Raw genomic sequence first — 576716 nt, forward strand, 5'->3', positions numbered from 1 at the left:
AATTACAGAATCATAACCAAATGAATACAGCAAAACAATATATGACACATCCTAGTGAAATGCAGGAAACAGAGATGTGTGTCTGTGTATGTAGCATTGAAAACACTGATGATACATACAGTCTTAGGAAAAAAATGGACTATAGAAACAGTGACAGCAACAGCTGTAGATGGGTAAAGACAGTGGTTAACTATAATTTTTCCAAAACAAGTAGATGCACTAAGAAGTCACTCAAAACACCCAGTCAGAGTCTCTGCACTGTCTCTTTCTCATTTTGTCTCCTGGTCCTCATGTTAACATTGATTTCTCTTAATTCCTAAAGTGTCTCAGCTGAGCTCATTTGTAGTATTATCACATATTCTATAGCAAATAATTGCCTTTGTTTACATGACACTCTGTTCTTGTGAAGTGGCCTTGCAGGTGAGTGACAAAGCTGAGTTTAAACTTCATGTGTGCCAGCTCCTACTCCCACGGACTTAAACCTTTCCTACTTACATTTGTCTGACTCGTCAATCTACCTGGATGGGAAAAATCCCACCCTAATGACATGCTAAAAGGAAGGTGACAGTTCTCTCTGTTTGCTTCCCTGGCTGCAATACCCACCTGAGGCAAATGCAGTTGTGTAAGTTGGCACAATGTACACAAGCTCCTATTTGCTCACATTGCCACGCATTTCCTCACAATGGGCAGCCAGACAGAGTGGTGGAATCACTTCATGACCACAGAGCTGACAAAAACTCTGGATCTGGAAAGATGGCTTCATGTTTTCCAGTCTCCTGTCCCAGGGAACAGGAGCAGGGGCCAACATCCCAAGATTCAATTACAGCTAAAGACCAGTGAGCTCTCCAGAAAATGCAAATTTGCCCAGAAATATAGTTACATGGGTATGAATGAAAAGATAACTCCAGATGAAAGAAGAAATTATAGAGAGCAGAGCTTCAAAAATGTCACACACCCATGCTAACAGGACTTATTTCTAAAAGGTTAAAATGACTTTTTTTTTTTTTTTTTCACATAGCTCTCACTGTGGCATTTTGATAAAGCTGCTCTGAGTTGCTTCTGTCTTGGCAGATGCTCAGCAGTTCTCTTTTTCCTCTCCTTGCTCTGTCAGCAACATCTGGCTGCAGTGTTTCCACCTCTGCAGCTGTTTCTCAGCTGTGCATACAGACAGGTAGGGCAAGGGGCTGACACACAGCCACCAGGAAACAAGGCAAGGGAGGGAAATGCCAGCTGGAGAAGAGGTTATGAGAGGCCTAGGAATAATTTCCAACCCTGAGGAAGGGATAAGGCTCAGGTTTGCCAGAGCTCTGTCAGGTGCCAGTGGCAGGACAAAGAGGTCAGTGTTGTGTACATCTGCCTCTGCGATTTAGACCAGAGGATGTGGTGGGCCAGCAGGGTAATGATAACATCAAGGGCAGTGCCTGTGCCTCTGCACAGTGTTTTCTCTCTTTCTGTGAAACAACTGCTCGTAATCCCTTCATAAAAATCCCAGCTGCCAACTGGGAGCAGCTTTAAAGGGAAACACCTGCTTGCTATTAGATGCAGGGGCACCGCCTCCTCCATGGTCCAGGTCGAGCTGGATGGGCAGATGGATGAACGTGGCTCTGTGACACTCCCCTGCTTCCAGCTCTGGATGGCTTTCCCTATCCTTCCTCAAACTTCTCACTCTTTCTCCTGTCTCTGCCCCACACAATGGCAGTAGAGCTGAGGCCCAGCAAAATGACAGTGCTGACAAATGGTTTTACATGTGTTTAGTCTGGGTGGTTGTGTTTCTCCAAAGCACACCAAGGGCTTCACAGATCTTAACTTGCACACAGCTGTCCCTGCTCCAGAAAGAGGCAAGCAGAAGTTAGCTGCTGCTGCTGCTGCTGACTTGGATGCAAGGGTTGGTAAAATTTCTCTTTGACCAGCTCAGCTTTCTGAGAGATTTTTAGCAAGCCAAACCAAGGCAATTTCTTTCTGTGCAGGATTTCTTTCCACCTTGTTAGGACTTGCAGTCTTCCCCTGCTGCTGTTGGCTGGCATTAATCTTAAAACGTGCAGTATTAGGAGCTTTGCCAGTGCCCATGTGTTTCCTCTTTAGAACAGCTCATGATATAAAAATATTCTTAGTTCAGACATGAAAAGAGACCAGATAAGCATATAGGTAAGTCTTCTATTGATCAGGGGAAATATGGATATCAGGATAAAAGGGGGAGAAAGCTACTTTAAATGCTCCTGAGTTCAGCAAGGTGTCTTTCAGAGGATTAGGAGCTCAAGTGCAGTTCCTCAGTTTCCAGCCCTGTGTGCCTCTGACTCACCACCTCCGGGAGTCACTTCAGTCCTGGTTCCCCAGTTCCTCTGGGATCAAGAGTTATGTCAAGGAACATGAGGAGGAACCAGCTTTTTTGCCCCTCATGCCTAGCAGTTCCCCCTAAAGAACATCACACATCCTGCTTAAACTCTTAGCCCTCTCCAAAACTCCCATCAGACAGGATGACTTTGCATTACCTCCTATTCAGTCTAGAGGGTAAATATCACTCTTTGGCCTTATGCCTGTTTTTTATGCTTAGTTTTGTTCAGGTGTGGTGTGATTGCTGGGGTAGCTGTGGGATGCTGACATGGAAACAATGAAAACTTTGAAATCTGCTTGACAAGCATATTCCAAAGACAAATCTATGTTTTGTTTTTATGTCTATACATTAAATTAATCTCTCCAGTAAGCCAGGTTGGCTCAAGAATGTGATTTTTGAGGGGTGCCAATTAAAATTCCTTATATACTTTCTACCCTTAGAGCTGAGGCCAACACATCTCAAAAAATAAAAGTAAACCAAAAACACATGTGAGTGCTGTGAGCATCTGATCACTTGACTTCACTCAATTGATATTTATTTATCTGAACCCTGTTTTTCAAAAGTTTTGACACAAGCATTCCCTGTGATCTCCTTATAGGGATGCCTACCAGACATCAGGCAGATGGAGTGGGGAAATCAGTTTTTGCTCCAACATTTGCTATACAGGTTCTCCTTTTCCTATGAAACCTTCCTAAAAGTCTCCAAGAGCTATTTGGAAGAGTCATTAGTGGAGGTGAAGAGAAAAGAAACAGACTGTCATTGCTTTTAATGGAATGGTTAGAAAAACAAGTACAAACCTTTTTTCCACCCCTTGTGTCCTATTTATTCCTTTTATTGGCTTTTTGCAGTCTTGGGCTGTCTATATGCACTATAACCCTTTGAATAGGGCCCCAGTGGTCCATGAGTTTAGTCAAGAACTTAAATCAGACTTAATCTTTAAAATATTTTTTCCTAATAGCAGAATATCAGAATATTTCCACATGATTTGAGGTGTAAAATATGATTTTTTTAATTGTTTGAGTTTTGTTTTTTTGGGGTTTTTTTGTTTTTTTTTTTTTTTTAATGTGAGCTGGCTGTTGAATCTCAATGAGATTCAGCCACCTAACCCTCTTAGGATTCCTTGGAAATCCCATCCTCAGCCAGATAAACCATGGTGTTTTAGCTAAGGAATGAAGTTAGCATTCACATGGATGTCTGATCCTATGTTTTGTTATTAGAAGACAGACTTAGAGGGGGACTGGACAGCAGAATAATTAACTATGGAACTTTCTCATTCTGTTAAACAACGATTGATGCCAATAACAGAGGCAAGAAAGCAAGGTCAGAGCAGAAATGAGGCTCTAAAAGACAGCTGCTGGAATATGAGCTATTTGCTTCCTGTATTTAAAATGAAAGACCTAAATGCCCTACTTGATCTCTGTGAGAAATGGAAGTAGAATCAAAATGGGGAGAAGTAGGGCCATGCTAAACAGGAGGCACAACTCTTGTCTCTTCTTTCCCTTTCTTTTTTTAAAATTTTTTTACATTTCAGAAAACACTCCTACTCTGAGAAATATGGTTTAGCTTTTGTAGACTGGATTGTTCAGCACACTTTGAAGAGCTACAAGTTGAAAAAGTAAGTGAGATGGAAAAAAAATGCAGCTATGTCTAAAAAAATTCTAAATATGCATCAAATTCAGTCTCCATTATATCCTTCAGTTTTATTTAGAGTATTGCTAACATGAGTTTAAGAAAACTTGTTTGTACATAAGAAGTAGTATATATATGCCTATAAAATAACCTTTAGTCCAGGAATCCTACTGAAAACTATATATGTGAGAGTGTATGTCTATATATACATATACATATATAGATATAGATGATATAGATAGATATAGATATATAGATGTGAGAGTGTATATGTCTATGTATATACACACATGCACACAGAGGTGTGGAAGAGGGGATGATATTCAGACACACCAGTGGAGCAGTATCAGGACTTTTTTCCCCCTGTCAATACACTCCTGTCTAGGAGGGAAGCAGCTGTTTAGCAGTGTGATGTTACTAATATGAGCACCTTACACATTGCAGGCACTTAGCACATACCTAAATAGTGCAGGGAAGTGGACTTAGAGAAATAGATTCGATTATGTCTGAAACTGTCCCCCAAAATATGAATAAAGGCAAATGGCACCTTATTTTTCCCTTTTTCATCATGAACTCCATGCTTAAGTGTTGGCTCTGTAGGGATTAATGAGCACCATCTTCTCCTGAAACATTAACAGCTTTTCCTTCATCATCTGGACTGCTACCAACTTAACCCAATTCTTTTTAAATAGTAAGGTGTAGTAAGATGGCTTGTTGGTTTGGCTTGGTTTGTTAGGTTTTGTTTGTTTATTTCATTTGGATTTTTTTGTTTTGCTTTGTTCTTTAATATGGCCTAGCAGAATAAAATAAGTTAAAGAGCTTTGGCTTAGTTGAGACCCAAGATTATCAGGCTTTAGCTGCACGCAAGCAAATTTAGCAGTGAATAGCAACTTAGTCCAGTGTGTGTCAAGGCCAGGGAAATCACATTTTGGGGAAGAGGCAGTGCCTATTCCACAGCCTTTGAAGATTGCAGCTAAAATTAGATGGTGGCTGCTAGCCAGAGAAAGAAAACATTTTCCCCTCTTTTGCAATGCATCCAAAAGCTGCACTTTCAGGGGTTTCTATAAACCTGTCACACATTGAAGAAAAGACATAGATCCTCCCATTCACCTGTGAACTAGAAGCTGACAACTCAAAAAAAGAGATTAATTTGTTCTGGCTTGGAAGAACATTAAGCAAATATGTACCATATCATTTTACCCATTAATGTCAGTTTAATAGAAATATGTGGTCAGTTTTTTAGCTATATTTAGTGATAACTAGTCTGAATCTCAGGCTTCAAAGTTGGTCTGAGTTCCAAGAGGAATAACTACTAGTCACTCAATGAAAATCAAACCCCTTTTGACTTCAATATCCTTTGCATTGGACCTTTAATCTCTTCTGAAAATCTTAAATTTTCAAAAATTACACCTACAGAAATAAAGCCAAAAAATTTAGTCCTTGGTGGCCCAGGTGCGAAAGGCAAAAGGGCGATCAGGGTTCAGACTTGTTACCTTTGAGGTGCCAGAGCTCTGAGTCACCTTGGTAGTGGCTGAAATACCATATTATCCCAGTTCCTCTGATGAGAAACCTGAGTGTCAGATGAGGAAAACTGTGATTCTCATGGGAAAAAAATTTGGTAAACATGTTTCATGTCAAGCATGGTATGCCCACATGGACAAATCCAGTTTGAAGCCCACTGTTAGTTTTTTCTCCTTATTTAGTAAGAAACCATATATGTCAATATAATAATTTCCATTTTATTGTGGCTGAAGCCTCACTTGTGGGCTCTCAAAATGATACCACTGAAGAGCAGAGCTTAACCTCAGTGTTTGGTGAAAAAACACAGGAAAGACAGCACCTCTGCTGAGGAAGGGAGTAGAAGCATTGAGCAATATTTCAAAACAAGTGGACAAACAAAAATATACGAAGCAGCCACTACAAAGTCAGTGCAGTCAAAGTCCCTTCTAATTTCTTCTGGATATCTAAGGTGAATCAAAGCCAAGCCAGGCTCTTATGCAACTAGAGGGAAACAGTCCACATGTTTAGGCCATTTTCTCATGTCATTTCCTGATGGAAAACTGCAAAGCACTACAGTTCTTACTCTAAGTTCCTTTGTGTTTGTATATTGTTCCACATAAAATTAACACTGACAGCAAAGATCCAGGTGCTGTTTTTTTCTTTATTTTTTATTTCTTTATTTTTTGTTTGTTTATTTGGGCTTTTTTGGGTTTGTTTTTTTGTTTGTTTGGGGTTTCTTTTGTTTGTTTGGGGTTTTTTGTTGTTTTTTCCTGTTTTTGTTTGGTTTAGAGTTTTTTGCTATTCTTATATTGAGGAACAGTAAGTCTTCATTTGGGGTGGAAAAAGAGGAATTTCTCCAAGGGCAGGAGTCAACAGTGAAGCAGAGTATTTTTTCTTCTCTGAATTCAATCTCTTTCTCAAAGGATCTGAGGTTTGCAGTGAGTATCCATGTTGGAAGCAACACGGTTGTCAAGCATTTATCAGTAATATATAGTAGGAGAGATTCTCCTAGCACGCTTTTAGAAGCTGTCAACAAAAAATACTCATTATAACTTAGTGCTATCCAAAAGCTGAGTAACTGTTTTACAGAACTCCTGAGGAATATACAAGAAATACCCATATGTACAATGATAGGTGCCAGAGAAATCAAATCCCTTCATCAAAGCTGTATTTATCTTACAGCCTTCTTTTTTTTTTCCTTTTTTTTTTTTTCCTTAATAGAAAGGTCATTTCAGTTATTGTTGGTAGGCACAGCCCCATATTGATGGGTCCCCTATACGTCAGCACACCAGCATTAACATTGCTCAGATAATCTTGCTGGCAAGCAAAGAAACAACTATCATGTTACTTGGAAGAACTGAAGCTATATTGTACAGCAGTCATTAGTCTCCTTGAATCTGCTCATAATGGTGAATGCATCATTCTGCCTGCCTGCAACTCGTGTAACAAACAGCACAGCCAAGTCTTTTCCAGTTCTGTTATTCTGTTTTAAAAAACACTGACATTTTCTTAAACAGACATAATTTACAATTTTAAGTAACACAACAGTGCCTTGGTGTGCAAGGGCCAGCAAGCAAACAAGACTCCTTTCACAAAGATAAAAAAAAAATAAAAGACACAGTCTCGTGCTCTCTGAGGTCAACATGGCTTAAAACTGGGGTGAGGGGGGAGGAACCAGGACCTTTCTGTGACACATCTTTGGCTCTGGAGTATGTATTGTGCTCCCACAGTAGAAAGGCCAAGTGCAAATAGAGTTAAAAGCAGTGTGCAAAGCCCTCTGGGGGCATCAGCTGCCCATGTCTACACCATCCTGCCCTGTGCTACACCTACTGCATCTCAGGCAGCAGCTTTGGGGACTGAGCATCCATGCTGTTTTGATCTCTGATTTCTATTCCCAGCTTGCCTGACTTCTCCTGACTGCCAACACCACATGGCAAACACCAGGGGCACTCACAGCACCAACCAAAGTGTCCTCCATACACCAGCTGGTTGAACCACCTTTCCAGGCACCTCTTGGAGCATCCTCCATTGCCACATGTATCCCCACCATGCAGTGCCCCTACTACTCACATTTCCAAGTAGAAATATATTTAAAAAAATATAATTTTTAGGACGGGTTTAGTTAAGAACAGTGCCCTTCACACCCACCATCTGTGGGCCACCCATCTACATCAGAAAGCACAAGGTGGTGCTCATGAACTGGCAAGTGAAGTCCTGGCATATGGTGGAGTATTAGTAAATAACATGCATTCCCTGCTGGTGGGCACTAAACAGAAAACACTGTTCTGTTTGTGGCCCTGGCACAGCTGGGCTTCTCTGCTGCTGCAGTGCTGCCTGGACAATTCAACTTGTCTGAGTCTAGCAGCTGAAGACAGATCACAAGCACATGACATTGCAGACCTCCAGGACGAAAATAATGGCATACTTGTCATTGCTGAACTTCTCTGGCATCAGTCAGCATGGCAGCTAAGGAGGAGATGCACTTCCCTCTCCTGCCTTTTGTAAAAGCTGCTGCAAAGTGCCACAAAAGTGGCCTTTTCTCTGAGGAATTTGATTTTTGCTCTCAATTTTTTCACGTTTGGAGGACACTGTGCTTCCCCCTGTGGTAGCCTGTAACATATACCATAAGGTAAATCTGTTTTCTGTCATGGGATGTTAACTGAGGGCATTAGTCTTGAATCACAGCCCCTGAATTAGCATGGCCTATGGGAATGCCCTTATCCCTGACTGTCAGTGGGTTCATTTTTCCCCCAGCAGAGCACCTGGCAGCCCAGTGTTCCCTCTGTGCCCTCCCCTGTGTGCAGGCTGCACAGGGTAAGGGCATCAGGGTGGCACTGTAGGATACAAGTGATGAGAGGCATCTGTGGCTTTACATGACCTACTAAGCACTTTTATTTACTCACAACTAAATAAATCATCCCATATATAACTGTCTCGGGCAAAATAAATGAATAAAATTCTTTCTTTACCTGAATATTATTAACTCTGGGTTAGTGACATGAGGTCCAGCATCCAAAATCCTTCACTAAAAGTCTGTCCATCTAATTTACTAGATCCTGTAACTGCACCAGGAAGAAACGACATCTTGAATGTGGCAGCCCGTGAAAAGACAGCTACTTGAAATTAGAGATGGATTGAAAGCAGCAGGTGACATGCAAACTGCAGCACTGGTGTTGTCTAATAAGTGAGCAGAACCATACTGCAATGGCAAATTTTCATCTCCCAAAGTAGCTAAAATGAGAAACAAAACAGTAACACAGCCTGGAGGGTGAGGGCTGCATCATAACAAATTTTTTTTCAAGTTTTGGGATTTTTGTTTTTATCAGTGATGTTTAATCAACATTGGCTCATGGAAATACCCAAAGAAAAAGCCTTAATGGAAGGAAGAAATCCATGTCTTTACATTATAGGTTCCAAATGAGATCATAAATGTCCCAAGCAGTGTGAAAAAGGCTGTTGTCAGGAAATGGTTTATGACTGAGCAGGAGCAAGAAGCCTGGTGACTCACACATCATGGCCCATACCTGGATATTTCCGGAAAATTTCTCAAATATGAGTAGTTCAAACAGCTCAGACAAGGATTAGGTAAGAATGCAAATACGGGGGCTTTACAGGAAGATAATTCAAGCTATGAATCTTTCCCAAAACATCTTTGTCTGGGGTACACTCCCTGTGTACATTCAGCCTTTCTTCAGTCACATTAATATTTTGCTGAAGAAGCAAGTTTAATAATATTTTCTTCTCTCACTCTTCCTTATCTTCTGAAACTTCAATGCACATCAGTAAAATAACATGGTCCACAGGGGAAATTGTCCTATTTTTCTATTGTCTACAGGCTACAGAAAATCTGAATTCAAATCTGAAATTTAAAAATTGGCACAATATGAGTTGAAGTCAGTATTAACTAGAAACTTCAGCATAAAATATATTCATTTGATCAAAGCAATATTCTATATCCCATGGAAGCTTTTGAAGAATATTTAGAAGTAAAACAAGTGGGAAAAATATCTCTGTGCCAAATTTTGAGCTGTTTTTTAAACACACATCAAGGCAAAGCCATAAAGCAGCCAATTGCCTGTATCTTCTGCCAAGAGCAGCATTCCCTCTCTCTCTCTCTCTCTCCCTCTCACTTTTCCCCTCCTCCTTCCAAATGAACAAGATCAAGATCAAAAAAACTGCATCAAGTCCTTGAAGCACGTTTCAAGTCTGCAGGAATATCACATTCATGTGAGTCACCACCACACACACACATACACACACACATACAAAAGTCCCTTTAGTTGCTTCTGCTGCTGTCACCACCAAGGAGCAACCACAGCACACTAGGGTGAGACAACAAAATAGAGAATCTGGTAGCCAGTGAAAAACTAAAAAGCAGAAGTAGGGTTACAGAGTGAGGGAGAGAGCAGGGAGCATTTGGCTTCAGATGCCAAAAAATTACTCCCTACAGCTGTGTGCTAATATTATGATTATTATTTTGGCAGAGGCTTTTTTGTTTTCTTTCCCAAGATAATCCTGCTCCCCTCTTGTGCAGGTATTGAGCTTGTGCTGGGCCAAAAAAGCAAAAGAAACAAGGCCATCAGTTTTAGATTTGCTGTGCTCTGTCCAAGATATATAGCACATGGCAGCAAGGGAAAGCAAGAGAGAGGGGAGAAAAGAACTGTGCTAATGGTCACAGCCTGGGTAAAAACCTTTGACTTTTCCAATAGTTTTAGTTCAGAATTAAAAGGTGACAGGGATGAAGAAAAAAATTTTTATTCCCAATTGCCTCTGATGTAAATAATTAATGCAAATAACTTGGAATATCTGATTAGCCTGAAGCTCTGTGAAGACATTAGAAAAGCTTTAGTACCAGAATATTTTATTGGAGGAGTTTTTGGTCAGATCCTTCTATCTATCCATCTTCCTTCTTCTATCAAAATACAGCATCATTGTCATCAAAGACCTTTCATAGACATCACGAGCTTGCACCAGATCTGCATATCACATGCTGAATCAGCAGTTCTCCAAAGAGTACTGTCTGTGACAGGCACTGCTGTGCAGTGGTGGCGAGGCAGTTTTGGTTCCTTGATAGTCTGAAAGATGCCTTACATACAGTTAAACTTCTGCTCTTGTGCAGGATTATTGCTTAGATACCCCATTCAGCAGAATTCACCCCAGCCCCCCCAATTATTCCTTTAATCCTTAGGAAATAAGGGATCTACACTAATTTTTTGCATCCATCCTGTAACTAAGAGTCCCTGCAATAAGAGGCTTCTAAGCACATTTTCTCCAAATTCCTTAGCAGAGGGAAGCGTGACAAAATGTGAGGCATTATGGGTACAAGTCAGAATACAGACAGAATTTGTGTCAGTCAAGCATGTTTATTTAAGTTATTAACAAAAGAGAAGGTGTTCTGCCTTGAGATTCCAGTATCCCCTATTTCCACTTTGTCTTTCCCTTTTTTTGCTCCTAGCCTAACATTTATTTTTTTTATGTTGTTTCTCTCTGTAAGTGCGTAACTTTTATCATACATCTTTTTCCTTCTTCTGCTTAAAAGCTCTTACAATATTTCATGTACTTTTGGGTCTTTGTGTCTCTTTTATGTCAGCCTCCATTTTCTTGTCTGAAACAGCTGCACTCATTTGTCCCCTTTAGGGCCTTGATCCTGAAAACCATCTTAAATCAGAAAACACTTAGACATATGTTTAGCAATGGGGTTAATTTTTACATGAACTGCAAGGTAAGCATTTACCTGAAACTGATCAAAGTTCAACTGCTTTGCCAAACAGGTGCAGATTTTATATATATTTATATATATATATATACCCACACATACATGCACATAAGATAAATGTTTTGTTTGAAACTGAACAGCTTTCCAGAAAGAGAACTGCTGGCTCATGAAAAGTATTTGGCAAATTATAACCTCTGTCTCGGGTACCTAAGACATATTACATTCATCACCACCACTCAACTCAGTGCCTATTAAACAAGACCCTGCACAAAACACATCCGCTCCTCATCTGTGGCACGTAACTGGGATTTCCTTCCAAGCTGGTCACTCCTCTGCTGCACTGGACCTCTGCAGGGAGAAGCAGCCACTGTGGTGGAGTGACAGCCAGGAGGAGCAGCACATCCTGGAGCTGCTCTGGTGCAGGGACACAGGGGCTGTGTCTGGGAAGCTGCCCCAGCTTGGAGTGTGCGGGAAGCTCTGCCGAGCAGCTGAGCTGATCTGCCTTTGCATGGGCTCCACAGAGCTTCTCAGCAGGGACCTCAGAGGAGTTTCGCATGGCCACAGACCCACGGCACACAGATGGACATCCAGAGAGCTCCCTTGTGACCAGCAGCTCCCTCTACTCCCCTCTTGTGGGCACCACCCAGAGAGCTGCCCCAGTGCCCAGCTCTGGGAACCCTACGTGAGAAGGATGTTGACCCATTAGGGTAGGGTCAAAGGGGGACTACAAATATGATCAGAGGGATGGAGCACCTTCCCCATGAAGATAGGCTGAGAGACTTGGGGTTGTCCAGCCTGAAGAACAGAAGGCTCTGGGGAGACCTTATAGAATCTTTAGGTACTCAAGGGGGCTACAAGACAGCTGTAGAGGACTTTCCACAAAGCCTTCTGGTGACAGGATGATGGATAATGGCTTCAAACTAAAACCAAACAGATTTAAATTAGATATTACGAAGAAATTCTTGACTCACGGGAATTCTTGAAGCACTGGAACAGTGATACCCAAAGAAGCTGTGGATGCCCCATCCTTGGAAGTGACCAAGGCCAGGCTGGATGGGGCTTTGAGCAATCTGGTACACTGCAAATTGTCCCTGTCCATGGCAGGGGGGTTGGAACAAGATGATCTTTAGGATACCTTCCAATATAAACCATTCTGTGATCCTGTGATTCTGTGACCCAAATTAGAGTGCAAGCACATTTACAGCAAAAGGGAGCCCAGAAGACCTGTCACTGATATTCATTGCTTGTGTTAATGTTTATGTGTACCCTCAAATATTCATTTTTTCATTCCACTCCTGTTGCAGCACTCTCCCAGGCTGCACACAGACATGCACATAGGCACCCACATACCAACACATGGCTTTCACAGGGCTTTGTTCCATCGTGACCTGGGCCCCTTCACTTTGTCAGATGGAGAGTTGAAAAGATGGGGGTATTAATTTCAGACACAGGATAGATATGGCCTTAAAACCAGAGCTGTTTCTCAGGCAGAATTCAAGAATGTGGGCAGACAAGTTTGCCCTGTTGGTGCTGTTTGTATCTTCCAGCAGTGGGGCTTGACCCCCATCCTCCCTTCTCCTCCTTTCCTGGATGAGTCACTTTTTGTAAATCTGTTCTCAGGTGCTCTGTTTTCACATTGTATTGGGAACTTGAATTGTGAATTCTTTTGGCAACATGCTACCTAAAAAGCTGGGTTTTATGAAGCCTGTATCCATTTGGGGATTCAGTTACAGAATCCATTCAGATATGCCAAGGGTACCAAATGTGTTTAGGCATTTTCCTGAACAGAGACAATATTAACACTAATAAGAACTAGTTCCGCAAGAAAGTAATTGTAAAACTGGGAATCTTTTTTTTTTACTTCTAATTTCAGAGACTGATCTCAGAGTAGGACCTTGGGTGAGGAAGCAGAAAGGCAATTACTTCCAGTGTGCTCGGCGAATTTGCCGGAGGAGGGAAACTGAATGTTTGATGTGTTCCCCAAGGCCAGTGTTCCACAATTATAAAAATATACTACCTCCCCTGCAACTCTGTGAATATAAAATGAAGCATCTTACCTACCATTAATTAGCTGTATTTTGTAGTTTTATGGACATTGAACATGGTGTTCTAATTTGCATATATTAACATGTAATTTACATGCTCACTGCAAAGTACTCAGTTTTATTGCCATTACCTTTTGTGGCCTATTTCTCTAATGACTATAATGGAATACAAAAGAGATTTCTCATTGTGTTTACCCTGTTACCTTATACATGAGTTTCAGAATAATGTGTCATGCTGAGAAGTGGGAATTTTCCTGTAAAAGGTTTTGCTTTCTAGTTTGAGCCGCATCATGACCACCCACTCTGCTGAATTCTCTAATTCTTCCTATATCTCCTTAGCCACTGCTCTTTTTTTACCCCCATAAGGACAAAAAAATGTTTTAAAAGTCAGGTACAAGTGTAGAGACTTGCTCCGTTGCCTGCACTAAAAAAGAAAGTCAGACACAAGAATTAATGGGCTCTACTCTGTCTATCAGCACCTAAAGGCACAGAGAGAGAGAAAAATAATCTGCAGCTGGGGAAAGCTGAGCAGGGTTAAAGGGCAGTGCCTGCATCTGCATTCACTGAGAGGCAGAGAGGAAAAATAAAGGGTCCCTTTTTGTTGCAGCTCAGCACTATTTTAGAAAGCGCAGATACTAACTTAATTACCACAGTTCCCTTTTGCACTAGAGCACTGCAGCAGGCTATAAATCAATACTTAAGGTCACATTGCTAAAAGCACTGAAAAAGAGTCTTTCCTCTCACTGCAGCATGTTGTTTGCTGCTCCTGAAGCAGTGTCACGAGAGTTCAATATCAGAGTGAGAACAGGGCTAAAACAATGATTACAAAAGAAATCAGAATTGCAAAAATGTTAAGGTGCAAAGAGAGCAAGTCCAGTCATAGCAGATGCCATGATTACATCCAGCCTTCCCTGCTCTCCCAGCTGAGGACAGAAGACACAGCAGCAGGTGCCCAGCAGTATGAATACATTTCTTTCCAGGCTGAATTTTTCTTCTGGAGGCCAAGTTGATGGGAAAAGAGCACATCTGAAAAAATTACAGTTATTTCTGCTGAGTATATCTCTGGCAACTTTATCACACATCTGAAATCAATTATACATATGCATGCATGACTTCTTATTTCAATAATTTGTTGGTAAAGGGGCTCAGGAGTCGCAAAAATAGATTTTTTTTTTCCACTTGTCTTTCTATTATACCTGCTGACCCAGATATTTCACAACCTTTGGAATGGAAAACAACTCATATGAGATTGGGAAGATATGGAAAAAGCCACTTCCAGCTGAGATACACTTGGCACAGCATTTAATGGCTTAGCCAGAGGGAGGTTTCTTTACGTTTGAGTTCACATTGGCAGTATGCAGCCAATACTAATATTAGATAGATAGATAGACAGAGGACTTGCATCCAGGTGCCCCAGGTTCTACAGGAATGAGACACAGGATCCCATAAACGCCTAGTTTAGATGCTAGAACATCTACAGTTTTGCTGTTTACAAACTAATTTATGGAGCCAGTAAAAACTGCCATTGCAATTGGGGGTTGAGGGACGTTTGGAATTAAAGAACTTAGAAATCTGTCCAATATTAGAACACAAATTCAAAAGAAAAAATTATTTTTAAAACGCTAACAGATTTCTACCCAAATTGAAATTTAATTTCCAAAACCTGCCTGTATCCTTAGAAGGGACTTGAATCCCAGATGCTGGTAAGCACCGCTAGGGTTTTTAGTCTGGGTGTGAAGTGGCGTGGACGCATTCAGTTTAGAGTTGTTGCTTCTAGGTTCCCTGAATTTCAGGCCAAACACAGCCCCTGGAAGTCTGATGTTCAAGTGGGAAAGGGTGGACAAACATCCAGGTGCTAATCATGTTAGGCATGCACTGTGGAACTCACCAAGGCATGCTTTGATTTAAAAGAAGACCCTCAGACGATGTATTTTGGACTCTTCAAATCTCATTTTATGACACCAATTTTTAGTGAAAGATTCCTGAGAAGAGGAGAAAGAGCGTGATGACATTTTGAGTTGATGTGAGGATTATTTTTCACCCTTTTGCACAGGTACAAATAACCCCAGTAACCTGTGATGTGTCTGTCCTGATAGTACAGTCTGCAGATTACCAGATCCACCTTCCTGAGACATTATTTGATAAGGAACTGGCCTAGATTCTGGCATGTCAAGGAAGAAATTGTCCATGTGCATCTTCATATTTAGGTGTAAAGACAAAGCTAATCTTTTGACTCTGTGTCAGCAGGACTCATACATGGCTAGTGAACATGTGCCAGCTAGGAAGAAGAAAAAGACATTATTTTTCCTTTTAAAAACATTGGTATTTTGATGATGGGCATTGTTTTAGTTCCTGTAAAGTTACAGAGACAGGGCTTCCTTTGAAGATACTAATGCACTTTTGGGTGTATTTAAGTTGGAAAATTTTGAAAGCTTACAGACTGAATAGGGAAGTAGTTGTGGCAAAATTTGATGAAGCTACTCTATTCCAGTAAAAACAAGTAAAATCCCAATATTCAAACTTATACCCAGGGTAAACTTACTACTTCCTAAATCACTGATGTACTCTTGATTTGAAGTCATCAATTAAGGCTTCTAAGTCTGCTATGATCAAATTATGTTTGATTCAAATTTTTTGAAAGATTAGGTAGTGCTACAGACTAAAGGAAGCCTCAATGTACTTTAAATCAAAGGAGATTAGACAAAGCCTAAGTGTCTGCCAACACAATATTTGTAACGTTTGTAACATACAGCAACTGTTATGAGAACTCCATTAACTATGTGTTCCAAGTGTAACTATATTTATTTAAATTCTATCATATGCCAGAGCACATCCCATTCTTCAAATAGCTTCATCCCACATTTTAAGGAATAGTTATGGGGCTGTAAACAGGAATGTGGATGGAGATAAAGCGTTGTGCCAAAACTTCAGAAAATAGCAAGATTTAGCAAGATTTCAAAAGACCTGCAAAACCTTGAAATAAGGTGTAAAGCATTACCTAGGAAAACATTAAGTGAATATTTCCTACACAACACCTAAAACTGAACCTTTTTGATGGTGACTGGAGCTGTTATATGAGACAACATAAAAGTATTAAAAAAAAAAAAAAAGCCAGACTAAGCCTCAATTTTATGTTATCTGAGATTTGCACCATTGCATTTCTGCCACCGAGGAAGCTGTTTTTATGGAAAGATGGATGGCACTGATCATTAATCACAGGTTTGCTCAAGCAGTGCCACCGTAAATACTGAATATGCATAAAGTCACAACTGAACATACAATGACATTTTTCCCCTTCCACAGACTGTCACATGCAGAAGTCATGTAGAGAAAGACACTTACATAAACTGAATAAAAACAATAGGAGCTCTTACTCATAGCCAGCAAATTTTGCTTGAGGTATGCATTAAGACAATGCTGCTCGTCTTGAAATTCTTGAATACTGTAGTTTTCATCCTTGATACAGGAGGATAGTCTTCAGCCACAGTGAGTGTGTGCTTTCAGATTTAGAAGGAAAAAATCATGTAATTATTTCTCTGTTTGATATGCATTGCACATTCTTGATTTGCTAATTGACTAAGAAGGAAGGAACACCGTTATTCCTAAGTACCTGTCTCATGTTATTCCTAAGTACCTGTTCCATGACTTGACAAATGTACAGTATAAAATTAAAGATGTTTCTCCTTGAAGTGTTACAGTAGCACAAAAGTATCTGTGGATTTTGAGGATTAGAACAAAATTCAAACAAATTCAAGTATCCACTCCTGGCCATTTTGTGATTTTTCAGTGTAAGATTGAGCAAGTCATAGAAAATCTGCTCCTTGGGTGATCCATAGAGGATCACATAAAGGATAAGGCCTTTAAGATACATCATAGTAACATTATGAGACTTAGTTACTGCAAATAAGGCACTGAATTGTTTTATACAGTTTCTGTGCAGGAGAGTTTCTGTGTAGGAGGCCCATTCCCCTAGTGTATAAAAATATTGTTAAAACAGTACCAGATAAACTACTCCCAGGGAACTTAAATTACCATAAGAGTTATTGTTGCTAAAAAGTTAAGAAACTGCAGCATATTCTTATGCACCATCTACTGGTTCTTCAAATGCTCAAAAACATTCATAAACCCATCAACAAATATGTCAGGCTTCAACATGTTGAAATTGTACCTAGAAGCAGATGTTCTCTCTGTGATTTTTAGTTATTTGGTCTGTTCACTTGGTGTTTTGTTATTTGCTTTGTTTTTCTACTGGGGGCTGAAAGACTCAGATATTTATAAAAAAGGAAATATTTTGGCCAAAATGCAAAACAATTATTTGAGATGTGCTGCCACAGTATCTCCTGACTCAAAAGTTTTCTTACTTTGTGCCTCAGGATTATCAATTGGTGGACCTCTTTGGCCAGCCTCCATGTCCCACTCCTTCATTTTTTTCCCCAGGTTGAGATGTAGGAGAGGTGCCCTTACTAAATAGGAATGAAACCTCAGAAGAAATATCACATATCAGGCTAGGAAGGTGGATAGACAGGAAGACATGTTTAATCTTTGTGGAAACATTAACAGTTTAAGGAGAGGGCACATGTCCATATGTCACCACAGTAACACCCAGATGCAGTCAAACTGTGGCATAACCCACATCTGAGACTTGGGAAGCCCGTAAAGTTTCAGCAGACCTGAAGTCAGATTAGTATTTAGAAGCAACAGATTATCCTTTCAGCAGAGGAGATTGTTTGACTGCTGTGGACAGGCAGTTCCAGTGTGCAGGATAAAGCATGTCTTTGCTGACATGGGTGCACCCACAGCTCAAGTGTTTCAGCAGTCTCATGTCACTGTCAAGCAAAACCTTGAATCTGAATCTATGGACAGTCCAGACACCCCTGGAGGAGACGTGGAAGGCAGAGAGTCTTTATCAGCCCTGGAAGCAGGATGTGTTTGCCAACTTACCCGAGGCAAGCAAATTGTCACTGAGATGAAAAAGAAACTCAAGAAAGTAGGAAAGAACTGGGTGTTGCTGCAGATATATTCCTTAAGAGAAGCTCTTCATTTCCTTGTGTTAACTGACAAGGCCAGTAAGAAGCAGAGCAGGATGATTTTTGCTCAGTGATGCCTGCAGATTTTGTGCTTTTAACAGGGGTAAGGGAACAGCCCTTTGCTGACCCTCTTCTGGCAATGTTAGGCACTGAATTCCTGTTTGTATGATATTCCTTCACAGTGTTTGGGGGATATTGATTAACTCCTTTCTGTGGAGACAAATGGACTCTCCAGTGCAGATTTGAATTTATCCAGTAAAGTGCCAAAGAATCAAAGAGTAAAGCCAAAAATGAGAACAGTAAGATAAACTGGAATAAGGCTTAGAAAGCAGTTTAGACGCCAGGATAGTGAAATCACAAGTTAGCTGCAATTCAAGTGCTATGGAACTGAAAGGCTTAAAGTATTCATAGTATGATATTCCTTAGTGTACCAAAGAAGACCAAAGTCAAACAGCTGCTCTACCAGCACATAACAGTGTATTCACTTCTAGTCTTAGTTCTGTACATTATAATTTTCTCAAAGACAGAAAAAAACCCCACTATGAAACAAAATAATTTTTTCCTTCTTTACAAATAATCTAAAAGAGCAAGTAACAAAATATTGTGTATGTTTAACAATTTAGTGATAATATAAATGGCTTTTTCCCTAAAAGATTTCAATGTCTACCAGAAATAAACATTATGAACATCATGAATCCATCCAAACATATCCTGAAATCATAGCAAATTTAAGCAGGATTACTGCAGCAGTGTTCAGGCTTTTGATTTTGCTGAAAAAGTTTAAATCTCTGCACCTAATGCATACCTCCTGTTCCTCCAAGCCACAAGGAACTGTTTCCAAGACCCAATCTCCATAGCAATCCCTCCAGCTTTTTGGTTTTAAGGAATTTTGGACTGTGGCACTTGTTACGAGAGCTGGAGAATCTGGGTTACCTGCCAAAACTCTGGAAACACATGATGAAGAGATGAGCCCCCCAAAGCCTGCATTCTGTGATTCCTCATACCTTGAGTCTTTGTACAAAGACCAAGCTCTAATGACCCTGCAACCAGAGTAAGGCCTCACAATGTTTCAAAGCACAAGGTTGTAAATAGCTGGTGTTTCTCTTCAGCTTCCAGTCAGGGGTAAAGCCCGAGGGAACAAGAGTCCAATCTGAGGGAATGAAGATGTGTTGCTGTGGCTTTACTCACTAAAACATAAGAAGAGCAATTTTTAGGGTTTGTACTTTTTTTTATTTGTTGATTGTTAGGTTTTGGTTTTTTTTAGTTTGAATGCAAAACAAAAAGTTTAATTGCTCCGTGAGGAAGACCTGTATCACACAGGAAAGAGATACCAGGTTACAGTTTCTTCTTCTCCTTCCTGAAACGTGATAATAGGACCACCTTCTCATACTTCAGCATTTCTTTGTAACCACTGACATGTTTCTCCCTTTTTCTGTGGTCTGTTCTCTGTGTACCCATAGCTTCTCTGCTTGCAGCCATTCCTTTCACAGGAGGGCATCTTCCCCTCATCCAAATTTACAAGAGAAATATCCTAATTTGTCTCTATATTGTGATAAAGCCAAACATGTTTTCTACTTACCTGATTTTCAAAGGAGGGAAGAGAAAGACATGAAAGACAAGCCCAAGCATAATGACAGAAGTGGGGAAGGATTTTAGGAACATTCTCCTATGTTCCTGCTACCATACCACACTCATTCATATGAGTAAACATGATTAATCCACTTCATGTAGCTGTTACTATTTGAGAAAATATCTCTCTGGGTTTTTTTTAGCATAAAGCTCTTCTTCATTTCATTAGGTGTTTCATGAAGGTACTATCACAGGTGTTTTATTCAGTTTCTTTTTTTCCTGAATGCATACACCATAATTTTTTTTAATCACCAGATGTTTTTATAAGATTTTGGTTCAGAGATGGATTGTATACTTCATTAAAGACAAAAAAAGAAACTCATCCAAAATAACCCATGCGCATGCACTCATATGCACAAACAAGGAAACAAATGAGAGGAAGGATTTAGTGACAACACTATTTTCCACTGCCTAAGTGATTAGAGAGTCCAGTGTTTTGTATCAGACAACCTCTTTCTCTCCCCTAAAGCTTTAAATAAACACTTGTGCTAATTGCAGGTAGCAGCAGAATACAGCAGCACGTGTTTCAGGACTGGCATGGCTCTGAAAGGGAGTAAACAAGCCATGGTAGATTAAACCCTGTGGAGTGCTGGTTTTCTGTCACTGTCAGTGTACAGCAAAGAGAAAGTCCCATGCTATTTTACTGTTTCTGTCCTTGTAATGTATACTGGATCCCTATAATTTATGACACAGAGCCATTGCTTCGTGAATTACACTTCCTTTTAAACTGATGCTGAACTCGTTAGTGGGGGAAATGTGACAGGTTGATAGTGGTTTCTTATCTGCAGGTTAAACATTTTCAGAATAATTCATGGCCAGCAACTGTTGGGGCTGTAATGTTATTTTAATTAGAGCTGGAGTGGACTGTTCACTAAGCTTTTGTGCTCCAGCAAACAAGACCTCATCACCATCAGTCTGAAGCTTGTTACCTTCCCATCCATCAGATTTCAGGGAGGAAACATTCTGAAACTCATCTGCTGAGCTTGAAAAAGCTGTCCCAAGCAGTGAAGCTTAGGAAGCAGCGAAGCAATCTCTCTGGAAAACTCAGGGTGACTCTATTTCCAGCCATCACCATTCAAAAACAAGCATAATAAGATATAATGAAGAAATAGGAGCATTTACTTAAAAATAGTAACACTTTTTGGGGTGCAATGTAATTCCTATTTCTGTCCTTGCTACTTTAAATCATTAGGATATGTGTTTTGAAGCTTCTTTACTATCAAGGCCACAACATGGATTTCCAGTACCCTGAGAAAAGGCTACAAATCCTTTGAAATCCCATCATTCAAGGAGATGGAGAATTAGAAAGCAGACTGCGAGACTTATGACAAAAATCACAAAAGATCATTCTGAAAAGATCACAGGCCAAATGAGATCTTTCTAATGCAAGTTTAAATGCTTTGTTCAGCTATATCAACAGAGAATCCAGTTTGGTCTCTAATTTCAATAGTGCATACGCTACAACTGTGCAAGTTACCTGTAAATGGGTATTTCTCTGTGTTCCTCAAGAATCAGACTATACTCAACTACTCAGTGCAAAGGGATAAAAGTGTATTCCAGTTTGTGCAGTCTGCCTGATAGGTCTCTTTATGCTAGCTGAATTGTATCCCAGGTGGGTTTAACCCAAAATTTACCTTGTCTAAATATGCAAATATTCCAAGACACTATTTTGTCACAATTGAGACCCAATCAAATAACACCAACATTAATTTCTGACACTACTCCTTTGTGTCTGGCTGTTTATTATACTAATTCCTTGTTTATTTTCTTTCACTGTTTTTGTACATTCACAGGATTCGTGGAAAGTTCTGGGGCCATCCCTTCAAAACAAGTGACATCAGCCTCTGGATTCTCTGTCATAAAATATGGCATAAGTCCTAATTAGAGCTCACCCACAGCAAGAAATCTGCCTTGTATCTTTTGTTGTAACAGATGAGTTGTTTTTTCTTTCCAAGTTTGTTGGAAAAATAAAAAATTCAGTGTTTTTAAAAAAGAGGGGGAAAAATCACTGTAAATGAATAAATGAGCAAACACACATGCATTTTTAATAATGCATGAACATTTATTTTAAGAATAATATTCATGGAAGAGCTATGATTGTTATATGCCTGAAATTCCCAAATGGCAAAATATAATTAAAGTAAGAACTGTTGAACAAATAAACCTGTTAAATACACAATATTACCAGGCAAAATGGCTATGCATTTATCACTTTGCCACTTTAATTACATTGACTGCTGCTCTTCATGCATATATTAATATCTCACTAACATTATGGAGGCTGAGACATAAATTACAAAGCACTGTCTTAAAGGAAGACTTTTATCCAGGCAGAGTATAGCAGTAACAAGTTTTACATACTTTTACAATAAAACTTAACATTGAAACCGATCCCTGCTTTTATTTGGATAGTTTTTCTTGCAGTTTTCAGAAACTTCATCTGCCTGAAATAGTAATTAATGAAGTGTTGGCTTGGAAAACCCAGCTAGAGTGGGTTTCAGATGCACGGGTCAAGAGATTCAGCCTGGGATCCTAAAAGTAGCTAAAGTGCAAAACTCACAGAAGATATTCAGCTTATCTTGAGAAAAAGAAACGAAAGGAAAGGAAAAACTATATGTCATTTCTGTATAAATAAAGACTACTATTTTAAGATTGTATGGATTATTTCAGGAGGTTCTACATCATCATCGATTGGCTGGATGTGGCTTTGAGTGGGTGTGCTAGCTATTCACAGCAAAAAAAAAGTCAGGAAATTCATTCCCATGGGATGAACTTTTCTGAACCTGGAAATGAGCAAAGAGACTTGGAAGTGACTTTTGACCATTTGGATGAATGATGCCAAAGCTGCCTTCAGCACATTGTAATTCTATAATGTATGCAGCACTGCCTGTGTTTTGAGACCAAAAGCTGCTAAATACTGTTACTGGGCCTGAGAAACCCCTTGGAATGGCAGGTTTAGTTAAACAAAATTCAGGAAATATTCTCACACAGCCTGTCACCTTAAAGATCTACTTACAGAGGGCTTATTAAATGTTAATCTCTTGACTAATGGCTGTTAAAATCATCTTACAGGCAAAACATCTTACACCGGTTACAGGCAACTCAGAAGAAATTGTCTAGACCTTTACTGTTCCAAAATATCAGGTGCTGTAGAAAATTTTGACCACAAAGTCAAGTCTGTGGATATTTATCTGAGTTGTGGGTATTTAACCACTCAGTCACACTGTATTTTCTTCTTGCTCCCTGCCTTACCTGGGCTACAGGAATGAAAACACTTCCAGAATGGGAATCAATATTCTTTCCATAGTGCCTCACAGACTAACCTCAGAGCAGAGACAGAATACAGGTCTTGTTCTGCATAGATATCAATTTCCTCATTGATGCCCAGCATTTTAATGTTTGTGGGGTTATTTTATTCCAAACTATTAATGGTCTATCAGACTTTTGTATGGAAGGAGAGCATAGGATTTTCCCTATGTAATAAATGAAGAGCTAAGGCATATACATGAGTTTAGAGGAGTTCTTCATTTCTCAGTTGAAAAACCTAAGATCCAATTTTTTAGGTTCCTTTGTTTGTTGTATCGTTCTGTGCATTGACGACTTCAGAAAAGTTAAAATTCAATTGTAAGTACTGAACATACCACAGAGCTGCCACTGTGTGCCTGAAACACACCATGGTGGGACACAGAAGAGCAGCTGTCCAAATGTGTGTTTATGTCCATGGATTTCCCATAATTATGCAGAAATTAAATCCTGCTAAAAAGGGAAGAATTGCATTTTGATGAAAAGGATTATGCTGCCTTTGCCGCAAAATCATGCAATCCCCTCCTCTCATCTTACCTTACCCATTGCACACTGTCCAAATCCTGCTATCAGAGAGGCACAAATGTTCAAGTAATATCTTTATTTACTTGTCAGTGTCAGCTTGTTCCTTGGGTAGATTTACTCAGTCCTACTGAATGATAATGAATCAATGTATGAAAACTCATGGTCACGTGCATAAGCAACATGAACCTGTAAAGAGACCCAAATTCAAATTGCATTGACAATTTGAGGGCTGGTATCCCAGGCTTCTAACCGCATGATCATGTAACACAAATTAAAAAAAATAAATGGAGAAGAGAATTATGAAAAAAACTAATATATAAAACTGCATCAAGGGGAAGCACAACAGGACCTCAATCTTTGCCTCTGTCACATTGTCTTCTGCTGATTAAATAGAGTAACCAGTAGCAGTGGGAAGCAAGAGGCTGTTATCTTCAGCAATCTGCCCTTAGCAGTGGATGAAGGACAAAGTTTGACACTATATTTCACAATTACTTGCTTCACAGATGGGACTAATGTTGCAATTCATAAACCTGATGTGGTTTTCCAAATCTGAGTGGAAATGCACTTCAAAAGCTCCCTCCCATGGCTCTCCACATTTCTGTTTCCCAAACATCTAAATTACCCAAAACCATCCTTATAGACCTGAGTCTGATCTCTGTCCCATCCTTCTCTATTCTTTACTCCCTGCTCCTCTGGCCTCAAAGATAAAAGGATAATTGCAGTTAATAAAGAACATAAGGATTACTGATTTTCAGCCAAACTTCTAAAAATTGCAATTCTTTAGGCTGAACACCTCGAAAAATTAAGACAAATTTTCAAATTTACATGACTTCTCCAAAGAATAGAAGTGTCTCATTTCCTTCACATTAGGCTTTTTTGGGTGGAGCCAGTCTACTATTGTCACTGTAATTTATTGATTTTTAATTTTTTTTTCATATAATTTGGTCTGACCAGTAGTTGTCTGCAAATGCGACATTGGAAAATAATTTTCTTGGTAAATTGCCTGTGTGGTTTTAACAATGGCATTTTCTTTAGCAAAGGACAAAATTCAAAGAACAAGTTTGGGGATTTTTATGGATTTTTGGAGTTTTTTTGGGGGGTTTGGTGGGGTTTTTGGTGGTTTTTTGGTTTTTTTTTTAAACTGCTTTTGAAATACATTTTAATTTTTTTACATTTCATATTGTCTTATCTCAAGTGTCCTCCCACTGAAAGTTAAAAGGTACATAGTATATAAGAAACATTATCAAAATCTAATCCTTGATTCCTCTAGTCCAGTCTTCAAGACATAGCAGCATACACTAGGCCCCTTTAGTCATCCACAATTTACAATACATTTGTCTGCTACATAAATTTGACAAGACTACTGTAAATTTTTTGAACAAGGCAAGAATTTCTGAATTTGCTATATGTTACTGTAGATTAAAAAACAAACAAAAAAAAAGCTTTCAAATCCAGATCAGTTATTACCTTGTAGAACATTCTGAAATGTTCTTCCATTTCTGCTAAAATAACAATTGTGCTTTCAAAAACAACAACAAACTTGACATGTCATATGTCAAGTAGTGGCAAAGCCAATTTCCAGGTGCTATAAACTGCAAACAAGTTTGTGATCTCTCAAAAAAACTACAGCAATTTACATCCCTGTGCTTAAGTACAGCCTTGTGCTTTAGAGTAGTAATGATTCTTTAAAAATATCTAAAGGTACTCAAAACCAAAATTTAAGGGAAAATCCTCTGGCAGAAATGACAGTGTCACAGGATGGCATAGACCACTGGAATAACAACCATGCTATCAAAACATAGCCAAAGGAGCACGGTTTGAAAAGAATTAGAATATCATTATCAATGACATGAAGAAAAAAAGATAAGAACAGCTTAACTACTGCCTGTCAGTGAATGCACCTAGTTCAGCACCCAGCCTAAATAGTATTCAGGCAGCTGCCTGTGCATATACCCAATATTACATGTTAATGCAAAAGTTAAGACTGCCAAGATGGCCTTCTCTTTTTTTTTCCTTTTCTTGCTCATTCAGATGGAAACACCAGAGACTGTGTTAAACTTTTTTGCATGGTGTGTATGTACTATGCATTCAAAATTGAATGTCAGGATGTTCAGGGTTGCTCCATGACTGACAGTTTCTCCATGCTCTATAGCATAGCTGGAAAGGGAATACACTCAGCAGGACCCAGAATATGGATGGGACTTCAATCTCTTATTAAAAAGACTCTGACCTTTCTCAGTATTAATCTGATCCACATGTCTTCACCTCCCAGTAGCTCAGATTTCCCACTTCTAGAATGAATAAGAAGAGAGCTTGTCTACTTGGATAGATCTGGAAAGGAATTTAATATCCACCTGTCACAGGGAAATCCTTGTTCAACAAATAGGCTAAAGGTACTCAAAATAATGATCTGGATTGTAGCCCTCATTTTATGGTAAAGCCATGGGGTAACAATAAGCAACTCCTTTTAACATTTCCATTTCTCCTTTCCCTCATCCATTTTGTATTGACTGCTAGAGGATTTAGTGGGGGGACTGTCCCTTATTGTGATGTTCCTTTTGTTTCTTTTCTCATGCCCAGTGCAGAGCCCTTTAGTGGTAACATGGTTTAGAGCATCTGTTGCTATAATTTGAAGAATTTTTAAGTTATTTCATCTAAGTGCAAAATAATTGTTTTCTTTAGTGCATTGACTACTTCAGACTGTAAACACACAAATCATTAAGGGAATGATAAAGGAAACGCAGTGTAAAATTGAAATGGTTGTCAATTTGATAGGCTACTACGGCTCAAGAGGAATTACAGTCTGTCATTCAAAAAGTCAAATACACAGTGGTTAAATACTAGAAAATATTTATGAGACAAACAGCAGTATTCAGAGTTCAGATAAAGAGGCTGTTCTAAGGCATGACAAAAACCAGCATCTGTTGAAATACTTCTAGCCCAGAGAAATCTGAGATAGCATTCTTTCTTTCTCAGGTATGGCAGCCTCTATCATTTCCCTCAGTAGATGGATTAAAATGATGACAGATGAAGATTCATTGCCAAAGTAAATGAAGGATCACATTTAGATACGTAATTACTTGGGTTTGCGCCACCAAAAAAAAAATAAAGGAAGCTAAACACAGATTCAAATATCTACACTGGTAATATTAAATTGTTCTTTGACAGTCAAACAACTGTCAGAAGCTCAAAGTAGCAGTGCCTTTCTATCAGCAAAGAACACAATTGTGGTGATGACTTAGTTTCAGCAAATACCTTTTGTACCATACAGCTTTTGGCTATAACAGGTGTCTTCTTCAAGAAATGCTGTCCAATGTGTATCCATGCAGATTTTCCAGATCTTCTGAGAAATGAAATAGGTAAGTCCTGTTGCAATGTTGAAGACTTGGCATAAAATCCTAACCCTACTGAAATGAATGAGATTTATTGCACAAATTTCTGTATGGCTTGGATTTCACCTTTTGGATGAGAGAATAACCACTCGATACTTCATCTGTCCTAAACATTCCCGCAAGTCAATCAGGACATAACATATTCCTACAGCTCTCCTCAAAGCCCTTGTTTTTGTTTCAACATGGTGACAGATGCCAGCCATATTGGAAACATTTCAAACTGACTCTGTGCGAGACATTAACTTGGTGCCCAGAGAATAAACTTTCCTCTTCTCTTTGCTGACCACATTAGGGAACGTTTCAGACATGTTTTGCAGGACAAACCCTTTTGTTTTACTAATAGGGCTTATGCACATACTTCCAATGGGAAAACATCTGTTTTACAAATCTGTCCTCCTAGATATAGCTGGATTCAAACTACAGACTCTGGAACCACATCCAAATACTCCCAAAGTTCAGCAGAGTTTGGATCAGGGGGCTGGACTGAAGTAATTGCAGAAAAATAGGCCAGGTTTGGGATTTAAGCTTCATACATTTTCAGGGACACTGAGATTTTGTCTCAGGATCAGCTCTGCTTCTCAGTTTTGAGCACATTAATTTCATGTATCTTTGGGCAGGCAGGCTGCACCTATGCACAGCAACATAATACAAGTATATTTCAGTCAAAGGAACTGCTTTCAAGAAAAACTGAGGTGAGATTAAAAGTAACTTTTTAATTCCCTTTCATTCGTCCACCAGAGAAATTTTCAAACTTCTGCCTCAGTGCACACCTTAGTCAGAAAGTGTAACATGATCCATTACAAAACCAAAGCTTTTTAAAAAATTATTTTATAAACAAAGCTGGCATCTAAAGGTTGTCATATTTGACATATTGTCCATTTTTTAAAATATTGGGATAATTTTTAAACATAATAATAACTGGGGAAGTAATTATCTTAATTTTTTGAAAATCTGTGGTTTTGGTTCTGCTCCTTAATGAACTGTCATCAAATAAAAATAGACAACAAATAATTCAATGAAACATTGAAGATTTAGACCAAAGTACCTCTGTGAACTTTTAAGGTGAGGGATTAAAGTCTTCTGAAACATCTGCTGCTCAATAGTCTCTATCAGGTCAGAAGTTTCAAATACAGAATCTACTCCTTGTGAACGTATAACACAGGTTGTTGTTCCTTGCCTCATACCCAATATATGAATATGTAAGGGAGGGTAGCAAAAAGCCTTCTGAAGCTACCCATGAATCCTAGAGAATATCCAGAGAATGACCCATGCTAAAAATCACAGCTTTGTGTATCTAAACAACTCAAAAAACACACTTAGCAAATGGACTGTCCAAGCAAAACAAAACAGCCTAAACCACTACTCTCAGATAACAATAGCCATAGCAAATTGCAATCCACACTCACTGAGCTCCCTAATCAATAGTCTTAAGAATTAAATATTTCTTTAAATCCTTATTGGGACAGACACCAATTACAAATAATTAAAGCAAATTACAGCATCAGCTATTCAGTATGTAGACATAACACCTGACATGAGAGAAACCACTAAGAGAGAAGTTCAAAGACTGCTGAAGCTGGTGCAGCCACAGCTACACAGATCTGTTTCCAGCTGAAGCAGTCTCTGTCCCACTCTCTGCTGCTGGTGATGCCCCTTCACTCCTTCCTGATGCCAGCTACATAACTGCATATTGATCTGCAGAGAGAAAATTCTGCTAATACCTTTTTTTGCTACATCATTCTTTACTCACAGGAACATGATAGCAAGGAGCAGGTACAGCCTAAAAGGCATGAAACACTAAAAGGCAGCTAAATACTATTTCTGCAGACATAATGAGCCTGGGACTGGACCTCATCTCCACTGACAAAGGATTAATCACACAGTTACCATCTTTCAGCTTAAAGGAGAGATCCCAGCCTAATTCCATTTTTACCTCTGCCTGCAAAAAGTGATGCTGACAATGCCCAATATTTTCTATGTCTTTTCTCCCCAAATGTAATTGCACCTTATATTATTTTCTGGATGACATTGATGCCTTAAGTTTTAGTTTTCACATTTTCCAGATTCTGTGCTGCATTAGTATGTAACTGAACTTCATATAAAGTTCTCTTCACAGTTTAGTTAGACAAAAGAATCGTTTTCCAGCCTGAGAACCAAGGACACCATTGCAGCTTCAGGTCCAAAAAGTGTAAAGAACAGCGAATTGAGGAGAATGGGAGGATGGGACTTCATAACCTGAAGCTGTAAATGGGCAATTAACCCCAATATGTAAATGGACCAAAGCTTATAAAAGTGTGAAAACTCATGGTCCACTATCCATCTGGGGTGTAGCTATGGCTGGGCTTTTGTACTGTCCAAGGTGTATCCTTTGAAGGCCTTTTAATAAATCTATTTTATTCCTTTAACATGTCTAGCCTCTGTTCTAGGCAGCCTCTCAAGACATCAACATAAAAGCCCAGAAGTGGTGCAAATATTAAGGAAAACTCATATGTCATACATGAAAGAGGTGTGATTCTGTAAAGCTGGAAGAGAAAGTCACTTTGTACTTTGCACAAATGAACAAAAAGAACAGCTCACCACTGAATGAATGTTTTATCATTCTCCTTTCTGGGAGATATGAAAAACTCCTGCCATAAAAATGCTGCCATTTTAAGAGAACCAGAGTATTCTTAAGACTGTGCCTGATGCAGAGCACAGTTTTCTCTGAGAAGTCTGGGATTCAGACACCTTGGAGGCAGGCTAGGGGACAACATGGCACGTTGCTGTTTTACAGGAGCTGCTTTGCTCTGACAAGGAGATTAAAGGAATCTAGGTTTCTTCCAAACTCTGCAGCAGGACTTTGCACCTCAGACTGTGGCACAACGAGGCAAGTGTGCAGAGCAGGTGGTTCACCTCACTCATCGTGAGTCCAAGATAGATGGGAAGGGAGGCAGCTCTTGAGAGATCTCCTGCAGCCTGGCAGCAGTTCAATCCATTTCAGTCCTTCTCGCAAAGCTCTGACAGGATCCAAGCACTTCAAAAAATCTCTCCCCTCGCTGTTCCCCAGAAAAGTGCAAATTTATTTTCTGTGTTGCCTTTGACCCGTAACGCAAGAGGGACTGATAGTTATAACCTGCAGTGAAAGCCCAAAATCACTTCTAGTGGAGTTATTGTGAGTCATGACTACTGGCACACATTTTAGAAGAAAGCACAAAGTAAGCACAGTTTTAAATAATAAGCAGTTAGGTAGATTTGTGGATTTTTTTTGCCTAGAAGGAAACTTAGCATAATGTATTTCTCTTCTCTTGAGATTATGTGGGGAACTGACATCCCAGAGAAACCAAGGGTCACTAAAAAGTTGATTCACTATCCTCACAAGTCCATAGAGACAAGACAGGCAAGACAGGGGCATCCTGAGTATTCCCTTTTGAATTACTTTCAGACAGAGGTCTCTAAGTATAAGACAGAAGGTTATTTTTGTAATTTTATTTTTACATTCCAATATTTAACTACCGCCCCACCATTGAGAGAAGATTCAATGAATAAAATAGGAAAAGATTCGTGGAAGAAATGAGGACTCCCTCTGCTAATATATAAGTTCAATTGATGACCTGGGGTTAGTAAGAGCTAAAGCATTCAGCCCCTCTGGATCTTTTGCAGTCTTAGAAAAGAATCAGTGACCCACTCAGTGAAGTGTCTATAAAGAAATGAGGCCTCTCTCATAATGATTAAAACTAATCAGCATTTGTGTTGGCAACAAAGAAGCTGAGGATTTAATGGACACAGAAAAGAGACAACCTTCCAGCCTAAAAGGCTGTACCTCAGCTGTACTTAACTGATATATCCTAGGCTGAGGAAAGTCTTGGCCACGTAAGACTTGCTCAACATCTTACAGTCAAGTATTATTGTGGAAAAACATAGGAGTTTTTGATCTGTTCTTCAAACATAAAGTATGAAAAGGCTTTTCTACTGATGACAAAATCTTTCAGCTTCATCAGTGCCACACATTCTATCAGGGCTCAAAGTAAAACACCCTGTCCTTTCCCTTTAGAGATTCTCAATTTAAGGCAAATTACAAAATTATAAAAGCTCTTGTGCAAGGTAAAAAATCAACATTTCTATACTATGCTGTTCACAATATATGGGCTCTCTTTACTGAAGAGAGAGGAGAAAAATGGCTCTACCTCAGGTTGCAGGCCCCAAACTAATAATCAGATAGCTTGCCCAAAAAACAGTATGGCTAGTACACAGGGGAAAAAAGCCCTCTCCTTCATGATCTAGTTTTTATTTGAAAAGCATCAAAAGTAAGACAATATTCCATAAATGAAAACACCCTGAAACTTGCAGCTCCTAAAGAAAGCTGGTGTTCCATGAGTTTTATAACTGAAAATTGTGAGAATTCCCAGCAATCACAGGGGAAATTAGAAGTTTCCCAAACCTGCTAATGAAAATGGTCACTTGGTATTGTCAGTGCTTGTAGGGTGCTTCTTTCTCAGCCTTGTCTACAAGTTATGTCTATATTAGGATGTAATGGAGGTGCATACGAGATCACAGCAATAAGAACAATCAGTATGCACATTTCAGGGAGTTTTGTCTTGAATACTTACTCTTCTTGTTGACTGAACTTCCCATAGTGATGGAAGGAGGCTGTGTGTGGTCATGGAATATGTCTTTAGGTTTAGTTTGGTTTGAACAGGATCCAGTTGCAGAGCCTGAGACCTCTGTTCAGCGTAAAGTCCAACACAGGGTGTTCAAGGGTGCATCTGCAGATTGGCTTCTAGAGGATGCATTTCAGCCAAAAAAAATGCTCTTGTACACACTCCTCAAAGAAGAAGATTAATCACTTTGAACAGATGAGGAGGGGGGAAAAAGAAGTAGTATATCCTGGCAGTAAGGATAGAGAGGGTCACCTTCCCTGCAGCATTTCAGTCCATGCCAATCCAAGTGAAACCTGGAGGTACGCAGTCCTGCTCAGATCAACAGACTGCATGTCTGAGTCAAGGCAAGAGCAGGTTTCACCAATTTGCCCAAGTGAATCTGCTTGTAGTTCATCACAAATCATTCTCAAAAGCTAAAAACAGCTGTTTATTTTTCTATATAACCATTTGTTTTGGTCTTCCCATCAACAAAGGCTGTTTTCTGGGTGTTTGCTAGGAGCCGTGACAAACAAAGCAAACTGCCCTATTTCATTAAGAGCAGGAATAACTTTGTGAACATAAAAGAATCACACAGAAAAATCCAGCTGAGGCTAAATATTTGGCCCAAATCAAAGACTTGCAAAAACTAAGTTGAGACTTACAGGATCCAAGCACATTCTCCCTTTCATCTTCTATGACACTGGAGGATGTATAATTAATGATGAGTGAAGGACTCATGACATGGTTATGGATCACCTTCTGCCTGACTTGGTCTCCTGAATAATTTTTATTGTAAAAAAACTCTTTGTGGAATACTGTCATTCATTAATTGCCTGGTAGCATCAGTTTTGTGACTGATATCTGCCACTGATCTGACGAATTGGGGAAGATACTTTTTTTTCCCATATCATGGATATCTGCAGAAATTATGTTTGGACTCTTTTATAACACCTGAGGCTGGTATAATATAAAAAGATTGTCAAGCAATTCAAGGACAACTGCAAAAAAAAGGTACAGAGACAATTTTAGGCTTCTCATCAGTGTAGGGAAAATTTAACTATGTTGACCCAAAAGAGGAAAAAACTCACTTCTGAGACACCATCAAATTTTGTACTTGGGTGGAAAAGGGCCTTGCAAGGTGTAGTTGGAAAGTGTGGCTGTGAAGCTGGATTTGAATTCCATGGGACTGAGGAAAGAAGGGACGAACTCTTTAGAAGAGTTCTGAAGACATATGCAAGTATCTGTATGATGTTTTGTGGGAGAATTTCCTACTAACCTTTCCTATCAGCCTGCAGGAGTTCACTCAACCCTGTTTGTCTCTGGTAGCTGGATATGACAGTGATGTGTGATCAGAGTTATCTGACCAGTGCATGATAATGGCCATATTCCACCAACCCCCAGCTCTCACCCTTTCCAGAGTAGGGTCATTTAAAAAGGCATATTTTGTGTTTGGGAAAGATCCTGTCAGAAGGAAAATGGTGTTTTTAAAGCTTCAGATAAAGCCAAAATGTTCCAACCCAACTGATCCAGAATGGCAATTTGCTTTCTCTTCTCTTGAAATTAATTTGTTTTGGCAGTTCCTTCATTAAAACAAACAAAACCAAATAAACAAGAAACTCAGAAAAGTAATATTTTTCTTTGTAAGAGATTTTTTTTAATATTATTTAATGAGCCATGAAAGCCCCAGTTAATTGTTTTAAGAATTTTAAATTTAAAAAAATGTTGATGCTGTTGGTTTTACCCTCTTGCAGTATAGACAAACTTGAGAAACACAACAAATTCAAAAACCTAGCTACCACTGAGTCTTCCTGATTTCTCTGATCAATTCATTATGCTTTTCATAGAATCATAGAACCATTTAGTTTGAAAAAGGCCTTTGAGATCATTGAGTCCAACCCTTAATCCAGCACTGCCAAGCCCACCACTAAACCGTGTACTTGACTGCTACATCTGTGCAGCTTTTAAAATACCCCCAGGGATGGGGACTCAACCACTACCTTGGGCAGACTAGTGCAGCGCTTGACAAGCCTGCTGGTGAAGAAATTCTTCCTAGGATTCAACCTAAACCTCCCCCAGCTTGTGGACATTTCCTCTTGTCCTGTCCCTTGTCACTTGGCAGAAGAGACTGACATCCACCTGGTTACACTCTCCTTTCAGGCAAATGTAGAGGTGATAAGGCCCCCTCCAAGCCTCCTTTTCTCCAGACTAAATACCTCTCTCACCTGCTCCTCATCAGACTTGTGCTCCAGACCCTTCACCAGCTCCGTTGCCCTTCTCTGGACATGCTCCAGCCCCTCAATCTCCTTCTTGTAGTCAGAAACACAAAACTGGATCCAGGATTCAAGGTGCGGCCTCACCATTGGCCAGGATAGTGGGGTAATCTTTGCCTTGGTCCTGCTGGCCACACTATTGTTGATACATTTCTGATTTTTACATCTTTTCAAGAATCTAACAAAAAGCCTTTCAAGGCTCCACAAAGATCTTAGCAATGACCAGAGTAATTTTTCACACTGAATATTCATTCCTTCTGCAGCATATTCCAGTTAGGTGTGTAGTTGGACTTCTAGGATGGGAGCACAAACTATGGCCATTTTTAGGGCCCTGAAATGATTGAATATTTAACACATCACAAAAATACATTCTAGTTCCTCCCTATTAAAATGCAGAAGTAATTTTTTTTTGATAATTTGTGTAGACTCAGTTCCCCCTTCTTCCCAGAAATGTAATTAAAAACCAGGTCTGCACTGTCCGTCAGATGTACATTTGGCTTCAAGAACATGGATGCCCTTGGACTTTCATCTTTCCGCTGCCATGCACATTGTTTTTGCTGTCACACTCCACAGTTTCATAGACAGGCAAAGCCTGGATTACAGTGGGAATGCTGCATTTCTTCTTCACTTAAGAATATGCAAAGCCCATAGAGGGAGTGCCAAAGTATCATTCCCTGCTGTCCAAGTGTGACAAATATATAGACAGCTTTCTCAACAATCTGAGAGAGCAAGAAAAGCATGTTCAGAATTTACATAAATTGCTGGGCCCAGTTGACCATCGAATTTCTTGAGAAGGCCTGCCCTTGTAAACTGGGGTGGGCACAGAATTCCATCTCTCTATTACACTACCAGAAAAGATTTCAGTGATGAGAGCTACAAATATTAGAAATACTAATGATGGGTAGAACTTTGTACTAGTGAGCTATTTAATGAGTAAATTTCACATGTGAGTGAAACGGTGAGGATAGGGAGGGAAAATCCAATGCATAGGTTGTTTGGATGGAAACTCACACCACTGGCCAAATCCTGACTGCTCAAACTATGCCAGTAACCACTGGCAACTGCAGCAGAGTCAGCGCAGCCTGTTCCAGCTGTAAGACTGTGTAACTCACCTTATAGTCTTTCATTGGGGCTTTAATGACTCATAAATCACATGCCAGAATCCTAAAGCTTGCTTCATCCTTCTCTCAACTAAGATTTCCTCTGTGACCTTTGACAAGATATTTTATTTTAGCCCTACCGCAGATCCTCATCTACAAAAATGGTGAGCATAATCCTATTTTTTATGTTCTGTGAAGGGCATACCCAAGACAGAGCAAAGCACTCAGAAGTCACCATGCTACCATGTGGACAAAGGCAGAAAAAGCAGCTAAGCACATGGCAACTAAACAAGGTAGGTAGACATTTTGTTGCACATTACACTTTAATTGTTCATGCATGAAAGGAGATGTACTATGAATTGGGAAAAAAAAAATAAAAAGAGGGACAACCTGGTAAGAATTTAAAAATTTTATATCATTTGTGAGTTTACCTTAGACCAAACTCATAGGGGCAGAAAGGCAGGCACACACCTACATTCACACATATGCAAGCATTTATTTGCACGTGCAGCTTCAGGTGCACGTGCAAAGCTAATTTTTCTATGCAGGTGAAAACTTTTGCCAGTGTTGAGGCTTGCAACTCAGGACATTTTGCACATTTCACAAGGGTGGAAAAAAGTTTTGGTTTCATGGTAAATGTTTCATAAAACAAAGACCAGATGTTTGTCTTAGCTCCTGTTTTTACTCTGCCTTACTTTCCCAGCTGGAGTTATTAATTATACCTTTTATTCTCCTACTGCAGCTCTTAACTCCAAAAGATTAAATGGCTTGATTAGCACTGTTTAGCTTTTCCTAGGTGGTTTATTGAATGTCACATTTAACATTCTGGCACCTCACAGATGAAACTAAATTCTTGCAGCCTTGAAGAAATATGACTTTTTTTTTAACCAGAGATCAAGAGAAGGGCATTTGTTGCATATTTATGAACACATCACATTGGACATTTCTATTTATTCTTTAACACGCTCTCACAAACACACAGCCTGTCCTAGGCTGTATATTATTTATAAATGTTGACACTCAGTACTTTTGGAAAAGCCTCTTGGAAAAATTTTCATAAAATAGCAACTAGGAGGCTTACAGAGATTTGTAGAAACCTTGGAGTCAACAAAATAACCTGACATGATTTTTCTAACTCTTCTACCTGCTGAAAGCCGATAGAAAAGAACACAATTAAACAATTCTTTAGCAGATAACAAATATTCAATTCTTCATCCTGGTGCAGCTTATATGGCTGTACCTGTGCTCCTGAGAAAGAATCAATAATTCACCATGAGACACCTTTGATGCTGCTCCATTAGCAGCTGGTTAAGATAGTGCCAAGATTTGTTCTTTTAAGTTGCCTAAGACCCAAATCCTAAAGCTCTCTACTCAACTGAGCCTTGAGCCAGCCATCAGATGATAGCCATCCCAATGTTTGCATTGGACTAGTATCTAAAGCCAGAAGGCTGGTGTGGGATTGCTGTGAAATAAAAAGCTGGCTTTTTATTTCACAGGCTGAGAGTTAAAGTGCTTGCAAACAGCTTTCTCTCTTCTCCCTCCCACCCTTAAAGTCTAGGATTACATGGGTATCTGCCTAGCTAGCTGAAAATGCTTTCTAAAAAACCTAATTTTGATCAATTGAACCCATGATCTTCAACATCTTTTCAGACTCTAACATTTTAAGGACTTTTTTAGAAAATGTTCTAATATTTATTTTCATGTGTTTTCTACTTCCAAGAAAACACAATGCTGATCGATCAGCTACTTACTCTGAAGAGAGAATAGACTTTGTAGACTCTGACTGTTAATAGCAGAATACAGTAAGAAGTAAAGGCTTTACAGAGATTTCGGCCTATGGCTGGACACAGGTCCTACATAACCACTGAAAGCTGTTCCTGTGCAAATGGAGCCAATGCCAGCTCACTTTGGCCAATTTTCATAATCATTTCTTTGAATTCTGAGGCACCTGATCTTAAAAAGCAAACCTTTTATTTCTTCTAATTTGCATTCACATCCACACAGAAGTGTCCACGGAGGTGGTGCTGCATCTGCATCACAACAGAGCACAGGGGTGAGGGCACTGCATGGAGCTTGCCGGCTGGAGGAGCTCAAACTGCGAAGCTGAAAGCAGCCAGGTCACACCGAGTAAATGAGACAGAGACCCCCTTTCATTCTTTGCACCATATGCCAAGCATCCTGCACGCTGGGCACAGGGCAAGAGCAGCACGCCATGTTTATATGCATGTGCCAGGAGCTGTGGCCATTGCCACAAGTGCAGAAGCAATTAGGACTTAGAAAAATTTCTAAACCTGCAATGATTTTTGTTTGTCACAGATTACCCCCTCACCCCACTCCCCTGGTGTGGTCTCTCACTCTGCTTGGTTTCCCATTCCATTTACTTCCATAGTGACCCCCCAAACCCAAACAAACAAAACCAGATGTGAGACTAAAATGCTATTTTGTGTCACTGCAGCAGGCCTTTGTTTTGCCTCGTTTGTTTAGCTCTAGTTTGTAAGAACTTTGGGGCAGAGGCTCTCAATTGCTCTTTGTTTACATCTCATCTGCAAAAGGGCCTCCTCCTTCTTCACTGGCTCTTGTACTCTACCACAATAAAGATGACTATTAATAATATGACCTTCAGCTAGCTGGAATGTATTCAGCAATTTAGGGCATTGACATTGGAGAAATCCTTATGAATGCCTGAGATCATATAACCCTTCGATTTGTTTTCAGGCCTATCTCCAAACTGTGGTTAAGTAGCTATCATTTCTAACATTTGCATTCCTCTTACCCCATAGTGTGTGGGGGGGATGGTACTATCATAATTATACCACATTCTTCTGGGTTCCATAACGAGCTATTATTTTGCTAATGGAATATTCAAGCAGTCTGCAGTAATTTATCAAATAGTCCCAAGTCCCATTTTCTCTGTGTGAATCTTTTTGTTCACAGGTAAATTGATGTGTGGGGGGTTATCAAGGCTTTTTTGTAATTCAAATTAAGCATTCCACACCCCTCTTGGAAAAAAAGATCGTTAGACACAGAATGTTATTTTTTTTTAATGATGTTTAGAATTAGAATTGTGCAGGCTTCCTGTGAGTGGCAATTTCTGCATTTTAATTCATTCTTACAGTGTTTTTGCATTTTGACGCCTAATTTTGAAAATTTGACTAAACTAAAAAGGAGCAAAATGTAATTCCATTTCTCCTTACAACTATTGTCTGCTCCACTGTCAGATTAAACTGCCAACAGTGTAGAGTGCCATTGAATTGGAGATGAGAGGGGAAAAAAAGCACCACCCTCTCCGTTTATTTTACTTTCAGTAAAGAAAAGCCAAAAGCCAAAACCTGGATGTGTACTTTGACCACACTAAAAACACACACACACACACACACACACACACATGCAGACACACACACCTCTTCAACTGTGGCATCTGATCTTAAAAAGGGAAGAGGGAAGGGGTGTGCACACATAGCACACTCATGCATGCACACATGTGTGCAGGGTAGGAGGGGAATCAGTCCCAAATAGAAGAAGAGTATGTGCAAATGATTTCTATGAAGGACAAGGATTTCTTGTCTTCTCAAAAACTGTCTCTGTCACAGTCCCTCACTCATCTCCTAACTACAGCTGGGAAATTAATGGCTGGCAATGTCAAGTGAAGAGTTTTGGCACAGAATGACAGAGTGGCTGAGGTGAGAAGGGACCTCTGGAGACCGTCTAGTCCAAGCCCCTGCTTTGATCAGAATCACAGATGACACAAAACTAGAAGTGGTTGGTACACCTGATGGTTGTCAGCAAGAGCAGGTTGCTCAGGATTTTGTTCTGGTTTTGAATATTCTCATGGATGAAGACTGCGCAACCTCCCTGAACAGATGTTTGAACAACCTTGCTATTAGAAAATAAGTATGCTTTTTATACGTTTAAATGGAATTTTTTAAAAATCGATTTACACCAATTTCCCCTTTCCCTGCCACTGTGCATCACTATGAAAATTCATCCCTGTCAGGTGTTTGCACACAAAGATCTCCCAGAGCATTCCCACCTCTGGGCTGTTCTCTCAGCCTCTCTTCCTATGTCAGATGCTCCAAACCCTTGATCATCTTTGTGTGATTTTGCTGGACCCTTGCACAAGGGACCCCAGATCTGAACCCAACATTCCAGTCACACCTCATCAGGGCAAACTAGAGGGAAAGGGTCACCTCACTCCATGTGCTGACAGTGCTCTTCCCAATGCACTCCAGGACAACGCCAGCTTTCTTTGCTTCAGGAGCCCACTGCAGGTGATGCCAACTTGGGACCTTCCAAAACCTCCTGGGCCGTTTTTGCCAGGCTATTTTACAATAGTTTGGCCCCAGTCTGGCATGGTGCATGGGCAGGACTGGCCATTTCCCTTTCTTGAACTCCAGGAGGTTCTGGTCACTCATTTCTCTATCCTGTTTATGTCCCTGTGGACGGCACCAGGCATATCAACCACTTCTTCCATGTTGTGTCATCTGCAATCTTGCTGAAAGCATGCTGTGTGTCATCATGCAGGTGATTAATGAAGATATGAAATACTAGCTGCTGGACTGATTTCTGTGATAAAATATAGTGACTGGGCTCTAGCTGAACTGATTGTGTCACTGATCACAAAACACTGAGCCCATCAATTCAACCAATTTTTACCCTACCTCAAAGTCCACATCCTTCATTTTCCTCACCTCATAATCCATTCACTTCCTTTATGTTCTGTGCAGATGCAAAGGGAGGCATTATGGAGTGCTACAGAGGAAATTAAATTTAAAAAATCATATAGAGAGGTTATTGCCTTCATCTGCCCCTATAAATGTTCTGTCCATCTCATCTTCTTAGATCCAGTTTTCACCACAAATTTAGATTGTTGCATGGCTTTTCTAGACATTTGCTTCTTCAAAGTACATTACCAGGAGAGTTCTTGCCTTTTTCAACCCATGTTCTCCTTTGCATTGGAATGACATATGCTGCCATGAGTTTGTGCACCATTTAGGGTATCTGAATAAAAGAATCTGTTTATTCCCTCTCTTATAGAAACAGCTTCCCCTCATTTGTTGTGGAGTCAAAGCAAAACCAGCTAATAAGCAGTTTTGAGATCAGTCCATGAGGCATGAAAGCAGAAAATCTACTAACCATAAGGGTTTTCATCCCTGACTCATTAGTTTGGGCCAAAATTTTATTCTGTAGGCAAGCATTTCATCCTAGGAATGCCTATGAGGAAACTCAGGGGTTACTAGGGGAAAAGAGAGAGGTACAATTTTGTTTGTGACTAGCTTTTCTAATGAAAATCATTCTATCACAAAGAATTTCTGATTTTTCCCAGTAGTTTATCTTTCTGTAGCCTTAGTTCAGGTGGTACTGAGCCAGATATCGTCTGAATGTGCTGATCTGGTATAGTTATGTTTATTCAATGCACTGATAATTTCTGAAGTGCTCTGCTTATAGAAATACATAAAAATCAGAATAATGAAAGGGCTTGAATTTCATCAGCTTTCACCCAACCAGTCTCTCCAGCCTTCAGTTCATGCCTTCACCATAAACTGGTTTCCCCCCTTACCTGCTGGATAATCAGTGCACACAGGGTAGCATGAGCTCCTTCCAGCAGTGCACAGTGCTGACTTCTAGTCTTCCACTCCAAGAACTCACATCAAATGCTGCAAACCTCAGATGTATGCATACCTGCTGTAAAGCCCGTCATGGGAGGGGCATTATAGATGGGGTATTGTGACAGCATAGCATGAAAACAAATGAGTCAGGTACTCATTTTATCCAAATGACACAAACAGTACTGGCAGAGACAGCTGGGGAGGTGGGCAGGAATTTGCAGCTGTGCTAGGAATTCCTACCAGAAGAAGTGTAGCCAACATACAATGTGGAAATTTTAACCCTGAAGTAACGTTCTGCTATAAACTGCAAATCTCTTGCTACTCTCTGCATGCAGGCATTTTTTAAATTTCCATTTTAGAACATATGTCAGATCTTGCTCTATTGTAACACATTCCCTTTGAACCACATCAGCCCCATTTATAAATATGTCATCTGAAGTGGTGAAGTGCCTGGAGATGCTCTATTGCCACATTCACTGGACATAAATATGCTGAAGCTGAGCGTCACTAGCCACATTACTAGCTGAAGAAAGTTGTGCAATATGAACATTTGGCTGGTAAATAAATAAAGCATAAATGTCTTAGAATGTTGCCTGCTGCCCATAGCAGCTTAGGGTAAATGTAAGCATTCTGTGTTTCCAGTAAATTTGTGTCATTATAATTAAACCAGATTTCACTCATTTGCTTAGCTCATCTTCTACAGTGAAGGTTGCCATCAGTGAAAACCTGTAGTCTTTGCCTAAGGCAAAGATCTGTAAAGGTAGTTGAAGGTTATCCTCTGGATTAGTATTTGCTTCTTTGAAAGTGTGAGGTTTGGTACGTGTTTTGCTGGAGAACAGAGGTAACACAATGAAAAAATTAAAGGTCTATAATTTATATTTTGAAACTGTATAGAAAGACAGAGTATTCTTTGTGCACCACAGTAACACTTTTATGAATACAGCATCTTGCCACTGTTTTTAAAAGCTACACAAGCCATTATTTGCACTATACAGTAAAAAGCTTTGTTTCACTTATGATTCCTGCAGATAAAGACAGAATTACAGTACATATTTTGCTGGCAAAGATCAGTTGGTCAAAGGTTTCTTGACTTCATATCAACAAAACAAAACTGTACCAAAAAAAAGTTCATAAGAAGATATGCTATTAAAAGCATGCTTTGGCTGACACAGCCACATATACTCAGGGGAGTGCTGGGGAAGTCTGAATAAGCCTTGGCAGTGCTGCAACTTTGCCAATGTAAAAGCACTGCAATCATGAAGGCATTTGCCATTGTAACTGTTCAGGCTTAGTACAGGTCTGTCCTGAAATGGAACTAAACACCAGTGCAGTTTAGCAAGACAGGAAGATATTAGACACATACAGGAGACATTTGGTGATTCATGGGTGCACATAATCAGCCACAGCAGTTACCAGGGACAATCTGTGCAACATGGAAAATGATGCAAATTCATTTTGCAACAGGCTGATGAACAAGAGAGAAGAGAGCAACAGTTGCCACACTACCAAGTAAAACTGAAGCAGAGCAGCCTGCCTAGGCTGAGCTGTGTCCCAGTGCCATCCCTGTGACCAGTCCAGCATTTATCCATAGTGTAACAAAATGGAACAAGGGTTCTGGGGGAGGGAGGTAAGGGAAGAAGAACTGCATCAGCAACGTAATTCTCTTTTTGATCCTAATTTCTGGTACTGTAAGAGGCAAGCAGAGTGCATTATGTGTACTCTCATGATGTTGCTGTTCCATCTGACTAGGATTCTTCTTTCCAGCTTATTAGATCAGTTCACATTGTCCAGAGAGGAGTCCTGCCAACTGTGCTTTATTCCCAAGCTGCCAATGGGCACATGTGCACACACTGAGGATGACTGGCCCAACATTTAGAGGCACTGTTTCTCAGAAGCCAGGACTACAGCTCTTGCTTTGCCACTGAATCCTGATCTCACTCATTACCTGGGTATGGGTGAACACAGGGGGAAGAAAATCTCTCCCCCTCTACCAAGGCAAGGAAAGGAAGAGTAAAAGTTGTCAGCTGCTCATACATACAGATAGGTCAAACTGTTAAAGACACACTGCCAGCTTAGTGTGCAATCAATCACATTTCAGTCATTGACATTTGGGGCCAGACCCAATACTATGCACTTCTGCCATGGTTGACACAATGTCACTCTGATCTCACTTGTCTCATTCTGCCACAGAATGTATTATCATCGCTTTTACTGTAACAACACTTTTTCTGAGGCAAATAGAGTTCTGCTTCCCAGAAGCATCTCATACACAACATGAAATAAATCTCACAGGAGAACTGGATGCTCAGCTGAAATGCTGTCTTTTCACCAGACATTTTTCTGCAATTACATGTCCAAAATTTTTTCCAAAATAACAACACTTTCACTTTCCTCTTCTATGGAATTAGGAGCCTTCCTGCCTTTTTTCTCCATGATTTTCCTTTAGTTCAGGGAGTTATTCTTTCTGTCTTCCATGTTGATGTAAAGTGATTTCATTAGTTCATGTGGAAAGGAAGACTAAAACTGCTTGTTCTGCTAATAGTACTGCTTAATCACACAACTTTTGAGGACCCACTTTATCATTTCAAACCAATCTGTGGTAAAATATGATCAGACTGTCTTTCTTTACTGAGGACCGAAATGAATAGAGGCTCTAAAAACTGAAAACACAGTGCATTTTATAATAATTCAGGAGCCTTCATGATTAAGAGACCATACACTGAAAAATTTCCTAATTTTTGATCTGCCTCATTGTTCATGAACAAACACACTCAGCTACCACGACTAGCGGAGGAATCAAAAAGAGAGGCAAATCCCTCTGAAGAGAGGCATATCACTCCTGTCTTTTATGGGGGCAGGATACTGCAACACTCAGAGGCTGTGTCCGTGGCTGATTCATGCAGAAAACAGGAGCTTTCTTGTTTCTTGTGAAAGATGTTGGGCCAGGATGAGAATCATCCCTAAAACCCACCCAGTTTAAACTATGATTGCCCTGCTGTCATCTCTTACTGTTGTCGTGGTCTGGTTAGTGCAAAACTCAACTGAAAACACATGATATTGAGTAGGATTTAAACATATGCATGTAAGCACAGTAACCACAGTCCACATGGAGGTCTTTCACAAGGTTACTGTCCCCTCAGCAATATTGTGGGACAGTGGAATTTATAGCTGGTCCAAGCACAAAAATTCACATTGCTGTTTTACATTTGACATCTTAGTAAGCTCAGAAAAGGAAAAACTTACAGCTTACCCTTGTTCCTGACAAAGAGCTCACACGAGCCCCACCACTGCAGCTGTTTCTACTGAGAGGACTTAATTTTGCTGAAAATCCTTTCCTGCCCCCTTGTCTTCAAAATCAATATGTTGTAGTTAGTTATTTCATGAAGTGCTCCTCGTGCTCTGTACACAGCTCGTCTTTGAGGACAACCTTTAGATATACCTGCTGCCTGCAGTGCTGTTAGTAAAAGGACACCTGGTACTTTGTAATGGGGGATGTGCCATGTGAAATCTTCATAAATATATATTACAATTGCTCCTGTTACCAAGGAAAGCAAATTGTCTTTTGTTCCTTAGTGAGATATATTTTCTCCCTACCATCCTTCACTTCCAGGCCGACCTCTTGCCTACAGACAGATGTGAAGACAACCTTAAGTGACAATGAGACAAATTTCATTTTGTAGTGAGCTGCTTCTTCAATTATTTTTCTCCTCTCTATTTCTTCTGTCTGACCCAGACCAGGCTGTTACTCTGACAGGGGTCCCTAATCTCCAGATTAAAATATGCAAATTATTGTCTTCCCTTCCACTTAGTCCACTGTCAGATACATTGAAACGATAAGAAAATCTTTGATTTGGTTTTACATAAGATGAACATAGTTACTTATTTTTGTCATCTTCTTTAATTAAGTAAACCCAGTTTAATGTGATGTAATCAAAGTTCAGGTACAATATAGATCACAGGGAGCTTTATGTTCACTGAGGGAGATGCTGCTAAAAAAAACAAACAAACAACCTCTGAAAATCTCTAACACCCTCTACTTTCTACCTTACATTGCTCACCTTCAAGTTAGTATTAAGTAAGTTATACTAAAACAATGGAATGAAAAGCAGATGTAACTCATCAGCTTTTGAACTTCCTACAGATAATTCATACTGAAGTCTTTAGATTGATATTAATGATAATTGGCTTAAAATTTTTCAAATAAATTATTCTCAAAATACATGGATATACACCAGTTTTCAGCCACTGTAAAGCTAAATTTGGCTGATATTTTTAAACAACAGAATTATATTACACAAAGAATGGCTCCATGCAAGGATTTCCCTTTCTAATTCCTCTTGAGTTTTAACTAATTCTAAAAAAGCCTGTTTGGTAGTATAAGCCTGAATACAGAAAATATAACAGACATTTACAGGTACACAAAGATGTAAATATACAGAATTTTGAAGGAGAATTGTAGGTGGTCAAAACAAACTCCCAATTTTTTGGGGAAGTTTAGAAACATGTAGTTGGGGGGGGAAAAAAAGGACTATTTCCATAAGCATGAATCCCTTTCTGTCCCAGGTACTGTTACATTATAACATAATAGCTGAAAATCTGGAATTTCATAAATGTGTCGTACATGGTTGATATAATTTTAACAACATGTGATATGGATGGTGCACTGATTGAAACAAAATACATGCGTTAGTAGAGACCTGAGGAAGAGAAAATATAGGTCACTAGAAATCATGGTAATCTTCTCAATCTTCCCCAAATACCTGGGGCACCATAACCACATCACCTGAGCCATGCTGCATTTTAAAAAAGGCCTGTTACACCCTGGCAGCCCCTAGCTAATATAATTGTTTTATTAAATATATGAGTATCTTCATAAAATTTCTTCATATTTCATTTCACCCACTTGTACATCTACAAACTGAGAAGTTTCTGAAATTTTGTAATGTTGTAATTTTGGCAAGATTTCCTTAAAAGTTTCTGACTTTGCCTTAACACATTATAAAGACCATTTCAAGCAGCCAGGCTACATAGTAAGGAATTGTTCCTCCTAAAAGCTGTCATGCTGCCGCAATTTCTTGTATGATGTGGGCTTGCACTGACAGCCTCCAAAGCAATGATAAATAAAATTACTGCAACGAAAAATTTTCAGCTCCTTTAATTAGACTCTGAGTATGCCCATTGTATGAGCTTTTTCACTCAATTATTAATACGCAGCAGAAGGTGAAATAATTGCTAAGACCACAAGTTGTAGTTACTTTCAATCGTATAACACAAAATTCATAGAAGCATAGCAAGTTTATCTTGGAAAAGACCTTTAAGATCATCAAGCCCAACCATTGACTCAGCACTGTCCAACATTAAACCACGTACCTAAGTGCCACATCCACACATCTTTAAAATACCTCCAGGGATGGTCACTCAGCCACTTCCCTAGGCAGCCTGTTCCAGTGCTTAACAACCCTGCTGGTGAAGAGATCTTTTCTAAAATCTAAACCTTTCCTGGCACAATTTGTGGCCATTCCCTCTTGTCCTCTGACCTGCCACTAGGCAGAAGAGCCTGACCCCCACCTGGCTACACCCTCCTTTCAGGCAATTGTAGAGAATAATAAGGTTCCCCTGAGCCTCCTTTTTTCCAGATTAAACATATCCAGCTCCCTCAGCTGCTCCTCACAGGATTTGTGCTCCGGACCCTTCTCCAGCTCCACTGCCCTTCTCTGGAAACACTCCAGCACCTCAATGTCCTTCTTCAAGTGAGAGACCCAGATCTGGATTCAAGGTGTGGCCTCACCAGTGCCAAGTACAGGGAGAGGATCCCTGCCCTGGTCCTGCTGGCCACACTATTGCTGATACAGGCCAGGGCCATTGGCCTTCTTGGCCACCTTGACACCACTGGCTCAGGCTCAGGAACTTCCAACCAGCATTCCCAGGTCCTTTTCTGCTGGGCAGCTTTCCAGCCACTCTTTCCCGGCCTGTGGCAATGCATGGGGCTGTTGTGACCCAAGTGCAGCGCACAGAACTTGGCCTTGTTGGGTGTCATCCTATTGGCCTTTGTCCATTGGTCGAGTCTGTCCAGATCCTTCTGTTTCCCTTGTTTGTGAATCCACCCTGTGCACTCAGAGCAGCCCACTATGGATCACCTTGGTACTGGGGTCACTCACCTCAGCTACTCAATTGTCTAGCACAAAAAGAGGTCCCTGTGATTTCAGTGGGTTTGGAGATGAGTAAGCTACAGCTCAGTAATTACACCTCTAGCAAGGGATTCAGGTTTCCTGACAGACTCACTGTGCAACCATAATCACATCACATAAGCAAAACTTACATTTTACTACATTGCTACATACACAAAATTTACATTTGTCAAAAAAAAAACCCCAACAGAAACCAAATCTGGTACTTAAGTACAAATAAGCTTTCCTTTGGAAAAGCAGCTGAACATTTTAGAGGCTGCAGGCTTTTGCACTGTATTCACCAAAGTAAATCACATCGTTTTGTGTGTGCCCACAGGCCAATCTAGCCAAGCTGCAAATCTTGCAATCCATCTCCTCCCCATGCCTGAGACTTTGTAAATTAGTCTCATGGCATGTCTATATATACATGCCATGTGTTTATGTACAAACAAGCATTTTAATTTGTAATTCTTGTGTTTGTCATGGAGGTAAAACTAACTGCTCTGTCACTGTTAAAGCTAAAAAGTAAGTCAGGAGTTCATACTCACAGAAACAATTTGAGTAATTCACACCAAAAATTTGATTCAGTCATAAAATCCCAGCTTTATCAATACATAGGTCTTTGCCTCACCCACAAGAAAATGTCTAAAAGTGAAAAAAACCAAACACATCTATCCTCAGAGTTTCTTTCTGGCTTAAGCAGCTTCTCCTTTCTTCCATCTCCAAATGTAAAATGTACTCACTCTTCCATATACAAAGAATCTCAGTGTCTGAATTGCCATATCTCTTTGTGAACAGCTTATCCTAAGTCTTTAACCACTTTGGATATTGGTCCCTGAAACACTCCAGCATGCCCACAAGCTACATCCATACGTGTAACAAATACCTTCAATTTCATGCTGCAAAACTTTTCAGAGACTGGAAACAGCAAAGCTCTCCCAGCTTTTCCAGAATCTTTGAACTGAAAAAAATTACATACCAAAGTAACAATGTTGTCATGACCCCTGTGAAGCCCAAAAGAGAGAAGAAAATGCTGTATAACTGCAGGGAGCTCTCCCCAAACAGTGTGCACACAACCCAGTCCATGCCACCTGGCTCTGGTTTTTACTGAGGAGCTTGGCCACAATCTCAGTGATCTTTCCTGTTCTCCTTCCCTTCAATCCTTGCTCTTTCCCCCATGATCTTCTGGGGGGTCTGGCATTCCTTCTATGAGTGATTCCTGTCAGAGAACAGCAGCTCTTTCTGCAGCATGGGCAGCTGCTCAGCTAAACCAATCCAGGACCTAAAAATTTAATGTATCTTAGCGTTTAGTCAATATATTGTAAGGATTATTCATTAAATCCTTGAAGGATTACAGTCACACTGGTAAGGTAAAGAAAAAAGATTTAGGATCCTGTTACCAATCCCTCTGCCTGTTACTTCATACACAAATAATACCTTCTGGGATTTCTTATTAACTGCATTCTATTTAAAATCCTTTCCTAAAGTCTGGAAAACCAATTTTAGAAAAAAAAAATCATTTAAACTTGGTTACAATTTACTTGCTAGATTAATCTTGCAAACTTTTAATGGGTATATTAATTAGACATCATTAATATCTCCAATATCAGACATGAATTTCTGTTGTCTCTTAAACCAAATATGATTAACTTCACTCGTCCTCAAGGGCATAATTTTGCAAAAATTAGCAAGCACAATATATCAACTATTATAGTATTAAAAGTGTCATTTTGTTTATGATTTCATGTGCAGGTCTAGAGCAGCCTGAAAAGCACCTCATGCATTTTGCACCAATGTCCTTGTGGGATTGAAGACAGAAATCAAATGGGAAATGGTTTAAAATACCACATTATCATTCACAATTCATATATTCTGTGGTAAGTTATCTGAAAGAGAATTGTCTCACCTCAAAAGGACCCTTCTTAAATATAACAGTGATCCTTCAAATACTGCAAAAGTCCTACTGATGGTGCTAAAATCTCTTCTACAAAGGTGTATGAAGAACGCAGTTCTTTTTGTGCAGAGACAAATTTTTTAAAATGCCATTAGATGTTTCCTTTCCTTCCTAAAATTTCAGCTATTTAATTAGCCTTTATACTTAAAATACCATCAAGAGCCTGGAAAACAGAAAACTATGCTGTTCCAGCCTTTTTGGCAGGTTGTGGCTTCGCTGCTTCATTGAATCTCTCTTGCAATTACTGCAGCAGCTGGCAGAGCAAGAGTGTGTGGTGCCCAGCAGGAAAGCCCTCGAGAAGCCAGGGTTCCTCCCAGGCACCCAGCAGCTACCCTGCTGCACTTAGCTCAGCAATACCCATCTCTCACTCTCTCCAGACACTGCCAAACAGCCTCAGCACCCCTGTCTGCTCTTGTTATTCTTGTTGTCAGCTAGGAGAGGTTCTCCACAGTCTAACTCAAGTTCTGCACACTTTTTCCAAAGACTTCCATTACAAGCACAGTGTAATCGCAGATGCTAGTTGATTATGTTTTTTTTGTCACAGCATTAGACATTCTGTCCCCAGTTCCTCTTTCTCTTGTCCTTACACTTTACTTTTGAGGAAGTACTTTATAGAAAGTAGGTCAGCAAACTAAACATTCTCAGTACATGAGGCTATTATGGAGGCTGGTAGTCATTCGAAGGATGGTAAGTGACCTGTTGTTTTTCCTGCCAGTGCATTCCCCATAATACAGAGGGTGCCATCTCTTTCACACACAGAGATTATTCTGTTCATGACAGTGCATTAAACCCCATGTAATCAGAATTAGAGCTAGATATTCAGGCCCATCTGAGAGAGTAGCCACAACCCCATGCATCTTCTCAATTGTTTACACTCCTGTCTGCTCCTTCCATCTGACCTAGTAGTCCCCAGTGCTCAATCAAATAAAGGTGAACACAACAAAGCGTTCACTACTCCCCATCTGCACAGGACAGATGATGAATCAAACTTCTGTCACACAACCACTCCCAAAGGGAGAAGTCACAGAGTGATCAATTGGTGCTTCATCAAATGGACCTCTTGTCCTCCCAGCTCCAGATCCTTTTGATTGTTTTCCATTAAATATCGGAGACAAAGAACTGTCGACCTCAACTTTTAAACTGCAACTTTCAGCAACGATCAACAGTAAATAATGGATAGGTCTTTGACAATATATTTCCATGCTAAATCAATTTTTCTTCAGCTGGTGTATCAAGTCACAAGGATGCATCTCTGTCCCCAGAGACCCCAAAGGTATTTGAAGTTCCTGTAAGCTGAGAGCAATCCAGAAATTTATAGATATAAATCATCTTCTGATTGGTAGGGACATCAGACAGTTGCCAGACAACGTCTGGGACCATTTATATAATTTTAGGCAAGCCACTGCACAGCTCTCAAGCTTTCAGAGAATTAATTAATTCAGAATAATATCGTCAGCTTACAGCTGAGAAAGAAAACACTCTATTTTTTGAGTGTGTTATGATTTCCCAGTATACTAGGAAATCAGTGGGCAAGAAACTGAAGCTAATTTTGGATGAGGCAACATGCAAAGCAAATGCCAATATAAAATAAGTTAGTGAATAACTAGTGCAACTATTTAAATATTTAAGCCTGGCAATCAACTGTGATAAGAATAGGGAGAAAAAGATATCTACATTTTTCCATGTTAAAACTTCTTCTGCTGTAGGTGCTTTTTGTATTGCACAGCTTCATCTAGTGACAACCAGCTGTTTGCTCATTTTAAAAAGAAATAACACATTTTCAAAATCAAGTCCTTTCCCTGATGAGCTCAGTAACACAAGAGAGCAGGGGATACTTCCTTGTCTTTTCTCACACTGCAGAACTTCATGATTTTAGAAACATGAAAGTTGCTAGAAGTTCTCATTTTCTAGGCAACAAAAACCCAGCCTCTTTGGCAGCTTTCCTTCCTTGTGCGAACCTCATTTTCAGCAGACAGTGTCCATCCAGGCACAATTCCCTAATTTCTTATGCTAATACTGAAGCTTTACTAGCAGACAACAAGGAGCTTTTTTTGTATCAGTTACATTTTGGGGAAACACAGCCTCATTTCATACACCAGGGTCTCGGGCTTGCTTATATTAGCTTACACCGTGGAGGAAGTTGGCCGAGTAATTCCAGGGTTGGCTTATCAGTGCTAAACTATAGATGGATGTATTCTGTTTGGCTGGGTGCCCAGGCAGCTTTCTTTTAAATTCTTAATCCCACTTAAACAACATGTTCTTAATAGAAACAAGCGGTGGTTTCCACCCAGTAACTAAAGTCACTAAATAAAGCACAGCTACCACCAATTACCTTCTCTCCAGCATGACTCACCAAAATGCTGGGGGCTAAAGGCTATCTGACAGTTCTGTTTCTGCTGCTGCAAGTCCTGCTTTTCCCAGTGAGCTCTTCAGCTCTCTCCCTCAGACAGTCTGTAAAAAAAGTGTATTCTGCATCACCTTTCTGAGTGCAATGAGCTTAGGTTGGCATCAACTCCCCAAATGTACCCAAATCCATTTATGACTCTCGAGCATCTTGGTGCCTGCCAGATGCCTTCCCCAAAACTCACTTTTCCTCTCCACAGGCTCATAGAATTGGGGAATCACAGAATGGTTTGGGTTGGAAGAGACCTTAAAGACCACCTAGTTCCAATCCTCCTCACCTGCAGCAAGGACACCTTCCACTAGACCAGGTTGCTTAAAGCCCTTTGCATAGTTCCTTACATTGCTCATATACTTTGTGGGTGAGTCTTGTACCTCTTTTTATGGCTACCAAGAGCCCTGTTGTCATGCTAACTTTATCCCCATTCTGTCTGCTGTGCTTCCACTAAAAAACATCCCAAATCTGGTGCAACTAAAAGTGTTTTGTACTGGGGGAGAAAAAAACAAGTAATACATCAGACAAAGCAGGGAAGGAACACGGAAGAAGGGCAGTCAATAAATATATACATCAAAAAGACTGAACAATACTTGATGAGAGAAGTCAAACATATACCTATTATAAAGGAAATACAGTCCTCTTGTCACAAATATACTTCCTTTCAGCTTGTTCTTTCACTAATAAAAGATATAAATACATAATAGCATTGCTGAGCAATAAAAAAACCCAAACTTCTCTTATCCATATACTTTGTAGGCCATAAAATGGGGGGCCAGGTTTCCCAATCTATTTTAAGACTTCCTAAGGTATTTCAGACATGAAGGAATAGAACACATGTGTCAGAAACTTTTATTATTCACAACACAGCTTATAGCCACATTTGTTACAATACCTTAACTTGCTTAGAACTAAAAATATGTTTGTACACTTGAACAACCTGGTGAGTCTTGATCATAGCTGCACTGATGAATTTTTGTGACTACAGCTAGCAAGTACCCCAACTTTGATTCAGGAGACTCTGATTTGGGACATTAATCTTCAGTAAGAATAACCCAACTTTAAGGTCATGAATAAGCTCTATTTACTTCCATGGTTAATGGGTTGTGTAAATACACATCCCTGAATGGTGTCTTTAGTCAGGGCCTTGTTTTCTTTAGAGAGGGATCCTGAACCATTCCCATGGATCCACTTTGTTTCTTCTTTTCTCACAGCTATAAATGAGAGGGACATCCAGGTCTTCTGGACAAGCACTGCTGGTCCACGTGGGACAGACTGCATGGACACAAGAAAGAATGTGGAAGGTTCACTTCACTGGAGAACTGTAATAGCATCGATGTAGGGGTACAGCCCAAAATTCTTCTCTGTCTCCTCATTAAACAGATTTCAGAAGCTGATCGCCAAACCATAGATATGCTGTTAAACTCTGTGCTTTTAACAATTTCCTTCTTTTTTGCAGTAGTTACTGTCTAATGAACATTTTAAGTTGTTTTCAATAATGCAGTTACTTATCTATTTGCTATTTGCCTGCAAAAAAAAAAACAAAAACAAAATCCACCAAAAAAAAAACCAAAACCCACCCCACCCAAAAACAACAACCAAAAGAAAACCACACTTACAGAGATATGGATAGCTCTAAAGGTCATGTTGAATTTGGGAAAGAATACAAAGAGACTGGGACTTTTACCAGAATGTGGGAGAATATGTGTATAGGAAGGCTGCAAATATTTCAGTGGAGTGGATTTTATTTTGCAGTCTATCTGGTTTCACTTATATGATAATTGAAGGGAAATGGTGATAGAAAATAGAGCACTTTCCCATGCTGTGTCTAAAGCTTTTTTAATGATTAAATGTCGTCATATCTCAAGAGTACCAAAAATACTGGTGAAAGTCATCTTAATTTTTAAAAACAAATATTGATGAGAACTGGTTGTAGCTGGACATAGTTTTGGATTAGAGCAGGTCTGTCACTAGAGTAAGTTTTATTGTGATGTACCCAGGAGAGTTTGTATTGCATTCTACAAGAAAAAATAAAGACAAAAATGTTTTAAATTCTTGTACTAAAAGATTTTTAATGTTTCTTTGGCTAAAACCACCCCTCTATGTGTAAGACTAGCCACATCACTTGTTATTGTCATAAGTGAAAATATCTCTAGGGACATAAACATGTCTCCTGAGAACAAGAACCAATATCTGCTCTCACTCCAACAGCTGTACCTTTCTAAGTGAAAACAGAGTTCGCCCTTAATAGGAAAAAAAAGGCAAGACAAAAAAAAATCTGAGAAAAGCAAGCAGATAAGAACAGCATAAAAGGGAAAAATGGGCCACAGAAAAACTTCTCTCGCTCCTTCTCCAGTTCACAATGCCTAATCAGGAAGTTTTTCCCATTCCTACTGACTTGGCTGTGGTTGAATTAAGAACCCGTCCCCATATATTGAAATACTTAATTCCACTCCCATATAATGTACTAGCCAGTTGTCAGGTGTATATATCAATGCACATATTTATATTTCATTTAAATATCTAGTTCTAACCAAAGTAGGCAACTCTAATTGCTCAATTTCCATGTATTTTACTGTCACATTTCGCTGTTCCTTTTAACTTGGTTCTGGACAATTCTGTTGCCTCAGTTTCCTTGCAAATTGGGACAATTTTTTTGAAACAGCAAATCTTCAATAAAGTTATAAAATCCTGACTTTTATGCTACCATTGATCATAACAAAGGACAAGTCAGTTAAGTAGCTAAAAGATTGGTATTTTCTTATTGCATTTCATTAATTTAAAAATTCAATCATGATTCTTCACAGAAGATTTTCTTCTGTTAGCATTTGCATTCAGACACTGTTTTATAAATTTCCACTGTGCTTGGATTTCAGAGGTCTCTATTCCCACCAAAGAATTCTCACAAGATTCCTATTATCTCATTTTCCCTTTTTATTTTTTTTTCGCCTTGCACTTTGACCCTGGCATTCTCAAAGGGACACTTTGTTTTTTACATTAGGCTTCTACCACAGACTGGTTTTCTAAACAATAAAATAGAGTAACTTGCAGTCCATACTTGTCCAGAGTCCGAGAGACAGGCTCCACAAGCCAAATATATACAGTGGGAAAGTATAATTTAAAATGTTCCAGACTAAACATTTTAAAATCAGACAAAATAAATATTTCAAAGCACTAACCTGAAAACTATTGCTGGAGCTTGATGTTGTTACTGCAGTAGCTCCTTGTTAAAAGATCATGAATTTTTAATGCTTTCAGACATCCTACAGATAGCACAAGGAGTATACACTGGCTCACAAATTATTTGCTGTCCTTCAGCATAACCTCCAATATCCAGTGCTGTACCTTTGAAATTAGGAGATCTGTAGTTTAAAGAAAGCCTACCTTTGCTAAGATCAGTTGTTTATTTTGTTATGTGTGCTATTTTGAACAAGAACTTCTAGCTATTTGAAATTAGAATGCCAGGCTCAGGATAGAAGTAATAATAAGAATTACTATTTTTATCATTCTGTGCCTTCATCACTCACAGCTCTAACTCACCAAAACCAGGATACAAGGAGTTAGCTGAAGTAAGAACTTACAGCAGGACAGGTTCACCCTCTACAATAATAGATTGCTGTTTCTTCCAGGTATTGGATTTCCCAAACCTCCAGGCTTCTACCTTCTTGGACAGGCCCTCAGCAGGCTCAGAAAGAAATATAAATATTATCAAAATATATATGGCATCTGCTGTATTCATCAGATTTTTCTCGAGCGGTTTGTGTTTTCTGGTTGCTGGTTTTGGGGTTTTCCAAAGGTTTTTGTTTGCTTTGTATTTTGTTTTGGGTTTGGTTTTGTTTTGTTTGTTTTGGTTTTTTTGAGGGATGGAAGAATGCTAGCTATAGGATTGAAGTCAGTAGGATATTCATCTCTACAGGCCACCTAATAACTTAGCAACCCTTAATATTCAGCATGAAGATATGACTATGCCCTATGCAGAAATGTTCATTATATTAAACAGAAGAGCATTTAAAGATATTTTAGGGCCTGTACCCCAAGAAAATTACCTATCTAAGCATTAAAACCAGTAGAGTAGTAGTGCAGGAAGTATCAAAGTTGAATTTATTATTCATAAAAGGAAATTTTTTAACCAGAAAAATGAAATTTCCTTTTTGAAAAAGAAAAATAATAAGGGGTTGTGCTCAGGAGCCCAAGAAAGCTCTGATAAAAATATCTTGCAATTACACTATTGTAGATTTCAGTTTCAGATGATTTCATGTTCCAGCAGGAAGTGTGTCATGGTCTCTGTGTTACATGGAAGCAAACTGAGATGTCATTCAAGCTGTTTCGAGAGCTTTCAGAAGGATTTGAAGGAGTCAAACTTTGACCAATGAGACCACCCTTGTCTGGCACTTTGCTTCCTAAAGTGCTTTATGTATCTGTTATTGGGAGAAAAATGTTCTGAATCATTAAAATGCACAATGCTCTTGTTAGTGAGGAACAATCATTGCACACTACTACTGCTCTCGTTATCCCTTCCAAAATTAAAGACTGAGCAAAGTACTTCTCAGTCAATAAGGAATGAAATCCTGGATTCTCTTCTAGCTTTACTCAGAGATTGTGTCATTAGAGGGTTTATGTACAAAGGTATCACTCACCCTTTTAAAGTTGAATCTGATTACTCCACTCAGGTAGGATTCCAACAGTTGAAACAAATTTGCACTTTGGATCCACTACCATGGTTGACATATATCTAAGAAGGAAAAAAGGAGCAAGTGTTGGCTCTGAGTTAAGACTCAGAGCAGAAGAGCAAGTAGCAAACATGAGGACACTGCACGCTGAAATTAGAAATGTTTTATAAATTTCAATTAAATGTTGAACACCAAACATCCAGTACAATTTTCAGCGGTAAGCCCAAGAGGCTATGACACAGAAGGAGACAAAAACTGTCCATTGTTATGATACAAGTTAGTTATTTTACAGTATTTAGTTTGATATTAATAGGGACCAGGTCATAAAGCAAAAAGAGTTTTCTGGTTTGAAAGCAAAAGGAGTGAGAGACTCCAAGTCAGAAATACAATTTATTAGGAAAAGAAAACCAAAATGCATGGAAAATCCATTAACAAAGTCAGAATACAACCTGACACCCTGTTGGTCAAGGTGTTGGTAGCAGTCCAGTTGGTGGCTGCAGTCATCCTGGAGTGTCAGATGTAGTTCTGTTGGAGCAGGGATCCTGCAGAAAGAGTGTAGTCTTCCTCTGAAGATCTAGCAGAAAAGATGGCCATTCCTCTGGGAATCCAGTGGAAAGACTTCTTTTTGTGTCCCAAACCCCAGATTATATCCAGGCGGGAAAGCTTAGCCCCTCCCCCCTGGAGGGAGCATCTCACAATGGGCTGATATCATTCTGAGTCATGTGGTGGGTCCATTAAACAGAAATGGCTCCTGGAGGGAGTTATCTCTGAGTCCTGTGGCAAGGCAATGATGGGCCCATTAACAGGAGATAAGGAAAAATCAATGCTCCTCCTGGCTTCAGGAGCTCTTGAGGATGGGAATATAATATATTATATAATAATAATATATATCTTAATATCATAACCTAGGTTAAAGAGTAACATGAATGATGGAATTATCTACAAGCCAATAGAAAATAACAGCATTTTATTTTAACATCCAAAACCATCCTTCAGCACCACCACTTAGTACACTTTGTAACTCATTGCCAGGTGAAAGTGAATGTTACACAATTTTTGCAGGTCTGTGTTTATATGTATTTTATTATTTGCATAGTACAAAAGCTATTAATGAATGTGACAATATATAACATAGTTCTTGAGAGCCACTAGAGAAAACATTTACACTACTCTCATGTTCCCTGTTTTCTGAATCAAGATTGGCCGTAACAGATGACGTAAATTTCCAGACTCTGTAACAAAGCAAGTAGTTGATATGTTGCCATGCATAGTAAGGAAGACTTTAAGAACAACAAATGAAGTCTTTTTCAGCTGCCAGAAGCAAGCCACAACCTGACTCATGACTCCTCTTAGAGTAGCTAGTTGCTAGTGTCTTCTTCTAGAACAAGTCCCTGTGTGGACACTCTTTCTGGAGTAAGAACATTTTCACAGAGGTTTACTACAACTCACACTCATCCCTGGGGGAAAAGAAAATCCTAATACTACTTTGCAGCATTTATTTCACAGCAGCTATTTTGAAGATTCCCAGTGTAGTGGTTTGACCCTGGCTGGATGCCAGGTGCCCACAAAAACTGCTCTGTCACTCCCCTCCTCAACTGGAGAGACAGAAGAGAGAGAATATGATGAATGGATCATGAGTTGAGGTAACAATGGGGAGACATCACTCACCAGTTACCATCATGGGCAAAACAGACTCAGTTTGGGGACATTAATTTAGTTTATTACAAAAATCAGAGTAAAACAATGAGAAGTAAAGCAAATCCTAACAACTTTTCACCATCCCTCCCTCCCTCCTTCTTGGGCTTAACTTAATTCCTGATTCTCTATTCTGATTCTCTCCAAGTGGTACAATGAGATGGGGAATAGGGTTTAGGGTCAGTTCATCTCAGATGTTTCTGCCTCTATTTCCTCCTCAGAGAGAGAAGTCCTACTACTGGCCTAGTGTGGGGACCCTCCCATGAGAGAGGGTCCTCCATGACCTGCTCCAAAGTGAGTCCTTCCCACAGGAAGGGGGAAGTTCATGAACTGCTCTAATGTTTCCAGGGCACAGTAACTCAGGAACACGCTGCTCCAGCGTGGGTCCCCCACAGGGTCACATGTCCTGCAGGAAACCTGCTCTAGCATGGGATCCTCTCTCCATGGGTTCTCTGCTCCCCCATGGACCTCAGTGGGCTGCAAGGGCACAGGGGCCTCGCCATGGTCTGCACCAGGGGCTGCAGCTCTGGTGCCAGGAGAACCTCCTCCCCCTCCTTCTGCACAGACCTGGGGGTCTGCAGAGCTGCTCCTCTCACATATTCTCACTCCTCTCTTCTCTGGTTGAAATTACTCCTGCACAGTAATTCTTTCCCCTTCTAAAATATGTTATCACAGAGGTGCTGCTACCATCACTGACAGATTTGGACTTGGCCAGCAGTGGGTCTGTCTTGGAGACAACCGTCGTTGGCTCTGTCAGACCAGGGGAAAGCTTCTGGCAGATTCTCACAGAAGCCAGCCCTGTAGCCCTCCAGCTACACAAACCTTGTCACTCAAACCCAATTCACCAACATATAGCCAGGTTCTTGCATCAGTGATCACAGGTTAATGAAACACAGCCTGATGTTAAATGCTTATAAGAATAAGGTCTGTGAGTGCATCCAAATAAAAAATCTTATGTCATTAAATTTTGTCATTGTGAGCTAGTAACAAGATTATGATAAAAATGAACTATTGTTGGATCATCATTCTCATCATCATTAAAGGATACTTTAGTGGATACTCACACTTACTTCTTTTAACATAGTAATACATCTTCATAGCAAGCATATGTGTTGTCTTTCTTCCCCCATGGGAAAGTTTCTGACAAGACCCAGTTCTCTTGGTATGAACAGCACTTGGTACATGTCTCTCTCAAATGCGAAAAGTATAATTTCAATTACATATTGTAAATAACTGGCAAAAAGAAATATACTACATGGACTCATCCATGATTTTATGAGGAAATTACAAATGTGGCTTTCCACTGTGCTGCCAAAAGCAAATTTGCCATACACACACAGCTACTGATGGACTTGAAACACATCCAGCATTGCGCTGGAAAGTCTTAGACTTTAGTCACCAAATTCTGAAAAGCAAAGGTATACAGCAATTTCTACTAAGGGGAAATGCCACCTCCTCTACCACTTAATAAAACATCCCACACCTGGTCTGATGAAGAATTAGATCTGAATTGTTCTATATATATCAAGGACAATAGAAAATAGATGCATGCCATTGAACCAGTCAACACCAAGTCACTTCCAGCCACATTAAATCCAGAGCCTGAACTCCTTGAGGAGTCACTACAGGGACACTGGTGCTGATTAGACATGACAGAGGAATAAAATACACACACTTGAGAACATGGCACAGTGCTCCCGTATTCATGCTGGTCAGCCTGTACAGCTGCTCTGCAATACTAAAATATATGGTGGTCCAGATCTGCACTACATGAAAGATCTTAACCTTGTGCTCAGTGAAATGTGATGTAGCCACTACAAGGCAAATTAAACTGCCTACACTGTGAAGGACTTAGGTGGAGGGGGTTTAACTCAAGAGCAAATGATATTTACTTTAAAAGAACCCATTTCAACCACCAAGGCAGAGAGTGGAAACAGGATGTGCATTTGAAAGGTGATACATTTCCTCTTCTCAAATGAATAAAATCACAGAAGATCATACCTGGAGTATTAATTTCTGATAGTTCCCTTTTCTACCTTTCTAAAATATTTACAGTGTCAGAGTGCTAATCCATATTTTTTACATTCACTCTCCAAAAGTTCTGGATTTTTAGCCTGAGACTTTTTCTTCTTTTTCCCTATGAAAACTGCATGTTAAGAATAAATTTAACAATTAATTTTTTCAATGGCAAACTATTACAACATTTTAAAAATAAAGGGTAATCTGCTAGGTAAACCTTTAGGTTTTGTGAGATGCAGAGACATATCTGAACGATTAATATGACCATATAATTCCAGTTGAGGTAGTAAAATTCCATTTGCTTTAAGAAGCGACTGTGTGTCAGTTTTCCACGTTCTTCTAATGAATATTTCATATGGGTTCTAATGCAATGAAGGAGCAGAGCTTAAAGTAGGTAGGTGTAATGGATATAGGATAGCGCATTACTGATGAAAAGCCAAGTAGATGTGGCCAAAGGGAAGAAACAGTGCCCCTGTGGAAGTTAAACAGCTCCAGGAAAATTAACAGTTCAGCAAGCTTTACTAGTACTATGAAATTCTCTCCTGAGCTGTTACTGTTAAAATATGTTTTCATGTTCTCCATCAGCCATTTCATTTTGCTGACTGAATGAGATGTTTTGCAGTCTTGAATCAAATAGAAAAGAAAACCTAAAATTCCTTGTCTATAGTTTCACTGCATTCATTAAGGATTCTGGGTCATTCCATCAAAAAAGAACGTGAAGACTACGCAGTTCTATACAGCATGAAATTATTACTGATTTTAAATTAAGGGACTAAAGACACTTCACAACTTTTCCATAACTAATCAAATTAATTGCAGTTCAGGGACATTTTCTTTGGTTTGCAAAGCATTCTCTGCATCTGCCCTGAAAATCCTTTATTAAGTTGATGCTAAGGTGAGGCAGAACTCACAAATACCCAGCACTGAATGGAAGATGCATAAATGTAGCTGATGCTTCATGCTGTCTATTCAGCATCAAACATCTGAAGGAAAGATGTTGGTGGTTCTTTGTCACCACAGCTGCCTAGATGTGCATTTATTGATCAGAGTACTGAGGTTGAATAGATAGGGACTAGAAAACAGCATTGTACGCAACACACTAGCTATTCCAAGACAAAGATGTCAGTTTGATGTGGAGGACATTTCATTTTTATGTCATCTCTGAAGTATGGCCAATTTCCCTCTAATTGCTAAGAATAAACTATGTTGCAATTTCAGTGAAAGCCCTTAGGCTTTCGTCATCTACAAATATATTTAAAGTTTTCCAGAATCCACCTGGTATTTTGTCCTTCTATTTTGATTAATCTGATTAAAAAACAAACAAACAAACAAACCAACCAAACAAAACTGCTTCACCTTATAATTTAAGACTTCTCAAAAATCTTACTCATGGTATACATGAGATTGCACTAAGAAACACAAGGTCAACTCAAAGTCCAAGCTATACCTCATGGAGATGGAATAGACTGTTTCCCTAATCCATTTGCTACAGCTCACAGTCTGGAAGACTATAAGGGATGAATAGTAAGGGTCCTTCCACGAAGCACATGGAATTGACCTCAGCTGCTCTCCTATGAATAATGGGAGCTCCTGCAGTGAGGTGATAGCAAACCTAGCAATATTGCACTTTGTGGCTCCCACTCTTGAGCAAGGAAGGGAAGGAAGAAAATAATTCAGCCCCCAAGACATTTGCTGGGCTAATATTTTTTTCTCTTCTTTTTCACAGACCCAGCATAGTTATAGCAATGCACTATTTATTCTGGTGCAGCTAGCAGTCGCTTAAACATGAAATTCAAGTCATCAGCAGTATTTACAGCATTAGGGGAAAAAATGAGGAAGTGAAACAAACAGTTGCCTTCAATAAATTGTCAACCTAAATGATTCATTATGCAGCTTCTATGAAGACCGTTGCTATTATGACATTGATTGTATTCCTAAATACACAGGTACACTTAAGAGGTGATGGATGTAGTCAGAATGTCCTCCATAATTTCCACTCCCCTTCTTCATTATTCTTCACTTTTTAACTATGACAGGAATTATTTAAAGGCAGACTCCTCTTAAAATCAAATTATCATATTCTGCTGTAGAAATTTTATAGGGGGTTCCAAGACAGTTGGTTTGACTAGGATGAGATGTGTGTCTTTTCCTTCAAGCACTGTCCTCTGAGCACATCTTCCTGCACAGCACCTGTACAGAAAACAGTCTGCGAGGTAGAAAATAATGAAAGAATGTATTACTTCGGGAGACAGTGTCTCTGGTGTCCTTTTTATCCAGAATGTTAAAAATGAAGACCAGACTTTCAGTTTTAGCCAATATTCAAAGAGAAAATGAGAAGGCTGTAGCAGGGACATAGAGTATATCATAATATTTCTTCACTCTCATTTCTCATTCCTCTGTATAGTCAAAAGCAGCTCTGTCTTGCTTAGGCTAAAGGGGGAAATACAGGCCTGAACTTAAAATTGAGGTTCACACACATATCAGTATGAGAATAACTGCATTCTAGTTATAACTGAGCTCAGCTAAACTGATTCCACAGGAAAATTTTCCTAATAATTCAACAGTTTGATCCAGTACCATAGCCTGTGTCTAGAATCTCACAGCTTTCAGTGAGCTAAATGCAGAAATATTTGAGGTACTTCCTTGAAAAAAAAGATTCCTGCATAGAAGTACCTCACAGTATTGGAGGAACCAAAGCCACCAGAACACCAAGACCACAGAAGCTCTGGATCTCTTTGAAAATGCTTTGTAATTTTTCTTATCTAGTCCTGGGATGCTCAGCTTTGTTCTCAGTGCCCTTGAAGTCTTCAAAATTTATCATTGATATTTAGGGGATGAAAAGTAGGTTTCCAGCTGCTGGTGGTAAGACAAATTTTTATCCAAAATTATTGAACCTTGTCAGGTACCACAAAACTCAAGTTTCTCAGAAACCTTATTGGTCTTATGTTCAGGTGACAGCCACAAACATCACCACTAATTTTCTGGCTACTCTAACACACAATAGTAAACTTCTCATAGTCAGCATTTAATAGTTGGCTCTGGTGCTCCCCCAAACCACAATCACATGTTTTATGCATAGGGGAAAAAGGCCAAACAATTGTGCTACATAAGAAATCATGAACTGTTAAATATTTTTAAAAATCATTTTTTATTCACTTGCCCATTGTTCCCTAATGGTCCAAAACACCATTAAGCAACTTGTCATATAATCAGGCCAACTTATCATCAGTTTCAAGGACCATTCTGGTCACACATGTCTTTGCAGAGTACAATAAAGGCATAATGAAATGCAGTAAAGGACAGCTAAAAATGCTACTTGTATATTTAAAATAAATTACAAGGACAGCATAATGAATCTACATCATTTTTTGTTGAGGAAAAATCTTAGGAAAATTATGTCCTATTTTTTTTTAATTTTAACTGCTTCACAGCATAAAAGTAAACCAACTAAAAAAAACCAAAACCACCAAAAAACATTGTCTCTTTATTTGAAAGCTTAATGTTAACAATTTTTCATTTAGATATGATTATAGATTCTCTAAAGAAATATTGAATCATCTAGGCAAGCAAGAAAATAATTTCTATCAAAAAAGTGCAACTAAAAAGTTTCAGAGAATTATTACAAAATGATAACCGCATGTTTATTATAATACATTCAGAAACAAAACAAAAAAACCCAACCAAACAATGGGAGAAGATATATTTGAATATGCTATTATGTCTTGGCTTTAGCATTCAACCTCAAGGATAAGCAAGAACAAAATTTCCATATATAGATATATACTGTAAGCTAAAGAAATTGTGGTACATAACATACTTGAGTTGGTTAATAAGAGCAGCATGAGAAATCTGCACCACAGGGTGAAAAATAATGATTGACAAATACTGAGCACCAAAAAGAATGCATATAAAGGGGGAAAAAGCAGAACTTGTTGACAAGTGAAGAGTGGTGAGAGGAGATGAGCTGAACATATTTTTTTTAATGAGGTGTTAAGTAGATCAGCTCTAGAGGTTGGATAATGACTGTGCTGATGAGTTGGTCAGGGATGTGAAAAAAGCCAAATAACATGACATTTGGGAAACTCAGGAGAGCACTGAAACATGAGATAGCTTCTGAGAAAAAAAGGTGAAGTACTTCTGCCACTCAGAGAACTTCAAGTGATGCTAGGGTTGCAAGGACTAGGCATCTCGTTAAGGCAACACAGTTTTTAAAAAAGCAAGCACAAATTTAGAGAGGAAAAATTGTATTTTATAGAAACTCCCTCACTCCCAGAGAAAACTTATGAAAGTGCACCTTTTCTTTCCTACACATTACCATTGCACTCTATACCACCAAGGCAGTACCACTTTAGAGCACCATGTCAATGGAGCAGGTCAAGAAGACCAAAAAGAACAAGCAGGACTTGCTTCACTGAGTATCAGAATTGAAAGAAAGAAAAGAAAATCAACTCTGTGGGAACATTTTCATGAGAAAAAGAGCAAGCAGCAGAATTATCAGGGTGTAAAAAAAAAAAAAAAAGAAAAAGTCTAAAATAGATAGCAGTTGTTTGAAGGAACATGACGGTGACAAAGGCAGAGGAAGTTTGTGGTGGGTGTTCGGGGATGGCAAGGAACAGGATATGTTTATGTGCAGAGATGCTAAATATAAACTCCAAGGTGCAGCAGAGATGAAAGTCATCATCAACAGTATCTGTAGAAGGTCAGGATGCAGTATAAAAGAGGGGGAAAAGACATGGGCCCCTATTCACACGGAAGATGGCAAAAAGAGATTTTATACCACTTCCCCGTGGTTTTGCTGGGCAAATGTGCAAAAATACATAGAAGCTACCCTTACAAACTGAAGTTTTATTTGCACATAAACATAAACCAAAAAACTGGTGATCCATGATGAAAAAGTATTACAAAACATAACTTGTATTTTATGTAATAAATGTGCTATTAAATTCAGCGCAACAGTAGCTGACTCTATCTGCTTATAAGAGATGAAGAGAAGTAATAAGGTTTCAGACTTGTCATTTTTTTTCCTGTGATGGAAATCAAGATGGCTCCAAATTCTGGGAATGTCACCAAACTTCTGCTGCCACAAAATTTGACGAAAGGGCTGATAAATATACAAGGCAAAATTTTCATGTAAGTAGAGTTTGAGATACTGCTGGCATGACAACCTACATCACATCAAACTTAAGACTGAATAAGAAATTTCAATTTAAAATTTTAAAGTTTCATGGCCTGTGAGTTATATCATATAAAGGATATCACTATAGAAAAAAATGTACATGAGCTGTTACACAACAGCTACACATGGAAATCCATGCTGTGATGTAAAACCACTGAAGAGGGTTATGACCATCTGATTTCATCCTTTGCTTTCTATCATGGGTGACCAGCTGATAGTCAGAACTCTCTACATTCTATTAATTACCTGGTGCAGTGAGGTTTTAATTCATCAAGCTGCTGGATTTTTAATTCAGCACATCATCCATTTCTGACTACAGTTCTTTTAAAGTCAGACTCCTGAGTGTTATTTTTCAGGTAAGAATCCAATGGTCCTTGTTTCAAGTGATTGTGGCAGTGAAATCCATACAGAAAGCTCAAACACAGACAGTCTACCCTTAACTGCTTGTTTATTCTGAGCATCACAGCCCCATTTAATCAATTGGCATTGATTTAAAATGCAAGATAATCTCAAAGGAGAGAAGTAGGGTAGATGGGCAGGTATAGATCGGGGTGAGAATGACAGCACAGTTCAGATCTAGTTTTACAGATGTCCTGTGTAGAAAGAAAGCACAGAGAGCTGAGGAATTAGCAGTATGAGCAGACCAATTTTTGTTCTTTTTTCTGCTACTACACCCTTCTTGGCAAATACAGGCTATTAAAACCTACAAAAGGAGACTTTCCTGCTCTGTGTCCTGACACAGGTTTTTCCATATCATCTGGAGACCCAGACCAGCAATGCTCACTCTGGCTCAGGTGGTATGCAAAAGAAACAACAAATTCAGAAAACAGGAAGAGTAGAGGAAGAGGAGGGAGATGCTAAGGAAAAGAAAGAAAAAGAAATAACAAAACAAACCCAACAACAAAGAAATAACAGAAGTTTTCAATTTCCATTTCAAATAAAAATACTGAATGTTTTCCCAGGAAGGGTGTTTTTATGGCCCACCTGAAAAATACATGTGTTTTATTTTACTATTATGCCATACAATCACCAGAACATTCTGTGGCCAGAGGAGATTGCAGCATGAAATAGATAATGAGGTGCAGTAGTTTAGCAATAGTCAAGAGTTTTAGTGGCATTTTTTTAGCTGCTCTTAATCAAGACACAAAGACCAGCAGATGGGCCACCTGTGATGAAAGGCAAGTAGAAAAACTGAGCTTGCCATTTTTCTTAAAACTGTTATGCACATATCTGACAGCAACTAAGTTAGATCAAAGCAGAGTACAGAGGCGATCACAAAGCGGCAGCCACTGAAGCAGGAAAAGATGTGAAAAGAGCTACAAGCTAACTAGCACAGGGACATGAAATTGCTATTGACCAAAGCTGTGAAACAGTAGAACCCAGCAGTATCAAAGACATTGTTTCTTTCAGAACTACAGAAGAAACAGAAACATGAAGGTGTGCTATGAAAGAAAGAGATGTAATAAAGTATAAAGATGTAACATCGTGAGCATCTTGCACAATTAAAGTTACAAACACCTACCAGGGGAGATAAGACACTTTCTGTGTTTTCACTTGCTTAAAAAATTATTCAACACAAGGAAACAGGTTTTGATACAATAAAAGCAGTCCTGCCAGTATATACAGGGAGCAGAAGTAGCTGGAATATCCTTTTCCTTTCTATCAGTTATGATATTAAACTCCAGAAAATGTTAAAAACAGTTATTAGAAACAGTTATTAAATATTAGGAACAGGCATCCTTGACCAGTCTTGTTTTTCCCATTCCAGGCTGCTGTCATCCTAGTGATCCAGATACAGGGACTGAATTATTATTTGTATGCCAGTCCTACTCACCCCAGCCCAGACAACTCTATAGAGAGGCAGTAATAGCAAAAAAACCTTCTTTTGAATATTCCTCAATACTAATCCTTGCATCAGTGAGTCAGGTAAGCCACAGGGCTCTCTCCAGACCATCAAAACCAGGCCTAGACAAAACACTGAGGATATGACACCTCCATGGCTCTCTGGAAGTGGTTCTCATACTTTCTAAACAAAGTCCAGCTAGAAAAATCACAGTTTTCATTTTTTAAATATTTTTTTTTCTAGACCAAGTGTACATGGTAACATGTCAATGAAAAAAAATCATCAAAGAGAGAAGTGGCATTTCTCATGACAATAAAATAGCTCAAGCTTCCATAGATAAATTGGAGGTGTGGTGCTGGAAGAAAAAAAAATGGGAGTAACATTCTACTCCTTTCTCTTCATTTATTTTCTTCAAATGATAAATTATCCAGCCTTCTCTTACCTCACATCTTGCTTGAATTGACAGAAACTTCTAGCAACTGTTTACTAATGTGAAAGCCACAGTGTCACTCACCTCTCCCAACACATGTCAGAAACAGCATCAGCTGCCTGCCCTGCCTTCTCTGCAGCTGAAACAGCAAAGAGGTGGCAGCAGAAGAGCAAACAAGATGGATGGGAAATGGCTCTCTGCTGAAGTCTGTAGTGCTGTGTCAGGAAAAATACAAAAAACCCCAAAAAAGCAGTGAATGTCGAGGTCAAGGTTGTTCCCTGTGACTTGGCCTTCCTAGGGGAAGATCTGTAGTGGGTAGCTGTGTACATGTGTGGCTGTTAGAAAAAGGTACTGTAAATTGTTTCCTTTCTGTCAGATGAATTGCCATGTGCTTTATTTAGGAGCAACCTAATCACACAGAGCATAAAAATAAATGTGTGCTCAGAATCTCAAATTATTCTCAAGTCCTGCTCAGCCTGCTGTGAGGCTACAGTTTCAACCACGAGGTGTGTTTCTCTTCAACAGATAAATTTGCCAGACATTGGGTGGAAAACAAAAATTCCATTAAAGCACATAGTCAATCTGCTGAGAAGCTGGCCTCTGTTGATGTTGGCTTCAGTGAATTAAGGGACATCGATCCCAACCTCACCAGTAGTTTTAAGACTGGTTTTACAGTGGATTTGAGGAAGCGTTTGCTAGTAAGCCTGAAGTTGAAAAATAAATGGAAGTCTATGTCCTTGCAGTGAAAAAGAGGTGCAAAATGAAAATGATATGGCCTTTTAAAAGAAGTTTACACTGAAATTCTTCCTTCTGCATCATGATCAGGAAAGAAAAGAAGAAAAAAGGCAAAAATATCCCAAAGCCCAAGTAATCAAAAATCTGGAGGGTCCTGTCCTGAATGTGAAATATACAATAACATTTCTCATTAATTCCCATAGTGAGCATGAAATGGTTCCTGCATATTGAAAGAATGTACATGTATACTCAACAAAAGTTCTGAAAACTATTACCAAATTATTTTTTCACATGTCCAACAGCAAATTCCAAACTATCTTTGGAGAGCTGGATAGAGCTTCATCTTTTTTTTTTTTCATCCTTTCAGTACCATCAGAACAGAACTGTGTCAAAACAACTTCCAACCTTCCTATCAAAAGTAGACAATGTATCTTGAAAGCTCCCTGCAAAAAGGATTAATATTTCAATGATGAACCAATATAACTGCTTAAAAATAAAATAGAAGTGGCATAAAAGTATCACTGTTTAACTGCTTTATTATTTTAAACTTAATTATTTGACCTTCAACATTTTACCACAGAAATATGGGAATTTGGTTATTGTTATAATCCATTATACTGATACCTTAAAAAAAAACCATGTATGTTGCAGATATTTTAGAAAGGATGAACCAATTATCAAAAAGAAAAATCCTGTCTTGTAAAAATTTGGATCCACTACAATAGAGTCTCAGCTGAAGGAATTGATCTTTCAATGATGGTGTGTGCATAGCCCTTTGCTGCTTTGGAGAGTTTGGTCTCATGCACCTGGAACTCCCTACATGGTAGTGGGATTCTTGCTATCAAGGGAGCTGAGAAAAAATTCTTCATACTAGAAAAATTACTACATTATTAAGAAGAAAAATGCTTCGCAGGATGTGGAAAGATACTCTCCAAAACCAGAGGTTAGACAGGTCACTGCTACTATTATTTCTGCTGACAACAATACTTTTGTATTCAGGACTGATGTGAGATTTGATGTAAAAGACACTATGTATTGTTTATTGTTTCAGAGCTATTAGTGAGAAAAACTGAAAACTGAGAAATTCTCTTATCTTCCTGTTATAAAGCACTGGAGTGAAAGTGGGAGTTTGAAATAGGGTTTGTAAAGGCTTGAGCCTACAGGATAGATACCAAAGTGTTGGTATGTTGGGGGACACCAGACACATGATGGACTTTGGACCTGGTTAATATAAGAGATTTGATAACATGATGCCTTGGCAAAAGCAAATGGAACTTTGAAAACTAGACCTAGATTATACAAGATTAAATCAAACAGGTTTACCTGAAAAAGAAAATCCGCTAAACTCTGCAAGCAAGAGATGTTGTTATATGGATAAGTTTGTGTATGCGACTGTAACCTAATCATCTTAGTACACATTACAAGTCTCCCTGAAATAGTATAAAAGTGTTTGTATCCCGCAATGAAATTGGATTCTGATCACTGAGTTAGTCTTCCCCATCTATCTCCATCACCAACAACAAAGCAGAGAAGTTACTAAAAAGTTGTACTGTGAGAGGGTTGATGGGTCACTGGAAAGAAAGGACACTATGAAAGAAGGTTGGTAGAAGAGGTAGAATTGCAGGTGAAAAAAATTTGCAGCTGGAAAGAAACAAGCTTGTGCTTATAGACTGGGGAATGAGAGGCTGGAGAGCAGCACTGTGCAAAGGGATGAGCAGGTCCCGGTCAATGTCAAGGTGAATCTGAGCCAGCAGTGCCCTGGCAGCCAGGAGGGCCAGCCCTGTCCTGGGGGCATCAGGCACAGCACGGCCCGTGGGCAAGGGAGGGGATTGTCCCCTCTGCTCTGGGCTGGGGCAGCCTCACCTCGAGTGCTGGGGGCAGTTTTGGTGCCACAATGTAAAAAGGACATTAAACTGTTAGAGAGTGTCCAAAGGAGGGCCATGGAGATGGAGAAGGGCCTTGAGGGGAAGCCGTGTGAGGAGCAGCTGAGGGCACTTGGTCTGTCCAGCCTGGAGGAGACTGAGGGGAGCCCTCATTGCAGTTACAGCTTCCTTGGGAGGGGAAGAGGAGGGGCAGGCACTGATCTCCCTCTCTGGTGACCAGTGACAGAACTTGAAATGACACTGAGTCAGGAGAAGTTTAGGTTAGATGTTGGGAAAAGATTCTTTACCCAGGGAAATGTCCACAGCACCAAGCCTGTCTGAGCTGGAGAACCATTTGGACAATGCTCGCAGGCACACGACGTGACAGCAGTGTCCTGCACAAGGCCAGGAGTTAAACTCGATGAACAGATACATCTCTTCCAACTCAGCATATTCTGTGACTAACACCAACGCAATGAAGAGGGGATTAACATGTAGATGGCAGGCAAACACCACAAATTAAAAATATTAGAAGGTTTTCTCTGCAAAATATTAGCTGTCAGGTGACACCTAATTATGGATACCTGTATGAAATCTTAATTATGTTGGCTTCTCTTTTAAGATGCTTGTATAAAAAGTATGCTGGAGGTGAAGGCTATGGCAAATTTGTACAAGGCCTTAAATATGACAAAACATTCAAAATTGGTGTAAAGAAAAGGCAAAGAGAGAAGAAATTGATGGAAGAAACAAGATAGTTTATTCCACTATCTTAGATCAATGAGAAGGAAGAAGAGATAAAATAAGTTACAGCCCTTTGGAAAATGAAACACTGCTCCCATATTGAATATTTATTCTAAAGCCTAGTTTTTTAACAAATTCTTAACTGAAAGTGTGAAAATTTGCATGAAACATCCAGAAAGAAAAAATAAAAGCGTATTTTTATGCTTTCCTCATTTATATGCAGAATTAAATATCTCAAAGTATATTTTGCTTCTGTTCTTTCTTCCTGCTTGGACCAAAACATGAAATAAAACCGCAAATGAATTTATTTAAGGCTAAGTATGAATCTCAGAGAATGCCACTTTCAGGATGTGGCAGTTCATATTCTATCAGAGCAGGCTTGCCTATTTCTGAACAATGTCTCTAAACACAAAACAGAAGATAAAAGCTAGGAATAGAACAACAGGAAGGATACATGCACCACAGCCAGTAGTAGAGAAGAGATTTCAAATGCAGTGTAGTGCCAATCACCATCACAGCTTTAAAATTAGATAAAGCTGCCACATCTCCCATTCTGCCAATACTACTCATTAAAAAAAAAAAAAAAAAAAAAAAAAGCAATCAGCTCAGATAGTCTGTATTTTATTATTTTATTTGGACATACAGTAGAAGTATGAATTCCAAACAAATGAGGACAGCATTGCCTGCCTTCCAAGACACAAATGAAAACCTAGACACTTTAAAGCTGGCATGTATTTTTCTCACACCTGAAATCTAATTGAAAAATCCACTTTTACATCCCAGCTGACCCACTTCTGCTCAAGAAGCTTTAAGTGATAAGAGGCCAGTCATGAAAGGCACATTGGCATTCTTTTAAGTTCCAAGCTGAAATTCTGACATGGGTATGAATATGCTAAATGTATTAGCAAAATATAAATGAGTAGTAGAACAGAACACTCTTTTTAATAATATTTAAAATTAACTACATTTATGTTAATGACACACACACAGAGAATGAAGACTGCAGTTAATGATTAAACAATGAAACTCTTTTGAAGGGCATATATTCTGTGCATCAAGGTCAATGAAGTTAAATAACAAGACAGTTCATAAATCCCAGATAATAAACATCAAATGAAAGCAATTTAGTGACTATGCTGGAGTAAATACTACTGTCAGTTGCTGGTTCATTCAGCAGCTCCATGTATTTGGATACTGTGGAATTTTCTTGTTACAGAATCAAAACTAAGTTCTGAATTACTTCAGTGACATAACTTAAAAACACTTAGTGCTTCTGTATTTCCAGCTTTTTGTTAAAGGTGTAGCCATTTGGATCAATTGAACACTTCCCTTATAATGAACAATTTCATTTCTCTTTCTTCTCCTGTGTTGCCAGAAATCAAGGACATGAAATTAATGTTATATTTACTGAGAAAATATTTCTAAAGGAACTTTACTGCATGAATAGATGACAGCAACAGAAGCTGGGAATAAGCATATTGACAGACAATGTTCTTACCTAATATGCAGGACTGAAAATGTAGATTTACACTTCTCAGAATTACAAGCTAGTCAGTGAAATGACAGCTGTATTACTTTTATTTAATACAATCCTGTAGCCCATTCACTTTAGCCAAAGATGAATGGTTTTAGAAAAAAACCCAATGGTATTACCAGTCTCAGCATTGTCTATCTCATCCTAATTTAGAACAAATAATCAGTTGCAAACTTATAAATGATCCTGTGAGAAGTTTTTAGAGAGTTGCTTGAAATCAATTCAGAATTGCTATATAAACAATATGAGAAGATATTTATGCTATATAAACAATATGAGAAGATATTTATTTATTTGACTGTTCTGCTTCTAGATCTAGCTCTAGAACAAAAAGATTGGGGGAAAAAAAAAGAAAACTTTCTTTATCCCTGTTGTCATGGTTTGGTTTTGTTTGGAGCCAAAACCACTACACTGTATATGTTCTTACAGAGGTGAACCCTTACTAGATACAACAATTAAGCTTGCTTTGAGCTTGCAATTTCTTGCTGCAAAGCTGATTAAGCTACCCTTACAAACCAAGCCCTTATGTAAAACTCACCTTGAATTCAACTGGAGTTTAGCACAGACAGAAAATAAAAAACATGGGCCTTAAAGAAGGGGGCAATACATTTGGTATTTTGCACATTATATATATATTTATACATATTTTGCACATGATACATATAACATATACATAAAACATTTTGTGCCACTTTTTTGGACTGTCACAAAGGTTTAGAGAAATGGGCATTAGGCCAAAAATAAAGTAGTGTAGTTCATAAGCATTTTCATCCTATCAACTTTATGCAATTTTGTGCTTCCCCCTATTGAAGATGAGGCGATGAAGGCATAGTGCATGGTGGACAAAGCAAACTTTCAGCATTCACACTCTGTTAATTAATTCATCACCTAAAAGCTAGGTATTGATTTTTTTAATGGCTCTACAAATCTGTTTAAGCTACTATGATGTAATTAAGAGGACGTGTGTTTACTCTAAATTATCTAACAAGTACATGGACTGTGCGTTCAGCAATAATGAAAATTTTTGCTCAGACAACAGGCAAATTGACTGCTGGAAATTGTTTTGCTACTAATTTTATAAACTACCATGATTATTGTCAAGATGGATTTTTTAAAATCTCCTACAACAGTAAAAATAGAAAGATAATGATGATCCTTGTTTTGAAAGGGACAAGAAATCTTGTGCCAATTCAGTGGTGGGGAGTCAGCTACTTAACAGAAGTGCCCACAGGGATGGTGAAATAAAAATCTCAAGCCAAGCCTTACAGGACAATTAGTGTACTATAGTGCATGAGCTCCTTATAAAACATTCTATCCAAAATGCTAGCAAAATTAAGAGTAAAGTCTTAATTCCCACAGATGGTATCTGATTATCTACTAAAATCCTACTATAAAGTCAAAGTAACACATGAAACTGTTATTATCTTCTTCCATTGGAAGTATGGAGACTTATGGTTAAATGCATAATGATGTGCAACATATGTCTGCTATGAGTGCGAGCAAATCTGTAGTCAAGTGAACCACTGACATGCAGACTATATAAACAATACTGGAGCAGCAACCTAATAAACAGCACACACAGCTTGCTGCAAATACAATGGATTCCTTACCCTATGTTTACTCTGCAAAAATGAAATACACTTAGTATATCATTATCACTGCCAGGAAAAAGAAAAAACAACAGTATATTAGGGGGGAAAGGAAGGGAGTTTAATCACAGATGCTAAAACAAGAAATTCAAGAATTAGTGCCTTGTGAAATGGGCAAAAATTATGCCAGGTAAATCTCTTATTGAAACAATAAAAGCATTCCAGTATGGAAAGGTCCACGAGATCTTGACTTCTGACCAACAACCTCTACAATGTTTTCAACATGAGAAGATATCCTGAAGATACCTTTGCCTGCAAATCCCTAGCTTTTCAATTAGTGTTGGAAAAGAATACTTCTAGCCATCTATGCCTCTACGGTTGAAATGTGGCATACATATTTTATTGTGCAGTAGCCTCCAGAGGGAGGACTTCAACACTTCTGCTGAGAATAGTTACTATTATTACTCAGTTTTCAAATGACATCCAACTGTTAATGGGAGAAGGGAGGATATTTGAAGGCATTCATCATGCAGAGATAAAAAGACATCAGAATAATCTGCCTATGTCTTTTCATAACACTAATTAGGAGTGGAGCTTAGATTTTTTTAAAAATAAAACTGCACAATTTTATTCTTAGTAGTGAAAATGAAGATATTTCTAAATATTTAATAAAAAAGCATGAACATATTTTTTTAATGTCGCATTTTGGTTGAAGGAAGGACTGTCCCAATGGTACACTAATTAATTTTATTTTTGCTTTGCTTTGCAACTGTACTGAAGTTTTGCATAACCAGCCCTTTTCACCAAGGCACTGTTCCATTCTTACTGGTGGAGGTAAAAAAGGAAATTATTTTTACATCTGTAGGGTGCAGAAGAGACAGACATCTCAGTACTCAGTCCTTTCTCCTGAAGTGTTGGGGAAGACAATGGCCTGCTAAAAGAAGCTAGAAAACAATGGAATAGAAGAAAACATGAAGATAATTATTATATGTATGCATGGCATAAAGTGTGAATCAATAATTAAAGAGTTAATTATCTCACCAGTTATGGATACAGGTTTGGGATTAATCCCTGTAAACAGATGAAAAGGCAATTATGGTCCCACCATGCAGCACAAGATAACCAGTCCTTCTCTGGCTGCACAGATGGGGATTCACAACAGTGCCGTGCTCCCACAGAGTAAATAATTTTGAAATGATGAGTGGCAACACACTGCAACAACCAGTGGCAATGCAGTAATGTTCTACACCTCTGTGTGTCCAGATTGAGAATCCTCTAGCAGTGATCACTGCATAGTGTTAAAGCATACTTCTAAAGAAAATCAAAGTGAGTAGCACTAAGTAAACCAAAATGTCTTCTAAGACAATTAATGTGCTCTCTAGTCATTGTTGTACACTGAAAACTTTTATTTGTGCTATAGAAATGGAATCATGGATTTAATGAAATCATAATAGGTGATGTGGAAAATTATTAATTTCTAAATATTTCACAACATAACTATAACTATAACTATAACTATAACTATAACTATAACTATAACTATAACTATAACCATAAATATAAATATAAATATAAATATAAATATAAATATAAATATAAATATAAATATAAATATAAATATAGATACTTTCATCAATTTTCCCTTATAAAATCCCAGTGACAAAGCAGCAAATGCTGAAGGGAAAGTATATTCAAACTATAGTTAAATTATACCTCAAGAGATTAGCAACAAGTGTTTTCAAATTATCAGTCAGTTTTAGTGAGATCTGAAGAGGAGAGAAGCCTGAAAGACAAGAAAGATAATGTCCTCAGAGGTAATCAACAAAAATTCATAAGGAAACAAAGTTCACTAGTTTCATGGCTTACAGAACATTTACTTAAGTATGGGATGTAGTTGTTGAGATTCCACTCTTCTTTCTAAAGACAGAGACTTGGGCTGTCAAACACACTTCCCATGACAGCAGATGAGAGCCCACAGCAGAATTTGGTTTTGGTATTATATGACCCTTGAATTTAAAAAAAAGCAAAAAAAAAAAAAAAAGCTGGTTTTGCTTTGTATGTGGCAATCTATGTATTACTCACTATTGCCAACCTCAAGCTTTTGAAAACTGTGAGTCAAGCCACAAAACATCATGACATTAGCTGTAACATGAGTTACTGCAAAATAAATTGATACATTTGTGAGGTTTTTTTCTCTTTTGATACAGGGTGAGCTCAGGTCATGTTTTTGCAACTTTTCTTCACAAACACCGAGGTTAGAGATCCTTTTTTTTTTTTTCCTAGTTGATTTGAGCTAAGAACCCATAAGACTTGGTAGCACTGACACTTCTCAAACACCATGCATAGCTGCATCGACCTCGAGGACTTTCACTTCCCTCTCCTCAATGGCAGGGAAGGCCAATTCAGTGATTACCAGGATAATACAGCTGCAGCAAAGGTCCCAGCACATGGCAAGTGCATGGAGAGCCTCAACAGCAGCAACAGGTCTGTGGGGGACCAAAGGACACGTGAGAACCTAGTGACCAGAGCAATCTGCCACCAAAGTTCAGCCATGGCTCTCAAGGTGGCTCTCACAGGGCACCTCACCTCCCACCAGATGAGTGCTAATGATGCAAAGAAACTCTGCTTGGCAAAGGCAGTGGAATTTCAGCCACAGTGTCTCTTTCCAAAAATATTTTACTGCAATTAAGCTTCATTCTTCTCAAAATATTTGGGCAATCAAAAAGAAAACCCAATCTCTACCCCTGGAAACTAAATAGGTCAATGTCTAAATATGTAGAGGTAAGTTGCATCATGTTCAGTTTGCGTGGGAAGTTATCACCTTCTCATGCCACAGGCATAAACCTTCCCTAACTCCTGTAGGTTCCCAACACTTTTTCTTATGGCTAATATTAATTGCATCAATACAGAGCACATAACAACCAACTTCTTGCTTAGCTGCTCTGTACTCAGATTGTTCAGACTCCACATTTAAGTATAGGATGTTCTAGCCAATAACATGCACACAGAGCTATTTCTATTTTCTTTCTCCTGTGCTCCTTCTTGGGTGGCAGAAATAAAAAAGAGTTTTGGGGAATGTTGAAATTAAAACTGCTCCACAGGGGCAGTTTGAAGAAGACTTAGGAAACTATTTTTAGTGGGGTTGGGTTTTTTTCCCTTTATTGCTTTTTTTGAGGTTAATTTCTATTCATCGTAACCAAGACTTTCTGTGGGAATGGACCACACCTTTTCAGTCATGTACACAGCATCTTCTCAAAGTAAAGGAGATGATTTCACACAGTGAGAGCAGACATTCACACACTGCTCAGGGAAGCTATCTGGAGCATCCCACTGAAAATGGCATCTCTGCCTCATTCAGAGTGGGAGTTTATAGCTGAGGCAGCATCCTAGATGCTGCTTTTTTTCCTAGCCTACAATTTCAAAGTGCATCAAGGAAACTTCTGAGGTTTGAAAAACTTAGCAGGATAAATTTTCCTTTTCAACTCTCATAAACAATTAATTTGCAGATTGCCAACTTAAGATATTTACCAGTTTTAGGATTTATACAACTATCAGCCATCCCTACTTGACAAAAATTCAATACCAAGAGACTGAGTTGCAATTTGGAATAATTATTTACTTCAGAAACTACTTTAAGAAACTGTTCCTCTCATGTTGTTCTAGCTCCTGAGTTCTAGAACTTGATCTTTTGCACCCATTTAACTTCCAGTTTCAGGCTTCACATAGAAACCTCCTGTTTCTAAATCTTGTAGTTCCCCACTACATTTTACAGTGGGAGCACTTAACCTAAAGGCCAAGGTCCTGCATACGAAAATTATGCAACTCATCTTTGACACACAGCCTGGCACTCCATGTCTCAACAGCCCTGTGTCCTCTCTGTCACTGTGTCCACTGTCTGCCAGAGTGATAAAAAGGCAGGCATTTGATGTTTTGTGTCAAGGTTGTGGAAAAATGGGTAGCAGGAGTAAATGGGCACGTCACATCTTGGGAAAGGCATTAATCTCACTCATCTCCCATGATCTGTTTTGAGAATAGATTCAAGGAGCCCCTCTGCACAACTCCACATGTATGAACTCTCCCACTGTATAAACCAATACATTTCAACTGATCATGTGTCTAATAATGGGACAGCCAAACAATAAATCTTGATATATTGCATCTGAATACTTGCAGGAAAGCCATAGATATCTGTCAACATTCCTTTATACCTTTTTCTTAGAGAGACTAAGGGATAGAAGCAGGCGAAATGGATCTTACTTGTACTTTCAAGGTCAGTTTATTCTAAATTGCTTCTAGAGAATTTATTCTAAGAAAGTGCATCTAGGAAAGAAGTGTCCACATGTGAAAGCACAGTCAAGCTTTCTTTTCTGACAGGTTTTGACACACTCTGGGACTAGGGCCTAGCAACTTCAGTTGCAAATAAAAATAATTAGAATAAAACAATATTAGGGCACTTCTGCAGCCCAGAATTACTATAACCCACTGCTCTTGTGTTATACAACAGTATTCCCCTAGTGTCTTTGCTGATGAACTCATAATATCCACCAAAGGATTCCAGCACAGAGCCACCTGGGAGCAAAGGGAAATTCCGATGAGAACAGAGCATGAGGAGCTTGCAGTGCTGCCAGGAAGCAGCACTGAATTTTGGCACCATCTTTACTTTTAGTGTTCCAGCTCTGCTTTCCATGTATAACTCAGTATAAGATGCTGGATTTTTGGTATGCCATAGCCCAACTGTATCAAGGAGACTGCAGAAGTGATTCTTTTAAGCTGGTACAAGCCTCTTCCAAACAAACTTTGCTTCATTCAACCAATTAAAAACACCAAACATTTTTGTTCATTATTTGAAACTAAAGTCCAGCTGGCCTAAGAAACTCTATATGACTCTGGTTAGTGTGCCCAAATTCCTGGTGCTGCTGCAGCTCTTGTAAACACCACAAATGGGTTTTTGCCAAAGTCTGTCGCTGAAGAAATGACAAACCACTGCAGATTCAAAACATGAGCGTGTCACTGCTGACTGCTGTTGCGACACAGAAGACACTAAAAATATAACTGTGGCAAAACTGTATTTTAGAGATCAGTGCAAACAGCAAAAGCTCCAGTAAACAAGTTCTGCTTTCACTTCATTGAGGTGTTTAGCTGGATGAAAAGGGGCACAGGGAAGGAAAGTTACCTTCAGAAAGAATTCATACATGCCAGTGAATCAATTTTCTGACAACTGGACAAGTTTTTTACATGTAATGAGGCAAAATGAAATTGGATAACAACAAAAACAGGCATTTTTAAATTAGTAGTTAACAAATATGTTGCAGTTTTACACTGATGTTTCCTACTGTCCTGAGCTTTCATGTTCATACAGCTGAGCTATCATGTTCTCACAATCACATTTTCCTCTAGGTAAGAGATGATTTAGTATAAAACCATAGGGTCTAAGAAACCACTGAGAGTAGAGTAGGGCAGCAATCCCCTGTGGCTTACTACAGTTCCCTCTTTTTTGTTTAAAGCCTTTGATTTGCTTCAACCTGTTAGGCATATGTTTCCATTCAACCTAACTTCTTTCAGTACCTTTCTCAGAGAAATATTTCTAACTCTACTGGTGATTTATAGTTACATCTCAAAATAGGCACATTTGTTTTCCTTGTTTGCCACCATATTGTCCTGTTATGATGGACTGACTTTTATTTAGCTTCAACTAAAGCTTTTTTATTTGCCCATTTGACTATCATGAGACTGTTGGATAGGTTTTCTATGACTATCTAAAACGTATTTCCAACATTTATCACAAAAATCTGAATTTAGCTGAATTAATATGGCTGATTTAGCCTTCCCTAAAGGAAATGTATAATACTTTACAGAAATAGTGTTTCTTTTTATGCAAAAATCCCACTATAAATCACAGAAAACTAACTTGGACATCCTGCTTACCCATGATAACTCAAAATAGATGTACCCATAAGCAAATACACACATGCATGGGCTTCTTTGTCTTTATTTCACCTGTGTCTGCGTGAAAATAGCGTTCAAGGGAAGTGCTGGAAGGGCAGACTTGGAAACACAACACAAATCCTGATTCTATCTGCACAGTCAACAGAACAGAGACTTCCATGAGCGTGCCTTTGGAGAATGAGCTCAATGCACAAGCAGGAGGTGCCTCCTGCATGCTCTCTGTTTGCCCTGAGCCCTCTCCCAGCCACCCAGAGCCCCTTGGCAGGGCAGATGCACACAAGTGAGCCTCCAGATGCTCTTGTGTTCTTGCAGTAATTTTTCATTGCTGTTAACTTAGATCAGTCTTCTGGAGAGAACCTGAATCCTCTTTTTTGTTTCTCGAGCTTTCCTTCTCACATTACCAAGTCAGTAAACAGCTATACTGAATCTCAGTGTGCTCAAATGTAGCTTTCCATCCTGAGCCCCAAATCCCTCATCTTTGTTTTGAAGTTGTGTCAACTTCTACTTCCCTTAAGTATGAGATACCAGCTCTATCAGCCACTTGTTTGGAAACTGAAAAAACAACTTTTATCTTATGCTGCCCTTCACATATAAGAGACTTCCTGTCAACACCAACAGCACTTACACATTATCTGTTTTCAAATCTCACCTTGAATATATTCTTTGTTATGATGTTCAAGGCAAAACAAAACAGAAGAAAAAAAGAAAACTGAAAACAAAACAAAAGCAAGACAGTTTCAGAGACAGGAGAAAAAAAAAGTCCAGAAAATGGAACATAAAGATATTTACAATATTTAATGAATTTTTCTACTTAAAAAAAAAATATATATAAGTTGTATGGGCTTAGTGATAAAAAATGCAAGGGGAAAAGGTATATCTTGCCAATTTCATAAATTTTGACTCAGTCTTCTCCATCTCTTCTCTGCCCTTCACAAAATCTTAACAACCAACTTGCATCTTCAGTCTCCTTTTGGAACCTTGAACATCTGAGCTTCATGTCTTCCAGTTTTCCTATACGATAGCAAAAGCTAAGTTAATTTAATTCTCAATGAAAACCAACATCACAGGACTCCAGGAGGAAGAATTTAAACAAAGGCATCAAACACCACAAATCTCAAGACACAAATAATCAGATTTCCTAGGACAGGAGAATTGGAAAATAGTCTGTCAGACACTGATGCCTGAGGTAGTGGTTTGCCTCAGCTCACAGGCTCTCTAAAACAGCCTGAACTACATATTCCTCTTTTCCTCTTTTTTTTTTTTTTTTTTTCCTAGGGCTCACTGAGAAAACAGATTTCCTACCACTATCATGAGGTTCACTGGGAGGTTAAAAACATGGAGAGTTATCTTCAAGTATAGAAAGAGTAAAGTTTATTGTGTAAACATTTACACTGTGAGCTGACCTTCTTCTGACTTCAACTGGTAAAGAGTCCAGGGGGAAATGTTTTGGGGCAGGAGTCCAGGAAGCTGAATGGAGTGGGAAGATAAAGAGTGGTCTGCAGTTGGACGGGGCAGTGGGGAGAGAGACAGATGAATGCTCCTCTGGCCCATGAGAAGGACTGCACAGCTTTGGAAACAGATTCCATGACAATGATCTCAGAGACAACTACTCCCTGTGTCCTTATCGGAACAGTTGCTTAGAAATCCAGGAAGATGGAGCACTTCCTTGAGGGTGCAGAGGTAGAGGGCATCCCAGGGCCATGACGGAACACTCCCTCTGTGTCATCCTTTGAACTGCACACCACAATCGAGATCCTCTGGGCAATCCCCAGTTCAGGCACCTGAGCTCTCCCGAGGTTAAGCTGTGCATGCGCTGAGATCCAGCCACCTGAACATGATGCCATTTTAGATGCCCAAGGGCATCCCACAAAACATGTGTCTGTGGGGGGTGGGGAGGGAGTGTTTTCTGTAGGTCTGAGCATTCAGCCCCATGGGAAAGGTTCAGATTCTAGGATGCCTCAGGTGGCACTTGATGTGCCTGCATGCTTCTATCTGGAGCTGTCTACAAAACATACCGACTCCCAGAAGAATTCAACTGTCTATAGAGCTTATTTACTAATACATATCATACATCCTATTATGTATTGAACAAATTATTTCTTATATTTTCAGTAATCTGAAGGACCTCTGAGGACCTCAGTTGTCCACACATGGCATATAGTGCTTAGGATATTTAAGACATCCTAAGGTGTCTAAGACATCCAGATAGCAATGTCAAATATTACACAGGACCTGAAAGGTATCTATAACAACCTGACACTGTGCCAAGTGGGGAAAAATCAGGTAACTCAAACTATACTAGATAGATTGAGCAATTTCTTGGGTTTTTACTGTAGAAATGGGATGAATGTTGGTTAACTTCCACAGTGACCCCTCACCTATCCCCTAATTTCTGCATGCTCAGTATGATGGGGTATGTGGTTTGTGATGGGGTTTGGCAAGGCTTTCTGCTGGTATCATCCTAGAGGACTGTAATTTACAGACAACTCAAATGAGCTGCCAGCCCTAAACCACTGGATAATTGACATTTCCCAGTCAAAGCAAGACAGCAGATTTTGTGTAGGTGTGGACATGGGAACAGTGCGTGGAGAGAGATCTGTATAACTTCTCTGCCAGTAAAATAAACACACCATCCCTGTCTATTAAGGAGAGTAATGATTAAATGTGTGGCATAACTTCTTAAATTTTTTTCTGTGCACATCAAAGTAAACTCTAGGGTACTTCATGAGGTAGCTAGAAACAGAAGAAACAATGAAGATATATGAATGTTTTGCCTCAAGCTGAGACATTTTTTAATGTCCTCAGAGGAGGAGCCTACATCGTAATGCAAAATCCCAGGCACCCCTTCTTCACTTTTTTGTTGTTATTTAGGTTTCATATGCAGAGACACATTTTCACATAGCAAAGGATAATTAATTTGCTTGGGCACATGGATTCCTTGAGCTATCACACCCCTTTCAATCCCAGTTCACTGTGTTTGTCTGTGTGCTTCATATACAGGGTATTTTTCCTCCAAAAACCAGTAACTGGGAAAGGAAAAAACCCAAAACAGTTACACAGAAAAAGAAAAACAAAACAGAAAAAAAACCCCAAAACAAAACAAAACAAAACAAAACCACACACATAAAAAAAAACAACAACAACAAAAAAAACCAAAAAAAAAAAACAAAAAAAAAAAAAAAAAAAAAAAAAAAAAACAACAAAAAAACCCCCACCAAACCAGTATTCAACACAGAATCACAGGTGCAGACATTCAGTTAAGATTTATTATATATTTCTGTCACCTTTTATAAAACTCAATAGACAGCTACTTTGGCTTTATTTTTATTTCAATTAATATTCTGTGTTTCCTGTTCTCATAAATTTTGGGAAATACAGTAGAGAGAAAGACAGTGCTGAAAATATCAGGTACCTCTGTCAGACAGCCAAGAATTCAAATACAATTATAAGGAATGAGTTTTAAGTGAGGCAAGAGAAAGAGGGGCAAAACCCCATGTGGTCCTCCTTTGAGCAGTGACAGGACAGTTAGAGTTACAGCTAAGACCCTTGAGAATGAGACTGGTGGCTTTCCAGGGCAGATATTTGACTGCAACTTCAGACCATCCGTGTCAGAACTTCATATGAGGTTTAAAGTGAAGAGTGATGGAGTTATCCAAGAAAAAGGCATTCATAAGACTTCAAGCAGGAAAGGCCAATAATTACAGTACCGAGGTATCCAATACCTTTAGTGCAGTGTGAGGTGACTTCATGGCTCTGTGCTGTGGAGACATTCCTCTCTTCTTTAACAAGGCAATTAAAGCACTGCACACTCACTCTGAAGTGAAGACTTGTGCAGGTATTGAGCAGCAGAGAAGTCAATACGTGAAGCCATTAGAGAAATGATTTCTTATGAAAATTGCCCTCTCCATCTCTTCTCTAATCAAAGTGGAGAAATTTCTGCCTCCTGCTGCTACCCTACATTTCTCTCTCCTTCTCTTTCTCCTTCTCTCTCTCTCTCTCTCTCTCTCTGTGCAAATTCTCAAAATGCCCCACAAAAGAGATGTGAAAATTTGGACTGACTCAAGCCCTAAATATCTGACAGCAAATCCTATGCTGAAATCCTAGAGGCAGAGTGGAAAATATTTCTGGAGAATAACTGGAATTTTTCCAAGAATTTTTAGGAGCTTGAATCTCTTGGGGGAATATATAAAAACAACCTCATGATTCAGCTAACCAAGGCAGTAAAACAAGTTCCTGAAGGCAAGGATCAGCACTTTGAATATATTTGGGTGCTTCCTTTAATCCGTGTTTCTTTTTCCTTCTTCTGTCCTTTTCCCAGTTCCTTTTTCCTTTGAAGTAAGAAAGGTAGACTTTATAAGTTACTTTTCCTTCTCACCCAGCCAACAGGGAAGGGTCATAAGTAGGGCAGCCAGTTCCCTCTTCTTTGAAAGCTGTATGAGTGTTCTACTTTAGATACACATCCTCCTGCCTAAGCCCCAGCACAGTGTGAGCCTTATCACAAATTTATAAGCTCCAGTTCTGTCCTTTATACTACCTAGTCCAGACATGTAACATCTTCTTAATTACAACTCAAATGTAGAAAGCATACCATTGTCATCTTTCATGATTAAAACAGAGTAAAGCAACTATTGCAGTTTCTTAAAAAATGGTGTTTAATTTCCAGCACAAAAATGACCACCACTGCAGGACTTAAAAATGCTTGCACGCATTCCCAGTTCTGGAAGTGGGATCTCCCATGTTTGAAGAAGCCTGTCCGACCCCATGAATAATGAACTATTTAAGAACTTCAAGAAGAATCCTCAAAGAGATCAATCAAGTGAGACCAAAGAGAATGACAGGAATACAAGATTAAAGAAGAGTCTGTGAATAATCTCGACAAAGTTGATTTGAGCACTTAAAAGTTTAATAGATTTAACAGGCAGTGGCTAAAGCTAACTCACATATTATGGCTTGCATGATCCTAGCTGGAAGCATTTTAGATACACATGAGCAGTCTCAAATCACCTGAACTTTGCAAAGTATGCAGCCCTTGGCTATTATTTAAGGAAACATGGTGGCTGCTAGAAGCTTATTGTTTCTTAGAGGTATCAGGACAAGATCATGATTTAACCAACAAGAGAAAAGTTTCTAAGAGCAGGAAAACTTCAGTCATCAGTTATATCTCTGCTAGCAAGTGGTGTGACAGAGTAGGTAATTGAGGCTGTCGCTGCTGACACCTCCACCCCATATGCAGTTTGCAGGTTTTATTTCAGATTTGAACCTATCTCATAAAACAAATGACTCTTCCATGTGCATGGTTCAACACTTCCAAGAGGACTATTCCCTGGCTGGAGTCCTCTTGGAGTTGTACTGCATCTGATATGCAGCTAGAGCAAACCTTTCAGTTTGTCTTCAGGGCTTGTTGGGACAGGACAAAGGGAAATGGTTTTAAATCAAAAGAAGATAGATTTAGATTGGATAAAAGGAAGAAACTTTTTATGGTGAGGGTGGTGAAACACTGGAAAGGTTGCCCAGAGAGGTAGTAGGTGTCTATTCCTGGGAACATTCAAGGCCAGGCTGGATGGAGCTCTGAGTAACCTGATCTGGTTGAAGACATCCCTGTTCACTGCAGGGGGTTTGGAGTAGGTAGTTTTTAAATGTCCCTTTTAACCCAAACAATTCCATGAATTCAGAGCTCTGAAGAGAAGGAAAGCTCAGAATCTGAAAATCCCCCCAGTTTAGTAGTGCTTCCATGGAATGAGGCAATACAGCCAATGAGATATAAAATAATGACATCATCTCTATGCACACATTAACCTTACAAACAGCAGGAAGTAAACTCCTAGGCCTTGCATCCCAAACCTTTAGCTCATTTAAAATTTATGTTCAGTGCTCGATCTCTATCTCTTCAAAAACACTGAGCCATCAGTCAAGAATGGAATTTAACATTGTGCCAGACATAAGAAAACCCTTATCCATGACTCAATGTCCACAGACAAAGCGTTTCTGAGTCACACTGAAATTCAGTCCCAGGAACCAACAAATGTAAACATACCATTCCCCCAGCCATGTGATGGGCTCAGAGTACAGTAAGTTACAAAGTGAGGACATACAGTAAAGTATGTGAAAACCAACCCTCCCCACTAGAGATTACGCCTCCATACAACTAACCAAGAAAGAACTATGCACCAACTCAAAGAATTTGAGGATCAGAAAGGAAAAGAATTAAAACTATCCCACCATTAGCCTCCAGAGCTCATTTCATCAAAAGGAATGTCCTTTTGTCCATGGAGACACAAATAAAATTAAAAGTCATAAAAAATATGAGAATACTTCTACAGTCAAGTGCCCACTTTATAAACAAGATGGCTTATTTCAATTAATATCCCATCTTTCCTCACTTGAACAAAAGCTGACCCCACAAAAGCACATGAAGGAACATGTACATCCTTTAAAAATACAAATAACCACAATGGAGAAGATTAGCCTCTTCACAGACATCAAATGATGCACAAATTAAGGCACTTCACCAAACCAAGGTCTCAGTTTGCTGAAGCAGGCTTTCCAGTTGGCAGCAAATGAGGCTGAAGTACAAACAAGAGGTTTCTGTTATCTGTAGCATGAAATATCAGGGCATACTTGTACATGTAAGTGCAACAGGTCTGCATTTCATAACCCCAGAAGCAAATGTGAGTGCTTTTAAAAAGAAAAGAAATCTGTTGTATTCTTTTCTCATTTATGCCTGCACAAGAAATTGACCACAAAGAAGTTTCATTGTCACCTGACCTGCAACCATTAATATCAGTACAGAAAAATATTTACTACTAAAAAGATAATTTAGCAATGAACTTCAATGTGAAAAAACTATTAAAACCCAAGACTCAGGTGAAATAAATAAAAATCTTCTGTATCACTCTTCTTACATTTCGTACTTACCTCTGTAAGTATCTTAAGTTTTTCAGTTGTTAATTCAAAGATAATAAAAGAGGTATTAAGCCTGGGCAGAATATTCATTCTTTCCCCCTCTACTGATGTGAATCACAAAATCAGAGAATGTGCAAGGATGGAAGAGACCACAGTGGGTCATCTGTTTCAGCCTCTCTGCTCAAGCAGGGTCATCCTAGAGCACACGGCGCAGGATTGCATCCAGGCAGTTCTTGAAAGTCTCCTGTGATTGAGGCTCTTGAAAGTGTACTAGAAAATACAGCCCAATTAAATTAGTCGGAGATGGGTGCACAGTTGGCTGAAAATTGCTTTTAAAATCTTGGTATAAACATTCACAATTAAACAGCACATATTTTTTTTAACATGGCCTCCCAAATTCCATGGTATTTTACAGTTTCATTAGCAAACAGAGTAAAGAAAACCTTAGTGGCCTTTGAAAACAGCATCAAACAGGGTGGTTAGCAGGCACTTCTGACAGGGTAAGACTAGAATGGAAAAGGTCTTTGTCCACTGGAGCAATACTCCGATAAACAGATGAGGTCAGAAAGGAGTAATGCAGATTCCTGTACTTAAGTTAGAATTAGTATCTCTATAAATTTAATAGGAGAAAAATCCAGATGATCAGAAGGTTTTCAGAAAAGAATTTGAGGGATTTCAAACTGCATATGAGTCAACTAACTGCTCTGTTTAAAAAAAAAAATAAATACACAAATATATACACAATTGAAGATGTAAAAAAAGAAGCGTATCCTTTTATACAAGGAATCCTCTCACTTTTCCTTTTCCTGGGCATTGTGTCAGTTGCAGGAGCAGTCTTCTAGGAGGGCAGCAGCCTCTGGATGTCCACAGGAGAACAGGGACTGTAAAGAAAAAATGGGATTCTTTAGTCTAGAGAAGAGGGCCTCATGAAGAACATGTTTGTCTTAAAATATGGAAAAGATTGCCATGAAGAACCATCTATTCTCTTTATCCACCATGGCTACAACAAAAATGATAGGTTTAAATCCCAGCTGTGAAGATACAGACTAAATATTAGGAAAATGTTTCCAACAATAGGGTGCCAAAAATAATAAAAAATAAAGGGCTAGTGATATAAGGGTGAGAACTTTATAAGATCCTTACTTAAAATTTGGGCTAAAAAAGATCTTATGGTCTTTTGTTGATGTTGTGTCTCTAATTCTAGAAGAACAGATTTGTAGAAGAATTTCTCTGGTAATCTCAGAAGACACTAAGATAAAAACTGTCAGACAGGCAGTTCCACTGAGTCTTTGACCGTGTGTGTGCACTCACACAATGTTCTGTGTGAGCATGTATGTATCCTCCTACATGTGTGTGCCTGGGCATGTACAAACCTGTGTTCATTTACATTCTTGTGTAAACACAGTGTCCTTGATATCTGAAATTCAGCTTTGAAAACATTTAACAAAGATTGCCCTCCCCTGAACCTCAGCAATATAAAGGGTGATGCATGTAGGATGGCTGCTATCTAGAGATTCTTGTCCACCCTTTTCTTCCAAAGCAGAGCAGGTTTGGAGAGGTGAAAAGGTAGATGTGAAGAGGGTTTTCTGCCTGAAAGGGCAGTTGGCAAAGTCTGTGTCTCATTTACATCCTTGTGTAGCACTGAATGTAGCAGTGACAGCAGTATAAAACTGCCTTGAAGAGAAAAACAGATCCTTATATGATTATAGTTATAAATGAAGAGCTATTGACCTGCAGATTTGTTCCACAAGGGAAGACTATTCAACAAGTGTGTCTGATGAGACTTGCACATAGTAGCTTAATGGTGGAACCAGAATATGATACAAAATAAACATCCAAGCAGCGCAGACTATATCTAAACCTGGTGAATGAAGGAGACAATTATCCTCAGTATTCAGACCAAATGGTTTTAATTTACACTTGGCAGCACCTTTTCTCCATTTTGGAATATCTAGACAAAGTTTTCCTCAGTATTGCATTCCCACTCTACAGTTTCAGTGCTCTGGGTGGCTGCCCAATGAAAAGCTAATCAACTATGCACATTTCACTTAATCATAGCAATATATCACCTCTACTCATGACCACACAGCCCAGAGAGTGGCAGCACACAAGAAACCTGAGAGCATGCTGAAGTTAGATGGGAAGACATGAAGGAAGTTAGGTAATTTTATTACAAGAACAAAGTTACTTAATTAAATCCCTTTAAAAGTTTATGAGATGGTCTGAGGAGGCCAGGAAAGAAAGTTTTCCCCAAATGGAACACAGCAAATACTAAAATACTAGCCCGCATTACTCGCAGGAAGGAGGGAATGGGAACTTACCCTAAAAATATTTAGCTGCTTCCAGCAATGAAGAAAAGTATTTGCAATATTAAAAAAAACCCTGCAGTAGGTTTGTGTCAGGGGTTTTTTGAATTTCTTTTTTAAAAGGTCTGCACTCACTCTTGTTGCCTTATCAAAGATACAGGCTTGGGGATGGAGGGGGAAGAGGAACGCAGCTTATACTAGGTCATTAAAAAATTTAGAATCTCTCATATAAAAGTCCCTGAAGATCTCCTCTGCATTAAATACACTCGAGGGTCTCACTGTTCTGAGTAGCTTCCTAGACTGCACATGTGGCTCCCCCCGAGGATGAGTGAGAATATTCCATTCCCTCAGAGATCCCCTGGCTCGCCGGGCCGCACGCCTGCAACCAGAGCGGATACACTCCAGCCGAAGGCTGCTGTGCCTGGCAGAGCCAGGATTTTGCTGTAATGGCTGAAACTGTGACCAAGAACCTGTCTCTCCACCCTTCCCAGTAATCCCCCTGCTAGCAGCATGTGGCAAGAAATCATCTCATTTCAGTGTGGGAAGGATAAGACGAAAAACTGAATAGCAAAACCAGGGGAGTGGGGCACAAGAAAAAGAGGCAGAAAGATATGCCTAGGCAAATATATTCCAAACTGGGAGAATGTTGGGAAGCAAAATAGGGAGGAAATTACTCTTATGAGGCAATAGAGTTTGAGATTGGAGAAGATGGCAAGGAAATGGAGACAAAGGCATCAAGCTGCAGAGGGTAGAAAGCTCTGTGCCCAGCAGAGAACATGTATATGCAGAGCCTGAAGTCAGGCACAACATTCCACTTTGTCTGGGTATTATAAATGAAATTATTAACATACATTATGGTCACCTTGTGATGATCATTCACATAGGACAGCAACTTTCAATCAATTAATCTGAAACCCGTGCAGCAGAAATTTGAGCAGTTTGCCTAAACCATTGTGATTAACCATTCTAGAAGATAATTGATCTAATGTTCAGAAAAATGAGACATTATACATGTACATGATGAACACTCTTTTGCTAAATTTGCAAAGTCAAACACCTAGAAAAAAGGAAAGGCTAGAATCAAGGCTATAGTTGTCTAATTTAAGACTTGCATTCTGATGCATTAAGACATAAACATATAAATTTTGCAGATTGACTTAATCAAGAATCAGGATACATCATTCTGAACTAACACTCTACTCTTTAATATTTTTTGGGGTTTTGTTCCCTGGATTTCAGATTTCCTGCAGTTGACTGTTCCATCCTTTTTCTTATTTTTATTTTTACCCATTTACTTTCTATTCTTGCAGCAAATGCAGAGGAGGAGCAGACTTCTGCGAACAAATGCATTTTCCTGTAGCAGTCTTCTTTAATCACCCAAAATTGTGTGCACCTGTGCCTGAATGAGTACGAATGCTCTTTGGCTGAGAGCAAGCAACAGCACAGTCCAGATCTGCATAGGTAAATTCTGCTTCTCTCCCAACAAACAGGCTGGCTGCATCAACACAATCTATCAGGAAGTGACCTGGGTTCCCAGCTCATGTTCATGCATTGACTGTGCAGATGTTCTCAGGCATGAATAAAAGAAACACACCAAGAGCATCAGGTATGGAGGTTTGTAATCCCACACATAAACCCTTATACTTACTTGCCCTGCTTCATTTAGTAGAGTTGTAGCCAATAAGACTTCAATTCTATGCAAGAAATAAATGAAGACCATGTAAATGAGGTCCATCATCATGTACATAGGCCAGCATCTTTAGATCTGGTGCTTCCAAATAAATGTACTTGTCCCTGAATGTGCTTTTAGTGTCATTTGTCTGTGTGTTGCATAATTCATACAGAGACACCATGCCTTGCATAATAAGTTGGAAGTAAAATCCAGAAAGAATCAAAAAAAATATATCCAAAGAAATAATATTAAGGAAACAAGCATAGGACTGGAAATCTAAGCTCTTCTATCAGGGATCATTCCTTTTTATGCCTTGGCACTAAAAAAATGCATACATTATGCACCTGTATCACTAATTCCTTAAATAATGTGTGCAGCACTGTATATCATTCTGCAGACAAGCAATTGGCAGGTGTTTTTTACAATAGCAAGATGAATTCACGGTATGGGATATGTTGATTACTCATGTCAGTCCCTTTGAAATTTTAAAGTGAGAGTAATCAGAGCTATAAATCTCTCCTAAGTATAATTAGATTACTATTTATACTTAGTGTTGTTAAAACCAGCCTAAGAAATTACTTTTAAGGTGCCATTACTGAAGGAATAATCTCTTTAAAACAATAATCACTCAGTTAAGTACAATTCATATACTTACTTTCTATAATGAGAACACATAATTCAAGTATTTAAGAATACCGAATGTCTTTTCCTGTTTAAAAGTTTGATAATGGCATTTTCAGACTTCAAAGTTTTTTACATTATATGGCAGGTCTGGGAGCATTCTTCAATACCACAATGTGCTGAGATGAAGGATTAGATACAGTGGCAGCTCTGCACAGAGGGCACCCTTGGAGGGATGCAGGTTTTTTGTTAGAGAAAGTGCAGGTTATGACTACTGCAGGGCCCTATAGGGAGTATTATGATAACGAGGCAATTATGATCAACTGACTAGAACTACAGCCATCTCCACAGACTTTTTATCTTTTAGGAACATATTAGAAATTCCAAAAGATTGTAAATTTATATAATCTGTTATAATGGTTCACTCCTGTTAATTTACATCTTGTTTCCCATGAGGCAACTATTTGACTTTTTTTTCTTCTGCAGTAGAGGCAAGGCAAAGCAGCATGCAAGCAGTAAAACATAAGCATCTAGTATAATCTTTTGTTTTAGCAGACCTCAATAAAGATATTTAAATTACTCTAAAATAAAAAGAGATATCTTTAATCCCCAGGTAGAAGCATGAAATTCCAGAAGAATGGGAAATTTTATTTTATCAGCAAGCATGTTTGTGTAGAGCTGGATGCTTTGGTCAAGGAATGCTGATACAGCTCAAAGTTTGCTGGCAGTCTGCAGGGCAGAGCCTTCATTAAACTCTAGCAACTGCATGGAGAACACCAATACTTGGAAGCTACTTCCAAATCCATGGCTGGAATAAGGTCAAGAGGTTGTAGTACTAAGACAAAAATTATAATAATATACATTGTCACAATATCCAGAAGCATCAGAGCCTATACCTCTCTTGATACATATAAGTTTTGACAGACCTTTTTCCATATTTTTCTAGTGGAAATTCATGATCTTGTAGATTGTTTCACACCAAACAGATTCCTGAACTCAGCAGCTATTGGAAAGGCTTTGTCCATGACCTACTACTCATGTGAAGTCAAGGGCAAAACTGCCCCCAAGGTCTCGCAGCATTTTAAAGTTAGTTCTCATATGGAATGTCCTCCCTTTCCAGGGAGTCACTTCATTGCCCCATTAATATTTTATTACACAAAACTCAGAAATGGAAAAAGCATATGTTTGGAATGATATGTAGCAATAAGAATAAGACCCTGTTTTTATGTAGTTTTCCACTGCATGAGCCAGCTCATGTCTTTAACAGTTTTGGTTCCATTCTCTTTCACTTTTATTTTTTTCCTAAAATCTTTAGCTAAAGAATTATTCTAATAGATATATTTTATCTTAAACATTAACAACCCTCTATTTCAGCCACTAGATATTACAAGACATAGTATTGGTCAGGTTTAGTAACTTATAAAAATCACAGTTTAAGTATAATTCTGCAGGTTATATAATTCTACCATAAGACAAAATCTAGTTTTCCTGTGCTGTTTCACTTTCTGTTAATTCAGCATTTGTCATAAGGGAACGAATGTACACTGAGATTTTGATTCTTTTTACTTTGTCAAACGTTACTGATATTTAATAGACAGTATGAGTTCATCCATTTATCTCAATTATAAGTGCCATTTAAAAAGTTAGACCACCTGTTCACAGGTAGTGTTTAGGAGTAATATGATGGAGCCTTCACAGCATTAGTCTTAATCTATGATACTGTGCTACTATGATAAAACTTTCCACATTTGCTCTCATGGGTAATAGTGCTGTTGACTTCTGTCACAAGAACAGGTAGCAATGAATGGAAGACACATACATTGTCCATACCTAAAACTTTCTTTGAAATACCTTTTATTTTCTTCTGAGTCCCAAGCACAAGCTCTGCTTAAGCATGAAAGAGGCATTATTTACAATACCTATAAATATTGATCACAACCAACAAGCACATTTTAGCCCAAGTGACATCTTCATCAGATGCAAGGCTCCATTCAAAACCATATTCATTCAAATAATCTACTGTGCTGGTCTTGGCTGGGACACAGTTAACTTTCTTCACAGTGGCTGGTATGGAGATATATTTTGGATTTGTGCTGAGCACACTGATGATAATAGAGTGGTTTTTGTAACAACAAACCAAGGCTTTTTCTACTTTCTATACTGCTACACTTTTGTATTTGCTTCTCCCTATTTGCTAGAGCCACCATGAAGGGTGCAGAGTATGGAGTGTTACCAAGGCTCAAGTATGTTTTACACATCCCACATACTGTTCAAAGGACTTAAAGTCTAGGAGGAAAAAAAAAGAGAGGAAGAACCAGGAAAATTTTAAAATATTTTCAATTTCAGATTCACTTACACATAGATGCATGTATCTTTTTTAGCCACTTGTTAGCAGCTACCAGTAAGCGACCATACCCAAAGGGAAAATGTATTCTAGTTAAAGATTGGCTTATAGTCTCATCAGCCAAGTTTTATTGCTCTTAAAGCACAGCAAGAGAAATATTTATACTGAATTTGTTGCATAGGGACTTTAGATAGGACAGTAATTTCTTGCACAAGTACTTTTAGATGGAGACAGCAGAGTTACACTAAGAGGTAATCAGGGACTTCTAAAAATAAAATGTCTAGAAAATAAGATGAAATCATAGAAATTCTAAGCTCTCAATTTGAAGTAGTTCTCTTTTTTGCTGAAAATGTTCCCAAGACTCAAAGTGTTTTATGTGTCATTTGAGTTCAGAACACCCTGAGTTCAGTAGCATATGCCTGCGCTGTTTAACCAAATATTCCAATAATTTGAACTTTTTTTTCCCTGTATATGTGTATAAAAGGGAATATTATTTATAACCATCTAAGGTCTGGCACAGCATTTTTGAATCAATGCCATTCTACACATCAATGTTACAGTTGTTCTATATTAATCTAATTGTTTTAACAACATTGGAAAGTTTGTTCTGAACTAACATATATATTTACATCTTCTACAGTTCTAGCCTGTTTGGTAATGAGGTCCTAAAGAAGGTTTAAGGAGATTTAACCTTTTATACTAATATTAAGAAAAAACCTCACCAAAATACGTACCTATTCAAGGACCTCCTGGTATTATTAACATCTCCAGGAAGTCACATTCTAGCTAAACTCATGTAGGATTTGAAGTGGTAAAACTAAGGAATGTGATTTCTGCAAAGAGAAACACCCTAGGGGATGGTAGAGAAGAAAGATTTCATAGTATTAAAAAATGAGATGGCCAAAAATATTAGACTAGGCAAATAAAAATGTAATAGTCATTTAAGCCAGCAGGAACTAAGAATGAGATTTTGCACTGATTCTGTTTTGGAAGGCTGCTGTTCTTCTCTCTGGTAGCACTTGCTTTTATCTCATCAGCAACGTGCTACCTCACACCCAGTGGAATAATGATGTCTGGCATTTATATTTAATATAAAATCAGAAAAGTCTAAGGAAAATCATCAGCTGACTACAGTTTCATTACTAAAGGAGAAAAGCACTTTTTGAGTGATTTCACATTCATAGAGTCATAGGATAGTTTGGGCTAGAAGACACCTTAAAGATAATTTCATTCCAGTGCCACTGCCATTCACTGAACTTGAAGTCAGCTCTTTTCTAAGAGTGCACCCCAGTAGTGTGCTCTCCAAAAGCTGCAGTGTGAGGTACAGAATTTATAACTTCATTATTTCCTTTATGTATGTGGGGGTGTGAATGTGCACGTGTTCGTGTGTGCATGTGCATGCTTCTTTTCTCATTTATTTCTAAAACTATGCAAAATATTTTCACATAAACTTATTATTAGTCCAAACTTTTAGTCAGAAATCCTTCTACCACCAACTAGATTAATGTTACTGACTTTGCTAGATACAAGATACATTGGGGTCGCAGGAAAAAATTAAAACAGGCACCATCAGAAAGGACTGTGCTGACTGAGGAAATGTCACATCATGGCCTGGTGTTAAAACCAAATTTTTAGACACCACTAATGACTCATTCCTGGAGCTGCTAATGAGGAAACCCACAAGAGGGAATGAGCAAGAGGAAACCCTTGAACCTAAGCTGTGCTTCAGGCACTTCTGAAATATAACTCATCTTAATAATATACAGCTGCAATTTTAAATTTGTGGTTAAAACCAATTGCTAATGGAGTTCCAGCATCCTTCTTCACAGAAATCTCAACACTGAGACCAAAATCCTTCATCCATCCTAAAACTGTCAGAGTATAAATTTAAGATACAAATCAATTATTTCCACAAAGGTCAAGCTGATTGCACCACAGTGGGATTAAGGCCATCATAAAAACAGGCTCAGACTGCCCTCACAGGAAAATACCAGAATTTTACTCCAGGATCTAATCACAGTTCATCTCCAAAGGAAAAGTGATAGAGGAAGCACAAGATAAGAAATTAAATGGAATCATCTTATTTTTTCCACATAGAGGTTTCACAACAGTGGGTTAACGAATTTAAACCAATAGGCCTCAAATAAGTTTGAAAGCAATAATTTAAATGCATGTACATATGAAACAGCCAGAGCCATTTTAGTTCTCTTTGTACTTCCTACCATTTCACTTCCAATGCACATACACTTTTAATTGCCTAGCTTCTCTGTATTATCCTTTACTATTCTTAGTCTAGGAAGTATTATTGGATGAGCTTTATCATTTTAATTGTTTTAATTTAATGTTGTTATTTTTAGTTGAAAATCTAATTTGAAATGGCAAAGGGTTAATTATGGAATTTTCCAAGGGAATGTCCCAAGGAAAGAAAAAGATATGGGATAAAATCAGTGAAATGCTAATTTTAGAATCTAATTTCTACTTCTAATTTTACTTCATAAGGTACTCATATTAACCCTACATATGGAGAAATATCTCTAAAATAAACTATGCTTTTAATGTTCTGACTATTATTCCACTTACATAAAAGAGACCAGGCATTAAAGAAGAACCCTAAGCGAGTTTTTATTTAACTCAATGTATTTACACACCTGATTAAACATGAATATCTGAAGAATTCCATGTGTCATTTAAAGCATAAATAGATGTAATTATATGTAACAAGCTCTTTGTCTTTCCCAAATTCAGACGCCTGAACTCCACAGTTTAACTGTAGCTATTTGTTTAATAATCTCAGTTTCCTGGATTCAAGTGTTTTCAGAGACTTTATATGAATACTTGAGACAGGATAGTTTTAGGCAAACTAAAATCACAAAAGGTATAAACAAACTCTCTGCTGCTCAACAAACATGCATACAGCCATAACCACAGATCCCTGGTGGGAAAGAAGTCCAAACCAAATTTTTTTTGCACGTGAAATCTGAACCCAAAATCTTGCATTTTGGGGAGATGCAGAAAGGGTGTTAGTTAGGGAGGTTTGTTTCAATGAAAGCTGTGCATGGAGAGAGAGGGGGATGTTTCAGGGAATGGTCTGTTGCTTCCCAAAGAACCAAAATCTCATCCTGCACTAACATGCCTGGTGACTGCTGAGGTTTAGGCAGAAGAAGCTCCCCAGCCACTGACTCTCAGAGACATTTACCAACACAGCAAAGAACAAAGAGCAGAAAGTGCTTGGGAGAGCATTTCAGCTGGTCTGACTCTGCTCTCCCTAGTTCCTCGTATCTCGGGGCTGCTCATTGGTTCCTGTCTCAGCTGGCCTGTTTTGTTTGTTCAGACTGTAAAAGGAAAAGCCCATCTTCTCAGGAGTTTGCCAGTGCAATGAAACAATCTGCAGTGCTGACTTCCCAGGAGATTTTCTGATTTGAGAAAGATATGTCTCAGAAAGAAACACTGGATTTAAAGGGCAGTAAATCTGTACAATAGTCCAGTACTGCTGCATCTGTATTTCTAGTCTCATATACATCTGTAGACAATTAATTTGGTCAGCCACATGAACCTTCCTCTTAGAGAGGCCAGCAGGCCTCACTCCATACACAGGAATAAGGCACAGGGGAGCCAGCTTCATTTTCAATGCTGCCTGTTCACTGTATCTATTTGAGTAAATCAGTTTGAATAAATCAGCAAAGTGCTCAGTTTCCAATTCTACAAAGTGAAAATGACATTACTTCTTGACATTTGCAAGGCCCTCTTAGCTACTTGGATGAAGAGAGGCTAGCTTTAGAAACTTGTTTTTAAACAAATTTCTAATCAGTCTTGGGAAATCTTCCAAATCCCACTGCATAGCAGTGGAAGTTGAATTCTTTACCTTTATTGAAGGCAAAGGATTGAAGTGTCTTTATTGAAGTCACTCTTCCTTGCCCACACATATGCACACACTTCTCATACATTTCTTAAACCTCTGCACTTTGCTGGCAAGACATTTCTCATAAAACTCTCAAACAGGCCATTTGTACTCTGGCTATTAAATACACTCAGAAAAAGACAAAGTTTATAACTGGTAAATGGAAACAACCAAGTTTATTCTTCATATATTAAATAAAATGAGAATCTTGGGTCATGTAGCTGTTACTCAAATTGAATCTGTCATATATTGCAGCTGCACAACAGGCCATATATACTTGTCTCTTCATTTAACTTGTCAGCTCTCCATCAAATTTGTAAATAGATGAAACCTAGATTATAAATTATTCTACCACCTTTGATTATTTATTTACACATGCAGGGGAAAAATGTAAATTTGTCTGCACAAAATTACTAATATATACTATATATATTTATGCACTGTAATACTTGTAAGGAATTATTTTGGAAAATTATTTTCTGGTATTTATGTTCTTTGGAAAATCCTGCTTGGAATCTTATCTTTTTAACATCCATCTATGTGCTTTACTCAACTGAAGGACTAACAATGCACTGTAGTTTATGTCTGGCCTCTAGATGATGCTACAATGCTTTTAACTCTCTGACATTTAACAGTATGTAACAGGAAAGCAACTTTGAACTATACTTGCACCATTTGATACAAAACCTTAAGAGCAGCAGGGAAGTGATTCTGTTTACAGAAACAGAAACAGAGAAGGACCAAGATCTTCTTCTGCAGAGGGTTTCTACTGCAAGTGGATCGATGTTAAGCACAAGATAAAAATATTATTAGCATTGGTTTGCTGTATTTCGTAAGGAAGACCCTGTAACATCCTGCCATCTGTAACAACAGCTCTCAAAATCCTTATCCTGCATCCTCAGATTTCTCCACCACCATAAAGTACCATTCATTCCAATCTAGTCTACCTTACACACCATGTATCTGTCACACACGGATGTGGCTCACTGTCAGGTAACCCCTGATAATGTGATGATCATAGAAAATTTCACTAGTGTTAGGGTATAGTTTCCTGGAGACTCAGCCTAATTGCAGAGCAGTTGCAGAGCACATTAAGTGCCATGGTATTGTCCCACTGAGAGCAGGTTTCTCTCACTTTGGGGAGCACTTCTAGCTGTGCCTCACATTGCCCCTGAATAGACCTTGGCTGTTTCCTAATCCTTCTGTTTCCTGTTCCTCACTGATGACTTCCTGTCCACCTGCTGCCCAGATCATGAAAGGATGCAGGAAGCCTACATTTATGGTTCCAACAGTAAAAAGCTGAAAACAAGAGTTGCAGGCAGGTCACAGAGACAGTAAAAAAAGAGTGAGGTTTGTTTTGTTTATTGTTGGCGCTTTTCTAGAAAATCAGATGCACTACAACAAACTAGTGAATTTTGCCTCAGATGTTCTCCCATTTGGTATCTTGGGAAAGGGCTTAATGTTGTGAGGAGGGTGAGATGAGCCTCTTATAGGTCCTAGTACCTTACACTTCAAAATAGTTCAAAACTTCAACAGAGCAAGTTAAATCAGTGACGGATTCTTTGTTTTAATTCTTAGAAAGGAAGCTTCATTTTTAAAATTGACATTTTTCACCTGATTTTCCTGGTGATTGTAAAGCAGTAACTAGCCAATGGCAGCCACAGTGCCATCATCATGTCAGGCTATGCTGCCACATCACACAGATCCTCCTTAAGTTGTTTGGCAATAAGTGAAACTGCAGACATATTAACTTTAAGTGATTAACATATTAAGAATTCACAGATACTGCTCTCCCATTGGTGGTTATATTCTGATTTCTTTAGTGTGCAGGGCTGCAAAAAAAGCATTGATCAGCGTTGATGATTTTGCAGGTGGTGCTACCTCCACATATCAAATGAATTGATCTGTTGGAAAGGCTTTCAGCCTCACATCCAGGTAATGATGAGGATGTCTAGACAACCATCCCTACTTTACCATGTAATCTTTTCTCTGCTGCAGAGACCAAGGGACTCTCCTGTTTGAGATACTGCTACTGCCTCAGACAAGCTGACTTTTCTGTAGTACATTTCTATACTGAACTAACTAACAATAATTATACACTAAACTTTAATGCTAATCCTATCACTTACACTAAGCGCAAACTGGGGCCCCTGTAGCCTGGAGAAGACAGTAAAATAATGAATTTACTGTGTGCCCATATAATTGTAGTTCACTCATATGAAAGAGCTAATTGCCTGCAGGGCGTGCTCAGCATCACTCAGTGGCCTGCAGCCAAATGAGTCCTTGCAAACTGGGGAAGAGGTAGAAAGGAACTCTGCATCTTTCAATTTTTCACTCCTAGCTGCTGCCAAAGACCTCAGCCTTTGGGGCCAAGAGATAAATATGTCAGTGTCTACAGTTGTGTGGAAGATTATTTATGGGAGATGGGGGAGGGAGTTGACATTTTCCTTTGCATGAGGTAATCAGTTCCTGTGTATACCTCAGGAAGCTGTTACAAGGCTTAAAAAAAAATTAAAAGTGTCTATCTGAAGTGTTGCACAACAGTTTCTCTGAGCATATGGATCTGTAGTTAGACACAGTGGTTCATAGATCAGCCAGACAGAAAAGTCTTTCAAAAAGGAGGTGTGGAAAAAAACGCCAAGAAGACCAGCAGCTGAAGAATAGTCGCGGCTACAGCTTCTGACAGCTCTTCAGGCTGGAGAGAGTGTTTTCCATGACAGCCCCTTTGACATTAACCACTTCCTTGTCTTGATTAGATGGCAATGGCACATGAAGCGAGGGGAGAATCCTAGCAGGCGGCTCTGAAGCAGATGGCACTGCCACAGCGCTCCTGCCAGCTGCCTGGGAAGGAGCTCTCCCTACCCTCCAATAAAAATGGCATCAGCTCAGGCCCCTTCCCACTGCTCTCTCTGCATCACAGGAGAGGCACCTCAGGAGCAGAGGATGGAGCATGGCACAGGAACAAGCAAACCTGCAAGGGAAAGGCTCATGAATGGCTAGATTCTAACAAGTCTGAAATCCCATGTAGTTACTAGAAATGTGTGGCATTTAGGTTCATTTCCAGTTGTAAGTATAAAAGGAAAATATAGCAAATTGTGATATAGATGTACCAAATGAAAGCCTGGTTTAAATCAAATGATTATATGATTTTTTTAATTCTCCTGGCCAATGTTGTTGTAAGTATTTCTTTTAAATATTGTCTTGCATTTCCCTGGATGGTAGATGAAAAAATACCCTACCGTGCTAAGACAGGAAAGATTTCTGAGACAGTAGCATTTATATTTTTACAAATATTTTTTGTTTCAACATCTTTACACTTCTTTTCCCTTTCAGATATATTTATTTCACTTTTGTTATCATAATAAGGCACAGGTAATTCCCTGCAATAGTCATTATATAAGACTGATCACATAAAATAGGCTGCTGGGTTTATCACTCAATCCTTGCTACTTTTCACAATTTTCAGAAGACATGTATCTCTGGGGCTTTTCTGTGCAATATCTTTAGCAGACCCAACTCCCCCACAGTAATTACAGGTCTGTAGATGTTGCTGAAACACACATTACTAATCATGGAAAACACAGGAGTGAACAAAATTTACTCAGTCTAAAAGACTAAGGTGTGTAACTGTAATAAACACCTTTCCTACAGTCAAATGGGGACAGATAATAGACAAGGAGAGTTTTCCTTTGTCCCATCACTTATGTGCAAATGCTTGCTTCACAGAGTTCCCTCATGAAAATAAAAAATAAATTAAAAGATCATTCTACAATAAAAGATCCAAACAACATCTCTCTATAATAGTGTTAGCGTAGCATTTTAGGTTATTTTGAAACAATGCCATTTAATTTCTAAGAATTAGTAAATTGAGATATAGACTGACTTTTTGCATCTATCTGCCAGCCAACTTAATTTCCCTACTCCAGATCTCTGACACAGAATAAAATATTTGAAGGAAACCAACAAAAATAACACCTAAAAAGCTATGCCAGTATACATGAGCTTGGTTACAGCACTCAGCACTCACAGCCATATTGTGCAGTAATTAAATCACAGAGCCATAGAATCATTGTGGTTGTGAAAGACTTCCGAGTCCAGCTGTTGACCTGGAACTACCATTTTCACCACTACACCATGTCACAGAATCACAGAATCATAGAATGTTTTGGGTTGGATGGGACCTTACAAAGCATCCAGTTCCAACCCCACAGCTGTGGGGACAGGAACTCACCTTTTATTAGATCAGATTGCTCAGACCCCATCCAACCTGACCTTGAACACTTTCAGCGATGGGGCATCCACCAATTCTCTGTTCCAGTGCCTCACCACTCTCACAGTAAATAATTTCTTCCTAATATCTCATCTAAATCTACTCTCTTTCAGTTTGAAGCCATTCTCTTTATTCTATCACTACATGCCCTTGTAAAATTTCATCTTTGTTGTAGGCTCCCTTCATGTTCTAGACAGCTGCAATTAGGCCACCCTGAAGCCTTTTGTGGGCTGAAAAATCCCAATTCTCTTAGTCTTTTCTTAGATGTGGCACGCATCTTGAGTTTGCCCAGGTCTCTGAGTATGGCATCACATCCATCAAGTACATCAACCTCACTGCTCAGTGTGGTGTTCTTCTGCAAATTTGCTGATGTCCCCAAGTACCACATGCACATGTCTTTTGAACATTTCCAGGGTGGTGACTGGAATTTTTCTAAGGAGGCTGTGCTGTTTGGGACTGTTTGAAAAGGGAATGGGGGTAACAATTCAGCTGGGGCTTCACTGCAGTCCAGTGGGGGCAGTGGGTATGCCTGTCTTTGCCAGGTCAGCTCTGAGTGGAACCAACCTCAGCCAGGGCTGAGTGCCTTGTCACATTTTCCACTGATGTGGCCAGTTCAGATTTAATCAGATGCTGGTAGGGGCACAAGGCAAGACAACCATGAAGCTGGCCAGAATGTAGTTCAGCTGGGAAAAGTTTTTGAGCAATTTTGATTCAGTAATGTGAGGTTAAACTGGGTGGAAGCTTTGAGTCATGGGGATTTTAATCTGGGATGAGACACCCCAGAGTCTGTTCCTTGCACTGCAGAGCCGTGGCCTTGGGGCAAGGCACTGAAGCTAGCAATAGGCTGAAGGTCAGAGCAGAACGTGCAGCGTGTCAAATGATTCAGAGAATAAACAGACTCAGGAAGGGCAAACACACAGGCTCCAGAGGCAACACAATAGACTGACCTTCTCAACTTTCTTTCTTCAGCCTACCACGTCACCAGACGTAAACGCGGGCAAGGAGATAAAATAAATGAAAGATGGATCTCAGCAAGTGGTCAGGCTTTCAGCTACTGGCTGCTTGAGCTGCCTTGTGTAACAGACTGCACAAAAACAAGCAGAGTGTTTCTAACCAGCTGTTTCAGCTTTAGTACCAACCTGGAAAATATTAGCAGTTGCATTTTCAAATAGTTCAGCACAAAAAAAAAAAAAAAAAAAAAAAAGGGTGGGAGGGTGGAGGAGAGAAAAAGATTAAAAAACATTCCATTGCAGGTATAGATTTGATACAATTTCTCAGAGAAGGCATCAGGGAATGGATTTATTTGAATGTATTGTACAATGTAAAAGAGCAATTAGAGCTAAATAAAGCATTTCAGCTGTTTTTTGTCTGCCAAAAAATATAAATTCATATTACCAAATTTTTTCACAAACACACATCAAGCTCATCAGATTTTCCCAATCAAAAACATTCTCTAAAAGCCAAAACATTTCATTTTGAGATTTTCAGAACAGAATATTAAGATTTCAGTCTCAAAAGGTTTTGAAAAAACTTAATTTTTTATTCAACAGCAACTTAAAGTGAAACCAAATTTTTAACCTGGAACAGTCCCCCACACCCTTAATTAAACTAGCAAAAAATAAACAAAAAAGTCAATTATTTGCACAGCTGGACTACTAATTGGGAAATAAAGGCAACACAATTGATGTCTGACTAGTGTCTACCACATTCTACCCTAATATGGTCTTTAAATAAAATACAAGCAAGAAAGACTGAAGCAGCTTGGAACAGCTCTTTAATTAAAGGCTGGATCTCCCAACATAGTCCCACATCAGCTGGATGCTTATAACACTAAAATTTTGCTATAAAAGATCTGTGACCACCAGAGCATTTGTGTGGGTGAAATCACCACCAAGAAGCTTATGACTGTCTTTCCTTGAAGGAATGAATTCATGCAAACACACAAATATAAGAAGTTTCCTTTATAGATTTGAGATCCAGGGCCAAAGGGTGCTGCATGAGGGTTTCACTACCCTTGAAACTTTCTTCAGCAATAAAAACAGACCTAAAAGGAAATATAGAGCAAGAGGAAGGAGCTCCTCTGCCCTTATGCTGAGCTGACCTGAACTGATGACAGCTTCATTTTCCACTTGCCACAGGATGATTTTGGAAGGGACCCAATTGTATGAGAAGCGCTCCAAAAAATCCTCTGGCCCACTTGTGACCTGAAGCAGAGTCCAGCAGAGTGGGTGAATCAGATCAGTTAACACCTTGTCAGAAATAGAATAAAATAGTATTTAAAAAAATTAGAAATTCAATACAAAAGAGGGAGAGGGAAAAAAAAAAAAAAAAAGGGAGAGGAAAAGAGAGGAATAGGAGCACACTCCCACACTTTCTGTTTAAGAGATGTGATCAGAACAGGGCAGCCCACTTGTTCTTTTCCAAACTGAAAACCAGACCCTATTTCCCAGTGGCATTCCTCCATACAGAGAGCTATATATTAAGCAGTATATTCAAGTTAAAATCTGCTTGTTATTTCCAATCAAACAGCAATTTCAACTGCATAAGTGCCCAAATGAAGAGAGAGCAATCTTCAGCCTGGCTCTGCTCAGTGACCAAAGGGGTGGGAAAGAGAGGGATTGTCTGCAGCTAGATCATGAACTAGCATAGCCTCAAAGACAGTTGGAGCAGCCCAGGATTTACTGCCATTTATGCAACAATCTGGACTTTACAGCACTGGTGGTTTGGCTGAGCATGACTCTGTTTTGCATTCTCTCTACTGCAAAGGAGTTGTTTTCGCTGTGTTTATAGTCCAGGGAAGGAGTTCCCCTCTGTCTGAGGCCATAACAGCCAGTTAATTACATCCAGGACAAGCTCTTTTTGCACTAGAGCAGTGGCAAGTCTGCCTGGCAGAAACAGCCACTCAGGAATTTTCCAACACTTAAAAGAAAGCAGCGAGGGCCCAATCTTGTGAGCAAGGCACAGTGGTAAAGCTGCTGCACACGAGGTGTTGTCCTCCACACCAGGAATATGTGACGTTTAGTGACCAAAGGCCCAGGTTATTCCTCAGAGGCAATAGGGAAAGAGCCTTCTGTCAGAAGTGGCAAACTCCTGACTGCTTCTCTACAAAGATGGACAGCAGAAGCTTTCCCTAAATGTGAAGTTACAAATATATTGCTGCCTGAGAGATTTTGAAAGCCTTAGTCATCAGTTTTAGGGCAAGGAGCATTCAAGTGGCCTCAGGACACTGTGAAGGATTACTGCATGACTACGGCTAACATAAATTCATTCCTGAGCTGTTTGTTTCTCCTTTGATAGAAGATTGTTTTGGTTTGGTGTTTTATTTTACAGGGTTGGAGGTTTTTTCTTCCTTTTTTTTTCTTTGCTTTCATTAAACTACAATAATTTATTAACCCTCCCCTTTGAAATATTCCAAATCTTAAGTGGTTTTGAGCCATTGGAAGGTCATGAGGAATGACCCTGAGTAAATAAGGAATTCACTGTACCAAAACCTCTTTTCTGAGGAGTGTCATAGCCCTGCACTGCACTGACCAGCACCTCAACTCCTGGAGTGCAGTGCAAGCTCTGCCCTGCTTCCCTTCGGTGTGTGCACTAGATTGTGTTCCAGACCATAAGAAAATAGCTTAACTTGCTTCTGGACTTGAAGTAGCCTGGCAAACTGACTGTGTTGTATAAATAGTGCTTGTTATATATAAATAGTGCTGTTAGCTGCCCCATGCATGGATCAACAACTCACATCCCCTGTGAAGTGACTATTGGTACCTAGGAGCTCACCACAAGCAACAGAATGCACAGAAATACTCAACAGCAAAATCACAGTGGCCCAAGAGCATTTGCAGTGAGCACACCTACTGCCAGATACCTGGAGTTCTGCCCCCACTGATATTTTTGCCCTGAGTTCTATGTCTTGAAGGTCTCCTTTGCAGATTGCCTTTAATCATGTTGATAAGCAGTTCATCCAGGCTGGTATTCAGCAGCTGAGATGCAGGCATCTAATGCCCCTTGTACGTCATGGGATATGTGAGACTCTTGTGTAAATCTGCTGGATAAAGCTCAGGAGTCCCTTCCCTGACGAGCAGGCAGCCACAAGACCTCTGAGGGCATATAAAATGTCATTCAGCCCTACTTCTCTGCACCTTCATTGCTCTCTAATTCACCCCATGGGCTATTATTTAGGCTCAGCTTCTCTCCATAAAGCTTCAGTGGGGGACTCTCACTTTAGGGAAAAAGATATCCAGGTATGCTTTAAAGGTGTTTATGAAGACTGAGATGACACAGAGAGACTCTGCAGGTAATTAGAATTAAAACCAAAGAAAAGCTTCAATCTTTTCACTGAGCTCCTAAATCTTGTCCTAAAAGAACTTTTTCTCAATTAAATGATCTATCTCCAAAGAGACACTCCACTTAAAAAATATATATTGGATGAAATCTTGGGCACAGGCTGTGATTTAACTTCTCAATTTGTATATGCTGCCTGAATAGCTTTAAGATGTTACAGCAGTCAGTGCCAATTTATTCCAAAGGATTATAATCATACACTATAAATCACAGAGATGCCACACTAAAGCCATGTTGCTGTGGGATTCAGAATATTTTGGGCCTGGGATTTACTGGTTTAGTACTTCTTTTGTTCATTCTAAAACTGCTGTCATATTTTGAGTCTTACAGAGTATGGCTTTGTAAAGTTACACTCCCTCGTAAATTAAACTGCTTAGCAAAAGTGCTTAGTAATGATTTTACATTTTGGCTTAAACACAAACCTTTTTACTTTGTTGTATTACAGCCTTGTGGAGCTAACAACTGATTTAATATCCTGCTTTTCTAGCTTCCCTTTTAGCTGAGACTTTCATACAGTCCTTCAACAGTTTTAGTTCTTCTTCCACAATTCACAGCAAAAAAGGTCATTTTGCTCTGTACTGGGAATAAAAAAGTGACTTTTGAAATAAGCAAAGATCATTACATAAAAAGTAGTCTCTTCACAGATTTTGTCAGATCCCACAAAAAAAGGAGCTTTAAAAATACACTGTGGCCCATGTATGTATTTAATATAATGCCTGAAATGACAGTAATACTTCTCAGGGGATTTGTGAGAACAAATTCATTAATATTTGCACAAGGTTTTCAGATCAGCCTTTTACTTTTGCCTTGTTTGGCTGGTAATCTAAAAAGAAGGCTCAGTATGAAAGTGAAGGCTTTATCCCTTGGGAATGCAGTGATTATTGCATAAACAATTGGTCTTACATGCTCAGTCATTAAGATAAATTTTAGAAGGTTTCTAGACAACTTTAAAAATCCACTGCTTCAGATTTGTGTGATCATCTGCAAAAATACCTGATTAAACAAAAAAAGATGGGGGAAATATGATTTAATTTCTGATTGTGAATTTGCAGAAAGCTAAATTCCCTGAGAACTTTGCCATACCAAAATGTTCCTACCTGTTTTGGCTGCACAGTTGAAAAACAACTTACTACCATGTGTAGGGTTATTCACAATGTAGGGGCTACATTTTTTAATATCCTGGGAGTGAGTAAAATTGATGTAAAGCAGTCAACTCAAATTGTCTTTGTTTTTATTGGATTGCACATTTGCTTTAACATCAACTCAATTTTTAGCATTTAATACAACATTAATATAAATAAATCATATAAGGCTTGTTCTTAATGGATTTGCAGCATGCATGAATATCACACACAATAACATATTTCCAATTCACATTAATCATAGGGGGATAATACATTGGACAATAAGACATATATTTGACAGGTTTGTGCAAGTTTAGGTTTGCTCAGTCCAGATCTCCTTTTCCTCAAAATCATTCTCAGCCTGATTTATGTTTCAACACTTCCCCAAATACATCACTCTAGCCTCTAAGATTGTTAAGTACATTGCTGCAATCCACCTTACTATTCCAAGTGACTGCCAGTCAGAACCAAATATTAAATTCCATTTTAGGGCAATTTATGGTTCTAGAAAGATATATAAAAGCTTTCATTCTTTCTTCATACTTACACCCTGTGACTCTTGCCATTTTATGCCCTTTAAATGAGAGAAACACAAAATTAATCTACTCAAATCACTTGAGATCTGCCCACCCACACTCATGGCAGCAGTCCTTCTCCAAAACAATACAAAACAACAAAAACATAATGAAAAACAGAGAAAGAAACACATTAAAAAAAAAAAAAAAAAAAAAAAAAAAAAACCTCACCAAACCTGTTACCTTGTTTCTATGGCTAACTTCCTGCCAGTCAATTTCTATACCACACACAAGAACTAATTAGTGACAGATCCAAAGCAAAAATCCATGCTTCTACAGACTGGGTTTAAATTTTTTTTTTCTGGTTTTTTTTTTTTTAGACTAGATTTTTTTCCCCTTATCTTCCTCATCTCTCTGCTATCCAGTCTGCAGCCACTCACAGCATTTAGCTCCTGCCTCCTTTTGCTCCTTTCTGTGTTTCCATCTGCAGAGTGCAGATACCCAGCTTGGTGGGAAATCAAGGAAAGCTTACCCTGAAAGATTTCCTCTCACAGCAATTCACCTGGAAGCATTTCTGTTTGTGGATGATAAGGGTCTTGCCTATCACACTGTGTATTTTCCCTCCAGCAGAAAGAAAAAACTTTTTAACTGAGTGTTGAACTGGGCTCTAGCTTAGCAGAGACAACAATCACATTAAAGAGATCTTATTAACCATCTTATTAAGGAGATGAGTCTCTTATTTTGAGCCCAAATAGTTGTTTTGCTCTCAACATAGTCCTGCTAAAACTACAAAACTTCAATATTGTCCTCTTGTCAAAATAATACATCCTACTTGGAAATTCAGAAGGTCCAACATTCTGATTGACTTCCATGTTTCAAGGCCCAGGATTAAGATTTCTAATTTCTGTCTTTAAATGAAGATGAAATAATGGATGTGGGCATATCTTTGAAGACAAATGACCCAACTGCCAATCTAAGCACAATTCAGATCATGCTGACAAGTAATTGTCAAGAAACTTTGACCACGCTGACATCAATACATCAATGTCAAACTGTAACTGTAGCTTTTGGCCTCACTTTATTTATATTTTAGGCTGATATAGGGACATGAAAGTTCAGCATGCCTTATAGGTTCATAGAAGGCATCAAAGTGCAAAGACTCAGCCTTGTACTTAGTATAAATAATAAGTATAAATAATACTCCTTTTTTGTGTGTGAATGTAAGAGTATTTATATATATATATATTCATATAAAAAATTTCCTCAAACATTACTGTTGTCACTGAAGAATCATCGCTGGATTTCAGACTACTGAGTCAGGAACTCAGTAAACAAAATGGGAAAGGTAGAAGTCATGTATCTCATTTGAGGCAATTATTTCATTACTCCACGAAGGAGGAACAGAACAGAACTAATTGTCAATCAATGTCTTCCATATCTGTGCTTCTTAAAATTAAAAACCTGGCCATAAAAACTGAGTATATTTCACATCATACAGACCAAGACAAAGAAGTTTCCCAGTGCTCTAAAGCAATCAATGTCCATATAAATTAGTTTGTGATCCATATTACTCAACTGAATCATTTTATTTTATTGAACACATTAATGTGAAATAAAGACCCACATGTTCATTGTACACTGCCTGAAAGCTCTTCCAGCAAAGGAGAAATAAAAAGTAATTAGAAGAATAGCTGACTAAAAGGATTTAAAATTTTATTGAGACCTCTGGCTTTTATAAAGCCGGCATTAAATTTATTTATCTGAATGTTTTGCTCACCTCATTCCATTTTTCAGATAGAAACAGAATGAATTTACAGCTTTGTAAGCATGATTAACCCTATATTATTGTCAGAAAGAAGGGCAAAAGAAGTGTAATACCTAAGGCAGCAAAAGAGGCTATTATAAAATACTGCCCCAGGACTATATCATACCAATCTAAGTGAGTCAACAGCAAACAAGAAAGTATGCCTTGGATGTTTGATCTATCCTTTTCTAATTAAGATGGAGGTGACCTCATTCTTGTTTCCACACACTCATGAAATTATTCTAATTTCAGAGTCAAGCCATGATCTCACAAGAGCCAAGAAATGATTGCTTTGGCTTGATATATCCAGGTCAGTACTTTAAAGCTACATGATATGTTACTACATTATTCATTTTTAAAAAATATTTAATGTTCCTTTCATTGATTTGCTATTATGTCAGCAATGTTATGGTGAAATAATATTATCCAATAAATTCATATCTCTTTCTGGAAGATTTTAAATAATTTTTAAATATATTTTGCCTATTCTCTGTTCCTGGTTTGATTCTGACAATACAGCCCTTGAAAACTTTGGACCAAGTTGCACCAAATTTTCCTTTGTACAATTAATTGTAGTGGAGTTTTGCCACTTCTTACCAGTACCTCTGTCAACCCTCCTCTTTCCAGTGAGAAACAAAGCCAGTGATGTTTAGCTCTTTCTAAAATCCATTCTACAGAGGGTTTTTTCTCATGAAAATTCTCCTCCTTTCCAATGAAGATAGGCCTGCACATTTTAAATCAGCACACAATGATCATACTGGTCAGAGAAGGGCTAAGATACGGCAGTATATATTTTTTTTTCACCCTGGAAGAAGAGAAGGTTACACTGACCCTGGCACTGGTATTACAGTAATAATCTCTGTTCTTCCTTGCATTCTAGCTGAGAAAGCCTATTGTAATCATCAATCAAATCTCCCAAGGAACATGGAAAGCAGATGTACCATTGCATCTACTTCACAAAATAATAACTGAGGAAAAATGGTCTTCCTAAGGTCCAAGAGGCCATAACAGAGCTGGCAACTATCCCAAGTTTCCAATCTTTAAATACAGAAATTATCTTCTACACTGCACAAGGAAAGGCAGGAAAGCAGTGTGGAAAAGATTTTCCTTCCTGAAAACAGGAACCTTTCTTTGGATTAAGGATTAGGAAAGACATTAGAAGCAGTGTCTGTCTTGGAATTACATTTGTTTCAGTGAAGAATAGGCCAGGAGTATCTAGTCCTCATTACTGATAAGAAATCTTCATCACAGATTGCAGATGCTTGTTGACTTTTGCCCTAGCCCTCCCAGTTTTCTCATTTCAGCTCAAATCAGCTGCTGTACTGCCAAGAAAACAGAATCACAGCTCTATTAGTTACAGTAGGGGAAAAAAAAATAAAACTCAAAGAAAAAGTCAACACAGAAAACCTTGCACAATGAAGCATTTTGAAATGCTATTTCTTATTGTCCCATTCAACGTATTTCAGAGCCAACAGTATCAGAAAGATTTAGAGAGCTGAAGGAACAGGGAGAAGTAGGTGCTGCTTTTAAATGCTTTTTCAAACACAGTGTTGTAATTGGAATCAACAGTATAGTCCAGCAATTCTGTCTCGCTGATACAAAACATGTGTGGTAATATCGTTCTCCAGAAGGACCAGATGTCCAAGGCAGTCAAGGATTAGCAAGACATTGCCCCAGTTGGGTTCTGTATCTCAATTTGCCTAACCTGTTGTGCAGCAGCCATTCTCCAGCATAGCTGTAGCACCTGGAGACCTGCAGCAATAGTTAATAAAAACTCCTAATGGCTGATGTGGATTGTGGAAGAAGATTCTACAAGGGCCACATCAAAATTAGAGCTGTTCATGCTGGCGGATTGTGGGACACGATTAATCAATGGTGAGGACTGTGATTTCAGTGAGCTGTGCTTTAACTGGTCTGGCCAGAGAACATTAAAACACTGTGATTGCTGACACCTTCCCCATGCTGACAGTTATCATCCACTCAGCCAAACAGAGCAAATAAGCCACTAATGTACCACAGTTACAGCAGGAGCTTTGTCAGCGTGTTTTTAATAGTGGGATTCAAGTAAGAGCTTCAGATAACATTTGCAGCTCATTCCAATATCCTACCACTGTCCCTTTCTTACTTGGAGCCTTATTTATGCATGTTGGTTGTGGCATAACCCATGGACAGGACTTTTGCAGCTTGAAAATGAGATACTGTCATACATGTCACAGAAGATCAAATGAAGCTTTCCAATATACTGCCCCAGAGGTATTAACTTCTTAGAGTGGCTCTCCTTTTCCCAAAGGATTGAAATAATCTGCCCAGAAAGCATGAGCCTGGCAGTCAGCTCCAACTGTTTTAGCAGAAGACTGGGGGAGCTTCTGGTATTATTTAATAACTGTAGCTCCTGGCAAGGGTTTAATATGCACATTTAAGCACTGTATTTAGCTCTGTTTGTCTGCATGCTAGATTGGATCTGTGGGGCACTGAAGTACAGCACAAAATGCAGTTATGTTCCCTCTGAGAATTTCTCACTCGCTCTGGGTCCAGCCTTAACTAAGAATCGTTATTTTTTTCACCTGAGGCAGGTTCTCCTTTGCAAAGCTAACAATTTTATAGTTGTAAATAAAGAAACAGGAATAATCAGTGGTCCAAGTAATACAACAGCAATAGACCCTTTAACTATCAAAATGTCATCTGAAGCCTGCTGTTTTCTCCACTTGTGGCTCCACAGGGCTATAATTTATTTTAGAAATTTGGTTACAATAGATGAGAGTGGAGGTTTCTCAAACCAAGCCAACTGAAACTTTTTCAAACAGCAATCCTAGATATTATTGCACAGACCACATATGGCAAAGAGAACAGTAAGATGAAAGACAAAAAATCCAGTAACAAAAGGTTTGCCTCTATGAAGCAATTTGTCTCTACATTTAATGACTTTGGGTGTGATATAAGTTATGTCTTGGAGTTCAGCAGAATCTAATGTCATGAAGGAATTCTGTAACACAGCTACTCCTGTGGTATGACTGCCCATTTTTATCACTGCAAGTTGAGTCTTGCAACAAAAGGAAACACTTTTACCTTAAAATGCCCCCAAGAGAATTTTAAATCACACCTCCAACCTGATTCAGAAATGCAGAGCAATATGTTTTCTGCATAAAACAGTATATGGAAAGTCTAACAGCAAGAATAAACCTGATTCAGATGGTAACTGGAGTTGTCAGGAAATATTCCATTCCTGCACAAATGGATAAAAGATTACTATAGTCACCTCTACCTTCTATGCCCACTTCTTCTTACACGTGCACACAAACACAGAAAAAGTGCTGTTGAGATCTGCTTCAGACAGCTGTAATAAATCAGCAAAACCCACCAGTCCTGCCAGCACCAGGCAGGCTGATAAACAACTGCTGATCCAGGAGTGTCATGGAAAGTGTTCTGTGTACTAGAAACCACAATGCAGAGCAAATTTTGATATTGGCCCATTGGTATGCTGTGTCATAGATGTTAAATAGGTCAAAATACTCAAATTAACATGTTGCTTACATGCTAATAAGGAAGATTTATAGGATTGCTTTTGACCTCTAGCAGAGCAGAGCTCATAATCACCTCACTGTAGAAGGTAGAAGAATCAGTAGAAAGTCTGGGCTAAGAAGGCTTTTGACACAGCAGCAAAAGCAGTCCCAGGTCCAGTGTGTATTCAAAAAATGACCTTACCTTGTGTAGCCAAAGGAGGCACCTCTGCAATGCATTCCTTAACATGCCCCTGCACCAAAGGCCACTGCAAGCTGACAGAGGGTCCTCCAGCGTCTTGACTTTTGGAGGCAGCCAGAGAAGACCGAACACTTGTTCTGAGACCTCCAAACAAGAAGGAAAAAAAAACCAACCAAAAACAAACAAAACAAAAATAAATCATTTTAAAAAGAGAAAAACAAAGTTTCAAATAAGCTCCACTCTCATTTTCCTCCTCTTGTACACTAATGCTAAGGAGAAACATTAGAAGAAAGAAATTTGCTGGCCCACATAAATTGCATATCAGAAACACAGCTAAATAATTTTTGTTACCCAGAAGCTTGGAAAAGTGTGTGCATACTGATTTGAAGTGAAGAAAAATGATGATTTTTATGTCATTTATGTTGCTTTAACAGTCTTCACACCTGAAAGTTGCACAAAAATGCATACCAACAAAAAACAGTGTCCCTACTAGCCACTTGCTGGCATCCTTACTGGTATTGTCAAGCCCCATGTCATTACCTTCAGATTTTAAAACCAGCCTTTACTAAAAAGCTGCCAGACATTATTTTTAGAGAAAATTGGTCTTATTCATATACAGTTAGTTGCAAATGTAAGAGAGCATTCACTCTTTTCTTTATGAACTGAGGGCATCTGGATTATTTTATCCTCCTGTCACTGTCTGGCTGTGAGATTGTTGAATACATGAGTGTAGGGAGTGCCCGAAATTAATTCAATTTTAGAACTTGATTTATATTAACAAACTTGAGGAAGAAAAAAAAAGTAACATAAATCATTATTATCATTCCCCATTCCTTATTTTAATAAATGAAATGTCAGACATCTTTTACCTAATTTGTTAGAGAGGTTGTAAGTCTTTCTGATTCAAATAATTCCACTGTAGTTTTGAGATTCTGTTGTAGCCTGAGGCTGGCTGAAAAAATATGTGCTTTGAAAGGGTTAACTTGTGGAACACATTGTAAAAGGCAGCAGTAAAAGCTGTGACTCTGTTCAAAAGGAGAGTGGCACTAAGAAGGGGGTGAAAAATAAATAAACAAACCACTATAGGGTGGAATCACAGACTTAGAGAGACCTTAAAGGAGAACTGACCTCCTCTATTCAAGTATGCTATTCTAATTAAATTACACCTTACATTAATATTTATAACTCTGTTTGGCTAATTTCATGCCAAATATGGACTTTATTGATTGAATAGCATCAGTCATAATTCTCTCTGCTTCTCTTTGTGGTTTATACCTTCTGTGCACTGATCTTCTCATTTGATCAAAGTGCTTTTTCCATCAAAACAATCATGTTTGTTCCTCAGCTAATCTGAAACCAACTTTTAAATGTTTAGCCCACAAGACTAAACCATGGACATATTAGTTATGTTGTTTAAGCCATAAAATAAAAACATTAGCAAACTGAATTTTTTTTTCTCTTATTTTTCTGACACAGAGAAGTAACCAGATCTAAGATATTCTGTTTGCAATTTTCACCAAGGAGTTGCTTAGGCAATTTTCTTGGCAATGAAGATTCAAGAAAGTAAAACAGAAATCTGCTGAAGGTCATATTTATTGTTAACCTTGTTCAATCTTGTCACAATTACAGTGACTTTGCAAAGCTTGTGAAGTAGGAGGTACCTAGAGTTTCTATTGAGGCAATCCCAAAAAAACGGACTTTCTAACTTTATATCAGCAACAGACAATTCCCGTTGGGGGTAAAAAAGTACCAGCAAGAATGTAAGAGCTTCCAGAGTTTGTGAAAATTTATGACAATTTGTGGAATTCTTTCCCATGGAAAAGAATGTACAGTTGGGAATGGACTTGGAACAAACAGCAACATTTGGATGTAGGCATCCATGTGTCATGGCAAATCAGGAATGTTTAACCATTAAGCACTGAGGAATATTTTGCTCCATAGTCAATTTTGATTTAATAAAGAAATCATCAAATAGATATGATTATGAAGTTTGTGTACCAGAGACAGCAGCTTAGGGGATCAAAGAAATCAGCCTGCCACATACAGAGTCAGTCCCTGCCCTCACTGATCCCTGATTTTCTGCCTCTGTAACAGGAATTGCCAACTTCTTTCACTAACAGGGATAGACATAATTTCAGTGAAAGTCTGTATAGAGACTGGCTTTCATCTCTCAAAAAACCTGCATCGGTGTTTTCCAGGTCGAACACAGACTGCTTGTTTGACATCTTCCCCTTGGCTCTTCCCACAAACTCTAATAGAATCCTGTCATTGTTCCCTGCCCACCATGCCTGTTGTTATGTATCCATTAGGCTGCCTTAGCTCCCTTAAAATGCCATCTGACCCAGCAAGCAGCAAAGGTAACATTTTTCTCTTTCTCAGAAGGTCTTTTATTGACCTGCAGCAAAGGATTTGAGAAGACAATAATTGAAGTGTGCAAGCTAAGCATTAGACCTGAGATTCTCCTAGGTATTTGGGCATGAGAATTTCATTTCTATTAAGATGAGACTGTCTGAGATGCTCACTCACTTCATGATAGCCTCATTCCTAATTTATTGAACACAACTTAGTTAGTTTTGTAAGTCACACCAATGGCATAAATCTGTCACATACTCAACAGCACAAAGGGTCAAATAGGAACATTCCAAGTGACTCAGCCAAGGGTAGGCAGAGGTTGTATGTAACTCACTGCAAGCCAGAAACATAAGGAACTTTGGAAGAAAATAGCAGGCAAGGAAATAAGAGTATTGTGAAGACCAAATGGTAAGTCAGGATTCTGAGAGGAAATACTGAAAAATAAATAAAAAAAAAAAAGAAAAATCTTTGGCTGAATTATTAAAATTCAAAAATTTTAAGGACAGCAGAAATTGCTTTCCTGGAATATTCTGGAAAGAAGAAATGAAAACTCAGAATGAAACAAAAAACAATCAGGAGAGCTCCAGCACCACTGAGTAATCAAAGGCTTTCCTTATTTGAAAATCTTTTCCCACCAAAAACCAAAAAATTTATTTTAATGTTTGTTTTTTTTTATCACTTTTGAACATTAGTCACAAACCAGGCAAGAAAAGAATCCAGAGACAGATTTTTGCTGATCAACAGAAAAGAGTGTAAGTGCTCGCAGGCCACATGGCAATGGGCTTTGGATTTGCAGAGTGTATGCGAAAACATTTGTTCCAACAAGTCCATAAGAGAATGAAGGAAACACAGCAGATTCTCATATATAGTCATTTATATTTTATCCTCATAGTTCAAATATTTTTATCTTATCATTGTGAGTATCTCCAGAGCTGCAGGTATTTATTGCCAGGAATGAACAATCAAATGCAGTTTATATAAAGGTAACTTGAAAGTTAGCTCAATGACTGTCAAACAGTTTTTTATCAAGAATAACTTCAGAAGATGTAGTTATTTCATGTCTGATGGGGATTTGATTTGTTTATTCAAACTTTTCACTTGTTTATTCAAATGTTTCTCCATAACCTAAAACTAACATCCCCCAAATTCAGATAAAATCCCCATTATACTAGTATTTCTGAATCATCTATTGCCAAGAATTGCTAGAAATCTCATTTTAAAAATATTTTTTGCTATTATGCTCCACCTACTTTTTTCAATCCACTATATGGAGAACATTCAGCAAGTAAGGCAATGGCCTGGAAATGCATAGCCTCAAAAGATGCATCACTAGTTGCTTTTACAGCTTAGTTCTGCTCCCAGTTTTTAAAAGAATGCATGTGTTGTCTTAGTGTTTTGCTCTGGGCACTTACATTGGATACAGGGACTTGCAGGCCTCTCACTTTGCAGCTGTCTTGCTCATAAAGCACCAGTTTTTCAGAGTGACTCATTGGTAACAATCCCTCTACAAATAAATGTCACAGGGAGGAAATACAGATAAACAGACACAGGTAAGATCACACAGCTACTTATTATGGAGTGTTTTGCTAGGCATAAACTTAATTTGTGCACACAAACAAAGGTATGTTCAGAAAAAATAGCGTTATCCACATAGATTCCTTTTCCAAAATCAGCGCCTGTTTAAAGCAAAATTGGTATGATCTGCACATGAAAACCATAAATTTTGTACCACTCTCAACTGGTGTCATCACAGTGTGACTGAATTGATTTTTGTATTTAGATGCTGTTTTGCTAGCAGTGGCTTTTGTCAATACTTCACATTTGTATCAAGTATGACTTCTTCCAAAACAGGCCTGTGGTTCTGGTCTTCATTTTCGCTGAAGCTGCAGTGATCCTTGGAGCTACATGCCCTTCAGTTCTGAGTTTAATTTCTAATCAAAAGCTGAAGACATCATGACTGACTCTGGGAGCTGAATCCAATCCACATGATTTCAGTGTGTTCTGATTGAGGATTCTAGCTTTTTGGTCTATTTTCCTCCACCTTGCGCCAAAGCTTTGACAAATTGACAAATATCAGGGACACACCGAGGCTACACATATGGATGAAAACCAAGGACAGATGGGAGAAGGAGTTTCAGTACAAATTGCTGAGCAAAAACTAATGCTTAGTGCTTAATAAAATAAAAATCACTTATTTATAATGCTAATTTTTTATTTTAATCTCAAATTAATGTACACCACAAGATGCAGTTTATAATTTTCACTTCATTTACAGTTTTGGGTTTTTACATTGGTTAGTAAAAAAACACCTTAACATTGTTGTTTTGTTTTTAAAGACAGCCCTAAAGTTGACCCAAGCCACTGACACATGCATACATGACATCAACATCATCATTGCTGCATAAGATATATTAAGGTTCTGTGTACATTCCAAGACATTTATCTGAACATAATGGATGTGTGTGGATTTTGCATATGGAACAAAAAATGACCATTTACTAAAGGAGCTTAATTAAAACAGAGATATTTCAAAGGATAAAGAGAAAGCAGGAAAAAAAAAAAGGCACCTGTGCTTTTGAGTGTTCTTTTCGGATATTTTCCTTCTTTGGACAATGAACTGAGTTGAGCATTTGAAATTACATTTCCCATCTTCCAGCTTCCACCCACTGATTCTATCAAAGGAGGCAGATACTTTGTATTGCCCATAAAAAAGAATAATATCTACTCACATGGAAAAATCTCTCTCTTCCCATTTCCCTGCATATATAGAATTACCTAATTCACCATTTCCATGTTTTAACAGCCCCTGTAATGTCATATCCAAGCAAATCAAGAGAGGCTATAACAATCACTTATTGCTCCTTCCCAGCTTATAAGAGGCCCAACACAACTCATTTGTAGCACACTTAACTTTGGCTTGCATGACAAACTGTGCAGTGAGGCTGCCCAGAGGAGGAAACTCAAATAAAGCCACTGAATTTGTATGAGGGAGCAGGGGGAGAAGTGGCTCGCTGAAATTTGAAAAATCAAGTGCCGTGACAGCTGCTGCTGCTGTAACACTCCTGCAAACCCCAGATTGCCATGAGGTTATTCCGTGTATCTGCGCTGAATTTCCTGGGTTACTGTAACACATTACAAGGATGTGCTTTGATGTGTCCCACATAAATGTCCTCACCACCACACCCTCTTCCTTTCCCTCCCCTCTCCTCCTACTCCTGGCCCTAGGACCCTGCAGTCCACAGCAATGTCATGCTGCATGCCTTCCTGCTCACATGAGCAGCAGTTGTGAGAGAAATGGATCCAAAAGAAACAGTCAATAAAAACAGAAACAGCTGTAACAATTTTACATGGCATGGTTCTGATTTCTGGGTATATCCTCTGCACACATGTTTTCTTTTTCCCTCTTCTTCTACCTTTCCCAAGTAACAGGGTATGGTGTTGTGGAAAAACAGCCATTAAGAAGGGAACAATGCAGCAAAGAAATTCTTCCCATAGATTTTATAATTTGAAAAATGGGGCTACTTAGATTTTTAAAACATTTTAAAGTGGTAAAAAGGGAAATAGATGACTAGAGAGAAGAGAAATAATTAGAGGGCAGAATGAAAGAGGACTATGGGTTCTACAGGCAGCTGTAGATTTTTTGCAGAAGAGGTCTGACAATATTTTAAAACCCACAGCCTCCTCCTTCTTCCCCACTTACACCCTTCAGCTGAAGGTCAGGTTGTAGCTGTTGGCACTTGGACAACAGTTTTTTGATGGGAGAAACATCCAAACTGACTTTAATGAGAGATTGTGCATCACTTCTGTGTTATTTACAGCAAAACAAGGAGCCTTAGGGTCATCCTACTCAGTTCAGACAACAAACAATAGCATCTAAGCCAGAAGCCACACTTATGCCCCTAATAGAAGGGCTCTTGAGATTTTCATTCTCCATTAAATATAGCAAGAGCCCAGAGCACCTGAGCCTTCTACCACATTGTCTTAGCTGACCTGGAGGGACAGAAAGTAATAGGTGTGATCCAACTAGACAATTTTACTAATATATTTAGTCAACACAAGACTCCTTAAAAAGGAAGTAAGTAGTAGGCTTGAATGACATCTATGAAATACTTTAAAAACCTGGCAATTAGTTGATGGTTTTCAGCCTAAGAAGGCATGGCTCTGTCATAGCAGACAGGGTGATTTCTGGATCACTTGCCTTATTGGTGGCACAGATTTCAGTTCACAGCAGACATTTCAGAAAGTACCCAGAAAACCTGATCATCTCTCTAATTGCACTGCAGACATATCAAAAAACTTTACAACTGTCTCGAGGATCTGACATCAGATTGCATAGGGAACTCACAGGATTTACACAAGATCAATTCACAAATTCCCTTCTTTATTCTACGCACAATTTCATTCCTCCAGAGCAGAAATTTAAAACAGAATAAAAAGACAAATCTCAAACATTCAACTGTATTTTCAGGTTTGTAAGCAAAGAGAAAAAACGTGATTGAAGATTTCTAGGTGACTTGCTTAAAGGCTTTAGCTGAAGGAAAAAAAGTGAACAGATGGTGTGATGATATATACCTATTTTTCCTTAATTGGAATAGTCTCCAAAGAGACAAAATATCTAAATTCTATTCTTCACTCCTAAATCCACAATCCTACACAGACCACCCTAAACACTGTGTCACAGAGCCTTCTATGAGGACTTTAAAATAACCTCTAAAATACTCACCAGCAAAGGTATATAATTTTCCAGCAGAGCAGACACATTGTATTACCCCTCAAAGGTATTTTAACATGCCAATATGGCCATATCTTTCAGCCTTACCCTCATGGTACAGGAGAGTCCTTCAAATTCACACTCTCAACCAGTGACACAAATGTCCTTAACCCAGATCCCCAAAATACAGCTTGCTGTCTTAACCCTTGGGCTTCAGAGGAAAAGAAATGAAAATACCATCTTTTTTAGTTTTGAAGCTTTTTAATCTTATCAAGAATGCCTAGAAGAAAAATGCAAAGCTTTACTTTTAGCAGCAATTTCTAAGTCAATAAAAGTTTCAGTTGACAGGCATGGACAGGAGGAATTAGTTGCAACAGAAGGTTGCTAATAAGCCCAAGGACCATCTAGTTCATTGAAATGATATCTTGGTGACTTCAAAATTCTGTGGGAGAGCACACTGCACACAATGTAGTTTGAGTTTGCAGAAGTAATCAAAAAACATGGTCTAAACCTCTGTGGTGGGAGGTGTCACAGGAGCACCTTTTCTTTCAGGTTGCATTACACCATTTCCATTTATTTTCCAGTTAGAATCCAGAGTGCTCAAGAGAACAAAAGATGAAGAACAAACCCACTCTTTTCAACTCTTTCCATCTGGGCCAATTTAATCTTTAGACAAACATTGTAATTCCCACTTCCAGCAGTATAATTGAGAACTGTGCACTAGGCTGAAAACATAAGACCAGATTCTGCCTATAGATAATTAACTAAGTCACATATATTTAAATAAAACAGAAGTTGTGCCAGTATTTCCAAAACCTGCAGTAAACATAAGGTGATTTTTCAAACCAGAAGTGTCCCTGCTGTGTTTCTCACTTCCAAGATTTTTTCAGCTGTATCACTGAAGCCAAATATGGTGTCTCTCAATAAATCAGTCATACTTCAGGCTCTTATAATTGCATTACATTACTTCATTTTTCTTTAAAAATAATAATGAAGTGGAGTATTTTCTGTTCAAACCATTTGCACATAGCTAATGGGTTCAATATGTCTGCACTCTGTTGCTATACCCGAGGAGTTCAACAATACAATGTATAGAGAGCACTTTTATCACTCACATGCTAAAAGTGATATCCCCTCTCAGGTACGCCCATGGTCACCCAGCTACCAGTTACAAATTCTGTGGTATTCACAGAAAGATTGAGGGATAATACTGGCATTTCAGCCAAGTGCTTCTTTTCTCAGTGAAATGTGTCCCATGGGCCAGGCTGTGTGAAAGATCTGGCCAGGTGTTGAGCCATGTTATGCTGGCCTCTGGCTGTTTTGACGTAGTAAATTATTTTATTGACTCACTCACATATTAAGCAATTAAACAGTAATATTTACTAGCATAGAAGAAATTTTAAGTAGGTAGTAGGGATTACCTAAAACTAACCTGGAATACAATCCCCTTAAAGCTTGAGTGCTTTGCTAATGTAACTCTCAGGCACAACCTGCTCCTTCACAAAGATGAAAACAGAGAAGTGATTGCAAGGATTCCTGGAGTTCCCTTGAACTCTGTTGTCATACCCAGGACTGTCCACAGCATACCAGAGCTCATATTTGCCAGATGCCATAACACAACAGAAGAAGCAGCTTCTTATTGCTTGTGCTCTGATTTAAAGCCACCTCAGACCTCCCCACGACAAGTATGCGAAACAGGGACAGGGAGAAGAACTGGGCTGCAGGTTGCTGTGAAACACAGGCAGTGCATCAGCAATTCAGATCTGAAGAGATGTCCCAAGGACAGAACCTAAGCTTGGACTGTGCTGTCCTGCATATCTAGGCGGGAAAATAGAAGTGCTTTCACAAGTAGCAACAGTTTCCTCTCTTTTTTATTTTTTTTTTCTTCAGGATAGTTTCATGAATTTGGTGGCATGAGATACAGGGCAAATGGTTAGAAAAGAATTTGTCACATATACTGTAGTTACTAAGAGCAAAGAACTTCTGTCCTGCACTCTTGACACAATACAGCAGTTTTGTTTTTAGATCCTTGTAGAGAAGCATCTCTGCAGACAGTCATGAATTCTGACATCCCATGCTTGGGCCGTAGTGGAAATGCAGCTCTTGGGGGGTCAGTACCCCAAACTTTTGTAACTCTGAGTTCGTTGCCAGCATAGGCTGACAAAGGCTGACACAATACCTAGGCTGTCCTTTGAAACATATAAAACACATCTCTGGATCAGCTAACACTAGAGGCTTTAGAAGCCAACCTGGGGATCAGGGAAGGCTTTCAGTTCTGGCAAGCCATCACAATGTGACAGTTTTGTTTAGCATCTACTAATATAGTGTGGCTTTTCTCTGCACAGCACACAGGCCAGAGTCCAATATTAGCCATAAGTTCTCTGGTACTTAAAATGAGCAGAACTCAGCTCAGTGATGAATAAGTATGGCAGTCCATGGTGGTTTCTTGCACACCATGTTCAGCAAGTGCATGATGGCGCAGTCTGTGCTCATTCTCTGGTCCTGGTTTGATGTCTTCTAAAAGTCTGCTAGTCATCCAGTTCAAGTTAACAATTCAAGATACATGTCTATCAGAAGGAGGAAACAAGAGAAGTCTCCACAGAACTCAACCCATCACGAACAATATCTCAGAAAAGTATGATATATTTTCCACTGGGTTTACCTCATGAGCACAGAAGTTAACTGAAACTTCCTCAGATGAGATATCCAGTTCAAGAGTTAGAAAACAAAAACCACAAAAATGAAGCTGTGATTGCAGAATAGATAAGCATACACTTGTGCAAGAATTACTCTGGCTCAGCTATAACATTGAAGATGTGGCCTTTGGTATGAGCAAGCAACCATATACACAGGCTTCAGCAGATCTGCTTTGCCCATTTTGAAACATATAGTGGTACTCTGGATCCACTATGAACATAGCTAGCTCATGCTTGTCACCTCCCCAGTCTGCAATCAGCACCACTTCCCTTTTGAAAGCTTATTTTCAGGGCTGCAGGGTGAGGATTTTAGTCACTATGCTTTTTTCATATCTCGCTTAATCTTTCTGATCAAACCACAGGAAAATAATTTTAATAAAACTGCTTTAGCCCCAGACATTGAAAACTAAGGGGTTTTTTAAGCACGTGCAATTTCTTAGACTGTTAAACAAAGATAAATGTTTCACAGTAAATATTTATGCTTAGGTAAAATCACATTCTGCAAATGGATTCCTGAGGCCATCAAATAACAGAGGTTGAAAAAACAGCCTGATGGCTCATGTGTGTTTGTAAAAACATACTCTTTTCACATAAAAATCTAATAAAAATGTTAAAGACAGCTCTGTGTATATTCTCACAAAAGTAGCAGTGGCAGGAGAAAAGGGAGATGCTCATCCCTCTCCAGCAGGGTCCCCCTGATCTGTAGATTGCTTTTGACCTTCAGTGAAACCCGAGCAGATGATTTCACTGTTGTAGCTTAACATCAGATGGGAATCAACTCAGCACTGGATGACTGTGTCTCAGAGGGACATATTGGAAGGACAGTTCAAAGTACCTGAAAAAGGATTTTAAATATGTCATTAAAAACCTTGAGGAATACTCATTAAAGAGGGATGCTTTTAAGGGAAGGTCCAGGAGTTGCTGTGAGAAAGTCTCATTTTCAGCCACACAAAACTTGGCATGTCTGAGCTCAGCTGCACTCCTATAACTTTCACTGCCAAAGATAATAAATAATTAGTACTCATTCGGTCTAAAATGTTAGAGAAATCTGCTATTCAACAAAATTCCCTTCAAAACCATTCAGAAAGGAATGACCAACAGGGCAAAAAGCTGTACTTCAAGTCATGATCACGTTCTTCCAGAGTGCTAGGAGATCTTGTTCCCCTGACAGTGAGACTGCCCTCTTTCCTCATGGCCATACAGAATTTCCGAAGTATGTTTACTGAAGCACTTTTACTAAATCTCCCAAGATCATCTACTGAGGTGCCCTGGCTCCTGACAGTATTCCCTCCATTAGGCATCATATTGCCTTCAGGGCAAGGTGTAAGGTTCATCTATTCATTCAGGTTCATGCCAGCAGAATGAATGCAAAGCCTTGACTATTGGTTTGCTTATACAAAGAAGGTAGGGTGTGAATTTACAAGCTACTGTATGAGTTCACAGCATGCTGGCTGCTCCCTGCATGTGTACTTTTACATGCAGTTGAGGAAGGCAGTTCATACAAAGAAGCCCTCAGTGTGCCCTCTCAGCGTCCACAGGGGGTTTCAGTGCAGAGTCATTTCACACAGCACAACGTCATTTCATGTCCTAGCTGGTAATTTAGGCAAACCTTTGCACTGTGGATTTGTCTGATTTCCAAGAAAGCATTGGTTGGTCAACAGTCAAAACAACTCTTGTGAAACCACAACAGAAATAAAGCTACACAAAAGAAGGTATTGCTTCCTGCGGAAGAAGTTTTGCAGTGACTTCTGTAAGCCAGAGAGAAGTTTGATAAGATGATCCATTTCAACCCTTGAAAGAATTTTCTACCAAGGTTGCTGACATAGAAATCAAGAAAGAAAGAAGGATAAATAGGAGAAACCTGCAACTGCCTATTTCAACGTGCACTTTGTCTCTCCTGACCAATGAGTAAAGTGTAAACTTACGAGTTTTGTAAGAATGTATAAAAAGCATGCATGCTATAATGAAACAGGGTTTGAAGCCTTCTGGAAATGGAGTGTGTCGCTTCATATTGTCTCTGTCTCAACTTCCCAAATAAAAATTTATAAATTTTGTGGTTATATGTGTATCTAGGAGTACATATATATGTGCCACTTTTAAGAGTGACATTAATTTGCCTTCCAAACAACTTTTACTTAAGAATCAATTCTTCTGGTTTGCATACTTAAGTGGTATAAAAACATCTGGAATTTCTCCTCACTTGAACAAAAGCATTTATCTGCCTAAAAAAAGCCTATATTCCAAGAAACAGCAAGCTGATACCCAGGATCTCAAATTCATATTCAGCCTTCTGTGAGCTGAGAACAATTAACTAGTTTAGCATATCTTAAAACATGCAGGTGCCTGTGTACCTCTTTTATCAGGGGCCCACCTGATGTAACTTAACAGCACTGCATTTGTTTCAACAATAGCCTGCCAATTTTCATACATAAGAGTATGGCCTAATTTATTTCCCAGAGAGGGAATAGTAAGGTAAGACATGCATGCTTTTCATGACAACATTTTTTTGCTAGAGCACAAGTAAAAAAGTCTGTTCTTTAAAACAGACTCCATCAAGAAAAAAAATCATCTCCCACTCCCAGTTAATTAATTTTAAATTCTTAGTAGGTCAACATCTACTTCAGGGTCTTCCAAGTGCATGTTGTCTCATCTATGTTTGTCTTCAAAATTACAAACTTCTCAGGGTATGCTCTCTGCTTCTCTCTGTCTTGTTCAGTCATCAGGGATTAGCAAATAATTCTTACTATTAGTAAAAAGAAATAATATGTGGCAAGATGTTCTCACACAAGGCTTTTGCCCGTGAAGCATGGCACGGGAGAAGATGGCTTGGAACAACTGGGCAAGAAGCAGATTTTTCAGGGTATTGAAAGGTCAGGTCCCCAGAGAAAGAACACTTCAACACACAATCAACACACTTTGGGCAAGCAATTCTCGTGTAAGGTGCTCAGTTAGGAAGAGGGATACTCCTTGGCTCCCCGGAACTCCGCAGCAGGCTGGGCTTTCCTCTCTCTCCTCTGTCTGTAACAAGCCAGCCAGGGTAACTAAAGTGCAGTAAAGCAAAATAAACAGATCTGCAAAGTGCTGAGTCCAGTCATTTTCCCCAGGAGAATCTGCAGGGCTCTGACGCTTTCCTTGGGATTGTAATTAACACCTGACTGCAGCATGTTTATGAACAAAGTTAAGGAGAGAGAAAGAGAGAGAGAGAGAGATGTTTCAGCCTTTAACTGAATGGTCTTCAGTTGGCTATACTTTTATGGGCTAATTTGGCAGCGGCTGTGATTGAGTGCAACACTGAAATGAAAAGGAGCTTGGGGCTTCTTGCCACCTCCTCCTCCTCCCTCCCTGAGCTAGCTCCTACTAAAAAGCATGTGTTTCCATTTAACTCTGGATAAGAATCAACTGATGTCTGGATTCTCATTCAAATATTTATTCTTCTGTGGTATTATTAACATTATTTTCCAGTTAGGTGTACCTTACTTCTATCTCAGATTATCTTCATTTCTTATAATCACAGTTCAGCCTCAGGTTTTTTGAGAAATGTTCTATCTTCCCCTCACTTGAAGCTGTACCCCATAGCTAATTCTTTCTCCTTGTTTGTAGATAAAATCCTACAAGTTCTTACTGAATTAGAAAGAAAAATCTCCCACCGACATTAGCAATGAGTCTAACAACAAAAACTGAGATCATCCTGGTTTCCATTATGTTCACCTCAGAATGGCTGCATGAGCACACCCACTGCATTCTCTCTGTCTTTCAGGGAGAGTTTATGTTTGTGTTTTCCTCTTTGTTATTGACTGACCTTAACTCAGCTAAGGAAACTCAATTCACAACAAGATATATTTCTAGATTAGTCATAGGACAGAATTTGGATTTTTGCTTCAAGGCTCACCAAAATGGAGTTTAAACTTCAGACCCCTGCTATTTTACCATCACTTTTATGTTTTAAAGCACAGAAACCTGCTATGAATAACAGATTAATTTCCACTATCCTCAATATTTCCTTTCAAGAAGGTCCCTTGGTGAACTGCCTGTTGTGTGAGATGTCCTAATATATTAATCTCTTTTTGACAATTTTATTACAGTTTTGTGTTATTAATAAAAACAAACTATTTTCCAAAGAAGCTATGCCAAAAGGCTGTAAAAGTACAAAAATCCTCTGCCCTTCTTCTCAGCAATTTTTAATCCTAGTGTTTATGGCACAGCTAAATGAGTCATATTGTGAAATGAATCAAAATTCTAACCTTCTTACAGTAGAGACAGAAAGCATAAAGCACCTTGTGCAACACAGCAGTAATAAAACCAAACAAATAAGAAAATAAATGCCCTAATAATTTCACCAGATTAGCTTTTTGCTTAGCTTTTTTCCAAGTCACTAGGATTTCCAGGAATTTGGTCAAATGACTGAAAATATAATCAGAATGATGGTAAACAGACCATCTATTTTACAAACATCTCTTTGGGCAATCAGTCAAACTCCAGCATAATGCATTCTGTTTCAAAAATCTCAGATGGATTGCTTGTGGCATTTATATGCCCATCAACTGCAGAACTGGTCTGAGAAGCAGCTAGGGAACCATTTTCCTGGGGCCTGGTAAAAGGCTACTTATCTATTTGTTATAATTAGTGAGAGCATCAATCTGGGAAGATTGCTATCATAAATTTAGCAAAAGCACGTTAGGTAAGTTCACTCTGCCATAGCCACACAATATTAACCAATTTTGCTGTTTCTTTTTTTTTTTTTTTTTTTTTTCTTTCTAAATATGGGTTTCTTTGTACTGAGGCAAACACATACTAGGAGACTAGATCTTTAGAAGTTAAGCAGTGCACATTTTAAAGTGGGATTTCCCATGATGAGCAAATCCACATGAGTCCCTCACACTTCTAAAGTCCTTAGAAGTCTCTTTGGGATTACTTTTGGCACCAAAGACTATAGCAGAGGCAGACATGGTAATAATTAGTTTCAAAGGTATAAAGCACAGTGTTGTGGGTCTTCCCTCCATACCTCCCATTCAAACACTCATGAGAAGGCTAATTTTGATGTGTGTATTGCTACCTTAGCTGACAGTCTAAAGTCCCACCAGGCACCTGGAATCCTTCCCTAGGCCCGCAGGGGAGTGTGTCTTCCTTACTTCCCACCACACAGCTTCTCAGGACTCAGTCCAGTTTTCCAGCCTTCACTGCCAACATATTTAATCCTGTAACTCAGTCATCAAAATCACAGTTGGAGTCAATGTCCTCATGTAGATTTTGTATATGTGTGTATGTGAATTTTGTCAGGCCTTGGTGACAAGTTAGCAGCAAGAATATCACATCCTTGGTGCCTTGCTTAAGGAGAGGTGGAGGATTTCAATTTTTTTAATTGTTTGTTTGTTTTTTCTAGCTCCTTAGTACTCCTGGGAACAGAAATGCATTGTGAACGAGCCCACTACCCTCTTCTGCAATTTTCCTTAGACAAAACTGTAACCATACATTACACTCTACCCTAAGTTCTGCTCCCTATGGAACTGATCATTCTTGGGCAAGATGAGAAATATTAGGAAAAAACTGATTGTTTGTAAACTTTCTGATCAATCTTTTGAACTATCTATGTGTTCCCACTACAATGTCCTCCAAAAGTCACCACTTTGCTATATTGTCTAGGACCTAGGAACACAGTGCACCTGCAAACCTGACTCTCTTCTGGAGAGGGTGACACCCCTAAGTGACAATTCTGTGCTTCACAGACCAAGACTTCATAACCTCTTTGCAAGTAACACACAATTCATCTTTTCTTTCTTGGGCAGAATGACTTAAGCCTGTTACAAGAGCTATGGATTTAGGAGTACAATGAGCACCTTCATGTGGAAATTTGGCTGTGTGGACTGAAATCTGCTTTCATCAGTGAAACTTGTTAGAACCTTCAAAAGTTCTCTCCTGGTTATCAAACCTACAGCATTAAAAAAAAAAAGCAAACATAAAAATATTAGACAAAGTTACCATTTTCTCATTCAGCATTCATATTTTGCCTTTAAGCCTATAGAAAGTGGCACTGAAAAAGCAAGTAAAAAATCATGACAAACAATTGAGAGCGGCTTCAGCCCTAGTTCTTCAGGCTTAAAAGTGTGGTTAATTTTACACATGCCCACATTCTCATTGATGTTTCTTCACCTAAGTTAAATCAAGAAGATACTTGTGATCTCAGGTTTCAGCACTTGACTATTTACAGGACTAAATGAGTCTGGTACTGTCACTTTACCTTTCCAGCTGCCCCCTTAATCTAGAAGTCTCTTTTTTGTCCTCTGTGGAATTTGAAACAGATCTCCTCTGATGGTGGACCAGAACCTTTATTTGTTTATGGGATGACAGATAACTAGACAACAACAATAGTGGAAATGCCATCAAGAAATTGCACTTCTATTTTCAATTAAAATAAATTGAACTTTCTAGTCCTTCTTGGATCAAGTCCAATTGATTCCCTCTACATTTATTAAAAGGAAATAGAAAGTTGCATTTATCCCTCTTCCTCCTTCACATTATTTTCACTGGTTGCTTTGGCAGTAGGAAATGTCAAGAACAGCAGAGGAGGAGGTGGGCGTACAGCTCTCTCTGCTCCATACAGCAGAAAGCAAAGCCAAGCAGTGAGGCAGGAAGCATGTGCCAGCCAGGACTCCCAGTGCTCAGCCTGAGTCATGGCAGAGCTGCCTTGGGTGCTGAGTTGTTGTAGTGCGTTATGTTAGTTTATCCAGTTACTCCCCCATTTTGTATTGTGGTTCTGCCTCAACTGTTTTTCCCGCCAATGTAATGTCAGTTATTCGGTTGTTATGGTTACTCCCGCCTCATGTCCTGTCAATCCCCTGGTCGTCTCAGTTCTCCTCCCCCTATTTCCCTATATGGGAGCCTATTCCTCCTTCCCTGGGCCCAGTCAATCACTCCCTACTCCACCTATTTTTCCAGAATGTTCTCCAATTTGGGAGTTATGATTGGCAGTGGGACCGGGGCCCCTCCTTTGTCATGTATCTATTGGTTTTCTTGCAATGTCTGTTATCCTAAGTGCACTCCCTCACCTCCCGTGATTGGTTCTGTTGGAAAGTCCTCCTCTGGATTCCTCCCCCTTTATAACTCTGTTACACCCCGTGTATGGGGGTCACTCCCTGGGTGACTTCTGTTAGGCTACACCTGAGTGTTCTCAGGCAATAAACCTGACCATCCCCAGAGAGTGTCCGTCTCTTGGTCTTGCCGTCTTCTCGCAGCCTGCCTACCTACTCAGCGTGATCTCGTCCCCACGGACACAGCCCAAAGCCTTTGCCGATAGGGGTGTCCGTAGGAGCAGTCCTGGGGCCCTGCCACCGGGATTGACTCCCCACTGCTGTAGCAGCCAGCTGGCCACTCTGCTAGCCAGATGGACTTTATTCGGAGGCCGCTGACCGCTGCACTGAGTCTCAGCCCCAGTGCCCAGCTGGGCTGTCAGGCTGAATCTGCGGAGCCCTGGTGCCAGAGCAGAGGAGCAGGGCTGCTGCTGGCCCTCGGCCAGCCAGGGCACACCGCAGCCATGTCACAGAGCCAGCCCTGCCCTCCCTGGGTACAGCTTCACAGCTCCTAAATAAAAACACGCCGCAGCAAACAACAGCACTATCTCCTCAACATCCCTACCCAGCTCAAGAACATTAAAACTATTCCAGCCCTCCTTATCTGTTCCCTTCTGGGAGCAGACATAAATGAGGCTTACATTAGATTATGTCTGACTAGTTACATTGCCAAAGGTTTGAAGAGTACAAGTGCCTGGCAAAGCTCAAGTACATGATGATACTCCTTGGAAAAGTGGGGCTTTCTCAAGGTCTCTGCTGACTCTCTCCATTTACTTCACACTTACCTTGAATACAACATGAGCAGAGAGAGCTCTGCAGTTCCTACAAGGCACTCAATATGTGAAGAGATCACGCCCATAGGTAGTCAGCACCTAAGCTCCACATAAATTTTCAGAACAAAATCAATACTTTATGCCCTGAAGCAATTCTGTAAGCCAGGACAAACTTTGGAAAATTAGAATAATAAGCTGACTGTGAGCAGCTCCACTAAATAAGAAAGCAGCTGCATTTGTGCATCTATCTCTAGGGTCTTGCATGTAGACACCATTTTCTGACATATGGGAGGGAAATGAGAATTCTACCCTTCTCACGTATAGGGTCCCAGTCAGATCTAACATCAATACTTGATTTGAGTCCAATTTATTTGGGATTTGAATAAATTATTTTTTTCAAAAAAACACAACTGAATGTTAGACAGCAGCACTACGAGATGTATGGGAATATATATGTATATTATGGTGAGAAGGAAAGTAGTTTTCCTATGAGACCTTGTGTGCAAGGAAAAAAGTAACTCTGTGTATTTACAGAAGGAAAAATGGGACAGGCGAATGGTATCCTTTGGCTAATTGCAGCATACATCTGGGAAATTTAAAAGAACTAAAAGATGTTCAACATATTGAAAAAACAAAGAAATATGTTTCCCAGGTTACTAGCCTATTAAAACAAAACAGGCACAAAAATGAACTCGGACCCTGCACAGCTCCATGATTGTCTGCACTGGGCTGAAAGGGCTGAGTGGAAGTTCAAAATTATAAAGAATGTAAAATAAAAGGGGAAAGGGAAAACTAGAAAAGAAAAAAAAAAAAATTCTGTTTCAAAAGTATTCTCAGTAGCTCCTGGAAGCTAGGTGAGGGAGCTAGTTAAGAGCTGCTTAACTAGCAGCTAGTTAAGAGCTGCTTTCTGGTGCTACAGCCACAGTCTCCCATCTCAGTCACTGATCTGAGGCTTTTTGCCCCTTGTCAGATGGCACATGCCATGTGTCAGAATTCTTTATTTTTTTTTTTAAGATTCAATTAAAACGAACTTGAGTCCACCCAAGAGGCATCCTGCCCCAGCTGCACTTCTGCTCTGTTGTACCCTCTGTTCCAACCATACTGGAGACAATAAAAGGACTGAGGACGGAGAGACACACTATTTTTAATTGAAACCATATGTACCATGTAAAATGCTCAGGACAGAAGCAGGATTTATGAATATCAGCTGAAATCAGCCTCACAGTGCAAGTGCCAATATTTACATTTCTATTGCTTAACATTGTTTGGGTTGGAAATAATACCAGTTTTCTGATTAACTACCTGCAGGCATGCACCAGTTTGACCTTTTGCATGCTAAATTGCATGCACTAAATTAAATTTTCCTCTCTCTCTCTCTCTCTTACTGAGATAAACAAGGCCAGTTACATGACTCAGGCTGCCCTTTCCTCCTACCATTCCATATGCAAAGTCAATCCTAGCCAGTTAATCCTCTAATTTAAGAGCAGAGTTCTGTATTTTTGTAAGTGATTAGAAGGATTTTGTTTCTTTTAAGTAGTTGTGGGTCAATAATTTGTATTCAGAAAGAAGAGCTAGTAGCATCAAAATAACGTTTCCTAATAACAGGTTTGTGTGAGTACTTCAGAGGTAAGTAAATGTTCATTTTCAACTCTTTATAAATATGAGGAAACAATATCATCAGCTACAATGACTGCTCAGCATACTTCTCCAGATAAAGCAGAACCAAAGGAAAAAAAGGAGATAAGAAAATACAACATTTAGCAGGTAAACAGTTGTCCTATTGTACAGGTAATAGGTCAGGAACTCTTAAGTCAAATCTAGTTATTCAAATTTTCAAATACTAGTGACTAATTTGAGAAATATTTAAATTGTATCATTATTCAGACATTCTCATTGTATCCTCAATTGAAATTATGCAGATCAGGGAGACATCTATCCTGAAATCAGATCAAGTTATTCTGATACCAACCACACATACTTAGTAGTACTTATTCCCTAGAGAATCATAAGGAAATATAAGCAATTTTCAGACTACACTGCTAAAATAACAGAGACGAAGATTACTGCAAAAGTAACCACACAGACTGTTGAAGAAAACAAAAACCTTTCCTTTATTTCAGTGGGAACTAGGAAAGGTTTGTGCTCCACTTTATTCTGTGATGAAATAAGAAAGTTTAGTAGTTGCTACACAAAACCAGGAAAGGGACTCAGTGCTTTGTACAGCAAGAGTTACTTCACTTTGGAGAGGAAATAATTTCTGTGCAAAGGCAGTTCCAGACCCTGGCTGTCAATATGTAGAATAGGCAGCGGTCATAATTTCCCAATAGAGCACATCATGTCTAGGTTTGTACAATGAAAGATTACAAAGGTTATATCCTCTGCCATAACACAGCCCAGAGAAACCCCAGATCTCTTTTTGGCCCAGCCATGGACAAAATCAATGTCCATGCATGTCAAAGCACCACAAATAGGTGCTTTTCTGAGACAACGCAACAGCAAACTCCACGCTGTTTTCAGCTCTGGAGGTGACTGGCTGAGCCTCAGCTGACTGCAGCCATCTACCATCAGTTCTACAGAAATGAAACAGTTCTGTCAGAATGAAACTTTACAAGAAAAAACACTCCCAGAAGAGACTCTCTTGGTCAAATCAATCAGCTCAGGATCTTTCAAAGCTTTTAGTAGAATGGATTCTTTGGAGATATGAGTGGCAAACACAAATCACTATCACTGAGAAACTATTGTCACAAGTACTTCTCTTAATAACACTTTCTTAATAACAAATAAAATAACAATGTGCTTGCAGCTTATCACAACTGTTTTGCCAGAGAATTTTTGATTGGAAAGCTTTTATGTATTTGCTGATGTTTTGTTGAAGGTTCTGTTTGGTTGGGTTTTTTTTTAATTTCTAGTTAAATACTTTCTCTTTTTTCTTCTAAAGGATTGAGATGGCCTAACTTTACCCTACACTTCATCTTCCTTTTCCACACAGGTTCTCTCAGTGAGAAACAGAACAAGAGGTAGCATGAGGTGAGCAAATATTTCTCCTACAGCTACAAATCACAGTTTGAGAATTTCAGCTCTGCTTACCTGATATAAACAAAAGCAGATGGCATATCCTATATTTACTATGACTGCATTAGGATTTATATGACATAACTATTTGCTTATACCAGTCACTGTTAAATTTTACTGTCTCTTTTTATTAGTATGTATCTGTGGGGTAAAAAGCATTCTAAACTGATCAAAATAAACCAATTATCAAGCAAGAGGATGTTTTGAACTGCAAGAGTAGTTGCCATTTGTTACAGAAACACTGCCTTCTTTTCAAAAACATCACGGCAAAAATGATCATTTCTTTGTTGAGTCAAGAGGTATAGCCATACATTTTCATGATCCCTGAAGTACCACCTATACAGAGGTAGTTTTTCTCTGTATTGTTTTGCAAAGATCTCTAATATATCTGCTGTGAGAAAATAAACTATTTTTCTTAATTTGGCAGATCTGAGAACAAAGCCAATGAAAACTGTAATATTCTCACTCAATACCTCAAAAAGCTCACATATCTTGGCTATGATTTGTACCTGCTCATCCTACAAAATGGTTTGGCCCAAGAGTATACTGCACTATTTTAACAGCCAAGCCAGGTCCTGTAGAGACTGTGAAGTCAGAGCTAAATGATTCTTCTCTCCGTTTAGCAAAAGTTATTCTCAAAAGAAAAAGTTAAAGTGATTGCTTAATTTCTGTTTAGTTGCCCCACTACAGTACATGTGCATAAATATTCCTTTTTGTTAGCAATATTCCCTTTTGTAAACCAATTATATCTTTAGATATACCTAAATAAATGCTTCATTTATTGCATATAAACATACATTAATTTTCAGCTGTGGGTGCCCATAGATACCACACTAAGCCAAGAACAACAGAACCAAAACTCAGACACTCTGCATGGTGAGGGTAATTTCTAGGAGATATCAATATGAAAATAGAAAAGAAGTTGCGCTTCTCAAGGTCATATCCTATGACCTCAAGTTCAAAAATTCCACAAAACTGACCCTGCTGCGCCTTGTAAGCTTCAGGCAAAAGGACCAGAAGGCAAAGAGACTAACTACACCCCAGTGGAAATAATTTTGAAAGGCAAATAATTCAGCCAAACTGATGCTAATCAGCATAGCTGATAAAATTAAGCTGGGAAATTCTGGTAGATAGGCATCATAATTTCTTTAGCCCATAGTTCAGTGGTTTTTGTATAGTTTCACATCATTCTCCTCTCTGTTATACCAAGAGACAATGAAATCTGTCTTTTAACTCATTTACAATTTTTCAGGAGTCGTTACTAGATCAATATACCAGAATCATACTGAGCAAAGCTCTTTGACTTGTCTTTGACTTGTTTTCACATATATCTGTGTGTACATGTGTGCACTAAGTAAAGCCATAGAGAGTTTTATAATCCATATTATTGTATCAGTTTTTATGTACACATAGTGCATTAAACTTCAATTTTGCTGTCAAATGCTTTATAATATCCTAATTTCAGTCTGCAAATATTAAAGGTGCACCTGTTTCTATAAAACAAATGAACAGAAAATTAAGGAGGTAAATAAAAATAATGCCAAATATTTTCCTTTATATTCTGATTGTATTACTCCTGTAATATGTTACAGCTATGTGGTACATACCTTTGTGCCTGTAGGGTACATCTAAACCATTTCTAGATCTCAAAAAAGAGTTCTGTCCGGGGTCTGGGGCACATGGTTATCCCAGGAACCACCCAGGAGTAGCCTTTGAGTGGGTAAGAGAAACACACAAATCTTAACATTGAGGCAGGATGCACACATTTTTTTCATTCCAAACCTCTCTCCACCCACTGCTCTTCACATATGCTTGCACTTCTGACCTGAGCCTCCAGCAGTGTTTGTGGAATTCGTACTGTATGCCAGGATGTGACTGTGTTAGTAAATGTGTTTCCCAACAAGGCTATTGCCTAGTGCAGTTCTTATGTCTTTCCTATTTTTACTTTTTCTTTTTTTTTTCTTTTTTGAGACATTGCATCCTTCCATTGCAATGGAAATATATTATTACAGTTCTTGAGTTCTGCTTCACCTAATTTTAGTTAATTAGCCACAGGTGAGGCAAGCATCTTTTTACATCACTCTCATGGACCCCAGGTTGAAAGTCAAAAGAGCTTTAGCCTCTTGAGAAATACCTTGATTACTTGATAGCTCCAGCAGCTGAGAGATTTGCTTCCATAGCTGGATTCTGATAGTCCAACACAAGGAAACTGAAACTGAATAAGCAGAGGATGATATCTGGGGCCTATGGAACTAAATTAAAAAACTCTCATTGCTCCAAGGAGCCAGAAACTTTAGTTTAGGCTTCCAAGACAGCACAGAAGATGTGAGCAGTTTCTCCATCACCAGTTTTCCCCTTTTCCCAGTTTTCTTCCACTTAAATTGTTTCAAATTGGAAGAAACAGAGGTATTTCCTTCTGTGGCACCAAGATTTATACATGAAAATATTACACCAAAAGCAGCCACATAATATTTCCATTTCCAAGTGCTGGCATGTGTAATTCTGTCCTGGAACTGAATGTGAAAAGGTGTAACCACCTAACCTTTCCTGCAGGAAAGTGTGTCCATATGGAATAGGTGCTTTTCTGAGACAGGTAACTGTCGCAGACATTTCTCCACAGAAATCCTTTCTTTCAGATTTCTGTGTCTTCTGGAAGGCAGAGGCCTCAGAAGAGAAGGTAAACAATTGTTATCAGCTGCTGTGGAATGCAATAGGATTCACCTTGATTGGCTCATTTTCTATGTTTATAATTAAGGGCCAATCATCAGTGCAAGCTAGGGGACTGAGTCCCTAGACACAACTTTGTTGTAGATTCTTTTCTATCTCTGTCTAGCTAGCCTAGCTGCTCTGCAAAACCTCTCTCTATATTCTTATTAGTATAGCTATAATGTATTATATCATATATTAATAAATCAAGCCTTCTGATTCAAGAAACAAGATTCACCGTCTCTCTCTCACCAGCTGCGCCCACTCAGGTGCGGTAATAGGTAACTTTCCTCTTGAGCAAAGGTGACCTGAACTGGTTCAAGGGATTAGCACCATAGGTCAATTAACTTCTGCTGTCCTCATGATACGAGGAAGGCTCACAGGGCTATCTGCCTGTACTCAGATTTCCAAGATGAATGTCCACTTTCTGCCTGTGCCTAAAGATGGCTTGAGATGCAAGTAAAGTAAAAATCTGGAAGAGAACATATATAGAGTTCCTTCTGCTTTCTTACTTCTAATAATCTATTACCTTTACTTTTCCTAAACTGGCCTATCAGAAGAATGGGGATAATCCTGCCCACCTCCTAGGAACATTTTGTGTGACCCCAAACAAGGTCATAATCTCTGTGTGCTGAGGTCTACACCAACATCCAGGGCATGTGATCCTCAGATTAAATACTTTTCAGTTTTAACTAGCAATATAAAGGGTGACACAGAGGAGCAATTGGTCAATTTCTCTGCATGTAGAGAACTAGAGCAGAAACTTGTGAAGTAACATGCATAGCAACATAAAGGAAGAGTCAGAAATTTAACCTAGATCTCTAGGAAATCAGTTCTTTTACCATAAAGCATATTGCTGTGGAGACATAACCTTTATCTTTATTGCATGCTCTTGACATAAGACTGAACTAGCAGAAAATCTCACATTTGTTCTGGAAAAGAAGGACAGAGCACATAAACTCTCTTTCAAGAGCTGTAAGCTGCCAATGAAGAGCAAAAATGCAGAATTAGCATGTGAATTCATGCTATCACTGTGCTAAAAACATTAATCCTGTGCCATTTAAAACTTTTTTCCCAGGCATATTTTTTATCCCTTGCAGATGGATCTTGGCAATTAGGAGCTGAGTTAATAAGCTCCAAACCAGTAAAATTCCAATTGCAGAGCCAGGTATATGAGGTGATCATAGGAGTTAATAAGCCAGAGGACAAGCTATACTGCCAAGTGTAACCTTTGACAGGAGGGTCAGAAGTCACAGGTCAAATCTAGAAACAGACCAGCTCTTTAAATCTTCTTACTGGGTTACAGGAGTGAACTCTACCTATTATGTGTGGTTTTGACTGGTAACAAAAATCTTCAGTTTTGCTTAAGCTGCAATGACTGCTTCCACTCCTGCCATAGACAGATATTAAGACGTTATAAGAAACCTCTCATTTATGCTACAAGGTTGGCCATGTCAAAGGAGAATTAACAGAAGAAAGAAGAAACAGATGCTATTTTTCACCAGTTATAAAACTGAGGCTTTCATACACATTCTTATATTAGTCCTTAAAGGCCTGCATCTTTCACTTTCTATAAACATTTAATGAAAGCCTGGTGAGAGAGTAACTTTAATCTCAAATACCTGGTTATGTATAAACACTTCTACACCATGTTTTCAAGTCTACAATTAAGCCCTAACAACCTGAAATTAAATTTGTTTAGAATAAAACACAAAGTACCAGAATAACATTATTGCTGCTGTAATACTTGCATCTCCAAAAGGACAACAGATATAGCCTCACCTGAGTCACAGAGCTAGCCAGAGCACTGGAAATTGCCAATATTTTTCATGAAAATGACTGCAAATTAACTCAGAACAAGAATATTCACTCATGTAACTGACAGCTAATTTTGAAATAATGAATGCATTTAAGAGTATCACAGTTTTTAATTGCAAACTTAAGAAGGCAAAATAAGCAACGTGCTGAATAAATTGTTCATTCTGAATGATTCATCCAATTCTAATAACTATCTGTCTCTACAAATATAGTAATAAGGCATAATCAGTCAGTATAAAAACAGCAGGAGGAAACTAGCCACAAAAAAATTAAGCTGTATTGCTGCTGTTTCAGTACCAAAGGGCAGACTTCAGAACTCCTAACAATCCCTTCTAGCTTCATACGCTCCTGCAAAAGCAGAATTTAAACTGCATTTTGCTGCCGTGCATCATGGCTGCGACCCACAAGGTCAAATGTAGTCCGACCCTAAAGGCAAAATGAGATGCCTATTCTCTCCTCCTCTCATTTTTACCCCTCTTCTCTTTGGAAACCCAGAACCAGAGGCGTGGGGGGGAAGTCGCTGACTCAAATTGCTGTGTGAGCAAAACCCACAGGCTCCACGTTGCTGCTATATATGGGCTGGGGGGAAAGATGATGGGCCTGTCTCAAAAGAGCCGCCAACCATCACGTCTGAGAGCTCCTCTCAGGCGTCCCCAGCCTAAACATTTTATGGGTTGGGGGTCGCAGGTCACCAACTGTCAAAACAGAGCCCAAGTGGCACTGCGCACCCGCGAGGAAACTGAGCAGACGGCAGAGCCGGAGTTCAGGGGCCGCGCTCTCAACGCGCGCCACAAATGGCGGAGCCGCCCTTAAAAAATAACAGGCTTCCCCCCCTAAATCTTTCTGATTTTTACAAGTAGAGCTCAAAGTTAAGTGGGCGTGAGTTTTAAAAGATCAATGCACATGTGGAATTAGACTATTCTAAATGTCTTTTTTTTTTTTTTTTTTAAATGGAGGAAAACAACCACCAAACTTTGAAGTGCCAAATTTAACCAGCAGCAAACTCCAAAGCACCAGGTGGTTTCATAAACCCAAAGGTTCATAAATCTTTTCTTTAAAGTTTCCAATTTCAAAAAAGAGCTTGTTCTCTTTGTGGTTATTTTTCAATTTTTCTCCCTCCCTCCCCCTTCTTTCCTGCCTTTGGGCGGATGACCTGCCAACCCCTGACAGTCTTTTAAGCTCGCCGTGCTGGCTCCTGCTGACGCTGCCGGAGACAGGCTGCCCACTCATGGGGCAGCGAGCTGTGGGCATGACTTCATCCACCCGGAGGAATTGCTGGAAAAGGGGCTGCACAGGGGGGCTTTCTATTTTTAAACACTGCCTGTCGCGTAGCTCAGGAGTGCGAAGAGTTCAAGCATTCAGTGAATCTGTTCTCTTCACCTCTTGGGCCTTTAAAGCAGTAATAGTTCTAGTAATCGAGGCAGTGTAGCCATCAGTCTCCTCAATCTACAGCCCATGGGCCACATACAGTCCATGGGAGCAATTCATCTGTCCTGTGGGGTAATTTGGGAGACTGCCAGGTGCACGCAGGGGGATCAGGGTTGGATGAATCATCAGTGGCTTGTGTTTAATGTGGACCAAGGTGTCTTCATGAAAGATGACACCTGGGAATAAACTTCTGCTACAAGCAGAGCAAATCACTTGCCCTGTACCCTTGCTTCTGCTGTATGAAAAATGCCATTGAGAAAGGCAGCTGTCAGGCATAGCATGAGGTCTTCTTGTGGCCAGAACCAGCTGGTGGCTGTTATGCTTGTGGGAGCATATAGGGATTTTACCTATGCATGTATACAGTGAATCATGTCAGCTGTACACTCCCAGGAGGCACCAAACTTTCTGTAGTTTCTGTGATGTGAGAAGAGCTGAGCTGCCATAAACAGTCCTTCTCCAATGTTAACAGAAATCAGCAAAAAGGGCAGATACTGGTCTTTTAGGTACTGCTCTGTAATCAAGAGACACACAGATACACAGTCCTCTAGTCTTTTTAAACTGATAGAATAAAAAGCAGCAAGAGTGGAAGAAATGGCCATAGATTTCTGGCTTCTATCTTTGTTTCCTAATTACACTCTTAAGATCAGCCCACTTTAACACATGCCTCAAATTATGCAATCACCAAATCACTCAGTTTGGAAGGGCCTCAGAGGTCACCCTGTCAATCCCCCGACAGCAGCCTGATCCCTCTGCTCTACACATTCTCCTGCAGAAAGGCAGCATGGAGAGAGAACTACAGAAACAGCCGTGGAACCATTAATTCACATGCTGTACCTAAATCAGACAGATGGGAACCTTTAGCCCATTACCACTTCTCTTCTTTAGAAACAGCACCCAACACACGGCTCGGTAGAGACATCACACATAACCACTTAAAACTGTGTTGCAGATCTGGGTGAGGGTAGGTTCTTAAGTCTCCAGACAGCTGATAGGTAAGAGTGCTGTCTGATCAGATTCAGTACACAAAATCACATTACAGCTCCTTAGAGATGACTTGGTTAGTAGCAAATTTCCTATGAAGCCCTCGGGTAAATATCACCCACTTCTATTGCTGAAACTAATGAGGCAAAAATGTTGCAGAATGTGATCAAAGGCCACACAGGAATATCTGTATTAGAATTGGGATTACACAGCACAAGCTTGGTCTAAATGATCTAACCCCTTCTGGGGTTCAGATTATTCACTCCTGTGGCCCGTGCCACGCTGGCTCATGTGGTATGGCACTGGCCCACAGACAGTGAAACCACTGCAAGGTACCAGCAAGAGTCACCCAAGCCTCACTGTCAATCCTTCAACCAGGCAGTACTCTTCCCTTTGGAATAAGTGTTCCTCACTTTTTGTTGCAGCTTTCTTTCATCCACTTTCATCCCATGTCTTTACCCGCCTCACATATACAAATATACACATGCTTTGCCAGAAAATCAAAGAAAACTAACTCTCTTTTTAAAAAAGAGAAACCAGAAGAGCTTTCATGTTTCTCATGTTTTATGCTGTTGTAACTGCATTTGATATAGTCCCATGAGCAGACCTTCCAATAATAATGACTAAATCTACTTTTGTTTTGTAGGATATTTAGGAGCTATTTGGAGCTGTAACCACAGTTATACAGAGAGCTCTTACCACATACATGTGGTATTATTTACTCAACCTCCTGATTCGTTAAATGGATTTCCAGCTCCTAAGAAGTTTATTATTATTCCTCTGTGGCATCTTCATATTGATTATAATTTCAAAATTCTCTGCTGGAGATCAATGAGTGTCCACTAAATTAGGTGAGAGTTGATGGGTATAAAATTGAAACGCTGCAACTATTTGCTGTCTACAGCCATCAAAGTAATTAAGGTGATTCCATCTCTCCTTACTCACTCTTTAGAGCTAGATCTGGTTCTGTGTTGAACTGTAGGGAAGGAAACAGGAGAGCAGACAACTGGTAGACAAGCTAGATAGCAATGGCAAACATGGCATCTAAAATCTTCCAACATATTGGCTAGCATGACAAGGAAGATATTATTTTGTGCCACAGCTCCTCCAAAACCTGGGTCCAGTCTTCCCTTAAGTAAGGAGTGTTCCAGTATTGCTCTCTTGAGCCTCTGTCTCTGAGAAGTGTGTAGAGAAATAGCTCTCAGACTAAACAAAAGAGAGGAGTTGAGGTTCATAAGCATGAAACAACTCTACCTCTAACGAATTGAAATGACAGACTCCTCCGTGAAACAACTCATCCTCCAGCTTTCATGGCAAGGCCAGAACATCAGGTTCCTCTGGATTCAATATTACTCACCCACAGGTAAAAACAATTGATAGATACCATTTTTTGTTGCTGTTTCTCTGAATGGTCAAATTCCAAAATAAAGTCCAAATCTGGATTTGGCAGTAGGGATCCATGGCTGTGCTAGTAATTTAAATACCTCTAGCCCAGATGGCCCTTAAGCCTGTCTGAAAAATATTCCTTGGTTCCAACTGCAGCAAGCAAGTTTCCAGAGTCCCCTGAGCAGAACAACACACCAGTATTTTGCATAAACTAATCTTTTTAAATATATGAAAATATCTAATCCCTATATTTTCACCCGTAAATAGACTCTAGTCATTTATATATAAATAGATCCATATATAAGGCATTCCTTCTCATTCCACCATATGCTGTGATAAAAGATCTGAGCAGAGTCTCAGAATGCAGGCTGGATCTTGGTGGAACTAGGCTTAGATATGGGACTCATTGTTTCCAGAATTATCCAGCAACCTGGTTGACACCCTGAGGGAATGATACCTGCCTCCTCTTTATTAAAAGCCTGTTCCAAAAAATTATCAGAGTAGCTGGTAGCAAACAACTTCAAGGGAATGTGTCATGTAATTCTTGTCGTGCCAAAAAGATATATACATTATTAATAACAAAATCTACTTGGCTGATAACGTTTTTGATAGTTACTAGCAATGAGATAGATAACTATTCTCAGTTTTCCTAAATGCCTATGTGGATTTTGCCAAGCTTAAAATAACAACAAGGATAAGGCAACAGTATATTTCCAATAGCTAAAATTCTGAACAAAAATCATAAATTAAAATTAGATAAGAAGTATTTTTCCAGAAAGAGAAGTTTTATAAGTTTTATGTTCTTAAACAGTGGATAAAAGTGACAGTTAAATGACTTCCCTATTATCTGCCTTGTTCATGCAAGCAATATTCATTAGCAACAAGATTATAAATGAGGCAAAAAATTACTTGTCTCCTTGTAATTCTATCTTTTCTTTGCCAAACCCTATCAGTGTTCAAAACAGTAGATTTCTCTGCTATTCAAAATAAGGATCTGAAACATAATTCTTCCCTAAATCTACAGGAGTACGTTTTAGCAGAGGAGCTGTACCAAACCTCATCCCACAGACTGCACTAATTCAGCATCACATCAAACTATCCCAGGGAATACCATGGCATTTCTCTAGTCCTGGCCATAGGATTGTGTATGCTAAGTGCATGACCTATGGAGAAAAATAGTCCATGTCACCTGACAATGTGCTGAGATCTGCTGGTCCTCCATAAGCACAAAGTTCTCCATGAAAGGAGGCTGAGAGCAGCCAGATCACCCATTGCATTGCTTGCATGGAACCTTACTCTGTCAAAGGCATTACAGATCAACATGGACTGTGGCCCTCTAATTTTTCCTGAATCTTTACCTGAGTCTGACACCCATTACATGCAATAAGTCTGTGAATTGGGTTTGCATGCACACATGCTTGTGCAGGAGGTTTCTAGTGTGCATGTGATTAGATGTGACTGGGAAACAAATTTCTGGACTGATCCAGACCATTTGTCCAGAACAAAATGAGGTATATGTGTGAGTTGTATGATGCAAGTATGGGCATCGTTACATCTAGATACATGGAAACAGGTGGCAGACTAATGGATTTTGGGAGGTCAAACAACCTTTTGTTTTGCCTGTGGTGTCACAGTAGGGCACAAATAGAACATATGTAAGAGCTGAGAAAGGAAAACCAAAGCCAGTACAAATTAAATAGGGCTATATGATGTGTGGATGATCCTGATGGAATGAAAACAGAGATGCAGAACAGAGCATAATTTTATGTGCAGTTTATGCACATGACCTATGCTTTTGTATACAGACAAAGTCACACTCCATCAGGGTTATAGAAATAGTCATAGTTCCAAAGGTATTAGAAGATACGATATTAAAACTATTCCTGCAGAAAAATCAACATGTGCCCTACTGATTTTGTTCCAAACCTCTAGAACTCATCCCACAATACCTTAGATCTATCACAAGACAGAAATGCTAGGAACATCTCCCCATAGAAAAGAGAACAAACAGAAATACCAGCAGTATATTTTTCTCAAGGGTTTTATGCCTTTTCTTTTTTCTTCCACAGTCATTTTGAGGCATGTGTGTGTAATGCAGTCCTGGACAATGTGATAGCAATTGTGTCTGCTTTTATTCAGAAGCTAACAGCCCTTTCCGAACTGATGTTCTTAGGAAAAAGCCTTCAGACTAACCTTATTCCTGCACAAAATTTCCAGTGGAGAGCACTGAACACTCACATGGGCCTTTCAGATATGTTAGGTCTATCTCTTGCTGATTCGTCCTTTTACTCATCTTTTTTAAAAACCTACCAGGTTTCATTTCAGAAGGCAAAAAGCAATTTTAAATTCTCTCCAGATGTCAAGGATTTTTGTTGTCTTTTTTTCCTCCTCACAGATTCATGTTCTGAAAAGAAGAAAATAGAGAAAGAAAAAAAAAAAGATGATAAGGAGAATTTTTAAAAAGCCTTTAAAAGATATGAAGGATCTAAATTAAAAACCTTTCTGCAGTGAAAGGTGGCTGGAGGGAATGTATAAGAATAGTCAGTTACTGCTGGCATGTTTACAGGCTTTGAAGGTTCTTCACGTCTAGCCGAGTGAGAATGGTTGAGAGCAGTTCTACCTCACACTAAGACTTTATGGGATTAATGAGGTCTTTATTAAACCAAATACCTGCAGGTTCTGTTACTGCCAGTGTAGTTACAAATCCTTCATACTTGTTCGTACAAGGCAGAGGGCAAAATTGGAGCTCTGTAAAAATGACTGGCCACTTTGCCTTTCTAATCTTGTGATGATTGCTCTTTCCTATAAGTAAAAGGGTCTGTTTCTACTGACACCGCTTAAAATGAAAAGGGTTTGGGTTTTTTGCCTGTTTGCTTTTATTTTCTTTATTGTTTTTTTTAACAGCCACTGATTTATGACCAATGTAGGAAAGAAGGTTTTGTGGAAGATAAACTGACTACAACAGGAAGAATATTCAAGTTACATTAACTGATTTACCTGAAGACGATTTTTTCTCCAGAACAAGTCTGATGTAAACTGAAAAAAACCCTCCTGCTGTCATTTCATCCCCATTTAATTATTTGGAATCATCAGCTGACAGCCGTGTGCAAATAATGGATCCAGCTACAGGATATGTCTACACATGAACTCAAGAGCCATAATGGCCAAATGTGCTGCAAACTCATACCACGCTCTTTTAATTTTGCAAGCCAACATAAAATACCCTTTTGTTTCACTGTTATAATGATGAGAAATAAATATTAAAAAAAACCTGAGGTATTCTGTTCTTCGATCATCATTAATTGTAACCTGGCTACATATTTCTCCTACATATTACTGAAATTTTTTTTTATTATAAGATTTAGGGTATATGAGAAACCTTTAATATTATGGTTGTGTGCCTCACAGCAAAAGTAATATAAAATGTACTATTTTGATACAGATCACTCCTGCACTTTTTAAAGATTGGTTAAAAACTCATAAGTTTAAGGAGGTTAACAATATACATGGTCAGAAGAGCAGAATTTTTGTACAGAATTTGTGTCGGGGTGCTGGGTTTTTTAAAGGAAAGAATGTAATAATTTTAATAAAACTTCAGTTCTTTAATAATAATTACTTTTAGTATATACATTCTTGTTAATTAACTACTTCTGTCTAGCATATTCATTTTTATAAATTATACAAACAAGATAGTTTTTTTCACTACAGAATTTTTATCTTTTCTGGTGTCTAGAAGGTGGAATGGTATGGTTTGTTTCACAGCTATAAAGCCAAACACTCCTGAAATAAGCTCCACAGGGAATATTAGCCTCAAGCCTTGAAACCACAGCCAAATCAGGAAATCTGTAAGGAGAAAGTGATGCAAAGATTGTGCTGCACTCCACTCCCTCCTATTGGGTTGCTGTTGTGTTTTTTGATTTTTTTCCCAAGGAAGACTGTAACAATATGAGAAAGCCTTTGAGCCTTGGGAAGAGCTGTGTTTGAAGAGTAACTCAAATAATGATTTTATAATCACACTTCAAACTCTTAAATAAAATACATAGACAAAACAGGCAACAATTCCTTTACCTCTTCCTGCTTACACAAAAATCCATGGGCAATGAAACAAGTTTTGCACGGTTTATTTGGTGCTCCTACCCCTGCCCAGCCACGAAGCTGCACCATGTCAGCCACTCACAATGACCAGGCATTTCCGAAAATGGCAGTGTCATGACATTTCCATGGTGACTTTGGCCTCAGCTTGGCAAATCCCACCAGATCAGGTTACAGATTGAGGACTTAGGAAATGAGTAAGAAGGCACTAAAGGAGAAAAGCTGTGATTATATGCAAATATATTCATTAGAGAAGAGATTTGACAGAAATGTACCCTCAATATTTTTAATGAATTTTTAAATAATGAATTTTATTTATAAAAATATGCTTCAGGTGTGCAATTTAATGTATCTGACCTTTTAAGGAATGGTTAGAAATGTTTGCTACCAAAAAGTTTTCTTGTTTATATTTTTTTCTATTTCTGTTTTAAAATGTTTCCTTTAAACCTTCATCTGTTTTCACTTTTATTGACAATAATTTATTTTTTTCTTTGCTTTATTTCTTCATGTCCAATACAGGCATCAGCTATATGTTTTGAAGAACAAGAATTTGCTTGTTTTATAAGCAAATCCTACCAGACACCCTGGAATAGGTGACAACCTCTGCACACAACATACCATGGCCTGTGCCTGCTATATATATATATCTATACAAATTCCCATGCATTTTTTACCTTGTAACAGAATTTCTTTTAATAGCACAAAATATAGAGTCACTGGATAACTACTTTCTCAATTTCCCCTCAAAACAGTTTTAGGAAGTAGGTGAATGCATTTTACTAAAATAATTTCACATGTTTTTCAAAAAAATCTATGTCAATATTCATTTCTAGCCTGAGTTCAATAAGTATGTCAAGCTTAACTGAAATATTTTTTAAATGAGATGGAATAGAAAAAATATTCTACTGAGATCCTAAGTAAGATTTGAGGCTCTAAATTTCCTGTGGGATAGGAGATGCCCAATACAAATACACCTCATCCCTTCAGGGTTTGCTGGGGTTTGTATATTTGGGGTTTTTTTATATATTATGTTTAGAGACAGAAGCAAAGACATGAAGAAAAGAAAATGTGATAGGTTTTGAAATCGCTCAGAGAAAACTCTGATGTTGAATGCTTCCTTAAAGACAAGCAAGTAAAGGTTACATTGTTTCAGTATTATTTCCATTCCATTATGAAACAGAGGATTTTGAGCAATAATATGCATTCCTTCCTCTGATAAATGCCCAGCTAAAAGTAAGATCCTCCCAAAGAAGCAAATTCAGCATAGATCTCTGCCTGTTCTTTTGCTGTCAGCTAATACCCCACCCCACAAGAAAAATTCTGCTGACCTTTTACTCTCCCTTCAATCCTGACATATATATCAGAAATTATTGGACCAATGAGCATTTCATATGCATTTCACATCAGGAGGAAAAAGGCATCTTCACAAAATGCACTTCTAAAGGACAGGAACAAACTGCTCTGTGCCATTTTGTGTTACTATCCATTACTAAAATCAAACACTGCATGCTAAAACAGAAGTATGCTTACCACAATCTCTGGAAATACCTTCCTATTCAAATGTGCTCAAAATCTCTGTATACACTTCAGTGCTCTTTTCAATGTATTTGCAATTGAAAAAAAAATCCTCTTACTTTTACGGACTCTAGTTCCACAAAGCACTTAAGGAAACAATTTTCCAGTGATGCATTTATCCATAGAATTAAAAATATGCAAATATTTAAACCAAGCTCTATTTCTCCTTTTCCCCACTCACTGGCAGGAAAATTCCAGTCTTCTGATGGTAATTTTACTGTTTATTACTTTTTATTAGAAGTGTGTTACACAAATATAACACTAAAACCAATACCAATAATATTCCAGCCCACCAGTGAATTCCACTGTGGCATGTCTACCCTGAGTAAAATCCTGCAACTCACTCTACTTTATCTTGAAGAATGATTAGCTGAAATCTGGACCTTATGGAAAATAACCTGATTGTAGCATATTGTAGCTATGATTGTAGCTGAACATCGTCAAGGGAAACAAATCCCACTTAAAAGTTAATATATAGGAAAACAAGCAAAAACCACAGGAACTGTTTAAATCACTAGATCTTCAGCCTTTGGAGTTCTGATGTTCAAAGTGCCTCAGAATCAAGTGCACTTTTTCTTGAGGAAGAAGGAAGAGCTAAAGCAGTGATCTTTTTATGGCAATATCTCACAAGTCAAAGTGTGCAAATACTTACATACTTCCTCATTTGGACTGGGCTGCATCTCACAGCTTTGGAAATGAGGCCAGCTCTGGTGAAAGAAGTTATTCCACCCCCCCAGAACAGAAGCAGAACAAAACTCAAACTGGGTAGCTGTCAAAACATCAATGATACAGCAATGTCCCAGGAACCCACTCTAAAGAGTTTTTTGGAGGATGGAGACCACTTTCAAAATCACCAGTTTTCACCTCTGAAAAAGGAAAATTGGATTTAAGGCATTGGATAAATAATATTGCAACCACAAGACATTAAATGCTGAGCCAGCAAGGGCTCAGTCTGCCACTTCACATTCATACAAAATGTTTTGTAGTGCATCTCTGTCCTAGCAGATGTCAGATCCTCGTCACCTGACCTCCAAGAGCCAGATAAATCCAGTGTCAAGTGTCAGGCCAGAACAAGTTCCATAACATGGTCTCCTGATAATTCAGCTGAAGTGCCACAATGCAGTTATGTGTGATCCAGATCAAATTTATGCTGCCAAGTTATTTGATAATACACAGATACAGCATTATTGAGCACTGAGCCACAGGCCTCAAACTACAAGTATCAGGAACAATGTACACTAGCCAGCTTTTACTCCATTCTTTGCAAAGTCCCCTGGGTTTTTGCTATCATTAGCTGGAATTCTGCTTGGGATTCACACTTAATATTTCATGGTGTACTTAGATGTATGGCATCATAGTGGCAATATTGATAAATTATTTTTAAAACATGCTTTGCCATTTTATTTTTATGTCTGCTTCTGAAATTTTATGAAACCACATTAGTACAAGAATTAAAAGTAAACCAAAAATCTCCCAAATATTTCCACCTTTTTTTTTCTCCATATGGAATTATTTTCCCTTATGTTCTTATCTACTTTTTACCAGCCTGCATGCAGAGAGCACACTGAGAAAGGACTCAATCCCCATTTTGCTAGTTTTGCTGAGACAAACATTTGGAAAGAATGCTTTTAAAATTCTCCTGTTCCCTATATGAAGAAGATGGGAGAAGAAAGGGCCCTTGTTTAACAGCATCCTAGAAAATCATGTTCTTAAATTCTTCATAAAAGTTTCATGGACCTTAAAGGGAGCAATCATAAAAGACAAAATATTTTTAATTTAAAACTCTCTACATTAAAAAAAAAATACTCTGTTTATTTTCTTCTTCCAAATATATTTTCCACAAATTTGGATGGGGCTTTGAGCAACCTGGTCTAGTGAAAGGTGCCCCTCTCCATGGCAGGGGCTTTGGAACAAGATGAACTTTAAGGTCCCTTCCAAACCATTCCACAGTTTTATCATTTTATAAAATTTTAATGTGATCTGAGGTGCACATTTGGGGTTGATCCAAATAAAACAGTTTTGCAACTTTTCAAAGCCAACCACTAAGTAAGGTTGACAGGATAATTTAGCAAATATTCTATAAAAGAAAGTCAAGACCCGAAGGTCCTTCTCCACAGAGCTGCTTTCCACAATATGCACTACTCTCCCCTGAGCTATTCAGGTAGTTGGTTCATCATGGAAGGCAACTAGGCTGGCCAGGCATGATTTGCCTTTAGTGTAGCCACACTGACGACTCCTGATCACATTCTTGTCCTCCATATGGACAAAGATGGCCCCTAGAATGAGCACTCCATTGCCTTTCAAGGGATTGAGGTGAGGCTGACTGTCTAGTAGTTCCCTGGGTCCTCTTACTTGCCCTTTTTGGAAACCAGAGTGACATTGCCTTTTTTTTAGTCCTCAGGCATCTCTACTGAGTGCCACCAATTTTCAAAGGTGATTGTGAGTGGCCTTGCTATGGTGTCCATCAACTCTCTCAGCACTTGTGGATAAATCCCAGCAGGGTCCATGGACTTGAGGATATCAAGTTTGCCTGTGTGTTCTCCAACCCAATCCTCCTGATCAAGGGAAAGTCTTCCTTCCAGCACCCCTCCACCCTGGTCTCCCAGGTCAGAGATCCCTGCAGGCTAGTCTTGTCCCAGTGCAAAGGCAACATTCAGCAGTTCTGCCCTCTCTGCATCCTCTGTTACCAGGGTGTCCCTTCCATTTGGTAACAGGCCCACGTTATCCTCAGCTTTCCTTTGTTATTCATGTATTTGAAAAAGCCCTTCTTCTTGTTCTTGACATCCTTTGCCAGATTTAATTACAGAGGAGCCTTGACTTTCTTTGTACTTCTCATTGCATGCACAAAACAATAACGCAAAAACACAAGAACACACAAACCTTTTTTTTTTTTAAATGTGTATCCAAAGAGTCAATTATTTAGATCACATACGGGAACATTTTTCTGAACATTCATCTTTGCATGATCTGCACTTGGGGATCATCTTTTAAAAACATAACAAAACTTTGATATTTTAAACTTCTGCATCAAGTAATATTCTGTTAATAAAGACAGTTCTCACACCTGGTAAAAGAACTTCACCTTTATACTTATCTACTTTATAGAGAGTGTCTTCTCTGCTGCCTATGATTCTTGATTGCTGACAGTTTTAATGCATTCATGTTTGTAGAGTATTTGAGGATGAAAGGTGCAAGACAAAATGAAATAGTATTATTTTGTGGTAGAATATTTTAAATAAAATGTCATGCAGTGATTTGAAATAAACCACTCTCTTGTGATCTACATTTAAGGTGCTTGTCTACATTTACACAGCAAGAGGTAGGTTATCCTCCAAGCTAAATCACCTAAGGATATTGACTTCAGCTGATGCCATCAGGCCTCAGAGAAGGCTCCCTGTCCAAAACCAGAAAGACAGACTACGGAGTTCACCTCCTGCCTTTGTTATCTAGTCCCCAATATTAATTAATTCAGTGCCTTATTTTGGCCCCACCACCAAACCCTCAAAATGCCAAGAAAATGAGATTAGTGAATGAAAGAGCAACAGATGGGTTGAGAACTGTTCATTCATCTAATTCACAGGACTCTTCTAATGTAAAATACCAGGATTGTTCAGTCTCACCTGTAATCTTATTGGGGCAGGTTTTCAAATGAAGTTGAATTAAATCAAGCTCATAAGCCATTAACCACAGTTTAGAAGACAACCGTTTTTTCTACCATCCGTGCTCGAGTTTTTGCTGTGGCCCCATTCTAATATTACTGCCTTCATCAAATTGCCACTTTTTCTGCTGCAGACAACAACTGCTTCATTTACTCAGCAGAACCTCAATTTCCAGTAAAGGTGCAGTCTCTAAGCAGAACAAACTGTTCTAGCAAAAATCCTAGAATTTAGCAAAGGTAGACCATCTGTTACTGGTTCTGGTTTGTTGCTGAAGTATCTTGTTTCCCAAGGAATGCCTTGCCTAAATGCTTAACCTTTCTTCTCCCTTGTTCATCATTACTTCAAGAATCCTGAAATAATGAAGGGTTCTGGGTTGCATGTTCCATTCCACAGGTATGGAACAAGTTGTCTAAAGGCAAGAAAATTCATTAACACTGTATACCTTATTCATCATGACCATCTAATTTGGAAAGTTTCTCCATGGGTAAATGGACCTGAGAAACAGATGAAAGGTTATATATTTGCTAACATATTCATGCAGATGAGCCTCAGACAAGAGGAAAACAGGGCCAACCTGCTCAGGCTGGTTTGCAGCTTACCACAGATGCATCAGAACTGAGAACAAACCTCACTGCTGACGACAGCACATGTTTTGCATGTGGTGGAAATGCCCATCTTTTACGCAGAGGGTTTTTGAGTACAGAAAATAATTTCATGGTTTCGTAGAGGTTGGGTTTGTTTTTTTTAAACAATGCTAACTTATTCATGAGACATTTCAGATTAAGCAGTAAATATATAACTTCTACTTCTTCAATTCTTCTAATTTTTTCCTTTTTTAAATGGAAAAACTCGGCCTATTTTTCTAAACATCTCTCAGATAGAGGATCAGTTATACCAAGATGTGTGCTGTGTAATATATTTTTTAGCTGACCATGAATGTCATATCTCTAATATTACAGATAGTGACCTGTCTTTACAGGAGCCTCAGTTCCCTTTACTCTGGACAATTTTCTGTTCAATTTATGCTATTTCTCTCAATGGGGATCCTGTAAACTACTGTTTGCCTCCCACAAATAGCCAGAATTTTAATTTAAGAAAGCTTAGATGACTGAAGCAACAAGGACAGGTGAGAAGACTGTCATGGGGAGTGGGAACAGCAGGCTAGAAGCATTGAGAATATCTGTCTCAGAACTGGAGATTTCCAAGATCAATGGCATTTTCACCTCATTCAGGGCAAAATATTGGCACTCTCTTCATTCAATCGTACTTGGGATCCCACAGCTCAACTTGTTAATGAAATTCCCCCTCACAGCTAAAATTAAAAAAAAAAAGAACCAAAAAATATTGAATATGAATGTGGAAGAAAGGCAATTTGATGTTTGTAATTATCGAGGCAAACTCCACAACCTGTTGAATGTATGCAAAATGGACCCTGGATGGTGTATATAAAAGTGGTATGTGCGGAGAGCAGCAGCAAGCATTGAGGTGTCTTTCTGGTAGAGAGAGTCACCATCCAGGATGCCGACCATGAGCACCAGGGGGGCTTCACTGAAAGGTAAGAATTTTGACATTCACCTGCTGAAAATTTTTATACTTCTTTCCATTTTGATTGAATTAGGAGGCATCTGAAATGTAACAAATCTAGAGACTGAGGTCTTCCAGCCACATAATTTTCCAGAAAGGGCCTGAAGAAAGGAACTTGATGCCTTTTGTCTTCTAAGAGTATCTTTGCATAGGGTGGTGTAACAAAAAATTGGCTTGAAGGGTGTCACATCTGCACATGAATGTTTGGATCTGGACTGGTTTGCTGCACCACTCAAAAGGCTATGACTAGATGTCATTACCCACAAATCTAGAGGTGATGAGGTAATTTTGAAATTAATGTTTTCAAAATGTTCATCGACTTTCCAAGCCAACAAGTCTCAGGTTTTCACAGTTTTTCCTTAGAGTACTTTCCTAAATGCAGTATCCAGCATGTACCTTGCTCATGGGGGAGGAGGAAGGCTTACTTCAATATTGTGTAAATCCAACTTTTTTGAATGTAGACCTGGAAAGAAACTTATCACGTGACATCCTTAGGGAGAGTTTTGCTGATTTATGAAGCACACTTTCACTGAGCATTTCTAAATAAGTCTAGTCAACCAATATAGGTAACACATCAATTTCCAGAGGTAAAAGTCTCAGAACAAGTACGTTCATTTACCAAATATTTTAATTATCTGCCATTGCTTTTCTCTGTATATTTTATTTCACTGAATAAAAAACTTCACTCTGCTAAGTTAACATGAAAATCTTTAAGCAGATGAGGTTTTATGCTTTAGATAATGAGAAGTCCTCTATATCAGTTTCAGAAGCTCAGGAGAAAAGGCAAAAACTATCACAGATTTCTTAGAAGTAGGAAATTTAGGGTTAAACTCTAAAGAGCAAAGAAGCACATCTGCTGGAAATCTTTTGAAGGAACTCCCAGGACAATCACAGCCTTAAGAGTGACCTAACCACCCTCCCACAAAAATTAATTTTAACTCCAAATGTTTGCAAGAAGAAAAGGACCTCTGGGATGAGGAGGAGGGAAGGAAAAAAAAAAAAAAAAAAAAAAAGAAAGAAAAAAAAAGACCAATCTATTTTCCAAAATTATATACCTGTGTAAATAGAAATATGTATCTATATTTGCACTGTGAAGAAGTTTGATTTGTTTTTTCTTCTGTTTATCACTCTGTTATAAAGCCAGACATGTAGTAAGAGACTTCAGAATACACTGTACAGTGCAGCACAGGTTGCCTTGTCTCCTTCTCCTCAAACTCTGTAACTGGCTCTGCTATACCATCAGGATGATAAAGGGCAGAAAGGATAAAAGAATTATAGAATTACAGTGTGTCTGCCCTGAACTGCTGGAGCAACCAGCACAGAGGGTACTTTGAGCTGTGTGACAGCACAACCCAAATCACCCAGCATCTGGCTCTGACAGCTGCTTCTAAATACACCTGCAAGTCAATGTGTGCCCATTTCACCATGTTTTAAACTTGAACAGGTTTGTTGCTGGCGGCCCTTCTGGTGTCCCACATGCTTCTGACAAAGGAGGGAGTGACCTCTATGCCAATCTGCCCCAATGGATCCGTCAATTGCCAGCTTTCCCTTGAGGAGCTTTTTGACCGAGCAGTTAAACTTTCACACTACATTCACTATCTCTCTTCGGAAATGTTCAATGAATTTGTAAGTAGTCTTTTCCTGAGAGCAGGAAAATATAAAATTGCAATTTAATACTTTTTAATCACAAACATCTGTTAACATATAATAAGTAAACAAGTATGACTGCTGTCTGGTGAAAGTCCCAATGGTGACCAAATTGGTATATAGTCCTGAATGTTGCTAAGATCCCCAGCACTTCTATTAAAAGATGCAATTTTCCCATCATTCTTCATCTGTGGAACATTTGTTTTTGCTGGGTGCCAGTTCCACTCTAGAGACTCACCAGAAACTTTTGACCTTTACAGCATAAAAGCAGTGATAAAAGCTATGGAACAACGATTAGCTAGCACAGTGTTTGAGCTGAAGCTCCTACTTTTCTATCTTAATAACACCTGTCCGTGCTGATCTACAGGATGAACGCTACGCCCAGGGCCGGGGTTTCATTGCAAAAGCTGTCAACAGCTGCCACACTGCATCCTTAACCACTCCTGAAGATAAGGAGCAGGCTCAGCAGATTCATGTGAGTCCCACTTCCAGTGTAATTCAGTGTAAGACAGAGCAGGGGAAGAAAGGGAAGGAGGGTTACAGAATAGTGAGGCATCTTTCAGAGTGAGAGAGATCAACTCAATTAGAATTAAAAAGCTAGGAAGAGGAAAGCATCAAAAAGTCAAAGTTGGTTTAACATTTGCAGATGCTAAGTTACAAACCATAGAGCATGTGTAAGTTCTAGTGACTTTCATCATCCCTTCCTTTTCCTGTATGGTACATTATTCACTGCATCTTAATTCCAGTTAAAATACAACCTCATGGAGCAATGCTGCTTATTGTGTTCATGCAGTGCTGAGAGCACCACAACCTTTAAACATTATCTTAAAATATCTTATACACAGTTAATGTATTTACAAACATAAGAACACATTGCTGTATATAGATAGAGGTAAATAGTTTTCCAGTAACTCAAAACACTGGCATTAATAAAAAACATTCTTTCTGTTACCAGTAGGCTAAGTGGTCCCATCATCATCCAAATACAAAGACTCTAGTGTGAAAATCTGCAAAATACGTGTAAATAGAAACACACTACATACCTACATCATTTACAATAATTATAAACTTTAGTGAGGATGATCTCATTCAGTCTATGCTCACAGATATGGTTTGAAAATTCTCTGGAGAAAAAAATAAGCAGAGCTGTAAAAATGGGGCTGTTCCAGAGCAAAATTTCTACAAGTTTCATGGTGGTGGTGATATCTTCACAATCTCACAGTATCACCAGCTTCTCAGTGTGTCATTTAGAAATTCTAGTGGGAGCAATAGAATTCACAGCCCTGGGTTGTGCATCTAGCAAAGAAGAAAAGGTTTAATACTGCCACGAACTGAACCATAGGCTTGATGAATTCCTATTGCCCACAAGAAAAGACAATTTTTAAAACCAGAGAGCTACTGCTGGAAGTGCTGTTGTTCAAAGGGGAGGACAGATGAGTTATGTAGAGGCAATAAAAGCTATTTGGTGGTTTACCATAATATGCACCTTCCAGTCAATACTAAATTTAAAAAAAAAGTATAAAAATAATCAGTGGAATTTAAAATGTTCATCAAAAATCAGATAAGGAGCTCTGGATTTGCTTTCACAGAGATGAGACAAAGTTATGCTTGCTATTTTTTAATGCTGAGAGTATTCAATTATATTTCCCACCTCAGAATGTCTCATGCAAATATTGTGGAACATGATGATACCAATGACAAACTTTGAAAATGCAATTGCACAGAGGTATCTAAGGGCTATAGGGCACATTCAGTGATAGGTCATGGAATAAATTCCTAAATCACAGTATCTGAGGACACTGCTCTAAATGCCTTCTAATTTTACCAGAATTAGCTTTCTTCTTCTAACCACCTTCCCTTTCTATGGGTGTGCAGCATGAAGACCTACTGAATTTAATTCTGGGAGTTCTGCGTTCCTGGAATGATCCCCTGATCCACCTGGCCTCTGAAGTACAAAGAATCAAAGAAGCTCCAGAAACCATTCTCTGGAAGGCTGTGGAGATTGAAGAACAAAACAAGCGACTTCTAGAAGGAATGGAGAAAATAGTTGGGCGGGTAAGTCAGTCCTTAACACCCTTCCAGCCAGTTGCTTTAAGGAAGACACGTACATTGGTAGGCTCTCCCTACCTGGAATACAAAAGGAAACAGTAGATGTGAAAATAAAGAAGGAAGACAAAGTAGTCGATTCTGAGAACTTTTCAGCTTTCTTCTTTCAGATTTCTTCTGCTAACTTGCAATTTCTAAAGAGACAATGTGATATGATTGTCATAGAATAACCCACGACACTCCCATGGAGTTATGCTTCAGGGGAAGCTGTAATCATCAGGACTGACTATGGTCATTCTATCTTTGAGCCTTTTCAGTTTGCAATCCTGTTTGTTTAAGGATACATCCCAATTTTTTCCATATTCATATATATATATATATATATATGTTTCAGCATATTTATATGCATCTGTATACAAATAGGTATTATGCAGAGGTCTTGGAAACAGGTACTGTTTTTAAAACAGTTCTGTGAGTCTGGGCTATTGCAAAGATGTGGCATAAAAAGTAACCTTGATATCTTTCATTTCTCTTTTCACACCACATTGATTCCTCTGGACTCTGGGTCTGACTTTGCTCCCCCTATACTTGTGAGTTTAGACAACAAGGCTGTTGTCTCACAAAACCCATACTTGAATAGCTCTTGTTGCCACTAATTGATTGAAAGCTTTCCTGAACAAAACCAGCTCTCGCTTGTTTATTTTTAAAGGGACCTCTGTTGGTTGGTGAATTTATCATTCTGTCAGTGAGTTAGAGGCTGACAGGAGGTTCTGACTTCACTGCTCTGAGCAGCTGAACAGCACAAAGAGTGCCACCATCATTGTATCCACCACTTTCCACTAGATCACTCAAGGTCTCTCATTCAGTTAGGTGTCTCTTCACTCAGAAACCTTATATCATCCAGGCTACAAATACATTTATCAGTGTAATCAAATACATCTCTATCACACATCCATGTGTAAAAAGGGCACAGCTGAGGGTCCAAGATAAGAGTAAGAAGTCAGGTGCTACTCCAGTTGCCCTGTCACCACCTTCTCATTCACATTATTTACAAAAAGAGATAAGACTGGCTCATTCATTAGTGTCAAACCATATTTTTAAGTCATAGTGGGTCTATTTTTTTTTTTTTTGCCTTTTGCTTAAACTGAATGATAACAGTTCCACAGATACTCTCCTATATGTCTTTTCAAAGTATGACTTGTGTGAAATAAGAATGGTGCACAAGAACCAATAGGCACAGACTTTCTTCCTGCTATGAAAGGCAGATTTATGTGATAAAAGAAAATTAATGATCGCCTTCAAACAGGGAGACCTAAACCAGTCTTCACCTCAGATACTAACTCACTACATGTGTTCCCACATGTAGCTTTCTAACATTAGAAGTCATTGTATCACTCAGCATTTTTTTAATGGAGCCAGTACTTCTGAATATGTATTATTGAGAGCCTCATCTGTTTGTTGCACATGAACAACTTCTAAGAACAAGTTTTAACAAAGTTTTGAAGGTGGAGGGAGCCAAAGGGAGATGTCCCTGATGAGGCCAAGCATGAAGGAAGGATTGATTTCTCTGCAAAATCAGGTTTCCTTGAATACTGGTTAATACACTAGTTCTCTTAAAACACAACTGAGACAGTTATGCTTTTCACATGTTTTAGGAAAATAAACTGAAAAATCTGACAAATTCATTGAAAATCTGAATTAAGATATAGAACATTGTACAGAATAATGTGAGCCTGAAGAGAAAGCACATTAGAAGCCATACACTAGCATTCTTCAAGGACAGTATTTTAAATTCTGCCTTCTACATCCAGTCAGGCTCGCTATCATTTACTATTACTACCACTTTGTGTATTTAGGTTCACTCTGGGGAGGTCGAAAATGAGATTTACACTCCATGGGATGGACTTCCATCCCTGCAGCTTGCTGATGAAGACTCCAGACTCTTTGCCTTTTACAACCTGCTGCACTGCCTCCGTCGAGATTCCCACAAAATTGACAACTATCTCAAGGTTTTGAAGTGCCGCCTAATCCACGATAACAATTGCTGAGTAATCATGGGCCTGATCACGTTCTGGAGTCATTCATCGTGTGTTCTTGATGCTTTGCCACTTTATGAAAATGGCACACTGTGCAGAATCTGTATCATCAGTAACTTTCAATGTGTTTGTATGAATTCTGGCTGCAACAGTTAGCACCACATGTGCAGGTGCTTTAAAATATTACCAACCACTTGTATGACAAGAATATACTTTTCTGTTTAATCTCCTCCCCTAGTAGCATTTCAGTGATAAAAAGGATGCAGATGCAAATAAAAATGTTCTTAAATCCAAAAGCATGTAACACTGGATGGTATCAGTGAATAAAAAATAGATGGCATGCTGTATACCTTTAGCAGTAGCTTCTCTTTTGGGATCTCAATCTCCAGTTACTGATAACAGGATTTCTTACTTGCATTGGTCTTTACACCCTCTCCAAAAAGGGAGAAAACAAAAAGTAGAGACATAAAAAGGCAGATTAATCACACCAAACTACCCTAAAGGGAAATTTTTTTCTGAAATCCAATTTGCTTTTATCAACTCTTTTACTTGGTACAAAATCTGTCAGAGCAGGAGAGAGGAAGGTTAAGAAATCCATCCTGACTAACACAGCCTTTGATTCCCCATGCAATTCATGGAGAGAGAAGACAGAGATTTTTAAGGACAGAGATGAAGATATATTTACATCTCTACTGATGAGAAAAGGTATTTCCAAGGGAAGGTTCACTATATTTGAGGTAACTATCTGAGGGCAAAGGAACCAACTGGTTTCCGTAGTCTCAAAAGGCAACGATTGGGCATTCATATCATATCCATCTACCTTTCACATTCCTCCCAAGCAGTGTGGTGGTTACAGTTACTTGGAGAATTTTGAAGCCATTAAAAGGCACCAGATGAGCTGACGAGTCTTTTGTGCTAAACCCAATGTGTCTCCATTCACTTTGGGTTGAGTCAAAAAGTTTTTAGGACACTCATTTGAAAACACTATGGTTACATACTGAAAATTTGTAAAGCTCGAAATATTGACCACTTTTGAAAAAATCTGGCTTACAGTCACACAGCAAGTAAGAAGCCAAATTGCAAAGGAAGCCATTGACCATAGACCATACCTATATGTTGTCTTTGTAAGCTATAAATAAACTCAACCTTGGCTTCATCACACAGTTTCAGCAAACAGGAGCTTAATTTCAAATCAGCTCCTCCTGGAGTTGGCTTCCCCCTAGACATGCATGCTGCATTGCTCCAGGTTGGAGCCAGCTCAGAGGAAGAGCAAAGCACCAGAGAAGATGGGTTTGAGGGCTGAAGCCTTTCATTACCATAGCAAATAAGCACAGCCATAATTGGTATTGACGTAAGAGATTAGACAATACCAACTGCTAGGAGGGTCTCATTTTAGCCATTTCTCCAAGAACACGATGATACTTGCATTTCTAATTGTGTATATATACATATAATGGCCTCTTAATCTCTTCATGTTTTCAATCATTGATTGCCTCAGGCTTTTTCTGGATAAGTATACACTAAGCCCAATTTTAATCTATAAAAATCACCTTTACAGTAAGCAAATTCCTTGTAGGACAGTCACAATTGACATATTTCTTAAGATCTGAAATGCACAAAACCTGGGGCATATGCAACAGCAGTTTAACAACACACAGCTGTACAGCACAGTGAAGGAAGAGAATGGGTAAAATTTGCCTGGCAAAATGCAAGTGCCCCAACTAGAATTTAAAATGGTTTTAATATTCTGGTTTTTGTTATAATGCCAATGGAAGGGGGAAAAAGAAGCATTTTAAAGGAAAGGGGAAAAAAAAAGAAAAAAGAAAAAGAAAATATGTCCTTTGTAATTATCATAAGTGCTTAGAATTACAGTGTGAGTTCTTATTGAAAAGAAAACATGAATAATGCGACTAGTCTGTATTGAGCTGGAAAAACAATTATGCCTCACTGAGCAAACTCCTACCTCAGAATCTCTTTAGAATTCAAAAGAAACTTGATTAATAGGGTAGACATTCATAATTTTACACTTATATGACTAGATCTAAAACAATGACTTTCATTAACTGCTTAAAAATTACAGTGCTAAAACAACTGTTTAAAACTTGCATGCACTGGCTTTATATAGCCTATTTTAGCACAATAATGAGTTTTTTAATTTCATAAGGAAAGATACAAGAGGATGACAAAAAGAATCTAAACAACTGAAAAGCTGTTTTGCAGCTGCTTAACTAAAGTAGCATTAAAAAGTGATCTGGTTAATATTCTGAGTCATCACAGCTGTCACAGAGACAGAGAGACATAGAAGCCCATGAACACATTGGGAGCTACACCTACCTGTGAAGTGCCCTATGGACATAACCTTCAGATCCTGAATGTTCAAGCCACAATTCAATTGGAAAATCTGTTTCTTGAGCTGCTGGTAGGAAAAACACACACTTAACCTAATATTAATAGATAGATACTAGGAAAAATGTCTTCACACTGAGGGTGGTGAGATGTAGTGAGAGTCCTGTGTATTGGATAAGTGAGTCCCAGCTATTCCAAATGAGCTGCAGCTGCGAAGTCCTTAGCTGGGCAGCAGCTGTGGCTCGTGAAGGTAGCTGGGATAAAAGGGGGTGGGCTGAGAGCTCTGGAGGAGCTCCTGTGAAGTTATAAAGAACTGCACAACAGAGAAGAGCTGCTTGGTAGAAAACCAGCTAGGAGGTATGGACTTTGAGAATATGATAACAACAGCATGGGACTCTAGAAATGTGCAGTACAACAAGGTAACAACAGTGAGGCACTGGCACAGGGTGCCCAGAGATGATGTGAATGCCCCATCCCTGCCAGTGCTCAAGGCCAGGCTGGCTCTGAGCAACCTGGTCTAGCAAAAAGAGTGTCCCTGACCACAAGGGGGTCGGTTCTTTATATAAAGATGAACTTTAGGGCCCTTCCAAACAAGTCTATTTCTATGACTCTATGATTCTAACATTTTGTTAATTAACATGTGTTTGTAAGCCCTGAGCAACTATTGTCTTTTGTCCAACAAGAAATTACATAGAAAAACTCTTATATAAAACTGAACTGAAAACAAGCATGTTCTTTCTAAATAAAAGAAACTGGTATCTATAAGCACTTTTCCCAAGTGTGTTAAATTTTGGCTACTTCACAAAATACCTAGTTTTCTAATTATGTATTCAATGCCCAAATTTGCCATATTTAAAGATTTGTTCTTATATTTACTTCTATTCATTTAAGATTGCATGGTGACAGGAACGGAAAGGAAAGGTCCGCTTAGCTGAAATATAGGTTCTATCCTCCTTTAATATTATATTTACACTCCCATAGATGGCACTAAATTTAAGATAACACTTTGTGACATGAAATCTAAATGGTAGGAAGTTTAAGCCAATTTATGCTCACTGAGAGCATTGATCACTGAACTGAACAGTGCAGCATAGATCCACAAAATAGAAATTTGACTTGCTATTCATGTGTGTTTCTAGACTCCAGGATGATAGATAACCACTGTAGCAAACAGAATATTTTGAGGATGATTTTAAAGCCAGTAAGGGAAGATTTTATCGACAGTATGTGTCATTTGGAATCGGCTGCTTAACTAATAATGTGATAATCTTTCTATCATCTTTTTTTTTTCCTCTTTTTCATTTGAGATCCTACAAAAAACCTCCAGTGTTTTGTCTATAGCATAGCAACTTATCTGTACAATAGAGTTGACCTTTATAATATAATTTCAAAGACAATCCACAATTCTGATAACAAGGGATTCACAGTGCAAAAACCACACATCATCTAAATTGAATTTCTGAACAACAGAAATTCTCTGAGGGCTACATTTTAAACAGAGTCTGCTTATTATAAATGAAATTTATACAAGCAACCAATTATGTCAGAAATGTAAGCTCAGTAATCATGTATATATCCATACACTAAAAAAAATCCAGTAGTACAACCTTGCATGGGAATAACATCACAGGCATGCACATTCTCACTGAAACTACTGGGTCTGCTGATCTGTAAAGCTATTAACATATATGACTTTTTCTGTCACAACCTTTTAATGACTTGCAAATCACTTTGCTAAATCTTGAAATCTGATGTTTAGCCTCAATGCTCAATTCAACTGAAATTTAGGATTGACTACACACAGGTTTATATTAAGCGCTAAAAAGGGTTTAAAAACAACAATTCTAAAATGTAATTATGCTCTTTTGAAGTTCTTCATGTTCATATCCATCTTACGAAATGAGGTTGAATTCATCATCTCTCCTGGAAAACAGTAGAAGTGTCAGCCATGGTTTTCCAACATTTTTTTCTCCAAACAATTCAATGACTACCAGACAACATTTTAACAATATCTATTATTATTGGGATTTTAAAGCTGTATTTCAATATATCTCCCATAACTAAATACTAATAAAAATTTTTTAAATTACATTTTTTCATGGTGATTTTTTTTTTCCCACATTCAGCTATGGGGAGTAAATAAAAACACACAAGCAATGGTGCCCTAATGTCTTCTGAATTATATCTTTTTTTTCCATACACTGAAAGCAGTACAAACTGTCCTTATTTTTGGTGAAAAAAGTAGGAATTGAGAGACTTCTCCCATTTGACTTTTGGAACATACAAGAAATGCAAAGCCGTTTTGAAGGATACAGAGCCCATCTTCCAATCTACAGTTTTAACGTGCATTGAGGGAAATAAAAGACCATGTTTCTTACATTGTCTTTTGAAAAAGAATTACTAATTCTTTTTCATGCCCTTTTAATAATCCACAAATCCCATGCTAACATTCTGGGGTTTAGGAAGACATGTCTTGGACAGAACCCTTTTCTGCAAATTCCCACCTTTTCAATATTCTCAATATTTCCATTTTTAAAAAAATTGTAATGTAGTAGACAAAATTTGTTAAAGAATACTTTTACCACAAATTCTTCACTAAATTTCAGCAAGTCAGCTACCAGAAAGTGCTTCACCAAGCATAAAAATGAACAGTATTTACTGACAATATTTAATAATAATAGTCCCTCAAAAATGGAATTTTCTTATCAAACATCACCATGCTAATTACGGGAACAGTTTTCCCTTTTTTAATAAATGATAGGATTCATTACACCGAAGAGCTCAGATCACTTATTAATTCACAAGTGACAGTGTGAGTCATCACCATGCTCAAAAAATATATCAAAGAGGCTGAAAGTTCCTACTGTTTGTACCATATACCACATCTTGCAGAGGAGTTTGCAAAGACTGGGTGGGCAACACGCATGTGCCCTCAATGAATAGGAATTGATTCATGCATTAAATAACAAACTCCAAAAATATTCCCATTCAATAATGGAGTATTTTTCTCTATCAAGATGAGTACCACCCTCCAGTATTCAGTGTCAAATAAGAATACTATATATTTAACATTATTACCAGAATTTCTAGACCCACACTCATCAACCAAGTCACTGTTACTGTATACTAAGGCAGAAGAAAAAAGGAGCCCTTCCCAACAAGGCCCTGCTCTGTTTATTTATAATTCTAACAAGTAGGAAAGTGTGGTACACGACATTAACTTGTCTCTCTGCCGGTGTTTTTGCTCTTTTGCTAAAGTAGAAATAGCTCCTGGAATATATATATAGATATTAATGTGCTTACCTTTACTGTCTTCATGTTTGAAAGCATTGTGCATGGTTTGCAGGATTAGGCCAATAATCACACATGACAATAGGCTCTTTCTTTAGCCAGATGATTGAAATAACAATAATCTTCTCCAGGACCCAGTCTTGGGAGATTTCCAGCCTGATTTCACGGGTAAAAATAGTTCATATAACACAAAAAACTTTCCAAGCTTTTGATGATTATCCAAGCCTAACTAAAGCCTCAGAATCTTTTGGATGTTTCAACATCCTGGATCTACAGCACATGTACTATAACTTAATATGACAAAAGGTACTTGAATTGATTGGATTTGCATGGCATCTTTATGAGGCCCATGCAATAGAGACCATGGGTCCTCATGTCAATGTTAATGCAATAAGTAGCTCAGCATTTCTTTAAAGTGTTTTTTTGTGTGGTTGCAAGGAATCTGTTCTTCTGTGTCCCTGTCGCATAAAAGTGAGAAAAAAAAGGATTCTGTTCTTTATCATCTCGTACTAGAAAATACCTCATGGTATTAGCAAATACTCTCATGCTCTCTCAAGGGCCATGTGATGGAAGAAAGTGCAACACACAGGCTGAGTTTATTGAGAGATTAACTTTTGATGTATGGCACCATAAAAAATGCAAAGCAAAAGGATCAGAAATGGTTTTCAAGAAGGTTAGGATACCCATTTATTTTTATTTTCACTTGAGATTCCATCAAAGTGAAAGAAATGCTTAGATGAATATAAGACAAGAGACTTAATACCAAAATAAGTCTTGAAGCTTTTAATACAGTGTTAGATAATAGCACTGCTTCACAAGATGTTTTTGGTCCTCTAGAAAACCCTTCCTGTGCCTGTCATAACTCTGAAAATAAAAAAGCTATGCTATTGCTGTGAGAGGGAAAAGATACCTGTGTAATTATTTATATTATGCACATCACTTTAATATCAAGCCATGCCATAACTGGTATAGCCTTTTTATCAAAGAGATTAAGAATACTGTCTTGGCCTAATATAAATTTTTGTCATGGCATAAATCTTACCAGGACAAAGAGCAGAGCAAAGCTGTAGAACGGTAGAGCATGTACTTCACGTTTGGAGACATGGTCAACAAACACCTCCAGAGCATGCACTGAGTCATAGAGTCACTAAATGGTCTGGATTGGAAGGAACATCTTGTCAACCCTCCCTACAATGGACTGAGATATTCTCTAGATCAGGTTGCTCAATGCCTCCTTCAACCTGACCTTGAACACTTGTGATAATGGAGCCTCTACAGATTCTCTAAGCAATGTTTGAGCATCTCACCACCCTATTTTTAAATTTTCCTCCTTTTATTCGATCTAAAACTACCCTCTTTCAGTCTAAAACTGTTATCCCTTGTCAGTACAGGACAAGACACTCTGTTTATATACTGATAGACAGCAATAATTTCTCCCTGTTCTTCAAGCTAAACAGCCCCAGCTTTCACATCCTTTCTTCATAGGAGAGATGTTCCAGCCATCAGATCATTTTTGACCCTCAGCTAGATCAGCTCTAACAGTACTTGCACTGGGCACCCAAAAACTGGACTGAGTCCTCCACGTGTCATCTCACAAAGGCAGAGTAGAGTGGACAGAATCATCTCTCCCAACCTGATGGCCAAACTTCCTTTGATGAAGAGTGTGATTGACTTTTTGGCTTAAAAGTGCACATTGCCAGCTGATATTCAATTTTTTAACCACTGGTATTCCCAAGTCCTTCTGTATAGGGCTGCCCTAAATCCATTCTTCCCCCAGGCTGGATTGATGCTCGGAATTGCCGTGACCCAGGAGCTGGACTTTGCACTTGGGCTTGTTGAACCTCCTGAGATTTTCATGGGCTCATTTCTCAAGCCTATCAGGTCCCTCTGGATGGCATTCCTTCCCTCCAGCAAATCAAAAGATGAAAAGTGGTTTTTCATGCCTCAGAGATGAAAGATAATTTTGTTTGAGTTATAGCCTTAAAATCAATCAGCAATACTTCTATTACATATACTTAATTGCAGCTGGGCAAACTGCATTTAAATTTACACTCCAACAAAATAGATTTATATACTGGGAGGATGTGGCACTTATAAGGTTATTTTGAAAGCAGAAACTTATTTTATACTAATCCATATACATAATCTGTAAGCTGATCCTTTCTTTGTTGTTGCTGTTTTTTGTTAAATGCAAAGTATATCACATTTCAACTGTACATATTGAAGGCATAAGAAAAATGTAACACATATGCACCTCTTTCCTAGAGCTAGTTTCAAGCAGGTAGATATTCCCAAAAAGATCACAAAGTTAAGAAAAGCTTAAGAAATGGGGTGGTTTTTTTATATTTACCATCTTCTTAAAAATAATAAAAAAAGAAAAGAGCAATTTTTCAATTGCAATGATCATATAATAGGAAGGCAAAGAAAAGTCCTTTCATTTGGTTTTAGTTTGTATTTCCTCACAAATACAGAGACATTCTTAAATCAAGCCAGTCAAGCAATGTTTCAGGATGTCCCATGTGTAGATTGAAATCCATTCTGGATTCACATTTTTCAGCAAGAAAATGAAAATTTTTAGTGGAATTACAATTTCAGTAGATAATCACCATACTTTCTCTCATGAGAAAATTTCCATCAAATTACCATTTTAACAACAGTTCAGGAAATATTGTTCAGTGGGAAAAGAGACTGAGAAAACATTAAGTATGAGCTATGCAAAAGCTTTTGAGAAATGAAATCTTGTACAAAGTATATCAATATACAGTTCAAGAGGAAAATATAAATAGCAACAAGAAGTGTGATGAACATAAGAGGGTTCGTTGTCATAAATTTTGAAAAACAAACCTTTTTCTGGAGTTCAAAAAGAACCACAATTCATCTAAGTAACGCAGACACAGAAGTAACATCCAACAAACAGCTGATCCAGTAATACTGTGGGTAAAAAAGAGAGACTGACCCAAACTTTATCCCTTTGGCTAGTTTCTACAAAACAGAAATACACAAGGATTCCATCAAAGAAAAGTGGATTTTATTTTTCTCTCTAGATAGGATTTTTCTCTCTAGAAATTAGCAGATACTTCTCTATTTGCATTTAGTTATATGGAGTTGTAAGTTTTTAAGATTTCTCCAGCAAGTCCCTTCAGATGGGGTATTTCTTTCAAGGGAAACTAAATTTCAAACACAAAGTGAACAAACCATTTCCACCCCACTGGATATTTTTAAAGATTTTCCCTTTTTATCATCATCAAACTTAAAGACTTTGAAATCCTGGTGGAATTAAACTCAAACTCTGAAATACTGCTTTGAGCAGCCATTGCAAGGACTGAAAAACAGAAACAATGAAGGATTAAGCCCTCTTTACTACATCTCCAGGGCCTGAAGAAAAGGCATCTCTGCAGCTCTGTGCCAGCACCGGGCATTTTTCAGTGAGGAGCACAGGGTCAGCACTGTCCGTCAGTCCATGCGGTGCTCATCATCCCAATGAAACACCACAGCCACCCTCACATTCAGAATTGTGGCTGAAACTGCGCCCTGTGGCCTAGGCAAGCTGGCAATAGGGACAAGGCAGGATGCCTGGGGTGAAGGGGAGTCCAGCATTCACCCTGGCATCTCTGGGGACAGAGATGCTGGTGGCCAAGGCATCCCATTCCCTGCAAGGGTTCTTTGGGAGTTTGGGCCTCCTGCTGCTGCCCCCAGGGCATGTGGTGGAGGCTGAGGGGTGTTGGGAGTTGGAGCAGGGGGGAGGATTTTCCATCAGGCTACAGGGATCCATGCACAGATAAACATTATTGTAAATAAGGGGGAGTGGGGACCAGCGCCGGTGCCACCCGGCTGTCTAACTCAGAACGTTCAGCAGTTTTTTGTGGGGTTTGCTGTGGCTTTTCTTTTCATGAAGCTGACAAAATCTGGCAACAATGCTCTGTGTAAAAAAGTGACATTTTGACTCTAAGGAAGGAATTATTTGCAATTTGTTTTGAGCAGAAGCTTAGCTCGTGTCAGATGTGAACCTCCAGACAATCGTTAGTTTAAACTGCCTGCTATGTGTTTAAAAATTTCAGTCAATTTAGAGCTGATCTGAATTGCAAATGGGATGGTAATAAGCCATTAGGGAATAACATATCTCTCTCACACACTTGCAACCCTCTGCTTTAAGGGGCCTTGACTGTATTCCAATATGAAAATGCCACTTCAGTCATGCACATTGACAACAAGCATGGAAGTGTAGTGTCCAGCCTCGTGGAGTGGCACTCAGGAGGAGAAGACCAGGAGTGGCCACAGGAATGAAGGAACAGGTGCAGCCCCTACAGTGAACAAGAGTCAGTTTTTCACAGAACAGACAGTGTGGCTTGCTGATGGCACAATAGAACACTGTGGGCTGGCACATGACTAGCACTTGGGGATTTGGAATTCTGAGGATCTGAGCCATTTCTCATCCTCCATGAAGCCATTTTTGTGAATGAGTGTAGGCCGTGCACCACCTAAGATTTTCTAGACAAATTTACCTGTATTTCCTCAAAACTGGCTGCCTAACAACCTCTGGTGTTCAATGAGTGAAAAGATATATTTTTTTAATTCTTGAGTTTTCAGTTCAAGAACTGACTTGGACTCTGCAATACACGAATCCATTGATTAAGAAATCAGCACAATTTAAACTGAGTAAATATCATACATGACAGCATTTAATAAATAATATTTAAGCAATTAAATAATATTAAGTAAATAAATAATATCAAAATTATTTTTCCTACCAAAGAACATCTTAATTCACCTATTGATGTTTTGTAGGTGTTTCATAGGTAGAAAAACTTTCACAGCCCTATAGCCACTCTTGTGTAGCTGTCACTTTTTTTTTTTTATAGTACTTCACAAAATCACATGAAACTCATCAATTTTGTGGTTTCTTGAGTCTCCAGCTGAGGCTGGCTCCATGTCCCACAATATCAGCTGATAAGCAAACTACTCTCTACATTCAAGCAGATTCCCATGCAGGGATAAATGCAGATCTGATCTGCATCTGTAGAAGTTGAATGCTGATATCTCAGTATCAACCACACCAGTAGATGTTTCCACATCATAGGATATTCTTGCAGCCCTAGAGATGACGAGTTTCCAAATGGAATTCTGGGACTCCGTTTGCTGCCTGAAGCTACAAGTCTAAACACAGGTCCTGGAGATTTTTTTTCTAGAAAATCTTTTTGTTCAGAGGGGAGTAACCAAGCACAACCTGGCACAACAGGCCACAGAGTCTCTGCAGAGTCTCATCTCACAGGAGGTCCAGCTGCCACACACACCATGGTGTTAGCACACTCACCAGACTGGATTTCTGCAGACCATGCCCTCATTCTCAGGAGAGCATTAAAGTGGATATTCCATTGATTCCCTTACAGCACATCCACTGAATCCCCTCTGCTTTTCAGAGATAACACCTTAAAGGTGATGGCTGCAGGTGAATGTGGATATTACACTATATCAGAGCTTTCCTAGAAGGTTCATGTCAGCTCTCTCCAGCTGGAAATATGCTGGAAAGAGAATTGCTTGCACAGTACCTTTATGGAATTGCCATGCAGTGGGAAATAAATGGCCGTGGACAAATAGGTCAGTGTTAGATTGCTGAGCCAGAGGCTTGAAATAAGTAGGGGGAATCCAAGCAAGGGAAATACAACTCAGGTAAAACTGTGGATGCAGATGAGGAGTACAGAAGTTTGATTAACCAGCTTCCCCCACAGGACTCACAGAAAAAAGCCTCTCTGTCTGAACCTCTCTGACTCAAGCTGTACCTGCTAGAACACATCTGAACCAAGCATAACATGGCCTAATTCTATTGACAGAGTCTTCCAAAACTTTGTGTTTATCTATATTTATACACGTAAAGATATACCTATGTATAACTTATTGAAAGAAATTCTATTCCACAAATATTATAAACAAAATGACCAAAATAATTAAAATTAGACATTTCATATTAGAAGTCTGGAGCAATATGAAGAAGCTTCTGACAGGGTAAGCCTGAGTTTTTGGGTTGAATCACTTCTTCAAGATAGGTCCACCTAAAAATACTTGAGAATGCAAACTTTGAAGACAGTTCAGTGCCAGCAAAAGACTTCAAAACTCTTTGTTTCCTGGGAACACAGTGGACGAGTCATGTCCCTGAAAGCCACATGAAGTAAATTAATCCTTTCCAATTATCTTTGCGAGCTATATTTAGGATAACAATTCCCTGCTTTCATATGTACACATGTGGAGCTTCCCTTCATTTTAGTGAGATAAACGACGTTTCCAATTTGGATCTTTGAAAAGGTCTGACATTCAGTATTTATTATTACAGCAAAGATTAGGAACAGTCCTACTGAACTCTAATATTTAAAGACTTAATCCTTTCAGAAATGATATTATGGCACAGGACAATTAATATATTCCCAGAAGTATATCTTTCAAGCAAAAAATTTCCTGTGATAAATACAGCAAAGATTAAAGATGGTATTATATGTTAATTCAGATGGAAATGGAGCAGTTAAATGTTTCCAAATCTAAACTCTAGCTCATTACAATTTTTCCAGCATTAGCAATGTAATAAAAAAAGTTTAAAATTTAGTTTTTCTATTATATTTGGTTTAAGCAAGACAGCACACAGAATAAAATATACAGAATCTAGCAAAATATTATAAGTTTAAAATAATATTAAATCCTTTACTTTAGTGAATTTTGGCAGTTCTGTATTTTAATGTCCTTAGATAAGGTATTCAATAGTCACTCCATCAACTACTCTGGCAAAGTGTGTACATGCCAAAGCGCATGCCCTAACCTTATTTTAGTTTCCACACACAAATTGTTTAATTGCCAATAGTGGGATCTTGTATGTACAAGTTACCCCTTGAACATACACCTGCATAATCTGGTAGTTCAAAGATATATAAGGAAACTCTTGAGATTTAAGTATCTTTCTCTTTTACATTTGAAAACTAAGTTCCTGTATTGAGTTTTCTTATCCTTGTTTGACATGTGACACAGGCCAAAGATCTGCAGTTGTGTTTACTGAACCTAAACCAACACAAACAGTGAAAGGGAAAGATATGAGCAACCAGGGAGATGGGATTTCTTGGACTTTCAAGCACGTGTATGTGTGATAGTCGTATGTTTTTTGTGTCAGATATTTGGCTATCTAAATATCACTTTTCATATGATGTAGTCCTGAGAGCATGTAGTAGAAATTAATCCATATCAGTAATGAAAAAATAGTCATGTGAATGGAATCTGAAAGAAAATCATCTCTCAGCTGCAACTGAACATCATCTAAGCACAGAGTAATACTTTGGTTTGGTTAAAAGAATGCTATAGGAATGAAATGCTGAGACCTGGATTCCTTCCTTGTGTGAGTACCCCTGTTGACCTCAGAGGGAGGGCTAATGTAATATGCCTTAAAATGGCAATAATATATTTTAATTCCCAAATAATGCCAATACAAATGCATGATATTAATTTGTATAAAAAATACAGAGGAGAACATCATTGGCAGTGACAGTGACCTGACTTACTTGAAAGAAGAAAGCAGGAAAGTTTTGTTCTTTGCATCCCAAACTGCCCTGTACCAGATAACTGTGTCACAGGTTTCAGCAGCAGAGACCAAGTCACAGTCTGCTAAGTAAAAATTGGAATAAAATAGAGCAGACATCTCATAGGAAGAAAGCACTTTGCCAGTGCAGAACAGAGCATAGTGAGGATCAGAATTCTTCCCTCTGAATAGGTAATATTTTGTCTCTCAATGTACTCTACAGATAACCCAAATATTTTGCAGCTCCCCTGAAGGTTCACAGCAAAGTTACAAAGAAATGTGATATGCATAGACCTCGGACTGGATGTATTGCCTATATGAGGTTCTGCACTGAGATTTTTCTCCATCTTGATACTCACCAGACATTAGCACGGGATTCAGCTTCTGCCCCTCCATTGGGCTGGTGGCAACGAAATTAACTTGTCACAGAAGACCATCTATAAAGGATTTACAGAACCGTAGTGTGTTCTCTCACATGAAAACAAGAAAAGACAAAAGCAAGTTTAGGTGATATACAAATCAAGCCTTCAAAATCCAGTCATTGTGGGTCAGACACTGTGGCTTTCTTTTATATTGAAATACATTTTAATCAAGAAGCTCCAGAAATTGTGAAAATTCAGTTCTTGACTCTAAATCTGTCTGTACAGTTGCTAATAGATACTGAAGAGGTTTCTTAAGCAGTAGTTCAAATGGCAAATCTGCCTCTTCTGGAAATGTATTTGTGTGAAAATACTGATATGCACTCATTTCATTAGAAAGGTTTCATGGCCTTTTCCAAACAGAGGACACATAAAGAAAAGCACCATGCCCAGAGATTAATTCAAATTCTTCCAGAGAGCGGCAATTCTCACACAGTGGACCCAGAGGGAAAACAGAGACATTTTGGAGGCAAAGTTCCATCTCTAATAGCGTTGCTAATTTTGGAGCACCAACTGCAGTCCATCCAAGCTGCTTCATGGTCCTGCCGCTGAACCTGCTGCAGTAGATGGAACCTGTCCCCGTAAAGTTGGAGCTGATTGTAGTATTGCATGCAAGATGTTATCTATAAACACAGACTTGCACAAATGGAAGAAATCAAGGCAGCTGCTTCCTACAGCCGCCATTCAAATGCAGGAAGGGAAAAATTGCATAAGGAGTGCCTCTTCTATGTGTATCTACAGAATTCAGTCCTGGCCTTCGCTTCCCATCTTCCAAAGATGAGAGAATGAGGCATGACAGAATGCATGTGGACAAGAGACAACATGTGCTTTGAGGCTAGAAGGTGAAGAAAATTATGCATAGTGCAGTTCATCTCATGAAGACACAACCTGAGAATTCCTGTTTCTGTGAACACAAAAAGTCCTGGACAACCTGATCATCTCCTTGAAGAAAAACAGCCCTATCCCTGATGAGTCTGTATAAAATGTTCTTTCATCATTGATACAAAATAGAACATATAGTATGAAATGGACAAAAACCACAGAACTGTTTTTAAAGCTTAGCAGATCCTGCTGTGGTAATGTATAGAAAGGAATGCATATGATCCTGAATCACAATGTTATTATCAAATGACTTGTCAGAAATAGAATGTAGGGTGAAGCAGTAACCTGTTCCTGGATTTCATTGTGGGAAATGCTGTCCTCTCTGCCTCATTCACTTTCATGTACTAGTGTGTGGGCGGGACTTGCTGATATTTTTTTTATTATTTTTTATTTATATTTATGTTTAATTATTCAGCTGACATTTATTTTCATTCTAGCTCATTAATACACAATATTAAACTGTCTTATTATTGCTGACTTGCTCAAACCTCCAAACTCTCAGTTGTCTACAGTTTTTCCTTTAAAGCTATGACATCATTTGAGAAAGATGGGACATACTTTTCGTAAGACCAGGTCTTCTCATGCCTTAAATAGATCTCCGTGTGTGTGTGTGTGTGTGTGTGTGTGTGTGTGTGTATGAAGGTATAGATATATATTTTATTGAAAAAATAATATATTTATTTATTAAAATATATAGAAAGGTTTGAATGTATTTCACAGTGAAATATCAAATTATATGTTTTGGATTTTACATTCTGCCAAACAACAGATCGATCAGTCCTAACATGTTAGAATTTACAGTAAAATATATATATTTTTTTCAATACTTCCATCATGCTGTTGTTTAAAAAAAATTAATCAAAATTAAACAGAACAATCACTATTTATATTCTAGAGAGCTACTCTGAAGCTGTTCTTTCTGTTTCTTAGTGACTTGGTAAAACTTATCTGGTTTATTCTCAATGAATTTTTATGTACGAAAGAGGACATTTATTCAGAGACTGACAGCTCTCTACTATTCCTTTCTCTCTCTTTCTCAAACTGTAACCTGCAAGAAACAAATGTAATTTCTCCCACAGTTTAAGAGAAGAACTGTGCTTTGTTTCTAATACTGAAAGTTGGTGGGAGCTGGGAGTGGCAGTGTTTGGGTTCTTTGATTGTGAGCTTGGTTTAGATTTTTAAAAATATTTTAGCAAAATACAACCTTTTGCAATTGGTGAAAATCAATTTCCTTATATCTTTAAGGTTCTACAGCATACCACAATGGTTAGAAAGCATCCATTCTGAAGCTTGGCTGTGTCTGACAAATAGAATATATCTAGGAAATGGAGATATACCACTTGAAATATTAAGGACTATTTCCAAGACAATAGCTCTGAGGATAAGACATCCACTGTAGAGGCAATCAATTTGTCCATGTACCTATCTGCCATATATGAGTGCAGAAAATACTATTCCCAGATATTAAGGATCATTTCATCTTTAATAGCTTCATTAGAACAGGATAAGAATACGTCCTAAGAGCAGTAGCAGGAAGAATGGCACATCTTCACAATTCAAGGAGGTAGAGGGTGCAATTACAAAGCAGTCATTTATCTCACTGCCTGGAGCAGCCAGAGAGGACTGGTGCGAGAAGCACCAAAAGGATGGGCAAGGCAGTGGGCAAGCAGAAAGACAACAATAGACAGGATCTTTCCTGTTGAAAAAGATGGAGAAAGATCTTCTATGGTGGTTGTAGATCATGTATTACCAAAGGGAAAGAAGATTGTGGCAACAGATATGTGCTCTGAGGCTTAACTTTGAACACAGATGTCCACTTTGCTGGCATAAAAGCCTAAGAAATTCTGTCAGGTAATTTATGTAATGCAGAACACAGAAGCATAACTGTCTGTCTGCTGGTACTAAGTCCATTAACATTAGAATTAGATATGTCATCTCTATCCAGTACGCATTATTTTACTCATCATTACACATTTATTCCCTTATCAGATTTTTGTTTAAATGAGCTTTGCTGAAGACAAAAGACCTGAATAATTTGATATGCAATAAATGTGTCCTTATAGCCTTATTTTCTCAAACAGAGAAAATAATATGGTTAGATTAGCTCAAATGACAATGCACTGTCTTATATAAGGTTCAGTAGGTTACAGAGGGAAACATTCATGCACCCTCAAATGAAAAGGTTCAAAAAAATGACAGAAGGCATAGTTAATTAGTTGACTGGATTGTTCAATTCTTGCACAAAGGCATGAGCTCTGCTTTAGTGAAGAAGCAAGCACTGACAGAAGTTAATGCCTCGGAGATTCCGCTTTAAACATTTTAGACTCTTGTCAAAATTATAATTGCATTCATATGAGATTTCATATATTTGGTTTTGTAGGGGGCTGATCTCATTTTACCTTGTAGGATATTTTTTAGCTAGAAAAGAGAATTGAATAAGTGGAAAAACACAAGTGGATGACTCGCATCAGGAGCAATTGTGTAGGTGTTGTACAAAACACCTTGCAAAAATGCTACTTGTCTGAAAGGCACTTGTAGTAATAGAGTGGGTCAAAAAATGACAAACAGAAAAAGACAGAGAGATGGAAGAACAAAGAAGCAGTGACACAGTTGGCCAGTGTGATAGTCAGCATTCTCAGCACATCCCTTGTCTGAAAGCTGTCAAACATTTATTAAACTTCACAGTAAAAGAGAGTTTTAAGGAGGCATCTCTTAAAAAAAAAAAGGAAAAAAAAAAGCGAGGTAACACAAGCTAAAAATCTTAAATCTGTGAAACATTTAACTTTATTGCTCTGAAATCCTTTACTTCTAAGGGAATAAAAAAAAAGAAAGTTACTTGGGTTTTGGTTTTCTGTATTCCTAGATCCATACCTCAAAAGAAAACATTTCTTATTCATTGATAGACTGTATTGTCTTAATGCAGTTGAAGAAATCCTTATCTTCTCTTCAAATTCCCTAACCCTCCAGAAAATTGACATGCCATCCATATAAGAAGAAAGCTCTTTTTCCTCTGAACACATGTTTGCCATCTCCAGGCATGCCAGACATTTGCAGGGTGTCAGCTGTGAAGGAAACATGAATATGTTCACATGATCAACAGCTGCACTGTGAAAATGCCTATGGGGATGGGGACATATCCTAGACCCCTAACCATCAGCTCTACATGCTGTGAAATGATTAAAAGAATAAGCCTAAGAGTTACCAGGAAATCAGGAATTTTTGAGGGCAGAAAAAAGGCAGAAACTGATTTTCTATGACATTCAGAATGGATGAAATTCATTCTTCCTCAGGATTTTCATTCAAGAAGTTGTCCTAACACACTCTCATTTCAAAATAATTCTAAGCAGCAAAAATCAAACTTAAGCATTCCAACAATAGAATAATGAGTCATAACATTGCCTGGAAAGCTATCAATAATTTCTCAAGCCATATGCAAAATTATATGCAGTTTTTCTAAAGCTTGTGAACACTTTGAGAGCTATTCCTTCATTTACCTGTCCTGTCACTGCATTCTCTTGTAAAAAGTCCCTCTCCAGCTGCCCTGTAGGCCCATTTCAGGTACTGGGAAGCTGCTGTAAGATCTCCTTGGAGCCTTCTCTTCTCCAGGCTGAACATCCCCAACTTTCTCAGCCTGTCTTCTACAAGAGCTGCTCCAGACCTCTGATTATCCTTGTGGGTCTCCTCTGGACTCATTCCAAGAGGTTCTTTGGGGGTCAGTGAGATGAGCACAGCACTGGGCAGGGTCCATGAGAGCAGAGTACAGTGGGAGGATCACCTTCCTTGATCTGGCCATGCTTGCCATACTGCTTGTGGTGCAGTGCAGGTCAGTCTTGGCTTTCTGAACTGGAAGCTTGGGTCATCTTGAGCTTCTCACCAACCAACACCTCTAAGTCCTTCTCCTCAGGAATGTTCTCAATCCATTCTCCAACCAGTACTTGCACTTGTACTTGGGACTGCCCTGATCTGAGCACCTTGCAAACACTTTGAGAGCTATTACTTGGTCTTATTGAGCTTCATGAGGTTTGCAAGACCCACCTCCTAAGAGGTCCCTCCAAGGTCCCTCTGAATGGCATCCCTGCTCCACAGAGTGTCAACAGCTTGGTGTCATGAGCACACTTGCAGCAAGAGGATGCACTCAGTCCCACCGTCCATGTTGCCAACAACAAAGATGTTACACAGGAGCACAGATACCTTGGGAAGCCTGCTATTGATCTAAATCAGTAATGGGATTCCCTACAGAATAATGGGAAAACTGGAGGAAGGAGGCAGGATGTAAATTAAGAGAAGCATTCATCCTGCAAGCCACTCTTGTCTCACTAGAATTCAGCATCTTAGATTTATGTTTGCTTCCTCACACTGGTCTGCCTCATTTCTATTGTTCTGTTTCTGCTATTACCCAGCAGGCTCTTGCAAATAAATGGGCTCACCACATTTAATGATACTTCTCTCTTACAAAAGAGTGGCAGCTTGGAGCTTGGTGTACTGCAACTCACTGTGCTGCGAGCACATAGGTGGTGTTGTCATTTCCCGCATCCCACAGGTGACACTCTGCCACCATAAACTCGAGACAGTCGAACAAAACACTAACACCACCAACAGCCATGTCCAAAATTTCCCCTGACATTTAAGGGGTCCCTGTCTGAACACTAATTTCAGCACTTTTCCTGAATGACTGCCCTCCTGTATATCCTTTATACAACAGCTGTCTAATGTGCAGTTCACCAAGTTGTCTTCCACAACTTTGGGTCCTCTACTTGGACCCAAAGCCAGTCCTATACACTGAGCTTCAACAAGTACCATTGAAATAAAACAATTCTCTTCTCAGTCACTCTTCAATATTAACCTGTCAGCCCTTCTGGTAATGTCCATGAGTGGTCATCCTGAAATGCATACATGCTTTAATATCTCTGCCAACATATAATAATTAATGTTTAGACAAATTAATACTAGATTTGTTTATTTGAAAGTATTCCAGTTAAATAAGTGTTCATCATTTTGTTTTTGCTCTGTACTGGTAAAACATTCTGTTATCAACAGGATACATTAAAAATAAGGTTTTTTCTGGCTGCAGTCCTTGAGTCTGTTGATTAAAAATTATTTCCTCTCTATTTTTGAGACACTGACCTGCATGTATACATCTAAACATACATTAAAGGCAAAAAAATCACTGAAGTTCCACTTGGTATTATTATCTAAGCTGTGGAAATCACTTCTTATTCCAGAACTAACCACTAGATTTGAAAAAGTCATCTACGTAATAAAAGCATCTCAGACTATCACAAAAACATCCTCTATTTCAATCTATCTTGAGAAAAATTGGAAATCACTATGAAAATATTTATCATGGACAACCACTGATGTAAACCACAAACAAATGTCAGAGAATGCATCCTGCTTCTCTCTTACATGAGCTCAGAACTGTTCTTTTCATTGTATCTAACATTATGTTTATCCATGCCTTCAAATTTACATACTAGTTAGACATTAAAAAGAAGATATTACCTCTGCCTTAAAATACTTCCAGTCTAAACTGGACACTGGCAAAGTAGTGCAGTCAGTTTTGTCCCTAAGGGAAGAAGGAAAGCTTTACACAGGAACTGAAGCATTGGTCTGCCCTAAACAAGTGTCTGGTCCACTGTCATGTTTCTAAAAACAGTAAGTGATGATCAGGAAAAAGCCATTAGAGACAGGCAGTTTCCTTATTTTCAGGTCCTCTGGAAGTAAGAGGTGTTGAACATTCTGGAGTGCATAGAGAATGCAACTGTCACACTGAACATTACTGTGGGCCTGCTCTTTACAAACCTGGATACTCTTACTTTAAAATCTTAAACATCAGTTTTCCAAATTTGCCAGCTGCAGTAAATTCCACAACTTTTTCTGCGTCAATTATTTCTTTTTGTTTCCTTTAGATCCTTCCATGGCTGGAAAAATCAGAAAAAAAATATCTTCTGAAAAGGGCTTTAGTTTGTGTTGGTAACAATTTAAGAGTCTGAAGAAAAAAAAAAATGGAGGAACCTGTTAGCAATCAGGAATGGGGAATGAGGTGCAAAGCAGCAAAATATTATTCCAGAGGATAGTGAGAAAGTAATTTGGCTCAATGTCACAAATAGCAAAAATTCCTCTTTAGGTTTCTACTAATATGAGTGAAATCTTTGCTAAAAACAGCAACTTACCTTCACTGAGATATGTGTAAGAGCATATTTCGTTAATCTGACTGAAAGGAAATAAGATCACCTCATTTCTCTTAAATCTAGTAGCACTGGAAAAGCTTGGTTTTATCTACAAAAGTTAAGGTGCCTGTAGACGTTTGAAAGAATTTCTTATGCGCATTTCTGCCAACAGGCACTTTTTCTATGAGATCAGCAGCTTCATCATGAAGTCAGTCTGCCTCGCAAACTTTGATCAGAGGAATCTTCACCTATTCTCACAAAGAAAAAGAAATTTGACTGAAGAAACATCCTTTAATTTCAAATCAAAATACTAAATTGAAGCAAAAATCTACTCAAAACTGTCCACAGAACTTACTTGCTTTTATAAAAAGGTATTATCATGTGCAAGAGGGAAGATACAGAAAGGGTTTTGGGTGGATGGGCAAACAGTGATGCTCTGTCAGTCTAATCATTGTCAATTGTTCTACGTATGGAGATGGGTAAAGAAAAATGCATTTATGTAGGTCTGGAGAGAACACTGAATGTAAAATTTTATACTAGAAGTACAGAGTGATAAATCCAGAAATAAAATTTAATACCTCTTATATGTCAAGGCATATTAATTTCAAGTAGAAAAAAAAAGTGCACAATTTTATGAGATCTGCTGGAAACACCAATTTCCCCCCCACTTATATTTCCTTTCCTCTCTGATTTTTTTAACAGATTCTTTGTAAAAAGGGTAAATCAATGATGGAGTGCACTTGGAATTCAACCTTAAAATCAAGTAATTAACCCTGACATCTTCAGCTCTTAAAAATTATTCATTATATTTTTAACAGATGTTTTAGTTATTTTCATTGTTACAATGCAGTAGCTTTTAATCAGATTTACATAATTAAATGCTCTCTTTCTGACACAGACTGTGTATCTATCACAGCCTCATTTAAGCCACGTAGCATGAGTTATATCAGAGTAATCAGGAATAGTTTCCACATACCTAGGAACCAATTCTCAATATTCCCTCTGCTGTTTGTATTGTGTAACTAGGGAAATGCATTATTCTGAGCATTCCTTTAAATCCTTTTTCAGGGCAGCAAACATTTTCCATTTCCTCTCCTTCATATTTTCTTCTGGATCTGTCACTTGTACTTGTCAATATTATGCACACAATAGATGCTTGTTCCTCCTCCCTTGTGCTCTGGACTTTACAGCCACGCTGATGCCCAAATGGATGCAGCTCTTCTAACCCTACATGTCACACCAAATCTGAATTCTGCTGTGATCAGTGCAGTGTTGATTTTTCTTACCTGTGTTAATTAGCATTTGTGGCCTCACCAAACAGAGAGGAGCTCTCTCTAACAGCCAAGTTGGTTCCAGACCAAATTTCTAAACCAACTTCAAGGAAAAGCAGAGATAGATAGAGATGCATACACGTACATGCACACATATATGAGTATTTTCAGTTAGATTATTAACTGCAGGGTTCTGTATTACTTCTAAGTGGAATGTTTCAGCTCTGGATCTCAAGAAATCTAATTTCTCTTCATATTTAAGCCCTCTTTTTTTTTTTTTTTTCTCAGCATAAATGATTGAGAACATTATTTTAATCTTAAAAGATTTTGTTTTGTAATATCCTAAGACTGGTCCTTGTGGTTCTGGTAAGAAAGCTTACACAATTCCGCCTAATTAATATGAATGTCCTGATGGACATCTTTTGGAATGTATGGGGAATGGGTAGTGGTCCGTGCAAATATAGAATTGAAGGATCATTAACAACTATTAATGAAATAGTAATCAAAGAGGATGACAATTATTATCTGTATTAGTTTGGGGTACATAAAAAAGCAAGATCTTCCATTAAATTACTTAGGATGTTAAAAACAAAAAATAAAACTTTTTTTTATATATATATAACTGAGATTAAAATAGACTTACTGCTGCAAATATAAGCCCTCTTCAGGCACGTAGGAGACATTAAAGAACCTCAAGAGGAAGTAGTGAGAGTTTTTCATGGCTTTTTATTTTTAATATAATCCTGGTTTTACTTCTCTGATATTCTCAAGTCTTACTAAAACTTTATTACAATAAAAAGGAGGGCTGTTGAAGCAAGACATGTGGTTTTGGCTTGTTCAGAGGTGGTATATGTTTCTGCATTTGGAGTCACTGCTCTCACTGTACCAGTTTTATTGCCACATTTACAGGGTGTTCCAACAAGAAATGGGGTGGATGGAGGTAGGTGCTTCAGTAAGGACAACAAAAGGTGGCCTTTATAAAGCAGCATGTATGCTAAGATCCTCTGAGGAGAATTAGGCACTAAAACCAGAAAACGAAAATACCCTCCAGCCCTTCAGACAGAGCAATGAAAACAAACCACTTTTCCTTCACTCAAATATTTAAAATATTAAAAATTTGAAAGATCTCCAAATGGAATCCAATTATGCTCACAACCAGAGGCTAATTTCCCCAACTCTCTGAGCCACTGATGCTCAGCAACCGTCTGAGCGGTTTTGCACTCTAAAATCTAGGGCAGCTGACAGTCAACAGATCTGCTTTGCTGAGAGGATAGAGGATTTGCTGTTAATTTTGTCCAGCTTCTGCTTTCCAGTGCCAGTCAATTTTTTCCAAGTAAACTCATCCATGAATTCATGTAAAGACTCAAAGCCCTTAGGCACTGATGGATCCATTTTTAGTCTTTTAGATGCAGTCCTAACTCAGTCAAAAGGTAGGCATTTTTTATGCAATATAGTAATTACTCATAAAAAATCAATGCAACAATTCAAGCACCTTAAAATGTTGACATGTTATCTCTGAAAGCATTTAGCCTAAATGATCAAAACCTGAGACCAGAAGTTGGAAAAAGGATATAAAATAAAAAAGGATATAAAAAACCTTTACAAAACAATCCCACACAGAAACTCTGTTTATCCTTGCCTCAGTCACAACCTAGGGTGAAAATTCAATATACAATCCTTGGAAGGCCAGATGGATGGTGGAGAGGGAAAGAAAGAAAGAAAGGATGAAGGCAAGAAATGAAAGCAATTTAATCCCTGAGCCATCAAAGTGTTTCTGGTGCATGTGTAACTTTAGGAACCTGAAGGGTTCCTAAAGGGTTCACTGAGGGACAACATGCTGGTGAGAGTTTGCTGGCTACACCTGAAGTCATCAGGCAATCTACACACTTCTGCTAGTATTGTGTTGGCCACAATGCCTTGTGCAAGTGTGCTTTTGCCACAACAAAGGCACTCTTCTGTCAATAAGCTTGAGATCAAGTTAATACTGTAAGCAGCAATCAGCAGGTAAGTAAAAGTGTAAGATGCCAGTCAACAAGGAATCGAAATGCCAGTCAACAAGGATCAAAATGCTATCCTTTTGCCAAAAAACAGACCAGGCAGCGTGTCTGTGATGTTCTGCCTCTTTTTATGGATAAGTGTTGCTGGAAATAGTCTCATTTAAGTTAAGCAATTGCAAAATCCATAACTTCACTATCTCATCCCTACGACTTATATTATGTCCTATTTACTCAAAACTTGAAAAGCCACTGATAATATTTAAACTGTCTCTTGCAGGCTGTCTGCCAACACAGAGCAGCAGTTCTGACTGTTTGGGATCTGCTTGCTATTCTATAATCTGTCTGTATTTGGTCCCACTTGTGCAGAACTGAAGCATTCAAATAACTGTGCTGTGACTATTGAGCTAATGCCCATTATAGCAAGGATCTAGGTCACTGGTATTAGAGCTGAGTCATGTCACCACTCATAAAAACACTGACGCTCTTTGGGAAAAAAAGCAGTTGTGGTTTCTCCTGTTAATAAGTCTTAAGGCCTATAGGCAGGAAAGGATGATATAAACATGTTGCACTTCTCCATGAAGCAACTATCAGGCAATGCATAGTGTTTGTTGTGAAAGTCATATGGTACTTTGTCTGGGGAAAATAGTACATTGACAGGAGCAACACAATAACTTCAGAATAGATTCTCAGACTAAATAATTAAATTAAACTGCTGCATATATGCTAGACTTTGAATAAAAATATTTTTGTTTCATTGGTTTGGAAGTTTCCTCCATTTTTTAAGACTACTCATTCATTTATAGCAAATGATTTTGCTACTCTTTCATTTAATATGTTTTTTTTTTTCTTTGTTTTTTCTTAAATTTGCTCATTCAAATAGCCCCAGCTTGACACCACACTGAAATAGATTTCTGCTATGGTTTAGAAAGTGGACAGACAGAACACACTCAGCTGGTTAATAATTAATTCAGGGTTGGTGACCAGTATACAGTTCTACACAGAACATAAAATTCACACCTTCCTAGGTATCACAGCCCAGAGCCCTAAGATTTCTCGAATGAGATCTAATATTCTACATTTTTCCCTAAGCAAAATAAATGTTGTTTTTGGTTTGTTTTTTTTTTTACCTCTCATTAAGAGAGGTATTATATTTCCCCAAGTTCTAAGGGGACCCATGTCAAATTTGGGTTATTTTTCTTGGTTTTTCTTGTTTATACTAAGAGAAAAGCATATCCTCTTTCTATGATAAAAACACACTGCAAAGATTATAAACACAGACAAGGGAAACAGCGTACTTGTCATGGATAATATGACCAAATATCATTCAGAAATAGTACAATTATCCCACGGTGCATACATCAAAATACATCAAAGTTTCAGTATCTTCTGTGTCCAGGAAGTTTATTTAAAACAGCTTGCAACTAAAATTTTAGATGGAAGAGAGGCTTGACCTGCCTTTTCAAGCCTAGAGAAGGACACCATTCTGAATTACTATGTGGCTTAATGTTATGTTGGATTTTTTAAAATATTTTCAGGTGCCAGATTTCAAACTGATCTTTTAAGAATACTAAATTTGGATCTAGTTTTAAGAGAACCAAGTGTAAGCAGCTTCACAGTTACTACCAGCTTGATACTTAAACTTCTGAATTTCCTGATTTTTTAATACATGTACTAAACACATCAATAACAAGTAGGAAACTGAGATCCAAGCTTTTATCTTCTTACAATCCCTGCCACTGCACACACTGACAGATTGCAGTAATGGTGAAAACACTTTGCAGGGTCACACAGATAAGATTATACTAGTGAAGAGAAGCTGAAGAAACTTTTTTACCCTCAGAAAAAACTACTCAGAATTTATGAAGAATTTTCCTTATATTTCCCTATGGATGGTTTATGCATTACTGAATACCTGCACAAATTTCTTCCAGCTAAGTGGATAATATTAGGAGAAGTTCTTCAGTAATATATTTAACCACAATACACCTAATCCTTATGGACCTAAAAAAAAAAAAAAAAAAAAAAGAAGAAGAAGAAGAAAAAACAAAACAAAATGCTTTCAAATTTTAAAAAATCTTAAACTTACTCAGCACTGACTGCCAGTTTCACATACTCCTGCAACAGGACAATGACCAGAGTAAGAAACTCACCATTTTTCATGTCACAAGAGTTTCATTCTACATTTAGTGCATGAAAATGCAGGGATTTATTTTCATTGTAATTTCCACATATATTTTACCTTTGCCAAAGTCAGCTTGAGTATGTATTCTGAATAGTCCCAGATTTGTCCTGGAGCTAAAACAGAACTGAGCAGGCCAGTCATTGCAAAGCAGGGGACTTCAGCGAGTCAAATGAAGTTCTGACATGACCTGGCTAGCTAGGGTTCATCAGGAGAGCCTTTGCCCAGCAGGTTGCAGGAATGGAAGCAGCATGCATGAGAGAGAACATACAGGAGGCTGCTAGAGCAGGTTGTTCAGGGATGGAGTTCAGAAGGATGAACTCTTGGAGTTCTTGGACTGCAGAGGCAGCTCCAAGAACTGACAAATAAAAGTGTCAAATGCACATGCGCAAGTATTTGCCTTGAGTTGGAGAATTGGACCTGAAGAATTAATGTGCTCTGTGTGTACATACATTTATTGGAAAAAACTCTCTTAGTCCCTCTTTAATCTTCAACACAACAGAAGTTTTCAGCATAGCACTCCATGAAATGATGGGTAATGAAGAGCAATGCTTCAGATAGTCATGGGAAAACTCTGGAACTCCCAAAACTTGTTCAGCCAGACAAGTCACACTTAAGCAAAAATTTACAGCAGATACAAGCAGCAGAGAAATTTGCTGGAATAACTTATTTCCCTTAACCCAGATGCTTCAAGTTCCCACTTTTACATTTAGTGACCTGCCTCAAAGAAGGATCCCCAGCAAATATTAATCAGCAGAATGTCAGTGAAGTTCATGGCTATGTGTCACCCTGATGACCCAACACAGTTCAGCCACAGAAACTCAGGCAAATCACTGCTTTCTAGGCAAATTTATCTGAATCATCCTTCTGAACTCTTTCTTTAACTTACAGTCCTGAAACATTAAAGAACAGAATGCATCAACTTAATTGGAAACAGTTTTGCCGCAACACATCCTCTGTTCAAGGACTTAGAGAGAGGAAAAGCCCATGCTTTGAAGCACTGTGACAACTTAAGATAAATTTCAGCATTACTTTTCTAACAGAATATAATTGAAAACATACTTCAACACAGATTCTAATGTAACTCTGGTTAGAGATGTGCTCAACCCACAAGTTTCAATCTCAGCATTCCCAAATCTTGAAGAAATCCTGACTCAGACACAAATTGTCTTCTCTAACAGTCTTTAATACTACTGAATTGGGCTCATTACTGATTAAAAATCAAAATGGCTGCTTCTACCACCATTTGTGTGCCTCTTTTCATCATACTAATGCCTCAAGTTCCTATTTCTTTCAATCCTTCTCAAAGATTTGGGCGAAATACCTGTATATTATAGAAGGTAATCCCTCTCCCCAGTGCTTCAGTGTCTAAAGAGACAAAACTGGCAGGCAGTAAGATAAAGCAAGCATTGTTATCTCCATTTTCAGCTGGGAAACCAGGCCTTAAAATGACTAAGAATCCCGAGAGAGGTCAAGGATCAGATTCTCAAATGCTCAATAACCAGCATCAGAGCCAGAGTTTTGTAGCAAAAAGAGACAAGAAAAAAAGAAAGGAGGGGGAATGGGGGGAGAGGGGGGAAGGGGGAAATAGCAAAGAAACAAGGAGAAAAAAGTGTCCAAACTCTATAGTTCCTACTTTTATTGTTGCACATTTTCAAAAGATCTCTTTGCAACCTTCTGAAGATCTGTCCACTTGGGTACCCATTTGAATGCTGCAATGGGAAGGTATCTCTCTAGGAAATCTCTCACTCCATTTTGGGTGCTGCTCCCATTTTGAAGCGTGGCAGCAAATGAGTTGCCCAAGGCCACAAAGAAAATCTCTTGCAGAGCCAGAAATTTGAATCAGCAACTCCTGTGCCCTAACCACAAGTCTATCCTTCCTCTCACTAACAACACAGTGTATTTCTTTGTTAAGTTTCTTTCTACTCAGATATAATATAATGGGTCTTTTTCTTTATTCATCCACAATGGTAACATGACAGTATGAGATTGGCACTTGCCATTCACAGGGAATGCTCTTTTTCCACTTTCCCCCAAAACACAAACACACTCAGCAGATTTCTGACTGCAGATGACACTAGAATCTCTTGTACTTTAAAGCTTTTTTTTCCAGCAGCAATCACATAGTAAATTGCTCTTTATTAATATTTTTCAGGATATGAGATGCTGACAAGTTGCAGATCCCAGCTACAAAGAATGATTCCCCTTTACCACGTAACCTCCTGGAAGGAAAAAGCCTTTCTGGTCAAGAAGATCAAGATAACAGCAGCTTCTTCATATAATATCCCTTAGCAGCTGCTGCTGCTACCATGGGAATCCTAAATACTTCAATAATAGGTCAGTCACCACTGGCCACCACTTTGCATGTGAGCAGCCTTAAGTACCTGTGCAAGAGGTGTAGAGCACCAAGAGGAAACCCAAAGCACAACACCATGCTTTATTTTGCTTCTTTTTCTACTTTATTTAGAGGGATACATGTAATACTCACCAATTCAAGCTGTGGAGACTGCAGGGGGACGTCACTGTGCAAACCAAGAAAATGATAGATATTCACTATAACTGTGCAGACAAATGAATGTATGTGAGAAATATCTGATGTACAGAACTCCATTCATCTCTGAGTTACTATTTTTGTATTTGTCTCATTTGGGATTTTTTTTTTAATTCAGTTTCTTCCAACCCTGCCCTCTTCTACATGACCTTTTTGATCAATAGTCCTTTGTTGTGCTGTGAGGCCTTGGCAGTAAAGGACAGAATGAATACAGCTAATTCTTATCTAATGTTTACCTTCAAACTCTTTGGGTCTTGGCACAGGTTTGAGACGTTTGTTTTACTTAGGTTTTATAACTCTAAATGCAGAATATTGCTTGAAAATATGGTGTCCTCTAGAGATCCCAGAGTTCTCAGCTGACCTTTCCCTCTGCTCCTGCAGTTGCTCCTATCTCTAGCCCACTTTCACCTTTCTTCTTTACCACCTCGGAAATTAGTGGATTACCTCAGCCCCTCTGTTACATCATTTGGCAAGTTGATGAAAGTCAGGTTGCCAACTATTTTTATGTGGAAAACAGGCCTCTCCCTGTCTTTTTAAAGTGTGTTTTTTTTTTTTTTTTTTTGGTGAAAGGACTCAAAAAGTCTCTTTGTGAGGTTCTACAGTTGCCTGCCATTTTAAAATCCAACCTCAACTGGTTTTAGTAATTACACTTTCGTCTCGCAGGAGTTTCACTGACAAAAATTGTGGCTGATTTTCAAGTGACAAATCAATGTGAAACTTTCTATTCTTTTTTTACCCTGAAGAAAGCCTGCTGTCCTATATGTGAAGGTCTGTTATTGTTTCAGACACTGTAGTGTAACAGTACATCCCTGGCAGCTCCTAGAACAAAACCATGGGACATATGGGACTCTCTCCCTTTCCCAGCAGCTTTATCTCAACAAGAACTGCATTTAAGCAAACAGCCCAAAGCACGACTCATACCCCAGTGAGAGACAACTATTTGAAAACTTTAGAGCTGCATAACTGACCACAGAAAGGGCAAAAGGATCAAAAATGAGCCTAATGTTACAATTGCAAATGCAAAACAAATTAATATTCCCATAGAGGGAAAGCCAGATCTGTCAAACTGCCCAAGCCTCTGCAGAAGGTTTGGCTACTGGAGCAGCAGGGAGACAGCCTGGGACCAGGCATAAATATTCTGGCCCTTGGAGTTAGACATATGTGCACTTCAGAAGGTTGCTGGCAGTGGGAAATCCTTGGGCTAAGCATTTCTGTTACCAGCTAAGTGTGTCCTTTTGTAAATAGTAATTTACTGTTTTCTCTGAAGTTTTCACTGGTTTGAAGCTTCTCTTGGTGTATTTCAGAGATGCAAAGCTAAGATGAAAAAAATAATTTTGTGTTGCTTCAGTTTTGTTAAGATTTTTCTATTGATTTGATTTTTAATTAGCATGCATTCATATAATGCAAAGTTACCTCAAAATGTACTGTGAAATTGTTTTGAGATCTTAAATAAAAATTTAAAAATTAACTCAGTCATGCCATTTCCCCCCTCCCTAACAGCATCTGCTAAAAAGCTGCAAGTTACCAACCATTGAAATGCTACATAAAATGCTCTAAAATAAATCAAAAATTTATATCCAAGTAGATATAACCAAGTGAAACTTTCAGATTCACAATGTGCAGTTACACATTAGCAAGTGACTGATCTATTGCTTATGAAAAGAAAAAAAATAAGAAAAAGTCTTTTTTCAGTTCAATAGAAAGTTACAATATTTGAGAAATGAATAAGAAGTCATGTAATGGCTTTGCAGCTTTTGAACTTTCACATGTTTCAGATTTTTCTAATGCTTGTGAGGATTAAAGAGATTCACATCTCAATGGCTGGGGCACCTCGCATTTTTTCTGGATCAGGTTTAATGATTTCCACACTGTAGAAACTTCACTTTGTATGAACACACCCTGAATTTAAGGAATTTTTCATACTTAGGTACATGTTTTCCAATATATTTCTTATAATGTTAGCTCTGTCAAAGGGCACAGTGGCTTGATCATAAGAGTGAGCAACACCTTCAATTTCACACATCAATACACTGGGGCTTTTCAGTACGCTTTTCTTTCCAGAACCCAAAAATAAATTAAGGAGGGGGGCAATGGGACGTAAGGAAATTATAAAATAGAAGTCTACCATGGATTTTTTGCTTCTGTGTATCATCTCAATGCGGACCCCGAAAAAAAAGGAGAACTATTTATTTCAGTGATGTGCAAAGTTCTTGGTTTTAAAGCTGCAACTACACCCTTTTCATCTCTTTAAAAGACATTTCAAAGCAGGATTGTGAGACCCAACGAGAGAGAAGAGCCTCTGATGTCCATCCAGCTCACAGAGAAAAAAACTTTGCGTTTTCTACCCTTTGACATAGGATTACGGAGTGACAAAAATCCATTTCATCCTTTCTAAGAAAATGCATATGTGAGGGCTTACATTAAAATATAAACTAGTGGCTCTCAGGAAGGCATGGGTACCATCTAGAATCCAGCAATAATCACAAACCTAACAAATCATCATGGATGTTAAGTCCTCAGGGCTCAATGACAAGATGAACTGAATGTTTAAAACTATTTGCACCCAATAGGTGTGACAACCTAAGATGTAAACTCTGAAGGGCCTGTACAGAACTGAATCTGGTGTATGAACAGAGGAATGTTTTTTCCTGGTTGTAGACCCATGGAGTAAGAAAATTTCAGAGCTTTAACTGAATTTATTGGCTTCCATCATTATGCAGCACAGGAATGCAGCCAAAACTTCTGACTGCCGTGCATTTCTTCTAACATGCTCTGCAACAGAAATATCCAATTCATCCAGAAATCTTGAACTACACAGCAGTGCTATTCCAAAATCCTGGCTACCTTCTGAATTTTTTTGCATGTTTCAAATTCCTGTTATAGTCCATACTAGTATGAGACACCCAGGACAACCTGAGGTTAACAAGAAGCCAAGGTTTATGGGGGAAAGCTGATTTAAATAAAGGGCATTGCCTCTTTTTACAGCTGCCAAGTAGCTGAAAACAGCATCAGTTTGGCTGAGCAAAGAAAGGAATCAAATGCTGGCAGTACTTGAAACTTTGGAGACTCCTTTTGAAGTGGGAGTGCCCCAGTGAATCCAGCCCTCCAATGTTCCACCAGGGCTGGGATTTCACTTGACCTTATAGCTGTGATTTTAAATTATCTTCTGTTTGAAAACACACAACCAACTTGATCTGCACAGCGCCCTGTCCTGCTTCTTAGGAATTCATCATAACATGAATACCTGGTTTGTGAAATCAAACATTATCTGCTCATTTTGGCTCCTTGGCCTGCCATTCACTTGCTTCTAAAATAAATAGGATTACTTTCATTAAAAAAAAAAAAAAAAAAAAAAAAAAAAAAAAGGAAAGAAAACATTTCAGAGGAATGGAATCAGATTATCAGATTTAATCTTCATGTCTCATATTCAGGTAAACTCATATCAAATGTGAACAGATAATAGAAATATGGGCACCAGAGGAGGTTATTTTTAACATTTGCAAGTAATTCTTCACAATCACAAACATCACAAAAATCTTGGTGAGTATCATGCCAAGGAACCAAAGTCAAATTTGAAGACAAGTGTGTGATTGCCTGGCTTTTAACATAAAACCCTTGATGGAAAGATCCACAGGCTGTGACACAGCAAATAAGGCACTGAGGTGTGCTGGAACTTCTGCTTCTTTATAAAAGGTGTATATTCAGAAAACTCACAGAGGTGCATAATCTTACCAGCCATTTCAAGGTGAAGAAAGAAAGACTGGAGCTTGTGATCTCATCTGCAGTGGCAAACAATTTTAGCTTTTAGTTTTAAAGGAGTAATATGGTAATATGAAGAGATGCTGGAGATGACACAACAAATAAAGTTCAGCTAACACAGTGTATGCATGTGTTAGCAGGAATTGCAGCTGAGATCTGTAATACACTGTCATCTGTAGAGGTCATGAGCAGGAGATTTACATCAAGATTCACCAGCCATTTGTTTAAATTGCAACCATACCAAGTCTGCAGCACCATGCACCATCTCCTCCATCCTGCATGTTTTCTGCAGATAAAATACTGCACAAAAATCTATCTCCAGAGTCCTCTACTAACTGTCATTATTTCAAATGTTTCCAATTTTGAAAAATCAAAACCATTTTGACCTCAAAAGAGCCTAATTACTGTGTCTGTATATAACAAAGAAAAACAAGGCAAACCCAGACATAACTGACGTAACTGTGGTATACCTGCCTCCATATGAATAATTTCTTTGAATGTTGATGTGAGTATTCTTTATGCAACACTAAAGTGTCAAAAAAAAAAAAAAGATAAATGAATTCACTGTTAACCTTAGTGATGATAACAGCACAAGTGGCTAGAGAGCTAGAAAGCATTTATTGTTTGAAATTGTTGCGTTCTGCCTCCCTCGACATTTCTAAGAGCCCTAGCTTTGTAGGCCAAGACACCAACCATCTCATTACCCAAGTTTCTGCAGCCTGTTAAGAGACCAGATTCTCCTTGGCATATTTGTTTTGTTCACTGCCTGTTCCCTTTCATTAAAAACTAAAGACATTTTATGATGAAAGCAGTAGTATTCAGAAAAACATAATTATTGAGACTCACTGCAAGGCTACTTTACTAGCTCAGGAGGGAAGTGATATTTCCCCACATTTTTTCCTACTCAAGAGCAAATTTATAGTAAATTGCTTAACAAAAAAGTAACCTTTCAAAGAATGTTCAGAGGATCAGAGGGGGGAAAAAAGTAGAAACAGAAACACCACACTTTGGAGGAAGAGTATAGAAAAAAAGACATGTTCAGGGGAAAATAAAAGAGATGAAAGCCTGGCCCAACGGAATTCCAGAATAAAACAGCCATTGGATTCAACAGGGTCATGATCTCTGTCAAGATCTGAGTCTGGATTCACTTTTGAAGTAGGTGTGGCCTAAGAGCAGGAAGGAAGAATTAGCAATAATTTAAAATATCTCTCTCTGTCTTAAACAGCCCATCATACATTTTATTTTACAAAAGACACACGTGGTTATGAAACACAGCTATCTAGGTACACTCCACTTTTCACCACACTACCCTTTTTGCCTTTCTATCACACATTAACACTGACATTTTTTTTTGTCTTTGCTGGTGTTGAATGAGATGACAGAATTAACACAATGGCTGGTGCTACACACCAGAACTGCCTACATTTCATCTCAAGCCACTTTTCATCATAGAAAAAACAGCATCTTATATCTAGAGGCACAGGCTTTGGTGCTACACTGAGACAGCTGTGGTTGCATGCTATGTGCATCAGGGCTGTGTTTGTGTAAGTTATCCTTGTGTCCTGTATTCACACCCACACACTACATGTATGCAGCAATTCTCAGTGCACAGGCACACACGTGCATGGATGCAGGAAGAGCAGGAATGTGGGAGCCACAGTAATGCTTCTCCTGGCTGTTACAGGAGCATTTGTTACAGAATTTGTTCCCATGTTAATGGATCACAGGAAAAAATTCTTGTAAGGATTATTTTGTTAAACATTTGTATTCCCTACTGCATTGCTATAAAAGGAATGTGCTAACTGCCAGTCTTTTAAGAAATATGAGACAATTCCTTGTACTTTTGGTTTGAAATTGGAACTGAAACACATTTGCTACAGAATAACAGATCTGTATGGCCCTGCAGGAGGTGAAGGCTGGGAGTCAACTCACTCCTTGTGGCATAGGAATCTAGATGAGTTGCTCTATATCCTGTATCCTCTGATCATTTTCAGAAAAACAGAAAGTTGCCATAAAACCACAAAATGCTTGGCAAATCCATGACTGGCCAAGACGTCAGGAATAGATGTCAGGAATAGACCCATCAGTACAGCCACCTCACAGCTGCAAATAGTGGCATATTTTGATGGGAAAAAAAAAATTGCCTGCATATGCTCTCAGTAAATCAGCATTCACTTAGCCACCCTAGAGCATGAAACTCAGCATAATAGATCTTTCATAGCTCACAGGAGAGGTCACAGTACAGGAATGTTGAAAAATACAACACAATCTTTTGTAGGTAAGAAACTTCAAGGTAGGAGGTGTAAGTTGTAGCAAGAATAGAAACCTCAGAGGAGATCATCAGAAAGTGATTAACATGGGCTTTTTCAAAAGAATGTGCACTATTGACAATATTTTCAACACAGACATATTTCAAACTCCTCTGGCGTCCTGTTCCTTATGCATTATACACACACACACACAGAGCTCAGATTTTCGGTTTGTTTCATTAACTCCAAATTTCTGCTACTCATAATTACCCAAAGTATTATGATCACATCATTCACACATTCAATTGTTTGGAAAAATTCTCATTGAAGAGACTTTCAGCAGGGCAACTTTTCATTGAATACAATTTCTGGTGCACTATATTTTTTATATTTAATATGTCACTTGACAGTTTGTTAAACTGTCTGATATGATGTTTGTTATAAACAATCAGTGTGTTGAAATCCAGATAAAGCGCAAGGACACAACTCTTTTCCAAGAGTATGTGGTGAATCTTGTTCATTGCTTTTCTTTGAACTCCCTCTTTTTTAGTACGAATATGCCAAACACTCAAATTCTTTTTTCTAGAAAATGGGGTACTACATTAGTATGGTATTGCATGCTTATTTTGATTTGCTGAAGCTCAAGTCAGCTAATATCCCAGGTGAACTGGATGAAACTACAACTGGCTACAACCAACCTCAAGAGACAACTGTAGACAAAGGCTGTCTGCTGCCTAGCATCCTGCAGCATCCTACAGGAAAATGGAGCAGGACATCAGATTTTCTTCAAGAGAATATTGCTGAGGGAAGTGGGACCACAACTTTCTGGATTAACCTCCAAGGACAGACAAGGCAAACACAATTACTGGGCATCAAATAGTGCCCCTCCTCACTTTCACTTCTCCAAAAATCTGTCACTCCATGAGACTGTCAGGAAGGAGCAGAGAAGAAAGTGGTGCAAGTTTCAGTAATGAATCAATGCCAGGAAAAAGACATAGGAAATTCAAATCTGTAGGAACTGAATGCTTTGCCTTAGCCACAAAACACATTCAAATTCATGTCTCCATTTCTTGTTTCTTTTTTTTTTTAATATCTTCCCAATAAATTCCAGGGGCCAAGGCAGGACAGTTCTGGGTCCAGGGAAGCAGCTAGCTGTCCAGAGAAATGCACAGGCAGCTCACACTCCTCTAAAAGGTACCTCAGATGTGCAAGCTGTTCACACTCCTCCAAAAGGTATCTCGTTCATCCAAATACTTGAAATTAAACTGTTTCAGACAAAAATGAGTTCACTACTTTTCAGCACTGAGTCCCATTATTTATTTTGCAATTCCAAAGGCATGTGAACCCTTCTCTCCCATCCCCCCACTGTCTCATATTTTGAAAATTCCCACTTCTTTGAGTGTGATGTCATGATGCATTGCCATGAATATTTAACTTAAAATTATGAGTACTAAATTGGAACTTCTTTGCATGGCAAAAGATCACACAGAGGGAAATAGCGGTTTAAACAAAGATCTTCTATAATTAGTGATAATAACAAAGGAAATATTCATGATTACATCAAAGGATTCTTCACTGAGTATTGTTTTTATTTGCTTCCTAAGGGAGCACAGAGTTCTAAGAAAAGATAGCACTGTTTTAGGCAGATGTAGATAAATAAAAGAAGGCCATCTAGAGATTCCAACTTCAAACCAGGGCCTCAAAAATGCTCTGAAATCCAGAAGAGTTCTCTAATTGATCTGATTACATGTCAGGCACCAGCACTCAGCTAGGTATGCAGTGCTGATAAGCCTGCAGTATGTAAACACCTTTTCAGCTGAACATGACACACAACACTGCAGCTACCCTGGGCATCTGTCTCCACGTACATAAGGCATAGCCTGGGGATTAATTTCATCCACTAGCATAAATAGGACTAATTTTTTGAAGTACAGATAGCTAAAAATAGCTAAGAGTAATGTTATGCAATAAAACCTGGTATATGTTTCCCCTTTCCAGATGAAAGAATCTGACATGGCTTCAAATAAAAAGAGGTGGCAGCCTGACCAGAACACAAAATATATTCATTTCATTTCCTTCCAGAGAGGCAGCATTTTAATCTTCCATACATTAAAAATGCATGCCCACTATCATATCATTTCACCAGCCTAAATATTAAATTATGACCTCCCAACACTTCTGCCCTCCCCCGGAAAAAAAAAAAATAGGTCAAAAATAAATGGAAACAAACTGTTTTCTGCTCCTTTTTATGCATTTGACAAAGAGAAAAAAAAATGAGGGAGATAAATCTGCATAATACTGAACTGAATCTCTTTAATTCCAGTCAGCTTTTATCATTCAATCACTGAGTCTGTATGTGGAAAAATTCATGCTAATTCCCCCTAGCAACAGCCGCAGCCTATCCGGGGGAGCCCCGCACCAGGCAGCTGCCAGCCAGCAAGAATAACTCTAAGTAGGTCAGCCCTGCATTTCTAAAAATGCCACGGTCTAGTAACCCCAGTGTCCCGTCTGTCTGCCCCAGCCCATAATAACCCCGATGGCTCGGTGACACAATGACACAGTACCCTGTTAGAGCGCAATCAAATCCCGCCGCATTATTCTGCTGCGAGCAGCGCTGCTGGATGAAGGACCCGTCGAGGGGCAGCATTAATCAGGCAGCCATTCATGTCCACTGGCACTTCACTCTGGAGATGGGGCCTGCATTAATGACCAGCTGTTTGAACTAACACAAACAAAATAATGCCTTCCACCCTGTTGGCTGTGCAGAATACACTATTCTAATCGGGCAGGTTATGCTCATTGACTAAACCTAAGATGTAAATTAAACAGCCCCAGACAATGCCAGCTTTTGTAACCTTCTATTAATTAAAGTAAGTATATTTAAATTATACTACACACAATTCAAAGAGCTATTGGTTTAATATACAGAGTCACCTCCTCCTACAAATTTGTGTTCACAGTCCAAAAAAAAAAAACAAACCAAATCCAAACCAAAAACCACCCACCCCCACTGCTTGAATAATTCAATCTACCTATCCTGGTAAATTAAAGAGCAACTACAACAGAGCTGAACTGCAAGTGACTTCTGCTGGGAGCAGGGAACCACAGCAGACCTGCAGTAACTGGTGTTTGGGAACAGTGGCGGACATGCATGCTGGATATGGTGGAGGGGTGTTGATAAAAGCCCTATAAACCTCTGCCAGCCATGACACAGAGAAAGGCCAGTCGCAGCAGATTAAACACCCCCTGCAATCTCACTGCTTAAGCACTCCCACGTTGCCTTCACAGACCTAAAAATAATTGCAGAGGTCAGAAAGGCCCTTGCCAGGATCTGGGCATGTGCCTTTAAGAGCACATCCATCCCTCCCACTTCCCACAGCCCTGGGGACTTCGGCATGGCTGCAAGATGCTGCAGGAAACCCTCTCCCTCCCCCCTCGCTCTTAACCAGAGAAGCCTTAATATAAACCACACCAGAGCCCAGCCAGTCTCCTCTGGGTCGGTATTTCAGTATCAAATCTGTAATGCCAGAACAGAATTTCAGCAGGCTTGCTTTGTGTCTAATTGCACCCTTCCTTTTAAACACCTTTGTTCAGCTCGCCGGTCTCTTCCTTCAGAGCATGCCTCCATGTCATGCAGCTGCCTGTACAGGACAGAGCTAGGAAAGAAATTTTCAAGGATAGACTGCTCATCTGCATTTTTTCCTGAAGGATTTGCACTTTTGGTGAATGCGTGCCATAATTCAGTCTTCACTGCTGCAGAATTCAGCAAACCTTGTGCATGTAATCCATCCACATCTGACTTAGGAATACAGCAGATTCAGTAATCCATTTTGCTCTTTCTTGTTTGAGCCAGGCTTTTTAACCAGGTTATGAGATTCTTCCTTTGCTTTGTGGCGCACATCTCATAGCAATTCCTGGAGAAATACAGTCACTGACGTAACCGTGGGCTCCTAATTACAAGCTGCTGACATTTTGCTCGTCTCTGCAGCTTTGAAGCTGCGAGTTCAGAGTCTCTCCTCCTCCCTCCTTGCTTGCTTTAAAGTGCCTGAGATAGAAGCGCACAACAGATTCAGAAAGGTATAGGAGTGGCATAAACACCTTTGCAGAGCCTGCTGTATTGCCAAAGTTGTTTTTCTTTAAGCAAACAGAAAACTACAGTTTGGGAGTAATAAGACTCCTTAGCCCCCAGCACAAGAATGCTATCCAACAGCTGGCTAAATACAATTCGACACACAGGGCTGCCTTTGTAGGCTGGGGAACAAATAGTGGAAGGACCAGACGGGCGTCTTGCAGGGTAGCTCACCATGACTATTGGGAAATCCCCTCATACACGTTTTAGTATGACATTATGGTCTATGGCTTTATATAAAAGGGAAAAAAGGAAAGGAAAAAACCCCTTCTTTCTTGATAGGCAGCTGCTAGAATCCATGCCAAGCCCTGCTAGCTGAGTGCAGTGCTTGTTTTCCCTGTTTCTGCATTGTTCAGATATGGCCAAATGAAATAGCTACCAAATGAAATATGCCTGTACTGTGACATACAGTCTCAGTCTACCTGCTCTAAAACCACCCCATGCAGATTCCACAATAAAAAATACCCCCAGCTGCATTTCACAGAAATCAAGTGCCAAATGAAAGCATTGGCTTTTCTCAATTTATGAAGAATCCTTTTCAATTAGAGGCTGATTTTGAAAATCTAAGAAAAAAAAGGGAAAAATAGAAAGATGCAAGTATAGCACTGAATACAAATGCTCAGTTGAGGATTTAGCCATCTGATGACTGTGGTAGCCAGCTGGTCTAGAAGTCATCTGGGATGCATTTATTTTGACTAGATTGATCACATTTCTATTTACAGTATAGAATTTTTCACCATACTGAATACAGCTGTGTTTATAGAGATTTTAAGATGGAGAAAATGAAACCCCACGGTTTCTCTCAGCACAGTGCAGAAGACTCAGTGCTTCAAGGTGTTAAGCGGAAAGGATCTGCTTTCACATTTCTTAAAAGAATACTGCCTACCATCTGTTTTCACAAAGTGCCACCTCAGTCAGGAAATGGGTGTAGAGCTAGAGCTGAAAATACAAGCTGCAATGAAGTCTGACCCAGCAAACTCACAAACGTCCTCTGTAAATTGGTCAGAAATGTCTTTCTTTCATTTCTATACATGTTCACACACACACAAAAGCACGTACATACACAGATTATACACACAGAGTGGGAGGCTGCTGTTTTCCCTGGGGATACTCCTGCAGCCACCTAACTCATCAGTTCACTCCCTGTCAGCACCAGGAATGCTCAAGCTACAATTTACAGTCCCTCCGTCCATACATTGCTTTGTTAATCAAGCCATCCTCTCTGCAGTGAGAATCCACAGAATCAGACAAACGGCACAGAGTGTTCCTTCTTCCTTCGCATTTGCATTCGCTCACTCTCTCCTTCTCCCTTGGCTTTGCCTTAACAGGCAGATGCAACCGATACCTTATTTATCCATCTCCAGCACAACACTGAGGTGAAACCCGACTGCAGCGCTGTGACTTCCCCATGTTAATCCTCTGGAGCAGCAGAGGCTGGATTCTTGTTGCTGATGCCCTTGTCGAGCACTGGATTACTTTACATAATATTTCTTTAAGCGTTCACCCACCCTATCCTAGATTAACACCCTTGCTTTCTCCTCCCTCCACCCTGCCACAGAAAACCCCAAAATCATCACATATTGCAACCCTTGGCTTCCAGAACCAATAAAAAAAAATCCGCGGCTCCATCGCTCTTCTTCCTTAGCAATGTGCAGACGAGAGAGTTTCGAGCCAGCCAAGCCAGGGTGAAGTGCAGGCAGCAGGACTGCAGCAGCCCCAGCAGCAGCAGGAAGAGCAGCAGCCGCCCAGGTAAATGGAGGGAAAAGCAGGTTCTGTCGAAAGTGGTGCAGCATCGTAGCTGTGAGGAAGGACTGCCTTGCTTCTTCCAAACGGTGCAGCTTTCTGCCTGCAGGAACGGAGAGAAGGGAAGACCCAGAATTAAAAATAAAAGCCAAAACAGTTAAGAAGAAACAATAACTATAACAAATTGTCGTAACTTTATTTTTCTGGGCTTTCGGGCATTTCTGGGAGGCTGTCTCTTTTCCTTTCCCTCCCCAAAGTATCCTATGTTGCTGGATGCTACTGTCCAAGAGTGCGGAGTCACAAAGGCTCACTCTCCAAAGCGCAGTGCGACCAGCATCACATGAGAAACCACATGACGCACCCAAATCGGATGCTGATGTGGTCCAGTATTTCACTCGGAGGGGGGGGGGGAATATCTCAACCAAAACATGCCCCTCTCTAGTGGTGAGAATGAATTTTCCTTTAAAAAAAATTAAAAAATTTAAAAAGGCAGCAGCTCAAAATAGAAATATCTCCATATCTATCCATCTTCAATGCCAATGTTTCAGAAGGCAAGAGAATGCTGTTCCACAGACACTAGCTGGATGGCAGCAATATTACTTCCAGGCTACATTATTCTAAACTGATTGCACTTAAGTGAATTCCTGAAAAGCATACTCCATGCCTCCCTAACATGAACAGACTCAGAAAACCATCTCCATTATTGTTCCCTGCAATCTGTATCCAAACCTGCATTCTGAATAATTTATTTCAGACTAATAAGCCGTTTGCCAAGACTACTCCTTTTCCCAATCAGCCCCACACTCAATTAGCGACTACAGCAAGAAACACAGAGGCATTCACCGTTTCCTTAACCTGTAATTTTAGTAAATTCACTGTCCACAAAATAATCAGGAAAAAAAAAATGAGCAGGAGAGTTTTTTCCTCTTTTTCATGTATGGACACAACAAAGCTCTCTCTGGTTTGCGGGTGGTGGCAACATTTTCCTCACATTGCCGACTCAAAAGCTTTCAGTCGAAGCCAAGAAGAAAACATTCCTGCCTGCCAATTCCTGCAGAGGTGTTGTGCCACCCTGTTTAATGCAGAAACATCTGGACACCTCTGTCCAGCTGCCGAATGAGAGCGTGCAGCTCTGCACTGCTGTTTACTGCCAGGGCACCAAGCAGTTAACATCCTTGGCTGCTTTACCATCTTGCCTGTAGGAGCATGGAACCGAGGGACTGGTTTCGCTCGAGAAACAAAAGCAGAGAAGCTGACCTTGATGATCGATGGAATTGCTGATCACAAAGGTATCATCCAACAAACAGTTTGTGGTTTGTAGTTTGTGTTATGCCTAACATTTGTTCAAGTGACAGAGCAGGTGGCACAGATTCTTCCATCCCCTTTGTTTGCAAAAGCTGGGCACCACCTCGCAACGCTGCGCTCCCTGGCTGTTACCACTGAAACTGTACACGGTGTCGGGGAAATACAGGAAGAGAGCTGCCGTGAATCCACACAGCTGCTTGGCACAGGATCCCATTTCAATCTCTGAAGTTACATAATGGTGATGAAGCACAGAATTCCCCCAGAAGAGACATGCTTAACCCTTACACAGGAAAGCGCAATCGGAGCAAAACCCAAGTGCTCTTTTGTGCTGATTTCAACCTTACCAACTGTTCACGCAATAGCAGATTGCAAAAATTTGCACAAGGCAGTTGTAGCTTGTTCTCATTGGCTCCTCTCAGAAAGAGGGTTTGCAATGGGCTGCACCTAGGGATTGCCTAAATTCCATGTAAAATTCAGGAGTAGCATTCAGCCTCAACAATGTTGCTAGTGTTTAGGAGAGGCGCGGGACTGCATGTACAGAAATTACAAAATCACCACAGTCATCTGAGGGCATTTTCACTCGTGGGGTTAATAATTTCAGCACTGGTAAATCTTTGATGGAAAACAGTAGAGGTATACCCAAACTCTGACTGTAGCTTTTCAATTTAATACTGTATTTCAGATGCTATGTCAGCTAATATGGTGAATCCAGATTATGGATTACTTTTTCAGTCCAAAATATAAACATTACTGAGGCAGGAACTGAGACCAGCAATATATGTATCTTCAGGACTTTGGATTACAAGATGAAAGGAGCTGTCCTGGACACCAATCCCATTGTTTTTAACGTATAACAATTATAACAGCATGGCTCTGAATGGCTTCTAGTCTATTCTCTTTAGTTTCTAAGACAGAGATGCAGCAGTTTGTAACTCTGTGAGTCAATGGTCTTTCCTACTTGATACCAGTAGCTCATTTATCTGTTCTGACTTAGGGATATGTTGGAAGGGTCATCTGGAGGTAACTCAGTGAAATCCCTGGATATCATCAACACTAAATCAGGTCAGAGGCAACTTCATCCTGAAAACTCTGAGGTGGAGATTCTATAACCTCTTGCAGTGCTGACCTCCTTCCCTGGGAAACTAAAGGCAGAAAATAAATGTTAATCCTGCATTTCTTATATAGGCAGCCTTCACCTACTGCACTACTGAATCGCATACATTTTCCTAGATCTGCCACTGAAAGCACAGGGAGGGTGCCAAGGGATGAAGGGACTTTTCATATTAATTTAACCAAGTTCAGCTCAAATTAGTAGCACCTCCAAATTGTTACCACATGATTATCATTTTATCTCCAGATGCTTCCATTTCAGCTATTAACCAAAGCACTAAAATGCTAGTGAACATCCTGATAACAATTCCAGTGTTCTACCACATGTTACCCATAAGAAACAGGAGAAAACCCAAAGATCCCCTGCATATGAAACCCAAACTACACTCAGAAGCCAGAATCAGGGCTGAACCAACATGGAGGATGTGGATTTATTCAGAATAAACAAGACATATTTTTTTCAATCAGACATGGAAAATGGGCCCTAGAGTATCTACAAATATATATGCACAACCTTGTGAAAAACCACCTATGCAAGCACACAATGTATGTAACTTTAAGGAAGATCCAGGGATGCACAGTCATGTTAGATGTCAATGAAGAGTGAGGAAGAGGAAGAGGCAAGAATTGCAAAGAGAAAGACCAATCACAATTCCCTCAGAAATGCAAAAGAAAGGCTTTATGTGAGAGACTGACTTATGCACACAGTACTTGCAACTCTAATTCTTATACTTCAGATAAACTCCCCAATAAGCATGGGTAACAACTTTTCTTCCCCCTTCAAATCTCTAACATAGGTACTTTACTCTGTTAGATGTTGTTAGCTCTCAAAGTAATTCAGTAGCAGGCTCTAAATTACCTGTCTAATGTGACCTTCTCAGTTTAGCTCCAGAGCATATTTCCTCCCCTCCAGAGAACGGAGAACTTGGAAGTTGTCCAAACAGCTGAAGGTACAGGTAAGAATTTTGGGTTGAGATCATTACTGTCTGTGTTGACATGAAAGCTTTTGGGCTGAAACACATGGAAAGAACTGGGATTGTTTTGGATGCTGCCTTGACAAGTCATCAATAAAAATTTTCCCAGGATTGCTTCTCAAACATTTGATCACAGATCCTGCTCCATATTAGTGCAGCTTTGTGCTGCCTTAGGGATACATGAGCTATGTTAGATTTGATGTAACTGTCCACAGGGGACAGGCTTCAGAGCAAAGACTCAGCAGCTGAGTAGACACTAGATGAACATGAGGAATCAGAACAATATACAGAGAGCCCAAAATAATCTCACTTCATGAGAGCTTAAAGGCTACTGAATTTCATGTAGTAATTTTCAGATGCTGTTAAAACAAATACTTCTTTATATGGTTAATTTTCTGCTTGGTACAGTGCTCCAATGAAACATGGATCCCTGCAAGTGTGATGTTTTGAACGTCACTGAAAACAAAACTTTGGTTTTGGAAAATGAAACATTTAAGGTGTCAGCTTTTCCTTTTGGGAGGAGCGCCACTTTGGGTCTTACTTCCTGAAGTCAAAGGAGGCAGAACTTCACCTTGATTCAGCACAGCACAGACACTGCAGAGACTGAGCAGAAAAAAACAGAACCAACCATAAATTTAAGTTTTTCTTTATTATACTCAAAAGCTGCCACCCCTGAGTAGCACTAAACAGTGCCACCTAGGAAGCAGGAACGAAAAATAACAGAAACTTGGAGAAATGCTATGTTTTCAATTAGAGTAGAATGCCAATAACACATTTGAGTATATATCAGTAAAATGTGGAGTTGCTAATTTGATGGAAACATATAATTGCAAGGAACAGTCCAGTTGAATATTTTATGGTTCTCAGCAAGAATCAGGCTTTGGGGTTCAATTTTAAATGACCTTTCTCTCTGTAATCTGCAGATGTAGAAAGAATTATCGTTAGGCTTGCTTGAGGTTTCAACCCAAAAGCCAGGCAAAACTTGACGTTTCACTGAACTTGAAACCTCAAAGTGAACCTCAAGCGTGCAAACCTTATGGACTCAAATCAAAACAAACAAAAGTCAGTGAGCAAAAACCACAGAGCTTCACATGGGTCTAACCCCTGAGCCATACTGGCTACTGGCCAGGGCATGAAGAGCCCTACACATCACACAAAATACCAGCAGAGGTTTAGTGACCACAGGGTATGGCTAGACACACACTGCCACAGCTTAGAGACACTTAGATCAATGTCATCTGAGAGCTCAAGTCTCAAAAGCCATTTATCTACATTGTACCTCTTCAGTAAGGTAAGCTATCTTTTGAGGAGTTTTGTGTGACCACAGCTACTTTGCTACTTGATGGGTTTTTACAAAACTATCTCCTTGCTGAACTGTAGGGTGTCTGGAAAGGAGATCTAACTACCTCCTCATAAAAAAAGAAACACTTCCATTTTCTAAACAGTTAAAAAACAACCATGATTCCACCTTCTCAGTAAAATTTTCAGTAAAATACACTGGAATCTGCCTCAACCATTTAAATGAAAGAAAGTGAAAAAAACAGGGAAACGGTGATTCTCTATTTTCAGCACAAACATGTTCATGACAAGAAACTGGTAAAGCACCACAGTTCTGCACTTTTCTCTTGCAGTCATCTGAAACCAGAACAATTTATTTGAATTCAATGACTATTCAATACTACTCTTAGAAAAATTTCCCAAATTAATTCAATTTTCTATGGATGTGTGATGGACAGTTTGTTGCAATTACCCTCTCAAAGTTTCAGGTATTTCAGCTCTGGCCACACATGCTTGTATTGGCCAGCTCTTTAATCATATCTGAGAACCTGTTTCCAGTGTGAATACAAATGCTATCTTTAAAATTTGAGTGATGTGTATTCTCTATATTCACCTATGTTTGATTGTTGTATGCTGGAAAATGCCTACATACTTTAAAAGACTGAGTCTACGTAACTTAAGGCTTGTCCTGTTGAAAGTCTGCAAACTGTGTGAGAAAGAACACTGCAGCAGCAGTCCGGGATGGGAGCAGAAATAGGACAATTAACTGATCAAAATGTGATATACTGATTCAAATGCAACCAAATTATAAATGACACTGAAAAACATACAAGTTCCTCTGCATTTGTAAAGTTTCCTAACATTAATTCTTTTTCTTTAAACTTACTAAAAACTGTTTCCAACAGGTAAATTAGTCCTGGGGACAAACTCTTCTCACAGTTCAAAAGCAACTGGCATAATGTATATGCCAGCGTAAAACATGTTGGGACATATGTTAATTTAGAGAACTCTAATTATTTTAAAGATATAAAAATAAAATAACATTTGAAAAAAGTACATGGAAGCATGTGTTAAAATGTACAGCTTGTAGTAAAATAGGAATGTTCCACTACCTCACTTGTCATTGAATTTTCAGTGATCTTATAATTCCCTTTTATTTTCTTGAAAGTCCAAAATAACACCACTGTGACATAATTCTGGAATATTTAATTGTTACAAAACACATCAGTTAAGCTACATTACCAAAAACATGACCACTGAACTGTGTCATACATCTTCCTTTAGATTTGCATTCATTCTGCATCACGACTTTGATTTTGACTCCAGAACTCCACTGTTGGTTCTTTAGTTAAACCAGCCCTTCAAGAAGAGAATGTTGTCTGAACACAAAAGTTCCTCATGCCACTACCCTAATCTTTTTAAGTCTCGTAGTCATTAGTATTGGGATAATGAACACAGAACACTAGAAGAAGTGATGCAAATTTCAGGAAAGGAGGAAGTTGTGTATTCTATCAGTCCTTCACTGTGAGGATGGTGAGGCACTGGAACAAGCTGGCCAGAGAAGCTGTGGATGCCTCATCCCTGAAGGTGCCCTAGGCAAGGCTGGATGCAGCTTTGAATGACCCAGTCTAGCAGAAAGCATCCTTGTCCATGGCACAGAGGGTTGGAAAGAGATGATCCCTTTAAGATCCCTTCCAACCTAACCTAGTCAATGATTCTGTGATGCATACAAACCAACCCACAAACCCTAATGCGTTTCACCTGCCTGTGAGAAAGCTGTGTGATGAAGAGGTTACATGGAGATAAGAGCTGTACATACAATAGCTGCAAGTCCATGACCTGCTCAGCCAATTAATATCATACCTATATAAAAATTTATTAGCCAGTTTTGGAGGAAGGGGAAGGGTGAGGGTAATTTTAAATTCTATGCTCCTCAAGGAAAAACACACAGAAAACATTACAACCAAATCTTTAGCAAAACTGCAGACAAGGCAGTTAATATTTGGTCTTGGGCAAAAGACTGGCTTCCTTTCCTTGGCTGCCCAGTTTTAGGTGGGTATTTTACATCAAACACGTTACAAGTTCAAAGTGGAAGAGCTATGTTTTTTCACCTGTGAGTGGTTTCAACTTAGACTTCAGCATTACAGTCAGGAAGTCAGTTTTTCCATGCTTGTTACTGTAAACAAAGATTGTATGGCACATCTCCAAAAGTGATAGAAGGTCAAGGACCAAACTGCAAGTGCAACAGACTGCTTCCAGAAACCAAAAGCATAACATTGAAGTGAGAATAACGACACATTTAAACCTTGGCTGATGCTCTCGTCACTCAGCTATTTGGGCAGTAAAATGAATACATGCAAATATAACCTCACTTACCATTTTTAATACATATACCTATATAAATATATAAATTCTGTATATTATATGTGTGTTTTCATATATACTTATACATACAATACACACCTATTGTAAGTGAAATGTGTATCTGGCTGAAATGGTTTGAGATAAGAGCCAGTAACATCACTTAATATTAACATTTCCTCCTCCTCACTTTCTAAGTTACTTTTGACTCCGTCAAGCCTCATTCCCATCTCTACTTGGTTTTATTTTACCTCATTTTAAAAATGTAGATTAAAATAATATTAGACATTTCTAAAAAGAGTCCGCCTCAAACCATAACATTTCTATTGATATTTTCATTGTAAAATATTACCACTTACAAGAATTGTTGCCAGAATTTATAGCTGTGTATTTTGCTCATCAGGTTGTTGCTTTTTGCTTCTCCTTAGTTTGAACTCGAATTTGCTAACGTTGTAATTTCTTTTTGTTTCACATCTGAACTTCTAAATATTATTTTATTGGACATAATTTACCCCCTTCTGTCCTTGTGTGAGGTTTATAACAATACCTAATAATTCACAAGTTTTGTATGCTTATTTTCATTTCCAGGCCCCCAAGCTGAAGTTCTGCAGATGAGTACTTACAACCACAACTGAAGTGTGTAGAAATTGTTAATACAAATTAGTGCATTCCAAACTGAATACTGTAAACAGGTGGAGGCTGAACAAATGTCCACATTACTGAGGAACAATTTCACTGCTGGTGCTTATCACATTTAATATTTGTGCCCAAAACGTTATAAAGGTTATCCTAACTTCACTTTGCTTGCAATATCATAAATGGTATAATTTAGGGCATCATTTGAGACACAGAAGTAACTGGAGGCATATTTCAGTTGACTTATAAACCTTAATATTTTGATTACTTCTACAAATGTTTGCAACCCACCTCATCTGCTACTGTACTAAGCAAGCAGTATTCATGACAGAACTACAGCCTCCTGGCAGAACAATGGGAAAAAAAATTAAAAGCAAAGGACAGCAGAGCTCAGGAAAGAAGGTGAGAAGCCTGATTATTATCAGAAATGAAGACAGTCCTAGGAATAAATTGAAGAAAAGCATATTTATTCAAAAGTCCTAAAATTAGACCTATTTAGACTCATGTAATAAGTTCCTGTTTGCGTTCTACTGCCTTCAGTATGACAGAAGCACATACTTTCCTAGTATTTGCTGGGAAAGACCCTTTCCTGAGTCAGGACTACAGATGTTATTCTGACTGAACAACATAAAAGCCTCATATGCATGTTATTAATTTGTGACTGGAGACATGTTTAACTGTATACAAATTGTGGAAAAACTTTAAAGAGCATTAAAAATAATTATGGCCAACAGGTTGAATGCTTCCTGGTCTTACATCCAACCCAAGAAATCATTTGAAAATGTCTCTGCACTCAATTGCCATTTAAAAGTTGAGTCACTCCCTCTGACTCCAACCATTATGAGATCCAGCTCTGGAATATTTGTTTTTGCTCATCATTAGCATCCCATCCTATGCTTCCAAGCATTCAAGCATTTCAAAATATCTCAAAACAAAGCCAGTTGGCAGTGAAGCATGATCTATGAAAACATTATTCCAAACTAGAAAATCTTACTATTCATCAGACTTGGACCCAGCAAACACTGATATTTTTAAGTACTTAAAATGTTAAATAGTTAGAGATCTTGTGGAAGACATTTTAACCAACCTAACAGTTTACTGTTAAGTTTAACAATAAATGAAGTTGACACCCACCCATGCTATCAGCCCATATATATTTTATGGCTAACGAAGGCCTACCCCCCTCCTCCAATTTAGCAGAGAGAAATTCCTTCTGTAAACACAAATTCTTTTACTTCTGTGCACGCCAAAATAATTTTCACCTGTAAGCTTACAGTTGCACTAACAAGGTCTATGACCACCGCCAATGAACTTTCTCTGGATAAGCCTGAACAAGACTAAGAATGAAATGAAAACAACATAAAGCACCTTAGTGTATCCTTTGCTTTATTCATTTCTAGTGTCAATGATTGTCTAATTGGCATGAATTCTAATCTACATCTTTCTGCCATCAACCTACAGAGGATCATCTCCATGAAAGCAGGGGTATTTTTTTTTCCAGTAAACTATGCCTTCTTAATCCAACTACTTTCACTCATTACCTAAATTAAAAGGACACCTATTTCTGGATGTACTTCTCCAACCAAGCATATCAATTAACCTGCTGCCTTTGCCCTCCTTAAATCAACAAAAAACTTTTTCAGACTTGAATGGATTTGAATTTCACATATGGTATCAAAACATGTGTAATGCTACAGCCTTTTCATTTATCCTGAGAGTGACTGCAAAGATGCTGATGTACTGTATGCAAACCAAATTTCTTTTTGTGAGAAAAAAATTACCTTTTTTCAACTTCTTGAACATGAAAGGGCTTTTGCCTGCAACATGATAATGTTTTCCAAACATTAAATTCTTGACAGAGTTACCAGTCAGACAGGAGACAGACTAGTCTCAAAATTAGTAACAATGATACATTCTTTTCTTTTCTAGAATTACATTTTTAAAGCACTTAAAACCCAAAACCAGCCTAAACCAAACCAACAAAAAACCTCCACAAACAACAAAAACAACCCATCCTGAAAAGAAAACAAAACCAAACCCCTGCTATTTTTAAACAAATGGGGAGAATGAGAGACGTGTTGGCATTTGCTGTGCCTGCACCAGGCCATCCTACAGAGCAGCTCTCAGCTGGACCATGGTCCCCTAACACCAATTCCTTTCATTAGGATAACCAAATTAAAATTAAAATGGGTACTTCTGTCACAGAGTCTGGCCATAAGCTGCAATCACTAATTGTCAAACTTATCTTGTGTACACACATATTGATATAAATGGATGCAGCTACCACAGATTTTTACCTGTGCTGTTTCAGTGGCCTTTGCTTGAGCAGAGACACCTTTTCAGCCCCAAAGGGCTCTACTTCCCTGTCCCAGTTTCCCGTGCTAGCAAAATGAAAAGAAAGGTTTTCCTCATAAAAAGAGCATCAATACCACATACCCCCCTCTCCAGAGGAGGAGAAGGATATGATGCTTAATCCCCACTCAGGTTAATCCTGAGTGATGCATGCTGGTAAAAAATGAAATGAAAAACCACAAAGACAACTGTTTTCTTTTCTTTCTTTGAAACCTAACAAGATTTCTGATTGAAAAGTAATTTTTGTTCCCCTGGATTATGGTTGCATTTGAAAGGAAAACTATCCCCAAAATTAAGGAGTAATAGCTGCATCATCCATGCTAACATGAAGTGAAGTAATGCCTTAGCTCCAGATCAGTGAAGCTGGTAAGTAGAGCTAAGATAATAAAAAATTGTAGATATCAAGGGCTCTGGGAAGCACAGTACCGTGACTCAAATGAACACAGACATCTGAATATGTTTCTTCTTGGCCAACATGCTGAAGATTTTAGCAAAGAATTAATTAGACATTGCTATTTTGAAATGGACAGCCTCATGCAAAACTGCTGGAGGAAGAAGTTAGAGGTTTTAATTTCCTACCCTGCAGAAGACTACAGTTCTCACTGAAAAAAATTCTAGCACACATTACAGAAAAAAAAAGTGACAAATCCAAGGAAGAAAATTCTTTTACAAAAGACATCCAAATTAGAAAAACAACCATCTTAATATCTCTTTGAGAAAAGGTAAAACAAGAAATAATCTAATACATTCGTATAAATACTTTTCCTCTAATCTTTATTTACAGACAATTCTATTCACAGATCACTAAGTTGTTACATCAGAGAATTAAGGCTGGTGGAGTATGAATTCACCCACATTTCATGTGTTCTGCTTCCTTTTAGATAAAGCTTTCTTCTGAATTTGCCAAGGTTTTAAGCACACTTGAGAAACAATCATTGTTTTAATGTTTGAACTTTAAAATTATTGATTAAGTCCACACAGGCACTCAAGATTAACTGCAGTTTAATGCTGTCCACCTTTACGAATGTATGAATCTGTAAAACATGAGCACAACTCAAGGAACACAAGTTTGCACAGCTACAAAAAAAAAAAAAAAAAAAAAAAAGAGGTTACCAGAGCAAGATAAGAAGTGATTGAGTTAAAGATGAAAATGTTTCAGGAAAACGTAAAGGACAATCATTCTCTGCTTGGAAAAACAGAGCAGAAGGACAAGGTGCTGAGATGAAACCACTGTATTGCTTGCACAACACTGTGAAATCCTTCCACAACAGCATACTTTTACAGTTTGCAGATCTATGGTGCACACGATTTCATGATTTCTCAGGAACAAGTATATCTTAATGATAAGCAAAAAAGGTGAAAATGGCTAAGTTTAGTTCTTCCACAAACACACTAACTTCTTTTTTTTCTTTTTCTTTTTTTTTTTTTTTTTTTTGAGGATTGGCCAAAATTCAAGCATATTGAAACGTCCCAGCCTGTTTAGTGCCTAGGGGCTGGGTGGACATGGAGCCCACTCACCTGCCCACTGTTTTCTTACCTTACCTAAACTGGAGATGAATTTGATCCCCTGTGTACAGTGTCTGCAGAAAATACATACATCTACAAGCTACACAGGTCATAAATTGCCATCTGAAATCAACTTGTATCCATTTGTACATGTCAACATTTTATCATTTGGTAAGCATACCACACACTCCTCCACACCAGTTTCTACAGTAGATCCATTTAAATATCTCTTTTTCAAAATCAAAATCGATCAGTAGAAACTGTACATGGAAAAGAAGAGAAAAAAGTGCTTGAATTAATCCTATCTAAGAAAATATTTTAGAAAGGGATACATGGATTCCTGCTGAATGCACAGCAGTACAACATTCAGCAGTAATTTAAATCTATATTATATTTAATAAAACCACAGTGTGTTCTCTTGTCCTATTAAAACTGCATTCTACCTTACCAGGTCTGAATAATTTGTATAAAATTGATTGCTACAGTTCTTAGTAAGAGCTATAATTGCATTCCTGGTATAACTTAAAATGGTAACCTTATCTTAATTAGTAGCATGCTACAGAAATGCTTCTGAAAGCTGTGGAGGATTAACCTGCATTTTTAAACTGAAGCCTTGGGGTTGGGATTTTTGTAGTTTTTTGTTGGGTTTTTTCTAATTTCATCTCCAGCACAGGAACTACTGCTAATTTATCGTAAACAAAAAGGAGCAGGGGCTGGGACAAGGGAACACTGCCCTTTGAAGACCAGGGGGAACACTTCACACAGCACACACTGCCCAGGAAAAAAATTTGATCAATTACAGAATAAATTTAAAAAACAAACAAACAAAACAATGCAAAAAAACCCCCAAGTTTAAACACACCATCATCCCAAAACAAAATCAACCCAAAAGATTCATGTGAACAATGCGCTGCAGACACCCACAACAGGGTCTCTCATGACAGTACCAAAAGTCATTCCAAAGCTGCAAGTACAGCTGCCTGCCCAGCCCATCAGCCCCCCAGATGTTGTCCACCTGATGTGACTTCTAGAAGCCTACACTTCAAAATGTGGCAAAGGAATGTCACTGCTTTCTCATAGTCAGAAAAATTAATATTAGTAAAATTTGGTGGTAAGTGACTAAAAGCCCTTTATGCAAATGCTGTTATCCTGCTCTGGCCTGAGTTTAGGGAAATTTTATTTGTTGACTTTCTTGCTACATTTAAGCATGACCATATTGCTGTTCTGTGGAAAACTGATACAGGTTTCTAGCTTAATAAACAAAGAGTAATCAGGTTTATTTAGAAAGCAACTCGTCAAGGAGCAGCTGTATAAGGCATCTACTCACAGGAGACAGAGCTGGAACTGCAGTCTGCAACAGAGTCCAAATGCTTCCAAATTTTGTCATATATTTTACCATTGTTTGTGCTACAGTCCTGCTCAGCCCTAATTTTATGAGTCCCATCTTAATCCAGCAAAAATAACAAAACTAAACAAAACAATGCCCATTCCTTACTAATAATTTCCTTGGACTTCCATGCTGTCAATCATGTACCACAGTAAAACTACAGTAAGCTACCAAACAGTAAAGGCCAGAATTAGAATTCCACTAAATTACTTTCTGTAATCGTATCTTTTCCAAATTAACTTCTATTCCCAACTTATCAGTGGCAAGGAAACATCCAGATTTTTAGCCCAGTTCACTAGTTGTATCCCAGGCCCCGTAGGGCACAGACTGCTCTGAAGGCTTCTGTGTGCACCTATCTGTATGAACACAGCATGATGGGATTCTCCATGCTGTGCTGCAGCCCCACTGAGCCAATTATGGATAGAGAAGCAATGAGGTGGTGTTTCAGAATTGCTATAGTGAATCTACTTAAAAATGAGCACATGCAACGTGGCACACATCCATATGTATGGGGGCATCCCTGAGCACATCCCTGCACTGTCCCCTGACATTTCACTTTTCACATGCATGTAAAATGGTTTAACTCCTCCGGAAATGATGACACTTTTCTCAGAGCTGTAGCATTCTCCTCACTGAAGCCATACACCTCTGTAAGGTGAAACATACATTAATTCTTTATTTTAAAGAGAAGGTCCACAAAGTGAGAGTCTGCATTGCTTTATTGTTCAGTATAGCGAAGAGATGCCTACAGATTTTTTATTTCATTATTAAGGAGTTTGCTTTTTAAAATGAGACTGATTCAAATCTCAGCCTTTTCTTTAACTTTTACTGATGATATGGAGTGGAAAGAGAGAAAATGAATGAAAACCATCACTTATCCAAGACTGCCTGCTTACTGTTTCTGCTTATGGCAATGCACAAGCAGAACAATCAGCTTTGCCTCTGGTGTGAGCCCAGCCAGTCCGTTGGCTAGTCCTTATAAATCCATCCATCACCTCTATGAAAGTCACTGCCTTCCTTTTACCAAAGATAATGTATGTTATTGGGATTATAACACTGCATGCAAAGTCATTAAAGAAAGATAGACCACAATTTATGACTGAGTGTGTGGACAGCAGGGCATTATTTTAACCATAAAATCACAATCTGCAAGGAGAGTGGCCAAACCAGAAGAGCCATTAAAGACTTATAATTAACATCAATCAATATGACACTACTGTTGACATCTTTATTACTTTAAATACACTAATCAAATACTTCTTCATTCAGATCGAAAGATTGATAGGCAGACAGGCAGAGAGAACATCCCTACAGAGAGCAATTTTAAATTATCTATTCAAAAGGTAACAAAAAATAAGCACAACAGGATAATCACATGGAAATGCAGTGCACTGAATGAAACTATTTTCAGCTGGGATAGTGGACCTGGGATGATCAAGCTTGCATATGAGACACATCAAATCTGCCCTGTGAAAATGCAGACATGTATGCCTTAGCCATGCAGGCAGCTACTGACTCTCCTACACTGAGAGAACACATATCCCATAGACATGCCCTGCTGTAGGGTATTTTGCATTAGAAAAACAAATGAAGCACTGGTCCTCACAGCACCACTCCATTTTTTATCTCTCCTTCTTCCTAGACAGGAAGTTAGACAGAAGAATATTGTGGTATTATTTGCATACCCACCATTGTGACTGTCAATATTATCTGATTGCATCCACATGCAATTTCCTACCACACAGACACTAAAACACATTTTTACTGCTGCTGCTAATACAAACATTTCAGTACTAAGGAACAAGAGGGTGTTTCACTTCTCAGGCCCCAAATAGTAAAGGTATTTAGTAAGGTACAGGCCTCTTGTACCTTACTGAATACCTTTTTGAGGAGCAGCTCCTTTTTTCCATAAGGCACTGGCTTTGACATTCAAGAAAGGAGAACTGAATGAGTGCCAACAAAGAATCAAATAAATGCATGTCAGCTTTTTTCAGAAAATATGTTTTGGAAGGAATCAAATGATGTTACTCGCAACATTAGATAAGAATTTAAGAACCCCTGCTTCTTTTCTATTATTCAAGTGGGGATAATATTACTTTTTAAAGAAAAAAATGCAACAATCATGTATTTGTTTAGATCACATTTGGTTGTAAGTAATAGCTTATTGTAAAATCAAAGCTCGCTTTGGAAAGACATGCATGGTCTTCTTTCCTCCAGAAATTAAATGGAAATAAATTCTGGTTGTGATTATAAAAAAAAAAAAAAAAAAAAAAAAAAACAAAAAAACAAAAAAAAAAAAACAAAACAAAAAAAAAAAAAAAAACCCCAAAACCCAACAACAAAACCAAACAGAAACAAAAACCAAACCCCCAAATAAGCAAACCTCAGATTACTCAGATTACGAGAGGCTTTATGCTGTGCTTTTCCTGGTGAGCACCTTTTTTTTGGAAAGGCCAGTGGCAGCCTGTAGAAAATCTCAGATGTGCAATGAGCATGGGGATCTGCAAACCTCTGTAAAATCCACTGGAAAATAGCAACACCTCTTCCCTAACTGGCTGAGTTGCCTGGAGGGCTGAGGCACACAGCATCCCTGAGCCATCCAGCCTCCAAACCTGGAGAGCATCTCCAGTCAGTGATTTCACTCATCCTTCTCAGCTCTACAGCAGGGAGCTGAACTCTCACATACTATGCGAAAGCCTTACAGAGCACTAAGTAATGAGAAAAATGCAGTAATTTGTCTATTGAAAATCCAATTAGTTTAAGCCAATATTTATCAGATCACTCTCCTTAAAACATTTTACTTCAATTTTAAATGAGTTACACTAATTTGGATTGGACCGTCCTTCTCTAATGAAACTGCCAAGCCTTTCAGATGCTTTAATTCATTTCCAAACACAGTGGATCCCCATAAAACAAGCAGAAAGAGACTGCTAAATGTACGTGGGGCTGCAGTGCATTAAAACAAACTAATGTATCGAGTGACAAAACATAATGAATGCTTTAACAGGGGGAGGAGCTGAGGCTGAGGTCGGAAGGGACACACTGCAAAGCGGGCAGCCAGCCATCAGTCTACCAGGATCTCCTGTGCATCCTGCTGCAAAAGCAGCTTCTGCTTCAGAGCTCTGCCCAGCTCCCCACCGTCCACTCGAGACATTCCCAGCTGCTGTCGTTTACCGACTCGGTGGGGACGCACATCCCCTAATCCGAGCAGAGGATTGAGAAAGAGCCTCTGATTATTTGTTTAATCACCACGGCCTTATCATTTGTGGCAAACAGCACACAGGAGCAGGTAGCTGTCAGAACCCAGAACATCCCTCTGGCTGTCCTGGTGGGCTCAATCCCCTGCCAGGGGGCTCGGAGACCCTGGCACAGAGCCCAAGACTGCTGTGCCTTTGATTTTGACCCATGGAAAAAATTACCAACCTTATATGAGGAATTACAAGCCACGAAAGTTTAAGTAGAATGATAGGGAGTTGTCACAGGGTGAAAAGTAGAATTTTGGGGTTTTTAGAATGGAGGCTTAGGGTCCCAATGTGGAGAAATTTGGGCGTGCCTTGTCCTTCTTTCTTCTTCTTAGCATCCATCTTCTGGGTGATGTTGGCACTTATGGATTGGTTTAGAATAGAAACACGCTGTCTAACATAGGTGATAGGTATTGGGAAATTACTGTAAATAATGTACACTTAGTTTTTAGTATAAAAAGATAACACTGCCCTGAGGATGAGCAGTGTGCCTCAACCTGCCCTGCCAGATGGACCTCGGTGGGTCAGAGAAAGAATGTTATAAATAAGTGGAAAATAAAGCACCTTGAGAACCAGAACAGAGAATCCTGACTCCTTCTTCAGCTGCCGGGCTGGGAAAAAGAGATTCTCTAACACATCTCGGGGTCATCATGACCACAGAGACTCCGAGAGGTAGGCACAGAAGAAAGTGCCATGCAGAGCTGGCCGTGGCAACAGGGCAGGGAAGGGACAGAAGGAACAACCCCATCAGGGCCCTGCTGCTTCCTGCACCCCGCTCCCGGCCTCTGCCAAACCCAAAACAATGCCTCCATCCGAGCAAACATCCTCACTCCCAAAGGGGGAGGGCACGACTCACAAAGGCAATGTTCCCAAATATCCAGCTCTCTCAGCATCCAAAAGGGGCGGGCATTGTGTTTTCCACAGATTCGTTTGCATAATAAATAATATAGGCACCAGGTATTACATGTATCAGGTATTACCTAGATACACAGCACTGCACACCACTGTGTATCTAGGTTCTCCAAACTGATTCTTGTGTGCCTTAGGCTTCTTCTGGACAATAATCTATGAACAAAACCTGAAAATTCTTTCCTTTTGAGAGCAGGGCCCAAAAAACCAGGTGAGAAGCAGTGGGACTGAGGGAAAAGGGAACCTGTGAAGATATGGGCGGATGCTACCACAGAACAGAAGATACCAAAAAGAAACTATGACTATGTGAAGAGCAGGTGAAGATGGCTGAAAGAAGAGATAGAGCAGAGTAAGAAAACAGAATGAGGAATATCAAGGATCCTGTAACACTTTCATTAATTACATATTGATTTTCTACTTGTGTTTACATTTATGTTCCGTGAGCATACATCAGCAGTTTTGCAGATTAAAGTTTGCCATTGCCACCAGGCATACATATTACATTCTCTTAATCTTTTGTGTTACCCTACAAAGCCCAGGAACAATCTTTCCCTGACAAACATACAGTTTCCAGCAGAATCCGGATGCAATTCTGCAACCTATCCACTCTTCCTTTTTACCTGAGGTCACTGAATGCCCTTTATCCATGAATCCTACATTTTTTTAGCTCCTCACAGGAGGTTTTAGGATGCTTGTAAGTACAAGGTGGCAGCATAAGTGGTGGCAGCACTCATGTGATGTGCTTATGTGTGTGCTGTGTTCTTTCTAGTGGGTTTTGAGTGTTAACCTGACAAACCAGGAGAACGTATCGAAAAAAATTATTTCCTGCATGACACCCTCTTTCTACCTCTCACAGTTCCCTTCCACCCCCCCACATGGCAATGCACATCACTGCTGTCAGAGCAGCATGAAAATGTATGCAGGTACAACACCGGCCTTTTACAACTGTCTAAGCCAAAGGTATTAATCATCAACTGGGATTTGAAAATCATAACCAGGAGACAGCAGTCGCGACAGCTCTGCAGCATAATGACAAAATATGCAGAGCAACGTGGAAGAGGAGAACACACTCTGTGTCTTTTAGTCTCTGTGCAGTTGAGAGGTATGTTAATAAGCATGTTCATTTGAATGGCTTTTATTGTAACAATAATTTTCTTGCTCCGCTGGATTTTTTTATTATATTCCTTAGAGTAATAACATTAATCAAGGCACTTCTACATGGCACTGTCAAAGAAAAAGCATATCCTGAGTGAGCCTGCCTATCACAGAGCCACTAGTGAATGCTTCAAGACTTATCATGGCCATGAGATCACATATTCCCCACATAGGCAACGTGCACAAACACACACATACACAATTTTTCATAAATTATTAGATAGCATAGGCATGGTGGAGGAGAATAACTACTTCTTTAACTCAAAGGTTTATGCCAACACTTCATGCAATCTGTTGAATAATAGGACTCTCCATAAGATAACGTTCCTTTGAATAATACATGGGCTAGAAGACTACATTTAAATGAAAATGCATGAGCTGGGGTTTTAGTCACTTTGTGTGACAGTAGCAAAGGTAAATTTTCAGCAGGGCTTCTTTTGAGGCGGTGTGTGCATACAGAGCCCGTGGTGAGCTTCCACCTCAAATGCAGGTACCAGACTTTGCAGAAATGGTATCAACATCCCTGCTATCTGCACCACCAGCACTCTTTGGCAGTTTCACAGTGTCTACACACCCCCACACATAAGCACATGCTTGAGACTTCTGGAGTTGGGACGGAATAAGTTACATAAGAAGAGCTGACCTTTGGAAACACGGCGCACATCTTCCAGCACACGAGCCCTGAAGGCCAGCGCTGTTCTGAGCCCACCATCCCGAGCCCCGGGAGGCTGAGGGGAGCTCATCCCAGCCGCTGCTGTGCCTCGCTGGAGCCAGGGCTGGAGCAGTGACCTGGGAGAGTTCAGGCCGGGAACTGCTCTGGCAGCCTCGCCCTGTCCTCGCGTTACCCCTCGGGCTTGCCAGCGATGATGACAGCTTTGCTCCCTTTGAACTGTCTGACGGAGCACGAGGGCTGACTTCAGCTGGCTCCTGTGCAAGGCAGAGCGCCGTGCCTGCGCCACAAACATCTCTGGGAGCTCAGCTATTGACTCCGAGGGCCGCAGCGCCAGGGCCCTTGGAGCGGCTCCTTGTATAACCAACTTGAGAAACAGTCTGTGGTTTCCTTTAAGAGCCATTAGAGAGCGTTATGTAGTTGTATGTCTAGAACTTAAAATGCTGGTATCTTATACAAACACAAAACTTAATCACAGAATGCATTTGACATTTAACTATGGCTAAAACTTGCACAATTAAACTTTTCCAACAAACATGACAAATATTATGCAGCACAATAATGCTCAGCTGAGGACAGCATATATGCGACCAAGCAGAGGAAAACATAAATCTTAAAAATTAACAGCCTCTTGAGATATTCAAATACCTTAATTTCATGTGGTTGTCCAAACAGTTGTTGCAACATGAGCTCTTTTATGGGTTATTTCATATTTACAAGGGTCATGGCTTACTGATTTAAAGGCAGAGTCCACCCCGTTTTTCTTCTTCCTAATTTCTATTTTGTTCCAGCTCTGCTTATTGTTGCACTTGGCATTAGGAGCTGTGACAATTGTTTCTCATACAAACTGCAGTTCACACATTTGCAGTTCTCTTCCCTATGAAATACCCTTACAGCTACCTTGGAAAAAAAATAAAATGTAGTTTATTGGTTGAAAGTCACTCATTCCAAAACCATCACTGCAGGATAAAAATAAAAACCACAAACACTAGGTGTCTTCATTTTAGCATCTGGAAAACATGTGCATTAGGAAGTTTAGACATATTCCAGAAGCAATAAACAAACACTGCCAAGTTCTTTCACTGGTCTACAGTAAAAGCCAGCACAGAGGGAAAATATCCCATGCTTTAAATCCTAACTATCCCATGCAACTCAGGCTTTGAATATTTAATAGTAAGCAAAACTTATCTCTAAATCTATACCTTTGCACAATAACAAACTTCAGTTACTTATTGCTAATAAAAATAGATCCCATTTGTCATATTTATTTATAAAATACCAATTACATGTACAAAAGCCTGAAGCTTAAAACTGAAGCTGCTCGTGATGCTTATGAAACTGAGGGCTAAATGTGCTCCAAAGCAGAGGGATATCTTGCCAAACTCTGACGGCCAGTCTGCCCCTCCCTACTTGGAAAAAAGCTTATGTGGGGGAAAAAGGGCCATAGCTCTGCCTAGGGATATGTTGCAAGGGATTGATAAGGTTTGGGATTTGTTTTCTTTTTTAAGACGATGTTTTAAATGTCACCTTTTTTTCTTCAGAATAATTTTTTTTTTCTTCAGCCTCTTAATCTACGGGCAGTTTGTTGGGATTGTTCAGTTTGTTGGTTTCTCTCTCCTGCCTAAAACAATGAAACTGCAATTTCTTGAAACTCTGAAACTCTTCTTGAGTAACTAGAACAGCCAACAAGAAAAGTTCTTCCTATCTCTCTGTTAAAAACAGAGGTGGTATGCTGTTGTGGTTGGGCTTTCTAAATTCTCTTTTTTTTTTCTATTGTTGTGTTCAACATACAATGCCTGATTAGTGCAGGAAGAACTTATGTTACATTCTGCTAAATCCATTGAAGCAAGAGCTTTCCAGTAGTGATGGCATAGTTATGTTATGATATAGCTATGTTTCTTATCTGCTGGCTGTTCCATTTCTGTGTATACAGTGCCATGTGAACTATTAAAAGCTCTCTACATTTTATTGCATGCCCATTGTCATGATATTTACATTCTGCATGAAAAGAGGGAGAACAGCAAATGTGCTAAGTGGCCATGAGTTAGGAGCAGAAGTTTGTCTCTGGTTAGGGAAAAGGCGCTGTACATTGATTGTGTCTTGCAAGGGCTGTGATAACCTGGGAACCACCACCTTCTCCTCATGAGGTCTCTCACAGATATTGGGGAGAGAAGTAATATTGGAGACTCTCATACTGGAGACTGGGTTGGATTTAAACCAGAATAAAACACTGCCCTGGTGGAAATAAGTATTGGAGTAAATCAAACCTGGTGTAAGCATTACATGAATGCTGACTGTATTTACTTATAATTCCAGATACTCCCTGATGGCCAAGAGCACCCCTGCAACAGCCTGACCCTGAGCATGCCAAACAAGCCTTGGCACGGGCCCAGCTTCACAGGTCTACATTTCTTGTCTGACTGAAATTCAACATGCACTTGTATCAAGAGGATGAAGAGGGCCTGAGGGGCAGGGTTAGATGGCTGCAGTGCTCAGATGCACAGCTGAAGGCTCACTTTACCCAGTCCCAAGTGGTGGTACCAGGATTCCTTAACACTGGCTGCAACGTGCTGGCAATACCTGCCACCAGTGGCTGCCCACAGGCATCACACAAGGACCAGCCGTGCCCTGTGGCTCCTCTTGTGCAAGACAGACAACAAGTAATTAAGCAAGGTAACCACAGAGTTTCAAAAGGGAAGCCCCCACCTCATTTCACTCCTGGAATGCAGGTATGGTCTTGTTGCATTATGTCATTTATGTGTTGCAATAATTGGCTTGTGACATTTCCATTCCTTTTGGAAGCAGTTGGTGACAAGCTGTGTGTTAAGTGGCCTCGTGACTATGGCAGTAGGTGGCACCAAGTAGAAATTTTTATACATTCCAGTTCAGAAAAGGAAGACTCATTTTGCACCCAGAGGCATTAGCTCAAACAATTCAGGAAAGCAAATACCCTCTTTTCATCTCCAATTATAGTTCCTAGACAAGAGGAAGAAAATCTCGAGTGACATTATGAGAAAGAAATTTTGAAAAAATAAAATTTCAACCCAAACTCAAGAGCTATAATCTAGATCTGGCAAAGGTTATTTTCCACTTTTCTGCCCCAGCTCTAAAAGTTTACTTTGTGAACACAAATATTTGTTGAAAGTGCCTTGTCTCAGTCAGTGGTACGCTTTTCAGTTTTTCACAGGCAGTTTTTACAACACCATTTATACCATTGACCTTGGCCTGAAAAATAAATACAGACCATAGCCATCCAAGTAGGCTATAAACTCTGCTAACCAACTTTACAGCTTTTAAATCCTATTAGGCTCCTTTATGCAGTTTAAAGCCCCTCTAAGGCATTTATCCCCATGAATATACTTGTGTATGCACGGAAGGTAAAAGGGTTTGTCTGGAGAAGAATTTGATTCTTCAGTCACATTGCAAGTTCCTGACATGTCAGGTCAGAAATTTGACATGCCAAGTAAAATTAAAATCCTGATATTTCAGGATTCCTAAATAATGAATTTAGGGATTATACTGGCCAATATACTGTTTTCTCAGATCTGTTGATTGATAACACATAAACACCACAATATGATGTGTGCACAGAGATTCCTTACACCTTTTTTAATGGTAGAGATGTTATAAAATAGATATATCACCTCAATTTACAATTATGAGATCTGCTTTCCGGTCACATACCTAAAAAACCCTACCCAAGGTCTATTGTTCCACAAACACATGCAGTAAGCATGATTTAAAAAAAAAAAAAAAAGGTGAGCCCTTTATAAAAAAAGCTAAATTCCACTGATTTCACTGGGGATGGGGGGGGACAAGGAAGATTCCACTAAAGAAGTGACATGGTGCCTCAGTAAAGATAGAAAACTCAGCTTAATAAACTCTTTTCACTTTAAATTTTGTTAGCGGAGTTTTTTTTCTATTTTGTTTTCTTTTCAAGAGTTAATAACTTCAAAACCAATATAAGAATAAGCGAGTCCACCTCTGGGTTCAGCAGTTCCAATGTGCATATAGGTACCTTAGTAAGTGCAAGTCCTGGTTTAATTCTTAAACACAGTTAGTTTTTATTTAGTTTTAACATTTGACAACTAAACCTTTTCTGAAGGGAGTACTTTATACCAGACTGTGCTCTTTCTATTTTCTAAACATTCTGGTTCTTTAAGTAAATGTAACAGAATCATAAGTAGCAGAAAGGAACACATAGTCATTAATAGCATAAATACCAAAGCATAAATTAAATATAGCCAGTTCTAAAATGTAAATAGACAGCAAAATGATTATTTGAAGAGCTGAAAGTATAAGCTTTCTCTTATTGGTAACATGCTGTAGTTATCATAGGTACTGTCACTAGATTATACTGTGTGTTATGGAATTCATATGCATAGATACATGTAATATTTCTCCATGAAACTCCCAAACAAGGAAGTTAGACTATAATAGGAGTTTGTAAACATCACCAACTCATAAAGGGAAAGTGCTCTGTTAAGTTCACATACCAATTAAACCAGAAGACTACCAAACTTCCTAACACAAGCTGTAGCTTGAAAAGAGTGCCCTAAGCACCCAAGTCTTACAGCCACTGTTGCTGGGGGAAAGAACTGAGTTCATTGTCCAGAGTTACCTGGGATAGATACTGCAGAAAAGTTGTGTTACAATACACACTTTGGTACTTATACTCAACTTGGAAACTTAACTCAGGAAAAGTTAATGTGGAGCAGGGTCATCACAAAGCTTTTCCCAAGAGAAGCCGCAGACCAAGCGAAAAAATTGTCCTGGTCCGCCTGCGTGAGTTTCCAAGAAGCTGGGACTTTCTTTAGAGTTCATTTTCTTGCAGAATTTTCACAAGCTTAACTCTGAATAACCACACATCTTTGTGACTAAACACTTAACATTTACCACTTAAATTAGGTTTACTTACAAACACAAATAATTATATAATGATGATGATTATTATTGTTGCTGTTATTTCACCATAAGTGTTTTTCTATTGTCTGTCTTCGAATAAGAAGCATATGTGGTTTGCAGACCAATCTGCTGGCGGACCACTCTGCTGACAGAACAATATGCAAAGAATAACCAAATACCACCATGAAAACAAAATTTTGGGCTACCAAAAAAATAGTTAACAAGAGTGGCAAGAGTCAGGGCAACAGGTTACTCCATCCCAGTCCCAAGGAGGAGGAGCTCTATAGAGAGGAGAACCATAATGTATCCAAAGAAAAAAAAAAGTGAAGAAAGAGATTATGTCAAGAAACTTTGCTAAAGACATTGAAACTACAAGGAAATCATATGACTTTGTAATGCAAAATGCAACTGAGAAATTTCTAGAAAAGACAAAGAAGTCTCCAGATCCTTTTGGTTGGTAAATGGACTCCAGACAAAAACTGTGGACCTAATTTAATGCAGGAATTACTTCTTTTAATTCTCTTGTATAGACAAGTCAGCCTTTTCAGAATGATTTCCCTTAGCTTAAAACACATGTAAAACAAAATGCAAAAATTTCTTCCTAATCTGTAGCTTTGATGAAAGATGAACTAGTGTGGCTGCTGCTGATGTTGTATGCCTTTAAATCTTTGGTGCTGATGTAAAAGTATGTGCTCACCAGTCTGATGTTTTTAATAATTGTCAGCACAGTGTCACTGGACTTATATACATCTTGATGAGAAAGTACTAAAACAGGAACTCTGTTTCTGCTTCTTAATCTGTTGTACTCGCATCAAAGCCAGACCCTATATAAACAGGAAACTGGAGGGGCCTGATAATGTATCACCCACAGCACTGAAGCTTTAAAGGAGACTGGGCAGACAAACAGAGCTACAGCCACTTTTGCATTTGCACTGATAAAACAGTCATTCCCCAGCAGATCATCATCCTTCATGAAGCCAAGAACTATAAAGTCCTCTGTGATTGCCAAAGGTTAAATAGCTGTACCTAAAACCAAGTCTCGGTGACACTAAACTATACACAAGTTTTCAGCCACCTTGAAACATCAAAGGTGAAACTGTCAAAAGGACCTGAAGTCCCATTCCTAAAGCAACTCAATTCCTTCAACTTTGATTTTGATATCCATCATCCAACACAATGCATTTGCTTTTGAACATTTAATCTCTGGCCTGCTAGATGTCCAATAAGATTCCAGAACTGAGTGTCTGTAAACAATTAATTAGTGTGACCAAGAAATTAATCTTGTAAGCACTCGTCTCTCACATTTTTGTAAAATTTGCTAGTATGAACAGTTGTAAATTGTTTTTTGAAGCAGCAAATAGTTTAGTTGTGGCTGGAAAAAAGCCTACAGGAAAATACCATGCAAGAAAGAGCACAATGCCCTCAATTTTAAACTATGTGTTATTTGGCCTAGTGGACTGCCAGTAATGTGCACATGCCACTGCTATTTAAAGTAATCTTGCAGAGCACTGAGGAAATTCACTGGAAGGCATTAATGAAGATATAAGGGAGGCTTATTATAATAAGTAGGGCAAAGAGTGGAAGGGAGACTAAGTTCTGCAAACCCCATGCTGGGGACCTTCAGAGGCATGATACAACAGAGAAATCTGTGCCAGAACACTAATCCTGAGGTCTTCCCTCTGGGTCACAGGGTCCTGACTTCTAAGGACAGCAACATCCAATCCAAAGTGGGGAGGGAAAAAAAAAAAAATAAAACATGAAACTTTCCCTCTATAAGATAAAGTTTATGACATTAATAAATAATAGTGCATAGCATCGTTAATAGGGGTCTGCATTACCAGCATTAGAATTTCAAAAGATTACAGATACCACGCTGTTGTGACAGATTAACTGTGCACCTAATCAGGCACTAATATCTTTCACCAGCTCACAAAGCCATATTAGAGTAAAAAACACAAAGCAAAGGAACTTACGGGCACAAAAATGTTTCCCAAAACATAATAAAACTCTACAGATGTGGCGTGCCTGTTATCAAGAAGTGAGATTTTCTTTGCTTTACATCACAGTGAGGTTTTCAGTTACTCTACAGCTGTTTCTCCCCATTTCAGTTCATAAATCTCCAGTGTAAAAAAAGTTGAGAGTGAGGTAGTCTTTAGTTTTAACTGAAAGTTGAGGAGAAATACATTGGTTAGGTATTTAATGTACAGTTCCTACATGCCCAGTAATTGTCCTGTGTTCAGTTTAAGATTAAAGTTTTTTTTCCACTCTACAGTTACTATATTTATAATTTTTTATCTCAAAGAATCACAGGATGGGTCAGATTGGAAGGCACCACAGTTGGTCACCTCCTGACTCGAGCAGGGAAATCCTAGAGCACGTAGCACAGGATTCTGTTCAGATGGTTCTTGAATATTTCACATGAGGGAGACTCCACAGCCTCTCTGGGCAATCTGTTCCAGTGTTTGGTCATGTGCACAGTAAGGAAGTTCTCCCTCATATTTAGGTGGAACTTCCTGTGCATCAGTTTCTGGCCATTTGTTCTTGTCCTGTTGATTGACGCTGTGAAGAGCCTGGATCATCTTCTTGGCACCCTCCCTTCAGATACTGATAGGCACTGATGAGGTGCCCTCTCAGTCACCTCTTCCTGAGGCTGAACAGGCCCAGCTCCCTCAGCCTTTCCTCATAAGAGGACACTCCAGTCCCTTGATCATCTCTGTTGCCCTCCACTGGAGCCTCCACTGCCCTCCATCCAACAGCTCCATGTCTGCCTTGTCCCGAGGAGCCCAGAACTGGACACAGCACTCCAGATGTGCCTCACCAGGGCTGAGCAGAGGGGCAGGATCACCTCCCTTGGCCTGCTGCCAGTGCTTTTCCTAATGAACCCCAGGATCCCTTTGGCCTTCTTGGCCACCAGGGCACTGCTGGCTCATGGACAGATTGCTGTGCACCAGGACCCCCAGGTACTTCTCCACAGAGCTGCTTTCCAGCAGGTCACCCCCAGCCTGTGCTGGTACTTGGGGTTATTCATCCCCAGGGGCAGGACCCTGCACTTGCCTTTGCTGAATTTCAGAAGGTTCCTTTCTGCCCATCCGTCCAAGCTGTCAAGGTCCCTCTGAAGGGCTACACAGCTCTCAGGGGTGCCAGACACTCCTCACAGCTCTGGGTCATCAGTAACTTGTTGAGGAGGCACCTGCCCCTTCATCCAAGACACTCATGGATAAGTTAAACCATTCTGGGCCCAGTAGGGAACCCTGGGGGACACCACCAGTGACAGGCCTGTAACTACACCCTGTCACTGATCATGATCCTTTGGCAGCTCAGCCAACCCACTGCCCCTCATCCAGCCCTCACTTTCAAAGTTCTTCTATGATCATATTGTGAGAGGTAGTCTGAAAAGCCTTGCTGAAGGTAAGGTAAAAAATATCCACTGTTCTCCCTTCATCCATCCAGGAAGCTCTTTCATCATAGAAGGCAATTAGGGTGGTCAAACATAATTCACTTTGAGTATATCCATGCTGATTGCCTTCTTGTCCTCCATGTGTCCTCCAGAGTGAGGCACTTCATCACCTTTCCAGGGATTTAGGTAAGGCTGACTGGTCAGTAGTTCCTAGGTCTTCCTTCTTGCCCTTTTTGTTTATGTTATGTGAGTCCTGCTCACAAGCAGCTCCAGCTGTAACTTGTAGCATGCATCACAGGCTGGAAAGCCAGAAAACTGAGGAAGGCAAGGGGTCCTCCAACTACCTCTTTTCACCTCCTACTTTATCAGAATGCTGATGTACCTTTTTCTTTCTTTTCACAGTAAGACATGTTGGTCCAGCCTTAATTCCAGCATTGTTGGATTTCCATGGGTTGCACTGATCAAAGGTTTTAGGGTAAGTCTCAATAACAAAAGACTAAATAATATCAAGATATGTTCAGATGCATGAAAAAGGAGTCATAAACCCTATTTTGTGTCTTTTCTTAAGCACATTCAAAATGTTTTCTCAGAATTTTACTTAAAGATTCATAATAACCACAATTATTTTGAAATGTGTGTAAAAACAAGTAGAAATTTATTCATTAATCCTGTCAATAAATAAAAGACCATAAGCTGAGCCTGGTAACAGAGAACAGAATGTGACAGAATGGAGTATTTGATTCAAAACTTATCTGAAGGTTTAAAAAAGTTATATACGTTTACTGCCTTATTTTTTCTTGCTGTGACATGTATATCCTGTGTTGTCTCAAAGCAACGATGAGTCATTTAAAAGTATATTGTTATTAGGTACTTGGGCTCAGGTCAAAAAACTGGATCTCCTCAAGGGACAGGACAGTATCTTGGACATGTGGGAAACCATACTGTTTATCATTGACTCACACATCCTTTCAGTTTGTTCCTAAAAGACTTTAAGTATGTTTTTCAATGGAAAATCCCTATATGCTTCCCTTTCACAATTTCTGTAATATTCTCCAATTATACCTGACCAAATAAGTATTTAACTTGCTGCTTGTCACCATTGCATCTCATTTCTTTTCTCTCATAATGTTAACTAACTCACAGCATGATGGAAAAGCCAAAAGCAATTTAAGCAATCAAAACCTCTTACCCAGTGTAATAGGTTATCTGAGTGTAAAAGAGATCTTCTTCAGGCCTATAAATGAGAATATTTCTAGTGTCGCGTCCTATCCATGAATCCCTTCCTACTTCAGGAATCTGGAAGGGGAGATGGCTTTTAAAACATGGTCTTTTAGAACCAGAGCAGGAAGTGATTATCACTGTTAATAAAAGTCATGTCAATAATGCTCTATGAGCATCAACTGTGTTCAAATATTGCTCTTTGCAGAAAAAAAAAAAACACAAACATACTTTAGCTGTTCTTGTGCTTATTTTGTCCATTACCCCTACTATTACTTAACAATGCATTTGCATTGGTTTTGATCAAAATATCCTAATTCTCAGATCTTAACATACATTATATTTTGATTTGTAAAGGGTTATTGGCGTGAATTGCACTGTATAAGGCAGAATTCCTTCTTTTCAATGTATCAAATACTATAAATCATCAACAGGTATGAAATTTTCCTCAAGGCTTAAGCTACTTTACTGCCAAGACCTATGTCTCAGAAGCATAACCAGCCTTTGGTTATGGGCACTATCATCTCCTGCTTCATGTTCTCTTCTAGTAGGTTTTGTGTCTTCAGGTAATTACAGAGGCCCTTAAACATCATGCTGATGAACAGGGAGTGGGACAGAAATTCCCTCTCCAAAAAATGAATTTGAGGCTGCAGTAGGATTTTTTTATACTGATAAAATTCCCACAAAATACTGAAGAATACACCCTTGCCATGTTAATTTTGGAAACACAAAATCATTACTGTGAGTCCCACAGTAAAAAATCATGTGCACATTGGGTATGTATAATTAATGAAAACAGAGTGTGCACTGTGAACAATACAGGAACTGAGACATATTATGCACAGAACAATTTACCAGAAAAAAAATTGTATCTTTGGCAAGCAAGCAAATTCATATTTTGATTTAAACCTTCTTTTATTACCAGCAGTAATTCACCTGCAAAAGTCTCCATTTTGTGACTTTCCACTTTCTCATATGGCTCTAAAAGAAAAGACTCAGTTCTTCTGGTTAACACATAGGGCACAAAATTATTCATTAGACTATGAATCACAAAATATGACAGATGCCTGGCCGAGCATCCAAGGATGGAGTTAAAGGTCTTCCCTTATTTATACACAAGTCAATGTGGAATGGTGCCATAGGCTTTATCTAGACAAAGATTTAGAAGTGAGCTGTTAACATGTCTTAGCTAAAGCATATGTTAAAAGTCTTTTATTATTGTATATCTACACTTTGATGCACCTTAAACTGATCAAAATGTAGCATGACAGGAAATGAATCTTAATCAAGGGAAGAAGATGTATTCCAGGGGATGCAATCCAGAATTCTAAAATATATTTGCCAGAACTTGATAGCTGAGGTTTTATTCCGCATCCACCTCCAAGTGATTGACTAGAAAAAGATGTGGGAGAGAAAGTTAAGTACTGTTTACGCAAATGATCAGCTAGAATCTCCAATCTTTCTTACATCAAAGTTGAAGTAATAAGGCATCACCCCATGTCACGTTAATTTAAGCTACAATGCTCCCAGTTACCTATAAAGTAACCCTACCAAGAAAGAACAATAGGAGAAAAAATTCTGTATATGAAGTTAAAGCATATTAAATCAAGAAAACCAAAAGAACTCTTTCCAAATCAGATGACACTTTAAAAATGAAATATGAAGCATTAAGAATAAAGTAAATCCTCTGGCCCAGAAAATGGAACTATGCTCTTGGAAAGCCAAAAATAATTTTAAAATACCAAAACCTCCCATATTAACCACATGAATAATGTGAATAACCATGAATAACCACTTTTATTTACTAAAATCATAACAATGAGGTTATTTGGATAACAATAACCCATGCTCTATAAATTTCCCATCCAACAGTGGTAAAAGGATGGGTACCATGGGTTTGCACGACTGTTAAGAAATAATACGCAACATAATGGAGTGTGCACATCCGAGGGCAAAGTAGAGATATGTCAGTGTATAATGTAAAACTGAACTAAAATGATTTGATAAGTGTTGTAATCTTCACTGCAGTGTTGTTCCTGCCTCTCTGCTGGGGCTCTTCTCCATCCTCTGCAGCACAGTCCTTCCTGTCTTCTCAGGGACTCCTCCTGGGCTCTCGACCCACCCCTATTTATTCCAGTTACCTTCACGAGCTACAGCTGCTGCCCAACTAAGGACTTTGCAGCCGTAGCTCGTTTGGAGCAACTCGGACCCACACAGATCTTACAATACATAGATCTTAACAGGGACTCTCTCCATAACAATACATATATTCAGTCCCCCACAGATAAGTGATGGCATCATGTTCATCACCATTGTTGTCTGTAGAGAATAAGGTATCCAACCAGCCAAAAACATTTCTGTTTTATTAAAGACACATATCCATGAATTTGCATATGTATCGGTATGTGTCTCAAAACCCGGGTCTTAAAAACAGGAAAAATGTTAGCAGTAGCCAGACCAATCCATCTATAAAATTGTGTCTGAATTTTCACCTCCTATTGATGGAGTTGTGTTATTTACTTCAGCCTGCAAGTCCATTAAATAGGCTATCAGCTCTATTTCTGGTGTATACCCTTGGACTGAGGCACTCACAGTGACTCAGGCAGGAGTGGGACAATTAAAAAGAGGAGGTCTTTTGTCAAGGGAGGTTTTTTTGTGACACACGAGTTGCAAAGAAATGCTAACACAGCAAACAAACAAGCACAAATAATTCCTCAGGTCTGGAAGTGAAAATGAAAGCAATGCCATTCTCCTAGTGGGAAGACACATTTATTATTTCAATATGGAATTTATGGTGGTTAATGGATGAAGACTGAGAGAAAAAAACATCAATAGAGTCATGCATGTATTTAATTTGATAGATGTGGAGTCTACTCTAAGCAAGGACAGAAAACTGGGAAACATTTTAAATTTTTTAATAGTTTGAAAAACAGTAACTGATTATTATGAGTTTTACTCATGGACATTAACTAATTAACTAGAGGATGTCATCAACCAGAATCAGAATGGGGAAACAAAAAGCAAGGCAACTTCCCATCTGTAAATAGCCCTTATTCATCTTTTATTCATTCCTTTTATAACACAACCTGCAGTCAGTACAAATTTACTAGCAGGATACATTAAGGAAAAACAAAAAATGTTCTGTTTCCTCACCATTGCCCATACTTCACCTTTTCCCTATAAAGAAGAGACAATGAAAACTCATACAGTTTATGACATTCCCCTTGCAAACTGAGAACAGTAAAAGTCTGCCCTTCTTACTGGCTTATATGTAGTGTAATTGTTTGGCTAAGGCTCTAATCAACAAATATTGTGTTTCTTCCAGGTGACCATCAAGGCAACTGGTCTCTTTAATATGTTCTTTGGAAGAATCAGAACATGGGTAGAAAAATGTCACGAGAGAAACCTAAACCCAGGCCAGGCAGTAAAACTCCCCAGGGGAAAATCATGTTTATTAAGTTACTCCTTTTGCTCAGTAAAGGTTAGCAAGCATTTCAATGAATTTTCTCTTGGGTTAGATAAAGCTGGAAAAGGACTGGATGTGATACCACCTGACAGGGCTTGATTTTCAGATGGAAGCTACAGTAGTATTTTGGACTCTCAGGTTTTCAATCTTGATTTACAATAATAAAACAATATCTCCATAACTGTTTTTCAAAACACTTTTAAAAAGTTATTTTATTTCTGGAGAAATTTACTGAAGTTTGTCCAATGTTCCATCATTAGATGTGAATCTAGAGCAGGCTGACAATGACAACTGCCATGACATCTGCAACTGTGGGGTACTGCAGAAAATTGCTTCTGCTTAACCATTAAAAAAACTAAATCATCTACTTATTTTTTTCAAGCCTTAGAAAAGTACATTCCTGTGAGAAGTTCATTGTGTTCCTCTAGGAAAATAAATCCACTGAGTATTTACAGAGAGATGCATTCTATGGATGATCCAGCATCTCATTAAGTTGATTTTACCCCATACTGTTCTGGCGCAGAGGCTCTCACAAACAACATTTTCAATACTCTGCTCTTCAGATCTCATCACAATCTTAAACTAGGTCACCTGGAATGATGGTGTGGCACAAAAACAAATAGATCAGATCCAATTTCTCCTTTTCTTAAGTATCTGATATTAACACATATCTTCCTTACAAAGGAAAATTTAAGAGCAAAAAAAAAAAAGTTTTCAATAGCTGGTTCTTCAAAACAAGCTCAGGTTGACAATGAGTGACAGCGACTGCCAGTCAAGGGCTGTTCAATAGGTTTGCATCACCAAAGCTCTAATTTCTAGCAGACCAGGGCACAGATTTCCACCTCAGGGGGCTAAAGAACTGTGGCTGGAATGGCTCTGGCACATGAACTATCTCTACTTGAGACAGGGAAGATCCAGGTCAGGGCTGAGGTCACTTCTATTGAGGCAGAGAGCAGCAAGACCTATTCTTAGCACACATGAGCTGACGTTTGGTAAAACTGTCACAAAGACAAGGGAGTATGGGAATACTTTGCCAAGAGGCCAAGAGCCACGTCACCCTGCTAACTCATATTACAACTACAGCTTGTAAGTTACAGCTTGTAACTTACCTAGTGTTAGTTACTGCACACTAGCCAAGGTGTAGGGAAAAATACATCCATTGTCCAGGGAAGACAAGGCAGCTAAAAATTAATGATAAAATGGACTTGCTATGACATTGCCATATTTAATTTATTTTATGAACAAAACCCTAACATTTCAAGGGACATCAAACTAATAGTAATGTTGAACTTATGATCAATCCATAGGAATGCAGACTCTTAACAGCTGGCATCTTGGAAAAAAAAATGTTTTGACATTGCTTTGGTATTTTGCTTTCTAAAACACACCCAAAAATTTGCTTTAAATGGATAGCCATTATCACCAATGGTATTTATTTTAGCTATCTCACTCTTGCTACGCAGGCAAACCTTCAGGGAGTGGGAGAGGGACAGGAAGAAAAAGATAAAGGAAGAACAAATAGAAGCAAAGTAAGCAATAAAATATTGAACAAGGACTACTACAGAAAATTGCCAAAGATGAAATTAAATTAGTGCTAGGCACTGCTTGAATCATCAACACAACTTAAATTCCAAGCTAGGTTTTGAATCAAGGTCTCTGAATGAAAAAACAGTCAATTTGAATTCCTTGGCCTCCACCTGTTGTAAATAGTTGCAAAACACACGCCATCTTCTTTTCACCTATAACTTCTGCTGAGTTCAGTAGTGCAAAAAGTCTCATTATTGCAGCAGATAAGACAGAGTTACGACTCGGTTTGACATAGTGGAGTGCCTCATTACTGTCACAGACATCACAGGATGCACCAGAGATTTCTTCGTCAAGGAGAAATAATGAGCTGTCCTGGCTCCACAGCCTTTTATAGCCTCCCAGATGTTTCCATTTATTTATTTATTTATTTATTGAATTTAAAACACCCCCAAACCTGTATCAACTAAGTAATGGAAAATAAACCTTTATCAGCAAAACCTGATAAAGATCAAAATACTGAGATTGCTGACAGGGCACCGTAATGGAAATAATCTGTTTATTCAGCATTCTGTTTCAATAATATGGGATGCATTCAGATTCCTTCCACAATTCCCTCCTCATTAACATCCTGTCCAGTTTGCTGCAGGCCATGACGTAGACTCTGATAATAGTTTTGGCATATGTTTCCTAAGGAAAGGCCCAGGCACCCTTCGCCTGGGGGGATGTCGATTGTGTTAATGCTGAAGGTGCCTCTGCACCACCTCCTGCTGGGCCCAAGCCCCAGCACCCACGTGATCTGTCACTGTCACTTAATGCTAACCCCTGGAAATCATGCACATGTACTGCACGCCTCCTCTGTGCATGGGCAATGCCTGCTTCTGTGTGAGTAGGCAGAGTCACACACACACCAGGCACGCACTCAAAGTGCACAGAAGAACTTATTATGTCTTGAGAAAGAAATCACCATGAACCCCTGAAATCTTACTGGACGAGCAAAAGTATCTCATGGAAAGGCAAGTTCTTTCAGTTCTATCATCCCAGAGCCTCATGGTGTATAATAGCCAGTGATGTAAAGCTTCTTTTTCAATTTTTAATTTTTTTCCCTCCAAGAGAAGGGGGGGAAGTAGCATGTGCGTCATTTTAATGCAAAACCATTACAGTCTTCAGCAGTGATAAGACAAAATGAGCTTCCAAACACATGAGATGCATCAGTTGGAGTGCTGATCCTCAATAAACACAACCAGAGATAAGTAGTCAAACACTCCTCTTTGGCCTCTTCATCAGCAAATTAAACAGTGCCAAGAAGCAAACCCAGACAGTAGATTTTAATTGTCTCTGCTGTTCAGTTATTAGACAAGTTCTTGGCACAGGTTTGGCAGACTCCCCAGCACCACAGGGGAAAAACACAGCCCAGAGATAAATCCCATAAGATTGGATGTGGTCACCTTCTTTTGGAGGGTAAGAGCTGTATGATTTCATCATGGGCTGTCCGTATCCTAAGTGCCAGAGGACACTCCCAGGCAAGTTTAACTTCTTAGCTCAGACACAGTCTTGCTGTCCACTGCCAAAGCAGAGCCTTGGTTTGAAACAGGTACCAAATCTCTTTCAAGCATGGAACAACATCACAGTATTGTTATTTCAGACTAGAATTTTATTACTTTCCTTATTCAGTGAAACAAACTGAGCTCCATCCTACAGTTCTGTGAATAGTTAATAGTTAATGGGACAATATGTAGAACAGCAAGAATTTGCTGCATCAAATGTAATCCTTACACAGCATTCTCAAAAGATGAAGTAATAACAGCAAAACTGACTCTATAAATAACATCTAGAGGAACAGAAAGATATCAAAAGCAACAAACCAAGCCTTGTCTTTTAAAAATAACTATGGATAGACAACATTCATGCAACTCACAACATCACAGAAGTTTCTGAGCTATTGTACGTTACAAGCACACTGCCTATGTAGGCAAGCAATGCATTTCTGCAGGGTCTAAAACTCCACTGAGGGAAAGCAAGATAGTTGCCAATGTCCTAAAACAGAGTCTACAGGATGGAGTTCCTAGCTGCTTCCAAAGGGATTTCTGGGAAACTGTTCACCATGCTGCACATTCTCCCTAAAACCCATGAGAAGAAGCCAGAGTTTTACTCTGCAACGGTATCTATCATGCACTGCTCAACTAGAAAACACAGTAATCTCCACACAAAAATTACAGAAATTCAACAAAGAACCACCTAAACTCTTTATTCTAGATGCAAGCAAAAGGAGGGGGAAATGGAGAGTAAAGTATGTCTCAGTATTTCACATTTTTCCAAGTCAAAAAACCTCAACACAATTTCTCACAGCAATGCAACTTTCACTTGTCCATGCCTGTGTCCCCTCAAAACTGAAGCTCTGAATTCTCATCTCCAACAAATAGAAGGATACCTTTTGGTACATGTCAAAAAAAGAGGTGACTTGACTGTCTCCTTCACAAATTCTTCCTATAAAGTTGCATATCTTCACATTCTCTCATTACAGCAATTAAGCAATTCAATAGGGCAACAGATTCTAGTAAAGTTGCCAATATTGATATAACGTCCTAATCTACACTCCTAACCTATGTTTACAGTGATTTAGTGTAGCATCAATACTAAACACAGCCAAAGTACAAATTCTCTCACTGCTGTTCCTTTCTTCAGTCTGTCATCTCCCTTTCCTCACCATGCCCTTCACATGGGAGGTGAATGTGCATTGTGAAACTTATCTTGAGATAAGAAAAAGACAGGGCAAGAGCTAAAATCTGGCACAAAACCCTCCTAGAAAAACAAGCAGGATGGGCATTCTTTCCTAGTACTATCCATCTCAAGATTGCAGGGTTCTGAGGGTTGTTGATTTTGGTTTGTTTTTCCTAAAGTCCCATTTCATATAAGCCCATGTTTGACAACACCCTTGTGAACTGCTGACTTTTCTTAAAATGGTCATTTATTATCCCCAAAAGTAAAGCTCTTTTCAAGGAAAATGGTTGTTCCCTTATATCTATAATTTAGAAAGGAAATATGAGAACACAGACAGGAAGGAAAGTATGGGAAGCTACAAAAGCAAAAATGTGTAAACTATAAGTAGAGAGTCTATATATAAATTCTAGACCAAAGTAAAACTCCTTATTTCAAAATATGCCTCTCACAGGAGTACATGTATTTTATTGGACAATATTCACCTGCTCCTTGAAATACTGGACTCAAAGGACTTATAACTGGGAAATGTATTTTAGATTCAATGCAATATATACTTAGAAACCAACAAGGTAGAGTACTGAAGTGAGTTAACTGCAAAGCATGGTAAAGATCTGGCCTCCTTTCTCCTTCCTGCATGTTGCAGCATCTCTGAGGTGGTACTGAAAACTCAGCGTCGAAAGCCAGCCATGAGAGATGTCACTCATTGATGCCTGTTTTGGTTACATTTCCCATCACCAAAAAGACAGGGAATGTTCTCAGGCTCACAAAAAGGCAAAGAGAAGCCAGAGTTAAAAGTAGACTCCTTTTTCACCTCCCCTGCTGCACACTATTAATCTGAAAAACCGGAAGCCGTATGGGGATCGAGTTATTATCCAGCTATTTATTGCCTTCAGGTGGCTCCAAATTAAAAAGAAAGATTGTCAGCAGATGTAACCATCTACTCTGCCCCTTTTTCATGTCTACCACATTATTACATTTACACCCATTACATTTACACACTGTAGCCAAATGTGTGCCAGTATTTCACAATCCAACCTTTTTTATTTTCCCTCACTTAAGAACTCCAAGGTCAATAGTCAAGTTTAAAAAATCACACCATGCTTCAACACCATTTTTTTCTTTTTTTTAAAGAGAAGATCCAGAGATGTATTTTCTTGTGCTGCTGCACCTGGAATGCAGCAATTATGGCATAGATATCTCCCCAAGAGCTCTGTCATCTCCCACATCAGCTGTCTTTGCTGTAAGCACTGCAGTACCATGCCTCTGTTCTCTTGTCATCAAATGCATTTCACTTCTATGGATCTTAACATCCTACTAATCTTAAAGGAATTTTCAAAGGAAGCAGCTACTAAAATGAACAACTCCTCCAGAAGTTTAATTACATCTATCCCAGTATCTTCTTTTGCACACTTAAGGCTGAATGCAATTCAGTCTTAAGTGTGAAAATTGATGGAATTACTGTTCAGGGAGAAGGCTGTCACTAGCAGTAAATTGACTGTTTGAACAAACTAGGTACATGGAGCAAACATAAATAATAATTATCAACACACTCTCCCATATGCCAAATCCACAATATCTCAAAGACACAACATAACTGATGGTGCAAACGTGGTCTACTCTAAAACTTATTGGCAGCTCATACTGATGAAATTGCCAGATGATCAGAGAGCTGGAACACCTCTTCTACAAGGAAAGGCTGAGAGTTGTCCAGTCCAGAGAAGAGATCTTGTTACAGCCTTCCAACACCTTAATGGGTAAAAACCTCATAAAAACCTTAACCTTATAAAGAGAAGGGAGAGAGACTTTTTATATAGGCAGATAGTGACAGGACAAGGGACAATGATTTCAAACTGAAAGAGGGCAGGTTTAATTAGGTATTAGGAAGAAATTAATTGCTGTGAGGGTGGTGAGGCACTGGTACAAGTTGCCCAGAGAGACTGTTGATGCCCATGGAAGTGTTCAAAGACAGGTTGGATGGGGCCCTGAGCAACCTGGTTTAGTGAAAAGTGTCCCTGCCCATGGCAGGTGGATTGGGACTAGGTGATCTTTAAGGTCCTTTCCAACCCTAACCATTCTATGATTTCATTTTATATCTACTTTACAACAAGAAAAATCGTGTACACATCTATAGGTGTAGCATCTCAAACTCATGAACTCATTGGCTTACCTATATCTTCATAAACTTGTGGGCTAGTTTGCAAGAGGCATAAAACGTAAAAGGCCAACCAGTTAAAATACTAACTTCAGGACATCTGAGTGTAAGCTTTTCTCTGTTCACTCATACAAACACAGAGATTCATTACCAGTAACTGGTGATCGTTCAGAAGCAGGTCAAAATTTCAGAAAAATTTTTGCCATGCATGTATTTGAGTTATTTGATATTTTCTTAATGTAAATAATGAGAATTCTTTCTGACTTCTATTTTTTTTTTCTAGCTGTACCTTGGTGGAAACACTTCAAAGTATTGTTTTTAGTATTGTTTTTCTTCTACCACAGAAACATTCTTTGTGCAGAAAGAAATAAAGGTAGTAAAAATTATATCAGTTGTTCATTTCACAATTCAACCAGAGCTATGCTACAGGGAAGTGAAGCTGAAGGTTAAATTTGGGAATGCGGCAGGACAACCTTTCAGCTGCAAATATTGAGGCAGCTTCCTCATGAACACAAACTAGAGATGACCTCATAAACACTAAAATATTATTTTAACCATGTGAGAAACAATTTAAACACAAAAAAAAAGTCAGTATAATTTCCAAGATGGACCAGTTGCTCTTATTCTTTCAAATCTACTTTGAAACACTCTCTTCTAGGCTCAGTTATTGAGTCCCCAGTGCTGAAGCATCCTTAAAAATCACTCGGTTCAATTGAAGAAGGTCCGTGTTCTCAATCAGAAGTGTCCTCACGCTAATAACGACTCTGAATGGATTTGGAAAGCACTATCCAAGTTGGCATGCACTTTACAGTAACACAGGCTTAGTTTATGCTAGTATTACATGAAATTACTCCAGGGCCCAGGAATGCAGATATGCGCTCAGGTTTCCCCACACATGTGAATGCATTCAGATACCTTCATTCTGAAATCCTCTTAGAGGACTTCAACAATTCATTTAAAAGGCTTGTTGAGATTTTCTGGTTTTCAATACACTTCAGTCTCCCTAGTGATTATAATCGGCCCCAAAGCACACAGCTATGTTGGTAGCACTGCTAAATCCCACTCACCAACTGCATGCTTTTTATCCTAACATGAAGTCAAAAGAACAGGCACCTAGATTTTGCATATTTTCAAGAAAATTTCCAAACATCGTTTGATGTTAACAAGATGTTAACAAAAATATATATCTATATATGGATGTTAATATTGTGATTCCAGAATATGTTTCTAATATTTTATTTAAAACTCATAAAATTAAAATCTTACTGTTATACTTCTTGTCTTTGAATAGCGTTTCCTTTCTAAACTCTCATTGTCATTAAAACTAAATTAAACATTTACAACACGTTTTTAGAGACATAAGGAAACAATTTATTTGTGCATACACTTTCATAGCAGGCACCCCTTGAATAAAAATTGGAAAAGAAAAGGCAGTATGATTCAATTTCATCATATCATTATTTACTAATTAATAAAATGTTCCCTCTGGATTCAAATACAGCTTTCTGCAGTCATTTTTCACTTTAAATAAGAAGCACTACTGCAGTATAAATTCAGTGCTTTTACACAAAGGTAAGGCCAAGATGCAATTTGTGCCACAATACAAAATGTGACTACTAACAACATTATCATGTACAGTTCAGTGAATGGCAGCACTCTTCTATCTTTGGTGCACCCTGCATTCCAAATCACAGAATCATAAAACAGTTGTGGTTGTGGTTGTAAACACCCTTCCAACACCCCTGCCATGGGAAAGGACACCTTCTACTAGACCGCGTCTGTCAAACACTCATTCAACATGATTGTTGACAGAAAAGAAGCATCTACCAGCTCTCTTGCCAACTTGTTTCACTGCTTCATCATTTTCATAAAAAAATTTCTTCCTTAATATCTAATCTAAAGCCACCCTCCTTCATTTTGAAGCCATTTACTCGTGTCCAACCACTACAGGCCCTTGTACAAAGTCCCTCTTGAGCCCTATTGTAGACTCCCCTTAGGTACTGGAAGGCTGCTCTAAGGTCTCCCCAGAGCCTTCTCCAGGCTGAACAACCTCTCAGCCTGTCTTCAGCCTGTCTTCTGATCATATTTGTGTTCCTCCTCTTGCTCGAACAGGTCTGTATCATTTTTATGCTGGGGACCCCAGGGCTGGATGCAGCACTCCAGGTGGGATCTCATGAGACCAGAGTAGAGGGGCAGAACCCTTGAATGTGGTGTCCACACTTCTGTAGATGCAACCAGAATATGGTTGGCTTTGTGGGCTGCACCAGCTCATGCTGAGCTTCCTGTCTATCAACACTCTCAAGTCCTTTTCCTCAGGACTGCTCTCAATCCATTCCTCAACCATTTAGCCTGTATTTGTGTCTGGAATTGCCCCAGTCTGGGTGGAGGATCTTACACTTGGCCTTTTTGAGCTTTGAGATTAGCAAAGGCCCACCTCTTAAGCTGGTGAAGGCCCCTCTGGATGGCATCCCTTCCCTCCAGCATGTTGACTGCACTGGACATTCTGGTTGTTGGCAAACTTGCTGCTGGTGCACCAGTCCCACTGTCCATGTCACTGGCAAAGATGTTAAACAGTGCTGGCCCCAGTACTGACTCCTGAGGAACACCACCCATCATTATCCTCCACTTGAACATCAAGACATCGATTGCAGCACTTTGAGTGAAACTGTCCAGCCACTTCCTCATTCACCACGTGATCAATCCATCCATCAAATCTGTGCCTCTCCAATTTAGAGGATGTTATGTGGTATTGTGAAATGCTTCGCACAAGTCCAGGTGGATTACATCAGTTGCTCTCCCCTTATCCACCAATATGGTAACCATGTCACAAAAGACTACTAAATTTGTCTGGCATGATTTGGCCTTAGTCAAGACATGTTGGCTGCCACCAGTCACCTCTTTATTTTCCTCATGACTTAGCACAGTTACCAGGAGGATCTTTCCCATGATCTTGCCAGGCACTAGGGTGAGACTCACTGTCCTGCAGTTCCTCAGGTCTTCCTTTTTACCCTTTTATGTTTCCCCTTTTCCAGACAGTGACAACCATAACTTTTGAAATATGATGATCATTTGCAGTCATTTACTTGTAAATTTCCAAACTTTTCGGGTCCTTTTAAAGCCCTTCCCTGTCCCTTGTTGAAGTTACTCTGGTCCTATACTTTGAAATTAATGGACTGTAAAAGACTGGGTGTGTGAGGTGACAGTAGAATGAACAGACATTGGGTGCAGAAGGTGACTGATGAGCTGACGCAGTGGTCATCCTGTTGTACATCTGGACCCATGAGGTCCTGCACTTCAACTAGATGTGTTGGAGATACCATCATATTCTCTTCCCAAAGCAGGTATTTGCTACAGTACTAAGGCTGAGACAACCAAAGATACTGAAGAGTCATCGCTGGACAGGACCTCTTAGTCACCCCACTACTCCAGTGACCCACAATTCAGTGATCCTAAGTCAGCCCTTGGGTAGCCCTAGGGTAGCCCTCTTCCCAGAAAAACCCTTCTGTTGAGGATATGTTGCCTATAATACCTTCCTCCCTGCTGCAACAAAGCCTCTGCTCCATGGGATTAGATGAGCTGCTTGAATTCCCTGTACTTCTCAAGGGGAGGGGGAGCTGTCCAGAAATGGTTGGCTCTTGGTTCTCTCAGAGGACAGGAGAAGGAGGAGTAAAAACTCCACTGATCAGTCAGTTGTTTCTTTTTATTGACAATGTGCAATATTCTTATAAATCTGTCACCTGCAGGACAAGACAATTACCTGAAGAGCTAAAATCTACAATCTACTCTCGGGTCACAAGCAAGGCTGAGATATCTAGGTAATATCAGAGGCACAATCACCTACAGAGAGGAAGCAGACAGAAAGAGGATGATAAGCACCACAATTTGCTTATATAACAACAGGGGACAGAGAGCCATATATCTTCAGCAAAATAGCATCTCGCTTCCTCCAAGAAATTGAACTATAATCTCAGCTGACATAATACAAATCTTCTGAGTATTATTTTAGCATGAGGAATAATCTTACTGCCAGCTTTGTTTCTGTGATGTGTCTGCTTTCCAGTTGCTCCAAACGGCTGTTCAGAGATGCTCAGGCAGAAACTGTTTGAACAGGGACTGGAAAAATTCGTGTGATAAACCAGTGTGAAGTATAGGTCTGTGTTCATTGCCTCCTGTGGAAGTAACAGAATTAATTATTTAGCTGCTTATGGCCTTTGAACCTTAAGGGTTATGATCTGAACAAGAATACACCCTGTCCCTGAAGTTCACTGAAATGCAGATGCTGAAGTTATGAGGTTAATTCCCTTCCATAAAGGCAATCAAAACACCCTGATGGCACCTGGTGAACATTAAAGGCAGCTTTGGTTTCAAAGTCAGAAGCCCTTGGGAAAAACAGAGGTGACATTTGTCAGGTCACTCTTTGCTCTCCAAACATTGCTTTCCTCCTTTCTTTCTTTATGTTTTCATTAACACTATCAAGCCTGACAAACATTTTCCTTCTTTTTTTCCTTTCTTCTCCCTCTCTCCCTGTCTCCCTTGATTTCTTCCACCATCTGTACCAGCCTGTTCTACCCTTACCCTGTGAAAACTTGATTAAGAGAGTGAGCTCATTTATATGGTAAAATAGCAAACCAGAGCTGGTAAAGCCAAGCATATCTATTTTGTAATCTTCACATGGCTGTTCTCATGTGCATCGGCCTTTAGTCAACATCCATGCAATGTTATGCAAGGAAAGCAATTCCTGTACCTTAAAGCAGAACCACTACCCATGTGGCTCCTGAGGGTGAAACACGTAGGGAACAGCTTTTAAGGGAAAAGTGAAAAAAAACACGACACTGAAGCAGCTGGTCTAGGAGTTTGTTTTCGAGAGAGGTTACTGGCAGGAAAGAAAAATAAAGGAGTGGGGGAAGAGGAGACTTCTCCCTACAAGGAGATTCTTCTCAACAGTTCAGTGGTGGTGAGTTCACATCCTAAGCCAGAAAGACTCAGACCCCCCTTCACAGATGTCACACCCATCCAACCTTATGTAACAGAGCTGAAGATGGTCCCAGTATCTATGTAAGCTGCACTCGTGGCAATTCTTAATTAAACACTTGAAAAGTCATTACATTTCATCACTAAATAAAACAGTGTTTCAAAGCTGGAAATACCTTGTAGAAGTCAGAACTGCTGTATTGCTTCTAACAACCCAGCACAGCAGAACTGAAGCTGCCTCCTTTCATGGGTCTAGGCATCTATGCCTGTTATTATCTGTTGGTGAAAAGGAACAGCATGAACATATGTTGGCATGGCAATATAGGGGGAATTTGTTCCCAAGCAGACCCTTACCCTGTAATTTTGTATATCTGTGAATACACTTAATCAAGAAGTCTACTGTATTTTAATGGATGAAAAAGTGCCTTTTCCTTAGAAAGGATTGCTACAGTGATTAACATCACTCCTTCTTAAAATCCTGCTATCTCTTACTTATGTGTAAAGATAAAATAACTGAATAAGCCCTTTAATTTAAACTGAGTTTCTTCATACACTTGTTCAGAAGCAAGGTTTAGACTGCAGCTGGAAGGATGGTACACATGCATGCTGTCCTCCAGGCTCTGAGAGAATAAACTGCTACAGGCAGGTTGAAACACACCTTAAACTTAATTTCTGGAGACATTAAACTTTTGAGATCCCACCTACAAATAATAAAGACATCATTCTGCCAATAGTCATAAGAGCATGCCCAAGACTGGAGGCACTGACCATCTCCACAGTCCTTGGATCTCCTCCTCTGCCCACCTCCATATATCAAAATAATTTGATCCAATATACTACATCTGCTTAGCAAAATCAGGGCTAATAGATATCCTACATAAATCACCTATATCCTGTATAAATCACCAGAAGCTGACACTGAATTCTCCTCTCATTTGTGCTCATGCAACCCAGAAACACTCTAGCAAATTCCCAGGGGCCAATTAAGCCAGCGATACCCTTCCACACTGACCTAGACACAGAGTAAAGTACAGAGTATTTTCACTACACACAGTCAATTTATTTACAGGTAGGTGTTGGCATACTACTACAAAACACTGAGACACCAAAATAAAGAGGGCTGGGTAGGGTAAGTCTGAGTTCACCTTTTAAGGAACGAAAACAAGGGGCAATATTGGTGCTTAAAAAAAAACCCAGCACTAAACGGACATGAAAGCAGTAGCTTTGCAAGAACTTTTCCCCACAGCAAAGCATCCGTCTGTGCTTCAAAAATTGACCAAAACTCTCATGACTGATCTAGCCAACTCTGCTTTTGCCTTGACACAGCCTCGGTTTTCCCTCTCTCTCTCTCTGTTTATAACTGGTTGACACCTTAAAAAGCATGGCATTTAGGAGAGGGTGCTATATGGACATCTGCAACATTTTATAAAATCATTCTCCTTGTTCTTCTTTCTATTTGTTCTACCCCAAAGCACCTGTGAGAGACAAGGATGGTTATAGGTGGCGGTGTGAGTGCTGGAGCTGCAGACTAGAATTTATTTCAGGAGGTAGACCTGATGTACACAGAGCATGGGCCAGGCACTGGTGGCTGCCCCACGGCAACGTGACAGTCATCTGGTGTCACTGTGAGCTCTGCCACCTGCTCCAACGGTGCCAGGAGCTGAGGGCTGTCCCTGATTGATGTGTGCTCCTGGCCCCTGCGGGTGGAGGATGTGGGCTGGCCCCGCCACTGCACCGACCTGAGCTTCCCTCTGACATTGCATAAGACAGACCAAGACTCATACCTGCCCACCCACATAGACAAGCCAGCAGATATAAAAATACATGACCTTAAAAAACAGCACACAATCTCTCCATTTTAATTTTTTTTCCCCCTTTCTCACCAGCACCAGCTCTGCAGACTCAAAATCAAGTTACACACACAAACAGGGTTGGGCTGTTACCTCCACATTTGCTACCACATTCCTATGGCCACCCTCCTGGAAATTCCCTCAGATATTTCTAACTTCCCACTTCTCTATTTAATTACAAAAAATAAAAAAGGGGAGGTGGGGAAGAAAAAAAGGGAAAAAAATGCACTATTCTCTGTATGAAAAGTACAACTTTGGCTGAAGAAAGTATCTATAAAATAGAGAAGGACCAACTTTTCAAGTTTACAAAAACAACCACTTCTACCACATATACTCACCTATCTCCTGAAAGGAAATTCACTGCTCAGAAATCTGATATTCCACATGTTCTAATTAAGGAAAAAGGAAATAGCTTTCAGTTTCTTGTGCAAGGGCCAATGAACATAAGTCAAACACTCACCTAAAACCAAGAAAACACTTCAAAAAGAAGTAAAACAAACATTCTGCTAATTTCCCAGATGTATTTCCAGCAATGTTTCTGATATAGACCCAATGGGTAGGAAAGAGGAAAATAATTTAGTAATGTGGAAGATATACCTTTATAACACATCCTCAGCCCTTATTATGCATTTGTGATGGAGGGATTTTCTCTTCTCTGCTTTAGCAGAGCTCCCTGACATAAAATGAACAGTGTCACATCTCAAAAACGCTACTTTCTGAAAAGCATTATCGTTCTCTGGCCATACTTTTTCCTGTAGCACCTCTTAAATGCTTAAATAAAGTCAACAAGAGTCAAGGTTTACACAGTAAGTCTTCATTTACACTCTGAAGTTTCAGGAAGAAAGCATTCCTCCTCCACGTTTTTAGGAAACTCCAAGACTTCCTTCACATTGAAAAAAACACTCTCTGTGATGTAACCTTGTTGCTTTGCTTGCTTCCAACCAGCTGAGTGATGGTGAGTATTCATCACATTTGTACCAAAGAATAAAAAAGAAAAGCACTAACCAGAAATATAATTTACATGCACATTTCCAGTTCCACTGAACATCACAGCTACCTGCCCAAGTCTGGCCCCTTTGAGGTCATTGACAGTGCTGAAAGAAGGCAGGTTTTAAAATTAGGGATTGTTACCAAGGATTGTTCATTAAACAAGTCAGCTATGGGGGTTTTTTCTAAATCTAGAAACTAAAAAGAACTTCAGGTTTTCAAAGTGAATGCACTTTATTCTATTTCAGCCAGTGAAATTGGAAAGGAGACAGTGACAGGAAAGAGATCACTTGTTGAGAGACAAGCCCTGATGCCAAGACATGGCCATGCATCCTTATGCACATTCTGCCTCAGAGTCAGCTGCAGCAACAATAATTGGGATGCAAAGGTACAAATAAGAAATGTAACTCTTCTTATCTATTATATTCCACCACTGCTAGTGCAGTGTAAGACACACTGTTCTTTAGATGCTAATGCTATGGGACATCTAGCCCCTTCCATCTTGTTTTGCAAAATACAAGCCACCTTTAAAAGCAGAAAGTAAATGCTAGCTTCCTTTCTCAGTGTGTTTTATTTGCTGATCATTTCCTGGGAAAGTGCTAAACACTTCTGCTGAAAAGCATTAATCTGAAAATACTTTACAGCTATGGGCTATGTTACACACCAGGAAAAAGCAAAGAGCTCCGGGATGTTTACAGGTTGTGCCTATGAAATACATTCAGAGAAATTTCAATTTTGCATCTTTAACACTTTCTGTACCTTAGCACTGTTAAGAGAAAAAATAGACATAATTCTGTCTGAATTAAAATTATGGTGAGAATAAATCCATTATTATCATATATATTATTATTATCATTAGAAGTACTAAAACAATTTTTATACAGCACCTTTTTATTCACAGAAGTCAAGGCACCTTGCTTATTGTTCTCATTTTACAAATGTATGACCTTGGGAACTTTGAGATGCAGTTTCTTTATTAAGGTCATACAACATGCCACTGACAGACCCTGGGACACAGAACAGGCTCTGCAGTCCTTCCAGAAGGTAGGCAACAAAGCTAGATACTCTGTTTTTTTTCCTTTTGTGTATTTTGATCTGCCTCATTCAGCACTTAACATAGCACTGCTTCAAATCCTGGCTTTGCAGGAACACAACTGCTTTTTTTCCCTAGAACTGCCCTGCTTTGTGCAACACTGAACATCTGCATGTACAAACACACTCAACCTCAATTTGTGCCTGAAGAGTCATGCTCCCCCTGCTATCACAATTACCACTAGAGTGCATATTTGGAAAAAATAGATGAAAAAATACTCAAAAGTTTGAGATTCTGCCCTGTCTTTTTTCTGGCAGGGCAAAAATGTAGCATACTATTGCAGTTTTTTCTCTTGGTCAGAGTGCATAATGCCCCAATCATATCTACAAAAGTAGCATTTTTTAAATAATTTGTATTGGTTGTGAATGTATTCTACCCCTAAGACAGCAGCACCTTTGCCTTTCACCCTCAGCTGAGCTAATAAATGCAGGCTTGGAACTGACAAAAGACAGCAAATATGTCAAAAGCAAAAGAAAAAAAAATCCAAGCCACAAAGAGCTACACATTTCAGGAATAATAAAAAAGCTCACAGTGATTCCTCAATTGCAGATGATATCAGCAGAATGTCATAACCATCTTTTTCCCCCCACCTCCATTTCATCTTGAATACCTGGGACTGCCAGAACTCCCTTTAACAGAGCAGAAATTTCCCTGCCAGCTACAGCTGTTGAAAGCTTGAGCCAACCAGCCCAACACAGCTGGATGAATTATAGTAAGTTATAACAAATTCAAGGACCTTCAGCTACCAGCTGTACATGTTTTCACTGCAGAGGTTCCTCCACAAATGGAAAAGTTGTACAAGTCTGTCCTCCTGCAATCCAACTGAAGCAGGAAGAAGCATCCTTTAGTCTCACAGAAAAGTTCTACAATTTGCAGTGTGAGCTCCACAACAACGTCTTTGCATTGCATTGCATTGTCTTTTTCTTGCCCTTACAAAACTTCCCAAGCCAGACAGCAGCTCCAGATTACAAGGCCCCAGTGTGTTGGCACTACTGAGTGAAAGACTGAGTGGATGCAGTAACCAGAGCCTGCCCAGCCCTACACAACCTCCTCCTAAGCCAGGTGTTTTCCTTTGCCTGGAAAAATGTCATTAAACTGGAGAGTAGCAAACACTGTGGTGTTTAATCTTGTGGCTAATAGCAGAAAGGTTTTTTGTAGTTGGGATTTCAAAGCAAGGGGCCTGAGAAACAGGAGATCTTTTAAAGCTCCTCTGCCTATAGTTTGCTGAACTTACACTTTTGAGACAAAATGCAAAGTTTTCTCATCTATTCATCTACTAAAAAAACCCAACCAACTCATATTCCTGTGCAGCTGTAATACCAGGGACTTTGGAAGTACTTCTCTAAAGTTTCACTGTGCATTTTCTGACAATTAACACAATAAATCAGTTATGAGCTTTTTCAGACTCAGAAATAAGTATCAGCTATTCAGACACATTTGCAATTACTGTGGCAGGACAATGAACACTATGTGAATTGTCTTGCTAAGCAAAAAACAAGTGGAAGGGATGAAATAATTATCTTACATCAAACACATAGTCAGATTCCAGCTCATCTTCCTGCTCATGTCTCTACACACTCTCAACACAGAAGAAATCTCATCTTTTAAGCAAGTAAACACATTTAGGTCCTAACCAAATTAGAAACTCTACAGAGTCAACAGATTATGATCTCATCACTTTTTTTCCCCCTCTCAAGCATTTCCTTTCCAAACTGAATTGAATTAATTTGAAAAAAATTTAAGCACAGAATATATTGAACTCTCTGGAGGAGGCAAGTTTCTCAGTCATGACTACACTACACTTTCAGTCTGGTTTTAATTTGACTTAATTTATGAGCTTGATTTTAAGCAAACACAGAAACCTTGTAAGAGTGGATGCCGCAGTACTAAATGGCATACTATTAAAAACCAGCAAATATAAATGCATTTTAAAGAAAAAGAACTCTCCTGTCTTGAGCTAAATGTAGCATATAAAGAGTTAAATTTAGAACAATAAACCATTACTTTTTTTTTCCCCCAAAGGCAAGAACTTGTAATTAACCCTCAAGGAAAATCATCAACTTCCACATTGCTCAGTTCTCTGTCCTTGAGACATTTATGGCAAAAATAAGCCCTGTGAGGCCCCACGGTGCAGGAACGCCCAAGTGCAGGTGTGTCTGTGGATATTTGTCTAATTCTTTTTTTCAACATTTCCACACTGTGGCTGCTTATCTAGACTGTCCTCTCCTTTCTATATTAATCTCTGTTTATTCTCCTGTTTGGCAGTGACAAAAACACTCACACGCTCCCGTTTATGGCCCTCTGGATCCTGCCTAGTAGCTGTGCTTTGACTCAACAAATTTCAGGAAAGTCAGTGCTGAGAAGAAATGTGCAACTTCCCAGACACATCGCTCTGGAAGGAAATGAGCTGTGCTCTGTAGGGAAAAGGAAATTGCTTTGGAAGTCTAGACCGAACCCTTCCTTTTCCATCCCTCGTCCTGTTTCCCCCTTGAATATATGTAAGACAAAACAAAAGGAAACTGAAGGATGAAAAAGAATGATCGGGCGGAGTTTCCACCTCTGTGTGTAATAAAAACACAGGTGGGTGTGGATTTAAACACCAGCCAAACATCAGCTAGAGGAAAGGCAGGAGAGACACACGACTACTGAAGCACCTCAGAGACAAGGGTGTTGGCAGCATCTGGCAGAGCAAAATGGGAATCAGCAATGTGGTGAAAGGCAATATATTGTAGGCAGCCACTCTGATCCTCCTCTAGGATTTGTCTTTAGAATGCAGTGAGTAATGCAGCTGCTGATCTAGTTGCCTGTGATTGTGACAGTGAGAGGGAACAGGCTGCAAGGTATTTAGCAAATTTCCTTTGTTCCACCAAACCGAAGACACAGTAAGAAAAGCAGGTACGAAATAGGACTAGAAGGGCAGAGAAGCTTGAAACAATCAATTGAACTCAGCTGCATTTTAGAAGAAGTCCATGGAGACTCTATGAACAAAGATAGAGGTCAGACAGTTTAACCAACAAGGCCTCAATTTGGCAGGGAATGCCATCAATATAAATAATGAAGCAAAAATATAAGTATATTATAAAAGAAAATCAAGAAATCACCATGTAAGTTTGGTACTATTTGATTCAACTGTGGACCAGAAAATGCAAGAGCAATCTAAGTGAATTTTCCTAATTCAAAGAGCAAAACACTGACCAAGGGAATGGACAAAGAACTTTCTGGGTAGTGAGGAAATATGACCAATGTGGGAAAAAAGTCTGACTATAAATTTAAAAAATATTAAATGTTATGACAGAGGAATTTTTAAAACACCTGCACAAGGGGCACCAAGGAAAGCAATCCTGTGAAGGAGAAAGCAAGAAAATACAGGTGCCTGTGGGCATTTAAACTAAACTGCAGCGTGGTCAAGAACTAAGTTTTTCCACAGGCTTCCTTTATTTCCTGCCTAAATGAAAGGATATGTTTTGTTTGAGTTTGTTTGAGTTTGATAAGAAGCTACAAAAGGGGAAAGAGTGGGAAACCAATCCATCATAAAATTCTCCTGGTGCGCACCTTGGGAATTCTGCACAATCTGAGTACTCTGAATTCATGCTGAAGAGATTCACTGCAGCTTATGTGACCTTCCCCCCTCACACACATATAGGAAAAGGACTCCAGAGTTACATCAAGTGAGCAGTGGGGCTGCAAGATCACAAATTTCTCATACCCAAGGTGAGAGCTCAGGCACTGCCCTTGGTCTGTCTTCTCACAGACGTGTAAACCAATACACAAGGCAGCACTCTCAGCATTTTCTGTCCCACTCCCTAAGGACTAAATATGAAAAGACAACACTTTAAACCACCCTTCAGCCCTGCTGGCACATGTCTCCATATGGAGCAGGGGAGAGGAAAGGGAAGAAGTGATGGGACAACGTATCAGCCAAGAGTTCACAGGGAGGAGTGCTGCAAACGCCTGCTGAAATCACACCACTCATATCCCGAGGTTATACTGGCCTACAGCATGTGCTGGAGCTTAATGTTTAGTTTATTAGTTGTGCTACTTTCCAGTCAAAAAAAAAAAGAAGAAGAAGAGAGAGAAAAAAAGGAGAGAGGGGTTTGAGTTTGTTTTCTTTCCAACCAAGTGCAGGAAAGAAATTTTATTCCTTAAGGAAAGTTCTCAGGAGTGGGAATGAATGTGAGGATTGTATGTCTGAATCATCCTGTTAATTCCCTAAATCCCACACCATGTGGAGTTCAGATAATGTTTTCAGCTAGGAAACTTTTTAAAAAAATAATTTAAATTTATTTTTCTAAAAGGAAGAAAAAAAAAAGAAAGAAAGAAGTGGTTTAGAGCTCCTCCCTTCCTAAATCACATTTGGACCCAGAAAGACCAGTTTTGTTTTTGAACAAAGTCAGCAAATTGTCCCTAAGCTGGTCGGTTCCAGTAATTGGCATCAGGGTAATAACAGTCCCTCATTTGGTTTCCCCTTTGCCAGACCAAAAATAGCCATTCAGCCAAATTCTTCCCAAAAGTGTTTATTTCAGCTGAAGGAAGTACAGTTAGGTTGCAGCCACATCTTTCCCACAGCTGGAAAATGAACACCTCTATACATCGTGTAGATGTTTTCCCACCCCTATCTATGTACACAGAGTTACAACTAGACATATTAGATATTCAAAACAACTAAAAGCACCTCCTCCCTTTCTTGTCAGGAACAGCAGCAACAGAATTACTTTTATCAGATGCTGCCTGTAAAATATAGTCTTTGTGTTGTTTACAGCATGTTGGTAATGCACTAGATGAAAAATACCCATTTGCCCTACAATAACTGGAAACTTATGGTGATTACAGGGACTAATAAATCAATATAAAAGCACCTTTCATATTTATTTGAGGCAGGTACATAGTTTCATCCACCTAAAAAGCATAAAATCATCAACATCACAGGAAGTTTTCTGGAAGTTCATTTGAAGCACTTCCAGGTAACCAACTTGGGCATGCCAAGTAGCCACAACATTATTCAGTGTACTTACAGCACAGAGAGCCTCAAGTGCAGAGGCAGTGTGAAGCTTGATCTGCACAGTCCTTCCAAGACACCCCACCACAAGGACATTGAGGATGCTGCTGAGAGCAGGGACTGTACAGCAGTATTGGCCTTGACAGCTGGTAAAGAGTGATCCATCTGAATCCCCTAAGAGAATAGAGATATCACATAAAAGAGATTTGAACAATAATAATTTAGAACTGTTAAAAACAGGTATTTCCACCACTATGGCTACTCATGTCCCCTCCCAGTCCTTCCAGAACAGGAGAATCACACCTGAGTTTCATCCCAATACATATAAACCAGCATTTTTCCCAGAGCTTGGAAAGGAAATGAGTGCCAAGGTTGGGCATAGGAGAATAACATGGAGTTCACAGAGAGAACTGTTTCATAACTTTTGAAAAATTAACTGAGTGAGTCTACTGCAACAAGAACATTAACTAAAAGAAGCAGCTGAAAACATTTTTTCTGCCCGTGGTCACTCAGCATGAGACAGTGGAAGGAAATAACAGTGAGTCAGTTTGACATAGGATGGAGCAAAATCTGAAGCAATACTGGATATAAACCCCAAGAGATAAAGGCCAGAGTAAGCTACTGATGAATCTTGATGAAGTCACATCCAAAAGAAATTGATCTCTTAACTCTGGTCTCCAAACTACAATACATTTCTTGAATTACATAGCTTTAAGTTAGATTTAAAAATGTAGTAGGAAATGAAACATTTTCACTTGTTACATTTCTCTTCTAAAAATGGATAACATGCCCATAGAGCTTCAATGCAAATGAGACAATACGGTAGCTGTTGTTGCATCTACAGAACTGCATTTGTGTAGATACATATATATGTGTATGCACACAGTATAAACCAATTTTATCTCCACACAAACTATATAAGGCTTGTTTCAGACCTGAGAAACTGGGATTCCAACAGATATTTTTCTGCAACAGGTCATGTAATAGAAGACATTTCTTCACTGATCCACATGGTATTAGACACGCCATTTCCATTGTAATCGTATTTGCAATCATGCAACACATGCTTATTCCCCCTCCTTCTTTTCAATTATCTGACATATGTCAGTTGACTGAAAATAATTACTCATTATCAACTCATAAAAAAAGCCATTCTCAACACATTAAAAAAAAAAAAAGTAAGGTGTTCTTCTTAATAACCTTCTTGGCTTCCTAAACAGCACTTAAAAAAATATGTATTTAATTTCCCTGAAAACAAAACAGTAGTATTTATGTTCTGTACATAAGCAAAGGATAAAACCTTCACAATGCAACTCTTTAAAGCCCCATAATTTACACTTTGGTGTCATAAACCAGCAATAAAATATTTTAGAGATAGCCATAAAATTGTGATCCAAGTTCTTCCTTTCCAAAATCTCTGCTTCAACTCAGCTGTTAGAGTCTGAGCTGTTAGAGTTTGATCAGTGGCAAAGTTCCCATATAGTCTGAACTGTTCCAAAGTTTGCCCATTTTCTGATGGAGCCTCCCAGCTCAGGTTCAGCCCCATTCCTGGAAGGGGCTGGACATTTTGCTGCAAATGCTTTCACCTAAAGAAGCATCTATCACTGAACCCTAACTGCTAGAGGGCTGGTCTCGTAGAAGAGTTTGCCTCAGTTCTGAATTTCACTGTTTCCAGAGCCTGCATCTCTGAGGTGATCAAGCACTGCACCAACTAAAGCCAAAATTTCCCCCACTTATCTGAAACATGATAATCTGTGAAATCTTTGAGTCTTACCCATTAACAGATCCAGTGAATCTGAGAGTGGAAACCAGAGGCAGACCCCCTAGGATCTGACTGGGCTATCTTTTGGGCTGCCAGAAGCCATTATCCCCATCCCCAGAGGTGTCCAGGGCAGCTAGAACCAGCTCCATGGGCATGGATGACATATCTCAAGGGTGCTGTGCCTGCCTTACAGGCTGTGATCCAATTCCAGCTACTTCTAGACAGTCTCTGTACAGGAGATGTGTTTGTTTTGGCTCTCTCATGTAAAGTTTCGGGTCCAAATATTAAATTAAAAGCAAAATAATACTCCAACCCAAATCAGACTGAGAACAAAAGTTGGAAACATACAAGTAAGGTGTCACACACACACACTAGAAAGTTTATTTCAACTTGTTCTCAAACAGGACAAAGTGAATAAGAGGAAGTATGGAACAATCCACATCCATAGGATGCTTCACCAGAAATCACAAGTTCTTTAAAAATTATTTGAGGTTTCAATCTATACTCATTGCAGTCAGCTGGAATTTTGCACTTTATTAGTGGAGATACAAGAAGATGAGATATTGCAGAAGATGAAGCAGTGAGCTCTTACAATCCAACACACTATTATAGAAAATACCAAGTCCAGGTCTCATAGTAAGCTGTTTAGATCTGATCCAGAAGCAGCAGAGTGGTTATGTTAATAAATAACTCACAATCAGTGAGAGATTATCTTTGATTCTGCTGTTGACCCACTGAACTAGAGCAAAGACATTTGCCTATTACTGCAGTGAGTTATCAGTAGGACATTACAAGAGCTGAGCAGATGTCATACAATAGAAAATAACCATGGGAAAGTGGTAGGCATTGCTACATAAAATGGTAAGGCAAAAGCTTGAATTTTGGTCTTCCTAATACTCACTCCTTTACTTGACCACAGGAAGCAGACTACAAAATACAACCCTGTCCAGTGAGAAATATTACAGTCAGGAAGTGCATAGCAATTCAATTACTCTCATTGCTTCTTTCTTCATCTTCAAAGAATAAATTCATTTTACCAAATATATTTTTTTTCACCATTTCCAGATGACAAGGTTGTGTCATTTCTTTAATTTATTTTAGGGTTTCAAAAATGTAAACAGTCTGCTAGCATTTCCTTGGCAAGACAAGTATCAATGATGACCAGATATAGATTTTAAAAGCTTTTCCTGCATGCCTCACAGTCACATGTTGTGATTTTGCTTTTCAGTTGTAGGTTTTACTCAACTTGGAAATCATCATAGTCAGTATTTCAGGATATTCAAGATTCCTGGAAACCTCTAAGAACCATAACATGTCAGGCCCTGATTTGGGAATGTGCCTACCTGTTTAACCTCAAGCACAAGACCTCACATCTTCATTACACAAAACTTTATTCAAGCATTTAACTTTGAACATATATCGAAGTGCTTTGCTGAATCAGGAAGGATCTGGACCTTTTTAAAGAGCAGCATTGTTAATTGACTGCAAAGATGTTATATCCTGCAACTAGGCTCTTAATGAGCCGTGCCTGCTGGCAAGCAGCTCTGATAGCAGCCAGCAGCCAGCTGGTCCTCAGCAGCAGGGCACGTGGATTGCTGCATTACTCATGGCCTAATGAGTACATGCTCCCCTCTCTCAAATAACTGCAGGACAGGTTGCTGCTTGCTCCAAATATGCTGGTTTTTGTGCATACCTGGCCACTAGTCACTGTAATTCAAAAAAAAAAAAAAAAAAAAAAAATCTCCTTTTTACAGTCATCTATAATACAACACTGAAGTGATTTACTTGAATGGTGGAAGGATACATAAGGCAATAAAGCATCTTTTACAGCTGGCTAAGCACTAAAACAAAGCTGAGACATTTGATAACTGCAGGAGGGTTACTGGTGAGGATATTCTAATGCAGTGAACACTCACAAAATAAAAGGAGATAAAAAAATAGAATCTCATGCTTGTTTTCTTCATGTTTTTTCATCTTTTGGAACTGCACAGAACTGAAGCTGCCACTTCCTTCAGACTTTCTGCAGAAGCTGGTAACAAGGGCATGCAGTTTGGGCACAAACTGAGCAAAGAAAGGTTTTGAAAAGTGTAAATATGTTTGAGGACAGGTAAATAAATAAATGGTCAAAGCCACATCCTTGGTGAAAAAGGAATTCTATGGTTAGGAAGCATGTTTCCAAAATATTTGCTTCAGTATCTTCAGCAATCTAACTTTGAAAAGCTGAGGCAATCATACTATGCCATGACACAGGCGTGTGCAAATAATTTGAATGCAAAGAGGTTAAACCCACTACAGCAGCTCTAAATTCATCCTAAGTGTGGAATTACCCATTTTGTGCATGTAAATGTTACCGTCCATCATTACAGGAATTATTTTGAAAAGCTGAATTGCCTGCTTAGGGAAAGTGTTCCATGGTGTCAATAAAAACTTTGGTTCATCAAGGGAACATTTGCTGTTCCTAGGCTGTGATTCTTCTCTTATCATAGACTACCATATTACAGAGCCTGAAAGTAAAAGCATGTTGAAATAATGCAGCTCCTTTAGGCTAGTCCAGATTAAAATCAAGATTCTCACACCATTCTCAAATAAAAAGCAAAATTAGAGGAATTTAAGCAAAACTTCATATACTTTTATTTTAATTGTAACAGAATCCACTTAACACCTTTATTCCTTCTCCTTTTTCCCACAACCCTTTATACAAATTTCTCAGGTAAATAATTACTGTGTGTACTCTTTGTGTTCTCTCCACACACTGTGCACTGTTTTTGTATTGAATCAAACCATATAGGCCCTCACTTTCAGATGGAACTCTTATAAAGCATTGTCATTCAAATGAAAAAAAATATTCTAGCAGCCTTATCTGGTTTTCATTTCTTCTCCTCCAGCTAACTTTGCTGCTTACTTTGGATGGGCAGCTGGTCTGTAGTCTCTAGTTACAAACTTTTACATAACTTAAATAAAGTGCAGAGGTTAATTAAAAAAAAAATTTGGGCACATACTGTGTGAAAATACTTTTCTAAACTTCTCTGAAAACCATGGGTCCAATAGTGGAGCTGCTCTTACAAATAATTTCTAATATACCTCTGATGAACAAGGTTATCTTCAACCTTTTCCGCTGCTGGAATGTAGTTAGATTTCAGCACAAACTGTACCACTTTGACATGCTTCTGTTACCTTATTTGTGGCATCTTGAGTAAGACCATTTTATAATAATTAATTTTGTGTTTGAAGAATCCTTGTAGAAATCCACAACTAATGGAACACATCGGAAGACTATGAGATTTGGCATGATTTTCTTTTTTTCCCCCTTGTAGATGGAGTTGCTTTGGATACATTGTCAGAATCTCTTAAGTAATATGTGACAAGGAAGCATATGTTCTCTTAATGTCACTTTATTCAGAACTACAAATCAAGTGTTTTTTTCTTCTTCTTTATGATGTTTAGCAGTAGTTTACACCATGGAAAAGCAGTGTAGCTTTCTGGTTCTTCCACCATCTCCAGTGTCCTGTAAATGATATCCGAAGGATGGAAAGAGTGTCAGCTCTTCTATCGCCACAATATTTGGATTCCTAGTCATACATTCATACAAATTCAGAGAGATTTAATTTAAACCAAGCCTGAGTGCTTGTGGTTTTCTTAGACCACAACCAACTTCCAGGACTTTAAGTTTGCAAAATCATCGGAACATTAATAATTCTTCTCCCTTGAATCACAGATGCTGCATTCCCATTTATTCATCTTCCTGTAAGCACATCTTTTACTTCAACAGAAATCAGGTACATCCTACAGATCTAATCAGCACAATCACAGTACTTCAAACCCAACTTTAATCAAAGCTATAGTGTCCAGACTATTTTTATACACAGCTACCACAAGTGCCTATTTTAGTTGTAGTGGGGAACTCTACATTTTTCACACATCCCTCTCTACTTATCAATGAATAATATATCTCTGTGTAATTAACCTTCATATTTACATAATACTCAGGACTTAGAAATGACACAGATGAGGCATGATGGAAGTAGGTCATTCTCGCAGTGTTTACATCCTGCCTCCATTTAAAACTGATCCCTAGGTTTACCGACATGTCCCCCTTCCTCTGCCCAGGAGGATTCAAATCTGGAGTAGAATGTCCAATTCCAGTGTGTCTAAAAACCATCTGCTCTTTTCTGCATTTGCTTATTTTAGGCTACCAATAAATTCCCCCTAACTTGGTGCTTTCCCTGTCCTTCTCTACTCCCACCACCTCCTTTCCTGCAGGTTGTTTTTCCCTCACTGAGATTCCAGTGAGTCTTGTGCACAGATCTGCAGACATACATTGATTTAAACACAGAAGTACAGAAGTACTTGGGAGAGGAGGAAGTGTTACAAAGAGAGGATTGTAAAGCTATCAGTATACCAAGTAAGGCTTTTTTTTTTTTCTTTAATTCCATCCTCCACCACAGTGGACCCTGGAAAACAAGTGTCCCTTTTCTCTCTCATCCAGCCTGATTCTGGGCTGCTCTCTCTCTTGACATTACTGCAAGTCTCATGACTCAAAGACGCAGTTCCCAAAGAAAAATGCTCAAATGAGAATGTCATGACCAGTTGACCACAAATGCTACCATTATTCATCGTTAGGCTGAATTATTCCTGCCCACCATGGATCACATCATTATGCAAAGGCATGAGCTAAGAATATGGGAAAAGACTGGCAAAAGGCCTCTTTAAGAAGCATGCCAAATTTCACCAATTCATTTAAAGAACAAAGCATATCTATCAAGGTAATCTTTATATATTCTGAATACTTTCATGTTAAAAGAAGTCCAGGTATTTATTTCTGAACTTCCATGCACACATTTCCCTGACTTATGTTTTCAAAAGAGAGGACTAGATATTATAACAGCATCAGCATATAAAAAGATTCAGCTGTTTTTTCCATAGCTTCATTCACTACTGCGGTCATTTCTCTTGGCAGAAACATTTTAAAATCTGCAAGAAAAGACCAGAATCAAACTTGACTTATTATGACAGATTTTTTTTTTTTTTACCTCTTTTCTTTTTTTAATTTGAATATTGTCAGACTCAAGTTTAGCAGGAATATTTAGAGTTCTGTCAGTCCATTTCTTTTTTCTAAGCTCTGTACAGAGAATTAAGTTTATAATTCAAAAATCATCCATTAACAAAATAAATGAAGAAAAACCTCCCTCAAGGGAAGACTTCTTTTAAATTAGAGAGGAGACTAATCAAAGAGAAAATGGCAGCAGCCCATTTTCAGGGCACCACCCCATGAAGACCCAGTTAGCAATTACACACATACATCACAATAAACCACACACAGCTTGAATATGCTAGAGCTGGACCCACACAGTATTGCAACTCAATAATTTCATTTCTCTGCTGCCTGGGATCATAGGGAATGGACAACTGTGGGAGGCTTTGGCACACATGCACAATCAGGAATGCTGCAAAACTGTCATCACCCTCACATTGTCATTAGGGGCACAACTGAGGGCAAGCAGAGGAGATATGAAGGGGTACAGCAAAGAGACCACAGCTCGAGATGTGCACATGACGCTCCCCTATGAGCAGCATCAGGTGATGCTGAGATACAGGAGTTACAAGCATTTTGTTTATTAAAGGAATGAAGGACCCTAAATGAAGCCACCAACGTTCCCAGTCTGTGAGCACAAACACATAATTCCTGACTTCCAACTGGCCAAGCAAAAGGCCTCCTGAGGAGCAGCACTAGCAGCACAAGCTTCCCTTCTCCCCTTTCTGCCTCCATGCACTGTGCCCTTGATGTGTTCCCCACAGGAAGAGACATGGAGCAGAGTTGGTGCAGGAAAAGCACAGGAGGGAAGCAGCAGCCACAACGCAGCTCCCCAGCCAGCTCAAAGCTTCACCTTGCACTGGCACTCCATTTCTCCCTGACAAGTTGTTAAACAACCACCTGACTACAGCCAGCCCCTCTTAGGGGCCAAGTCTAAGTGTGTTATTGCACATTTATGCAAGGCAGGTTTTCAGATTTGAAAGAATTTTTATGTAACAAAACATAAAAATAAATTTACCACACTTGGAGATTAAGAGCATATATTCTCAGATAAACACCAACACCCAAAGGAATGGCTTAATGCTTAAAACATTTTGGCAGAATGGCGTGTAGTCCACAGGCCCCACAGGTTGCTTGGAAAGCAGGAGTAGAAACAAATGTGTAGCAAAGATTTTGTTAATATGTTCATCTTAGCTATACCAGCCAGTTTTGGCTGATTAACAACCCCAGGAAAAAGAGCAGAAGGCATAGAGAGGGAGAAGAACCTTTAAAGCTGCACTTATCCAAGGTTTGTATCATGCTCAGGTTTCTAACCCTTTAGCCATGCTCTAACCTTTTGCCAGTAAAACACACTCATCAGTGTCCACAACAAAGAAATCAGACCTCTTTACAGCAGCTAAAAATGTGATTTGCCTCCTTCATCTGCAAGCAGTATTAAAGGGCTGGGGAGGCTCTTCCAGCTGTGCTGCATCCTCAGCACACACAGGGGCTCTGGGAAGGGGAAGAGGGGAGGAAGAGGGGTCAGAAAGCAGTAGTTATTTTCTCTAACCTGAGCACAGAAGCCATGAAAAACTGTGCACATTGTGAAGGCAAGCAGCCTACACAGCATGCCTGGAAAGTGATGTTTTAGGATAACAAAAAGCTGCTCTGTGATGAGGTTGTTTAAAAGCAACCCACAGGTCTAACAAATATAGTGGACTTAAGGAGTGATGGAAGACTCCAAAGGAAAGGAAAAATGTCTTGAAGAAAACAAAGAAAACCCAAATCACCTCTCCTCCCATCCCATCTTTTCCCTTCTGTAATGTTGAAAAGAAAAAGCCTCACATTTGGTAATCCTGCCATAACATTCCTCTAGCAGGTAGGGAAAGACAAATATAGGGGAATTCCATTTACCTCAAAGGTTGGATTTGGTTTTATTTCAGTTCACTTTAGCTTTTTTTTTCCCTTTTTTTTTTTACCTCAGGCTTTGAACTTTTCTTTTCTTTGATGTTTCAGGAAACCTTTCAGAAATCATGTCCAGGTTTAATCCCTGTGCCAAGTCCTCCACCTCTGTGCTCCACACGCTGCTCGTTCAGTGCACTCTCCCAGAGCTCCTCTGTGCCACCCTGCTGAGACCCAGGCTGAAGGAATAAGAAATGCCTCAAGCACCTCCCACTAATGTTACAGCACTTATTCATTCCCACTGCTGTTCTGAATGAAAACAAACCCCAAAATTAACAAACTACAGCAAGAGAGTACGATATGAGAGCAGGACGAAATGGTTGATTTTTCTCACCTCATTGGCCATTTTTGTTTCCTGCACTATTTTTGTCCTCTTCCCTTCTGCAAGACAGCATCCCACTCCCCACGACCTCCCTGTGAGGAGGACTTGCAAAAGACCCCAGGGCAGCAGAGTGCAGATGCCAGGGCCGCCCTCCATCCGTCCATAGGCAGCCAGTGGCCTGACCTCCATCCCTCCCAGCCAGGCTGGATGTGTGAATGAGGTTTGGTGCCAGTTTCCATGGCAATGACACCACACACTGCTGCCCATAGGGCTGGCTTTCTCACAGAGGTAGGCAGAGAAACAATGGACTGAGCTTAGCCCACACAGCTGAGCTTAAGGCATGGATGGAGGAGCCACCACCGTCACGAGAAGGCAGAGCCTTCCCTTCCTCTGAATGTTTTCTCATGACTGCCTCTTTTTTTTTTTCCAATCTGTCCAATTTTTTTCCCATTTTTTTAGCAATCTGTCCTAAGCAGGCATTGAGGAGCACCAGCTTCAGCAGCTCACACATAGATGTGGCTGCATGTAAGTCGTACATGCTTGCAGACAGGAGAGACCATGCCATCTATGTATGGTCAAACAGTGCTTCCAGTGACCCCTCTTTACCCTCTTATGTCTGAGAGAGTTTCTTAAGGGCTTTCCTCAGAACCACAAAGCCAGAGCTTTAATTCCTGACCTATTTCCAAAGCTCAGCAAAAGCCAGCACAGATGTATGTTCACCACAGAAACATCCTGTGATTTTGTAAAGCAATTTAAAAAAAAAATAAATCTGAAGTTGCAAGGCTAAGCACTCTGAAAGCTCTTGGATCAAAACAGTCATTAGGACAAAAAATAGTTATTGTTTGGTTTAATGTTTTCCATTTTAAATGAAAGTTATTTTCATTAGATGAAAGAGTTTAATGGTTTGAACAAAAATCTATGGGTTTCAAACCTCCAGCATGGGTGTAGCATTTGATAACTAAATATTTCCTAAGCTCATGGAGGGGTAGAAAACCCACATTGCACAGAACATCCCTCAGCTCCACCACCTTCCTATCTCACTCCTGACAAGGGCCTTGAGACACACCTTGGAGACAAGCACATGTTCCTAAATTCAGGGCACATCAAGTTGCTATTATTAAAGGCCTATTTTTTGGCTGGCCACTCCTGGGTCAATCATTTCTCAGGATTAGGAAATGAATTAATCCATTTTCTCGAGTCATAAAAATATTTTCCTGCCTTGACAATATTGGACTGTAAAGACCTTTTTCCAGAGCTGAATATCTTAGTCAACCCTGTCAAGTAACAAGCATACTTTTCAAGGCTTTTTAGCTCTTTCGTATAACTGTCTTCCACAAATGCCAGACATCAAAGATTAATGTTGCCTGACGAGCCATAATTGACACAATGACAACCAAGTATCTCATATCATCATATAATCTTTTTTTAAGAAGCGTGGCAACCTTTCCAGCTATCCACATTTCCTTTAAACATTTCACTTTAAACTCAGTGAAATGAATTTTAAAATTGGCAGTTTAGTATAATGAAGCATTTGTGAGAGCTGTAATGTCTTTTTCTCATTTTGCTCCTAATCGGCTCCCATAATTTGCACTTAATTCAGATTATCAACGTACCACTGGTATAAAGGGGAAAAAATTGCACAGTTTGGTTGTAAAAGATTAAAAATACTGCTGAAAACCCAGCAGGTAAAATGTGAATGCACAAAACAATCAGAAAGTTCTCACACCTGGCGTGAGAAAGTGGACATGAATATATTGAAAGTTCCCTAAAATCTTGGTCTCCTTCTTTCACATATATAGAAGAGCATGCCAAACCCTAGAGAAACATTCCCACTTCAGGGGGGAGGAAGTAAACCACATGCCTTCCATAAATAGCACTCTCCTCCCTTAAATAAACCCTGTGCACTCAGCCTGTGACTATGCTACAGTTTAAATATTTTGCTAACCTTATGCTATATTTTCAGCCCAGCAAAAACCAACACCGCAAAACATCTGCCCCCTAGTTATAAGTGGGAGTGCTTAAGAGGCAGCTTTTCTTCTGTTTAGGGGCAGGGGTGCCCTTGCTAGGAATGCAGCCCAATTCATCCTAGGTCATGTGGAATGGCTGGGCTCAAAGGCCCCGCTATTTACCCACAGCTGAAAAATTGCCCAGCTACGCTGCCTTTAGAATGAAGCTGCCTTACCCTGCACGAGGGAAAGAGAGAGAATAGCATCAAAAGAATCAGTCTTACTGGGACTTTTAAATGAGAAATCAGCTGAGCAAGCCACTATCCAAAGAAAGAGGAGGAGGCTCCCTTGCACACATTATACGATTTAATTAATTAAGGCACATACCAGCGCACATTTGAGCGCAAAGACAGCTCGACTGAAATGACAGGCTGGCCCAGAGCCCCTCAGCAGACTCAGCTGGGCTGCACCTGGGAAGACACAGGCATCAGGAAAGGCCACATTCAGTCTGCTAGGGAAAAGGCAGACATCTTCTCCCTTTAAACTTTGCACTGCCTCACGACACCCTCATCCATGGAGTGGAGCAAAGACCAAAGGAAGCTGACAAGAAATCAGCACCCACTCATTCCTCTGCTAGCTCTGACCCACTGAGTGAACAAATTCACACTTTGCATCTTTGGACAGCCCACTCTGGAGGCTGTATATCATATCTCCTTTTCCACTCTCTCATCAGCAAAACATCGCTCTTGCTTTTAAAACCTCAACGATGAGGAGATTAAAAGCAGGGAAACAGGGAGATTACAATGGCAAATACACCGAGCCTGACCTTTCAGTATAGGAATTCTGGGTTGCAAAAAGCCGGCTCTGGGCAATGCAGTGTAAAGAGGAAGAAGCAGAGATAATCAGATACGTCAACGAAAAAAAAAAAAAAATAAGGGGGGGGGGGGGAACCCCAACCACATCTCTAAATAACTAAATTAAAAGAGTGAAAATTGTCTTCTTTTGATCTGTCTGTATCACAGACACAGCTATCAACAATCAAGCTTGCTTAAAAATTGTGGTGTTTAAAATAATTCTCTCAACTCCTTATTTGCCCTGGAAGAGGATTCAGCAATATAATACACACAGATTCTTCTTTCAGTATTTGGCTTCACAGAAAATCAGTACCAAGAAAATAAAGGATGAGTCATAGCTGATCATATCATAACTGAAAGATAGCTTGAAATTTAAAGATAAATTAGGAAAACAACTGTAAAATAACCCCAAACAAACAAAAGAACAACAAAACAAACACACAGAAAACCCAAACCAAAACCAAACACACCACATAAGTAAAGCCTCCTGCAAATACTGCTGGCAAATTATCATTTACAAGTTGGCTACCTCCGACTTCTAAACCCCGGCAGCCTACCTGGGCTCCCACAACATTTGGCTTCATGGGTTACACAGAACAACTTTCCCTTTACCCTATTAATGTTTCAGTTAAGGTCACAAAGAATGTAATTTCCCTCTAGCTTCTTGAACAATTTTCCCAGAAAGGAGGGAAAGAAAATTTAAAGCATAAAATAGCTATTTGGAGGAATGTGAGGACTTTGCTAGAGCTGACCATGCTCTGAACTCATTCTTTGCATTTCCTACCACAGGTGGCTGCCATGGCTGCACAAATCTTTGCCAGGGTAGAAGGCATTCCTGGGTTCCTCATGCAGTGACTCTGCTTACCCTCTGTGAAATGACCTGAGTCTTTCTTTAAAAAAATAAAAATCAATAATCAATGTTTCAGTGTTTTAGGTACATGCTGCTACGGCAGACCCCACAACAGATCCAGAAGGGCACAACACAAGTCAAATTTTTACACATTTTAATTACAGTTTACACAAAGTGAAAGGCAGGTTAATAAGCTCAGTTCATTAAAAAAAATTATTAAGAAATGGCATTCTTGTATGGAAGAACAGGGGACCTAGCCTTCAGAGGGCTGATCAGAAAATATGTATTACATCCAAGAGTCACCCATAGTCCTCAGCTAAGAGGAGGGAATAAAAGGGGCAGGGAATGGAGAAAGGAACAAGGGACCTTATTTAATGAAATCCTTTTAAAGAGAAGTGTTTCTCATTAAACTGGTCCCTCTATACCAGAGCAGCAGATTCAAAAGGTTTTCTCCCATGTGAGGTTTCTCAAGACCATTGAACACACGCAAATCTGCTGACAGAGGAAGCAGAAGAAAAGCATTTCAAGCAGCAGAACTCCGAGAGCAGACAATAGGTGCCACCTCCAGACAGCAAGGCAGCGCTTCCCCGAGAGAGCCGTGGCCACCCATATTCAATGTGGGTAACTGAGAACATGCTCCCTTCTGGCCAACGTGAGAGCCACCACCACAGCTGCTCACTCAAAGCACTGGGTGGCCCTGAATGCTTTTAAATGGGAAACATGAATGCAGAGATCTGGGTGGTGCTCTGTGTGCAGTGGCCTGAGCAGGAGGGGGAGGCCAGCCTGTCCCCTGCCAAGCCCTGAGTCACAGCCCCGTGCCAGGGAATCCCATGCAGAGCCCCATGTGCTGAGGTGCTGGGCTGAGCAGCAAGGAAACACCACCCCAGACCTCCTGGATAGACCACCAGATTACCCAGCTGTGACACATCCTTTCTTATGTCATGTTTTGGCTACCCCAAGTGTGACACTGGTGTTTTGGGTAAGCAGAGAGCGTGAGAAAGGCGCTGTGAGCCCATCTTACTCTACGCCCTTGTCCTCACCCCATCCTCACAGCTCCACATCCAGGGTTACTCATCACAGGTCCCCACCTGTCCCTTGGAGGTTGCCTGCAGTTCTTCATACTAAATTTACCTCTGAATGTGCAGTGGGGAGTATTAACACATGATCTTGTCTATGATTAAAAAGGGATTACTTTTTTCCCACCAAACAGGGTGAAAGGGAAATTATAAAGTTGCATCCAGAAGGATATCATTTCCAAGTTAGACACCTTCAGTTTTAGAAAACCCTATGAGGTTCTAATTTATTAATGAATAGCTGCTGTCTTTGTAATTTTGTCATACTTATTCCATTACTGTCTGACACTTCCTATTGTCACTGCTTGAATTTTTAAACACTTCCACATGACTAGTGCTAATCTCCATGTTTCATGGAGGGCTGCTAATAAAAGGATAGAGATGCACGTGTGTATAAGAATGATTATAGCTAAACGCGCTCTAAAGCCTGCTCTTAATATCTCTCCATTTCTAGCATTTCTCCCTTCCCCCTAACTCCCAGCATCTCAAAGGAAAAGAAAAATGAAAGAAAGATATACTTCCCCTTTATTTTGGGCCTTGAATGGGATTTATTCCTGACCAAGAGAGAAAAAGAGAACTCCTTCTCAAAGCAGAAGGCTCCCAGAACAGGGTGCAAAGATGCAGGACTCCTGTGTGAAATAAATCTTGGCAAGCAAAGAGCAAGCTTCATATCTTGATTTTTCTTTCAGAAAACCTTGTAGAACTGGTACAACAAGCTATTGTGAACAGCTGCTTTGAGAATACAGCCCTCGCAATAAACAACCTCTGATTTAAACACAGGACTACACTCACCTAGACAGTCTTTTATTTGTTTATTCCCAAGGATTTCAACACCTCTTTTGTCCTGATTCTCAACACCACAGATTTCCAGCATGTAAGTACCTAGACATTATGCATTTGAAAGCACAGTTAAAACACCTTTTTAGACTTATATTTTTCTAAAATCCTCCTATCCACACCTTTTAAGAACCCTCAAAGAACAATACTGACTCTCCACTTCCCTCCCAGCCTGCTCTATTGGGTCTGTTTCCCATCCCTTATTACTGGCCCATGTAATTCCACACACACTACCTTAAATGCATAAATGTGAGCAGGAAATTTTCGTAAAATTCTATGAAATTTACACCTTTACTGCAAAGATCACCATGGTAAACAGGGACAAATGATCCTGAGTGCTGCTTACACACATGTATTTTGTGCAGTCAACATTGTTTTTCACTGCCTCATTCCAATAGCACCTTCTCCTTGTTCTGTGCACACTGTGTTCACATGGGAAGCCCTTGATACGTTTAACAATTTGCAGGTACCTCTTGCACTTGGTGTGTTGGGTGAAGAAATATTCTCCACTTTACTGTGGTCCCCCATGTTCAAGTAAATGGGGCTCAGCTTATTTTGTATTTCTGTCTTCTCAAATAGAGAGGGCCTGAATTCCAGTAGCTCTGCTTTAAACCAAATGAAAAGAGGCAGAAGCAAACATCACTCCTAATCAGTCCAGGGCACACCAAGAGAGCTCACTGATGCAGGGAGTAGGTTTTGATTAGATATTAGGAAGAACTTCATTATTCAGAGTGGTGAGGCACTGGCACAGGTTGCCCAGAGAAGCTGTGGATGCCCCATCCATGGAAGTGTTCAAAGACACAACCTGATCTAGTGAAAGGTGACCCTGCTCATGACAGGAGACTCTAGATGATCTTTAAGGGGCCTTCCAAACCAAGCCAGTTTGTGATTCTGTATCTGAAAGTCTTGCATGGCACACCTGCTTCAAAGAGAGACTAATGCAGACTAAGACTAAGACTGCTAAAAGACATTGCTTAGTTGATTGGATATTAATGTAAGAGCAATCCTGAGCTGGTAACAGTTCATAAGAAATAAAGAGTTTTAGTTTCCTGTGACTTCCACAACTCCCCCACCTCCCCCCATCTCAAATCCAAACTCACAGTCAACCCATTTTACTTCCAAAAAAGTGGTATTTCTAAATGCTACTCCTACAACTAACAGTGCTGCACATAAGTCAGAGCTGTCCAATTTTAATGCAATTGGCATACACACTAACAATTTAACAGCAGCCCTAAAGTTATGTCTAGCTTGCATATGCACACCTATTTACGTGAATTGTTACCAAAAGAAATTCAAACCATCGTGAGAGCTGATTGTTCTCGTGATTTCTCTTCAACATTAATGAAAAGCCTGCAAGCAAAAAAATGTTCTGCTCACCTTGAAATGACAGGGAAATTGAATATGCAGGCCAGACTTTGAAGGCTATACACAGCTTTTAAAGTTCAACCTGGACCTCCCAAAACAAAGTTTTCTAAATTCAAAGGCCCTCAGATCTCATCACTGGGTAGGCCTGGAGCTTTGCGCTATTGGCAGTTTTGGCGAGTTGTATATCGGTTTTCGAGCACAGAGGCGGGGTACTGAGCTCTTTCAAATACAGGACAAAGTCTAAAATGTACTACTGTTTTCACTACAAAGAAAGAAATATTGCCAATCCTCCAGGCAAGGCTTTGAAAATTTATTCCTTCATGCCTTTATATTTAAATAATGACATTTGTCAAAAACTTACAATGATTGCATTTAAGACCTTTCAATTAGCTTTAGGTAGCAAGATCACACTACCAGGGGTATCTTTATTCATCCCTAGGAATCCCTAGGTAAACTGTCTGAAAGGACAAAAAACTCTGAAAGTCATGAGGCAACATGATCTACTTGTCCAGGGATAAAACATGAGATCTTCTGATCATTAACCCAGTGCAGGCTGAGTTTACAATGTGAATCAATTTTCAGAATGCAGGGATTGAGCCTAAAATGGCTCGCACTGCTGTGGTCCCCTAGTAAAATATAAAACAGCAACTTCTTACTTTCTAAAACCCTCTCTGTTTCATTCCTCTACTCCAGGAAATAGTTACAGACTATTTTTTCCAAAGAGATCTAATTGCCTACTGGAGTCTCAGATCAAACAGGTATTTGCATGCTTTAATTTATGTCTGCAAAGTTACTTCTGGGCACAAAATAAGAGCTAGACCGAAGCTAGCTAGCTTAACCAGTTTTTGACAGCCAAATATACACCAACCATCCTTATTGCCTATTTTCCATTTGAAATTTAGTGTTCATTCACAATTAAAAAAAAAAAAAACAAAAAAACCCATAAAACCCCACGAAACGGTGTAGTCACAGAAGAGCTGTATTGTAAAACATAATTTGAAACATATCTGCCCATTTAATTCATGCTCAATATTCAAATGCCAGGCTGATTTTTCTCTCTGCCATGATAAGGGCACATGCACAAGGCAGAGGAGCTCCTGAATTCACAGGCCAGCAGGTGCTCTTGGGAATTTCCCTGATAGGCACTTCTGGCACGCAGGAACAACCTTGCACTACTGCAGATTAACCATAGGTCAAAAACATGTACTGAGGCAGTAACCAACACTGAATTTACAATGAATTCACACCACACTAATTTGTTTTTATAGCCACAGCTACGGGCACTAGCGCTGAGCTGGCTCCTCTCCCCCTCCTGTTATTTTGACATTCACATCCTTCCACCTGTTCTCATCTGTCCCGTGGGGTGAAAATACCCCACGGTTGTAGAAAATTGCACGGTTGTAGATAAATTTTGTCACATTTGCCTTTTTAGGTTTTGACAGTGCAACAAAATGGAATTATGTTACATAAGAAACACCACTGCACTTACCACACAGAGGTCTGCCAGCCTCCTTTCCCCCCTGCAAGGCTATGATGAGCAGCAGTAAAAGCACACCACCCTTGCTTGATGAGGTTACTCCCTAAAGTTTAAGCCAAAAACAAATAAACAATTAGGATTGCCATGCAAAGTCTGTGAAGTTTATATACATCTCAGCAAATCTGAGGATCTGTAATCCTTAAGCTGTTTTAAGCTTGTAACATTTTCCTGAACTCAAAGATTAATATCCGTTTTAAGTTTCTCCATTCAATTCCACATTTTGGGTTATCAAAGTTTATAAGATTGCCTATCAGTCCATCTATAAGGTACTGAAACATTCCTCTGATCCCAAATGACAGGCAGCCTGTGGTAGATTTTACCAGAACTTTTCAAGTTAATTTTTTACCCTTTCTTTATTCCTTCACTTTTCCATACCCCCTAGTTAGTTTATACTTTGTCTTCAGTTTCTACTCTTTTTGTTTTTCCTCACAGGGTATTTTTGTTCTTTTTTTCAGAAACCTCTGCTCTATTCCTATCTCCCACATCTATATTAATGTCTCTTACAGACCTGAGCTGAGCAGTGAAGATGAAGTTAAGATCTAGAGCTAATATTGTCCAAATGAATTTCAGGTAAAGAAAACATTTTTCTATCACTAACAGCAACATTGTAAATAATGCACACACAATTAGAGAACTTTTTAATAGGGAAAAAATGGGTTCCTTTTGTTTTGAAGTTATTCTTACGCTAGACTTTGCTCTTAAGTGGATATTGAGATGTTAAACAGAATTTCACAGAGATTTCACAAAATACTAGCTATGCTTAATCATGTGAGTCTCTTTTATTTTTAAGCTGTCTAATAGCTAGTATTTTTCCTCCTAACTTAATTTTCTAGAAAAGATAAGGCGTTACCATCACCCAATACCAGTTTGCACTTGTATGGTATTTAAGTTGCAAGTTTATATTTTGATTTTCTGACACACTGCCAGTGATATTTCTTCCCTGGGCTGTTGAAGTAGGATACTGGATCTCCAAAGAGTGTCATGGGAATTAGCATTAGTTACAGAAGTACTTCATGATCTTGACAAACCAAGGGGTTTGAGAAAGCACAGATCTAAAGCTACAAAACCAGAAGTCTGTCAAAAGGTGGCCTGCTGCATGAACAGCAAATTAAAGTGATCAATACCAGGGTCTGGATTCCCAGTACCCAAACATTCTGTATACTTTGCATCAGCAATAAACAGAAATTTAAAAGTCACAGAATTGTTAGGGTTGAAAAGGATCTCTGGAGATCATCTTGTCCAATCCCCTCAAATGTTGACTTCATCTGCAGATTTGGACACCAAAATATTTTAATTATGTGCTCAAATATGGAATAGTATGGATGTTGGCAGAGAAGATTTTTAGAGTTTGTTTGGAAGTTTTACATTCTCTTAGTAACTTGGATGAAATGCCAGGGAGAATAATGATTAGAAAAGAAGACTGCTCTCTTGCAGATGCCAATTGTATTTCTTTGTGTTACAGAGAACCATCTGGTCATCTGGACTTCACATTATGTCAGTTATGTGCTGTGATATTATTAGACTGCTTAGCTTGATGAATGTGAAGGATACAGATTTAAGGTGAAACAAAACTTGCCCCATATACACATATTTTTGATGTCCAACTATGCATTACTTTGGGGCTTGAAAGTTAAGGATTAATTTCACATTGAGTGAAGCCAAGGCAAAACATTCTCAGTCCAACAATTTCTGAAATAACAAACGTAGATTTAGAGGTGATCTTCAGATTTTTTTTTCACTAAATAAAACCAAAAACCAAAACAAAAAAAACAAAAAAAACAAAAAAAAACAAAAAAAAAACAAAACAAAACAAAAAACTAAACAAAAAAAAAAAAAAAAAACAAAAAAAAACCCACAAAAAGAACCCCAAACCAAAACAAAACACAAAACAAAGCAACCCCTCAATAAAACTTTGCTCAAACAGGTTTATCTACTTCCACTGGAATTCTTCTCCATCTCTCTTACACACATAAAGCTCTTGCAATCCCTTCTTCTCAAAACACAATTTCAACATCAGCTACCAGTGTTTTGCTCTTGGATGTAAGAAATTAGCTTTTTACAGCAAGAAGAATCATTCACTGGCACAGCCTCTCCAGGGACATGACAGAGTCCACATTGCTGGAGGTTTTCAAGATGAAAGTGGACATGCTGTTAGATAATCTGACCTACTTTTGCCACAAAAGAAATAACACCTACATCTAATATCTAAAGTAGCCAGTGAAAGCATCTTTCCCATAATTTTGTTTTAGAAAACACAGAAAACAGAGGAGCAGTATGTAAGTAGAAAGACTTGAAAATTTACTTCCGAAGAACTTTTTTACAGAGGCACAAGGGGTTTTTTTCCACAATATTTACCATGAGGCAACAGGCAAAAGAGAATATTTGAAGAATATTTGAAGAATATTTGAAGAATATTTGAAGAAGAACAAGTTTTTAAGCTGCAAGACATAAATCACCTAGAATGTGTATACCTCCAAGAAAAATTCTACTATACAAGATAGTCACTGCAGATTACTGATGCTGTGCAATTTCCAACTGTTCCTCTTCCAAAGGTAAGTGAAAAAAATATTGTTCAAGATGGTGGCAGGAAGGGATTTGAAGCTAATTTTTTACTGTCATCTCCTTTTTCCTCTACTCACCTTCTTTTCACCCAAAGTCAAACTTTCCCGTAGGACAATTGGTGCTTACCCAGGAAATATTGTAAAAAGCTTTTAAATGAGCATGTCATGACCATGAGCTAACTCCTAAGGAGAAGGAACAGAAAGCATCTCACAATTCCAGCTAAGGCTAGCATGCTTCTAAACCAATGTCAAGGTTATGACATATGTCAGAAACCATACGTAGAGTTCTTTTGATATTGGAAAAATAGTTTTCATCGAACGAGCTGGAAACAACAGTCATTTTCTTTTTCTCATGTTACTATTTGTCTACATCATTGTTTGATTTCGATACATAAGAAGTAGAATAAGTTTAAATGAGGAGTTCTGCATCTGGCAGGAAAGACATTTATTATTTTCTAGAAATAATTTATTCCAGGATATTGACTCCTGTTCAATGATTCCTCCTCTGCCTCTTTCACTCTGCCCCACTTGAGGAGAGATGAACATGTGTGAAAAAAGAAGGGAAAAAGGTTGTCTTTGAACAACACAGAGCGGGTGGGGACAAAACTATCAAAATATATAAATATGAAATAAAGAAGAAATAAAGATAATACTATTTTTTAATTACCAGTGGAAATAATATGCAGAGGGAAACATTAAGAGGTCAGCAGCTAAAAACAACTGCCATGCCAATTAATACCAGTTATGGTTACCAGGGCAACAACAGCTTCCCTAACTTTTCTTCTTTAAGTATATTTATTATTTTCACTGAAAACTCCTTTCTTTTTAGTAACTTGGAAACTTTAGCATCTCTATTGGCACAAAGCACCTCTGAGCGCTGCAGGATTCTTTGGGAATCCTGTATGTTCAGTATGGAGTTGTCAGACTCACTACACACATTTTTACCTTCTCAAGGGTTTAGAATGTCAAAATGTTTTAAAAGCTAGAGCTCCATATCTTTCTTTTTAACATTCATTGCATATTTCTAGCACTTGAAAGTCCCTAAAAATTTGTTCTCTCAAGCACTGTTGTCCCATTTCAGGACCAAAAGGGCACATACCTCCATCTGTACGGTCACCCTTGAAATCCATGAGCAATGCAAAGCTTTCTCCCAGTAGAGATTAAACAAACCACACAAGTTTGTTCAGACCAAGCCTGGGAACAGAAACCAGGTCTTTTGCATGACTGCACGATGCATTACTGAAAGGTTACTGCACTGACCTTTGGTCTTGGTCACAAAACATTACTGATAATTCGTTTTGATTAATATATTTTGTTTGGGTTTTGCTTTAAGGCTTGGCCTGCTGTTTATTTAAATGATTCTCAGGTATTCCTGTCCTTGTACTCACCAGTGCCTATTTGCACTATCTGGTGAGGAAGAGCTGTTGCATTAAAACTCAGAGGAGGTTCATAGGATAATTCTCCAGAATTATCTTAGGCTGAAAATTGAATTGAATAAACAAGAAGCTAAACTTCTTGTTTATTGGATAATTTGCAAAATAACCTGCCAAAATAGAGAAAAGCACATTACAGTTTGGGACAAACATGTTGGAGGGACAGTGAGAAGCAGCAAATGCGTAGAGTTGTCTTTCCCTAGGATTTCCCAAAAGCAGCTTGGGAAAGGCTCACTGTGGGGAGAGGGAGCTGGTGCACGCTGATGAGGAATGCTTGAGTGGAATAAAGTTATGCTAATCATAAGGCTGTAAAATATGTACCACACAGCTGGAGGCAGAAATCAGAGCACTGCTCTTACTGGGCTGAGTGCAAACCAAAGTAATCTAGATACAAGGCTGAAAATTTCTTGAGAATTTCACATTGTGTGATCACACAAAGAACTAAGATTCACTAAAACTGACAGTCTTGAGTTTTGTCATTTAATGAAATCACCCCAATACTGTCTTAGTGCTCTGCTGATAATTACAAAAATATTTCAGAGTTTTTTTAAAGACCATTTTGTGGAAATGTTAAGGGGTTATTTTTGGTCAATGTTTTGCAGAATCACACTAGAGCCAGGATTATGATCCAAATACCATCACAGCTTCATATTCAGACAAAAAATATGAACAAAAATTTTGTACAGGAGAACATAATAATTTTTAAAAAAAAATTCAAAAATGTAATACAAAAAATATTGGCAACTATCCTGCAGCACCAGAAAAACACATGCCCCAATACTTCCCAAGGACTGCATACTGTAACTGCCAACTACAACTATAAACACATGACCTCATTCATAAAAGTATGATCTCAAAGCTCATACCCTGTATCTCTTTTCTCTAAATTAGCTGACATTAAGGACAGATTCCAGATCTAAGGAAGCCAACCAAGCTTTGAAGTGTTTGCAATGCTGCACTAGAAGCTGTTTTGATTTTCACCACCAGGCTGCTAGATAAATTCTAATCTCACCATCAATTATGAAAGATTCTTATGACAACCTTGATTTTACAAAATTAGGTTATCTTCCAGCCTGTGGACATTTTCCTGTTGCATTCTGGGTTAATCCACGTGTAGAGCTCACTTCTGTCAGAATGACAAAAACCAATTGATTTTGTTTCATGGTGTATTCTTATCAATGCTCTCCGCTGCTCTTAGCCAGTCTTTGACTGATAGGGTGTTAGAGGAAAGGTCCATTAATTGATTTGTAAATAATTACAGCTAAGTCTTCACTTTTGACTAGATATCAATAAAGGCCTATTCTTTTTTCACTGTTGAATGCTTTTAAATAAGCTTCAGTGTCCAACTTTCAGCCACAAAATTCATTAAAATCATTAGACACTTTTAGAGTAGCACCCACTGGTGATAGCAGAGGCAAGAGTGTGTCAGCATTTCTCTTATAACACTTATTGGGGTGGATTAGAGGGAAGAAAAATAAATAAACAAATAACATGCCTGGGGAAAAAAAGAGGCAAATTAATTATTTCTTAAAGTGTGATTTAATTTTCAGACCTGGTGGAATTTCATCAGCTGTACAGAGTTAAAAAAATAATCATGTGCAGTACTTGGTACATGTATTCCTACACATGGATAGCATAACTGTTCATTACCTGTGGGCACACATGGACACAGGTAGTCTGTCCTCCCATGTTTCCAGCAATTTTTGAACCTGCTGACTAAATTCAGACACATTTAACAAAGGACCCAGAGTCTCAAAGCCAGTAAGTTCCCACAGATTTGGGTGAAAATAAGCAGCAGGGTATGCACAAGGGAGACCCACTTAGCGTCCCAATGGAGCAGAAATCTGCAGAATGAGCTCTGCAGCACTGAACACTTGAAAATTACACCCATCTGGGGAAAAAATACATAGCCAAAGAGGTTAGAAAGTACACACACACACACACACACACACACTGTTTTCTAGGCCCCCAGCTGAGGGGACAAAATAGCAGTCAGAACCCACGTGTCAATCAGCATCTGTCAATCAGAATCCCAGGTTTCATTGATTTCAACAGTTCTCAGTTTAAGGTTCCTATCTTCTCCTTAGCACCTCATGCATGAAAGAAAGCCCTGCACACAAATGTGAGTTTTCAGAGGAAAGTAGGAATTCAAGTCTAAAAAGTAGTAATATTTTAGCAACCCTTTCATAGGCTGTTAATATATTCAAGCTGCAATAAGACCATATTGAAGTTGTCACACACACAAAGTACAAATACCATTAATACAAGTAATTGCGTCATATTTTGAGACTGCATTTTAAGTGATCAGCCCAAGGCAAGGCAAGTTATATTCAATTCCCTGTACATAATGCCAAAAAATGGGATATATAGTCATATTGGGAAACTGCCTGTTCAGCATTATAAAACAATTGACCAGAAAACCTTCTTTACTGCTGCTTTCCAGTGACAGCCATCCCCTTCATATTAACAAGCACATAAGATTTCCACCAGTCAACAGAAGCAAAAGGTGCCCCTACAACAACTGTGCAAGTTTACTGTATAATTTTTGTTCTTAATATCTGTTTCAGTTGTCAATCTATGCTTTATACCTGACCAATACCTATGAGACTTTCAGTTCCCCCTGCCTTCACTAGAAGCAACCTTCCAGAAAGAGCTTAAGCTGCACAAAAGCTTAACAAAAAACTGTGTGTCAGCACATGTACATGTGTGTGTCAGCACACCATCAGGTCCACGTACAAAGCACAGAAATAGCAGAGATTTGTGGGTTACAGCCTCTTTCCTGTGACATTTCCCATTTTATGCCCAGCCAGTGCATGCTGAGCATCCCACACATTGAGCCATTTCAGGTACATTGCTCACAGGGTAAATATATGAGTCACTCTCACAGCACATTTGCCCTAAGACGTAAAAAAAGAAATTAATTAGGAAAAGAGGCCAAAATCCCCCTTGTTCTCACAGCAGAAAGCTGGAAAGCTCAAAGATCCCTAGGCTGACGGATCCAGGGGAGGCCATAGCTGGGGGCAGCAACATCACACTTCCCAAAGTGTGATTCCCAAAGGCCATTGGGAGACCTTTGGGAATCCTCATTCAGACCATACTTGTTCAGCTACAGTGGCACCTATATACACAGTTCTGCTACCAAGGGGAAAGTCCATAAAAGACAGAGCAAGCCAAGCCAGAGGGAGGCTGCCAGTTAGAGCCTCGCCATGTTGCATGGTCCTTGTGCCCTTGTCCCCCTTACAGGAGTCACTGGGTTGCTTCAGCAAGATTTGGGAAATGGGCAGATGTATGAGATAGCTTCATTCCACCTGAAACATAAATAATCTCACATTTGACGTCAGCCCCACACATGGGGAAGGGTTTCTGAGGAATACTTGGTCAGGGAGTACAGTACAACCTGCTACCCAAGAAGTAAACAGACCTCTTATCTAATGGCTATTTTTCCTCAACTCAGTCACAGTAGGATTCTTGGGTATTGTTAAGGACTTAATGGAAGACCCAAATGTAACTAAGATAAACACACCATGAGGAAAGAAAAGCCAGAAATGTGTTTCAGTTAAAACCTCACTAACCTAAGAGTCTCTCTTTAAGCCACTCAGAAAAGCCTTTAAAATCTGATAATCACTTAATAATATTTCACACTCGCTGCTCAACCTGAAAACCTCAGCTACAGCTTTTGTAAACTGTGGTATTCTTGTTCCAGATGGCTTGCAAAATAATTTATAAACAACAAAGTTCAGCAGGTTCATAGCAGCTGTTTAATTCCAGCACTTTGGCCACCCACTTCAGCATAACTGAGAGCTTTCAATCAGTTTCTTCCTCTCATGGGGCCTTCCAACAGCACCAGAGCATGTGTTCAACATGCTCTCAGAAACTAGCCAGCCAAAGAGGGAGGGTCAGTCATCTCAGCAACTCTCTAACATACCCACAGCATGCCCACACTGCCTTTTTCCTTTATTATTTTTTTAATACATAAGCCTAGTACAAGTAGGAAGATGTCCCAGAGTCTAAAAAATGCCTTTGTTGAAATACACAGTTCCTACAAAACAATTCCAGTTTGCCTTAGTTCAAATGCTGAATATAATCTTCCCAGCAGGAATAAACTCTGAATGCAAACATAACATCTCACAGGGTCAGAATGGCTTTTTTTTTTTTACTGGTTTAACTAAATGTATGCTAAGTGTTATAAGAAATAGACTATGTCAAAAAGGGCCTTCTCTCTACCTGACAGATTTCCACTGCTATTTCTGTTTCTTCCTCCCCACTCCTCTTTCCTTGCTGGTGTTTACTTTGTCTCTGTTTTTCTTGTGTCCCTTCAAAACCTCCTTGTCCTGGATTGGCCTTTGGGGCACAGAGGAAAAAGGAAGAAGTATTGCTTCACAGTCTCTTTAAAGGTCATGCAGTCTGAACTGGACAGGGACAAATTCCAAGTCACTTTAAGCTCCTCTGATCACAGGCACATCCACACAAAGTATTCTGGAAACAGCACGACAACATTAAGGTTGCACTAAGCTCAATAAAATATACCCTGCCTGTCAACATAGCTGATTAGCCCAGGCTCAATGCCCCATGAATCACAGACATATGGTTTCCAGGAGGCTCAGGATAAACAGAGCAGTATGAAGGCATGCCCTAAGTACTAAATACGTCTGGTATCTGCAAAGGGTGTCAGGGCATCAGCACATTCAATCGACCCAGGACAGCAGCCCCCGGTGTAGCTCATCATTTCAGCTAGTGAGGAAGAGGCAACTTGTCTCCTGAGGAGCCCAATCCTAGCTTGGTAAGCTTTTTACAAATTAGGGTGGATGTGAGCTTGTTTGCTGGCCACTGCTGATAAGATGCCGCATGCTGTGGTCTGCGGATATGTTTTCTTGCTTCAGCTTACACCAGCACACTGAGCCTGAAGGGATGACTGGCAAGAATAGGGTGCTTGTGGTGGAGGAGACCACCTCTAGGCAAGCATGCAACTGAGAAAAGTGTTCCTTAAAAAAACATTCAGCAGCCCACAACTCCTGGAGCAACAAACAAAGCCAGTCTGACGCCAAGGTTTGTGTACCATCTCAGTAACCAATAGCCAGTTAATGCTGGATTCTTCTCCAAGGCATTCTCCTCCTCCCACAAATCCTGTGGTTTCCACAGCATACACAAATTTGTCAAACAGAAAATAGCACTGTTTTGCTTTATGCTAATGTTTAAACATGATTTGTATTGAGCTATTGTACAAACATTGGTTAAGAACTAATTGGGGTTTTTTAATGGGTTTATGTCCTGCTCACAATTGCCAGGAACTATCAGTGTGTTGAGGAGAAAAAAAGATTTCTTTAGTTTTGACACACAGCAGAGGTTTTTAAATAAAGCAAGGTTTTTAAAACAATCACAAGACCTCCAATATGTCAAGGAGATTTTCAGTGTAAGAAGGGTCTGCTGGCTGTCTCAGTAGTGCCCAGCAACCTCAAAAAAAACCCCACAGGCAATAAGTTCCACCAGCAGGAGTAATTTCAGCAGCGCACTGCAATAAAACAGCGTTGCAGAAGCTGGAGGGCAACACAAGCAGGTACCAAGCCCACAGAGGAATCCCAAACAGCAAAAGCTGCCCTTCCAGCTTGCGGAAACAGCCCAAAGGTCCCCATGACACCTGCTGTTTCTGTGTTGCTCTTGTTGTGCTCTCAAAGAAAGGTTGCTCCACTAGGGCTTTCCCACACCACATCAATAGCCAGCTGCAGGTTTGGACAATGGGAGCAATTTGAAGCTGGACAAATTGAAGAAGCCAAAAGCTTCTCTGGCAGAAAGTCAAAGTTTGATGAGCTGTATTTAACAGCCTTAGAATACGGGGGGTGATTAATAAGTAATTTAATAATAAAAAGAAAAGAGAAGAAGGGGCAGAAGGAAAGATCCTGCAAACAAGGATAACTCTCTGGAGCTCACTGAGCCCTGGAAAGGTTTCCTAATATGACAGTGAGGTCAACAGAATACAGTTATGGCATTGTCAAACAGACAGTTGTCAGGCATTCTGGGATTTGAATCCTACTGCTTCCTGATGGACATAGCATTAAATTCCCTTTCTCAAATGCAAATTCTATTTTAACCCTTTGTCCAGGAAAAGCTATAATTCCTTTCTATTAAAAATGTAATTAAACCACAAAATCCAGAAATGTCTAGGGATATACAAAACAAAAAAGCTGTGTAGGTTTAAAAAAAACATAAAATTCCATCTAATAAGGGGTTAATTACAAGAATCTGGCTGTCGATTAGCATCTTGTGTAGTAAGATCAAAACCCAACAATTCTGGTATCTGGTTATCTAGACAGTAATAAGGGTTAAATCTGCATCCATGGAACAGTAAAGTCAAAATTTTTAAGCACAATTTCTGCTCTGTTGAAGACCTGGACTTACACTTGAACACGTTCCCAAAGCAGCAGATTTTCAGACTGACATCTAAAAATACACAGAGCAAAATTTTATTATCATAAAGACATTTTCATCCCCTTTTGCTCAAAATGGGGCAGGCTGAATTTAACTTTTTGCACAGTAGTAAATATGAAAAGATGGGATTAGGGGTGGGTGGGAGGGAGGGAGGGAGGGAGGGAGGGAGGGAGGGAGGGAGGGAGGGAGGGAGGGAAGGAAGGAAGTGGTGGAAGGAAGTGAGGAAGTGAGGAGGTGAGGAAGGAAGGAAGGAAGTGGCGGAAGGAAGGAAATGGCGGAAGGAAGTGGCGGAAGGAAGTGGCGGAAGGAAGGAAGGAAGTGGCGGAAGGAAGTGGCGGAAGGAAGGAAGGAAGTGGCGGAAGGAAGTGGCGGAAGGAAGGAAGGAAGTGGCGGAAGGAAGGAAGTGGCGGAAGGAAGGAAGTAAGTGGCGGAAGTAAGTGGCGGAAGTAAGTGGCGGAAGGAAGGAAGGAAGGAAGGAAGGAAGGAAGGAAGGAAGGGGCGGAAGGAAGGAAGGAAGTGGCGGAAGGAAGTGGCGGAAGGAAGTGGCGGAAGGAAGGAAGTGGCGGAAGGAAGGAAGGAAGTGGCGGAAGGAAGTGGCGGAAGGAAGTGGCGGAAGGAAGTGGCGGAAGGAAGGAAGTGGCGGAAGGAAGGAAGGAAGGAAGTGGCGGAAGGAAGTGGCGGAAGGAAGTGGCGGAAGGAAGTGGCGGAAGGAAGTGGCGGAAGGAAGTGGCGGAAGGAAGTGGCGGAAGGAAGGAAGGAAGGAAGGAAGGAAGGAAGGAAGGAAGGAAGGAAGGAAGGAAGGAAGGAAGGAAGGAAGGAAGGAAGGAAGGAAGGAAGGAAGGAAGGAAGGAAGGAAGTGGCGGAAGGAAGGAAGTGGCAGAAGGAAGGAAGGAAGTGGCGGAAGGAAGGAAGTGGCGGAAGGAAGGAAGTGGCGGAAGGAAGTGGCGGAAGGAAGTGGCGGAAGGAAGTGGCGGAAGGAAGTGGCGGAAGGAAGGAAGGAAGGAAGGAAGTGGCGGAAGGAAGGAAGTGGCGGAAGGAAGGAAGGAAGTGGCGGAAGGAAGGAAGTGGCGGAAGGAAGGAAGTGGCGGAAGAAAGTGGCGGAAGGAAGTGGCGGAAGGAAGGAAGTGGCGGAAGGAAGGAAGTGGCGGAAGGAAGGAAGGAAGTGGCGGAAGGAAGGAAGGAAGGAAGGAAGTGGCGGAAGGAAGGAAGGAAGGAAGGAAGGAAGGAAGTGGCGGAAGGAAGGAAGTGGCGGAAGGAAGGAAGGAAGGAAGGAAGGAAGGAAGGAAGGAAGGAAGGAAGGAAGGAAGAAAGAAAGGAAGGAAGGAAGGAAGGAAGGAAGGAAGGAAGGAAGGAAGGAAGGAAGGAAGGAAGGAAGGAAGTGGCGGAAGGAAGGAAGGAAGGAAGTGGCGGAAGGAAGGAAGTGGCGGAAGGAAGGAAGTGGCGGAAGGAAGGAAGTGGCGGAAGGAAGTGGCGGAAGGAAGTGGCGGAAGGAAGTGGCGGAAGGAAGTGGCGGAAGGAAGTGGCGGAAGGAAGGAAGGAAGGAAGGAAGGAAGGAAGGAAGGAAGGAAGGAAGGAAGGAAGGAAGGAAGGAAGGAAGGAAGGAAGGAAGGAAGTGGCGGAAGGAAGGAAGGAAGTGGCGGAAGGAAGGAAGGAAGGAAGTGGCGGAAGGAAGTGGCGGAAGGAAGGAAGTGGCGGAAGGAAGTGGCGGAAGGAAGTGGCGGAAGGAAGTGGCGGAAGGAAGTGGCGGAAGGAAGGAAGGAAGTGGCGGAAGGAAGGAAGGAAGTGGCGGAAGGAAGGAAGGAAGTGGCGGAAGGAAGTGGCGGAAGGAAGTGGCGGAAGGAAGTGGCGGAAGGAAGGAAGTGGCGGAAGGAAGGAAGTGGCGGAAGGAAGGAAGTGGCGGAAGGAAGGAAGGAAGTGGCGGAAGGAAGGAAGGAAGTGGCGGAAGGAAGGAAGGAAGTGGCGGAAGGAAGTGGCGGAAGGAAGTGGCGGAAGGAAGGAAGGAAGTGGCGGAAGGAAGGAAGTGGCGGAAGGAAGGAAGGAAGGAAGGAAGGAAGGAAGGAAGGAAGGAAGGAAGGAAGGAAGGAAGGAAGTGGCGGAAGGAAGTGGCGGAAGGAAGTGGCGGAAGGAAGTGGCGGAAGGAAGTGGCGGAAGGAAGTGGCGGAAGGAAGGAAGGAAGGAAGGAAGGAAGGAAGGAAGGAAGGAAGGAAGGAAGGAAGGAAGGAAGGAAGGAAGGAAGGAAGGAAGGAAGGAAGGAAGGAAGGAAGTGGCGGAAGGAAGTGGCGGAAGGAAGTAAGGAAGTGGCGGAAGGAAGGAAGTGGCGGAAGGAAGTGGCGGAAGGAAGTGGCGGAAGGAAGTGGCGGAAGGAAGTGGCGGAAGGAAGGAAGGAAGGAAGGAAGGAAGGAAGGAAGGAAGGAAGGAAGGAAGGAAGGAAGGAAGGAAGGAAGGAAGGAAGGAAGGAAGGAAGTGGCGGAAGGAAGGAAGTGGCAGAAGGAAGGAAGGAAGTGGCGGAAGGAAGGAAGTGGCGGAAGGAAGTGGCGGAAGGAAGTGGCGGAAGGAAGTGGCGGAAGGAAGGAAGGAAGTGGCGGAAGGAAGGAAGTGGCGGAAGGAAGGAAGTGGCGGAAGGAAGGAAGGAAGGAAGGAAGGAAGGAAGGAAGGAAGGAAGGAAGGAAGGAAGGAAGGAAGGAAGGAAGGAAGTGGCGGAAGGAAGTGGCGGAAGGAAGTGGCGGAAGGAAGTGGCGGAAGGAAGTGGCGGAAGGAAGGAAGGAAGGAAGGAAGGAAGGAAGGAAGGAAGGAAGGAAGGAAGGAAGGAAGGAAGGAAGGAAGGAAGGAAGGAAGGAAGGAAGGAAGGAAGGAAGGAAGGAAGGAAGGAAGGAAGGAAGGAAGGAAGTGGCGGAAGGAAGTGGCGGAAGGAAGTAAGGAAGTGGCGGAAGGAAGGAAGTGGCGGAAGGAAGTGGCGGAAGGAAGTGGCGGAAGGAAGTGGCGGAAGGAAGTGGCGGAAGGAAGTGGCGGAAGGAAGTGGCGGAAGGAAGTGGCGGAAGGAAGGAAGGAAGGAAGGAAGGAAGGAAGGAAGGAAGGAAGGAAGGAAGGAAGGAAGGAAGGAAGGAAGGAAGGAAGGAAGGAAGGAAGGAAGGAAGGAAGGAAGTGGCGGAAGGAAGGAAGGAAGTGGCGGAAGGAAGGAAGTGGCAGAAGGAAGGAAGGAAGTGGCGGAAGGAAGGAAGTGGCGGAAGGAAGTGGCGGAAGGAAGTGGCGGAAGGAAGGAAGGAAGGAAGGAAGGAAGGAAGGAAGGAAGGAAGGAAGGAAGGAAGTGGCGGAAGGAAGGAAGGAAGTGGCGGAAGGAAGTGGCGGAAGGAAGTGGCGGAAGGAAGTGGCGGAAGGAAGTGGCGGAAGGAAGTGGCGGAAGGAAGTGGCGGAAGTGGCGGAAGTGGCGGAAGTGGCGGAAGTGGCGGAAGGAAGGAAGGAAGGAAGGAAGGAAGGAAGGAAGGAAGGAAGGAAGGAAGGAAGGAAGGAAGGAAGGAAGGAAGGAAGGAAGGAAGGAAGTGGCGGAAGGAAGGAAGTGGCGGAAGGAAGGAAGTGGCGGAAGGAAGGAAGGAAGGAAGGAAGGAAGGAAGGAAGGAAGGAAGGAAGGAAGGAAGGAAGGAAGGAAGGAAGGAAGGAAGGAAGGAAGGAAGTGGCGGAAGGAAGGAAGTGGCGGAAGGAAGGAAGTGGCGGAAGGAAGTGGCGGAAGGAAGTGGCGGAAGGAAGGAAGTGGCGGAAGGAAGGAAGTGGCGGAAGGAAGTGGCGGAAGGAAGTGGCGGAAGGAAGGAAGTAAGTGGCGGAAGGAAGTGGCGGAAGGAAGTGGCGGAAGGAAGTGGCGGAAGGAAGTGGCGGAAGGAAGTGGCGGAAGGAAGTGGCGGAAGGAAGTGGCGGAAGGAAGGAAGGAAGTGGCGGAAGGAAGTGGCGGAAGGAAGGAAGGAAGTGGCGGAAGGAAGGAAGGAAGTGGCGGAAGGAAGGAAGGAAGTGGCGGAAGGAAGTGGCGGAAGGAAGTGGCGGAAGGAAGGAAGTGGCGGAAGGAAGGAAGTGGCGGAAGGAAGGAAGTGGCGGAAGGAAGTGGCGGAAGGAAGTGGCGGAAGGAAGTGGCGGAAGGAAGTGGCGGAAGGAAGGAAGGAAGGAAGGAAGGAAGGAAGGAAGGAAGGAAGTGGCGGAAGGAAGTGGCGGAAGGAAGTGGCGGAAGGAAGTGGCGGAAGGAAGTGGCGGAAGGAAGTGGCGGAAGGAAGGAAGGAAGGAAGGAAGGAAGGAAGGAAGGAAGGAAGGAAGGAAGGAAGGAAGGAAGGAAGGAAGGAAGGAAGGAAGGAAGTGGCGGAAGGAAGTGGCGGAAGGAAGTAAGGAAGTGGCGGAAGGAAGGAAGTGGCGGAAGGAAGTGGCGGAAGGAAGTGGCGGAAGGAAGGAAGTGGCGGAAGGAAGGAAGTGGCGGAAGGAAGTGGCGGAAGGAAGTGGCGGAAGGAAGTGGCGGAAGGAAGTGGCGGAAGGAAGTGGCGGAAGGAAGTGGCGGAAGGAAGGAAGGAAGGAAGTGGCGGAAGGAAGGAAGGAAGGAAGGAAGGAAGGAAGGAAGGAAGGAAGGAAGGAAGGAAGGAAGGAAGGAAGGAAGGAAGGAAGGAAGGAAGGAAGGAAGGAAGTGGCGGAAGGAAGTGGCGGAAGGAAGTGGCGGAAGGAAGGAAGTGGCGGAAGGAAGGAAGGAAGTGGCGGAAGGAAGGAAGTGGCAGAAGGAAGGAAGGAAGTGGCGGAAGGAAGGAAGTGGCGGAAGGAAGTGGCGGAAGGAAGTGGCGGAAGGAAGTGGCGGAAGGAAGTGGGCGGAAGGAAGTGGCGGAAGGAAGTGGCGGAAGGGAAGTGGCGGAAGGAAGGAAGGAAGAAGGAAGGAAGGAAGGAAGGAAGGAAGGAAGGAAGGAAGAAGGAAGGAAGGAAGGAAGGAAGGAAGGAAGGAAGTGGCGGAAGGAAGGAAGGAAGTGGCGGAAGGAAGTGGCGGAAGGAAGTGGCGGAAGGAAGGAAGTGGCGGAAGGAAGGAAGTGGCGGAAGGAAGGAAGTGGCGGAAGGAAGTGGCGGAAGGAAGTGGCGGAAGGAAGTGGCGGAAGGAAGTGGCGGAGGAAGTGGCGGAAGGAAGGAAGGAAGGAAGGAAGGAAGGAAGGAAGGAAGGAAGGAAGGAAGGAAGGAAGGAAGGAAGGAAGGAAGGAAGGAAGGAAGTGGCGGAAGGAAGGAAGAAGGAAGGAAGTGGCGGAAGGAAGTGGCGGAAGGAAGTGGCGGAAGGAAGTGGCGGAAGGAAGTGGCGGAAGGAAGTGGCGGGAAGGAAGTGGCGGAAGGAAGTGGCGGAAGGAGAGAAGGAAGGAAGGAAGGAAGGAAGGAAGGAAGGAAGGAAGGAAGTGGCGGAAGGAAGTAAGGAAGGAAGTAAGGAAGTGGCGGAAGGAAGGAAGTGGCGGAAGGAAGTGGCGGAAGGAAGTGGCGGGAAGGAAGGAAGTGGCGGAAGGAAGGAAGTGGCGGAAGGAAGTGGCGGAAGGAAGTGGCGGAAGGAAGTGGCGGAAGGAAGGAAGGAAGGAAGGAAGGAAGGAAGGAAGGAAGGAAGGAAGGAAGGAAGGAAGGAAGGAAGGAAGGAAGGAAGGAAGGAAGGAAGGAAGGAAGGAAGTGGCGAAGGAAGGAAGTGGCCGGAAGGAAGGAAGGAAGTGGCGGAAGGAAGGAAGGTGGCAGAAGGAAGGAAGGAAGTGGCGGAAGGAAGGAAGTGGCGGAAGGAAGTGGCGGAAGGAAGTGGCGAAGAAGTGGCGAAGGAAGTGGCGGAAGGAAGTGGCGGAAGGAAGGAAGGAGAAGGAAGGAAGGAAGGAAGGAAGGAAGGAAGGAAGGAAGGAAGGAAGGAAGGAAGGAAGGAAGGAAGGAAGGAAGTGGCGGAAGGAAGTGGCGGAAGGAAGGAAGTGGCGGAAGGAAGGAAGGAAGTGGCGGAAGGAAGGAAGTGGCAGAAGGAAGGAAGGAAGTGGCGGAAGGAAGGAAGTGGCGGAAGGAAGTGGCGGAAGGAAGTGGCGGAAGGAAGTGGCGGAAGGAAGTGGCGGAAGGAAGGAAGGAAGGAAGGAAGGAAGGAAGGAAGGAAGGAAGGAAGGAAGGAAGGAAGGAAGGAAGGAAGGAAGGAAGGAAGGAAGGAAGTGGCGGAAGGAAGGAAGTGGCGGAAGGAAGGAAGGAAGTGGCGGAAGGAAGGAAGTGGCGGAAGGAAGGAAGTGGCGGAAGGAAGGAAGTGGCGGAAGAAGGAAGTGGCGGAAGGAAGTGGCGGAAGGAAGTGGCGGAAGGAAGGAAGTGGCGGAAGGAAGGAAGTGGCGGAAGGAAGTGGCGGAAGGAAGTGGCGGAAGGAAGGAAGGAAGTGGCGGAAGGAAGGAAGGAAGTGGCGGAAGGAAGTGGCGGAAGGAAGGAAGGAAGTGGCGGAAGGAAGTGGCGGAAGGAAGTGGCGGAAGGAAGTGGCGGAAGGAAGGAAGGAAGGAAGGAAGGAAGGAAGGAAGGAAGGAAGGAAGGAAGGAAGGAAGGAAGGAAGGAAGGAAGGAAGGAAGGAAGGAAGGAAGGAAGGAAGAAGGAAGGAAGGAAGGAAGGAAGTGGCGGAAGGAAGTGGCGGAAGGAAGTGGCGGAAGGAAGTGGCGGAAGGAAGGAAGGAAGGAAGGAAGGAAGGAAGGAAGGAAGGAAGGAAGGAAGGAAGGAAGGAAGGAAGGAAGGAAGTGGCGGAAGGAAGGAAGGAAGTGGCGGAAGGAAGGAAGGAAGGAAGGAAGGAAGGAAGGAAGGAAGGAAGGAAGAAGGAAGGAAGGAAGGAAGGAAGGAGGAAGGAAGTGGCGGAGGAAGGAAGGAAGGAAGTGGCGGAAGGAAGGAAGTGGCGGAAGGAAGTTGCGGAAGTGGCGGAAGTGGCGGAAGGAAGGAAGGAAGGAAGGAAGGAAGGGAAGGAAGGAAGGAAGGAAGGAAGGAAGGAAGGAAGAAGGAAGGAAGGAAGGAAGGAAGGAAGGAAGGAAGGAAGGAAGGAAGGAAGGAAGGAAGGAAGGAAGAAGGAAGGAAGGAAGGAAGGAAGGAAGGGAAGGAAGGAAGGAAGGAAGGAAGGAAGGAAGGAAGGAAGGAAGGAAGGAAGGAAGGAAGGAAGGAAGGAAGGAAGGAAGAAGTGGCAGAAGGAAGGAAGTGGCGGAAGGAAGTGGCGGAAGGAAGTGCGGAAGGAAGTGCGGAAGGAAGGAAGGAAGTGGCGGAAGGAAGGAAGGAAGGAAGTGGCGGAAGGAAGGAAGTGGCGGAAGGAAGTGGCGGAAGGAAGGAAGTGGCGGAAGGAAGGAAGTGGCGGAAGGAAGGAAGTGGCGGAAGGAAGTGGCGGAAGGAAGTGGCGGAGGAAGGAAGGAAGTGGCGGAGGAAGTGGCGGAAGGAAGTGGCGGAAGGAAGTGGCTGGAGGAAGGAAGGAAGGAAGTGGCGGAAGGAAGGAAGGAAGTGGCGGAAGGAAGGAAGTGGCGGAAGGAAGGACGTGGCGGAAGGAAGTGGCGGAAGGAAGTGGCGGAAGGAAGTGGCGGAAGGAAGGAAGTGGCGGAAGGAAGGAAGTGGCGGAAGGAAGTGGCGGAAGGAGTGGCGGAAGGAAGTGGCGGAAGGAAGTGGCGAAGGAAGGAAGGAAGTGGCGGAAGGAAGTGGCGGAAGGAAGTGGCGGAAGGAAGTGGCGGAAGGAAGGAAGTGGCGGAAGGAAGGAAGTGGCGGAAGGAAGGAAGTGGCGGAAGGAAGGGGCGGAAGGAAGTGGCGGAAGGAAGTGGCGGAAGGAAGTGGCGGAAGGAAGTGGCGGGGAAGTGGCGGAAGTGGCGGAAGGAAGGAAGGAAGGAAGGAAGGAAGGAAGGAAGGAAGGAAGGAGGAAGGAAGGAAGGAAGGAAGAGGAAGGAAGGAAGTGGCGGAAGGAAGGAAGTGGCGGAAGGAAGGAAGGAAGGAAGGAAGGAAGGAAGTGGCGGAAGGAAGGAAGGAAGGAAGGAAGGAAGGAAGGAAGGAAGGAAGGAAGGAAAGTGGCGGAAGGAAGTGGCGGAAGGAAGGAAGTGGCGGAAGGAAGGAAGTGGCGGAAGGAAGTGGCGGAAGGAAGTGGCGGAAGGAAGGAAGTAAGTGGCGGAAGGAAGTGGCGGAAGGAAGTGGCGGAAGGAAGTGGCGGAAGGAAGTGGCGGAAGGAAGTGGCGGAAGGAAGTGGCGGAAGGAAGTGGCGGAAGGAAGGAAGGAAGTGGCGGAAGGAAGTGGTGGAAGGAAGGAAGGAAGTGGCGGAAGAAAGTGGGCGGAAGGAAGTGGCGGAAGGAAGGAAGTGGCGGAAGGAAGGAAGTGGCGGAAGGAAGTGGCGGAAGGAAGTGGCGGAAGGAAGTGGCGAAGGAAGTGGCGGAAGGAAGTGGCGGAAGGAAGGAAGGAAGGAAGGAAGGAAGGAAGGAAGGAAGGAAGGAAGGAAGGAAGGAAGGAAGGAAGGAAGGAAGGAAGGAAGGAAGGAAGGAAGGAAGGAAGGAAGGAAGTGGCGGAAGAAGTGGTGGAAGGAAGGAAGAAGGAAGGAAGGAAGGAAGGAAGGAAGGAAGGAAGGAAGGAAGGAAGGAAGGAAGGAAGGAAGAAGGAAGGAAGGAAGGAAGGAAGGAAGGAAGGAAGGAAGGAAGGAAGGAAGGAAGTGGCGGAAGGAAGTAAGGAAGGAAGTAAGGAAGTGGCGGAAGGGAAGGAAAGTGGCGGAAGGAAGTGGCGGAAGGAAGTGGCGGAAGGAAGGAAGTGGCGGAAGGAAGGAAGTGGCGGAAGGAAGTGGCGGAAGGAAGTGGCGGAAGGAAGTGGCGGAAGGAAGTGGCGAGAAGGAAGGAAGGAAGGAAGGAAGGAAGGAAGGAAGGAAGGAAGGAAGAAGGAAGGAAGGAAGGAAGGAAGGAAGGAAGGAAGGAAGGAAGGAAGGAAGTGGCGGAAGGAAGTGGCGGAAGAAGGAAGTGGCGGAAGGAAGGAAGTGGCGGAAGAAGGAAGGAAGTGGCGGAAGGAAGGAAGTGGCAGAAGGAAGGAAGGAAGTGGCGGAAGGAAGGAAGTGGCGGAAGGAAGTGGCGGAAGGAAGTGGCGGAAGAAGTGGCGGAAGGAAGTGGCGGAAGGAAGTGGCGGAAGGAAGTGGCGGAAGGAAGGAAGGAAGGAAGGAAGGAAGGAAGGAAGGAAGGAAGGAAGGAAGGAAGGAAGGAAGGAAGGAAGGAAGGAAGGAAGGAAGGAAGTGGCGGAAGGAAGGAAGTGGCGGAAGGAAGGAAGGAAGGAAGGAAGGAAGGAAGTGGCGGAAGGAAGGAAGTGGCGGAAGGAAGGAGTGGCGGAAGGAAGGAAGTGGCGGAAGGAAGTGGCGGAAGGAAGTGGCGGAAGGAAGGAAGTGGCGGAAGGAAGGAAGTGGCGGAAGGAAGTGGCGGAAGGAAGTGGCGGAAGGAAGGAAGGAAGTGGCGGAAGGAAGGAAGGAAGTGGCGGATGGAAGTGGCGGAAGGAAGGAAGGAAGGAAGTGGCGGAAGGAAGGAAGTGGCGGAAGGAAGGAAGTGGCGGAAGGAAGGAAGTGGCGGAAGGAAGTGGCGGAAGGAAGTGGCGGAAGGAAGGAAGTGGCGGAAGGAAGGAAGTGGCGGAAGGAAGTGGCGAAGGAAGTGGCGGAAGGAAGGAAGGAAGTGGCGGAAGGAAGGAAGGAAGTGGCGGAAGGGAAGTGGCGGAAGGAAGGAAGGAAGTGGCGGAAGGAAGGAAGGAAGTGGCGGAAGGAAGTGGCGGAGAAGTGGCGGAAGGAAGTGGCGGAAGAAGTGGCGGAAGGAAGTGGCGGAAGGAAGTGGCGGAAGGAAGTGGCGGAAGGAAGGAAGGAAGGAAGGAAGGAAGGAAGGGAAGGAAGGAAGGAAGGAAGGAAGGGAAGGAAGAAGGAAGGAAGGAAGGAAGGAAGGAAGGAAGGAAGGAAGGAAGGAAGTGGCGGAAGGAAGTGGCGGAAGGAAGTGGCGGAAGGAAGTGGCGGAAGGAAGGAAGGAAGGAAGTGGCGGAAGGAAGGAAGGAAGTGGCGGAAGGAAGGAAGGAAGGAAGGAAGGAAGGAAGTGGCGGAAGGACGGAAGTGGCGGAAGGAAGGAAGGAAGTGGCGGAAGGAAGGAAGTGGCGGAAGGAAGGAAGTGGCGGAAGGAAGGAAGTGGCGGAAGGAAGGAAGGAAGGAAGGAAGGAAGGAAGGAAGGAAGGAAGGAAGGAAGGAAGGAAGGAAGGAAGGAAGGAAGGAAGGAAGGAAGGAAGGAGGAAGGAAGGAAGGAAGGAAGGAAGGAAGGAAGGAAGTGGCGGAAGGAAGGAAGGAAGGAAGGAAGGAAGGAAGTGGCGGAAGGAAGGAAGTGGCGGGAAGGAAGGAAGTGGCGGAAGGAAGGAAGTGGCGGAAGGAAGTGGCGGAAGGAAGTGGCGGAAGGAAGGAAGTGGCGGAAGGAAGGAAAGTGGCGGAAGGAAGTGGCGGAAGGAAGTGGCGGAAGGAAGGAAGGAAGTGGCGGAAGGAAGGAAGGAAGTGGCGGAAGGAAGTGGCGGAGGAAGGAAGGAAGGAAGTGGCGGAAGGAAGGAAGTGGCGGAAGGAAGGAAGTGGCGGAAGGAAAGGAAGTGGCGGAAGGAAGTGGCGGAAGGAAGTGGCGAAGGAAGGAAGTGGCGGAAGGAAGGAAGTGGCGGAAGGAAGTGGCGGAAGGAAGTGGCGGAAGGAAGGAAGGAAGTGGCGGAAGGAAGGAAGGAAGTGGCGGAAGGAAGTGGCGGAAGGAGGAAGGAAGTGGCGGAAGAAGAAGGAAGTGGCGGAAGGAAGTGGCGGAAGGAAGTGGCGGAAGGAAGTGCGGAAAGGAAGTGGCGGAAGGAAGGAAGGGAAGGAAGGAAGGAAGGAAGGAAGGAAGGAAGGAAAGGAAGGAAGGAAGGAAGGAAGGAAGGAAGGAAGGAAGGAAGGAAGGAAGGAAGCGAAGGAAGGAAGGAAGTGGCGGAAGGAAGTGGCGGAAGGAAGTGGCGGAGAGGAAGTGGCGGAAGGAAGTGGCGAAGGAAGGAAGGAAGAAGTGGCGGAAGGAAGGAAGGAAGTGGCGGAAGGAAGGAAGTGGCGGAAGGAAGGAAGGAAGTGACGGAAGGAAGGAAGTGGCGGAAGGAAGGAAGTGGCGGAAGGAAGGAGTGGCGGAAGGAAGGAAGTGGCGGAAGGAAGGAAGTGGCGGGAAGGAAGGAAGTGGCGGAAGGAAGGAAGTGGCGGAAGGAAGGAAGTGGCGGAAGGAAGGAAGTGGCGGAAGGAAGGAAGGAAGGAAGGAAGGAAGGAAGGAAGGAAGGAAGGAAGGAAGGAAGGAAGGAAGGAAGGAAGGAAGGAAGGAAGGAAGGAAGGAAGGAAGGAAGGAAGGAAGGAAGGAAGGAAGGAAGGAAGGAAGTGGCAGAAGGAAGTGGCGGAAGGAAGGAAGGAAGTGGCGGAAGGAAGGAAGTGGCGGAAGGAAGTGGCGGAAGGAAGTGGCGGAAGGAAGTGGCGGAAGGAAGGAAGGAAGTGGCGGAAGGAAGGAAGGAAGGAAGTGGCGGAAGGAAGGAAGTGGCGGAAGGAAGTGGCGGAAGGAAGGAAGTGGCGGAAGGAAGGAAGTGGCGGAAGGAAGGAAGTGGCGGAAGGAAGTGGCGGAAGGAAGTGGCGGAAGGAAGGAAGGAAGTGGCGGAAGGAAGTGGCGGAAGGAAGTGGCGGAAGGAAGTGGCGGAAGGAAGTGGCGGAAGGAAGGAAGGAAGTGGCGGAAGGAAGGAAGTGGCGGAAGGAAGGACGTGGCGGAAGGAAGTGGCGGAAGGAAGTGGCGGAAGGAAGTGGCGGAAGGAAGGAAGTGGCGGAAGGAAGGAAGTGGCGGAAGGAAGTGGCGGAAGGAAGTGGCGGAAGGAAGTGGCGGAAGGAAGTGGCGGAAGGAAGGAAGTGGCGGAAGGAAGTGGCGGAAGGAAGTGGCGGAAGGAAGTGGCGGAAGGAAGGAAGTGGCGGAAGGAAGGAAGTGGCGGAAGGAAGTAGCGGAAGGAAGTGGCGGAAGGAAGTGGCGGAAGGAAGGAAGGAAGGAAGGAAGGAAGGAAGGAAGGAAGGAAGGAAGGAAGGAAGGAAGGAAGGAAGGAAGGAAGGAAGGAAGGAAGGAAGGAAGTGGCGGAAGGAAGGAAGTGGCGGAAGGAAGGAAGGAAGGAAGGAAGGAAGGAAGGAAGGAAGGAAGGAAGGAAGGAAGTGGCGGAAGGAAGGAAGTGGCGAGAAGGAAGGAAGTGGCGGAAGGAAGGAAGTGGCGGAAGGAAGTGGCGGAAGGAAGTGGCGGAAGGAAGGAAGTGGCGGAAGGAAGGAAGTGGCGGAAGGAAGTGGCGGAAGGAAGTGGCGGAAGGAAGTGGCGGAAGGAAGTGGCGGAAGGAAGTGGCGGAAGGAAGTGGCGGAAGGAAGGAAGGAAGGAAGGAAGGAAGGAAGGAAGGAAGGAAGGAAGGAAGGAAGGAAGGAAGGAAGGAAGGAAGGAAGGAAGGAAGGAAGGAAGGGAAGGAAGGAAGGAAGGAAGGAAGGAAGGAAGTGGCGGAAGGAAGGAAGTGGCGGAAGGAAGGAAGTGGCGGAAGGAAGTGGCGGAAGGAAGTGGCGGAAGGAAGGAAGTGGCGGAAGGAAGGAAGTGGCGGAAGGAAGTGGCGGAAGGAAGTGCGGAAGAGTGGCGGAAGGAAGTGGCGGAAGGAAGTGGCGGAAGGAAGTGGCGGAAGGAAGGAAGGAAGGAAGTGGCGGAAGGAAGGAAGGAAGGAAGGAAGGAAGGAAGGAAGGAAGGAAGGAAGGAAGGAAGGAAGGAAGGAAGGAAGGAAGGAAGGAAGGAAGGAAGGAAGGAAGGAAGTGGCGGAAGGAAGTGGCGGAAGGAAGTGGCGGAAGGAAGGAAGTGGCGGAAGGAAGGAAGGAAGTGGCGGAAGGAAGGAAGTGGCAGAAGGAAGGAAGGAAGTGGCGGAAGGAAGGAAGTGGCGGAAGGAAGTGGCGGAAGGAAGTGGCGGAAGGAAGTGGCGGAAGGAAGTGGCGGAAGGAAGTGGCGGAAGGAAGTGGCGGAAGGAAGTGGCGGAAGGAAGGAAGGAAGGAAGGAAGGAAGGAAGGAAGGAAGGAAGGAAGGAAGGAAGGAAGGAAGGAAGTGGCGGAAGGAAGGAAGGAAGTGGCGGAAGGAAGTGGCGGAAGGAAGTGGCGGAAGGAAGGAAGTGGCGGAAGGAAGGAAGTGGCGGAAGGAAGGAAGTGGCGGAAGGAAGTGGCGGAAGGAAGTGGCGGAAGGAAGTGGCGGAAGGAAGTGGCGGAAGGAAGTGGCGGAAGGAAGGAAGGAAGGAAGGAAGGAAGGAAGGAAGGAAGGAAGGAAGGAAGGAAGGAAGGAAGGAAGGAAGGAAGGAAGGAAGGAAGGAAGGAAGGAAGGAAGGAAGGAAGGAAGGAAGGAAGGAAGGAAGTGGCGGAAGGAAGGAAGGAAGGAAGGAAGTGGCGGAAGGAAGTGGCGGAAGGAAGTGGCGGAAGGAAGTGGCGGAAGGAAGTGGCGGAAGGAAGTGGCGGAAGGAAGTGGCGGAAGGAAGTGGCGGAAGGAAGGAAGGAAGGAAGGAAGGAAGGAAGGAAGGAAGGAAGGAAGGAAGGAAGGAAGTGGCGGAAGGAAGTGGCGGAAGGAAGTAAGGAAGTGGCGGAAGGAAGGAAGTGGCGGAAGGAGAGTGGCGGAAGGAAGTGGCGGAAGGAAGGAGTGGCGGAAGGAAGTGGCGGAAGGAAGTGGCGAAGGAAGTGGCGGAAGGAAGTGGCGGAAGGAAGGAAGGAAGGAAGGAAGGAAGGAAGGAAGGAAGGAAGGAAGGAAGGAAGGAAGGAAGGAAGGAAGGAAGGAAGGAAGGAAGGAAGGAAGGAAGGAAGGAAGTGGCGGAAGGAAGTGGCGGAAGGAAGGAAGTGGCGGAAGGAAGGAAGTGGCGGAAGGAAGGAAGGAAGTGGCGGAAGGAAGGAAGTGGCAGAAGGAAGGAAGGAAGTGGCGGAAGGAAGGAAGTGGCGGAAGGAAGTGGCGGAAGGAAGTGGCGGAAGGAAGTGGCGGAAGGAAGTGGCGGAAGGAAGTGGCGGAAGGAAGGAAGGAAGGAAGGAAGGAAGGAAGGAAGGAAGGAAGGAAGGAAGGAAGGAAGGAAGGAAGGAAGTGGCGGAAGGAAGTGGCGGAAGGAAGGAAGTGGCGGAAGGAAGGAAGTGGCGGAAGGAAGGAAGGAAGTGGCGGAAGGAAGGAAGTGGCAGAAGGAAGGAAGGAAGTGGCGGAAGGAAGGAAGTGGCGGAAGGAAGTGGCAGGAAGTGGCGGAAGGAAGGAAGGAAGGAAGGAAGGAAGGAAGGAAGGAAGGAAGGAAGGAAGGAAGGAAGGAAGTGGCGGAAGGAAGGAAGTGGCGGAAGGAAGGAAGGAAGTGGCGGAAGGAAGGAAGTGGCGGAAGGAAGGAAGTGGCGGAAGGAAGGAAGTGGCGGAAGGAAGTGGCGGAAGGAAGTGGCGGAAGGAAGGAAGTGGCGGAAGGAAGGAAGTGGCGGAAGGAAGTGGCGGAAGGAAGTGGCGGAAGGAAGGAAGGAAGTGGCGGAAGGAAGGAAGGAAGTGGCGGAAGGAAGTGGCGGAAGGAAGGAAGGAAGTGGCGGAAGGAAGTGGCGGAAGGAAGTGGCGGAAGGAAGTGGCGGAAGGAAGGAAGGAAGGAAGGAAGGAAGGAAGGAAGGAAGGAAGGAAGGAAGGAAGGAAGGAAGGAAGGAAGGAAGGAAGGAAGGAAGGAAGGAAGGAAGGAAGGAAGGAAGGAAGGAAGGAAGTGGCGGAAGGAAGTGGCGGAAGGAAGTGGCGGAAGGAAGTGGCGGAAGGAAGGAAGGAAGGAAGGAAGGAAGGAAGGAAGGAAGGAAGGAAGGAAGGAAGGAAGGAAGGAAGGAAGGAAGGAAGGAAGTGGCGGAAGGAAGGAAGGAAGTGGCGGAAGGAAGGAAGGAAGGAAGGAAGGAAGGAAGGAAGGAAGGAAGGAAGGAAGGAAGGAAGGAAGTGGCGGAAGGAAGGAAGGAAGGAAGTGGCGGAAGGAAGGAAGTGGCGGAAGGAAGTGGCGGAAGTGGCGGAAGGAAGGAAGGAAGGAAGGAAGGAAGGAAGGAAGGAAGGAAGGAAGGAAGGAAAGAAGGAAGGAAGGAAGGAAGGAAGGAAGGAAGGAAGGAAGGAAGGAAGGAAGGAAGGAAGGAAGGAAGGAAGGAAGGAAGGAAGGAAGGAAGGAAGGAAGGAAGGAAGGAAGGAAGGAAGGAAGGAAGTGGCAGAAGGAAGTGGCGGAAGGAAGGAAGGAAGTGGCGGAAGGAAGGAAGTGGCGGAAGGAAGTGGCGGGGAAGGAAGTGGCGGAAGGAAGTGGCGGAAGGAAGGAAGGAAGTGGCGGAAGGAAGGAAGGAAGGAAGTGGCGGAAGGAAGGAAGTGGCGGAAGGAAGTGGCGGAAGGAAGGAAGTGGCGGAAGGAAGGAAGTGGCGGAAGGAAGGAAGTGGCGGAAGGAAGTGGCGGAAGGAAGTGGCGGAAGGAAGGAAGGAAGTGGCGGAAGGAAGTGGCGGAAGGAAGTGGCGGAAGGAAGTGGCGGAAGGAAGTGGCGGAAGGAAGTGGCGGAAGGAAGGAAGGAAGTGGCGGAAGGAAGGAAGTGGCGGAAGGAAGGACGTGGCGGAAGGAAGTGGCGGAAGGAAGTGGCGGAAGGAAGTGGCGGAAGGAAGGAAGTGGCGGAAGGAAGGAAGTGGCGGAAGGAAGTGGCGGAAGGAAGTGGCGGAAGGAAGTGGCGGAAGGAAGTGGCGGAAGGAAGGAAGGAAGTGGCGGAAGGAAGTGGCGGAAGGAAGTGGCGGAAGGAAGTGGCGGAAGGAAGGAAGTGGCGGAAGGAAGGAAGTGGCGGAAGGAAGGAAGTGGCGGAAGGAAGGGGCGGAAGGAAGTGGCGGAAGGAAGTGGCGGAAGGAAGTGGCGGAAGGAAGTGGCGGAAGTGGCGGAAGTGGCGGAAGGAAGGAAGGAAGGAAGGAAGGAAGGAAGGAAGGAAGGAAGGAAGGAAGGAAGGAAGTGGCGGAAGGAAGGAAGTGGCGGAAGGAAGGAAGGAAGGAAGGAAGGAAGGAAGTGGCGGAAGGAAGGAAGTGGCGGAAGGAAGGAAGTGGCGGAAGGAAGGAAGTGGCGGAAGGAAGTGGCGGAAGGAAGGAAGTGGCGGAAGGAAGGAAGTGGCGGAAGGAAGTGGCGGAAGGAAGTGGCGGAAGGAAGGAAGTAAGTGGCGGAAGGAAGTGGCGGAAGGAAGTGGCGGAAGGAAGTGGCGGAAGGAAGTGGCGGAAGGAAGTGGCGGAAGGAAGTGGCGGAAGGAAGTGGCGGAAGGAAGGAAGGAAGTGGCGGAAGGAAGTGGTGGAAGGAAGGAAGGAAGTGGCGGAAGGAAGTGGCGGAAGGAAGTGGCGGAAGGAAGGAAGTGGCGGAAGGAAGTGGCGGAAGGAAGTGGCGGAAGGAAGTGGCGGAAGGAAGTGGCGGAAGGAAGGAAGGAAGGAGGAAGGAAGGAAGGAAGGAAGGAAGGAAGGAAGGAAGGAAGGAAGGAAGGAAGGAAGGAAGGAAGGAAGGAAGGAAGGAAGGAAGGAAGTGGCGGAAGGAAGTGGCGGAAGGAAGGAAGGAAGGAAGGAAGGAAGGAAGGAAGGAAGGAAGGAAGGAAGGAAGGAAGGAAGGAAGGAAGGAAGGAAGGAAGGAAGGAAGGAAGGAAGGAAGGAAGGAAGGAAGGAAGGAAGGAAGGAAGTGGCGGAAGGAAGTGGCGGAAGGAAGTAAGGAAGTGGCGGAAGGAAGGAAGTGGCGGAAGGAAGTGGCGGAAGGAAGTGGCGGAAGGAAGGAAGTGGCGGAAGGAAGGAAGTGGCGGAAGGAAGTGGCGGAAGGAAGTGGCGGAAGGAAGTGGCGGAAGGAAGTGGCGGAAGGAAGGAAGGAAGGAAGGAAGGAAGGAAGGAAGGAAGGAAGGAAGGAAGGAAGGAAGGAAGGAAGGAAGGAAGGAAGGAAGGAAGTGGCGGAAGGAAGTGGCGGAAGGAAGGAAGTGGCGGAAGGAAGGAAGTGGCGGAAGGAAGGAAGGAAGTGGCGGAAGGAAGGAAGTGGCAGAAGGAAGGAAGGAAGTGGCGGAAGGAAGGAAGTGGCGGAAGGAAGTGGCGGAAGGAAGTGGCGGAAGGAAGTGGCGGAAGGAAGTGGCGGAAGGAAGTGGCGGAAGGAAGTGGCGGAAGGAAGGAAGGAAGGAAGGAAGGAAGGAAGGAAGGAAGGAAGGAAGGAAGGAAGGAAGGAAGGAAGGAAGGAAGGAAGGAAGGAAGGAAGGAAGGAAGGAAGGAAGGAAGGAAGGAAGGAAGTGGCGGAAGGAAGGAAGTGGCGGAAGGAAGGAAGGAAGGAAGGAAGGAAGGAAGTGGCGGAAGGAAGGAAGTGGCGGAAGGAAGGAAGTGGCGGAAGGAAGGAAGTGGCGGAAGGAAGTGGCGGAAGGAAGTGGCGGAAGGAAGGAAGTGGCGGAAGGAAGGAAGTGGCGGAAGGAAGTGGCGGAAGGAAGTGGCGGAAGGAAGGAAGGAAGTGGCGGAAGGAAGGAAGGAAGTGGCGGAAGGAAGTGGCGGAAGGAAGGAAGGAAGGAAGTGGCGGAAGGAAGGAAGTGGCGGAAGGAAGGAAGTGGCGGAAGGAAGGAAGTGGCGGAAGGAAGTGGCGGAAGGAAGTGGCGGAAGGAAGGAAGTGGCGGAAGGAAGGAAGTGGCGGAAGGAAGTGGCGGAAGGAAGTGGCGGAAGGAAGGAAGGAAGTGGCGGAAGGAAGGAAGGAAGTGGCGGAAGGAAGTGGCGGAAGGAAGGAAGGAAGTGGCGGAAGGAAGGAAGGAAGTGGCGGAAGGAAGTGGCGGAAGGAAGTGGCGGAAGGAAGTGGCGGAAGGAAGTGGCGGAAGGAAGTGGCGGAAGGAAGTGGCGGAAGGAAGGAAGGAAGGAAGGAAGGAAGGAAGGAAGGAAGGAAGGAAGGAAGGAAGGAAGGAAGGAAGGAAGGAAGGAAGGAAGGAAGGAAGGAAGGAAGGAAGGAAGGAAGGAAGGAAGGAAGGAAGGAAGTAAGTGGCGGAAGGAAGTGGCGGAAGGAAGTGGCGGAAGGAAGTGGCGGAAGGAAGGAAGGAAGGAAGTGGCGGAAGGAAGGAAGGAAGTGGCGGAAGGAAGGAAGGAAGGAAGGAAGGAAGGAAGTGGCGGAAGGAAGGAAGTGGCGGAAGGAAGGAAGGAAGTGGCGGAAGGAAGGAAGTGGCGGAAGGAAGGAAGGAAGGAAGGAAGGAAGGAAGGAAGGAAGGAAGGAAGGAAGGAAGGAAGGAAGGAAGGAAGGAAGGAAGGAAGGAAGGAAGGAAGGAAGGAAGGAAGGAAGGAAGGAAGTGGCGGAAGGAAGGAAGGAAGGAAGGAAGGAAGGAAGTGGCGGAAGGAAGGAAGTGGCGGAAGGAAGGAAGTGGCGGAAGGAAGGAAGTGGCGGAAGGAAGTGGCGGAAGGAAGTGGCGGAAGGAAGGAAGTGGCGGAAGGAAGGAAGTGGCGGAAGGAAGTGGCGGAAGGAAGTGGCGGAAGGAAGGAAGGAAGTGGCGGAAGGAAGGAAGGAAGTGGCGGAAGGAAGTGGCGGAAGGAAGGAAGGAAGGAAGTGGCGGAAGGAAGGAAGTGGCGGAAGGAAGGAAGTGGCGGAAGGAAGGAAGTGGCGGAAGGAAGTGGCGGAAGGAAGTGGCGGAAGGAAGGAAGTGGCGGAAGGAAGGAAGTGGCGGAAGGAAGTGGCGGAAGGAAGTGGCGGAAGGAAGGAAGGAAGTGGCGGAAGGAAGGAAGGAAGGAAGGAAGGAAGTGGCGGAAGGAAGGAAGGAAGTGGCGGAAGGAAGGAAGGAAGTGGCGGAAGGAAGTGGCGGAAGGAAGTGGCGGAAGGAAGGAAGGAAGGAAGGAAGGAAGGAAGGAAGGAAGGAAGGAAGGAAGGAAGGAAGGAAGGAAGGAAGGAAGGAAGGAAGGAAGGAAGGAAGGAAGGAAGGAAGGAAGGAAGGAAGGAAGGAAGGAAGGAAGTGGCGGAAGGAAGTGGCGGAAGGAAGTGGCGGAAGGAAGTGGCGGAAGGAAGTGGCGGAAGGAAGGAAGGAAGGAAGGAAGTGGCGGAAGGAAGGAAGGAAGTGGCGGAAGGAAGGAAGTGGCGGAAGGAAGGAAGGAAGTGGCGGAAGGAAGGAAGTGGCGGAAGGAAGGAAGTGGCGGAAGGAAGGAAGTGGCGGAAGGAAGGAAGTGGCGGAAGGAAGGAAGTGGCGGAAGGAAGGAAGGAAGTGGCGGAAGGAAGGAAGGAAGGAAGGAAGGAAGGAAGGAAGGAAGGAAGGAAGGAAGGAAGGAAGGAAGGAAGGAAGGAAGGAAGGAAGGAAGGAAGGAAGGAAGGAAGGAAGGAAGGAAGGAAGGAAGGAAGGAAGGAAGGAAGGAAGGAAGTGGCAGAAGGAAGTGGCGGAAGGAAGGAAGGAAGTGGCGGAAGGAAGGAAGTGGCGGAAGGAAGTGGCGGAAGGAAGTGGCGGAAGGAAGTGGCGGAAGGAAGGAAGGAAGTGGCGGAAGGAAGGAAGGAAGGAAGTGGCGGAAGGAAGGAAGTGGCGGAAGGAAGTGGCGGAAGGAAGGAAGTGGCGGAAGGAAGGAAGTGGCGGAAGGAAGGAAGTGGCGGAAGGAAGTGGCGGAAGGAAGTGGCGGAAGGAAGGAAGGAAGTGGCGGAAGGAAGTGGCGGAAGGAAGTGGCGGAAGGAAGTGGCGGAAGGAAGTGGCGGAAGGAAGGAAGGAAGTGGCGGAAGGAAGGAAGTGGCGGAAGGAAGGACGTGGCGGAAGGAAGTGGCGGAAGGAAGTGGCGGAAGGAAGTGGCGGAAGGAAGGAAGTGGCGGAAGGAAGGAAGTGGCGGAAGGAAGTGGCGGAAGGAAGTGGCGGAAGGAAGTGGCGGAAGGAAGTGGCGGAAGGAAGGAAGGAAGTGGCGGAAGGAAGTGGCGGAAGGAAGTGGCGGAAGGAAGTGGCGGAAGGAAGGAAGTGGCGGAAGGAAGGAAGTGGCGGAAGGAAGTAGCGGAAGGAAGTGGCGGAAGGAAGTGGCGGAAGGAAGGAAGGAAGGAAGGAAGGAAGGAAGGAAGGAAGGAAGGAAGGAAGGAAGGAAGGAAGGAAGGAAGTGGCGGAAGGAAGGAAGTGGCGGAAGGAAGGAAGGAAGGAAGGAAGGAAGGAAGGAAGGAAGTGGCGGAAGGAAGGAAGTGGCGGAAGGAAGGAAGTGGCGGAAGGAAGGAAGTGGCGGAAGGAAGTGGCGGAAGGAAGTGGCGGAAGGAAGGAAGTGGCGGAAGGAAGGAAGTGGCGGAAGGAAGTGGCGGAAGGAAGTGGCGGAAGGAAGGAAGGAAGGAAGTGGCGGAAGGAAGGAAGGAAGTGGCGGAAGGAAGTGGCGGAAGGAAGGAAGGAAGGAAGTGGCGGAAGGAAGGAAGTGGCGGAAGGAAGGAAGTGGCGGAAGGAAGGAAGTGGCGGAAGGAAGTGGCGGAAGGAAGTGGCGGAAGGAAGGAAGTGGCGGAAGGAAGGAAGTGGCGGAAGGAAGTGGCGGAAGGAAGTGGCGGAAGGAAGGAAGGAAGTGGCGGAAGGAAGGAAGGAAGTGGCGGAAGGAAGTGGCGGAAGGAAGGAAGGAAGTGGCGGAAGGAAGGAAGGAAGTGGCGGAAGGAAGTGGCGGAAGGAAGTGGCGGAAGGAAGTGGCGGAAGGAAGTGGCGGAAGGAAGTGGCGGAAGGAAGGAAGGAAGGAAGGAAGGAAGGAAGGAAGGAAGGAAGGAAGGAAGGAAGGAAGGAAGGAAGGAAGGAAGGAAGGAAGGAAGGAAGGAAGTGGCGGAAGGAAGTGGCGGAAGGAAGTGGCGGAAGGAAGTGGCGGAAGGAAGGAAGGAAGGAAGTGGCGGAAGGAAGGAAGGAAGTGGCGGAAGGAAGGAAGGAAGGAAGGAAGGAAGGAAGGAAGGAAGGAAGGAAGTGGCGGAAGGAAGGAAGGAAGGAAGTGGCGGAAGGAAGGAAGTGGCGGAAGGAAGTGGCGGAAGGAAGTGGCGGAAGGAAGTGGCGGAAGGAAGGAAGGAAGGAAGGAAGGAAGGAAGGAAGGAAGGAAGGAAGGAAGGAAGGAAGGAAGGAAGGAAGGAAGGAAGGAAGGAAGGAAGGAAGGAAGGAAGGAAGGAAGGAAGTGGCGGAAGGAAGGAAGGAAGGAAGGAAGGAAGGAAGGAAGGAAGGAAGGAAGGAAGGAAGGAAGGAAGGAAGGAAGGAAGGAAGGAAGGAAGGAAGGAAGGAAGGAAGGAAGGAAGGAAGGAAGGAAGGAAGTGGCAGAAGGAAGTGGCGGAAGGAAGGAAGGAAGTGGCGGAAGGAAGGAAGTGGCGGAAGGAAGTGGCGGAAGGAAGTGGCGGAAGGAAGTGGCGGAAGGAAGGAAGGAAGTGGCGGAAGGAAGGAAGGAAGGAAGTGGCGGAAGGAAGGAAGTGGCGGAAGGAAGTGGCGGAAGGAAGGAAGTGGCGGAAGGAAGGAAGTGGCGGAAGGAAGGAAGTGGCGGAAGGAAGTGGCGGAAGGAAGTGGCGGAAGGAAGGAAGGAAGTGGCGGAAGGAAGTGGCGGAAGGAAGTGGCGGAAGGAAGTGGCGGAAGGAAGTGGCGGAAGGAAGTGGCGGAAGGAAGGAAGGAAGTGGCGGAAGGAAGGAAGTGGCGGAAGGAAGGACGTGGCGGAAGGAAGTGGCGGAAGGAAGTGGCGGAAGGAAGTGGCGGAAGGAAGGAAGTGGCGGAAGGAAGGAAGTGGCGGAAGGAAGGAAGTGGCGGAAGGAAGTGGCGGAAGGAAGTGGCGGAAGGAAGTGGCGGAAGGAAGTGGCGGAAGGAAGGAAGGAAGTGGCGGAAGGAAGTGGCGGAAGGAAGTGGCGGAAGGAAGTGGCGGAAGGAAGGAAGTGGCGGAAGGAAGGAAGTGGCGGAAGGAAGGAAGTGGCGGAAGGAAGGGGCGGAAGGAAGTGGCGGAAGGAAGGAAGGAAGGAAGGAAGTGGCGGAAGGAAGGAAGTGGCGGAAGGAAGTGGCGGAAGGAAGTGGCGGAAGGAAGTGGCGGAAGGAAGTGGCGGAAGGAAGTGGCGGAAGGAAGTGGCGGAAGGAAGGAAGGAAGGAAGGAAGGAAGGAAGGAAGGAAGGAAGGAAGGAAGGAAGGAAGGAAGGAAGGAAGGAAGGAAGGAAGGAAGGAAGGAAGGAAGGAAGGAAGGAAGGAAGGAAGGAAGGAAGGAAGGAAGGAAGGAAGGAAGGAAGAAAGGAAGTGGCGGAAGGAAGTGGCGGAAGGAAGTGGCGGAAGGAAGTGGCGGAAGGAAGTGGCGGAAGTGGCGGAAGTGGCGGAAGTGGCGGAAGTGGCGGAAGTGGCGGAAGGAAGGAAGGAAGGAAGGAAGGAAGGAAGGAAGGAAGGAAGGAAGGATACAAGATAACTACCTCCCCAGTCCTGCTCTGTTGTCTGCTCCTCACTCCTTTGGGAGATGTCAGACTCCCCAGCAGTCCTTGTCCTCAGTTTGCAGAGTTATCAAATGTAACACCAAGTCTTGGCACCAGCGGTAGTGGAAGAAGTAGGTTGGACTAAGCTCTGGCTGACCACACAATCATTCCACGGGTGCACTTTCTCACATGCCATGTGCTAAAACACTCCTTAGTTAAAGATAAGGCAGCAGAGCAGGGGCAGTGTGCCTCACACACAGTGTTAGGCTGAGGCAGACAGCTTGCAGCCACAGAAATAGCTCAGATAGCCAGTAAATCAATATTTGTGCATTATTGTTCTCACATACATCCCATTTGCTGATCCAACACTTGTTCCTGCAGAAACAGGATCAGAGCGGCCGCCAGCAGCCAGCAGGCAACCAGAGCCTGCTCCCCCTGGAGCCTGCCACAGGTGTGCTGCCTCCAACCAGCAGGCAAAGATCCACGACTCCTTTTAATTAGGGAATAATCCTTTTACATTACAAAAGGACTTGTAGAAGGGGGCATGGCTTCCTCCAGCATTTCTGCTCCTCGGCACAATATCACAGCTCTCTCTCTCTCCAGTGCACAGCAGCTGCTTTGCATGACTCCTTGTCCTATTTCTGAGCAAACCAGAACAAGAAGCACCATCTTCCTATGTGACTGGCAAAGAGTTTCCCTTGTCTTACAGTACAAGGAAACAGAAACTAAGAGGAAACCAAGGACATTTTCTGATAGTGTGCATTCAGTTGTGCTCGACATCTCAGTCTAGCAGAAGCAATCATCATTTTGGGACAGCAGCAACTCAGCAGCTGTGAGGACATCACAGATGGGCTGCCCCCAAGGGTCCTGAGAGAAGTGGTTGCTGTTCTAGAAGTCTGCTCTCTCTTGTCTTGGAAAAATCATAGAGACCAGCAGAGATGTCCCACACCTGGAGCGAGGCAAGCGTTGCACCCACCTCCAGAAAAAGCTTAAGGATAATATAGTGAGTTGTCAAAGAATGGATATAAGGGATGGCTGGCCTGCCTTGAGTACAGCTTTTAATCATACGAATAGCCCCACCAGTCCCCCATTGTTTTCTTGCATAAGGGGAAGTTATGGATGCTATTACATTACCAAAGAAAAAAAAATAGAGAAACGTGTAATTGCCCCTCTCCATTCTCAATTATATATTTGTAACTATGGTGCAAAACAAAAAATCTTCATGTGCTTAAAATCTGCACAAGATAAAATAAACAGTCACCCCAAGTAATCCATCTGCAATCCAGCCCATTAGAAAAGCTCATGTCAGGATTATAACACTAGATCTGACAGAAAAATCTTCTAGAAAATGTGTGCATGGATGATCAACTTCTAGAAGCTTTTGTCAGCTCTACAGACAATTACTCAGATAGGCCCAACACACCAACCTTCTTTTTTTGCCCTTATCTCAGCCAGAAAATTAACGTTATTAAGTACACAATCTTTTTTCATTGGGCTACACAAACAAAATACACACAGTTAATTAATGCTGCAGTCATTTCTTTGATCTTCCAATGAAAACAAAATTTAAAAGTCATACTACTTCAGCCTAGAAGCTTAGAGTTAAAAAGATTAGGAACTCATCCAGGACTTTGAATCCAAGAATCATTGAGCTGATGTCATTAAAAGAGCTGAATTAGACTTGTAATTATTCCCTTATGAGTTCTGCCGTCTATCTGAGAAAGAAGGGTATTCACTTCTGTCCTCAAAATTGATTTACTCAGTGAAAAAAACAGAAGGGTTGGGGAGGGCAAGAACTTGGTTTTACTGTGCATCTGATAGAATACAAGAAAATAAGTGTCAATAGTGAACAAGATCCCTGCCAGTCAATAGGAGCCACACCTTCTGCTTACATGGCATGGCAGTTTCCCTGAGATGCCCAGCATAAATCCTATCTCCACAGTTCCAGCTGGCTGTCCACTGCTCAGTGCAGTAGCACTTCATTAACATGCAAATGCTTGACAGTTATTGGGCTTAAGTACATCTGCATATTTATAATCAACCATTCCAAACCACATCCCCATTTAAGGAAACTGCTTAATGACACTGAACCTAAAGTCTCTCTCATATCCATTAAACAGCCCGAACCATATTTTTGTGGTGCTTTTTAAAATACTTCTCACATATCTAGGTCAAAAAAATTTGTCAGTCGGTTTGTTCTTTTGTGGCAATCAAACTTTTCTCTCTATTTAACCCCATTTTTCTATTGAAAAGGCAAAAATAACTCAAAAAAAAGTTATGCTTTGGAAATCAATATAAGGTAAATTTATGGCAATAAAACACAAACATCCAGTAAACTATATGTAATGTTTTATCCATAATCTATAAAATATTCACTCAAAATAGACAATCTCTGTATTTTCAAAGCAAAGGTTTGAGAAGCATCAGACAACCAATGCACAGAATTGAAAGTTGCCCCAAAAACCTACAGACTTAATTTCTTTGCTCACAACAATAATTCTTCACATCTAAGGATGACTTCTATGTGTCCTCCAATGTCACATCATTGAAGGCACATATCAAACCCACCATAGACACCCCTACTTCAAGCAGCACATTCTAACCAAAGCATCTGAAATTTTAATGTGAAGTCACATAAATTTGTCCATGAGCTCAGATTTCTCAAAAATTTTCATGAAAATTACGTTTTGTGATAAAAATATTAAAAAAGCCCCTTGCAATAGAATTTATTTTAAGTAGACAAAAACATGCCAAAACCAGCATGTCACAAACCAGCCATGAATATCAGAGACACCTACATGGGCAGTTTCTGCACATGAACTGTAAAACTTGGGGATGCTGTTACAGACAAGAGGTGAGCATGAGCTGTACTTGCATGTGTAAAGAAAGTACAGGTTTGAAAGCCAAACACCACCTCTGTAGAAACCTAATCTGGACAATCCCTGCTATTGGGATTACATAAAAAGTTCCATTGCTTCTGGCCCAATATTTACAGAAATATTTTTAAGGATAACAGTGATGAGGAGAAACTGAAATATCTGAAATACTAGCACAATGATCTGAAGTGTTACATAAATACCACAGTAAAATACAGAAGCATAAGCATTGCAAGCTTCATTTTGCTCATATTTGGATGTATCCATATCCCTGCATCAGAGTCAAGTATGTTCTCAGCTCTCACTGGAATTCTCTAAGAAATATCCAACAAATGAGAAGTGAAGTCCTGGAACAGAGAAGATATGTCATAATAACTACCATTGCACAAAAAATTAATTTACTAGGACAAAAATACAAAAAATCTGAGAAATTGGACCTAAGAATTCACGGTGGGTTTCTGGAGGTTGTCTTTTTGTATTTTAGGTTAATAAAATGTGCAATAAACCCAGATATGCCCAAATGAACAAAATATGAAAAAAATCTAAACAGCATTCATTAAAAACTAAGTATTTTTTTATATACAGGAGCTAAATTTGTCCATATATTTCCCGTTCTAGGTATATGAAATGCTGCAGACCAAGAGTAACTACTACAGCAACACAGATGTACATATTTTCATCTACACATGGGCTGTTGAAGCTCAATTACAGGATAATTCCACATACAATTCACATTATATACTATGATCATTCTCAAAGAAAAGAAAAAAATGAAGAAAAAACATTTTCATGAGAAGACACTTGTATTGTGTACGTAACATGAACTTTGTGCTGTCTCTATACTTTGATTCATTTTTCATAGCTTACAATTAAGAATAGGAATGCACCCAACTAGGATTTCCTTTGTTCCCATTGCCTAAAATTTGGCCCCATTACAGCCAAAAAGATTGAAGGTAGCATTTTAAAAACTCCCAACACAATTTAGCTTTTAAGGCTCTTCTTCAGAGCCATGCTTAGAAACAGTGTCACACTGGAAATCAGTGAAGCAACCTTCAGTGTCCAAACTTTTTATAAAAATATTTGCCTTAGAAATCTTCAATCCATTTGTAATTTCTGAAAGTTTTACCACCAGCCTAGAACTTTTCCCTCTGGTATATATACCTTCTTATAGAGACAACCAAAACGATGGTTTTTTATTGAACAAATACCTCACAAAAAAAAATACTAGAATGCATGGTGGGACGGTTTGTTCTATGAGCAACTGGTTTGGGGTTTTTTGAAGATAAAAAGTTTGATGTTATGGTTTGAGCTGGCCTGTGTACCACTTGGGCATTCATTTTCGTTCTTGTACCAGTTATGACACAGCTGATGAAATAAAGACCTTATTGGAGGTAATATACTAATGGCATCTCATCATCAGGTCAATTTATTTTGTGGCAGCTTACTGTTAAGACAGAGAGCTGGTTCTTACACAGCCCTTTGGTGATGCTTACCTTACCTTTCTACCTCAACCTCCAAGTGAGAGAAATGCTGTCTACATGAGATTTAATATCAACATGACAAATCGCAACTTCCCATAAATGATGAACATAGTATACCAAAATAATACCAGCAAAATGGTGTGGGAGATGCAACATCTCATCACTGAGATCCTCACTAAGTTTCTTCTCCTGTACCTTAGTGGGTGCTTACAACTGAGCTCTCTCTGGTAAAGTAAGAGAAAATAATGGATCAAAGAGACTGCAAAAAAAAATCAATGTCTTGCACTTGGGACAAACCATGACTTCTGAGCTATGTAACATGTGCCCAGTATGGGGCAAAATATAAGGATACTGAGTAGACTTTTTGGAGTAACTATGGTTAAAACAACTTTTTATCAGGAGAGCCAGGTGGAGATGTGCTTGGGAGCAGTCCCTTCTAACTGAGGCTGAGCTATATCTGCTCCTTTCAAGGTTCATCACTTTACTTAAGGTCAATACCAAGGATTTGGAAGACAGATAAAGAAAGAAGCAAGTAAAATATCTGCTCCAAAGAACTACTCCTTAGTTTCTTCCTTTGATATGAAGTGTTAACCAGAGTTTAGGGTCTTTGAAAAGACCCTGAAAAATCATGTTACCCTTTTACACAAAGCTAGCTTTGAAGAACACTGAGTAAAGAATCCCATTTTAAAAAAAGAGCACTCACACTGCCTTGGATTATGTTCTAGTTTATTTCTATTAATGAACATCATTAAAAAAAAAAAAAAAAAAAAAAAAGGTGTGATTATGTAAGGCATAGCCAGGAAACTGATCTACAGAATGCAGGTCAGACCCAAGGCATATCTGACCAGCATACTCTCACCAGCACAGCACAGCTGATAATTTCCCACTATGTGCAGAATACTTTGAATATGCTAACAATTTGAAGAAAATCAAAGTTTAGTACACTTTCTTAGTCTTCTACAAAACTAAAACTTTTAGCTAAACAGCACCCTCAGTTACCAAGTGGGCCAGATATTTTTACTTTCAAAGACCTATTTTCCAGCAAATTAAATTGTTTGGCCTGAGGTTTTGCTTTTCTATAAACATAAACTTCAGTTTTCACAAACAAATGAATTGAAGAATACACACTGCAAAATCCTGGAGGCCTTTACTTTGGGAAGCCTTAGAAGACACTTGCTTTGAATCAGGACCGGCAACATGCCTGTCAGTTATGAACATGCCTACTCTTTCTTCCTATTTTTTTTTAACTCAGAATCTTCTCAGATCTCTCTACCTGGTAGAAAATATTGTGTGCACAGACACTTCGCAAAAATAACCTAAATTTCAAAACATAAATTCTCTAAGTTTGTCTTGGAAGGACTTTCCTTGCAATTGCAACTAAAAAGCTGGTGTTAGGCTGTAGAGGATCACTCTGCTCCTCAGCTAGTGAAATACCACAGAGAATTGCAGGAAAGAATTAATTATTTTGCCCTCATATCAGGGCTGAAACAGCATACAGTTAGTGCAATTTGCTCTTATACTACATAAAGGGAAAACAAAACATCAAATAGCTTGTCAGTTTAAAGAGTGTTTTCTCTTTGAGGGGAGGGAGAGGTGAGAAGGGGTGTACATGTAAATGAGGCAGAGAAACTACAGAGGAAAAAGATGCAAGCAAATAATTAAAATCTGTATCATAATGCCTACATACAACATGCCCACTGAGATTACAGGACCAATATTGATTCTAGCATCAAGCTTTTCAATCTTACATTTTACAACTTAATAACTTTCTTTTAAAATATGTTCTTCATGTGTAATCTCTATTATAGCACAATGGGCCCAAGATGACTTTTCAAACAAAGATAGACTTTTATCAAAGAGAAAGTTTGATATAAAGATAGACTTTTATCAAACAGAAAACTTCTTTTAAACTCTGATCCCAGCACTTTGATGTGATCCAAGCAGTTGAATGTCTGAAACCACACAGTTTCATTTCAGCTTGCCCAAAACCAGAAGTTCTTCTGCATGTTATGGCGTACACCTGCCTAACGAGCTACATGGCCAGGTGTTAAAAGACAGATTCATGTTCTGGTTTGACCTGAGTAAAGTTTTCAGTTTTCAGGTGACACTCCTGAAAGTATTTACTTCTATATTCAAAGGCAGTATTAAAAAAGGGGAAATGGTCTTCTGATGTGGGGAAGGTATTTATTCCCTAAGCATTTTTACCTGTGTTTTGTTTTTCTAATAAAATCAGGACTTTTGACTTGGTAAGAAAGAGATTTCTTCAAAAAAAGGAAAAGCAGCATCTTTATTAAATCAAAACAGATTTGGACACTTGTCATTCTCCAAAATGCAGATGATTATGAGGCCTAAGACAAGAAGCATAAGCTTAGCAATGTTATTTTTTTTCTCAAGGCTCTGGCTGTCTCATATGTCAGACAGGCATGTGTGTTATGCACATCCAGCAGGGGACAAAGATCAGAAATTTAAAGGAGCTGTTTGTGATTTTGGATGGGATGTGGCACACAGATGAAAGAGCAAACATTTTTCCCCTTAGTTTAATGCTAGCACTAGATTCCTAAATTAAGCCCAGCAGGAAATAAACATCCACCACAGATTTCAAAAGCTATCTCACATCTTTGTATTAAAACGTGTTATTTTAAGAGTCCCAAATGTTGCATGTCTGATTTTTATTAAGTCCAGAGCCAACATAGGAAGTGTTATTTGACTTTAGTTTAAAAGAAGGCAGAAAATATCAGTGGACAATGGGATGTAAATTGCAGGAAGCCAAAGCAAAATTTAAGAGTATCAGATAATGGGCCTGATGTTATTATCTATAGGAATAAGAAGGCCACAGGATTCAAAAAACTACTTTGATGACCTTGAGAGCTCACTCAGACTACAGAATATCAAGTTAGCAAATTTTCCAGGGCGATCGGAGGGACAACAGTCTCAATTTTTCTCTTCCAAACAAACTGGGGGCATGTTTCTGATATGCATTTCTGATTTCCTTCTACACTAAATACCTACAAATACCTACAATGTTGTACTCCAAAGGAGAACAAAATAAAACACCACTCCACATGTTCCTCACACATTTCATGTGTGTAGTTCTTGGTGAAAAGAATAATTCTGTGGCCATATACCAATGCAATTAAAAGTTCCAACTCTGAAAATTCCTTATACAAAGTCTAGAAGAACAAGGATAGGATTTTCCCCAGCTCAGTCACAATACACTAAGCTTTTATTTTGGAGTTTGCAGATACTATTTTTTTTTCCTTTTCTCTCCCACTGACTTTGATGATGTTTTGGGATTAAATCAAGGAGTAGACAGTTCCCATGAGATGAAAGACATAACTGCAAAAAAACCCTTACTTAGAAGATTAAAAAAAAAAAAAAAACAAAAACAAAACAACCTCTAGGAGTTTGTTATGTATTTATTTAAAGAAACACTCCCTTGAAGGGGCTTAGAGTTCAATATTTTAAATAAGTTTCTGTTTTATTAATTCTAGCTGGAAATACAATGCCTTTTTTAATTGCCAAGCTGATCAAAATTATAACAGGACATTCCCAAGTAGACTAAATGTATTTTTACAGGCAGAAATAATAGCTCTAAGTTCTTCTGCAACCAGTGCCAGTAATAAAACCTAAGCTTCTCCCATTTATGGCCAATTACAATTCCCAGCAACCCTTACTCCAATGACACCATTTCAACAAGGTTCCACACATCCCATCTGGGCACAGGGGCAGTCCTACTATGGCAAAGCCTGAGCCATGGTTCAGGAGGTTCAGCCAACCTCTCAGGCCACACTGAGCACAGCCCTGGTAGGCTCACCCTCAGAAAGGACTAATTTATCTTCCTCTTCTAGCCAGTCCCATATTTCATAACATTTTTATTGCTTTCCTCTTCCAACTCTGCCCAAACCTCCGAAGACCAAGACCTTAATAACCTCCAAAGGTTATTGGGAGAAGGGATGAGGCAGAAGAGGTACAGAGGGAGGGAAAAAAAAAGAACAAAAAGGAGACAGGAGAAATAAAAAGGGAAAAGAAAGGTCTTGTTTTCTTTGGGAAGTAGGCGAAAGACTTTGACAGCAGGCAGAATTGTGTGCACATGAATGAGCTTTCTCACACTCCTGAGTCAGCTGACCCAGAGGAGAAAGAAGACCTTTGGTTTCTGCTCCTGACATCACTTCTGCATGCAGTGTAAGCCAAGCTGATTTATGTTTCTATTTGTGCAGGCTTAGAATAAGCCCATAGTAACTTACATACATCTTCCACATTGTGGACAAGAGTAATTTATTAGGGACAACAGGCTTTGAGATCCCTGGGTAAAAAAATGCAAAGAACTAACTCAGTAGTTTCTAACTCAGGGCCTGATTGTCATCAGCAGATTCACAGGCTACTTCAGGTACCTACATTCACCAGCTTGTGTCTCCCAGTTACTGGTCTCATTTTAAGTTTCCTTAACTTGAAAAATCCACCTCTGTGAGGTTTTGGCTGTGAGGCTGATGAGGTATTGGATTTACTATGAACTCAGGTTAAAAATTGTGCAGGACCTTAAGAAAATGCTGACAAAACCAGAAGCAAATACCAGTTAACATCCAGAACTCTTCTCATAAAAGGCCAGTGAAACTACACTTAGAACTCCCTGAATGTTTCAACCTACAGGTGTAATAATTTGGCCCATCTTTGCAAAAGATGACTTCATCCTTTGCAAGTTTTCTGTTCACATACATTATAGTAAAAACCATAAAAATTATGTTTGCTGTTCTTTGCCAATTTCAGAATCTAGGAAAGAATCTTTCTTCCTTTCATTACATTTCTTATCTTGTTAATCTGCTTAAGTTCATATTTCTCTACAACCCTAAAATGCAGATTTATCCCTTTATATTTGATCCTGTTTTTCATTCCAATCACAAAGCTATTCTGCAGGCTTTGCTTTCAAAATGTGCCCAAATACTATGAAGCAGTAGCACTATGTTAAATTAGTCCAAAAGTGTGAAATACAGAATTGTTTTTAAACATGATTTGCTTTTGTTTTCAAAAGCGGGTGTGACATAACTGCTATTTATCACGCTGACTGATGTCATTGCATTAACATGGGCTGTGGCTGTTTCTTGGACACTTCTGTGCTCAGTGGTCTTGCATTTAAAATATAAAAAATGCAGTTAAAATACTTTTAAAATTACAAATGTGAATTATAACAGTTCTCAAGGAAATTCTGGTTTATTTTTAATGCTGCACTACCAAAATATTTGTCACTGGAAGCAGTGAAATGTTAGAAGTTTGGTATCATTACCTCAGCATATTCAGGAATTTAAACTGATCAAATTATGGAATTGATTTTTAAAGCTTCAGCTTAGGGAAGAAAGAAGGAGATGCCTGGGAAAAAACCATCCGTTCCATCTGCAGAGTGGAATTGATTATATGTTCTGGATGGCTTATGCTCTAGGACTATAAAAAATTTCAGGTTACTTTGGTTGCTAGAGGAGCTATTAGTCAGCCTGAATTATTGACATATTTTTGTGTAGTGTAGCTGCAAATACCTCCCTCAGTTTTCTTTTTCACTCTCAGAATGTAAATATTCAGAGCTATCATGGAAAGGAAGGTCAGAAGGTTCAACATAGGAACAAGCTATTCCAGAATGTAAGATTCCACCAAAACTAAACTTTTATTTTGCAGATTGTACACAGGAGAAAGTTTACATCTCCTCTTCCATTAGCTGCTCTTAAGATAATTTAATATCAATATATATGTAATACATCAAAATTAAAAAAATATATCCAAAGACTGTGCCACAGTGTCCAGAGAAGCTGTTATAACCTTCATTGGATGCTTACACACCAAAGACTAAAAGGATTCACTGGGCAGCAGGAAACTATGAAAACAGAATTTAAGAAAACATTAGGATTCTCCAATTCTATCATATCTATGTAATGGGAGATACACAGACTTAAAACCAGGCAATTTAGGAAGCCTAACACACTTCATCTTTGTTCCAAAACACACATCATGACTAATACTAAAGTTCACTGAAAGAACAAAATAAAAGAAAAAACATAAACTATTTTTCTTTATTTATTTTTCTTTTTTTATTTTATATACTAACATCCAGTCCCGTAGGACTTGACTACACTCTTTCCAAAAGAGGCCATTCCCTTTCAATATTCTGAATCAATCATGATAGCTGAACAAGTGATCATTAATTATTTGGCCTTACTCTTACTATTCAGTGTGAAGTCCCATGTCTTGTTTACCATGTACTGTTCAAAGCCTGATTTGAACAATGAATTATTCATTTGCTTGTGGGTTTTCCTACAGTGCTCATCACAACATCTGAATGCATTACAAACATTAAGTGACTCATTTTCACATCATCTTTGTGTGATGATATGAATGATATCATTGTATGCACATTACAGAAGCGGGGGCATGACACAGGGAGACTAAAGCATCTGTTAATTCCAAGTACACAAATGGAGGCTTGCAGGGGCAAGTTTCTTCAAAATACTTACATTTGTCACACCATTCCAGCCAGCTTCAGTAGCAGATGCAGATCATAACCAGAGATGGTCTCAGAGCAGGTCTCTAGAAAATGAGGAGGAAAATCAGAATTCCCTTATCACATGAAGATATTTTGGTTTTTAACTATACTGTACATTAGATTTGATGAGTCAAAAATGAGACAGTGGAAGGAAAGAAATTCTTAGAAGGAGCTGTTACACTGCAGAGGTATAAAAGAAAGTGAACAGTAAAAACTCAGATATAACAGATGCACCAATGCACAATAAGAATTTGCACTGTGCTGCTTTTTCAGAGACCATCTTATTTCAAAGGATATGTCTTTTTCATTAAACATAAGGGAAACAGAGTGATGAAGGATGAAGAAAAGGCTGAGGTGCTTAACACCTTCTTTTCCTGTCTTTCACAGTCAGAGCAGTTGATCTCAGGCTGTCCAGCTCCCTGAGCTTGAAGAAGGGAGCAGAATGAAGCCCCCATAGTCCAAGGGGAAATGTTCAGAGACCCGCTATGCCATTTAGACATGTGAGTTCATGGAGCCAGATGGAATCCACCCAAGGCTGCTGAAGAAGCTGGTGGAGGTGCTCACTTGAGCCGCTTTCCATCATTTATCAGCACTCCTTGCTAACTGGGAATTCCCATTGACTGGACGTTAGCAAATGGGATGCCCATCTACAAGAAGGGCCAGGATCTGGAGAACTACAGGTCTGTCTGCCTAACCTTGATGCTGGGGGAGGTCATGGAAGATCAGCTTGAGTGTCATCATGCAACATGTACAGGATATCCAAGGGATCAAGCTCAGCCAGCAAGAGTTTATGAAAGGCAAGTCCTCCTTGGCCAAACTTATCTCCTTCTGTGACAGGGTGACAGGCTTAGTGGAAGAGGGAAGGCCTGTGGATGTTGTCTGCATGGATGTTAGTAATTCCATTGCCACTGTTTATCACAGCCCTCTTTTGGAGAAACTGGATGCTAATGGATTGGATGGATTCTGTTCACTGAGTAACACACTGGCTGGGTACCCCGGCCCAGACAGGGGTGGTGACAGGCCAGTCCTGTTTAGTATCTTTATTGAGGACCTGAACAAGCAGACTGAAAGCACTCTCAGTAAGTCTGCAGGCAACCCCAAACTTATGGGGTGGGAGTCTCAATCTGGGGGACGGCAGGAAGTCTCTACAGAAGGATCTGGACAGGCTGGATTGATCAGCTCAGGACAGTTGTATGAGGTTCAAAAAGGGGAAGCTCTGAGTCCTGCACTTGGGTCACAATAAGCCCAGGCAGTGCTACAGGCTGGGGTGGTGGCCAGAAAGCTGCCCAGCAGAAAAGAACATGGGCATGCTGGTTGACAGCAACTGAACATGAACCAGGGGGGGCTCAGGTAGCCAAGAACACCATTGGCATCCCGGTGATGATCAAAATTATAACAGGACATTCCCAAGTAGACTAGATGTATTTTTAGTCTATTTTTAGTATCAGGAACACTGTGGTCAGCGGGACCAGAACAGTGATTGTCCCCCTGTACTTGGCTGCGGTGAGGCCCGAGCTCAAGTGCTTTGTTCACTTCTGAGCTCCCGCCACAAGACATTGAGGGCCTGGAGCCTGTTCAGACAAGGCAATGGAGTTTGGGGAGGGTCTAGAGCACAAGTCTGATGAGAAGCAGCTGAGGGAGCTGGGGGTGTTTAGCCTGGAAAATAGGGGGCTCAGGGGGTCCTCTATTCCTCACTACAACTGCCTGAAAGGAGGGTTTAGGTAGGTAGAGTTGGTTCCTTCTCCCAAGAGAGAAGGCCTCACTGCACAGCCAGGAGCATACCAAGACTGCCATCAGAGTTTTTAAAAGGCTTGGGACTATGTGTTTAAACAATAGGGACCATCTTAATCTTTCCTTGTTGGATGTAATTCACTCAAACACATCTGACGTCACTTAAATATAATTTAAAATCTCCACATGCTAGTTGTAGGTATAGTTTCTACTATGACAACTTCTTCCACAGTTTGATCCTTTTCCCAGTGTCTAAACAAAACTGTACATCCAGACCATCTGCCATTTTACTTAGAGTTCCAATAAATAGCTATCCTTACAGAGGGTTTACCTTTCTACAAGTGAAAACAGTTCCAAATGGTGCTTAACTTCCCTAAGTGGCAGACATGAAGACAAAGCTGCTGTAGTGGAAAAAATCCTTTCACAATTACTGTACTACAAAAATAAAGGGGTTTCTGCTTCAATTCCAATAGCCATAGTATTTCCATGAGAAACACACCTGGATATGCAAGGCAGCACATGTTTTGTGTTCAGCAACTGTAACACAACCCAACAGGCTGCTAGTTATGGACCAACACTGATTTTTCAGAAGTGACCCAGAACCTGTTCTCAGTTCTGCAAAAGGTCTCTTACAGACTGTTATTGGAAGATATCTTCTTTCTTGCCTTCAAAAATCTGATTTAATTACAGTAATCCAATTCAAATTATAGAGGAAGGGCAAGCGGGTTTGTCCTAAACACACTTGCAGTGTCTGTTTTTTCATGGTTTTCCAGACAGCCTGGGAAAACTACCTCTGAATTCAGTAATCCAAATGAATTAGCCACAAACCCAAATGGCTCCTCTAGTCTTTGGAGAAGTCCCCATTCATGACTCAGGAGAACAGAATTCAACACTAAAAGTAGTGGTGCTACCACAGCAGAAACAGGCTACTTCTGTGAAAGGCTTTTGAAATCACCTGGAATGCCTGTCATACAGCTGACAGTATCACTGTCACACACCAGACATCAGTGCCAGATGTACCAGTTAATTCTGAATCAAGGTCTAATGGGAGGGTTTTTCTCCCTGTGGGAAGGCAGAATGTCTAGGAGAAAACGTAAGGAATTCAGCCGGGAGGCAAATAAGACAGTCTCTCAGCGTTTATGTGTTATCATTTTCTTGACTCCAATGCTTCAATTTCTGTCAGTCACTGGTTTTTAAGAGGCTGAGTTTAAAATGCTAACCACTGCTGAAGTCACAGGCCAGCCACCAGGCCACACTGACACTAAACCTGCTGGAGAGGAGACAGCATGGAAGAACTACGCCCCCATGGCCATTTCTGCTCAGGACTTGCCCAACTCTTACTAATTCATGTCACTCATGGTTGCATGGTTGCTGTGTCTTCATATAAAATTTTCTCCCTTTTTTTTTTTTTTTTTGTTTCATTACATATTACACTAAACTAAAATACACTTTGGCTTAAGTAGATCAAAATAGTAAAATTTTGGAAAATAAACTTATCTCAAAAATTCAGCTCATCCCAATTTTATATAATACACACTCTTAACCCGTCTACAGGCTTTAGGCTTGTCAGGATTTCCCAAACACCATTTTTTTCTTATATCTGACTGTTTCAGAAGCAAAGTTGACGAGTTACCAGTGAGCAAGCCCAGGAAGAAATCAGATCTGAGCATTTCCTATCCAGAAGAATGGAGAAGCTAAAGCAATAAACGTAAATTGAGGGTTTTATGATAAGACTGAGATCCCAAAGACTACAGTCTGTGCTTAAGCCTGAGAGAGAAGAGACAGGAGAAATAGTTCAAGACTCAAGAGTGTAAACTGGTTTACACAAGAGTCACCAGAAGGTAGTTTTAACTGGAACAAACAAGGGCAAATACCAGTTCCACTGTAGATGTCTATGAAACACCAATTAGTTTAGTACATTCAGACAAAAATTCTGCAGCACAGGCATTTGACACTTATAAATCATGTAAAAATTGTATTTGTGCTGAAATCTGAATTTGCAGTTACTTTATGTTCACCACAACATTTGTAAACAAAAGAATTTCTTAAAAGAATTCAAATACCTGCTAATTCATAATTATGTAAATAGTTTCACTATGCACTGGTATTCAGTAATAAAAAAAAATCATTTTCTAATGCAGTCCTACTCTGACAAGAGCATTCATCTCATTTAAAATTTCTATATTACATATATATTTTCTCCCTTCAATACATACTTCAGGTTATGGTTTATGTCACACTGTCATTTAATATAAATCAGCTTCTGCTTAGGGTGATAACTAGAGGATACTGGAATAAAAAATTATCATTTCTCTCTATCTACTTAATTTAAAAAATTTTATTTGAAAAAAAAACCCCAACAACATTATTAGAAAGCAATTTATATATTGGGCTCTTAATTTGACAAAAAAAATTGTGTAGGCAGTTAAAATATTGTAAGCAATATCACATGGTTTTAATAAACTACTTGGAAAACTCTTCCATAATATCCATATAAATAAATATGGATTAAAAAAATAAGGTAAATATATAAACCTCAAGACTTACTGAGTTTGAATACAGTAATTTTGCAACTGTGTTTTAACATGGAGCCTAGGTCCCGTGGCTGTGACAGATTGAGCACTACAGAAACTTTACTCTTCCCCTCAGCAGCTGCTAGAAGATCACTCTAATGGCTCCCTTAGGCTGGGTTCAAGGAGCAGCACCAACACCACTGGAAGGGCTGCAAAATTTGATACCTCCTTTTGTAGCCCACTTCCCTCAGGCCAAACTGCAGAGCTTTCACATGAAGGAGTGAAGGGAATAAGAAGGAGCCTTTTGTCTGTCTTATACACAACAAATAAAAAGGATTTCCAGTCTCACAGTAGAGAAAAACACCTTCCTGTCCCATCAGAGGTTGCAAGGCTGTGGCCCTACTGAGTAAGCCCCTGAAGGAAGAAGCTTCTCATTAACTGTGAATGTAGTAACAATGCTAATTCATGAACATTCAAACCACACCAACAAAACAGGAATGAGAATGGCCTAAAAATCTTTATTCTTCAATAGAATTTTTAACACATTTTTTAAAAGATGTTCGTGCATTTTCTCCATCATCTCTCCCCTGAAATGTTATAATAAAATTCAGTCTTAGTGTCAATATTGTTCACTCCTCTCCCTAAAACTGGAAGCGCTTGAAAGAAACTTTGGTCTTTGTAAAAAGGAGCAGCAAAGCTTCACAGAATTGTTCCTCTCCAGGTGCAAAGATCACAAATACCAACCAATATCTAGAGGCTACAATCCTAGACTGAAGCTAGATTAAGTGCTTTGGAAAATACTCACTTCATGTTTAAAATTAATTTTTTTAAAAAGCCAGCTAGTGACTGATTGGAAAAATGCTGGAAATGTGCCAGGTACTCCATTCAAAACACCTTGAAACAAACTGCACCACTGGCTATATTTGGAAACCATAAAAAGCTGCAAAACTAAAACCATATACTTGTAAATATACATGTTCAGCCTTCATGGTTTTCAAAGGAAGTAAGTACAGATAAACTACAAGGAAAACATACTTGGGTTGGGTATGAATGTGGTTTACATCTGTTACTGGTTAATTAACTCAAACTTTACTCACAGTTGAGTTTCAAAAATGCAGGGACACATGTTAAATACATTAGATATTTTGGAGCACTGAACAGTCCTAAAATCCCAAAATCCAACTGGTAAGTCTTTCAGAAGCCTTGTAGAAACACCTTGCTTGGTTGGAACACTTAGTGAGTTAGGCATGAACCCTGTCAGGGAAGCTGGATCCTTATTCCAGTTCCCATCCATTTACTCTTGTCTCAAGTCAGTCACCCACAGGCAGTCTCATTCTGTCTCAGAAAAAGGACACTTGATGTCACAGACTTGCTCAAGTAATGCACATAACCAAAGCCAGGAGACAACATATCTCCGTGTTTCTTGACCTAGGTTTTATTTGCACCCAGAAGTCACAATGAGCTTCACATACATACCTTTCAAAACCAGCAAACAGATTTTTCCCAAAGTAGACTTTGGGAAAAGACTTTACTGTTTAACCTAAAGCACAGTTGTTGTTTTTTTTTTTTTTTTAAATGAGTCCATCTATTTTACTATCATTATGAATGTGCAAACAGCAAAACTGTGTTAAAGCAAACTGTTGAAATGGTTGTATCCTTACTCTAGCAGCTATTTTTAACTTAGCTAAGAAGTTAAAGCTAGCACTACTATGTATTCAGTAGAGGACATGCTGGCTACCTGGTCATAATACTAACCTGTAACAGGGATTGTTATAAGGCAATAGCTTTCCATCTCCAGAACCTGATTTCCCATTTTTCATATACGAAATAATAGCTATAAAATGTCACTAAGACAGAAAGAAAATTATGTAGCATCATGATCACCTGTCATCTCCTTGAATATCATTCATATATATCTAAACTTTCAAACAAAAAAGGAAAGATCTGATTGTAAAAGATGGGTCATAGTAACAGACAACTTTTTTTTTTAATTCTCTTAGAATTCCTCAGAGGTGTTAATTTTGATGCAAGCTCTTTAACCCTAAGAAAATCTTCTACCATCTGTGTCACTTGGTATTGATTGTTGCTGAAAAAACAAATGGGAAAAAGAGAAGTTCTCAATACTTGTATCAGCATTCTGAGAGCTAACTATAGGACACTACAATTTATTGATCTCTTTTTACTACAATATCACATCTACATTTCAGAATTGTATCAAGGGGTAACTGTAGAGGATTTCAGAACCAAAAAAATAAGAAAAGAAAACTACTCCAAAACCTAAAACCAAAAAATAGAGTCAGTCAAAAATGGTTCTATTACCTGTTTTTCCATACACTCAATATATGAATTTTGGAAAGATAATCAAGTGCTGCTTCTTTTTTTATTTTCTTTTTTTTTAAGGCTAACTGTTTTAGATTAGCAATTCTCACTGACATCAACACTCAGCCATTTTAAAGGAGGAAGCTACTTTCCTCCCTCAGCTTTCCCTCGTGAAGTCACCTGGTTGAGTTATGAAATCCTGTTAAAGAGGTCATTTAAATAAGACATAAATCAATAGAAAAAAGGTCAGCTTTCCTGCACAGATGTCATTGCTATTTATATTGAGTGCAAACCCCAACGATCACAAGTTCAGAAAATTTATACTGCAACCCAATCCTCACAGCCCGTTGTCAGCTGATAGCTCTTTGTTAAGCAGAGCAAAACCCCCATCAGATCCTGACAGTTTTACAGGGCTCCTAGCAAGATTTTCCAGCAATAAGACACAACCAGGCCTCACAGTCTTGTTCCTCAACATAAGCTGGTGTGAACTCATCTTTGTGCTATGCTCCAGTGATGCTCTCTGAGCCCCATGAGGTCAGATAATTCTGAGCACTCTGGTCCCTAAGAGATCTCCAGGCACACGAGGATCATCTTGAAAAGGAAATATTTAAGTGCAGACGGAAACATCCATGTACCTAACTTAGCCAGAACAAAGCCATGGTGCACCTCACTACCTTCCAACACAGCACTCAGTGAGTGAGTGCCCTCCCACCAGACTTTATTTTGCTGTGTTCATTGACTATGCAGGCTCAGCAGTGTTAGCAGGAGGGAGTTACAGGCACAGCAGACAAATGAACTGGGGGAAAAAAATCCCAGGCTTACACGTCTCCCAGGGCTGAGCAGGGATGATGAGGTGCAGAGCTGCAGATGCAGCTGCTCCCTGAAATGCACTGTTAGATGTGCAGCCTGCTGAGCAAGAAGCTGGAGGCAGCACAAAGTTCCAAATCATGGCAGCCAGGCAGGTGTACCTAGAAACCTCTTAGTGCTTCTTCTCACCGCTTCAGTCAAAAGCAAGGGAGATATGTTGTCCCACAGCATTCTAAGCCTTAGATCTGAGCTGTGATAATCTAATAGATCATTTGTTACTTCCTCCCCTTCTCCATGCTCCCTCCCTCGCAGCAAATCAAATTGTTTCAACCCTGTAACACATATCCTATCTCACTGGAAGGACACATATCCATACGGATGCAATGTTTATTTGAAATCTCAACAGGATAAAGGTGTTGTGGTAACAGAATGGTTTCCTTTCCGCACAGAAAGTGAAAAGACCCACCAAGTACTCAAAAGCTTATCACAAATCTAGTAAAAATTGTATTCATAAAATAAAAATTCTGATCACTAATACTACAAATTTTACCCTCATCCCAAAACAAGTATGTTAGAATACAGGAGTATTTCTGCCAAAATCTTTCTGAATCTGAATGCTACTTGCTGAAGTATCATTAATATGCTTCCATCCAGTAGCACAGGAAATGAATTGTATCTGGTCTGCATGGAATTCTAAAACTTATGCACATATTTATCAGTCTTGTCCTACATGCATAAATCTACCTTTACAATTTCTGAAAAACACTGATAAACACAGCTTAGGAGACAAGAAAGTTACAAAAAAATGAAAAGGGATGAATTTACATGGGAATTTACTGTGTCTGCAGGTCATACAAATGGACCCAATTTTTTCCCACAATTAAATCTATGGTGTTATCAAGACAATCAGTTTATTTTAAGACTGTCAACCCAATATATAAATTTCCTTTTGTGCTTGAAATGCCTTTATCAGATAAGATAGCTTTTGTTTAAACTACTATTTTCAGCCTTTGCTTTGAGGGTTTTGAATATACACAGTGAAGTAACTTGAGATTTCCTACCCTGTTTTAAAATGTGTTTCTTCTGTCTGTTTGTATTTTGTAATTTCCTGTCAAATAACCTCACCATAACTAACTTTCCTTGCTCCAACCCACTTTTTTTTTTTTTTTTTTTAAAGCCATTCCCACTTCCTGAGGATGGTAATAAAACACTGATTACATTCGGCTGTTATCTGTCTTTTCTTCCCCTGCTTCCCCCTCTCTCACTCCCTTTGTCAAAGGCAGCACTCAGGTTTCAGCTCTTCACGGCCTGAGAGCGGCACACAACCAGGAGAGGAAGCAAATCAGACTGCAGGAATCCAGATTCATTAGAGTTTATTGGGTCAATCAGCAGCTGGAGCAGAGCCAGACAATTGGGCTGTGCAGCCCCTGTAGTCTGGATGCATGGCTCTCCTTCCAGAGCCGAGCGCAGGGCACACGTCGGCACCGCGCCTGGCTGCCTGCTGCAGGGGAAAGAAAGAGGGAAAACCAAGCAGCAGCACCTTGCTGCTTCACATCAGTCACCACCAGCTGGAGAAAAAAGTTTGTTTAGCCAAATTCTGCTTCATTAAGCATGAAGCTGCTGATACTTCCAAGTCTCATTAGTTTTTGCCAATTCCTACCAAAATCCAGTTTGTTAAAGTATCACCACACAGAGCCTTAAAGACTATTCAACTTCATCTGAAATTCTTGAACCACTTCTATTTCTCTTTGACTGCACATTTCTGTTTCAGCCAAGCTTAGTCCCCACTTACTGCTCTCTCTCTCACTCTGCTCCCCCTTTTCACTACCCACAAGAAGTCAACCCTACCTATTTCAGCAGTTCCTCTTTTCCTCCTTTCCCATGACTGTAAACTTGTTGCAAACACAGGCTAAAGCCACAGTACTCACTTCCTGTCTTCCAACTCTATACTGGATCGTGTCCAGCCCAGTTTTTGCTGTTTCCCTTTGAATGAAAGTGGTTTCACCACAGTAATTCATGATCTCTTCCTGGGCAAATCTCAAGGATCTCACTCCTACACAGCCCTTCTGGCATCGCTGGTCATCATCCTTGCTCTGACATGTTGTCCTCACTGAATTTCAATTCAGTCTCCATCTTTCCTATGATACTTCTCTCTTCGGGGCAGCCCACTACATTGATGGGTACTTCTGAAACTCTGCCACTGCCACAGTATTCTTCCCAGTTTAACACAGTTAGGATGTCTCTTTAGGACTCACCTCTGATGGTTCAGATTCCATTTAAAGATTGCCAAAGCAGTCTAAGGTGGTCTGGAAGGAATAGAAGAGGCACACAGACCAGGAGCCTTACATCAGATTGAGAAGCTTATGAAATCATGTTGTCACACACTCCTTTTCACCTTCCAAGACATGCACTTAAACACATGTATCATTTTATCTCCCAAATTTTTAACTCTACATTTTGCCACAAACATAAATTAACTTCCCCTAACACTAAAAGCCTTCCCTACTATTAAAACTTCTTCCTCTTCTTCAATTGATGCCAACTCTGGGAGTTGCATGCATGCACAGCAAATTTAATGTCACTTGTGATATTTCATTCTCTTTATCCTAGTATTAAGTTCAGTCATACCCTTTCAGTCATTTTCTTCCAGTCTCAGCATCTTAAAGCTCTAACTCTGTACTTTATTTTAACCAGTCTGACAGCATTGTCCCCTTGAGTGTCCCAAAAATGCCACTGCCTTCTGACAGGGCAGAAAAGGTACAACAGCCGGTCATGTTACCATCTACATTCAGCCAGAAAACCTCCAAGTAAACCCTTCAGTTTCCTAACACGGCATCACATTTAAGGTTCTTTTCACACCCTCTTCTTCAACTTTTCCCTAAAGTTTACATACTTTAAACCTTCCTGAACTGATGCAGTGATAGTCAAGAACCACAATGTGAAGCAGTGCAACACCACAAAACTACTCCTGTTCCAGACAGCAGACACAACTAAGCACAAAGCATAGAGCCCAGAGCTGGGCAGTGGGTGTTGAAGGATCTGCTAAAAATCCTTGTACTCCTACCTTCAATTTCTGAGTGTGCGCTTATACAGTTTATCTATTCTTATGTGGTTCAGAAGCGCTGCCATGTTCAAGCTTTCTTTCCATCACATTCAGATATTTTTCTCGCAGTGGTCACCACATGAGTTTCCTCAGACAGATATGAGAGGGGTTGGCTTTTTCACACAGAGGCCACTTCTAAATTATGCTTAATCCCTGCATGAGCAGCAGTGCTACATATTAGTCCTCTTGTTATTTGAAAGTTATTTATATGGCTCAAATATTATTTTTCTATGTGTATAAACATCACTTGTTAGCTTCCATTCAGACTGAGTTCTAGCAACTCTAACTTTCACCCTTTTCTGACAACTTCTCCTTCCTCAGGACACAAAATTCAGACTGCTGGAGTACTTGCAAAAGCTCCCAGTTTCCGCACTCTTCAGGTCCATGATGAGTTCTCAGTGCAGCCAACCAGCACGGCTAGCAGCTTGGCAAACTCAGGTTAGCTATCTCTCAAAGACAAATTTTAATTAAGGATAAACTTTTAATCCTCCCTTCATTTTAATTACATCAATTCCTGATCACTTGATCTTAAGTTACTTCCCAAGTCTAGATTTTCTATGATCTCATTATTAGCTGCTAAAACCAGAACAGATACTCTTTTATTCACTATGTCCTTTCTTGTTATGTTTGTGGGGAGGGGGTAGGGTGATTTGGGGTTTTATTAATGATCTTTCACAGTTACACTCATGGACAGTCTAGTACTTTTTCTTACTGTTCTTCCTGAACACAGCAAGTTCTTTTCCAGCAAGATTATTATTCTGCTATGCACCTATTGATCTCTACAACATTTGTCTTCACAGGTAGTTCAGATTCCCCTTCTCTAACCATCTGGCATTTAAGTACAAACCTTTTCCTTGTTTTTAACTGACCACAACCAATCACCTTGTCAAGTTAAGCACAAACCTTTTATTAAATGACCTGATGGTCCAGTTAACATCACTGTCATTTCTATCACTTATACTCTTCTTTCGTTATCCATTAATATATCTTCTTCCTTTTTCACATCCTACACACTAAAGCCAGGCATGAATATCATATGACCATCTTCAGACCCTTTCCCATCCTTTCTTGACATATTCAACTGTTGTAACAGCCTCAGCAAAAATTACTGCCATTCCTTACAGCGACACAGACTATCCCTTAAAAAATATTCTAATTTCTTGAATGTAACCCAGAAATCCAAGCTTTTCTTTCATCTGCCAATCTGCCTTCTCTAGGAGCTGAGAGATTTTGATCACCAGAATCCTGATTTTCTGCAGAAATCATGGCAAAAGTGTAAATGGGAAGGGATCTGCATATCTTGATGAGGTTTTCCTAAGAAAGAGAAAAACCACTGAAGTTCCACTTTAAACTGTAGCAAAAATCTGAGGGAAGAAAGTACCACGGGCTGATGGAGAGCAAGAGTCAGTCTTCAAAAATTGTACAAATTAAAGATAAAATAAAGATAGAATGTTAGGTGCTTCTAAAATAAAGTTTATTTTTGTTTAAGGCAGTATAAAGTATAGGGAAAGTATAGGGAAATCTAGAATAAAAATAATTAAGGTAATAAGGCTGGAAGTCTTTCTGTAGAAGCCATTTAAAGGGACAACAACAGGATGAAAAAACACATGCCAAAACCAGAAAATAACAAGGCAGACAGAGAGAATCTTAAGGTGAAGAGAGATGGGGCAAGAGCTTTAGCAGTTTCTTCTTAAGTCCTCAAGTATCCAAAAACACCAGATAACTTTTTTTGCAAAAGACGCAAATAGAAAAGTCAAACTGAAGGTGACATTGGTCAGAATTTTGATCTGTAACCTAAGCCTAAAAGAATTGGTGTAATCATCACTAGGAAATATCACAAACACATCTGAGTCATCAGAACAGGAGGTACAGAGAGTAAAGGGAAACCTGCAGAATTATTCTTACACTGAAAGCCATGTGTAGAATATTCTCACAGAGGTACATGGTGATAGAAGGAAACAAGTCATAAAAGTGTAGGGAAAATATGCCTGTTTTAAAAGTAAAAGGCATAGTGTCTGCTGAAGGTGACTAAGGGATTCTCAGTAGTCCTTAAATAATTAATTAAATATTCACATATCCACTTATATGGTTTTTGTTTCCAAAATCTGCAGCAAAATCATGCCACAGCTTATGCTGACGTTCTGTAGAACAGATCTGACTGTTCAAAACCTTTGAGACTTGTTTCTGCCATGCGATAATTCCACAGAGCTAAACTGGCTTGTCAGTATAAAGTGAATAATTTTGCTTAGACTGCATCCCAATACCTGTGGGGTCTGTCCAACTGAGTTCCCCATAGGGACACAGAGCTGCTGAATATTTCTTATGTTTACCATTGGAAAAAGTTTGTGTAATACCAGTTAAAGTGATATTTACCAACAGAATAAACATGCAGAGGGATTCAGCACTTGTAGTCTGTAATGAAGCGCAATGTATCACAGCAGAGACATCGGCCCAGTGCCTAACTCTACTTGAAGAAAGAGTGAATAGTTTAACTTCTTTCTAAAGATGAAACCTCTGTAATTCCCAGCAGAGTAAGTCTATGAGGTTTAAATAAGTTCTCAAAGAAAAAGCTGTAGATTATTTCACATCACTTGCTGTCAGCCAATAGCCTGGATAATGAAAATCCAGTTTCCTGCCTTCCTGCACAGCTCCTTGCAGGCTCCAGAGTAACTGTTTCTCTCATTTTCCTACACTCGCTATGATTTCCTTTCTCTTTACTTCAAGAATTTATTTTCTTTTACTACATCTGTAGGAGATGACAGGAGGGATTAACACTACCAGAGATGTTGCATATGACCTCTTCTTTTATGGGCACCATTTGTCACAGAGGTTCATTAGACTTGTGTTTCCTAAACTTACTTCAGTCAAGGAATGAACTCTTAAGATGGATGAACACTCACAGCATAGCTGCTTTAAACAAAACCACCCCAGTTTGTAAATAAGAAGTGATTAGAGAAATTTGCTGCAGAAATCAGTCAGACATTAATCAGCTGGTTGTAAAGTAGATTGATGTGCACCAACTAGAGCTGTCTAAACAATTTTGTTAACCTTTAGCAAAAATGTGAAGGAATATGCTGCAAAATAGTTCAGTTTTAAATGGATAGGACATGATTCTTTTATGAGAACATTTAAGTTCCAAGATTATTATTTTGTTCAGATTTCCCCAGAACAATTGGCCCAAAAAGAGTAATTTATAGTTACAGCACTCTTTCCACAAGTTCACTCCAGGCTGCAAAGAGCAACAGCCCATGGCAGGACAGGGAGTGTTTATGCAAAGGCTGATTGTAGATGAGGACTTGTGGAGAGAGACTGATGCTCAGTCAATGTACAAAGAAAAACTGATCACCAGAAAGCCTCTAAGAATTCCCTCCAGCATTGCTTTACCTCCCATGTTGTAACTAATTTTACTATTTTTTTCAGCCAAAATCACAGTGGAATTGCAGAATAATCTGTGAAATCATTGCTGATAATAATCCAGGGAAGAATGGAATGGTTCAACACCTGCAGCAGAGGCCATGCACACCTGAAGATAATGAATCTTAACATAAAACACCCTCCCTTCCCCCAGGAATAACTTAAAAATAACACTTAAGAAATATATTCCTCTGTTTTTTGAAGGAAGCATTTGATTCATATTTCCAGGTTTTCCCACAACGACCACAAACAGAAAACTGATGTAAAAGGTGAGGAGCAAGAGAAGAGAAATCCAACAGTCTTTTAAGTACTTTTCTTCCAAGGGATACAGTTTTCAGAGGAACATCAAAGTAGGCATTGAAAATATCATTCTCCCATCAATCATAGAATGTCTCAAAATACCTGGAAGCTCTGAAGCTAACAATTTCAGACAAAATCCTTATAAGAATGATCATGTCATATCCTTAAGATAATTCTGCCCCCACTAAAAACAACAGCCAATACAGGCCTATTATTATGGGTGCAGTTCTAGTGCACAATCACTAGAACTTCCAAAGCAGGATGTGCATGTTACATGGTGTGGGAAATTTAGGCAAAGTCAAGGAATTACCTTTTAATTTTTTTATATGCATCTACTTCCAATAGTTATCAAACCCTCTTTACCCAGGTAGCTCAAAAGTGAGTTTGGAGTCAAATTCTCAGTAAGTTTGATTTAGATTTTAGAGAGTTACAAGCTAGAAGGTGTCTGATAACACCACTCTTCTGTAACAATCTCATCTCTCACTTATACTCAGCAGGGATATTTGTTTAAGCGACAAAAGAATTTGGTATCAATCCCTCTTGCTGAGTAAGCTGCACTTGATCCGCACAGCCAATGAATAATAAATCAATGCAAATTACACCACTTTATCACTAACAACCATTTTCTGGTCAGCTACACCACAGAATACAGTCTCTCCCACAGGAGACAAATAACCCCCAGTGTCTTAAAATAGGAGTTATTTATAGCCTGCAGGGAAACAATTGTGCTCTAACATATAATTTGCACCACTGTTTGTATTTCCAGTGAATTTGGCCCTTGAAATCTTCGGCTACAATGAAGACACAAGCTGCTTTCATCATTAGTGTATGATGCTGCAAATTATTTTAATTGATATTTGAACATTCAGCTGTTAGGCAGCTCCCCATGTACCACAAGTACCACCTTACTCTTTGCAACTGGGTCACTCAGACACTGTTTCTTAACTATCTGTAGCTTTTCTAGGTAACAGTTTTTGATAGAGATTGCAGCTGGCTTAAGGTAGGAACTATTGAAGATAAAATAAATTTCCATGTCTGGACAGCAGAAAACTTGAGAGAGGAAGGTTTATAAGTCACTCTCTATTAGTGCAGTAGAAAGCCATTCTTCTTCCAAAAGATGGATGGGTTTAGCCCCTCAGAGGTGTCAGCAGCTGCACAGATTTGGAAAAAGAGGCCTTGAGGGCACATTGAGGCCAGTCAGGGCCTCACCTTTTGCCAAGAAGATGGATGCTTTTTGTGTACCATCATTTTCACAAGCATCTATCTAGAGCTCATCCTTGAGCACTAGAGGAAAATATCACATCAGTGCAAGCCAAAGCTAACTTCACCTATTCCAAACACATGAGCGTGGAATAATACAGCACACTTCCAAAACATCATACAAATCATCCACAGTTCACTTACCCACAAAGGTTCAGTTCTGATGCATAAATTTCAATCTGAAATGAAGTTCTCTCCTCATGCTAATATTAAAAACAGACAGCTTTGATAGCACAACCAACAGCAGTTCTCTACTGAATTCTGGACACCAACACAAACCCACAACATGCAAGCCTTTGGATGCCACTAAATAATCCTGTCACAGGTAATGGCATGTGAAGCCTTGTGAACATTTGAGCCACACTAAGAGCACCAAGCACGGTGACAGCATGCACAGAAAACCTGAGGGATGTGAGGGGTGGGAAAGATGCCTCTGAACCTGGAAGCACCCACCTATCTCTCCCACAGCAGGGAAAACCCAGCCTCCACTAGGCTGGACATCAAAGCCAGCTGGCACAGCCAGGTCCATCCTGGCTGCAGTGCATGGGTGGATACAGCAGCCACTTGGAGCCCTGCCCACTGTGCTTCTGAACCACTCCAAAGTCGGCCAACTTCAGCGGCTCTGGGGTCTGAGGTTATCAGGGCAGAGATCTCTGCAAATAAAGAAGTACAAACTGTGGGTGTCTGTTCTGACTCCTCTCTTTGTGACCAAAAGCCTCTTTCAGGGCTGGCTTGACTTGCCCCGGAGGCTTCCCAGAGAGCTGTATAATAAAGATGATTGAAATGCAGACTATGTCAACAGACACTTCCTTTGAGAGAGGTAAACAGGAGGACAGCACCTTGTTCATCAAAACCAGCCAGACATACCTATAGGGCATGCAGAGTCAGCCAAGATCCTTTGGGGTTTTCTCCTTCCTTTTAAGAAGAAAACAGTTATTAACTTTTTTCTCCAGATTTAATATTAAAAGAAAATGCTGGCAACGCCCACGGTGATGTTATGTCAGCTGCTTATGTCAGGTCAAATACAGTGCGACAGGAAGCAGGGTCTTCACATGAATACTATCCCATTCTGCTCCTCCCTCCCAAACACACACTGCTAAACTATTCTCAATGCCCAGACCCACGGCTTTCTGCCCAATCTGCCCAAGAGAAAAGCATCATCCTAGAAGGAAAAGGTAATTACATGCCAGCCAGCACCTCTTTTGACCTCATATGATCAAGTTCTCCCATCCCAGAAAGGAAAGTAACCAGACATTCTTCCTTGGTCTAAAGGCAGGGGTGGAAACACCACAATGCAGGATTGTATTTTCAGCCATCCAGCTCCTAAAAGCAGGAAGAAGACCTGGGAAGTAACCTGTGATAGCATTTCAGTAGTCATCATGATAGCCAAAGTAAATGAACACAGTGACTGAGCAGGTAAAAATCAGAACCCATTCAGAAAACTCTTCACCCTCCAAGTTTCTATTTCTCTAGTTGTAAGATATGCAAATCAATTCTCTAACCCCTTTATTAAAATGCATATTTCTTAATATGTTGCCATCCTTGTTATCCTAGTTCACAGGTTTTCCCTACCTGTGTCAGATGAACAGAAACAAATGCACCAGGGCAAAGGCAGCAGAAGGCTGAGTCCTTCTGAGCAGGAAGGTTTTGAGCCTTCTCAATCACCTTTTCCCATGGGAGCCTAGTGGATAGGAGGATATGACTAGAACCACTTTCAGGAAAAGGCAGATCTTAATTCCTCCAGCATCCAGCATTTCTGACATTTTCTCGTCAACTGTTTAGCAATTTTCCTGGTACAAAGCACCATAGGTGGTGCTTTAATAAAATGGATGGGGCACAGGGGCTGGGCTGCTGTAGCCATCAACACAAGAGCCCTTGTTTGCACTCACTGGCTTCTCTGGGCCTCTCCTCCCACCGCCAGGAAGTCTTGACATGACCAAAATTTACAGCAGTTATAGCACACCACGCTAACTGCAAATTTTAATTAGAGAATTTGCCTCTGGTGTAATGTAGTAATAAAGAGAAAATAGGTGTCTCTGCTTTCTTCTGAGGAGCTCTGTATGCAGGCAGGTATGGACAGACCTGAGCTTGCTCTGCCTGTGCTCCAAGCTGGCTCCCAGTTGAAAGCTGTGCAGGCACAGCATGCAGTGCACAAGCAATTAGGCTCTGCACTCAACACACCTCAGCTTGCCTAGATGACTGCAAATATAAATGAGAATTGTGCCCCTGTAGCAAAGGAATAAAAAAAAAAACCAACAAAACCCACACTTTTTCTTTACATCCAACACTTGTTCACACTTGCCCTAACAGGCTTGCCTTGTGTTGTCCTTGTCTTCTCATAGGTGTGTGCTTTTAGAGGTTTTTTTTGGCTTGACATTCATTATATTTAGGTCATTTGCAAGTATTAAGCTATCATCTGCACAGAGATGATAGCAAATATAACACAAGTAATACTAAGAGAGGATGAACCACAGCGGGTAGTGGATTATATCAAAGAACCAGTGAAGCCTGGATGACCCTTATCAGGTGAGCCACCTCTTGCTAACACCTCTAAATTAAAGTTTACCACTTCTGTTTTACTCTGGCTATTTTAAAAAAGAATCACAGAAGAATAGCAAAACATGAATAAAGAAAAAACAAACAGTGCAAGACCAAGAGAAACATCTATTCTTTTTATTAGGAGGTTTATCAAGCGCCTAACCAGTCAACAATCAAGCCGCTAAGGCAACATAATAAAATTGAAGTTATATTTTGAAGACTAGAAATTTTAAGTACTGAGCAGCCTATACTTCTGTTCTCTGCCACTGATCTTCTTTTAACTCGAGGTTACTGGAAAAAAGAAAAGGTTAGGAACAGCAGGGCTCTTATTAAAAGCAGACTTAGAACTGACTTCTCCCTAGCACCCCAGAACCACATGAAGGCACCCATCTTCAGGCAGGATGACAGACTTCTTTCTCTCCTTGCTGTAGTTTCACTAGCTGAGCAGGAGCCAGGTGATTTCCAGCTCTGCCTGGGGGTAAGTAGCCTTCTCTGCCCTTCCCTCAGCTTTCCTACCCTGCCAGGCTTGTCTTCCCAGCAAGGCAGCTACCTAGCGGGAACCACTGACTGGAACCTCCAGCAGCATCCTGCAAGACACTCCTCATCATCATCCCCACCTCCCATCTTTGCAGCAGCAGGTTTTTGGAAGTGCTTTGGAGGGCAAACAAGCCGTAGGGGCAGCCCAGCTGGCAGATGTCCTCCACTCTCATTGAGGGTATTTGGTTGAGCAGCGCAACTTTGATTTTATATTTGATTTCTGGACCCCACCTGTACTGCAGAACATTAGAGAGATGCTTTTGATCTCTCTTCAGTTTCCTACTTTCAGGCTCAAGATTAGCAAAGATTATACCCTAATGCATGGTACCAACTCATGGTTCTGAGCTGGCATTACTGGTAGAGAGGAAAAGCACCAGAGACAAATAGAAAAACTTCAGGGAGGAAGAACATACATTATTTCAGTAAATTCATCAGATAATATTAATTAATTCAGGAAACCCCCAGATTTAAAAAAAAAAAAAAAAAGGAGGAAAAAAAATCTCTTTCACTTATGGCAAAGCCAAGATAACATAAGTCCTGAATACCTTTTCCTCTTTTTTACTTGGCAGGAATACTGGGATACAGCAGGTCAAGAAACAACATAACTTTGCGTGCTGTTGGGCTGCTATTCAAAAAACAAGACAGAATATGAATGTAACCTGATTTCAAGTGGATCTGGGAGAGCCTTGATGCTGAAATTTGTATGCCTGCTTTGTAATTTCTAAGATCTCAGACCAGCCCTTGTTTCTTAGTACTGGCCTAGATTAACAAGTCACCTGAAAGTTTACAGTAGGAAAACCATATGGATATATTCCTGTAGCTACATGTGTACAGTAATTAAGGCATAGCTAAGCAATAACACATGCCCACGGCACCATACGTGGTGAGGCACGAGGCTTACGTGCATATCTTATTATGACTTCAGACTTCAAAGTGCCTTACTGCTCAGACAAAATTGGTAGCCTACTTCCTTGTAAAACACACATAAGGATCTATATAAAACACTTAGAGGTGTTGATATAACAGAAAATTTAAAGTGTGGGTATCAGAACTGTGAAAGGGGGAAGGAGCATCTTAAAGTATTTTCCTATATTGTTTTACAGGGAATGCACTTTAAAGTAGCGGCCAAAACAAAGCATCGCTTAACTTTAAAAAATGCCAGTTTCATGCCAATGACTGAAATCTGGTTGCTTTGCAGGCACTTTAAGCTTATGTTCCGCTCCGAGAAATCTGATTTTTTTCCTAATACATCATCTACTTGATTGCTTTCAGACTTCTAATCAATCAAGAAATCCCATCACAGTCATATGATCAGCAGCTGACATTTGTGCATGACAATTTATGAAAAAAAATCAATAGTAAGTGTTTCCCTTTTACATGGCTTTTTCAAAATAGCACCACATTTTACAAAAGTACATTTTTATGAAGATTGGTCTCTAAGTGAATAGCACCAACTTCAAAGCAAACGTTTCTGCAAGGGCTGTTGCAACATTCTAGTTCTTACATGATCTCCAAGGCTGCAGTGACCTAGGAGGCAGCCATAATGAGACACAGACAGTGAATAAAGCACTGATTTAATTATGTTGTTTGATATATGATGACCTCATCCACTGCTGTTTATACTACTATAGTGCTTGAAATACTCCATTGACATATGGGAAGGCACAGGCTCCAGCCTGAAGAGCTTACAGCCTCCAAGACAGAAACCAGATGAAGGGTGTTCTCTTCTGTAGCTTACAGTAGGTCTTGAAGCTTTGTTCATTTCCATCAGGTCTCAAACGTGCACTGAATGCTGGAAGCAGGTTGCTGAGCCAGTTTGCTGGACAAAATATCCACTCCTTTGATCACAGAAGATATTTCTGACATGTGAAATTCTGTGTTCTCCTGTACAATTAACAATGGCAAGAAGAAAAACATTGGAGAGAAGAAGGGAACTTATAGCTCTTTACAACATTTCCACCAAACTACTTGAGTTATGGAGATACCTCATGCCTCTGTGGAAGCTTGGACCCACTGTTGCTTTCTGCTACAAAAAAGAAGACTGAGGGAAGGAATCAACAGAACCTGATAGATCTTACACCAAGGCAACTGTGCTGCAACCATCTTCTTCCAGAAAATTAACTGTCAAGGCTCAGAATTTGGTTAAATATACATGTAATGTCTTATTTTGCACTCCTGATTAAGATTCCCTGAAAAACATGCAGTAAAGTAATGCTTTATGGTGCTAATGCCAGGAAAATCTCCATGAGGAAGTGAGTAGTTCTGTATTCAGTGCACCATCTGCCAACCATGCAGTAAATAAAGCCATACAAGAAATGGTGAGAAACAAAACATCAACAACCTACCCACTCATTAAGCATTAGCCATGCTGTGTGCTGAACAATACCCAGGCCTTGGGGGGTGGGGGGGAGGGGGGAAGCACGCAATCCTCTAATTAAAGGCAATCAAAATGAATATTTACCAAGGGCATGGATTAATAGCTTTAAATGTAGAATTTTCTAGTGTCCAATTGCTTGGGTTTGCAAGTTCAGCCTTGAAGTTCAGCCCTGTTCAGTAATCTAAATGCCTAACTTAAGGCATTATTTATCTTGTTTTATTTCTCTATGGAAGGAGACCCACAAAACACATGTAGTTGACACACATTTACCCTTATTAGGTACACACACCCCTACAAGGACCATTGCTTTCAAAGTCTCCTGTCACAGAAACCAGACAAAAAGACAGGTTAGAGATTTTGTTTTAAGGTCATTCTGGAATAGCAGCAGGAATTCAGTATATTCTTTCTCTTGTAGTGAGTTTTCTCTGCAATACTAGATTTAAAAACTTCTATGTAAAATGAAATCCAAGGAGCTCTGCTAACAAGGATAAAAAAACCCAAAGAGTTTAAATTAAATACAATATTAGAAAGAAAAAGTGCATATATATATATACACACATATATTTGAAAACATTTCAAATGGTACTCAGAACTTAACCAATGAGAAAACATTTGTCCAGCATAGCTGAAAAATAGATGAGAGACACTAACAGTAACGTGTTTTCATTTTCTTTTCAAACTCTGGTACAAATTCAGCTAATATCACTTTGTATGATCTCATACTGGGACAGAAGCCAAAAGTTTCACTTGAAATCTTTGCAGTTATCAGATCTGGAAAACTTTTCAATCACTTAAGTTTGAGAAACATTTAAAAAAAAGAAAATCAGAGATAAAAGGCCAGGGGCTTGAAACATTTATCACTTCATCATACTCTTCCATTTGATGCTAGGTCAGCATCTTTACAGATACAATAAAGTCTTTGCTTTACCTATATTTTGAGTTGTTTTGAAAAAATAAAATAAAATTGATGAATAGACAGGGTTAGAAACAAAGAGTAACATGGCCAGGCAATTCATATGGAGGACAAGCTCCTTAGTGAGCACATTCAGGATTAAGAAGCTCCCAGGCATCAATGGAAGTTTCCAACACTTGATTCCAGCAGTGGAAAACTGCAAACACACAGCCACGTTGCTTTGGTGTCAGCCTTGCCCTGCCAAACAGTGGCAACAGCCATGGGATAGACATATGGGATAGGTTTGATGCTCCCAGAAAGGTCAGGATTGCTGGACCTGCGCTTCCCTTCCCTTTCCACAGCACTGGGGATCCCAGGCCTGCCTGTGCTACAGCTCAGTCAGCAGCACCTCCCTTTTACCACTGCCAGGGGCCTGGGGAGCCAGGACAAGCTCCCAAAGCCCCCAGACTGACCCAGAAACAGGCTGAAAGAGGAAGGCAACAGGATGTACAGGAGAAGAGAGTCCTGTTGGAAGCAAACATTATCAACATATTTTAGTGACTGCTAAAACAGGAGACTCCCAGCTCTGTATGACACACATAGGGAATTAATGAGGAAAGATGAGAGTACTTTTCAGCCATGTGTGACACCCCCAGTCTCCTCCTGATAAAGCAAATACACCACAAACACCTTGCAAGCACAACTGTAGCTGAAGAAAAAGCAGACACAAAGAAGAGGTTAATGCAACCACAAGCACAGACCAGCCCATACCTTGCCAAGCTGATCACCTTTTTGAGAAAATATGCCAATTTATGAGCTATTAGGTCAGCTTCAGACCTGCTCTGGTTTCAGGCAGGAGTTACATTTTGCCAAGCCATCCTACCCAGCACAGGACAAAAGGTACTTATGCAAAACCCAAATCTTTAAAACATTCACAGCCATTTTAATGTTACCGTCAAGCAGTGAATGTTCAGGCCAGAATATAGCTAGACTTCATTAGGACAAACTTCAAAATAAAGTTTTAAAACATTAGCTTTTTCTAAGTAAGTAAGTATATGAAAGGTAGGGGGAAAAAATAACATCTTTTCAGAAAAAACCTCAAGACACACAGGTGTGGTGTGTAGGCTGATGGGTACCCCAGGTTGTGGTACCATATGCATACCCCTCTTCAAAATATAGAAAATACAAGAAGTACTACCAAAATGTTTCTATTGCTTTCCCACACTTACATTAAAGCACTCTTTGTGCAAGCAAGCAAATATAGTGAGATTTCTCCAATTCCTTGATGAGAAAAGTGATTTTTCCTTCCCTCCAGTAAGAGCTGCCATTTACATATAAAAAAACCCAAGACAGCTGGAAATCAAATCTTACCACTGTGTATTTCCTGATGAAGATCCCTGCTCTCCCATTACTTTCCAAAATTTCCCCTCAAAACACTTGTTTTCTCATTATTGCCTGCACAGTTCTCATCCCTTTGCTCTTTTCCCTCATTCAGAAAGTCCTGATTTCTCATTCCCTGAATTTTTCTCACCTCTCTCTCTCTTGTCAGCTGCAGGGGAGACTCCTTAATACTTGGTTTCAAACACAGCCTACAGGAAACATCTCTTGAGGGAAAAAAAAGTGTTTGGGGTAGATGGTTGAACAGAAAAATTACCACCCACTTCACTTTCCACTGCATCCTTTCATCCTACTCTCTGTTCTGGAGAAGCCACACAAGTTACTATTCCCATTTGCTTTCCTCCTTCACCCACTGAGCTCCAGATGCTTTTGATACACCACTGACAACCTCTTTCTTTGCTTTGCTGCCTACCCTTTTACCCCCTCCAAGTACTGGGGTACTCCTGAAACTTGCTGCAATCTGCTCTTCTCCAGCATATATTTGCACTTGCTGCCTATTTCCCCTTCAGGAAAAGCCTCAGACATTGTCCCTGAAAACTTCAACCCAAAAATATCATTGCCTTTTCTTCTGACACCACCCAAGGCATGTCCTTTGGCTTTAGGGCTGTAGGCAGCCTGGTATCATCTTGGTTCTGGCCCTCTGAAGCTGAGAGTGCTGTCCAGACACACCTATTGCTTTAGGTGTTACCTGCTCCCATGTACAAGTGTAAAAGTCTCAGAAGGTCACCCAAAGCTGCTTTGGATGGTGCACCCTCCATTTTCAGCCCTGCACACAATTTAGACGTAATGAATCTAAGCTAGATTCAAGAATTATAAGAATGTTTAAACTAAAAAAAAAAATCTGCTGTCACTCTGCCAGTTTTAGGGTTCATTTTTACTGGCTCTTAAATATTTCTTGTAGCACAGCTTGGTGAAAGAGCTGTCTGGTCAGCAACACCTGCAACTGAAAACTCATCCTGTTGTGCACTGCTCAGCACTGGACCACATGACCAGGACCACATGCATGGCCTTGTGTGCATTGATGCAAAGGGAGAAACCTCTGCCCAAAGCCAGGGCTTAAACACCATGTGCTTTTCCAACAGGACTTGTATCTTTTCACTTTGACCAGGGTGTACTAAGAAGCACAGATCTTATTCATTGCTCAGTATCTGAAGGTGACGTATGTGAGGTACGCATGAAGTTGAAAACAATTAGAATGTCAAGATTCCACAGAAAATTCCACAGAAAAGTCATGTGCCCTTTCCTAATGATGGCCCCACATATCTTGAGGCAGAGAAAGACAACCCAAAGTGAAGTCCCACTTATCCTCCCACGGGTTTGGCCTTGGAGTTCCTTTCCTTCCCTCTGTGGGCAGAGGTATAGCAAGGGAGGGGGCAGGAAGACACAAAAGTTGGATTTGCAGCCACTGGAACTAACATATCAGCTGCACTCCTAGAGGCTTCATGAGCAAACCAGGTGTGACATGAACATTTCTGCTGCTGTTTCTCACCTATCTCTTTCACTAACACATGCAGGGGCCTAATAAAGCTCAACCTTGCACTTTTCTCCAGCAACAGCCCCACTCAGAATCAGTTCAAGAAAGGCAAAATTAATTTTGTAAGTTCAGCTTTCTTTGACATTGGGCTAAAAGCTTTCAAATACCGAACATTTACAGCAGAGAGTTGGTGGGGGTAGGAGGGGGTGAGATTTACTACAGAAAGCTCATACTATATTTTAATGGAAACTCTCATATTACTAAACAGGAACAGCAGATTCGGAAGGCTGATGTTTGTAATTAGGAGGTGTATCTGTAGTATCTGAAATATCTTCCATTCTTACATATAGCCATCTGAATTGTATCTTCCTGTTTTGATTAAAAACCTTCTGAAGTAAGGACTGAGTTAATTATAAATTATTTCACAATACACTCACTCATCTTTCCTGAAGCAGGAAGAAGGGGAGTTCAGAATCCTCCACGGAATTCCTTCAATCCCATTCACACCTATTTCAGAAGTGTAAATTCTCATGTTTCTCTGTGACCCGAGCCTGAAACAACAAAAAACAGGACAAAAGCACTTAGTAACTTTATGTTATGCACTAATAAAAAAATTAAATTATAATAATAGGTGCTTTAAAACAATTTGTTCTTGCTATAATTTGTCTTATGGATACTCAAGTCAAAGACATTGCTTTTAATTCAAGGTCAAATGAGTGTAAGATGACAGAAAACACAATGCTTTTCCACAACTACATAGTCTTATATTTCAGGGCTTTTCCTGTTCAGTTACAATAAATTCCATTTAGGCACTACAAGGTCTCTCTCTTTCTCTTTGTCACTGGACAAAGTTCAAAATTTCATTCAGGATGCTTCCTCGCTAAAATTTTTTTAAACAGGAACACAACCTGGAATGTGCTCTTAAAACACAGCCTTGAGAAATAAAATTTATTGAACATTCATGCTGCGAAAAGGAAGCTGAATTGTGTTAGCAGAAGACAATTCCACTCTCAGACTCATATCTTCCTGTTATCTGCATTCACTAGCTTCCAGTGTTCATCCACTTATTTTCCCAGACCAGGTCTAAACACCCAAAAAAGGTGTTGGGCAGCAGCAGGGGGTGATGTCCCTGCAACACTCCCAACACACCTTCACGCTGTGCCCTCTGCTGCTCCCCACACACAGACACTGCTGCCCATCTTGGAAACATGGGCTACAGCACGATGGAGATTCCAACAGCCAAGAGGTAACACCAAGACTTAAACCCTCCCAAGTAAACAGTGAGAAAAGATTCAACATGGTAGCTAAAATTAGGTACAAAACCCTCCATATTTGCAGGTCACTCTTGCAAGTACAGTCTCATGAAAATATGTTCTCCTTCCATTTTTTCTTATTCCTACATTTACTATTCATTTTTATACAGAATTATTATTCATTATACAGTTTTCTCAATTACATCGTGTGCATTTATACAGCCTTGAAAGAAAATCAACATTAGCAGGCATTGCAGTCTGAAGTCAGGAGGTTTTACAGTACAAGTGTAACACTGAACCACGCAGCATGAACTGAAGACACAGGCCTGGCAAATTTGTGGAATCCAGGCATTCAGGCCTGTGAATGGCATTAGAGATTCTTGCAATGCTCAGAAAGTCAAACAAAAGCTAACTTTTGAAAAACACTCTGAAAATCCTGAGAAGGATAAAAGAAAGGATGCTTTGTCAGTGCTAAACTTTTGTTATATCCAAGAGTGCACCGTCAATTTTTTTAACAGTATTTCTTCCACACATGATGGAAACAAGTCCAGAATAACTGCACAGAGCTCAGAGAGCTTTGTCTTTGCAGACTTCTGGTGGTTAAGTTTACACCTGGAGCAGACACAGCATTTACAAACACAAGTTACAAACTTCTCTAATTCTATGTGATTAATCATAATTTGCTGCATTCAGTTACCTTGCTCAGGAATGCACGGTGCATTAAAGTGGTAATGGAGAAAAGATCACTGAACTTCATAATTGCAAAGTCCTGCCTTCAAAATGCACAGCCTCATGTTTTCTAATTTAAATAACTAAAACAGCAAAACCAAAATACACCCTTGGAAGCCCCTGAGGAGTGGAAATCACACCAGTTTGGACCCCTCTGGCAGCGACAGAAAAGATGAAAATCCTAATTTGATTGATTAATTGAATGTAGCATCATAAAAAATCATTGCTTAGATCCTTAACTTTAGCAACTGGATCATTTTTTGAGGAACATGGTGAAGTCATGAGCTTCCCCAGCTCAATTAGGCAGGCTCATTATTAGAAGACTTACATATGAAGCCAGGTATGGTCTATAAATGTCCATGACTCACTCCTCATGTACTTTGTGTTGAATGCAAAGAACATTTCAAAGCCCAGCTGTCACCAATATCTATGATAACTTCTTCAAACACAGAGACACACACCTTGAAATCTGCTGACAGCTGGAGTGAACAAAGAAAGCCAGAAGTTTCAGATAGTTCTGGGAAAAAACTCTTGAAATGTATGCTTTGTTGCTCAAGAGTTTAAAAAAAAATGGGCTTCAAAACAGAGATAAGTTCTTTAATGAGCAGACTTTGTTCACTGAAACCAAAGGGCACATGGACTTCTTGAACTGGCCCTTAATTCTAACAGCTTGCTTCAGGTGCCTCTTTTTTGGCCAACCAAACATGCACACACAAATCAGCCGTATTACATTCCCTTTACCATAATCTCTGAAAAAGAATTTTGTTATTTTTAACATTTTCAAAACAGTACCATCTTTCTTGAAGATTAAAAATGGCCAGATAATGCTCAGTCTTTTTTATGCAATAATGTGACTCTATTTCATGAGGAGATAACTGAATAATTAAATCAAGATACATGGCTGAGACACTGAGGAGTAAATTGCCTTCTAACAAGCAACTAATAGTATGTATCTTCCAAAACTTTTATCTATAAAGTGGAAAAAACTTTAGAATACTCACAGAAGCTCAAGCCTTTTTTTCAAAAGCCTGCCAAAGTCATCTGAAATGCATTTGCCAAACATACACAGCAAAGAAAAATGCAGGGCCTTCCTAGCATTTGGGAAAACATGAAGGAGGAGAGGAGGAGTCAAACCAATCAAATAGAACCCAGTGGAATAAATCAGGCCACTTAAATACAAATGTCCACACACCTTTCCCCACAGGATCTTCCTACAAAATACTCACCCAAGATGTGTGTGCACACACATGGGTGTGCAGCTGGCACGGGATACAGCCCTGCCTGAACTGAGCCAGCTACCAACCACATCATCAGCCAGGCAAGATGGGGAAATTCCCCTTTCTCCCTGTTTTTAATGCAAGGATATCACAGAAAGTAAGGATCCTGCCCACCCCAGGCCTGCAGCTGACAGGCAGCCTTCTGTCAGGGTTATGTGGGATGGCAGCACACATGATGGAGACGGGAGTGCCTAAACAGGGGAACCTCCACCACGGCTCCTCTGCCTTGGCACCACATTTGACAGAGACCTGGGCATGCAGGGCTGCGCATGAAGGGTCAGCCAGGGCCAGGCACATGCCAGGGTGCACAGAATCAGCTCAAATGCCCAAAAAGAAGGAGCTTCAGATGGAGAAAGTCAGCAGATGCCAATTGCTTTTTAACACAACGCTTGCAGAAACACCCACGTGCACACACACACAGAGGCACAGGGAGGAGGGACAGGGGGGTGCAGAGCCCCATCTCTGCTTTAAAAACACTGTGAACTAGAGTAAGGCAAAGATCAACTGATTGTGAGGTTTTCCTGGAAATGTAAATACACTTCTAAAATAATCTGTCTTGACGTTCCTCCCTCATTCAAAAAGTGCTCTGCCTGCTCCCACAACCAGAAGGTTTCCCAAAAGATTACTTTCCCAATCATCACTATCCCTAAAGATCTTTTCAATGCTGTTTTAACAGGTAAAATCATATCTCTTACCCAAGAGCACAAAGCTGACATGACCTAGAGTTTGGCTGCATTTCTTCTAAGGATATTATCAGAGAAGTGGCAAATTGAGCCTCAGAACCTTAGAAAAATAAGGAATACTTACTCATAGCTATTTCAAGTCTGTCCAATGCAGCCACAACTTGATTTTGTGGAGGCAGAGAGGGAGAATTTGGGGCTTGCTTTCTTAATAAAGACCATAAATAATGTGACACACAGGGACCTCAGGAGAGAAGATAGTCTGAATACCCTGTCTCAGCTCACCAAGAAGAAACAAAATAGCATAGAAGGCAAACCCTACAAACCTGGGTCACATCAATACAAAGCCCACACATGCCACGAGGCCCTCCCAGTGCCCTATTTCATACTGTGACCCCTATCGTCCCCCACTGGTATGGAGCACAAGGAGGAACAGCAGCAGCAGGAATCCTCACCACAGAGAAAAAGTAGCATCAAGGTAACCTTGTTGTGCCATCTCCCATAAGTATAGTAGGAGTCCTAGTAACATCTATGTATTGTATAAGTGGCCTTGCCCCGGTCCTAATTGTTCTAAATGGGCTGCAGCTGTGATGTCCTTAACTGGGTGGCAGCTGTGGCTAATGAAGATAACTGGGATGAAATGGGGGGGGGGTTGGCAGGTCAGGGAGAGCCTTGGAGGAGTCCCGATGGAGAAGCAGGAACAACACTGCTGTGAAGAACTGTGTGTGAGAAAACCACCCAGGAGGTATGGAACTCTAGAAATATGATAACAACAATTAGAGAACAACACATAAGAGCAAGGAATCACTCACAGAATGTGCTAGGTTGGAGGGGACCCACAAGGATCCCACCAAGTCCAACTCCTGGCCCTGCACAGCACCGTCCCAAAGAGTTACAGCAGGTGCCCAAGAGCATTGCCCAATCCTTTTGGAGCTCTATCAGGCTTGGTGCTGTGGCCACTCTCCTGGCCTGTCATGCATGCCCTTGGCTCAGAGCACAGCCTAAACCCAGGGCTCGAGATGAGTGAGGCTGCACAGGGGCTGCCCCAGGCAAAGTGCCCAGCAAACAGGGCTGCAAGAAAATCCTCTCCTGGGCCACAGCTCAGGGACCTAGTCGAGGTCTCAGGGCAAAGTTCAGCTTAGAGACAGAGCCAGGCTGAGAGGAAAATAAAAGTGTGGGGGCTGCAGGACCTCTCTCCCACTGAACTCACCCGCTTGAGGGTGAGATGAAAGATGTAATCTGCCCCTCACAGCTGCCACTGTAGGCTGCAAATACCTTCAGGCAGACATCATAAACTTCATTACACCTGGCTAGCCTCAGGTTTTTAGTACAGCATCCCAAAACATTACCCTGCATATATATATTCCAAAAACACTTAATAACTTTGTGAAGACATGCTGTACCCTAATCTAGCCTTTCAAAGCACAGAGACCAGAGCTGCTGAGAGAGCTGAGGCAGGCACCCAGGGGCCCTGTCTGCCAGCAGCTGTGTGTGAAACCCAGCCCTGAGACCATCCCCCTGGGGCTCTCTGCCCATCCTCTCCAGGGCCTCTATATCCCCTGGCCAGCACTGCTCTCTCCCACCTACTCCACTGCTACAAGAAGAGCTCTGTTTCTCCAGGGCTTCTCCATGGGAAGCCTAAGGCTGAAAGGAAAGCATTCATGCCCAGCTGCTCACTATTTTTAGGTTGGCCTGTTATGCAGTAGCTGTAAGAGCATACCTTGCATTATCAGCCACTGCATTGCTGGTCACAGTCCTGAATTGCCAATCCAACTCTTTGGCTGGATTTATGAAAATTTTGCATTGTGTAGCTTTTCATCAGAATCAACTTAAAATGGAAAAAAGTGATCTATTTTCCTTTCTCTCATTTTATTCTTGATGGGAAGATTTTTTTTTTTAAATAAATCTACAGTATACATGGAAACACACACATTTCCTTGAAAACTAATTCTAAAGCTGTGAAACAAGCCTGGCATCTGAAATTTTGTGTAAATTTTCAAAAGACTGAAAAAAAGTATTTTAAATATATCTTCACATGAAAGTCCACCAAGATTTGGTCACTAAATCCAGCAGAGTAAAAAACCATGAGTAGAACTCAGGAAATTGCTCAGTTCAAATCAAAGACTAGCACCTCCATGTCTGGGGAAGAGTTGCACAACTTTCACAACTTGCCAGCTAAATATCTGTTGTGGTATTTGCTGTTTTAATTTTTTTTTTATATCTTAGGTTTAATCTGAATAACAACTATCAATTGACAAGGGCTTAATAAAGGAAACAATATTTTACCTTTGCTGATGACAGCAAAAGAAATCCAACAATGTCTGCACTCTTAAATCTTTATACACTCTTTAAGTGCCTTATTCTATCAAGTTGTAGCTCAACATGACTGAGCAGAGGCCAGTAAAGATTCCCACTTCAAAGTGTTCAGAGAAGGGACCTTGTATATAATACACATAATTTGATCTTTTGCACTAATTTTTAACCCTTAAAGAAAACACAAGCAAAAAATTCATAATCAAAATAGTCTATTGCCTTCTTGCAGTTTTCAGTATTTAAAAGATATTGACTATGTTGACTATGTTTCTATGCTCATTATATTGACCAAGGAATATAATGAGCATAGAAACAAAACTACAGTGCATCAGCTTTCAGGTTTCCAGACATTATCAGTGGTCACATTTCAAAAAGGAAACAGCTTCCTCTGTTCCCAGCTTCCATTTATCTATAAACTTTCCTTATGGATGTAGTTAATTCTAGCAACAATTAGTCCATTACACACATCCCTCAAAAAAATTAGCAGCTACTCAAAATGATGAGCTTAATCACAACCCATTTGGGGAAGAATAAATCTGGCATATCTTCAGCTATCATTTTTTAAAAGATAAAGTATAAAAATCATTAAAATGTCTTAAACTCAGGAAAAGACCATCAGTTTCAGAAGAAAAAATGAGGTTTGTGTAAAAGCTTTTGCCATAGCCAACCTAATACATGGGGTAGGATTTAACAACACACAATTATAAATATACTTTTTGACACTTTTAAGGAAGCTGCCCTGCATAACTCAAAATTTCTTATGCAATATTTATTTAGTAGCTTATTTATGTATAATATTTGATATCAAATATTCTGTAAAGTCTTAGGATATACTCAGACTCCAGCCTTGTGAGCTGTAAACTTAAAAACTAAGTAAATTTAATTTTCTTCCCATCAAAAACCATGACAATTGAAGCAAATTCTCTACAATGCTTCTTGCAATACTTAACATATCAAATTCTTCTTAACCTGTGTCATCCTGGATCTCACCTTCTGCCATAGGTTATGTAGCTAGAACGGAAATTGCCAGAGATAAAAACTCACAGCCTTCATCTGCCAAGAGCTTTGTAACTTCTAAGACTGGACCAGACACTGTATTATTACCAATATGGACACTATTCTGATCTTCATTATTTTTCAGCAGAAAAATAGTTAAAATAAAATACCAAATACTAAATACCAAGCATTTCTGTTGCAGAATTCAACACCATGCAGATGAAAGGCACAATTTATGCTCCTCTGACCCATAGCAAAAGAAATCAAGCCTTGCATTCAGATCATGCTTGGAAATTTTCTCTGGTATTATTACAGCAATATATTTCTGTGAAACTCCTTTCCCAACTCTGGCTGGTATTTTCTGACAGGAATCTCACCCATCAGGAAAAAAAAAAACCTTATCAGCTGAAAAAAAAAAAATTGTGAAAACATAACAGAATCAAAGAGATGATGAGGAAACACATAAATATATACCCTAAGTGCTCTGATTCCCACTGGTCTTTCCTGGCTGCCCAAAACAGGCTGGGGAGGACACAACCAAGGGGATTAAGAGGCAGACATCCCCAGTGTGCAAGAGGCAGTGTCCTTCAGATGTGAACTGTGTGCCAAGCAGTTTGTTTCACCAAAGGTGGCCTGGGCAGCAGCAGCACAGTGGGCATTGATATTTCTGTGGTCCACCCAAACCTCCAATGCTCACAAATGGAGGGGTGTAAAAGTGTTTGCAGTTCTGTATGGGGCAGGTTAGGAGTTAGCATTGCACATGACTTCATTTTGAGCTGATATTTCTACCTTACACTACCTAAAAGGACAAATTTGCTCTGAGGTGGCTCAGTGAGCTCTGAAGAAAGAAGGTCCTGGAGACACAGGTCCTAAACTCTCCATAAACCTTTCCTTGCAAAAAATGGAAAAGCTATTCCACCCATCAAGGCAGGAACAGCCAGTTCTGAGGCTTCTGCTTATCAGTTGGTGGTTTAGGGGGCAGAAGAGGATAAAGATACAAGGAAGTTGCAGGGAAAAAGGGTTTTTTGACAGGGCCAGTGCTAGGTCATCCAGAGTTCAGATCTCAAAAAAACTCATCATGGTGCTTTGCCAAGATGACCAATATTTCTGAAGCAGTTGCTTTTGAAATAATTTTAATATAACAGACTTTAAAGCATGTCTATATTCAGTATTGGTACTGGCCCTTGATATAAAAACCTTATCTCTCCTCCTCCCTTCCTGACCCACCATTAAATACAATTAACTCCCCTTTCTTTCCAATGCCTTATGCTTTCTTGGCAAAGATCAGGATGAAAAGCCTATCAGAAAGCAGAGAATGCAGGAAGGAAGGATGAAACACAGCAGGAGAGCTGTGCCCAAAGCTGATGATTTGAACAAAATTTAGCTTACAGTTAATTCACAGCAGGATTTTTGTAATGTCCTTTATCACCTATGAAGCCATTTCCTCATTATTCATTATCATTACACATAAGACAAGGAAAGATGTTTCTGCATAAAATGGAAAACCACTAGCATAGAATCAAAAACCACAAAGGCTCAATGAATTTTAGAAAAGTAACGAATTCTTCCTTCTCTTCACTAGGGAAAAGTAATGATACTATATCTCACTGAGGTGATCTGTAGCAAAACCCCCGAATATCCTGTGCAAAACTCCCTCCAGACTTGTCAGAACTCCTCTCAGAGAGAAATGAAGAAGTCCCACCCAGCCTGAACCCTCCAGTTCTCACTCTTATGTCACACAGAGTGCACATTTATGGTCCCTGTCTGCCCTGTTACATTTTAATATGGGGAAGTCATCTACAAAGAATAAGAGGAAATAGGATAATACACATTTCAACTTTGCTCCTTCCTGGAATCCACTGCTAATGCATTTCAGCCTCAAAGTGTACAAAAAGCATTTAGCTTATTGGTATTTTTCAAGTCATAGGTAGTAGAACAAATTTTAGTCAAGAGTCATCAAGATCTTCCATAGCACTCATTTCTAATAATACATGATGGAAAATTTGGTTTCACCATCACAGACAAGAAATCTGCCTCAGTAGTTAAAGAAAATGAACTCATGAAGCCAAGAGTCAAAACTATTTCAGAGGCAGCCACAGGTCAACATGACATTTCCTTTATCTGATCTTAGATTCTGCTTGTATGTGGCATAAATAAAAACATGCTGGTAATATTTGTGATATCTTACTATTAGAAGTTGCATTTGTGTGCACCTGTGAGAAAGCACAGACAGATTGCAAACCATTAGCTGCCTTTGCCAGCTGAAGGAATTTACTTTGCCAGGGAATGGGAGTCTGAAACCGCCTCCACAGAGAGTTCTAGAAGCTCACTAAGTCAGAGGTATGTGGTAAAGGCAACACACAAGAAATCAGGTTGTATTTCTACAAAATAACATTTTGAGTTTCAAGGACAAAGCCAAACTTCTGTATACTGATGTGAAAACAAAGACAATTTACCTATACATAACAACTTCATTGCAGAGCCTGGCCATTAAACTTGATCCCTTCTTTTAATCCCCTGAACTATGCACTTTTTTCAACTGACTGTTACTTCTCATTTGACCTGTTTAACCTCACTGTTTAATCTTTCTACTCCCAGACCACTTCTGCTGCTCTCTCAGCTCACAGACAGCCTTCCATTAGAGCTCTTCTCAGCCTGGAGGAATGTTAATTGTTGTACAAATCACCCTGTAAAAGTGAATATCATGAAAAAGAGCTGAGCAGCAGAAACTCAACCACTAGTCAAACACATTCAGCTTTTTCCATCGTTGAACAAAATATGAAGACAAGTCAAAACCAGAAGTTTTGTTTTCAGGTAGAAAAAAAGGAAAAATACAACACATTGGGAAAAGTTGAACACGGTAAAAAGAACACATCTTTGGAGATGGTACAGCACAATGCAAGTAAGCAAGGAAACCACAAACAGAAATCTTGGCACAGATTAAACTCCAGAAAACAGATATGTTTTTTCAGAAAAATCTTAGAGAAGGGGTTTATTTTTCCTTATTGTACTAGTAATCATTTAGCCCAGCTTCTTCTTTCATGTACACACTATGAAAAAAAAAAAAGGTACAGTTTTATAGTATAGTATAGTTCTGGTAACTTCAACAGCTCATCATGAACTTCAGTTAAACACACAGGGAGGGGAGGTAGACAAGAGCACTCTCCTGCTCATGCACTCAATGCATGATCTGTGAGGACAAGCACTACTGGGAACAAGTCACAGAGTAGTTGGGGATAAAACAGCAATGTCAAGAGAACTCAAGAAATCAGCAAAAAAACAGAGAGGCCCACCAAGGTTTCCACAGAGAAAAAAATCAAGAGGAAGTATTGAAGCAGTTTTGGGAGACCCAGTAGTTAGATGTAAACCTTTCTTAAGCTCAGCTGGAAAAGCAAACAGCAGCAGGAGATCACAGGAACCCTTACACCAACCTGCTGCAACTGCAACGGTGCGGCCTCTTCACTGGGCTGAATCCTCAGCCTCTGCCTCCACTTCCTCCCACCATGAAAACCTAAATGCTCTTTGTGGCCTCTAAATGGACTTTGTGGCCTCTCTGCAGTCCAGCTGAAAGTAATTTGCTCTTTCATTTCTCTCCAGCTACAAGTACTGCACCAGATTTTTAGATTGCTTCTGAGTTTGAGGATGAAAAAAAGGAGCTCCTGTCTCCTTTGGAGATGGTACATCTCCTGCTGCAATCCACAAGCTGGAGCAGATCAGGGGGCCAGATCTGCAGCTCTGACCTGAGTGTGAGGCTCTTACAAAGACACTTGGGACATCAGCATCAGTGAAGAGGTGGAGGGTAAAAGAACATGCTACTAGCATGGCCTTTCCCGTACTCTTATAATGAATGATGGCTCGAACAGAAACAAATGTCCAGTCACTCAAGGAACAACTTCCTCATTCCTTTCACTTTTAGAGAGGGATTTATTTTAATAATCTTTTTTAACTGCTTAATGGGAATCCAGGATATCTGCTATACTTCAATTCTCTACATTTCCCTTGATTACAACAGCACATCCCTACACAGAACTCACTGCACACCCTATTCAGGAGCTGACATATCAGTATTTTGGTGGGTTCTGACAGAGTTTAACTTTTTCCCTTTAATTTTCTTCCTTTGAAGTCTTAAAAGAAATAAATCTATCATCTTCTTACTATAAATACAGAAAAGCCCTACAGGTCATAGATTTGCTACCACCTAAGGGTTTTCTAGAAAGCTCAATGCTGTATGGTCAGAAGTATGTTTCCTGCCCAGAAACATGTGGGGCTATCAGAACTAACTTCACAGACCAATTCCCTCCCCTCGCTGACAATTCACCCTGATACTATTTTGCCCCCAGAGGATCAAAACCAGTATGAACTCACCCTCCCCAAAAGGAGTAATTTTTATCCTGTGTTGATCCTACTGTTTCATCAATCACAGAGTGAGAGAATGCAGGCAAAAGTCTGTGCATGCAAAGGGGGTTTAAATCCCTCTCTTCTACCCTGAAGATTTTTATTGGTGTTATAAAATCAGAATATCAGCTAGACTGTTTGTTTCATCATGTCACTTGCAGACAATCAGTTGTACCTGATAACAAGCTGCCGTAACTCTTCCTTTCAGAATCCAGGACTGTCCAGCCTAACCTTGAAGGGGGAAAGTAAAGTAAATGGCATCTCTCTTAGGGTTTGCCTTCAAACTGGAAACAAGGGGTAGAAATGACTGGGAAATGATGCATGGAGATGTGAAAACATGAAGAAAACATTCAAACCTCTTCCCAGGTAACTTTATAAGAGACGATTTCAGACTTGAAAGCACTGCCTTGATTAAGCTACATCCACTAAAAGAAAAAAAAAAAAACAAAACTTCAATCAAATCAAGTGACTGTGGAAACCTCTTTTAAATACCACTGCCTGCAATCTCATAGAGTCCCAGGCAAAGTTCCCAAAGACTTCAATAAAACATTTGTCTGGGATAAGGAGTGCCAGATTTGGCCCACTTTAATACATTAAGTCTGTGGTAGGTGAAAAACTGAAACATGCAGCAGTTATGAAACTACCCTCATAGCCAAGGAGATAAGAGAAAACAGCACTCATCCTTCTCCACAATGGGAACATGCAGAGGGTGGATGGGAAATTTAAAGAAGAGAAGGGAGCAGGAATTTGAGGATAAAAATTATTTAATATCCTCCCAGTGTGGGCTGGAAAGGATTGTGGTATGCCTGTTAGAGAAACTGGCTGGAGTGTAAGGCTGAGAAAGTATTCAATGGGTTTGTGTGAATGTGTGTGTGTGTGTGTGTGTGTGCGTGTGAGAGCGTGTTAAGGGTTGGGTCTGTGCGAGTTCACAAAGTTTATTCCATTCCCCTGCCAACTCTTCCGGGCCTGAGACAAATACAGATAACCTTGGCTTAACCCAACTTCAAGCAAACCTTCCCTTGTCACCCTCACCCTCAATTAGCAACTTTCAATCCAAAGTGCCTAAAAATAAACTATGAAATCACTTCAGTTACAGCTCTAGTAATGCACTTTTCCATAAACTTCTCCATGGCACTGGACTGATTCAAATACCATTTGCTAAAAGACAAATAAATGTATGAGAGGGGTGTTGTGGTTTAACTCCCCAGGTTTTTACTCCTGCAGAACAGTTTTTCCACCCCACAGCAAACAAGGTACTCCAGAGTGCATTAGTGTTACCTGCTGCTGCTTAAAGATGAGCAATGCTAAAATAGCTGGTTGGATTGCTTTTCAAACAAGACTGGTTTCTTGCACAGCACAACACTGTTATTTAATACACACATTTCATCATTTCAGGACCTTTTTTCCCTCCCTGTCCCCCAGCTGGGAACATCCATACTCATGGCAGTCTCCAATATCAAGACCACCCAGATTCATCTTTGTCTCTCAACTGTCTGCCTCTGCTGCACTGCGATAAAAATCTAGACAGAGCCTTTATTATTATTTTATCCAGAACTTGTCTAAACCTTCACCTGCAAAACACTGACTCACTCTGTCTTTAACTACCTGAAGAATGCAAAGGAAGATAAATTAACTCATAGGCATAGAAACTCAACAAGCAACAGCATAAACTTGCTAGTCAAACAATGAAAGTTAGAGCAACAACAGAAGTTTTTTAAAAAGATAAAAAGGACTCAAGTCCTAAAAACAGAAGCCAGAGGAAGCTTGGCTGATCTGTTCCTTTTGCCATAGTTCTAGTTTATCAGATGATAGCAAATAATATTTAATTTATTAGTGTCTCATCAATCCCAAATTATAAGCTTTGAATACTAAATAATCACCACCAAATGCACATAATTTTAGGCAAGAGTCTCCTAAGAAAACAAGATATTCACAAATAAACAACTCTTTCACCTTAGGTCTTTGTAGAGAGGAAAGCTGATGTAAGCTACAACATTCCAAGTCTTGGTAAAAAGCTGGTGGATTGCTAAGTAACCACTTAAAGCTTATCAAGTGAAGTTTAATGCCGCAGCACATTTGATTTTCCCTCATGTCTGCTGCATCAGCCCCCATTGCCAAAGCTCAGTGACGAATTGCAACATCTCTGTTTGAGTGTAATCACATTGGTCAGAGTCACAAAAGATTCTGGCGAGTGTTAAGAAGCAGGAAGCAAAAACCACTGCCTTTCATTCTGACAGCTAGGCTTCTGTGTCTGGAAGAGCCTCCTGCCGAAGGCTATTAGCAGGTCATGTTTTAATGCCCACAACCTTGATCAGTGGAATGCCTTGTATCGGTGGCAACATTCAAAACTTTCCTGTTGGGAAGGAAGCCAACAGTGCTGTCCCTCTAAAAGACAGTGTTGGGCATTTGAAAAGACAGAGGAACCTCAGAAAAATAGGTATTCAAAACCTAAACGTGACCATTCATATTACAGGAAAACTTCCACCCATCATTTTGACACTTCACACACCAGTGTGATAAGATTATCATACCAGAACGAGCATGCTACATTAGCACACTGAAAGTAAATACTCGAACAATTTTCTTCCAGACTTCACATGTCATTGAAATTTAGCAAATATTTACCATGTTTTGGATGCTCTAGAAGTCAAAATGTTTAAATTTTCACCATCATAAACTACAACATAATATCAAAAGGCAAAGGCAAGTACCATGACAGCATAAAATACTTCTATAGGCTTATCACAAAATTTGCTTTTGCTGAATTGTCATCAAATAGGGAATTTACACCTGCAACCCCCATTCCCAATTTGAGTAAGAGGGCAGCTGCTCCAGACTGTGAATGTCCCAGTGCCCCAGCTTCAGGAGAAAGCCAAACAAAACACATTTCGTGGGGCCAGTCAGGAATTCTCTGGTTTCATCCTCAGCAGTAGAAATGTAATTTTCTTTTGTGTTGTTTGGACTATCATGAGCGGTCATCATTTAAAATTCCACTGTAAACCATATTACAAAAGGCAATTGTGGTAATAAATTAGTATAATAAACTTTAGAGTTTACCCACTGCCATCCACACTTAATTTCCTTTAGAGGTGAAGTTAATTACTTCATATCAGCACTGGTTTTGCAGGAAGACAACCAATAGGTGATTATTAATTTGTGGCACTTTGAGGGGGGTGGGGTGAGAGAAGGAGAGAGATAGGCACTGTTCCCTGTTATGCTTTCTCAATCAATGCTTTTTACCCCTGCAACTCAGTCTTCTTAAGAAAATGAATATGGTTGAAAGTGTTTGGAATACCACCTCCATATGTAAATGAGAAATGCTGATTTCTTTCAACAGAAAAGAGACATACTTCTACACCAAGGTTTTCTCAAGGAAATAAGTCCTCAGCTGCACAAGGCAAAGCAAAAAGAAGTATTTAGCATATTTTTGCTTGCAACATAGAATGAGTTGACAAACACACAATAGGATTTCATGCAACCCTGAATCCAAAGTAAACATTAAGGAAAAGGTGAACATTGGAGGATTAATTATTTATCTTTTTTCCTCCAGTAGCTACATACATTCTGTCTCTTTTCTATACATTTTGTCCTTGCATTTAGCATTTTGCATTTTGGGAGGAGAAAATACAGCAGTGTTCAAAATAATTCTCTGCAATTATTCATTATGATTGTGGGAATAAACAAGCATTTCAACTGATTAGAAAACCTCAGTGAAACCAACTTATCATTTTATTAATCCTTCATTCAATTATAGTAAACAAGTAGGCTTCATGTGAGGTTAGCTCCAGGGTTTACTCAAGTCACATCTGACATGAATGTTTTACCCAAATGCATTATGCAGTGATTTTCATGACCTTCCTTAGGGGAAAAAAAAAAAAAAAAAAAAAAAAAAAAGAAAAAAGGCAACTCAAATGAATTGGGAAAGGGAGGCTTTGTGTTTTCACAGTCCTGGGAAAAACTTGGGGTAGTCCCACACCACAAATAGAAGGAAAAAAAAAGAAAAAAAAAACCCCAAACAATAAAAAAATACCACTCCCTCTAGGAGTGATGCAGGATTCCCAGACCTCGCCTGAGCAGACAGAGCAAGTCCAGATGGCTCCCAGATTTGCTGCTATTTCACAGGCCCTAGCTAAGCCCAAAACCAGGAAAAATACAGCAGGCCTGCTCCATACTGATTGCAGCCCTGGGCTACATGCTGCTCTAGCTGTTCCTTGTAGAGTCAAGGTGATCAAAAGCCTGCTACCTCCCAAAAAACCCCAGCATATTTATCACTACAGGTATGCCTCTACAGAAGAAATTATTAGTTTGAAAAAGTGGGGACAAAGCAAATATACCGCAATTATAAAATATTCCAGTGAAATGCAATACTTTCTCAAACTGCTTCAGCAAGTAGAAAGACAGGTTTTCAGGAATTTTAGATTTTTCACCTGAAGTGCTAAGAGCCCAAACAAAAAAAGCACTGTTCTGCAAGGGCAGGGAAAAAAAGCCATTAAGCAAAAGCAGTTGAATTCTTTAAACCAAGCTGCCTGACAGGGTAAAAGTAACCAGCAGGTAAAATGATTAAGTAACTTGCTTGAAAATATTATTTTTTAATAAATCCAAAATAATTTTCAACAGAAAATTATAATACTGAAATATATATGCATACATACATACACAAACACACACACATATGTATAAAGATTTAAAACTATTATCAGTGTAAGCTTCTTGCCCAAAACAAGAACCAGCTTTAGTGGAAACATTCCTTCATCTTTTTACCATGTGCTGTCCAGGGCTTATCACAATTGCAACACAGTGAAAAGCCTTCTATAACACACAATTTCTATTCCATTTCCTACTTGTCAGGAACTTCATGAAAAAAAAAAAAAAACATTGCCCTTATCTGTGTTTTCTCTATTGGCTACAACTTCTTTGCAGTCCATCAAAAACACTGCAAAAATGTCTTTTGCTACACTGCTCTAAAGGCTAATTTTTCATAGCAGAAATAGAAACAGTAGTGTGGAAGGTCTGTAAGACACAGTAATTTCCTTCCCAGTGTACAAATGGTGAAAACAAACAGGAAATAGAGATTAAAATAGGATTAGAAATAGACTTCTAACACTTCTGACTCGAACAGAAAAATAAGCTTATTTGCAAGCAATGCTTTTCACAAAATACATTTGTTTTGTATGTAAAATGTTCATTTTTCTTTTCTGTAAATGTCAGCATTTAGTCTCAGCCTACTCTTTTTCATAGCCTAGGCTCCACTCTATTATATCAGGTCTTCATACTTCCTATTTCTCTTACTAGGGGGATGAAACATTTAGCTGCAGGTGTATTCTGAACAGCATCCAAACCTACAGGGAAAGAGAGAGCTGCTCTCCTGTGGGACAGGGCTGCAGCAATCTGCAAAGCTGAGTTTGCAAACATACTGCAGGGTTAAGACAATAATATAACACGACACTACAAACAATGTCAAGTTGGAGACATTTGAATGCCAAATTCCCCAAGGGAATTTTTTGCTGGTCAATTAAAACGCACCCTGATATGGTGGGGAGCGTGAAGCAACCCTTCACCTTCTCGTCTTTCTTTCATTTCTTTCTCATGATGCCAAGGTGTCATCTTTGGCTTTCTCCTCTGCCTGCCTCCGTACACCTTTGACTGGCTCAAAATCCTGCCTGCTTTAGCATTTTAGTGCCTTCCCTTCCTGCTCTATTCGTAAAACCAAAACACTCACCCAGTCCCTCATTATTGTTGCTGAGATGAAAGATAATCTCTTTCCTTCTGGCTGTGACAGAAGCAATCTTACCCCCTAAAATCCATTCAAAATGCAAAAATCATTTTTTCTGGATTACTGCCTCAAGCACATTACCCCTATTTCATCCTGCCATTCCTCCTACTGACTCCCCCTTTTTCTACTACATTAAGCACAAATTGCTTGCCTTCATCTTAAGAGTTGTTCTTAGATGATGACAACCGATCCAACTGCCCTACACATTCACTTAAAACCCAAGTAATGAAGCCTAATAACGACATACAAAATCTCTTTCAAGAGGAGTAGCTAGCACTCAAACCTTGCACTTTAATAACCAATACAGTGAGAGTACACCTTCTCACAACAAAATCTCTGGCACACGGATAAGGTGCTCTCCTCTCTTTGCAGTTTGAGCCCAGCAATGACTTTTAAAACAGCTGAACTTCTGAACCATTTTATAACAAACTACTGGGCTTCTAAAAGAGCCATTCTGGTATGTGGGAAGTGCTGGGGGATCTTCTTGGTAAGAAATGCACTCCCAGAAAACCTCACAAAAAATGGCATGGTGGTATTTCAAGTCCTTCCTCCCCCTCAGACCGAGTTGACTCAGGGAAAACTTTCAACTTCTGTGATACACAGTGTAATTTTATCAAGCTAGTAGATCTTCAAAAGAGGTAGTTCAGGCTCTAGGAGACACACTTCACAACATGACAGTGCACAGGTGTTTTTTCCACAATAAGTAAAGTCCACTGCATGTAGGTATTTAAAATCAATTTTTGTGACCATCCCCTAAACCTTCTGCACCTAATGGTCAAAATAAGGGGAATAAGAGTTCAGAGGGACAACATGTCATTTCAGTTAATCTCCAAACCAGGCAACTGAGACCAGAATGATTTTCAAGTTCTGCACATCCACCACACCCACAATCCAACCCTCTGGCTGGCCAACCTCCAAGAACACATCAGGTCCCCAATCCTCAAACCTGCCTGACCCAGCTTGAACAGAAAGGAAATCCAAAGTGTTCATATAGAAACACAACTAGGACGTATTCTAACATGGTTTCCACAGATCATTTAGGGAGGTGGCATAGCCCAACAACTGGAAAAGTCCAAATATATTAAGGTAACACTTAACATTATTAAATGGGTTCAAAAAAATCCCAACAATTAATGGTCCTTTATTATGTACTTGAATGAAAACTTTAAAGATAAACACCAAAGGAAAAAAAATCTCCAAGCAAATGTATGAATGTATAGATTGTGCACCAAAGAAAAGCTTCCACCCAGGAACCCTTTTAGAAGACAGCACATTTCACCTTTTAGTCACACATCTCACCAGCAGGCTAATTTTCATATACTGAGACTTGAGTAAAACACTTCTAGACAGAACTTAAGAAAAAGAACCTCTCTTTTGTTAAGGATAGTGGGGAATTGGAATAATTTACCAAGGACAACTAGCAAATTGCTGTTACTGGAGGTTTCTACAAAGAGTTTCTGAGTCAATTGCCTCTCAGAAATTATACAGGGCTGTTACAAGCTCAGGTACAGAGAAGGACATGTTAGGCTGTTTTCCATGACCCAGTGCAGTGCTTGAAATTTTTGTCAAAGTGCATCAAAAGCTGGGGAAGTCTTAGACTCCCCAAAATAAAAACAAGATGATAGAAAATTATGAAATCCCTGGATCAGCACAGCATTCATATGCCTGCCCAGCCTAGGAGCACTCTGTAAAGCATAGTGGGGGCTTTGCTACTGTCACGTCCTGCTCTGATAGGGGAGATGTCCTCCTCTGAACCTTCTCAGACCTGTGGTATATGCCCTGTATCTTTCTGCCCTACTAGGATCCAAGATGCTCACAAGGTCAAGCAGGCCGCTTGCTTTGTTTAAAAATCAAAATAACCTCTTCGGATACTCCTTGTGCATTTCCTGCCCTTTGGAATAATGGTGTAGGAAACAAGTTGTTATCCTGCTACCTGCCTCTTCTTCATGTCAAGTGTGCCATGAGATCCAAGTGGTACTCCTATCATTTCCTTCTAAGTCCTGTATAATCTGCAGCCCAGTATAAACCAAAGATGACATTCTCATTTTGTTGGATCAGGGTATGTGATTTGGGAAAATTTTTTTTAAAAGGAACCAAAGTTTGCTTTTGAACGCCCAGACACATTTTTACTTCAAGGCTATTGCAAATGACCTTGCATTCAAATTACCCTTTTCAAATTTACTGCATCCCTGCTCCTAATTTTTGTGTGTCCCATTACCCAGAAGTTTTCAGAATTCTGAAATGATTCTGTGAAACTGCCAACCTGCAACATATTATTCCTGTCCATAATTTACTTAGCAGAGTTAGAAAAGTCAAAGCCCTTGAATCTAGCAAGAGAAGGGAAAGGAACAACAAAAGTGCTGCTAGCAAAAAGTGTCAGCAGCACAAAGAAAACCAGGGGAAATGTGGGTCCTTCATGTGAAAAGGCCAAGAGACCTGGTGGCAAAGGACAGGGATAAAGCTGAGGTACTTCACTGTTAAGACTTGCTTTCAGAAATCCCAGATCCTTGAGACCAACAGGAAAGTCTGGAGAAAAGAAGACTTAACTGTGTTGGAGAAGGATCTAGTTAGGATCAAACTTAAGCCCTACCTGGTCAAGCCTTGGGGTCTAATTGGATTCACCCAAAAGTGCTGAGAGAGGCGGTCAATGCCATTTTGAGGGTTCCTTCAATCTACAAAAGGTCACAGCAACTGGCAGAGTTTCTCAAGGACCATAAGAAAACAAATGTCACTTTGAGAAGGGCAAGAAGGACAATCCAAGCAATTAGAGATCAGCCAGTCCCCACTTCAATCCACAGGAAGGGGATGAAGCAAGTAATCTTGGAAAACATTTCAGAGGGATTTCAGCAAGCTGGAGATGAAGTGGCAGGAATCTTACAAAGTTCAAAGAGAAATGACAAGTCACCCCTGGGCAGGAATAATTCCAGGCACTTCTGTAAATGAGGGAGACCAAGAAAGCTGAAACTGCTCAGTCTGGAAAAAAGACTACTTGGGAGAGCTCACACAACCTCACACCAGTGAGGGCAACGTGGGATGGGTAAGGAGGGAAGACAGGAATGTTGACACAAATCTCAAGACAATTCCAAGTAACCATGGGGGATACCTCCTACTAGAAGCACAAGAAAAGCCTAAATCTGAAGACTTTAGTATGAGGGGGGCCTTCCATCAAAAATTAAAACTGTCAGCTTAGGATTAGGGAAACTAATATATAACTGCAACGATGGTTAATAGAAATGTCATAGACTTTATTAGATTCATTTTTTTCTAATCATACGAAATATGTGATTTATGAAGACAGCAATTACATTAATATAGCTAAACAGTGGTTTGTTTCATTTTACACTGGCCTTGCTAAACAATTAGACTCCTTTATATCAACATTTCTACAAAACTGACTCCATGAAACCACATCTATCAGCAGGAAACAGATTGGAATGATGAAGAAAGAAAGCTGGTTTATAGCAGCATGAAAAATTTCACGGCTTAACATAGGATTACAGATTTCATGTGATATAAAGACAAAAAGTCTTTATATCACATGAATAAACTAGCAATTTTTTTCTTACTCATCTCCCACATAAGCACAGAATAATCCTTACACAGAAATCTGGGTGTGAAGCACAGGACACTCATCTCAGGCAGTGAAAGAGTGTTTCCTACACACGTTGCAGAGACATACAATTCTTCATGTACATACATACACAAAGACTAGAGACACTTTTATCTCTATACCAATATACTAAAAATGCCATATACTATATGTACTAAGACTAGAGAACCTTATTTTTTTCAGATAAATATCTCCTGCTGATTAGAACAAATGCTTTGATAATCTAAGTGCTTATCGTAGCAGCAGGAAGGAGTGACAATTATAACACTCCCTCCTCACTTTCAGGCATAACAAATTTTGAAAACCTCCCCTGTTCCACTACAAAAGACTCTTGTGAGCATTTTCCTTCTATATACAAGCAAAGACTACACTAAACTGGCTGAAATAAATTAGTGCGTTTATGGTTGTATTCTCACAGAAACCAAGAATGCACATGGTAACATCAAAGATCATCCTTTACATTATTTGTGATGATAAAAGTCAAATAATACATCTAATTGTGAAAAATGTCACAGAAAATGCAACACAAATACTCCAACAGAGGAGTCCATTAGAAAAGCTCAGTCCTTGATCTTTGCATTTACTTTCCTTGAAATATATTTGATAACCTGAACAAATAATCACCCAGTCAGCCTTGACCCAATAGTGTGTTAGGCACCATAATTGTCCTACTAATTAAACTGCTAAATAACTCATACAGAGAAAATAAACATACTGTACTAGAAGTTAAATTTCGTTATTTTCTTAAGCCTTAATTCTTCAGCACTTTCAGCATGCAAAAATCACTCAAAAATACTGGTTATTATGGGTGTAAAAGAGGACAGCACTCCTGCTGGGAACTCCATGGCCCTCAACTCAAGAATAAATAAAATATACTCAAAACAATGCTGCCGCTTATTTTACATCTCATGAATCTGGCTGAAAGAAGCACCTGTTTAGGAATGAAGTTTCCTCCCATCCTTCTAAATCACTCACCACTGCTCAAAAAAAGATACTACAAACAGTAGCTCTGCAGCACTGGCATGTGCAAGTCAAATGCCCAAATGAGAGCTGGCAGGACCAAAATACAATGGAAAGAAAACATCACAGATTTCACTGAATGGTCTCATTTGCGTGCATCAATGAAAATCCCTGGAGTGACTAAAAGGCCTTTAGGCCTTTCATTAGGGTCAGAGATGGAATCATAAAGCACAGGATTAGGTACATTCCTGGTTAATTTCATTTGTTAGTTGTGGTGGGGTTTTTTTGGTTGGTTGGTTCGCTTTGGTTTTTTGTGGTGGTGCTTTTTCATTTTTTGCTTGTTTTTTTAAGGGTGAGGAGTACATTTTTTTAGAGTTCTTTTTAAGATATCCAAAACATAGAATGATATTAGTATTTTTCAATCCCAGATATCTAGGCTGATTTCTTTTCCAAGGTGTAAGCCAAGGAAACATGCCAAGGAAGATGGAAATTCCTGAATATTCTGAACTTGTTGGGTGGTAGTTAAATATTTAGATGTTGCTTTCCTTCTTGCTAGCCATGACTTCTTTTTTCCATCATTTCACTAGATTTAATTTTTTTCCTACAGAGTGATTTATGAAAAACAACAGCTAGCCAGCAGCAGCAGCAGCAGCAGCATGAGCTCCAGGTGTTAGGAAAAACCCCTACATAATTAATTTTCTCTTTGATATATTATCACTTCCCAAAAAATATTATGCTTGCAGATCCAAAGATCTATTTGCACATCCCAGCGCAGTTTTAATCCATGTGTAATATTTTCCTTTGTCTCAGGTGAGACCATATACCCCAAGAAATACAGATAGCAGGATTCAAGAATGGATTGTTTTGTGGCAACTAATATATCAAGTGGTTCTTCAAGACCGACACAGTCTGCTGGTGTTGTTTTAAGGCAGGATCTAATAAAACAGATGGCATTGGCCTTCAAAATCCTTTGTCAACTCAGTTCACCAATGAGCTGAACACTGATTTTCCATTGTTTTTTACAACCTCCAAGAAGTTACAAACATTCAAATCTAAATTCAACTTCAAGGGGTATTTTAGGCCCCTTGTAGTACTGCCAGTTTTAACATGTTCATATAACAGACCATATAATTCTGCAAGTTGATTCTCAGTGCCTATAGTGGCACTTGAGGTTGGGGTGTTTTTTTGTTGGTTAGACTTTCTTACATAGATACCTGAAATTCATAACTAGAATAAGTTTATTTTTCTTCATGGTGATATATGCTTCTCCTAAATAAGTATTCAGGTATTACTTATATGCAATTTATCATCTGCAAAATGGCACCTCTTCCAGAAATATGGAAGCATCTTAAACAAAATTATGAGCTGCCAAAAGTTGACTGGGGAAGTGAATTTCCTGCTTATTCCAAGTATGAATACAGAAAGAGATCTAGCAAGGTGGGGTACCTGAGGATAACTTGGCACTGTGGTAAATGATGAGCTGGAAAAAGCCATGCCAAGAGATCCTGGAAGCCTCAGAATGCATACTTAAATGGTCTTAAAAGCAGAATGGGATACATGGAAATCTTTTATAAAGTTGCATAGCATTTAAATGCCAGAGGAAAGCACCAGATCTCCTGAAAAGCTGAATTCAAACTGAAAGTCCATATATTGTCTTTCTTCTTGAACCAAATATTTCCCAAAATGTGGTACACAAGTTTCTTCAAATGTATGTGCAGAGCAAGAACCTCGCTTCTGCGGTCCAACAAAGAACCAGGATCTTTCTGTCTCAACATGCAGCTCTGGGAACTGCATACAACCAACCCCAGCCAGGATAGGAGTAAGGTCTGTGTCCCCATCTTTGCAAATACCACTGCGTCTGCCACCCACAGTCCACACTCCAAGTGTCCCTGGAAACTTCTGTTTCAACCTCAAAAAATCCATGTATAAAATTCCAAGTACGCACTCCACCACAATATTTCCATGATGATTTTTTTCCATCTTTCTGGTAATTTTTTTTAGATCTATCAGCATGATCAGTATGTCACATTGTTAGTGAAAAACAGCTTTCTTCCCCTGCTCTTTTTGAAGAGACAAAGTTAAAAAAGCATTCCTAGTTTGAACAAAATGCATGCAGCAATGAAGACTTACAGAAGTCCAGTTTCCAAGATGTGTTGTTAAAAGCATTTACATAAGCACTGAGAAGCTATATAATTATATCCTTATCACTGGAATAACTGTTTCAAAGGACAGGCAGAACATTCTACTTTACAGATAAAAAGAGAGAGAGAGAGAGAGAAACACCTTCTTCCTTTAACACAGCTCCATTTTTGAAAGCTGGCAGATATTTCATTTGCAGCTTTCTATTGAAGAATGATCAAGTTGGAGAAATGCTGCTGGCAGTAGCTCTGAAAGAATGAAGAACATCAAAAAAACAGCACATCTTCTTTTTTAATCCTAACACTTTCAAATTGAAGGAATTAAGATTCCATTATTCCCCCTCTGAATCTAAACAAGGGCACTTTGAAGCAAGAACCAACTAAGATAACTCATTTCATATCCCAAGTGCTCTGTGCGTGAGAGATTGCTTTCTGCATTCTTGAAGGAAAAACCCTCTGAAGGACAGGAGCTGGCAGAATAAGGCAACAATATCCAGTACAGTAAAACATGAAATGTACACAATGAGTGCCCACACTGCACCTTTGAGACATCAATGTACAATACACATCCCAGCAACCACAGAGTTTGTGTCTCAGTCTTTCCCTGTGCTTTGCCCACCCCATGGAAGATCTGACCGTCTCAACCCACTGAGGAAACCCTGCCATTGACAGCACTCAGAGAAGGTGGCAGAGGCACAGAAATCCTCTTGCAGAGAGGCAAATTTTAAAAAGCTTTCATGAAGTTTTGCATTGTAACCGAAATCAGCGGCAATATTCCTTCCCTCTGGAAGAAGGTTATCAGGACTTCATTTTATTTTCTTCAGCATCTGAGAAATATTTCAAAACTAAATGAAAACTGGCAAGTGCAGAAAATAAACACTCTCCTTCACCCCCCTGTAACACATGCAGCTGTTTAAGGATAGCACTATACTATATTGCAATTTTTGACATAATTTGTTTCCTCCTTTTTTACCACACAGAAAGTTTGGAGACTGGGGAGAAAAAGTGGGTGGTTTTGGCCTGAAAATAAATAAAAACTCTGTCAGAAAGAAGTTCACATAAAACCTTCCTAGAATTATGTATAGGTTGCATGTAGAGAAGAGGTAGCCGCATGCTGAAAATCTGAATAGGCCATTTTTCAATGAATAAAGTCTTTTAAAACATAATAATATTGAAGGGAGGGGGGGAAGAAAGGGGGGAGAGCAGAGGTGGGAGAGAAGTAGGAAATCAAACTACACTTAAACATTGCAGTTCTAAGCATGATTTCATTCAAAGACAAACTGGGCTGCAGTGTGTATTTTTAGCTCCTAAGTGGGTGCTCATATGCCATATGTAGCTTTTTATCACAAAGTGTGGTGTCCTAAATATAGGCTCGTGCTCTTGTTCACGGCGTAATTGTGGAAATCCTTGCTCCAGTCTGAAGCCACAGGGGAAGCAGCAGCTCTTAGCAGCAATGACTCTGAGGTAAGAAATCCTCCCCCAAAAGCCTGGCCAACTTTCTACAAGACTTGCATTAAGTCAAAACTTAAAGGGTTTTAAGGATCCTTTATTCAGTGCCCAGATTTTCTTTAATCACAGCTCATTTGCTTCCTTTGCCAATGCTTCCTAAATTCTCTCTCTCTCAAGTCTTTTCTGCTAAGATAGCCCTGTGAAGGCTGTCTCTGGTGTTTCTCAGGGGAGGGGTGTGTAAAGGAGACATGGCAGCTGAAACTGTTCACAGAACCGTAACAGCACCATCACAGAGAGGACCTCTCTGAGAAAAAAACATAAACAGCTTTTAACACAAGGATTGGGAAAGAATAGATCACTAGGACTGGAACGAGGTGGAGGAGTCTGGCAAATTCAAACTTTCAGAAAAGGAATGGCTCTATTTGGAGCAGGGATACAGCCAGTGGAAACATCTGCCTTTTTTTCTTCTCTCTCTCTCTCCTTTTTTTTTTTTTTTTTTTTTTTTTAAGTAGGCTTAAATAACCCAGTAGAGAGAGGAAGCAAATAAAAGAACTGGCTTAAAGGTTAGACCACCAACATCAATGAAAGATCTCTACTTGTCTACAGTTTCCTTTCAGTTGCCTACATTTTAACATAAAAGCTATAAACAACCTTCACTTAACTGCTTGCTTGCAAAGCAATATTCACCTCTGTGGCTCCCCAGAGCTGCTGCCATGCTGTAGGAAAGCCTTGTGACAGGCTGTGAAGGGCAGAGGGAGAGGGGAGGAGGAAGAAATGGCAGAGAGGAGCATGGACCCTCCAGATGTGAAATGTTAATGACTCTCATGCCTCCCGCCCCAGCCATCCACAAGAGCCAGTGTGACCTTGAGCCCTCTGTAGTGCCTCAAACTGCACCTGCGTGGCATTAAGGGTCCTGATAGTGAGTGATAGCCCTGCCAGCTCAGGCTGAAACAGCTTTCATCAGACCAAACAGCAGCAGCAGCAGGAGGAGGAAGAAAAAGCAGCAGAAGGAAGAGCGGAGCAGTGCCTTCCCAGCTGGAAAGAATAAGCAATAATATTGATTTAGGTTGCTAAACTTGTCCAAGGCACCGCCTGCAAAAATCTGTGCATGAAATTGTTATGTGTATGTTTGGATCACTGTTGGTTGCAGCTCACCCAGGAGCTACAGCCTGACAGACATGTATCTGGACTGTAACTCAGAAATATCCCCTATGCACTTTGTAATTACTTTTCCACCTCCTTTTGAATCAGCAAGTTTGTGGTAGCTGGCCATTTGAAATTCAGAAGTATTTAACGAAGAAATTTTTTAAGACATCCATCAGGCTGCTTGGTCCAAATTTTGCTAGTCCTAAAAAGAATCTGTAACATAACATCATTCAAAATGTTCCTGAGTAGTCATGTGAGTTGAGTTTGCCATGATTTTTTTAGTCCATTGGAAATATAACTCCTGCAACTACACAAGGGGCTACAGCATCAGTTGAAAACTCCCTTCTGGTCAGTTGAGGGAGAGAGATTGCAGAAAGGGAGATTTTATTAAAAGTGGAAGAAAAGTATTGAAATATCCCATTTCCAATATATTTCTACTTATACAGTCAAATTAATTCTACCAGAAGGCTTTGTTTGAAAATAACATTTCCAAACTTTCAGAAAAAAACAATGCTATCACTAGATTACAGTGAGAGGCATAGAATGTGAAAAGATCCAATTAATCCTAAAATTCAAGAGGTTTTCCTTTTTTCCTTTTTTTTTTTTTTTGTTCTCTTTGCATCCTTTATTAAGAGCAGACTGTCACTTCTTAGAATTTCTATTTCCACTCAAAAGTGTTAGAAATATTGACTGGTTTGACCTGCATGTCATGGAATACAGGCATGCTTAATAAAATAACCTTGAAATGCATTCATAATCTTACAATTCAGCACTCAGTAGGAAAACACTGTAGTACTCACACACTGACCTAGATTCAAGAAGAACAGTGGATAGAAACCTGAACATTTCCACAAAGCTACCTTTTAATCTACTCATCTGCATTTATCCATCCTCCCAAATACGCACTCTGCTTCTCTAAGCTTGCAATCATAGCATGTGAGACATAAACACTTCTCTCACCTATTTTATCAGCAAATAATTCAGAGGAAAGTCAACTGCTAGCACACTGGTGTTAAGAGAAAAATCAGAGAGGGAGAACACAGGTGCACATTTATGTATGCTGAGACAAAATACCTACAGGCTCAGGAAAAGGCCTAGATGTCCTCCAAAACTCAAAAAGTGTAATAATGCCCTAAAAATGTGCCACATTTTATGAAATGGAATTTATACACAGAAATAAGGAAAGCTGATCTGCTCATCTGCTGGGTGACATACTGATCACTTCTGACTGACATCAGAATGACATCAGTAGCAGCCAATCACAGTGCTCCATATGTATCTGATGTTCTTGCACTGTTCCGTATTTATGGATAAACACTAGGAGGGTGTTAACCCTAAGCTGTGTTTTTCTTCCCCATCGTGTTCTAAATAAAGCATCTGTTTCCATCCAGCATCAAACCTGACCAAAAAAAATAAAAGAAAATGAAAGAAATTAAAAAATAGCAGTCTCTCATCTCAGTGTGTTCCCTGACAAATCCAGAAACAATACGTGGAAAGCGGGGGAGAGCAGCTGGAGTCACATGTCATCGCTTCCTGAAGACCTGTAGGCAGCCCAGAGCTTCAGCTCGGCTCTTCCTTGGCTGGGAGATGGCAACACATGAGAAAAAAGCAGGTAGGGTCAAACATCAGGTCAAGGCTTTTGTTGTCACTAAAAAAAACAAATGCAATTGTTATTTCCAACTAAGGCATTTTAAACTATCTGAACAACTGAAGTACTGTTCCTCTTCCTCCACCACCACTGGCTCCTCTGACACATTTTTTTTGAAGGGGAAAAGCTTTTGAAAGGCAAGAAGTGCAGCCTATTTCTCACAGACACAGTGCGCACCCTCGGGCAGGTGCAGCAAGAACAGTGCGGGCAGACCACGCAAGGCTGCGGCGCCACACACACCAGCACCAGGCCCTCACATCTGGCCCTGGGGCACAGCAAAGGGCAACAACCTGCACATCTGTAATTGCCAGAGCCTCTGTGCTCCCAAGCTGGGTGGCTGCTGAAGGCTGGACCCTTGGCAGCTTGCTGCTTTGGCAAAGCCACCACGCAGCAGAGGTGACACAGGGGTTTTCCTTAGCTGGTTGGAAATGGTGTTCCTTGCAAAAGAAAAATTTGTGAAGCTTCTCTAGGTGCCAAGCAAAACCACAACCAGCCTGCCACTCTCCTTTCCCATAAACATGCCCATGAAGTGACCACCTGGAGGCATGTGTGTGTGAAGGAATGTGCCTCGGCACGCACACGCACGCTCTGGGCACACACAAGCCTAACAATAGACTCCTTTCTCAGTTTTCAAACCTTCATCACAAGGGCAGGGTTTTTGAGGAAGCAGCTGTAGCTGGAAGCAAACATGAGCCTGAGTTCAGGACACTGGCTTTGAGGTGAACTGGCACCTCTCAGACTGGTGTCCCATTTTCACCAACAGATTTAGCAAATTTACAAAGGAGAAAAGAAACAGTCAAAGCTAACTTCAGATGTATCTGGTACAGGTACCACAAAACATACTGCTTCTCCATTCATGCAAAATCCATGTATGAGCATTCTGACTATGTTATGCACCACCTTATAATTAACATGGCTCAAAGGAGCAGAGGGTGCCATATAAATATAAAGCTAATGAGCTGACTTAAAAGGCAGAAAACATAATGCAAAAAACGCAGTTTTATTGGCCAGTACTTTATTCCTGTGCCACTTAATCAAACCCAGCTCATTTTACTCGTACTATATTGCTCAGAGCAAAAGCCTAGTGAGCTGGCTCTGCCATTTAACTACTTTTTGTTCAGCTATTCCTATTCCCTGGCTATGATAATACATATATTCATTACATGTAAATAGCACCACATTATAACCAAATACAACTGAACTGCATCATGTTATGATTAAAATGTATATTAGTGCCAAAGATGTAATTGCCTTCTTTCCTCCAGGACATTCTCTCTTAGTCCAGGAGCCCACATTACAGCCCATCAAGATAGCTTTATTGCTGCAGGAAGGGAAATTCCAGTCTTCTACCAGGCTTTCTCTTTATAACCTTTGTGGGAATGGCTCATGGATAAAGGTACAGGAACTGTATTTGTGTCCACAGCTCAGAGAGCCACTCAGCACCATACACAGAGTATGACAGAATATATTTACATGCTTTTTAGAAAAAAAAACTAGAAGGGGGAAAAAAGAAAAATGCATATCAGGTGGTAGGGCCTAGAGTTACAGCCTAAACCCCATGAGGGAGATTTTAGATAACATGGAAATTTGCTGCAAGAAGGAAATTAGTTTCTAAAGGCACATGAAAATGCAGTAAAAGCCTGCTTTCCAACCCTCTGCTGCCAAAGGACACAGCTCCTTTCTCAGAAGTCACCAGCTCATCTCTGAGATGTGCTACCAACAAGATCCACCCATACTGGGGGGGACCTAAGCCTGAACAAGTCAAGATGATTTATAGTATCAGTTAGAGAAAGTTATCTAGAGATACTCTTTTCACCACACCCACAGCACCTCTCTATTCTTGTTCTCCAAAATATCCAAAATTCTAAAACCTAACCATGAAAATGTAAAAACTGGTTTATTTAACAATAGCACAATAACTATCCAGCTTCTGTGGTTTTTTAAAGGAAAAACACATTTTCAGTGATCAGAACTGTGTTTAGTATGCACTTACAGCTAAAAACAATTTAAAGGCCAATGCCTTTTTCCTCAATGCTTTATAATACTTCACATACATAAAATCTCACAATGTTCTTCACATAGAATCTATCATTATGTCCAGGTTCAAGCCTTTCTCATAAAGTCATCTGCACACACTGCTCTCTGAAAAGTGAGCAGCAGGAATATTGTACTTATAACTCTTAGAGGGGAACAGAAAGGAAAAAAACAAACATCCTTATGCTTCCCTGCCTTACTGATCAGAACAACTTCCACCAAAAGGCCACATTCCTGCATTTATCCCTCTTACTTCTTTTCTTCCAGAACTGTTGCAGCATTCACAAATCACAAATCCATTTGTGAATTAAGTAAGTAAATTAAGTAAACTTAGGCTAGAACACTTGGGCTACTATTTTCTAATGATGAAATAAACTCCAGTAGCTGAAGGGCATGACTTCTGCCTAATACATTCATTACAGCTTTCGATAAGAACAACTGATGATAAACTGGGCATGGTTCCCCTGACTTCTGGGAAGGGGGAAATTTTGTTTCTGTTTTTTCTGGGTTTTCCTTTTGGTTTGGTGGGGAGTTTTTTTCAGTCTTTTGGGGTTTTTTTGGAGGGGGAGTTTTTTGGGTTTGTTTATTTGTTTCAGGATTTTTGAGAGAGAGAGGGACTACATGTGTGCTATAGTTTTCATAATGTGCAGAAATCTGCAAAACATTAAAACAACAATGTAACTTATGCATTCAAACTTCTCTGTAAAACCCTCCTGTATTCACATTTCATATTATTCAGTCCAACAGTAAATCCGTAGTTAATGCAGATGGAGCAGGGTTTTACAGAAGGGCTTTTCATTCTTTGGATGGCCAGAAAACTTTTGCAATATGCTAAATATAGACACCATAGACCAGTGACCTGGGCAGAATAATTAGAGGACTGAAACTTCAGGAAGGGTCCAAATTTAAGTGAGGAAATATGTAACAGCTGTACTTCAACTGCACAATAACAAACTTTTTCAATGACAAAGACCCTTTTTGTACATTTTGCCATTTCCTGAACAAGCCTTCAGAAGAGACAGGAAGCCTGGCCATGCGGCTGCACAGTTGCTCTGACACTGGAAAGAATAAAGAATCGTGGTCATTATTATTTTAAGTTATACTACCAGAGCAGGATCTCAGTTCTTTTATTTATAATGATTCAAACCAGCTTCTATAAACTCTTATTGAAAATGCCTCTGATTTAAATCACGTGATAAAATAAGATTCTGCTGGCAGACCAGCTTTCTCCTGCTCTCACATCCCCCAAAGAGAACAATGCAGCTCTTCAAACACTTGCTGTGTTGGAGGAGAAAGAGGGGTGAGGCCTGAGTTATATCATAAGCGCCCAGTCTAAAACAGAAAACAATATGAACAGTAGGAAGGCAGTTTTCCTTCTTACAAAAATATGTCTCAGTTAATTTCAAAAAGCATTAGTAAATCTCATCCTTTTACTCAATAATTTTCTAATATTAACTAGGCCAATCCAAGGGTGTGTGTTACAGTATCAGCATTCAGAGACAGGAAAAAATAATAAGCAATTTATCCAGATGTTTATTCATGACTGGTCCCTGAAGGACAGCTACTGAGCAAGTGTTAGCAGGCCCCTCTGGAGCCATGCCAGCCACCAAAACCTCTCCACCAGGCCACAAGTTCAGCAGGACACACGCTGCTGGGCACTGCCCTGCCACTGAGCAGTGACACACACACACGCGTGTGGCTCCTCGGCAGGCTCACTGCACAGCAGCCACACAAGGCACCCAAAACCAGCAGTGCTGTGTGGGCAGACACTCCAGAGTGGGAGGGAGGCCTCCAGAGTTCCCTCTGGGCTCAGACAGACAGGAGCAGATGTAATGAACCTCCCCATCCCTCCCCTGCCGCCCGCCCAGGTGACTCACCAGCCATCCCACTCGCCCTGCCTTCAGCCTGGAGGGGCTGGAGTGAGTGACTCGGTGGCTGGCCCTGCTGGATTTGTGTGACTGGCATTCACCAGCTGGCTTCATAGAGCAGGCACCAAATTTTCATCCTATAAACTCCCTTCCACCAGAAAACAAAAGCTAGCAAAATGTCAAGTGACAAACCATTGACAAAATTACTTCTGACACAGTTCATCCTCATAAGCCAGTTATCTTCAGACTCAAAAATATAAATTTTTGTGTTGTATGATAGTTACTAGAATTCAGTGTTGAAGAGGAAACACTGGCATTTCTGCTTGTCAGTTTTTCTCCCCATATCTATTGAAATCACTTTGTATATGTAATCAACTTTAAATTGGTTGAGTGCCAAATATTTGACTCTCTAAACTTTCAAGATGGAGCATTATGCGGCACATCTTTAAAGGCAAATTACTATAATGAAAGCACTTGCTTTTGTCACTAAATACTTTTTTCCCCCTTAATCTTTTTCCTTCCCAACACCATTGCTGTTTGCATTTTTCACTTCAAAAGTGGCATCAGAGTTGGCAAGATATGCAAGAAAAGCCCCACAGATAGAAGCTTACTCAAGAACAGCCGCATGTTTAACTCCCAAACACAGCAGCAGGATAAATCCTGCTATCTACTTTTAGGAAGAAAGGATCATCCTCCCGCTAAGGCTTCCTTGCAAAGACAACAAGAAAAAGTGTCAAATAATGCCAGGAGTTCTGGCATCAGGCTGTGAGGATAGATACTTGCCCACGGGCAATTCCACGCAAGAAATTTGCCCCACATCAGGTAGTTGCTGGGTGACCTAAATTACCTCATTAAGAACAGGATCCTGCTTGTCTCAGCTTCATCTGCCCAGAAATGAAGCATCTCCCCGGCGATGACAGATGAGCAAGGCAGCCTGTCTGGTGCAGGTCACCAGCTGAAAACACCTCTTCAGGGAGAGCAGAGATCCCCCTGCCTGCAGCTCCACCACTGCACTCCCTCCTGCTTTGTCCAGCTGGAGCAGGTTTGAAGCATTCAGCCTCCTGATCTCTATAACAACTTCCTTTCATTTTTCTTAAGGCATATGGTCATGCACATTCAGTTGGTTTAATGTATAACATTTTTGTTTTGTAGCCATAGAACTGTGAAATAAGTAGCTACTGAAATGCGTTCCAAGAGATATCATGACCGCGTTATCAAGGAGGTGTTTTGTTTTCTCTTTTTTTTTATTAATTCATTCCATCTCCTATTCCAAAATACCTGATGCATACGTCCACAATGAAGACTGAAGCATAAGTAAATTATGTATTTTTTTATATCAATAATGTTGCCTAACTAATCATTAGACTAATGGTTTTTATCACATTCCTTTGGGCTGAAAGTTACTTTCGAGAGGGGGAGGGAGAGCTTGCTCCAGGCTTAGTCCTTGTATGCCAAGTTTCAGTCAGCAAAGAATTTTAATGGCAAAGTTATAAACCCTTGAAAGCCAAAATTTATAATGGAAATGCTGACACGGCAACAGCTATAGCTAACAGCACAGGTGACACCATTCTAATATATTGATTCTTTGCAGTTAAACTGTTCCTAGGGGCTTAAGACTTTGTGCATTTAGAAGTCCAACAAAAAAGATTTCTGTAATTGTATTCACTCAGGTTTGAAGTCAAAGACTCTGCATATGCACAGCCCACTATCCCAAGAACCTGAAGTACCTGATCAGTAGGATGTGCCCCAGGTTTGGGTGTTGTTTTCAGTTTGGTTTTCTCAGCAGGCTGACTATTTTGGAAAAGTACAGTGAAGAGGAAAACCTAACCAAGGAATATGAGCAGAGGACAGAAAGAAGAATGAATATACAGCTTGAAGACTGTAAGAAATAGCAGGTGAGGAGAAGCAAGGAAAAGAAAAAGGGATTTTAAAACAGGTACAAATTGTAATTCTGAGCAGGAAGTAGAAAAGAAAATCCATGTTGATGAAAAAATAGGAAAAAGTGCACAAGGGAGCAAGAGCACTCCCAGGAGATAACAGAGCAAGCAGACAGAACCACAGAACTGGAAGAGAGAAAGGGGAAAAATTATTTTTAACATAAACCTAACAAAATAATTGCTTAGATAAAAGGAAGTGGACAGGCAACATAAAGCGCAAATAATCAGACTCATAAAAGCCTACTTTGGTTTTGCTGGGCTGGCTTTTTTCTTAGGTTGGTTGGGGTTTTTCTGTATCTTCCTTCCTACATTTGAATTGTACTCCATTTCTCTGGCAGAAGTCCAAAGATTTCTGTCAATACCAGGAAAGAGGTGACCAAGACATTTTGCACTTTTAGCTGAAGTCAAACAGCTGCTTGTTTTGGGGTAAATCCTGACATTAATAAAGGACTTTTTTTATCTACCTGTCTCAATTCCAAGAAAATATTGCTTGTATTTCAGATTCTGTGTTAATAAATGTCACTGCCATCCAAAATGACCATATAAATGATGTTAGGATGCTTTCAAAGCAAGAGAGAGAGATTCACAAATAATAAAAACACTGTAGAGGAGTCATTTTTGAACATATGCTCACAAAAAATACAGCATATAAAACTGGAGCTCCAGGTGCTTACAGATAAGCATAGTATTTTAGGCAGCACCGGAAGAGGGATTTTTTTAATTTTGTTTTTAATAAACACCATATGAACAAAAGAACAATGCATACATTGGAATTAGGAAAGGGGGCGAAAAAACCCAGTATGATCTGGAGAAATCCAGACCAGGGACACGGCTGCAAAGGCCAGCACAAAGCAAGGTCCTTTTTCAGCTTTGAAAACTTTAAGAGGCCAAAAGTGGGTCCCAAGGTTCCTCTTGATGCTCCACATTCACAGCTATTTTTATACATCACCCGATTTATGGAAGCACTACACTTCAAGAAGAAGCCTTTTCTCTTTCCATAGGTTAAGATAATAAGGCATTATTTTAAGAAATGGAAAAAGCCCCTTTCCTCTCCTCCTCTGTAGCCACTGCATTTTATTTAAGGACTTGTTATTCTGAAGCTAATAGCTCTGACAGCCCGCCAGGCCAAACAGCCATAAGCAGCAGTAATTCTTGAGCAGCTCTGAAGCTCAGTCTTAAATACCTCTGGAGTCCTGTGTGCTGAGCTCTCCCTCCCAGCCAGGCTTATCCCGTGATCTCACCACTATTACCCTTCTGCTTAAGAGCAAAGGGCTGCAGGGTAGAGGGTCAGGCCATATGTAAAGCCTGAATTAATATTTCAGTCAATACTCTGGAATGGCTGTGCTATTTCCTCTTAAAAAACTAACACACTGGTGAATCTCGAGTGCACTGGGCATACCACATGACAGGAAAATGATCTTATTTAATCACTGGGGGGAGGGAAAAATGGCATGCAGGTTTCTGCTGGTGTGCTACTGTAACATTTGGCACAATCTCATTGGAAGGATTGTGTCATGCTGACAGATTAATGAGCTCTAAGAGAAACGAACAGATAAATACAGAATAAGCAAGCGACCTGCGCTGACAGAGCTGCTGCAAGTAAAGGCTCTGTGTCTCGCCTGTATTTGTCTGTGCTCAGCAGACTCAACACATGAGAAAACAAAAATGGAACACAGCCAGAATATAACTTTACAGACAGAGATGATAATTTTATAAGAATTATGCTTCACCCCACTAATTTAACAGGTTTCATATATAGTGAGAGAGAAAGAAAAAAATTCCCAAAACACAAGAAAAAAACAAAACTGACATAATGAATGATATAAGGGAAAGATAAATCCTCTTTCCCTACTTTCCATTCCTTAAGCATTAAGTTTTTAACTCAATAATACTTTATATTACTTCAGGTTAGTGATTTAACCTATCCAAACTAGGTTAGTGATTTAACCTAATCAAATTAGTGTAACATACACTCTTTCCTATAAGAAGCCAAAAAAAAAAGATAGTTTCATATTCTCCTGTAAGTTTTACATGTAAATTGCTTTCTAAAACTCAGCCCATGCTAATAAAAAGCACTAAATTAAACGGAGTAAGCAGGAAATGCTGGTACCAATGGGAGCCTTGTATTTATGATCTATTTCTGAATTGTGTTCTCTGACCAAAAATAACCTATTCTAAAGCCAAATAAGGCAATCTATAGTTCACAAAACTTTATTAAGTAGTTAAAACCAGGAGAATTATCTGAACCGCTTCTGACTACATCAGAAAATTGAAACAAACTATCAAGCTTAAGGCTATTGAGAAATAAGAATTAAAAGGAAAATATTGAAGTATTTCAGAAAGAATGAGAAAGAAGATTTCAATTCCTGTATCCAGCTATCCAAATAGTTGGATACTCCCATATCCAACTATTCAAAGATAACAAACGCCAAAAGCATAAATCTCACAGCTCAAAAAATGTGAAAAGCATAGATTACTTCCTATTTCAGTCAAACCTGTTTGCTCAACCCAAATCAATATTTTTAGGATGTTTTGGAAAAAAAAATTAAAAGGGAAAAAAAAATCAAAGTCCTGAAGTGTTGGCACTTCCCTGGTTTTGCAGGTGTGATTTGTTTGTGTTCTCTCCTCCCAGGACAACCAAGTTTCAGAATATTGGATTCCTGTGACGAACTGCTGGAGAGAGCCACAGCTGAACCCAGGCAGTACCAATGCAGGAGACCTCTGTGGTTATTCCCTTGGTTCTCTGCCCAGCCTTGCTCTGGGCAGCTGCCCACCCCAGCCAGCAGGAGCTGGGTTAGCCTCAACAGAATGCTGCTCTCAGCTTCCAAACACCACTTTGGGTTTACTGCACTGAGCTGAGAGCCGCTGAAGTGAAGTGGAGTTTCACAGGAGTATTTTCCAGCTGAAAAGAAAGCCTCCCCAGGGGAAGGGAAGGGCAAACCACATCAGAATTTTACCATTTTGGTCACCTGAGTTTAGCTCTGCTCTGATCCTGAGCTGACATGAGGCACACAGCAAAGGCAGAGCTCACTGTAATGATAGCAGCATGCAGAAAGTAGCAGCAATTATGCCAACCACAATCTTAACTTAATTATTTATCCAACAAGATGAATGCAGGATAGCAGAAGTTAGAGACTAGCACCAGTGTACACTGCTACACACCATAGGCATCTTCCTGCAATTTTAAAGATATTTGGATCCAGAAGTTCAAAATCAATCATTTAGGTTTAAATCATATGAATTTTAAAACCACAGAGTCCAACTTTTAGCCAGGGACTGCCAAGTCCACCCCTAAACAACGTCCCTAAGTGCCACATCTACACATCTTTTAAACATCTACATGCAGGTTGTTTCTGGTAAGCAAGTTTTGTGAGGAAGAAGCTCCTTTACACCCTGCAATCCTCAGTTTTTTACCTCCTCTAGCAACAGAGGTACCTGACACTGAAGATCAACCCTGTCATCCTTGCTTTTGGTATTAAACACAGAGGAAATGAGGTAAGTTCAAAGACTGAATTCAAGCAAGAGCAATGGACAATGAAGCAGTGTTGGCTTACATAATGCAGCCTTCCACTTCTGCAGAGCTGCAGATAAGCATCTCTAACATAATGAACTGAGGCAAAATAACAACATACCACCACAGCCACAAGAGCCCTAAAATAGGAGCCTCAGCAATAATTGTAACTAGACATTGGTTATTTCTTGGATTATGCAGTCAAAAGATTTGTATTTCAGATTTCTTTCTGTTTACAGTCTATGCTCTAAGAGACCATTAACATCACCAAGCCATTCTCTGTTTAGGTAGCAGCAGCAACTTCTTTCTCACTAAGAGAATATACTGATAATTGAGAATTGAAAAATTCAGGCAAGATTGCCTCAGCAGTTCTTGGGTGCTTGGCAACTATTCTAACACACACTTCCATAATACCATTACTATAAGAGATTGTGATTCCTAAGTAAACACACAGAACATTCTACCTAGGTATAACCATAAGACACAGCTGATCATCATTGTGAAGTTACTTGCTTTTGCTAAGAAATCTTGGGGGTGGTGTGCCATGTGTACAGCAGGTGATAATGCAACAATAGATAAAGAAAGGTAAAAGCAAAACAATGCCATGAAACCTTTGAGCCTGAGGATCTTCGAGTTGCATTTAATAGTAAATACTTTTACATTGCAACAGATTATCCCAAAATTTTCATTGTACTTTCACACCAATGGCAGATCACCCTTTCAAGGCTTCAGGAGGAGGGAGAAGAAAGAGGAGTGCTTATGATTTTTTTGTTTAATGTTATGATACATTTTAAGTTCTAAAGCTATTAAATGGCAAGGTTGCAGGAGATTCACAGTGTATGCTATTACAGAAAAAAGCTTTAGCAGATCACCCAGTGACATGATATATTTGGCAACTGAAAATTCAGGATCCTTTGGCCTAAAAAAAATGGGAAGGAGTCACCTCCCCTTCCCATATAATCAGGGGTGTGCCCTGAATACCAGACAGCAAAATCTTGGGGCATTTGCAAACAGAACTTAGAAGTTTTTTGGCAGAAGTCAAAACATCTAGCTAAACAGATTGTTTCTTTCTGTGTCTCCTATTACTTTAAAATCTCTGGTCTCTTCCTTTTTTCTGGGGACACTGACTGCAGAATGTTTAACTGGGAGGAGTGTGAGTTTGTTTCATTGGGAGGTTTTTTAATAGTATTTGATGATTCTTTTGACTCCTTTCTGGACAACAATTTTTTTCTAGTTAGTTTCAAAAGTAACATGGGTTTTGTTTGCAGGCTTTTGGAGAGAACTGGCTTTAAAATTATTTTGTAAGTATATTCTCCTCTCTAATCTGTGCCTTGTTGAGGGTCCTGCCTGAGGTGTTGTAGTATTACAGTGGCTTTCAGTTTCCAGGGGCTGCACTAAGACAATCTATTAAGAATGAAGGCATTAGAGTAAGAAAAGGCAGGTGGGTTTTGCTGTTAGACCTAGGAACTAGTTTTAAGCCAAAGATGTGTTTGTAATAATTCTCTGGCTCTCAGGGTTTTCTACTGTCACTGTCTATCTTCAACAAATAGCTTCCCCAAGTAGTACAAGACCTCCAGATTTCTAAATCTCCATTATCAAAGTGAACTCAAAGTTCCCAAGACACAAAACAAAAATGAAAGCATTTCCTTGATTTCACAATTAAACAAACTATGGAAAGTTAATCAGTGATCTCTATTTTGACCAAGAGTCTCCAGAAAACAAGGGATAGAACCACCAGCAAACCCAATTAATCTTCTCTATTTCACAGAGCAGAGTCTCCTCTTAGCATTGTGAACCACAAGAGAGAAGTTTACACACAGGTAAAGATGAATAAAAAAGCTTTTTGGCAGCTGTGGAAGACAGTGGTAACATGACTACATTTTGACTGATGGTTTTAAAGGCACAGCAGAGCAGTGCCTGCTATCATGGTGATGCTACCTACAGCTGCTAAAATCCTGAGAAGGAGGAAGTCAAAAAAATTCATCTTTTTCTTTGTTCCTACTCTAACAAGTACATTATGGGATAAAAGATGCATTGAATGACAGCACTGCCACATACTCATGACTTTATCAGAAGTCTCTTGGTATTTTGGGAGATTTTCTTACATACTTAAACACCTAGCATGGCAATTTTATGAAGTAATTAAATGAGAAACTCAGCTTTCTCAAGCCTGTTATTTGTGGAGAAGAGTTCTTAAAATAAAGATTTCCAGTACCAGGTCACTGACCAAGTAAAAGTTTTTCAGAAAGCATATAAAATGTAAAACTTTTAACATGCCCACACCTAAAATGGACCAACCCTTCCTGAGAGAGAGCTTCCTGAAACCAGTGGTGCAGCCACCCCTCTGATAAAACTCAATACCCTTCTAAAACCATGCAGCCTCAAATCCTGCTTACAGCGAGATAAATTGTTTGGGAAGAGCTGACTATTCTTGTGTGCAGGAGAAAATACAATCTTCATTAGAAGAGAGGTCAGAAATTGTCACCACTCATATGCATGCTAGATCTCTGCATTCAACTATATTAAAATATGATGGGCACTGCCTATGACATCATTTCCTAACCTTGTATATTATCACTGCCATCTGTTTCTGGCTTTGAGAGGATTTTTTTTTTGTCAGTTTTCAATTCCAGTGTAACAACTTTCACAAATAATTCAATCAAATTGATATTTTAAGTAAGATTTCAAAAGAAAATATTATGTATTACTCCCTCAAAATCAAGTTAGAGTTCATAAACTTCCATCTTTCTCCTATCAATGTGATAATTTTGACCAAATAAGGCTTTCCAGTTTTTTCTGGCCCAGTTTCCACATTTATGTAACCAAACTATTTAAGACCCATGATTCTGTTACGGGTTCTCTTTCATGTTTCTCTCATTGACATATGCACAGAATTACAGAATATGCTGAGTTGGAAGGGACCAATAAGGATTCACAGAATTTCCACAATGACTATGTTGGAAGAGACCTTAAAGATCATCGAGTCCAACCCCCGCCCTAACACCTCAATTAAACCATGGCACTGAGTGCCACATCCAGTCTTTTTTTAAACACATCCAGGGATGGTGACTCCACCACTTCCCCGGGCAGACCATTCCAGTCTTTATCACTCTTTCAAGTGATTATCCAGTCCAACTCCTGGCCCTGCACTGCACCATCCCAAGAGTCACATCAGGTGCCTGAGAGTGTTGCCCAAACACTTCTTGAACTCTGTCAGGCTTGGTGGTGTGACCAATTCCCCGAGGAGCCTGTTCCAGTGCCCAACCAAGCTCTGGGTGAACTTCAACAAGAGAAAGTGATGGATTCTTATGACATGTTGAAAAGCAGTGCCACAGAGGGGGCCCTGGGGGAAGGTTAAATCTGAGCCAGCAGTGCCCTGGCAGCCAGGAGGGCCAGCCCTGTCCTGGGGGCATCAGGCACAGCATGGCCCGTGGGCAAGGGAGGGGATTGTCCCCTCTGCTCTGGGCTGGGGCAGCCTCACCTCGAGTGCTGGGGGCAGTTTTGGTGCCACAATGTAAAAAGGACATTAAACTGTTAGAGAGTGTCCAAAGGAGAGCCATAGGGATGGCGAGGACAGTGAGGGGAAGCCGTGTGAGGAGGGGCTGAGGGCACTTGGTCTGTTCAGCCTGGAGGAGACTGAGGGGAGCCCTCATTGCATTCTGCAACTTCCTCATGAGGGACAGGCAACAATCTCTTCTCTGTGGTGATCAGTGACGGGATCCAAGGGAAAGGTCTGAAGTTGTGTCAGGGGAGGTTTAGGTTAGATATTAGGAAAAAAATGGTGTATGCATTTACATGTAATCTAAAAACTGAGGCTCGCTGAGTTTGATGTTTGGTTGCCCTCTCTCTTTCTGTTTGATAGGGAGGACAAAGATGACCTTTTCTTCCTGCGTCTCTTGCTCAACTCGCTATTTGTTTCACAATTCATTCAATAGAATGGCCAGTTGTGTTTGAAATTCATTTGGATAATCTGCCCAAATCCTTTGGATCTATATGGTTTGAGCCTGCTAATTTACATGGCAGCTCTAATTTTTTTAATGGCACTCTTAAAATCCTTTCTGTGAGCAGCCAGGTTTGCATGCGGGCCAGTCTCTCCCTTTCCTGGAACCTGCACTCTCTCATCAGAAGTATTTTGAACTCACTCTTTACTGGCACATGAACAGTAATCACCCACAGCCATTGAACAGTATAGAATATGTGAACTAACTATTCACAAACACACAAGCTCCCCTTCTCATTTGGAACAGGACAATTAGCAAAAAAACTTTGGTTATATCAAGCATGCAACTTTTCTCATTTATAAACAAAGAGTTTAAGAACTACTATACATGCCTACAGTGGGCACTTTAGAAAAAATACCATGGACATGATATTACATTTTGATGCCTGATTTTACATATCTGCACTATGAACAGTTTACTGTATAATAATGCAGTTGCATTAAAAGCAAAAGAGAGTTATTTTGTTAAAGGATCCCCCAGTAGTAGCTGCCCATACACAGAGAACATGTGGTTCTGGACAACAGGCCCTGTGAAAGGCTAACCAAACATCTCAAAAAGGAAGTTTTCAGTTATCACAGTCCAAGTACATCATTTCTACTGGAAGGGTATTGCAATCTGCAGATTAACCATGAATTAAATTTATATTAAAAAATAATATTCTGCATTTTACATGCTAAATTAAAACAGATGTAATTCAAGCCTTTGAAAGTAACTTTGGCTGGTGCTTCATTTATATCTAGAGCTAAAACAGACACTTTCTCAGGCATATGTGCCAAATTTGACTAATTCTTTCTGCTCCCTGTTTTAATTGCTGTGTATGCTTTTCTGTTGCAGTTAGAAATATCCATTACACACTTGAACAGCCAACACTGTGAGAAAGCACATGCTTTTTTTTAAGTCTAGTGGTATTTCAAATTGTTATGTGATAATGGCAAAGCTCACAGATGCTTCTGCTGCTCACTTCTACAGTCTGTACACAGACACACCCCAGCATGACCCACAGCTGACCTTGGCTGCAGCAGCACAGCACACCCAGAGCAACCTTACAGATGTAGGAGCAGCTACTCAGCATCGTGCTCCACCTCAGGCTGAAACACCACTGCACTTCTCCTGCTAGGGCACCTATGTTAAAGCCAACTTCAACAAATATTTTCCTCTCAAAGAAGACTGATTTGTTTGCAGTTAAGCTTCGTTGCATCCCCATCCCTCCTGTGCAAACACACAAAAGACATTCCAGCCAAGAACCCAGTTCCTGCAGCATAGCCCTGTACCAGCATCCTCAGGGAATCCCAGCCTCCCAATGTACAGATTGAATTTCAGGGTCTAAATAAAAGCTATTCCTTAAGTTCAAGAATTTATGTCAGACAACAAGTTTTGGAGATCACCCCTTCCAGTGCAAGTTCAAGGTTTCAGTTGCAAAAGTTTTCCACTTGCAAAGTTAAACAGAAGGAATTTCAAGTGCAAAAAACCCATAAACTGCTGCAATCCATTTCTTGTTTTACTTGGCTTAACTGCTGAGTTACCTCCCCAGGCAGCAGCTACAAGCTGTTAGTGGAATTGGAGTTTTAGATAATTTGGTGAGATCTTCCTGCAAAAACAGCCTTGTTCTGCTCCTTGGCTTTGTAGACCAAACCCCATGATGAAGTCACTCCTAAATGTGTGTAGCACATACTATAGGTATGTGTGTACTTACACGTTGTCTATGGTTAACACTGACAGATTAGTGAGCAAGTTTCCCCTGAACCAAACCAACAGTGTCAACACCAAATGCTTTGATGAGTCCACACTTCAAGAAAACAGGAACAGCTGCAAGCAGGAGAAGGTAATCACAGCTGTCTTAAAGTGAATTATCTGGAAGGATTTGCAGATTAGAAAAAAAAAAAAACTAAGTGGATTTAGAGTAGCAATTTTTGAAAGTTTGAAATTTTTAAATAAGGATAAAATGTATACTTTTTAGAAATTTATGAGTCAGACTCTCCACTCAGTTGTATAAGCAAGAAATTTTAACTCATCACAGATACATCAACAGAACTGTTTTTTACACCTCTGTGGATTTGAAAAAGTACAATTTGGCCAATTTTTTTCTCTAAGAGGAAATATGCCTTTGCGTGTTGACTGGTAAAAATAAGACAAGCTATAGATGTAAAATGTTCGTGTCCATTCTACCAATATTTACATAATAAATATTCTCCTCATTTCAGTAAAATTCAAAACAACTATGTGATAAGGTAAATTATTTTCTTAATGTGAAGAATATGCAAAGGACTTAATGCAATCTAGTTTTTGTGCTGTGAAAGTGTCCAGATTCAGATTGTATGGGGGTTTCTGCAATCTGTTTCAGTGAAAGATGATGTTGCAAGCTGGACTAAATGGTATTTTCACATGTCCCTTCTAAAAGCAAACCATTCTGTGATTCCATGACCAAACAGAAGAATGCATCACTGTTCTCAGAGTGGATGATTCAAAATTACAGTGCTCCTTATGAACAGTGTCCACTACAAAAAAGACAACATTTTATGCCATATTAGAAGGACTTTTCAGTAAGAATGTCTAAACAGGGAAATAAGAGAGTGAACCAAAATACGAAAAGCTACTCAAAGCAAGTCTGAAATTATCAGACATTTTCCTAATGAATAAGTCACACACACGTTTGACCCACACTAAGCTTTACCATGAATATCTCTGCACCTCTGCTGTGGAGATTCAGGCACACCTAGGTCTAGATCCTGGCCTGGAGCACAAAACCAAGGGAGTACCAGCCCTGTGCCAGGAGACCTGCACTGCAAGATGACCCGTGCACCCAAGTCCTGGAACTAGTTTCAGACACAGGACCTGGAGCATGGCTTTTTTCTTTATGGTGGAAGTGTTTGCCTGCTCTGAAACTTAGTGTTTACCTTTACAAAGCCGTGGAGCTGGGCTGTAGTCCCCTTTGAACAAGCAACAGCTTGCATGCTATGTTTTGTACAACTTTTCCAAAGCTTCACGAAATTCTAGACTGTCAAAGCATCAAAACCTCATTTTTTGCTTATTTTCAGACTCTTCCTCAGGAAGTACAGCATGTGAATCAAAACCTCTCTGCTTTGCCTGCCATTTGTGTATTTTTAATACATTTTAGAGTAGTAAATACTCAACTTTACCTTATGATAAAGGCTCTGTTTTGAAACATAGGTCTCAAAACCTTCAATACAGTCCTGAAAGAAAATAAGATCAAAGTTTTAAACTAGTATGCGTTTGGAAAGCTCTGAGTAGTCAGCACTTTCCATCTGTGATGCATATTCCTATTTTTATTGCATTCATTCCATAGAAGAAACACCTACCTGCAGTGCATTTCTTTCTCCCAGCTTATCAGTGCACGCCCTTGACCAAAGTACAAAAAACACCATTTACCAACACTCTGCAGGTGAAAAACTATTCCTCTGTATAAATTATACATCTTGGGAGCTCAACATTTCTTTCATGCTGAAAACCTATTCAAGCCTTCCCACATCTGTGGGCTAAGTGGTTTGCTCTAGCCAGGGGGGCCGACAATTGCTGATATTTCAAGAAACCTAATCTCTTAATGTTTGGGATCAGACGAAGGGTATGGCCATAGAAGAGACAGCTTGAAACAGGCCTAATCTCCAGCATATCTGAACCTACAGATGGCAGAGGCTCTGAGCTGCCACCAACATAGATTCCCGTCGGCCTGCCCAAGGGTGGTCTAAGCAGAGCGATTCCATCGCACACGGAATTCTCTCACGCCGGTATTTCTGTCCTGGGCAAGTAAAGAAAGGATTGGTGCCGGCTTGAACTGAGCATGCAGCACTTCCATGAGACAGTAGCAATGCAAGGCTGCCAACCAGACAATATTCCTGCTCTGACTGTGCCTAAGTTCCTACATTTTCACTTCCAGACTGCCAGTTTCCTTAGGGCTGCCACCTCACTGGTGACTCTGTGCCCGACCATTTCCTGACCGGACAAGCCTGAGCTGCCTTTCCCAGCTTAGTGTCACAGACACATTGATACTTTTATAGAGACACTGAACATTTTCTCAGGCAGCCCTGAGCAGTGCTGGGACACAGAGCAGAGCCTCAGCTTCCCCATCCAGCCCACTCCATACGAGGATGAGTACAAATCCCTGTGTCCCCTCCAGCAGAGCAGTAAGCACTACAATCTTTCATTCCTTGTCAAATATGGGCATTTCCACCTCAGCTTAACTTGTCCCTACTCTGTGCTAATTGTAAAGGTTCTAAAACAAGTTTAAACTTTCAAGCTGGATTTTCAGTTGACTGCAAACTAAACCTAAGAGTCAGCACATGCACCCAAAGACCAAAAACTTATAAACGATGTGCAGCACAGGCCTCCTGAAGTGGTCCCTGAAACAAGAAAAGAGACCGCCCTGGCTGTTTGCAGAGCAGCAGTGTAACCAGAATTAATGAGTTCCAACAGGGCTGATCTGAGGAGCTGAGAGCCCAAGAGAGGGCCATCCTCCCTGGAACACAGCACATCTGCAAAGCAGGATGTTTTCCAAGCAAAGAGCTGATGTGTTTTTCTGGTGAGGAAGCAGGAGGCGTAAGGATTATGGTTACTTTTGCAGGCCCTGGGAAGGTGGGGGAGGGAGGTCAGGCACATGGGGCACATTCACACAATTATCCAGGCACCAAAAAAAACAAAAAAGAGAAAGCTATTCTGATCCCTCCTTCAGCAGAACAGCAGCAGTGCTGAACAAGTCATGAATTTACTGCGTGGGAGTTGTTTCAGCTTTCTCAGGGAGCTTTTTCTGCCTATAATGCATATACTGGGTTATGTGTCTAGTGTGTCTTTCATTAACTTCTAGAGTCCAATTATAAGAGAAGGCTTATGAGACCTGGGGAACTGACAAAGCAAAGCTGATTTCCAGATTGGCATTTCAAGAGTTAAACTGAATTTTTCAAAAGTACTCATCACCATAAACTATTTAATAATAAATTAGCTGAAAGAAAAAAAAAAAGTGAGTTAAAGCTATCACTCCCCATTTAACTTGATTTAACAGGTTAAAGGTCAGTTTTTAAATACCCCAAGACAGAAAGACTTTTGTTACTAAAGTTTCAAACACCAGAGCCCATTCTAACAGGTTGAATACTCATACCTATAATTAAAGTATAGATTACAAGGGAAAAAGCAATACAGAAACCACTGAACAGAAAGTCAACATGACAAAATTAGTTCCATGCTCCTATTAGAAATCCCCTCTAAATATACCACAGCTTGGCTGAGGAACCAGCACCTAGCTGTACACCTGAAAGAATCCAAGTGCAGTGTTTAGACAAAAAAGGGCCAAAAATTTGTATTTGCCAACAACTGAATTTTCATTTTAGCATCTGTGGTAATATGCTTGTTCTCTAAAAATGTGTCATTTAAGAAAGGAACTGAAAGTATAAGCCCAAAGACAACACAGAAGAGTGTGGGAGTGCACCCTGGGGGAGCAGGCTGGAAACTTCCCACACAGCCACACCACAGACAACCAAGGTTGTGCCTCAAGAAATAAGAAGCCACAAAGATGACATTCAGGCAGATTATGGTGAGGAGCAAAGGACCCACCAAGGACTTTGGGACCAACAGGGAGTGCCCACAACACCTGCAGTGGCCACTCACTACCTGCTGCCAATAGCAAAGGATGCATTATTCTTCCTCATTAGGACCATCAAAGCCAGCTTTAAGGACAAGGCTGTACTTTAATTGCAGAATCTGACATTTACTACTGTACCTTTCCCAAACAATTCCACTTTAATAATTTGCCAGATGTTAGGATGCCTGAAAGAATTTAGAATGCAAGATTGTCATCAAAAGAACAGTAGATTGGACAAAAAATCTGGCGGCTGATTTAAAGAAAATAATTTCTCCCATTCTGAAGACATAAACTATAGACACAGTGCAGTTTTCTTTAAAGTTCTGGTATTAGTTAAAGTCTGGTATTAGACTCTGCTTTTTATGACAGATCAATGCAACTTCAAGACAGTTGTTTCACACTGTGGTGCAGAAGATACATTTTGATTTTCATTGTTGAAGGCGAAAGTGGTTGTGATAGAACTTTTGTCCTTTTTGACCAAACCCTACATCCGAGACCTTTAAATCTTAAAAAAAAACCAGCATATAATACTATTCTCCAACAAGGACTAAGTATTCCCTGGCAACATGAAAAGTTGAGCTTATGCCATGAGCACCTTACTTTTACCTAGCAGCTTTACACTTTATTTGTGCCTTACTTTTACCTAGTGCTGCTGCAGCAGTGGCTGAACAGCACTCCTGAGCTCCTGCAAGGGACAAGCTTGCAGGTGACAGATGTAAGTTTATAATAAGGTGTGAACAAAGTTTCTACAGTCCTCTACAAGATCAGAGAGTTGTGATATGACACAGGAGGTTCAGAGTTAGGGAATTCACTTAAAGGGCAGGAGAGCACAGGGAACACAGGGAACCTCTGCCAGGAGTACTGGCAGCTCAGTTCTCACCCTCTGGCTGCTCTTAGAGTGAGGCACTTGTCTGCATCACTGGGAATACACAACCATTTAGCAGCAGAAACAGAGATGATTCATGAATGCACAGGAACTGGTGTTTCCCATGGAACACAGAAGACCGTGAGCAGCCAATTCTAAAAACGAAAAGTTTCTTATGTTTCTTTTTAGACATACTCACAATGATTGTCCTTGGCAAAAACCACAGTCTTTAAGGCAAAGTGAGCCCGTGACCAAGCCAACAGGAAAGCACATGAGGTTTTTTTTTTTGAAACACATATTATGAGTCAAGAAGTCAAATCCCATTATTTGCTGTTTAGCAACATCACTGCCATAACCAGTAGCCTTTACACAAGTTAATAAATTGATATGATATTCACATTAATTAGAAGGAAAACTCTGGACAATTTATTTCCACCATTTTCATCCCAGGTTTAACTTCCATCCCCTAAGACATTTGGGTTCTGATTTAAACTACTACAGGAGACAGCTTGAGTAGAGCTGATCAAAAAGTTTGTTTAAGATTTGTGGTAAACAAACAATTTTTTGCCAGAAGAGTTTCTGAAGATTTTAGCACTTTTCAGCCTTAACTGTGGGATAGGAGGAATGCCCCAAAGGGCTCCCATTCCACAGCACTTGCCTGAATTCCCAAAGCCCTGTCTCACCAGGGTCATGGCAAACAGTGAAAAACAGATCTATTCTTTCACCAAGGTTCACTTCTTCATTCAGATGAACACTGATTAGGCAAAATAACTGTATGTTATAATTGTGACAGAGTGTAATGACTGTGCATGATGAAGAGAAAGTTCAGGACCCAAAGTTGATATCTAAGTGCCCACTTTCACACAGTCTCATAAAATTCAAAAAGCACTTTTGATGATTTTCGTCATTTTTTTAACAGTTGCACTGCCTGGGCTGTTCAGAGTCTTAATGTAATAGCCACAATGTATTTTGCTGCTACTTTCTTCTCGTTACAGATGAAATGCCCAAGCCATATTCATTCAATACCACAGAGAAAAGAGAAACAAAGAAGAAAAGAGAAGAAAGGTCACTGTCAGGCCAAGATCAAGTCTGGAAAATTTCAGTTTGAGACATAAGCAGTTCAGGAAGTTATAAGCAACTGAAACAATAAAGGAATTATAAATGAAACACTGCAAGAATTTTAACTACAGCTCTTTTCCATGCTAACCAAGTATTATTTAATGTATTTCAACAGCATTCAGAAACTCTTCTTGACATGAATGATCTGTGCTTTCAAGATCACTCCCAACCTCCCTAAAAAAGCAGAAAACAGGGATGGTTGGTATGGGCCACAGCTTCAGCTGATGGAGGTCAGCACAGCTCCCTCACTTTCAGTTGTATCAGTGAGTCACAGGAAAAGCAACAAAAAGGAAACAACCCAAAACTTGTAACAGCAGATCTAGTTTACTTCTGCATTGCTTCCCCCAGCGCAGAAGTGGTGCCTCCTCCAGTCTCTCACCAGAGCAGATAATTGAACTGTGGCCTGCTCTTGCCTCCTGCAAGTCTCTTCCCAGTTGAAGAGAACTGGATGTGCAAATCCCAAATTCAGTGTTTTTGTTCCCACCTCCTCTGAGCCCATTGCCATCATGTCCTTGCCCTGCTCCTGACAGGAGGGCCATGAATGGAATGAAGCCTAATCAAAATTATCCCTGTCTCTCCAAAACAGATCTATAATTGTGTGCAGAACAAATGCATCTTTATTTTTCCCTTCACTGTTCCAAACACAGGATCTAGAAAGGCATCCTATAATTGCTGAATTCCTGTTGAGATAATCCTAGAATGATCATTTTTACAAACCAAACAGTGCTCTGCTAAAAATTTCAGACATCAATGAAAATTCTGCATGCCACCTCAGGCATTTAACTGTCTACACCTACTGCAAAAAAAAAAAAAAAAAAAAAAAACAAAAAAAAAACAAAAAAAAACCCCAATCAACCAAAAAAAAAAAAAAAAAAAAAAAAAGGGCAAACAATGTTACTAGTGCAGTGTGCTAGAGGAACTGCCACCAGCATCTTCACTTCTTTCCAAACACTGTGATACTGTGTTTCAGTCAAAAACTAGGTCATAAACTTCTCTATTGGAAAGTGTTTATAGCTGTTTGGACGGGATTATTCTGTTCAAGAGGTTAAAATAATAAAGGAAGCTTGTAAGAATACTTTTTCCAAACTCTTGGTAGGTCAATGCCAGTTTGGGAATTTGGCTCATCATTTATCCTTGTTTGGCTCCTCCAATCTCAATTTTTTGTTTGTTTGGACCTCCTTCTGGACAAATATAAAACTTACTATTTCATTTAATTAATAGGAGGGAGTCTATAGAAAAAAATATCTCATTTATTGTAGTTCCAGAATCAGTTTTACAAAAACATTGTCAGTTTCCAGAAATGTTCAGATGTTAAGAGTCCTGCCAAAGTTTACAATCTATTTATATCCTGCTACAGAAAAAAAGAATATTAAAAAAAAGGCAAAAAAATCCCCACAACCTGCTCTGTTTTTACAATTTTATACAAATCTCTGGCAAGAAACAATCCACCTCCACATATTCACATGCATCCAGAGGATCTGTGGATAAGCCTTACTCTCCTTAGTCTAGTCAAATTGTCCAATTCACTTTCTCCATTTCCAAAATCTCACAACACATTTTTCTCGGCCACTCCTCCCTGTTTTTCATGTTGTACAGGAAAACAAAGCAGATTTTCCCTTCTCCCTGTCACATCTCCCTTTTGAAGGCTTAAATCAGCGAGCAAACCGTTCACCCACAGTTCTAGTATTACAAAGCTCTTTCATTTGAAGTTCTTCCTTTTGGTCATTTTGTACCACAAAGCAAGTTCACTGCCCATCAGCCTCACAAAAGGGACTCAGGGGAAATCCTTTGCCCATATTCTGGGGGCTTGAGTTTCCTCTAAGTGAACAAGCTGGCTGTGCAGTCTTTTACATGTTTTTCCATGAGTCATCAGAATGCACACAGTGGAGACATCCTTAAGTGAAATAGCCTTGAATGATATGCTTCATCCAATTTTCCCTGTATCTCATAAGGATTTAGTCCCAAATATGGACACAGAAGGGAAAATAAGGGCACTTGGGATAGAAAAAAGTGTACAACATTCATCTGGTTCTGTAATCACTTATTAAGTCCAAGATCTCCACTGTTTTTAACAAAAACAAAAATCAAGAGCATAAATAAACCAAGCTTCTATCCAGCTGCATAAATTCTGTCTCCCAGATATTCTCTGCCAAGAAGGAGAATCAGAATAATTAGATTATTCTCCTTCAACTGGCTCTAAGATTTTTGCTAAGAGCTGTTTTACTTTCTGCTTGCTTTTACAGAATTTGAAATGCCTTTACATGGAAAACAGTCCTATTCTGAATTCTGTATTTAGCACATTCGCAGTCTCAAATTTTAGGTTTTCAGAGAGGCTCACTTTCAGCCTTTTCCAGTTCAGCAATCCTACCAAAATCGTTAACATCATACATATTGCATAGTGTTTTCCTGAGACTCTATCTAAGCCAGTCAGGTAGATTTATGCAATATTCACACTTTCTTCTATAGCCTCAACACATCCAGTGCAACATGAACAGTCAGGTACTCAGTGCAGTGATATTGCTGCAAAGGCATCATTGGGCCATTCCTTTTTTCTTTTTTTTTCTTTTAGTCCATCTAAAGTTTCTGTGAACCCAAAAGCAATGTTTTAAATGTAGAAATGAAAAACAGCAAGAAAAACTATAGTTCAGTTCTGATTAATGGTGCTATATTTTAATGTCTTGCTGGGAGGCTCAACCCATTGAGTATGTATCCTCAGGATATTTTAAATTTATGGTAGTTTCTTCCAAACAATTTTGAATCCTGTCAGGAAAAAAAATGGCAGGATGACTGCCTAACAGATGACAGAGCATCTTCTCTGTAGGTTTCTCTAACACTAGGAGGTACAGAACATAAGCCTCAAATTCCTATTAAAATCATGGGAAATAAACTAAAAGATGAAAGCAAGACAGGTCCAAGCAGCTGCCTCAAACCTATTCATCAGGAAGGCACTAGCAGTGGGAGGGCCACAGAAAGCCCACAGTTTTATTTCACTTCAAGGAAATCTTAGTCTAGCTGCTTTTTAAACTCTCTTTAAAGCTTTGCACCCATTCATCTTTTCCTACCACACCACTGGAGCAGAAAATGCTCATCTCAACTCCTGAGTCTCCTGACATGTCAACCCAGTCCCCAGGTTAAATGAAATTAGCAAGTAGGAGGTTCAAAACTAACTTCAGGAACTATTTGTTTCCTCCCTCTCGGAATTCAGCTGGGGCATCCAGAATAGTACAAAGTGGCAGAGCCTAAAAATCCACAAATCCACAGAAAGGGAAAGCACAGCCAAGACTACCCAACAAAGAAGCCAGCACTGGCACATCTTGGGGCCTCTCGCTGGCCAGAGTGATCCCAAGATGCATTAGAAAGTCTCTTTTCCCTGCCCAGCACTCGAAGAAGGAGTCAGAGCTCTTAATTTCTTGGTCTCAAGGTTGTTTATTGTTCCTTATCTATAAAATATTTTCTCCTGTCTAGCTGAGATCCGTTCAGCAAGACAGTCCAGGCACTCTGCCTGCTCCCAGGGTGGTGTTATGTCTTTATACTAAAAATTATGTATACATTGTTTACAATTGCTTTCCAATACTTATCACCTATGTTAGACAGTGAGCTTCTACTCTAAACCAATCCAAAAGTGCCAACATCACAGCACAAGATGGAGGCCAAGAACAAGAAGGAGAAAGGCTGGACGCACCCAGATTCCTTCACCTTGCCCCCTGAACCCCTATTCTAGAAAACCCCAAAATCTACTTTTTCACCTCATGATAAATTCACTATCATCCTACTTAACTGTTGTGGCCTGTAGATCTTCATCTAAAGTTGGTAACTTGCTCCACAAGTCATAATCAAAACCACAGGCATCTTAAGCTCTGTGCCAAAGTCTCTGAGCCCCCTAGCAGGGGTCTTGGCTGCTCAAGACAGACAGAGGGATGTCCTAGGTTCCAACAGACACAGATGTCCATCTGTGGAGCCTGAGAGGTGGATCTGGAAAGCAATCACGTGCTCCACTCTCCTGTCTTGGCACCAGCCATCACTCACTCCATGGGACAGGAGGCCACTATGCCTTCCCTAAATCTCTATGCCTAACCTGGTCCTTGATCCACAGATATATATTTATGCTCTTGCACCCTGCAAGTTGGAAAATAAACTCCAGGGTCTTTCCTTTGTATATTTTGTGTCCTTGCCTTAAGACAAGTCTTTAACACATCTGGCTCCAGCCTGAACACAGTGCAGTCTCCACCACGTCTGTCCTCACAATGCTCTCCCAGAGGAGGAGGAGACAAGGGCAGTTGGGAAGCCAAAGATGCCAAATCCCACGTGTGACTCGAAACAGCCCTCACACATTAGGCCAAGCCTTTTTCTGTAGATGAAATGTGCACTCAGCAGTACCCAGCTTCCCTTTGGAGCATGGGCAGCTCCACCCTGCCAGCACCGCAAAGTGATCCTCAGGCACACAGAAAGGTCAATTTAGCCCTGGGAATATCAGAGTTGTACAAAAAAAAAACACCCTGGACACACTATTTTCTCTACCAGAAATACAAGCATGTTGGTACCTAGGCACTTATTTCCCACTGATATGGAAACTAAAGATTTTGTCCGTGTTTTCTCACGAAGCCTGTGGCACAGCAAGCATTAAATCAATACCAACTTTCGCTTGCCTTTGTGCAGGCTTTAACAGGCTTGCATTAACTTCCAAGGATATCAAAAACTTGACAACTATATCCTGAATTGGCACAGCCTTAAAGAACAAGTTACCCAAACCACACAAGAAATGCTGAAATCATTTTTATATTCAAACCTACAGTTGTAACCATCGATGTGAAATAAAATTCTTAAGGAAATTTATACAGTAGCAAGGGTAAAGACTGTAACAGCAGCAGCATCTGTTACCAGGGTTACCAGATCTAGAAGGAAAACAAGAAACCTGCTGACACTGATTTACAGAGAGATATATGTAAACATTCATGTAGACAAGAGATTTATATTTTATATTCAGTGAATTTTAGTGGTGTAACATTAAATATTGCTGCTATTGAAGCTGAACCAAAACAATGTGAGGAAAGTTAATGAGCAGCCATACCAAATGGCATATATCTGATTTCTTACCTGAAGTATATTCTGTTCATCCATCCATCATTACTGCTGTCCCACAACAATGCTTCAGCAACCACATAAAAAGATCTGGTAAGCTCCTAAGTGTTTAAAAAGAAATAGCATGTTACACAATATAAAAGCCACCAAATCCATTGCAAACAGAAAAATAATATTTCAGAATTCAGTGTGACACTGAATTTGCAAGGATTTTTTTTTATTTCCCATGCTTTCGAATTTCTCCATGCATTCAAAACTGTGATACATTTTGCTGAGGCAGAATCAGAGCCACAAGTAACACAATTACTTACAAGACTAATTATAGATGAAACACATCTACATGACATATAAAAATAGAAGAATCAAAAGAGAAACAGTAATCCACAGTTGGTTTGATCATTTGGCACCTATGCTGCATCTACCTATTCACTTGTTGATACTAATTCACAGTAGTTCTAGAGAAGTTTTTCAGTTCTCACAGGAAAAGAAATAACATTCCCAAATTATGGTTGCATTTTATAGAAAGAATTACTTATGCTAAATGTGAAATACATCTTTCCTTAATACTCTTTATTTTCAGTTGGAAAGTTCTGTGTTTAATGTCCAGGTACAAGAAATACTTTAAAATTCTGGACACAGCTATGTTTAGTCCTGCTTTTTGACTTTAGAACCGTAAGATGAGTACATTAAAAAGCTCTGCCACTTACATCAGTTAAATGGTATCTCTGCAAAATCTTCTTTTTATAAATCAAATATTGAATTGGAAGAAATGGGTGCTGCTGGTATTACATGTCTGCTTGACTAACCGAGTAACAATGTAGTCGGGAAATTAACCTTTCAGATTTCACATACTGCAGTTAACTCCCATGTCTGCAAGCATAGCACCATAAACTGCATGGACAAAACATGCTTTCCAGGGCACAGGAAAAGTCCTTCTTATAGCAGCACACAGATCTTACAAAGCACAGCATGCTATATTGTGAGCTTCCTCTGTAGCACACATCTCCTCCCTGCTGCACATTATAAAACTATCTCCATCAGATCTAAGGGGCACAATGCAATCTCCACACAGGTCCCACTCAATTTCCAGCAATCTGCAACACATGGAAAAACATTCTGATTTCTGCTGCTTCAGTGCAGTTGCTCCTCATGGACAGTCCAGCTACCTCCGCCAGTAAGTCAGGCTTAGCAAAGCATCACTCAGGATAGGGCTACAACTGCGTTTGCCTGTACTTCATTTACAAAGAAATGAAGCTTACAAAATCCACAAGCAGAAACCCATCTCATCATATACAAAACTTGAAATGTTTTATCTAATTCTAACTTTTCTATTCTATGTCTTTTCACATAACCTCAATTTTACATAACTGCCTAAAGGCCTAGAGAACCTCACCCCATATTATGCAGCAGAGGCTTCAGTGTGTCTCTGTGTTAAGAAATAAAATACAGCAGGATCAGGTAATATTCTTATTTCATTAGTGACTCCTCTGATATTTCTTCTCTTTACAAATTAAATCAATAAATCAATCAGATAAATGTAAGTTAGCCTTATCCAGAATGCATCTCATAAACTTGGTGTACATTCAAGCTATTACACAGCAGAAGGAGACCCTAAATTACAGTTCCCTATTCACATTTAAATCCCACTGGTGTGAATTCAACAATGAGCCAATGAAGACCTAACATATATAGAGACACCTGACAGTTGTACAATTACCTGCAGTGGCTTTGATCTATAATTTTCATCTTATAACACTAAGGTTCTTAAAATCCAGCCAAAATATCAGCCAACTTTTTCCAAAATACATGCTGTTAAAACTGGAGTCTCTTCCAATAGAATATCTGCAATTTCTCTGCAAGGAGATCCAACATCACTGAAGAATGTAGGAAAAACAGAAACCTCTCTAAAGCACAAGCTGCATACCTGAACTTAAGGCATTAAAAAAACCAAAAAACAACATGATAAAATTAGTTGATAGAAGAGCATACCTAATTTATTTAACTGCGATTCCTAACTTTAGAGGATAATTGCCACTTGTGACTAATTAAAGCCACATTAAGTATTGAACAAGAGACCATCAAAAACATTCAGCACAAAGAGTGCTGGAGCACGGTTATAGCAAAGAACAAAAGTTCGTGTGGAATTCTATTCAGACTGTGGCTCCTAGGCCATCCCTATGGACTGTTGGTAGTCTCTACAGTTTCAGAAGGTGCTCCACAAAATAATGATAAGGAGGGAAAAAAAACAAAACTACATTCCTGAGTGTGCAAGCAACAAAACTGGAGAGAAATAAAATGAGTAGGTCACCAGTCAAAGCTGAGTGTGATTCTCATCTGGTAATAAATGAGAAACATTGTTGAAACAAAGCACAATGTTATCCATACATTTTTCTTTTATCTGAAAAAAGTAAAAGTATTAGGTTACCTACTGATGAAAGACAGATTGATGAATACTTTTACAAGTTATATTTCTTTGAAAATATATCCTAGGCACATAAACATGCCTCATAGGGACAAAATCTTTGAAGCAAAAATAAGGAACACAAAAGCACACAACAGAACCCAAAATGCTTTCCAGCTTTTGGTGTCAAGTGTGGGCCCAAGCAGAACCACAGACCATTTTTGGGGAGACCAGTCTTCATGCCTTGGCTTCAACACCAGGAGCTCCCTGCAGGGAACCCAGATGGGCACTGTGGCCTTTTTTAGACAGAGGCTCATGATGGTCACCAACCTACCAACCAGGACTTGTTCACCACCTCCAAAGCCCAAATAAAGCCGAAGACAAGGCTAATACCAAGATTTAACCTTTAAATTAGACAACTTTCATCTGATTTTGATTTCTTAAGCCAATCAAGGCAGTCACATTAGTCAATTTTAATTACCTGACTTCCTTCCCAAGGAAATTGATACAAGTATTGCTTTGTATACTCACACAATAGTGCTGCCTGAGGCTGGCAGTCCTAAAATGCTGGGGGGAGAGTCAAGATCACTAGAATCAAAATCCTTCCACCCTCTCCTTGCATGCCCACCAGAGAGAGGAGAGCCCTGAAGGATCAGGCTATTGTCCTGAGCAATGGTTTGGCCCTCTCCACTACTTGCTTGAGTGGAAAGCAGTTGTACCACAGCCATCAAGAGCCAATTGAGATATTAGTGAGTGAGGAAGACCCTGCCAGCAGCCCCTCTGCTCTCCCCCATTGCTGAGCAGAGGTGCTGCTGGGAGATGAGACAATGAGGTCTATATATGCAACTGAAGAGAGCTGCTCACCCTAGAATTCCTCCTTTTCTGCCAGGAACCATTAAAAGCTGTTTGTTTTAGCTGTGGAAATCAGTCATGCACTTCTGGAGCAATCAGATGTATCCTGTGGGTATTGCTGGGTGTCAGGCTCAGTTCCAGCATCAGTGTCTGCATGCTGCCCCTTCTTCCTTCACACCAAGTAGAGTTTTGGGGCAGAAGATTGTGTGAAATGCACCAGAAAACCTTGTTGCTTTCATAAATACTATCAATGCTTCTCATAAGAACTAGACTAGGAATTATTTTACAAGAAAAAGATCATTTGTAGGCCAGGAACAAAAGCACTCCTATGAACTAGGTCAATCCCATCATTTGTTACTGTTCAAAAGTACAATAACAGCGGCAAGAGAAGGTCAGGCTGGAATAATCATTTGTTAACAATTTTAATAGTAAAGCTTTATTGGTTTTCCCTATGGATCCTCATAGTTATTATAGTGAAATTAAGTGTTTTTCCTCCAAGTGAACTCTTGTTAATCCTTTTATTTAGGTTCAGAACTACAGTACATGACCCTGCAAGAACATTCATCTGCAGTCACAGCTGGAGCTGCAGACTCACTGGCTTGAAGGAATTAATTTCTTTGCAAGGCGGAAGCAACTGAAAAGCCAAAGGCTTATCTACAGGAAAATCTGAATTTCACCAACTTGTACAAAGAACAGCACAAACCAAAAATCTACAATCAGACACCTCATGAAAGAGCAGATGAGAAAAACTTCTGGCACATTAGAGAGATACAATTTGGAGGGAAGGAATATTCTGATGGTTTGTCATACCACATAACAATCCTTAGGTTTAAAAAAAAATCTGAATTTGATACCAGATTAAATTTTACTCCAATGAACTGCCACCAAGAGGTCATTCAGACTTCACAGTGCTTAACTCCAGCTGCCCAGGCTTTCTATTATCTCATACCTTTGACAGTAACTATTCATTAGCAAGACTTATCTGAAACCAGTTATAACATTACCAAGCCTGTTCTTTTGCTTCACCTTGGTCATCCACTTCTCAGTCCATTTTGTCCCATGTGAGTAAATAACAATAGAGGTGGGAAGAATGATGGAAAGTCAGACTGTTTGACTGGGCATAATGGAAAAGATTGTCACCAAAAAAAATTGCTACAAGGTAGAACCTTGGCCATCAGGTCATCACGTGTAGATATTGAAGCAGGTCATGAGCAGGCAGAACTTAAAACATGAGTGACAATCTGCACTTGCAATCTAAAATCTGGATTTTCTGCTTCTGATGGTATTCAAGTACTCCAAAAGCAGTTTTCAGTAATTTAATTTTCTCAATATTAACAAAAAAGGAAAAGAAAATTTGTACAGCAGTGTTCAGATTCAACACTTCTTACAAGAAGCCTTAGATAAGCATTCAACAGATGCATCACACTCCTGTTTTATACAGAATTCAGTGAAACATTATTAACTTGATCGTGCATGAGCACAGTCAGCACCTTTCTAATTATATGAAAGTTTGACCCATTAAACTGATCAGGACTATTTGTATATCCGCAAGCATTCACAGAAATTTATTTTGAGCATATTGCACTGAAATATTTGTTTATGCTTTCTGAAGCTGAGCATCCCTGACATTTTTGAGAGCTCAATATCTTGAATTTTTCAAATCATTGCTTTCCTAATCAAGGAATAAAGAGACATAAAAGCTTCATTTAATGAAAATCATTTAGAAGCTTTTTTTTTTTTGAGGAGAATCTAAGCACAGAGAACCCAGAGTACTTTTAATCCTTGCCTATATTTTAAGTATTGAACTTGGTTACATTTACAATAGATTTCCAGCACATTCTCTCTGAGAAATTATTATAGTCACACTGAAATTCTTAAAAGCCTCTGAAACAGCATGAGCAGGTCTTTACTAGATTTTTTTAATAAGTAGCAGCTGCCAATTAAAAGAAAAAAAAAACAAATAAATTTCAATTAATTTGATTTAGAAATAAGGTTTTTATCAGTCTGAAGTGAAAATACATTTAATTAAATCACACCAATGATGGAGCATTCTCATTACACATTTATTTTATCCTGCTAGTGCATTTAGCATAGCTGCCCTCAATAGTGTGTTCTCAAAGAGACACTACTCAGATGATTCAGGTCAGACCTCTCTGATTAAAATGATCATATTGACACAGGGCATCCACTAAGGAATCCACATACAGGAAAGAGCAAGTGCTGTGTAGCCTTTGGAGGTTTCCCTGCTGCTCTCTTCTTGGATGAGGAGCACAAGATTGCAGCAGTCGAGGCCCAAGGGAACACTGAGCCCCTCCACACCAGTGCTGGAGGGTGGGCTGGAGCTGCCAAAGCCCCACAGACCCTTCCTCCCACTACACAAAGAGGTTCCCTTCTAAGCACTACTTGATAAACAGCTTATTCCTTAAGAGATATCTATCAATATAAATTCACATTGCACCGGCATTGCTACACACGTAGCAATCAGCGTCTGACAAAGAATGATGCAGTAATGCTGTTGTGATTTTTTTCCCTCTTCTGGTGTCTCTTAATAGCACTGATTCCCCCAATGGAAGAAAATCCCTGAGCAGGAACCATCGGGTTACACAGATTAGAGAGGCCTTTGAAGATGAGCTGTGCCAGCAGCACTCCCAAGTTAACAAGGATGTGAGCAACGAAACCAGAGCTTGACACAGAAATATTAAGGATCTCCAGCAGTAACCTGGCTGACCTAGTGGCAGCACATAGCCAAACAGTCAGAAAACTCAATCGCAGTTTCTTTCCTAAGTACCAAAATCACAAGCAGCCTTCAAGTTAAAAGCTGACTTAATTCACTTACAAAAGTCATCATGAGCTATAATGGCACCACCTCCCCCTCGTTTTTAATTTTGTTCTTTTCATTATCATTATCCCAGGTGGCTTCCAGGAAGTCCCTTGCAAACGAGTCACTATTATGAAGATGGCCTATTTTAATCACAGTCCCTTGACAAGAACAGCTAATTATCTAACTTTTCTGTCTGAACTACCAGATGGTTTTAGCTCTATACTTAACTTTTAGTTTTTAGTAACTGATGATACTTGCACATTAGAAAATGTCAGGCATTACACAGAACAAAAATAATACCAGTACTAACACCAGCACCTCAGACACAGGCAGGATAGAAACATATGTATCTACTGCATTCTTCCACTAAGATAATAAAGTTACTCGAGATGGTAAGCATCTGTCACATTTTCTTTTCTTATGGGACTTCCCAAAAGTGTGCCAATAGGTTTCTGTGGTTATTACATTGTTTGTTTTTTGTCTTTAAACAACATTGGCATCCATTCCAAGGAAAGCAAGGGGGAGCTTCCAAGTTGTTCCCACCGACCCCTTTTGCACTTTCCCAGTTGTCCTCCTCCTGAGATCCCCCTTTTGGCTGCACCTGCTTGCCTGAGAGAGCAGGAAGCATGCCCACGCTGCATCTGTGCCCGGCACACCTCGGGACTGAGCAGCCAGAAAGCATCTAGGCATGGTGTCCTGTGGGACCACACAGACACCCAGGTTCAGGGGGATGGTATTGCAGGATTGTCGCCGCCGACAGTGCAGTTAGCAAGTACAGCTTCCGTGTGCCTGCCAAAACGTGTACCAAAGCAGGCAGGTATCCGCTGGTTCCCAACACTGGAGTTCAGGCAGGGTTTGAGAGCATCCCTGTCCACGGTGCAGCGTAGACATGAAACAGGGAGGGGATCTGGCCTGAGTGCATTGGGGCAGTATTTACCCCTGGCGTGCATAAGGAAAATACAGCTGACTCTGTCTAAAGACACTGAAGATCAACCTACAGCAAGACAAGGCCGAAGATCAGCCAAGTGAAGGAGTTTTGTGCACAGCACACTGTATCGCAGGAGGGCAAAACCCATGGGATATTAACCATAGCAAACATACCCCTTAGGATTCATACTCTTAAAAATACAAGCAATTTCCTTTTATATTCCTCTCACTATACTTAAAACTGAGAGCTTATTACATACACCTATTCTGCACTGCCAAAATTTCCTTCCAAAATACAGCAGCAACACAAACATTGATTTTTTTTCCTATTGGTTACAATTTGTGTGACTACCCGTAGCCATTCATGTTGCAACATTCACAACATTGAAGAACCAAGACTTGAATAAATTCCAATGACTCTGACAACACAGAGAAGTTTTTTCTTTTTTTAAAAAAAGTAGAAATTGAGTCTAGTATCTGGATACAAAAAAATATGAAAAAGCATCGATAGGTAAGAAGACACCATTTTCAAAACTCTAAAAAGGCACTACAAGAACTAATAAATAAAATTTCAAATAGTAATTTTTATTATTTTTGTGTTTGTGTATCTTTAGACAGTCACTCACTTTTAACCACTTGCTCTATAAGGTTTAGGATGTATTTCTAGAACAAAGAAAATATCTTCACATTCAGAAAGCAAATTTTTAGTCATATTTGATCTAAGAACATATATACTTAATTTAATTGTACTGATAACAAATTCAGAAGGGAGAATCACTGGGGTTTTTTTTGTTTTTTTTTAAGATAGCAGTCAGTTACTTCTGTGAATAACTAGAAACAGCAACACAACCATATTACCATAGTTTATATTATAGCAAACACAATGAGACAAGTGCCCCTGGGCACCATCACAGCAACACTAGGATGCCTAAACATAAATAACAGTCAGAGTTTTCTCAGCTTTACAGCAGTGGCTCTGGAAGCTGCAACAACCTTTACACCAGCAAAAATCAGTTTTGTCACTGCTGTGGCAGGTATTTACACAGGCTTTCTTACTACTTCTTTCTGTCTGAACATCTGCCACAGCAGTGACAAAAACTGATTTTTCCTGGTGTAATTGTTGTTACAGCTTCTATTTGTAAGTCTGCTCATCTCCAAATTCATCGTGGCAAGGATGCTCATTAAATTAATGGAACACCTCTAGACTGATGAACTTGGGACAGTTCTTAGATTTGGGTCTGGATTCCAAAACTGGTTTGACCTTCTCAGCCCTAAGTGGAAGTTATGTCAGTTTTAATTTTCTGCCACTAGAGTCCAACTGAAGTTAGTTCTTGGAACAAGTACTCCAATAGAAACCCAAAACATAACATGCTCCACCCCTTTAATATTTGCTTGAAGGTATTTATGAGATATTTATACATGCAAAACCTTCCCAAACTGAATAATAATTTACATCTGTGGAATCCATAACATAATCTTGTAACAATCACACTGTAATGTCTATTTTTAGAGTTTTTGGAGCTAATTTAAGAGTCAGGGCTGAGCATAAGAGGTCTTGGGAAACTGGCTTGTAACGACAATCTCTAGTTATATTCCACAGAGCCCTAGATCCTCCTGCAATGGAAAACAAGGGTAACTATTGCCAAGAAAATTAAGTTTGCTTGATTTTTCCCATGTAGTGCTGTTGAACGTTCAGTTAACCACAGAATCACAGAATCAGTGATTCTGTGGTTAAGAATCACATCTGGTCTTAAACACCTTCAGGGACAGTGGTTCTGCCACCTTCCTGGGCAGCCCATTCCAGTCCCCAACCAGCCTTTCTATGAAGAAATTCTCCCTAATGTCCAGCTTGAACCTTCCCTGGCACAGCTGTACACTGTGTCCTCTTGTCCTGTCCCTTGTTACTTGGGAGAAGCCACCAACCCCACCTGACTACAGCTTCCTTTCAGGCAGCTGTAGAGAGTGACAAGGTCCCTCCTGGGCCACCTTTGCTCCAGGTTAAACACCCCCAGCTCCCTCAGCCATTCCTCACCAGACTTGTGCTCCAGACCTTTTACCAGCCTTATTCTGGTAAAATTTTGTCCTCCTCTCTGGACACACTCCAGTGTCTCAATGTCTTTTCTAAATTGGGGGACCCAAAACTGAGCACAGCACTCAAGGTGTGGCCTCACCAGTGCCCAGTACAGGGAAGGATGACCTCCCTGCTTCTGCTGGCCACACTATTTCTGACACAGGCGAGGATGCCCTTGGCCTTCTTGGCCCCCTGGGCACAGCTGGCTCATGTTCAGCTGCCATCAATCAGTACCCAAGGTCCCTCTCTGCCTGGCCACTGTCCAGCCACTCTGTCCCCAGCCTGAAGTGCTGCAGGGGGTTGTTGTGGCCAAAGTGCAGGGCCAGCTTGGTTCTGGGCAGTTTGTAATACTGCAGCATCTGCTGCCACTACTCAGCTTCAGTTTGATTAAATCAGTGGGGGAGTGACTTCATATTATGATTTGAAATGAACATGTCCTGCACTGGTCAGTTTCTGCCACAGTGTTATTTGTCCAAGCAGCAGCAGCTTGTAAAAGATCTCATCTGCCTGCCCTGTCCCGGATGCCTAGGCAGCTTTGGCCAAGCCAGTTTGAGGCTGCATCCCATGACTGAGCTCAGCTGCACATCATCTCACCTAGAAGAACCCCTGGCTATGTCCTATCCTAGTGTTGGGATGAGACCCCTCTCTTTCTCCTACATCTTGGTCCACACAGACCCAGAAGGAGCTCAAAAACAGCTGTAACATCTCTGCAGCATGCCCTCAATGACAAACTGAAACACTGCTTGGGTGTTCTGTAACTTCAGTTCCCCGCTAAAACAAAGAGCTACCTCACCACAAAAGTGATATAAAGTTTAACCTACTAACGAACATAAATAACCCAATCAATAATGCCTACATAGGTAAATATTGACAAAGGGCAATGATTTCAAAGAAGCAACTCAAGTACATGGAGTCATTCCTCTGTGGGATTACTGCTCCATGGTGACTTTCTTTCAAAGCCCTGACTATCTCACAGCATCTTCTCATGCATATGCATGCTGCCAGTGTCCATTCTACAATCTGAATCACTTCCTGTCTGCAGGAAGTGGAAGCCTCCTAAAAGAAAATGAGGGGGTGGAAGGGTGGGAACCTCAGGAGAAAAAATATTTACAGCTAGAAAATACGAGGACAAACCTTTTTTCTTGACCAAGAATACCAGATATTTTAAAACTTAGCAGATAACACCTCTGAGAGCACACATAAGCAACTGCATGCTAATAATGTTAAGCATTTCCTTCCTTTCTATATGAGAGGAGTCAATTGAATAGGACAAGAAATAATTTCTTGAAATTTCTATTTCAATAAATAATTTCTTCCTTTTATTTTCATCCATCCTTGCTACATATCTCCGCACCATCATTTAAGTGTTAAGAGACTTACATGGTATATAAAGACCTGTGTTCCTACAGACATTCACAATATCATGCTGGAACTCTCATTAACAGCCATATCTTAACATCACCTCATAAAATTAATAACATGGGTGATATACAGCAATATCAGAAGGCCTCCAGATACAGACCAGCTTGGACAAGCCACATGAGTGAGTTATCTTTAGTTCTGCAAGGAACTGATGAGGTAATTCCTTCAGTAACTTATCAAAGGAAAAAAAAGCATACAGCTTTAAATCCTAACTCACACTTTAACCCACATAGCAGCAGGAGGGTTTTACTAATTGCAATCTGCAGAACATATGGACTGGAATACATCCCATCATCCAGCACCTCAAAACTACAGGCATTAAGTCGCTAAGCTTTAGCACACTGTTTACAATTTGCCTTATGAATATGTCACTGCATTTTACATTACTAAGGCATACATGTAAAGAAAAGAATGAAGCTTTATTGGCTGCAACTAACACAAACATCAAAGAAATCCATCACTATACTGCTGCCTTTCCATTGAGGCTAAGCAAGGACAGTGGCTTTACAGCCCCCTTTTTGCACAAAACAGATTCAGAATCTTTTTTTTCCCTGCCTTCACATTTCCTGACTGCATCCTTGTGTCAGGAAGCCTGTGAGCCTTTGAAGCCTCCACCCAAAACAAACATGAATCTTTATAACTTTTGTAATCTGCTTTTTGGCCACCCAGTGAGAATCTTACAGGATCCCTTGTTTGAAGGCTGCCACAGAATAATACTAGCAGGGGAAAAGTAAAAGAAGATGAGATCCAAATAGAATCATTACACAATATTTTCCTAATGAAATATAAAGCTGCTTTAATCCAAACAGTATGGTAAGATCTTTGTTAATCAACTTCAAATGAGGGACTATAGTCATCAATTTAGCAGAATGAAACCAAAACAAGCAGAAAATAATTTTAATGTTTAGACAGGAATTCTAAAAATGACACATCTCTCAGATAAATAGGCAGTACTATCCTAAATTTTGAAAGCTCTCCTAAATAGGCATTCCCTGGAGACAAATGAATCTGTGACTGACATGGGTCCTTCCTAAGAATAATCTGGCTGTGTTTCCAAGAGCACATCATACACAGGGCTAGGGTGTTGAAATCCCAGACCAAGCTGGAGGAGAAACTGCCTCAAGTTTATGGAATCCAAGAAACATGTTTTGGGATGTCTCTCTCAGCCCAGCCACCATCCCCAGTGCAAATGGAACAGAATAGCAAGTGCTGCTGCACAGGCGAGAATTCAGTGCCAAAGGGATGCTTCCATCCTGAAACATCCTCCCCACAACTTTGATCTTCACTCTAAAGAAGGTATGGATTGAGCAGTACAACTAAAAAGGTATTAGCTGCCCCATTATCATGATCCAATAGTGTGTTCGGCTCCTATTTATTTCATACTGTCATGATTTACAACTTCACAGTCCCTTTTTATCTCCCACTCCCTTCACATTTCTGAGAGCATTTTAATTTCCAGTTTGCAAAAGAAAACCCAGATGTAATTTCAGTTTAATGTCTTTTAACTACTGAGTTATGTGACCCTAGGAAATCCTTCAAACACAAAATTCATACTCTCAGGATTTTTCTTATCAAAAACAACCTGTAACTTTTAGATATTTCAAACTGCCACAAGTAGTCTGCCTTACACTCATTTATTAGCATTTTTATTTATCAAACCACAGGTGCATTAAAAAAAAAAACTTTAAAAACACTCAGAAGTGCACTACTGTGATATAATGTAACAGTTAATTATTCATTACAATCATTAACTGCAAAGGCAGAGATATTGAAAGAACCCTTATAGTGAAGCATTCCCATAAAAGAAACAGGAAGAAGCACTGATCAAGACATATGGACACATTTCTGTCTCATATTGGCTGCTTTGTTTTTCCTTCCCATTCATATGAAACTTGCAAAGCACGTTTCTGCCATTACTCTTAAAGAAAAACAAAAAAATGAGCAGAAACACAGATCAATATGTGGAAGCTCTGTGGTTCACCTACAGCACTCCTTCCCAGCTCACAAACTGTAAACATAACACAGTAAAGATTAGGAAAAAATTGCACTGGTAAAGGGCTCTGAAACGTTTCAGAAAATTAAATTATATGTCCTGAGGAAAAAACACCCTAGATTGAGGCCTCTTAAAAACCTTCTGCTTTTCCTACACCTTCTGATTTGATAGCATCTCTTCACAAAATGAAACCCTTTGATCTCCAGTTACTCGCTGTGGCACCTGCATCCTAGGGCTGGGTTTTCCTTATTTGTGGTTTCAGAAAATCATACTCTAGGGATACACAAACAGAAATGTCCATCAGGTCTCTTTAAAGTGCAGAAAACCAAGGAGGACAAACAGGCTGCCAGACACAGCAATTCTGCAGTGAAACAGAGCCATATGCACACACAGCATAGGTCACACCAGAAGGGAGAGAAAGGGGAGATGGGAAATAGCTCTGCAGAAGTGAATGCCACAGCCAAAGAACACATTCTGCAAATCAGGGCAAGGAATACTCAATCCAACCCCTGCTGTTCCTTTAAAGTGCAAGAAGAACTTTATGATTTAGTAAATACATCACAGCCCACATGTTATCTCATGAAGAAAGTTCTGGGTGTCAAATGAGCCGAAGGTAGGAAATTGCCTAAAGGTGTGTGTACTGCAATGCCCTGGCTCAAGCAGCCAGCAATGGCAGGGCCCAGACTCCTGCAATCCACTGATAGCAGGCAGGAATTCATCTGCAGAGTAAACATGGCACCGCTCAAACCTGCAAGCTCAAAATACCATCAAGAGGAACTTTGCTGTGGGCTGCGTTTAGGTTTGCAAAAAGGCAAAATGATACAATATTTTGTATATTCAGCTACTTTCATTCGTCTGCTCACATTCATTCATACAGATCATCTGACAGGACTTAGTCACATGTTTAGCAATAATATTCAAAGAATTGTTAGAAAAATAAATAAAAATCTTATCAATATCTTAAGCATAAACATATCTCAAACTATATTTCCCGGTGCTTAGGATTTTTTTTGACAATTAAATAATTTTTTTAAGCAGGTCATTGTAACATACAGTAAGTACCACACTGTGTGAGCAAACACAGTTCTGGGGAAACACTACTGTCACCTTTTTTGCCCTACAATGTCTGTCACTGCCATTCTGGAACCAGGCATTTCTCTCCCTTTAAGACAGTGCTGCTCACAACTCCCTACTTAGCATATGGGAAGAGAAAAACTTTCCTAAAGGAAACATCTTGAATACACATTAGCTGCTGAGAACTTAAGGCATATACAGTACAGAATTACCAGTTTTATTAAACCCTGAAAACACAGGATGTGCACACAGCAAGAAGAGGATAAACTTGTCGATTTCTCACTGTATTTCCATTTTTTCAAAGCCTATACAAAGAAAATGAGGGATTCAGCATGACCCACTTTGCTGCTGTCTCATCTTCCCTCCATCACAAGAACAGTTCAAGTGAAAATAATCCCTTCTCACTCAGTACATATTCTCTGTTAAGCAATACATCAGCTGAACAACCCACATCATCCCAATGAAGCTGCTGAATGGTTATCTCTCAAACGGAATCATTTTTCTGCTAGACCTATATGGTACTAGATACCAGTTGCATAGAAAATTCTAATATATAGATATATATATATATATATATATGTGCATACACACACACACACTCAATGAAAAAGAAAGGCTGCCTGTGAGATTCTGGCTATGCACAAGCATTCCTTCCCTTGCCAATAACCAGAATGTAAAACAACTCTCCTCCCCTGAAAACTTCCTTTTATTGGGATATTTGTTTCAAATTCATCTAAAAAAACTAAATCAACTGACAAATCTGAAATAGCTAAACTGCCATTTACAACTGCAATCTGGCTATGGTCAAACATTTGTTATTTTTATTTGCAGAAGATCAAAATTACTTTCAGAGTAAAGCACTTTTTCAAAGGCCCTTGGTGCAAATTCAATTTATGAAAACTCATCACTGACAACATTAATATATTTCTTTCTGTGAGATCCAGTTCTGCATTTCCCATAGAAAGTACATTAACCTCTTAAATAAGCAACCCATATAGGCTTGCTTCCAGCTGCTTGTAAGCAGATCAGACTGAAAATGCTTCAGACCTGGAGGCTGGAACCAGCTGCTGTCTTTTAAAGAAGCCTTGGTTTCATCCCAACATCCTTGTCGATAAGATAAAAAGAAATATTCTCACAATTCAAAAATTTCCTTTCCTGAGTCACAGAAAAAAAAATTAAGCTTTTATTTGCACAAAAAGCACTCTTCAATCTTAAGAGAAATAATAAGAATTAATAAGAAAATTTATAAGATGTCAACAAAATCAATATTAATTCAATGTGCAGCTCACCAAAAAAAAAAAAAAAAAGTGTGTCTTTGGTATTTACAGAAACCTTGAAATAGAAGTTGGTCAGAACTTGGCTTTTGGATTATTTAAGGTTGTGATTTTGAAAGAAACAAAAAAAAAGAACAACCTAAACAAAACAACAATTGACATACCTGAGATTCATAAAATAGTAAACTTTTTCATGAGGTAAAACTTTCCATCTTCTGTATCTCAAAGCATGGATTCCATATATAAAACATTCCATGTATTTTGACCACCAAAAAAGTTAATTTCTACACAAGTCACCTAGCTACCAATCCTTGGAGGGTAGGTGTAAGAATTAATCCAAGCCCAATGCATATAAAGCATCATTTATTTTAAAAAGTCACAAGGAAAGAAGTGGCAATGACTCCTCCAGAAAGAGCAACCAGAGACCACTTCTCCAGAGTGTTGATGTCCTTGGGAGATTCTCCTCCCACTCACAAACAAATTGCAGGAATTAGACAGCACTTGCTTCATTGGGGGAGGAATGGGGGTGCTGGGAGAGAGGGGAAACTGGCAGGGGAAGCACTGAGAGAGTTTTTAGCTGCTTTTTTGCATGATTTGATCTCTGGCAAGAAGCCTGAGAGCAGCTGCCATGGTGTGTCAGCTCCCTGCAGACCCAAAGTGAGCTGTGAGATCGTGGTTTGGTAAACTTCAGACCAGGTCACGGGGAAAAGCCATGAATAACACAGTTACAAACCCCAGTCAGCAATGGCACACAGCTTTAAGCAAAAACATCCTTCCTAATTTCAGCTGTGTTTGCACTCCAGTTAAACGCTGACATTTAATCAGCCTCACACAAGAGGGTCCTAAAGAAAAAGACTCACTAAATATTTATTTTCATTTAAACACAGTGTGACTCAGTTTTGGGTAGGTCTCATCACCTCCAGCTGGAATTCCCCACCGGGTCAGGGTGATGGAAGCAGCAGGGCTCAGTCCCTGGGCAATGTCCCATGGCAGATCCAGCCCAGCCTCCCCTTCCCATAAGGACTCCCCGTGAGAACGGCAGGGCTGGGCTGGCTCTGCGCTAGCTCATGCTCAAATCTGCATGAAATCACCCCTGAAGAGGCTGCTGGGGACTGAGGGAGGAATTTCTCCTCTCCCCCAGCCCCCAGGCAGACGCCTCTGCCCTCTCTGTATTCTTCTCGGCGACACGCTGCAAGTATGAAACCTTCTAGATTAATAATGAGAGCAGGGCAATGATCTCCCTGGATTGCATCCATCTCATGTGAACCATGAGAACTTGGATTTATTTCAGTAATGGAAAGGAATGAAAAGCATGGAGCAAGAGAGGGTTTTCCACACAGGCGTTCTACATCTTCAAGGAAAGCAAGGGGACAAAATCCACACAAAGACATTTCTGGTGCATGTTGTGGGCCATGTTTCTAAACTTTCAGCTTTTTTGCATTTTCAGCTTTGTGCACTTAATACGATTCCTCTTACTGATTTTACACAGTACTTTTGTTGTGCTCTTTTATTATGCTTAGATAAATCTGTGTGATTGGCACAGAGCAAACATCTTCACTGAGGAGAGGTGCACTCAGGTTTGAATGAATACACAGTGGAAAAAAGGCATTGGGAAAAGGTTGGCATGGTTTTTGGTCATGGTTTTATTTACAAGCCACTATGTCCAAGAAGCAAGCCACATGCATCCTATTTCCAGTGGTGTCAGTGTATCAAGTTTAGCCCTGAAATTACTAGGTAAAAATAATATGGGATATTTGCTTTCCTAAAAAATAATGCACTTATTGAAGGCATGGATAACTCTCACACGCATGAGAAAGAGGAAGATAGCCCAAAAACTGTGGAACTATCCTATCTCTATCACAGCGTTTCTCTGCTCTTTTTGCTCTGGCTCTTCAGCCTAGAAATTGCCAAGGGTATTCATTACTCCTCAGGCAGGCTGCCAGCTTGGGATATAAAATCCTGCTGGAGATTGTTTGGAAGATCCATGTAATGCACCAACAGGCCACAGAGCAGGTGCACAGAGATCGTGGCTAACCTGTAGAGTCTTTCAATGCTGAGTGACTCCAGGCCTGCTGCAGCTCGTAAGGTCAGTGGATGCATACAAACAGAATTTCACTAATCACAACTTCTATGTGGAATAAATTCTTTTTCCCTTTCTGACACTACTACTTATTTTTACCTTGTTTGATAAATGTTGCCCAAAAATTAAAAAAAAAATTAAAAAATAAAAAGAAGAACAAGTTTGAAAGCTATTTCCCTCTATTATATAAACAAGGATAAAATGACATAAATCTATTCTAGCCACTGCTTTAGTGAAAAGGAAAGACTGGATAGAAAAGTTAACTGTCAATTGTTACATATATCAATTTAGTGAAAAGGATCAAGTAGACAAAAGGAAATGCAATGAGGACTTTAGGATCTTAGAATGGTAAATTTTGAGGAACCAAGGAAATTACAGAGGCTATGCTCAAACACTTCAGCTCAAACACAGAAATACCTCACTTGAAAAAAGCAAATGTTATTCACACTCCCATTGCAAGCAGGAAGGGAAAAAATGGTAAGGAAAGATTGGAAGCTTGCCCAGATGAATAAACACTTCAAACAGGATATTGAGAGGAAGTCCAGACTCTACAAAGAATGAAAAGATTAATTAGGAAGAAGACAATGTCTCGGGGCTACAAAGTGTTGAAACTGTAAAAGAGGACAGAAGCTCAGCCAGAGGGAACTCAGCCCAGGCAACCCAAAATGAGTTTGCCACGCGTACGGCAACGGCTTCCAGAATTTCTCTGTGGCTGCTGACTGATTTGGGAGTGCTGGCAGCCAGGCACAGGCACAGGCACAGCATGACTGGGTGGGAGGGATCCCCTCCTCAGCTGCTCCCAGCCCAGAGTAATTTAGGCTTACATCTACCCAGCCTACCAACTCAGCTAGAGCAATTACTCCAGATGCACCTTTTCTCTCATCGGGTGAAGAGAGAGGGAGGTCCAGTTGCACTGGACTGAAGTCTCCCACAGAGCTAAGTGAAGCAGACTGAAAGTGCTGTAAATGACACAGACAATTTTAGAAGCAGAGAGGAGAGGTGAAAGACAACCACTGCCTGGCCATTTCTGTCATCACACAAATGACACGGGCCGAGGCAGTCGAGCTGAAAGCCTCAACAGGTCACAGGCTCAGCATGGTGACTGCCAGAGTGTTTCTGGTGCTCACAGTGGGCTCTGGCTACTCCTCTGAGCAAAACAATCTGCTGCATCTTCTCCCAACACATTTCCTGCCAAGCATGAGGCCACGGGACCCAGAGAAAATTACTCTAGATGGATTTTTCCATAAACATAAGTTATAATGTCTCCTCTTCACGGTGTGCTATGAGACAAGGGAAATAAAGATGTACTCGTAGCCCCTTTGGAGCAATAGCTTTTTCTACTTTTCTCTCTTTTTTATTACAGTTGCAGTACCCATAGTATTTCTCTTCACACTTCACTCCCTTCATAACCAAAACATTTGCTAGATTTGTTTGCTAATCAAAGCAGGTTTGGAACCATACTCATTTCATCCTCTACCTATCCCCTCATTCACGTACAAAAACACATTCCATAGAAAATTTTGCTTTACTAAGCTCTCTAAATATGTACATATATATGCTGGGGGGGAAGACTGGATGGAATTATTATTAGGAACAGTTCTTTGTTACTAACCAAACCATTTCTGTAATCCTTACCCAACAATAGCTGACACAGAACACAATACAAATCTGACTGCCCACTGGCAAAAATTAACATGGAATATCATCTTTGGCAAAAGAAGAGTACTTCTGCCAGTGCTAGTTTGGTCAGGTCAACAGACCCCAAAATAAAGAGATATATTTGCCTATTCAATATGCATGGCAACTCAAACATTCCAAGTATTACAATGGAAACTGGAGCTGAACTTGAAGATATGTGGAAGCAGGAGAAATGCAATATCCTAATTGAAAATAAGAATACATCTCATTTCTTGAATGCACTTAAATGCTTTTATGTGAATACAAAACTGACATCAAAGTCCAGTGTTGCTGTGGGTGTCAGTCAACCTTCCAGATTTGTGATTTCTTATTAAATCATATCTCATTCTATTAATTTCTTATTGGATTTGATATTTTCAGGTTTTCCTGGAATACTAACTTATCAATCAGTCAATCAAAAGTATTTTGAAGCACAGTCATCTACAGAACTTTGGTCCTTCAGGGCACAGGAACGCCCCTGCCATGGCCAAGGTGTACATATAAAAATTATTGCAAAGACACATCCATGCATCAGCTGAACCAAAGTGGCTGGTGCTCCCAGAAACTCAAAGCTTCAGATGCACTCTACTCCCTCCAGCCAGCAGGCTTTGAAACAGGCCATGAAGGTCAGTAAATATCTGGTCTCCCCAATCCTAAGGAAAGAAAAAAGTAAATTCAAGGATATGACATCCACAAAACCATACTACCTCTCTCTGAAATGGGCTCTCAGACACTGAAACCATCTTGCTGTGAGAGCAGCAAAGGAAAGAGAGAACAATTTCAAAATCTATCTTGAATGGTACTCAAAAGAGGACAGTAAAAAATAAAAATAAAAAAAAAAAAAAAAAAAACAGAAAAAAAACAGAAAAAAAAAAAAACACAAATGGACTTATAAATACACAGCACATTTTACAATAGAATCATCTCCTGTGGAAATCATGGCAAGCAGCCCCAGATGGAGCAGGTTAATGCAATATCAAATGGCAGGAGCTGAGAACTGTGTGAAGGCTTGTAAGGAAGCAACATCAGCTCAGCCTCCTCACTGAGGAAGGGCTAGAAAGACACAGCAATAGGCCCTCTGCCTTTGAAGCACTTCACAGGACAGTGTTCCCAGCAGTGCACCTGTAGATGGAAAACTTGTGGGGTTGGGGAAGAAAATGCAAAACAAATCAGAAGAAATTTGTCATTTCTCTGCCTAATCATTTCCTATGATACAGCAGGTATCATCTTAACCAAATGAGTTCAGCTGCTTGGTTCTGCTAAACCCTAGCCCTGCCAGGGGTGCAAGCAGCTGCAAAGCAGCTGTTCTTGTGCTAAGAAACACAAGGGCAGGTGGCACAGAGCCACAAACAGCCTCAGTGCTCTGCTGAGTACCATGGGCAAGTTACAAAGATGTTTTTACCAGTTCTGGACCTCGCTACCTCAGCAAGTACCTACTTCCCTGAACACTCAAAATTAAGGTCAGGCAAAGTGATGAAGGTAGAAGAACTTGTGAAGAGATAAGAATAACCATAGACCTGGAATTTTCCACACAGGGCACCAGTTCTGAACCTTTCTTCCAGGCTTGGTGCATGACAGCACATATTTGTCAGCATCTCAAATAACTGCAAAGCTGATATTGATTTCTATGTATTTTGCTGGAAACCTGAGGGAAGTTTAATGATTTTCTTTTATTGCTTCTTTCTAAAATTTTGGTCCTGAGCATCTGGAAGGAGTTATCTGTTTTCTTCTTATTTTCTCACCCTCTTGTATCCTCTCTAAAAACTAGTGGTGTACAACTTACCTACAGAAATATTTAACAATAAATTTAAATTCTGCAAAAAGCAGTCTTGCCGAAATATGAACAGAGGAACTAATGCAGAAAATCTTCAGGAGTTTTTCCAGGATTCCTTTGAGTTAGAGGAACACAACCCAAGTGTTGCTACTGTGAGGAGCAGCACCCTTCTATAGACACGTTCTGCTCTCCCTGTAATATTACTTCATCAAACCAAAAACCAGAAAAAAAGTCACTCTCAAAGTCTGTATATCAGCTCTGTACTAGTCCATTGGTTGTAGGATTTTGTCATGAAACCTGAATATAAAATCCAACTGAGAAGTAGATTAAACATTTCCAAAGACCCAAGCCCATGCATTTAAATTATTGAACTAGAACTAGAGATGATGATAAAGAGTCACATCTAAATCCTCAGATATTTCAGCCACTCTAGCAAATATTTGCTGTTTCTATAAATCTCCTCTCAGCACCTGTCAAGAGCACAACCAGCAACATGGGGGAATAAACACATTCAGCAGGCACAGATTTCCAATAAATCCAGTGAATTTGGGACCTCACTAATTCCCCTCTACAAGCAAGTAAAAAAAATCTACTAAAATCCTTAATCTCCCATGTGCTGATACAGCACTTCCCAGGTCTAAATCACAGGGAATTTTCCCAGCTGTCAGCACTGAGCTCAGCAGGGGCAGCAGCAGGAGAGCAAGGGCAGGAGCAGGACTTACAGAGCACAACATTCACTATGCTGAGACTGGAGGTTAATGTTGAAAGACAAGTCATAGTGGGAGGAGTGAAATGAAGCAATTCATCAAAGCCACACATTTAAACTGGCTTGGTTTTGCCCTCCTACCCATCCTTTAAACCCACTTTTTTCCTGGGATGCATCTTTCACCATGTGAAAAGGGGAGTTTTTTTTGTTTTCTTCAATATTTACTTATTTATTCTGCTGGCATTTTACTCTCCTCAAAACCCTTGCTATTGAAAGATAATATATTTCTTCAGCTGAGCACCAGTGTCAAAACTCACACAGGGGACCTGAACTGCTATTTTAAAGCAAGCCATATCCAAGAAAAATCATTAAAAGGAGGCACAGATAAAGCCCTGTTGATGTTTACAACAATGTTGCATTAATGCCACTGCGTTTCCTGCACCTGTAAAGCCTGATACCATTTGTGTCTACAAGCCACTATACTGACACACAGCCAGAAAGCCTGACAGGGCTGCTAAACCCTGGGAGGAAAAGAAAAAAACATTGAGTAAGCAGGTCTGTAATAGATAAAAGAAAATCTGAAGGTTGCAAGATTTTTTTTTTTTTTTTTTTACTTTTCCTTAATGTCATAGAGGAAATGGAGTGTGTTCTTGGTTGAATTGGACACACTTATTTCTTCTCTTATTCTGGTTTCTCTAAATCTTTATAGAATCATACAATCCCTTAGTTTGGAGAGGACATCTAAGATCACCAAATACAAGTGTTAACCCAACACTGCCAAGTTCCCCATTAAACCCTGTCCCCAGATGCCACATCTGTACATGTTTTAAATACCTCCTGGGGCGGTGACTCAGACACCACCCTGGGCAGTCTGGTCCAAATGTGACTACCCTTTCTATGAAGAATTTTTCCCAGTATCCAATCTAAACTTTCTCTGGCATAACTTGAGGCCATTTCCTCTTGTCCTGTCACTTGTCCCCTGGGAGAAGAGAACAATCCCCAGCTCCCTACAACCTTTTTTCAGGTAGTTGTAGAGAGTGATAGTTCCACCTGAGCCTCATTTTCTCCAACTTAAACAAACCCAGTTCCCCCAGCTGCTCCTCATATAATTTGTAATTCAAACCCTTCACCAGCTCTGCTGCCCTTCTCTAACAGCTCCAGCACCTCAATGTCTTTCTTGAAATGAGTGGCCCAAAATCAAACACAGGATTCAATGTGTGGCCTCACCAGTGCCAAGTACAGGTGGGCATAGTAGGGAATACTTCTGCTGGCCACACCATTGCTGACACAGGCCCGGATGCCATTGTCCTTCTTGACCACCTGGGCACTGCTGGCTCATGTTCGGCAGCTGCTGACCAGCACCCTCAGGTCCTTTTCTGCTGGGCACTCTCCAGCACATTCCCTCAGCCTTTAGCACTGCAAGGGCTTCTTCTGAACCAAGTGCAGGACTCAGCACTTCACCTACTGAGCCTCATACAACTGGCCTTGAGCCATCAATCCAGCCTCTCCAGATTCCTCAGAAGAGCTTTCCCACCCTCCAAGATCAACATTCCTGTCCAGCTTGTTGCCATCTGCAACCTGGCTAAGAGGTGCCCTCAGTCCCCTTGTCAAGAGGGGACATTAAAGATTTTAAAGAGGATTGGCCCCAACACTGAGCCCTGTGGAACAGCACTATGGCACAGAGCACAGGCACTGATGACAACCCTCTGCAACAATTACTGGTAAATGTTTGCAGTGTACAGTAATACCAGAAGCTGTGAGCTACCTCAGAGGAAGGAAAAACAAAACATTAGTGTGGCCTGAAACAGCCAGTCGGTGCTACATGCTATGAATACAAAACAAAGAGTGCGGTATGTGTCAGGCTGTGACCTCTGTCACTTGTGTATTTGCATCCTTTCCAGTCAGCCTTCCTGATTTCACAGCCATCCCACTAGAAATACCCTCTGTGTCTGTTCAACATCTCTGCCAAGCTGAGCTCATGCTCTTATCAAAGGAAAACATTTCAAGAGGGTTTAGCTGTTGATTATTCACCTCCAGATCCCAGGAAAGGCTATGGTCAAATTCTCTGTCTGACTCACAGGATTGCTTGAATGCTTTGCACAAGTTTCTTCAGCCAAGGCACTGGAAAAACACTTTGGAAATCCCCAAAGGTTGGGAGTGTGCACCTCAAATAAAGCTCGGTGGAATTAAAACACCTGGTGTGTCCCACGTGCCTGGAAGCCCATGGACATGTGTACTTTCACCATTAACTTCCAAACACCAAGACCTCCTTTCTTGCTTTTTCACACATTTCGCATTACAAGGATGTTAGGAGAGAGCATGAGGAGCCCCAGGCAAAGGGAAGCTGTGGGAGCCTGTGGCCAGGAGCAGGAAGAGATAAAATGGCAAGATGTAAAACCATTTAACCAGTGGCAAGAGGTAAAACCATTCAACACATGCTGGCAGGCCATACCTGGAGCTTCAGGAAAGATATGGCAGCAATTTGAATAATTTTCTCTAAAAATAGTCCCAAAACAAAAACAAATAAATTTTAAAAAACACCAACAAAGCAACCAAAACTACAACCCAAAATAAAAACAAAACAAAACACCCAAAAGAAAAACTCACACAAACAGTTCCACTGACAAGGAGAAATGCTAAGTGTGCTCTGTGGACCACTGGTGGCTCACAGATGCCACATCAGCTTCTCAAACCCACAGTCCCTCCCCTCCCTGAAGGACATCAGACCCACAAAATACATCAGAACAGCACGTTTGTGTATCATGCCACTTTGCAGAGCAGCACCCAGAATTAACTCAGCCAGGGAAAACCACTGTGGTTTATCAGGTCAGAACACTCCCTAGGAAGACAACAACATGGTTTGCACTATCAAACTCTGTATGGCTTTTAATCCCATGATAGTTAAAAGTCAAAATACAAAAAATAATGAAACTAATATGAGGGAAGGAACAAAGCCCTTGGGACAGGTGGCTCACTGTGTGTCTGGGCTGAATGTAAAACTGGCACCCCAGCAGCTTTAGTGTCACTTCACAGCCAAGCACCGTGACGACCAACCCACATGTGGTAGGAAACAAGCCTCATGTGAGATCCTCACATTGTGCTGGGCCACAGGATGGTAAAGGAGTTAAAAATGAAGGCATGCATGCATTGGTGTGATATTACTCAGTGTGTCACTTGTTCCACCTGTTAGACAGCAAAGGCTGGAAATTAATTAACACAAGCACCCTCTTCTCAATTTAAAAAAAAACCATAAAAACTCTTTTAATGTGCCTGTATGTATAAAAACCCACACTTCTTTCAACAGTTCAGATTTTTCATTAACAAGTCCTGTTTCATCAAGCAGTAAGAGTATGCAAATTATGCATTTTGATTGCATAATTTTACTATAATAATTTACACCACCACCACCCCCCCAAAAAAAAAAATCACAAAATCAAGACCAAAACAGCCGATAACTTCAGTTGAGATAATTGTATACATTACAATCCCTCAGACAGAAAGCATTCTATGTGAATTTGGCAACAGCTTTCCCAGTGCATCTCATTTATAAGGTTTGACAGGCCAAATTCTGCAAGTGAGAGATTTGCTGAAATTTTACTCTTCTAATGCTCCTTCCAGCTGACAACAGGGCTAGAGGAATGAATTCTTTCTCATGCTTAGCAGGCCTACTTCACTTTTAAAGGAGCCAGGTACTGGGAAGCAAATCGATAGGAGCATCAGCAGCTGGGCTTCCTCTGGGCATTCCCAGCTGCTCTCAGGATTTCCTGCAGAGATGCCAGGAGTTCATACCTGATGATACATGGCAGAGGTGGAACATAACCTCGAGAAGCCAACCTACTCTCACTTGTGTATGCTAAACACAGAGCAAATGGACCAAGAGCCACAAACAGAAGTGGTACTGCCAAAAATACTTTCACTCACCTTGAATAAATCTCCATGAAATCTTCTGCTCTACAGACATTTCTACAGACCATATGTCACCAGTAACATAGCCTTTTTCCTAATGCTACTAACAAGACAGCACAAAAATTTAGCAAACCATATACATATTAAGATTTGTATACCATCACTTTACTACTATTAAAGTTGAATGGTTCAGGAAACTATTTTCACTACAAACCACTCCTTCAGAGATCTTTGATGGAATCCTACCAGTTTGTAAAAATACCGGGATTCATATTCAACCATCATTTAAGTAGAACTCCCCAGAACAGCACCCTTTTTTTTCCACAGGTAATAAGCAACAGAAATTCTAATCTGAGGAGCAAATTCTGATTGTCAATACAAAAATAGGCAGCACAGCAAAATGGAGGAAATACACAAAGGAAGGAGGAGGACATATTTCTACATTTTTACAAGTGAAGAATTAGGCATAAAAAGTTGCAAGAAAGGATGAAGGCATCAAAAAACATACCCTAAATGGAATTTGAATAAGAAGTCGGGAAAAAAACATGGATCCAGGAAGTGGACAAAGGCAATTTTTAAAATATGAATCTCTTACATTTGAAGAGCTTTTTTGCATATGTCACCTGTCAAAACAAATGTTGTGCAACAGTGAATAATGCCTTCAAGTTAAGCTAATTATCTCTACCTGTGGCGTCCTATGGATAAATTCTGTCTTACTGACTATGAAATAGCATAAATTTAAAAAGAATAGGGCTGTTATGGTAAGAATTACTATGCTGAAACACTACACTGAATTCAATGCTATACAAAACTCCAAAGTGGCTCAAAGGAGGAGGGGAGGTATCCCCAATGAGGAAAAATAACAGCTGAAGTAAACTTTTTTAACCATGCAGATTTCAATGTATTGCCTAGACACACTCTGCATCACAGAATTAGTAAACTATGCAAAAGAAATGTTACAACCAAAGTTTACTTAAAAAGAAACCTTTTTTTTTTCCCCAAAGTACTAAGCCATTCTAGAGGTTTCACCCTTCCCCTCCCTCCTGCAGATTCTACAGAGTAATGCAAATTTCAAGCTTTATTAGCAGTAACTCTTCTGGCCATGGTTTTTTGTTATTAGTCTATATTAACTTTGGAAAAATTGTTGAAGGTTCGTTTTCTTTTCTGAAACTGCTTTGAATGCAGCACAGGTCTCAAAGAAGATAAGCTGCTTTATCTCACTTTTCCAGGCACTGAAAAGAATAAGGACAAAAAAGCTGACAGGACATATCTGGGTAAATTATGTACACTCCCACCATACACCACTTGGAAACAAGCAGAATCTGGCCATGGAAACATTCATCAGTACTTCACTTAATAGCATTAGAACACCATTCCTTAAAAAAAGGGAAGGAGAAGAGACAGTGCTCAATGATAACACAGTTAATATATGAAGCTGCATAATCTCACCACGGTCACAGTCAGCACAGATATCTAAACACTGCACATTCACATGCAGGGGGACTCCATTTACTGTGTAATTTGTCTTTTGCCTAGAGATTCAAACCTTCACTTAGAAATAAATGAAGAGTAATGACTTCTCATGAACTTTCCCTAATTTGTAGCCAGTAATTTCCTCCTCCTGGTGAAAGTCTGTTGTATGCCACACATCCTGCTTCAGGCTATCAGTGAGATGGGGAAACTGTGATTCCTTTCTTCCTATTACATACTTCAAAACCAGGAAATACATCCGTTATGATTTTTTTTAAGAATAAAACAAATATTAAAGACATTACCAGAACGCTGGAAGAAAATTCCCAAAACTATAATTACACACATGGGGAAATAAACATTTAAAAATATATTAACAAATACAATGCTTTCAAATTTATCAGCAAACAGTGATAGAATTAACACCATAAACAACTGAACAACATTCCAAAAAAAAAAAATAGTCAGCAATTCATACTGGAAAGAAGGAGTTGGCACAAGGAAAATACACCCAAAATTCAGTTTTTTATTGCAGACTGCATGAAAGCAAGAATGCTGTAGTCCCAAAGGAGACCTGACCCCATTCTCCCTCTTCCATCCTTCCCTTGGCTTGTGGGAGAGTTCCTCATTAATACACAATTCCACAAAAGGTCTTCAAAGGTCCTGCAATTTAAAAGTAGTTTCTAGAAATTATCTTGTAATTAGGACAGTTCATTAACTAGCTTTATACATGTAACTTCTTCATAGTTACACAAAAAAGTAGTAAAAGTTCTTCACAAGCCCATTGAGAAAAACGGGAACAACTTGGAATTTAAGCCTGATGGCCTCAGCCTGGGAAGCTTGGCAAGAGAAGGCATAACAATGATTCACACTTCAGCTTCTCACTTCCCAGTACAGAGCCTCTCACTGGGAAGACTCCCAAAGCATTTTACAAGCAAACTAGCAGTACCAAGCCCATTCATCATTGAAACATGGTCCTTTGCATCAAGTCATAAGCTTCTCAGCAGTACAGGGGAACAGAAGTTCAGCAGAAGGAGGAAGATGACTACAGCACCATGCAGATGAGAGTCAAAGGAGAGTTCAGGGGAGCAGCACTCCCCTCCTCACACTGGGACTGGCCCCATCAGATGAGGTTTGTGCAGGAGAACTGCTGCTGGCAGCTTCCAGCAACCTTTTATAGATAAATGGTCATAAGCACAAGTGTAGAGGCTCCACATGGAGCTATCCTCAGCATCCTACTGGGTTCTGGAGTCTGAGGGGATTACACAGAACAGCCTCCCACTGAGCTGACCATACCTCTCAAGAAACCAGTGTACAAACTCCTCTAAAGGACCCATTACTACAACTATGCTTTTCTTCACACACTATGGCACAGACTCTGCAAGGGAAGGACAGACACTTAGCCTGACATGTTATAAAATCAGCTTCCTCCTACACAAAGAGCTGAAGCATCTTCTACAGCTGGAGTTACAACACACACACCAAAATTCAAAAAGTGAGTTAAATGATTGAGGACAACCCTCCCAACAGACATTATTCAGGACCACAGACCTGTTCATGACAGAAGGACTTGTCAGAGGTTAGGATCAGCCTTCTGCTGAAAGCAGAGTCAACTGTTGGATCAGTTTGCTCAGGGCTTTATCCAGTTGGATCTTGAAAACCTCAAGGGGTGGAGAGGGCACAGTCTCCCTGGGCTTGCTGAGCCCTCAAGTAATCCATGACACTCCTCAGTCCAAGAGAGATTTCTTGCCCTCCCTGAACTCCTTCAAAAAGTGCAGAGGCCTGTGAGATGTCATTGATGAAAACTGAAGTACACAAGGCACCTCAGCCTTACCTGTGCCTGCTGCTACCAGTCCCACTCAATAGCAGATCCACACTTTCCTCATTCAACCTTTTCCTATAAGTGGTAGAAACTATTCTGCAGCCCTTTATACACACCAACACCAGCTGAGCTTTAGTAATCCCAGCCCTTGGACAATGTTTCTAAGTTCCTCTTTTACTGCTTCCTCCTCCTTTTTGCATTGGAGCTCTGTCATGGGGTTCCTGCCCAGCCAGTCTGGTCTTCCAATACATCCTTTGGTTTTCCAAGTAAGGATTACTCCTGCACTTCGAAGGGATTGTCCTTCAAGACCTGTCTAGCTTTCATCAACTCTTATGTGTTTTAAAGCTTCAGTGTTTACTGGTCCCGGTTGCCTGAATAAGCTGAATCCTGCCTTCCTGAAGCCCAGAGTCCGTCACTCTGTTTCTCATACCCCTAATGACCTTGAATTCCTCTGTTTCATGGGGCTACAGCCAAGGCTGCCATTATCACTCTCTTAATCACATCTGCCTACTTTGTGAATAGCAGATGCAGTCAGATATCATATCTGTTTGACCCCTCCAAGGCCTGTATCAAGAAGTGAAACCTGATATCCTCAAAAAAAAGCCCTAGCTAATTTGTAAACAACCATATAACTCTTCCAGCAGATGTCAAAGACCTTCAAATCACTCAAAGGAACCACAAAGTTGTGAGACAGAGACTTCCTCAAATTTTCTAAAGACCTGGTTCTGTTTCCTTCTCACCATAAGGTGAGCCATAAAAACTCCCAGCATGATACCCCTTACCTGTGGCAGGTCATGACCCACAAGCTCCCCACCTGCCTGTCATCTGTTCCATAGTGAGATTTCATACATTCAAGCTGCTCCTTCACTTGCAGTGAAACTCCCTCAATCCTGCCTTTGCTCCTGTCCTCAAGAACCTGCATCTGCTCTCCACAGCAGCACAGTCCTGCATGCTGTCCTGTAACTGGCAGTGTCACAGCTGTCACCACACACGTAATGCTGGCTTCCCAGGCTGCATGTGTTTCTGCAGGTGACACTTCCCTTTCTTACCCAAGCTCTCTCCTTACCAGGCTCACTATCTGGCTGGACAGTGTGCTCTGCTCCATGTCAGGTGGGAATACAGCACTGAGTGATCTCAAGAGCTCTGTTGTACTACAGACAGGGTATACAACATTCCCTGTCCCATAGAGCTGGCAAAACAGGCCTTCAGGGGAAAGGCATGATCAGCTTTGCTCCATAAGGGGAGACAGAAGAACAGGGGATCAAGACGAACAGGAAGTTTATAGCAGTGTGCCTTAACCACAAAACTGTTCTTTCTGCCTCTGGCATAACTGTCTAACAATTTGTGACCGCACAAGGTGTCTGGGAGCAGGCTGAGGAGCATTTGTAATCCCACCTTCTTAATGAGCTTTGCTCGATCTGCTTTAGCTCCCTCTGGTCACCCATTACACACTCAGCCCTGACTGTGGTCTTTGGTGACAATGCAGTGACAGAACAGCTACAGGGCACATCATACACTTCAGGCCTCAGCTTTGCTCCCAGGAAGCATTCCATACAGAGGACATTCCTCCTGATCACTGTAGGGCAAGACATGTGGGAAAGGCACCGGCACAGCACCCACTACAGTGGCTCACATTTTTAATTTTAAGAGCTTTTGGTATGCACTCACTTAAACAGCTGCAGTGGGTTAGGCTTTAATATGTCTCCCACCCTCTCCCTCCTTTCTGGCCTGTTATCACTTGCCAGAGCAGCAAGCCAAGCCCAGGAAGCAGCTGCATGTGTCCATCAGCACCAGCTGCACTTCAAGCTAAAGACACTGAACACTGAAGCACCTCAGATGCATTCCCAAGCCCTGGTCCCTCTGCAGTGACCATAGGAAAGGGATATAACAAAGAGCAGCACCTAGCAGCTTCTAAATCAGCATTAATTGGTTGGCATTCCCAGGCACAATACTATCACTGGAGCCACTCTGTCACTTGGGGCAGGATGACAGCTCCACCCAAGAGAAAAGCAAGGAAATATTATGCTTAACTGTTGATTCTCTTCACAGCTCTTACTGTATACAGTCAACAACCATTTAGGAAGTCACTTCCACTAGTACATTAAAAAAAAACCCACACTCAATTCTGCAATACATTTCCCATTTTTAGAGTGTGTGTTGACATTGCTACCTTGTTAAGCACATCTGAAAAATGTTCTTTCACAGGCTATGAAAGCCTAGAGTATACAAAAAAAATCACTTGTTACTATTTTAATTTAACACAGTAATGCCCCAAACCAACATTCACTCTGCTACAACAACTAAATACATGTAATTACTTGTTAGGAAAAATGCTTAGCTGAGTAGCACAAATACTGAAATGCACTCTTCACGTAGTGGTCACTGATGTCACTGCTGACTAGAGTTAAGTTCTTGTTCACACACTTGATATCTGGGGTGCTGAGAGCTTTTTTTTTTAAACCCAAACTTGTTTACATCACCTTAAAACAGACTTGCTCCCCAATTTTCTGAGTTGGTACTACTTAATGTGAGGGAAATTATAAAGTGAAGAGGAAACAGTTGTACAGTTGTTTTAGCAGTTAACATTTACCTTAAAACAATCCTAGGTAAAAATTTAAAATAACCTCACTGCATTTGAGTTAATACACAGAAACCCAAGTGGACAAACCAGTTGTGAGTACATATCACTGAACAGACTGACATCCCTGTGGCTAATTGAAGAACTGTGACTATCACTTCTTTTGTCATTGCAATGGAATGAACTCTTACAGCTAAGATTCTTGCTTTGATACCACATTGCACATTGCACAAGTTGTGCAATAAGAACATTCCAACTTTGCATTATTTTTTATTATAGAAGGTCTAGTGTGTTCCTCTAGAAATCACAATAATTATTCAACATTCAACATACAGTATTCAAAGGAGCTGTAACAGAAAAGTATAATTTTTTCCTTAACTAACCACATAGTTTTATATTAAAAGCTTGGCTATTCCCTATTCCTTTGCTAACAACACAATATTTTTATCTAAACCAAGATCATCAAGAGAAAATTGATTTGTTATTGAAGGAAATGGACTGACTACTAACTTCAGCAAGCTAAGAGCCTCAAACAATAAAACCCCACTGTCTTTCTCGTCTGCTCTGTATTTACATCACAAACAACATAAACACACATAAGCTGATTTCAGGACTGTGATTAAATTTGACCAGCAAGGTCATATTCATGCTGTTCTAGTCTAAGGAAAGAAATTCAGGATCTCTGCTACTATAAGGATGACCAAGCTTTTATCAAGTTTTAAGAGTTCCTGAGAAAGTGCCATTTGCCCAGATTTCTGTGGGTGACACTTCCAAATCTTGTTCAATTAGAAGTAAGGGCCTCTGGTGCTTTCAAGTATATGACAGCTTGGAGCTGCAGTTACATCAACCTTTCCAAAGCTTTTCCCTCTTGTTCCATTAATTTTTCACTCCTGTGACCCTGAGTACTCAGCTATTCCTACCACAACACCTTAGTTATCTCAAATGGAGGCAAAAAATAAAAAATAAAAAAAGCAAATCCTAACCTACACACCACAGCATCTAACAAGATATATTTAGAGAAAGAATGAAACCAGAGAAGAGCTGTCAACCATCCTATATTCCAAAATTAATGCATGGGAGGGTGGAGGAGAAGAGGAAGGGTGTAAAAAATCCTGCACAAACAAAACAAAAACAAAGGAAGAAATAACCAATTAAAAACAAAACAAAAGAAAAACATCCACACAGCCCACCAAACACCACCAGCTGCTGCTCTGCAGAGGAAGGGCAGAGGGAAGGAGGAGCCTTTGATACTCTACTCCACCCTCAGATTTCTGGATGCTATTGTGCAGCTGCTGTATGTCACATCTGGTAGCAATACACTGACACACACCACCCAGCTTTATCTCTCCTTGTTAGCAAGCACACCCAACCCATCATGAAAATGTCAACAGAACAGCAAGAGATCTGTGTCCACGTGGAAAGGAACTGGCTCAAGAGAAGCCACACTGATAAAAACAGAGGAAACATTTGGAAAACCAAGCCCAAAAATCAACCTTCCCCCTCAGTCTAAGCCGCATGTACTGCATCCACCACATCATTATGAAACCTGGAACCTTATTTGATTACAGTTCCTGGCAACTCTAACAATGTCCTGGCAACAATTACGGGTCCCTCCTGCCTCCAGCTCGCGGGAAATGAGGTGCCATTGGGGCTGCTATTGTGTGGGACGGCATGAAAACAGCAGAAGCTCCAGTGAATGTGTGAATACTGACCAAGCAGGAAGCCCCACAAAGAGCATATCAGTAGTGCAGCATATACTCCAGACTAGCTCAAGAGTTCCACTCCTAGTCTTGAGGTATTCCCAGAGGTTTGGCTCTGATTACATTCATGGGCCACACAGGTAATCCTGGGCAAATGCAGCTATCACCACTAAAGGCAGCAAGAGTCAACAAATGAATAGCTCATATTCCCCACAGCAGCATAGCAAAGAGAAACAAAACTGGGACTGAAAAACTAAAGCTGCACAATGGACCATTCTCAGAGCCTCTTACCTGATCTATTTAATTTTAAGATTCTGGGAAGGCAAAACCTTTTCCCATTATACCACAAAAATGCAATTACCATGACTGCATGACTGGGCATAGACTAGACCTTGCATAACAACCTAAAATATTTTCAAAGTGAAGATAAAAAGTGCTCAAAGACATTTATCACCTGAATCTCTAACTTTTTTGGAAATAAAAGAAAAATATCTGTCTCAATTTTATTCTTTTAGTATCTCTACATCATTTTATTTCGTCAAGACAACTGATAGTAGGAAGGAAGTTTTATGCCTTTCTCTATCTCAAGTTACATCAGGTCTCTAAAATTCCACTAATAGCATTACTTAAAACAAGGACAAGTTTTTATCAAAATTAAAGGCCATGTGCTTCCTTTCTAACTCTCCAGACATTAACTGCTCTCAGAAGACAGAATATGAACTTTAGGTCCATAAAGTAATTTTTTCATCATCCTAAAACTCTGCCAGGAGAGACTTACAGATGCCAACACAGGAAACATCAACAGATTCTGCAGTCAATTTTATATTTAAGTGTCATATTTAAAAGCACACACACCATTATTTTTTTAACTGCTGTTATTTTAGAAAAAAATAATAACTATCTACTCACATGCAGGCAGTGTAATCAACACATACTATCACCTTGTTCCATTGACTGAAATTGTCTAAGTTGTCATTATAGCCTCAGATAAAATTTTTGATAGACACCCTGACTCTCATTGGGAATGAGATTAAATGTTATCCAGTACTTCATTAGGCTATTAGCAACACCTCCTTCAATAACCATGTATGCAGATCATTTGCCAGAAAATGAAAAAAAAAATAGACTCTATATTTTTCCCTTCTACAAGGCCAATACAAATGCTTTAGAGGTCTTAAAATTTTTAGGGGGAGGGCTACCCATTTACATTGCTTTGCAGCTTAAATACAACCAAGAATTTAAATGCAAGCACGAACACCTATCAGAAGACCAAACCAACTTGGGCTAAGCAAAGTGTTTCTTAAATATCTTCAAGAATGTTGCAATCTTTAAACTCCCAAAAGTCTGCTCAGAAGCTTAGTGCACCATGAAAACAACTGCCTACAAATCATGTAGATAATATCAAATAAATAAATAATGTAGTTCCTTCCCAAAATCAGTATGCTGAGGCTTCCTGTCAACATATGGGCTTTGCATTTCTGTGTGCCAAGATGCAACATTTACAGTCTTCCAGAACTGGAAGAAACTGATGTCATTAACTTCTTATTAGTGCAATATACTGATTTACAACAGTTCCTGTTTTGCCTCTATCAGAGACATCTACCTCTACAAGCCAGTGCAGTTATGTACTAAAGTACCTATGAGACTTACATGAGGAAGGGTTTTGCCCCTTCAGCAGGTCTCTCTCAGAAGGGAGGCTTTGGGTACAAACAGCTATTTTACTCCAAGCACATAAATATGAGTAATACACGTGCCAAGGCAGAAAAGAATATTTGACTAAATATTTGCTGCTTGATGAAAGAAGAGAAATAAGAATTATGCTTCCAAGGATAACATTTGTCATAAATCCAAAGCAAAGCCATTAAGGCCAGTGCTGCATTTCAGCAGGCTTTCTCCCTCTCCTCTAACCAGGATCAGCTGCATTTGACAGCTAAAATACTTACTGCAGTATCACTAGAGTAATTATATTAGCAGGATTACATCAGGAGATAGGCATCATAATGAGGCAGGTTATTTTTTACCCTACCCCCGGCCCTCAGTTATAACTGCCCTCTAATTTTAACAGCTAACACTGAAAACAATTACAGGTTTGCAAAGGCAGTCTAGCAAACAAATTCAAATTTAAATTAGAACATGTTAAGAAATCAGACAGTTATAGAACAAGCAAGCACCAAGACAAAGCATTCAATACCCAGGAAGACATTCAGTAAAAGCATCCAAGGCCCCATGCATTGCACAACAGACATTTAGTAATGCTCAAGACTGGAAGCCATGAAGTGCTAATATTTTTCCTAGAAGACCTTTTACCTACTCTAGAGTCCTATAAACCTGATGGTTTCAGACCTGCTAAAATCTCTCAATTCTCAACTCAAGTACCAATCAGTGGATCTCTGTGATGAGACTACAGACCCAAAAGGGCATGCACACTATGGCAGTTGGCTTGGAAAACACTGAGTTGCAAAAACATGAACAAGATGTCTCATCCGAGCATAGTATCTTTGACAGAGTAACAAGCACAAAGGAAACCCTCAATGAATGCCAGTATCACTGATTCTTTTGAGAAGCTGAACAGAAACTACAGCAATGCAACATATTTCTGACGAGGGTAGTTTTCAAGAGAGTTAAAATACACCAGCCCCGCATCCATCCTATCCCTGCATACAGTCAGAGACCAGAGAACCATAAAATGGTTTGTGTTGGAAAGGATCCTAAAGATCATCTGATTCCACCACCACTAGCATAGGTAGGGACACCTTTAATTAGACCAGATTGCTTAGTCTCATCCAACCAGGCCTTGAGCACTTCCAGAGATGGCGTACACTCAGCTTCTCTGGGTAACATATTTCAGTGTCTCATCACCTTCACAGTAAAGAATTTTTTCCTAATATCTGATCTAAACCTACTCTGTTACAGTTTGAATACATTCCTCCTTCTCCTGTTGCTTTACTCTTGTAAAGTCCCTTTCCATCTCTTCTGTAGGCTCCCCTCAGGTATTGGAAAGTTGTGACCAAAGTCATCTCTTGTCCAGGCTGAACGATTCCAATCCTCTCAGCCTTTCCTTGTACAAGAAGTGCTCCATCCCTCTGATCATCTTGGGGGCTTCCTCTGGACTCGCTCCAACAGGTCCATGTCTTTCCTGTGCTGGGGACCCCAGAGCTGGGTGCAGCATTGCAGGTGGGGTCTCACCAGAGCAGAAAGGCAGAATTCCCTCCTTCACTCTGCTGGTCACACTTATTTCAGTGCATGTGCACATTGCTGGGTCATATCCAGTCTCTCACCTACCAGTAGCCCCAAAAATCTTTGAAAACGATCTCCCAGCACTGCCTCTTACAGCCACTTCAGCTTTCATGGGATGGGTTTCATGAGTTACTTTGCTTCTCTCAACAGTGTTGAGCAGTGCTGCTGATGGCAGTGAATGCTCCTGTACCCAAGGCTGAGTGTAATGGCCAAGGATGGAGGTGCACTCCTTGCCCTTAGCTCCAAAATACTTTGTCAGCCCCAGGGTACAGGGGGGAGCAGGGTAACTGAACAGAATTTCCTGCACCTCTGAAAAAGGAAGCCTAGGCCTTCATTCACATCTCTAAGAGACAAGGCAAAGCCTACCCAGGACTGCCATTACACAGACAGGCATATGAAATAATTCAAGCAGCACCACCAACCTGGATCAGCATTAATTCTTCTGTTTCAGAAGAACACTTTTTCCCTAGACACTGACACAGTCACCTCTCCCAAGTAACAAAGCTTCATTAACTTTAAAAAGACTGAGTGTGTATGGCATCAATTACTCTAGAACATGGCTAAACTACACCCACAGACCAAGAAAGGTGTACTTACTGAATCTTTACTGAAGTATGACAATTATGGCAAAAATTAGATGCTGGAAAAATAGACTCAAGTTTATTCCTTGAAAAAGAGAAAAATTGAACTCACGATATTAAAAAGGTAGTGCCTATCTTAATTCCAAATAACTAGTCTAAGGATTATAAACCAAGTCTTTTCAGGCTGAACTTTGATACAAGTTCTCAACATGAGACTGTTCCTATCTTTGAAAGGCAAATGAATTTGGGTAAGACTGAGGTGAAATGGCTTGTGTACATGATGTTCACTTTAAAACCTTTGTTCTACTTTCCAAAGGAAAAGAAAGCATTTGCATGAAATTATAGCTGGTTGATTTTTATGTATTTTCATAAATGTGTTTACAACATGTGGGTTCTTGGTATTTTATTCTTAAATAAAAAGTATATAAACTATGGGGTGTGGAACAAAATTTACGTCTGAGATACCGAACGTGCAGAAACTACTGCTAGTTTTTCAGCCCTCTGCATGATTGATCTGTTTCATTGCTTTCTTGACAGTTACTTGCATTTGCCCCCTGATGCATTAGCATAGGAGAACTCTGAGATTGTTCTAAGGTGGCTAATCCCAAACGAGGAGTTGTGACCCCCAAGCAGGGTCACAGCAGTTATGGCTGGGGTCATAGCCCAGCAGAAGTGCACTTTTTTATAATGGCATCTGCACTCACAAACCAGCACAAACCAGAGCTCACAACCGGAAGGCTTTGGAACAGCTGATGTAAGAATGCACTGAAGGCAGGCTTTGCATGACAGTCTCACCTGATAGCAAAGCAAGAGAAATGCTAACTATGCTTAAGTGGTTATTAATAATGGATATTTGGTGTTTTATCTGCATTACTGTAGCAGTGATGGTGTTAAATTTTAAACTACTCAATTCAGTAATGAACTTTAAAAAGTCAGAAGTAAAACACATTATATCTACCATCACAGGAGAAAAGCCAGCTGGCAACTGCCAAAATTCACTGAAAGGATCTCCAGAAACCTCACAACCCAGTAATTCTAAATAAAAAGAAGTCTTGTTTAATTTAAATATTTTTACTCAAAGCCGAAGTATTCCAAGTGAGACACTGTTACAACTTGACAAAAATCTCCACAAATTCTAGAAAAAGAAACTTTTCCAGACAGTTCATTCAAGCTAGAGAAGAAATTTCAATATATATTGCTCCCCTCACTCTATTTCTAGGCCATTTAGGCAGCCTCCTGGCTCCTCCTACACTATCTCATCACTCTGCCCACTGGAAGGGGTGAATAGAGCAACATGGTTGATATTGAGGACTCAACTTTTGGCACACAGCATGCTTCAGGAGTGTTATTTCAGATCAGCTCCACTATGTCCCCTTGATGGAGCAGGATCTGGGAGATGAAGTGCTGAAAGTACTCTGGATGAGAGTCTTTTGACTTAGTGTTATCTGAAATTAATTCAAATTGGGCTTTCGGGCTTTCTCCACAACACAGACCAACTCTAGGTGCCCTGACTTTACTCCAAAACTGAGCTCCTGAACCAAACCAAAATGTTAACATGGCAATGAGCAGCTGTAATTGTAACTTCAACTGCAAAGCACTACACCCTTTGGATCATTATGGGATGAATGAAAGATTCTTTGATGAACTGAGAAAATGACACCTACTTTAGACAAACAAGAAGGAAAACTCCACTAAAGTGGAATACATAAGTAACTCAACTAAAACGGAATACATAAATCCAGATCCTTTCTCCACTCCTTCCCTCAAACGATCCTGGGAATTACTTTCCTCCTATGGAAAATACGCTTCATACTAATATCCACACACATATGAAAAGTGTGGGTTGCTAGAAAACGGAAAGAAAAGCCTATGCCTTCTGTCACATATTCTTAAATAAAATATGTTCACACTTAGAATTTAAAGATGCTAAAAAAAGGTTGGTAAAAGCATGAGCAAACTATTGGGAGCTGGTCTAATTTCCACTCTGCCTGCAATTTCCTCGTTTAGAAGAAACAGCCTACGCAATACTTTTTGCTTTGGGGCTGAGAAGAATATATGACTGTTTTTTCTTTTATAACTACCAATCACATATTTTGAGCTCATATATCCATTTTTACAAATCGTCAGTACCCCTCATTGTGCAACATGGCCACAGGAAAATTTAGTGAACAAAAAATTGCACAGCTTCTTTTGGGACTTCTGCAAAGATGATTGCCAATGCTCAAACTCAAATATTCAAATAGGATTGACAAGCTGTACCTTATTGTCACAGTCAACTAAGCATACTGACCTGATACCAGGTGTATCAGAACCATTAACCAACTACATTTGCCTGAATGCAGCTTATTTTAAAATAATACAAAAATTGTCACAGAAATAGTGTACCTGAAGAGAAAGAAGAGTAACTCTGGTGCCTGCATCCAAACTCAATATGCACAGACACACAATATGCATTCAGACTCACAATCAAAAAAGATTCACACAAAATCAAACAAAAAGTCAAAGTCACTCATTCAACTTTAGGGTGACATATGCAAATTTGGAATTGCCCTACTTCTACCTCCCAACATAGAAAATCTCAAGTTGCATACTGCACTCAGAGTTGCAGAGGCAACTTTAAAACAAGAGATAACTGCAAACTAATAAAGTTGCACTTGCAGGGCTGCAGGTATAGAATCTGAAGCAATTAGCTGAGCTATGAGCTGCCTTAACCATCTCATTCATTAAAATTCACCATGTTCCAAAGCATCTTTCAAAGTCTGTACAACTGTCAAAACACAATTTACCTTTCTCTGACTTGCCAAAGTATGTAGGTTTCCCCTGCTAATTTATACAAAACAGTGAGCTGTCAATATGAAAGGCTGCAAAACACCATAGTCAAGATATGGAAACATGATCAAATATTTGGAAATTAAAGATATATCTTGCCCTACATTGAAACTTGAGTGCCAACACTTTGGCAAAAGAGAATAGAAAAAAAAAAAACAACATGCTTGGGAAAAAGAGATTCATGTGTGGAGGTCTTTGTGCCACAGGTCCAGGCTACCACAGGAATGAGAGTCCACATTACCTGTTGAACATAACTATTATTTCTCAATAAATATAGTTTTCTACTGATTGAATTTGAAAGGGCAGCAAAGAGATTCTAAAGGTAAAAATTATAATGAGAAGTGGAATATGTAAGAATTCAGATTCATTAACACTGGTGATGTGTTTGGTCCAGAAATCAAGAGCAGGGGCAAGAAATAAGCTGAATAAAGCACAGTCAAGTCTCAATGTATAAAACAAATGCCTCCCCATACAATTTCTGCCTACCAAGTGTAAAATTCAGATCCAAATCTGCAGCAAGGGATACAAAACCTCTGTGGGGATATAGCATGCTCAGGCAGACTCAGGTCTGCTCATTACTCAGCTCTAACCTTTGCATCTGCACAAGAACCCTTTCAAGATGTGCCTAGTGTACATAAAACAATCTATGATCCTAAATGATGGAAGTCTTCATGAACTCATCCTAAGAGAAAAAGAGATGAAAGAGAGCTGAAGACTTCGTGTTCCCCCTTATGACCTATATTATACAAGGTATGGTCCCATCCACACCCTCACATCAGGCTGAAGGTTTTCTTAGTTCAGAAACTTAATACCTTAAATTGACACCTTGTATTGCCTCTTCCTTGCTCACATAGCCTCTCTCCCTGCCCCATTACCTTGACATTTTAACTCATGATCTCTAATAAATATGCAGAAGGTAAAAAGTGTTTCATACCTCATGAAAATTTTGTTATCATACTTCTAGAAGAAAAAGAAGAAATCGTCATTTTATAGCAACCATTCAAGTAGCTAAGTCTTTTAAAAATGGGTCAAGAAACAAGCTGAGCATCAGCAAGCAAAGTAATGGCATAATCAACCTAACATTATTCTGTATGCTATTTGTTCTTCTCTGTGTGCTACATAAATACACAGCTTTATTTACCTACTAATGCTGATGATCATTTTAAAGATGTAGTTGTATCACATGTAAAGAAATACGTTCCCTACATTTGTGAAAGGGAGTTTTCAGTTGAACAGACAGCCATAGCTTAAAACATCTCCATTGTGCAGTTCCTCATTCTGCAGGCCTTTCTCAACATGTAATTAGAATACATATTGGGTAACAAGTGCCCTGAAGCAAATAGTAACTATTGGAATAGTACAGTCTACTTCACCTTATACAATCACAGAATGTCCTGAATTGGAAGGGACATGGCAGGACCATCAAGTCCAACTCCTGGCCCTGCACAGGACACCCCAAGAATTACATCATGTACTTGAGAGCATGGTCCAAAAGCTTGTTAAACTCTGTTAGGCTTGGTGGTCTGAACACTTCCCTGGGGAGCCTGTTCAGTGCCCATCCACCCTCTGGGCGAAGAACCTTCTCCTGATATCCAACCCAACCTCCCCTGACTCAGCTTCATGCTCTTTCTTTCCTCAAGTCCTCTCTCTGGTCATCAGAGAGAAGAGGTCAGTGCCTGCCATTTCTCTTCCCCTCACAGGGAAGCTGTAACTCCAATTAGGTCCCCCCTCAGTCTCCTCCTCTCCAGGCTCAACAGACCAAATGACCTCTGCCGCTCCTCAGAATCTTCCCCTCAAGGGCCTCCACCATCCTCACGGCCCTCCTTTGGACACTCTCTAAAAGCTTAATGTCTCTTTTATGTTGTGTTTATCTAGGGCTCTGTTTTCTCATCATCACTCCCAAAATTGTCATACTCTATTTTTAAAGATAAAATCGCAAAAGCACTGTTCCACAGAACACTGTCTGTTACTCCCTAGCACTGTGAGGAGTACTGTTGCTGGTGATGAACTGGAACTACTGTTCAGTTCCTGTGAAACAAAGACTTTTCCCACCTCCTTGAGAACACAGTTCACAAATCCCTTTGAAGTTATATAGCATATAAATATCACCATCAAATATGCTCTGTTGGTATTTTCAAATGAAAGTTGTATACAGTGTATGTCATCCACTCTGATGACCAAGTGCAAAACAGATACATCGTCAAGACAGAAAAAAAAAGTATTTTAGTCTTTGTTTCTAGCTTAAAACAGAAGTTTAACAGTGTCATAAATATCCATCACTCATGGCTCACAGCAGCAACTGTGTAAGACATAAAAACTGTGGTGCTCCCGCTACCCTGCAAACTTCTGCCAGCTCTCCCTGCCCCTTGAACTGAGACACTTTCCTCCTGAAGCTGCAGAAAAAGAGCACAGCACTGGAAACTCAAAAGGACAAGGGACTGCAAATCCCATGGCCGCTCCAAGTCAGAGAAAGTGAACAGTTAAGAAATAAGTCTTGTCAGTCCATCCTGATGAGTACAGCAGGTACAGCTGGCTTGGCAGGACAGCCACCTGGGAACCAGAAAACGCATCCACAGCTTAAGAAGTGGCAAAGATTTATGCTTGGTTGAAGATTTTTGAGTGCACTGCTTCACAAGAAGTTATTTCCTGGGCTTTCTAACAAAGAGAAAGAGACTGAAACAAGCAAAAACACATAGCACAAAGTTAAAGTGCTAATTTTGATTAGGTTTTTGCATTGTTCATTGCATGCTGGTTGTTTGGGGGCAGGGATGGGGATGGAATCATTGTCTTGTACAGAAATTTTTGTGAGTGGAGTATGGAATGTGGAAAGGACTCAGCTCTGCAAGAAGCCCCTCAGCACTAACACAAAATAGCCCCTTTCTGGAAAGCTCCAAAACAGTTACAAATGCAGCAACAACACTTACACTGTGAACTCTGTGGGGCAAGATCACGCTTCAGTTTGCAAAGTCCTAGCAAAACTGCATCTTTGCCCATGACAAAGACTCCCAATGCCTACAAGATCACAAAAAGTTTGGGTGAACCCATTTAAAGAGTGTAAGTTCACAAACAGAGCATTTCCATAGAAGTAAACCTGAATACATTCAGTGCTAAAATTAAGCATATAAATTAAGGGCCTGACTAATTTTGGCCAGACCAGTTCAGTCATCACGGTCTTAAGGTCACATAAAAACCGGAAACAAACCTGGAACTCATATCAGTTTCTTGCATTGTTGAGGATCACCACCTCTTGCCACTTAAGAGCGAAAACTATAGTTTCACTTATACTGGAAACTCTACCTTGTGATTAAACCAAGATCAAAAGGAGGGTGCAATACTACAAACACATCTTCTCTACACATCTTCTCCACACATATTCTCCATGTACAAACAAGTGCTTTAGAAGTGTTTTAAAAATTCAGGAAACAGTTTATGCTAAATGTGACATCAGCTAAAGAGTTTTATTTAGCTGGAAAATGCTTTGTGACAGAAAATCAGTTTTAGTCGATTTAACTGGTAATGGACAATTTAAGCAAGACTTATTAACAGTGTAAGCACTTCCATATCATGAAGTGCAGTGTTTTGTGATGTTGTATTAGATATCAAGGGAAACTGATCCTGATACCCAATTGTGATAAGAGCATTAGATAGATGCAGAATAAATTACCCATTGTATTTCATACACTTCCAAAATCACCTTGGCTTTTCTGGCCATTCAATGTGTTTCTCCAATTGCCTAGATTTTATTTCATGTTTTTATTCAGTTCCATTTTTCTAAGTTATTTGGCAAGCACATCTCAATTTCCTGTACACTGAGGGCACCTTCTTCATAATCTTAAGCATATTTCTGCTTTGTTTTTGAGAGAGCCAATGAAAAAGTCGTCTCTTAACTATCCACATCTTTCAGTCTGGTTTAAGAGATATCCTGGTTCCAGTCAGAACAAGTTTAATGTTTGCAGTAGTCAGGAGGCAGGAAGATGGCTGGGGCCTGGAGGTTATTCTATATCACCTCACATCAGTGCTAATGGTGGGAGAGAAGAGACGGAAGGACAGAGGGAGGGAGCCTCTTCCAGCAAGGAGGGCTCCTTCTAGCTGAATAACCTTGGCAGAAGGAGCTGAGGGATGGCCCTTCCAAGCCAGAGGGAGCAGTCAGAGTGGCATGGCTGCTGTCGGGCCAGGTCAGGCCTGGGGAGCATTTTGCCTGTGAATCATTCTCTCTCTTTTGTACAATTTTGTTATTAATATTGTTGCTGTTGCTCTTCCTTTCCTCATCTCATTGCTGTTTCCACTAAACTGCTCTTATCTCAACCCTGATATTTACCTTTTGTGCCTCTAATTCTCCTTTTCAGACTGCCATAGAGAATGGGGGAAAGGGAGGGATGAACAAGCAGTGCATGGTTTTAGTGGGAACATTAAATTGGGGAATACCATTCCTAAAGCACGACAACAGGTTATTAGTGTGAATTTGAGAACAGTTTTAGAAAAAATAAATTATTTTACAGCCATTAAGTGAATGCTAATCAGTCATATTCACTGTATTTAAAGTGGGTTTCGGTGTTTTCTAGAGTTATTTTTCTATTCTTATGCTATGACAGTGCTTGTGACACTGAATCATTTCTGATTCATTTACAGCAAGAAATACAATAACAATGTTCAAAGTATTCTAAAAAAGAAAAAAAGTATAAAAAATCTTTGGGAAACAGAAGGGAAACTATAGTTCGAATAGCAAGACACACATGCCATCAAGTCCACCAGTCACTCCACAGACTGAAAAAAAGGAAGAAGTTTCAGCTTTAGAAATGAAGAGTAGTAGTATCACCTTACAGCATGTATTGAAAGCTCCTGGAATATACCAGCAGTTCAAAAATCAAGTTTTATAAAACAAAGTTGTTTATATTTTATCTGATTAAAAAAAAACCAACAAAACAGAAGTACAAAAGCAGAAATAAAGTGAAAACACATTATAGACTTGGGGCAAATAAAGCTAAGTTTATCTATCTGAAAAAACAGAACAGCAGAATTTCTAGAAATACACTGCAGTAAAATAGTAAGATAGGAGTGACTGAAATAACACAGTATAAATTACCATTATCAACTGGAGGGGAAAAAAATTAATGAAGCCCAAACTCTTGCTTTAAAATCCTTGAAAATTAATGAAGGGCTAAAAAAGACCACTGATCAGTCAGTCACAAGCAATTTGCCCATGTCAGACTCACCACCTTTTTGGCAACCTGCATCAGCAGGAAAATGCACAATTACAACTTTTGCCCCTGTCCACTCATACAAGCACAAAAATATATTTATGGGCATTCTGTTTCAGAAGACTGACATGTAAATTTAAAATAAATCTCTCCTGGAAATAACACACTGACAATGCAAGTTTGAATCTCCTGGTACTGTCTCAAAATCATGAAATATTCTTCAAGTTTGGTGGCTTTTACATTGACTGTTTGAAGGGACTACTTATGAGAAGTTGCACCACTCCTTTTTGTCTCTGGCAAAGAGGTGAGAAGCTTACACAATCAAGACATTAAATAAATATACACCAACTCCTACAAACACTCAAGCAATATTATAGCTACTGAAAGGATGCAATAAATCGCTTACAGCAAAAGACAGAGTTTTCTGTAGCAAGTTTGAGCCCCAAAAGGAATATTCAGCCTGTGAATATTCTCCCTTCCAAGGGGCAATTCAATTGGACACGAGGGTCATGAGGTAATTCCCATATGCACATCCATACAAGCACAGAGATGCTCTCATTTTGGTAGTGACAGACCACCTGAAAACCCACATGATGGCTGTAGAATCCATGGGATTATTTTTGGAATAAAGATCTTACCATTTAGACTCTACTTCTGAAGCAGATGAATTTGATTGTCTTTCACGATATATAAAAATCAATTCATGATACAGACAGATATTTCAAATGCCCTTCAGTGCCTTCAGAAGGAACAAAGTTAGGATGACATGTCTTTTAGTGACTGGTAATTTCTGAAAAACTATCACAATCTTACTTGACTTCTAGTCTGACTATGTAGGGGGGAAAATTGTGTAAAGAATCAATAAAAGCATTTCAATCACAGCTGACATTATGAGTGAAAAACCACATGACATCTGTGGTATTTTTGAGACCCCTGTCGAAGGGAGGAAATGATGAATTTGACTTTATGTTCTTAGAAGGCTAATTTATTATTTTATGATCTATAGTAAAGAATACTACACTAAAACTATACTAAAGAATAGTGAAAGGATACAAACAGAAGGCTTAACGAGATACTAATGAAAATTCGTGACTCTCTCCTCAGAGTCCAGCACAGCCTGACCATGATTGGTCATTAAGTCAAAAATAATTCACATGCTGGATAAAAAATCTCCAACCACATTATAAAGTAGCAAAACACAAGAGAAGTAAATGAGATATTATTGTTTTCCTTTTTCTCTGAAGCTTCTCAGATTCCCAGGAGAAAATCCTGGGCAAAGAGATTTTTCAGAAAATATGACAATAACCGACACCCTATCCAGCCAATTACTAAACAAGAGCATCTTATAGCAACAAGAAAAATTTCAAGTTTTGTTTTGGAGGCAGCACAGTAAACAAAGACATGCCTGGGCACTATATTCTCATGCTTATGTTTTTTATCTTCATGCTCTATAGATCTAAAATTCAATGCATTCTGCCATAATAGTAGAATTTGAACAGAAATGCCTGCAGGAGGCAAGGGAAACATCTCCGGGCAGTCTTTGTCAAGGCTTGGAGAGAAGGGCCATGTGAAAGGCTTTCATTTCTGCTCCTTGTACAACATTTCTTGTACTTCCTGTAGTTAAACTCACAGGTGAGGGCCACCATCACCTTCAGGACAAGAGCAGCAATTCTCAGCTAATAAGCAAAGCATGCTTGTGGAGGGACAAAAAAAAAAAAGAAAAAAAAAAGAAAAAGAACAAAAAAAAAAAGCAGACCAAGATGAACACTGGCAGAGAAAGGACCTGAGCTGCAATAAACGCTTGTGGGGGAGGGGGAGTGCTTGCCACAGCATCACCGTCTTGCTTCTGCTGCAACAGCATCATCTAGCTGATCTCACCACCGAGCCGCATGGAACAAACTGAACAGGAAGTATAGAGGAAAAAATAGACAAGATATGATTTATTATGTACTCTACAAGAATCACTGGTTTAACTGTCTGCATTTCAGCATCCTGACAGAAAAGAGAAAAAAAAAATCAATATTTGTTTTAAAAGGGGAAAATAAAAGGTAGCTAGGTGCCCAGCTGCACTTGCTGCTCAATTAAAAACCAAATGAAAGCACAGTTTGGGAGAAGTAATATTAAGGCACTGATAGATATTAGAAAGTTACAAGTTTGCTGCTAACAGATTAAGGTAAGACAGACCATCTTTTGAATGCTATGAGAACAGCACATGTGTCCCCCTCTAATGAGTGGCAAGACTCATAAATCATGAACAGCAAATCATGAGCTCCAAGGGAGGTCTACCTCTTCATCTGTGACAATTAATGTGTCGCCCTCACAGCAACCCAGAGGCAAATTCCTTATGCTATTTTTTATGCATGTATTGTCTTAAAACATATCTCTTCCAAAATTACACTTGACATTTCTTTAATGCACTGACTTGCACTCCAGCCAACCAGCATCATAGATATACAGACATCACACACAATAAAGATCTTATAAAATTCATCTAATGTTCTATCCCCCCCCCCAAAATGTAAAGGGACAAAAGGCATTGAAGTATATCTTTTTTTACTTATTACCAGTAACACTTAGTTATACAAGGAGATAGTCTTCTCAAGGTTTGTCATGAATTTTTCATGATTAAAAGCAGTGTAAAATAGTCTATGGTTGTGACCTATATTCACAAAAGAAGGGAACATAAATGTAAATACGGAATAACAAGAGAACAACAAAATGTAAACAGCCATTCCACAGTATGCAGAGAAATCAAAAGGCTTACCTTAGGGTAAGCTTATACTATACCTAATTTTTAGGTTAGTCACTGATAAAGTCTGATAAAGATCACAGCCTGCATCATCCGCCTAGCACTTTAAACTTGCTTCAGTGCAATTTTCTTTAATACCTTTGCACAGTGCTTATGTGCAAATAGACCTCGACTCGTGCTTTTCCTGGGGATTTTCTCTCCAACTTTCATCATATATTTTGTGCCATCTGCAGACAAGCAGCACTATTCACATAAGTTGTCTTACTAACAAAATCAGTTGGATAATTCAGCAGACAAAGCCTGAAAGCTTGTCTCTCCCTATAAACACGGAGAGAGGAAGAGGTTTATAGCAGTAAATGAGGGCTTTGACAAGGAAGCTGCAGCACTTTTCTGCCAGGGGGTAGGACACCGTCCTCTCCCATCCCATTCCTGCCCAAGGACTGCCATCTGTATAGCTGAGACAGCAGAAGAGAGCAAATGCCCTTGCCACCCTCACCACTGTTCAGCCTCAATGTATTCATTTAAACCATAACACTATGAGCTAGGACAGAAAATAATTGCCTGGATTTTATATTTATTCACCTTACAGGAAATTAACAGCATTTTTAAAGTAACAGAACATGAATCCAACTTTGTTTATCCAGCACCACACTTTAAAGGCAGGCAATCTGAATTTTTTGCCCCATAGTCAACACTCATAAATGAGCATGTGGCAGTAGGCATGCTACTAAAAAAATTAGTTTTCTTTCTGCAGGTACTATTCTCCAAAGTGGGAGATAAAAAGAAATCAAGAGCTCTTTAACGCTTGGGGTTTACAACATTGGTGTCTCCTACTGATAGGTAAAGCTTTATAAAGCCTTACATATCTGTCATCCATCCAAGCCGTGAGAGCAGGTGAGCATCGACAGGGAAGCATTGAGTGGATCTTGGACCTGTGAGCTCTGGGAGCCAGCACGCCCCTCCTCCTCCTCGGGGGCTCTTAGAGGAGAGGAATGAAGATTAAACAAGGAATTCACAACCTGGTTCTGGTGTCCTACCCAAAGGCTTCAAAACTCCAGCTCTCTCACCACAGACGTAATTTTACTGCCTCAGTGACAACAACAGGCAGTGAGCACAGATGAACAAAAATATCTGTGATAAAGAGCTATAAGATCTCCAGCTATCACACAAATTATTTAGGACTTTAAATGAATATTTGAGATATATCCAGAAATTCTGAATCACAGAGGTGAGAAAAGAAAAACCCCAACTTTTAAAGACAGAGAAAGATGGAAAAGTGTCTCTTGCTAGTTTTCAGTATCTCACTACTATTTTTAAAGTTAGAGAAGATTAACAACAGCATCTCTTCTTGCATCAGCTCTGTGGCTGTTTCTTTCTCTACAGTGACTCTGGAAGTGACTAACACCACAGGCACGTGAATGCCACACTACAGCACAACCGGTGCCTACATGCTGGGACCTGAAAGACTTTGGCACCAGTCAGAAGATGAGAAGGTGAGATTTGCATTAGCATGTCAGAGGCTGCTATCACGTCTCTGGGGGATGGTCACACATTTTTCCAAATCCCTACAAGACTACTCAGAACTCAAACCATGCAAATCTGGCACTCACTGGAGAGGAGACAGCTGCCCTGCAGAGACTGCAAGCCCAGGAGGATAGATACTTGCCATTGAAAGCCAGGCCTATTTTTCACATCCCCTGCTACTCCAGCAGCAGGCCACCTGGCACCAGCTGGCCAGGCACTCTCAAGCAGCACAGAAAGAATATAATTTCACCAAATTGCCTGCTGCCTCTAGTCCCCTGCCTGACAGGCATGTCCTTGTTGCATAGGTAGAGTAACATTCATAGGGTTCCTAAAAGCTCCCTATTACAGCCTAAAAGGGAAAAAAAAAAGTGACAGAAAATCCTGGTGAGGGTCCTGTAGAGCAGATGCAGGCTGAAGAAACAGAAGAGATCATTATGACTTTTATTTCTTCATACTTACGCTAGAGCACTCTAGTGGGCTACACAAAATTAATGAGGACCTGTATTAAACGTGTAGCCACTCCCTCTACATAATGAATACGTGGGCATTAAAAACCCCTGCTGCTCTCCTCAAAGCAGATGGGGTAATGCTCGGCAGCCCTGGCTTTGAATGCATCTGGTAGCCTACTGTCATCCTTCACAAAGCTCCTTCTCAGGCCCCAGGCAGGGGCTGCTGCTGTGGGACACAATGCAAGGCTCCACACAAGCACTGCAGAATGGAGCTCTAACACACTTCAAACCTCAGCAGCATAAATAGGCTTCCTCAGGGCACCTTGCAACCAGAAAACGCAAAAGATACCTTGGACTGGATTTGCGGAATTGCTGAAAAATCTTGTTCAAAGAAATTAGGTGATATGAACCATGTACCTGCAAATACACCAGAGATCAGCACAACAAACAGGAGTCTTGACCAGAAAAGCCAGGCTTTCATTGAAATGCTTGCTTCACCACTGGTGAAAAAATCAAAATCATCACCGCCACAGCACCAGAGGACCGTTCTGAGAATGCATAACTTCACAATGAATATTTTGTGTGACTCACTCCACTCTGCCTTATAGCTTTTCTATATGTTAACTAGTTATTAAATACAGTTAAAAATTAAATTTATTGTTAAATTAAGTTGTTCAATAATAACTAATATTAAATAAAATTCTTAATTATTCTTCTTATATCACTGAAACAACAGAAATACCGCGGCTAAGAGCTCTGCACCAGAGATGTTCATGAAGCCAAGCACGTTAATGAATAGCCAGGGACTCTTCATTACGGGAATGGTGACAATGGAGTAACGGTTGGAGCAAATGCAGATGTACAGCCCCATTCATATGCATATGTCCGGGTCCAGGCAATCCCAGGCTGGCTGGGGGATCCTTTGTCCAGCCGTGCTCACCCTTTGGGAAGCGAAGGACTGTGGCAATGCAGTACTGTGACTCCTTTGGAGGGGCAATCAATGGCATTAAAGCACAGCCATAAGGCTTGGGCCAGGTGCCTGTGCAAGACCCAAATTCACTGAGCACATGTGCAAGGGTGAGAAAAAACCCCTAAAACAGGGAGAAGGGGCTTCAGATGCGCATGGCAGGGAGCAAGGGGTCAGACAATGCTCCGAGAGTCTCAGGAGAGCCCAAGGTGTGTTTGTAGGTGTGTGTGCCAGCGCACAGGGATGGAAGTATGGCCACGGTGAGATGAGAAGCGCAGCATTTCAAAATGGCAGTCTCATCCCCGCACGGCTTGACACACAAAGCAGCAGCAGTGCACGCTTGCACTTCAATTTAAATGCATCCAAAAGCAGGAGCATTTATCACCAGGCTCCCACCCCCACAAAAAGGCCTCTCAGACAAAAACTGCGAGTGACCACTGTGAGAACACAGCAGGGCACACCATGCAGGAAAGGCTGTCAAAGGTGCCGCTTCAACCAGCAAAAGACTTAGAGCATTTTATTCCTCATCCTGCCTTGAGATAGCACTACTCTGCAAGTGCGAGGAAGTCAAAATGGTTTTTAACATTTAAATCGTAATTTTAACTCAATTGCATTCCTTTAAAACACCAGTTTCAGCACAGCACTCTGTAAAAAATTTGTTCAGACTAGGATCCAAATCCATACCACAAATGCTTACTATAGGACCAAAATAGCATTAATCAAACATCTATAAATCCTTAAAAGAAAACATAATGGTTTTAGGGGACCAATGCAATGAATAAAAAACCTTTTTATAAATGTGTTGCCCTCAATTTGCATTTGCATGACATTTCTGGCTCCAAAATCTCCAAAACGCAATATAATCCATCATTCGCCGAGCTATTATCAACCTGGAACGTGTAATATGTGCTTTAATTTCATGCCACCCCGCATTGAAAAAAAAACCCTTTGAAATATTAAATAATTAAAATATATGACTTGCCACCAAGGTCCAAATAAGATATTTGTATAAAATTCTGCCACTTTATTGCTTTACCAGCTGCTTAGGAACAGAGATAATGCTTTCAAAAAGGTTCTTTAAAGGCTTATATTATTCATCAGTTTTCTGAAACTATTAAGTTACACTCCCATTTCCCACCCCCATCACCAATTGTAGGTCTTTGTTAAGCATTCTTTTAGCTTTTACCATGGCAAAGAAAAAAAGCGATGAATTGTGGGATGCCTCTTACTCCGGGAGAAAGGTTTTGAATAGAACAGCTGTCCAGAGGTCAGGCAAAAACACATTCCCCTCTGACAATAAGGGGCTTTTTGTGGTGAAGGAATAGGAATTCAGAAAAAGAATTTATGGAATTGGGTAGATACAATAAGAGGTTAAAGAGAGAACTTCAATCAAGAGGAATGGGGGGAACTGCAAAAGGAGAAAGGAGACATCACCAGTCACAACAGAAGGGAGCAAAATGCTGAAACAGTTGTTCTATAAGAAAGAAATAAATATATATTTAGAGAGACAGACAGAGAGACAGAGGAAGAGTTGAGGATAGCTGGCCCTAGGAACACAGGCCTGCACCACGGTAGGGGCTCCCTTTCTCTCTACCTTCTGCAGACTGAAAGTCTCTCAGCAAAATGACACTCCTATAAAAACAGACCCTGGGAGTGGGTGGATGAGGCACTCTCCAAGAAGGTGGGAAACAAGGACTTGACTGCTTCTGCAGGGAAAGAGCAGTGAACCCAGCATTTTCTTCAAAAGGACCTATTTCAGAGGAAAACTGAGGCCTCAGTTCTGTTTATGTGGTTCAGATTTGAAGACATCTACTGGGAACACTCTGGGTCCTATTGGCTGCATAACAGTAAAACAAAGCTTTTTCACATTAAAACAAACTTATCGCACCTCTTACATGCACCTTTCTTGCCTCAGAAAGAAGGAAAAAAAGGACGAGTCATTCTGAGACAGTCAACACATGTATTTCCAAGCTAAACCGCAACCAGGTCTCACACTTGCCAAAGGCGTTATTAACAAACATCACCAAAAAATCCTGTGTTGTAACATTTTTGAGAGGGTATCCTTGTGTCAGGGTTATTTAATGCTTATCAGCATGAGACACAGGACTGGGCTGAGGTGGAAGTTACTTCAGTTGTTAACCCATTGTGTTGCCCAAGAGCCTGGCAGCTGCTTACATGACTTGGAGCAAGTGCAGCATCCTGCTCAGAAGGACTGCGCGCCACTGCAGCTACAAGGCAACTACATAAATACACACACACCCCATTTTCAGAAATTTATCCCAATGCAATGCATCCTGTCACATACTTACACAAATACTTTATTCTATATGTTGTAATAGAAATTTTAAAATGTTAATGCAGATGCAATTTTCACAGGCACAAGCCTACACCTTCACATTATTTCAAAATATGATTAAAAATACAGTTTTCAGTCAGACTTTTTGATACTTCTCAGTCAAAACAGAAATGAAAGGAAGTGACATGTATTGGAGCTCAAGAACTTTCTGAAATCTGAGCTATGAGGCTGGCTAAACACGCAGTGCTCAAATGACTGAATCTGGATTGGTTTTGTAATGGTGAAAGATTACCCAGCACTCAGCGCTTCAGAGGCTACACTGCATTTATAGTGGGACTAAGAATGCAGCAGTCCAGAGAGAAAGTGGATGCTATCCAACAAGGGGAGAAAACCAAACAAACCAACAAAAAACCCCACACTCAACCTGGGGCTGTGGTTCACTGAAGCATTTTCATGCCACTGAATTCCAATGTTTTTTAAGCATTTATTTTCCACACTTGGCTGTGAAACAAGGCTGGTACACAGTCCATCCAAAATGCTGAGCAGCAGAAATGAAGCTTGCTAGCCTGTGCAGAACTGGAACTCCAAGGCTTGATGCATCAAGAGTGCTGTGAAATGAAGCCCTGGCTGGTCCTGACAGCCACCCCAGTGCTGCTGGCACCCACAGCAGTGCTCTCCAATCCAGTGGAACAGGCACCGGCCTGCGCAGCACAGAATTATTTTCACTGCACCTGCAGCGCTCAGACAGGAGATAATTTACAATAATTTGTCAGGATTAACCTTTTGATAAGGCATAAATTTTTCGTAGGTTTAAAGCACTTTATAGAGGTGCAAAGGTTCATTTATATTAAGCAAATGCTGCATCAGCAATTTGACAGTAGCAAAAACTGTGATGCTGAGACTGGTTACGACTCTGTTGGCCTTAATCTCTATCGCAATAAAACCAAGCTTGGCATTTCAGCGTGGCAAGATATGATTCATAACTAACCATCATTCTTATTTAGCTTTGGAAATGTCAAACAGGATAATTAACAGGAGATACTCGTTGGTTCACACATTCCAGATGCAGAGATTTATGTGGCCTCTGCATCACCAAACACTGACAAGTTATTTGTAGCCACATGTTTTAAAATTGCCTTTGTATTTCCCTCATATTCAGCGCAGCCAAACACAATGAGTCAGGTCTGAACAGTTCATGCTCCTGACCTTATCCAACATAACGAGTAAAACACAGTGTTGGTTCACTATCTTTTATATGTCAAATCCAGCTATTTATAAGCATCTAAATAAAAAATAAATTCTATGGCCTGCTGTTCACATATGAGTTTCATTATTTCTCAAAAACCAGCCCCAAGGAGCCTACAGTGAATGTTACCCAGTCCTCAGCCATTCACACCACCTACATTTATATTTACAGTGCTGTTCTTCACTCTACTGAAGTAGGCAGGTATTTTTAGCCATGCCATGATGCATGTTTAAAAACTGATTAAAATAAATACTCCTACAGCACTTCCATTTGAAGACTACACATCCCACACACTCTTCTGCTGGACCAAACCACACATAATAAGGTGCCAAAATATTTTCTTGCAAGAGAGACACTTCCAAACATTATACCAGCAGAAGCTCCCCTGATACTTTGCCAAGAGCCCAAAGCAACAACTAGAAACTATGAAATATAGTCATCCTCCTGGCTAATATAGAGAGGGAAACTCTTCCCACACAGAAAACACAGGCTCTGGTACAGCTCTGCACTGCATTTTGAATCCATACTGAGCACAGGCCATACCCACATAATAGAGAGGCAAGAAGCAGGATTGCTCAGTAGATTATCATGTGTTTCATTAAACCTAATCTGTTTCTCACTTTTTCTTTGTGATAAAGGGAAAAATATACCAATTAATAGTTTGATACCTAAAAAGCAACTTGAAGTTTTTGGTTTGACTTGCCATCAACAATAATTTTTATCATTACATCATTGAAACATTTTAACAGTGTCTAGACTCACGCATAAGAATATGACTGGTTACTAAAGGAGTTAGGTTTACAAGCCTTCACACTTACTGCTATGTCCACAATATTATTTTCAGTACATTCTCTTGAATTATTACCATTTTCTTCTTTGGAGAGTGCAGAATAGCTATTTAGCTAAATAGCTAAATATACATCAAACTGTGAGAATCACATTCGCAATTAGCATCAGAAATACAATTTCTAGACAGAGTACACATGCATCTATCATCCATAACAAATGCCACTTTACATCCCATACTCCAACTCAGTAAAGTACTTTCTATTCAGAACAAAATCTAAACCTCAGTATTGGCTTTAGTGGGACTAAATGTAACCACACATTTCAATATTTTGTAAAAAGTAGGTTCTTGACACTCACCTCAACTTCATGGACAGGTCTACCAGCATGCACCAAGGCAACAGATTCCAAAACAAAGATATATAGGTTCTCTTTTTTTTTGGAACCAGAAAAGGGGAGAGTGTGTCTGTGTGTGATTTTGTTTCACCTTTTGAGCTTTGAAGAAAAAGAGAGCAAAGCAGATGATGGAGAAAAAAAGGCTATCTAGAGGTTTTGTTGGGAGAAACCAGTTTTTAAATGTTCTGTTAAAAAAAAAATCTTAAAAGTTTTCTTATGACCTTTGTCTTCTGCTTACTGTTTCTGTTCTTGAGCTATGGAAAATTAAAGAGACATTCAAAAGAAAACATTATTTGAAAATCAGATAAAACGCTGCTGAGCAAAAAGAAAGCTTTTGATTGACAAAGTGGAAGTGAAGGAAAAACACACCCACAGAAACCATTCATGCCACAGATGAATCTTGTATGCCAGAGAGAAAGAAATTAGGTTTATGACTTCAAATATTTGTACAGATCTCTTACTCCTAGCCTATTATTAATGCCACTAAGTTCACAAGCTTGCACAAAAAATTACAAAATATAGATACCGTTTCCATCCCTGAACCCACTGGAACAGGTCTCTGACTTCAAGGGACAGATGATAAAATGCAGCTGAAGACAATGGAAGAAATAGTGCTTATCTATGGCCTAACATGTTTATTTTCTAATACTAATAAAATAAATAAAAAGTAAATACCCTTCAGAGACTCTTACTTTCATCACATCATTTAAATGAAGGAACTTAAAAACAACAGTTTAAATCACCATTTGTGCCAATGTAAAAAAAAATTAATTCAAGCTTGCTTTTCATTTATACTTTGTTAATTTCCTTAAGAAAAAAATCCTGTGTTAGTAAATTTCAAGACCTTTTCATTTGAAATTAACTGTTATCCTTACATTAGCTCCAGCACTTTGCCATAAATTCTATTTATATTTAATCAATGTGATTGACTCTGTTTTTGACCATGCACAGCAATGTCTAGAATTAGTACATCCTCACCTACTACACCTGCTGCTGTCTTATGCCAGAAGATGGAAAACAAGCTCTCCTGCCTTCTCTTCCAATTTTCTCCTAATTTTGAAAGGATTAGCTACTGTACTGAACTAAATGGAAAGAAAATATTTCCTCTATATGAACAGGCTGGCTTTGTCAAATGCTCACACCTCAGTCATAAATCCAGCAGACTCCCACCACTCAGTGAGTTGTTTTTTCTCTCCAAGTTCAACAGAAAATTTGAATTCATTTTTCAACTTACAGTAATTTCCTCAAGCCTAAATAAACTCATGCCTCACTCTCCAGTCATTTCTAAGCTCTACATTATTTCAAGAAAATATTGAACTGTTATGTGTTTTTTCAAAATGAAAATATTTTTATCAACTTAAGTCTTTCAGGAAGAGGCCTTTTAAAATAATAAATTCTGCTTTAATCTCTAAATAAAAGTGTAAGTATTGATTTTACAGCATTTATTTCCTTGTTCACAGAATCAACTGTTGTGATTTTTAGTGCATTTGAGTATTTAAAAGTAATACGAAGAAATGAAGCCTACTCAACCATTTTGTACAAAAACCACCCAAACCTTGGAACTAACAATTCCTCATCCTGTTTCTCTGCTTAACATTTATTCCTACCGTTATAATAATTTAGACTTTTTGCTTTTTAAACATGGAAATATTTTCCTAAAGAGGCAGCAGTTGAAACAACACTGCCATTTCTCTGGTTTTGTACTGACAAACCAAAACCCTCAAACAAGAAGCTACTGTAAGTAACAAAAGCAGAGTAGCTGTATTTACATGCTGCACAAGGTGACGCCAGAATAGATAAGCCACTCCACCCAAATCTCCGTGACAGCACAAACACATTTCATAGCTTGACTTCTCTCATAGCACCTCAATCCTCCACTGAGACCATTTGCACCACAGACAATTATATGATGTGTAAGAGTCCTTATTTGTCTGCAGACATGGTAAAGCCAAGCTCCCAGTAACTCCATCACTGAACAAATTCCAAAGGCCTGTGGCCAGCAGGCTGGAAGGGAACAAGGGAAGATTTCATGTGGTCTCTGCAGGATTTGCATTTCAAGGTCTGCACAAGCAAAAATCACCAGATCAACAAAATGAGAATACACTTGTTTTCCAGGTCCTACAGCTCATGTTTCAGCAAGGCAACAGATGCTGCAGCACTGGGATCTGCTCCTCTCCAGCCCTCGCAGGCACAGGCAGCAGCCCATCCTTAGCCTCCCCCAGAGGAGCCTCTCGCTGAGCTCCTCACGTGCAGTGGGGCACAGCACAGCTCTCAAGGACAGCGGGGACACCACACAAAAGGCTGACAGCTCCTCCCTGCCCCACTGCCACCCCAGAGCAGAGCAGAGCCTGGCACAGGCCAGCCTGGGGGGCAGCAGCAGCTTTTAGGGCTCCTGTGCTCCCCAGGGGAACAGCCCTCGAGAGCACCCCAGAGCCTCTGGCACCTCCTCTCCTTCACCAGGGCCAGCCTAAGCTGGTTTAAAAGCAGGTGGGAGATCCTCCAGTTGTACCATGACTCAAAGCATCACGCCGTACTTCTAAAAATAAAAAAGGCTCCTGCTTTTATGGCAGAGCAGGAGGTGACAGCAAGATTACTGTGGCATTTGGAAAACATATGAAAAGACAGATGTTTTTTTGAAAAGAACTAATTCCTGCTTCAAATGCTAAGCTAAAACATTTTGTCACCTTCTAGAGAGGAATTTTTTTTCTTCTGCACAAGAACACAAGATTTTTTCCATTGCAACAATAAATTAAGACCATTGGATTCAGGATTAGTTTGAGCTATGTAAGTTTGTTAGACAACACTTGGAACCAGAAGTATGACCTATCTTCTCCAATGACCTCTATTTAAAATTGCATATTTTTACCTCAAGTCAATTAATAAATTTCTAAGTTCTCCAGAAATATTTTTTTGCCTGATTGATATACCAAAGGATGCATTTTATCCTTCATATATAGCAAAGAAAGATCTCAGTTTTAAGTGCCAGATCCAGCTGTAGAGATGTAAACTTAATTACACCATGTCACAATTTCTAATTTCAGACACATGTCAACATGTAAAGGTTCCACCTAGATACAGACTAATGCTGGAAACAGAGGACAGATTTCATTTCAATTTAAATGGGTTTGCTTGCAAAGTATATTGTTCTTTTTAGACAAGGGAAAGGAATGACAAGTAAAAGTACCCTACTAGATTATTTAAGCATTAACTGTAAAGTTGAGAAATAAGGCACTGTGTGAATACAAAAAGACAGAGTTAGTGAGGAAAGTATGATCACTTACAGGGATATTACATTGATATGTGTTAAACACACCAGTCACACAGTATGGTAGGACTATCAAAAATAAACTTCTGATTTGGACTCCATTAAAAGTGTATAATTTTTTTTAATTTTTTTAAATGTTCACAGAAAGGTTCACTGGGGTTTTTTTACCTGGATGAAGAAATTAATTATAATTCTCATTAAAAATATTTTTTTAAAAAAATGCTCAACTATATCTCTGAATTTCTTCATTGAAGAAACATTAGGAAAAAAATCCTTTTAACAGATCTATTTCCTAGGAAGCACCACCTTTCAAAATGCAGTCCTGATATCTTTGGATTCAAAAAGACTGTTATCAACAGATATCCTTTATCCTATATAACACAAGAGGTATCATTCTTTAATATTCACTGAACAAGAAAAGAGCTCTTAATAAATCTGATGCCTATGCAATATTCAGCTCGCATTTGATACCATGGACAAGACATGATTCATCAGACATGCTTGGTTCTACCTCCATTTCCGCACACTAGCAGGTGCTGTTTGAACAGGCACTCTCTGGATTATTCCCATTTCATCCTTTCAGCATTGCTCCAGTGATCCAGCTCGCAGCTATCAAGTGCTGACAACTTCTCAGAAGCTCCGTCCTTCCCAGGCTCACCCTGAAGGGGAGAGGGCAGCTTGCAACAAAGCCATCCATCACTTCCCCCTAACCAGAATTTTGAGAGCAGCCACCTCTCTCAGGCAGGCCCCCCAACACAGCCTGGAGAATACCATTTGCTCTTGGAGCCAAGCACTATGGAGAAAGAACCACGCACTTGGGACTCGCTCTTCCGTTTTGGAATCATCAGAGAGGGACAAAACAGAAAAACAAAGCAAAAGCAAAAGAAAAAGAAAAAAGAGAAAAAAGAGAAAAAAGAAGAGGTAGAACAATGAAGAGGTAACTAAATACCTGTGCAAATGATTCCTGGAACTCAACAATATTTATTTACAAATGAGCACAGTTTTGCAGTTCACACCAAGTAAACTGGGCTCATGGAATTTGCAGAGCAGGTTGATGTCTGTGGGGGCATTCACTCAAAATAAAGGCTGCCCTACAGAGCACAAAGGGCTTCCCATTCAAAAACCTGCTTGACAGAAAGTAAACATCAGGCATACTAATCTCAACACTGCAAAATATAACTAATTCTGAGAAGTTCATGCCAAAGTCAGTATAGCTCCCTGCCTCAGTCTTCTCAAGGCAAACACACACCACTCAACCATCATCACTGACAGACAGCTTCCAGCACTTATAACCAGATAGCCAATGTTTGGTTTTGGGGTGCAGTGTGCAATAAACAGACCCCTGCATCTCCTACAGGAAGTCACCATCATTGGTACTGCAAAACAGAAATCAACCAGCACTCTTTTTCTTTCCTAATTTGTTATAGCTATTCCCCAAGGCCTCCATGGGCAAAATAACTGATTGCTCTTTCTTTCCTGCTGTTTAGGGTTTGAAGAGATGATGCCTATTTTTCCTAAACTGACACACACAATTAACAAGAGAGTCTCAAAAGATCCCCTGTGTTGCATCTTGAAAACCAGTTTCCATTTATAGCCAAGCAAAGTATAATTTTCATAATGCAGTGGAAACACCCAAGAACAGGATTTCAGTTTTGCCTTCCATTTCTCTTAACACATCTACAAGCCTCTGGTGACTGAGATCAGTTTCTAACTGCAGACAGTTTCTTCTGCCACTTTTTGAAGATAGTGCCAGCAGGCAATTGCCCGTGCCCTGTCAATGCTGTTCAATAATTTAACATGGCTAATACAAGATCAATCTGATCCCACATTCTTTTTAAAAGGTACTGCTTAATTTTTACACTGATGCACCAACCTGTTAGACATATCTACTGAAGTCTAAACATTATAAATTTAAATCCCCAGTGCCTGAAACTCAAGTTCACTGAACTTACAAGACAATTTGCACACATTATAATCAGCTGTACCATCTCTACAGGGGAAAAACACTTCTAGCAACAGCAATTTAACTAACTCCTGCCTGCTTTGCTCACAGGCCTCAGTTTTTCCCTATACAACCAAGACAGGTTCTTTGGTGAGGTTTGAATTTTAGTTTTGGGTTATGCAATAAGAGCTAACAACCTCTTTACCCACACCATTCCTCTGAAACCAGTTCAGAAGAGCTCTGATCTTCCTGTTACCTTTTGATCTTAAGTGATTTTCATACCACTTCTTCAAAAAGTTTAAAATCTTAATCGCAATTCAAATGACTTTAATCAAAATACTGCCCAGAATAAAGATAGTTAAATTGGTAATAAAGGATAGAATACCCTGGCTGTCTGCTTTATACCTCTCTGAAGCAGCTCTAGAGGTTGAAATCCAAATATAACCAAACCAAAAGTGTAGTTTTTAGTTTTCCTTTTAAACAGAGAAGAACACACAATCTGACTGATGTTTACCCTTTTTTCCCCCAGGAATCAATAGAAAACACATCTGCAACTATCAGATATCACCTGGGTCCGTGTGCAATTTACAAACCATACACTGAAAGCTGACACAAAAATACTTCCAATATCTGTAATATTCTTGGGAATGCTCCCTGTTCCTAATGCCTCTCCTCTCAGCTGCTACATCACAGTTCCCATTAATCCCTGGACTCTTCCCTGTCTGTCGAGCTCGTATCCAGGCATGATGACAGCAGCCTCCATCTTAGTATGCTGTAGCTATACATCTTGCTCAGCTAACAAAGAAAAAATGTATTTCATTGACTTTGGCATAGTTTTAGGACAGCACCACTAGCTCTTTTCAAATTCACTTGAGGCATTTAGTTGCTTTCCTTCTCCATCCTCAGGATGTTTTATCTAGATGAAAAATTTAGGTGGATTTCATCAGAATTATTTTACATTTTTTTTTTCTGTGAAACTCTCAGAAGCCAAAAATGTATGGCTGTCAGAGAAATAACTTAAAAAAAAAAAAGTAGTAGCAGAAAACATGCAAAACACCACACACCAATCTTCTGCTACAAATACTTGTCAAAATAGTAATGACTCAACAATAAGATGATTTGTTTAAAATCCTTTGTTCCACCAATGTCTCTAAGTAGTAAAAAATATTCCTTTTTATTTAGTTGTACTAGATAAAAAAATAAAAAAACATTTTTAGCCAAGGATGAGGACAGTCTAGCTCTACTCAGCAGATTTGTGTACTTGCTATCCAGCTCCCAGAGGAATGAGCCCTTCTTTGGTCCACACTGTCAGCTGAGACAGCTCCAGAGGGGCTATGTCTTTTCAGCTTTATTCTGATGAGTGTTTCTTTAACTTCTGATAAATATTATCAGCATCTTCAGTGACCACAGCACTTCAGTTATGGGTGAAATTAAATAAAAAGCAACAAAACATAAATGTGGAGCGAGAGGATGACATGGCACACCCAGTATTCCCTTTACATACACAGCCATGAGTCCTACCAGTAACAAACAAAATTTTGTGACAACAAGAGATTATTTTAATAGACAGTTGAATTCTTTGTAGCTGTCCTAAAGGAAACACAGAATGTTAATAATTAAAATTGTTATGAAATGCATATGGACTATGATAACATTAAAAAAATTAAAGCTGTATCCCTACATAAACCTCATTTCTTCTTCTGCAAGATCCTTGCTGACAGGGTGGGGCAAGCAGGAAACAATTGCCTTTTACTGTTACAGCAGCAGAGGGGCATTGGAAAAACAGGCTCATACCAGCTTCAAATCAAACAAAATTAGATTTCTTCACATCAAGTCCATTGTGGAATTCAGCACCACTGGGTGTAGTGAATACTACCAGACCTGATTGGTTCAAAAAGTGATGGGAATAAAAATCCTGAGATGATTAAAAACTACAAAGACTCTTTCACTCAGGCAAGCTCAAGACTCGCAAGCCATAAATCACTGGAAAATGTGAAAGCACTAACACAAACTCTTCCTGTTCCCACACTCCTCCTGAAGTGCCCACAACAGCTCAGAAAGGATCTTGAGCATAACAGCCTTGAATCAAACCACTTATACCCACTACAATAAAGCCTCTGAGCTACCAGTTACAGTCATTGTTTTTGTGCATACTCTTGCATTTGAATGCACCACAATAAAATTTCTAGTGCATTTGTTGTAACTTTTTCCATCCAAGAGACAAAACTTTGACTAAGTATCATTATTCCTGCCTCTGACTTCTTCCTCCTCCTTACCAATACTGTAAAATCTTTCCTTTTATAGGTCGGCAAAATAAAATTTTCATATTCACATCTTCAGATGAATTGCAGTTACAAATAACAAGGCACAAGTTATAGTCAGGTAGACAATGCAGTGCCAAGCCAATGCAGATGTTCACTGAAACTCCCCCTCACAAAGGACAGGGAAAGATAGCAAGAAATTGATAGCTTGCTTCTCCCACATACTAAATGTGTGGATTTCATTCACAGCAAACAAGACACCTTCAAGGACTCCAATTTCAACAGTGATATTACAAAAGGAAAGGAATGGGAGGGGACAAAAAAAATCTAACCAAAACATTAAAAAAAAAAAAAAAGCCCAACCAGACAAACACACACACACCAACTAAACAACAAAACCCAAAACAACAAAACATAGCACACACAATATTCAGAAATCCTGATCATAGAGCACACAGGTTGAAACCAGGAGTTTTAATCATTTTACCAGGAGTTTTTGTTTTAGTTTGGATACCTAAATACCCAAACTGAAACTAAAACTCCTGGTATAATGATTAAATAGTTACCACATAAAAGTGATAGACAGTCCTCCCCTGTGCATTACCTCTTACAGCAAAATTATCAGAATTGATGGGGAAAAAAAAAAACAATTCCCACCACACAGGCAAAAAAGAAAAATCTCAGAGAGGGATGTAAAATTCTCAGCTCAGTTACTCTACAGAGACAGACCCCCACGTGATATTCCCATTCCAATTGGTACAACTGGTGCAGAGGGAAGCAGGATCCTTCCTGGGACTTCAGTGCTCTGCATTTCAGAAGCATCACTGAGTCCAGAGAATAAAAGGATCCAGCTAGAGAAGCAATATAGGAAAAGCCCTAGGCAATGCTGAAAGCAAAGCAAACGTTTTTACCCCTGCCACAATGCACCCAGGGAGAGGATGCCTGTTTTTCACAGCCATGAGGAACAGCTACATCCACTGGAATCCAGCTAGGGATAGGTGCCATCAATTAATCACAACTTTACCACAAGGATGATCATGATCCCATGGGCTGATGTGCCCACTTTTAACCATTTACTAACTTGGCCTCCCTCTGCTGTGGTAATACCTCACTCCTCCAGTGTGCAGCCTAAGTGCCATCACAGAGAGACTCCAACCAAAGCTTCCCCCACCACCATCCACTTTTCAAGCTGAAAAAGTTCACACTCAAAAATATTAAAATACATTGGGTTAGATTTATTACATCCAGACCTGGACCAGATAACCTCAAGCAACTAATCACACAACCTGCAGTATCACAGCACTCATCAGGGGTATTGCCAGATTCTGAGATCATCTTATGATGGGGTTACCTGGGATTATCCCATCAGAGTTCTTAGGAAAATGAGATACACTGACCAACTCTCAATTGGATTAAACTGCTGTGGAGGGGTCTGTTTTTAAACTGAATTCCAAAAAGAAATAAAATAAAATAAACCAATTCCACCCCCCGCCCAGTGCCTCTCAAAACCAAGAACAGAGCAAGAACATCTGCTCCCCCTGCCCCTTTTCAACATAATCAGAGCAATGGTCTGAAAGATAATTAAAAATACTAAAATAGATAGCACAGAAAAGCTGGTTTATGTGCATGATACGCTGGTCCTACTATCCAGTCCTCAAAGGTCAATATGCAAATTTTAAGAATTCTTTGAAAACCTTGGGCACTCACCCAGATGTGTGAATTTACTGGAACAAATCCCAGGCATTAAGATTGAGTGCTCATAAATCAGCACTTGCTTACTCACTGCAGTTTCTAATGACAGTTACAGGTATTAAAACATCTTGGAATTCTAATCCCTAGAGATTACAGGCAATGGTTAAAATTGGACCAAATCAGTCACAAATCACTAATGATCTGGGAAGTGGAAAGTGCACAGACACTCCCTAAACCTTTGGACAGAAACCAGAAAACTGCACCTACCACACAAATAAGTGGTTACACTCCAGGGAACCCCAGGCCTAATATTCCACTATTATTTTTGGAATGCCAGGTTCTTTGTTTAGCTTTTAAATGAGAAATGGGCACACAATTACTTTAAGAGAGAGAGAGAAAGGCTTAGTAAAGCAGAAACACTCTACCTCTGTAATAAATTAAGCCACATGGCATAAGCTAATTGCAGACAAAATCCAGCAACCAAGAAAGGTTTTTTCCTACCTTCCACACAGAACTCTCTGCACAGGATTCTTTACCAAAAGAATCCAAATCCTACCTCATACACATGGAGAGTTAGGTAGGTGCCCAGTGTGACATACTGAAATGATTCTGTATCTCCCAGGAGATGCCCCACTATGGCAAAATCCAGGTGCAAATGAGCAGAAACAGAGCTAGAGACAGTATAACAGAAAACCAGCTGGAAGACAGCACACCTGAGACACAGGGCCGAGAACCCAAAACCACAGAACCATGTGTTCTCATCATATACAAAAAACACTTATCTAATCTGACTGCAATACTGACACCTCTCCAGTACATTTACCACATGGATTCAGTGTAAACCAAAACAACCCCATTTTTTCTCCTAAACAACAAAACAACTCAAAAATCTAGAGAATGCTATGATTTCCTGAGCTAAGCAGCTACTTCATAATGAGAACTTCTCATTACCATTCAGGAAAGCAGCACAAGTGTAACGAAGCAAGCATGGAAAAGAAGACTGGCAATACCCTCAACAGCTAAAGCCAAAGGAGCAATAATGAAAAACTAAGAGAACTCCATACTCAGCCTCCAGTTGCCTTTCTACCAATAAAATCTTACCAATAAAATTATTTTTAGGGTGCTCAGAGGTGCCAAAGAATTTTTAGTACATCTAAGCACTCCCAGTGATCAGAAGCAAGAGAAAACAAGAGCACATATATTGCTACAAGCTTTTGGGATAACATGAAAATCAAAGTTAATGAGATCCTTGTAGCTTCACTTGTTCTTTAAGCAAGTAACCTACACTGCTGGATTTGCAGTTAGCAAACAGCCACTCACTGTATTAAAAGAATGGCTGTCAGGAGCAGCTTTAGGACATGAAATTTTGCTTCACTGGAAATCAAATTCTCATTTTCCCCTACATCTTGCTTTCTTATCTCCATTCCCATCAAACAAGCAAAAACTATGACAAAAGGTTTTATAGTGCATTAAAAAATCTATGTGCAAATGGAAGAAATCTGGGCAATTGACAGAAATCCCCAGAAATGTAAGTTCCACTGAAAGAATTTTCCAAAGCTCACTACCTAAAGAACCCTAGGGAAAATGTAAAACAAAATACCAAAGGTAAACATACAAACTTCTTTTAAGTTCCCCTGCCTCAGCTCACTGCAGTGCATGCACACAGACATATATATGCACAAGTGTTCTCCCTTTTACTTAGGTTTCCACTTTCTTTTAGTGGTTTGATATATGCCCGTAAATCAATATATGGGAAATAAATTTTCCAAGTTTTTCTAAAAACCCATCGTCTCTTAATTGTAATGTATAGAATTATTGTATGTGTCCTACATATTGGTACTTAAATTTTGAGATTTGAAGCATGTAACAAACACAAAGCAAAGGCAAACCTCCAAACTCCTCTGATGTAAGGCATTCAGCCAGAGCAAGCCAGTCACCTGGTGAAGTTTAAGGGTAAGCAAACAAAAAGCAGTACCAAAAAAAAAAAAAAAAAAAAAAAAGCAGCTTTTTTTTTTCTCTTATTTAAAACACCTATATTTTTCCATATGCTATGTGACAATCTGTAATATATTATACACTTTGAAAATTCAGGAACATAAGAATCAGAGCTATTTTATTTTTCATTTTATTATAGGGGATCATCACTGGTCCTCCCACTTTCAAGAAGATTCAGATGTAAAAATGTGACATTAAACTAGCCAACAGAAGTTGCACTAAATTTCTTCAAAACCAGCAAAGATTCCTTTCAGCCTGACACATCTTGCTGCCCTGGACCTGGCAGGCAGCAGTAATTTAGAAAAGTGCAGGTGTTTATTTGCACATCTTGCGTGTGTTTTATAGCCCCCAAAACACGCAATGCTTCCTATTATACCACAGAGAAGCTGCTCTGACAGCAGGCTGGTGAATCTGAGACACAGCATTATCCAAAGTGGTAGTAATAACCACCTCCAGTGTAGTTTTTGCTACACCAGTAGGATGACAGACTTCCACAGAGGCACAGTTAAGTAATTTCCTGCATCCACAAAAATTGTCGAGATACCTTCATTTTCCTCAGACCTGTTCCACAAATTAATATTTTAAAACAAAAAGTAGAAGATATCAAGGTTACTGCATTCCTGCTCCAGTTTAATATACCTTTCTGCACACTTCCAAAGATGCACACAATTTAAAAAAAAATCAACATATTAAATACAATCCATATTCACAGGAATTTGCATATGGATTTCTAGTTAAAGCTGTTATTACTAATAAGCACTGTAAGATTACCAGCATGTGCATTACTACTCTGCATGCATTAAAGATGCATCTTTGTCTGCCTTTTTCTTCTGCTTATCTACCCTGTTTAGAATGTTAAACTTCTGTGCTATGTAAATGAAAATATTTAATTATGCAAAGCAAAGTGGAAAGGTTTACATTATTATAATTGAGTTAAATTCTCTCTGCTTTAAGCTCAAATACTGAGAACATAGCTGAGCATCTGTTAAGAATTTCAAAGTCTTAAACTGCTGCTTTATAAATTTTAAGAGCTACATGTGAACAATTTGAAGCCTTTTGATGTTAATAAAATTACTGTAATATATGCCGTTTTCATGGTTAAAATTAAGGGAAGTCTGAAAGCTTAATGCAAATCCAAGGTGAGAAGCAAATTCAGAAAGAAGCCGCTTGTTTGCTGCAATTTTTCAAGTCTCATGGTAACCAGAATTTATAATTGCAAACAAATGAACAAACAAATGAACAAACAAATGGCTAAGGAAGCTAAAATAGAACTGTCTCAGGAAGACATCACCTTAAGAACAACCTGTTCATAGGAAGAGGTCTCCTTAGCAAGAGAAAACCTAATGTTCACAGTTGCATACACAACAGTGATGAACTCATTAAAAGGTCAGGGTGACATACTGAAGACTGTAGTCACTTCAGAGGGATGCTTGTCCTAGGTCTTCACCTAACTATGCTGGGACACTCAGCAAATACACCAATGTGAGGAGCTGCAAAACAGGATGCCAAAGAACTGTATATTTTTATTAACAGAATTCCATTGAATCCTCATACTACGAATAATCTCCAGATTGGCCTTCTACTGGGGTGCAGAGTACAAGGAGTCCGAAGGAGCTCAAACACACAGAATTTGAAAGGAGGCAGAAGAAGAACATTCCTGTTCTTCTACCAGCTCCACCAGCTGCAAAGCTGTCATTTCTCAGAGCTTAAACACTGAATTTAGCAGGATACTTAAAGATCTTAAAGAAAAACTCTATTTTGATGTTCAGACTGTGAACATACTTTTGTAAATAGCAGCAACCCTCTTTTCTCTGATCAGCCTCACCATGTCTACTTGGCCACAAAGCCAGAGTAATCTGCTGCACAGGGAAACAAATGCAGTTTGCAAGAAAATACATCTGGTGCACTAATTTGGAGCTGCACTCCAAACTTTCAGACATTCCCTGCCACACACTGGAGTGACTGGCCTTGCTCCCATGCCATGGAAGTGCTTACAACCTTTAGCAATGGGAGAAGGTTTAAATTATTTTAATGTAATTTTTTACATAAATGTTTTGGATGCAAAACTCCAGACCATGCCTTCCTGTGCTGTTAAAGTGAAACTCCACCAGCCTTCAAGATCCAGCACCTTCTCCTCACCCAGGCTTCCTCAGGCACAGGAAGCAACAGCATCCTCAAACACTTACTCAATTGCTGGTTTCCATCCAGATGCTGATGGTTTAAACAAACAAACAAATGTGGGCAGCAGATTTTGGCTAGAAGTTTGATCAATTGCTCTGCCTTGCCCATCCCATACCCTGGAATACCTGTACCAGCTGAGCAGGATGGTAGGACTCAATGCAGGCTCACTGCTGTGCTGGCAGCACCACAGCATCACCTCCTCCAATCGGCTGGGGGATTATTTTGAAATAAAGTATTACAGAGCCACAATAACCACTCCACAATCACAGCAGAAATTTGCTTTCCACTACAGGCTGGGGGATTTATTCTGAAATAAAGCTTTACAGAGTCACACTAACCACTCCACAATCACAGCACAAATTTGCTTTCCACTACAGGCCCAGCTCTAATGCTTCTCCCAGGGCAGAAATGGATGAAACTACTTAGCTAATTACAAGCCTGCATACTTAGCTGCATTGTTAATATCTAATTAATTGGACTCTAAATATAAGCAGATTTGAGCTTTTTACCACTGCTTATGTGTGCTTTCATTGGGTAACACAACACTGGACAGTTGTGGGGTTTTTAAGGTTAAATCATTATAAAAGTATCCAAGCCCCAACCCCAGCCTGAACCAGCATTTCTGCTGAGTTTCTCACTTGGCACAGGCCACACTTTATACTGGCTGCATAATTTGAAGGCTCTGCCTCACTTGCTTATCCCCCACTCAGCCTCCCAAGGAAAAACCTCACACCACTGAAGGCATTAAAATGCATTAAGCTAGATAACTGCAAAATGTCATGAGCCCTTACTGACTCCACGGTTTAAGTGTGGGTTTTAATAGAGGTAATATTTCTTCATTGCTAGCCAGTGCAAGATTTGTTACCTACACAATGACTCAACTATGACATCTTTTATGAGTGATATGTTAAACTAATTAACATTAACCTAGCAGAAGAATCAAGCATAAATTAGAAACCATTTCAGTTAAAGATACAGAGGACTTCTTTACTGATAATTTTCCACAAACAAAAGATGCTGGCCCTTGAAGTATGAGACTTCCTTTTAAAATTAACTGGTTCAGAATTATTATGGCTGCTTCTTTTCAAAATACAATTTGTACTTATTTCAACATAAAATAACAATTTGTATTTATTTCAAAATAAAATAATGTGCATATAGCATAACAATTCTAAATCCAAGAACTGAAGAGCCAAGAAAAAACAAGAACCTTACAAAAACTACAAGACACATTAAATACTCTATTATGTGTAATGAATTGTTTATTCCCCTTCAGTCAGTAATGCCTATAGATTTTGACAGCTCTTCTATACAGCATGTATGGTCCTATACCCAAATGCAGGCATCAACTGGTTTTGGCAATATTCTTTTGAGTCCATATTGCTCATATTTTAGCACTTATTTTTACAATAGCTATATTAGTAAAAAATTCACCAAAAATGTACATGTTGTCCAACAGATAGACCAAGATCCTCCCAGTGAGAGCACTCTGGCACTCTTTAGAGACACACTGAGTGACTGTAACTCCCTCAGAAGCTAGCTACTATCAAGTATCTCTCTGGAAAGTGGTTATTATATTACGTTCAACACCCACCTCTCCATAGAGATGCTCCTTTTGTTTTTCATAGAATAAATTGATCTTTCCTAAACAGAGCTAGAGATACCCTGTCTGACTTACTGTGTTTTGCAGTGATGGCAATACATGATCCATAACAAGTTTTTGCCAAGAAGTTAATCCAGGCACTGACCTGTAATAACCAGATCTTCTTCATCTCTCTCTTCAGCCTGAGAGCATTCAGAAAAAAAAATTAAGAATAAAGACACCCTGCTCCTCTTACACAAACCATGGACATAAACCACTGCACAGGGTAGAAACCCACACGGGAATGTGTTAGATGCAAAATGGCTCCTGGCAGCTCCTGGGGTGTTTGCACAGCACTGCTCACACTAAGCAACCAGAAGCCTAAAATATACACTGCTATAATCCAGCACATGGATACATGATTCCTGATACAGCAGAGCAGCAAACCGGAGAGCTCCCCTCCACTTTGTGTTTAGACACAATCCACCAGACTACAGCAAGTGTGCAAATCCTTATTTTTAATAATGACATTTTTCAGCATCTACAATATTCTCTCCTACAAAGTCATCAGTCAGGCAAACTGTGCTTCACAGGACTGCACCAACACTATAAGAAAATGCTCAAGATGTATAACCCTGAGCAACAATCTCAACTAAAGAATGAATTCTTATTCTGCCTCTTTACTGTCTTATTCTCTCTGATCTGTCATATCTTAACTTACTGCCTTTTGCAACAGAGTTGAGGGGAAAAAAACCTATTTCAACTGGAACACACAATCCAAGGTCCAAGTGACATATTGATTTCTTTGCATTTGCAAATGCAAAGAAATCAATCTGGAAATGGTTCTGGTCTTCCTTTGCAAAGATCCTTTCACTTGTGTCAAATATAGGTCCACTAATACACCTACCCTGCATGAAGTCCACAAGCAGCATTCCATCCATAGTTTTGATTGCACTCAAAACAATTGCTACTGAAGATGTTAAAAAAAAAAATTAAAATAGTCACCTCTAGCCATTTAAAGTATGACACTGTATATAATTTAAAGCAATGAATTCCACAAAAACCAACACACATAGTGGGAACATACATATGTATATATATATATATATATATATATACACATTGTGCATACTCACACCAAAAATTAATCTATATTGATTATCAGTGGAGGAAACCAATTTTTTTAAGTGCTTGTCAAAGGTGCATTTCAGCTCTGCCTTGTTGCTCTCCGGCCGTGCCTTTTGGAAGGGTGAAGGGGAGGAGTGAGCAGCGTGTCTGAAAATGTTTCACAGCTGATTACAGTGAATTCTTCCTGCTGACACTTTTCCATTATATGTTTTTTAACTCTACAGAATATGCACACAGGATGGATGTCTTTTAATAAACAAACTGTTAAATTGGAATAAGACACATTTCACTTTGAGTACCCAAAAATCCAAACCAAAAAGGGAAGAGAGCATTGAAGACCACCAACAAAAGACAACAAGAAGCAAGGTCTGAAAAAGAACAAGAGACTCCTCCAAGCAGAGAGGGAAAAACAAAATCACTTTTCTCCTTCATGAAGCTGCCTCAGGCACACTTTTGGTTGTGGACTAAATGGTATGCTCTTATATATGTTTATATCCAAAATATAAACATGTAATGTACATGCATACACACACAGGTACTCTGGTTTCTGTTTTGCTTTTCCAAAAACTCTAGCCATCAGTATCACCACTGAAGTCAACAGCAGCTATTATTTGGCTCCAGGAAACATTGACCTGGATGACTGGATTTAGACACAACAGCTCAAATTGGTGGCTAAACAAGAAAAAAATATGCTCTGGATAACCCAAATTGCCTGACAAAAATATTTCAGGTATTAATTTTGAGCTACCACACACAACAATGAATACAAGGAAGGTGCTAATTATGAGTTTTATTAAATAAGGCATATAAAATAAACTAATATCAAATTAATCTTCCATCTAGATGCATTATGTGGTTCAAGATGAATCTCAGTGGACATTAAGCAAATTGTTCACTTGTTTCTTTGGGAAGAGGGAGCAATTTCTCTTATAGCTGCCTTTAAAACTTCCTTTTCAGTCCTATTACTAAGTGAATTGCTGTCAGGAACACACACCAGGCTATAGGCCCCTTCCTACACTGCCCAAGCACTGGAATTCCTGCAGACCATATATATCAAACACTGCCATGATCTCAGACACAGATTTTATCTGCATGGAAAAGGAAAGCTGTAAAGCCATACAATGCATAGACTTAATGCTATAAAAATAATGCATACAAATCCTGAAACTGAGAGGCAACTGCATGATAAAGAACAAGATTTTGTGTTCAGAAATGCATTTCTTTAATTCCTTCTTTTTCAAGTGCAATTTCAATTAAAAAAAAAAAAAAAAAAAAAAAAAAGCCACAAAGTTGTGAACCTGAAACACCCTTCTTTCCAGGGTCTGACTTTCAGTGAGGAGCCATGCCTATACAAGATTCACAAGTCCAGCCCAGGAGGTTGAATGAATAAACCTACTGGCTACGTGGTATCATAAAACTTTGAATATGGCAAAATTAAGCCCCAGAGATAGATGATGAAAAGAGTGCTATCTTATTGATCTTTTTAACAAAAAGGCAAGGCATCTTTTGTCATGGCAAGAGAGCATTTCTTTCAATGCTTGAAGCCCAAAGCCTTGAAGCAACAGCCTCTCTCTAAAGAACAATTGGGTTCACGTTCACACACACCCCAATAAAGAGAGCCCAATGAAAAGTCCCCTGAGCTGCCACCAGCCCGGGTCAGCTCCAGCCCCAGCAGAGCTGAACCCACATCATACCCAAGCCCAGAAGAAAAGCAACAACTGACAGATGAAGTACAGTAGCACAATTATACAAAGTAGCTCACAGACGTAGTTTAATACCTGGTGTGGCAGCACACCGGCCTGCACCAAAGCATCAACTTGCTTAAAAACACCTCTGTTTTCTCTGCATAATCCAGGGCCACCTTCCTATATACTCTCACCACAAATTTCATTAATTTCAGAGGACGGGCACAGATCAATACTGGTATCAATCAAAAACAAATTTTCAAATTCTAAATGATAACTAAATGGCAGCCGCACAAAGTTTCACCCCTGAGGAAATCTGGAACCAACACGTGCAACTCCTGAAACACTTACCTAAATAAACTGTGGCCTTGAACAGTGTTGCAAAGAGAAACAAAAAATAGTAAGTGTATCATCAATTGAAGGATGCACTGATTCGGGGAGCAATGTAACCCAAAATGTGCAAAGCAAAAGTTAACTTTGTTTACTTTCACAGTATTAAGCATTACAATTTTATCACAAACCAAGAAGAAGCCGACACTACTGATGTCTGAGATATTTATTACTTTTGCCACAGCCATTTAAAGATTTCACTCCATTTTTCTATTAGAAATGCTCTGATGGCACAGGAGTCCTGACACATAAATTATGACAAACAGCTTCTCATCCATTCCCACAAAATCCACATCTCTTTCCTCTTCCCATCCATCACTAGCAACTAGCCCTTGTTTTCAAAATGTCTCACCACTTCCTTTCCTCACCAATCATCCCTGGCTCACAACCAAGCCAGACTCCGTCCTTATCAGCCCAGAATACCCACTCCCACTGCTCACCTATTTATTTTATGGCAATCACACGCCTCCTCCTTCCATACCCAGCCACCTCCCAGGCCTGCAAGAAATTCCATGCAAACATTCATGATTCTAAATGATTCTACCTCAGCGCTCTCTCTTGTCTCTGACGTGGAAGTAATGCTGGCAAGCAGAGGAACACCACACTCATCACCCCCCGTGGGACTTTAGGCTTTAAAATAAATTTTCCAAAACAATAAAACAACAAAAAAAAAAAAAAAAAACCAAAACCAAAAACAAACAAACAAAAACCCACAAAACCAAACAAAAATAAAAACACAGAAAAGTGACAGAAAAATTTATACTGGAACCTTTGGAATTTTTCAGCTGTATCAAAATGCAGTTAATTTCATAGAGTTGCAACATTGTTCTTAAATAGAAGGACTGCAGCTTTAGTTTACAAATATTATGAACTTAAACCAGTTTTCAATTTTTAGCAGGAGTAGACACGTCTGGACTAGGCAGGAGCTTTTTGTCTTCTTTCTTATTTGTACAGAGTCAAACTCAATTTCTTCTCACTAACCTACAATATTCATGGATTTAAATATAGAATCCACACTTGTAGTAGTCTCATAACCTTTCGGGGGAAGTACTGTCCCTGTCCTCGAAGGCCAGAACTAATTTTGTGTTAAAATATTCTAAGTCTCCCTAGCTTATCCATTTCCCCTTACCAAACCCAAACATATCTATGCATTTCAATCAAGGAAAGGTCAAGATATCAAGCAGAATGTGGCCCTACCTCAGGCTTCACAAATAGTTTGTGATAAATTTCATGTTATGACAATGCAAGTAAAAAAAAAAAAAAAGAAGAAGAAGAATAAAAATAAAATCCATTAGTGACTTGGAAAGCTTATTGCTACATAAAATAAATCCAATCAAGAAACAGAAAATGATTCCAGACACCATATGCCTCTGTCCTGACATTACTGAGAGCACTTTACAGAAAAAGCAGGTCGCATGTTGGAAGCTTTGTTTTCATTTTAAGTCTTCATGCAATTATTTCTCAATTATAACTGCAATACAAGGTGTGGGGGATTGTGGTTTCTGTATGCCCACACCTAGATTTCAAGTGGAAGCCCTCTCTTTCCAGCCTTAGTTGACTTCCTAGTACCTCTCATAAAAATTTCCTCTGACAAGAAAAGAAACAAACTGTACTCCAATGGTTATATTGCTTCTGTAAGAATACTGTGCCTCAAGTTGCATAATAAGGTGACAAACCAGTGAAAGGAGAAAAATAATAAAAAAAGAAAACATCATATTAACAATTATGACTTCTACTATTGTAAGCTCTAGGATTTCACACCCGATATTCACCCAGCCAGCCTTGAGCAAAATACAGAAGAAAAAAAAAAAACAGACACAATTATCAATAGCATTTTCTATGGAACCAAAGATACAACGACAACTCCATTCTAGTAAGGTGCCCTGACCTACAGCTTCCATCTTGCTTTCTCAGTGAAGATCGTGAAGTGAATATTTACCATGCCCCTCATCACTGCCCAATAGTCTTTGGGCTACCTGGGAGACTTTCCAGGGACTAACAGTCTTATGTCCAAAAGCTTTCTCTCAAAATTTTACCCAAGAATCAAACTATGCCTCCAAATCCTGAGGAGGACACTCTGGTGAAATGTCCAGAGAAGAAGCAGGGCCTCCCACAGGAAGGTTGAAAAGCAACAGGCCCTCAGGAAAGCATCCCTATTTCCATTTTGTATCAGGAACCTCCCAAAAGGGGCACACATGGGTCTACAGAAATTTCTACCTCACTTGGGAACCCATGCATCCAGAAAAACACTTCAACCAAAGGGAAGGAATGGTCAGAGAAATCAAGTATTATCACATTTTCCTTTCTACCTTCCTAGATGTTAATGGATGGGAAGTTACTCCATGTGCCATCTCCTCTTCCACCCAAAAATCTGGCAGTAACAAAACCTGCCCTGCTCTCCTCTGCTCATTTTTCACAGTGCACAAATCCAACAATGCAGCTCACTTGCCCACACACACTTCACTGTAAAATTTGCACTCTTTGCAGCCTGTTAAATCTCTTCCACACTCAGGTTGGGTTGGCCTGAAAGGCCCTCATGCTTACCCTCACCTCAGTTACACAGAGCAAAATATTTTCTCAAACAACCAAGTACATTGGCTAGAAGCCTTCTTTAACTGACAGCACAGTTCAAAAGAGGAATCACTGTTTAAACTATCTGGATTTTTTTAAAATTTGTTTTAGGCGCAAATTCTGCTACCAGATTAAAATTCCAGGGTAGGTTTGTGAGGGGGAGTTCAGAACTCCCTCCCCTCTAAAATAAACCACACTCCCTCAGAACACCTTCAAGGGCTTCAATCACCTCCTAAGACTGTCACAAGCAAAGCAAGCAACTACCAAATTGCGACCAAAGACAAATGACAGGAACAACCTCTTCCCCACACTTCAGGCTCCCATACCCAAAAATCTTTTCTCAAGCAGCAGTTCCTCCCAGCCAGCTCCCTCTGAGAGCATCAAGGCTCCTTCCCACCCCAAGGAAGGCAGGTGGTCCCCATCACCCCTCCCAGGCCCAGGTGCTGCTCCTTCCCCACAGTTCTCGGCCTCCACCCAACTCCTGCTGCATCTGGTGCCTTTGCTGGGACCGCTCCCAGGAGAAGGGCACAGGAACACTCCAGCCAGGGCCCCCAGAAGGCTTTCCCTGTCTCTCTGCAAGCCCCAAAAGGGTCTCATCTCCTACCAGTGCAGCACAGCTCCCAGCTGGGAGCTACCACTTTCTGTCTGGCCCTGCTTTTCCTCTCTCTGCAGATCCCATCTCCAAGTAGGAATATGATTCTTTGCATTTTATTAGAAATAGTCCAAAGAAATTTGAAGACAGACAAGTAGTAAATTTTAGCAGTTTGTCACCAGTTATTAATACTGGAAATGTTCAAAGTACAAACAAATGCAAATATATCTAATGGTTTGCCAACTATATCCAGAATCTTATGGCAATAATGAAATTCATTCTACACAAACTCTCAGATTAAGCTAAGGAGTCATTTCTCCTCAGTAATTTTTACTCCTTAGAGTAAAAATTCTTCTCCATTTTCAGTGCTGATGAAATTAATAGCTTTCGTGCAGATAAATTAAGTGTACATCTAAGTTCAATGTAGTTTTCCTAAAGAGTGGCAAGTACCTGAGAAGAAACTCAGCTAGAACAAAAGCTTCACAGAAACAAAAAAAGGACTGCAGTTTTGATTTTCTTTAAATAGACAAAAATAATAACTAGAATTCTTTTCCAAGATGACACTAGATAGCAGCTCCAAATATTTTCATCCACAAAATCTATTTATTATTCTCTGTCTTCTCTTTCCACAAACAGCCCAGGACTTTCCATTTCTGAGACTTCAAATTAAAGACTTTCATATGGCTAGTTTCAGTCATGTAAGTTCAAAAATAGTGTAAATGCAGAACAATATAAAGACCGTAAATCTAAATGTACATTAATTGCATCCAGTATGCAGCAAAAAAGCTTACCCACAATAATCAAGAAAATTAAGAGTAGGTCTTTATTAAAACACAGTCAGAACGAGGAAATTAGAACTGTATTGCTTCTTGTATCTCTGCTTACTACAGGAAAGGATCACAAGTGATTATTTGTTCAGATTTCTGTTTTGCTCTAAAGTAGGCCAGCCAGCTCAGCACTTTTCTTAAGATTATGAATACTTGTCTGCCCTACATATGGTTTAGGCTGAAACCAATCAGTTGAGCTGAAACATGTAGCAAAACCGACTATTTTCACATCATTCATTTTCAGCTCTAGTGAAGAAGTGCACAGAACAGGTATAAAAGGATCAGATTTTAAATACTTTTAAAATTTGCTCTACCATTAGCACGGTTCACTAAAAAGCTCACTGATTTCCTCACTCTCAGATTAACACTTCATCTCGATTCAAGAATAATTTGTTGTTCATTAATAACTCTTTAACCACTTGTTTTCTCTGCTAATTTCCAGTTTATCTTTTTACATTGATTACCTCATTTAGTAGGAAAACTGAGTGCTGAACTGCATCCAGTAGACTTTCTTATTACTACGACATTCAAGATGCAAGCACGCTCTGCAAGAAGCCTTACATCAAAACTTTAAAAACGTATGAAACAAAATAATTCCTTGAATTTTTAACTGAATACTGAATTTTTAACTGAATTGGTTGCTCTTTTTCCCCCACACAAGCCACCCTTGAGGCTTGTGTCATTATTTGGAGGAAAGGAGGTTAAATCATAGAAGGTTGCTATCTTGAGTTCAAAATAGAAAACAGTAACATCTTCAAACAAACTGGGCTATTTGGAAGATCAGAACTGCAGAAAGTGCTTTGCTTAAATTGCTTTTAACTTATTTTTCTTAAAAGTTACGTAGTCTCTTTTTCTAGAGCTGCTAAGCACACATAGAAGTCATTATCTTCAAAATATAAGTTAATAATGGAAAAAAAAAACCTTTCATATTTGGGTTTTCCTTTTCCATTTAAGATATAAACATTATCAAGTCATTAGTACGAAATTTCTGTCAGATTAACACCACTCAAAACTCTTGGCAGGTATCAGTAGCAAGGCAAAACAAAACAAAATCAAAAAAAAAGTTACAAAGCAAGCTTGTTTAAAACAAAGACAGGTATTTCTATTTAGTATTCTGATGTATGAGACAGTATTTTTGCACCAGGGCAGAGGCATACCTTTCATCAGCTGCAGAACCTCGGTGTCAGATGGTGATATAATCCAAATGGGTCTCAGAAGCATGTTCCAGAATATCCACAAGTTTCAGCATGGGGCTCTTCCATTCCCCCAGGAGACCATTAACCATTCATTAACCATTACAATGAATCCAAACAGCTGAGATGTTAAGCAGCTGTATGGTCCAGCTTGAACCACGGTACGCGGCCCTGAGGAATCCCAAGCTGTATTCCACCATCCAAAGAGCAATGCAATATGGCACCCATCACAGACTGATGTTCTGGCAACCATCCCATTTTCCCAACAATCCTGTTGTGACCTGTTCAAGAAAGAGGAAGAAGTGTTAGTTCAGCACAGTAACTCTGCTACGTGACTCGGGAGCTAACATACAAATATAAAGTTACGTTCTTCTGAATGATTTCAAACACAAATTTCTTCACAGATTTAGACACATCCTAAACTCAAAGCCTGGTGATGGCATTTTGTTTTAAAAACATCATGGGGCTGGAGTGCAAGAGAAGAGGGTTTAAGAAAAAGGCTTTCATATATCTCTACAGATTGCACAGTCTTACCTTGCAGAAAGCACTGAAGTGACAGGGAAAAAAGGTAATATAAAGGCTCTTCAACTGCCCTGGCAGGTATTTAAAAACTAATGAAAAGAGTAAGTCAATTAGAAAAACCCCAAGTAACAAAAATAAAACTCATCAACCCTTTTGAGGGAAACATATATGATCTTTCTCTGCCTCCTTAGCCCTGTTGCAGTGCCTCCCTAGAGCACCTCCACCAGCAGATGGGACCTAAACTTTGAGCACTACTGATGCCATTTGGCCCTGGAAGAAGGCAAAGCAGCCCAACCCACATCAGTCTGCTCTGGTAGCCCCTCTGTGCAATTCCTCCAGAGATGTAAAAAGAAAATTTGACTTAGGTTGGGAAGGGGACTATGAGGAACGGAGAGAAAAGTCTGAATAGTTTGCAGAGGAGGGAACAATGACGTGAAGAACAGCATTGGGTCTGTGAAGATGGAGTAGGGAAAAGAACAAACTTCCACACTAAGGACAATGGAGAGGAACTAGAAGAAGCTTTTAGAGACTGGAAGATGCATGAAAGACAAAGATGAGAAGAAAGGAGAAAGTGAACATTTACGAACAAGAATTATTACTAGGAGCTCTGGATAACATGGATGTAAGGCAGTCCACAGAAGAATAAGTTTAGGAGAGAACAAGAAGAAGCTTTATGTTTGCTTCATATCAGGAGAAATGAGCATTTCTACTCATGGAGGAAAGGAAAGATCCTGGCAGAAGGAATTTTTCATGAGAAATGCAAGTATAAAGGTAGAAGAGTAGGTGGGAAGAGATTAAGGAGGAGGAGAATGAATAAGAATAAAAAGTAAAAAGTAGACTTCAGAGATTCTGAAATGGGTAGATATAAGGAGAGAGGGGGACAATTAGGAAATTGGGACAAGAAAACACAAGAAAGTAGAGGACTAGGATGAAAAAAGAGAAAAATGGAAGACTATTACATAGCACAGAAAAAGAAGATGGGGGAATAATAAGATACTAAATTGATACCGATAATTCAGAAAAGTACAAAGAGCTCAAAGTTTTGTGGAGTTGCGATGCTTGCTCTAGAAAGCGTGAACCAAAAGAAATGGAACAAAACCCAAGGCAACTGTCGCCTTTCCAAAGGGACGAAGGGAACTGAAGCCCAGCCGAGGAAGGGCCAGCCTGGACCGACCCTTCCCACTCTCCCTTCGCTACGATCAACGCAGTCGGGAGAACAAAGTCTTCCCTCTGGTCCGTCCCTCTTCTCCAAAAATTGTCCCTCGGCACTTCTGCCCACCTTGGCTCCCTGGGATGGTCCCACAGCCACCAAGTGTCACCCTCTATGGTGTTTCGGGCCAGCGACCCAAGCTGGCACACGGAGGAGCGCCCACCTTGCCCTGCTGCGCGCTCCCTGCCCAGCCCGGTCCCACGGCCCCCGCCAGCCCCACTCCCTGGCCAGCGCCGCCAGGACTCCCTACGATCCCACCAAGTTTTCTCCCCCTTCAGCTTTTCTCTGTCCCAACTCTTAAAAACACAGCCCGATCCAGAAAGCCCTCCGAGTCCATTTCCCTCCTCACCAAAAAAAAAAAAAAAAAAGGGGGGGAAAAAAGTTAAACCTCTACAATAAAACAAAGCCGGAGCAAGAAGGAGGCAAGCCCCCACCCCGACTAGTGCCCCCCAGCCTGCATTAGGGGAGTTGGGGCGGAACGACTGCCTTACCCTCCCCAAAAATACCTGCATGTGCTCCCAAAAGTACAAAGGGAAGGCTGGGCTGGCCCGCGGACGCCTCCGCTGCGCTCCCAGACCCGGGCGCGGATGGCAGGGCGGAGGGGGGAGCGACGAGGGAGCCGGGAAAGAACAATAAACCCCAAGCCCAAACGTACCTTCTCCTTTCTCTAAACTGTGAAACCAGATTTCCTTAGAAGCCTACGGCGGGGCTCTTCGCTTTTAAGCGGCGGGAGAGCTCGAAGAAAGTTGAGCAAATCTCTTCCGATAAAGTTGCCGAAGATGAGTTAAGCCGGGAGAGGCGAGCAGGAGATGGAGAGTTCATCCGAGTTTCTCCTTTTGTTCAAGTTGCCCGAGCAGACAAAGAGCCGGCAGCGGCGGCAGGTCCCCCGCGCCCCCGCTCCCCCCGCGGCCCGGGCGCCGCCGGGGTCCCGCACTGCCCTCGCCCCCCGCCTCCTCCCACCGCCGCAACTTTCCGTCTGCTCCATCCCTCCTCAGCCCCGAGCCCGGCTCCGGCGCTAAACTTCCCTCGAACTGAACCTCCCAGAAAAAGAAAACAATTTAATTCAAGGCGGGGGAGTGGGGGGTGGAAAGGGAGAGAACCATCTCTCAAATCATTATTTCCGGTAGATGCACCTCTTTGTTTGGATTCCCCCGACTGTCAGTGAGGACAAGCCTCTGGGGATCTGCTCTCGGACAGTTTGATCTGCCGGAATGAGACGGGCAAACGAAGGACATAAAGAAAAATAACTTTCAAAGAAAGAAAAGCGGGGGGAAAACTAAATAGAAAACAATATAAAACTGCGGAGTTGCGAAACGAACCCGGTTTTCATGGACACGGGAAGTACATAAATAAACAACTGAAGGGGAATTTCGGAAAACTGTTGGTTCTCCTCCCCTTCCCCTTCGCACTTTTCCAGAGAACGTAACAAAAAAAGCCCCCCGAAACCTCCTGGCCGCGGCTCCGTGCCGCCGCCGCCAGCTCCTGGCATCCCTACCTGTTGCGTAAAGCGCAAAGATGGGGCCGACCGCATCCGTCCCAAAGAGACCCAACGGGAACGAGGGGACCTCCCGCACCCCACGGCCCCTCCACCTGCCCTGGGGCAGCCCCCACGGGCACACCGGGCCCGGGGGTGGCCGCAGCCCCGGCGGAAGGCGCGGCCCCGCTCCCTGCCCGGCCCCGCTCCGGGCGGCCGTCGGGGCGCCCCGGTCCCCGCCGAAAGTTTGGCGGGGCGGGGCTGGACTGCGCCGCGGCCTCGCACCGAGACAAAAGGAGCCGGAGCAGCGCTGCAGCTCACCTTGGAGGGACGGAGGGAGGCTCAAGAGATACCTTCCGCCTCAGCCCTCCTCCTCCTCCTCTTTCCCATCCCCGGCCCTGCAGGACAGGCTCACGCTGGGCACTGGGGCGCGATCCCGGCTCAGCCCCGCCAAGGGTCCGCTCCCCGCTCTGAACAAAGCGGGGACAGCGGCCCTGCCGCCCCCGCCCCGCCTGCCCCCGCTGTCCCTAACTTTTGGTGCCCACCTGGCATCCCGGCGGCTCGGGAAGGGCGGGAAGGGCGGCGGTGCGCCCGGAGCGGGACCCGCACGTCGGGGCAGCGGGCCCGGGGCTGTCGCCGGGTGTCGCCGGGTGGGGGGGCCACGACACGGACCCGCTGCTCATTGTCCGTCCCAGGGTGGGCCCGTGGCAGGGCGGCCCGGAGGTGCGTGGGCGTCCGCAGCACGCGTGGGGTCTGGAGAGTTTGTGCGCAGCGGGCACGGGTGCCAGGGGCTCCAGCCCTCAGGACCTTGCCTACCAGGCCTGAAAGATGCCCCCAGTGCTGCTTACTTTATTTTCTTTTCTCTTTCTGGTTTGTTTGTTTGTTTTTGTGTTGATTTGGTTGGGTTTTGGGGGGTTTTTTGTTAGTTTTGGTTTGGTTTGGGTTTTTTTGCCTTAGAAACAAGCGGAACCTTGGAAAAGTTACTAGGAATTTGTAGTTAATAGCAGCCCACACCCAGCATGGTAGGACGAGTTTTTCAAAGTCAGATAACAGAGGATGATCTTGAGATGCAGGGTTTTTTACAGAAGGGAGAAGAGAATAGAAAGGCACACGATGTAGCCTTTGGTTAAGTTGCCCTGTTGACAACTTCTACAGTCCCTGCTCATCTATGACTCTTCCTATTTTCCTTCAGTTCACGTTCATCTCATGCCAACAACCCCCAGCTTGTCCTTCTTCCAGCTCCTTTCCCCCTCCCCGTCTTCCCTGGCTTTGAGACTCATTCAAACCTTTTCCTCCTACCCAGTGATGTCAGCCTCAAAATTTTGTTCTTCAAATCATTTTGCAGCTTCCCACCCAGGATCAACCTTTTTATCCTCATGCCCCAGAGAAACTGCCCCCAGCTCTTCCATTGCTGTCTGTGATTTATGTTGCTCTCGAGCATTGTCTTCCTACGTTTTGCTGCAATGTGCACTGCTGTTGGTTTTCATTACAGATTTCTGTGGTGAAATGATAATACACAGAGTGTAATACCTGGCATGAGAAGTCATCCTTGTAGTCATTCTTTACCACTCATCTTCTTCAGCTCTTCTGCATTGAGTGCTCTCGAGCAACTCTCATAATACCTTAAAAATCTCCTCCTAAATTATTTTCTATGCACTGTTTCTCCCTTACATCCATTTCCAACTTTTCACAGGTTTTTATTCTCTCCATCTACTCTATTTCTATGGTTGTTTTGTCCATGTTTTTCTTTCCACCTCTGCACTTTTGTTTCCTTAATCCTTCGGTTTTATGGTGGAAGAGGAATGTTGACTGCAGCTTTCCTTACCTCCACCCTTATTTTCTCTGGTTTTCGCATACACTCTCTTAGCAGGGCACAGTGAAATCAGGCAAACACGTACTCTTCTGCTAATTCATATATATTTTTCTGCTGTATTTCTTTCCCAGATGATTCCCAGATCCAGTGGAACACTATCCTGTTGTTTGCTCATTGTGCATTGTGGCACAACCTGCAAACATCTTACAAAAGGCTGCTCTTGGTGGCTTTCTCGGGAAAAACACAAATTGCACAAGTAGCTCCTTGTGCCGTGGGGTTTTGGCTTTGGCAGACATCAATGGCATGTTGCATAAAGGTATAACTTCCTGAGAATTTGTGAAGATGTTGACTTGCTCCGTGGTTTGCCAGCTGAGTTGGGGTTTATGGGGCAGGTAAATATGAACACCCTTGTGCCCTTCTTTCCTTTCCTTGGAAGCAGGAGGCCAAAAGCTTCTAAAAATTTTAATTCTCTGGTACTGGTGCTATTTAAACAAAGTATGTGTCTACCTTATAACTTCATCATAAGTGATAAAAGTTACTAATCATTGGATCAGAGATCACCAGTTGCCTAGGGTCCCATAATCAATACACATAAAGAGAGGAGAGTCACCACTGAAAATATCTTGTGGAGACCTAACTGAGCAAGGATGAGAAAAATAGAAAAATTGTCAGAAAGGACAAAAATGTCAGAAACATTTCAACAAAATCTTTTGTGTCTTAGAGAAGGGCTTATTTGATGGGTAAGTGGCCATCTGCCATTGAGACAATAAAATTTTGTTGAAATTCCCTCATGGTTCATTGGGCAGGTAAAGAGAAGCATTAAGCAGTAAAAAGGAAAACATAAGAGGCAATAAAAAAAGGAATAGTTTATGATAATTAACATGAAGTAGAAATTATATAATGTAGAACATTATTTGGAAAAGTCAAAAACATTACATAAAAATCCACATCTTGAATGGATGAAATTAAAATAATTTTACAGTAAGTGAGGAATGAAGCATCTCCTAATAATGTTCATAGGCCTTTCAGTTCTAATTATGAGACAAAATATTCTGCTAATGATACCTGTGCTCTATAAGTGGGAAGATAAATATTGCACACAGAAAATAACCTATTTTTTGGTCTTTGGGCAGCATCTATCTCCAATAAACATTGAATCCTTAGCCCCAGATGCCTTGCACCCTAACATCAAGATGTACTTGATACTTTATGTCACAGCAATGTTCAGTTTAATAAATCCTAGAATGCCATGGAAATTATGGGAACCTATTGCAAACATTGTGCCAATATGAAAAAGGGGCAAACAGGAAGACACAGATTGCAATACTCCATTTTGCCTGACATTCACCCCTTAAAACATAGTGAAAGCCTGACATAGGACTACATTCAAGGAGAACTAAGGAAAAGAATAATGATTCTAAAGCGCTGCTCCTTTATCTTTAATTCCTTTTTTTGCCTTTGTTTTTAAATTTCATAGTGGGTATAGGGTGGGTTGGAATACAGATCTAGTGACAGCTCCACATGCTGACTGATCTGGCTTGAAGAAAGCAGTGAAGAAATTTCTCATGGAGTGCCAATATTTAAACATTTCCAAATGACAGTGATCTTGTCTTTCATCTGATAATAGGAACAACTGGCCTGTACTACCTGTGTTTAATTTCTTGATTCCCACACTGCATAGCCACATTTTTCTTAATTCTTTCAGCTATTTGGTTTCTTTCTGTCTCCATATGACTTTTACTCTGCTTCCCAAGCCTCCTCAAGAAAAGGCTTTACCAAAATTAACTCTAGACATAATTTCAGGACTTTTAAGATCACAAAAGTTCGTCAAATCATCATATAAAAGGTCAAACGTTTTTCCTTGGCAAACGAGACAGGAAACATAATCCAGTTTCTCCTGTATTTATTCTGGCTGTCCATATTCCAGAGAAGTGTCCCATTTTGCTAAAATATTTAGTCAACACAGTCAACCATTTTATTAAGTACAAAACCAACTACAACTCTAGCTGTTAAAAAAAGGAAAACAACAAAACAAAAACAAAAAGGTCTGGACTTCATTTTAAATCAAAATTTGTTTGGCTTTAGTTTCTAGTTACTTTTTAAATTTATTTCATGTCTCGCCACCACATTAAATTAGTGTACAGTTAATTTTATAAATGGGGGCCTGAAAGCAGGGCTGGCTGCACAGGACAGGAAACCTTCCTGCAGAGATAATGTACTTACAGGATTGTTTTAATCTCTTTGAGGGATTACTTACATTAACTTGTTGAGGTTCCATTACATTTACCAAGAAAACATACATTTGCTTGAAGTTTGCCAGCTGAGGAGGCTTCTGGGGCTGTGGCACTCACTCAGCATTTGTTTGCCACACTGAGGGCAATGGCCATTTAGAAGCACAGTCAGTGCCAAGCAGAGATGTGAAGGCTGGAGCTCCCCAAGCCGTGTATTTGTGTATTTTGTGTGGCTGCTGTAAGCACCTACCATGCAGACCAAAATGAAGAGCAGCCCAGCCTGCAGCAGGGAGCTGGGTGCTGGTTATGTCTCACTCCCATCACCACAGAGCACCCCAGAAGAGGGGCACTGGTTTCAGTTCTTTCTATTTCAACACATCAGTATTAAACTCACAGAACTCATAGAAAAGTTAGCATAAATCGCTACAGTAACTGTTTTTGCTTTCACTGTAAGAAAAGTTCAGGGTTGCTTAACCTTGCTTCCCTGAGAAGTGAACCAGCACTCATGTGAAAATTCTGACTTCACTGTGAGCTTCTGGATGTTGACATGTGTAGGAAGAGCAGCAGTACAGCAGATGATCAGCAAAATGTGGTCTCTTAGGGGATAATTCAGATCTTCTAGCAAAATGTTTTGCTTCTCATTTTATTTTTCTATATGCAGAGGCCGATTTCACCACTAGTCTCTTTTGTAGAAGTGAGAATCAAATCAATAGGCCAATCCACTCATTTAAATGTAAAGACTGAGAAAGGCAAACCTGCAAATGAAAGAATTGTTTTGGCATGAATACATTCTTCTCTGTAGACATGTGCCCAGCAAATTCACAGGATGCTTATTTTTTGGGGAGAAGGAAAAACTCAAAGCAAAAACAAAAACCCAACCCAAACTACATTACTGCAAAAGGATAGAAAACCATGAGCTTTCCAGCTTTTTTTTAAAATCACCTAAAGGTTCTTCATAACATCTACACTCTGGAGAAAGAAAATACAATTTGTAACTGATTTGCAACTAGCTGTATTTTCCTAGTGTTTTCTCCTAAGCCAGAAAGAGGGTAGTGAAATCCTCTCTGGTCTTCTTTCCATCAAGTCTCCATTTTGATCAAGCCAAGAAAAGTCTTAGCTTGTCCACCTCATAAACAAAACTTTTATTGTTTTTTAGATTCATACACCAGAGCCTCTTTGTCACCTCCATTTATGTCTTATTTTGTTGGGATTTTGGGAGCATGGGGGTGTTTTGGGGTTTTTTACATCTAAACCAACTCTTTATTTGGCAAATCAGACCTGACTCCATTCTCACCGTTTCTTTCACTTTTTCCTCCAGAGCCTATGGTTTTACAAATAGGTCTTGTACAAGAGTCCCTAGAGAAACAGATAATTCCCAAGCAAATTCAAAAAAGTGTTTAGTTTAGCAATATGTTCGTACATGATGATTGCTAGTGCAGTTTCTATTCCTCACAAACGAAAATTTTTATTATGAAGAATGAAATCTCCATAGCAAGCTGAACAAATGAACAGATCCAATTCATACTATTCTTACTAGATAAGGTCAAAATTGTAACTTTTCCATATTCTTATTCCCATTTACTCTATATATGCATACTACTCAAATAAATTATTTTCAACAAAATAAGACTAAGTTTGGGGAACTCTTTTTCATTTGTTTGGGGAGGTTCAGGTTGAAGAAGGTTTGGGGAACCCTCTTCAACCTGAAACTTTTAAAACATTAACTTGGACTTATTCCTTCCTGAACATTTTGATTTGTCTGACAAATATTAAGTTTCAACATAGCCACAAAATTAGGTAGTGTGTAGAGATTATCTAATGTATATACCTTCACCTTCAAAATTGAAAGAAAAGTATGGCAATTTGTTTTGAATGTTTGAGCCTAACATTCTGAATATAGTGTTTGACAATATCCATTCTTCCCATCTCCAGACAATGTTCAAGTCATTTCTAGTTGTTTTTCAACTGATTTAATTAATTTTCTTCCTCTTTGGTTTATAGTAAAAATGTCAGCCTTTTTAGCTCACCATGCTGTGATTTAAGAAATTGTCCCACAATATTGACAAAGGTGCTGGGCTAGAATTACTGTCAATATGAACTCTTTGGTTCATAAAACTTCTTGAGCAGTCACCTGAATATTTGAGAAGCAGAGAAGCTACAAAATCCTTTTTCTGAATTCCCTCATATAGCAAATTTACCCCACAATGCCAGGAAAAAGATTTTAATCCTAATTACAATCTCGGCCTTGCTTAAGAGGGCTTTGTACACCTTGTTTTCATATGAAAAACCTCTTTGTAGCATAATAATATATCTCTGTGCCTTCATAATATGGCCAGATGGATACACAGACAGAGGTTTTTGTGGCCAGAACAAAATCTAATTTGGGACTTCCCCATCTCTGCGACCATAGCCAGTCCTACACAAAAAACGCGCTTCCGCTTCATGTGGGTGCGGTTACACTGTCTGCAGCCCTCAAAAAAAAAAAAAAAAGAAAAAAAGGGCTGTGAGACAGCACACACTTCCCCCACAGACACAAAGGGACAGGAGAAAGGACCAGCCCACAGAGTGCAAAGCTGCTCCTGTTCTCCTGGCTCTGGACATCCTCAGTTTCTCCTGGCTCTGGACATCCTCAGTGCCACAAGGACCAGGGCATGGCAAGCTTGTGCAGCCAGAGGGGTCTGCTGCTTTTTGGGACAGCAGGAAAGAGCTAGATGGAGAAAGGAGCAAGTGAAGAGCTGAGCAAAGGGAAGGGGATGAAGGACAGACTCCACTATCCTGTAAGAGGCCGTGCAAGCAGGCAAAGCCTCCTCCAAACACGAGGCTGCCTGGGCCACCACGAGACTGCACTGCAGTTCCACCCACAGCAGCACAACCAGGCTTGTTTACCCTGCAGAGTGCCACGTTCTCCTGCCACAGATCCAGCAAACCAACCCACGCTGTGATTTTGGCATGTGCAAGTACTGACCTACTGTATCTTTAGGTCTTGTGAGTTTGACTCTTTCCACACAGAAATAAGTATGGGAGAAATGTGGACATACACCTGCCATTCTGCAGGATGATGGAATAGAATTTGTTTTTGCAAGAAATATCAAGGTCACCTAAGAAATACTATACAGCTCTGGTAAAACCAGCATAGTAAATATAGACATGAGATAAACTAACTGTCTGGTTTTCCATTTGCCTGTGACCTCTATTACTGTTCTTTGTTCCCTTGCCTATAACCTCTAAAATTGCCTTTTTGATCCTTTAGGTCAATATGATTATCAGTCTCAACACTGCCACTGCTTTCAAATTTTTCAAATAAAACCTCATGCAGAAAGTTACAACCCATTTCTATTTGTGAGTTATTAAAAAATTAGTGCCTTTGACTGATATAGAATACTTCCAGGAGTAGATCCATATTCATAAAACAATAGCTATTCAGTCTTATTTATCACTTTATTTCTCTTTTGTCACTATTTACACAAATAATTTACCAGCTTTCACCCCTCACCTGTGTTTCATACATATAAGCACTATCATTAAAATCCACATTCATCACAGTCTCCACTCACAGCAACAAAATCAAGCAAATAAAACAAAACAAAAATCCCCTACACAAAGAACAAAATAACATCATCACAAAATCAATATACGCAAAACCCTTCTCTTGTCCCTTCACCACAATTACAATAAAAACTCATCATGATCATTCTAACATTACTCAATACTTCTTTCGCCTGTTACTTCTCACTGTTACTACCCTTGTCCCAAAATCTTCATGGGCCTGGGTTTTGGCACCAAAATCACTGTAGTGGCTTGACCCTGGTTGGACACCAACACTTATCAAAACTGTTCTATCACTCTCCTCCACAACTGGACAGGGGAGAGAAAATATAATTTAGGGTTTACATATTGAGACAAGGCCCAGGAGAGATCACGTGCCAAATGCCATCAAGGCAAAGCATACTCAGATTTGGGATATTAATTGAACTTATTGCTAACAAAATCAGAACAGGATAATGAGAAGTAAAATAAATCGTAAAAACATGTTCCCTCCCCAGTCCCTCCTTCCCAAGCTTTACCTCCTGCTCCAGTGGTGCAAGGAGACATGGAATGGAGGTTATGATCAGTTTATCATGTGGTTTCTCCTGTGGCTCGGGGAGAAGCTCGGGGGCTCTTTCCCCTGCCCCAACATGGGGTCCCTCAGTTCTCCATTAACTTCTTCAGCTTGAGTCCATGCCACAAGCAATGGTTCTCCATGAACTACTGCAATGTGGGTCACTCTGCCATGGGGTACAGTCCTTCAAGCACAGCCTGCTCCAACATGGGTCCCCCACAGGGTTAAAAGTCCTACCAGGAAACCTACTCCAGTATGGTTCCTCTCTCCATAGGTTTGTAGGTCCCTGCTCCAGCACAGGCCACCCACAGTGTCACAGCCTCCTGCCCCAGCGTGGGTCTCTTCCATGGGCTCTGGGTGGATCTCTGCATCCCCATGGACCTCCATGGGCTGCAGGGGCACAGCTGCTCCAGCATGGTCTGCACCAGGGATTGCAGAAGAATCTCAGCTCCAGTTCCTGGAACACCTCCTCCCCATTCTTCTTCAGCAACTTTGTTGTCTGTGGAGTCACTCCTCTCACATGTTCTCACTCTGCTCTTCTTGGCCACAATTACATTTGCAAAATAACTTTTTTTCTTCTAAAATATGTTATGACAGAGGTGTCACCTCATTCCTGATCAGCCCAGCCTTGGCCAGCAGTGGGTCTGTCCTGGAGCTGGCTGGCATTGTCTCTGCTGGACATAGAGGAAGCTTCTGGCAGCTTCTCACAGAAGACAGCCCTTTAGCTTCTGCCTCAGTATTGAAACCTGGCTGTGCAAACCCAATGCACTACCCTGCTAACATTTTTCAAAGCCCATCCTAGTTTTAATAAGGACCAAAATACAAACTGTACACTGAAGGCCAGCATCTGGAAGAGTCACAGTCTTGATAAAGGTTACTTGATATGCATGAAATAATTGTAATAACAATGTCTGTCTGATAAAAGTTGTATTTACCTCTGTATGCCATGAGTAAGAAGGTACAATATATAGTCTCAGTGAGAGACTGCTTGTGCTGCCTCAGGAAAGCTGAGGTGTATATTTGTCAGTATTCATAAAACAGGAGATTGTTTTGCTCAAACCTATGATTTCTAAGCAGAGATTCAATCCAGCTGTCAGTGGAATGACTGAAAAAAATGTCATTGACCCTGGTATTGATGATGTCTGCCCACATGCAAACACAAACACAGGGTGAGGTCAGTGCTCTCTCCAGCCCCACTCATGCAATCTCCCACACAAGTGAGTTCATGCAAATGCATGACTAACACATGAAAGCTGTAATTTTGGGTATTTCAGTCGAGTTCTACAGTGAGTTCCAAATGCTACAGCTTGAAACATTAAAACTTATCCCCAGCCTCTTTTGCCCCCCTCCATATTTTTTCTGACCTGTCATTTTTAAGATAATGTAGCAAATTAAAAAATAATAAAGCTCAAATAAGCCTATTTTTTCAAATTTGTGCTTCACACTATGCCAGAGGTGTCATGAAGGGAAAACATCATTGATAATATGTGACCACTTGCAATCAGATTTGAGAGATGCATAATCTCTCAGTAACCCCTGCCTGTAAATTCCAATTACAAATTCTGTATTTATTACACATGAACACACTGTGTTTCCAGGTTCAGCCTCCTCAGACAAGGAGTAACTTATGGGCTGTGTAGGCCAATTGGTATTTTATATTGGACTCCAACTATACAAAACTATTTCCAATAATACATTCACAAGGTCAGCGATCAAATTTTTTTAAAATATTTTTTATTTTTACAAAGGGAAATAGAGTATAGGAGAGGATAAGGAGAGGCTGCATCCTTGGTGATGACAGGAAAAGCCTGGAGAAAATCACCATATGCATAAAAAGAGGCAAATATTTACTAGACAAAATCCAGGCAGTGGAGAAATTACTACCTAAAGGCTGCAGCTGGTTGTCTCTACAGATTTAAAGGATCAGCTACCAAGACTGTAATTGTAAGAAAATCTCCTATTAATGGATAAAACTCAACTGCACACTGTTTAGTACAGGCTGGGCAGTGAGAAATGAGATTTTCCTTAAGAAAAATAAAAACTCTGCTTTCCATAATTGCAGGATACTGAATTTGCTTCACTGATGCGACACATAACCACATCTTGGTGGCAACTGGTGGCTCCCATCACCAGTTCATTTCATAGGTCACCAACTGGCCATCAGATTGTAATGACTTCTGGCTATTTCTAACTGGGATTTAAATCAGTGACCTGAAGTAAAGACACTCATCCTATTACGAGCCTCCTGAGCCATGCAAATTCCAGTGGAGCAGGGCGCTTTTTTTTAATTCTTCTTAAGATTACTTCACACAGATATAAATGCTCATGAAAGATCTGAGATGAAGAAGAGTCGAGCCTTAGATATTGATAGGGAGCCTCATTCCTCCTTTCTTCAGTGAAAACTCTAGAAACCTCTGGTTTGAATTATTCATTCCCTAAGCCACCTACGCATGCGATGTGCGTGTGAGAGCAGTTTCAGCAATTTATCAGCTTTAGTGATGGCTGGATACACAGATTTTATATTCTAAGGCATCTATCAGAAACACCTGGATGCAGACATCAAAAACACTGGGAGTATTTCATGTGGTGGCTTGTTTCATGTAGGCACACTGTACTGAAAAAGGTCAGTTTAAAAGCACGGGAATGATTTCTGGGAAATTTCCTTTCCTCTTAAATCATCTACCATCTCATGAAAAAAAAGTCCATAAGCTCTGCACTTCCACTGCCAAAGACAATTAAAAACATAAAATAAAAGAGGAGTGGAACCCAATTGCTCCCATCTTCATTGAAAAACAGAAGCTGAAAATTTCACTCCAGGAAAAAAAGTTTCTGCAAATTCAGAATACAAATTGCAGGGAAAACACAGGATTTAGAAAAAGAAATTTAAACGCTTTTCTAGACAGCTACATGTTAAAGTTTAGGTCACTGTATGTAATCATATAAAATGAACAAATGACTGAAAAACTGAAAATCATGAAAATTATATTGATAACTAGCCACAACCAGAGGCTGCAGAGTCATTACTAAACTACTGATGCTGAGCTTCCAGCCATCATATGATCACCAGACTTTTAAAGTCTATTTTAGTTAGAAAATGTCTACTTACATAATTCCTGCATTTCTTTCTGAAAATTACATAAATATTATATTTATACATCCAGTAAAAATCAAGTTATTTTTTCTAATAAAGAATTGAAAGAAAAATAAAAAATCCTGAAGTTAAAATCTGTGTGAAAAGTTATACTTTCCTTGTTCTATCATCAAGGCAAGAATGTTCTAGTGTCATAACATTTTTAAATATTAAACAGTTTAAAATATTCTTGATTTTTAGCTATAAATAAATATGAATACCTGAAGAGATTTCCTTTGAAGTGACCACAGACAGCACCGCTTTCTAGAAACAGGAAACATTTTACACTGTGAGACTAAACACCCAGTAGCATGACAAATAGCAAATAAACTGTAGACAAACTAGATTCTTAGCCAGGCCTGTGCTGATCTCTGTATGTAAAACATTGTATACACACACACCCTTCAAACAGAAATAATTTTGTAAGAAAATTATCAGATCTTACAAGGCAGAGAAGCATTTAGATGTAACTGCAGCCCCCAAACAGCACAAACTTCCTAAATTTTGTCCAAAATCAGAAACAGAACTCCAGAGAGGGGATAAAAGAGTAGCATGAAGCTATGTGGTTAATTTCCTTTAGGAAATTCTCTCCCATGGGGAAAAGCTGCTGGTGCCTACAGGAGGGTATCTGGGCATTATGTGAGGGGCAGGACAGGGAAGAAAGTCATGTGTGAGCCCTCTCTAATGCAGAAAGTCTTGAATAATCAGTCTTGACTGCCAGAAAGGGTGGGCATGATGGGTTTCAGATGTTTATTGACAAATCCCATTTCTCTGCTTTGTGCTCAGACACCCTCCTGTAGGCACCAGCAGCTTCACCCCATGGGAGACAATGGGTGCACAGAGCTGATCAGCTGCGTTTTATGACAGGATAATATTCTGCAATATGTTATAACACAGGTTTGGGTTTTGAAAGGCAATGACGAGGATTCTTGGGGTCATGGGATTGTGACCTGCCCTTGTTTGGAAGAGGCACCTACACCAATGGCTTAAATTGTGCAGTTGGATTTATTAAAAAGAAAGGAAAAAAAAAATTGAGATTCCCACTTCTGCACACTTCCTAGCTTCAGCTAGTTTACATCACCCTCTTCCCTGCTGAGTCACACAGCCCCAGCTGGAACTGTCACATGGTTTATGCTACATCGTGCAGGTCCTGCAGGAGGTTCTACTTGCACTAAATTATTCCTCAGTTTTCCAGCCACTGGTGAAGAGAATTGTCTTAGCTTTTACTGGCAAAAAGTACCTTTAAAATCAGAACATATATGTATGAGCAAGACCTACAGAACAAAGTAGACAAGTTCAGAAGGAGAATTATTTTGGAAGGGCAATGCCTGACTAGAAAGTTACTTCAGGTCTCACTATGGGCATAATGCAAAGCAGATTTAAAGCACTAGTGTCTTTTATTCTTGAGTTCAGCACACATTGCATCAAATTTCATAAAATAATACTTTGGGTGTTCGCTTTAGAAAAGTATGAAATATTAAAACCAACCTAGAACACCAAGGCATACTTTCACAATCCTAGGTTGCATTGTGGATGATAAGGTGAAGCTAGCTAATTAGCAAGTGAGCCAATCTTCATTTTTGCCATCTCTGGTGCTGCTATTTAAGTGATTTTTGGGTCTCATGGTGTTTGAGCTGAAGTGCAGAATAGAACAAATAGAGCACAAAAGGCCTTTAGCTGTGCAGGAAGGACAGGGCAGAGCTGCATTGGGGATCACTTCTTGCTCCTCCTGAGCCTGCACAGCCTTTGTCAGGCAAAGCTGTTTGCCCCCAGGAGGGGGGGATTGGGATACCTATTAATAATTTATGCAATTTTGAAAAGTTATGGTCAACTCAAACCCAGCTTCAAGCCAGCATAAAATGACAGGGATAGAACACAAAACTTCATTGTCTTGTGAGGTTTCTGTGGTCTCTCTCTGCTGTTGCCTCTGCTATCAAATCCAAAATGTTCAGTTGGGTGTGGGTGTGTTTGAGAAATTTGCATTATTTCACTTATTGAACAAGACTTCTATAGCAGAACTAAAAGTTGTCTCTCTTCCTTCTTAATCAAGAGCAACATTATTTTGTTTACTTTTCATTATAGCCTATTTAAATAGTTGAAGCCCCTTTATTTCTTTATTTTTGGAATGCAGTTTCTAGCACCTACTTATATATCAAACAAGAAGTGTTTGATCAGAGTAAGTAATTTCTGTGATAGTATCAGAGGTAACACATTATCCAATTCAACACTTATTACTATAAATAATATATTAATCCCTCCTTTAATCTGAATGGCTACTTTATTAAAAAATTCTTTGCACAAAGGATGAAATTAAATGTAATCTCTGATATGACATCCAGTAAAATGGACAAGGCCTAAAGCAACTTATATCCTCTTTCATCTCCCATGTTATTATATATGGCAGGAAACCTTAGTGAATTGTTTATCAGATGTTAATCAAAGCTCAACCTACAAGCACAAGCACTCTCAGAATTTTAAACATTTCTTAATTTCTATTTGTGTACACATTAAAGGAATTTATATTCTAGCTGTGCAGAAGATCTTGTGAGATCCTCTCCCTATAACTCATACCCATTGGATATGTTAATTTGCTGCAGAGAAATATTTGGGAACAACTTTGAACTAAAGAAAGTGACAGGAAAAGAAACAGAGAGAGCTCCAAGGTGTTACACATAAAGATATATAGGGCTGGAGAAAAATAAAGATCTTAAGCAAAAAGGCAAGAAAATTTCCAAGAGTAGCTGCTTGAGGATCAGAGGAAAGCAATGTAGGGATATTTTGAAGGGACTGTATTTATTCCTCCGAAAAGTATTATGAAAAAAAATCAGCATCTTCAAATTTTTTAGACTTAGTCATGGCTATGACACATAAGGACAATCTCATTAACATAATTTTCATCACCATATAAATTGTAATTTTCTTTTGTGTTCTGAGGTTGTTTTCTATGTATCTCTTTTTACATTGGCTACATGTTTAAGATTGAAAGTTCAGGCATTATGTGCCCTGCCTTCACAGAGACAAGGCACTACTAAATACTTGGAACCACAATGACAGAAATGCTAACACAAATATGTGAGATGAGTAGCTTGTTCTGCAAGGGCTGAATTAATAGACCATTAATTTCAATTAGCAGAGTTGGCTGTTTTAAGTGCTCAGTGCCTTTAAACCTGAGAAACATTATGAGTATGTATGGCCAGATAAGACTCAGATTAGACAGGACTTAATTAGCACTTTGTTACATTTCCTAGGTTTGACTGTCACATGAAAAATTTTAATACGAAAAAAGTCAAACTTACTTAAGCAGAAAGCAAGAGTTAGAGGTTAAGTCCTAAAAAAAAAAAAAGTTTCTGGCAATTATTCATACCTGAAACAACCTTGGTCAAGTAGTTTAAGAGGCCCAAGAGATTTAGAAGGTTAATTTTAGGGAAAGCATCAACCAAAGATTTAAGCTTGTCCTTTTATAATTCAGAGGATCCACTTTGTATACATCTTCCTTGTTTTGAAGTATATTCAGTGTTCAGTTTTATCACATGTAAAAATGAGGGTGACACTGAGTGTCATATAGACCTTCCAAATAGTTTCATTCAAAGTTTTCTGTCAGTTCCTTCACTACCTGAAGGAACAGACAATGATTAACCAGGCCACACTCATAAGTAATCTTTTTTCACCAGAATGAAAATTAAAACAATTTTTTTTTTACTATCTAGTTTATAAAATCAGTATGTCCAAGATACCACAGTTAGCAAAGCAAAAACTGTCCTCCCCATTACTCTATACATAAAAGAATGTTAAAGCACTATACATGTATTTAAATCTAAAAAAATGAACTGTCACAAAACTTGGCTGCATTTTTGCCAATTAATGAGTATAAATCTTTGTTCAGTGTCAAAAATTAAATAACTTATACTTCCCAGCACAACAAATCAAGACCATTTACCAATAACCAGGTCTTCCAGGAAAGAATAAGATACACAAATTAAACAATGGGGATTAAAAATAGAGCAGTCCAGCTTTTTCCTATTCTATCCTGCTAGGACACATTATAAGACACTGAAATCTATCTCTAAAGTATTGGAAGACACAGTGACAGTTCAGCTCACCAGCCACAGATTATGCAGGCAATCTAACAGCCAGTTTGGACACTCCCTGCAGAAGCACTTTGGGATTTAACTCCAAAATGGTGAGGTGGTAGAAATAACCCACTTTTGTAAAAACCACTGTCACAAGCTGCCTCCAAGCAAGCTCTGAACCAGAGTTTTTGTCCTTGTCCTGGAGGCTCAAGATGGCTGGTGACCTTATCTCTCCACTGGCACCAGCTTGGCTGGAAAAGTAACCATGGACCTTGCAGGCCCTGTCCTTGGTGGCTTACTCCTCTTTCCCCTGGAAAAGACAGGGGAACTGCAACACAGCATCTCTGCACTCCTAAAGAGTTGTGTGAAGGTTCTAGAAATGCAGCCCTTCCCAGCTGGGTAACACTGAAATTAATGCCCTGATAAAATAACTTATCAGATCTACAGACTGAAGGGCACAGAAGAGCTAAACCTTTTTTTTTAACAGGAGCACATTGTAACAAAACTACTTTTTAGCCACCCAGCATATTCTAGCTAATATCCCCCTTCCCCTCCAGATTTTATGTATTTTTAATGGAAGCCTAATTACCAACCAAATACAGTTTGAATGAATGCATGAGGAAAAATAAACATCATTTAGAAAGTCAGAAAATATTCATTAATAATTTTTCTGGCATGATAAAAGTGTATAAATTAAGAATCTGAGTAAATATATGTTAAACTACTTGAACATATGCAGACGTAATACGTAGTTAAGCCTAATGGTTAGCAAAAGGAAAAGCTGAATTACAACAGCCAATGAGAATCAGCCCTTATTTAGAAAAATACTTAGGAAGCACAAATGCAAAACAAGATGAAAATCAATTATTTAAATCAAGGTTTCCAACTTGACAATTTAAATCATGATTAAAATTGGCAATTTAAATGGCTTTGATCTAAATCTATCCCCTTGATGTGAAACCAGCCCATTTTGTTTGTCATCGCTGTTGTTCTCAGAGCCCCTGATGAAAAAATTATTTGTAAATGCGCACATGTGGATATTTCCTTATGAGTACACTTTGCTCGACAAGTTCATAATTCATTTCTGACAAGAAGAGTATTAACTCCACTTTAGCATACCAATGGCACAATTTTATTCACCAAGAAATAATATTAAATGTGAATTAAGTAATAGTTTTTCCCGTTCCTGCAAAATATTCGCACATTTCATAACATTACAGGAAATTGTTACACTTAACTGAGTTTCAGATCACCAACAGACCTGCCAGTAACAAGCAGAGCCACAAAAGCTTTAAATCTGCCAACATCCTTCAGAGTAGGCTACAAGGAAACACATCTGTGAAGCCATAGGACACCAGATCCTCCCTTGAGTGCCAGAGTCACTCAGAGTAGTGCAAAGCATAACCTTCAAATGCTTCCAAAACACATTTCACCAGCTGGGGGTGGCTATAGGCAAAAGGCTCTTTGGACTTGCCTTTTTAACTTGCTTTCCTGAAGAGATGTTGTGCACTTCTCTCCATCCATGCATCCATCCATCCATCCATCCATCCATCCATCCATCCATCCATCCATCCAGTCAGCTGTAACTTTTATAGAGGGAAGCTGAGATCGAGACACTACATTTCTACAGGTTTTGCACGAGGAGATACCTAGGAGAAAGGCCCAGACTTCATCTTAAATGAGCTCATCAGGCCTGGGTGAGAGCTCCAGGTAGGGCTGGCCAGAGGAATGAAGCTAATGTGCTCCAGGCCCTGCCAGATGGGTTGTAGCAGGAACTCTCCTAAGATATGGACACAATAATTTGCAGATATCTTCACCTCACAAGAAATTAAAAACTACTCTTTGTCTCTAACAGTCTGTGGATACTCAGCTCATATGCTCTGCCAGAATTAAACCAAGATACAATTTTTTATCTCCACTAGGCTCTTAAAGCCTTCCTCCTACCTCTTTCTCAATTACTCCCTTAAAACACCAGTATCTTTCTAGTCACCAGCAATATTTTTCCTTTAATACCCAGGCTATACTTTAACAGTACTGAGTTTTTCTAATCTTTTCTTGAAGTTCACCTCACCTTGGGTGTCTGCTACTGCAATAGATTTTTCTCCTCTTCTTTCCACACATCCAGACTTTCTGACCAGACCATTTTCATGGCCTCTGGGCTAGACCCTGATGACCTGATTTGTGGTCTTTGAGCCCTTTTTCACAAGTAAATTTATCTTGGGGTCCATCCCAGCACCACCACATGCTTATCAACTATCTCATTGTTCCTTTGTAGCAGTGAAGAGCTGGCCACATTCACCTCGTGATCCCAAATTCTTAACTCCTTGCTTGTTGTGTTTTGTATTTTCTCTTATCATGGCAAATACTTTGGAAGAGGTCTCATGTTGGGATCTATAAAATTAAAGGGTTTTGAGAAAGTTGTGAAAAAGACAGGACTCAAAAGATAGTAAGGACAGTGAAATGCTGCTGGCTGCAAAAGTCCCGCTGTTCACAGGTGCAAATTTATATGTGTTCTCTTCCAAATCCCTCATTAATACGTGCCTTCATCTGTGACACCTACAAAAAATGAAAGTGCAGCTAACTCAGGCTGCTTCTGTAGTGACATCAGTGCTGTCAAACCAAATGGCAATATCAGTTTGTTTTCTCCTCATATCCATGGCTGCTTTTCTGTCCTACATTTAAATCATAAACAATCTAAAGTGGATCTCTTCTTTTTGTCCTCTACTAATATTGCATCCAGGCCATGAGCTGCTGATCTAGGATTAAGGGCACCAGCATAACAACAATAATAATGCAGTAGAAGAGGAGGAGACTATGATTTCATTTCTATCTAAACCTGGAACAATTTGTTAATGGAATTAGGAAGCTTCCTTTATGTAATTATCACTGAGTGCGTCAGTCAAAGTCTAACTCATGGTGTGTATCTTCCACCGTGATAATACAGTGTTTTAGAACTACAGGGAGTACACCATTTAGATAAGCTGAGATGGAATTTATGAGTCTCCATTTGCAAACAGCTCCGGAGCACTAACATGCATTTTCAATTCAAGACAGAAAAGCAAAGGACTCAGTTGGTAAGACCTCGTGCTAAAAGTGCAGAGAGCTCAAAGAACATTTACATGCTTTCTTTCCCTCAAAGCTGATACAAGAGAACAAAATGAATATTTTTAAAATACTCAGTATTCCTTCACCTTATTTTTTAATGAGAATGTACAGATGTATTCTTACTCTGCTCCTTTACCCTGCTTCCTAGAAACCTTCTAAATTTATTAGTTAGAAAAAAAAATCAACAACAAAAATCAAACCACAAATAAACGTTTAAACCAATCCAAAGGAAAGCAGCCTAACAAGATTTTCCGAATGACGTTGAGTCTTGGACAAAGTTTGCAGGAAGACCAGAAATTATTCTGAAGGTGCCTGTTTCCAACTGCCTGTTTTATCCACTGTACCTCTCGTTTCCCTACAGCTAGAATTATGCAAGTTCTTTCATTTGAAAATAATTGTGTTGTTTTCTTATTTACGGAAAATATGGCCCCTCCTTGAAAATTTGGCCTTAAACAATTAGAGCACATAAGTACTTCCATGTAAACAGGAACTACCCCACATAATGATAAATTATTTTGCCTTTCTTGATGCCCTGGATAAATCTGAATCAATGGCATCACGGTCACATCAAATGTCACATTTCTGAATGACAGCAATTTCCAGCAAAAGAACTGATGAGCATGAAGATATCTGAATTTGTTGTAATGGAAATAAACCAATCCAGTTTCTGGTGTTAAAATCTGGAGAAATGCCCAGACTCACCTTCAAAGTGCCATTCCATTTGCCTGTCACCGGGTCCCTCCTGTCCTGTCTAACTCACTGCCACCAGCACTGCAGTCCCTTTATGCCTGGCCAATGGACCCTCATTAGCAACCATTCCACTGTGGCAGGAATTATGGCTTCAGCAGTTCTAGGAGCCTGGAAAGATTTAAGTATTTGCTTCACTTCTCTGAGAGGGACAGACTGAGGGCTACATGCAGTCACAAACTTCAGGCAGGCTGCTACAGCAAAGGGTCACTCTGTGCTGCTTCCTCTGGCACATCAAGAATGTGACTATTTGAGAGATGCAGTCAGACTCAAGCCTGAGTGAGCAGGTTTCAGTGAGCTGTGCTGAGATCACACAGTCAGATCTTGTCTAGTTTCATAGCAATTTCACTTCTTCAAAACAGCCAACCTGAGCAAGCACCTTTTAAATTATTCAGCTAGATACCAGCTGTTTTCATTTCGCTTTCAGAAACAGAATCACAGTTTGTACCCAGATTGGTGCTATTTTTGAGTCAGTGTGCAGAGATACCCTCATCTGAGAGCCTTGGTCTAAGCTCAGGATGATAAAGTAACATGGGTACATCTTGCATACATTTTAAATCAGATTCTTTTCACTCTACTAGAAATGCAATATGCCTTTTGCAAAGGAAGGAGATAAATTCTAAAACATGAGAAAAATAGGGTCTGGGAAGGAGGTAAGACATAATGTTCTGGTCCACTGTTATATTGTCCTTTGGTTCAAATAAACACACTTAGAAGGAAAGATGCAACATGAGCTATTTGGAGCCTCATGTTTTGCCAAGTAGGAGGGTTAAGCTTTGTTTGCAAGAAACATGGAGGAGCTAACACAGGGGGAAAAAGGATACAAGAAGTTAGTGTACTGGTAGGAAAAAAAAGATATAGGAAGTGATTTAGAGTAGTATAATCTGGTCAAAGATGCTGTATTAGCCATGCTGTGAGTTATGCCTACTGAGGGGATTTAATTCTGTTGGTGTTGTATAGGTTGGTTACTACAGATTCACTGAATGCTGCTCCTTGCCTTGCTATGTTTATGTACAGTGCACAAAACAGAGCAGTTACTGACCACGAAATTACTGAGTCATCTTTTGTGCCATGGTATACCCATCTTGGAGAAAACTACATGTATTTTCCTCATGTTGGTGACAAAAATCCTACCTGATGTTTAGAGCTTCTCTGAGGGCCCTGGAGAGGAGAGGTTGAAATGGCAGGAGGTGGATAATAATTTTTGAACTCTAGCATATTAAGATGATCACAACATGTGTAGACCCAGGAGGTCTCATTGTAATTCCTTGTTAATGTCTCCAAAGCTTTACAGAGACCTTTGTGGATTTATCCTACATGAAAAACATTAACCGTCATAAGTACATTCAATAACTAGATACAACATGCAGAATAAAAGAGCCCTTGGAAGGAGGATTGAGCTCAAATCTGCTTCTTTTTCCACTTTTTTGTGGAGGCAGATGTGGGAGAGAAGGGGCTGGCCACATGAAGCCTCAGCATTCACAAGGCTGATCCTGTGTCACGTATGATGAAGTGTGTATGCCACAATAGCTAGCAGAGAGGCTGGAGAGGCCTCTGGCTCCATCCTGTCCTTCCCACTCAGGCCATTTCTGTGGCAGTGTAACACAGGAGCACAAAGCCTGCAAATGTGTTCAGCACTGCTAACTCTCAGGGAACCCTACACTGCTGTTGGAAAAGAAAGAAAATACAATACTGTCTGTGTATGCAATCACATCACACACTGCTTCACAAGGATGGGAAGGAAATGAAATTATACACAGGGGAAGCAGATCTGATTACTGAAAATTATATATACACTCTTGAGGTGAACAGTCTTCATCTAATTTGCAGGTAAATTAATGATTAACAAAGAAGCATGATCTATTAAAAATAAATTTTAGCGACAGACATATGCAGCCTATTATGCTGATTTTTTTCATTTAAATCTTCTAATTCAATTCTTTTCTATGTCTCTCTCTGCACTATGAGATAAACTGGTGGAGAAACAGCAGAGTTAGAAAAATCAGTGTCCTAGCAAAGATGAAGAGACAAAATTGTCAAGTACAAGAATAAACCAAATTGTCTACACGGAAGTTAAAACGGAAATAGTAACTTCATTTTTTCACTCAGCACACAGATGAATTCCCTCAGCATTACCACAAGAAGTTGCAGAGGCCAGAGGCAGGAAGGGAATGCCATGGAGGACAGAATTAATAATTAGTGGAGTGGGATTCACTGGTGACAATGATCACGTGTGGCTGTAGAAATCCCTGAATGCTGACTACTGGGGTGAAGGCACAGCAGGTAAGGAGCAACCTTTCTTTGCCCTGTGTGCTGAAGCGTGGCTACACCTGCCAGGAGCAAGGCTGGGGCCCCTCAGAGCAGCTTTGGCAGAGGCTCTGGCAATGGTGGCAGGGCAGCAGGAGGGAATGACAGCTACAGCAATCTCGAGTTGGAGATTCCACAAAGCTGTGGCAATACGCCTCTTCATAGGCATCCACCAGTGGGGCCCACATCCAAGAGATGATCCAGTGTTAGGCAATCCTACAGTCAGACACCAGTTGCAATTCCTAAAATCTACTTTTCTTTTACATTGATCTTCATTATAAAATCCTTTCAGTAAATTTACTTTCTTTCACCTTTGCTAAAGGGCTACTACTTTTCTTTCCAAAGCAATTACACTGGAAATACGGTCTATTAGGAAAAAAAAAAAAGAAAGAAAAAAAGGGGGGGAGGGGGAGTATCTTTGGTGATACATCCTTGTGAGGCTTTGTTCTGGGTACTTCCTGTAGTGAGGGACTTGTCTTATTGCAAGCAGCAAGGAACAGAGAAATATTTGCCATTTATGTACATATGCCCATATGTAACTGTTGTGCAGCCTGACTTCCTGAAGCTATCTGGAAACAACAACTTGTGCCACCGAAGTGTCCCCAGAGAAACAATCCGTCTGCTAACACTGGACTATTATAGTGGAGGGCACAAACCACACAGGCAGGAAACCATAAAACCCCTCAAGTTAACTGTAGCCAACGGCCCGGGGGCCTGGAGGGGCAGCGGGGACCAGCAAAGGGAGGGATGCAGTCCCAGGCCGGCTGCTCGCCAGTGGATGCAGCCGGATGTTGTCGCCTGTCCCATCACCACGCCTGGCCCTTTTCTCCGCCGATTTTAATCAGTGCCCAGAGCCGAGAGGAAGTTAATCACCAACCACACGCCTGGACACAGCGAGGGGCCGCGGCCGGGCGGGGCTGGGCGCACCCTGCGCTGGGCTGCCCATCTGCCCCGGCCCGGGCGGGGATGCTCGGGGGACACGCCAGCCACCGGCACAGACACGGGATTTGCTAATGACCCCGGACAGGAAAGGCGTTGTATGCAAAGGGGGCTAACCGGGAAAGCTCCCAGGCAGTGGAGCTGCTGATGGGGTTTTTTTGTAAGGTAAATACAACCCAGGAATTCACGGGGATAAGGCAGAGCAAACATTAACCTGCGCCGGTGGCTTTGCGAAACAGCCGCTACCACGGCTCTCTTAGCTTGCTGCTCCTTTTTCATGGAAAAAAGAGTTCGTGGCTCAAAGCCAGCTGTAAATTAACAGCTAAGTGAAACCATTATGTCAGTGGGATGCGTTAATCGGTTTACAAAACACTGCTCGAGGTACGATGCATATTCGTAGGCAGGAAGGGAATGCAGGCGGGCACCCGGCACGTCGAAACCCAGCGGGGTCACCGGCCTGGGCCCCGTCTGGCGGGGAGGAGGGGACAAGGACCTCCCTACGAGCGCCCAGCCTCCCAACAGCTGACCGCCGGGTTCTGCTTACGGTTTGCCTTAGGAAATCTTCATTAAAGCGCCCGGAGAAACTATTTTGGATGGGGGGGTGGGCGGCGGGGCCCCACTGCCGTTCACTTGGTCTCACCCGGACCGACAGGGCAGAAGGGAAAACATGAGGGGAGGGGGAATCTCTTTAAAGGGAAAATAATCTTATTTCCCAGGGCGAGGCGCCGGGAGATCGGGAGCCGCTTGCCCCGGAGCCCCCGCAGCCCCAGCGGTACCGGCGCCGCTCCCCGGCCGTGCCCCGGTCCCGGTCCCGGTGCAGGGTGGGCGGTTCGGCAGCGCGGCCGCCCCTCCCTCCCTCGCCGGCGCCTCCCGAGAGCCAAAACACACCTGCCCCGAGGGGGCTGGGGGCGTAGCAATGACGACAAGGGCAGCCCGGTGTTAGGGTTCAGTTCCAGCTGATTTTATTTCCTTCCCGAAGAAAAAAAAAAAAAAAAAAACAAAACAAAAAAAAAAGGAAAATAAAAACAAAACAAAAGAGAGGTTATTTACAGAAGGTATATCAACAATCTGACAGGCAGTGAACTTGACATGGTTAGCTGGCATGATTTTTTTTCTTTTTTTTCCTTTCCCCACGTTGTGCTATGGGGGACCGTAGAACAAAAAAAAAAAAAAAAAATCTACACAGCATATTGCACAGGATGGATGACCAAAAAAAGAACAAAAAAAAAGAACAAAAAAGTTAAACCCTTAACGGAACCACCTCATTAGGCAGACGTCCTAGTGCCTGTCATGTTATATTAACATACATAAACACACAATCTTCTTTTTTGCTTATTATAATACAGACTTAAATGTACAAAGATGTTTTCACTTTCTTCATCTTAAACACAACAGCTATAAACCTGAATACATATGCTATCATCATGCCATAAGAGACTAAAACAATTATATTTAGCGACAAATAGAAAGGATTAAATAGTCAAATACAAGAATGAAAAACGCAGTACATAGTGTCGCGAACTCAAACCGGCATTTCGATAGATCCAGTGGTTTAAACGGCACGTTTTTGCTTAGAAAAAAAGTGCAAAAGATGTGGTTTACAAGTTAAAGGTACAGGATCCCTTCTGTGTGAATGCACCAGTTGCTTCATTCATGCGGGGCCAGGCGGCTCCCCAGACGGCAGCGCCCAGTGCCAATCCCTTCCCCCGGGCCCCGGCCGCCCCTCCGCCGAGAGCGGGGGCTGCGGAGCGGCAGCGGCGGGGGCGGCGAGGGATGCTGTCACTTTAAGATGCCTGCAGATTGGAGTGTAAACATGGACAAAATAGGGGCTGATTCGTGGGTGTGTGAGAGTGTGAGTGAGCGTGAGCGCGCACACGCGTGTGAGAGACTAACCAGCGGCCCTGTTGTTAAAATCAGGAAATCCAAACAGCGATTTACACCGATTTACACCCCCTTTATATATTTTTTACAAAAATACACTGAGAAAATAATCAAACGTTTTCATCTCTCTTCTCTTTTTGTTTTTAAAAGTGTCAAAAGTCTACATTTAAATATAAAAAATTAAAAGTTAAAACTCTAGCCCTTCAGTGAAGGAGACATAAAAATGGTGCGGGTAACAACGAGAACTACCAAAAAAGGACAAAGAAATACAAAGTCAAAAAAGTTTGGCCAGTATAAATACGTCCACTTATAAAATGGCATCCGATTACATTTACAAGGAAAAAAAAAATCAATACGAGGATGGAGCATCGGTGAGAAAAAACAGTCTTTTCATTTACAGCTATAAGGAACAAACACATACATACTCTGAGAAAAAATTTGGTCCTGAATTTTCATTTTTTTAAAGTCCAGCACAGATTTGACAGATTTGAGTTGCGTTTGAATCCTTTAAAGAGTTAAGAATGAAAAAAAGCTGGTGATATTTTTGTAGGAATCAAACATAGCGCCATCTATCTGCTTTGATAATATCCTAACACTAGTTTTGTTTTTTTCAAACTGTTCAACAGTCTTACAGAAATCTTGAAAAGATAGACAGTATAACATGCTATATTAAACCCCACCAGTGAAATAATCCAACACCATCACGATTCTGAGTAAGAAGAAAAAAACTACTTTTTTTTGTATTTTCAGGTTTGTTTTTTTTTTCTTTTTTTTTTTTTTTCCAAAAGCCATCGCCCTCAGTTTCCCCTGTACCACATCATGACAGAAACTGTTCCCATTCGGTCTCTGTTTCAAAAGAAGTTTTCAGTGTTCTTGAAGTTTCAGCCTTATTTTTCTCTCTACATATTACATGAGGTGACTGAGAAAAGCGCTGCCGCCACCTTATCTGTACGTGCAAATCCATTTCAGTTTATTATTATTTACCCCACCGTATTTCCAAGACAGCTCTCAAGTGTAAGTCTGGCTCTTCTCCGCTTAACTAGGATCTCAGTCCAGCTCCATCCACCTCCTCCTCCTCCCAGCATTGTTGCCTCTTCTCACCGCAGAAGAAACCGGGACAGGATTCCTCCCCACAAACGTGAACCTTGCAAAGGATTTGGGTGGATTTTCTGTTCTTTTTTTGTTGTTTTTTTTCCCCAAGCAGTTCTGATCGCTCTTTCATTGGAAAGGGCGAATGCCCAAGACATCCAGTGCGCGCTCAGCACAACGCATTGCTCCCCCTCCTCTTTATTCGTATAAAATGGGCAATAACAAAGAACCCAGAGGTGTGTGTGGTTTCCCCTCCCTCCCCCTTCCTCTGTCTCTCTTTTCAGGAAATAAAAAAAGGGAAAAGGACAGCGTCTCGCTCCCGCCAGTCTCTCAAAAAGCACCGTCAGGCTCCTCTCTCGGAGGGGGCGTGAGCGGGTCCGTCTGCAGCCGGAGGAAGGGGACTGCCGGCCTTTCCGCAAGGAGAGGGCGATCCCGCTCCTTCCCCAAGCTCAAGAAGCAGTCTTTCAACAGCCCCTTCCCAGAAAAAAACAAAACACCTCCTTCCTCCCCCTCAAAAAAAAAATAAATCCCAAAACACAAACACCAAACAAAACAGAAAAAGACACAAAAGCGCCCGGCGGGGTGGGCGAGTCCTGCCGACAGCCACGCGCGCCGGTGCCTCCTCCAGCAGGGCCCGGCTCTCGCCTCAGTAAGTGAAGACCAGGTTGGAAATGCTGGACTCCAGCCAGTCCCCCGAGATCATCTCACTTACCTCCGGCGTGCAATAGTCCGGGAACTCAAAGTGCGAGCCCGAGCCGGGCTCGAAGTTAAAATCCAGGTCCCGGTCGAGCACCGAGGAGCTGAAGCTGCCCAGGGACATGCTCTCAAAGCCGGGGCTGGGGTTCAGGTCCAAGAGGTCGTCCTCAAACTCGTCGTCCGACGAAGAGGAGCCGGAGGAGGAAGAGGAGGAGGAGTGGGAGGACGCGGAGGAGGAATGAGCCGTCGAGGGGGCCGGAGAGGAGGCGCGCAAGCTGGTGTAGCTGCGGTGATCCGAGGGCGAGCCGGAGCCGGAGGGCGAGGGGCAGGCGACGCCGCCGCAGTCCCCGTCGGGCCGGCCCGCGCCGCCACCCCCCTCCTCGTAGAGGCTCAAGGGGTCGCCGGCTTCCGCCGAGCTGCTCAGCGTGGGGCTGCCGGGCACGGCGCCGCCGGGGGAGGCGGAGGCGGCCGCCGCCTGCCCGCTCCCGAAGATGTAGACCCGCTTCAGCTTCTTCTCGGCGAGCGGCTTGCCGGGTCCCGAGGGCGCGCCCGCCGCCCCCCGGGGCTTGTAGAGCGCCTGGTGCTCGGGCGGCAGCAGCGCGGCCGAGGGCTCCCCGGGGAACGGGGCGGCCTTGCCCCCCGCCGCCTTGCCGTGGGGCTTGCCGCCCGCGCCGCCGCCGCCCGCGGGGGAGGGCTTGGAGCCGCCGCCGCCGCCCTTCTTCGGGGCGGGCTTGGCGGGGGCCGCGGGGCCGCCGGAGCCGCCGCCCGCGCTGCCCCCGCCGGCGCCGCCCCCGCCGCCCTTGTCCGCCTTGTCGCCGGGCTTGGCGGAGCTGTTGCCCGACTTCACCTTCTTCCTGGGCCGGTACTTGTAGTCAGGATAGTCCGCCATGTGCTTGAGGCGCAGCCGCTCCGCCTCCCGGATGAAGGGGATCTTGTCGCTGTCCTTGAGCAGCTTCCAGCGCTTGCCCAGGCGCTTGGAGATCTCGGCGTTGTGCATGTCGGGGGACTGCTCCATGATCTTTCGCCGCTCGATCTGTGACCATACCATGAAGGCGTTCATGGGCCGCTTTATGTGCCCGCTGGGTGTCTTGCACCAGCTCGGGTCATCCGCCTTGCCCCCCGTGGAGGCGGTGGAACCCGGCGTGGGGGAGGAGGCGATGCCCAGCTCGATGCCGGCCCCGGAGTCGGAGGTCTCGGCGGCCAGCAGCGCCTCCGTGTTCTCCGCCGTGTTGGTCTGCTGCACCATCGCGGCGGCGGCGGCGGGGGGCTCGCCGGGGCTCAGCGCCGCTCCGGAGCTCAGCGCCGCTCCGGCGCGGGGCAGGGCGCGCAACTTCTCACAGCGGCACCGGGACGGCGCAGCCCCCCGCGGCCGCGCCCCCGCTCCCCGCACCACTTGTACTTCCACACCGGCGCCTCGTCCCCGGCGGCGCGGTCCTCTCCCCCTCGAGGCAGCGGTGGCGGCAGCAGCAGGAGCGGCGAGGCCGCCCGCGGTCAGACAAGAGTTTCTGCAAAAGCAGCGCCCCGAGCCGCCCGTCCAAGTTAGCTTTTTTTTTTTCTTGGGGTGTTGGGCTTTTTTGGGTTGTTTTTTTTTTGGAGGGGGGTGTCGGTCTGCTTTTTTTTCCTCACCACATCGGCTTTCCCCCCTCCCCGAAGCAGCTGGTCCAGTTCACAAGCGCGTTCCGCCTGCCCGCGGCGTTTCAGGAGAGCGGCACTCCTGCCGCCGAAAGTCTCTCAGCGCTGGGCACGGCCAGCGTGCACCGCCGCGGGGGAGGGGGGAGGCGGCGCGCCCCCGAAGCCCCGAAAATCCCGGCTCCAGGACCCGTGGTGGCAGCGGGGTCGGTGGCCAGGAGTTTGTGCAGGTTGGATTTGGCAGTTGCGAGGTACCGAGCGACAAGGAAACCCCTCGGGATAAGGCAAAAAAAATGGAGAAAAAAAAATAAAAAATAAAAAAGAAACAAGAAGGCAAAAATAATAATAATTGAAAAAATCGCCGTAAAAAAAGAAAATAAAAAAGCGCTCGTGCATGAACGAGTGTGTACGTCCCCGGCAGGAAGACCGGCGAGCCGGGCGCCCAGCTCCGTTCTCCTCCTTCGTCCTCCGCCGACGGCGGTGCCGCCGCTGCTGCTGCTCCGCGCGCGCGGAGCCCCGCGGAGCCGCCGCCGCCCCCCGCGCTCGCCCGCCGGGCGCTGCCCCGCGCCCCCCGCACGCCGCGCTCCGCCGGCCGCAGCTGAGAGCGGACCCCGCGCCCGCCCCGCGCCGCTTTATCCTTTCGCAGCCCGCCCCGCGGCCAATGGCGCGCTGTATCCAACGCCCTCCGCGTGCCAAGCCCCGCCCGCCGCCCCGGGATTGGCGGCCGGCGCGGAGCGGTAATAATGGCCGCGTGCAATGGGAAGCGCCCGCGCTGACCTCATTCCCGGCGGCGGGGCGAACTTTTTAAAAGGGGCAGGAGGGCAGCGCCGCGCACCGCCCCGCGCCTCGCCGCGCACGTGCCCGCGGCCCCCCGGCCCCCGCCCATGGCCCCGCTCCTCCCCCCCCTTCCCTGCCGGGGGGGAAAAATCAGGAAATCAGCAAAAATCATCATAATACAAATAATTAAAAAAAAAAAAAACGAAGAGAGAAAGAAAGGGAGAGCGGGGAATGAAGGCGTCCCGCCCCCGCGCCGGGCGGCGAGCGGGGACACCTGCCCGCACAAAGGGCCGGGAGGCCGCTCCCGCCGCCCCGCAGCCGCCGCACGCCCAGCGGGCAGCGCTGCCCGGGGAATGCCGCAGGGCGAGGGCGCCCCGCGCCCGTCCCCACGCCCACACGCGCAGTGTCACGGAGGGGTCGCCGGCCCTGGAGAAGGGCCCGCCAGGCGCGGCCGTCACGCCCCCTCCGCACGGAGCTGGAGAGGAGCGCGCAGGGGTGGGACGGGACCGGCGGCGGGCACCGGGCACGGCGCTGAGTAACCCTGCCGCCCGTCCCGAATTCCCCGGCGCGCAGCGAGGAAGAGGCGCTGCCCTCATCGCGTTTTTACCCTCCGACTCCCCTCCTGCGTTTCGCTGCATGCCGCGGTGCCACCGAGGCGCCCCATCCCGGGAGAGGCTGCGGCTGGGGGTTCCGGCCCGGCCCCTCCGCGTCCCCGGAGAGCGGGAGGGAGGAAGGAGCGGCGCGCAGCCGGCAGGCAGGTACCGGCCCTGGGGGGAGCTGCTGCCGTGTCCCTGCCGGTCCGCCCCGCCGAGCAGGGCCCCTGCTCCCCGGGGCTCTTCCCTGGCTGTAAGGCGCTTTCGGGTACCGCTGTTTCGTGCCATGTGCCCCTTCCTCTGTCCTGCCACCATCAGTAATGAAGAAAATCAGGGCAGCGAGGTCAGGCGCTGTGCAGCACCCCTGCAGGCCTCGTGGTATCAGCCCCCCCTCCAGTATTCAGGTGAAGGGGGCAGTAAGACCATAAAAACAGTGTCAGCGCTGCTTCCCAATGATTCCTCACATCACTCATCAGACCAGGGACCAGAAAAGCTATTAGGCAAAACAGCTGTGAAAATTTTTGTTCTTCACACCACCTTTTAAATCAGAAGCAAAATAATGGTTGGATACAGCTAAAATATCTAAGATAGAGGTCTAAAAATAAATTGCATATGTTTGCAAGAAAAGTTATGGTAGGATCCTTTAGCAGAGTTTCTAGCTGGATTGAGAACAGGCTTTGGATATTAAGATCTCACACTGGACTTAAAGAACGCGGCTGTGAAATGCTGAGAAAAATCCTGAATTCTCAGTACCTCCCTGGGTAGGCCACCTACATTACTGAGACTGTTTACAAAGATACAAATTAAATTATAGCTTTGCTTGGAAAAATAATACATTGGTTCCTCATACAGCCTCTGGATAAAATACTGCTTTCCTCTAGGTTGACGACATCCAGTGACATCAGTGGAGTTTCTCACCTTTACACTTTGTAAGTAGTAAATCACACTGTGTTTTTCCCCTGCAGCCCCAAAGCTAAAATCAAGTCTCTTCTACCTTATACCCCCACCACCAACTACAGAAATGGAGGCTCACCGTGGATTTGGTGTCAGGAATAAGCGCTGGCTTTTGCTTACACTCTTGGTGTTCATGTGCAGCAGTATGAAAAACTGGGACTGGGAGCAGTCAGTAGCTTCTGGCTGCTCCACCTGTCAGCACGGTATCCAGCAGGATTTCAACCCCCAACTGTTGTATTTTACATATAAATATCAATTTGTTTAAACTACAAAGCAAGTAAAATATTCCCATGTTTCCAGACACAAATTAAAGCAAAACAAACAAGCCCCAAACTGATAGGCAAACATAGAAAGAAAAGGCTTAAGAAGCTTTTCACTTGTTTGTGTTAAGTTCTGCAAGGTCTTGACCACCATGAATAAAATTCATCTCCAGGTGAGGAGTTGTCTTCCTGATCAAAGCAGCCGCATCAATTTAATATTGGTTCAAAAAGTGGGGATGGACAGAAGAGTATTATTTCCTAAAAAAAAAAAAACTTCACAAAAGTGAAATTTAGAACTACTTAATAAAGCAAGTGTAAGAACATGATGTGAAACTCTATAAAAAGCATTTTACAACAATTTCTTAGCTGTTTCCTCAAAGTTAATTGCTTCCACCCCTAATCCTCCAGTGGCGGACTGAAAGTACTTTCCAGCTCCCCCAAATTTTTAAGCCTCGGCATAAAGCGCAAGCATTCAGCTTCCGCTTAAAAATGAAGTTTTAAGAGTATTGGCAAGGCTCCTCCGCGTTTTACAACTTAAAAAGCCTTAAAACTCCATTCTGTTTCCTGAGGGCTCCATGAGGCCGGGGACGCGGCGCGGGACGCGAGGTGGCAGCGCTGAGCCTCTTCTGCCAGACGTGGGAAAACGCGGAGCTAGTGAACCCGCGATCGTTATTTTTTTAATTTTTTTACACCCCTGTGGTTTTACGGAGCAGCATAACGCTGCAAGTTTCTGACTGAAATTCGGTGGGTTTGCATCAAAGAGCGGCAGGGCCCACGTAGTCAGCTGTGCGCCGCCGGAACAGCGTGCGAGCGATGCCAAACCCCGATGCGGGGTTTAAGGCAGGGGCACTGAAAACACCTTCTCACACATCGGGACCTGCAGCTCGCCGTGCACATGGAGCGAGAGAGATTGCTCAGGAACAATACTCTGGACAAATCTGCTGCAGCACTGGGCACCGCAAGCATTGATTCCAGCATTCCTATCCCTGGAAGTGTTCGAGACGGGGTTGGATGGGGACCCTGAGCAATATGATCTAGTAGTGGGTGGTACCTCTGTCCGAGGCAGGGGGGCTGGAACTAGGTCATCTTTAAGGTCCCCTTCGAGCCAAGCCGTTCTATGAATCTATGATTCCGTGATTGATTGCAGGTGCTCTGTGTGAACCAGCACGCAGTCCCCACCGGCTAAAACGCCTTAAGGACCCGCACATTTAGCACCGCTCTTCCCCCCTCCCCGCTCTTCTGTTTTAAACTGAGGATTTCCAGCGCACAGGCTCCTTTAACTGCAGCCCTCGCCTCTGCTCTTTTCCACACCCCCAGCTCCGGAGGCTGTGGGAAATGCTTTGCATCCTGCTCCGTCTGAGCTCTCGGGCGCAGACCTTCCCTCCCGTGAGCGTGTTCCTGCGTGCCCTGCCCGGCGCGGAGCGCTTCCCTGCGCTGCCGCAGCCTGGAGCCCCCGCAGCTGCTGCCGCCGCCCCTCACCCCCGCACCTCCCCGCTCCGCTCGGGTTCATCGTCCCGCCCGTCAGCTCCGCGCTGTGCCCCCGGCAGTGCCCCCGGCCCGCAGGGATGCGCGGAGTGCCCGCAGGGATGCGCGGAGTGCCCGCAGGAATGCGCGGCTCTCCGCGCCCGGTGGGGGCAGCCCCGCGGGACTGAACCCGCGTGGGCCGAGTTCACCTGCACGGCAGGGGCAGAGCAGGGACATCCGAGGGTCGGCCAGCCATCCTAGGGGACGCGCTGCGGGAAATAAGTGAATGAATGAACGAAAGGTGATTCACGAACACCTTGCTTCCCGTGCCCCCATGACAGGCATCCACAGGGTGGGGAAAGGTGGCATTTTATTTATCTCGAAGAAAGCCCTCTATTATTTCGGCGTGTTTTCCTCTCTGCGAGCAAAATTCGCCTCTGTAACACATATTTTTCCTGACGTTTTGTGCCGCATTTGAAATAGGTGTATTGGGGTTATTTTCAACCTTCTTGAACTGCAAATGACAAGGCCAGAGCAGAGGTATGCTGCTGAAAAACACATTCCCCACCACCTTTCTATTGCCTATTTTGATCCAAAGAAAATAAAGTAGACTAAATACTTGCTCTTAAGGGAGAAAAAAAATTTTAAAAAAGGCATGGCTTTTGAAATAACATGATGATAACAGATATTCATCAAAGATCAAAGAGCGTGCTTAAGGATCAGAGGTGTAAACTGAGACATGAAAGAGGGCCCTCCTTCTTCGTCCTGTTTGCAAGAAGAAAACTCCATAGTACAATTGCATCACTTCAATTCACAGTGTACTTTTATTTACGGTGATTCATAAACGCTTTGAACTCTCTCTGATAGCTTTGTGGAGAAGAATTTTTATTACTGGGAAGTGTTTTATGGAGGATATTATTTACTTAGGAGTGAAAATCTGTTGCCTAAAGTTGTATGGTATTGTTTCCTTCCAGACTGTATATTCACTTGCATTTTACTTGAGTACAAGCCTGCACATAGACACCCAGTGCTCCTGTTATGAAATGTCAACACATTTCTAGCTCATTTAATAAAATAAGTAGGTAGGAATCCATTTGCATGTATATATTTATATTAATTCAGATATTTATCGCTTATATGTAAATGTTTGGTTTGGGAAGGCAGGAACACCTCTCCAGTGACTTTAGTAAGAAAATATGATAATGCTTTCTATCCTTTATCCACTTTGGTGACCTTTTAAGTTTCAACTTGTTCCCTAAGAGTAACACCAGTTCAATAAGCTCTACTAAAAAATAATAAAGAAACTTGGAAAACACATTGTTTGCATTTACTTAAAAGGAGAATTGCACCTCTTATTCAATCCTGTAAGACTTAGTAGACTTTTTTTTGGTTTTTTAACAGCTTCATATAAGAAGTGCTTCTAGTTCATTTTTAAAAAACGTTTTGGCAAGCCTTTTCTGCAAAGCGAGAAGCCACAAGGTTGAAGAGGAATTACCGGTCTGCTGCATATGTAGCAGCAGATTGCATATGCATGAGGTGCAGCTGCGTGAAGGCCACCCCGGGAAGGGGAGCGCCAGCGGAGGGGAGCTGTGTGTGCCTGCAGCCAGCGCTCTGACAGGGGCCGAGCCTCCCTCCCTGCAGGAGGGGCAGCAGGCAGGGCCCCACGTCTTTGGACCGCTGCACTTTCTGAACGTGTTCCTCTCCTCTGCCCCTTAAGTTCCCTCCCAGCCATCTGTGTTCTCCTTCCTGCTTGCCCTCACCTTCCCCTGCCTCCTGCAGCCTTATCACCGCCGCCCGTGTAACGTTCAGCTCATCTTTTCCTGCCATCTCTACAAGAGCAAACAGCTGCAAGCAGGCAGTTCAGCAGAAGCCCACACAGTACCAAGAATGAAATAATATTTGTGCCCACTTCCACAACATGGTGATGTCACCCAGATTTCAGCATCGCTGATAAGAGGGAGCTACAATACCACTGTGCATTGAATTAAATGTGGGTTGTTTTTAAAGATCTTCAAGTGGGATGTTGCATGCTATTGCATTTGGTGATGAATGTCTTCTTGTATTAAGAAAAAATGTTGCTTGTGCTCACTCCTCCTGGAAAGGAAGCATAAGGTATTCCCTGTGCACACAGGAAAAAGATGTTTTGTAAAATGTAGATCTGACTCGGTTTTTGCAAGGTCACTTCTTGAGTGATATATTTAAGATAATTAAACTAAAGGAGGGAAGAAAAGAAAAATACCTTGCATACTGTTTAGTTGTGAAAACGGTCCTTTATTTCTTTTTCAAGCTCTGTGTTATTAACAAGTGATTATCGACAGGGTCCAACTCTAAGTAAAGAAAATTCCTCTGGCAACCTTCAGGCAGTTGGGGTTATCCATGTACAAGGTATTCTGGCAGAGGCAGACAAAGAGTGGTCTATCATTTCCAGCCTTAGAGATTGTCTAGAACTTGTTATCATAAAATTGCCTTTGTACTCAAAAAAATCCATCACCCTCCATTCAGCCCCATAGTCTTCAGACATTAATGGATTAATTCTTGTCAAACAGTTTTTATTTAACTTTTCTGATTTGATGTTCCTGATGCACAGATCAAAAAAGCTTGATCAGTTTCTGGTAGGAAGAGGCAAAATACATTTGAATCTAAAATGAATGAGAGAAAAAAGTAATTTTCTCTTTTCCCTTTTGTGTGCTGGACAAATAGAAGTCTGGCTTTCATCCTGGTTCCTTCCATATAATTGTTCTTAATGATGGTGCTGGTGTGACAACTAGTAAGTAGATTTTGTTTTTTAATCTTTTCTGAATAGATTGCTCAAATGATACCACTCTGTATTTGCCAGGGTCTCTTCTATAATCTGAGACCTACCTTACTTAGGCTATTTGTACAGAAGAAGTTTATTAGTTTGATGTTAAACATGAATATTTATTTAGAAATAATAATTTTTTCAAAATCTTGTTTTCTCTAAGAATTGTACCTTTTTGAACAGAATGCCAGATGAAGGTAGTGGAATTCTACACCACCCTATGTAATCCTGATCTAGCTGTCACACTCAAGAGGTGTATACAGGAATTATCTCCATGTGCAGGTGTGCTCAACTGAGGCACAATGCCTGAATTTGCATTGCTCTTAAGAAAATATGAGTATGAAAAATAAATCGTCTGTATGGAACCTTGGGAAACTGGAGTATTATACACTACAAGAATCAGGCATTTTCTATGTATTTTCTTAAATTTAAATCACAAGCTCCTGTGTTTCGACCAATAACATAAAGTCTGGTATCTTACCTAAGTATCAGAAATTAATTTTAAAAGTCCCTGAAGTGTTGAATTTTGCTTTATATAATTATTGTGTTATTTAAATTATATAAGAGTATGCTAGTGTATAGTAATTTTGTAATTATAAATGTTGCAGTTGAAAAACATTACAAATATTGCATTTCTGCTAATTAAAGCTCTTCCACAGAAAGATTACCTGCTAAACTTTTATTTGTTTTTTGGGACTGCCCTTGAAATTGGAGGTGTAAATCTGGTTGATAAGCTAGAAAATATCACTGTATTCAGGGAGATTGTGCGCATCCAAATAGTCTCTTCTTATTCTCATTTAATTTAACTTGATTTTTAAAAATTCCTTATTTTAATGTCTGGCTGATGGGCAGTTCAGGATGGGGGTGACTTCCACAAATCAGTAGTCTGCTCAGAATTATTGGTAAATTACAAAGTAAGATGTGTTACAATGGCCTTACAACCCAAGTATCTCCCAGACAATACAGAAAGTCAACATTTACACCAACATTGCTCAGACTTCATCGAACCTGCCTTCAGCAGGAGTCCAGGTCTACTCCTTCATGCACTCCTCCTGGTCTTTGTGGAGGCTCTGAGGGGCAAGGTGATGGTGCTGGTGGGTGATGCTGCAGCATCCCCACGCATGGACCCTTCCAGGACCACACCAGGAGCTGCCCGCATTTGCCCCAGGGACAGGGTGGAGTTTGAGGCACTTACTCAGTTCCCGTGCAGATCTTGTGGTTTTCCTCAGGCTCTCACCCCTGTGACACAAAGAAACTGCGAAAGCGTCTGCTGGGGTGGCCCGGGTGTTATGTGGAAACAGTGTAGATGTTTCACAGGGTGTGAAAGTAACCAGGATACCAGGCTGCATCTGGTGTGTCCTGTAGCTGATGTGTTGAGTAAGGCTAAATGTGTTAAGCAAGGCTCATTCCAGAGGTGTGCCACTGTCAGGGAGCAGCTCTGAGGCACCAACCACGGTGTGCTGCTGAAACGAGCATGTGCATATGCACAGCCACTGAGCTCAAGGCTTCTCTGTATGACCTTGTCAAGGGGGAGGAAAAAATCGCTGGCAGAAAAAATAGTGAGACCACTAGGGGAAAAAATCCCAATATTTAGACTACAGAGCTAAAAAAGACAGAAGGTATCAAGTTCCTATAGAAATACACACTGGAGACACTTGCTTTTTAGCATAGATATACCCTGCAGTCTGTGGTGTGGTGCAAAAATACCTGAGCTAGCAGTATATGAGCCATCTCAGGCGCCAGAAACAATACTAGCTTTTTAGGTCCTCGCCCTTGTTGAATGCATCCCATCAGCAGTGATTCCAGGGTGGCTCCAGTTCTCTGAGGGACTAACAGAGCAGCTGGGAATGGGCTGTGGTGCTGCCTGGCTCTTGTCCTGCTGGTCCCAGGTGCACAAATCTTCTCCCCACTCCATCCTGGGGGAAGGCTTCACCAAGTAAGCACCAGCAGGCTTCTGGCTCCTTAGCATAACTTCACCAGCCCACAGCTTCTCGTGTCTTGAACTTTGCTTCACTGTTCTCAGCCTCTAGTACAACTTCTGCACTAATTTGTTACTAATCCCATCAAGGAAATTTAAACAGCAATGACCCAGAACACAGCTCTCATTCCATCCAGCTATGCAAAATTTACCTATGGGTGGTTTATTGATTTCATCTTCAGAATCACACACAGCAAGTAAGAAGAAAAATTTGCCACCTACTGATGAAGATAAAAATCATACATCATTAAAACTTTCTCAAGTAATCTATTTTTGTTTTTCCTTTTTTTTTTTATCCTAGAAATATATTGCCATCTTCACTGCTATAAATGGAAGAAGTTCTGCTGTTCTTACATAGATATATGCTGATGTATTTTGTAATCTTATATGCTTCATATCTATATTCAGTAAGGGAGCTTTGAAAATGCCTGCTGCTGTACATCAGCAGCTTGAAGCTGCTTCTCAGAAAAGCTCAGCATGTAATGCCAAAATTACTGCAAACTAGGGGAGCAGAAGTGGTGTCTGACTGCTCTTTGGATTGTTCACAGAGTTCTAAGCATATCCAGCTGTGAAATGATATCTGACACTCAACTATCTCACAGCCATGGTAAGACGTCAACTCAGACATTTGATTGTATTTACTTTTTTTCCCTCCTGCAATTGTTCTCCTTTTGGAACACAGAGCAACATCACTATATTAAGCAGTGACAGGAGCAGTGAAATCTGTTGTTTAATGAGGGCTGTAATATTCATGCTGGCTGCTGTGATATGCCATTACTTAAATGAGAGACTTGTGTAGCTGATATTGTCATTTGAAACAAAGACAAATTATAGCACAGGTACATTTTCAGCAGTATGCTTCAGCAGTCTTTTAAAGTTTAGTTAATAGAGTAGGGGACAGTATCTAGCTGGAGTAAAAAAATTATTCAGCTGGAATAAGAAAAGGTTTTGTACTCAGGGCACTCATTAATCATTAATCATTCCTTATTTATCATTATGGCTTTGGATTCTTCAAATTGACTTGTGACTGCTAGGTCTGGTTGCACATGTGGCAGGTCTGCTCAGGGCTGGTAGTCCTTCAAGACACCTCTCTGGCAGCATCTTCTCATGACAAAGCAGGAAATCATCCTGCTGGTTTGGTCTGTGGTACACCCTGTGTTAGGCTGGACGTGACATACACACACGTGACCAGGGTCCAAGAAGAAAAGAGCTTTTGATTCTGTGTGTTCTCCAGCTTATATACTCTTAACAAAGCATGATCTTAAGTCATTAACTACACCACAATAACTTATTATATTAATTGGTGCAAAGCAATTAACGTCAATGTAATTGGCAAAAGTTTTACAGAAATTTAATAAGGCACGTATGCACATCTACTTACGCACGTAGTCTAACTTACAAAAATTTTCATGATCCTTTCTAATCTGTTTCCATGCTGATGGCCTTGTCTTCTTCCTTGCTATGGATATACTCGAAAACCATCAATTGTTATTTCTTCTATTAGCTCAGCTTTGCTGACAGGCCAGCTGTCAAGTCCCCCCATAACACCCTGTCCTGCCCCCAGGAAGGGTGGCCAGGGCCCCTGAGCCTATGGCACTGCCCTGCTGGAGAGGAGCAGGGGCTGCCTGGGTGCTTCCCAGCCCTGCCTGTGCTCCCTGGGCCCACTCTGGGCTGCTGCCCTCCCTGAGGAGATGCCCACCCCAGCACTGATGTGTGGAGGGGGACAGCATCTCTGGAGGGGATCACTGCTGCTTTCTGGGGATGGCAGCAGCTTTGCACCCCTTGGTCTCTGCAACAGCCCCATGCTGCTCCTCACAGCCACCCTCTTCTGCTCAGCATTCTGACACCCATTCATGAGCAGGCAAGGCATCATCCAAACACCACACGCGCAATGAACTTCCTCTTCTTGTGTGGTTTTTCTAGCCAGAAAATAAAGGATAACCAGCAGCAGCAGCAGCACCATCATCTGTTACTCAGGAGCTGGCAGTGACTCTCTCAAGCTGTTGGTAGGTTAACCTGTAGTTTTGCTCAAAACTGTAAGATGCCTTGGAAGGCCTCTGCAGTCCTGAAGGCAATTTCACTACAGAGCACTGTTTCTTCTCTCCATCAGAAACAAACACATTTAGATGACTTATTCCATCCACACTGGTGAGATACAGTCTCATTTATTTGATTTGCTTCTTCTCTCTTTAAAAGCAGGAAAGCACCAGGGCAAACTTTGCACAAACTATAGGAAAACAAATCCACTGCATACCAATTTTTCCTTATTATTTACCAAAGGGAAAAAACACCCCACCAACATCAGTTACTCTGCATTTATCACAGTGACTCGTAGAAAGCATGTGATTCTTATGGTAAGCAGCAATTTACAGATGGCCAGGTGCAAACAACATATCTAATCTTATCATGAATTTGCTTTATTCGCAGCTGCAACAGTTGGTGTCAGTTAATAGGTTACCAACCATGAAGTATATTTGTTTCCTTTTATCTTGCTTTGGGGCCACAGAAATGATTTGTAAACTGTCCTAGATCTTGAATTCACATTTAATTTTTGTGTTCGTGTTTCTTTTGTTATTTAGTTAGTGCTACTCAGGAAGAAAAGGACAATGTCTTTCAGAGAACCCCTTTTGTTTTCATTTTATCAATTTCCTTCTAGGGATTTAGCAACTCTAAAGTAGTGTGCTCTCTGGGCTTCCAATTTACAGTAAAACAGAGGGTTTTTTCAAGCCTAATTTTTCCTTTTTTTCAGACTGATCTATCATTGATGAGGACTCATTTTTGCCTGTTTAGTTCCATCAAGTCACTCGATGAATTCACTACTAGCTTTTCCAAATAATCAAATAATAGCTGAGTTTTAAATACTGGTCATAAAAAAAAGGTAAATTTTAAATTCTCTTCTTAGCTCCATGGCTCACACTGTAGACAGCAGGATGTGTAAACATGTATACAGCAGTGAACCAATCAAATAAACCATTTAACCTAGAAAGCTTTCCATATTCTGGCACAAAAATAAAGACGCTGTTTAAAATGATTGTATATGGTCCTTACTAATGAGTAATTTCCAGTTTTTGTAATGTGTGACAGTCTTGGTTGTGTTATTTTGGGGTTTCTGCCTTCACTTACATCAAGACCATTTTGTGTTAGATAAAGAGTGACAAAATAATTCCTTGATACCTATATATGTTTTTCTTAAATTCATCTTCAGATCTACTTCCCAACGAAAGGAGGTTTAATTGTAAAGAGCACAACAATTAACACATTTCCATGTGAGAAAGTCAGGTGTTCAGGTGTTCTTAAAAGTAATGAAATTGCACATGTAAATGAGTTTAAAGAAAAAGAAACAAAGAGAAAAGAATTTTGGATTTTGATCCTGAGGATGGTTTTAAAATGCACAACCAGCAGTGTCTTATCATTGGCACAGAGCACTATATATGCGTAGTAATTGGAAACAGTTAAATGTGTGAATTTAAGCGACCTGAAGAAATAATGGAGGGAATAATATTCAGATTAGCCCCCTTCTCTGCACACATTACTTTGAGGTGGATTGAAATTCTCCCTCACCTTTTATTCTGAATTATGTTTTCACCTTTAAATACATTTTTATTGCTCTGATTCTTAATCCTAGCATTATATTTGCACTGCTGTATAAAATACTGAAAATAAGATATTTTCTTAAAAAGCCTATTTTTCATAGAGTCTTTAAAAAACCCCAGTTTTTAATAGATTGAACATCTAAGATGAAGGTTTTAAAGCATTTTGTAATTTGAGATAAATAATGTTTGGGTGCATGCGAAGATTTTGCAGAAACTGACCTTGTTTCACCACTGACCTCTCTTTGTAGGCTTTGGTGTTTATCCTCTTTATTGCTCATCACATTACTGGAGATGGGAAAACTTCTCCAGCTAAGGCTAAAATTTTCCCAGATATATCTACATCAGTTACTCTGTCACTGGGATTTGAGACAGAATCATCTAGATTGAAAAAGAGATTGTAAAAATGCATGAATTTACAGTTAAGGAAATAGGGCCATAATAGCAATTTTAAAGCTTCCAGCTTAAGGACCTCTAGTTGTTGGAAGGTAAAGTTACTGCATTACCTGATTTAGTTGTCAAATCTGTACTTAAATTTCACAGATTGACTATTTGAATAGTTGACTGCTTATGCTTGGTCACATATGTTACTTCCATTCCAAAGCAGAAGATACTGACACGTGTATGCACATCCAGCTGCTGGGATGCCACGAACATCACGCTGAGTTCACTCCCTGTCTGCACTGCAGGGAGGGGACAGGGGTGCCTGTGGCCTCACATCAGCACTGTGGGGCCTGACTGTTCTCCTTTTTCACTTTTCTCTAAGACTGAGACCTGCTCTTACTAGCAGCAAGGACTATAACATGCTTTCCTTATGTCTGGCCCATCCTTCCCTCCAGTGTCTGTCAATGTGATTTCAGTGTTATACTCTCAGGACTTCAGCTTGTCTGAGTGACCCCAAGATGCATTAGAAAATCTCTTTTCCCAGCCTGGCACTTGAAGAAGGAGTCAGAGCTCTTCGGTTCTTGGTCTCAAGGTTGTTTATTGTTCCTTATCTATAAAATTCTTTCTCCGGTCCAGCCAAGGTCTGCTCAGCAAGACAGTCAGAGGCATTCTGCCCGCCTCCAGGGTGGCGTATCTTTTTGTACTAAAAACTACGTTTGCAACGTTTACAATTACTTTCCAACACCTATCACCTATGTTACTCAGTATGCTTCTACTCTAAACCAATCTAGAAGTGCCAACATCACAGCAGAAGATGGAGGCCAGGAAGAAGAAGAAGGAGAAAGGCTGGACACGCCCAGATTCCTCCATCTTGCCCCCTGAACCCCCATTCTAAAAACCCCAAAAATCTATTTTTCACCCCGTGATAAATTCACTATCATTCTGCTTAAACTGTCGCGGCTTACAGATCCTCATATAAGGTTAGTAACTTGCTCCATGGGTCACAATTAAAACCACAGGCGTCTTGGGCTCTGTGCCAGGGTCTCTGAGCCTCCTGGCAGGGGTTCTGGCAATCCAGGACAGCCAGAGGGATGTTCTGAATTCCAACATTTTACTGCTGAGCAAATCAAAGAAGAAAGGCACAAGAGCAGTGCCCCATCTTGATGCAGTGGCAGGAGGATTTTTGTTAGGCAAATGCTATTCTCTGCCCAGACCAGTCCACAGAGCTGGACACTCTGTAGAGATGCTCAGGGCATCAGAGGTTCCCATCAGCCTTGCACTGAAGGGAAGCCAACTGCAGAAGTGCAGGAGCAATGCCACTCCCAGCCAGTCTGGTTCCCAGGAAGTTGCACCTCTTCTCTGGAAGCTGGGGCAAGATGTTGGAGTCTCCCATTTCTCACAACATCTTCTTTCTCACCAAGGTATGCATCTCAGCAGCTTTAACACCTGGGTCATGTTTTCCTGTTTTTTTCTCCCAAAGCAAAGAAAGTGAGACTGTTTTGGTTGTTTGCCAAGGAAATACTGTGGCTCAGGTGTCATCAAAGGTCTCTAGGTATCAGGATTCTATATACTTCCTTATTATATTACTATTTTTGGCTGCAGCCCTGTGTAATCCACTGAAGTAAAAAGTAATCCACTGCAGGAAGTTCTGGTCTTAGAAAGTGCAGGGTTCATATAATTTTCTTGAGGAACACAGGTGAAAGGGGTGCCAGGTTGGAGAGAAGTGCTGCTCTGTGCCTGCCTGTGACAGCCCCAGGTGCAGCACAAGCCACCAGGTGCTGAAGTGCTCATCACCCTCTTTGTGTCTGCCTATTCTTTTACTAATTGAATATGGGCAACTTCCCAATGCAGGATACAACTTATAGGGCTGCCTAATCTGATGTGTTCTCCAAGAGAGTGTTTTATTTTGCGTTTACCTTTTGCAGTGCAGAGCGTGGTCTGACTCCTAATATCACGCAGTCAGTCTTCAAGGCCTGTGTACCATTGCAGCAGCAACCCTGAACTGACCTGGCTCTCCTGTGCCATGAAATTTTGGCTTTTGCCCTTTGGTTGTAGGTACATGGAGTTGTTTTGGCCCTGGGAGTTCATCAGTTTAAAAACTGCATTACTTTACCCTGCCAGGGTCAAGCCTTTCTCCCTGCAGGTAGGTTAGGGAAGGAATCCCAAGATGACTTCTCAAGTCACTCTGAGGGCTTTCTGCAAATTTGCCAGTTTAGAATTTGAAATGATGTTGGATTAACTTTGCTTTTAAATGACTAAACACATAATTATTTTAATAATGACACTTCAGTCACCCAAGTACTCATTATTGACAGTCTACAGGTGGGCACATACAACTCAGAATATGCTACTAAAATGATGTTCTGTCAGATTTCAGAGCAAGAGAACACAACTTACTTTTTTTTACCCTCACTGAATATTATTTTTTTACACCTTCGAAGTACAGAATTTTAGATTTTAGAAGTAATCTTGTCTCTTGGCCTAGAGGAGAGATTTATGAGAGGGGGTAAGAAATGCATTCTTTCCTTCCTAAATTTATTAAGTTTCACCTTGATTTCAAGCCTTAAAAAGACTTGTTACCAGTCTCAGATGCTGCCTCTGCAGCAAGTGGGCATAAATTTAAGCATTGGCCTCAGCTAAGGGAAGTGAGTGCTCTTATTTCAAAGATGCAGGAACTTCCCTTTCCATTCACCTGCTTGAGAGAGATAGTTCCCCTTGGACTGTGCAGTGCCATGTGCTGCCCACAGCAGTGTGTAGGAGAAAATGAGTCTCCCAGTGGTGTCTAAACTCTAACAAACCTCACAGGTATCCCACAGCAGGGACCCTTCTGTTTGTGCTCCAGACTCAAGAATTCATATTGTCAGCCAAAGTCCTCTGCTGGATACAAACTCAGGCAGGGAAAGGTGGGATCGTCCTCCGGAGCCAGGAACCACCTTCAGTTTTGACAGAAGTCTAAATGCATGTGACACAGAAGGGACAGATGATACCAGTGGTACCTTTGGTGCACCCAGTAATAATTGCGTTTTAGAACAAAATTAGATCAAGGTGATGACAAGAAATGTCTTTGATTCTCATCAGTCCAGGCAGTGTAATGTACAGATGGTAGATGGAGCAAACACAGTTTAGGCTCTACCAAAGGCATCTTCTGGCTAAATGACTCCTAGGATGCATTAGATAAAATAAAAAATTCTCTAGGAAAACAAAAAGAATGATTAAGAGGTCAGTAAAGTATTTGATGCAGTGCTGCAGAGGAAATAATTAATTTAACTGGAGAAGATGAGGAAATTTTATTTGTGACATTAGTGAGGCATGGGGGCGGGGAGCTCAGCTCTGGAGCCTGCTGAAAAGAGAAGGTTTGAGCTGGAGGGAAGCTCACAGTGAAGTAGACAAGGATTGGTCCTGACACTGTTTTCATTTAGTATTTTCATTAATGGTTTGGAAGCACATTAAGGAAATTTGCTCATTACTCAGAGATACTGCTATTAGAGAGCAGGACTGGGATAACTTACAGGAAGAACTGGGTTACCACAGGAATGGGGCAAGAGAAAAGGGCTAGAAAAGTACAAAGTGTGAGTCCAAGCTGGTAGAGATTCCCAGCAGTCATTATTACTGTGGGATAAGTGTTCAGTGCTTATAAATGATAAAGGCAGATGGAACATTCTGCATGTACAGGTCTGTCACAGTAGGGTTAGTATCTATCAAGGCACAGCAGACACGAAATTTCATAAATCATAAAGATTCTAAGATCAATCTTATTTTTTTTCAGCGAAGGTTTTGCAAAGCATTAATACTGTTATACACAGTCCTGGTAAGACACCAGTGAGAAACTTGGGACACTAGTCCTTCATTTTTCCGAAAAGATTAATTCAGATTAGTATAGACTTACAGAACAGTCACTCCCTGAGGGAGATATCTGATGGGTTTATGGAGGCTAAAAAAAGTTGGTTTCTTTAATTTGGCAATATAGAGGCAGAGAGGGGATTGGACTTCTACTTACTTAAAATAAACAGCAAATAGGGTAAACAGCTCCAGCAGAGTTAAGCTAAGAATGGGGTTATCAAAAGTTTAAATAGCTATACAACAGCTATGAGCAAGTTGAGAAGTAATTATTAAATACAAAGTTCTGTGCAATGAAATTATGTGGTGAAAGTGGGACTATTTAAAATACAATTTAAAATATTGGCCCAGAAGTCTGTAGGATATATTAGTAATACACTTCTTTAATTTTAACCTTAATCTTGGCATTCTGTAAAAGCACTTCTTGTATTTACTTAATATATATATATTTTTATTAGATAAGAAAATAAATTTTCTCTTGGCAAGTAGTATGGCATTCTTCTTGGGATTGCAGCAGCCTTCAATGGTCAAAAAGTGCAAGTACAAGGAAATGCTGCAGCCTCAGGCTATATCATGTTTCCTTGGACTGACATGGGCATTGGCCTGCCACATATCCAGAAATTCAAGGTGATGTAGCACCATCAGTCACTGTGGAGATGGAACAAGCAGAGCCTGTGGGCAGCTCCTAATTTTCCAAAACACTGAATACTAGACCTTATACCCCAAACACATGAGCTTTGATATTTCAAGCATTAATTATTTTGTCATACTATTTCACAGTGATGCAGTTCTTGGGCTCTCAGATTTTCAGTCCATGCTTCAACAAAACAGTTTCTTGAGACAGTGGTGGTGCTCCTAATGAGGATATGTTCTTTCTTGGTCACAATTTCAAAATGGACTCAACTATAACTTCTCAGTAAATAGCCTGCCTGAACTAGATGTCTGCCATGAAACATTTCAGCCTAAGCAGTTTTAAGTATTGCAACAATAAAATTAAGACAGTATCTCACAGCAGGAAAGGAGTTGTTAATTCATAAGGATTGGATTCACCTAATTTTATACTGATTAGGACTAATTTTATTCTATCTTTCAGAAGCATTAGTATCATATTTTTAAAATGCATTATAACTTATTTAATGATATGGTAAATATACACAACTTTGTTTATGCTGTTATAGATGCACACTGTATTTTGAACGTAGAATTTCAGTCTCTAATTCAACACATTTGACTGCTTAAACTTAAAACCAAATAATAACAACCACATAGCAACTCACCAGCCCAAAAGTTGCTCACAGACCACAGAACTAAGATCAAACAGGAAAACAAATAAAAAACGTTCACCTGAGTGAACTTTCAGGAAAATGGTTAACAGAGATCCGAGAAACCTCTTTACAGGAAAGTGTTTTTAAGTAATTTTAAGCATATACTTAAAATGAGGCTTCTGTTACTTTTGAAGCCATTTAGTTCAGTTTTTGAACTACGCCAGAAAGGAATGAAGAGATAAATTTGAGGCAAATGTTAATTGCATCTAATAGCTCAACTAGAAGAACTGGTTGAGCTTCATTTGCTGATTTTTCTTTTTAAATCATTAATTACTTTATTGTTTAGCATAACAGCACTTTATAGTTCCAGATAAGATCAGAGATGCACTGCATTTTGTGTTAAGTCAAAGACACAGAAACATGATTCCCATCCTCAGACTGCAGAGCAGGGGAAATACTGCACATCAAATCCTGGCCCTGTTAAGTCAATGGGAAAATATAACCACTATTATTCTTTATAAATTTCAAACCAGAATGGCACATTTTTATTTCCCCTGAAATAGATTTAAATTCTGCTTTATTTTTGATCAAGCTATATTTGATTTGCAGACAGAAGGAGGAATGACTAATTTTCAGGGGCTATATAAAACTACAGACACATTAAATAGAGCAAAACTGAAAATGTAAAGTGAAGAAGCCTGTAAACTGTGAGTGACTGTGAAGCACTCTCACATGGCTGGTGAATGAGCTGTGGATGTAAGTGCATGGCTGCTAAGTGATGTGTGCTTGCCGTGTGCTTAATATAATTGCTTTAGAGTTCCTCTGAGTGGGTGAGAGTCCATCAGGCACAGTTTTCTGCTTCTGGAAAGAGGAATGTTGGAGAAAAAAAAAAGCATGAGAAAGTGGGTAAGTCTAGGATGGATATTTCCACAGACACATCCCTCTAGACCTAACAATTTGCATGTTCTACATTCATAGCAGTGAGTTTGCCTGACTGCATTTGTGTCTTGGTATGAAGTGTGGTGTGTAAGTGTGGTTTACCCCTGCTTAAAAAAGGAGGAAAATTCCAGTATGAAACGTGGTGTGTAAGTGTGGTTTACTCCTGCTTACAAAAGGAGGAAAGTTCCTGGGTGAAGGATGAAGGAGAGGTCATTGTGTGTAGGGTCTTTTTCTGCACGGGAGCCTCCAGTGTTCCAGGTGCTCAAGCCTGAACCTGTTTGCAGGTGTGCCCACGTGCCTTACTCGTGAACTGTGCTTGGGTTTTGGGCCTGTCAAAAATCCACATACATGTATGGAAGAAGGTCTTCCAGATGTTACCTTTGGGTGCCCTTGCATAGGAGAAGTGTTTATTCCTTTATACAGGAGCTTATGTACATCATCTTCTCTTAATTTAAAAACTAAAACACAGAGGTTGCCGTCAGCAGCATCAAAACCAGTTTTAATAATCTTACTAATTCTGAGTGATAATAATTTATTGTACAAGCAACTTCACAGCTTTGGGAGAGTAAGCTATGCCGGGTGCAGTATAAAAGCAGCGCACAAGTGCAAGTTTTCTTACAGTTCAACAGAAGAACAAGTAACAAATCTGCATGTAAAGTGGTTTCCATTAAGCCAGTGAGCAGACCAGTGATTTGGTTAATTCTAACCAAGTAGCTATGTTGCCACAGCTCCACAGATCCCAGCAGACCAAACATGAAACCTGCATTACACTGTGATTTATTGCCCTACTTACTTTAGAATGTCAGAAAGAATATTTGTAGGGAAATCTTGCTAAGGCTCATTAAAAATATGTACTTTAGTTTTAAGAAAGCTAAGCTGACATCCAGGGTATGGGGAGCCCTGTGTTCAGAGAGGAGGACTGTGCAGGAGGCTTTAACAGGTTTGCCTGCAGCCAAGCCAAGCTCTCAGGACATTTTCTCTTGTCCTTTGAGCTGATGTGGATTAGCTCCTGCTACCTCACAGCTAGGTGCTTCTTTTCATGCTCTGAAAGGCAGGGTATTTAGAGCTGAACTTTGCACTGCACACACGTAGGAAAACTTCAAGCTGGGACTTGCCAAATCAACACACCTGGGTGGGTGGGACACAGGGCTGAGCTCTTGCCCCTCTAGCAGGGGAGGTCAGACCCAGTCACAGTTGCATCTCAGAACCAGAGAGTCAAATGGCAAGTGGCCATCAGAGTTTTGCTCTAAGAAAGGGAAAAGTAAGAAATATGCAAGTTAAAACAAGTAGCAATGCAATTTCCTTTAAAGTGCTTATTTAGTAACTGAATGGGAACAGGAAAAAAAAAAAAAAGTAACTGCGTTAATTGATTACTTAATTACATTACACCAACCCACATAGTATTCCTATACAAATTTCTTTTTTCATTTTACACAAAACCCCAGGTGCTGATATCCTTCTGGCTATTGGATACAATATTGAGCAGTTTTGTACCACACAGGGCCTGACTTAGGACACCCAGCGGGTGAAGGCTGGTAAGGGAGCAGAGGCCAGAATGGCAGGTCCCCAGTACCTGCTTCATTGAAATAGTCCAGTGTTATAGGACTGACCATAGGATGGGAACAGGGTCTCTGTCTGTGCCTGTACTATCACTTCAGCTTGGACCAAGAGGAGTCTTTTAAAGCACATCTTTCAGCTGTAAAGTACCAAGAAGGCCTTGCAAGCTCATACAGGGCCAGTCCCAGGTGCTCAGCACCAAGTGTTGTGCTGTATCACTCCGCTCTTAGTGGGCTGCATCCCTTGCTAAAGCCTGGGAGCCCAGCCCTTGCCCAGCACTGTCTGTCAGAGACTGCCCTCTATAAACCTAGCAAGATCCATCCTGAGGGATAATAACTTCTAGTGGCTTTTTAGCCCAGCCTCTCCATACCATAAGCCTCCTCCAGACTCCTGCTGCTCCACTGATTGGGAACACTCTGCCACCATTTCAGGAGGCTGCTTCCTTAATTTTGAAACCTAGTGCAGAACATGTAGAAAATTAAGTCAATACCTCTGTTTCTTCCCATTTTAAAATGAGTGAAAATAGAAGTCTGGAATGGCTCTAAAGAAAACCACTAGTAACTGCTATGAGTCCGTGACCACCCAGTAGTGGAAAGGGGGGGAGGGTGAGTGTGGGGAGGCTGTTTTAAATCTGGAACTGATTGCATTAATTTTAGCACTTCCCTGCATGTTTGTTTCTATTTGTAATTTTTAATTTCAATTTTTATTTTTAGCCGTGTATATTTTTATAATTTAACTCAACATATTGATTTATTTTCTAATTTTGCAAGTAATAGTGGTCATTAAAAATGTATCTATTAAGAGCATGAGAATTTTAAATAAAATCATTACCTATCAAACACAAAAAATACACAACAATGTAAGCACTGACAGCTTGGGGATCTGGATATAGGTGTGAATTTTTTTTATTAGTGGATTAGGTTCCTGAGAGTTTGTGGAGAATTTCAAGTTTCTGGGTGGGCTGTTGCAGATTAATGGCTTTATCTCCAGGCCGCTGCATTTGGCCAATACATTCAGTGCACTCTCTCAGTTCTGTCCTTTTATAGAGGTCCCCCTATTTATGCCATATTTTTCCCTTTTCATTTTTCTCCAGGATTGTTTCCTCATTCGTCCCTGGCACTGCTGCAGTCTTTCTCAGCAAACAGAACTATCAAGTCAAGCACAAACAAAAGCTGAAAATCCAGAGGCCCCAAATGGATAATCTCATTGATTATTCCATGATTAATTATCCCAGATTTATCAAATGCCATATCCAAATAGGGTCAAACATGTAATTGTAATCTTCCTCAAGGCACGCAACCACTCCTTTGCACAAACCTTTGTTTCTATCATGGGAACTTAGACTTCCAACAGTAATGATAGAAAGAAGACGTAATGTTGATACATTCTGAGCTATATTCTCAACATGTCAGGAAGATCATTAGTGACTGACACCAATGATGTGTCACAGACAACAAGATGTCTCTTTTGCGCCTGTCCTTTACTGACATTCCTGTCACATCCTATCCACCAACCTTGTGCAGTGATCCTCTCACACTTTGGATCAAAAATTTTCCATGTCATTTTTAGTGGGGCTTGTGTATCACCATTTTGTTCTATTTTTCACACAGTCTTGTTTGTATTTTAATCACTTGAATGAGAAAAGGTTATTCATACCAGAAATTAGCATTTATATCTACATACACATATCAATATATACCTGTACCTGTTTGAATATCATCCTTTTGACAGGTTGTAAGCCACAAGTCCCAGAGAGGGACCCACAAATTCACTTAATTTCCCTGATTTCACATTTAAGTCTCCACATTAGCTATAAATGTATAAACCCACGTGGAGGTAGTTCCTATTTACTACATAGCTGAGGAGGCACAAGGCTCTTTTTTTCCTTCACCATATGGCTGAAGTAACTCACACACAAGCAATTTGTTCTGATTCAGCTGTTTCAGCAGGAAGGATTTGCAGAAGCAGGATTGGGAAATACACAGGATTCTCTTTCACTTCCGTGACAGGAGTTACATTTTTAATTAGGCCCTGTTAGTCTTCCAAGGGCAGTTTGTAAAAGTTTAATTCTGTGTGTCAAATTTGAGTCCCATTTGATAAGGCCATTTTTAAAGTGTATTTAGGGACTAGTACTGAAAGCCTTTTCTGGTTTTCAGAAAAGTCAGTTCCTTAGCAAATTTTGTGGAAGAAAAGTAAGAGTTTTGGACTTTCTTTTCTCCCAGTAGACTCAACTTACATGAAGCTTATTGAAGATACAGAGACACAGGTGAAATCCTAAGAGAACCAGCTGTTGGGGAGATCTTACACAGTATGTGCTTATCATTTAAAATGCCTGAAGGCCCCAGGTTTGTACACAGGGAAGTAATGACAAAAAACAAGTCAATGAACAATGGCCATGAAAAACCTGTAGGTTAATGTATTCCCTGTTACTTGCCTACACAATAGCATCAGTAAAATCAAGACTATCAGATTTACTTAAATCTGACAAGTAAAAAGGAAAAACCTGAAAAGGTCCATTTGTAATAAATATTATTTGGTGAAAAATAGCATTTAATTGTACACATTGACTAAAAAGTATAAGCAATATAAGAAATACCAAAAGAAATATCCATTCTGACAAATGGATATAGGGTTGCACATGTTTATAAGGGGGAACACAGCGCCCAAAAGACTTCCAAAACATTCTGAATTTGTCATTTATGTAGGATCATATGGGGGATATATTTGGTGATGCCTTAAAAATGAATCTCTAACACAACATTCTGTTAGAAGTGCTATGGTTGAGAGCCTGGGAGAGAGCATACCTTAAATGTCATTGACCCCTCAGCTTTCAGTTTAATATTTAAGCTGTTTCTAATTGTGTTCAGTTGAAACTTGGCATCCAGTTTATGGGCTTGGATGCAATTTCCATTACAGTGAAAAAAAAAAAAGGGGAGAAAAGAGGCAAAATTTAAATCTGTTCTTTTCCTGGAGTGCTTAAGTGGTAAATGAGGTAAAAGTTTCAATCTCTTTTCCCAAATTTGTCCAAGTGTGATTTCTTACCCAAAACATAATGCAATGACCTTCAGTGTAACACAGTACAAACACATGGATACATATACAAGAACTAATCAAAACACTCATCTTTGAACCTTCTTCAAGAAAACCAAATTAGGATCTTGTCCATGGGGGGAAATGTGTGTGTTAATGACTAGAAAAGGAGCTCTGCACACATGGCCGGAAATTGCATTAGCCTTCATCAACATCAGAAAACTAAAGTGAAACGTCAGTCCCAGAAACAAACCCTGATGTGGGCTTTAAAGGAGCTTCTGAAGTGTTCTCAGTGGATATGACCCATCCTGCATTTCACACTTTGCTGACCCCCCAGGCACTGCTGGCTTTCCTCAGCCTTCCCTCAGCAAAGGCTGCAAAGCATGGATCAACCTACAGGGCTTTGGGGGAATAAAATACCTCTACAACAGGATTACAGGGAAAAAACATGGTGGAAAATCCAGATTTATGATTGTTACAGCTGTAGCTGCCCCCACAGAGGTGGGGGCTGGAGGAGAGAAGTGCTCCCTCCTGCCCTCCCTCTCCAAAGGCAGGAATGGTCGGCGGAAACACAAATTCTGCCATCTACAGACCATCCTTTGCTTAGGAAGAGCTGAGGCTTGAAAGGCCCCCGTTGGAGGAACAGCCATCCAGCTTATCTCAAAGCCAAAAACTGGGGCTATGCAGAGCTCTGCAGAAAAAGAGCCTTCAATCAAGACAACACTTGTCACTCAGCAAATCCTGCAAGGCAGGAAAACTGGAATCCCTGGCTTCCAGGAGCTTGCTTAGACTTCACGCTTCTTTCCTAGGCTTCTGTAGGAGATCCCAGATGAGCAAGTAAAAAGATAGTCTTGAGCACCAAATGTATGGGGCTGAGGAGGCACAGCCTGTAATCAAGGTCTGGGGGTTGTAAGGCAGGGGGCAGAGCACAGGCATTTCCCCGCTTGTCGCCTGTGCTGGTTTGCTGATTGCAGAAATAGCGGCCTTCAGGGCATTTAATAAAAAATTATTAAGGAAGAGACAGGACTGTGGCTATATTACTCACCCATTAACCGTCTGCACATGAGATCAGACATCCCTCCCACTGAAGCAATCCAGCAATGGACTACAGTCATTGCATGGGCGCTCTGCTCTTTGTGTTGTCCAAGAGAATTGCACTTTAAAGATACTGCAGGGCTTTTACCAATTTTATGGCTTTATTACAGTTTGTTTGGGTTTTGGTGCAAACTGCTGTGTTCTAACAGAATTCTGTATTATGTCCATTTTAATGCTTATGTAATTTAGCATGAGTATGGAAATCACAGGAAATAGTAGCTTGGTGTGTAGTGGCTGCTCCTTACTTGGGTGTTCCTAAACTCCAGGATAAGACTTTCTGTGCACTTTAAAATGAACTTATAAAGTGTCTCACTGAAATTGCACAGTCTACAGTAGCAGTTGTGAGAGCCAATTTAGCTCTGGCCTGAGCACGTACAACACATCCACTGAGATGAGTGGAAGATGATCTGTCCTTGGCCAAGGATAACATGCTGTAATAGAAATTCTTTCAGTAAGTGACTGACAAGTTGATTTATGGCAATTTCTGACAAACCTGCTGTAGCTTTAGGTATAATTTAAGTAGGCAGACACATGCTGAAGGTTTTCAAGAGCTTGCCTGATGCTCCCCACAGGAACTTTCAAAGCCCCTGGTGGCGGTGGGGAATTTGACTCCTGTTGACTCAGAACTCTAGTAAGTTTCCATATTTGCCAGCTGGAAGTTTAAATTTCTTCCCTCTGATTTCTCAGAGGCAGGAACAACAAGCTGTTACCCATGAATTTAGTTGGGAGCTACAGAGAAAATCAGTCTAGGTAGTCAGATGCTTCAATTAGAACTCAGAGACACACTCTTGTCAATTAGGATTTGCCTTTCAGGGGTGTTTACCTGATAACTTTCTGTCTCCTGGAGCATGTCCACAGTCACAGAGAGGGGGAAGTAAATAAAAACCTACAATTTCTTGTGGAAATGTAACCACAAGGAAAAAAAAGGCAATGTTTTTAAAACTGTTTACCCAAACACTGTTATTAATGATAATAGTTGTCATCATCTGTACATGATCATATTGTGATGGAAGAAATACTGCTCAACAGATGACAAGTTCTGTTTGGCCAAGGAGGAAAGAAGAGAGGGAAAAGAGACCCTTAAAGACTGACAGGGTCCTGGTGATAATGCTATACATCACCACAAAATCACTCACAGGTGTGCACAAGTCTTGCCACTCCTTCTTGCCCAGGTTCTGCGTGCAAGGTCATCCTCCTGGTGCTACCTTAGAAACTGGCCTTATTCTATAGAGGACATTGAATGATAACACTGCGAGTCAGCTGACTGCTGTGTCACAGAGCTGCTGCTTTCTACATTATCGCAACTGCCAGAGCTCTTACTGCTGCAGTTTTCTAGTCGCAGTGCGGCAAAGCAGACGCATAGAACCAGGCACAAAGCAGCATAGATTTTTTTTCATTCTTATCTTTTTCATATGAGGGGAATATTCCTGGTGTTAGCATAGGAACAGACGCAGCTTGGATGTGTTGGCTTCCGCCTGGCAGCATTTTCAGCTGAGCAGGGATTGCTTGGAGCTCTGTACCCAAATTGCCTCTGAGGAAGAACGCCTGATTTCCCACTTTGCGTACTGAGAGGGGTTTTTTTCTTTATGCTACGGTGATGTACCTGCAGCAATAGGACGAAGGAGATGGCACTTGTCACTGTCCGTCCGACTGGGGCCTTTTGCAGGTACTCCACGGCCGAAGCTGTGCCAGCATCCCAGGCTCAGATAGACTGGTGATACAGATTGCCGCAATTTCTTACATCAGTTAGGGCAAAGCTCAAACAAGAAACCAGACTCTCTGACCTAAATCAGCCCCAGTCCTTCTGGATACAGGGCAGCAGTCGACTAGCAATGACACAACCAGCCATCAAGTGGAGAGTCTCTGGGATTGCAATCTGTATCAGTTGGAGTGTGAGAGAATGAAACCCCTTCGGGTATCCAGTCGCTTCTTCTTCTAATACTACAAATACTACAACTGCAACTACTGCTGCTGCTGCTTCTGTTTCTCTTGGCTGTAAGAAGCTGTTAATTGCGGTTGGTCTCTGCCTGTACATTTGCGTGGATTAGTCTGTCTATAACGCAGTCCTTATCTGCTCCTGCTGGAAACCGGGGCACGAAGTCAGCCTGCTTTAACAGTTGTTTCTTTCTGCGTGATGCTATGCAACTAAAATGGGTTACACTGACAACAAAGGAACAAGCACAAAGCACCACTTTCTTTGCTGGACTGTTACAGGAACATAGCTCTTCTTCGATATGACACCCTGGTCTCTTCTCTTTGCTGGCTTTTTGTGTTTTTTTAAATTTAATTCATCTAATCGAAGAGCCTAACAGACACCATCGTGAATGTGGCTTTTAATGATTTGGAAAAGACAGCCTGTGGAGACTGCGATTCGAGACAGCAACACATTTAGGTTATTGCCAATTTTAAATACTTGGTTTGTGAAGCACAGCCCTAAGGGACGAGCTCAGAGATTGTAGATAAAGAAATAAAAATGACAAGCGTAATGGAGGCTCTGCAAAAGAGACTGTCAGAGAATCAGTTCATGGATGGCAATTTCACCAGTCTGAATCTGAATAATTCATAGATTGAAATTACCCTGCTTTCACCTTTCCATTTAAACCGGCATGATCTGAATCTCTAATAAATTTTCAAGATAAAGTAAAATGCCAATTTGAATCTGAAGAGCTTTTAAAACCAGATGCTACACCCTGAATCTTTCGATACCTTTCACAATTATCCTGTGAGAACCGCACTTCATCACGAAGCACCATTACCAGTGAAAATTACTGTGATTACAATAGCAACAATAGAATACCATCAAATGATCTCTAATCTACCTAATTTACCAAGGCTGACTGTGTGCCCATTGTGTTTCACCACGTCTGGCATTGGATCAATATCACAGTGGAACAAAAATGCCTTAGCGTGTGCTTCCTTTTGGTACCTTTGACTTTGACAGCACAGGAAAAAAAATCTACCTGCTGTTAAATGTTTTTACAGCCAATCTACATGCCTGCTGTAGGATCTGATTGATTGTCTATGATTTTCTGTAGTGCTTGGGTATCAGATGTCTTTGTGTTACTAATTAGTTTATAATGTATACTCATGCACAAAGACTGCAGCAAGTGAGTGCCAGCACAGGGACCCTGCACTGCTGGTGCAGTTGTAGCGCTCTCACTGGGGAAGCCAAAAAGAGTTCGGTGCCTTATGTGAATAATTACTCCTGTGTCAGGTAGAAATGCTTTGTAGCATCACCGGTCTTGGTCGTCTACGTGAAAAATGTATGCAAAGTCCACGATCAAGAGAAATGATTGCGTGTAATACTAACAAGATTTTCCCCCCATTCAGCAATTAGCATGTGGTTGTGAGAGACAGGCTGTGACTCCTTCTGCGTGTGTGTGTGTGTGTGTGTGTGTGTGTGTGTGTGTGTGTAGGTATGCATGCACATACAGAAATGTAAAGTTACTGTGCTCTGTTAATGAATATGTGCTGATTTCTGAAAGTAACAACTTTCTCTGACAAGCCAGGTGCTGTGTTTTGCTGCAATCTGCTCACTTGTAACAAACCCCTCTTTTGAAGGTGTAAATTTCCCATAGGATGATGCGTGACTTCTGGAACAGTAAGTACCATTTATGCAATATGTTGGTGGCTACAGCTATGCTGCAGAATAGTATTTTAAGCATAGTTTGAGTCCTTGTAGCATAAGTAGAATGTGAAGAAGTGAGAAACGTACAGAAGGCTAGAAGCAGGCATGGAGGCGACTGTATCTGCTGTTTGTATGTATGTGAGTTGTACACTTCAGGCTTGTTTTTCATTTTATAATCAGATTTACTCTGCCTTCAGGGAATATTTTCTAAGGAAGGAAGGTAAGCAGTATTTCTTCTTATTTCTATGGCGGTGTTGTATTTCTGTTAAGGGAAACGCATGTTTACAGCACATAGTTATATAATACAGCATGATCTCATGGCATCTAATTAAATGTTTCAATATTTGTTCATGTGAAAACTGAGCAAGAAAGCATATTTAAAATATGGATTTTTATTGAAAATACACTTCTAAAAATGCTATACAGAAACAATTTACAGATTTTGTTTGCATTCATCTTTTGCTCTTTACTGTTGTTAAAAAAGTGCCTATTCTACCTAAATACTAATAGTCTTGAAACCTTTGGTTTTTATATATTTTGTCTTTTCAAAACACTTTTTACTGTACTTCTAAATTTTCAGTGTATTAGTGGAGACTCTTCTCTAGAGGTAGAAGGGGCAAAAGATTTTACAGCTTGAGCTGTTATAACAAAGGAACTTGAAAGGGCACAAAATATGATTATACAAAAGTCTCAAAATTTTAAATGATTCAGTAATGTGATTTAGCAAAATGCTGTTCTTAGACAACACACTCTCAAGATACTACACTATGTGGAGATAATTCATCTATTCAGTGCTATATTTATATTTATATTCTTCGTTTTCACGTAGTATTTGAAACTTAACAAAAAAAAAGCTGAGAGAAAATTCTGAAACTTTGCTAAAAGTGTAACACCTGCATTATGTTACTGTGGTAATAAAATCAAGACATTTAGACTGAACTTTGCTGAAGAGAACTAGTCATTGCGATTTAACTATATTATGAAGGGCATTTTATGTTTTTATGTACAGAAATATAACATATACTGATATAAGTACTATACTGCAAGGACCATGCAAACAGATATGTGAATGTTTTGTAAAATACCGTACAAGTACCTGGTAGCATTTACGGTATTATTAACACTGCCACACTCCTCCAGTATCATATACTGCATTGAAATCATGGTTAACCAACTGGATTTCATGGAGTATTTACAACCTTAATTTTGTATCAGTCTTATCTGCTGCAACAGCCGGTAGAGAGCAGCTGGCCATGGGGTGCAAGGTGTCCTCACTAACAAGTGCAGAGCAGAGCTAAGGGAGCACTCACAAGCTATTGGTGGCTTCACATCAGGGCCCGAAACAAATCCTTCTGTGGAACTGTGCTGGAGTCCTCTAACTTTGTGTTTCTGTTATTGAGCTTTAAGCATGCCACTGGCTTTCTCCCACTGCTCCATACTGGCCTCACATTCCAAAACATGCTGTGCTGGTCAGGCCTAGTGCTGTTTGCCAGTGTGAGCTCCTGCAGGATTTGCCAGACACTGTTAGGACAGCACGCTCAGGAGGTGAGAGTATCTGTGAGGCTCTGCTGAAAGTACTCTGGAAAAGTTTGGAAACCTTGGGAGGTGAACTCTGCCATTTGGCATGATGTGTGTTTCAAAGGTAGCGGGATTGCAGTCTGTCAGCAGGATATACTGCACATGCAAAAGGGGAAAAAAGCCTTTAAACTTTTCCAGTTGCAGGATTGTGAAGAGAATATTAGCAATATTACTTAATAGAAAGTATTAAAATGTAGTCAAGTTATATCATCCATGATTTTCTGTATTTTCTATCAGATAGCTATAGCTGAAGTGTTTTGTATTTCTAATTGTATGTGTCAAAATAAATGGCAGACTACAACATGAGACTTCTAACATAAGGCCACTAATTTCAGCAATAGGAATTCAACAGTTACTATTCATCATATCAAAATATCTATTAGTCTGGTTTTATACCTGCTTTTCACTGTTTTATGCTTGTCTATAAATCAATCTGCAAAGGCAAATGATGGACAAAACCCTTCCTTACATGAGTTTCCAACTAAACACAGATATCCACCACAGTAAAATTACTGCCATGCATTTGGTGGGCCCTTATCTGCAGCTAGGCAGCAACCACGATGCAACCACACACATGAAAAACATATTGGAGCCCATTCTATTACCTCAGAATTTACTAACAAGCCTCCCTGTGCCATCAAATAAAAGATTGATCCAATAATTTCCTTCCATTGCATCCTTTTTGTGAAAGTTGCTGCTATTTTGTTGGATGTTTTCCTCCTTGATTACCACAGTCATGTATAGTTGATACAACTCTGAACAGAAGATCCTTTCTGTCCACCGGGACACAAGACCTGAGCAAAACATACACTGAAATCAACATCTCAGCACAGGTTTATTTGACAACTGAAGGGACCTTCTCACCCGTAGCTGATAATATTTGTTCTCATTTGTTTGTCAATTCTGCATTATCATCTGCTATAAAACACACAAGTTCTGATCTGTAATGGTTCTATTTATTTGGACAAGAGCCCTCAGGACAGGGGGTCTGTTGTGGGTTTCATTGCGGGATTTTTTCTCTGTACTGTTGCTTTAAATTAATTGCAACTGCCTATGGAAATATGATCCATTAAGAATGTAGAGAAATACATTATTAATGATTATGTATGAAGAATTGCTAGATTCCCCTGCATTCTGGCTGCTGTGAATTTCACACCATCATCCCCAAAGAAAAACATTAGGGAGAAAGTAAGACCAATGTAACTTGAAATTAAAACAGCAGCATTTCCAAACCAATCATTTTTGACACAGGAAATTCAGAGTTAAACAGAAAAAAATCCAAGTGGTTCACTGACACAATTAAAATACCTGAGCAGCTTCCTTCCTCTTTGATGTCATAACTCCAGGATGTGATAAAGGTAAATGATTTTGCCGTGTCATTTTATGCTATACAGATAAGATCAAACCCCTTTTTTTTTGGCTTTAAAAATATTTGCACTGCATTTCACAGCATCAGTTCAGTTTCTTTATGGACTACAAATGTACACCTGCCCTGTGCTTTTAGCTGAGTAACATAACCAGAAGTTCTGAAAATCAAATGATTTCTGACCAACCTAAAGAGGGAAATGAAAACCTAAACAGGAATTGCAGAAGAGGCAATGGGTTTCCCAGGTCTCATGCCAACAGAGACTCTTGCTGGGGGTTTTCCAGGTCAGGTTAAACTACTTACTGTGTTAGAACTTGTTCTTAAAAACCCCCACAGTTAAAAATGAGCGGGAATTTGAAACATGGCCAAAGTTTTGCTCAAAACAATAAGGGATTTTTTTCTTTTCTAACTACATTTGACATTATTTCTGCCACAGGCCTTGCCTCAAAATTTACCAAGAAGCTCTGTTCAAAATAATATTTGCAATGCTATATTTCATTTGTAGATGGTCATGCATAATGAAGCACACACAACAAATTAGCAGTTGTGTGCTAAACTGGGAAATGTTGTTGAAATGGAAAAAAATATAAATGGATAGATTATGGTGTTGCCGCTGTACTGTTCCCAGAGATAGTGCAGAAATAAATGTACAGCTAAATTATACACAGTTACACTCAGTGAAGTGCTCAATAGAAAAGCCTTATGTTGGACTCACCTGTTTCGGCTTCTTCTGCCTGTGTTCATTCAAAACTCACCTCCAGTGGCACAGCAGTAACAAGAACTGGCTACCCCTCTAACCTGCAGGTAAGAAATTTCACTGAGGATGAGAAAGGATGAGATCCCTCATCTTGTGCTCCTAAAGGCAATGTTCTGGTTGGTGGGGCCAGGGGAGAGGCAGGTGTGCAGAGGGGCATGGACATGACACACTTCTGACTCTCCTACAAAGCAAAAGGGGGAAAACGTCATTGTTAAGTAATTAAAGAGGAATAGGAACATCTTTAATTTCTATGTTTTCAAAGGCAGCTCTTCTGCAAACTTGTCAAATTTATACCTAGCACGACTATCATGTATGAAGCTTCAAGTCATGGAGAAAATTTAAATTGTCAATCGAGATTGTGGGAAAAGGGTCCATAACCCAAGAGACTACACTGATGTTTACTCAAACATAGTGAGCATTGCATTTAATTTGCATGCCGCTACACCCATAATATCTGTAAAGTGACTGTATATTTCATATTTGGCTTAAGCAGCTACATCCCACTTAAACTGGCCTTTTTAGCAATGGCATTTTTGCTTTTCCTTTGACTGACATAGCATGCCCTTTGTTATGCATGCAAATAAGCATGAATTGTTGCAACTCCTTTTGTCAAAAGGTAAGGTTTTTCCTCAAAGCTTGTACTAAACTTACCACCTTTCCATAAGGTGCAGCCTGTCTTTGCAAGCTGATGGGATTGATATGGTTATGAATTGCTTGCAGTTTGTATTTTTTGTATTCTGTGGTTTTTTTCTTATATTTAGAAGTTGGAGTGCACCCTTTCCTCTGCCACAGAACTTAATGCTAGGTAATTACTTTAAAAAAATTAAGGACATGTGCTTCATCTTCTGAATGCCTCAGAGTGTGTGTGACTTCCTGAGCTTTCAGAGCAGAATCTGGAGTATGTGCAGGATGGGGGAAAAAGCAAAAAAAAAGAAAGCAATTTTCTGGTGTTTCTGACTGTTTGCCTCAATTTAGACAATACTTGTAGCCATAATCTTTGAGTCTTTATTTTACTTTTGTAAATAAGTACTGCTAAACACAATTCTTTCACCTTACAGGGCACTTCATGAAAATAATTTCTTTAACAAATGTGAGTCACATAATGAATCAGTAACAGTTGGGGGAAATCCTGGTGGAAAGCAGTGCTCCCATCATTAGTGCTGTGTGTGGTAAATTAGGAGCAGGCTCTTCAGGAAATGAGGACAAAAAGGCGGAATTGCTGCTCATTAAGAGTTTGTCTTGAGCACAGAGTTCATGCTCCTTAAGAACAATGAGAACATCCTAAGTTTGTGTTTGAGATAAATACATAAATGTATATATATGTACATACATGTATAACTTGGGGGAAAGTTGATCACTAGCAAATACACAAAAGTTATAAAATTGGCTACTCCAAAGATTTTGAAGTTTCAGTGGTACTTTGGGAATGTTAGGGACTAAAAATAAAATATACTTGTCAAGGAGTATCATAAATGTGTGAAAATTACTGAATACCTAACCATATTTTTTTGTTTATTTATAAAGCATTAAAATGCTGTCTTAATGTAGTACTGAAAGAATCCCAGTCTCCTTTTTGTTTCAAATTTGGAGAGGTCCTTTCATTTTCCACTACAGCAGTAGCCTAGGGACTCTAGGCAGGTATGTGTTTCTACCCAGATGTTTTATATTATTTGTGGATAAGTAGTCTACTTTCTTTCACAATTTCTGTGCATTCATAACAGCACAGTGGAAAATATTTGCATTACTATATATTTAATCACAATACCTGTCAAGAAAAACCAGTCTTATTGTGCGAGGCATTGTATGAAGGGAAAACAAAAGGTCCATACTTTGGAGTAGATTTTTATATGAACAAAGAATAATCACTAAATATTTGAGAAGAAAATATGTCATTTTCAGATAAAGAAGATAATTTTTAGAAAACATATAACAAAGCTATAAGTTATAGCTGAAAGATTCATATTATAAGAGTAACCCAGGTTTAGAACAGCCTTATTGCAAAGCTCTTACCTTTTTTTATCAAAAATGAAATGCACCCGCAGTGATGAATTGATGATTGCTTTTAAAAGAACGTGTGACTCCCACTCCCTCCAAAGAATAACTGCTTTCAGACCTGATTAGATGTTAGAAATAACAATAATAATACCCTTAACCAGTCATTCTTACAGCATTCATAAACTTACATGTAGCAAAAAATAGTTTAATATGCATGGAAGTCTTGAAAAGCTTTTCTTCTGTCAGCAATAGTTTTGTAAACTTCGTGTGTCTTCTGCAGAGTTTTAAGAACTTTTCAGGCCTGGACAAAGACTTCTAGACATGAGGTAGCCAATATTCTGTATATTTATCAGTGCTCAGTTAAATACCATGTAAACAGATCTTTTCATGCTCATGTAACAACCTACCATGGTAACAGGGAAGTTTCTGTATTTTAATTTAATCAATTCACAGTAAATTGCTGGTTTTCCCTACCCACAGACAGAACACTGAATTTTAAGAGACAGACTTGAAATAAGAAAATTTAGAAAATAAACTAACATGTCCTGGAATATCAGAAGAAGGAAAGCTTCTCGGTTTAGACAGACAAGCAATTTATACCAAAAGTATTTGAGAATATTTCCATTATGTGCGTTTGGTTTTTAAATTATTGTAACTATAAAGTTTGGTTGGATTTTCAGTTTGAAAAAAAGTGGTCATTAACCTGCATCAGGGCTGTGAGTTTAGTCAATCTTGCTGTATCTGCATGAGAAAATGATTTAAATGAGTGAGGTGAAGTTATACAAAGGGACAAGGTAGCTTTTGCACAATCAGGAATGCAATTTTCATTGATGATGGATAAATATCTAGTCATTTTAGAAGTGCCTGCCACCAAGTTTCTTAAAAGAATATTTACTCTTCCCCCCCACCTCTTTTAAGATTTATCACCATTTGCAAAGTACTTTATTTTTAAATATTTTTCCTTACTCCAAAACTGGTTTATTCAGTTTTCTGATAATCAATAGACACCACCAAGGGTATTGAAAGTGTGTTTAATATCATCCCAAATATTAAATTTTCATGCTGCATTAGAGCATAGTCTGTTGAGAAAGCTTACTTCAAAAGTCACCACATCCAAATGCCAGACAGAAATTCAAACTAGTCCAGAACAAAGATAAATCAGAATGCATGGATTACTGCCTCTATTTCTCCATATGTCCAATGTTGATGACCACTAGAGCCTTTCTACTAATTTCATTCTTTGAAACTCAGTTTGCTAGTTAAATCATGAATCCTTTCAGAGCTGGAAAATTACTCAAAACAGAATTTTGGGTCTTTTCTGTCCCATTGCACCACAGCAGAGACACGAGTCTTAAGTAAAACCTGGAGATCATAAATAGAGATTAAATGCAACTAATGAACAGAGACTGCTAGCAGTGTGGCGTGGGGTGCAGGATTGAGACATGACTCAGAAGTTAGAAGGGACAGGACTAAAATCTGGTCCTCTTTATTGCATTTTAAGAATCAGCTTTGGCAGGATGTGCTGCTGAGTACAAGCCAAATCATCTTTTGGATTCTTACCAATGATTTGGGGTTTGCTCACAACCTCTTCACCACCAGCGAAGGTGTAAAACTTAGTGCAGAGAGACACCTTTGCTTTCATGTCTTTGACCTTTTATGAGCACTGATCCCACCAAATGTGTTAAATTTCATCCCATATTGTAGTTGCATTTCCATTGTGTACAGCCTTCAGAAACACACAATAACCCGGCACTTACGGTGGCTTCCCTTTGTTTCTCCTCCTTGGAAACTGCAGTTTCACTTTCAAAAGCTAAATCAGAGGCTATTCATTTACAAGCCACAGTAAAACTTCACCAAGTCCCACCTGGCAGCTGGCTGCTATTGGGATGGGCAGACCAGCCTTCACAGAGGGGAAACACATTCCTGTGTTTCACAGACAAGGCATGGTGTCCTCCCAAAAGTTTACTGAGGCCTTCAGGCTCATAATTTCAGTTAGATGTGAATGACAAAAGCTGCTGAACACTGTACCTAGCAAATACAGGTAAGAAGAGGTTAAAAAAAAGAGAGAAAAAACATTTTCATACAAAGGTGAATTGAATTAAATGGAACTGAATATTGAGTTATGTTTTGACATTTTTACAATAAGCTAACAGCTATGCAGTTGATTACACAGTTTCTTCCATAGTAGATCTTTTGCAAAGGGGTTTACAGAGAAGACAAATTATAAATAATTTATGAAAAAATACATTTATAATTACATGCATATGGGCACACATGCACATGCAAATAAGACTTTTTATCATGGCTTTATGTATATGCAGTCATTTAACTTTATTTTCAGTAGGGTTCTGTCACTTATTTATAGTTTCACACTGATAGGGAAATACCACTATTTTGCCTTTGCAATGTTTTGGTTTTCTTTTTGCTGCTTGGCTTTGCTGATGAGAGAACACAGACTAGTTTTTAAATAACTGTAGGTCTTCAGATGGCATAGTGGTATACCAAAGATCTGAATTTCAAGAGCCACTATAGTGTTGGGTGAAACATATTTATTAGCTATTAATAGTGAGACTATAACAGGCATCAGAAGCTGCACAAGAAAACCCTAAGAAATGCTTTCATGTTGGGTCTCTAGACTAAACCCCTGACTGCAATCTCAGCAAATTCTCTCTGTGTTAGTGGAAGTTAGCTTCACAACATATTCCTTGTTTTCTTTGGACATCCTTTCTGAACTTTAAGTTATTCTTCTAACTCAAATATGTTTGGGTTTTGCTTGCTTCTTTCTTCCTGATATTCAGATTCCATCTTTCCGTGGTGAGCATCAGGGGCTTTTTTCCTTAGTACTGATTTAGGCTAACAGCAGATGCTCATCCGAGGAACCCAGGGGCCAAATGTGGCTCAACTGGTATAAATAAATAGGCAGATGTTATTTTCCATCTGTGTCTCTCTGTTGTCCACACAGTGATAATACTGTTGTCTACACCTTTAAAGAAAACAAGGCAAAATAAAAGCAGAAGAAAAATACACTATAAACCCCAGGAAAATTAGAATGTGACAAATTGCATCTTCACATTAAAAAGAATTAGCTTCCAACCATTAAATACAGTGCAATGCCTATTTATCACGTTAAATTGTTTTCCTGTTGCAAAGCACAAATATAATTACAGAGGCCATTTACATATGGATGGCACTTACTTAAGGACTATTTTTAACACTGTATGCATAAATCAAGTTTAATATCAATATTTTGGTTTTTTATTTTACCCCACACTTTCAGGGGATAGGCAAACAATGCTGGAAACAATCTCTTGGATGATCAAAATGCAGACTTTTGCTTACCAAGAGAACTGTGCTGGTCGCATTTTTGATGAACTCAATAATCCTTATCATTAAGTAGCTTGAGCTGTTATTTTTTTGTCCCCACAACTTGTACTGAAAAACTACTCTAGAACCTCACCACTTTTATGGCCAGAATCTTTCTAGCTTCCAGCCTAAATTTATTCATGGCCAAATTACACCCATTTGTTCTTGTGCCAACATTGTCTGCTAGGGTAAATAGGTTTTTTCCTTGCCTACTGTTTACCACCCTATTGTGTTTCTAGAGAATAATTATTTCCTGTATCAGTTTTTGTTTCTACTAGACTAAACAAGCAAAAATTTTTGAGCCTTGCTCTTAAAAGCACTTTGCTCTGGAAATTTATCCAGTTTTTCACCTGTTTCACCTTCCACAGACATGATGAAAAAGATCTGTGTGAGATCTCTCAGGTGCTTTAAGCAATGGCATGCATTTTTACTTTAGTCTAATAAGAAATAGTTTATCTGGTTCACACTTGGGTGGCATCTGCTTTTTCATGGTTGTATCCCACTGGCAACGTAGCAAGGCTGCAGTCAGCTAATATGCATACATAGATCTATCTCCTGTGTTATTTAAAACTGATATGCTCCTGGTTTACAGCACATTTTTAAATTAATCCTTGAGTGTATGTCTCCCCTGCCAACCCCGTGCGTTTCAAGAGTGAGTTTAGCAGCATGTATTTTTAATGTGCTTTTTCCAAGGGTAACACATGTTTGGGATAAGCTGATGCCAAAGATAATAAAAAAATAAAAAGAAATAATGTTGTGAGACCAAAGAGAGGTACTCAGCATGCTGACAGCACCAGGCATGGTGTATTAAGGAATAAGGACTTTTCACAAATGCTTCAGTGAAATATGATAGAGCAGAAATGTTTGAGTGGGATACACTGCATACAATACATTAGGACATTCTTTTTTGGCCTTGTATTCTCACAGCTGCTTAAATGTTGCATTTCAAAATAATTAGGATTATTACATCAGTTAGTTCCAGGGTAAAAAAAGCTTTGATACTGCCTGGTTGTAAAGGGTCCATTTAAGGACTGTACATTCTGGAATGAAGACTCTATAACTCCTAAGTTTTAACAGACATGGACACTTTCACAAGCACCTTGATGATTTTGGACTGCAAGTTCAAATAGCTAGGAATTAAGAAACTTTGAATCCTTAAGAAAATGATAGATATTTCCTCATTTTGATGTGGAAGCCATAAATTTATAAAATACCTTTAGCTGTGCAATTACAGATAGCAGAAGGGTAGTAAATTCCAACACTTAGCAGCTTCACCCCTCATTAGAAAGATAAACTAGATTCCTGAAGGATTTTTTAGGGAGAGAAAGATTATTTTAAAGTCATGTGATAGCTTTTCTTAAAAAAATTTGCATAAGAGTGCTGGATGAGGAAATTTATTTAAAAGAGTTATTTGCTAGGGTGTGCAGCTTTAGAGAATTCTTGAAAAACCTTTTGTCAGTTTTAAATTTGATGGGAAGGGAATCTCTATCTGCTCAGGATTATATTATTAAGTTATTAAAAGGTAGTTTTACTTAGTGTGTCCTTCTTGACTATTGCTACATAATACCCTCTTTGATGTTGAAGTGGTAAAGCGAACACATTAACTTTTTGATGCATTATAAGTAATGTTTAATACATTTTATTTTGTTAATAAAATTTATTGAAAAAACAATAAATTAATATAATGTAATATATTATATAGTATAATAGAATAAATAATAATATACAAATAAATGTGAATATAAATAACTATGTGTACAATAAATAAACAATACATAAAATAATATATAATAAATAAACAGACACCCCTGTGGAGCTGATAGCTGTGCAATAATCACTGCTGTACAAAGCAGGAGGGTGCCTGGAGTGCACTGGGATGCACAGAAAGGACAGGAAGGACATCAGCACAGGAAGGACATCAGCCTGTTGGAGCAAGTCTAGATGTGGGCCAACACGATGATCAGGAGCTGGAGCATGTCCCCAGTGAGGAATGGCTGAGAGAATTGGGATTGCTCAGCCTGGAGGAGAGAAGGCTTTGGGGTAACCCAATTGTGGCCTTCCAGTACCTGGAGGGAGCCTGCAAAAAAGGTAGAGAGGAACATTTCCCATGGGCATGTAGTGAAAGGACATGGGGAAATGACTTCAAACTGAAAGAGAGAAGGTCTAGATTAGGTATCAGGCAAATCTTCTGGACTGTGAGGGTGGGGAGGCACTGGAACAGGTTGCCCAGAGAAACTGTGGATGCCCCTCCCCTGAAAGTGTTCAAGTCTAGGCTGGAGGAGGCTTTGAACAAACTGGTCCAGTGAAAGGTGTCTCTGCACTTGGCAGAGGGTTTGAAACTAGATGGTCTTTAAGGTTCCTTCCAATCAAAACCATTCTAGGATTCTATGATATGCAAATAGTGGCTTCAAAAAGTAAATTAATTGATATTTCTGATTTTATTTCCTTTACCTGTAATTCACTGTATTTTTTATAAATGTTTGAGACATCAGAAACTTGCAGGCTTTCATTGCAGCAGGGTACAACCAAGTGATCATATTAACTTGACAAGATAATTTTAAAACACTTCTTTCCCTTAATACACCCCTTTCTTTTTTTGCTAGTTGTAATTAGTAAAAGTATTTGTCAAACTGGGACAAAGATTTGTTATTAGTCTTTCCTCTTTAGACAATTATAGACTTTTTGTGTTGATAAAGGAATGGGATTTGCAAAGTGCCTGACAAAGTGAAACACCACAGAAAGCAAAACATGTGGCAGAGGGTAACACTACCCTACTGATTTTAATCTCATTGAAGGTTTGGGCTAATTAAAAAAGAATTAAGCTACACATGACAGATACCTGTCACATTGCTCCATGCACTGCTGGAGGATACATAGGACCATAGGGGTCATTGCAAGAACATACAAGAAAAATAAAACAGTTTCTGTATCCAAGTACAGTGGGTTTTGCAGGTAAACATGGCATACTTGTTTGACAAGATGTTCTTTTGCATGGTATAATTTTGTTATTAATACAGATTCTATATAGAAAAATATTTTCAAAGTGATTTAAGATAGCTTGGGGGGCAAAGAAGAGCAGAGAATCATCCTTCAACGTTCATTTACTTGTGAAACACTCAATACAGGAGTTTCTCCTCCTGTGCAGTACCTTCTGGTGCCATTTTGAAATGAAAATCAATAATAATTTCCCAAGCTGAGAAAATTTATGCATCTCTGAGAAGCTGGCCTCATCAGTAATTTAACAGTGTTTGGCACCTATACAGAGAAGCATCCAGAAAATATTTTCTGTGTAAAAGAGCATCTCACCATTGCTGCTATTTGGCTCCCAGTTGGTACAGTTTCTTTCACTTCCCAGCTCCACTGGGTAATACCTGCTCTACTAAGGTCCCAAAGAACCTCCTAAACCAGCCCTGCCTATTGCAGTTCTGTGCAAAGAAGCAGGAAATGTGTGGGCAGTGAAATTGGGAGCACATTTGTGACTCAAATATATCGTTTCAATACTCACACAGGCTCTGCACAATACTCATACTGCCCTCTCTGAAAGCACAAGTCAACAACTACTTGCATACAATACTCCAGTCATGGTGAGATGCTGCAACTCTTGAAGGTTTATAATACCAGGTTATTTCCAATTTCTTTAAATAAATTGGTTATTTATTTCCTGTTTCTTTAATAATTACAAGTTACTGTAATTATTAAAGAAGCAGAAAATAAATTGTCAATTCCTCCCTTACAAGCACTTTATATATAAGATGTGCAAAATGGTTGAGTTGAAAGGGAGATAAGGCTGCTCAGGCTGTGCACCCGAGCTGGATGTGGGTTACTCCCTTTCAGGTGTGTGGTCTAAGCTTCAGGTGATGGGAGTGGTTCCATGTTTTTTGAAGTTTTTCTTATTTCTCATTTTCCTCCCGGCATACCACAGGCCTTTCCCATGAGCAGCAGCAAAAATCAAGCAGATGTCTCACAGGGCTGTTCCCATTTTGGTACCACAGTATTACATACATTGGGTCACCAAGCTTTCTTTTTGCACGTTCCCCTCTCTGTCTGAGCTTCAGCTAAACAATTTGTTCATTTAAAAAACACTAACACAAAGCTCTTACAAGTTCCCTTCCAAACCTGAAGCTGCTCTTTCTTTTTTTCCAGTCCTGAGACTTTATCCTCAACTTTGTTGAGTCTTTGCAGGCTTTGTGTCACTTGCAGAATCCTAGAAGGTGGATTACTGTGAAGTAGGAATAGACTCTGAGAGGCTTCCAGTATGACCATCCAGGTTGAAAGCCTTGTTAACAAACTTAATGAGTTAATAATTTAAAAAATAAATTTCAAACCATTTTTTGCTTTAATAGGAGGAAAAATCCCCAATAAAACAGGTACCCTGACAAAATGAAAACAACAAGTTCATTTATTACTAAAAAGTATAAAACGTTAACATAAAAGATATTTTGAAGTAACATTTATGAGTGTTATAGACACAAACATTGAACATATACACCCTTGAAATAATCTAGTAAGGAAATAAAACATCCATTTGCATTTTACTTTTGCACATACGTTTATTAAGATAATATATGTATCTTTTTGTATTCTGAGCCATTGCTTTGTCTCTGTCTCAGCCTGTCCAGGGTGTATGAATATTGACTTATGTACACCCCATGGTGTATTATTGCTTACTTGAAGCATAATACTGCATGACCTTGTTTTCTCTCTTAATTATATTTTTCCCTTGTAGGAAAGTAAGTTTACTCACTCTGAATCGTGCCAAACCGCATAATTTGGAAAAGAGTATTGTGGCTCAACTTGGAAAGTACTAACTGGGCTCCAGCCATCACTGGGAAAGCTGTATAGTCTTTTATTATTTTAACTGGCCAAATGCCCTTTGTTACCACATTAACAGTCTCCCTATGGTGCTTGTTACTTTGATATTATTTCCACTTTTAAGCTAAATTTGACCAGATGAAAGACACAAACCCTCCAATTTTGAAATAAAATAAAATAAATAGCATGTTTTGTTAATCCTGTACTTCAGAAGGAAAGTCTGTGAAAACGATAACCTTTGTCTGCTGGCCAAAGTTTTTGTTCAGTAAACCCATCCTGCCAGCTGTTCTTATTGGCAAGGGGAAAGATAATATTTTGGTATCTTTAATATCTCCATTTGGAGCCGAGGTTCTGCTTGTGCCATCATTTAAATCATGCATGCTAACATCGGTCTGGCAAACAATGCTGCCCTTTATAAAAAGGCCTCAGTTGGGATGGGATCACCACAGTGTTGCAATAAAGCTGCTTCAGACTGCCACATACAGCTTAAACCACTCTGCCTATGGGCTCTTGCAGGTGCTCTGGGCTGTGCTGCTGGAGAGCTGCTTCCAAAGGCCTAAAGGAGGCACTGAGAGAGATTTAAAGGTGCAATTTAGTCCGATGTCACCAGCAGCTAAAGGCGCAAAACACCTCAAAAGTCTGGGCTCCCACTCCCGTGCCTTTGGTCCTCATCTCTTGAAGCAGACTGGACAAGGATCAGCCTGGTGACTGAGATCCAGTCCCTAGCAAATGAGGGATGGCCAGATAGAAACAAAGAGATACAAAGTGGTCACCTAAAGCTCTAGGCCTAGACAGGGACACCTCCCACACTGAGAATATCTGAACCAACATGCACATAGGGAATTCTTTCTCTCCAGATCCATTTTTGATTGCAATTTTTAATTTCTGCTGGAACATAAAGGGTGTTCTCATCATGTTTAAGAACATTTAAGAATGTCTTTCTCCGTTTACAGGTAACCTGAAGCCAGGGTGGTTACACGCATACTGGATCCCACACATTGGCAGAGGATTATTTCTGCACATGTTTCAGGACAGCACAGCACTAAAGACTTGTAAGGGGAGAAAAAAAATTTATGATCCTGCGAAAATTTGCTTGGATCCCTTGAAGGTTTCAAAGATTTCTTAAAGTCCTCAATGAGCACAAGCAAAATGATTGGTATAAAAGTAGGTCTCAAGTCTTTGCCTGCCTAGACATAAAGCCTCTTTCACTAAATTGAAGCATGAGGGAAGACAAGATAGTTTCTTTAAACAAGAATTTAATTCATTTGTGCATTACTGTAATTATGCTACTATCTTAAACGCTCTCAGATTAATGGTGCTTGTGACAGGGCAACTTTGCACAATCTGAAACAGAACTGAGCCCTCCCTGAACCTTACTGGCTCCTTTATAGCCTTCTCCTTGTATTTGACAGTGAAGGCCTCATTCCAAAGAAAATGAGGATAGTTCCTGTGTCCTGGCCACCTACAGCTTTTGTTACACCTTGATGTAAAAGTTAATAGCAAAATAGATGGTGCATTTTGTTAGCAGGGCCCAGCCCAACAACCACACTAATGACAGTGCAATTATACCTGGGATGCAAGTTTTCATTTAGGTACATTTTCCCTGGCATCTCCAGTCTGTGATTTTTGAGGAAAAAAAGGAAGTATTTTTTCAAGTTTTAATTTCCTCCAGAAGCATAAAATCATTCAATAGTTTTTCCTCTCCTTCAGGTTAGCTTTCATCACTGCAGATACAGCTACGAGTGCTTATTTGAAGTTTTCTTGCTTGCTGAACTGCCAGAGCCTTTCAGGATACACTTCAGGTAAGGTAAATCCATCAATCAATTGCAAAGGCACTAGGCAAACATATTTTAAAATGACAAATACTTTTTGGTAGCACTCTCTCAGATTACTTCCCCGAATTTGGCTTTTTGCAGTTAGCATGCCTCATGCAGCAGCCTGCCCGCTCCCCATATGCCTCTATGTCATTATTAATGTGTGCTGCAGCTCCACAAAGGTGTTCTGGGTGGAAGTTGGCCCAGAGACCTTGGTCAGAGGGAAACTGTAAACCCTGGCCTCTATGGAAGGGCAGTGTTCTTACTCTCCTGCTCCAAACCCTGCCATGGGTGGCTGGGCACACCGGGCAGCATCGTCCCGTGCAGCACAACACCAGCACAGCCACCAGGACACCACCAGGAAACACGCCAGGCTCGGCCCCACAGCTTGAGTTACTGGCACTCACCAGCTGCTCCTTGTGTGGAAGAACTTCAGCACCTTCCTCCTGCCTTACTAGGACAGGTATTGTAAATAATACAATTAAGGCAGTAAATAAAAGTAGTGCGCCGAGAGAAAAGGAAACATCTTCCATTTTTAAACTTTGTTCACAACAACTTGAAAAAGGTAGATGGTCACACCATTTTAAATGAAAGGAAAAGTTATTGGGGAAAAAAGAATGCACAGACACAGTACATGAAGCTGACCCTGAAAGCCATCTGACCTGTCATTTGAATCCTTCTGTATCAAAGAACCATGTTAACAATAACTGTAATGAAATTAGACTTATTATGCATGCATGAGCAATAAAACCCCCCAAAAAATCTACTATGGTAGCACCTGGGGTTAAGAAAAAGAAAGTGGAAGATTGCAAAAGATGTATCAAAAGTGACAAGCCCAAGAGGAAGATACCTCCCAGCAGCTTGAGGTCTCAGAGTAAGCACAGAAAAAGCTGCTGTATTTACAGAGGTAGTTTATTACCAAAGATTACATCCCTCACAAAGTTTAAGGTGAAAATAAGATAAACCATAAAGTGATCATATGCCCAAAAAGACATTGACAGGTATCAAAAACTGTTAGTTAATACTTTCCTGTAGCAAGCAAAACACCTGTCAAAGAATGCAGTAGATTACTAAAATATAAAGGAGCACACAGGAGAGAGAAGGTCCTACCAGTGAGCTGCAGGAATTCTTTGTGCCCCTGTTTGCTCTAAACTCAAAGAGGTTCCCTTGTTGTAAGCCCTTTATATAGCCCACATTGGAGAGATCACTGAAAATTACATATCAGTTTATTTCAAAGAAATAGAAAATAGAAGAAATAGAAAACTAAGTTGTAACAATTTCAAAAGATAAAAACTAGGAAGAGTGTGCATGGCAAAGAGAAGAGAAAGTGAACTCTCTAAAATCATGAGAGTAACAAAGAAAGGTCTAATAAGGATTTTTGTGGCATGGGAAGCAGTGAACAAGGATGCATCAAATCATTATCCGCTTGAAAACAAAGGAAACCAAAAGTGTTTCTTCCTACAGCATGGTGGTAACTTGGAGAAAAAAAAAATTATTTATTTATTAGCCTCCTTGCCACAAAGAGCTGTGGTTTACAGAACTTGATGTGAGTTAAAGATCTCCAGGACAAGCTCATCCATTGTCACTTGATCAATAGAAAGATGCTACCTGTGACTTTGGAAGTTATATTGCTAGAAGTTCAGAATATAAGGTGGGTAGCTGTCACTACATGATTGTCATTTTATAATGATCTTTAGTAATCACCCTCAGTTTTTGACCACTTTTCATCGCTTTTGGAGCCAGAATACTAGGCTAGATGGATCTTTTTCAGCCTGAGCTGGAAAATGATTAAATATAAAATGTTCTTTCATATTTGTTCTGTAAAAGAAATCTTCACATAGTATGAGCTACTCAGGATTCACTCACTTCTGCAGATCTGTAACAAGTCACAGCAGCTGAGAACCCGCTCAGAACACTCCATGTTGGCTGACACAGCAAAATTGGAAATGCAGGCTCACAAAGCACAGTTTGCAGTGAGCTTATTGCACACAAGACTGTCAGCTGACCATTTACTGAACTTCCCGTGCACCAACCTCTACCAAAAGGGAAAGAGAAAAGAGAAGCAATGGTACAGAGCCTGCAGTCCCCCTTTCCTGCAGTCCTCTGCTCTCAGGGGATTTTCTAGGATTTACATAATACAGTGATGAAGTGAAGCCAGGATGCTGTGGGACATTCAGCTTTCATTTTCATGGATCGTTTTCATTAGAAGACTTGACTGAAATATTCTGTTCCTTTTTCCCCAAAATATCCCTGATGGTATATGCTTCTTCTACAGTACTTCACAGTGAAATCTCTGAGACTTACATAGCTCACACCTAGTTGTTCCACCTAAACTTTCTTTCACTCCAATCTCTAGGTCAAATAACTGCACCAAGTAATTTAAATAATACATAATTCATATAAAACACTTTGCTTTGAACAAAAATGCAATAATTCTTTTTTTTTTTTTTGCATTTTTAACCAGTGAAGCAGAACTTCAGTCATTTAGTGAACACCACAGCTTGAAGTTAACCAGTAATCTATTTTTCAGGACATATATGGAGAGAGAATTTTTCTATTGTAATGCAATTCTCTAATGATCCATAGTTAACATATTAGTTTGTTTTCTATATAACCTTGAGAAAAATACAAAGGGTATTTCATTATTCTTTTAGATATGTAAACATGCAAAAGTTTCCTGTTGCTTTAAGGAATGACTTCTGTAAGCAGTTATCTGTGGTACATCTAAATTAAATAGCCACCTTGGAAGGAAGAGAAACCATTTTGTATTCAGTCATTAAACAGAATCAGGAACAGTTGCTAAAATAATGTATCCCCATTATTCATTACTATTATGCTTCACTTGTAGGATTAGATACCTGATAAGAATTGTACCAGAACTAAAGATGCTAATGAATGATTAAAAGCCGAGGAGCAGATGCGAAGGGCAAGCAGAACAAGAATACCTCATTCCTTTTTTTTCTGAGAACACTTATGTATTCTCCTTCATTCTCTTCCACTGAGTTTTGCATTCCTATCTCTACCATATAATGGGCTGAACTAGGACTGGATTGGGACTCTTTCCAATCTTGTGGAAAGCTGTCTTTCTTAAACTGTGACAAAATAATCAAAAACTTGACAAATTTTATTAACTAAGAGTCATAATAATGTCAAAAATGTCAATAGAAATATTTCATTTAGGTGATCTTTGAAGCATTTCAACAGTACTTATGCCTTATAACTAAAAGCCATTTTACAGAAAACCAAAATCTTTAATTTGATGTGTCAAAATCTTGTTTCATAAAAACTAATTTTTCATGGCCTTGCAATCTGATTTGACCTATTTCTGACAAAGTTTTGGCTGAGACAAATAGACGCCTTTCTGGATGAAACTCATTTTGTCAAAAGAGCTCCAAGCTAACTCTGCTGTCCATGACTGTCTGTACAAATATCACAGGAAACTTCTGGTGTACGCAAAGGCTTAATCAGCTGGAACTTGACTAACACGCAGACACGTATCTAACTGATCCCCAGCTGACTAGGAAATCTGTGTCCCATATGCTGTTTAAAAAGGGAGCTCGGAAAATTTAATTAGTCAGGAGAAAGAATTGGAGCTTGGTTTCCTGGGATGTTTATTTGTTTGTTTTTTAAATCTTTTTCTTTATTTTTTTTTTTACTTTATATGCTTATTCAAACCCATATATTCACCTAATCCACAGACTGCTCTCCTGCTCACAAGGTTTGTACCCTGCATTACCTAAATTCACTGAGAATTTTATTTGCATCCCAAGAATTCATGTCACAGAGAAGCCACCTTGAGAACCCAGGAGATGAGTAAATCCATTATGGGTTTACTCACACACGCTAGCCTGCCTGGGAAATTAGCACGCAGTCATTTATACCACAAATGAATAATTCACCAAATCAGTGTCTTTCAGTCATAGCTGTCAGCAGACTTCTCATTTCCTTTTTTTTTTTCCTAGCAAAAAGGCACAGTTTTAGGTAGGAAATCAAAGCTCCCTGACTCTTCATAGGTAAATTTGCACAGATCTCTTGTAAAAAGCTCTCAGAACCCCTGAATCCATGGACTACACGTGGAAAGCAGTCCCAGCACTACAAACTTTTTTCCGCATAGAAATGCCTCACAGTGCACAAAGACTGTGAAATACCTTTACACTGCCTTCAAAAAATCCACTTATTTCAAGTTCAGCTATTCTCTGGTTACAAACACAGACCTGTGTTTCTAAGTGACTTGTCCAAGTGACAGTGGGAGATTCTGGATTGTAATTAGAAAACTGATTGATTACATAGTCCCATAATCCTGTGTTTTCTGGTTGCAGATCCAGGGATTTTGCCAAGCCACTTTGAGAAAATTTTCCTCCTGCTCAATGAAGAATTGTGCTGGTGGTGCAAAATAGAAATCTTGCTACACGTCTTGATAATGAAGTGCTCATGGCACCAGCAGAGACTTTGATTTTACACTTAAGCCTTATTAGGGCTTGGTTACTTGTTAGGGTGGTAGGAAAGCAAGCAGAGAGCCTGATGTGCTGTGCCAGAGCAGCTTTACCAAGCCTGCAGAGGCAGCCCAGGGGATTACCAGCGCAGCTGCCTGCTCTGGGCAGGGCAGGGTGCCAGCCCTCAGCTGCTCCCCTTGCTCTCCTGACTCAGAACGTGCACAAACACACTTGGGTCTCCCTGTGACATCTGCACTTGAAAAGCAAGAGGAAAATGCAGGGCCTGGAAAAGACCATCTCCCTGATGGCAGGGCACAAACAGCTGTCCTCTAGCAAATCTAACCACAGTCATCCCTGCACTGAACCAGGAGTGAGAGTCAGTTCAGGCTAAAAATAATCCGATCTTTTTTGGGAGTATGTCAGGGCAGGAGCCAGGTTCTTGGCCAAATAAACAATTTTACAAGAGCTAAAGGAGGGCATAGGCTGGGAATGAGCAGCTGGGGGCAGTTAAGATGTCATTGTCAGTGAATGGCACTGCTTGCCTGGATTTTCACTACAACAGAGCTTGAGTGTTCAGATAATCAGCCACATCTGAGATATGGGAACAGATGGGCCAATACCTGCTTAGAGTGCTCTAGTTTGAGTCACTGAAAAGGACATCTGCCTCTGCTCTCAGGCCAGGTGCCTCAGCAGCCCCACTGCAGCTGGGCAGCATCTTCTGTGTGTTTGTGAGTGGGTATTTCTCAGAAGCCTGTACTCTTAGAGCTATTTTGAATGAATAATCACAAGGCAGCCAAAACCCGTCCTGCTGTTAAAATGTACTGAATATTGAGTCCTTGTTGTAACACAGGAAGGTGCCACAGCTCCCCAGAGAAACAGTTGCAAGAATGTTTTGAAGATGCCAAACCCTGCAACCTTTTCTCTTAGCCTAGTTCAACAAAATAACAGTCTCTGAAACTTTTTTACTCTGGGGCACACAAGTTTTCCAGACTCCAGCCTTCAGAATGAAAACTTAGCATGGTTAGTGACATCTGAAATTTCTGACGACAAATATTGGACACCTGTGGCTACATTATCCTTACATCTAAAAACTTGCATTGTCCCTTTCCTTGTATCAAGTTCCAGACCCACCATATTTTTGTCAGTAACACTCGAGCCAGCATACAACACCAGAAGCACATAGAAATGATAACATGAAAGAGCTGAATAAAAGGAATAAAAGGCACTGGAAAACTAAACCAGAAACAAGTCATTGCTTAAGAATTATTGTTTTATTTGCTTGTCATTAGACATCTGTTCATAGGCACTGTAAACGTTCCACTTTGTGCCTGGGCTTAATAGTGTCAACTTTGCAGGGATGCCTTCTTCTTCCTCATTGTTTTCACTTGGTTTCTAGGGCAAGCAAAACTCTTTTTTTTTTTTTTTTTTTTTTTTAGTCCTTTAATAAATTAAAGCTGTTATAAAGTTAGAAGTAAATAACTGCACAGTATGGCAATTTCTATCCAGCAAGCCTCAGAACAAAACAAAGATCATTATATGCACTGTATCCAACTCTTTCTTGCTCCATTTGTGCCCTCCTTCCCCCCCACCCAGGTAACCCCCAGAACTCTGTGGTGACTGAGTAGAATTTGAGGTCAAGTTTTGTCCTGAAAAAATGTGGAGCTAGCCTTCCTCTTCCTCCCCTCACCCTGTCATCTGCTGACATTTCCAGATGACAGTGTGCTGAATCCAAACTGTTTCTTTTGCTGGGAATGCCATCTGTGAGGTGGCAGCTGGGGTGGGAGGGAAGGCACATGGCAAATGAACAGTGATAAATATACACAGTAGACTAAATGAGAGGAAGTTCCACTTCTTTGCAGTGTTACAGACCTTTGTACGCTTCCATTAAGTGGATGCAGCTTCTCTCTAACTGGTGTTTGAACAGCTGGATTGCTTAGCAAGGCAGCAAAGTCAGAACATTGGAACAGAGATGTCAAAAATGCCAGCTTGGGCAAAAATGCTCAGACTACTGAAATTTCCTAAGTCATTCATAGTTCCACTCCATTTCTATCATATTATACTATCCTAAAACTAGCAAGGGGGAAGAAAAAGAAGATGAGCGTGTGTATTGTCAAAAGGCATATGTCATAAATCATCCAAAATGAAAAATCATTGAAGATCTGAGGGAATATTTCTTGTAGACCTGAGATAAAACCAGTGTCCAGATCATTGACAACTGAACATGAATTCTACCAGAAAAAAAAAAATGCTGGCATAATATTTTAATTTCTCACTTTAATACTCAAAAGGACCGCTTACATTTGAAACATATTTTTCCCTGCATTACAGAAAGAACAATTCAATAATTAAAACCTCATCTTAAGACATTGAATTCTGTAAATAAGGTGATGTCAGAGGAAATTCTAGAGACTGAAATTTTTCTCATATTTCTTCACTAAAAGATTGCTAACAGCATCTTGTCTACACAGAAACACAGAAGGCCAAGGAGGGAAGGAACATCTGGAGATCTTCAGGTCCAACTGCTCACACAGCAGGGTCCAAAAGGTATCAGGTTGCTCAGGGCCATATCCAGTTGCATTTTGAACTATCTCCAAAAACACAGACTTCACTTCTCTCTAATTCAGTGTTTGATTACTCTCACAGGACAAAATTTTCTTCTGTTTAATGGAGTTCTCCCTGTTTCAATTTGTGCCCACTGCCTTCTACCCTTCCCTGGATACCAGTGAGAAGGGAATAGCTCTGTCTTCTTTGCATCATCCTGTATTTATATACATGGATAAGATCATACCTAAGCCATCTCTTCTCAAGGATAACATATTAATAAATATTAGTCAAACATTAATAAAATATGTAAATATATATGTTTACTTTGGAATCACTTCAGGAATATCTGCCCTGATTTATCCATGGTTTTCACACTGAATACAGCTTCCAAGATATCTTTTAGGCAAGTGCCATTGTTGTTAGGAGTTTCATGAACTGGAGAAGGAGATTATTTAAGCAACATTGTATTCTTTCAAACTATACCTAGGTAAGTAATTTGGTAAGACTTTCTTCATTTCCTTTCAGTGTTCAATTAGAAATGACACACATTTCAACTTTTTTTATCTTACTCCTGCAGTTTTTCTAAAGCTCATTAATTTTAAGAGCAAACAATGACAAGAAGTGAGCTTGATCCCTGACCAAGCCTTCAGCTGCACTACACCTGAAGGAACAAAACCACACAGAATCTTTTAAGTGCATTTTAATTTATGGAAGTTGGATTCATATCCCAAATTCACTTGATTTACCTTAACTTTCTTGGCTGACTTTATTTAGCATTGCCTGGAAGTAAAAGTTCCGTGTTCAGTGCTGTTGATCTCCATACACAAGACTTGAAGAGAAGGAAAGGACATGTCATACCAGCAAACAAACTTGGTTGGTGCTGGCTCACTTCAGCTAAATCTGTGTAATCAAAAGTGTAAAACTACACACACATGTCAGTTGTAATAATCTTGTCACTCCATCCTCTCTTCAGGTTTCCTAAAAGGCAGTCCTCTGTGGCAGTAATATTTACCTGCTGTGCAAGATATTTTTTTCTGTTAGGATAATGCACAGACATCTTACATCTTCATTTAGGCATTAAATCTGTTAAAGCTGATACCCCGTGCTGATAAACAGGTTTCTCAACAGCCAGCATGAGGTTCATATCACCAGCAGTGCATATCTCGTCTGGGTGGGGAAAACCACACAGCAGCTACCTGTACAGGCTGGAATTCCATGCCTCCCCTTCAGGTGACATGCCAGCTGCCTCCTCCTGCTGGCGGAGCTGACCCCCCTTTATCCTTGCACCACTTTTGACACTCACCACCGAGAGACATTTCTGCATGGCTGCCCACCAAAAAACCACAAGGTCTCTCTCTGCTGGGCCAGATTCCTGATGCCTTAGCACATTGAAACACTTCAGTGACCAGGGTCAGCCAGCACCCAGCCAAGCCACAGTGTCGAGAGCTGACTGTCCTTGCACTCTGAATGACACTCCTGGAACATTCCAAGGGGATTGGGAAAGCGAGCAGGAACTGTCCTGGTTTAAAAATGGGTCCCCAGTGTCAGAGAGCCGGCTGGAACAAGGGGACAGCATGCTACCAAATGAGCTAATTGCAAGCATCAATCAATTTATAAACACTGGTAGAGTGTTAGAGCAAAGGATCTGTTTATTCGATTCTGTTTATTTGAAATACAGGCCATAGATAGATTTTTATGTAAGTTCTGGAGGCTCATTTTTGAAAGCACATCACAATTCCAGAATGTTCTAAACATATACTATTACACATAATTGTCCTCTACAGTGCCCATGATGGATTAACAAACAAAGGTGAGCTAACATGCATCACATAAAAATGAAGAATAACCCACACCTCCAGTTTTCATGGGAGATATATTACAACCATTCAGATAACTCCTGTGGGCTCACTTTCTGGCCTTGGTGGAGCAGTTTTCTTTGTCCTTTGCAGTTTACCTTAAAATCTTTCAATTTGATTAAGAACTTACAATTTTTCTTGAGGAAGAACCCAGAACAAAAGGTCATCTGCAATAAATTCAAGAAAGGTTTTTCACCATTTCTAGTGAGTGGCTCACAGAACAGTAAATAAAGCACAAGCAGATTATTACGATATCTCAAGAATATTCAATCCCATTGTTTTGCATAAAATTCTACCAAAATTCATAAGGTATCAAGTAAGCCTCTAATTCTGTTTAAATAAAATTAACTTGACAAATCTCACTGTGTCCTTAGTCTATTAATTTTTCACGTATCATTACATTTAAGACCAAAAAAATCTCCACCAAAAAAATTTAAATACACTCATAAAAATGTAAAGTTTATTGACCCACTTTATTTAAGGTTATGTGTGAAAATGGAGAAACTGCATGACTGCTGATGTGTAATTAAGAGACAACAATTTGAGTGAACTGGTTCTCATTCTTGAACGTTTCATGCAGTTCATGTACTCCCAAAAACAGAAATGGAGTCAACACAATGCATGAGGATCAGATTTTGGTCATCCAAGGCTATTTATACCACATCAGAGACCTCCAGCACACATTTGCACAAACTCCACAGTTTCTGCAAGAAAGCAGGAGTACTATCTGTATCCTAGTTTTCTTGAACTCTTTTCTGACACAAAAGCTTTGGTGCTCAGAAAACACTTTCCTGTGTCTTGGTGTTTGTGGATCTATCTATTTTTAGTGGCAGGTACTACACATCTGTTTTGTTCTTCAAGAAATATTTGCCAATTCAGAAGTTGCGTGATGATTGAGCTGGGTAACTAGTTTAATAATAAGTGGATTTGGTAAGAAAGCAACTTACTGAAATGGCCACAGAGGTTTTTATCGAGGTCCCAATAGACTTGGTGCCTCCTCTCTTGTAGGAACCTCTCATGGATGGTCCCATTTCCACCTCGACCATCCAAATTACTTACTTCTCACTAAAACGCTGTATGTGGTGGATAACTGGGAGAATTACAATTTTAAAAAGCAGAAAATTGCATTTTTAGTTGTGAAGAATGAGCCTGTTTTTGAACATCTTACAGGAGCAGTATTCTGGTTTTTACACAGCATCCCTCCCCACCAGAATTTTCTGTGTATGGGAAGAAAATAAAGCAGCATTCATTCTATGCTGTAGGCAGAGATCTTAAAAACCCACCGACCCAAACAAAAGAAGATCCACTAAAACAAAAGCCCCCAAACAGCAGCCATTCTTGTTCTGGGAAAGATCTTTGTGACAGTTCCATTTCCCTGGAAGAAAAACTTCTCATAAAGTTTTTGAGAAGATTTCAAAATTTCTCAAAAGTTTCTTGAAAAGTTTTTGAGAAGATTTCAACATTTTTCAATTTTCAGGGAGAAATGTCAAGATTTCAATAAATATTTTGGCTTCCTGGTAAAGAAGGAGGAAAGCCCTCACAGCCCAGAGCAGGAATGTTGACTGCATAGCACTCTTCCCCAAACACCAGAGAATATTCCTTGCTCTACACTTGCAGGCATGACAGGGAGTAAGGAGTAGGATGACAGCCTGCTTCCTTCTGATATTAGTGCTTGAGAAATGCCCATGTTTCCTGGGATGGGTTACACAGGTACATGGTAGCGCAGCAGCCTCTGCAGACACACAGTAAGAAAACAGTCCAGTGAAACCAAACGCCTCAGCCCGACTCTTCCTGACCTTCCTGGCTCTGACCTCTGTGTGTACAGTGCAGCCCTCACACAATTGCATGGAAAGCAGTTTTTTGTATTGAAGGAATCCATTAGAGATGGATTTGAACTTTTGTTCAGCCTCCTGCCACCAACGTGCACCGTGATTGCCAGGCACAGAAAACATAGCCCACTTGTCTCCATTTTCTTCCTTCTTGACCCAGAAAGTTCACATGATGTGCTAGTAGTAGTCCAGAAGTGGTCAAATTAGTGAATGAATAAGCTTATAAGGTAATGAATAAGCTGTCATTCAAAGACTGATTTTTAAATATCCTTTCCAGTGCTTAGTAAGCCTTGATAAACAGGTGCACCAGAAAACAGTTTATGCTGGAAATTGCATCCAAACTGAAATCACCTCTTTGTCAGGGGGGAAAAGTTTACAGAGAAAAAGATAAATAGGGTGAAAGAGAAAGGATGGCAGTATGAACAACAGTGGAAAAAACCTACCAGTGAAACATAAGTGCTGTGGTTGAAATTATTTTCTCTGTTGTTCTCTTGGGAGAACGTTCAATGAACCTGGGCAGCTAAACATCTTCTGAGGTTTCCCCTCCAGCCTGTGGAGAGGAACATAGTCCCCTGAGAGGCAGTGAGAGCAGAAGTTTGGGTAGGTGCACTAAACACTGCCTGGAGGAATCTTGTCCTTCACACACTGCTGAAAATTAGGACACTGTCTGGCTAAGTGAAGTACTTCATGTTGGGTGTTCCACATGAAAAAAGACTTGTTAGCATTTTAAAAGGGAAGATAGCAGTGTTACCTGAGTATAATTATTACAGAAGCCTGGAAATTCAAATTCTTGTTTTTACACATATTCATTCATGCAAATGTGGAGCCTGACCCAGAAATTTTATTCAGGTGAGTAATCTGCCTTTGACTTGAATGGGATTCTGCCATATATGAACAAAACAATCAAACCATGTTTTGCATTTGCAGTCACCTCCATTTATCTTTCAGAGGGACTGTTGAGTTGTAAAAATGCCCAAATCATGCCAATTTGTCCAGACGAAATATCAAATCTCCTTTTTAATATTCAGCTTCAGCAATATGGAAAGCAACACTGCCAAATACTTCATAACCATTTTACTGGGGTTACTCACTTTTTGATTAGAAAATTCTCATTTCACATGGGTGTTGTCACCTGCCCTGTGCTAGATATATCATCTCTGCTGTGCAATTAATTACACAAACACTGAAAAATGAGTTTATGACCTGGAATGGAGTTTTGATAAACTCCTCTGAAGATATACCTGAAACACAGCCCAGTAGAATCCTGAACAGATAGAAATGATTTATGCATACACAATGGCACACACAGCCTCCAAACAAACTGAAGACCTGCCAGGAGCAGCAGTAGTTCAATATCTGGTTTGAAATGAAGAATGCAAAAGAGACCATAACTGAGGAATGAGGCACTGAATCCTGCAGCAGAGGGAAGGTAAGGAGAATGTTAATAATTTGAGAGATTTACAGCATCCTTGTACTTTCTGAGGCAAAGGGGTGAGGGTGGGACACAGAATCAGAAGGGTAAGGACAACAGACATAGAAAGCTTCAAATCAACAGTGCTGTTTTGTTATTTAGGGAATAAATCCTTGGCTTTCTGAGCCACAGGTCTAACTCATGTACCACACGAGCGAGCTACACCTTTGTAACAAGAGCGACCCTAACATGTCCCTTACTTCGCCTCCTGTCCTGCACAGGCTGAACGCTGACTGTCCCACTACCTCAGCTGCCTGTGGGTGAGCTCAGCCCAATGCTCTGTCTCTCCTGGGGCTGAGGCTGTGGCTCCAAATGGCAGCAAATCTGAGGCAGCAGCCAGCTCCCACGACAAGGAGTGTCCCCACATGTTGTCGGTTGTTGTCACCTCCTCCTCACCACCAGCCGTGGTCCTTATCTGGCCCCTGGGTGACCTGGTGCAGGGGAGGGACAGGCCAGGCCAACCCTCCCCAGAGGGGCACTTCTCAGTGTGGTGCTGTCTTAGTCGACAGAGCCATTAAACAGCAGCAAGCACAAGGCATTGCTAAAAGCTCTCTGAGTGTCTTTTCACATGTGGGCTAGAAAAGTGGGAGACTGTGGTATTGCCGCAGCAACCAGGAGACCTGAAATAAGCAGGAGGGTGAGCACCATGCTGAAAACACATTTTCTTATTCCCTGGAGCAAATACATTCGGTGCCTCATACTGAAAAAGAAATAAACTAAACAAACAAAAACAGCAGGTTAGGACCTGGAAAACAAAACCAGCTAAACATAAATAAATCATGGACATCTTGCAATATAGTAAAATACTTAGGCATAGTCATCTGTTGCTTATTACAGTTTCATTTACATTGGAATTTTCTTTGTTTTCCTGCAACAGTTGTGTTACTGTGTTATTTTAAAACTAGTCAGTAATGTGAGTAGAAGAGTCTATCTTTGCATTATTCTGGCCAATATTATATCATACTGTGCAAGAAATGAGAGTTAAATCAATTTTAATGTACCATTTTAGTAAGATTACAACCACAGTTCTCGATTGCAATTATGGAGATAATTGCAATTTCATTGGTACTGCTTAATATTAAGAATACAAAATTTACCTTTGATGAACAGATCATTATGTAAGATGAACCCAAGTTATTTTTCTTTTAAATTGTATCTTGGCTGGTTTTATTTCTTAACTTTGACTATTTAATAAAGGCATAAAGAGTTTTACAGGTAGGGTATACAGAAACAGGCTGACTGGTTTGACATCAAATTCCTGTACAGTGATTTGAGAAGAAAAAGCATTCATTTTGAAGCAACTCTGGAGGCTGAGTACAGAGATTATTAAATGTAAGTTTTATATATGCAGAAAAATTGCTTTTGCATGAATTTACTTTTAAAATGTTAATATATGCATAAGAAAATTGTGTTTCTTAATCTCTGAAGAAACACTTATCACTAGGAACCGCTTAATTCTTTTCCTGTGCTTGATTTATTAGCTTATGAAATTATGGTAATAGTTTGCATGTTAATGGTTTTGGGGCTCAAATGACCTGATTTTAATAATGAAGTAATTTATGCAGTAAATGTAATCAGCATCTATGAATCTCACTTAAAAGGACATGCCAGTGATTACCTATGCTAAAAACAAATGACTGTCAGCATGGTACACGCTGTATGTTATGACAGGTAACTGGGATGTGCTCAGCTCAGCACACCGTTCAGGCTGGCTGGGCCCTGCTCTGGTGAGCACCACTGAAGCTGGCAACTGCAGCTCTAACAACTGTGTACAGACCTTCCATCACAGGCTGACTTTGGCTCTTGGTCATCTTCTAAGGAAAAGGACAAGGACAGGAGATGGGCATGGCCAGAACTGAAGCTGGAACCAGTAGGAATTCCTGCATGAATAGAAGAATCCTGTGGCACAGAGACCTGACACACCTGGACAAAGCGAGTTGCTGGAAGAGAGGAAAGTGTTTGTTTAGGGAAGAAGTTGTAAGTCCTAAGAATTACAAGAAAAAGGACATTTTTATTAAGGATTTGACCTGCACGGCATATAAAAGATGCAACCTCCTGCAACATTTGGTAAGCCTATGTGAAACAGATCCATCACAAGGATTCTTTCCTAAAACATCTGTATTTACAGATCTGCTCACTGTCAGGATGCATATGAACCATGCCTCTGTTCCCTTGTGTAGTTTACAGTGCTGTTCCCCAACATGAGAAGAAACACTAGACTGGGCTTTGAAAAGCAAACAGCAATGCTTTCTTTGCAGTAAGGCAAGCTTGTGTTTTGATAACCTGCTGAACGCTGAGATTCATTTTGGTATAAAATTCAAAAATATATTACTAGCTGCCAAATATGATCTAACTGTTCAAACACACAGACAGAAGCTGAAGGAGGTCAGATTGGACATTAGCCAAAATGTCAATGGAAGAAACCCCATTGATTCAGCAGAGCTGGATCATTTGCTCACCAAAGAAATCCCTAAGGGCCAGAAGTCCTCACCACTTCCAAGGACCAGAACTGTAAAATTACCTTTTGTAATTAATAAATGCTTTGCATGCAGCACCTCAAGCACTGTAAAAAACTGTCTTCAAACACCATTTCCAGAGCTGCTCATTTTTCAAAGCAAAAAGGTGTTCTGTTCTGGAGTATGGCTAATGCTCTCTATTCCAGAATTCACACTGTTAGGTTTAAGAAATGTATGTCATATCCTAAAGGGAAAACAAGCAGAAGCAGAAGGATAAGATAGTTTAGCATTTTTTAAAGTTTTATTATGTCAGTCACAGGGTCCATGGAAGCACAAGGAAGGTATGGATCATGCAACAGAAGCCCTTCAAACCCTACCCCTCCCCTCCACTGCGTATTCAGGCGCTGAGCAGAGCCTCACTGAGGGAATGAAGGCAGCCAAGCCAAGGCTGCTGCCTGCACGCAGTCAGAGGATGGCCAAGCTGACCCTCCACACTAGCCCTGGATAGGAGCTGGGCAGGGTAAAACGCAGCCTGGTAAGAAAGCGTCCCTGCAGAGGGAGGGACGGGGCTTATCCTTGCAGCGGCCCCGTCCCCAGCTCCCGAGGAGCCCCGGCTCAGCTGAGCCCCGCCGTGCAGTCAGACGAGCCCGATCAAAGGCGGTGTGTTTGCTTTAGACGGGATGCCATGCCCGCTGTTGCCATGGCGCCGTGACAGCTTAATGAGCTGTCGCCTGTCACCCCAGCCGCTGTCACCGGGCTCCGCGGCTGCCCTGCCCCCGCTGACCGCGGAAAGCGGCTCCGCAGCCTCTGGGAGAGGCCCATCCATGGGCCCGGGCGCTCCGAGCTGCCTGCCCGGCCCTCTCGCAGGCCCAGACATCCTTGTCTCGCCAAACAGGATTTCTGGAGGTGAAATTTCCCCTCCTCCATTTCCCTGTGTTGTGCCTGGAGGACATTCCCCTGACAAGAGGGACCTGCTGTCGGCGGCGGAGGCAGGGTCAGGAAGGCGGAAAATAAAAGGAGAAATTTCAAAGTTCAGACAGTTTTCGTGGCAGACTGTGACAGCTCAAAGGGGTGAGGATCTGTCTGATGTTTACTTGGAAATCCAACAAGAATAGCTCGCCTCTGACAATCCAGGCTCGCAAACGCGAGCCCGCGCCGCAGAGCCCCAGCGCCGGTTCAGGCCTCCCATGGGACGCACGGACAGACACCCGGACAGCCAGCACCTGCCTGCCGAAAACAAACAGGAAAATCCCGGCCTGCTCTATCTTCCCTGCCCGTGGGAATGTCAGCCTCCCCGGCTGGGGCAGGACGGGGGCCCTGCGGTTTCCCCGGCTGGGAGAGGAAAGGGAGCGCTGCCGGGAGTGCCCTTTGCTCCCAGACAAAGGCTGGGCGCTGGGAAGGCGGCAGCATCCCCTGCCTGCCGCTCTGGCTGCGAGCTTCCCACGAGGGAAGGGCAAGGGAGGCTCACATTTGGTGGCGGAAGAGTGTGAAACCCGCAGGGAGGAGCCGGGGGAGCTCTAGTGCATCCTCATCAGCTGCGCCTTGTGTAACCATGGCTGCTGAGCTGCAGCACGGAGGGCTGGGAGATTTCATTCTGGCATGTGAGCTCCGAGCACTGAAACGCAGTGCTTACAAATTTGCAATGGACTAATTTGCTCTGGGTATAACGCTGCACCCCCAGAAATTAGCTTGGTAGAAACCAGTTTTGTATTCATTTGCTTATCTGTGTTAAAGCAGAACAGAAACATACCACAACGCACTCAAAATGTTAGGTGATTTCAGGCTGTTTGTTCATTAGCTGGCTTAAATAACAGCACGCTGTTAGCACAACCATCTTTTTTTCATGCTAGTCTTGTTTCTTACATCGTGTCTTGATTTAATATGTCTTTAAATACTTCTGGGCAAGAACTTGTTTCCCTTTATACTCATTCTACCCTTAATAAATAAGCCCATGTTCCAACAATGCCTGTAGTTTCTAAAATGTAATCAGCAATAATATTTATTGCTTTTTTGTGTGCCCATCCAGAAAAAGAAAATTGTTGCCAGAATAATGCTCAGAACAATAACAGGATGCAAATGTGCACCCTATTCTTCCAGCCTGCATGCTTCACTCAAGAATCATGTCAGTTCATGGGGAAGTCAGTGGGAAACCTGACCAAATGAGGACTTCTGATTTGTGTCCCAGGCATCTTTTTGTTGGATTTGTCACAACTAATGCCCCTTTGCTTGTCTCTCTTCACGTGCCGAAATGTTTGTAGGCTACAATGGGAAATCTACAGAATAGGCCAAAAAAGTTGCTGTGGTTTCAAAAATAGGTGTGAAGATATTGCAAGCTGAGAGGAGAATAAAATATTGGATTCAATATCTTCATGATTTTAAGAAACAAGAATGAGGGAAAAAGCCCATCTTCTAACTGAATAATGCCTAGGAATGGTTAACCATAGGGATACAAGGTTTTGCATATCTCTGCCTCTTCTGCTCCCCACTCCCACTCCTGAATATAACATCTCCTGCCTCCTCCAGTGCTGTTTCATGGCTCTGTGACTCCTCTCCTCTGCCTGTGACCTGCCTCTCAGAGCATCTTTGTCACTCCCCCTCCCCACGGAGCAGCCCCAGGGCAGGGTGACCTCTCCCTTGGGATCCTTTGTCTCACGGTCTCAGACATCGCGGAGTGACAGGGAGCAGGAGTGACAGCGAGCAGGATCCCCACCCCAGTGCCTCCCTAATCAAGCAGCGCTCACACAGCTCACACGCCTGCCTGCAGGCTCCTCTCTTTAATGTGACATTGATCATCATGACACAAAATGGTCACAGATATCGCTTCCTAAAATTCAGGAATGTGACAGCTAGAGACAGAATCGCTAGTCTATGGCCTGGAGACTATACGGATTATTCAGGTCAGGATAAATCAGGATGGATATTTGCCCTACTTCCATATTCTAGCTATTAATAACCAAAAGCACGCCAGATTGTGGCTTGTTCTGTGTGACTGCACAAGGGAGCAGCGCTCCCTCCCCCACGCCTCCACACACACATGCACAGACGAATATTTTTGGCTAACATTCGAAAGCCATTCCCAAACCCAGCCCCTGAGCTCAGAGTAAAGCCCCGAGCACATGGAGGCCCTCCTTCACCAGGCAAGAAGGGAAAGCCAAAGCAGGCTGAAAAAAGATCCGGGAGACCTCTCCTGGTCTACTGCCCCAGAAACCCTGAAGAATGCCAGCTGCTGCTCTGCCCTGTTTTCTTCAAGGCACAGCACAATTCAGTCAGTCAGGGCTCACCCCTTTTCCCAAGTACACTGCCTCAAAATGAATATCCTCTTGAGAAGATAGAGAAGCTACCTAGGGAACCCCAGTCACACTGCTCCTGGCAAGATTTCTCTCCATCACACCTATGCAGGATTTCAGTAGGAAGAAGCAGCACTTCCTCCCCAATACTGAAAAAAAAGAGACCATACAGCTACAGAATTAAATTAAGTTGCACCTTCCCCAGCTTCAAAATAGCAAGGGAATTGCCCTTCATATTGAGTCAGCAGTCATCTTTTTGGGAGATGTGCAGAAATTGCACAGTGTCTCTTTGCAGAATACTAGCTCTTGTGAGCCACCTTTAAAATTTTGGAAGATCAAGCCTTAAGCTCTGCTACTTTTAAAATAGTCTTTCAAAAGCCAGCTTTTGCTTTTGATTGCAAAGGGAAAATAGAGATATTTTTCAGACCACTGACATGGAAGAAAAACTGCCCTGACAGCTGAGACAACTTCCCTGAATAGGATCCCTCTGCTCTTGGGAGTTGGAAAGCTATTCTCTGCCATCCCTTTTGGGGCACTTATGCAATCTGCTCTAGCAACTGGTGCCAGTTCAGTTCAGCTACAGACCAGACTCTCTGGCCAGTGTGTTTAAATGCCATTCCCAGGATTTGCCTAGGAATAAAGCCTTTATACTTCTCTCAACCACCCTCTTCATGGTCTGTTACTGTAAACCATTATGGCTGGTCCCAGTCCATAAAATGCCACTGGTTCCCATTTGAATTCCAAAAAGATAGCTCTTATTCAGCAACTGCAGCACCTAGCAATTAAGCAGCACTAGATGAACTGTCTTCTGGCTGTGTTTTTAGACACTACTCCATATTTTATTTATCAGCTAAAAGCCAAGCAAAGTAACAATAACAAGAGTAGGTGGAGTGCCAAGAGCAGCACACAAGCCTCAACAACACTCATTTTCCCTCTCCTGCTTCTCTCCTGTTCGTGACTGTGATCTTAGTTAACACAAGGCCTCAGTGACTGCAGTTCATAATCCTTGCAACTTTGGTCCTCTGCTGAGCAGAGTGCTCATATTTCTATGCAGTTTCAAACAGGCTCTTCCTGCTTAGCTCATTTAATAACTAGATTTGCTAGATCTCTACACATTATTTGGCAGAGAACATAATAAGCAGTTGCCAAGTCCTATCTTGGGTTACTCTTCCAGAGGTTCTTTAAGCTGGGGAAATAAAAAAACTGTCTTTCACTTTATTTCAGTAAGAAAACTTTTTTCTTTTTCCGCTTCCTTTGATTCTAATCATAATATTATCCTGGACAGAGACATCATCAAATAAATACTGTCCAGAGGTTTCCTGAGGACCTGAACTGAGAAATGTTAATAAAATAGAGAGTACACTCTAGTCTTCCTTTTTTCTCCATTGGATTGGTCAGTTGAAGCAACTGTATTTTTGCTTATAAAGGTACAAGTTGGTCTAAATCCTCCACAGCAGTCCAGTAATCTGGATGTGCTGATAATTGCTCAGTCACTCACTGATTAACACAAGTATCTCTGTTTCCAGGAGTACTGGAGCTTCCCCACTGAAAATGAGTAGAAAAATCTCCAGGCTCGTTACATTAAAAGGTCAGCAAGGAAATGAGAGACAACTTGAGGAAAGGAGAAGAAAGGTGCAGCACTCCCATATTACAAACAGAATTTTAAATAGACTTTTAAGGATATATGTGAAAGGAAAAAAAAATTAATATTTCCTTTTTCTCTTTTCATCCTTGCTAACAGAAAAAACAACAATCTGGGTTACTGGCCTTCCTAAATCCAGGGAGTCAAACATATCATTAAGGACAGCAGAGGGAACAGCTCCTCAGAGTAAGCACAGAGAAAAGGCAAGAGAGAGCTCAGGGAGATAGGTGGGATCCAAAGGTTTTGAATTGAGCAGAGATAGAAGATGAGAGAGAGATTTCTCTTATTCCTTGTCCCTATCAGTCAAAATCTGAAGCAGGAGATCTGATCTATCTTTCCTTCATGGCTCAATAGCTGTGATAGAATATGGCCCTCCTTTTCAGACCTAAACTATACGAGTTAAGAATGACTGCTGGGTTGGCTGCTGGAACTGTTTGTAACATGGAAGAAAAACAACTCTGGGGAGAGAATAAGGAAAAATGGGATTATGTCCACTTAGAACTGAGATTCAGATATGGCAAAAGCTTACTCTTGAGCTACAGTTAGTTTCTGTTTATTGCTGTATTGGATCCCACATTACAATTAGCAGTATGAAAGTTTGATTTCATTTGCAAACATACATATATGTGTATATATATACATATATATATATATATGTATATATATTTGCACTGTATTTCTCATCAGTGCAAAATACAGAGACTTAACAAATTGTGTACTTACACAGTTCCTGCATATTTTCTGCTACTTTTCATATAGTATTTGGACATGGCTGATCATGTTATTAACAGCTTTTCGTTATTTAAATATTGAAGCAGCTAATGATCATATTTCTGAATTATAGAACTATGAAATTTCATGCTCTCTTACAAAAGGTACAAATATAAAATTGAGATTTTATGAGAGGTCCTTTTGTTCAAATACAATACTGACTTTGTGGATAACAAAAACATATATAAATGTGGTTTTCTATAGTCACTACTTATTTTTCTTATTCCCTGTATCATAGAACATGTGCTAATATTTAGGGAGGCCTGCTGGAGCTCTTACAGTTATTTTTTCATGCCTGACATTACCAGTGCTATTTTCCTTTATACATCCTTCAGAGCAGCATTTGTCCAATAAAAACCTTTCTTCCTAGGGGAAATTCCCTTGCAGAATTCTGTCAGCAAGAGCTGATACCTGGCAAACAGGAGGAAACCACATCGGAGCCAGCTTCCCAAACAAATCTAAACTCACCCTCATGTTCCTCTGCTTGGTGAGGCAGCAGCTCCAAGTTCCAGCTCTGTGAACAAGCGATGCAAACAGGCTCACACATTTCCTGGGAGGCTGCTGGGAGACAACTTTGCAGCAGCACACTGTGGGTTATCAAATACATGCACACGTTTATGGCAGTAATATTGAAACAACAGGCTGCTTCTTTCACATGTCTGTGTGACCTGTGCACAATGGGAGTTTCTTTCTGTTCAGTGTCTCTGGGTGCTGCTCCTTGGTCCAAAAAAAGAGAAGTGATGGCCTGTCCCTCTTTCTTCCTTCCCATAAGTACTTGAGATTTACACGGTTTTGTTTGCTTCACTGAGAAATGGAACAAAGACTAAAGAAAGGTCAGATGCTCACAACAGCATATCTTTTTCTTGTTCTTATGAAAGGGTAATATTTACCTACTTAAAAGCATTTTATTTATTCACTGAGCAGAGGGTAGGAAGGACTTTGGAGGCAAAACACATGAAGTTAAATCTGGTTTTGCAGAAGCAATCAAGAAGGGTTCTCAGGAGATAATTCTGAGGGATCAAAAGTTGGTTTAGCTCTTAGACACAACTTGGGTGTTCTTACTGACAAACATTGTCACCTAATTCCTATGAAGATTTCATCAGGGTTTCAAAGGATAGCAATAATCCCACTTAAAATGAAGTCTTTCTACAGAAAGGCTCCTTTCACCAAGGAATTGATTCACTAGCAAAGTCTCATTCCTTTAATTAGCACCATCCAAGCTCATGCTCATCTCTGATATGTTTCTATAAAATATGTATATGAAACATGCATGCACTTATTAATTGCAGCTGTCCATATATGCCAGTCCAAGACTCATTTATGTTTCTATTGGACTAAACAGGAAATCAAGGACTCTAAGAAAAATCTGTGTCATACAACAATTATTGGTCAGCCTTTAGACCCTGCCTAGAATATTATATAAGCTTCAACATTTAAACATGAGCATGTTTAATGAACAAATTTCTTATGAAAGAAAAACATTGAGAAGATTCTTCATTAAACATCATCCATGTCTTGAGAGTTCATTACACATTTTGACAGTACCTCACCAGGCCCTAATAAATATTTTATTTAACTACCTCTGCTTTGAAGCTCTAAGCAGTAAAAATATTTTTCTTAAGTGACAGATGAAGAACCTGATTTGGTCACAGCATGATACTGAGCCAGCCTGGCAAAACAGAAACACATCAGCTACCACTGGGCACTGATGTGCCCAAGAAGTTACAGCTGATTTACAAGGTGAGTTAAAAGTTTGGGATGTGTTCCATATAGAAATGAAACTGAGTATCTCCAGGTGGGTGGTGTGAATTTGTTGGGAGCTTCATTTTTTTCTTGACCACATCAATCACTAGTAATTTGATTATTAATATTCAGTGACTCAGTCACTTGGGAATACAAAATAAAAAAAGTTTTTTGACACTTTGGGAACAAGTACATGAGTCTTGAATTTCAGAGATAGACTGGCTAGATAAGTTTAAGAAATTACTTGTCCTCAATTATTTTCTATCCCTTCATCAACCCTAAGATGGATATATGAGGTTAGAATAACAAAACTAACTATTCATCAAGCACTAGAGATTAGAAGGCTTTCACCTGCACCTTTTCCTCCTCCTCTGCCCCACACATGCAGTAGGCTAGGGAAAAAAAGCAAATGATAACCAATCCTCCAGGCAAACAACCTCAGCCTTCCTGACTGCTGTAGGCTAGAAAAATAACCCTATATCAAGTAAGCAGACAGTCCTTCTGAAAGGAATCATCCTGGCCTGGGAAAGAGACCATACCTTGCACCATAAAGCTAGCCCTTAAATAGCTGATAAAAGAACCATCTGTCTATCAGCTGGCCTGGAGGCAAACTGGGGAATATGAATGGGAAGTCTGAAAAAAGTAAGCAATTCTTGGACCATCATTGCCTTTTAACTCACCAAGTGAAAAACCATTCGGACTTCCATGTTAATCCTAGTGTATGGACACTGTGTGGAATGCCACAAAGGTGACATGCCTCCTTCTAGGCAAAGTAAGTTTCATTTTCAAAGCAGTGGTTTGAGGTTCGCCCACGCAGGAGTGAAATCATCAAACCGAGGTCAGTGATGTCATTCGGGACAGTCCCAGACCACAGAGCACAAGCATGACTCACTTCTCAAAGTCTAGCAGTGTCTGGAAGTGCCTCAGGTGCTGTTTGAACTTTCTTCTAGAGGTGAATTTCAACCACAGATGTGAAAATGATTGAGGGTCAAATGTACAGTGAAGTGGATATTCTCAAAAGGGAAGGGAAGAGTGAGGAAAAGAAAATACTGGCATACTGGAGAGCAGGGCACCAAGGGAAAACACAAGACAGGGCAGAGAGGCACCATGACTTTGAGCTTTGAAGCTGATTATCCCAGGAAGGCCTGGCTCTCTTGCCTGTGTCTGGTAATCTGAGTTAAAATCTTCAGTGACAGAGATAAAATGGAAACACAAACTCTTGCTTCTCAGCTGTACATTCCCAAATTTTGGCTCAGGATATCTAAAGGGGCAGAGCCAAACTTTTATGGTTTTAGGCTTTTTAACCTGGGGCATACAAGCTGGCCAATGCTCTTGGTGATTGTACAACAGATTGCACCACCCCATGTGCCACAAAATCATCTGGTGAGCTGCAGTGTGATTTGCAGCATCTATCCTGCAGATATCCAAGATGATAACAGCAGAGGCTTCTAACCATGGCAATAGGTGTCTTAGGAATAGCAAAGGAGGCATAGGTGCCATCTGCCTCTCTTTCTGTTAAGTTCAATCCACTTACTATCAATTCATCTGGATTGAAAAACTTTATTACACCCCACAGCAAAACCAAGGAATAAAAAAAAAAATAACAAGAAGAGCAAAAAATCTCTTATGTTCAGTCCCTGAAGGTGGAACAAGAACAGCCTTGGCACAAATATTTCAGTCAAATAAACACAGGAATTCAATAGATGCCAGGAAATCTATAGTAGAGACTCATTTAGGAAACTGTAACAGCCTGCACAGCAGGCTTCAGCACAGTATTTTCATATGACATCCTAACAACAAAAGCTGATGAAATTTCATATTGTTCACAGTGAAAAGAAAACACTGGTTCTTTTTCCACTGTCTTTGCATTGGTTTAATCTTGCCCCGGTGTATTTTAACTTAAGCCAGTTTGGGATGTTAACAGCATCCAAATATGCTTTTCCTGTGAGCTGCCAGGGAAGGCTTTTTTGAGCTGAAATTGTGTTAAGCTGATTACTTCTTTTAATTTCTCCTTAATAATTGAGCATTTTTAATTGTTTGAATCTTAACAGCTGATATAGCTGTTTAGAGAGTCAGGGGATGCAAATGAAGACTGAGAAATTATTTCAATATAAACGTATGAACTCTATGCCATGGCAACAGCAATTTTTCATTAAATTATAGATTCCTCGGGGTTGCTTTTTCCATATTGACAAGATCATTTCATAGGGAGAGGAGGTAAGGGAAAAGAGAGATCTTACTGAAGAAACAGAATTGTTATGACGAGCAATTAACAACATATATCTCAGCATGTCACAGTGGGTCTTCTCCTTTCATTTCAGGAAATAGACTGATTATAAAAATGCTTCCCATTTGAGTGCCCCAACCCTAATGCAGTTTGCATCAGGCTGCATTTTCCCTCAGGCTGAAAAATACTGACATTGACAGGAACATTGGATGTGTTGAACCTGCCATCACCAGCCTGAAAAACCTCTGTCCTCACTATTGCTCACACCTTCTGGGGAACGACCTGCTTGTGTAGATGGGGCTACTTCAGTTCCAGTAAAGAGTCTGCTGTCACACAGATACAAGCTCATCCATTTCCCCCAAATATATATATGTGTGTGTGTGTGTGTGTGTGTGTGTGTGTGTGTGTGTGTGTATGCTGTTTTCTTAATGTAATCTCTTCTCTTTCAAATCCATGCAAACCAAAGTAAACTCCAAAACCATTATCCCAAAGCAAGCCCAGAAGCCTGCAGAACATCCACTCCACAGGCACTTTAGGTAAATGATCCACAAGGAGTGGAAATAATGTGAAGATATATTTACACTACATCATTACCTGCATTTGCAGATCATGACAAAGATGGTTGACAGCTGTGAAAAAATGTGTCTTGGTACATACTAAGGTTTTATTGTTGCTTTTTTTTTGTATTTTCATTGCTCATATAGGCTGTGGTGCCTTCCTGTCTGTCACAGCACATGGACTCCCTCCTCTCATAACATTTATGAGGAGTTTGTTTGGTGCCTTTTGTTATTTTTGGTTGTGTTTGGGTTTCTTTTCTTGTTTGTTTGCTTTTATAGACTCCTGTCAGCTTGACCTATTCAGAAATCTGGTAAAAATGCCAGAAAATGCTAGCAGACTGATTTTGTCCCCACATTTTTTAGCTTCATGATACACGTAATTCTCTGCTAGGAGCACCTGGGAGATGATGGCCTCCTGCTGCTAGCCAGCCCTGCACCAGCCATGGCAGAGCATTAGGGAAAATTACAGAATCACAGCTGCCTACTGGTTAGCAAAACCCAATCTTCTGCTCTAATTTTGAGGAGGGAGGCAGGACAATATGCTGCAATTTTTTTTTCTACAAATTCCTTCAAATTACACAGAGAAGGGAAAATAACAAATACTTGCGACATGTTTCTCTCTTCCCTGTGCTTTCCAAATACAGCTTGTATTTTCTAGCCAATCATTCCACTAAAGCAGGTTTATTAATGGTGGAAGGTTTACTGATATGTTTAGAAAGTATGCACTTGTCACAGAACAAATTCCCCTCTGTGTTTTACATACAGTGGGTCAATTTGAAGGCTTGAAATTACTTTAGACAGAAGTGCACAAAGGCACAACTTCAGATGCAGTAGTGGCTTTGCCTCATTTTATAGCTCAATCATCTAGTACTTCAGCCTAACATGTGGTCAAAATGATCCATCTCACTTCTGCTTGAGGTTGTATTTGCTTTGTTATTTCTACAGAGCAACCTAAAAAGGTTTTTGAAAGCACCAAGTTTGATAGTTGTCTGCTCTAACAGTATCTAGATATGCAAATATGCTGTTTAGAACATAAACTACGCTCAGGGAGATTCATTGGCTAGAGTTGTAAAAGAAGAGCAATACAAATTATCTTCTCTTATTTAGATAATAAAAATGGCAGATCTTTACTACGGGATTACTTCTAAAACCTGTTTTTCTAAGCATCCCACTTACCCAGAGTACAGGGGCTGCCTGTTGGCACTGAAGGTTGTATTTAATGGTTCAGAAAAGCAAGGGAAGGAAAAGCACAAACCTGTTCCCCTCTATAGATTTATTCATCATGGAGAGCAGCCACTGAAAATGGGGTGTGTTTTTCCCAGACTGTTTTACATTCAAAACAACAGCCTTGTCTGCACTGGAAAATTCCACAGTATGTGGAGACCTACAGAGAGACTGAATGAAGGGACTTGGAGAAAAAGGTACATGTCTGAACTAGATTGAATAAGGATAATTATGCTCAGAATGAATCTCACTTAGAACCTTCTGAAGTTCCTTCAGGAAAGTATATTAAAAAAAAAATACAGATTCTAATTTCTGTGATATTTCTAAAATTAGTAGTATTTCTAATGACTAAAACACCCTCCCATGCTTCTCCACCTGACATCTCCTTTCAGACATTGCTATATAAGAAAATCAAGTTTGAGAATGGGGAAGTGGCATGGTCTTAAACCATTTTCATGATGGTCAGTGGTGTCAGTGAAAGCTGATTGTGCTCAGCTCCCTCCACTAAACAGCGGCTGTGCTGAGCAGGATGTGTACACACATGCACACACCCCCACTTTGACAAAGATCCAGCAGCTTCTTTGCCCTGCTCATCAGGTGTTCATAAACTTTCAAGCTGTATTGCTGTGAAATCATAAGCAACCTGAGAAAGGCTTTTATATTAGCAGTGTGGGCATTCAGTACTCTGGTGCTCTCTGTAATACACACTTAGCACAACACATTTAGTACACTCACGTAGACACAAACTGTCCATGCAGGAAACATGTTCACTATGGCTACTCAGAAAACTCATTAAAAACTACAAGGTGTGTTCAACTGGATCTAAATCTTTGTTCTTATAAATCAGGTGCTAGTCAAGCATGGAAAGAACCCTGAGAGTTGTGAGAGAATTCAGAGAACTAAACTGAAAGTTAAGAGATCTTTGCTTCTAGAATAGCCATGTTATAAAAATTTTACTCTAAGAGCCTTTCCAGATGTAGCTAGATAATACTGAACTCTGTTTCCACTAAGAGATTTAGGAACTGTATTAGCTCACATGGAAATAATTTTTTAACTAGCTGGGAGTGGTTCCCTTACAGTTCCTGAAGCTGTTCCCCCATGCTCATATCCCCTCCTCTCTGGCTCATTTTAGGAGCTACACCCAGTGTGCAAAATGACCTCTGCACCTATTTGTGCGTGGAAGGAAAGTAATATGGTCACTGACGGGCTAAAAGCACTGTAAGAGCCAAGGCCAAGCTTTGTACAGTTTTTACCTGGCAAAACCCAACAAGATGGACCTGTTTTCATAGTGCTGCAATGACATACAATGACTTCAGCTTTGCAGGGTCCTTATGACTGATGCAGCTTCCTGCAGGATGGTGTAAGACCCTGAGAAGCCTGGAAAAACTGGACTTGTATTTTCTTGAAGTCTATAAACTTGAAAGATCCTCTTCATATAGTCTGAAGGTCAGAAAAGTGGGATTATATAAAGATCAGTGATGGAGGAAGAAAATACAGTTGTATTTAGACATAACAGCAAAGATTCAGCACTGCATACTGAGCCATCAGGATGTCTTTTCAATTTAATTTTGTCTCTTGTCTCTTACCAGATTCTTTGGCCTACTGACATAATTTTTTTTCAACCATCAATCTGTGTATGTTTCCAAGATACTAGACTCCAAAATACCACAGCAGTCAGGATAGTTTATAAAGAACAAGATACAGGCATGCAAGAAGGAGAAAGGAGAGGCTGAGAAAGGAAACTCAAGCGGAGGACAGCAGCTGAATGACAATCCCAATGCTGCAGGAAAAAAAAAGTGAGCAAGGTGAACAGACAGAGAGATTCATTATCTGCAATATAAGAAATATACAGAATTATTGTCCAAGTGAAAGACTACACAGGTAGGTAAGACTAATTGATTAGAAGAAAAGAACAAAGAAAAAAGCACAAGGAAGAAAATGGGACCACATTTTTTCTTCAAGGCAGTTCTAAATATGCTGTTCTCTGCTTAGGATCTGGCTCATGTGAAGCTAAATACCTGAAGGAATCACATCCACTCACCTTAGGATCTCCCATCTCTCTGCTCCCCACCACTCCAAGTTTTCTACACTGATATTTTGTGCAATTTCTATATGAAGGACCATCACTCTGTGGCCATGGTCTCCCACACCTGTATGTCACCATAAAAACAAACTCACCACCAAATGTAAGACATGTAAGGCAGAGCAGGCACAGACTCTGTGCTTTCCTTGGGTTATCTAAGGGCACTATGACCGACACCAAGCTGCAGTCACAACACCAATTTACAGGTGCTTCTCCTGTTTAGATTCCCTCAGACAAGTTTCTCTACACAAAACTGACAAAAATGAACTAACTTATTCTTCTTACATAAGCCACTTATTACAGCTATTGTTACGTATTTAGGAGTAAGTCACCCCATTCCTTCAGTATGAATGAATGGATAGAGATATTCACCTTGGTTATGTTATTAATAATTTAATCTGTCTTTCAAACTGCATTAAATCTGCCCAATGCATAGCCTCTACTCAGAATTTAAATTGTCAAATGAGTTTATTGATTAACTTAAGTTTGTGCTGAATACAGCAGCTGCATTTTAAAATGAGGCTTCATTACTTCTGTATTTTTGTTGTTTATCATTCACCAGGAAACTGACCCCAGAAATTTCATTATTCCATATTAAGATATAGCATTAACGGCTGTTTTGCTCACAATCCTCAGAATGCAAACAGAGGAGCTGTCACGGTGTTTTAATTGAATTTTATATGCCAGTTTGGAGTCACTTCCATTTAAATACGACTTAAATGTGGCTGACAGTTTGAATACCACTATGCTGTAAGTCAAGAAGACAAACCAGTCAACCACAGCCCTGCTAACTCTATGGATTTCCAATCATGCTAATGTGATTCTCTCCAGTTTACACATCTCATAAGCAGCATTTTTGGAAGTAAACAACTGCAGGAAGAAAACACTGGATTCAAAGAAGGCTTAACTTATTTCCATTGAAGGAATTGGCCATGTGAGATCTGAGGCCATGATCTGGGGAGAGCAGAGCTGGTAAGTACCAGACCTTTGTTACATCTGGACCCATTGGTTATTTCCCTGTGAGTTGCTGAAGCATTCTCACTTCCAAATCAAACAAATATGAGCTAGTGTGCCCTGCTGCCCTGAAACCATACAAGCCAAAGACAAGGTGTATAGAGCACAACATGTACACCACAGTCCCCCTAAACGAGGGGAGCCTGTGCTTCTCCTCATCAAGTTGGTATGATTCAAATAGTGATCATATGCAGCCTGTTGAATAAAACAGGCAGTTCTTATTATCACACACCAGGGAATCAGATGCCCTTTCAGAGCTACATGCACTGGAACAACCTCCATTGTCAGTCTCTATTTTTACCCTCTTTCCCTCCTTTTATTTTCAAAAATTTAATATTTACTTTAGTGTATGAAACAGCTGCTTCATAATAAGATTAACTTGCCAAGTCTGAGGCATTGAAGCCTGACCAAGTTTTGCAAGGTATGACTTATAGTTCCATTTTTCTTGTACAGCATGTGGAGAAGCCAAGAGTAAACAGTCCTTTTAAATATCAGGAATCCAACAGCCTTGTATCCTACGATAGCCAGTGTGATGCAACTTGTCTAAATATATTTCTGTTAGATTTTGGTAATACTGTTTCTCACCAGGCTTCATATAAAGCTGTAGAGATTATAGAAATATTCCCAATTCATTTAAGTGGTCCATTTCATATAATTTGCTTTTAGGCTGTTTACAAAAATTAGGGAATGCCAGCATTGCAACAAATCCAAAATATTTTTAAAGAGAATCCCATTTATTTTTAAAATGAATCCTAGAAAAAGAAGCTCCCATAAACATCTGATTTTAGAAATAGAGGGAGACATACTTTTTTGAGTAGATTTGCATAGTCATACAGCTTGGATTTTATTAGCGGGCTAGACTTTATTTTAAAGAGAAAAGAAAAAGGCTGTATTTTGCAAAAGCATTACCTTTTTCTTATTGTTGGTTTTATTTGTTTGTTTGTTTGTGGTTTTGGGTTTTGGTGTTTGTGTAGCCAGAAGTATCACAAAACAATTCCAGCTAATTTGGGCCAAAAATATTGAATGCATACTGTATTCTATTTCCACATACCAGAAAATTTATTTTAGAAACCAAATTAACCAGAAAAAGATCAGCACCTGTACAAAAATACATATCAGAGACCCAGGATCTGAAGTCTGAAGCAGTGCCACTGAGATATTTATTCCACAAAGGGCTGTACATGGCAGGAGTCACTCTCAGCCTCCCCCAGTGCCAGACAACACTGATGTCAGTGGCTCATCACTGCCAGTCTCCTTGCTGAAACGTGACCCTCCCCGTGACAATGAAGTGAAAGCAAAGCTCACAGTGAAAATGAAAACAGAACATTTACTGAGCTGAACGCCCTTCTGTGAGTACCTGGGCAAGTGCAGCACAAACAATTCCCCTGTGTCTGGGGTGCCCACTGCTCTGCTGAACTCCCCAACAAGTGTAGCACATTTCTGTAAGGGCTCTGTCTGCAGAACTGTGTGGGACACCAAAGTTATTCTCTCCAGATTCCCAATCAGTCCAGTAGGAAATGATTTCTCAAAGCTCAGGGTGTTGGGACTGATTTTAATAGCTTATATTGTTGAATTTTGAAAGGTACATGTTGTATGCAGTCCTTACTTTTTTACTTGGATGAATGTGGAACTCTTGAAAAGCCCTGAATGTGTAACATGATTTTCAGTGTAGATGGAAGGACTTTTTATGCCACTGGAACAAAAACCTGGTGTCAATCTTTTGTAAGTAGAGATTCCAAAAGTAAACCTGTATTGCCAAAACCAAGAAAAGGGATAACACCTGGAAGTCAGATACTTAGATGTGGATTAAGAGCAAGGAAAAGAGCAGCAGTTGCTGGAGAGTGAGCAGAGATTCATGGGGAGAAAAGTTTAAATTTGGTGTGTCTGTGTGGATGTTTGTAAATGTTCTGTCATCTCAATTAAAAAATACATTAAAAAAACATATCAGCTTTTAGAAGGCAGGGTTCTGTTTTTCCAGCAACAAAGAAAAGACAGAGCTGCACCAGACAGGGCAGGTACACAGACCTGAGGTGACTGTGTAGAGACTAAAGCCTGACTTCTTTTTTTCTGATTTACAAGTTACACATTCAGAGCTTGACAACATCAAATTAGAACGAGACTCCTGTAAACCAAGCAAATTACAAGGCAGAATAACTTTAAAAAATACCATTTCCTCTAAAATGAAAATGTAATTCTACAGTTACAATTAATTTTGCTTGGGAACTGAGGTTTCATGATGAGATAGAAGCAATGGGATGGGGAGGAAATGTAAGGTCTGGTCACTAGGGGAATTTGCTTTCAGGTCTTGTTTTTGACTGTTCATGAGTAGGGTTTTACACCTTTCTCTGCCAAACATTTAGCAGGGAAGCTGGCACGGCTACAATAGGCACAGTCTGTCCATCTGAACCTGCAAGACGCACCTGATGATAAAGGAGATGAAAAAACCTGTGTGCAAGACATGAGGTACTTATTAGGAAACAAAAGACTCTCTCACTCCTCACTCCACACAAACATGCTTTGCGTAATATTTGTGACAGTAATCAGACTTTATTTAAGTCAAATTTATGAAGACAATTTCTTGTTCAAAAAAAGGTTCATTACCATGGGAAAGATGGGTAGAGTATGACAAAAAATAAATAAGAGAAAAAACCATATTTAATTAATTAAAAAAGAAAACTAGTAAAGACCAGGACCAGGAAACAGCAGTTTGTATCAACCTATTAAACTGATGGATAACAAGCTCCAGAGGGAGGAATTAAACAAGTTGAATGAGCCTTCAAGTCTCAGAAGAGAATTAAAAAGCATAATGTCTCATGTTGGGAAGATTGAACCTTTCTTTTGGTTTAGACAAAATAAAATTTATAGCTTTGTTTGGCAGACATCAGTATTTTTTTTAAAGACTAAAATAAACATTTACATTCCAATTTTGCAGTTCTCATAAAAGCAATCTCTGTGTTTCAGCTGATGGGAATATTTCAAGAAATAATAGTGCCCTTCAACCTACAGGTACACAGACAAACACACAACTGCAAGATCAGCAGCTGCCCATTTTTCTCAGACTTCTGTAACCACAGTCATTGAGGCTGCCCCACAGAACCACATAATCAAAAACTCTTAAAAAACCCACAAACCCAGACAACCAAGGAAAACAAAACTGCCCCAGAGAAAGATCCAGGCACAGATTAATTTTTCCCCCATTATATGGTGGCCTAAGTGTACAAAGTGTCCCAAATGCAGCCAGTCCGAACGCAGTTAACAAATATGTCAATGTTAGAGCCCCTTAGGACAT

The 576716-nt window shown here is 40.5% G+C and overlaps 2 protein-coding genes and 3 long non-coding RNA genes across 5 annotated transcripts in view; 2 read left to right on the forward strand and 3 right to left on the reverse strand.

Moving 5' to 3' along the window:
* LOC132081736 (uncharacterized) overlaps positions 1-1974 on the forward strand; it is a 4415-nt gene extending 2441 nt beyond the window's left edge. Inside the window, exon 3 of the long non-coding RNA XR_009419732.1 lies at positions 1-1974. This exon is cut by the window's left edge and continues 413 nt beyond it. This is a non-coding gene — a long non-coding RNA (uncharacterized LOC132081736).
* A 150797-nt stretch (positions 1975-152771) lies between these two features.
* Positions 152772-158578, forward strand: PRL (prolactin). Its single transcript, XM_059481696.1, has 5 exons — positions 152772-152808; positions 154282-154463; positions 154852-154959; positions 156360-156539; positions 158387-158578. Exons 1-5 carry the CDS (start codon positions 152772-152774, stop codon positions 158576-158578), a joined length of 699 nt encoding a protein of 232 aa, XP_059337679.1.
* Positions 158579-198347: 39769 nt separating this feature from the next.
* On the reverse strand, positions 198348-472116 carry LOC132076687 (uncharacterized). The gene is made up of 8 exons (XR_009418958.1): positions 471900-472116; positions 469477-469793; positions 391418-391503; positions 337472-337585; positions 312343-312415; positions 268738-268828; positions 251283-251440; positions 198348-199204 (listed from the first exon to the last, which is right to left on the reverse strand). It is a non-coding gene; the product is annotated as an uncharacterized LOC132076687 (long non-coding RNA).
* On the reverse strand, positions 241283-244581 carry LOC132069529 (uncharacterized). Its single transcript, XR_009417798.1, has 3 exons — positions 244529-244581; positions 242517-242616; positions 241283-241538 (listed from the first exon to the last, which is right to left on the reverse strand). It is a non-coding gene; the product is annotated as an uncharacterized LOC132069529 (long non-coding RNA).
* A 23982-nt stretch (positions 472117-496098) lies between the features above and the next one.
* On the reverse strand, positions 496099-500923 carry SOX4 (SRY-box transcription factor 4). Its single transcript, XM_059478220.1, has one exon. It carries the CDS (start codon positions 500069-500071, stop codon positions 498776-498778), a length of 1296 nt encoding a protein of 431 aa, XP_059334203.1. The 5' UTR covers positions 500072-500923; the 3' UTR covers positions 496099-498775.
* Between the last annotated feature and the right edge of the window lie 75793 nt (positions 500924-576716).

The sequence above is a fragment of the Ammospiza nelsoni genome, chromosome 1, assembly GCF_027579445.1.
Source record: "Ammospiza nelsoni isolate bAmmNel1 chromosome 1, bAmmNel1.pri, whole genome shotgun sequence".
In the NCBI taxonomy this organism is placed as follows: domain Eukaryota; kingdom Metazoa; phylum Chordata; class Aves; order Passeriformes; family Passerellidae; genus Ammospiza; species Ammospiza nelsoni.

Bases quoted from the DNA above. Each gene is read 5' to 3' on its own strand.
- PRL (XM_059481696.1), top strand. From the start codon at position 152,772: ATGCCGACCATGAGCACCAGGGGGGCTTCACTGAAAG. The intron at 154,464-154,851 runs GTAAGTAGTCTT...GCTGATCTACAG, and splicing joins CGGAAATGTTCAATGAATTT to GATGAACGCTACGCCCAGGG. The intron at 154,960-156,359 runs GTGAGTCCCACT...ATGGGTGTGCAG, and splicing joins AGCAGGCTCAGCAGATTCAT to CATGAAGACCTACTGAATTT.
- SOX4 (XM_059478220.1), bottom strand. From the start codon at position 500,071: ATGGTGCAGCAGACCAACACGGCGGAGAACACGGAGGCGCTGCTGGCC.